Source organism: Neodiprion lecontei, chromosome 5 (assembly GCF_021901455.1).
Source record: "Neodiprion lecontei isolate iyNeoLeco1 chromosome 5, iyNeoLeco1.1, whole genome shotgun sequence".
Classification (NCBI taxonomy): Eukaryota; Metazoa; Arthropoda; class Insecta; order Hymenoptera; family Diprionidae; genus Neodiprion; species Neodiprion lecontei.
In genome coordinates, this window is record NC_060264.1 from 23,107,126 (window position 1) to 23,651,445 (window position 544,320).

The 544,320-nt window shown below is 41.4% G+C and overlaps 64 protein-coding genes, 10 long non-coding RNA genes and 1 other non-coding gene across 209 annotated transcripts in view; 40 read left to right on the forward strand and 35 right to left on the reverse strand.

The window, feature by feature from the left end:
* Positions 1-9,171: 9,171 nt before the first annotated feature.
* Positions 9,172-10,495, reverse strand: LOC124294468. The gene is made up of 2 exons (XR_006904338.1): positions 10,325-10,495; positions 9,172-9,661 (listed from the first exon to the last, which is right to left on the reverse strand). It is a non-coding gene; the product is annotated as an uncharacterized LOC124294468 (long non-coding RNA).
* Positions 10,496-12,423: 1,928 nt separating this feature from the next.
* On the forward strand, positions 12,424-13,422 carry LOC107224121 (mediator of RNA polymerase II transcription subunit 11). Its single transcript, XM_015664054.2, has 3 exons — positions 12,424-12,711; positions 12,884-13,024; positions 13,115-13,422. The coding sequence occupies exons 1-3, from the start codon at positions 12,636-12,638 to the stop codon at positions 13,321-13,323; spliced, it is 426 nt and encodes a 141-aa protein (XP_015519540.1). The 5' UTR covers positions 12,424-12,635; the 3' UTR covers positions 13,324-13,422.
* A 71-nt stretch (positions 13,423-13,493) lies between these two features.
* LOC107224135 (rho guanine nucleotide exchange factor 7) lies at positions 13,494-20,342 on the reverse strand. Of its 9 annotated transcripts, XR_006904335.1 has the most exons (14): positions 19,968-20,341; positions 19,598-19,691; positions 19,398-19,524; positions 19,127-19,304; positions 18,844-19,059; positions 18,555-18,753; positions 18,205-18,432; positions 18,046-18,124; positions 17,844-17,965; positions 15,880-16,054; positions 15,700-15,789; positions 14,995-15,085; positions 14,360-14,590; positions 13,494-14,275 (listed from the first exon to the last, which is right to left on the reverse strand). XR_006904335.1 is itself a non-coding variant. In XM_015664076.2 (13 exons), exons 2-13 carry the CDS (start codon positions 19,664-19,666, stop codon positions 14,428-14,430), a joined length of 1,734 nt encoding a protein of 577 aa, XP_015519562.1. In that variant the 5' UTR covers positions 19,667-19,691; positions 19,968-20,342; the 3' UTR covers positions 13,494-14,427. The 9 variants fall into 9 exon arrangements, 8 of the variants coding, with proteins under 8 accessions (XP_015519562.1, XP_046595596.1, XP_015519561.1 ...); XM_015664076.2 differs by having other exon boundaries at positions 13,494-14,590; positions 15,883-16,054; positions 19,968-20,342; XM_046739640.1 differs by having other exon boundaries at positions 13,494-14,590; positions 19,398-19,513.
* Positions 20,343-21,138: 796 nt separating this feature from the next.
* LOC107224127 (chitin synthase chs-2) lies at positions 21,139-35,786 on the reverse strand. 2 transcript variants are annotated; one of them, XM_015664063.2, is made up of 20 exons: positions 35,419-35,786; positions 30,376-30,505; positions 29,997-30,244; positions 29,544-29,837; positions 29,253-29,462; positions 28,461-28,805; positions 28,006-28,397; positions 27,651-27,918; positions 27,271-27,533; positions 26,961-27,171; positions 26,633-26,880; positions 26,364-26,556; positions 26,121-26,275; positions 25,737-26,042; positions 25,403-25,650; positions 25,005-25,317; positions 24,279-24,455; positions 23,003-23,173; positions 22,708-22,936; positions 21,139-22,625 (listed from the first exon to the last, which is right to left on the reverse strand). In XM_015664063.2, the coding sequence occupies exons 2-20, from the start codon at positions 30,480-30,482 to the stop codon at positions 22,312-22,314; spliced, it is 4,692 nt and encodes a 1,563-aa protein (XP_015519549.2). In that variant the 5' UTR covers positions 30,483-30,505; positions 35,419-35,786; the 3' UTR covers positions 21,139-22,311. The 2 variants fall into 2 exon arrangements, with proteins under 2 accessions (XP_015519549.2, XP_015519547.2); XM_015664061.2 differs by lacking the exon at positions 24,279-24,455 and adding an exon at positions 24,641-24,817 and having other exon boundaries at positions 21,146-22,625; positions 35,419-35,784.
* Positions 35,787-36,661: 875 nt separating this feature from the next.
* Positions 36,662-46,306, reverse strand: LOC107224137. Of its 5 annotated transcripts, none has more exons than XM_046739636.1 (7): positions 46,123-46,306; positions 39,320-39,446; positions 39,074-39,243; positions 38,746-38,994; positions 38,520-38,680; positions 38,338-38,427; positions 36,662-38,243 (listed from the first exon to the last, which is right to left on the reverse strand). In XM_046739636.1, the coding sequence occupies exons 2-7, from the start codon at positions 39,433-39,435 to the stop codon at positions 37,182-37,184; spliced, it is 1,848 nt and encodes a 615-aa protein (XP_046595592.1). In that variant the 5' UTR covers positions 39,436-39,446; positions 46,123-46,306; the 3' UTR covers positions 36,662-37,181. The 5 variants fall into 5 exon arrangements, with proteins under 5 accessions (XP_046595592.1, XP_046595590.1, XP_046595589.1 ...); XM_046739634.1 differs by lacking the exon at positions 46,123-46,306 and adding an exon at positions 40,417-40,525; XM_046739633.1 differs by lacking the exon at positions 46,123-46,306 and adding an exon at positions 39,555-39,805.
* LOC107224122 (cysteine desulfurase, mitochondrial) lies at positions 40,856-43,605 on the forward strand. Its single transcript, XM_015664055.2, has 10 exons — positions 40,856-40,991; positions 41,075-41,154; positions 41,337-41,453; positions 41,518-41,655; positions 41,919-42,124; positions 42,227-42,348; positions 42,411-42,568; positions 42,831-43,102; positions 43,184-43,273; positions 43,373-43,605. The coding sequence occupies exons 1-10, from the start codon at positions 40,886-40,888 to the stop codon at positions 43,434-43,436; spliced, it is 1,353 nt and encodes a 450-aa protein (XP_015519541.2). The 5' UTR covers positions 40,856-40,885; the 3' UTR covers positions 43,437-43,605.
* LOC107224124 (GTP-binding protein YPT6) lies at positions 43,568-44,809 on the reverse strand. Its single transcript, XM_015664058.2, has 3 exons — positions 44,450-44,809; positions 44,058-44,302; positions 43,568-43,970 (listed from the first exon to the last, which is right to left on the reverse strand). Exons 1-3 carry the CDS (start codon positions 44,627-44,629, stop codon positions 43,772-43,774), a joined length of 624 nt encoding a protein of 207 aa, XP_015519544.1. The 5' UTR covers positions 44,630-44,809; the 3' UTR covers positions 43,568-43,771.
* LOC107224125 (ragulator complex protein LAMTOR4 homolog) lies at positions 44,932-45,656 on the reverse strand. Its single transcript, XM_015664059.2, has 2 exons — positions 45,356-45,656; positions 44,932-45,278 (listed from the first exon to the last, which is right to left on the reverse strand). Exons 1-2 carry the CDS (start codon positions 45,425-45,427, stop codon positions 45,030-45,032), a joined length of 321 nt encoding a protein of 106 aa, XP_015519545.1. The 5' UTR covers positions 45,428-45,656; the 3' UTR covers positions 44,932-45,029.
* A 30-nt stretch (positions 46,307-46,336) lies between the features above and the next one.
* LOC107224123 (isocitrate dehydrogenase [NADP] cytoplasmic) lies at positions 46,337-48,991 on the forward strand. Its single transcript, XM_015664057.2, has 2 exons — positions 46,337-46,792; positions 47,439-48,991. The coding sequence occupies exons 1-2, from the start codon at positions 46,592-46,594 to the stop codon at positions 48,651-48,653; spliced, it is 1,416 nt and encodes a 471-aa protein (XP_015519543.1). The 5' UTR covers positions 46,337-46,591; the 3' UTR covers positions 48,654-48,991.
* A 1,066-nt stretch (positions 48,992-50,057) lies between these two features.
* On the forward strand, positions 50,058-56,849 carry LOC107224133 (cullin-3-A). 3 transcript variants are annotated; one of them, XM_046739632.1, is made up of 14 exons: positions 51,554-51,694; positions 51,770-52,153; positions 52,229-52,432; positions 52,516-52,695; positions 52,809-53,183; positions 53,253-53,423; positions 54,193-54,300; positions 54,421-54,598; positions 54,678-54,904; positions 54,983-55,152; positions 55,221-55,359; positions 55,445-55,569; positions 55,667-55,727; positions 56,356-56,849. In XM_046739632.1, exons 1-13 carry the CDS (start codon positions 51,569-51,571, stop codon positions 55,689-55,691), a joined length of 2,412 nt encoding a protein of 803 aa, XP_046595588.1. In that variant the 5' UTR covers positions 51,554-51,568; the 3' UTR covers positions 55,692-55,727; positions 56,356-56,849. The 3 variants fall into 3 exon arrangements, with proteins under 3 accessions (XP_015519558.1, XP_046595588.1, XP_046595587.1); XM_015664072.2 differs by lacking the exon at positions 51,554-51,694 and adding an exon at positions 50,058-50,752 and having other exon boundaries at positions 55,667-56,849; XM_046739631.1 differs by having other exon boundaries at positions 55,667-56,849.
* Positions 56,850-57,163: 314 nt separating this feature from the next.
* On the forward strand, positions 57,164-67,592 carry LOC107224132 (glycerol-3-phosphate dehydrogenase, mitochondrial). Of its 3 annotated transcripts, none has more exons than XM_015664071.2 (12): positions 57,164-57,381; positions 60,038-60,185; positions 63,797-63,950; positions 64,034-64,256; positions 64,336-64,499; positions 64,580-64,692; positions 64,782-64,975; positions 65,085-65,473; positions 65,584-65,834; positions 65,906-66,253; positions 66,443-66,541; positions 67,154-67,592. In XM_015664071.2, the coding sequence occupies exons 2-12, from the start codon at positions 60,093-60,095 to the stop codon at positions 67,286-67,288; spliced, it is 2,163 nt and encodes a 720-aa protein (XP_015519557.1). In that variant the 5' UTR covers positions 57,164-57,381; positions 60,038-60,092; the 3' UTR covers positions 67,289-67,592. The 3 variants fall into 3 exon arrangements, with proteins under 3 accessions (XP_015519557.1, XP_015519555.1, XP_015519556.1); XM_015664069.2 differs by lacking the exon at positions 66,443-66,541 and adding an exon at positions 66,590-66,691 and having other exon boundaries at positions 57,166-57,381; XM_015664070.2 differs by lacking the exons at positions 57,164-57,381; positions 66,443-66,541 and adding exons at positions 57,674-57,901; positions 66,590-66,691.
* Positions 67,593-69,248: 1,656 nt separating this feature from the next.
* LOC107224128 (mediator of RNA polymerase II transcription subunit 15) lies at positions 69,249-76,057 on the forward strand. 3 transcript variants are annotated; one of them, XM_046741681.1, is made up of 11 exons: positions 69,249-70,047; positions 71,116-71,559; positions 71,661-72,018; positions 72,254-72,465; positions 72,586-72,675; positions 72,778-73,155; positions 73,249-73,480; positions 73,588-74,062; positions 74,147-74,441; positions 74,534-74,641; positions 74,787-76,057. In XM_046741681.1, exons 1-11 carry the CDS (start codon positions 70,021-70,023, stop codon positions 74,898-74,900), a joined length of 2,733 nt encoding a protein of 910 aa, XP_046597637.1. In that variant the 5' UTR covers positions 69,249-70,020; the 3' UTR covers positions 74,901-76,057. The 3 variants fall into 3 exon arrangements, with proteins under 3 accessions (XP_046597637.1, XP_046597636.1, XP_015519550.2); XM_046741680.1 differs by lacking the exon at positions 69,249-70,047 and adding an exon at positions 70,715-70,965; XM_015664064.2 differs by lacking the exon at positions 69,249-70,047 and adding an exon at positions 70,716-70,965 and having other exon boundaries at positions 72,281-72,465.
* Positions 75,534-77,715, reverse strand: LOC107224130 (protein transport protein Sec61 subunit beta). Its single transcript, XM_015664065.2, has 3 exons — positions 77,242-77,715; positions 76,677-76,873; positions 75,534-76,285 (listed from the first exon to the last, which is right to left on the reverse strand). The coding sequence occupies exons 1-3, from the start codon at positions 77,242-77,244 to the stop codon at positions 76,198-76,200; spliced, it is 288 nt and encodes a 95-aa protein (XP_015519551.1). The 5' UTR covers positions 77,245-77,715; the 3' UTR covers positions 75,534-76,197.
* Positions 77,716-77,833: 118 nt separating this feature from the next.
* Positions 77,834-86,294, forward strand: LOC107224126 (tyrosine-protein phosphatase non-receptor type 23). Of its 2 annotated transcripts, none has more exons than XM_015664060.2 (15): positions 77,834-78,125; positions 78,348-78,550; positions 78,635-78,957; positions 79,051-79,163; positions 79,297-79,700; positions 79,778-80,119; positions 80,236-80,459; positions 80,571-80,791; positions 80,873-83,117; positions 84,046-84,581; positions 84,688-84,960; positions 85,060-85,244; positions 85,332-85,630; positions 85,720-85,875; positions 85,940-86,294. In XM_015664060.2, exons 1-15 carry the CDS (start codon positions 78,039-78,041, stop codon positions 86,068-86,070), a joined length of 5,742 nt encoding a protein of 1,913 aa, XP_015519546.2. In that variant the 5' UTR covers positions 77,834-78,038; the 3' UTR covers positions 86,071-86,294. The 2 variants fall into 2 exon arrangements, with proteins under 2 accessions (XP_015519546.2, XP_046597632.1); XM_046741676.1 differs by having other exon boundaries at positions 85,093-85,244.
* Positions 86,295-87,515: 1,221 nt separating this feature from the next.
* Positions 87,516-104,861, forward strand: LOC107224131 (protein spire). 4 transcript variants are annotated; one of them, XM_046741677.1, is made up of 14 exons: positions 87,516-88,683; positions 91,509-91,540; positions 92,923-93,040; positions 94,811-95,001; positions 95,417-95,620; positions 95,848-95,877; positions 96,497-96,799; positions 97,347-97,518; positions 100,381-100,520; positions 100,645-100,834; positions 101,259-101,521; positions 101,640-101,912; positions 102,018-102,355; positions 102,583-104,861. In XM_046741677.1, the coding sequence occupies exons 1-14, from the start codon at positions 87,570-87,572 to the stop codon at positions 102,821-102,823; spliced, it is 3,609 nt and encodes a 1,202-aa protein (XP_046597633.1). In that variant the 5' UTR covers positions 87,516-87,569; the 3' UTR covers positions 102,824-104,861. The 4 variants fall into 4 exon arrangements, with proteins under 4 accessions (XP_046597633.1, XP_015519552.1, XP_046597635.1 ...); XM_015664066.2 differs by having other exon boundaries at positions 101,259-101,509; XM_046741679.1 differs by having other exon boundaries at positions 100,645-100,777.
* A 513-nt stretch (positions 104,862-105,374) lies between these two features.
* LOC107224118 lies at positions 105,375-107,618 on the reverse strand. The gene is made up of 4 exons (XM_015664052.2): positions 107,195-107,618; positions 107,013-107,117; positions 105,839-106,078; positions 105,375-105,737 (listed from the first exon to the last, which is right to left on the reverse strand). The coding sequence occupies exons 1-4, from the start codon at positions 107,451-107,453 to the stop codon at positions 105,478-105,480; spliced, it is 864 nt and encodes a 287-aa protein (XP_015519538.1). The 5' UTR covers positions 107,454-107,618; the 3' UTR covers positions 105,375-105,477.
* LOC124294752 lies at positions 105,957-108,965 on the forward strand. Its single transcript, XR_006904685.1, has 2 exons — positions 105,957-106,045; positions 108,683-108,965. It is a non-coding gene; the product is annotated as an uncharacterized LOC124294752 (long non-coding RNA).
* On the reverse strand, positions 107,820-110,343 carry LOC107224120 (adenylate kinase isoenzyme 1). 3 transcript variants are annotated; one of them, XM_046741683.1, is made up of 5 exons: positions 110,207-110,343; positions 108,743-108,973; positions 108,436-108,555; positions 108,163-108,348; positions 107,820-108,053 (listed from the first exon to the last, which is right to left on the reverse strand). In XM_046741683.1, the coding sequence occupies exons 2-5, from the start codon at positions 108,929-108,931 to the stop codon at positions 107,979-107,981; spliced, it is 570 nt and encodes a 189-aa protein (XP_046597639.1). In that variant the 5' UTR covers positions 108,932-108,973; positions 110,207-110,343; the 3' UTR covers positions 107,820-107,978. The 3 variants fall into 3 exon arrangements, with proteins under 3 accessions (XP_046597639.1, XP_046597640.1, XP_015519539.1); XM_046741684.1 differs by lacking the exon at positions 110,207-110,343 and adding an exon at positions 109,388-109,588; XM_015664053.2 differs by lacking the exon at positions 110,207-110,343 and adding an exon at positions 109,388-109,521 and having other exon boundaries at positions 108,743-108,988.
* On the forward strand, positions 110,270-114,407 carry LOC107224136 (pre-mRNA-splicing factor syf1 homolog). Of its 2 annotated transcripts, XM_046741682.1 has the most exons (16): positions 110,270-110,411; positions 110,500-110,605; positions 110,686-110,834; positions 110,891-111,212; positions 111,296-111,595; positions 111,671-111,818; positions 111,891-112,042; positions 112,114-112,334; positions 112,417-112,579; positions 112,664-112,777; positions 112,867-113,029; positions 113,127-113,236; positions 113,310-113,513; positions 113,604-113,838; positions 113,918-114,073; positions 114,159-114,407. In XM_046741682.1, the coding sequence occupies exons 2-16, from the start codon at positions 110,564-110,566 to the stop codon at positions 114,236-114,238; spliced, it is 2,559 nt and encodes an 852-aa protein (XP_046597638.1). In that variant the 5' UTR covers positions 110,270-110,411; positions 110,500-110,563; the 3' UTR covers positions 114,239-114,407. The 2 variants fall into 2 exon arrangements, with proteins under 2 accessions (XP_046597638.1, XP_015519566.1); XM_015664080.2 differs by lacking the exon at positions 110,270-110,411 and having other exon boundaries at positions 110,427-110,605.
* A 27,080-nt stretch (positions 114,408-141,487) lies between these two features.
* Positions 141,488-150,174, forward strand: LOC107220820 (importin-5). Its single transcript, XM_015659568.2, has 14 exons — positions 141,488-141,650; positions 142,553-142,702; positions 143,164-143,390; positions 143,477-143,573; positions 143,857-144,422; positions 144,757-144,865; positions 144,951-145,250; positions 145,543-145,725; positions 145,809-145,935; positions 146,035-146,400; positions 146,474-146,727; positions 146,862-147,382; positions 147,455-147,674; positions 147,772-150,174. Exons 1-14 carry the CDS (start codon positions 141,516-141,518, stop codon positions 147,865-147,867), a joined length of 3,351 nt encoding a protein of 1,116 aa, XP_015515054.1. The 5' UTR covers positions 141,488-141,515; the 3' UTR covers positions 147,868-150,174.
* On the forward strand, positions 143,604-143,733 carry LOC124294855. The gene has a single exon (XR_006904802.1). It is a non-coding gene; the product is annotated as a small Cajal body-specific RNA 8 (non-coding RNA).
* A 1,310-nt stretch (positions 150,175-151,484) lies between the features above and the next one.
* On the forward strand, positions 151,485-154,701 carry LOC107220809 (zinc transporter ZIP6). The gene is made up of 8 exons (XM_015659548.2): positions 151,485-151,862; positions 151,975-152,278; positions 152,600-152,833; positions 153,162-153,322; positions 153,386-153,505; positions 153,583-153,874; positions 153,952-154,139; positions 154,218-154,701. Exons 1-8 carry the CDS (start codon positions 151,689-151,691, stop codon positions 154,356-154,358), a joined length of 1,614 nt encoding a protein of 537 aa, XP_015515034.2. The 5' UTR covers positions 151,485-151,688; the 3' UTR covers positions 154,359-154,701.
* A 1,737-nt stretch (positions 154,702-156,438) lies between these two features.
* LOC107220825 (TATA box-binding protein-like 1) lies at positions 156,439-161,673 on the reverse strand. 3 transcript variants are annotated; one of them, XM_046741920.1, is made up of 6 exons: positions 161,388-161,673; positions 160,816-160,957; positions 160,402-160,728; positions 160,060-160,310; positions 159,857-159,951; positions 156,439-159,671 (listed from the first exon to the last, which is right to left on the reverse strand). In XM_046741920.1, the coding sequence occupies exons 3-6, from the start codon at positions 160,714-160,716 to the stop codon at positions 159,430-159,432; spliced, it is 903 nt and encodes a 300-aa protein (XP_046597876.1). In that variant the 5' UTR covers positions 160,717-160,728; positions 160,816-160,957; positions 161,388-161,673; the 3' UTR covers positions 156,439-159,429. The 3 variants fall into 3 exon arrangements, with proteins under 3 accessions (XP_046597876.1, XP_046597875.1, XP_015515065.2); XM_046741919.1 differs by having other exon boundaries at positions 160,806-160,957; XM_015659579.2 differs by having other exon boundaries at positions 160,853-160,957; positions 161,388-161,672.
* Positions 161,674-164,839: 3,166 nt separating this feature from the next.
* On the forward strand, positions 164,840-166,601 carry LOC107220812. The gene is made up of 4 exons (XM_015659552.2): positions 164,840-164,907; positions 165,430-165,557; positions 165,649-165,793; positions 165,931-166,601. The coding sequence occupies exons 2-4, from the start codon at positions 165,502-165,504 to the stop codon at positions 166,129-166,131; spliced, it is 402 nt and encodes a 133-aa protein (XP_015515038.1). The 5' UTR covers positions 164,840-164,907; positions 165,430-165,501; the 3' UTR covers positions 166,132-166,601.
* Positions 166,602-166,943: 342 nt separating this feature from the next.
* On the reverse strand, positions 166,944-171,471 carry LOC107220826 (E3 ubiquitin-protein ligase RNF169). Its single transcript, XM_015659580.2, has 4 exons — positions 171,078-171,471; positions 170,016-170,807; positions 169,786-169,917; positions 166,944-169,702 (listed from the first exon to the last, which is right to left on the reverse strand). The coding sequence occupies exons 1-4, from the start codon at positions 171,418-171,420 to the stop codon at positions 168,519-168,521; spliced, it is 2,451 nt and encodes an 816-aa protein (XP_015515066.1). The 5' UTR covers positions 171,421-171,471; the 3' UTR covers positions 166,944-168,518.
* A 1,782-nt stretch (positions 171,472-173,253) lies between these two features.
* On the forward strand, positions 173,254-178,952 carry LOC107220832 (cryptochrome-1). 9 transcript variants are annotated; one of them, XM_046742299.1, is made up of 11 exons: positions 173,254-173,538; positions 174,927-175,311; positions 175,394-175,645; positions 175,727-175,911; positions 176,631-176,869; positions 176,944-177,111; positions 177,179-177,319; positions 177,429-177,580; positions 177,645-177,847; positions 177,907-177,936; positions 178,142-178,952. In XM_046742299.1, exons 2-11 carry the CDS (start codon positions 175,100-175,102, stop codon positions 178,336-178,338), a joined length of 1,779 nt encoding a protein of 592 aa, XP_046598255.1. In that variant the 5' UTR covers positions 173,254-173,538; positions 174,927-175,099; the 3' UTR covers positions 178,339-178,952. The 9 variants fall into 9 exon arrangements, with proteins under 9 accessions (XP_046598255.1, XP_046598254.1, XP_046598257.1 ...); XM_046742298.1 differs by having other exon boundaries at positions 175,012-175,311; XM_046742301.1 differs by having other exon boundaries at positions 175,012-175,311; positions 178,145-178,952.
* Positions 178,920-193,565, reverse strand: LOC107220821 (arfGAP with SH3 domain, ANK repeat and PH domain-containing protein). 9 transcript variants are annotated; one of them, XM_046742291.1, is made up of 18 exons: positions 192,929-193,064; positions 190,906-191,117; positions 189,447-189,519; positions 187,113-187,258; positions 186,670-186,966; positions 186,489-186,574; positions 186,252-186,408; positions 185,907-186,171; positions 185,608-185,835; positions 185,301-185,523; positions 185,047-185,227; positions 184,666-184,941; positions 184,411-184,530; positions 184,105-184,315; positions 183,630-183,950; positions 183,171-183,337; positions 181,792-181,890; positions 178,920-181,276 (listed from the first exon to the last, which is right to left on the reverse strand). In XM_046742291.1, exons 2-18 carry the CDS (start codon positions 190,915-190,917, stop codon positions 181,007-181,009), a joined length of 3,132 nt encoding a protein of 1,043 aa, XP_046598247.1. In that variant the 5' UTR covers positions 190,918-191,117; positions 192,929-193,064; the 3' UTR covers positions 178,920-181,006. The 9 variants fall into 9 exon arrangements, with proteins under 9 accessions (XP_046598247.1, XP_046598244.1, XP_046598243.1 ...); XM_046742288.1 differs by lacking the exon at positions 190,906-191,117 and having other exon boundaries at positions 178,920-181,252; positions 192,929-193,564; XM_046742287.1 differs by lacking the exon at positions 190,906-191,117 and having other exon boundaries at positions 192,929-193,564.
* A 25-nt stretch (positions 193,566-193,590) lies between these two features.
* LOC107220830 (transmembrane protein 43 homolog) lies at positions 193,591-197,838 on the reverse strand. 6 transcript variants are annotated; one of them, XM_046742307.1, is made up of 6 exons: positions 196,915-197,040; positions 195,774-195,956; positions 195,389-195,621; positions 194,936-195,236; positions 194,609-194,854; positions 193,591-193,850 (listed from the first exon to the last, which is right to left on the reverse strand). In XM_046742307.1, the coding sequence occupies exons 1-6, from the start codon at positions 196,987-196,989 to the stop codon at positions 193,716-193,718; spliced, it is 1,173 nt and encodes a 390-aa protein (XP_046598263.1). In that variant the 5' UTR covers positions 196,990-197,040; the 3' UTR covers positions 193,591-193,715. The 6 variants fall into 6 exon arrangements, with proteins under 6 accessions (XP_046598263.1, XP_046598262.1, XP_015515075.2 ...); XM_046742306.1 differs by lacking the exon at positions 193,591-193,850 and adding an exon at positions 193,950-194,563 and having other exon boundaries at positions 194,649-194,854; XM_015659589.2 differs by lacking the exons at positions 193,591-193,850; positions 196,915-197,040 and adding exons at positions 193,950-194,563; positions 196,482-196,585 and having other exon boundaries at positions 194,649-194,854.
* On the forward strand, positions 197,665-201,171 carry LOC107220833 (methylcrotonoyl-CoA carboxylase subunit alpha, mitochondrial). 2 transcript variants are annotated; one of them, XM_046742297.1, is made up of 10 exons: positions 197,665-197,800; positions 197,892-198,203; positions 198,288-198,363; positions 198,490-198,874; positions 198,944-199,278; positions 199,372-199,668; positions 199,731-199,940; positions 200,010-200,489; positions 200,592-200,783; positions 200,865-201,171. In XM_046742297.1, exons 2-10 carry the CDS (start codon positions 198,160-198,162, stop codon positions 200,976-200,978), a joined length of 2,133 nt encoding a protein of 710 aa, XP_046598253.1. In that variant the 5' UTR covers positions 197,665-197,800; positions 197,892-198,159; the 3' UTR covers positions 200,979-201,171. The 2 variants fall into 2 exon arrangements, with proteins under 2 accessions (XP_046598253.1, XP_015515079.1); XM_015659593.2 differs by lacking the exon at positions 197,665-197,800 and having other exon boundaries at positions 197,927-198,070; positions 198,147-198,203.
* A 607-nt stretch (positions 201,172-201,778) lies between these two features.
* LOC107220811 (inactive ubiquitin carboxyl-terminal hydrolase MINDY-4B) lies at positions 201,779-206,907 on the forward strand. The gene is made up of 11 exons (XM_015659551.2): positions 201,779-202,421; positions 202,793-202,953; positions 204,311-204,396; positions 204,479-204,708; positions 204,792-205,032; positions 205,199-205,264; positions 205,337-205,407; positions 205,601-205,751; positions 205,837-206,039; positions 206,115-206,267; positions 206,374-206,907. The coding sequence occupies exons 2-11, from the start codon at positions 202,797-202,799 to the stop codon at positions 206,417-206,419; spliced, it is 1,404 nt and encodes a 467-aa protein (XP_015515037.2). The 5' UTR covers positions 201,779-202,421; positions 202,793-202,796; the 3' UTR covers positions 206,420-206,907.
* A 1,483-nt stretch (positions 206,908-208,390) lies between these two features.
* Positions 208,391-216,824, forward strand: LOC107220806 (protocadherin Fat 4). The gene is made up of 18 exons (XM_046739455.1): positions 208,391-208,707; positions 209,703-209,831; positions 211,769-212,073; positions 212,170-212,262; positions 212,420-212,527; positions 213,111-213,212; positions 213,291-213,416; positions 213,561-213,755; positions 213,889-213,976; positions 214,196-214,305; positions 214,384-214,530; positions 214,611-214,725; positions 214,805-214,874; positions 215,338-215,448; positions 215,545-215,718; positions 215,834-216,051; positions 216,120-216,496; positions 216,590-216,824. The coding sequence occupies exons 2-18, from the start codon at positions 209,750-209,752 to the stop codon at positions 216,680-216,682; spliced, it is 2,514 nt and encodes an 837-aa protein (XP_046595411.1). The 5' UTR covers positions 208,391-208,707; positions 209,703-209,749; the 3' UTR covers positions 216,683-216,824.
* LOC124294446 lies at positions 212,572-213,659 on the reverse strand. The gene is made up of 3 exons (XR_006904312.1): positions 213,544-213,659; positions 213,082-213,393; positions 212,572-212,992 (listed from the first exon to the last, which is right to left on the reverse strand). It is a non-coding gene; the product is annotated as an uncharacterized LOC124294446 (long non-coding RNA).
* Positions 213,695-214,506, reverse strand: LOC124294447. The gene is made up of 3 exons (XR_006904313.1): positions 214,374-214,506; positions 213,850-214,001; positions 213,695-213,768 (listed from the first exon to the last, which is right to left on the reverse strand). It is a non-coding gene; the product is annotated as an uncharacterized LOC124294447 (long non-coding RNA).
* A 341-nt stretch (positions 216,825-217,165) lies between the features above and the next one.
* Positions 217,166-219,577, forward strand: LOC107220823 (C-type lectin domain family 2 member L). The gene is made up of 5 exons (XM_015659577.2): positions 217,166-217,295; positions 217,609-217,710; positions 217,863-218,078; positions 218,432-218,536; positions 218,709-219,577. Exons 2-5 carry the CDS (start codon positions 217,641-217,643, stop codon positions 219,167-219,169), a joined length of 852 nt encoding a protein of 283 aa, XP_015515063.1. The 5' UTR covers positions 217,166-217,295; positions 217,609-217,640; the 3' UTR covers positions 219,170-219,577.
* LOC107220824 (nicotinamidase) lies at positions 219,252-222,085 on the reverse strand. Its single transcript, XM_046739459.1, has 5 exons — positions 221,765-222,085; positions 221,430-221,653; positions 220,643-220,907; positions 220,413-220,559; positions 219,252-220,198 (listed from the first exon to the last, which is right to left on the reverse strand). Exons 2-5 carry the CDS (start codon positions 221,645-221,647, stop codon positions 219,803-219,805), a joined length of 1,026 nt encoding a protein of 341 aa, XP_046595415.1. The 5' UTR covers positions 221,648-221,653; positions 221,765-222,085; the 3' UTR covers positions 219,252-219,802.
* A 453-nt stretch (positions 222,086-222,538) lies between these two features.
* LOC107220828 (glycine-rich protein DOT1) lies at positions 222,539-234,802 on the reverse strand. 5 transcript variants are annotated; one of them, XR_006904310.1, is made up of 11 exons: positions 234,651-234,802; positions 234,283-234,393; positions 234,016-234,162; positions 231,987-232,211; positions 231,707-231,904; positions 231,404-231,596; positions 231,071-231,185; positions 230,347-230,496; positions 229,602-229,643; positions 222,819-223,003; positions 222,539-222,595 (listed from the first exon to the last, which is right to left on the reverse strand). XR_006904310.1 is itself a non-coding variant. In XM_015659582.2 (10 exons), exons 2-10 carry the CDS (start codon positions 234,378-234,380, stop codon positions 228,909-228,911), a joined length of 1,215 nt encoding a protein of 404 aa, XP_015515068.1. In that variant the 5' UTR covers positions 234,381-234,393; positions 234,651-234,802; the 3' UTR covers positions 227,788-228,908. The 5 variants fall into 5 exon arrangements, 3 of the variants coding, with proteins under 3 accessions (XP_015515068.1, XP_046595414.1, XP_015515067.1); XR_006904311.1 differs by lacking the exon at positions 230,347-230,496; XM_015659582.2 differs by lacking the exons at positions 222,539-222,595; positions 222,819-223,003 and adding an exon at positions 227,788-228,955.
* Positions 234,803-234,938: 136 nt separating this feature from the next.
* LOC107220829 (RCC1 and BTB domain-containing protein 1) lies at positions 234,939-238,976 on the forward strand. 3 transcript variants are annotated; one of them, XM_015659583.2, is made up of 11 exons: positions 234,939-235,101; positions 235,332-235,610; positions 236,038-236,240; positions 236,338-236,496; positions 236,614-236,875; positions 236,940-237,067; positions 237,165-237,434; positions 237,509-237,633; positions 237,726-237,823; positions 237,917-238,047; positions 238,128-238,976. In XM_015659583.2, exons 2-11 carry the CDS (start codon positions 235,523-235,525, stop codon positions 238,266-238,268), a joined length of 1,605 nt encoding a protein of 534 aa, XP_015515069.1. In that variant the 5' UTR covers positions 234,939-235,101; positions 235,332-235,522; the 3' UTR covers positions 238,269-238,976. The 3 variants fall into 3 exon arrangements, with proteins under 3 accessions (XP_015515069.1, XP_046595412.1, XP_046595413.1); XM_046739456.1 differs by having other exon boundaries at positions 238,111-238,228; XM_046739457.1 differs by lacking the exon at positions 235,332-235,610.
* A 3,206-nt stretch (positions 238,977-242,182) lies between these two features.
* On the reverse strand, positions 242,183-259,624 carry LOC107220822 (acetylcholinesterase). 3 transcript variants are annotated; one of them, XM_015659574.2, is made up of 8 exons: positions 259,311-259,624; positions 252,062-252,399; positions 251,752-251,982; positions 251,372-251,663; positions 250,655-251,302; positions 250,410-250,571; positions 249,788-249,963; positions 242,183-246,907 (listed from the first exon to the last, which is right to left on the reverse strand). In XM_015659574.2, exons 2-8 carry the CDS (start codon positions 252,381-252,383, stop codon positions 246,708-246,710), a joined length of 2,031 nt encoding a protein of 676 aa, XP_015515060.1. In that variant the 5' UTR covers positions 252,384-252,399; positions 259,311-259,624; the 3' UTR covers positions 242,183-246,707. The 3 variants fall into 3 exon arrangements, with proteins under 3 accessions (XP_015515060.1, XP_015515061.1, XP_015515062.1); XM_015659575.2 differs by lacking the exon at positions 259,311-259,624 and adding an exon at positions 255,046-255,301; XM_015659576.2 differs by lacking the exon at positions 259,311-259,624 and adding an exon at positions 252,504-252,922.
* Positions 259,625-261,306: 1,682 nt separating this feature from the next.
* LOC107220810 lies at positions 261,307-263,626 on the forward strand. The gene is made up of 6 exons (XM_015659549.2): positions 261,307-261,483; positions 262,193-262,263; positions 262,378-262,531; positions 262,612-262,803; positions 263,095-263,203; positions 263,302-263,626. Exons 2-6 carry the CDS (start codon positions 262,197-262,199, stop codon positions 263,497-263,499), a joined length of 720 nt encoding a protein of 239 aa, XP_015515035.1. The 5' UTR covers positions 261,307-261,483; positions 262,193-262,196; the 3' UTR covers positions 263,500-263,626.
* A 637-nt stretch (positions 263,627-264,263) lies between these two features.
* LOC107220818 (single Ig IL-1-related receptor) lies at positions 264,264-286,214 on the forward strand. 2 transcript variants are annotated; one of them, XM_046740387.1, is made up of 8 exons: positions 264,264-264,283; positions 265,596-265,909; positions 277,644-277,825; positions 279,968-280,178; positions 281,492-281,625; positions 281,793-281,954; positions 282,129-282,266; positions 282,346-286,214. In XM_046740387.1, the coding sequence occupies exons 2-8, from the start codon at positions 265,668-265,670 to the stop codon at positions 282,786-282,788; spliced, it is 1,512 nt and encodes a 503-aa protein (XP_046596343.1). In that variant the 5' UTR covers positions 264,264-264,283; positions 265,596-265,667; the 3' UTR covers positions 282,789-286,214. The 2 variants fall into 2 exon arrangements, with proteins under 2 accessions (XP_046596343.1, XP_046596342.1); XM_046740386.1 differs by lacking the exon at positions 264,264-264,283 and adding an exon at positions 264,593-265,381.
* LOC107220817 (probable multidrug resistance-associated protein lethal(2)03659) lies at positions 284,007-303,142 on the reverse strand. 3 transcript variants are annotated; one of them, XM_046740379.1, is made up of 16 exons: positions 302,972-303,142; positions 302,618-302,792; positions 294,743-294,864; positions 293,667-293,969; positions 290,946-291,379; positions 290,669-290,825; positions 290,374-290,576; positions 289,957-290,267; positions 289,677-289,891; positions 289,325-289,543; positions 288,982-289,156; positions 288,721-288,897; positions 288,205-288,643; positions 287,738-288,107; positions 286,949-287,645; positions 284,007-286,858 (listed from the first exon to the last, which is right to left on the reverse strand). In XM_046740379.1, exons 3-16 carry the CDS (start codon positions 294,817-294,819, stop codon positions 286,724-286,726), a joined length of 3,912 nt encoding a protein of 1,303 aa, XP_046596335.1. In that variant the 5' UTR covers positions 294,820-294,864; positions 302,618-302,792; positions 302,972-303,142; the 3' UTR covers positions 284,007-286,723. The 3 variants fall into 3 exon arrangements, with proteins under 3 accessions (XP_046596335.1, XP_015515050.2, XP_046596334.1); XM_015659564.2 differs by lacking the exons at positions 302,618-302,792; positions 302,972-303,142 and adding an exon at positions 298,861-299,006; XM_046740378.1 differs by lacking the exons at positions 302,618-302,792; positions 302,972-303,142 and adding an exon at positions 298,186-298,502.
* LOC124294573 lies at positions 288,520-289,810 on the forward strand. The gene is made up of 4 exons (XR_006904465.1): positions 288,520-288,657; positions 288,736-288,843; positions 288,963-289,500; positions 289,592-289,810. It is a non-coding gene; the product is annotated as an uncharacterized LOC124294573 (long non-coding RNA).
* LOC124294574 lies at positions 292,801-295,697 on the forward strand. Its single transcript, XR_006904466.1, has 3 exons — positions 292,801-293,504; positions 293,604-294,027; positions 295,007-295,697. It is a non-coding gene; the product is annotated as an uncharacterized LOC124294574 (long non-coding RNA).
* LOC107220813 (ATP-binding cassette sub-family C member 4) lies at positions 301,259-312,686 on the forward strand. Of its 14 annotated transcripts, none has more exons than XM_046740363.1 (18): positions 301,265-301,779; positions 303,820-304,005; positions 304,457-304,568; positions 304,652-305,164; positions 305,481-305,591; positions 305,717-305,851; positions 305,961-306,165; positions 306,248-306,470; positions 306,544-307,191; positions 307,358-307,890; positions 307,981-308,274; positions 308,380-308,609; positions 308,755-309,293; positions 309,368-309,598; positions 309,755-310,092; positions 310,628-310,873; positions 310,981-311,283; positions 311,382-312,686. In XM_046740363.1, exons 4-18 carry the CDS (start codon positions 305,091-305,093, stop codon positions 311,508-311,510), a joined length of 4,239 nt encoding a protein of 1,412 aa, XP_046596319.1. In that variant the 5' UTR covers positions 301,265-301,779; positions 303,820-304,005; positions 304,457-304,568; positions 304,652-305,090; the 3' UTR covers positions 311,511-312,686. The 14 variants fall into 14 exon arrangements, with proteins under 14 accessions (XP_046596331.1, XP_046596329.1, XP_046596319.1 ...); XM_046740367.1 differs by having other exon boundaries at positions 301,265-301,582; positions 301,659-301,779; positions 304,457-305,164; XM_046740368.1 differs by having other exon boundaries at positions 301,265-301,578; positions 301,659-301,779; positions 304,457-305,164.
* Positions 311,815-318,482, reverse strand: LOC107220814 (DNA excision repair protein ERCC-5). 3 transcript variants are annotated; one of them, XM_046740380.1, is made up of 10 exons: positions 318,002-318,107; positions 317,533-317,580; positions 317,271-317,383; positions 316,983-317,158; positions 316,243-316,686; positions 315,944-316,163; positions 314,637-315,880; positions 314,264-314,477; positions 313,945-314,181; positions 311,815-313,878 (listed from the first exon to the last, which is right to left on the reverse strand). In XM_046740380.1, exons 3-10 carry the CDS (start codon positions 317,356-317,358, stop codon positions 313,220-313,222), a joined length of 3,282 nt encoding a protein of 1,093 aa, XP_046596336.1. In that variant the 5' UTR covers positions 317,359-317,383; positions 317,533-317,580; positions 318,002-318,107; the 3' UTR covers positions 311,815-313,219. The 3 variants fall into 3 exon arrangements, with proteins under 3 accessions (XP_046596336.1, XP_046596337.1, XP_015515045.2); XM_046740381.1 differs by lacking the exons at positions 317,533-317,580; positions 318,002-318,107 and adding an exon at positions 318,373-318,482; XM_015659559.2 differs by lacking the exon at positions 317,533-317,580 and having other exon boundaries at positions 318,002-318,126.
* LOC107220816 (suppressor of hairless protein) lies at positions 317,578-322,524 on the forward strand. Of its 7 annotated transcripts, none has more exons than XM_015659562.2 (3): positions 317,578-317,848; positions 319,776-320,647; positions 320,735-322,524. In XM_015659562.2, exons 2-3 carry the CDS (start codon positions 319,898-319,900, stop codon positions 321,503-321,505), a joined length of 1,521 nt encoding a protein of 506 aa, XP_015515048.1. In that variant the 5' UTR covers positions 317,578-317,848; positions 319,776-319,897; the 3' UTR covers positions 321,506-322,524. The 7 variants fall into 7 exon arrangements, with proteins under 7 accessions (XP_015515048.1, XP_046596340.1, XP_046596341.1 ...); XM_046740384.1 differs by lacking the exon at positions 317,578-317,848 and adding an exon at positions 318,342-318,466; XM_046740385.1 differs by lacking the exon at positions 317,578-317,848 and adding an exon at positions 318,355-318,470.
* Positions 322,525-323,307: 783 nt separating this feature from the next.
* Positions 323,308-336,460, reverse strand: LOC107220819 (myosin-VIIa). Of its 4 annotated transcripts, none has more exons than XM_046740360.1 (28): positions 336,366-336,460; positions 333,308-333,354; positions 332,699-332,812; positions 332,474-332,620; positions 331,952-332,136; positions 331,720-331,841; positions 331,363-331,619; positions 331,058-331,223; positions 330,833-330,963; positions 330,185-330,595; positions 329,718-330,098; positions 329,481-329,636; positions 328,784-329,377; positions 328,495-328,704; positions 328,150-328,347; positions 327,911-328,087; positions 326,758-327,798; positions 326,424-326,668; positions 325,962-326,322; positions 325,743-325,861; positions 325,245-325,641; positions 324,985-325,167; positions 324,691-324,892; positions 324,436-324,564; positions 324,228-324,324; positions 324,009-324,106; positions 323,751-323,920; positions 323,308-323,651 (listed from the first exon to the last, which is right to left on the reverse strand). In XM_046740360.1, exons 2-28 carry the CDS (start codon positions 333,323-333,325, stop codon positions 323,445-323,447), a joined length of 6,516 nt encoding a protein of 2,171 aa, XP_046596316.1. In that variant the 5' UTR covers positions 333,326-333,354; positions 336,366-336,460; the 3' UTR covers positions 323,308-323,444. The 4 variants fall into 4 exon arrangements, with proteins under 4 accessions (XP_046596316.1, XP_015515053.1, XP_046596315.1 ...); XM_015659567.2 differs by lacking the exon at positions 336,366-336,460 and adding an exon at positions 335,926-336,346 and having other exon boundaries at positions 330,185-330,580; XM_046740359.1 differs by lacking the exon at positions 336,366-336,460 and adding an exon at positions 335,926-336,346.
* Positions 336,461-337,629: 1,169 nt separating this feature from the next.
* Positions 337,630-340,208, reverse strand: LOC107220808 (angio-associated migratory cell protein). Of its 2 annotated transcripts, none has more exons than XM_046740388.1 (7): positions 339,536-340,208; positions 339,185-339,460; positions 338,796-338,940; positions 338,526-338,725; positions 338,263-338,439; positions 338,002-338,183; positions 337,630-337,931 (listed from the first exon to the last, which is right to left on the reverse strand). In XM_046740388.1, exons 1-7 carry the CDS (start codon positions 339,626-339,628, stop codon positions 337,859-337,861), a joined length of 1,146 nt encoding a protein of 381 aa, XP_046596344.1. In that variant the 5' UTR covers positions 339,629-340,208; the 3' UTR covers positions 337,630-337,858. The 2 variants fall into 2 exon arrangements, with proteins under 2 accessions (XP_046596344.1, XP_015515033.2); XM_015659547.2 differs by having other exon boundaries at positions 339,185-339,441; positions 339,536-340,195.
* Positions 340,209-342,732: 2,524 nt separating this feature from the next.
* LOC124294497 lies at positions 342,733-343,917 on the forward strand. Its single transcript, XR_006904374.1, has 2 exons — positions 342,733-342,783; positions 343,038-343,917. It is a non-coding gene; the product is annotated as an uncharacterized LOC124294497 (long non-coding RNA).
* A 12,591-nt stretch (positions 343,918-356,508) lies between these two features.
* On the reverse strand, positions 356,509-357,882 carry LOC124294518. Its single transcript, XR_006904398.1, has 4 exons — positions 357,246-357,882; positions 356,899-357,005; positions 356,582-356,661; positions 356,509-356,542 (listed from the first exon to the last, which is right to left on the reverse strand). It is a non-coding gene; the product is annotated as an uncharacterized LOC124294518 (long non-coding RNA).
* Positions 357,883-360,219: 2,337 nt separating this feature from the next.
* Positions 360,220-414,605, reverse strand: LOC107222336 (protein tramtrack, alpha isoform). 11 transcript variants are annotated; one of them, XM_046741475.1, is made up of 7 exons: positions 409,649-410,547; positions 398,556-399,004; positions 397,780-398,410; positions 396,227-396,286; positions 364,809-365,071; positions 364,282-364,557; positions 360,220-363,412 (listed from the first exon to the last, which is right to left on the reverse strand). In XM_046741475.1, the coding sequence occupies exons 2-7, from the start codon at positions 398,772-398,774 to the stop codon at positions 363,326-363,328; spliced, it is 1,536 nt and encodes a 511-aa protein (XP_046597431.1). In that variant the 5' UTR covers positions 398,775-399,004; positions 409,649-410,547; the 3' UTR covers positions 360,220-363,325. The 11 variants fall into 11 exon arrangements, 9 of the variants coding, with proteins under 9 accessions (XP_046597431.1, XP_046597425.1, XP_046597429.1 ...); XM_046741469.1 differs by lacking the exon at positions 409,649-410,547 and adding an exon at positions 414,339-414,605 and having other exon boundaries at positions 360,221-363,392; XM_046741473.1 differs by having other exon boundaries at positions 360,221-363,392; positions 410,328-410,547.
* Positions 414,606-437,469: 22,864 nt separating this feature from the next.
* LOC107222335 (coiled-coil domain-containing protein 39) lies at positions 437,470-441,650 on the forward strand. The gene is made up of 11 exons (XM_015661656.2): positions 437,470-437,954; positions 438,028-438,453; positions 438,517-438,738; positions 438,834-439,025; positions 439,081-439,296; positions 439,363-439,746; positions 439,818-440,072; positions 440,167-440,649; positions 440,730-440,942; positions 441,027-441,327; positions 441,417-441,650. The coding sequence occupies exons 1-11, from the start codon at positions 437,859-437,861 to the stop codon at positions 441,539-441,541; spliced, it is 2,913 nt and encodes a 970-aa protein (XP_015517142.1). The 5' UTR covers positions 437,470-437,858; the 3' UTR covers positions 441,542-441,650.
* Positions 441,651-442,763: 1,113 nt separating this feature from the next.
* Positions 442,764-449,268, forward strand: LOC107222341 (GATOR complex protein WDR59). Of its 5 annotated transcripts, none has more exons than XM_046740272.1 (20): positions 442,764-442,915; positions 443,041-443,090; positions 443,160-443,295; positions 443,351-443,564; positions 443,640-443,773; positions 443,985-444,134; positions 444,227-444,386; positions 444,478-444,557; positions 444,695-444,761; positions 444,845-445,053; positions 445,133-445,396; positions 445,474-445,627; positions 445,700-445,896; positions 445,986-446,119; positions 446,193-446,390; positions 446,450-446,576; positions 447,020-447,049; positions 448,132-448,292; positions 448,419-448,515; positions 448,765-449,268. In XM_046740272.1, exons 1-20 carry the CDS (start codon positions 442,790-442,792, stop codon positions 448,783-448,785), a joined length of 2,709 nt encoding a protein of 902 aa, XP_046596228.1. In that variant the 5' UTR covers positions 442,764-442,789; the 3' UTR covers positions 448,786-449,268. The 5 variants fall into 5 exon arrangements, with proteins under 5 accessions (XP_046596228.1, XP_046596229.1, XP_015517153.2 ...); XM_015661667.2 differs by having other exon boundaries at positions 442,765-442,915; positions 448,419-448,672; XM_046740271.1 differs by having other exon boundaries at positions 442,765-442,915; positions 443,391-443,564; positions 448,419-448,672.
* Positions 449,263-452,038, reverse strand: LOC107222340. Its single transcript, XM_015661666.2, has 8 exons — positions 451,861-452,038; positions 451,463-451,570; positions 451,168-451,377; positions 450,592-451,083; positions 450,433-450,502; positions 450,170-450,332; positions 449,629-449,865; positions 449,263-449,527 (listed from the first exon to the last, which is right to left on the reverse strand). Exons 1-8 carry the CDS (start codon positions 451,885-451,887, stop codon positions 449,500-449,502), a joined length of 1,335 nt encoding a protein of 444 aa, XP_015517152.1. The 5' UTR covers positions 451,888-452,038; the 3' UTR covers positions 449,263-449,499.
* A 214-nt stretch (positions 452,039-452,252) lies between these two features.
* On the reverse strand, positions 452,253-455,288 carry LOC107222348 (adenosylhomocysteinase). The gene is made up of 7 exons (XM_015661679.2): positions 455,101-455,288; positions 454,483-454,673; positions 453,533-453,874; positions 453,243-453,458; positions 452,897-453,123; positions 452,651-452,816; positions 452,253-452,512 (listed from the first exon to the last, which is right to left on the reverse strand). The coding sequence occupies exons 1-7, from the start codon at positions 455,126-455,128 to the stop codon at positions 452,381-452,383; spliced, it is 1,302 nt and encodes a 433-aa protein (XP_015517165.1). The 5' UTR covers positions 455,129-455,288; the 3' UTR covers positions 452,253-452,380.
* A 255-nt stretch (positions 455,289-455,543) lies between these two features.
* On the forward strand, positions 455,544-457,364 carry LOC124294555. 2 transcript variants are annotated; one of them, XM_046740292.1, is made up of 3 exons: positions 455,544-456,461; positions 456,558-456,798; positions 457,189-457,364. In XM_046740292.1, the coding sequence occupies exons 1-3, from the start codon at positions 456,378-456,380 to the stop codon at positions 457,284-457,286; spliced, it is 423 nt and encodes a 140-aa protein (XP_046596248.1). In that variant the 5' UTR covers positions 455,544-456,377; the 3' UTR covers positions 457,287-457,364. The 2 variants fall into 2 exon arrangements, with proteins under 2 accessions (XP_046596248.1, XP_046596249.1); XM_046740293.1 differs by having other exon boundaries at positions 455,544-455,687.
* Positions 457,365-457,895: 531 nt separating this feature from the next.
* On the forward strand, positions 457,896-462,659 carry LOC107222346 (endonuclease/exonuclease/phosphatase family domain-containing protein 1). Of its 7 annotated transcripts, none has more exons than XM_046740279.1 (8): positions 457,899-458,277; positions 458,654-458,773; positions 458,849-459,003; positions 459,273-459,596; positions 460,303-460,592; positions 460,740-460,958; positions 461,183-461,432; positions 461,537-462,659. In XM_046740279.1, exons 2-8 carry the CDS (start codon positions 458,740-458,742, stop codon positions 461,903-461,905), a joined length of 1,641 nt encoding a protein of 546 aa, XP_046596235.1. In that variant the 5' UTR covers positions 457,899-458,277; positions 458,654-458,739; the 3' UTR covers positions 461,906-462,659. The 7 variants fall into 7 exon arrangements, with proteins under 7 accessions (XP_046596239.1, XP_046596238.1, XP_046596235.1 ...); XM_046740280.1 differs by having other exon boundaries at positions 458,654-458,755; XM_046740283.1 differs by having other exon boundaries at positions 457,896-458,277; positions 458,654-459,003; positions 461,183-461,446; positions 461,537-461,669.
* Positions 462,485-473,864, reverse strand: LOC107222350 (centromere protein I). Of its 3 annotated transcripts, none has more exons than XR_006904438.1 (16): positions 473,727-473,864; positions 466,460-466,640; positions 466,268-466,393; positions 465,935-466,084; positions 465,724-465,812; positions 465,412-465,542; positions 464,947-465,133; positions 464,746-464,852; positions 464,529-464,683; positions 464,204-464,407; positions 463,995-464,101; positions 463,591-463,910; positions 463,354-463,471; positions 463,048-463,221; positions 462,683-462,839; positions 462,485-462,589 (listed from the first exon to the last, which is right to left on the reverse strand). XR_006904438.1 is itself a non-coding variant. In XM_015661682.2 (15 exons), exons 2-15 carry the CDS (start codon positions 466,509-466,511, stop codon positions 462,771-462,773), a joined length of 1,989 nt encoding a protein of 662 aa, XP_015517168.1. In that variant the 5' UTR covers positions 466,512-466,640; positions 473,727-473,864; the 3' UTR covers positions 462,485-462,770. The 3 variants fall into 3 exon arrangements, 1 of the variants encoding a protein (XP_015517168.1); XR_001525639.2 differs by having other exon boundaries at positions 462,678-462,839; XM_015661682.2 differs by having other exon boundaries at positions 462,485-462,839.
* Positions 466,723-474,051, forward strand: LOC107222345 (DNA (cytosine-5)-methyltransferase PliMCI). Of its 3 annotated transcripts, XM_015661674.2 has the most exons (15): positions 466,726-467,649; positions 467,843-468,206; positions 468,276-468,608; positions 468,834-468,986; positions 469,107-469,566; positions 469,686-469,885; positions 470,011-470,428; positions 470,763-471,092; positions 471,205-471,356; positions 471,427-471,761; positions 472,144-472,255; positions 472,379-472,528; positions 472,613-472,779; positions 472,895-473,135; positions 473,745-474,051. In XM_015661674.2, exons 1-15 carry the CDS (start codon positions 466,907-466,909, stop codon positions 473,985-473,987), a joined length of 4,401 nt encoding a protein of 1,466 aa, XP_015517160.2. In that variant the 5' UTR covers positions 466,726-466,906; the 3' UTR covers positions 473,988-474,051. The 3 variants fall into 3 exon arrangements, 2 of the variants coding, with proteins under 2 accessions (XP_046596226.1, XP_015517160.2); XR_006904437.1 differs by lacking the exon at positions 473,745-474,051 and having other exon boundaries at positions 466,724-467,649; positions 472,600-472,779; positions 472,895-473,035; XM_046740270.1 differs by lacking the exons at positions 472,613-472,779; positions 472,895-473,135; positions 473,745-474,051 and having other exon boundaries at positions 466,723-467,649; positions 472,158-472,255; positions 472,379-472,520.
* Positions 474,052-474,196: 145 nt separating this feature from the next.
* On the reverse strand, positions 474,197-475,726 carry LOC107222334 (calcium load-activated calcium channel). Of its 2 annotated transcripts, XM_015661655.2 has the most exons (4): positions 475,591-475,726; positions 475,414-475,491; positions 474,524-474,843; positions 474,197-474,408 (listed from the first exon to the last, which is right to left on the reverse strand). In XM_015661655.2, exons 1-4 carry the CDS (start codon positions 475,649-475,651, stop codon positions 474,316-474,318), a joined length of 552 nt encoding a protein of 183 aa, XP_015517141.1. In that variant the 5' UTR covers positions 475,652-475,726; the 3' UTR covers positions 474,197-474,315. The 2 variants fall into 2 exon arrangements, with proteins under 2 accessions (XP_015517141.1, XP_046596246.1); XM_046740290.1 differs by lacking the exons at positions 475,414-475,491; positions 475,591-475,726 and adding an exon at positions 475,162-475,283.
* LOC107222337 (importin subunit beta-1) lies at positions 475,600-486,928 on the forward strand. 3 transcript variants are annotated; one of them, XM_046740275.1, is made up of 8 exons: positions 475,600-475,723; positions 477,738-477,970; positions 478,687-478,745; positions 478,823-479,005; positions 479,139-479,492; positions 479,640-479,789; positions 479,927-481,779; positions 486,816-486,928. In XM_046740275.1, exons 2-8 carry the CDS (start codon positions 477,916-477,918, stop codon positions 486,823-486,825), a joined length of 2,664 nt encoding a protein of 887 aa, XP_046596231.1. In that variant the 5' UTR covers positions 475,600-475,723; positions 477,738-477,915; the 3' UTR covers positions 486,826-486,928. The 3 variants fall into 3 exon arrangements, with proteins under 3 accessions (XP_046596231.1, XP_015517146.1, XP_015517148.1); XM_015661660.2 differs by lacking the exon at positions 475,600-475,723 and adding an exon at positions 477,336-477,572; XM_015661662.2 differs by lacking the exons at positions 475,600-475,723; positions 486,816-486,928 and adding exons at positions 477,337-477,572; positions 482,554-483,495.
* Positions 483,921-490,595, reverse strand: LOC124294556. 4 transcript variants are annotated; one of them, XR_006904444.1, is made up of 6 exons: positions 490,299-490,595; positions 488,206-490,026; positions 487,745-488,057; positions 487,088-487,639; positions 486,495-486,997; positions 483,921-485,543 (listed from the first exon to the last, which is right to left on the reverse strand). It is a non-coding gene; the product is annotated as an uncharacterized LOC124294556 (long non-coding RNA). The 4 variants fall into 4 exon arrangements; XR_006904443.1 differs by having other exon boundaries at positions 486,495-487,639; positions 488,206-489,945; XR_006904441.1 differs by having other exon boundaries at positions 486,495-487,639.
* On the forward strand, positions 486,816-491,964 carry LOC107222338 (carcinine transporter). 2 transcript variants are annotated; one of them, XM_015661663.2, is made up of 12 exons: positions 486,816-486,928; positions 487,403-487,621; positions 487,841-488,008; positions 488,125-488,228; positions 488,318-488,472; positions 488,683-488,851; positions 488,984-489,232; positions 489,697-489,911; positions 490,595-490,776; positions 490,919-491,097; positions 491,269-491,512; positions 491,649-491,964. In XM_015661663.2, exons 1-11 carry the CDS (start codon positions 486,866-486,868, stop codon positions 491,504-491,506), a joined length of 1,941 nt encoding a protein of 646 aa, XP_015517149.1. In that variant the 5' UTR covers positions 486,816-486,865; the 3' UTR covers positions 491,507-491,512; positions 491,649-491,964. The 2 variants fall into 2 exon arrangements, with proteins under 2 accessions (XP_015517149.1, XP_046596232.1); XM_046740276.1 differs by lacking the exons at positions 486,816-486,928; positions 487,403-487,621 and having other exon boundaries at positions 487,901-488,059.
* Positions 491,539-492,970, reverse strand: LOC107222339 (metallo-beta-lactamase domain-containing protein 1). 4 transcript variants are annotated; one of them, XM_046740289.1, is made up of 4 exons: positions 492,532-492,970; positions 492,249-492,311; positions 492,014-492,130; positions 491,539-491,885 (listed from the first exon to the last, which is right to left on the reverse strand). In XM_046740289.1, the coding sequence occupies exons 1-4, from the start codon at positions 492,680-492,682 to the stop codon at positions 491,683-491,685; spliced, it is 534 nt and encodes a 177-aa protein (XP_046596245.1). In that variant the 5' UTR covers positions 492,683-492,970; the 3' UTR covers positions 491,539-491,682. The 4 variants fall into 4 exon arrangements, with proteins under 4 accessions (XP_046596245.1, XP_046596244.1, XP_015517151.1 ...); XM_046740288.1 differs by having other exon boundaries at positions 492,249-492,413; positions 492,532-492,969; XM_015661665.2 differs by having other exon boundaries at positions 492,014-492,133; positions 492,532-492,968.
* An 84-nt stretch (positions 492,971-493,054) lies between these two features.
* On the forward strand, positions 493,055-497,405 carry LOC107222347 (FAD-dependent oxidoreductase domain-containing protein 1). The gene is made up of 7 exons (XM_015661677.2): positions 493,055-493,730; positions 493,903-494,184; positions 494,387-494,893; positions 495,236-495,381; positions 495,438-495,524; positions 495,594-495,747; positions 496,793-497,405. Exons 1-7 carry the CDS (start codon positions 493,632-493,634, stop codon positions 497,045-497,047), a joined length of 1,530 nt encoding a protein of 509 aa, XP_015517163.1. The 5' UTR covers positions 493,055-493,631; the 3' UTR covers positions 497,048-497,405.
* Positions 497,406-498,529: 1,124 nt separating this feature from the next.
* LOC107222344 (transcription elongation factor S-II) lies at positions 498,530-501,284 on the forward strand. 2 transcript variants are annotated; one of them, XM_015661673.2, is made up of 4 exons: positions 498,530-498,738; positions 499,162-499,339; positions 499,488-499,849; positions 500,028-501,284. In XM_015661673.2, the coding sequence occupies exons 1-4, from the start codon at positions 498,670-498,672 to the stop codon at positions 500,361-500,363; spliced, it is 945 nt and encodes a 314-aa protein (XP_015517159.1). In that variant the 5' UTR covers positions 498,530-498,669; the 3' UTR covers positions 500,364-501,284. The 2 variants fall into 2 exon arrangements, with proteins under 2 accessions (XP_015517159.1, XP_046596242.1); XM_046740286.1 differs by having other exon boundaries at positions 498,595-498,749.
* LOC107222343 (alpha-ketoglutarate-dependent dioxygenase alkB homolog 7, mitochondrial) lies at positions 500,971-504,191 on the reverse strand. Of its 2 annotated transcripts, none has more exons than XM_046740287.1 (5): positions 504,088-504,191; positions 502,386-502,638; positions 502,114-502,287; positions 501,690-501,817; positions 500,971-501,582 (listed from the first exon to the last, which is right to left on the reverse strand). In XM_046740287.1, the coding sequence occupies exons 1-5, from the start codon at positions 504,099-504,101 to the stop codon at positions 501,453-501,455; spliced, it is 699 nt and encodes a 232-aa protein (XP_046596243.1). In that variant the 5' UTR covers positions 504,102-504,191; the 3' UTR covers positions 500,971-501,452. The 2 variants fall into 2 exon arrangements, with proteins under 2 accessions (XP_046596243.1, XP_015517158.2); XM_015661672.2 differs by lacking the exon at positions 504,088-504,191 and adding an exon at positions 502,892-502,969.
* LOC107222342 (probable tRNA (guanine(26)-N(2))-dimethyltransferase) lies at positions 502,538-505,706 on the forward strand. 2 transcript variants are annotated; one of them, XM_046740284.1, is made up of 11 exons: positions 502,538-502,646; positions 502,909-502,964; positions 503,025-503,177; positions 503,471-503,555; positions 503,626-503,813; positions 503,927-504,149; positions 504,240-504,533; positions 504,623-504,790; positions 504,877-505,035; positions 505,114-505,304; positions 505,445-505,706. In XM_046740284.1, exons 2-11 carry the CDS (start codon positions 502,915-502,917, stop codon positions 505,632-505,634), a joined length of 1,701 nt encoding a protein of 566 aa, XP_046596240.1. In that variant the 5' UTR covers positions 502,538-502,646; positions 502,909-502,914; the 3' UTR covers positions 505,635-505,706. The 2 variants fall into 2 exon arrangements, with proteins under 2 accessions (XP_046596240.1, XP_046596241.1); XM_046740285.1 differs by having other exon boundaries at positions 502,633-502,650.
* A 196-nt stretch (positions 505,707-505,902) lies between these two features.
* On the forward strand, positions 505,903-510,736 carry LOC107222333 (intraflagellar transport protein 81 homolog). Its single transcript, XM_046740277.1, has 12 exons — positions 505,903-506,099; positions 506,178-506,323; positions 506,545-506,656; positions 507,390-507,506; positions 507,600-507,812; positions 507,884-508,162; positions 508,365-508,679; positions 508,762-508,915; positions 509,368-509,516; positions 509,636-509,716; positions 509,815-509,978; positions 510,041-510,736. Exons 1-12 carry the CDS (start codon positions 505,995-505,997, stop codon positions 510,135-510,137), a joined length of 1,932 nt encoding a protein of 643 aa, XP_046596233.1. The 5' UTR covers positions 505,903-505,994; the 3' UTR covers positions 510,138-510,736.
* Positions 510,127-511,642, reverse strand: LOC107222349. Of its 3 annotated transcripts, XM_015661681.2 has the most exons (6): positions 511,265-511,642; positions 510,931-511,131; positions 510,751-510,841; positions 510,590-510,624; positions 510,396-510,508; positions 510,127-510,300 (listed from the first exon to the last, which is right to left on the reverse strand). In XM_015661681.2, the coding sequence occupies exons 2-6, from the start codon at positions 511,097-511,099 to the stop codon at positions 510,208-510,210; spliced, it is 501 nt and encodes a 166-aa protein (XP_015517167.1). In that variant the 5' UTR covers positions 511,100-511,131; positions 511,265-511,642; the 3' UTR covers positions 510,127-510,207. The 3 variants fall into 3 exon arrangements, 2 of the variants coding, with proteins under 2 accessions (XP_015517167.1, XP_015517166.1); XR_006904440.1 differs by having other exon boundaries at positions 510,396-510,624; positions 510,969-511,131; XM_015661680.2 differs by having other exon boundaries at positions 510,396-510,624; positions 511,265-511,639.
* A 6,987-nt stretch (positions 511,643-518,629) lies between these two features.
* On the reverse strand, positions 518,630-520,323 carry LOC124294658. Of its 2 annotated transcripts, none has more exons than XR_006904589.1 (2): positions 519,890-520,323; positions 518,630-518,834 (listed from the first exon to the last, which is right to left on the reverse strand). It is a non-coding gene; the product is annotated as an uncharacterized LOC124294658 (long non-coding RNA). The 2 variants fall into 2 exon arrangements; XR_006904588.1 differs by having other exon boundaries at positions 519,868-520,323.
* A 117-nt stretch (positions 520,324-520,440) lies between these two features.
* On the forward strand, positions 520,441-524,138 carry LOC107221716 (GPI transamidase component PIG-T). The gene is made up of 8 exons (XM_015660815.2): positions 520,441-520,905; positions 521,470-521,644; positions 521,800-522,031; positions 522,158-522,325; positions 522,550-522,847; positions 522,970-523,122; positions 523,220-523,466; positions 523,709-524,138. Exons 1-8 carry the CDS (start codon positions 520,599-520,601, stop codon positions 523,956-523,958), a joined length of 1,830 nt encoding a protein of 609 aa, XP_015516301.2. The 5' UTR covers positions 520,441-520,598; the 3' UTR covers positions 523,959-524,138.
* A 259-nt stretch (positions 524,139-524,397) lies between these two features.
* Positions 524,398-536,435, reverse strand: LOC107221714 (CD109 antigen). Of its 5 annotated transcripts, none has more exons than XM_046740902.1 (28): positions 536,388-536,435; positions 534,846-534,925; positions 534,497-534,689; positions 534,104-534,331; positions 533,734-533,984; positions 533,426-533,584; positions 533,101-533,272; positions 532,662-532,853; positions 532,464-532,565; positions 532,249-532,382; positions 532,047-532,167; positions 531,790-531,933; positions 531,242-531,361; positions 531,095-531,149; positions 528,348-528,570; positions 528,019-528,136; positions 527,756-527,942; positions 527,519-527,679; positions 527,220-527,358; positions 527,010-527,128; positions 526,789-526,928; positions 526,485-526,704; positions 526,026-526,403; positions 525,613-525,765; positions 525,358-525,533; positions 525,088-525,259; positions 524,858-524,960; positions 524,398-524,744 (listed from the first exon to the last, which is right to left on the reverse strand). In XM_046740902.1, exons 1-28 carry the CDS (start codon positions 536,418-536,420, stop codon positions 524,530-524,532), a joined length of 4,488 nt encoding a protein of 1,495 aa, XP_046596858.1. In that variant the 5' UTR covers positions 536,421-536,435; the 3' UTR covers positions 524,398-524,529. The 5 variants fall into 5 exon arrangements, with proteins under 5 accessions (XP_046596858.1, XP_046596859.1, XP_015516297.1 ...); XM_046740903.1 differs by lacking the exon at positions 528,348-528,570 and adding an exon at positions 530,162-530,300; XM_015660811.2 differs by lacking the exon at positions 536,388-536,435 and adding an exon at positions 535,496-535,634.
* A 905-nt stretch (positions 536,436-537,340) lies between these two features.
* LOC124294656 (THAP domain-containing protein 1-like) lies at positions 537,341-538,551 on the reverse strand. The gene is made up of 4 exons (XM_046740914.1): positions 538,533-538,551; positions 538,120-538,362; positions 537,877-538,052; positions 537,341-537,673 (listed from the first exon to the last, which is right to left on the reverse strand). The coding sequence occupies exons 2-4, from the start codon at positions 538,314-538,316 to the stop codon at positions 537,576-537,578; spliced, it is 471 nt and encodes a 156-aa protein (XP_046596870.1). The 5' UTR covers positions 538,317-538,362; positions 538,533-538,551; the 3' UTR covers positions 537,341-537,575.
* A 1,243-nt stretch (positions 538,552-539,794) lies between these two features.
* The window catches only part of LOC107221717 (apoptotic chromatin condensation inducer in the nucleus), an 8,400-nt gene continuing 3,874 nt past the window's right edge, over positions 539,795-544,320 (forward strand). The window contains exons 1-3 of one of the 4 annotated variants that reach the window (XM_046740911.1): positions 539,795-539,943; positions 541,361-542,789; positions 543,977-544,064. In XM_046740911.1, coding sequence (XP_046596867.1) covers positions 541,363-542,789; positions 543,977-544,064 — 1,515 coding nt within the window. In that variant the 5' untranslated portion in view covers positions 539,795-539,943; positions 541,361-541,362. Of the gene's footprint in view, positions 539,944-540,159; positions 540,371-540,450; positions 540,951-541,033; positions 541,074-541,360; positions 542,790-543,976; positions 544,065-544,320 lie in introns of those variants that run through there. The other 3 variants (XM_015660816.2, XM_046740910.1, XM_046740909.1) reach the window with 3 other exon arrangements.

Below are 544,320 nucleotides of genomic sequence, written 5' to 3' on the forward strand. Positions count from 1 at the left end.
AATTATGGGATTTAAACTTTCCCTCAAGGAAGACGCGCAAACTCTTCATTGCTGATGTTGGCAGCTCGTTGCGGCGTTTGCAGGAAGTTCACATCGCAGCGGTGGTCTTCAGCTTGGGCATGTACAAACCGTTGACTGAAGAATATAAAGACAGTTGCCATTATGGTCTTCGGTGTGACAACCGAGAATCGTCGTGTGCTTGCCCCCCCTGAGATGTTTCAACGTCAGAGTTGGAAACTTATTGCAGAACATCAGAGAATTACCGATTTCGACATAATGATACATCTTGTCATATCATGCATCATACATCATACATCATACACAGTATTATCGTTCAGAACCATAGTTTGGATGATCGGATTTTCAGAAAGTGACGTCACCCAAAATTTTTTTTCTCTTAAAGTCATCGATCTACAGTAATCAACTACCCGAATTCTTCAGTCTGGAAACAACCACGCAGTAGAGCGGACGTATGAAAATCGGGCTCCGCAGATTTCGGGTACCGGGTTCTTTACCTTCTGGGTCCTGCGCTCCGAGTCTGCTTCCTGGTGCACCTCGAGTTCCAGGACTAGCGCTCCGTAGTTTCTACGCTCCAGGTCCGCTACCTGGTGGAACGCAACTTTGGGGACAAGTGCTCCGTAGTTTCGGCGCTCCAGGTCCGCTACCTGGTGAAACTCGACTTCTAAGACAAGCGCTCCGTAGTTTCAGCGCTCTAGGTCCGTCACCTGGTGAAACTCGACTTCCAGGACAAGCGCTCCGTGGTTCCTGCGGTCCTGGTCCGCTGCCTGGTGAATCGCGACTCTCGGAGAACAAGGTGGACGAGGATTACGAGGATTTCTGCACGATGAATATAACATTTTTATAATATTTAATGACAATTGTGATTATAGTTTATCTAGAATTTTTTAAACTTGTCATGTTTACAATGAAATATTTCAATCCATTTTTCGTGCAGGCCCAAATTCAGCAGCTATCAATACGCTAATAAAATTTCTATATGATTATTTATAATTTTGTCAAATTCTTTTTGGTAAAATGTGTCCATAAAAAAATTCTATTGATCATTACACAATATTTTTGTTGTGTTCTAATTTTTACTGTACATATTTATTAACATTCGAGGTATACTCGTAACCCAAGGTGGTTAGTGGTGGTCGTTGAAGGTGGTTGGCGCTGGTTGTAGGTGGTTAGGGGTGGTTGAGGGTGATCGAGGTGGACGATGAGGAGGACGAGGAGAAGGAGGACGAGGTAGACGAGGTGAACGAGGATTTGTGCACGGTGAGTAAAACATTTTTCTAATATTTAATGGCGATTGTGATTATATTTATTCCTGAATTGTTTAAACGTGTCATGTTTACAATGAATTATTTCAATTCATTTTTCGCGCAAGCAGAAATTCAGTAGCTATAAATGCGCTAATGTAATTCATTATATTAATAATTAATTAATTGATTATATTAATCCTTACACAATATGTTTGATGTCTTCTTATACTGAAAATATTTATTACTATTCAAGGTAAAACCGGAGGTGGTTATCGGTGGTTGTTGTAAGTGGTTGGCGGTGATTGAAGGTGGTGGGAGAAGGAGAAGGCGGAGTAAGAGGACGATAAGGACGAGGACAACGACGAGGAGGAGGACTAGGTAAATGAGGACGACGGACGTGGTCGAAGGTAGTAGGAGATGGTAGGGGGTGGTAGGCAGGAGTAGGAGTAGGAGTAGGAGTTGTAGGAGTTAGGGTAGGAGTAGTAGGAGTAGTAGAAGTCGGAGTTGGAGTTGTAGGTGTTGGAGTAGGAGTAGTAGGAGTAGTAGAAGTGGGAGTAGGAGTTGTAGAAGTTAGAGTGGGAGTAGAAGTAGAAGTAGTAGGAGTAGGAGTAGAAGTAGAGTGAGACCCTTTCCTGACATACTTTTTTTTCATTTTTCGACCAAAAAATTTTTCGGTCTCATATTCGATTTAAGTGACCCTGTCCTGACTAATTGAACCCCCAGAAACTCAGAAAACGTGGCGAAAAGAGCGTGGGACCGACAGGAGAGAAATGACGACGAAAAAATCACCAGCTGAAAAATGTGAAGAACGCAGGTTCTGGTTTTTCGCCTGTAACTTTTGACCCCTTGCTCGCAGCGTATTGGTACTGCGCTTTATCGATTTCTTTAGCAAAATCACGTCGGAATAGTGCCAGGCAGAATTAGTTCCAGCACTTTTCAAAATCACGAAAATTTTCGCCGAAAATACAAAGGGGTTAGCCTTACTTTTTCATCATTTTTGGAGCCGAAAATTTTTGGTCTCAGATTCGATTTGAGTGACCCTTGCCTGACCGATTGAACCCTCAGGAACTCAGAAAACGCAGCGAAACGAGCGTAGGATCAACAGGAGAGAAATGGCGAGCGAAAAAGCACCTGCTAAAAAATGTCGAAATCACAGGTTCTCGTTTTTTGGCTGTAACTTTTGATGCGTTGATCGCAGCGTATTGGGACTGGGCCCAATCGATTTATTTCGCAAAATTACGTCGGAATAGTGCATGAAAGAATTCATTCCAGCGCTTTTCAAAATCGCGAAAATTTTTGTCAAAAATACAAAGGGGTTAGCCTTACTTTTTCTTCATTTTTGGAGCCGAAAATTTTTGGTCTCAAATTCGATTCAAACGACCCTTACCTGACAGATCGGACCCTCGGGAACTCAGAAAACGCAGCGAAAAGAGCGTAGGATCAACAGGTGAGAAATGGCGAGCGAAAAAGCACCTGCTGAGAAATGTCGAAATCACAGGTTCTCGTTTTTTGGCTGTAACTTTTGATGCGTTGATCGCAGCGTATTGGGACTGGGCACAATCGATTTCTCTGGCAAAATTACGTCGGAATAGTGCATGAAAGAATTTATTCCAGCGCTTTTCAAAATTGCGAAAATTTTCGCAAAAAATGCAAAGGGGTTAGCCTTACTTTTTCTTCATTTTTGGAGCCGAAAATTTTTGGTCTCAAATTCGATTTGAACGACCCTTACCTGACCGATTGGACCCTCAGTAACTCAGAAAACGCAGAGAAACGAGCGTAGGATCAACAGGAGAGAAATGGCGAGAGAAAAAGCACCTGCTGACAAATGCCGAAATCACAGGTTCTCGTTTTATGGCTGTAACTTTTGATGCGTTGATCGCAGCGTATTGGGACTCGGCACAATCGATTTCTCTGGCAAAATTACGTCGGAATAGTGCATGAAAAAATTTATTCCAGCGCTATTCAAAATTGCGGAAATTTTCGCCAAAAATACAAAGGGGTTAGCCTTACTTTTTCTTCATTTGTGGAGCCGAAAATTTTTGGTCTCAAATTCGATTTGAACGACCCTTACCTGACCGATTGGACCCTCAGTAACTCAGAAAACGCAGAGAAACGAGCGTAGGATCAACAGGAGAGAAATGGCGAGAGAAAAAGCACCTGCTGACAAATGCCGAAATCACAGGTTCTCGTTTTATGGCTGTAACTTTTGATGCGTTGATCGCAGCGTATTGGGACTCGGCACAATCGATTTCTCTGGCAAAATTACGTCGGAATAGTGCATGAAAAAATTTATTCCAGCGCTATTCAAAATTGCGGAAATTTTCGCCAAAAATACAAAGGGGTTAGCCTTACTTTTTCTTCATTTGTGGAGCCGAAAATTTTTGGTCTCAAATTCGATTCAAACGACCCTTACCTGACAGATCGGACCCTCGGGAACTCAGAAAACGCAGCGAAAAGAGCGTAGGATCAACAGGTGAGAAATGGCGAGCGAAAAAGCACCTGCTGAGAAATGTCGAAATCACAGGTTCTCGTTTTTTGGCTGTAACTTTTGATGCGTTGATCGCAGCGTATTGGGACTGGGCACAATCGATTTCTCTGGCAAAATTACGTCGGAATAGTGCATGAAAGAATTTATTCCAGCGCTTTTCAAAATTGCGAAAATTTTCGCAAAAAATGCAAAGGGGTTAGCCTTACTTTTTCTTCATTTTTGGAGCCGAAAATTTTTGGTCTCAAATTCGATTTGAACGACCCTTACCTGACCGATTGGACCCTCAGTAACTCAGAAAACGCAGAGAAACGAGCGTAGGATCAACAGGAGAGAAATGGCGAGAGAAAAAGCACCTGCTGACAAATGCCGAAATCACAGGTTCTCGTTTTATGGCTGTAACTTTTGATGCGTTGATCGCAGCGTATTGGGACTGGGCACAATCGATTTCTCTGGCAAAATTACGTCGGAATAGTGCATGAAAAAATTTATTCCAGCGCTTTTCAAAATTGCGAAAATTTTCGCCAAAAATACAAAGGGGTTAGCCTTACTTTTTCTTCATTTGTGGAGCCGAAAATTTTTGGTCTCATATTCGATTTGAACGACCCTTACCTGACCGATTGGACCCTCAGTAACTCAGAAAACGCAGTGAAACGAGCGTAGGATCAACAGGAGAGAAATGGCGAGCGAAAAAGCACCTGCTAAAAAATGTCGAAATCACAGGTTCTCGTTTTTTGGCTGTAACTTTTGACGCGTTGATCGCAGCGTATTGGGACTGGGCCCAATCGATTTCACTCGCAAAATTACGTCGGAATAGTGCATGAAAGAATTCATTCCAGCGCTTTTCAAAATCGCAAAAATTTTCGCCAAAAATACAAAGGGGTTAGCCTTACTTTTTCATCATTTTTGGAGCCGAAAATTTTTGGTCTCAAATTTGATTTGAACGACCCTTACCTGACAGATCGGACCCTCAGGAACTCAGAAAACGCAGCGAAAAGAGCGTAGGATCAACAGGTGAGAAATGGCGAGCGAAAAAGCACCTGCTGAGAAATGTCGAAATCACAGGTTCTCGTTTTTTGGCTGTAACTTTTGATGCGTTGATCGCAGCGTATTGGGACTGGGCCCAATCGATTTCACTCGCAAAATTACGTCGAAATAGTGCATGAAAGAATTTATTCCAGCACTTTTCAAAATCGCGAAAATTTTCGCCAAAAATACAAAGGGGTTAGCCTTACTTTTTCATCATTTTTGGAGCCGAAACTTTTGGTCTCAAATTCGATTCGAACGACCCTTACCTGACTGATTGGACCCTCAGGAACTCAGAAAACGCAGCGAAAAGAGCGTAGGATCAACAGGTGAGAAATGGCGAGCGAAAAAGCACCTGCTGAGAAATGTCGAAATCACAGGTTCTCGTTTTTTGGCTGTAACTTTTGATGCGTTGATCGCAGCGTATTGGGACTGGGCCCAATCGATTTCACTCGCAAAATTACGTCGGAATAGTGCATGAAAGAATTTATTCCAGCACTTTTCAAAATCGCGAAAATTTTCGCCACAAATACAAAGGGGTTAGCCTCACTTTTTCTTCATTTTTAGAGCCGAAAATTTTTGGTCTCAAATTCGATTTGAACGACCCTTACCTGACCGATTGGACCCTGAGGAACTCAGAAAACGCAGCGAAAAAAGCGTAGGATCAACAGGAGAGAAATGGCGAGCGAAAAAGCACCTGCTAAAAAATGTCGAAATCACAGGTTCTCGTTTTTTGGCTGTAACTTTTGACGCGTTGATCGCAGCGTATTGGGACTGGGCACAATCGATTTATTTCGCAAAATTACGTCGGAATAGTGCATGAAAGAATTCATTCCAGCGCTTTTCAAAATCGCGAAAATTTTCGCCAAAAATACAAAAGGGTTTAATGGTTCAATGGTTTATTTTCATCTTTTCCATAACAATATTGGAAAACATTCTTACAAAATTAAAAATAAACAGAGCCTTAATTACTAAACCTTAGACTAGTTCTATATTACTATTTAAGATCTAGGGATAAAAAATTAGAACGGAGAATAGAACAGAGAAAGACGGCGAAGACAATGTCAGAAAAAAGCGAAAAAGCAAAGCATAAACAAGAAAGCAGAATAAAGCTAAGAAAGCAGCATTATAGAAGTGTGGGAAATACGAGGTGGAGAAGACTAGATGACGCGTCGCCATCAGGAGCGTGTCTCTTCCGTCTGGAAGAGATACTGATATAGATCGCGTTTAAAAACCGTAAGCGTCGAGACAGCCCTGAGTTCGGTATGTAGGGAGTTCCAGTGTCGAGCGCCTTTGACTGTCAGGGAGTGACGAGAAGCCTCAGAATGCGGAAGGGGCAGCACAAGTTCACCTGGATTTCGCAACGTGGGGTTAGGGTTAGCCTCACTTTTTCTTCATTTTTGGAGCCGAAACTTTTGGTCTCAAATTCGATTCGAACGACCCTTACCTGACTGATTGGACCCTCAGGAACTCAGAAAACGCAGCGAAAAGAGCGTAGGATCAACAGGTGAGAAATGGCGAGCGAAAAAGCACCTGCTGAGAAATGTCGAAATCACAGGTTCTCGTTTTTTGGCTGTAACTTTTGATGCGTTGATCGCAGCGTATTGGGACTGGGCCCAATCGATTTCACTCGCAAAATTACGTCGGAATAGTGCATGAAAGAATTTATTCCAGCACTTTTCAAAATCGCGAAAATTTTCGCCAAAAATACAAAGGGGTTAGCCTCACTTTTTCTTCATTTTTAGAGCCGAAAATTTTTGGTCTCAAATTCGATTTGAACGACCCTTACCTGACAGATCGGACCCTCAGGAACACAGAAAACGCATCGAAAAGAGCGTAGGATCAACAGGTGAGAAATGGCGAGCGAAAAAGCACCTGCTGAGAAATGTCGAAATCACAGGTTCTCGTTTTTTGGCTGTAACTTTTGACGCGTTGATCGCAGCGTATTGGGACTGGGCCCAATCGATTTCACTCGCAAAATTACGTCGAAATAGTGCATGAAAGAATTTATTCCAGCACTTCTCAAAATCGCGAAAATTTTCGCCAAAAATACAAAGGGGTTAGCCTTACTTTTTCATCATTTTTGGAGCCGAAAATTTTTGGTCTCAAATTCGATTTGAACGACCCTTACCTGACTGATTGGACCCTCAGGAACTCAGAAAACGCAGCGAAAAGAGCGTAGGATCAACAGGAGAGAAATGGCGAGCGAAAAAGCACCTGCTAAAAAATGTCGAAATCACAGGTTCTCGTTTTTTGGCTGTAACTTTTGACGCGTTGATCGCAGCGTATTGGGACTGGGCCCAATCGATTTCTCTCGAAAAATTACGCCGGAATAGTGCGCCAAAGAATTCATTCAAGCACTTTTTAGAATGGCGAAAATTTTCGCCAAAAATACATAGGGGTTAGCCTTACTCATTTTTTGGGGAAAAAATTTTTGGTCTCAAATTCGATTTGTATGACACTTTACTGCCTGATTGGACCACTAGGAACTCAGAAAACGCAGCAAAACGCGCGTAGGACCAACAGCAGAGAAACAACGATGGAAAGAGCACCAGCTGAAAAATGTCTAAAACACAGGAACTTGTTTTCTGGTTGTAACTTTTGATCCGTTGATCGCTGCCTATTCGGACTGCGCTCAATCGATTTCTCTCGCGAAAGTACGTCGATATAGTGCGCCAAAGAATTCATTCAAGCTCTTTTCAAAATGGCGAAAATTTTCGCCAAAAATACAAAGGCGTTAGTCTTACCATTGGATGAAGAATATAAAGATAGTTGCCCTCGTGGGCTTTGATGTGACAACCGAAAATTGCTCCGTGAGAGGTTCCAATGGTAGAGTTGAGAATTGATTGCAGAACATCAGAGAGTTTCCGATTCCGACATGATGCCGGCTGCATTCACGTTCTGAGTAACACAGTTTCCGCAATGGTGAGCCCATGCCAGTACTTGGCCTGAGGGTACTTACCGACATGTCGGCGATACAAGAAATTAATCATGAGAATAAATCATTCAAAATTCGTAGCAAAACAGTGATTTAATCAGAGTATAGGTACCCGAGAGAAGAATGTGTACATAGATCTTGAATAAAAATAGATCAGATGTAATAATGATGCAGAGACCAAAAAGTATAAATGTATATGCGGTCCATGTACGACATTGATATATATGATTCATTTATGGTTAATACGTGATGCAAACTATAAATTTTATAATTTTATAGGAAACATACTAGATTATCTACCATAATCGGCCATACTATGACAATAAAAAAATTGTTCGTTTTGATATGGGATTCAATTCGACAAGCAGTCTATATATTACATAACATTAATATTCAGAATTAGGAGTAGGAATAGGAGTGGGATCAGGAGTAGGAGTAGGATCAGGAGTAGGTTCAAGAGTGAGAGTAGGAATAGGAGTAGGATCAGGAGTAGGATAGGGTAGGGTAGGGTAGGGTAGGCCACTGTACCACCCCACTTCTACACCTGCCCCTACTACTGTTACTACTACTCCTACTTTAACTCCTATAACTCCTACTCCTACATCTGCTACTCCTACTACACCTACTCTAACTCCTACAACTCCTACTCCTACTCCTACTACTCCTACAACTCCTACTCCTGCCTACCACCCCCTACCACCTCCTACTCCCTTCGACCACGTCCGTCGTTCTCGTTTACCTAGTCCTTCGCCTCGTCGTTATCGACCTCTTCCACCGCCTTCTACTCCTTCTCCAACCATCTTCAATCATCGCCAACCACCTCCAACGACCACCGCTAACCACCACGGGTTATACCTCGAATCCCAATAAATATTTTCAGTATTATAACACATCAAAAATATTGTGTAAGGATTAATATCATTTTTTCATTTACACATTTTACCAACAAGATTATGAGAAAATTATAAAAAATCATATAGAAATTTTATTAGCGCATTGATAGCTACTGAATTTAAGCTTGCGAATAATGAATCGAAATAATTTATTGTAAACATGACAAGTTTAAAAAATTTCAGGTATAATACAATTACAATTGCCATTGAATATTACAAAAATGTTAAACTCACCGAGCACAAATCCTCGTCCTCCTCCTCGTCCACCTTCAACCAACTCCAACCACCGCCAACCACCTCCAACGACCACCGCTAACCACCTCGGGTTATACCTCGAATACTAATAAATATTCTCAGTATTAGAACAAATCAAAAATATTGTGTAAGGATGAATATAATTTTTTCATTGACACATTTTACCAAGATCATGAGAAGATTATAAAAAATTATAGAAATTTTAATAGCGCATTGACAGCTACTGAATTTGGGCTAATGCGAAAAATGTATCGAAATAATGTATATCATAAAAATGTTATACTCACTGGGCACAAATAGTAACATAACGTTTTGTTGATTTCCATGAAAATATTTGATTATAATGATTTATTTTGTACTATTATCGTATACAAATGGTTAAAAACTGAAAGCAATCAATAATTATATAGCTAAATATTTAAGTAACACCGAAAAAAGGTCAACAATAAAATCAGATAATGGAGAAAAAATATCTTTCATGTCGGTTCAAAGTGGAAACCGGGTTCTTGAAATGCTACTATATAAAAGATCGGGAAAAGTACACATATTTTTTTTTTTTTAAATCAATCATACTTTAATTTTTAAGCGAAACGTTGATTGTCGGTTATTTTTTTTTAATGGGAGATAACTAACGAAGCGTTTTAAAATTTCGAGTGTATTTTAACTCAGATTTGGTCAGTACAAGAAAAACTTACTAATCATCAATTTTCGGAAAATGGCGAAGTTATTAGCTGACCATTGAAGCGCCTCGCCGCTGGAATCTCGAATTGGCATGAAAGATGGAGTGCGTAATTTTTAGCTGAAATGGAAAATCTAAAATTATTTTGAATTGACATATATTTTTGTCATCAATGAACTAAAAAACTCAGAAAAAACGTTAAATCACATTCATTTTCGTTCAGAATTTTCTTAGTAAATATCGTTACTTTTCAAGTTTGAGCTCGACGATTAATATGATATTACGGTTTTTTTGGGTTATTTTGGTACATCGATAATAGAATGGTACGCAAATTAATAATAACTATATAGTTTTAAAACACTCGCTCGCTAAAACTCGCTCGGGGTCGGATGCCTAGTGTAACTGGTTTTTGTGCTCGTGCACTCGCTTACTCGTTGTCAATGTTTTACCAGATGCCATAGTTGTAGGAGAGACTGGGGCACGATGACCCCCCAAAAAATTCTGGTATTTGCTTCACAGTATACAGACTGAACACTGTCTTTGCGCATGTAACGCAAATCGAATCTGCCAGTAAGAATTTTTCTATATAGTGCTACAAATCACGTTTACACATGCATGTAAGTATAACGAATTGTGATTTTATGACAATAAATTTTGTCAAAAAATACCATAGTACAATCAGCTAAGTGCTCTCAGATTTTAAACACGACGCACAGCAATTTTAGCTGTAATTGATCGACGTTATTGTCATGTATTCCTACGTATACAATGCCAACCACTCACCAATTGCAATTTGTTGATCCTGGTCGTTCGGTTTTTTTTTCGGATTCAAAATGTTATCTGAAGCATGCATATTGGTTTGATAGTACAAAACATGACACTTCCAATAACCGAATTTGTAAACTTGAAAATTAGTCCGGAAGGTCAAAAGTCACCAGTCAAGGACCAGGTCAAGGACCTGGATAGCCAGAACTACGGAGCGCTTGTTCTGGAAGTCGAGTTTCACCAGCTAGTGGACCTTGAGCGCAGAAACTACAGAGTGCTTATCCTGGAAGTCAAGTTTCACCAGGTAGCGGACCTGGAGCGCAGAAACTACGGAGCGCTTGTTCTGAAAGTCGAGTTTCACCAGCTAGTGGACCTTGAGCGCAGAAACTACGGAATGCTTGTCCTGGAAGTCAAGTTTCACCAGGTAGCGGACCTGGAGCGCAGAAACTACGGAGCGCTTGTCCTGGAAATCGAGTTTCACCAGATAGTGGACCTGGAGCGTAGGAACCACGGAGCGCTTGTCCCTGAAGTCCAGCTTCACCAGGTAACGGACCTGGAGCGCAGGAACCACGGAGGGCTTGTCCTGGAAGTCGAGTTTCACCAGGTAGCGCACCTTGAGCGCAGAAACTACGGAGCGCTTGTCCCTGCAGTCGAGTTACACCAGGTGGCGGACCTGCAGCGGAGAAACTACGGAGCGCTTGTCCTGGAACTCGAGTTGCACCAGGAAGCGGACCCGGAGTGCAGGATCCAGGAGGTAGAGAACCCGGTACTCGAAATCTGTGGAGCGCGATTTTCATACGTCCGCTCTACTGCGCGGTTGTTTCCAGACTGAGGAATTCGACTAGCTGATTTTCGTGTATATAGATCGATGACGTCAAGAGAAAAAAAATTTTGGGTGACGTCACTTTCTGAACATCCGACATCCAAACTTTGGTTTCGAACTTTAATACTATATGTACGATGTATGATGTATGATATGATATGATATATAATGATTTTAGTTTTTACATTTCAGACAAGAAATACGCACTTTATTATCTTTCCTGCCGATTCCAGACTCAAGCGGCTAGGCCCTTCGATGGTCAGCCGTTGACTAAAGATATATTCTTCAGTTAACGGGTCAACTAATAACGCTGCCGTTCTGCGACAGTTGATTGATAAAAATTTTTGGTTGTACCTGTCAAATGTGTGTTAAAATACACTCGAAGTTTCAAAAAGCTTCGTTATATCTGTCCCTATCAAAAAAAAAAAAAATCGCCGACAATCACCTTTTTAGGTCTTTAAATCAGGATATGCATTAAATACTGTCTCATATACGGAGTATCCATTTGATCTCGATCAAAATTAACGCAACCGTGATGTATTACAGTTACTCTGAATTTTTTTCCATACGAACACTTTTTGAAAAACAATTCTGCTTCTCTAACCAACGTAGATACCTCACTTGCGACTAGCTAAATCAGTGTTTCGATTCTATATCAACGAAAATTCAAGATCGAGAGAGCAAATGAAAAGTTGTTGGAATAATTATGAATATTATTGTTATGGAATACATCGAGCGCTTGTCGAATAGAATCCCATTTCAAAATGAATAATTCTTCTATTTTCATATTATAGCCGTATTAATGTAGAAAATCTAGTTTGTCGCCTGTAAAATTATAAAATTTGTCATATGCATCACGTATTAATCGTAAATGGATCATATATATTAATTAATATCGTACATGGACCGCATATACATATCTATATACTTTTTGGTCTCTGCATCATTATTATATCTGATCTATTATTATTTATAATCTATGTATACATTCATCTCTCGGGTACCTATACTTCAATTAAATCACTGTTTTGCTACGAATTTTGGAAGAAATTTATTCTCAATATTAATTTCTTGTATCGCCGACAAGTCGGTAAGTACACACAGGCCAAATACTGGCTAGGGCTTATCATTGTGCAGCTGTGTTACTCGGAAGGTGAATGCAGCCAGCATCATGTCGAAATCGGTAACTCTCTGATGTTCTGCAATAAGTTCTCAACTCTACTGTTAGAACATTTCGGGGGCACGCAGGCGCACGACGATTTTCGGTTGTCACACCAAAGCCCATTAGGGCAACTGACTTTATATTCTTCAGTCAACGGTCGGGATATATATCTCGCTCTCTCATCACTACGACACAGTTTTCGCGAGGTTGTCGGCATTGGTAGCTACCTCCAGTAGTATATGATCTAAGATCGTACTTTGTTGCCAGAAATCTCGAATCTGCACGAATACTTATTGCGTGAAATAATAATCAGTATAGAAATTGACCGCAATTCGTTTGTCACGATGACACCGCCAATGGAGAGAATCCAAATATTGGAATCAATTGAAAAGGACATAATTATATGTTTACAAAGTGCAGGCAAGTCGATCGGCAATATTTACAACGCCGAACATAACCTCCAGTCTGTCAATGTAATTTCATCCACACGTCAATTCGCGCTATGAACCGATTATCCTGTTAAGCACAATTGTGCATTTCATTAATATTGCTTCGTTTTGTCCAAATTTGTAAAGTCTATTCGTTACCCCAGGTCAAGCATTCGTCGAGTTGAGTAAGGAGAAGTCGAGCCTGAAACAGGCTGAAAGTCAAACCCATCAATTCCTCAAGACTCTGGGACATGTGGAATCAAAACTGAGTGAACAAATACACTACTTGACCCAGGTGTCGACAGGTAAGATTGAGATTCTAAAATACAATAGTATAACCAATCAAATGGAACATACTCAACCACTGCTACTCTCATGTATTGTAAAATTGACAGGTCAACCACATGAAGGGTCGGGATATGCCAGTCAGAAGGTTTTACAAATGGCATGGCACAGGCTGGAACATGCACGAAGCAGAGTCAACGAGCTTGAACGAATAAAGAACAAACACCTGCACGGCCGAACAGTTGCCAGATCTTCGCAGCCTCAAATGCTGTCCAGTATTTCCTTACAGCCCTTATCACAGTCTGCCTCAAATCCATAAATCTTGTGTATCGACTTGGGGAATATTTAAAAACACTAACCTACGTTTTTCAGTCCACGTTTTTTCCATTGTTCTAATAAATAATGTATGCATTTTTCATATAAGTGTATCTGATGAATTTCTACCCCTGCGATGTCTACATTACGTATTAATGATACAAGCACAACACATGCAACCAAACACTTCTTTATAATCAATCGTTTTAAGAGCTATTTTATTTACACTATATTTTATTATTACAAAATAATTTTTGTTCGCTTCCTCATTACTTACTCTCCTTCCGTCTATTTTTATCTTGTAGGATATAAGAGTTAGTCATTTGTACATCAATCTGAAGTTAGAATTTCTCACTAGGGGACAACCTGAACGAGGGGCTCTAACATATTATAACGGTACGTGTATACCTCTGCTAATTCTATGTGTAAAATAACAATAACATAACATACTCGACAATGTACGCTGAAAAAATGCAGTTATATCTACAGGCAGCATATTCCATGCACTGATCCAATCGTAAGTACACATGGATATTGTTCTGTCCGGAAGAAACAAACAATGAAAAAAAGCCGGTACCCAGATGCTAACTGACCCGCGGGACAACTCGTCGACCTGATAATGATATGCTTCATTTGTAGGTAGAACTTTGCACACAAGGATAGAACTCTGTCAACTGAGGTGACAAGTCTTCAGTAACTCACGCATAGTACTCACTATCTAATATTGCTTTAGTGAAAATAAGATTGTTCATAGATCAATCGAGGATTTCTGTTAATTGTTTAGTCAATCGATTGATGGGGAATTATGATCGCGGTATTTGCAAATGCTGGATTTACTGATACGTTTCTACTACCAATTAATCCCACATCTCTCTGATCTCTTTTACCTTTCTGCAACCATTACCCTCTATACTTCTTTTCCCGATTTGACGAGATTGAAGATTGTCACAAGTATTCTGTAAACGATTACTCCAATTTGGTATTATGCACTTCAAGAACATGGACGCTATTCTCACAAAATTACAAAAATCCGATCTTACAATACACACGATTTTCGAATTTTTCGAACTCCAACCCCTCAGAAAAAAAGTTTCAGTAAAATTACGTTTCAGGACACAGAAGCATCCATAACAGCAATACTGCGTTTAACCGTAGCAGCTAAGGAGAGGCGTGACTTCCTTTCATCATCCAGCTGTCTCGTTAGAAGCACCATTTGCGACTGCAAGTCGATTATCTGTTCCTTCAGAGTATTAACCGTCTCCGATAGACTCCTGAAAATGAAAACAATAGAAAATATGCTCAAACGATGGCGGGTTGTTCTATTGTCGACAGAATATCACAATTTTTGACTGACAATCAGAAAGCTTTGGTAATGAAAATTAATGAGCGGATAAAACGACCTCCTATTAGACATGCCAACTAGGGTGAGCATAATCGATTAACGAGTTTTTAACACACAAGCGTCGATCGAAAGAGATGGTTCCCGAATACAGTTTTGGATTAAGATTAATTATAAGAATCCTAGTCAAAACGATACGTTCTATTCAGGGCGTTTGATGACTTATCCACACAGTATGACGACAATGAGCCTTTGTTGTTGTTGTTGTTGTTGTTGGAGTTGTTTTTTTTTGTCTTTATTAATAGCAAGAAACAAACAAATCGCAGGATTACATACCTGTTTTCACTTCCATCCCAATTTCCAACTCTATTATGCATTATCGACATTTTATCGCAAGCTTTATGGACTGCTTCGCATTCTAGCATGGCTGAAATTTATATTATGACCATTATTAACAGCCTGCCACACCTGCGGGGATACCGGCGTGTCCCATCATGCGAACGTATAGATAGGAGAGAACCACCGCTTGCGATCGATTATCAAAGAGTTGGGTAAACCAGGTGTGTTTGAAACTTGCAGATTCTACCAAATACTACTTGTTCGATATTGAGAACGGAAAGAGGTTGCATCAAGGGTGGGTAACGTAGCGTGATGTGTGCTGATTACGAACAATGAAAATAACTACCATGCAAATTGAAATGACGATAAATATTTGACCCCCTGAGCGTGACGATTCCATTGCACAAATTTGCATAGAATATGCACCAAACATTGGCCAAAAAAATAGCAATGACTTGAAATATTGACCTGTAATTCAGGGTTGTGGTATTCAGATGTATTTATTCCCATAATACCAATCTTCACCATCCAACGAATAGACTTCACCAGTAGTGCGCATGCATATACCACCCTTAATGAAAGCCGCACTAGTTTTATTCCTTCTTTTGTTTTATTTATTAAAAAAATAAAAATCAATATGATCTACATTTCATCGAGTGGAAGTAACAGTTTATTATTAGGCGTTAGGCTTGAAATACTTACCAGAGTGCACCGTGAGTCGAGTATTAACAGTGGCACAGTAGCCTTCTATAACTCTCAATATGATGGCATCCTCCTCGAACATCCGCTCATCTGTGGAAGAAGACGAGGAGAACTAATTGAGTTTGCTCTATGCTTACGTCTCCAGTTACAGTATATTTGTAAACATTAGTTGGGACTTACTACCGATTCGCATTGAACCGCCGGCGTCCAATAGGTCCGTCTTGCCAAAACTTTTGCAGGAGTACAGAGGGGGGGCTGGTCGCAGCGAGGCGATTGACCAGGGCGATCTAATTCCTGGAGGAAGACAGCCCTCCACCCCCATCCGTGGTTGTTTTCCATTCAGAAGTGGACTCACCTGTTTCACGAAAATCGAATTGTCAAGCAAACACGACAGACTGCAACAAATAATCTGTGGCTTAGGCCGTTATATCAGGTCTCAAATGTGAACGTGGCATGGTCTGTTGCATTTTTCATCGACCATTGGACAAAGATATTCGAAAATCAAGTTACTGCATGGATGAAAAACTGCTGATAGACTAGGTTTAGTATAAGCAATACACGCGATGCCGTATTCTATGTATCATTATCGACATGGGGTGATTCGATCGGATTTGGTAAGCATTACTCCCCACGGCTCGAAGTGAGAATCAGGATTTGGTCTACGAAATTGAGTCTGATGTGATGAAGTCGTTAAATACCGTGTGTTAGTTATTAAACAATACAAAGCAAAAGCATACTTCACACAACATGGCTGTGAAATAAGCGATATGTAATAATATACACCTGTGAAACAATAAATTAGTAGTGAAACTGGCCAATAATGTTATATGTGATATAATGGTGTAAAAACAGCCATGCTATGGAAGCTTGCCTTGTTCTGCGTTTCCGGACATTGGGATTTTTTTTTTGAGCCACCAATGTGCGTACAATCCGGAGGTATAAATTTGTTCTGGCGGTTGTTGTTCCTCGCCATTATTATTATGCCGCCTCTGAACATGGGCACCCCTCCGGGATTTCTTTCCGATATTCTCATGTCTGCGGGGAATCGGTTCGCTCAAATGTTTCGGATTCGCACCCCTGATAACAAGCTCGGAGGTGACGGTTGAACTTTTGTCATGTCCGACGATGGGATCAACGCCGACGACTGGCCAAGCCACGGAAAGATTATCGAAAGTTAATTTGAGCTCAGGTTCAGTAGCTGCGTCATCGTTTATTTTTTCAGATGACGAGGCCGCATCACGAAGGCTCTCCCTTGGAGTCGAGCCGAACGGCGACGAGCAGATGCACTGGTGCTCGAACTTGTTTTCATCATTCTCGCTCTCGCTGTGAGACATCCGTGTCGCATCAGTCTCGCCTTTTTCCCTGCTATGTCGGTACGACTTGTAGGACGAGTTGAGATCGGAAGAATTGAGATGATAGCTGTCTGCCATTCCAGAATCCGAGGAGCGCGGGGTCGTGTTGTGAAACTGTGGAAGCTGGCTCTCGGTTTCCTTGCCGCAGACGATCGCCGGGCTCTCGATTCCCCTCCCCAAGCAGGAAGAGGCAACTAGCTCCACATCTCGCTGAAACAACTCTGTCCTCTTCCAATTCCTCATGGTTGAATTCCAGCAGTCGCAGGTGGAAACTGCCAGGTTCGAACAGAGAGGTGGGTTGCTCCTGGCATTGGGTGCTTCGATCGCTGAGCGAACGGATTCCGAGTCGACTTCCGAAGCCGCATGGTTCATAATTGCATTTGGCATACTCCTGCTCGTCTCAAGCCTCAACTGATCTGGGACGGACAAATTCAAGTCATGGCAGATGAACGAGGAAGAGCTCTCCGTGCAGCTAATACTGGACTCGTCGTTTTCCCACAATTTGTACGTCACATCGAGTTTTAAGCTTGATTTGTGGCGTGACTTGTGTCTGGTGTTTGAGGAATTCTCATCTGTCGATCCGTCGTCGGATTGCGAGCAGCTGTCATATCGCGATGGGTATATCGTGTAAGTAACAGTGCACTTTCGCATTTTAACATCGCTTAAATCAGGTTTGAATATGTATTGAAAGTAAAGCAATTTTTTCAACAGATCCGGGTAGATGATCCTCCTCCGCACAAGCTTCGCAAAATATTTCGATAGGCGAACGAATGGAAGGGACGAATAACTCACGTGCTGCATCGTCGACGGTGATTTTGCTGTATTCACACGCTGCTCTTGGGTCAGATATTCGATCCATTGCTGGCGCTCTTCTCGACTAGGGCAGACTGCGAGTATACTTTCGATCATTGGTCCTGGAATTGATTCAAGTAGCCGAGTCAAGATAGAGATGACGCAAAATCTTTTTGCCGGTAACACCGAGATAACAACTCACCCGATATTTCAAAACCGTTCTTCATATCCTCCGTGTCATCGATTTTCGTCACTGCAATTCCAGTCAACGGAAGCTTGCCCTGAAAAAGGAAATGGTCAATGATTGTAGGTTAGCTAGAACAAATCAAGATATATAGTCTTTAAGGGACGCAAACTTTACCTCGTAGACAAAGGAGCTCATTCTCTGGCTCGTGCTCAAGACAAGCAGCGTTGTGGAAAAAAGCACAAAGTATCGATCCCTGCGATCGACTCCGGTAGCAAGGGTTACAGGACCGACGTAAATTATATCACCTAGAGTGTGGAGGTCTTCTCCCTCCCAGCCTTTTATTCCCCCCGCCAATACCGTCAAAGCTAATTCCTTCTGTTTTCTTATTGCGCTGCACCTTTCCTAAGCGTAAAAATATGATCAGTGAGCATGCGTTGATCAATTACACGAGCTTTCGGGTAACTCTCCGCTTTTCCTTTATTTTTCCTATTCGATATAAATGAGTCAACGACTTGAGCTCTCACCGCTATTTCCCTATAGACGCATACGCTACGCTGAGTGTCTCCTCTGTCAGGGTGATTCTTTTCCATATGCCTCTCCAACTCTTGCAGCATGGCCGAATATTTTTCCAATCTACGAAAAGGCTTACTTAACCCAGTCGTTAGCACAAGGATACCAGGAGTAACGGCTCCGCAGTGTTCCATAAACTCGTTCAGCTCATCTCTAGAAATGGAGAGAATTGAAAGAAAAATTGAAAGTGTGTAAAAGCAGAATGTGCTCGACTTCAGGGTGAAAAATCCCAAAACGGCTGACCTGAATCTGTCCAATATGCAAACGGCTCGAGGATGGGAAGCGCAGTAGGCAATGTGAATGGACTTGAGCCTCGGCGCCAAAGCCAAGAAGAGGTTTCCTGCTCTAGCATCCGAACCCTGAGCGCAGGCAGCCTCCAAACTGGTGAGAAGGTGTTGATGGATTTCCAGGACGTCGAGTATGTTCCCAACCAGCTGTTTGTACTCTTCCCTCGTCAGTCTGTACATGATGCATAGACAGACGTATGTTCATCCTATCAAATTCAATCCTTTGCAATTGTACTTACATGCCGGTTGTGTCTAAGGGTTTTAGAAAGTTGTTAACTAGTCCCTGAAGCTCCGCGACGTTCGCTCTTTCTGAATCGATAATGTCCTTCAAGACCACGCTTCGGTTAGCTCTCTGCTGGATGGCCAACTCTTGAGTAGTTTTTTCAGGTGAGGATTTTACTGACGAATGGCTGCTGTCTGTAAGTTATAACCATTGTATTTGATTTGAAGAAGCGACTGTTCCCTGCTTAACCATAAGCCTGACTTTATGTAATTTTTGGAGAAATGTACCTGAATTTTTCTGCTCCTTGACATAGTTGGAGGGAAACCATCCAGTCTTGTCACTGAGCGTGCCCTCCCACCATCCGCCGTCGTCCATCTGAGTAATGGTGATGACATCTCCCTTCCTGAAGCACAACTGTGGTAAACAGCGGTTAGTCCAACAGAACGTTGGCCTTGCTTTCCATTCAAGGTCTAAGAGTATTACCAACCTCGTCGTTGTTCTTTCCCTTGAACGTGAACAGCGCCACGACCAGCTTTGGATTATCAATCTTGGACATTGTTCACCGATCTCTGGATGTCCCTCTGAAAATCATATCTGAGATGATACAACAGTACAATCAATTGTTTTCAAAAATGACCTCGCCTGATGAGGAGGAAAACGTCAAATCATTTTTCATTACTAGGAGATAAATAGAAGAAACAGGCGAAATTGTTATGTTACATTTTATAAATACGTCGAGGATGTATAAGAGGATCGTTACAATCTGAATATCATACTCGCGATCATTCCCCGATTATTGCCGCACATAATAGGTATCTATGTATTAGGAAAAGTGTGAGTTACGTACAGTTGCATACCTGCTTACCGACCCCCGATAATAATACCAAATACTGTCATACGAAAGAGCTCAGGGCCTGCTTCGAATGACAAATAACCACATCGATTACGACGAACAGCGAACGCGACGTATAGAATTTTTCTCGCCCGTCCAATGGCTCATCTACTATATTCCGACAATGATATCTTCTTTCGTAGTAGAATTGAAGCACGATACCGCCGAGCGATCGCGAGATATTGCCATTTCAGGCCTTCGCTCGCCCCTCGAACTCGCTTCGGTTCTATCGATCAACCTGACTGGCCTGGCCTGATCAGCACCAGTGATCAGTGATCAGCACTCTCGGCACTCTGAGCACTTCAGTGCGAACACGACAGCGCCATTTTAGATAATTTTTTCCTATAGTGACGGAAGGAAGTCAGTCGGAGGTGGTGGAGGAGGAGCGGCATATTTCTCGGAGCGGTCCGACTCTATTTATAGGTTGACAACCCTTTCGTCACCGTCAAAGCGTTAGCGCGGTAAGAATGCTTCTCTCCGCAGAGTGGAAATGAAGCTCGTATTGTTAGAATCAGCCTCCGCGCGTTTGACATAAAGATTATACAGCACTTGCCAGTAGAGTGAATCGGCAAATGCGAAACCATCGGCAATAAAAATCCCACCTACATTATCGACTACCTAATAATGGAACGGAGTTTTTATTTATACGTATATCGTATTAACCCTAAAAAGAACCTACAGTAAATGAGCCTTGTGCCAAGTACATTAAAGTGGAAATCACCGACAAAAATTTAATTTGCAGTATCGACCCACCAAAATGACAACACACGTTCAAATAAGTACCAGCAACAAGACCACGAGTACAACTCCAAACTTTTCATTTCATCCTCAATTCTACATTTTTTATTGATTGACTTTTCGGAGAAGTTATGTACTTGGCAGTAAGGATTTTTATTTCAATTCTTTTTTTAGGTAAGGGTATTGTTGCCGGTACATATTTGAAGGTGCATTATCATTTTGGCAGTTTTTCAGCGGCAAAGTAAATTTTTGTTGTTAGCTTCTACTTTGATATACTTGGCACAAGGTTTTTGCTCCAGAGTTTTTTGGAAATTTTACTACCTGTTGTAGATATTGACAACTTCAACATGTAGAAAAATGTTTTAGACCAAGATCATGGTTATTTTATGATTATTTCTACGCAGCATCCAGTTTGTTCGTAGGTGCTATAGATTGTTCAACCAAGTTTAACCGATTACGTAAACATAAAATTGGGCTTCGTTATCTACTAGCTATGCATCCAACCTTATCGAGAGTTCTGCAGTTCATCAAATCAATTTGAAGGAGTCTAATAATTATGACTAATTTATATATTTTTACTTAGTTATGACGCAACTCGCTTCTTTACTTGAAGTTTCCATCGATCCAGCTTATTTACAGAATTTTAAGCCACACGAGTATCCTTAATTATTAAAATATTCATCATGGAATCTCGAAAGTAATTTGCTTGAGGCGTATTTTCAAACTAATCGATGTAATTTTAACTTTTTTTCTACTTTACTAGACTTATTTATTACACATCATAAATGTACATAATGAGATGGCAAATATCAATAATAATAATGATAATAGTAATAATAATTAATAACAATAGTAACAATAATGCTCATCATAACAATATCGTTGTTATAATAGTACGTATACATAAGTATATCTTCTATGCTTATTTACTAAGATGAGTTTAATAATTCTATGAGAATATGCAGGTTTTCAAGCAGTGTGACGATTTATTCCCAACAGGGTCGCCAAACTCAGGCGAATATTGTTCATCACTTCGCCTAAACGTCTATGAAATCGTATAATATACTATATTGACTATCGGATAACTGATATATCAAATCTCTAAAATATCACATACAAAAATACACCTATTCCCTCTCATCGACATAAAATATACACTCATAGTTACGCAGGACTTGTATAATGAAGAAGCTAACGATATTCGGTATCTCAATAGGCTGCAATGGCCTGCAGTATTGTCGTAATTAATTAGTCTACATTCGTTCATGGTAGTCGTACCTGCATGTGCGCATGAGACGTATAATTGACCATAGTTTGGTCGGCAAGGTGTGATTGAAGAAAAATTCTCCCAAACATGTAGTATCGAGTCATTTGAAAACGTTTGTACCGTGTACAACATCTCGCTTCATATAAATACGGTAAGATTGTTAAGCGTATTATTTTCATTTCATGGTCAGCCGCTTCTCTATCAAATAATTTGCATACACGCAACGTTAGAAAAACAAGAAAATTATAATAATATTGCACTACAAGTATTTTTTTCCCCTAAAATCGTTTTTCCCATATGATCTCTACACCTTTGAGTTGGGATCCCTCCAAGTGATCCTCGGCTGCATTCTCAGACTGTTCCTTGGACTTTCCTCAGACTCGTAGGCGTGGTTGATGACGCCCGGATGCGTCTCGAACACTTCCTTGACGGAAATTTGACTGCTCCTTGCGGGCCTCGGCTGAATTCCGAGCGGATTTCCGGCCGCCCCGTAAATGTTATTAGCGCCAAGCGTCTGCATTTGGGACTTCTTTCTCTCAGCCATAATGCTGTTCCGACGCCCCTCGAACGCCTTGAATGCTTTGGTCGACCTCCTCGTCGACATGTTCCGTGGCAATCCTGTGAAACGAATCGTGCAATTTTCCACATTAACGAATATTTCGAACGACGCCGCATTTAGCGAACGCAAAATTGAACCCACCGGCGCCCTCAGCCATGCTAAAGAACCGCTGCCTGAATGCGACGTCCAGAGTATTTATCGCCTGCGTCTTTCGCCGACTCTTCTCCAGATTACGAATCGTTTTTCTCCTCCCCGGTCCACTGCCGGTACTCTCGTCATAGTCACCCTCCATGCCGTCCAACCTTTGGAGATCCCGAACTATTTCGACCGCGTGTTTGCTCAGTAACGCTTCCTCGGAGAGGTCCTTAGTCTGTTCGTAAATTGTGGTAATAAGTACTCGCTCATCTCCACTCTCGACCACTTCTTCGCGACTCACCTTTTTGGAACAGTATAACAAGTCCAGTGTCGTGCTAGCGAGAATATGCGCGAAGGTCCCGAAGCGATGGAACAGCATGGCAGTGAACTGGATGACCAGAATCAAGGCAAAAAAGAAGACGAAGACGAGACCGATCGGCTCGAGCTGTAGGTACTCCTTGGTGATGTGTACCTATAAAGTGGTAAACAGTTCGCATCAGTTCTTGGTAATCCGATGACGAAGACGTCTGTACATAAAACCCAGAGCCAAAGGTGCATGTAGGTACACTGAGAAATTTATTTTGCAGAAATGGAATACACGCAGAAATTCTGGTTTTCGATCAGATACGGTGGCTATGAGAAACGTGGGATTGAAGCCTGTTATTATTTTCAGAATAGAGCCGGAGATGTGAAACCAAAATTTCCGAGTTCATTTCTTTGTGTGTAAGTCAGAAAACGGTGTTATCGCAATATATCCTGTAAAATATAGGCATATTATGCAGTATCGTACATGCAAAAAACGTGGATTGAGTTAGCCACAACAGATCCTTGTTGTCGGGACCCCAGGTGCAGGATTAGTTTTTAGATCACAGTGCGCACGCCGATGTTATGGGTATATAATAATCCTGAAAAGGTTTTTTATTCGGTAATCGGTGTAAATTTTTAAATAACGTCCGTTTTGTGCTGTGATAATAACGAGAATTAATTAAGTGAGAAAGTGTTCGTTGATTAATTATTAACCAAGTGAACTGTACTCAGAGAAAAATAAAGGTATATCGTGATGTTATTGACAGGCAGACTTGATTAATATATACCTATGTATAACGATAACTCCACCAATTTTCATTCCAGAAGATTCGGGGGTCAAGATTTTGATTCGTCTACAATTCGCATCAATTTTAGATCTGGTGGACTGGCAAAATTTAGACCTCTACTGTCCAAAATAAATCTGCCGAATTGTTTTTCGCGTAAGTGATGCAAATTATCGAAAATTCGAAATCCCGAGTTGTAAATAACCTGCCGATAATTGGTGGGGTTGACGGTAAGTATGGATGTAGGACACACACATGTATGTAATATGCATCAGCAAGTGCAATCAACACCACATAGCAGCCATGCTTGTGTAACTCGTTCTCGGATATACCTGTGTAGGTGCTGTATTTACCAATAAAAAAAAAATTGAAGAAACAAACAAACACCAATGTAACCAGAATGAATATAATCGTTAAGACGACCCGAGAACGGAGTTATACACCGGAAGTTAGTCCCGGGCTGAGAGGCACCCGGAGTACCGGTACCTCTGAGGTTTCCACTATGTAGGTGATGTTTGTCTTGACCCCTAGAGGCCATACAATGTGCAGCTGGTCTTTGTTCAATTGTAGTAAAAATACGATCAGAATGAAGAGCGCATTGAACATAAAAAATGCGAACACGCTTTTGTTCCGTAGTTCAATCAAGTCTGCGGCGATCCTTGCCTGTGGATATAAAAAAGACAAGTCGTTAAGATAGTAATGAATAAAAACTCCGCGAGGGCCCAACTTTGTTCGCATCAGCTTTACCGTTCAATCGTCGGTCACGGATAAAAATTCGATTTTGTACAATTAAACATTGGTGCAGCGTCACGAACGCGAGTCTTTGGGTCCCGCAGAGCGGTCTTTACCTCCTGAGAGCTCTCGTCGTAGGAAATATTGGTCTTGATGCCAAAGGGCCATTTAATGTGGAGCTCGTCTTTGTTCAGTTGCATCAAGAATACGATCAGCACGAAAAGGGCGTTCATCATAAAGAACGCGAAGACACTCTGGTCGCGGAGGTCCTTTAAGTCGCTAGCTATGCGTGCCTGACGTGTCACAATCATCAAAGAAATCATTACAATTTATACACGGCAAGACCTTGATATTTGGTAAAACGAAAGCTTATGAATGAATAATATAATGGGAGCTGGTGTTCAAGCAGCATCAGATATTGAAAAACATTCCCCGACGCCAGCGAGGAATTGCAAAACCTGTTTACGTCGTCTCTTATACCTTCTCCGCTTTGTCTTCGTCGATTGGAAAGAGATATTTCTCGAGCAGGTCTTTCCAGAACTGCTCCTCTTGGGGCGAGAGAAAATCGACCTCGCCTTTCTTCAGTCCCTCGTCCTCGAGCCAGTAAGGACTCGCAAGAAAAGTGCGCTCGCGATTCCCCTCCGTGTTCTGGCTGACCGTTGTCTCCGTGTCACTGTCCCTCTCGCCCTCGTCAACCGGGTTCTCTTCGATCGGGTTCATTGGATCGACAAACCGCGATCCGACGGAGGACGCACGTCTTCTGCCCGAAACGTGACCCTGAGGATCGACGGCCCTGACGGATCGAGGATCGGCTGGTTTAGTTCTACATCTAAGGCTGCAACCTTTGATTGGTGAGATGATGAACGAACTTTAATTACTTCTCTATAGTTTCCAAGCGTTTCCCCAGCTGTTCCAAGGACTCTGCGATGGCGACCAGCTGCTGCTTCTCGTCCGAGGGTTGGCCGTGGGTGCACAGCATGCACCTGAATAACCCAGCCAATGAGATTTCTATCGATCCTTGATCGTCGTTGTTGCTGCCGCCGCCGTTCTGGAGGAAACCGAGTAGCGACTTCTGCTTCGCCTTGCTTTTCGCTTCTTCAGCTTCCTTTTTCTCTTGATCCATCTCCTGATTAATGAAAAACGAATTTCACCGCGTAAGTTCAATCCTTTAGAAAACACATTTCCGCGATGCAGATAGCGAGCGGCACAAACCTTTTTTGTCTTCTTAACCTGGACTTCTCTCGTTCCCCAAGAAACGACATTCAGGTTGATGATAGAGTAGAGGATCAGAAGCAGGTACATCGAGGGTATCGACAGGAGGTATATTATCCCCGGTACGATGCACCAGAACTCTTGAGGATGAAGGCAGGCGGCTATAAAGAACGAGCTTGACATTGCTATCAAGAATATCGCGGAGGGTGAGCCGACTCCGTCCTCGCCCAGCTGGAGAGCGGTACCAACTATTACGGCCATCATGATCATCGCGTAACCCGTCGATAGCATCTGGGCACAGAGAAGCTGAAAAGGCCAACGGACGTAGTTTACAGAAATTCGCGTTCGTTGGTGAACCGTAAAAACCTTTCGAGAATTACTCACTTGTACGTTAGATTTACAAGTGAAACAGATGACCATGAAGAGCAAAATTGGAATGATATTGTAGTAAAAGCTGGTCCAGTTGTCGATCTGAAAGGCAGCGACGAAGGCTCCCACCAACATAAGGAATATGGTACCGGGTCCGAGGATCGTACCTCCTGTTAATAGAACGGAACGTCAGCGCTCAGACGTTCGAATGAAACAAAGCGTAAAGTATGAGGCAAAGTTAATATAACTAAGACTCACCCATCAGGAGGATCTGGTAAGATATGTACGGCAGAGATATGTTGTCGTTTACTTTGATCGTTCGCTTGTAGTCCATCAGCAAATCCATGATGTTCGCCATTGTTGAAGGCACCCATCGACGTCGTTGATTGTAGAACTCGTTAAAACCCTCAGGGGCGTGAGTGTAGGCGTCGCTGGCAGCCGAGTACTCGACCTGCAAGTATCCGTCGCTTTAATTCTACATTCTGGTGGCAGAGCTCGATAAACTATTAGGGTAGATGTTCACTGACTCTGTAGCCTCGCTGCAGCAACAGAGTGCAAAGCCACCGATCCTCTCCCTGATCATATTGGACATAGTGCCTGGCTTCGTCCGACCTGGTGGTGTATTTTTTCATGACGTTGTCATCCATGAGCGCTTTGCCTCTGAAAAGCGAGAAACACCCTGGGCTACAAAGTACGCAGCCGATCATGTGCTCCGTCGCCTTTTGAAGCCAATGTCCAATAGCGTACTCAAACATCTGGTACCACACCATGGGGCCTGTAAACAAGGTTGAGAATTGCTCGCATTTAGAGATCGTGTGAGACGACGACAGCTAATTCGTCACAATCCAAGCTTACCGGAACCAACGGGATGAATACGCCCGCAAGCAGCGCCGAGATTCTTGTTTTTTTTCATCAAATCGATTAGAAGCTTGACGGCGGCCGGCTGGAAGTCGATATCACCATCCAGGGTGAGGAGGAACGTGTTTTCGGCTATTACTTCCTTCCGGTCCACGCTAATCGGCAGCTCCATTAGTCGGTGACCGAGGAGATAGTACATGTACATCACCTGCAATAACGAAACACCACCGTAATTAAATTGAATATATAACGAAGCGGAGACAGAGAGTTGGAAAACTGTTTCTACCGTAATGAGGACAACTGTTACCTGGCTCCAACGTTTTCTGTGACGGATCTTGCTCTTGTCCTTGAGGTGAGCAATCATCTTGGTCTTTCCAGGCAGTGTCCACACGAGACGACCACCGTAAGGAGTTGGGAATTTTTTCGGCGCTCTGACGTGCATACGAGTCTGATGAATGTCGGAAGCCGCCTCGTCCAGCGTGTCGACGAGAAGTTTGACGAAACGGTTCACCTGAGACTCGTTGTCATCGTGATCTGATATTTCGAAGGCGTCGTCGAAGAATATGTGGGCTGAAGAGGCATGAGTCAGTATTAAATCAATGGAAAAACTGTTAGTCGAGCATATCTAATCACCTGCGACGGATGTGTGAGTTGTATAAAGTAATTTATATTAAGTCTTGTACTTACTCTCGAACTCGTAGTAGTCGGGGTCGACGACTTTCAGATACTTTTGGGCGACCCTGCGCGCACACTGGTCCTCATCGAGTCTGAGGATGCTCTTCAAGAACTCAATCATCTCCTCTTTATTCTCGTGCCACATTGTCGCGCAAGCAAAGATCCTCGTAACAAGATCGCTGTTCTTTACGGTCGACGGCGGAGTCGCGGACCCATCGGTTTGTTCGTATATCGTTTCGTAGTCCCCATCGCCCTTCTCCTTTTCAATCTCAGCCAAGTCCTGCACGCAATTATCGAATAATCGTACATTTTTAAGCGAGACGGCGACTTGAATACGACTAGGAATGATTAATAAATTACTGCTGACCTCCACAGTGACTTCGGGCTGATCATCTCGCTTCCTGTTCAATCCCATCGACTGGTCGATCAGCAGCGCGTTGTACATCGGCGCCACGAAGAGCTTCTCTGTCGAAGCAAGACGCTCGCACTTCGGCGTCCATATGTGAAGAGTGAACCAGGTCTGGGAAAGGAGCCCAAGCAGCCAAACCCAGGCGTACTGCTTGGAGATGAAGTCACCGAGGAAAGACAGCGGCGGAGATTCGTAGAACAGATAGTCGGGAATCGTATCGTGGAAGAAGCAGGGATCCCCGTTCCTGAGGCCGCAGGCAGCGATGAGCAGCGAGATTGTCACGGGAATCGTGAGATTCACTGGAAACGCGTAGCTGAATCCCTGGATCAGGATCTTGCAGGCGAACTTGCCTGGAAAATCGACAGCGTTATCGGCAAGAGTTTATCGTGCCTAATTCCACGGCGACGACTTACCGAAAACGTAGGCGAAGTACGACCCGAATACTTGGATCAGCAGGACATATATAGGCGTGCTGAAGTCCGCGGTTATCGTCTCCGTCTCTCCGTTCGGCAGGATTTCCAAAAGATCGGGTGTTGCGCCGGCTGCGGTCGTCGAAACCTCGGTCACGGTTATTTTGTGGTCGCCGAACGCGCTGCCGAACATCGTGAACAGGTGGCCCACGGTGTAGCCTTTATTGTGCAGTATTACGACCGAGCTTACGAAGAAAGCGATAATCTTCCACACAGAGACGAATATGTAAGTGAAGTACCTCGTCAGTCTCATCTCCTCCTTGACTCTTCCCAGAGTTTTTATTATACCTGTGCGAAAATTATACAGCGTTTACTGGATATTGGCACTATAGCTATGAGCTGGGTCCCCAACAATCGGAAAAGAATCGAAACGGAACGATTAGCAGAATTATGAATCCCATTTCTTCAAGTTTCCGAATTAAGCATGAGTTATTCCAATGAGACACTGTTCGTTTTAATCTGTTTATTCGTTTCTATTTGATTTTATCTGTTCTTTCCTATCCCGTCATATTCGCGAGAATGCCACCTCTAATAGCTTGTTCGTTTCAATTATTTATTCAGAATAAGGGATGGCAATTATCAATCCGATTCAATTCTTTCTATCCGAATTAATTTTTTTCAAAGAATACGAAACATCCGTTTGGATCAAGAAATCGGAATAGATCGTACTGAAATTCTCAATCCGTTTCTATTCTTTTCCGATTGTTGGGTCCTGCTTATCACATCCACTCTTACCTAAATGACTCTGAACAGAGACGTAGTTTTCCCACCAACTGCAGGATACGAGGATCAAGGCGACTGGGATTAGCCACAAGCCAGGCTTCGAGCTATCAATAAGCGGCCAGACAACGAATGCTGTCGCCTGAGCGGCAAGGGCAGCGAGGTCGACGAGAACGAGGACGAATCGCCTGGATTCATCACGTTTTTTGTTCCGAGAAAGCAGCCCTGCGATGATGTCACGTAGTAAGAATTTTCGGCAGTTTGTAATATTTTATAAAAGAGATGATATTCTGAATTCAAATATACCAAGGAGCCCGGGAACGAAGCAAACGCAGTTAGTCAGCATGGCACCCTGGACGACGTCGAGGTCGGGTAAAACGCTCATGAACATCAGCGCGAGACCGACGACGTGGAACGTTTCCATAACGAAGACGAGCATGAACTGACCGACTGTTGGCTTCTTCCACGACTTGAAGAAGCAGATTCTTATGCTCCTTAGTAGCGTGCCGATCTCAGGTACCGCGAAAGCGATTATTATGCACCATACCCAGGCTATTCTCTCTTCCTCCGGCAACGTAACTACGAACGTTTTGTCCCTGCCTGAAGAAAACGCACAAGGTCTTTGTCAATTTGTTTTATACTTCGAAATAAATACCAAGCATAAGCTTATAAAATTTGTCGGAAAAATGGCTCACAAAATTTTCGGATAATATTTCAATAAGCAAACAGGGGATAAAATAAGCGATCTGACTGACTTACCGAGCATCCGATTGCAGTAAAAAATAGTCCTGTTAGCCCTGAGCTGGGAAGTCATGAGGAGGATTGTCCCCTTGGCGATGACGCCGCTTCCGAGCACGATGACGAAGACAATTAGGTACGCCAGGACCTTAGTGATTTGCAGCGTTACATCCAGGCACTTCTGGTTCGCCATCGAACCAGAGTCTATTTTTATCGGAGGATTCCGAAACACATCCCATCCTTTCGTCTCCGGCACTGCCGTTCTTTGGCTGAAGGGGGTACAAAAATTAGTATACAGGTACATCGACAAGTTATGACGCTTTGCGCCTTCCATAATTTACTGCGCTTATTTATCAGTCCCTAGACTGCATTACTGATCAATCTACAAGTCAATCATCACCTTCCAGCGTATTCCTGTCCAGTCAACGGGCTGCTCTCGTCATCTGAAAATTCGTCCGGGCCGACATTTCCCGCCTCCGGAACACCGCCATTCTGGTTCTTCATCATGGTGAAGCAGTTTCACTGAAAAGCTAGAGAAAGACAATCGTCATCATAATTCAGATCAGCGATCTTTCGACTTTTTGTGCCAAGCGCATTTCAAACCGGAGACAAAAGTTCAATACCTGTCATTTGCATGTCGCCGTCAAGACATCCGGATATATTATCGCAAATGACGAGCAAAATATTGCTAACCCTAAGCAATTTATTAAGATTCTTGCGTGTGCACCCCGCGACTGATCCGATCCACAAAGTGATTTCTGACCTCTGTTTAAAACGCGCGCGAGATCGCCGGCACTGGGAGACAAAGACCGGTAAAAAAAAGTCTCAGTTGAATAACATTGTCCACCATACAGCTGCAGCATGTATATCGCATCGTCGAAGGGCAGGACAAAGATCCGGGCATTTCGCGTGCCCAGAACTTGTTTCTAGTTGACGTATAAATATTCGTGGAGGAATCTCGCCGTCTCGGTCGGCAGCGTGATCGAGCCAAAAGGCCGTCTCTTTCACGAAGTCGATAGCAGTGAGTTCGGGTCCGCCACGTGGAAAGTGAAAGGAGCGACACGCAGCCGGATAACGCGAGCGGCAAGGACGTCGGGCGTAGCCTTGCCGGTTGCCAGACCCGCCCTGGACCCTGGGCTGCGTGAGTCAATTTTTCGCTGAGGAATGACATTTTGGAGCCAGGGAACCTGGATCAGCGTTGCTTGCGGCGGAGTTCGTGACTCACGCGACAGCCCGACCTTGAAGATCCACAGGAGGAGGATTTCTCGGTGCTCCTCTGCATGCGGCGACACCCTCAGCCTGCATGAATTCAACGCGACGGCTTTGCCTCCGCAGTGTCTATTTATAACCGAATAGCCGATAATGCGCGACCGGCTGTAACCAAGAAATCTGTGCAGTTATACGTATTCCTTCCTCCTGCAAGCTGCTGCAGTGCACTTTCGCTGAGTATCACTATAGACATAATACCAGGACGAAGACCGCGCGAACCGCACAAACAGGTTCTAGCTGGTTTACCGGTGTAAAAATTTATACATATATACACCGTTGTCTTCTTGGTTGTTTGTTGTTGTTTTTTTTTTTTTTTTTTTTTTTACACCCACGATGTGCACGATACGAAGTCCTTGCCCTGACGCCTTTGTCCTCCGCGCTTTGACGCCTGTCTCCTTTACGTCTTGCAATACTGTACATACATAGAACATGCGCTATATCTATATGTACGAATGTTTTCACGGAAGTCCATCGCTGTGGGCTTCGCTTCGTTATTTGACGATTTGTCAATACTTGTAGTGATAATTAACGTATATCGTGCATTTTACCAAGCATTTATTTCGCTTTAATATCGAGTATTGAAAATACGGCAATAGACCTCAATCAGTTATGCCGTCTCAATTGGAATAAGATATATGCTACACGTGCGACATCGCTTATGCAACCGTTTGCGTCATTAAAATCTCCTGCCGTTCAACGACGCTTACGACCTATTGCCTGTTAAACACGGTCTACTTTAGACTTGATCGAGAGATTTTCATGCCCTTGATGATTACAACGAGACGAAAAATTATACTACAACCATACAACAATCAATTAAAAGTCATACGTGAGGAATTTTCGCACCATTATTAATGTGAGCATCCGGGAGATTGACTCAGCGCTGCGAATTCTTTAACCGCGTTCGCTGAGAGGCAAGTATGAATGGCATGTAACAATAAGGCTTTAAGAATAATTTCACCGCGGGTGAAACTGTGAGTCAGCCAGCATACACAGCCCGGGTTCGTAATGGATCAGCGGTTTGCTTGGTAAACTTGAGAAATGCTTGAGTTCGTGTAGAATTAGTGAAATTACGGAGAAAAATAATTCAACTGACCAAACCTGCGCGACTGCAATAATAGTAAAATAGGTATTCCGCAACGTTGCAGATATCAGCGCAAAATGTTGCAAGGAGGTGCCTATGTAACATACCTATATGAAATGCGTGTATAGTAAAGAGTGAAACAATATTATCTGCACCGATTGCACAGGACGATGTAAGAATAATATGAAAAGTTACGTTGCCGCATTTCAGCGATCTATAACTTACAGCCTTGGGCCACACTCCCACTTTCGTACATCATATATAGGTATACAGTGCAGTATCATGTATAATACCATCGGCGATCACGTCCACGCACATCGAACGGGCGAAGGGAAGGTATAATACGTATAACCACAGCGTCTCGGTGTTATACCGAGCACTAGAAATAAGTAGAACGCCAACTATTATCAGCCGTGCTGTATATAATGTGCAGGACGGAAGAAACTTTCCCTCAAATACCCCCCACTACCTCTCACTGTCTAAGAATTAATAGCGCTCAAAATGTTTAGGATATGATATTTTTGACTAATTTGTATGATGGGGTAACAGAAAGTTTAACGTGGGATCTATGTACAGCTTAACACCTTTGTCGCCTCGTATTTTACTGCTACAGGTTTTCCCTATACGAGCTGTATATACTTGAAAATAACCCGGACGCTATAAGAACCTCCAGGCGGTGGAGGCCAAAGGAGGTATATAAAAAGAAATCGGTAACCCGAGACATGGAAATAAAAGCTATATGATACGTCATGATGGGAGGCTATGACAGTTCGGGCATCGTGAGTCAATTAAATGAGTAGGTACAAGCTGATTGTGTAGAAAAACAATTAAGTACATTGAAATTTCAAAGTGTGCGTCGTTTGATAAAACTAGCCATGTTGACAGTTTTCTTTTTTCTGCTTCAGGCGCTGGCAATGGACGAGCCGACCGTAACGCCCTGCAATCCGGTCATTTCACATTACAATTCAATTCAATTTTGATAGGATCAGCACAATTTCGAGTGACCCTCTCGTTGTTTAACCGCCACGTTTTTCTCGCAACGACTATACGTGCGAAATGGGTAGATGGCTGCACGTATTATACCCTAGCTCGAGCTTGCGGTCGCCCGACGGCTACTTGCTCTGCAGTAGATATAACAAAGACTGACTTTCACCATCTCAAAACTCGATCACTGGATCGATTCTGCGGCTGCTAAACGGCTGAGAATTAGTTATCACACTCATGTATCTGTAGCTATTTGTTATACTATACATTCGAGAATGCGTGCAGTTCTCAAGCCCACCGATCTACTAAGGTTTTTTTGAATGAATTGTAGGTAAAGCAGTGAATAAGAGACTAGCATCGAATAATGCCGTCATTCAACGACCGATCGACCGACGCCACTTCTCACCCCTAAATTAACCACCATCCGCCTACTGGTAGGCAGCCAGCTTCGCCTGGACCCTTTACTAGTGAATTAGATCGCGTACAATTAGTTGGAGTAAAACAGGAGTCAGAAGATCTGTTTCGGTAACTGAATCATTGGGAATTCTTCGGCATCGAAAAAGCCGGGATAGTCATCAATCATTCCCCACCGGTTGAGCCTGGCACGTCTTCTCCGACTTTCTAGTAAATCGTCGGCGATTGCGTGAAGAAGGTGATCGAACGACGTTGGTAGCTGCAAACGGTTTATTATTACGTAATCAGAGCGCGGCGGATAGCACGAATTATAGTTATAGTCATATGTCCTCGCATGTTACAGTATATTTTTCAAAAATTGTACAGAAATGCCCGTATTGTACGAGTGAGGATTTAAAAAGCATGCGTTATATGTGCTTGAATAATAAAACGACGAAAAGTTGCAAGGTGAATAATAAACAATCCCACGTTTCACGTTCACCTCCGGCACACTCGCAGTATGACACGTACGTACTTACATACATACATCGCCCACGCGCCTGGTCCCCCGGTGAATAGGAATTGTACAGTTATGCGCGTCCAAGCTGGTTATGAATCAGGAAAGGTGGACAGTTTGATTTCAATCGATCATTTCTTACACAGCCCGCTATAAATACGAATAATAATTCAATACACATGTGATAAGTATATCATAAATATCATTTCAACCTGCACGGAATTTATCTGGTGCAGATCGTAAAATAGAGAAAGAGCACTGAATCGGGGGTGCAGAAGAGTGATGGATATGTACACATGCCCGCAATGATCATTGGTCGGTACATCTGATTTCGAGAAATAGGTATCGGGAGATGTAGTAACCTGCCAACTGGCGTAAGTTTCTGAGAGTCGTTTCCGGTCCATTGCAGCGGATGAAATCACTGGAAATTCTTTACACGCACTCAATAAACCTCATCGTGATTTTCTGAATCACACGGATTCCGCAGCTGCGTCACAACGGAACCGAACCGCTCCCGTTTGACCAAATGTGTGTTATAAATAAGTATTAATACCTATGCGCAGAAATAATAATAAGCTACGGCAAACAAACACTGCACGCTACATCCGCTGTTTGATCCGCTCGCTGCCTTAAGGAGTCACCTGGTGTGTTAGAAAGTAGACCAGAGCATGATTCCATACCTAGACGTACGCGGGAAGACAACCGTCGAGTGGAATTTCCAGCTGTCTTGATTAGGTAAACAACCCAGACAACATGCGACGAAGTGAAAAGTTGACCAAAATTCGTTGCCCAATAGCCTAATTTTAACTAAACTGTTTCCGCTGAGACTTCGAGGCCTCAAGATGTCTTTAGATTTTAAATTTGTACAGTCAATTCGTCTGTCAGCGTTAAAAACTACCGCTATCCGGTGAGCCCAAGGTAACGTGAGCTACATATTAACATTCTCCGCAAATCTGCGGATCTATAACGTGTTCTCGAAAACATAAATTATGAAACATTATACATATCAGTTTGGGCTTTTTAGATTCGATATTTTTCGGCTCAAAATTCCTTGCTAAGACATCGTTTGGTTAAAAAAAATGTTATCATTAATTAACCTCATCTGCAGAGTCGCGAAGTTCTCTACATCGGAAGTCTTTAGACGATTTTCGACTTAAGTCGTATCGAGGAATACGAAAATGATTTCTCGCACGCACCTTTCGCTCCGCGATGTTATCTGCAAGTGATCCAGCAGAGTGGTTAAACTCGAACGTCGGACATCCCGATATCCCGGATCTGACTGGGTAGCTTCTTGTTTTGCACTGATAACACTTTGTCACCCTTCCTCAGGTTCATCAGCTATACATGAACAATGGGAAGGGGCACAATGATGCGGTGGTAATTAAAATTGCATGGAATTGTATTTTCTCCGCATATACGTATCGCATTACCGCGGTGAAAGCAGTATGAAGGCAAATCGCGGACGAAGAACGCGCGAGGATTAAAGGTTTGTGTGCTGGGGGCCACTGGCCAGAGACTGGCCATAGATCCCGGGCGGCAGGGCCACCGTATACTTTCACGAAGGTGAGCTCGGTATCCGATTGGACGCGACGTCATTCGAAAGATCTGTTATATCAGAAAGAGCAGACCGACTTATGGATAGTGAGAGAAGGGAAGAGAAGGGAGCGGGGATGCCGTGGCCCTGTCGCAAAGCAAATGTCACATACTTCGGAAAGTTTGTATCACATGTGTATGTATATATATAATATGTAGATATTATAGTTACACTCTCCGATTGCGATATATAGATCCGCGAGAGCACCGCATTCCTACCATATGGCTGCAGCCTTTTCGTAACGGATCTTCAGACAGGGGGATGCAATTGCGATCCCGCGGGAGTTTCTGCAATTCCAATTCACGTATATTCTCCACTCGCAAGGTGATCCTGAAAATTGCATTTTTCACCAGCTAATTAACCCTTTCGGCCTGAGCGGTGACTATAGTCACCCAACGTGCGACGCTCGCTCTGTCTGAGCGGTGACTGTACGCTTGCCACGACTGCTCGGTCAGCGGGGACGGTGTGACGTAGAATGCGTGCGTACCGAAAGGGTCAACTATTAGTAACATATTATTCTAAGTTACCTGCAATACTGCAATCATATCTAGAATGTCTGGAACATGTATAGTCTCTTTGATTAAGGAGACTATATTATATATCAGGTATAAACATTAAAGCGCTTTTCAGTAATATTCCAAATCTAGATTGCAAAATTATATGATCTAGTGTAGATCATTTTCATTCCTTCAAGGATCTTTGCAAAAGTGCCTAAGATTAGGCAACAGACACGACGGAGTGCGATGCGAGTAGCGAATCACAAGGCGGCAGGAAATACGGGTACATAAAACAAAAAATCTATAATATCAAAAGCAAAGATGACACCCATCGAAAAGATAGTTTTAGATATAAAAATGGTTTTTATTCACGGTAATAAAGTCATGGTTCTAAATAGTAATGTTTCAGAATAACTACGTCCGTTAAAATCGCCGGAAGCATCCCATCCGCAACAATCGTGTTATGTTTACTTAGGTACAATCACGGTCACGGTAGCTGTCGTCCCCGAGATAGGCAACGAAGTTACACGTTTAATTTCGCACAGAATTTCTCACCTAAATTGCTATGTATCTTCGGTTGCCCATCCCAGGAGCTACAGATGCAGTGACCGTGGGAGTACATATGATAATATTCCCACCCAGAATAATGGGGAAATTTGAGAGATTACATCGCTTTGTTGTGTATGCCTGGTCCAATAAATTACTACAGCCTACGATTTGAGTTTCAGTTCAATTAGTCATGGTGAAACCTATAAGACCTATATCTTATACCGTATTCGTTAAAGTAAGTAGCAGTACCGATTTACAACGTGAAACGAGCCTCGACGTGATCGATCTACGATCCTCGCTCCCTCCCCTCACCCTTCCATCACTTTCCCGACTGATGATCTATGCTCAAATTCAAAGAGTCCGGGCAGTCATTGCCGCCAGATTGCTGCTTCATGCCGTGCACCGTCATGTCCAGCATAGTACCAAAATCGGACTTTACATTCGCGATGGAAACGTCGTCCATAGAGTAATCGTTTCTGGTTGACTTCGACGAGTCCCCGGAGTCGGGGTTCTTCTTCTGTTCACCGACGGGCAATTCACTGACAGTGAGTTTTGTATCGACGGTCGACATTGCGACAAGACCCTTGACGACGTCAGAGGGCTTAAACGAGATGTCGGAAGAGATGAATTCGGATATGGGAAATTCGGTAGTCTTGTTAACGTCGATCACTGTCACGTCCTGGGCCTTGCCACCGAGGGGGTTGAACAGGTTGGCTAGGTTGCAGGCGTAGGCTGGGGACGTCTTGGCAATGTCGTTTATTGAGAAACCCGACAGTTTGGCCAAATCACTGGTTGAAAAGTTGGCCAGCTTCGAAAGGTCCGAGAATTTGCTCAGCTGCGATATATCGGCGAGTGGGAATTCAGGAATCCTGTTCTTGCCGGCACCGTGGGAGCTGGAATCGCTCGACAGGAGATTGCTAACCTTGGAAAAGTCCGCGGTTGAGAAATCGTAGTCTGGTTTGGAATTCTTTACGGAAACGGTCAGTTCACCGGATGTGAATTCAGCCGGCAACTTGTGCTTCGCATTGAGATTCATATCCGGCATCGGTAAGTCGAATTTCTGCCCTTTGGTGGCTTCAAGGGTGTCGTTTTTGTCCTTCGAAGTCGACGGCACGTTGAACGGCTTTAGTATGGAGACGCTAGAGTCTAGTTTAAAGTTTACGGGAGTGAGGAAAAGATTGTTAGGATTGATGCCAGAACGGCCCATGGGGTCAGGCACCAACGGGAACTTGACATTCGAAAATATATCCGAATTTCCCGCTATGCTCGATGCTTGCGTTGTCGTTGGCGGATCCTCCATTCCAGGTGCAACGATTTCTCTGATGGCGTCCCAGTACGATCCGTTTGACTGGTTCCTCGGTAGTTTTGACTCCAATGAGCTCTACGAAAAAGAATGATACAAAAATGTTATCTAGCACTGATTTACTTTTCATAATTCTCAATACACAAAGTTTTTGCACGCGTCGCATACTTGCCTTCAATTTTTCCAAATACGTCACAGAACCGTTAAAGATTCCTTTGAAGTCGACACAGCCGTCATTTTTGTAATACTCGACACATTTTTTCTGAAAAATTAAAAACCAGCCATTATAGTAGATACCTGAACTGCTGCACAGTCGCTAACTACGGCATTGAAATTCAGTGCTGAACATCTTACAATTTCATCAATAGCTTCCTGAGAAAGGAATTGTTCCTGGGACAGGGTGTAGCTGAGCAGCATTGGTCTCGGGTACTCGTGAGGCCGATTTTCCGGTGGAGGGAGCGACCAAAAGAAGTTGAAGTTTGACTCGTAGCAGTTATTATCTGTGTTATACGGAGCTGCGAAAAGTGAGCCAAAAATTTAAGACTGTTGGGATGACCAAAACGCAAACAACGAAACTCACAGCAGATAAGCCCGACACATGGTGTGTAACTATTGTCACTCAGTCCTTTCATCTTTATCTGATAGTCTAGTTGAGAATCGACATCGCGGAGCGACGGCGACGCGTGCGTCCTAGGATGGGAATGATACCATCCTACCAACGTGAGATGCTTCCATTCCATGGCTCGTGCAATTTCAGCCTCAGTTGCTGCAGCTGCAGTTTTGTCTTTCCCATTACATCGGCATGGAAACGCGTAGTTTATTGTCAAATCTATGGGCATCAAGATCCTTAATAAAAACCCGCAATTTTCAATGTTGTCTACAAATATGTGTTAGGAACTGAACCTCACTGTGAGCATTAATGTCCCAATGCCCCCCAAGATAACCACACACCTCCTTGTCCTTGAGATGGCAATGCAGGTCGACGATGAGCGCTGCAGTTGTGGAGAGAGTGACAAGAAATGGCTGAATTTTCCCAAGGGAACTGAACGACGTCAGTTCAACCATTGTGCTCATGTCCCTGCAGAATGAAACATGTGATATCTGATATTTGGCACGGAAGTGATGAGTTACGGGTTGACCAATAATTAGCTTACATTGCGTGACTTCTGATGCCGAGGTTGGTGTGCTTGACGGGAACTCTGACGACTGGCACGCTAACCGGTGGTTTTTCTATCACCTCCTCTGTTTCAATCGCGGCATCCATCATCATGAGGCTGAAATCTAAGAGAACACAAGAAGTGATCCACGAACCATGTAGCTAAAATCGCTAAAATTTGTGAGAGGATGAGTCGAATTTTAGGTTATGTATCGACAATAATATAAGCAAACCTAATTTTAAGTTCAACTTTGGGCAAGAATCGCAATACAGTACGACCTAAGGGTGATTTTACACAGTTACGAATAGCATTGTTGAAGAAATCGTTAAGATTTGTGATAATACAGTGCGGGGAAAATTCAGGAAAATCAGGATTACACTCTCGCGGGCGTCGGCACAGGGTCGGTACTGTTGACACAAACAAAAAGCACGCGTACTTTTAGTTCAGTCTGCTACCACGGCTGTCACAGAGCAGTACAGATGAGAAATTGACGCGGCATTTTCAAAACAAATCCAGAAGAGTAACATAACACGTAAATGAGACGAAGGTAAATGAATGTTTCGAACAAGAGTTTTACTTGGTAAATTATTTTAACTGATTTATAAAGGCTGTGTAATTTCGTTGACTCATTGAAGACTGTCGTTGACTGGAGACTATTGACGTTTTAAAAACGGTGACCCTAATCAGCGTTGATCAGATTAAAAATTTTTTTATGAACGTTTTATGTCAACGGTCATTTCAAAGGGTATGAATTCTACAAATTTTATTTACTATAGTGATTTCATAGAATCCATGCCAATTCTTTATTTCTGCGTTAAATGCAAATGTATAAAAGTGTTTTTGTACAGAATCGCGTATAGAATCGGGATGTTGAGCTCGTTTTTGCGTTTGAGATACGTGGACTTCGATGTTTGCAAATATATAAGTCAACATCAAAATCGACCAGGGCACTCTTAACAATGACTACTCTAAAACGGTAACCATCAGAGGAAAAGAAGAATACTGAAAGATGATTTCACATATTGGATGCATATTGGTCACTTTGGCACAGCTCATGCGCGCATAGTTGAATCTATCCAAACAACGCACTGTACCTGTTAACTCTAAACGTCTCTGCGTCGCATCAAATTTTTATCACAAATTCGTACGTGTAAAGTGCAATTAGCAAATGACAATCTTAACAAACATCCTGCACGGAGTTTTTCGCGCCATTGACGGCTGATCGAGGCCGAGGGGACGAGTTTCCGATTGGTGAGAGGCAAACAGAACCGCAGTTACGAGCAGGAGCTGTTCTATCAGGGTTACCGACGCTCTTTCAGGTTAACCGCACTTCACTTCACTTCATTCCAACTAATCTCTTTTCGTCGCGGCACCAATTGATCGGTGATCCTGCGTACGCCTAGCTCTCGACTCTCGAGATTCAAGATCTTGATTAGATCCGTACAGTTTCCTCTGCCTTCGCATCGAGATTCCTAACCCAAATTCCTCCTTTTTTTGAGCGCGCGACCGGCCAACTGATTGAGTAAATGTCGCACGACTGAAGAAGGCCGATCAAACGAAAGAATGTTTCGTTTGTGGAAACGACTCGTGCCTCTTGCGCGCGATCACCACGTCAACGAAGTGATTTCGTCGCCCAAGCGACACTACGCGGCTGTCAAAGAATTCGAATGTACGCTGAACTAGTAAACGAAAGATTTTACTACAAATTATGCAATTGCGCCTAACTACTTGTTAAAAATCGTTTTTTTCCAGCTCCCATCAGTGATGAGTACAAAAAGGGTCCAGCGGAGGGTCGGCCCTTGTATCTGGATGCCCAGGCCACTACACCATTGGTAATTATCCACCTCTCGAACGGAACTAAAATTATTCTTAATCTCACACTTGTGATTGTATAAACGTATTTTGTTTTAATAACGGTTTGTTTGGAAAAATTTCAATCGCTAAACTTCGCTAACTTGTTTTAATCAGTATTAGTACATCTGGGTGTCAACTGATACGTCGATTCTCATTTCAGGACCCACGTGTGCTGGACCAGATGATGCCGTACATGACAACATACTACGGCAATCCGCATTCCAGGACTCACATGTATGGATGGGAAACAGAGGCAGCTGTTGAGCGTGGTCGGAAAGTTAGTAAGGATCTCGTTTTCTCTAAGTGCTTTATATTCTATCCTCTTTCAATTTCTCTTGTAGCAAGTTGCTGATCTGATAGGAGCTGATCCGAAGGAAATTATATTCACGTCTGGGGCCACGGAGTGCAATAATATATCTGTCAAGGGTGTGGCTAGATTTTACAAGGAAAAGAAAAAGCACGTTGTAACGACACAAACTGTGAGTTGAAAAGGAAAATTGGATACGATGTAAACTATTTGATGCTCCATTTGATAATGTTTTCACTGTGAAATAATCATTGATGTTGGCTTACGTAGTTTGTTTCTAATTTTGTGATTACATTCCGTTTCAAATATATTGTATGCTTGAAATAAAATTAATTGGAGACCAGAATGGAAATATTTGTAAAACATAATGAAGTATGAAGCCACGGGCATTTGATGAGAAGTATTGAGGTCTCTCAACTTGTTCTTTTTACATAGGAACACAAGTGCGTTTTGGACTCCTGCAGAGCTTTGCAAGCTGAAGGATTCAATGTCACATACCTCCCTGTCAAACCCAATGGATTAATCGACATAGACCAACTTGAAGCTGCTCTGAGGCCTGACACATCACTTGTTTCGATAATGACTGTGAACAACGAAATTGGTGTCCAACAGCCAATTGCAGAGATTGGAGCTCTATGCAGGTTGTTATACTGTAAAATATATTTTAAGTTTCAGAACAAGACAAAGATAAAAGCGTTAAGTATTGAGCAGTGAACAGATTATCATATTTGTTGATATTGCAGAAGGAAGAAAGTTTTCTTTCACACAGATGCTGCGCAAGCTGTAGGAAAAATTCCGATCAACGTGAACGCGATGAACATAGATCTCATGTCGATCAGTGGTCATAAGTTGTACGGGCCAAAAGGTAGTGCATAAAGAGATCGAGAAATTTTTCAAAATATCCATGCATCTCAACTAATGTTTCAGGCATAGGAGCACTCTACGTCAGGCGTAGGCCAAGGGTTCGTGTCGAAGCCCTTCAAAGTGGCGGGGGTCAGGAAAGAGGCATGAGAAGTGGAACGGTGCCAGCACCTCTGGTGGTTGGGCTGGGGGCTGCTTGCGAGCTCGCACAAAAGGAAATGGCTGTTAGTACAACACTTTCTCAACTTTCCATATGCTTCACTGTAAAGTGTCCAGCATTACAGAAAATTGGGAAAACCTGAAAATGTCATGAGATTATTACTTTACAAGGAAATTTCAGAAAATTTCCAGGAATTTCATCAGTCTCTGATTTCAAAAGAAATTACATTTTTACGTCAGTTTGATAGTATCTGGTGTTAAGTATCATCTTCAATTTGAACTGAAAATTATCTGGATTAATACTTGTGTTCTTCTCCACGTTTACAGTATGACCACAAGTATATAGAAGATCTTTCCCAGCATTTGATACAAAAAATAATGGGCAGTTTAACGAATGTGGTGCGTAACGGTGATGAAGTTGCCTGGTATCCTGGCTGCGTGAATCTCTCTTTTGCTTTTGTCGAGGGAGAGTCATTGCTGATGGCTTTGAAAGATGTGGCGTTGAGCAGCGGCTCAGCTTGCACGAGCGCCAGTCTAGAGCCAAGCTACGTCTTACGTGCCATTGGAGCTGCCGAAGACCTGGCACATTCCAGTATAAGGTAGGCGTGAATGTACAATTTTTGCAAACTAGGATATCTGACATATAAATGCTGACAATGGCAAATTACTGTGCATTTCAGGTTTGGAATTGGTCGTTTCACAACTCGTGAAGAAGTCGATTACACAGCGCATAACATCATACGCCACGTTATTCGACTCAGAGAGATGAGGTATGTGTTTTATGCGCTCGATGTCAAAATTGAAACTCTAGCAAAAGTTTTGTTTGCTTGTAAAATTGATATAATTCTGTTTTCTCTTCCTCCTGCCAGTCCACTGTGGGAAATGGTACAAGAGGGTATCGATATCAAGTCAATCAAATGGACGCAGCACTGAACAGTTCCTACTCAAAAAGGGCTTTGTACACGGATTATTTGTTAAGTGATACATAGTAAATTATGACTAGCTTAGTGAGATTTCAAGTTTCCAGATTTCAACATTGCATTCGCTGCATAGTAGTATAAGAGTTTATGATAAATGAATAAATTTTTATTTTGAAAATTTATCAAATCGCCACACATCATTCATCCTCCGTCAATAAATTATTATAATATTAATATATGCTCAGCCAGCGTTTGTCATGACATAAATCATGCATTTTTAAATTGAAATCCGTTTCCTCTTGAGTTGACTAGAGAAACGTGTTCTGGGCATTAAAAGCTGAATCAAAATTAGCACAAGCAGGATGGCTCGTCGATTTCGTCGGAACTTGTGATTTTGAAGTGGTCCTTGTCCATATCGTGCAGTTCCATACGCGATCTGTTTGCCTCGACCAAATGGCGTGCAATATCTTCAAACATTTCATCAACCCCGTGCCCCGTTTTACACGACGTTTTGTACGTCGCCGATATCAAATTGTGACACTGTTCACTGGGAAACAAAAGTTACGACTGTCAATGAACTTATTGCTTTAATTCTCAACATATAATTACGATGTGAATAGATTATTTCTCTTACCAGAATTGTTCCATTTCCACATCTGTGACCTGAGGATCAACGCTTTCCAAGTCGCTCTTGTTCCCGCAAAGGAATATCTTAGCGTTTTCCGCGTAAGTTACAATGTCAAGAAGGTGCTGTGAGAGGAGGTGAAAGGAGGTCGGATTGTCAAGCGAAAAGACCAATATTGCCGCCTCTGCAAATTTGTAGTAACTGGATGTTATAGAGGCAACCCTCTCCATTCCTCCTGTGTCCCATAACTGCAGCTGGAAAGTCAGGACCACCCTCGACGTTGTAGAAAATTAGCCAAAATTGACAGGTGTAAATGAATATACTTGTCCGACACAATAAATTTAAAGCTGCACTTGCACGCGTGAAAATAACTGAACGTAACAGGCAAATGTGCTACTTACGCGAATCGTTTTTTCGTCAATGGTGTACTGTTTGTTGATATTGTCCAGTCCCAAGGTCGATTTTCTATCATTGTTTGAGACGAAGGTATTGTTCGCGAATCGCCTAAATATCGAACTTTTCCCGACCCCGTATTCGCCACATAAAATCACCTTTTGTTCGGTTACCTTGATGGTGGCCATTTGTTTACATCTAAACAATACTACCGATCATTGTTTAACGGGTTATATTTCCCACGCGTATTATTACCGATTATAACTACACACATTTATGCATGCGTACATATGCATATTCGTGATAATTAAAAAATATTCGCGCAGATTGCAGCATCTTTGTTCAGTCATAGACGTTTTGCTAAGCTCATAGATGGCGCAGACTGCCTAAAAACCGAAGAATCACCCTCGGTGTCCAACTACATCTATAATTAGTCGATTAGGTGCAATGAACAGAACCACTAGCAAAAAAGCTAGGAAACTTGCTACCGTTCACATTTGCGATCTTTGCTTTATTACATGTCTCATTTTTATATTTCAACTTAACATATGTTCCTTGTAATTATTTCGATAAGCAATATTTGACTCATCAAGCAATCACTGGCAGGTGCTGCTGCTGCTGTTCTTGAGATGAGGTCAACGCGGTTATCTTCTTCTTAACAATGTGAACCTTCTTGTTTGACAGGCATATGACGTAGCAGTGATCTTCGTAGGTTATGGATATTTTGTTGAATGTTTCATCGGACGCAAACGCCTTGGGATCGATCGTGTCGGTCAGAGTGATCAGGCTCATGATAATGTTTGCAATTCTCTCGTCGTTTTCCAGCTCTCCACCCGACTGAAATGACAGCAGTGAAAAAAAAAAAACAAAAGTAAACAATGATGAAGCTCTCGACTTGTATCGCGTTGTCATACCGTGAGTACCGCCCCGTCCTCTTTTAATACCAAATAACCGATTTGCTCAGGTATTCTCTCCATCGACAACATCTTCAAATAACCTAGCGGATGTTTGTATATTGCAGAATGGTAAAATTTAACGTAAGCACTGGGGAGCCGAGTATCAAAATTGTCCTTGCGAGGAAGTGTCACCTGTCAACACACAAAACCTGTGGTTTGACGTGTGGCGATAGTCTAAAATACAACGCGGTAGCCAGCGCGATGCAGCGCGATGTATTTTTCTGCTCTTGTTTTCTGCCTGCTTAGACTTCAATGTAGCCAACTGACAAAACTTGGAAATCTGGAGATATCATTTATCGTTTGTTCACCGTGGCGCTGTAATCCACTCTCCTGTAGTTTGGTCTCAAATTTACTCTCTAGCTCCTCTAGCTAATGAGTGCTGAAAATGGCCGAACTCTGTGAAGTTCGCGGTATGATTTTCTGTAGTAAACCACTGAGTTTACATCACTGATCTCTAGCATACAAGTAGAGGTCAGTGGTTTACAAATGAGACATAAATATCATTACATATCAGTGTAGCAAATGTCGTAGTTTCATCCTTGTTTTGACTTTGAAAATAAATATCTCATTTATTCTGAGGCATTAACAAGACGTTATTATCACGCATGACACTCACAGAAATTGCTAATTCAGCCCGCCTTTTAAATAACACCACACAGTACCTTTAATGCATGTGCAGTACATATTTCGGATATTTCGGGGCAAAATGAAAAAATATTGCGAACCGTAATTATGTAGATAGCCTGGAGGGCAGCTGTTATTAGTCCGATATTTTATGGCGGATGCCACCGCTGTTACATTGCCTCTCGGGCTTCGGCCGATTGACTCGACGGCTGGCCGCTCTAGGCGGCAATCGATTGCGTAACCAACTCCCGTTAAAAGAATGGCGCGTGTCAGCAATACTGTTAACGTCTAGAATTCGCTATCAATTTTATGTAGGGGTGGCATCAATTGACCCGTCAATGACAATAAACCGTTGGTTTATTGTACTCTTCGGACCCGGGGAGCGCGTCCAAAGGTCCCTGGGGTACACAACTTTCCGCGAGAGATAACACATCTCGGGAACCCGGTCGACGGGACCAGTGACGGTGCAACTCTAGGATCGTTCGATACGCGGTACGCAACCCGTTCCGTACACGTACTCATCCTATCCCCTAGTCGTATAATCCGGTAATAATAACAATAACAGGCGCCATGTTCCGTTCCTTGACTCGCCTGTTAGGACCGAGTGCCGCCGTGGACAGTGCGGCTCGATTACTTCGCTGCAGTACGTCGTCCGTCGCTCTGCTCGACCGAAACTCCTCATTCGACGCATCGCGCAGACGAAACCTTACGTGGACGACACAGACATCGAAAAACTTCAGCTCCACGTCAATCGCTATGGCTAAGATCAAGGTATCTATGAATGTACATATCTCACCCTGATCCATCACGCTCCCCCGAGGCGTCGCCCTGTTAGCCGATTCATCTTCCTGCAGTTTAAAAAACATTCGAGTCTCATACGGCCGGTCGCGATCGTCGCGTATCCGTTTTAAACAGTTTCTATACTAATGCCGCGACTGAGAGAAGGCACTTCAAATCACGAGACACTTGCGATTCACCTTTCGGGGAACTTTATTGTTCGCAGCGTTCGTGTTCCGAAGTATTCCGTATTTATTGCATGATTAGAACCCCGTTCCAAACCACCTTGGATGATAGTGCACATTATGGTGCACAGTGCAGAGGTCGATCCCCTCTCCTCCCCCCCACATTTAGTCGACCCATCGTTTGCCGTGGAATGTCGATGGTTTCACTTAAATAGAAAACAAGCTCGAGGTCGAGTGAAAGCTAATAAGTTTCGAATGATAAGGTTCCTACTACAATGTGGATATCACAGCGATCATTATCTCACGCGATATAAGCCGTAATAATCAATTGATTGATAGTTTGATTATTTCTCGGAATTTCCGTTCATGATTAGATTGTACAATGAAATTGTTGTAAATAAGATGTTCAGCAGTTTCTTATGAAAATACTTAAAGAAACAGCATTTTTCCAACAGGCTGGACCCGTCGTTGACATTCTTGGAGATGAGATGACTCGTATCATCTGGGACTCTATCAAGAACAAATTGATACTCCCGTTCCTGGATATTGAGTTGCACATTTATGATCTGGGTATGGAGAACCGGGACGCAACTAATGACCAGGTGACGGTGGACTGCGCGGAGGCTGTAAAGAAATATAACGTGGGCATAAAGTGTGCGACGATAACTCCGGACGAAAATCGAGTCAAGGAGTTCAAGTTGAAACAGATGTGGAAGAGCCCCAACGGCACTATCAGGAATATACTGGGCGGCACTGTCTTCAGGGAAGCTATAATCTGCAAGAATATTCCGCGGCTGGTGACTGGTTGGAATCAACCCATTATTATCGGCCGTCACGCCCATGCTGACCAGTACAAGGCCACAGACTTTGTGGTACCAGGTGCCGGTAAACTGGAAATCACCTGGACAGGTGAGTCAGGCGACAAAATCCAGCACACTGTCTACCAGTTCAAGGGGGCTGGCATCGCTCAGGCCCAGTTCAACACCGACGAGAGCATCCGTGACTTTGCCCACAGCTCTTTCCAGTATGCTTTGGCTCGGACCTACCCGCTCTATCTTTCGACCAAGAACACCATCCTGAAAAAATATGATGGCAGATTTAAGGACATTTTCCAGGAGATTTACGAGGCTGAGTACCGTTCCAAGTTCGAAGCAAAGAATATCTGGTACGAGCATCGGCTCATTGACGACATGGTTGCCTACGCTATGAAATCCGAGGGTGGCTTTGTCTGGGCTTGCAAGAACTACGACGGAGACGTTCAGTCAGATTCCGTTGCTCAAGGTTATGGCTCTCTAGGCCTGATGACCTCTGTGCTTCTCTGCCCTGATGGCAAGACGGTCGAGGCTGAGGCTGCGCATGGAACAGTCACTCGGCATTACCGCCAATATCAACTGGGTAAAGAGACATCGACCAATCCGATTGCCTCGATCTTTGCTTGGACAAGGGGCCTACTACACCGTGCTAAGCTGGACAACAACAACCAGTTGAAGAAATTCGCAGAGACTCTGGAGAAAGTTTGCATTGATACGATCGAGGCTGGAAGTATGACTAAAGATTTGGCAATCTGCATCAAGGGCATGAACAATGTCAAAAGGTCAGACTATCTTGAGACGTTCGAGTTTATGGACAAGCTCGCTGACAATTTAAAGAAGGAACTGGCCAAGGCGTGACTGCAAACATACATGTTCCCAGATATCCGGAGGTCGAAGCTTTGAGCCCAGGAAAGGGCTGCTGCTTCATTTATTCCAGAATCTATTGCCAATTTTTTCAGTTTAAACCTTCGAGGGGTGTTTATTGGATGAGGAAAATAGTTTTTTTTTTTTTTTTTTTTAGACAATACATGCGTTAATAGCACAACACTCAAGTATTCTTAAGTATGAAAATGCCATTGTTATTACAGGAACCTTTAGCCTGTGAAATATTTTTGTAAACCTATAAGTCAAATGAACGATTTTCGTCTGGTTTTCAATGTATAAACAAAAGGTTTTATAAATATGTTTTACAATGATTTTACCATTTGATTGCCTCATTTACAGGAACTGTGAAAACCTGCATGTGCGAATATTGTTGGATTATCTATAGTCTCGTATTCCTTCGAAATAGCTGTGGACTGATATGAAACCTTGCTCTACAGCTACACTGTATTCAAATTATATAACTTCAAGACTTCCTGAGTAGCCATGGTCAAAGATCAAGTTGGATACTTGAATTGCGTATACTTTACGTAACTCCACAACTTGAATGTTGGCATAAAACGCAATTCTTTTCCACCTATATCTAAATTATCGGTAACCGGTTACTTGCTAGTTCATTGTAATGAAAGATTGATTTCAACAAATTGGTGATCGATGAGTGAGCCTTAAATGCGCCGAAAATACAGCGTTCGTTTGAGCACTGAAAAAAATTATGAAGCATTTACTTCCGAACTATCGGCTTTGGACGAATAGTTTCGAAGGGCTAATAGAAAGTCATTGTATTACAAGACCAGTGTAGTGCATCATGATAATTCCTAGGAAATTGCGTCACCGAGAGCGAGAGGTATTGCAGTATCAAAAACCCTCCTAGCCATCTAACTATCCGAACAGAAGGCTTCTAGACAGCTGTATTGGAATTTTCTCACCATGGATGCTATAGAGCTGTAGTATCGGCAGTCAGTGATGAAATGCAGCTTTATCGTTTAATGGAATTGGATAATTCATCCAGTGCGATATACCGCGGTATACATCTATGCTTGGTAAACGCGTATTTTATTATAGTTTTAGGTTACGTTACGTTCAAAAAAACCTCTTTGCCATCTAACTATCGGAACAAAGGGCTCCTAGTCAGCTGTACGGGAACTTCTTTACCATGGGGGTTGGAGGCATGTAGTTCCGGTAGTCGGTAATGAAATGCAGCCTAATTATTCAACGGAATAGGATTATTCGCCAAGTGCGATATTTTGTGTATACAATTATGCGTGGTAATCGCGTATTTTGTTACAGTTTTATGTTACGTTCCATTACATCGTGATAAAAATGTGTATTTATAGTACCGCGTGAATCGAACGCAGCCCACAGCGCTCGATTAGTTATTCGCGCTCCGTGCTCGCTTCATCGCCTTCTCCTCCTCCTCCGGCAGCCCGTCGTCATCGTCGCGGAATAATTAGGAAAATAGATCGTCTGATACACACGGTTGAAATTCGGTATGCCTCGATCTGTGGGAATATGTGCGTCATTCCATTGAAGTGAGATTAATTAAGGCGGAGGTAAAAAGGAAAGAAAAGCACAAAGAGAACTAACGAGGAAGAGACGAGCTTGTTAAAGACCGACGACGTGAGGCAGACGCGTTTAAATAACCCTATAAAATAAATTCTGTGTTTTGGTGGCGCGACTCCATTTTATACCTACCACTACCCACCACACAGTCCCGCGATAACGGGTAATTTCAGATGCCTTGTTTTCCTGTAAATAACCGACATTGACTGGTCGCTCGGTCCCCGTTGTTTCTCACCGTCGAGCGAGCGTCGATATTATTCCTCGAACCCACCATTGCGAAATACACGTCGCCCCCGCGCCCGCCCCTGGCCTCGATGCGTGAATGACACCGTTAAAGCTTTGTAAATGTGCGTACGGAGATCGAGATTTTCGCTGACTCGATTTTATAGTGTTGGTAGTAATAATACCGAAGTGTCAAGCTGAACGAAGACCCTTGAGGAGATTTTTTACTACTGAAAATGATGAAGAGCGGTGCGACCCACAAGAGAGAAAAAATGCGGATACGCGCGTTTCCGGTAAGAAGATTTCTCACGTATCTTATTTCCCTCATCGACGAATATGCATGCCCATTTGATTAAAAGGAGGAAAAACTCGCTGCTCCTCGCCTCGCCTCGCCTCGCCTTTCGACTCGGGCAGTTTTCATATTGTCACGATCTCACGATCCTCGAGGCTCGACGCTCGGGTCCGTCGGATTTCACGCACTGTCATTTAAATGGAAATATGTCCACCCGTCATCCTCCCCACCTCCTCTTTCCCGACCCCTTTAACCTAGCTCACATCGACTAAAACCATATAACAATATAATATATTTGATCAGCTTTCACTTTCGGCCCCTTTGTATATTGTATCAAGATAGCCAAACCACAGCAGCCTACGAAAGGTGCACTGGTTTGGTGAACGAACCTAATGTGTTTTTTTCCCCATTCTCACCCCCCCCCCCCCCCCCCCCAAATTCAAGACAGTTGCCTTAGCAGTCATAAAGACAATGGAAAGGAGTATGCCTTTCACTTTTTTTTCCCTACAAATCCAAAAACGAAATTTTTCACCCCGACAAACGCTACTTTCGCCAAATTTTCAAGTCCAAAGTCTTACAAATCACTGAAACTATCAATAGGCTGATAGATTGCCTGTTCAAAGGACTAGGCCTGGATGTAGAAACTCCAATTTAGTGACAGCAGTAATCACGTCTTTGCTGATGCTATATTGACAAGTCAAGGTTAATTTTGAGCGTTCTTGATATGGCGACTATGCCGATCGACACATAAAACAATAGGTTAAAGAAAGTGATTGAGCGGTCACCACACAGAGAAGGATTGGATAAAAATCCAACCATGGAACGTGGTCAGTTAGAAAAACCAACTTCACAAATTATGTGTGGAGCACTCAGTGAAATAGCTACTATCTCAGGGCTGTTTCGATCAGGGAATCCGAGCTCCCTTGTGATCGTCGACACCCTTGTGAGGGACACTGCCTATTAGTTTGCCAAATCAGCGTTGATTTTTTATTCTCACACCTAGATGCTCTGTTTTTAGATGACCATGGACGAAAAATATGTGGAGAGTATTTGGGCACTGTTGAAGAACGCCATACAAGAAATACAAAAGAAAAACAACTCCGGCCTGAGTTTTGAGGAGCTGTACCGAAATGCATACACCATGGTCCTTCACAAGCATGGCGAGCGTTTGTACACCGGGTTGAAAGAAGTTGTTACGCAGCACCTGGAGTCGAAAGTTCGGGAAGACGTGCTACGCTCCCTTCACAACAATTTTCTCCAGACACTGAATCAGGCTTGGAACGATCATCAGACCTCTATGGTTATGATCAGGGATATACTAATGTACATGGATAGGGTTTATGTGCAACAGCATGATGTTGACAACGTCTACAACTTGGGCCTAATCATATTCAGGGATCAGGTAACACATCGATTGAAACCGTTGCTTTCGCTACATCTGTACAAATCCTTTTTGACGAATCGTTATTTATTTCAGGTAGTCAGGTACGGCTGCGTGAGGGATCATCTACGCGAGACACTCCTGGGCATGGTAGCGAGAGAGAGAAGGGGGGAGGTCGTTGATCGAATCGCGATAAAGAATGCATGTCAAATGCTAATGCTGCTCGGTATAAACTGTCGCCAAGTTTACGAAGAGGATTTCGAGAGGCCTTTCTTACAACAGAGCGCTGAATTTTACAGGGCAAGTTTTACTTTTATTTTCACAAAACCATATCAATTGTCCTATTAATTTTCAATCAATCGTGTTTAACGAATATTCAACAGATGGAGTCGCAAAAGTTCCTTGGCGAGAACAGCGCCTCAGTCTACATAAAGAAAGTTGAAGCTAGAATTCTTGAAGAGTCAGAACGGGCGAAGCACTATCTGGACGAATCCACAGAGCCAAGGATAGTCAAAGTGGTGGAAGAAGAGTTGATTAAAATACACATGAGAACCATCGTTGAGGTGAGGACAAAATTTAGCAGTAAACTTCATGTATATCAAATCTTTGTTACGTGTTACAGAATTGCTCTAAAGTCTTGTAAACTTTGAAATAATTCAAATGAATGCTGTTGCAGATGGAAAACAGTGGTGTGGTGCATATGTTGAAGAACCAGAAAACTGAAGACCTTGGTTGCATGTACAAATTATTCGCGAGAGTAACAGACGGATTGCGCACTGTATCAGATTGTGTGTCGCAATTCCTCAGAGAGCAAGGACGCGCCTTGGTCCAAGAAGAGCATGAGCCAACCACAAACGCAATACACTTTGTGCAAAATCTGCTGGACTTGAAAGATCGTTTCGACCATTTCCTGCACCACTCGTTTAACAATGATAAACTATTCAAGCAAATGATCGCGTCGGATTTTGAACACTTTCTGAATCTAAATTCAAAGAGCCCTGAGTATCTTTCTCTCTTTATCGATGACAAATTAAAAAAAGGTGTAAAGGGGGTAAGTTGAATGCGGCTTGGCATGAAGATCCTTTCGTGCAGGTTTTAACTGAAATGTTACTTTCTACAGATGACAGAGCAGGAGATCGAAGGCGTGCTTGACAAGACAATGGTTCTCTTCAGGTTCCTGCAAGAGAAGGATGTCTTTGAGCGATACTATAAACAGCATTTAGCCAAGCGGTTGCTTCTGAATAAGTCCGTCTCCGATGACAGTGAAAAGAATATGATCTCAAAGCTAAAGGTACATGATCCATAATTGCGTCTTACAAACGCGCTCGTAGATGCGCTGACACCTAGTTTCATTCGGCATACTTTGGCAAACTGAGGCTAGAGTAAATTGTCCCATTGGATAGTGTGAAAATTTTAAATGGCATAGTTCTGGCAGACACAGGGCGCGTTCAACGTGGACGTGGACATCTTGATCGCAATGAAAAAGCTGAACGCTGAGCCACCCAAAGATTCCCAGGAGTCGTTCTTCCTTCAAAGGTCGAAGGGCTAGTGCACAAAGAGAAACTAGACTAGAGTATGTCCGTCCACCCTGTGTCCCGATCCCATTGTAGGATCAAGTAAGTGTCCGCTTTGTAAACCATGCTGAAAACCATGCTTCGAGCTGAGCAACCAACCGTCAAACCTTCCAACAATTTAATCATCCTTCGGTTCAGGCTCGTATGCGAGTATTATTCGTCAAAGTATTGGATCAAATTCAGACACGGCGCGTGTCTCGGGCATGCTTTACGAAGCTCTGATTTTCTTAGCCGATTAAACACTATATTGCAATTGGTGTGATAGACAATTTGGCAGAGGGAGTGGCAAAGACACATGCCTTGGAGTTCTGCATGGTTTAATAAAGCTAGCACTTTACTTATAAAAGACGTACGAATGTAGAAACCTTTCGTCAACTACTGCAGGACTTCAGGGCAGGTCAAAACCTCGATTCAAAACAGTTACCGCAGACTCTGACACTGTATATACGTACCTATATAATAACTCATAACTGTGCAATTTTTTAGACTGAATGCGGTTGCCAGTTTACATCAAAGCTGGAAGGAATGTTCAAGGATATGACGGTCAGCAATACTATAATGGAAGAGTTCAAGGAACACGTATTAACGTCTGGCGTAAGTTACAAACGTGTTGAAAAAAATCCTTCATTCTCACATCAAATCTGAAATGATCAAACTGACGTGGAACTGCTCAGGCATAATTATTTCTGGATAATTGTTTATCAAATTTCACAGACAAGTCTACACGGCGTTGATCTGAGCGTGAGGGTTCTGACAACAGGATTTTGGCCAACACAGTCAGCAACACCGAATTGCAGTGTGCCCTCAGCGCCAAGAGAAGCGTTTGATGCTTTTCGATGTTTCTACTTGGCCAAGCATAGCGGTCGTCAACTGACGTTACAACCACAATTGGGTAATTACTAGTCATCTTTGTTGAATCGAGTTCAAGCAGAATTGGCAAATTAATGGTTCATTGTTGACCGTGTGCACAGGTTCGGCTGACCTTAATGCGGTTTTCCATGGGCCTCGGAAGGAAGACAGTAATGGCGGAAGCGTGGACGTTCCCTCGTCCTCTACCACATTGGGCAACGGAAGTGGCAGTCTTTTAAGTCAGCGGGGAAGCAGCAGTGGAAATCCCCGCAAACATATTATCCAAGTATCGACGTACCAGATGTGCGTACTCATGCTCTTCAACAACAGAGATCGACTCACTTACGAGGTTTGTTACATTCCCATGATTTTAGTTGGTAAAAAGATAAATGATCTCTACTGATGCCAGCGTTTATTAATATCGCAGGAAATTCAGAATGAAACTGACATCCCTGAGCGAGATTTAGTCCGAGCATTACAATCTCTGGCAATGGGGAAGGCGACTCAGCGAGTTCTCCTCAAGCATCCCAAAACTAAAGAAATTGAGCCAACACACTGCTTCAGTGTCAATGATAGTTTCACCAGTAAGCTTCATCGGTAAGTTTTGAGATTGACATTATATCTTTGATCGTTTCTGCCTTATATCGGGTCTGTCCAACTTCTAGAGTAAAAATCCAGACGGTTGCGGCGAAAGGAGAGTCCGAGCCTGAGAGAAGAGAGACGAGGAACAAGGTTGACGAAGATCGAAAGCATGAAATAGAAGCGGCGATCGTGCGAATTATGAAGGCACGCAAACGCATGACAGTACGTATTCGTCTGTCGATCGCTTCATAAAATGTATGAATCTCGATCGTATTCGTTATCTCATACTTTGTTTCAATCTAATTAGCACAACATTCTCGTGACGGAAGTCACGGAGCAGCTTCGAGTACGATTCCTGCCCTCACCTGTCATCATCAAGAAACGCATCGAAGGGCTGATAGAACGTGATTATCTGGCCCGCACGGAAGACAGGTGAATAACACAGTTCTTTTTGTTTTTACCGTTCTTATATTTCCCACATGACTCAAACAAAACTTCGGTTCATCCCTACATTCACTATTTGTTACAGGAAAGTCTACACTTACGTGGCTTGAACACTGCCCCAAGCATCCCCAAGTTTGTACAATTGCGTAAGTGGCCACCCCAACATATTAGGCACGGTATTCACAATCTCGTATTAGTATCAAGCCTGCGCGTATTTAATTATTCGGATATTTCCTCGGCAATCGTTGTTATTATATTATCCTTCCCCCTTATCATAGAGATTTAAAAAGAATAAACGAAATTTTTTACATTCGATACCGAGTTGTTTCAAATATATATACTATGTACACATACGGCCGTCGGCAAGGGTAACTGCGTAGAGAACGCACGACGTGTACTTCATGAACCAAACTGGGTATTTCTGGGGAATTGTTATGCCCCAAAGAAGTTCTATAATTGCTCATCGTTGTCACATGACTGTCAACTAGTCTCGTATCAACTAATCGAACACAACTGCTTTGTGCAATACAAATTTCCTCTGCACATTCCAAGTCTTTTAAAATTAATTTGTGTTCAAAGTCTGCACGAATACTTTCTCCGTACTCTTCGTTTTATTTGTTTTGATTCGGTTTTGCTATTTTCTTTTGTTTTGTCACATGTGACAGTGATGAGTGGTTAACGGTAACGGACGTTTGTAGAGTGTAACATAAGATCTATAATAATGAAATCAAAACATTAAGATATACTTCATTTATTTATTTTTATTTTTTCCAGAATCTATCGACTCTGATATTAAGAACTCTGAGTCGAAATAAAATGAATTGATCGTATAAAATCTGTAACTAATTTGAGAAAGAAAAAACTCGCCAACGGTAAACAATATAGATTTAATTATTATAAAGAATTTAAATTATTCCAGATGCATTAATGAATTATACTTGCGTACATTTTACGTGTTATACTTCCGCCCTACCCTTGTCCCGTTTCATGTCCACTTCCTCTCTGAATAATTCCTTGTAGAATTTGGCTCTTGCAAAAACTATAAAATAATATACACAGGTATATTGTCGTGGGTAAAACAGCGACTGCCTATACCTAATTTGTTACGAACGCGACTGTAGAAATTGAGTGCGAATGTGCGTATATAATATATGCGAAAAGTTTTTTTTTGACTGGGTGTATAAGTAAGGTGTGTCTGAGTATGTATCTTCAAACTATTGTATATGATAATGAAAAAAACGTTGTATCAATAAATGGATTTAAATACAGTCAATTTTACCTATAAACATTATAATGGGTGAACCCTGATTTGGGACAAGAAATTCATACATTTTATCAGATTCACGTATGACGACAGAACAGAAAAAATACAAGAAATATGAATGCTCTCGTATTACGTTTCTATCACAAAAAATCGAACCTGTGCTTCAAAAAATGGTACAGTCAGAATCAAGTTTTCAGGTTCGTCGCGGTACAAATGCTGATCATTACGTGTACAATTAAAAATTCCTCTCAAGCAAGACCGGATTCTGCGCGCAGGGGGAATTGTGACAGATCGTGCGCGGCGTCGGCAGCGATCGGCGCGTTGTTAGTTTGCCGCCGGTGTTGGTGGCGCCAGGACTTCCAGGGATTGGACCTCCGTCGCGAGCTTGTCAGTACATGTAATAATTCACCGAACGTGGACGAGGCGTTCGTTTCATCTGTGTGCGAAAAATAATGTGCCGCTACCAGTCCGTGTTTCGACTTCTTTGAAGAGCGGTGAACAACGAGGGCTGGATGATTTCGCACCCCTGCACATTAGTGAGTACCATTGCATCCCTCTCCACTACACAGCCACCATTCGATTTACGAAAATTCATTGCCAATTCCTCTGACAAGGTCAAAAGAAGTCACGTGCAGGCATGCATTCGCGTCCCGTACGTTCCGGGAATACGTAATCGCGCCGCTGCGTAAGATAGAAAACCGCGATATCCCCACTAGGAAAAAGGCAGCGCACGCGGTTTCCTCGATATAGCGACCCTCATCCATTCGTCCAGCGGCAATTGATTCCTCTGTAGCATCATAGCGCGGTATTATACCACGATTTCCCATTTCGACGGAAGCAGTGATTCGTACTCGCGTATTCTTCCCGGTGTATTGTATCACGGCGTCGTTTCCACAGCCCCCGGGAACACGGAGGTGAGAAGAGACGTTCGTTCTGAAATACTTCCTCCTCGCCGGGGATATAAATAAGTTCGTTAATGGCCTAGGATTGCCAGTTCTTCCGGGGTGTGGTACACGAAACGCCATACAACTGTCCCTGAGCCGACGCATTCATCATGTACGTATAATGCTATATGTTCGGCCTTAGCTTCGGAATGAGCAGTTTTGTCGGAGTGTCGGGTGTTTCGCAAATTGCACGACCTGCACACACACGTTCGCTGTTGTTATTTGCGGCGAATTGGGCAACGCACCGACGAACTGCGGATCCCTCGAATCGGGTCCCCCATCGATTATTCTTACTCTCGTAGCAGTTTAGCGATTCGTCACATTATGTTGAGTTACATTTTTTTGCACAATTCACAGGGCCGGCGGTATGTGGCAATGGTATTCGTGTTGCATGCGTACCTACAGTCACATTGTGTCCGCCGCGTTTAATCATCCGATATGACATTTAAACTGTTGGCACAATCGCAAGTTCGCCCCGTGCACTATTTTCGTATAAATAGTACCGCGCAAAATAAATACACAGCTTGCAGGGGGGTACAATTGAAGAATATTAGCCATCGTGTTACGTACTAATTGCGAGTATTTTTTTTCGATTCTTCCGCCCTCTTCGAGATGAATTACGTATTGTTAATTCAAGAATATGAAGAAGTTAAATTGTCTCGTTAACGAGGCAGTAAAATCTTTTTGTTCGCTGGATTGTTTTTCGGAATAAGATGCATACCAAATGAGCTCATCACAAAGAAAACATATCACGCTGATAATTATTATGCAAGTTTGTAATCAACAATGCGGATATCTGCAGGGAGTTGAGATTTTCTTGGTGGACTGTTTGTTCGGAAAGTTACGGAAATTTATCATAACTACAAGGCAGTATCGTGGATATGAGAAACATAAATTGGGTTTCATTTTCGTCGTCGAAACTGTGCCCAAGACTATAAATTATACAATTAGTAAATGCAAAGAAATAGATTAGTAGGCGATCGTGTCGTATAGCTGTGCAAACAGTCACTCGACACCTGATCCAAACTCACGTAAGTCTCCTTCACGCAAGTGGATTAAACTTACTGATCCTTCTTCCTCAATAAAACGCTAGACTGGCTGATCTTGAGTCATGCGATAAGACGATAAGACGTCTAGTGCGTTGGATACAGACAAAATAAAAAAATCTCCCGACGTATTCACGTGCGTACGTAATACAATTTCGTAACTGATAATCTTCGTAAGTGAGTGTCGGATCCAGCGTATCTCAAACACAGATGCACGAACTCACACGCTCCTAATCCCCAAGGCTAAACCCGTTCAAACCAGCATGAAATTAAAAACGAACTGTACGCATGTTAAGCATGCCTTTACATGTCGCACGTGCACGTACGCGTGCATACAAACATACATACCATATCTGCCTACTGCCAGGAAAAGCATTTTTAGCGCTAAACTGTGCGTAAAATATGTGTACAACCACGATGAGTATCATACATATATGCCTATCATGCATACGTATAAGAGGCAGGCACGTGCACGTCGCGCAGTTTCCTATTAACCCTTTGAGTCATAGTGGTAAGTACTCCTACCATATATTTTACATCCATTTTTTGTATACTTGGAAAACTTTGAAAACATATTTGCGGTTTTTTGCTATTTCTTATAGTATATTCATGGGTTTTCAATAGTCGAGAATAATTACTGCGATATAATGTTAAGCGATATTATTTTTACAAACAAATTGATTGCAAAAATAATTAATTATCGAGAATGTTACCCCTATATATATATATATATATATGTTCTACATACATTATAAGTTTTTGGGGTCGCTGATTACGAATCTGAAATTAGATTTTTAAAATGCAGTATGGCGAATCGAATCAGCGACCCCGAAAACCCCTGCATAGAGTGTCTTGACACGATTTTATTAAATTTTAAATTTTCATCCACGATATTGGGTCCGCCGTTGTGGGTTTTCCAAATGTGATTTCAGATTCGCAATCAGCGACCCCAGAAACCATAGAATCCTATCTCGTTACGAAAGTTGACTCCGAGCAATAATGTGTGACTCAAAGGGTTAAACCTTGGATGCCATGCCCGCCATGCTTGTGTCGGCGCGCGTGAGTTGCGAAATCCCACGTGCTCGGCCAAGCCAACTTCTGCGGCCAATGATAACGCACTCTCGGATCACTGAGATGATCCGCGTCCAGGAGACGGCTCAGTTGACGTGACTTCGAGGATCTAAACGATTTTTCTGTTTCAGGTGACGGGCGGATTAGTTGAATAGCGAACATCGACGTTACGAGTCATCCTACCTAATGGCTACGCGGAAACTCATCCTCGCAGCCGGAGCGAGTGCCGTCGGTGCCGGTGTTATCACCTCTCATTATTTCCTCACGGACTCGAACACGGTTAGTTATATATATACAAAGCTCGTGATTTATCAGCTTCGGTACATTTTAATGCTATCCCAAAATTGCTTTGCATATTTACGCGTCCTTTCCAATTTCAATGATTATCGCCCACGGCAAAGCGTTTAAATTTTATGCCGTGAAACCCTTGACGGCTGTTACGTGCGATTTGCTATTAGCAAATCGTTTAGACCCTGAGCTATAATCACCTGTGTTGGATTTATTGTTGGACGATGTCACGAAATCCCACACAGTGGACTGTCTTACTTACTGAAATGCACAATGCGTATTGAAATATGCTGCAATGAATATATATTATTGATCAACTTGTTACGATAAGTCTTGTGGATAGTTTTTCGCCGAACGTTATAATTTCTATAGTCTATTTCATTGGAACTACTGGGATCATTTAGCAACGCTCTGGGTTTCTGCTACCTGGCCTCTGTATGTAATAAGTGCACGTGTAATGTGAAGTAGATATATAGGAGGCATTCCACGACAATTCAGTAAACGGTTGACCATGACATTTTTTAATTTCACCATAGATTTTTCCTACGTTAGTAAGATCCCTGAGAAGTTGGGGAAAAAATTTCAATTTTTTTATATCACTCGTCTTTACCCTATATAGTCCAGTAGAATTAGGAAAAAGGGTGGTTGTGATTGGTGGGAAGCCAATTTTTTGTGGAATGGGTTCCTTTTACATATAGAAACATATTCTGAAGTTGCGCCATCTCAAGCTTTTCCGCACAATTATTTAGAGACGTTTAAATATTCCAATTTCAGGATTTTCTCCTTTTTTAGACCATTTTTCCTCTATTACTCGTAAAGTATCGACCCTACGAGAAAAATGTATAGAAGCAAACTTGTTCAAAATCAAATTTTACACACGGATACGTTGTTTAAAAAAATTTTAAAAAATTTTTTCATCGCCAAATTAACGATTTTCGATGATTTTTTTATCGAAAAAAGTACTTTTTTCACACGTATTTTGCAAACAATTGAAATCGAACAATCTTTCTCTGGAGGGTCAGAAAGAGTACATCAAACCTTCATGAAAAAGCATGCGCAGCCCGATCGCTGTGCGCTCGATAGTTTTTTCCGAATTCGGCCGAAATAATTATTTATTATTATATATTATTGTTGAGTTTGTAATATGTTGCAAAAATCAGTATTATAATAAGTGAATTATTATTAATTAATCTAATACAATATTATTCAATATTTCGTAATAAACATAATAATGAATAATATTGTATTTGATTAATTAATAATAATTCACTTATTATAATACTGATTTTTGCAACATATTACAAACTCAACAATAATATATAATAATAAATAATTATTTCGGCCGAAATAATGAATAATATTGTATTTGATTAATTAATAATAATTCACTTATTATAATACAGATTTTTGCAACATATTACAAACACAACAATAATATTATTAAATTTTTTAAATTTGGGAGTATTTTGTTCATTTTATCATAATGATGAATAATAAAGTGAACGAATATTCAGCATGGAAATCTAAATTTTCATGAATAAACTAATGATTAGCAACGAAAAAAACCGAGATTTATACTTCCGTCCGATTTTGAGTGTTTAAATAAAAGAATTTGTTGAATGTGATTCGATATTCGTGTTACTCACGACTCGGCATATCGATTTAAAAAAAAAATCATCAAAATACGTCAATTAGAACCCGAGATATTGTCGAAAAAAAACGCGCGCACGTTATTGAAACAGTGAATTCGATTTTTGCGGCTGCCGGCTGCGGCGAGTTTCTCCCCCCACCACGGCGCCCGACGGTCTGCCGCGCACTTTTTGCCTCAACAAGCTAAGTTGTTCACTTGATTTTCGATATGAAATCAGTTAGAAGCTTGAAAAACATTGTTTGGCATATCAAGTACTGATATTAAAGAAGACAATAGCGTTCGTAAAATGTCGAAATCGTAATTTGTTAATTAACAAAGTCACTTCGACTTTGAAGTGTTCTAGTTAACAAACAAACTGTCCGATTACCATGAGTCTTGTTTCAAAAGTTGCGTCTTCTTTTGCTCTAACTGTTCCACTTTCCCGAATTCGATTCCGACAATAATTGACGAACTTATTAGCATTTGTTGCTAAGGTCAAATTTGAGTCATTTTTCCGAAAATTCCCTAGTTCATAATAATTGCAATAGGATGGTAAAACTTGTTGGACACGTTAGGGGGAGGTCCCAGGTATCTGTAAAAAAAATCGGCAGCAACTCAGAAGGCCTCATTTTGGCTCACGTTAACAATTACGATAACGCAACTCTCGAATCGGGCTTAATTAACAATGATATTCGGAAAAAACTATCGAGCGCACAGCGATCGGGCTGCGCATGCTTTTTCATGAAGGTTTGATGTACTCTTTCTGACCCTCCAGAGAAAGATTGTTCGATTTCAATTGTTTGCAAAATACGTGTGAAAAAAGTACTTTTTTCGATAAAAAAATCATCGAAAATCGTTAATTTGGCGATGAAAAAATTTTTTAAAATTTTTTTAAACAACGTATCCGTGTGTAAAATTTGATTTTGAACAAGTTTGCTTCTATACATTTTTCTCGTAGGGTCGATACTTTACGAGTAATAGAGGAAAAATGGTCTAAAAAAGGAGAAAATCCCGAAATTGGAATATTTAAACGTCTCTAAATAATTGTGCGGAAAAGCTTGAGATGGCGCAACTTCAGAATATGTTTCTATATGTAAAAGGAACCCATTCCACAAAAAATTGGCTTCCCACCAATCACAACCACGATCTGCCACTTTTTGACCTAATTCTACTGGACTAATAATTTTTTAAACCCATCTCAAAAATACCCAAATTTATTTTTATGAAACAAGAAAAAAAACATTCGGTTTCCAAAATGAAACAATTTCATGCAAGATTCACAGTGGGACTCGATTTTTATCTATCTTTTAAATCATTTTTTCTATTTTTTTAATGGTTTTTTCTATTTTCACACCTGTTAAAAATGTACTATATCACTGATTTTTTTTATTGCTTCTCTGGTTCTAAAATACATTTATAATTTTTTTTTTCACAATTTTATATTAAATTTTTAACAGGTATGAAAATAGAAAAATTAAAAAAAATAAATATAATTAATGATAAAAGAAATAGAAAGAAACGCGGTCCCACTCTGAATCTTGCAGTGAAACTGTTTCATTTCGGGAACCCAATATTTTTTTCTTGTTTCATAAAAATCAATTTGGTTGTTGATGATGGGTTCAAAAAATCATAGGGTAAAGACGAGTGATTGAAAAAATTTGAAAATATTTTTGAAGCTTTTCAGGGCTCGTACTAACTTAAGAAAAATCCTTGGTAAAATTAAAAAATGTCATGGTCAACCGTTGACTGAGTTGACGTGAAATGCCCCATAGATACCTATGCATAACACTAACTGCACAGACCCTATAAGAATTAAATACCAGTGTTTGCCGGTATGTTGTAACTGCAGTTTGCATTGCTATTTATAAGCTCACACCTATAGACATGGTATTATAATGCTACTAAGCAAGTATCAGATCTTAGCAGTTAGTCTGTGATATAGAGCATTTTTTAAATGAAATTTCTTTTACAGGTGTTCGCTGAGCAACAGGTGTCGAGGCCTCCGAAACGACCCTTACCGACAAGAGAGTCTCAGATCAAGTCTCTAAAGTCAGAGAATTACGACGTTCTTATAATCGGAGGAGGTGCGACTGGAGCAGGATGTGCCTTAGACGCTGCAACCCGAGGTGAGAATGTGCAGGCGTCATGGTTGAAGGAAACCTGCATCGAATAAACAATGCCTTATTGTTTATAATTGATGAATGCACAGGTTTGAAAACTGCTCTCATTGAGGGGGATGACTTTGCCTCTGGCACGTCATCCAGGAGCACCAAATTGATACATGGAGGCGTTCGCTATCTGCAGAAGGCCATCATGCAACTGGACTTTGAACAGTATAGGATGGTCAAGGAGGCTCTACACGAACGTGCTTCCATGCTCCACAGCGCCCCTCATCTTGCCCACCCTCTACCTATCATGCTGCCTGTCTACACGTATACCTTTCATTTCACTTTACGCATTATAAATGTCAATTATGCATAAAGATGAACATATCTGTTATTCACGGCACAGGTGGTGGCAGATACCTTACTACTGGTTCGGTATTAAGATGTATGACGTTGTGGCGGGTAGCAAAACTGTCAAGTCCTCGTATTATCTGAGCAAGTCCAATGCCCTGGAGTTATTCCCTATGTTGAAGGGAGACAAGTTGACAGGAGCCATCGTCTACTACGATGGTCTGTTGCAGTTTTGCATTGTCAGTGTCATTAAAGTTTTTCGAATAACGTTGATAATGCGGAATGCTTTACCTCAACAGGTCAGCAAGATGATGCTAGAATGAACCTGGCAGTTGCATTGACTGCGGCGAGGCATGGAGCTACAGTTGCTAACCACGTCAGCGTTGTAAATCTACTCAAAGGACTTGACATTGTTAGTAGACGAAGATACATTCGTCACAAGTGACTCACTTCGTGTGACATCACATGTGTATTACATATTTAAATTGAACATTTATGCAGGATGGGAAAAGAGTTCTAGTCGGCGCACGTCTCAAAGATGAGTTGACGGGTGAAGAATGGGACGTCAAGGCTAAAGCGATAATAAATGCAACCGGCCCATTTACAGACCACATACGAAAAATGGATGATCAGACTGTGAAAGAGATCTGCTGTCCTTCATCGGGAGTTCACATTGTTCTTCCGGGCTATTACAGGTATAATCACATATCTAAATTGACAGTACAAATCTTTCAATGAAACTTATTAACATCAGTTTTGGACAGTTCAATTAGATTACAATTTATAATTTCTGATTCACTGCAGTCCCGATCAGATGGGTCTCCTGGATCCAGCCACCAGCGATGGTCGCGTCATCTTCTTCCTGCCATGGCAGAAACAGACAATCGCTGGCACAACTGACCTGCCCTGCGAAGTCACCCACAACCCGCGACCCACAGAGGATGAAATCATGTTCATCCTTCAGGAAGTGAAAAATTATTTAAATCCGGACGTTGAAGTGCGACGAGGTGACGTGCTCTCCGCATGGAGCGGTATCCGGCCCCTTGTTTCAGACCCGAACAAGCCCAACACTCAATCCCTCGCAAGAAATCATATTGTCCATGTCAGTTCTACGAATCTCGTAACCATTGCCGGTGGAAAGTGGACTACATATCGCGCCATGGCTATGGAGGCAGTCGACGCGGCTGTTAAAGGTTTATTGGCTTATCTCATATCATTTTGTTCATCAATAGCCAGATATTAAGAATGGTTTCGTCAATCGTGCATTGTAAGCATTACTTATCAGTATTGTAACATTTCTCAGCGTGCAATTTGAAACCTGCAAGTGGTTGCCAGACTGATGGCATGCAGTTGGAGGGTGCCCATGGCTTTACACCGACGATGTACATCAGACTTGTGCAGGATTTTGGTTTGGAATGTGAAGTAGCCCAGCATTTAGCGCAGAGCTACGGTGACCGAGCGTTTGCAGTAGCAAAGATGGCGGCTCTAACTGGAAAGCGGTGGCCAATTATCGGCAAGAAAGTACATCCAGAGTTCCCATATATCGACGCTGAGGTTTGTGCAAGTGATGCATACCTTCGTACGCATACGCGTATATTTACATCACAATGTCCTTTATATCACAGATTCGATATGGAGTGCGCGAGTACGCGAGGACAGCAATTGACATGATTGCGCGAAGACTCAGGCTCGCCTTCTTGAACGTGCAGGCTGCTCAAGAAGCTCTGCCGGGCATCATTGACATTATGGCAGAGGAGCTGAACTGGTCGGCAGAGGAGAAACAACGGCAGCATCGCGAGGCCAGCGAGTTTCTTGCCAACGAGATGGGCCAGATGGTGAATCGTGCATCCCGAGACAAGATTCCCATCAATCTTACCAAGGACGAGATTCAGCTGTATATCAAACGGTTCCAGATCATTGACAAAGACCGTAAAGGATATGTCTCCATTAACGACATTAGGCGCGGGTTGAAGGTAGGGGAAATGTCACTGAGTGGAATAGCGCTACACAAAATGTCGTGCTGTATTCTTGTTCATTCATTTATAAACTAGGGGTTGATCATTCTTGAGATTCTTTCTACACAAAAATTGAAAAGCGATGGTCATCTCCTGGTTTACGACGTACGCCTGAAAGCCTAAAGTTGATTTCACCTTAAAATCCAGGGTCTTGGTATAATGCTGTCGGCAGAAGAGCTTCATACTCTGCTTAATGAAATCGATATGACGTACAATGGGCAAATGGAACTCCAGGACTATCTGCAGGTAATCAAATAGATTTTCGCCATTAACGAGCCGAATATTTCTTTGCAGCTGTTTGGCGACAAGGAAGTACCTGGTGAGGAACTTCATGAAATCTTACGTGAAATCGACACTAACATGAACGGTCAAGTCGAACTGGATGAATATCTACAGGTCTGTCTTTCACTCATGAAAAATTCGCGTGTATGAGCATATCGCGTCGATTTTACACAGCTCTGTTTTGTTTGCTTTTTCGTTTTTCATCCTGTATAAGTCAATGTATGAATTGCTACGAATTTAATTGACTTGACGCCTTCGCCGCTGCTCTTTGTCATGATTACAACTGTTTAATTCTTTCGCTCGGCAATATCCGACTCATTAAGAATTTGTACCCCAATTTTTTTTTAACAGCTCCCATTTTCAATCGCATTATACCTAATACAATTTATCTCTATTAATGTATGCCTGCAAAGTTGCACTTTCAACCAATTTAATTCCCACCCACTAATATCTAGTGACTAGCGACTAGGTGTTTGCATTATTTTGTGCATGAGTATCCCATGATAGTATATTGATTTACATGGTGCATTGCATGTAACAATATTGTGAATAACTGGATAATTATGTTTCACACAGATGATGTCGGCAATCAAGTCTGGTCACGTAGCTTACTCTCGATTCGCAAGGATGGCAGAAATGGAAGAAGCTCAGCACGAGAAAGACATACTTAAGAAAAAAATAAGCGTTGAGCGATCTGGTGGTGGCTTATAGAAGGGGAACCTTGGCAAGACTGTGTCGAGATCTTTTTCTAATTGTTATTTATTGTACCTATTATAAGTACATCCTACGATCTCTACCATTTTATGCTTTCCTACCCCTTCACATCCCTATAGGTTGTATACAACACTCAAGCACATCCATTATTCGGGACTTCGCCTTGTAGTACGTACTTCACCTCTCCTAGTGAGCTGAATATTATTTGAGGAATGAAAAAAGGGAATAAGATGAGTTGATAAATTGTAAAAATTTGCTTATCAGAGATCAAAGCTATAAAAATATTTAATTTATTTCAAAACTTGTAATTTTCTTTATCACTGAGTAACCCCAAATCCCTAAACCCGATCTAACGATTCATCTAACCAAACAATCAACTTTGCATAATTTATTATAAACCGATCACTATCTGTACAAAAGTATATAAGCAAGTATGTACTACTATTTATAGAACTGTACATACTAGTATCGCATACACCGGTTATGGTGATTTGGCCTCTGTAATCAGTACGTAATCTATAATTGCAATACTAAATCTACTCTATTGAAAACCGCAGTTTTGTATATTTGAAATGATTTTAAATCACCAACAGTGATGCTAAATGGCTGTCGCACAAGTCTCCTGGGGTAACTTTGAAATCCTCCTAGATTCTTCTAACCCGCAATGAAAATCCTCCTAAATTTCTTACTATTTTTAACTGGCAAAAAGACCTTGAATCAAGTTGTACAATATTACTTATATAATTGGCATGTAGAAATAAAATCCACATTTTAGAATGAGCTGCCCCAACATCTGCAATACCCTAACTTATCAGCAATTCTGACATTCGGTTTACCGATAGAATCTCATATTCTCTCAAGTTGTCGCCTTTAGCTCTCCGTAATTGTCGTACAGAAAAATAACAAAAAAAGTCAGTAAACACCGTAAGGTTGGCGAGCGAAGCGTGAATCAGACAATTTTTAAAATTCATGCTAAAAAACCTCTTATATATATATATATATATATATATTCCCCGGAAGCTTCCAATTCTCCTTAATTTTAGGAAGAATTCTCACATTTCTTGACGACGTAAGCGGACCGCGGTTGGTACAGTATTAAAAATTAATAAAAAAAAAAAGTGATTACCGGAAGCGTTTAACAATATTTCATTGTAGATAAGCAGTTACCGACACTTTGTTATAAACAAATAACCATCAACGAAGTTGCCAGCAGTTGCTACTCACGTGACAAAAATTGTAAGAGAAACTAATACATCTAGGAAGATTCGCTACACTAGGGTTCGATCAAGCATGTATGATATATACCTGTGTGTATATACATACCTATGTCAGTATATATTCACAACTTTTTCGAATATTTTAGATTTTCTCTACCTCAGTTAGCCTGTCAATCCTCTATGATATGCCTCTATGCTCTAAGGCTCTATCGGACCAGTTAGCTGGCTCGAAACCGGTGGAAATATCAAATTATCAACCTAAAAAAGAACAGTGCAAGATACCTGAAATATCGTGGACCAAGCCCCCTGACTTCTACCACTTGTTGCTCCACATGGATAACGTGCGGCATACCATTTCCGGCGCGATCTATCGGAGAAATTTTAGTGCTCTCGAAGACATTAACGGCACAGAGGGAGAGAAACGCGCGTAATGCCGTAGACGGCAAAGGATAGAAGAGGTATCCTGCCCCTCGGAGCAGGGTTTCCGCCCGCATACCCGGCGTCCGATGAAACAGATGCGCGGAGGTTAGCCACCATTCGCGAAGCCGAATTGAGGGGATGACCGCGGCGCAAGGAGTGCGTGCTGGGTTGCCTAGGGAGCGGTTGGTAGGGGCCGCCCATGAGGGCCGCCCTTAGAGCCGCCAATCAGGACGTCAAGTTTCGCCGCCAGAGCCGCGCCACGTTCGCAGAACGCACTTGGTGATGCCTCCGCGGGCCGCGCCGTACCGCCCCACTCGTGAAGCAAATAGTTCCATACACGACGCGAATCTAGACGAGTACGAGCACGAACACGTTTTTGTCACCGATACAAACACGGGACAACAACTCCTCGTGGCTCCGTAAATACAAATACGTGTAACTCTGTACTATTATCGCCCAAAAGGAGGGTCCCGCGTTCGCGGTATAACGGAGCCGTGAAAGTGTCGAGTGTTTTGTTACTGTTATGCGTATGGGGTAACTTTTCCACGGCTACCCACCGATGAAAATACATGATACAATTGCGCGTTGTCACCGATAGCGTTGAATCTTGTTTGGGTTTTAAGTCGCTTCGATTATCGTGATCCAGGTAGCCGTGGATTTTCCCGTTTTCAAGCGAGACAGTCGCGCGAGAGACCTTGCTTCTTTGTTCGGTTGACTCGTCGCGACGCCCGAATGACTGTAAGAAGTGGTTTCCCGCTCGTGCTATGAGATGATCCTGTGAATGTAAATGATGCGTCGAGAAGACAAGTAAAGGTCGTGTGCGCCAATATTTTTGTTGGACGAATGTAAAACTGTTCGCAGTGTTCTTCTATTTGTTATTAACATATCGATCGGCGGAGGAATACATCGCAAGTGTTGTGCTCTGTGTTCGGAGGAGTACAGTGCAGCTTTAACGAGGAGCACGCCGTACGCTCGAAACGATGCAACGGTTCTTTGCTTGAGTTGGTACGAGCGCCGTGCAGCGAGTCGTCTCGTCCTCGAAAAGCGTTGTCTCGTTCGTCCTCGCTCCTTCATCCCCCTCCGCGGCGTACTATGGCCACAGTCAAGATTCAGCCAAAGGTAAGCCAGAAACAGCAGGCAGCGAGTAGCTTTCTCGTATCGTTTGTGTATTATTATTGGTATAAACAGGAGCGCGCGGGGATACGAAAGAGCACGTGTCGGTCCGCGATCTAGGTGGAGTCCGCGGGGAAAAGTGGGTGGAGGCTGGCCGCGCGAGGCCTTCCTGATACCGCGGGTAGGTGTGTGCGTGAGAGTCGGTTACGCGGATGAGAGGCGTTTATCCGGCCTCGCGCCCGTCCGCCGTTCCTTTTTGTACCCGCCGTCCTTGCCAGCGTCGCCTCTCCGCGTCATTCGCCGCCCTGGGACGGGGAGGGGGACGATCGCCACAGTTACGTACCGCGCGGTGATTTCGTCGGGTTCTTACAGAGCCCCGGTCTTACGACTGCTGAGACCTCGTTTGTTCGACTGTGGATTATGAAACATTTTTTTGTCTTGCGGAGAACATTTCAGGTCCCATCTAATTGTAAACGTGATAAAGTTTCGAATCTCGATTCGCGTTACAAGTACCGCTTAAGTTCGGGCGTGGGGCCTCAGTGAGCGGTGTTACTTCTCTGGGCTCGAGGGAGGGTCGCAAAAGAGGCGGAGGGACGCCTCTCTCTCTCTCTCTCTCTTCCTTTCTTTCCTTCTTTCTTTCTCATGCCGTCTCTCTCGCGGCGCTGGACGACGGCGGCGTCCAGCGTGCCAAGCGTTGCGTTTCAGCTGCCCGCGAGTTTTCCTAGCACCGACCGTGTTGCACGTCTGTCAACGGCATTCGGTCTTCGGCTCGGGTCGACCGTTGATCGCGGTCCTCGTATTGTCGGGATTTTTTAATCAGCTACAACTACAATCGCGCTCGAAACGATTGTAACTTTATTATCGCGGGCCATGGGCCAATTTTCCCTAGTGGACCCGAATAGGGATGTCATCTCAGATACGACGGTAGGTAAACCGCAAATGTGAGCTAACCATGCGTCGTTGCCGTTTCACAAAACCCGTTGTCAGTTACTGAATATTAATGCATTTGGTACAAATTGTATACATGTCGGGCGTTAATTTTTTACGGTGCTAACAGAATCGGATTTTTATCAGGAGGAGGTCGACGAGGAACACGACCCGTTGCAACAACAAGAAGCTGTGGAACAGCAACAGCAACAACAACAACAACAACAACAACAACAACAACAACAACAGCAACAACAACAGCAGCAGCAGCAGCAGCAGCAGCAGCAGCAGCAGCAGCAGCAGCAGCAGCAGCAGCAGCAGGAGCAGCAGCAGCAGCAAAATGCACAGCCCCAGATCCGATTTCTAAACGCAAATGTTTTACAGCAGCTCCAACAGCAGCAAGTTGCACAGCAACAACAACAACAGCAGCAACATGATGCGCAACAACAACAACAACAACAACCACAACCACAAGTCATTACCTTGCAACAATTGCAAAACTTTGTGCCTTTGCAACATGCTCAACAAGACCAAAATCAACAAAGGGCGCAAACCATCTCTGTACAAGCTCTGCCGCAGCAGTTCTTACAAGTGTGTTTGTATAATTGCATAAGTATTAGTTTCTCAACAAGATATTATATTTATTATGAACGGGCTTATGAACGTTATCAAGTATCTGAAATATATTCTAGAATACTCAACTCGTCGGTGGCCAGACTCAAGGAACGTTGCAGCATCAGTCGCAGCCACACCAACAGCAGCAACAGCAACAGCAACAGTTGAGTTACAACATGATTCCACAGATGCAAACGGTGAACATTGACGGGCAAGAGGCCCTGTTCATTCCATCGTCAGCAATGTCGGCCGCGACTACTCACCACCAGTCTCAGCCGACAATGCAATTTGCGACGACAGGTGGGCAGCAGGTGCAGCTAGCCGGCGGGCAGACTCTGATAACTCCGCATCCCGTCAGCCTGATCAGAACACCCAATGTTTTCCCCACTTCCATCCTACAAAACATCGGTGGACAAACTGTCCAGTTGCCAACAGGTATATTTCTCATCCTACCTATGCTGACTCTCGCTTCTTGTCACAGTTTTGCCCTGCATGTCTGACTACATTTTCAATTGCACATCTTGGAGAGCTGTTACTAATACTTGTAAACTCAGCTGCGTCGATCGCTGCTTCTAACATCTAGCTGGCTGAACTTTGGTGAAACTTGCTTCATTGCTTTGCTTTCACTGACTAACTGTCGCCTTTCTCGTCCACAATGGCAAACGGACAGATTCCAAGGCTAGCCTGGATGTTTCAGGGCAGAGTGTGCAGGTCCGACCTCTACAATTTCCAATGCAACAAGTCCAGCAAACCGTACCTGTTCAGGTTCCAGTCACCGTTAGCAATGGACAAACTGTCTATCAGACTGTACATTTTCCCGTACAAGCTCTGTCCAATGTATTCAACATGCCCACTACTCAAATGATACCGCAAATTACTCAGGTTTGTTGCCGTTTTATATATCCAAAGCATCCTTATTGCATTAATTAGTCATCGAGTCAAAATGCACCATTATCGGTGGGACATAATTCTTTACTGAAATACAATCCGATCATCTTACAGCAAATCCCACAAATGGCCCAAATTATTACTCCCAATGGACAAATACAACAAGTACAAATTGCAAATTTGTCACAGCTGCAAGGTTTACAGGTAAGATCTGCCAGCAATAAAATTCAAAGTTTATATTACTTTGATTGTACCACCAAAAACCCCTATGAAATTGTTAGACAATGAGGTAACTATTGCATACAGGGTCAGCAAGTTGCTCAACAAGTAGCTCAGCAGGTAGCGCAGCAGCAAGTTGTGCAGCAAGTTGCTCAGCAGCAAACGCAGCAGCAGGTTGTCCAGACAGTTCAGCAACAACAAGTCGCACAAGCTCAGCATGTGCAGCAGCAACAAGTACAGCAGGTTGTACAGCAAGTTATTCAGCAGCAGCAGCAACACCAACAACAGCAGCAGCAACAACAACAACAACAACAACAACAACAACAACAACAACAACAACAACAACAGCAGCAACAGCAACAGCAACCACAGCAACATCAAGTGCAACGTGTGCAACAAGTTTCAACACCAGCCCCAACTGTTTCTACATGGAGCACTTCAGTCAGTACACCAAGCAATGTTCAGGTAAAACTGGTTGGATAAATCCATCTGTTTAAAAGAGACAAGTTGCAGCTAAAAGAAGCTTGTCTAGATATTATTTATGATTATGTGCTGCAGGTGGTTGGAATAGGATCTCTTGGGAGAACCATGAACGGCAACATGTTGACAACGAAGGATGGGCAGAAGATTGACGTTCAGACATTGTCAACACTGACTAGGCAACCGGACAGTGTCGAAGGAGACCTCAAAGTATCGAGTATCGATCCAAGCCATTTAGCCAACAGTCAAGTCATTCATATTCAAGCACCGCAAACTACTCAGTCTGCAATGCAACCTATCACCCTCACAGGTATTGTTTGCAGTTTGGTCGCTTTTTTTTTTTTTCTGTCATTTCCACTCGGCGTTAATTACTTGTGAATTAAATTTTACATGTATAAAAAATTGACAACTCTACAGGCGCCCAAGGACAACAATTAACACTGATACCAGCCTCTGCCTTGACAAACCTTACTTCGCAAGGTGGAATGATGAGGGGTGTCGGTAGTAACATAATGCAGCTCCAGCCAGCAGCTGGGATGAATGCATCAAATGGATTTCTGCAGTCATTTCCCGTACAAAATATTCCTGGATTGGGAAACGTCCAGGTCATCCCAGCCAGTGCCCTGCAACAGGCCTCCATGCAATCGTTACCTTCAAATCCAACCGGAACGCAAATTGTTACCGCTGCACCAACTGTTCATATTGAGGGAAACGAACCATCCAAGTGGCAGATCGTGCAAACGATTCAGTCCGCGCCTACACCCAGCACTCCTGCCCCACCAGTGCAGCAATATCAGGCAAGCACCACTGCGTCGGCACCTGAGACTGATCCAAACAAACAGCATCGTCGCCGAGTTGCCTGTACCTGTCCAAATTGTGGCGATGGCGACAGGTGGGCAATCAATATGCATATCAGGAGACTTTTTTTATTCACTCGTTGTAAAGCTTTGTTGTCAATAAATTATCATTGTTACAGAAACAGGGATATGACACGGAAGAGGCAGCATGTATGCCATATTCCAGGCTGCAACAAGGTTTACGGAAAAACAAGTCATCTTCGAGCGCACCTGAGGTGGCACACTGGAGAACGGCCGTTTGTCTGTAGTTGGGTATTTTGCGGTAAAAAGTTCACAAGATCGGACGAACTGCAACGACATCGGAGGACACACACGGGAGAGAAGCGGTTTCAATGCCCAGAGTGTACAAAGAAATTCATGCGCTCCGATCATCTCACTAAACACATTAAGACTCACACGAAACTTCGCAGTGGGGTCAGTCGTCAGTTTTTTTTATGCTATCGTTGACGACTATTTTATGAGAAAACATTACATGACAATAACCGTATTGCTCATTGTTGTTTTAGGATGCTGACGTCGATGATCCTGAGAGAGATCTAGAAGCGGAGACACCCCAGGAAAAATCTTGGCCTGTTAGTATAATAGCAATTCACAGTGATCTTCCAGCTTCTCAGGTACGTTGATGTTCAACTTGGCCACGTTTTTTAACAATTGATAAGACAGGGTGTAGTCATAAAAGCCAAAGTTCACAAATGCCAAAGAATATTTCCTAAAACATAAGTGATTCAGTGTTTTAATACAATGAATCATATTATTTAGGAGGCAGCAACATCGACACAGGAAGGATCATCTGACAGTCAATCGTCGAGTGAGGAGAAGATGATAATTACCATACACAAAGAATCTGAACCGTCGGATATGAAGATGAACTGATCATTGTTTGTATCGTTATTTTTTAACGAAGTTGTACACAACACAGTAGCGTTCAGATGCCGCGGCGCAAGATAGTTCTGTGCTATTATCTTCTCTTTTCTCTTGTCGTTTCGAGACACTCTGAATCTTGTTCTAGGATTCTTTTATTTCTTAATTAGTGTCTTGACAAAATCGAATTGAATTACGCCTGCGGCAGAACCAAAATACCGGGGCGTTTATTGACCGAAATACTCGACGATCAGAAGGTGCAAAATCATTGATATACCATTTTTTTTAGATGAATTTAAAGACAAAAAAGAACTGGTCGAACTTAGCGTATGAAAATCATGGTAGTTATTATATGGCTATGTACGATAAATACTGTACATAAGAGCGTTATACATAACAAACACATTACACGTAATAGTATATATATATATACACACACATATATTATATATTTTTGTATGATAATACTGTAAATAGTGTACATATAAACGATTTTACACGGGTTTAGAGAGCTACTAATATTTCAGTTCCTGTGCTGCGATTTAGTTTTCTAATGAAAAAGAATGAAAGTAATGAATAGATGAGCATTGATTTGGGATAAAAGTAGTGACTGAAGTTCGGAATTTGAATTAAGAATATACCGAGTCTGCAACAATATATTTGATATTTATTACCACCGTTTTCATTTTACGTATAAAATAAATTATTCATCATTATCAATCGGTACAAGTGAAACGAGAAAATCTCGCCAGTTACGAACGATTAGTTTGTTGAATTATTCTTAAGTTTCCATACATGAGGCGATCTTCATACTCGTAATTTAGACGCATATTTCATTATTTGTATAATATTTTACATGGTATGTTGAATTGGGAAGCTGAAATTTTCGTGTAAAATCATTGGAATGAAATTTGAGACAGTATATAACTGCTCTCTCTATAATATCGTAAACGTGTTTGAGAGCCTAATACAATAATTTTTTTTAATTTTCATTTCACACAGCAAGCCAATGACAAGGGATCGCCGTTGTGCGCTACATGTGTAATAAATATATCGCTTTAGTCACGTTTGACAATGGAAGTTTATATTGCATTCGTACATTTGACGTCGTCCATTGGACGACACAGTTCTTTTTGTTTAGATTCTGTACGTGTGTGATTGAATTTGAATTTTTTTTGAAAAAGTGTTCTTCCTTGCTCCGTACATTATGATATAGGTAACGATTACTCATTATGCACAAATCACACAGGGCATAGTTCATGTCTTATCTCAGTTTAATTTTTAATTTGCACGTCATTATTTAGGATAATTAGGAGCGAGTGTATTTTCCCCAAATATGAAGCATAAAAACGGATGCGATGAACAGAAGAGACATCACTAAGACTGGTACAGGTCCACTGTAAACGAGAAAATAAAATAACGAATAATTAGCACAGGTACATGACTATGCAATCATTCAGATCAAGGTGACAGTTGAATCAATGTCGAAATTTCTTCATTTTTTTGTATTTTTCACACTAAAATATGATGGTATTTGTATCTTTTGAGAAGTCTTTGTGCAATACTATGAGACAAAATCCTTTGTCATTCGTATTGCTGTGATATGTAGGTAGAATGCTCTGAAAATCATAGCATTAATAGAATTTACCATAGACTAATATCCAGGAATGAAGTCATCACATTAATAGTTACCATTTGAAGAAATATCAACTAGATCCTCTAATTCCCCAATTTTTCCCAAGTCTATAACAACCCTGATTGAATCAAATTCAAGTCTGCAGAGCTTACACTTTAATGCCAGGAGAATCATCGGTGTAAAACCTCCACATGCCACCAGAGCTCGTGCCGGTGTTGCGATTTCTGGCTGAGGTAGCCGGAGCTGTTTTTCGCTGTCTAACTGTGCCTCCACCACTGGCTCTTGGAGCAACTACTTTGCTAGGGGATCGTCCTCCTGCCCCAACAGATGTGGAACTTGGAGCTGCAGGCTGTGAACAGGTACAATTTTGAGTATACAGAGGTATGTTCAAACTGCACGGTAGGAAACCTGTTACATGCCGTATTTTTCACCTTTCATTGCTACTTGGGTAATCAGAACCACTTCTTAGCCTTAAGCGAACTATGAAATTGGTGAATATGTGAAAACTGAAAGATGGACCATATGTGTGTAGATTCATGAGAATTGAAAGTACACCATCATTGGGTAAATTCTGTGCCATATATGGTAAAGACAGGAACGAAAACTGCGTTCGATTGAATAAATTTCTAGCAATATGTACCGTTACCGCGAGCTAAGGAGCATCATACGATGAGAACGAGGTTAAAGTTAGATCTTATGATGGTAAAATGGACTTACCATTTTGTTTGATTTTGACTGTAACGAAGTTGATGTAAAGTCAAAGGTTCTTCTTAGCAAAACCCAGTGGATGGGCGCAGATGGATTCTTTAACGACGATTACAGACGAACTGCACCGCGGACAGACAGCTAACAACGAGTGACGGGAACGGACGCCGCTAACACACTCTTCCACGTAAACTCGGAGAATCTGACCGAACGACGACACGTCACGATACGATACACGCGCCCCGGTGCATCATGGGAAGCCACGTGACGAGCTTCACGAAAATGACAAATATCCCGGTTTGTTGAAATGCTGATTTCACGAATGTCACATGCGATAAGCGATTTTCCAGATGCAAATGATGTGAAACGTAATAGCAAATTATTTATATATTCAGAATTGCAGTAGTATGGAATAGTTTTTCAACAAGTAAAGCTTTTTGTACAGAGATTCTTGACGATTGAAACCACGATTGATACATTGGCACGAGCGGTTAGGCCGTTCTTCTTGGTCATTTTTTTCATTCATTTGTACAACCGTGAAGCGCCATCTCTGTAATTTTGGAATCGCTATTGTGTCTACCATCTGCAGGGTGCTTCACGATTTCGCCACAAGCGCTGAGGGTGTTAGTTTCGCCTGTTACCGTTGTATTTCTGACAGATCTCCACCTGTCGTTATGCGTATATTTCACACTGATAAGGCTGCCACGAAAGAGAAAACACGCATAATTTGACAGTTGACAACTTCGATATCGCGTGAGTAAACGGTAGTGTTCCGTCGAGGCCACGGTACGAGTTAAGGACTCGCCAAAATGGAGGCGGTTCCTAGGCTGCCGATGATATCCTTCGAACTGAAAGTCAGTCCCGAACCGAGTTCATTTGGACCGAAACTGAAGCAGGTACTTATGTTTTGTACGATACGTCGTAAATGCATCGCATAACCGTCGCTCCTGCGTTCAATTTTAATTCGACTGCCGTTACCCTCATTTTTCAGTGTTTATCGCTTACTTTTTGTATGTTTATTTCCCAATCCATAGGCCAAAGAATAATATGCTCATTACACGATTTAGGCGTATGTAAACTTCGTCTAACATCGATTACCGCTTTCTTTGTTCCCCCAGTACATACGTGATTTTTACAACGAGGATCCAGAGTCTTACAACAATGAGATCCATCAACTCGAATCCCTTAGGGCGACTGCTGTGCGGCCTCCGATTGATGTTACCGGTTGCAACTTGCTCAAGAAGTACTACTGTCAGGTGCACTTCCTACAAAGTCGCTTTCCCATGGGCCATGACGGGGCAGCTGCTGTCACTTTCACATGGTAAAAGCACTCCTAGAATGCAATTCCAGGCACAGCCATATTTCAATAATCTTTTAACTGACCAAAACAATTTGAAAACTTTAGGAAAGACACATACGCCAATATGGTCTACTCGCTGGCCAACATCAGATTTGAGATAATATCCATTTTGTATAATGTTGGGGCGGTGCACACTCAGCTTGGGGCCCAGACCGAACGGACTACTGCAGAGGGCATGAAAATGGCCTGTGCCCATTTTCAATGCGCCGCTTGGGCCTTCGACCACTTGAAGAACACTTATCCTCAGCCACTTGGTGTCGACTTGGCCCCCGATCTCATGACCTTTATGCATCAGCTGTGCCTTGGTCAAGCCCAGGAGTGTATATTAGAAAAAAGCATGCTAGACAATCGTAAAGCAACTATTGTTGGTATGACACTTCTGTCTTATTTCACTCGTTTCACCTGACAATTCACAATCACCTGGACCGATTAATATGTGCTTGTTCTTTCCGATTTTACAGCCAAGGTAGCCACTCAAATAGTTGACTACTACAACTTGGCCTTAAACACGCTCGAGCAAGGGGGAAATGACGACGGCTCTGTTGCCGATACGGTCGGCAGCAAAATATACAAGGTACAAGTAATTGGAGCTTTGTGTTCCAACTGATACTTCTTGAAAGTAAATCGTAAATTTTGTTGCGCTGAAGTTTAAGTCAAGTTGTTGTCCTGAACAGCAATAATATTAATAAAGCTTTATTACATCTCAGAGCTGGAAGCGGTATGTCCGTTTTAAAAAACTCTACTATCTGGCAGTATCTCAACTGTATCAAGGCCAGTCAGCAGAGGAGCAGCAGAAGATGGGAGAGAGGGTGGCATTCTATAATGCGGCACTGACAACACTAAACGAGGCTCGTGTTCTCTACACAAGCACAAAGGGAGGAGGCATAATGACGACCAATGAGGACAAAGAGGCTGTGGAGGATGCACTGACATTCACCAACGATGTCATTGAGGGTAAGCGAAAAGCAGCAAAGAACGAGAACGAATTTATTTACCACGAGGAGGTGCCGGAAAGGGATGCCCTGCCCTCGATAAAGGGTGCCTCTCTTGTCAGAGGAATTCCCTTTAGTGTTAGCGACTCTGAGGTCTCTGGTCCAGACATATTTGCCAGGTATGCTTTACAATATTTTCAGATTGACAACAATCTAGTTAACTTCAATAAACTCCAGCAATTGTTTTGATTCCCAGATTAGTACCAATGAAGGTGCACGAGGCAAGCTCACTGTACTCGGAGGAGAAAGCAAAGGTGTTGCGATTAGTTGGAGCTAAGATAGAAGAACGAGATCAGCAGCTAGTCACATATCTAGCATCCCTACGACTAGAAAACTTGAGCCTTTGGGACCCTGACAACAAAGACTCCAACACTTTGGCGTTGCCCGAGGAATTGGCTGAACGTTGCGCTGCCTTAAATGCAAAACCAACTGCCATTCAGGATTTGGTTGATGCGATGGGGAAACTCGCCGATACTTACCATGATGTCGAAGCCATGCTGAAGGACATAGACGAGCTGTTAACTCATGAAAAAACTCGGTATGTAACAGTTGATTGATACAATTATTTCTATCGACCTAATGATGTAACACTGATCAAACTATTTCGCTTTTCTAAAAACTTAGGTTAATTTTACTGTACTCTTACCATTGCAGAGAAACAGAGTATCAGGTGGTACTTGGAAAGAGACCCCCATCCATAGTAGCAACGGATTTGACCCGTGAGGCCAACAAGTATCAAGAGGCTCATGCAAAGGCTTCAGAAAGCAACCAAGCACTGCACCGGGCGATGACTTTACATGTCAATAACCTGCGAATTCTCGCCCAACCGCTGACTGATCTGATGGCTCACGTTCCTTCCCCGAAGACTCGATCTAGCGGTAAGGCCTTCACGAGTTTACCATTGGGAAATGTAATTTCAGCAAATAGTTACTTGTACTTCAAGTGAGTTGTGTCCACGGCTTACAAAAAATTTTTTTCTTTTCATACAGGAAATGAAGCAGTAAAAAAGGAGAGTGACTCAATTGCCAGAGAACTGAAACGAATACTGGGTAAAGTGGATGAAATGCGACGCCAACGGAGTGAACTGCACACGCAACTCAGAGACTCGATAGCTCAAGACGACTTGACTCGACTTTTGGTCACCGCCAGCACAGAGCCAGGATCGCTGGATCGTTTGTTCGAGGAGCAGATAAGCAAGCACAATAGACTGGTAAGTGCAGCCGTCCGTCAGTTAACAAACCCGTTTAGAATCATTTTGGGTCAGATTCAATACACAAAATTTGATCGACAGATCGGCCTGATAGAGCAAAACCTCGCTGCCCAAGACAACATCCTAACAGCCCTGACGGATGTCTATGCACGAAGCGCAGACTCCCGCAAGGCCGTTGAGGAGGTTCTGAAGCGACGTGACGCGATGGTAAACTCGTTGATCTCGTCCTATGACGCATACGAAGATTTGCTGGCCAAGTCGTCCAAGGGACTGGAATTTTATCGAAAACTCGAGACGAACGTCTCGAAGCTGCTGCAACGGGTCAAGAGCACGTGCAAAGTACAGGAGGAGGAGCGTGAGCAGATACTCGCGCGGAATAGCAAGACCAGCACAAAAGTGGTCGAGTTTGCCGCTTCAGAAGAACCGGCGCCGACCAGTGGGGGCCTCAAGCTGAAGGACTATCTCGCCTCCAGGCAGAAGGGCACGATCCCGACGGCAGCGGCAGTAGCAGCGCCGACCTATCAGAATCCGTATTACGGTCCGCAGCATGCAATTCAGTCGGGCTCGCCGCAGCCGCTTCCGGCTGTTCGGCCAGCGCCTGTAGGACAGGAAGGAAGCGACGCGACATCGGCCGGCGTCTCGGACTCTGCTGATCCTACAAGGGGATATCAATACCCTATGGCTTATACTGACTACTACACTACGCAGCGGGGATCCAGCGACTTGGCCCATGGCTATGGTCATTACACTGAATACGCCGTCGGCGGGTTGAACTCCAGCTTACCAAAGTCTGGTACTACTAACACATCCAGTACCTACCGCCAGGCTAACGGCGCGACCGACACGACGGAGGTCACCAGCTTCAACGGACAGTATAGTAACTACGAACAATCGCGCTATCCGCAAAATGATCAGAATCAATATCCATCTGCTGCCATGCAGCAGTTGCACTACAATCCAGCCGCTTATACCTGTTATCCAGGATACTCGTACTCCGAGCAGGGCTACCTGCCACAGAATTCAGTGACTCCGCCGCAGAGTGGTCAGCCTGCACACTCGATTGCTGAGAATACTGATGCCGCTAAAGGAAATCCTCCAGGCACATTAACGCTCGGTGATAATCACCAGAATATGGTACAAGCCGGACTGCCTCTTAGGGAGGATCAGCAAAATCCAAATCAGGTCTCGAAGACACAGCCGCAGCTCAGCCAGAGCCAACAGATTGCTGGTCAGTTACTCCAGTATGAAACGCAGAACACCCAGCTGCAGCACAGCTTGCAGCAAATGTCTCAACAGAATTTACAAGTGCCGCAGACACCAGCTGCTCAGATTCCACCTCACAGTCACCAGTCCTATGCAACTAATCAACAAGTGACATCTCAATATCAAGCTGTGATGCCAGGCCTGCAGCAACCAGTTTCTCAATCTCAATCTCAACCGATCTCTTCTCAATCTCACAATCTCCCCCCACTGAGCCACGAGAGTGCGCAGTCGTCGATCGGTATTCCAACGCAGTATTCGCAGTCCCAATACTCTAGCAGCACATACACAAATCCATATCCGCCAGGTGTGCACCAGAATCAACAGGGCTATTCAAACTCCACGTCATCCCAGCATCAGCAGATTCAATCACAGCTGCAATCACATCATGGACAGTCTGGAGCCCAGGTTCAGCGGAGTAACATAGTACAGGGGCAAAACACACATGTCACTCAGAGTTATTCCAATAGCCAGCCAAGCTATGAAGGCTATCAGAATGCTTACGGTGCAACGGGATATCAAACGCAAACTACACAGAATTCGACGATATCACAAAGCTATGTAGCAGACAGCTACAGTAACCATTCCGAGATGATACAGAGCCATGCCAAATCGTACTCCACTGCACAGAGTTGTTATCCTCAAAATTATCCTTACTCGTCTCTCCAGGGCAGTCAGTTTCCTGGTCAGATGCAGTACCAGGGCTACTCACAGAGGTACGAGAACACTTACAATGCACCTCTGCAAACAGATTCGTACAAAGGTCATCCTGGCTACACTTATGACGCAATGACCGGAGGCTATCAGTATAGCTCCGGCTACCAAAATTCGCAGATTGCACAGCCTGAGGTAAGCAGTATTGTTGAAACCAGCAGCGGCTCGATACTTCAGCAGAATCAGGCATCCAGCAATTATGCGCCTCAAGATGCCAACACGCAGTACACCATCGCCAGCAATAATAATGGCACCAATCACACACCATCATCTCAGTACAATCAGCAATCCTACCAAACACCGAACTACGATCAGGCCTACTACACACCACCGTACAGCCATCAAGGACAAGGTGAGCTGACGTCATATTTTATTACTGCACGCTCAGATTCTTCTACAATTGTGATCGTTCTTTCTTGTATATATTATTATATTCTGAGAGGTAGTTATGCCCTGTACATAATTCATAGGTCTAACTTTATAATCTCATGAATGTAGTGTGTTTTGTTAAATGGAAAAGACTGACATACCAGGGGGGGGGGTTGACCTATGAGTTATATTGGTAACTATTGTTACCACCTATTCACCATTAATTTTTTAAATACTTAGAGTATTTTAAAAATATTTTACTTTTCAACATACTTCAATGTGGGTTATTACTATTTCCGACAGTATCCTAACATGTCTCCAAAACCTAAGAGTAATTATTGCAATGTGTTGTTATGGACATATAATTGTAAAAAATCGTGAAAATTGAAAGAATAATTCAGTTGCGAGAAACGACCCCTATAAGCATATAAATATTTTATGAAAATTGTATGTGTTTCGGGTTACTGAATCATAATTTGAAATCAGATTTTGAAAATTCAAGATGGCAAATCCAATATGCCAGTCGAAAATTTCAAATTTGATTAAATCTAGACAAAAAACTGTCAGGGTTTCTTGGGTCGCTGATTGAATTGTTGATTTGAATTCCGACGATTTGACTCCAGATTCACAGTCGGCAACCCCAAAAACCTCAGATAAAATTAACAAAATTTTTCCGCCATATTAGATATGCCATCTTGATCTTCTTGAATTCTGAATTTTCAAAATCTGACTTCACATTCGTAATCAGAGTTTCCAAAGACCCTAAGAAACCATATTGTTATAAAAATTGTCTCAGCACAATAATGTGTAACTCAAAGGATTAATCATAAATTACAAAGAAACAGCGTGGCCGTGCCTTTGATTTTTTTTTTCTGGTTTGCTATTCAGTATCGTAATGTTTTTTGTCACAGAAACTAGTAGATCTGAAACCACAAACCAGAACGGACGAACGCAGACGTACATGCAAGCAACGAATAACGCGACGAACACGACAACGAGTCCGTCGGTGGAGGAGAAGACAATGGAGATACATTCGGACAAGCCGAAGTCCAACATAGATTTGTTGGCAGACCTCGAATTTAGCATAAATCATGCCCCTCTGGTTCCTGAAGTGAACCCCGTGAGTAAACCAGATGGTAAAAGCAACAGCACCGATGGTGAGAAGGTGTTGAAACCTTTGCCGAAGGCCAGTGATGAAGTGCCTACCAAACCGGAACTGGAGATTGAGACAAAAAGTGAAGAAAAGATGGAAAATCTACAGATCGTTTGGGACACCTGGTACAACGATGTTCAACCAAAAAAGGACCCGCTCGGAGATCCACAGGCATTGCAAAAGTTTGCCTATGATGTTGAAAAGTATGAGAAGTTTATGGATAGCTTGCTGACGAAGACGCTGAGCGGTGCAACGACACTGGACATTAAATGGAAAGAAGTTCGGGACTTTCAGGTGCGTGTGCAGCTCTATTTCCTCTGGTTATTTCATTCTCAAATTGCCAATTTTCGATTTTTCTATGCTGATGTGAGTAATATTCAAAACGGTGATCGTTTTTTAGGAACGAGAGGAACAAAAACAGTCCACGCTTATTGCGCTTGCTCACACTGCAGAAAACAGGTCCCTGGGGTCTGTTCCTTACGATTCATCGAGGGTTCAACTCGACGTTAAGGATTTTTACATAAACGCGTCCCACGTCAAAGACATAACGCCGTGCATACCAGTTGCTTTCATCATTGCGCAAGCTCCAACCGCCGACACAGTGATGAACTTCTGGACAATGATCTGGGAACAAGAGTGCGAAGTTGTCGCTTGCCTGGCTTCGAATTTGCAGGTTCACAATTAATCGATACAGGCTTGATATAATAATGTTTTCTAGTCTTTATACCCGAGTGAGATTTTATGTACAATAACGATCTTCTATTACGTGCAGTTGAATAACGAAATTTACTGGCCAATGGCAAAGGGAGAAGACTTGATCGTTGGCAATTTCATATTGTCATTGGAGAGCAGCATAGACCACACGACTTATGTCCAAAGAATAATATCCTTGAAAGACACAGAGAAGAAAACGTCGCGTATTGTGGTGCACATGCAGTTCACTATGTGGCCAGTTAAGTTAGTATTTTTCAATGGCCAATAATTGATGCCACATTAGTATCCGTGTTAAGCATTCGCTAAAGAACAAAATCTACCCTATTTCAGTGGTTATCCAAGCAGTCCCGGGCCTTTACTTACTTTTTCGAATGATACGCTTTCGGAACAGGCCTTGAGACGATCTCGTAGGCCGATCGTGGTACACTGCGTCGACGGCGGTACACTCAGTGGGTTATTCTTGCTGGCCGTAGCTTCTGTGTGTAACGTGCGAGCTGGACGCGGACTTGTCGATGCAGGTCTTGTGTTTTCAACCCTAGTCAGATTTCGGAAGTCCCTTGTCGATCAGGACTCTCTGTTGTTCGCTTATCGTACGATTTTGTACCACGCTCAAGACACCCTCATGAAACGTAAGTGCTCTGCTCTCTAGTGTCATTTTGCACTAGGAAAACTTTTTTTTTTCATGGTAACATGACGCCTGATCTGTAATTGCCCACAGGCGGAATTTTGTCCTCATCACGGTCAACGTTCGAGTGCTTCGATGGAAACAAATCAAGGAAGGGAAGAAGCAAGATACAGCAGCGGCATCCTTCGGATGACTTTCTTCACAACCTGGCAGCGGGCATGCTGCGCACCTCGCAAGATTTTGTTACAGGTATTATTCTTTTTTCAGTTACACAGTACGCACCTATTAAACCTTTTTCACTCTACCGTTTCAGGTGGCTCGAAAGGCTCTTTGTCTGACAGTTTGTCGTCGACAACATCTATCGAAACCCGCGAAAAATCCGAGGAAGTTAAACCCGTGGATCCTCTGAGTCAGCTAGACCCTATGTGGTCGATTAGGAAGTAAGGAACGGATGGATTGTTTGATTGAAATGTCTTCTTTTTCGGCACTTATACTCGAAATGATTTTTGCTATAGAAGAGACCGGCTCGATGATTCATTTTAAGGAGATTATTACGTTAAACGTATGTGTGCACGGTATAAAGAATCAGTATAATTTCTTAATTTATATGAAGTTAATGATATACATTGTACAGTTATAATTTGTACAAAATATTAATTGACCAGTTACTCTGTTGAATGATAATTTTGATCCAGAATAATGCTATCATTTTACAATCACACAAATGTATATATCAATATAATATTTACTAGGGTTGTGCGGATTTCCGAAATCTCAGAGAAAATAATTCGGGTTCGGGACGGGTTTGTATCGGATTGGGTTTTTTCCGAAATCTTTGGAAAACGAAAAATTTTTGAGAAACCCGAATCGTAGCTAACCTAACTTACCTAATGTTTTGCTGGACAAATACTGAATAGTAATGGTAAATATTATATCTAAATGACATCAATATTTTCAGTAAAAAGTATATCACCTTTCGTCGGAAGATCCGACAATTTTGAAAATTTTGACGTTACTGATGTTTTCGGGGATCCCGAGATTTCCGAGAACTCAACCCGAAACAAATAAATTTTTCCCGACCCGTCCAAAAGAATTTTGCTACCCGCACAGCCGTAAGATTTACTATAATAGACATACAGGCATATGCATTTCCTCTTACATAGGTAATATAAGGTGAGGAAGTTTTTCAGGGTTATTACCAGACACGATATTTCCAACCCTAGCCTAGACTTGTTGAACTTGGTAATTTCGGTATGTAGTGTTGGGTTATTCTATTATTATTATTATTATTTACAATCCAATCCTTTAAACAATCAACACGCATACTTGACTGAATTATTATTATATGAATTATATGACGTATGTATGTAACCACACACTACGGAAATAAATCCTGCTAGAATAATTGAAATTATAAAAATTACTAAATTTGCAACAGGATTAGTCATCGAATAGTTTTTTTTTTATTACTACGCAGATAATCTTCAAACAGGAATATAGTAAAAAAAAGGTTGAAAAGTACAACCAAAGCTCACTCAGTTTGAAGTTTATTAAAACTTTCTCAGTAGAGAAAAGTAGAACAATGTGATTTCTCTACAAAGTTCTTAGCTTTTTCAAACTTAATTCTCAGTTTTGAGAGAAGCTGGGTAATATGCTTTTTCTCGGCCAACACGTTTAAATCTTATGGAATCTACTTAATGCCCGTAAGACCGTGCTCCTGGCCCTCCTGGCCACAGGCAACATCACTGACTGAATATATCGGTGGGCAACATCGACTTTTTCACAGCGTTCCTATCCACAGGCACTGTAAATTTTTTCTTACTCCACTACCAGATGGCGGCTCAATCGTCTCTAAAATTTACGCTGCAAGCGGGGGGTGGCGTCGTCAATAGTCAGTTGCGCGCGGGCATCGGATCGCGTCGTACTGCATTAGCTGACGTGTGATGGCACTTGATGTAACGGCCATAGCGGAGTACAACGACGACGAAAAAAGCAAAGAGGCGTTTGTAGAAACGGAGACTGGAGATAATAGCGAAACTTCGTCAGCGCACGTCGGTCCCGTCAGCCGTTGTCGGGCTGCGCGGAATATCGCCGCTGATAACGATAACAGTGCTAAACGAGGAGTACGGTGGTGTGCGGTGCGAAGTGCTGGTGCTAGTTTCAGTGACGATAACAACAACGAGCAGAACAATAATGATGAGAACGAGAATGACAATGATGATAACAACAACGTTGACGATAACGCAAGGAGGGGAGTGAACGACGGTGATCGTCCAACGTTCGGCGCTCGCGGTGAGTTTGAATCGGAGTTCGATCAAAGCGAACAATTATCGTTCAAAGCGTTGGGCCGTAGCCATTCGGCCTCCGGAGATAAGAACAATTACAACAACAATAATCGTAGAGCGGAACGGGTTCACGTGAATGAGCGTGGTCGTTGCGCGGGGGAGGAAATCAATGGTAGCATCGAGAGCGTCAGCGGCAGCAGAAGCATCGGCTTGTTGGGCCGGACCGCAACAATCGGCGAATTAGGCATGATCGCAGAATCCCCCATTTCTAACTCGGGCGATAACAGCGGCAAGAATGCAAACTGGAGAAACAGTGAACGCCTCGCGGAAGTCGCGATGACTGCCGCAGCGGGCGGCGACGAGGAGGAGTCAGCCCTCGCCCGCATCGTCTCCCGAAACGAGCGCGACCATCGAGCTACCAGATCCTGCGAAAACACCCCGGTCACAGCTAGCTGCTGTCCGACGATCGTCCGAAGCGGCAAGAAGCTTCATCAGCCACCTAGGCCTCGGTGTAGGCTTAACGCCGACAATTGTCTCAGCCTCCGCGACATCCTTCTGTCGTTTAATGGTCCGATCAGCGAGGAGCAGGCCTGGGCTCTCTGCTATCAGTGCGCCAGGTGCTTCAAGAACGCGATTTTTTCCCACCCTCATCCCTCACCTCGGAACGACGACCGTCTCTACCACGTCACCGAACTCTCCCACGTCCTCCTCCACAGGGACGGCGACGTGCATCAGTCAACCATGCGCAACTCACCGAATAATGCCGATACAGGTAAGTTACGACTGTTGATTTGCCTTCGCAGCGTGCAGCGATGCGTGTTTGGAATTGATCAAGGATGTAACGAAAGTTGGTGTAGTTGAAAATTTTTAATTCATTTCTGAAAGTTTTCTAACGTATCCGTCTGCCAGAAGACAGTGCAGTCTCTCAATAGGGCCGCTTTTCCTCGCTTTCGTACTCGGCTGCTGTCCCACGCTCCCCATCCCAAGTTTATCTTTGAAGCACAACTCTCAATAGGGCGAAGCCGCAAATGCAATGGCTGTGTCATTTATTTTACCACATAAACAAACTCATTCCCTTTTAAATACACGATCTTTCGTGTAAATCGTTTACACGAATAATTATGTATAAAAAAAAGGGATATGTTAGTAAAATATTGACACACAAGTATTTTTCCAGGTTAAAATAAAATTAAATGATGGTCTAACCGATGTATACAATTAAATGTATCGGCGCGTCCATGACCGGCTGCTGGCCCTAATGAGAGAATTTTCGACTTTTTCGTGACATGACGCGACGCTCGCGCGAAGGTGACACCACGAAGGTGGTGGACCTTCGATTCCTGGAAAATCTCTTACCCTCTTGTACCGTTGCAGTTCTATTGAGAGAGTACACGGTACATGCGGTGTTTTGGTAGTATCATCTGTAATGGAAAGAAATCCGGACGCCTGTATCGTGCAGGAATCGCGAATAGAATTATCCGGGACACCTGCTCGCTCGCCTGCCCGGCGCGCCGGGTAGGAGAGGTGTTGTTTTGATTCCGGTCGGATAGTAGGTGAGATCCTCCTCTGGGTTGGGTCAGGTCGCACATCCGGTTAACGCACTTCGCCCACGCCGCGCATAGTATACAATGTAGCATTATATACATATCAGTAGGTATAGAGAACATCGAAGGAAGCGAATCTGCAGCGAGGCGAGGCACTGCTAAATCGGGTGAGCGGGAACGGATTTTCTGCAGGCAAGGTCGCGCTTCATCGATCAATACGGGCGCCCACACCGGATCGTGTCACAACTCTTGTACCTACCGGCTAACCTTATACGCCAGAGTGCTATGGTGATAGTTTACGGCATGTCTGGAAAAGATTCCTTGAAATTTGGCAAATATCGGTTTCAATAATTTTTTACAAATAACTTATATACCGTATGTACAGTAAATAGTTCATGGCATTCATTAATGCCTTGGGCTTCCGGCTAGCTTGTTTTCGGTCCGAAAAACAAACGGCGGGCTCGATTCTAAACGAATCATGTGAAAATGACTCTCAATCTCTCGACTCAACGCACTCAACGTCGGCTGCATCGCCAGTCATTGTCACATGATTCGTATAGAATCGAGCTTGCATTTTTATCGGACCGAAAACAAGTTAGCCGGAAGCCTAATGGATTAATGAACATTACTGTATATTATTGTACATGCTCTCAGCTCTACATACATACATGTACATATGAGCATGAGCATTGCACGTATGCCCGTACATACGATTTATTGTACATAGTATGTTAATAATTGGTACAAAAGTAAGGTTCACTAGATTTTCATTACCTGCAATTGCTTCTATCGACTAGTGATTATTCACTTATGACCATTTAAACGAGCATTCATATGAAATTTTAACAAAATTTCTCTCCTACTCTCACCGGAAATTTTCTCCATGTGGAAGGCCTGTATACCTTAGCAATAATTCAAGGAGACAGTTTTTGGTAACAGGATATATAGAGGATCGTAAATTAACTCTCCTCGACGTATCGTAGGCCTTCCAGTTGAGGAGTTGAGTAGGAGTTTGTAGATTTTTTTTCTCTACGGTTATTCTCATTCTGAGCTCATTCCTCATCAAGGTATATTATCATAATAAAATAGCACGCTGGCAAGTGATGCAGTCGAGAAATACAACAAGAGAATAGACAAATAGAATTATAATAAAGAAGAAGAAGAAATGACCCAATTACTGGGACACGAAATCAAAGCAACCTCGTGTGGTCAACAGCGTGCTTATAAAATTTTTCCGCCATGCCGTAGCGTTTGTGCATTGTATCTGCTGTAGTATAGTACCATTGTGTAACAGAAAGATTGTGTCTACAGGTATCTTTAAGTATGTGTTTGTTACATGTACCCGATTATATCGCGCGGCGCGCGCGTAGGACTGCAGAGCCAACCCGAGAGCAATGGGCGTTGGATGATAAACTCGTGATAAGGAGGAACCTTGCAAGGTCGATTAGAGAAAGAAAATTTCGTGATAAGAAGTTAATAACATAGCATATCGCAAGGACTGAACTCATCCCTGTCCAGGCTTCATTATATCTCTGTCAATAACGATGACGAACTCTCATACCTGTAAATTGGTCGTCGTAATATTCTTATAGCCAATTAACCCGAAACTTGGACGTTGTACGGTTGACACGTCGTATACTTCAATGAAATATCTTTCTGTGTCTATTGATATTGATAACAATGCATTTTCATGACTTACTGAGCTGGAGGCTAGTCGTCAACGACTGCCGTATAAAAATAAACAACGGCTTAGTCATCAACCGTAGCCATATTACGATGTCGAGTATTTACGTCAGCTTTGGGAGATTAGCTTGCCACTCAATTTCGCTATCGACAAAACACATCGTCTTCACGTCCTGTTAATACTTTACAGTGTAAAACGGTCATGTTCGTTGCGAATAAACTACAGAGAAAAATGATCTTTAGCCGTGAAACAATATAATTCTGTGCAACGAAATGTGCATGGGAAATTTTTTATTCGTCATACGCATAAAATGTTGTAAAAACTCGAATATTTATATTGATTGAGGTATTTTTCTTCGTTATGTTACAGATTCGAGGGAAGCGTTCACATCGGAACACAAGGTAAGCTGATCACTCACCTGCCTAGCGATAATCCTCTATCTTCTCCGACACCACGCAGCCTGAGTGCTCGCATTCATATTGTAAGGACTTGCCGCTATACAGGACCAGCAATTCACCGTTTCAAGCCTCCGAGCGTTCGCTTCTTCGTCTTCTCCTCCTTCTTCTTCTTCCGCTTCTTCTTCTTCTTCTTCTTCTTCTTCTTCTTCTTCTTCTTCTTCTTCTTCTTCTTCTTCTTCTTCTTCTTCTTCTTCTTCTCAACTCCCCCTCTTTTTGTTTCTCTTGTTTTTGTTGTTATACTCGAACCCGCTGATCTGCTGCTTCTTGGCACGCTGACCCCCATTCGCTCTTACATAGCTGTACGCTGGTCATTCTCCGACCTGGTTGATTACGACGACGACGATGACGATGCCGTCGGTGTGGCTGATCTCTTTGCATGTGTCAAACCTACGTATATACGTATGTACATAAATTGTACTACTCGCTCTGCGGAATCTCCAGCTCGTGGCACACTTTGCCCCTTTTTGAATTGCACGCTGCAAAGATATTTTGCTTCTCTCTTCCTCTTGACTTCGTTTGCCTTCCATATTCCTCCCACGAGCGTTATCCGCGTTCTCACGGCCCTAAAACTCACCATGCTACGAGGTGGAGAATTATTATTATGGGTGCAAAGATCTTCTCACTAACTCCCATCTACCGTAACATATTTATCAAAGTCCGATAATAGCTGCCGGATGAACTATATAATTTTTCGTCATGTATAATTACATACAATTCACCGTGCAGGTAATTCTTTTCACATTGATCTGCTCAATCACAAAATTTGTAATGTTTCTTGCAATGGGAAAAAGATTTTTTAACTACGCTTCTACGACAGGATTCGGACGTCCTTGCACCTGTTCACAGAACCCATTGTATATATTTCGTTTTATGTACCAAAGTACAGGACAGCTTTAATCTTGATCTCGGGATTGCAGAACGGCGCGTTTCAAACGGCATAAATAACGGAACCTTCTTCGGCTAAAAAATAACGCAGCACCGGCGCGAGAGCGTTGATAAATGTTCGGTAGGCGATATTCCACGCGCCGGTTGACCCTGTAATCCCAAAAACTGCCCCCTTCTTGCTCCTCTCGCCCCTCTCGGCCCTCGTTCGTCTCATTCTCGCACCTGTTTGGTCCTCGTTCGGGATATGGATACCTGTAGTCCTGCACCCACGCCCACGAGAGGCAGGAAAAAAAAACATGAAAACCGGAATGATCGTACTTGTTGAAAGTGTATAAAAAGAGAGAAATGAAACATGACTATATACCGGAATAAGTTATTTAATAATATGCCGATGGTGAATGATATTTCTCATATTATATGTCTTTTTTTTTATTTTCTAGTTGGTGTTCTCGCTGGGTATGATAGTTTTCGCCGCTCTAGACTTTGGTCTGGACGAGGAGGAGGAACGACGCGTAGCTCCAGATCTCGAAGCCCTAATAACGTTGATGACACAACCCGGTGAGCATGCGGTGCCGACAATTTTTCCTCATATTGCCACATGTACTCTAGCTTCCCACCTTTGGGGAAAACAAAAGTAAACACGTGAGCCTAGGGGGATGAGAATTTTCCGTAGAAAGTCCTTTTCTGCCCTTTTGCAAATTAGCGGACTCTTGAGAATCTGGTAGTTTCTTCCAAAGCTTGAGCTTCCTACGGTATTCTTGAAATTTTTACCCCATTACTAGTAGGAAACTCGAGGCAGGGTCAATATTTACGACCCGAGGGCGCAGGACTTGCGAACCACGTGTTGAGCAGCTCACTCGTGGGAAAAGAATACCGGGTCTTCTCCTGTCTCGAGTCGTCGGGTGGGTGGGTATAAGGTATTAGCTTTAGAAAAGCATAATAACGTAGCCTGGCAACTCAAACCACGGGCGTGAGAATTATCAGGCCCGGGTCTTGTTGAGTATCCTGCTATGCGAACTTCGTTGCAGCGGAGTCGCAGAGTTAATTCTGCAGAGAGGCTGAACGCGAGGATAGACTCGCGGGCGACATAGTACCGTCATTATTACTGCATCGGCTAATTATATAGCTTCCCCTTAATTACACTTTGTGACTTGTGTATGGGTATGAGCTTATAATTGGCACAATTGTCGTACCACTGGAACTCTCCTTCGGGAAAATTGTTCTATGGGATTCGCATGAGGAATGTGCAGTAGAATGTTGTTATTGAAAAACGAAGACGCTCTGCAGTGTGCGAAAACTTTCATTTTTCAAATATCTTTGCTTAACGCTGCCACTTGTATGAGATTTTCACGAGACGAGGATTGGAAGAGGGAAAATAAAAATTCACACGCATAACGATATTGCAGAACTTAATATGCCGTATGCACTGCGGAAAAAAGTTTAGCCTTATATTTGACATTCCTGAGAATTCTGTTATTACAACTACAGTTGTCCGTTATAGGCTATTCGGAATATTGAATTGAATGTTGTTCTTTGTTGATTGAGTCATTCTATTCTATACATATATTGTTCTTCGTTAATTATCATTTAGAAACGGTCAATGTATTGTACAATTAACCCTTGAGTCACGCATTGTTGTGCTGAGTCAACTCTCATTACAAGATAGTATTGTATGGTTTTTGCGGTCACTGATTACGAATCTGAGATTAGATTTTGAAAATTCAAGATGGCGGATTCAATATGATGGACCAAAATTATAAATTTGATCTAATACGGCCAAAAAACTGTATGCAGGGGTTTTCGGGGTCGCTGATTGGATTCGCCATACTGAATTGTGAAAATATTATTTCAGATTTGTAATCAGCACCCCTGGAAAAAAAAAATCGACATAAAATAGGTGGTAAGATTACTTACCACTATGACTCAAAGGATTAACTGAATTAGACCATTACAGAATATGAATTGTGTTCTTCAATAACAATATTCTGTCCGTAGAAATTCTATCAGTTATGTGAGTCTTTTTGTACGTACAGCGATTTTGATCGTGTACATTTATAATCAAGGAAGGGTCTGCAGGCACATTGTGCCGTCTATCGTGCGTCGCGGTTCGTAGGCACCGAGAGGCCTCAGGCGGCAAATAATTTTTCACGGTGAAAAAATCCTGCATGTAACATGGAGTGCCGCCGGAAGTAGTTAGTATCTCGCCAGTGAATCCGGTTCCGGCGCCATCGCCCTATCCATCCGTTGTTTGGATTATATCAATTTGGCGCAGCTTTAAAGTCATATGTATATTACGCTCCAAGCTTTCAATACGTACGATCGTTTCAGAGGATGAATCCGAGGCGGAGGACCGGCTCCAGGAAACCGACGACGAGGGTATCGAACGGGATTCTGGGGAGAGCGAGGACGACCCGATTCATCAGACTCCCGATGCTCACGGGGTTCATCCCGCTGGCTACATCCGGAGGGTTTGTACACCACGCGTCCCTGCACCATGCTCCGTCAACACTGTGATACAGGTCCGTTTTTCAACTCGCCGCACCGCAGCTGTCGATGCCGGTATTTCACGATACGGCATTGAGAATAAAAAGACATCTTTTTGCCCATTTTACGAACGTATATCGTGATATCGAATCAATGTATCTGTGTCACTTGAACTCAATTGAACCATGATGCATTATACTCACTGGAACTCATTGAATGGGAGCTACAATGTTTCAGGCTTCGAAAAAATGGAGGTCACCGCATGGTCCCGTTTTATAGATGGCGGATACATTCGATTTAACCTCTCGTGAAAAGAAAGTAACTTCATAAATTCTCGATTATACCCACTTGAATCGCATAATCATGATTATAGTAAAAAGGTTCGGATATCACGAATACTCGCGTACTTATGGAACCGAATTTTGACTACATCGATTGCTCTGTTCGCAGCTATGCACGAGGCATCTTCAGGGGACGTCGGAACAGGCGGATACTCACTACAAGGCGGTCGTCCGCGCTCTAGTCGCAGAGGCTCTGGAGTTGTCTCATTTTCTGGAAAAGGTCGCCGCCGACAAACAGGGCAATAATTCTACGTCGTCCGTAACCGGTGATACAACGGAGCGGAATCTCGACACCCTCGACTTCAACGACTGGGTGAGTGTCCGTCCTTGATGCAGATGATCTTTTTTTGCTTTAGACAATTACGCGGGGTGAGTTGTAAAAACAGCCCAACGACGTTTGGTATAATACACATACTGGTAAATTATCGCTTCTTGCATACTTTTTCAAATTGTATCCCCTAAAATCTCGTATCTGTCATTGCGCGTATGCATATTTTGGCATTACAAAATAATGACTATACCCTTCCTCTATAATTATAGACTAACGTCAGGATATGGCGGGCGCTGCAAGTACGTAGGTATAAGATAGCCATGAAATACCTACCCTTACCTAATCTAATCTTGATGTAGTGCATATGCGTGTAAATGTTAATGTTCTAACCCTATATGATACGAATTCATACGAGCTATACCCTGGTAATACAAAGCTTGTCTATGGCTCGTTTCATGAATTCACCATTTTTTACCATGCAGTATATATACGTAACGATTTTCACGTGGTTTCGAGAAAACGTTCTGACAGTGCGTGCATTTCATATGAAGCAACACTGTATACATGTACAATACATACCTATGCAGTATCCAAACACGATGTGTTAGACTTTTGAGAAAGCATTTATCTACTTGCATGCGGCACGTTCAATACGTATTCCGAGATACACATGCACGCATACATATCTTCCGATGTACAGAGGCTGTGATAGAATTCAATGTGGTATGTGCCGATGGGTTAATTTATTGCCTTCGTTTTTTTCCTTTCTTGTGAACCAGATTTTTATGATCTTGAATAACCGCAGAGTATTTAAAAATCTAATAGAATTGGATATCAGATCTCAAGGATGATGAACCCCTCGGCACTGCACATTTAATATGCATATCTAATCCTTTGAACAACTGCTGATTGCCGTAGGCCAGATTCTGGGTCCAAGTTATTGGAGAGCTGAGGCGTGGCGTGAAGTTGAAGAAAGTCGAAAGGTCGATCGGCCCAGGAGGCGAGGGAGGAACCGGAGGTGGACATCCCGGTGGAAAGCGTACTCGCGTCACCGGTCGAGGTATAGAGTTCGAATTGACACCTTACGAGATTTTGATGGACGATATCAGGGCACGCCGGTATCGACTGCGGACAACACCATCACCGTCGCCTGCTCACCTCAGGAAGGACGCCCACGCCGTCATTCTCGACTTCATTAGGAGTAGACCACCCCTTAAAAAGGTACGATCATGGAAAAAAATGTAGTACTTGATCACTTTTGCTGAAAAGTTTATATTGTAACTTTGAATGCCTTTGTTTGCAACCCTACAGGTATATAAGTAACAATCTGTGTGTCTATGTAATCAATATAGGTAAACATGATGTAATATGTAGTCACTGGCATCTAATTGACGAAATGAACTGTATCGTATAGGTATGCGTGTCAGCATCTATAATTCCGTCTGACACCACTCCATCTAATACGTGTTTATATATTTTCCTTGCCGCACGTGATAAGTATTAGAGGTATATATTTTGCCTGGCGGCTTCCGCGTACTTCACGCAAACCGGGCTATCATACGCTCGCATATCATTATCAACGCGTGGAGATAAGATATAAAAAGACCGCAAGATTAAAGTTTATACAATCGTAGGAGGAGATCTAGTGCAGGGTATTTTATATCAGCTGGACACTTGACAGGACTGAGAGAGATACGGACAGATTTCATAGATACTGTGGAAAAGATAAAGAAAAAAAAGAAAATAATTACAAGAATAATTTCCACAGGCGTCCGAGCGGAAGCTGCCGCCGTTAAAGCGACAATCGACGCCGCATGAACTGCTGATGGAGAGTATAAAACGACCCCCTAAACCACTTCGGCCGTCTTGCAGCCCGAAAAGGCTCGGGAGAGACGACGCAACGGAACAGAGGACGCCAACGCGGGATTTCGTACTTTCAGGTAAGAGATACAAATTCGGATTCGGTTTCGGCTGTCCTTTATAGTACACAGCGGTTAGGTAATAATTGTAGTGGCAGAGATTAGCGGTAAATTGTACCAGTGTGTACAACTCCGCCTGTCCATGTATGCACGTAGTCTGCACATCGATGAGGGAAAGGGATGTGAAAGGAAAGGAGAGGTGAGCAGAGGAGGGCCTCTTGCGCGGTCCATCCGTTCCGCATGCCAGTCGCCGCAGTCGTCGGGGACACTTTGCACCGTTCGATATCCCGGAGCTTTCGGTCTCAGATTCGTATATACGTATATACCTGTTAAAATTGTGACATTACTCGCCGGAATACGCGGTTAGTCCACTCGTGTCGATTGAAACTTTATCCCGTGTACACCGTACGTGTGCGAACAAGACAACCCGCGCACATATTGATAGTTGGAGTCTGTGTTATAATTGTAATCCGTATGTACGTACGCGAATCGACTTTCTCTGCCGAAAACTTTGGATCATGTTCAATATGGCAGTCGAACGGGATTCGAATCGCGCGTAACTCAAGTTGCGTCATCACCTGCTTGTAATAGCCATTCCGTATATGAGTTTCAAATTTAATCGAATGTTGTGCAATATCCGATAACTGGGTTGTTTGGTAACGGAATCGCGCGGTTTCGCTAATTTTTATACCCAACATTTTGTAAGTGAAAAACGACATCGCTACCGCAACGTATATCTGACATGCAATTGAAGATGGAGACGACGGAGCGCGATGACGCGTTGAAGAATATAATAGGTAAAGCAACACGAATCATTGATTTTTCCATGGTATTTAGTAAGGAGTACAAGTCGCAACCCTTCAGCTGGAACTTTTATCGTATAAACCGTGAGAAGGAATACGTATAAATGTTTGTTTTTCCCACGCGCTAGATTTCCTTCCGTAGATAATTTTTACTCACGGGCAGGGGGGAGGTGGAATGCAGTTGATTGATACGCGGAGGTATAATACTGTTGAAAAATTCATGTGAATCCCAGTCCATTGTCCTGTGCGTTTTATGAAATTTGTTTGTCAGCATATGCTGTAAAGAGAATTGGTTCAGTTAAATTTGTTCTTTTCAAGTAGAATTCCATAAACAGCGACTTGTCTCAATGATGTGAAATATATTGTACAGGTGATGAGTCGATAAAACTACCGGTAGGTGCAGTCCAAGATGCAGCTGCATTCAGCTCTTAGAGAATATATCGGAAATTCACATCGTACTGATTGGGATAGTACAAGGGTATTTGCATGTAACGTTCTTTATATTTATCATGTATATACTTATACCTACGACTACCCTAACGGAAGTCGAGCGATGCGTCATCGACGGCAGAGCGCATTACAGATATGCTATATACGTATCTAATAACAACGAGCATGCGCATTTTCGAAGGGCTTAAAGTTTCGTCCGGGCGAGTTTAGTCTGGGGTGAACGTCAGTTGAGTCATCTACACCCTCGGCCCGAGCTGATACCGTGACCTTACCGTGCAGAATAGTCCAAGCACATCGATGGTGCAGCGTTGATAAAGATTCGTAGGTCCGCGGTATCATTGCGCCCGCTAACGTGCAGCAATTCCTATAAACATTTCTCTCAAGACGAGCACCGACAAGAGGTGAAGCTGCAAAGGATGTGGCTCCGGGTTTTTAAAAATCAATGAATCCGCGCAAAGTCTGCACGCGTTCCATCTGGTGATATCCTCGTTTTACTTGTAATTGAATTCCCAAGGTCCCAACCTTGTACATATCTTTGACCACCTCTATGCCCGCAGGTTTGATCAGTTTAAAAGTGATTTCATTTATTCGATGAATTGTTTTTCAAAATTACGCGTCGATAAAAATCCTGTGAAGTTGTTGAAAGAAGTGCGATATCTCGGATGAATATAAAAGAACTATAGTCTCTTTATTCGAGTAATCATTGGTATATGGTATCTCGTCGACGTCGTCGGAGAAGATGGACGGCGCGAGGACGAGAGCGACTTATATACACCCAGCTGTGCGACGCGATCAATAATCCACCTGACCGCGTATATACCTATGTATGCGGGATCAAGTAAATCACGTTTTACGGGGTTCTGATTCGGACCAACGTCTCTGCAACGTCGCGATGAACTCGAAGCGTCTTAATTCCTCGAGGAAGAAATCATCGTCGTGATTTCGACTCCCGTTCTCTGCGTCTGATGCACAGTGATGATCCTTGGAATTCAGGATCAGTCTTATACGCAAGAATTCGAATCCAGGATCAAGTCTTAACAAAGATAGTGACTAGGGTTTTCCTTGCTGCACAATGCTCCTCGCGGTGGGCGGCGAGTCGCGTCGCATCGTCCTCGGCGAGGTTCCGCCCGTTCAATCCGAGCAGGAACAGGAGCCGGCTCAGGACGTCGCGGCGCAGTGGCGCGTTCACGAGGGTCAGGACACGTCGAACTCAAGGCGCGATTCGTTTTCTCGAAATTTAAAACCGAATGCAACCGGCGATAAGGGCGATCAGCAACAAGGCGCGGCTGGCTGGGACCGCAAACCTCACGCGAATAGGAATTGTAAGTCGCGTTGTAGGAGGCGCTTTAAGGTACCAGGTAATCATCCGTTCATACCTCATCGTACGTCGTCTGTGTTTTTATAGGTACTATTACGCTTCATCCACCATCTTTTCGCCATTTAGAACGCTTTTAATTAGCTGTGGGGCATGTACCGTACACCAGCCTCTGCCTAACTTCCTGCCAAGCCCACGCACTCGATACGGACTTGAGCGTGAATTTAGGCGGACGCTGGTTCATATGCCTGCATGTATGGTACTCTGTAAAAGGTGAAGTTATTATTGGTAATCGATTTTATCGTTTCACTTCAGGTACTGGAACCAGAGATGATGTCGAGACAACGAACGCCGGACTCGATACAACACCGAAAAGTTCTAGGCGTGCATCGAACGATCTATCTCGGCCGCCTCACCATCCACCGCGCCGTTTGATCATACCCGACGACGTCAAGGTAACGTAATTATTCCACTGCTGCATGGTGCGGTGAATTGAATGCACCGATTTTCCATAAACATTTACCCATGAGAAAACTAGAGAAACAAAGCAATACGAATAAAAATAAACTTGGCAAACAGCTCGACGGTGAGGATGACGACGACGATGACTGCTGGGGCGATGGGAATGAGATCGAGGACGACAACGACGAAGCTGAGGTTGAAGGGGAGCGAGAGAGGGCCGGTGAGTCGGCGAATCCGTGGCGACGGACAGGTGGGCTCAGACTTACAAGAAACGAGTATCATCGTTTCTGCGACACGCAACTAGAGTGTAAATAATTTTTGTAAATTGAAAAAGATATATATTATCTATTTACGCATACAATTATGTGTACTGAGTTTAGTTACATATTGTTAAAAGTTTTTTTTTTTGCATGGCCTCATGAGTCACACGTAGTGTGGCGTTTTGTAAATTGTTGCATTGCATTTTACCGTGCAATTGTTTTTTTATTTTTTTCTTACACCCTCGTTGTATGTCTGCACTTATCGATATACTTTTATTTAATTTCACATTTTCTCGTATTATGTATAATTTTTCCTAAATACACCAAAATACCTATCTTTCCTCATAATTCGTTCAACTTCCAATTAGACAAGGTATCTGAATGTAATTCCTTTTAATTTCTTTTACACTTGTTAATTCAACATATGGCAGGGTTTCGATTTCATCACGTTTACACTTATTTCTCATGCAGCTTACGACCTAGCGACCCAGTGCCCGACAAGGAGGGTCTCTAATCGCCGGCACACGGTGACTAGCGTGACCAGCACTGGACTAGGGACGCTATCGCTTCCCCACTCGAGACCACAGAGTCGGCAGTATGAGTCTCGGAATCTCAGGGATACGACTCTTCCCCGTGCGCCGAGATCGAAAGACCGAGATCGTTTTATCGAGCCGGAGTTGCCCTCCAGTGTAAGCAGCTCGCAGGACGAACTGGGACAAGAGGTATCGATGCTGGTCAGACTAAATAATTGCTAACTCTGAGATTTGAAATTATCTCGAATAAAAAGAAATACTTTGATCAACCATTCTGAGGCCTGATAAAAACTTGGAACTATCTTAATTTTATCACCAGAAGTCGTCAAGCAAGGGGGGAGGAAACTCGTCGCTCGGCAATATGTTCCTTGACGAACGTCTCTCGCTTACTCTCGAAGAGATTGTTCATATACGCAGCGTTCTGACCAAGGCGGAACTCGAATCGCTTCCGGTTGAGGGGCGGGTCAAAGAAGACGTGGAGAAGAGGCGGGTTTGTTTCTTATGCTTGAAAACCAGGTTCGGCATCCTTGGTCCTTGGGGCCAGCGCTGTCGGCTTTGTGAACGGACCGTTTGCGGAAAGTGTTACATCAAGGTTCGCTTTTGTGAAAATCACATAAATTACTATCTCCGTCTGTATGATCGTATACTAGAAAACAATAGAAAAAAAGACTACTACCCATGAATTTTTCGAGTGTAGATGCGGATACCAACGGAACATTTCGCCCACGTGCCGGTCGTTCTCTTGTCACCGAGTTTGATGTTGTCACCGGCCTCCGAAGTGGATGGAAAGGAATACTCATCGCCGAGCCATGGCGCGGTTCGAAATCTCTGGCCCAGGCCGGCGGGCGGCGTTGGATCCGCACCAGCATCTCCGGCCACGAAACGGCGTGACCCGGCGTTGAGAAACACCCCGACACCGACCCCAACTCCATCCTCTGTTAACATTTCGCATCGCGAGGATAACGGGACGGCCTGCAACAGCCTGCCACCGAGCAATAGCAGCCCTGCCGCATCTTCCCAAAAAATGGACAAAAGGTAGGAGAGGGATTGGGGTTGATGTCGTTCTGGGGGTACAGCTGGCGGTGGGATTGCGAGGAGAGTGAAAATGAACGGTTAAAAGTTCCACGAGCATTCACTACGATATGAAATTATACCGAACGTCGTGACAAGAGCAATTTTTTTAATTTACCTGTACTCGACTGAATGGTAGGGGTAATACCTTTTCGACTTCGCAGGACCGATAGAAACTCTTTGTTTTCCAGTCGGAGATTTTACTGCAGCAGCGCGAACAGTAGCCCGGCCCGGACGTCTGCATCGTCGGCGCGTTATGGAGCTGGTGATTTACGGGTCGCCGAGCAGCTGCGAGGTGTAGCGATGGTCGTTTGCCAAGACTGCCGGATCCTGGTTCTTCAAATAATACAGAGCTCCCGTACAACGCGAGCAACGATACGCAACAACGTGATCTCACGACTGACATTGAACTTGTCTCCCATTTACGTTTAACGCCGTACCGTGACCTGAACAGTTGTTCGACGGCAGCTTTTTTAAAATAATTGAAGACCCTGGTAGGATAAGCATGGGTGTACTGCCTTAGCTTGGATTGGTTCCATATTTTTACAATACCCTTCGGTTGTAACAGTTATGTTCTGGAAATTTCACCTTCCAAATAATTTTTTTCTGAAAGTTACAGAAAAAAAACGCCAAATTTTTTTTATCAAAATTGAAATTTGCAGAACATTAGAATTATAATAGTAATAACGTACTCTGTTGATATTTCATAAATGTGTGGTAAACCAATACACCCCTGCTTATCCTGCTATGTCATTTTAATTGCGAATTACATTTTTACTTTAATTACATTTAAAAAGCAATTGCCAATTTCAATTGCACGAAGAATCATTTTTTCTTTTCATTTACGATTTACAATTTGGATATGATTTTTGATATCGGATAAAATCTTATGGTCAAATTTTCAATTCGCTTCATTTATTTCAAATTACATTCTATCTATCGAAAGAATTTTCATGATTTTTTCAAAATTTTCATCTCAATTTGTTTTACAGTTATGAATTTTGTTTAAATATCTTTTTTCAACTTTCCAAATGAATGTAACTCAAAATGGAAAGATGAAACGGACTAAGAATTTCGAAAAACAGCGAATCTACCTTTCGGTATACAGAATATGAGTTTTAAAAATATGAAGCAAATGAAAAATTCGAGCTTAAAATCTTCTCCGATCTCACAAAAAATGTCCTAATTGTAATCAGCAATTTCTATGTCATTAATTATAAAATGTAATTAGTGGTGCTCAACACTGCAACTCGACGGTTCCGGTGATTTCAGATAGGGCTTGCATAGCGGGTGCAAATGTTGCACGCAGATGTTGCACATCAAGGTATCGGAAAATCAAAAACTTATTATATTCCTTGCCGATCTGTCCTCTGGTAGTTATTAATTTTGAATGAATATTTCAGTTCATATAGATCACTCTTGGTCAAATTTACGTCATTATTTATTTTACACACATGCACACACCACGGTAGAAATAGAGTAAAAGAGAGAAAATAAGAACGAAAGAGCGAGACAGTTTATCCATTTTCTTGTTTGCAGTCTCACTATTATACCACCCGAATCTATGTTATACCTAAATCATATATATATATATATAAATATTGTTACAAAGGTAACTTTAAAATAAGAATTCGCTGATACAAAATGAAGTAAATCCAAAAACGTGGGCCGATTCTGTATATTCACAAATATGTGATCTCTTCAAAGCCTGAAACATAACCGTTTTTATAGGCAAACATCCATTACATGCCTATATCTTGCAGGGTTATTAATTATTCCCTTGTTCAAGTATACAGGGTGAGAAAGGGTACCTTAGTTACAATATTTATACATAAATAGGTATATCGATCATTGAAGAGTTTTTACATGTCTCTCGATGCTATTGTTATTTATTATCATCTGATGTCCACGATGTCGTTTGGAAAGGAGAAATAACGAATCAATCGGGTGTCGGCAAATTAACGAATATATATATTTAATCAGATCGCTTTGGAGCGGTACACTACCTAAATCGCTAACACTATATATGTATTTATATTTGTATATATGTATACATATGTACGTATATGTACATGCAGTTTCTGTGAGACTGTGCGATCCCCAATATTTTTCTGTTTTAGGAAAACGTGTGTATGTATAATATAGAGATAATTGGCTCCTTTTGTAGCAGTTCATTTGCATGTTTTTCGCGTTTTTAGTTCGTCTCGTCTGCCTTGCTTTTTGTTTAAATATTTAAGATTTGATTAAGAACGGCGGAACATCCTTTAGAATCAACAAAATTTCATTTTCGTTTCGTTCAATGTGATCTATTTTTTATTTTTTATTCAGACTTTGCAGAATATAATATTTAACATACGCTCTGTAGATATACATAGTTACAATTCAGAGTGCGCGTTTCAACCATATGTATTATGTGTATGTGAAAGTTTCCGTGTAAAGAGAGTGCAGAGCGTATATAGAAAAACAAAAATAAAATAAACGATACAGTCATTGAAGATCGCAGAATCCTGAGGGAAAATACACTATGTATTTATATGTATATGAAAATTTGTAAAGTATTTTGAATTTTGAAGATGTATCATATATTATACTATATATATATATATGTGTGTGTGTATATATAATATATACACATATATAAATATATACATAAGTCCTTAATCAGATGTATCTACCTATTTTTCCTATACCTATAGAGAATTTAGAAGAAAAAAATCTTTTCTCGGATCAGAAATACTCCGCATGAAGATCCATTATACCTAAGCATATAATAAAAATGGTCGAAATAAAGTATCTGTTATTGGTTCAACAAAGATATTGAAGGAACAAGCCGCATTAAAGAGTAGAGATATTAAATTTAAAAAAATTGTAATTAGTATATGAATTGAAACGAATTTCTCTTGGAAATTGTTGTAATTAAAGAAACTAAAAAAAAAAAATCGATAGATTGTAAAACATAGCGAAAAGTAATATCGATTTAGGTGAGCATAGAAGCACTACGATTTATTGAACTTTAAAATATAAATATATAAAATTAACTTATGACATTATATCATTGTTGAATAAACCCAATTAATATAGTATAATTACTTGTGGGCTGTATCATTCCTTGCAGACTGACCGACTTGCTTTCTCATACTCCCTGTACCTGAGAGACTGCCGCAGGCTATAGATGGTGACAATTTCTGCGGTGAAGCTGAGGGCAGTATTTCGCAGAGGGATGGCAAAGAGGCATAGCACGATACCACTCTCCACGCTCGGTCCTTGCCCAGAGCAACACATCCTCGTTTCGAGTGTGGCTCCCGCTGTGCCCATCCCCGAAAATCGAAGCAGTCCAGAAGCTCATCTGCAGAGATTTCTTTTCAAGACTGAGCGACCCTTTTTTTTTATTTATTTCTTCAACCTTATATCCAGTCGAGTATATCGATCATTGCAATATTATTATACCAAACTCGTTCTTCCAGAGCCGCTCTTTGCCTTGACTGCTGAGTCCTACAAACGCTGTGCTGATGTTCCCGGTCATCAACGTAGCTAGGAGATCTGTGCGAACAGCACTGACCACATGCGCCAATTTTCCACCCCAAGCTGCGCACTTCTCGCGAGCTGTGCTGTAGTTTGATGGGGTATCTGCGAGCCTGAACACTCCTAATGTTGGTAGGCAGCTTGCTTTTATTCCATGTCCATATGCTATTCCCAGTTTGCAACATACAGGCAGTTGAGGGGCACCGAATCGCACTATTCTGGTCTTTCATTTTAGTTTATTTGTCAGGTGGAACTAGCAATAGTTGTGAGTTCACCAATTTTTACTGGTACTTGTAAAGATCTTAATTTTGATTTCGCTTTAGTTTCCTGTGAGATGCTCGAGTATATATTTCTTTCAAGTCATTATATATAACGACGAATCTGAATTGGGTATTTGATAATTGGTGGACTTAACCCTGCAGCATGTTTTCATAAGCGCAAATGTGGCGTTCCATGCCAAATCAACCTGCAATCTCTGCTTCCTAACCGATTTGATTTTTTATTGCATTTCTTGGTATAAAGGAAATACCCAACAATTCATTATAGACTTTTTATCTGCTAGTTTTGACTACATGAAGTCCTTAATATATTGACTACATGTTATTTTTCAAACTTATTTCTTTTTTCCAAAATTTGTTTCAATAAAATTATTCGAAATGTACAAAATTGCAAGAAATGCTAAGAATTCATTTCATCTGGAGAATATTATTAGATAATTAGGTAAGGGTCACCCTGGTGAAAATGATTTCTACGATTTTCTGCGATTTTTTAGGGAAATTGGGACATTTTGGACAATTTCGCACAAAAAATTGTTTTCGTACAAAATTGTAAACATGCAGTTTTTCATAAAAACTTGTAGATTTTCTGAAAATGTGTATTTTTTCAGTAAAGAATCCACAAGCTACTACAATTTTTAAAGAAAATTAAAAATTCTTTCCGATAAACTACGCATACTTACAGTTTTGTACGAAATAATACGAAATGTTCCAATTTCTGTAAAAATCTGTAGCAGTAGAAATTTTGATCAAGGTAAGCGTTGATTGAATTGGCGTAGAATGCCTTGATGAAGCCCTTTATTCATCTGCAATGTTATTCTCACCCACGTTGCCGCCGTACGCGCTATAGTATTCGAATCTCGAATCCTTGACAAAACTGGTCGATTGAGGATGCAGTTCCATCGGGCATTCCAAAGCGATGCAATTATCTGATGATTATAAATGATATACGAATTGAACAGCCGCGGTGTAATTTAATTCAGGCAGAATTATTATATTAGCTGACCGCTGATCGTGATGTTTGAGGCATATTTCTTCGGACGAAAGTTGAACGCCAAAGCCTTTTTAGAAACGGCAAATTCTTTGCAGCTTTTCAGGTCCTCTAAATTACGTCTCGATATCGGTGTTGCGGTCGACCGCGTACATCGTTTCGTCAAGGCGTAAACCGGGTCTTTGCGAAATGAAATCTGCGAGCACTGAGCATTCGCCGGAGTCCAGCTCACCCGGCTCGCGACGACGAGCACCAGGACCATCCAGAGCACCATGCCTGACTCAAATTATAGCAACTAAATTTGCCTGAATCGTTTCGTTATACTCGACCCTTGATATATTTACAGTTGACGCTGATTTTTCACGACATTAGCGGTTGCGGATACGCAACTACGGTCGCAGACAATGCAGTGTTCAATTTACTCGTCATTGTCATGTGGATGCGTAATTAAATGGCTGCACATCCTGGCTGTGGACATTGAACGGTAGACAATGTCACCTGATAATGACAGACTCGTGTTCATTATCATCGGGTCGGGATGTCAAACTTTAGTGACGCTGCCCAGTGTCCTTGAAAATTGGGCAACCGACGTCTATGATTAATATTGATTTTTATGGATTTTAATGAACAACAATTGAAATTTTCAACTAATCAATATCTTTATTCGTCATTGGGGTGTAATTGTGCGTGAACTAGTTTCGTGATATTACGAAAAATACGTGAATAAATAATTTGCTATAAAATCCTATATTATGTCTATGAGATGATGAAGGGGAAAATTAGGGAACTTTTGCGGATTTTAAACCTTGTTCACGGCATCGATGGCTTTGCTCGCTTCGGCGAAGATGTCCTCGACCGCGCCCTCGGCATTTATCTAGCAGAAAATGTAACGATAAATCATTACAGTTAAATATCGGTGTAAGAATTTATTGCAGCTATGAAACTCCAATGGTCACATGCATTGTACATATGTACATACGTACCTTGACAACCTTGTCCTTGTAATGCTCGACGATCGGCCCGTTCTTCTCGTTGAATACTGCTATGCGTTTCTTGATTGTCTCCTCATTATCGTCGACTCTTCCCGACGAGGCCGCACGACCCAGTAACCTCTTTGTCAAAGTCTCGTTCGCCACGTCGAAGAAGAGCACTAGGTCCACCGGCCCGATCTACGATGGAATAATTAGAGGATTGAGTATATGCGTCGCGGATGCGTTTGGTCAACTGGAAAATATTATGGAAAGCAAAATTCTTACTTCTTTCTCAAATTCAAGCCCTTGGCTAAGTTCCCGTGGGTATCCGTCGATCAGGAACCCCGGGACCTTGTCCTCCTTTCCCTTGTTTATCTTCTCTTTGATCAGTCCGAGGACGACGTCCTGTATAATTGGTGATTAACAAAATAAACCATTGAATACCTTTTTTTTAAAGACATATTTTTGACTTCATATGCAACGTTTCATATTGCAACTAGAACGCGCTAATTTGATTTGATGTTGTCCGAAGACAGACGAGAAGACGAAAGAGAACTCTTTAGGAATTCGGGCCAAATGTCCCGCAACTTACGGATGGTACAAAGAGGCCTTGGGACATGAGCTCTTGGAGTTGGGCGCCCCTTGGACTGCCACTGGCGACTTCGTCCCGAAGAAGATCACCGCTGCTGAGATGAAGGAAGCCGTACTTTGCAACGATTTTCTCGCACTGGGTGCCCTTCCCGCATCCGGGACCGCCGACGACCCACAGTGTAACAGTCATCCTTCTCGATTTTTTGCTAACGTGTGATTCCTGGTTCGGCGCCTAAAAAACCAACAGCTGGGTCAGTAGTCGTGGGTTTCTGAACCACGAGCGGTATAAGAGTAGAGCTGATAACTCGCACAGCTAGGAGAATTTTATTTTTGAATTATACGATCTACTGGCATCCGTCCAATTCCGGCTGTTAGATGATTCGCTTTCGCATGAATTTATACGTTCGACGATCGCACGCGTGTTCTTAATTTATTGAAAAATCCCGAGGCCGGTCAAGTTATGTAACTGAACAAATTGTGTTCGAGCAATTACATTAAAAATTACAGAGCACCGTTGCGAGGCATGATTATTCCGGCTTACAAGCTGATGATTATCATTCTGTGCCCAAATCGGCGCGAGACCTCGCGTTACGCAGGTGCAAATTCGAACGCAACTAACCGACGTACCTCGATTGTTGCACCTTACCTGAGCGTGGTTGATCTTCGTGTTCGCGATCAGCAGATTAGAAGCCTTGTCCCGATAGTCGGCGACGAGAAAAAACGAGATGAACAGCAGCAGCGGAAGGATGCTCCACCAGAATAAACGTATGTCGGCGGCAGCGGTGGCGAGATCGTGGTTTAAATAATTGTGCAAGTTCTTACACGCGGATATACATATAATTATTGCCCTCCCGCGCTAGACAATATCATACAGCGCGCGCGTTACGCAAAGCTGCGTTTATAAATAAGTGCGTTATAGACGCGCGTTCAAGGTTTTGACGAGCTTTTAACATCTCTTCGCTGTTCTATTATACCTATTCGTTCTTGCAAACTGGTGTCATAATGCCAGAATGCATCAGTTTTCTTCGATATACGATAAAGAGGCTTGCAGAAGAGGAAAGCAGCTTTTATCCATATTCTATAAGTTTGAAATACGCACCCTTGTTTATACTGTATGAGTCATCCTCACAGTAGGCATGGTTCATGTAAAGTATACACGCATATTACAGCAAGAGTATAATAATTAAGCGATCAAAATACCAAAGGTGACGCATTTTGACTCCATAATTGCTGTCTGTACTTGTTTAATTGCCATTTTTACTAAGTAATGCGTGAATTATTGGTGATGGACGAATTAAAGTCTTAAAATAATATATAAAAATGAATTTAAGAGGAGCTGAGAGGAATCGATAGTCGGGTGCATGTAGAAGTGTACGTGTATAATCCGCATCTAATTGCAGAGACGATGTAGCTGGTAATTCCATGATAAAACGGAAGAGAAAGTATTCAAAGTGTGTTTGTTTACCTCTACTACTAGAATTATTTTACAAACAGCACGGAAGGTTGGTTTTCGCTGCTTTCATTGCAAGCGAGATATAATTTGGAAGGTGAAACTGTTCAATCCCAATTCCTACGGTTGACATTCGACGATAGGACTGCCGTCCTCTGGTGTCTTTACGGTCACAATAGATTCGGAAACAACTCAACGATTCCCCGTCTGCTCCGTCTGCGTCTGTATCATTTTGGTAGTTTCGGGTTGTTTGACGCGGTATTACTTGCTAAGTTAGGTCGTGCTATACAACGCTATACGTGTTACAGTTATGTCGCATTGTTATTAATTTGAAGAGAATAAAAGCCGGGTCTAGTCATTACTTGAGCAGAGATGATGCAGCGAGAGGATTCTGATGGGAATAGTTACATCTTCGTGAGTATAACCTTTAAATATTTTCGGTAACTAAACCTAACCTCAAAAAACAAATCAGCAACCTTCGTTATCTCTCGCAGAATGAGGAGGATCTGCCTTACGAGGAGGAAATCCTGCGGAATCCTTACTCTGTTAAGCACTGGCAACGCTACATTGATCACTTGAAGAGCACGAAGAGCGTTAACCTCAATATTGTCTATGAACGAGCCTTGAAGGAGCTGCCGGGAAGGTGAGCAAAGAGTTGCTCTATACTTTGAACGATCACTAAATGAAAATATTTTATAGCTACAAGTTATGGTATAACTACTTGCGTCAGAGGGTAAAACAGCTGAAGGGACGCTGCGTGACAGACCCGCTCTACGAGGATGTAAACAATGCTTTTGAACGAGCACTTGTATTCATGCACAAAATGCCTCGAATCTGGATGGACTATTGCACCCTGATGACCGATCAGTGTTACATCACGAGGACCCGTCAGGTATTCGATCGCTCGCTTCGGGCTCTTCCCATCACGCAGCATCATCGTGTCTGGCCACTTTACATTGGCTTCCTCAAGAAACACAATGTATATGAAACAGCTGTACGCGTCTTCAGGAGATATCTGAAGGTGAGTACTCCCCGATCGATTTATTTTCATACTAACATGAAATGGTACTCAAATACTACACGGATTAAGTCACATGGTTGCAGTTAGCTCCAGAAGATGCAGAGGAATACATAGAGTATTTGATATCGACGGGAAGACTGGACGAAGCTGCGGTCAAATTAGCCCAAATCGTAAACCAGGACGACTTTGTGTCAAAGCATGGTAAATCGAACCACCAGCTGTGGAACGAGCTCTGCGACCTTATATCAAAGAATCCTACCAAAATAAAATCCTTGAACGTTGATGCAATAATCAGAGGTGGATTGAGGCGATATACTGATCAGTTGGGTCCACTGTGGAATTCATTGGCTGATTATTACGTTCGTAGTGGCCTTTTTGAGCGCGTAAGTATCTTTTACAATTCGCAAAACAGTGAACGAGATCTTTGTACTTGGACCAAAAGGTTGTTTTTTCCATAGGCCAGAGATATCTACGAAGAAGCAATCCAGACAGTTTCCACTGTCAGGGACTTTACCCAAGTGTTTGATGCGTATGCCCAGTTTGAGGAACTCAGCCTCAGCAAGAGGATGGAGGATGCTGCCAAAAATCCCAATCCAACCGAAGAAGGTAAGTCTTAAATACTTGGCTCATTGACCCAAGTGAGATTATCTATTGTCTACAATTTCTATGATTTTATAGATGACATTGAACTCGAACTTCGATTAGCAAGATTTGAACACCTCATGGAGAGAAGACTGTTGTTGCTGAACAGTGTGCTGCTTAGGCAAAATCCGCACAACGTTCAAGAATGGCACAAACGAGTCATGCTCTATGAGGGGCAACCTCATGAGGTAACCAAAGTCGAAGAAACGTCAACATCTCTGCTTGGTTGATCAAGTCACTAACAGATGAAATTTCTCAGATAATCAACACGTATACAGAGGCTGTTCAAACGGTGTTGCCACAACAGGCAGTTGGCAAGTTGCACACACTGTGGGTTGCGTTTGCCAAATTCTATGAAGAGAATGGACAGATCGCAGATGCCAGAGTTGTTTTCGATAAAGCGACGCACGTCGCATACACGAAGGTTGATGATCTTGCTTCCGTTTGGTGCGAGTGGGCCGAAATGGAGATCAGGCACGAGTAAGTATTGATCATTACAAATAGTTGCAATTCCATTTTAGGAATTTACTGTAATTATGGTGTTCCATTTTCTTGTAATTAGCAATTGCAAAGAGGCCTTGAAGCTTATGCACAAGGCAACCACCATGCCCTCACGCAAAGTTGCGTATCACGACGAGACTGAGACCGTTCAAATGAGATTGTACAAGTCACTTAAAGTCTGGTCCATGTACGCTGATCTCGAGGAGAGCTTTGGTACATTCAAGGTACACCATGTAATATATCTATTGATTGTCAATAAAACTGGTCAACATTGAGTTGCTGATTACAGATGAATTTTCGTCTTTCAGACGTGCAAGGCTGTGTATGACAAGATCATAGATCTCAAAATTGCGACGCCGCAGATCATCATAAACTATGGTCTATTTTTGGAGGAGAATAACTATTTCGAGGAAGCCTTCAGGGTGGATATTTCTTTTTCTCTCAGCATGTAGCAATACACCTTGTATCTACATATCGCGGAATATTCGACGTTTACGCTTTTTTCTTTCAGGCCTACGAAAAGGGTATTGCTCTGTTTAAGTGGCCAAATGTATATGACATATGGAACACGTACCTCACCAAATTCCTGAAAAGATACGAGGGAACGAAATTGGAAAGAACTCGCGATCTGTTTGAACAATGCTTGGAACATTGCCCACCAAAGTATGCGAAGGGTAAGTTTGTTCTAAAATTGAATAGGTATACCAAATTTTACCTAAAGCCTGTCCGTCTTGATTTTAAACGACATTTAAATTCTTTTTGTTTATCAAGCTCTTTATTTGCTGTACGCGAAACTGGAAGAGGAACATGGCTTAGCAAGGCACGCGATGTCCGTATACGAGCGAGCGACTAGCGCTGTTTTACCAGAAGAAAGATTTGAGGTGGGTAACGGTGTTCGAAAGAATAGGTAAAAGTTTGTTGGGCGTAGTTTTTTCAATTTTTCATTCCTTTTAGATGTTCAACATATACATAAAGAAAGCCGCTGATATATACGGAGTGCCGAAGACGCGGCAGATCTATGAAAAGGCGATCGAAGTTCTGAATGAAGAAAATACGCGGGAGATGTGTCTCCGGTTTGCAGAGATGGAAACTAAGCTCGGTGAAGTCGATCGAGCGAGGGCGATTTACGCTCACTGCAGTCAAATATGCGATCCCCGGGTTAGCGAATTGCTTAACTTTATTTTAGTTATCTTTCTCAATGCTCTGTACGAGCAGCAAATAAGTAACACAGTGGTTCTTGTTCCTTAGGTAACGTCTAATTTCTGGCAAGTTTGGAAAGAGTTTGAAGTCCGCCACGGCAATGAGGACACGATGCGGGAAATGCTGCGAATCAAGAGAAGCGTGCAAGCAATGTACAACACCCAAGTAAACATGATGTCAGCACAGATGCTTAACAGTGCGACAAATCTCTCTATCGATGACAGTGCTGGCACCGGTGACGCTATGCGACTTTTGGACAACAAGATACCCTCAACCAGTACAGGTCAGTTTCTGGTTAAGTGTACGAACCTAAAGAAAAATTTGTAAAATGACTCATGTCTAATTATCGTTCCTCCTTCCAGATGCTGCTGCGCAACCCGGATTCAAAGATAATATCAAATTTGTACGAGGAGTAACTGAAGGAGCTGGAAAGTCCGAACGTCAAGTGAACAATCCAGATGAAATAGACATTGACATGGACGACGACAGTGAAGATGAGGAGAAAGAAATTGAAGAGGGTATAGTATTACATCTTCTTGTTCACTAGGAACGAAACTCCTCTTACACGAATATCCCCAGTTTGATGGTGTCTCGTTTTTCTAGATGTACCGGTAGAGAAACAAGCCATTCCATCGAAAGTTTTTGGAAGCCTCAAGGCCACCAAAGAGGACGAGGACGACTAAAGATTTTTCAATACGACATATTTGTTGTCATACGAGCATTCACCACTATGGTTTGATTCGAAGTGGAAAAAAAAACAAGTAAACTATTGTACATGTCGTTCATCTGTTTGGCTCCGAGCATTGCCTTGCACGTGGAGAATTGAAAATAAAATTCTGATTCGCGCCTGTATTGTCCGCCTTACCGTTTCTGTATCAACCTTGCATTTTGGAAAAACTTATGCGTAATAAAATATCAAAATGAAATCCTACAGATCAAGTTACGTTCAACACCCTAATGGACTGCCTGAGTGGTTTGGATCCTAAAATTTAAATCGATTGTATTCCACTACGTTGAAGAATATAAAGACTGTTACCCCTAGGTAAATTTTTGTGACCAGTTTTTGGCGGCCAAGTGAGCCCGGGTGGGCCTGGGACCGTAGAAGGGTTTTGCTCTATCGACTCTATCTAACGGGCTCTCGCCGACATTCCTAGCAACTAAAGTAGTGTCGGTATGGAAGCTTGAGATTGAGTCGGCACAAAGTGAGTACGTAAGACTGTTGACTGCGACTTAGAAATGTTCATCAGCTCGATGATCCCCGTGAGGAGACGCGTAACCGCGTCCACCGCCAACCGCCTCCGACGACCACCGCATCCACCGTCAACCACCCCAAATACCACCGAGCACCTCCAACCGCCGTCAACCACCTCCACCCACCTTCGTCCTCCCCCCCCCCCCCCCCCTCTTCCTGCTCGTACTCGCCCAACCCCCCGACCCACGTCTTCCTCGTCGACCGCCGATCACCTCCAGTTACCGCCAAACACTTCCTGCCCTCTCCAACCTCCGCCTAACCCCGCCTGCCACCTTCAAACACCTCCTACCACCCCCTGCCACCTCCTACTAGCACCTACCGCCCCTGCCACCTCCTGCAACCTCCAACCAGCTCCTACTACCTCCTACCTCCTCCTACCATTCTGAACACCTCCTACTATCCCCTGCGGCCGACGGCGATCTCCGACCACCTTCTAGCGCCCCCTACCACCTCCGACTAGCGCTTACCACCTCCTACCATTTCCGAACACGTCCAACCACCTCTGACCACTTTCGTCCACCTCGTCCACCTCGGCACCGTCCTCCTACTCCTCGCCGTCCATCGACCGCCACGTCGTTATCGTCTTCCTCGACCTCCGCCGATCACCTTCAACCACCGCCAAACACCTCCTACGGTGACTGATGAATAAATAACGACAGTTACCCTAACGCCGTGCCCTAAGGGGCTTTGGTGTGACAACCGAAAATCGTCGTGCGCTTGCGTGGGCGATTTTTTTTTTTTGGTAAGGAGAGAAAGAATGAAGCTTCTCAAAACGTCAAGTGTATTTTAACACACATTTGAAAGGTACAAGCAAATTTGTATCATCCAACTGTCGCAGAACGGCAGCGTTATTAGCAGACCCGTTAAATGAAGAATATATGTCTTTAGTCAAGGGCTGACCATCGAAGGACCTAGTCGCTTGAATCGGCAGGAAAGATAACGTGCATATTTCTTGTGTGTAATGTGAGAACTAAAATCATGATACATCTCGTCATATCATGCATCATACATCATACATCATACATGGTATTAAAGTTCAAAACCATAGTTTGGATGATCGGATTTTCAGAAAGTGACGTCTCCCGAAATTTTTCTTCTCTTGACGTCATCGATCTACAGTAATCAGCTAGTCGAATTCCTCAGTCTGGAAACAACCACGCAGTAGAGCGGACGTATGAAAATCGCGCTCCCCAGATTTCGGGTACCGGGTTCTCTACCTTCTGGATCCTGCGCTCCAAGTCCGCTTCCTGGTGCACGTCGAGTTCCGGGACTAGCGCTCCATAATTTCGGCGCTCCAGGTCCGCTACCTGGTGAAACTCGACCTCAGAGATAAGCGCTCCGACAGCCGGGAAATGACGACGAAAAGATCACCAGTTGAAAAATGTGAAGAACACAGGTTCTGGTTTTTCGCCTGTAACTTTTGACCCGTTGCTCGCAACGTATTGGTACTGCGCTTTATCGATTTCTCTCCCAAAATTACGTCGGAATAGTGCCAGAAAGAATTTATTTCAGCAGTTTTCAAAATCACGAAAATTTTTGCCAAAAATACATAGGGGTTAGCCTTACTTATTTTTTGGGAAAAAAATTTTTGGTCTCAAATTCGATTTGTATGACACTTTACTGCCTGATTGGACCACCAGGAACTCAGAAAACGCAGCAAGAAGTGCGTAGGACCAACAGCAGAGAAACAACGATGGAAAGAGCACCAGCTGAAAAATATCTAAAACACAGGAACTTGTTTTCTGGCTGTAACTTTTGATCCGTTGATCGCTGCCTATTCGGACTGCACTCAATCGATTTCTCTCGCAAAAGTACGTCGGAATAGTGCCAGAAAGAATTTATTCCGGCAGTTTTCAAAATCACGAAAATTTTCGCCAAAAATACAAAGGGGTTAGCCTTACTTATTTTTTGGGGAAAAAATTTTTGGTCTCAAATTCGATTTGTATGACACTTTACTGCCTGATTGGACCACCAGGAACTCAGAAAACGCAGCAAAAAGTGCGTAGGACCAACAGCAGAGAAACAACGATGGAAAGAGCACCAGCTGAAAAATATCTAAAACACAGGAACTTGTTTTCAGGCTGTAACTTTTGATCCGTTGATCGCTGCCTATTCGGACTGCGCTCAATCGATTTCTCTCGCAAAAGTACGTCGGAATAGTGCCAGAAAGAATTTATTCCAGCACTTTTCAAAATCACGAAAATTTTCGCCCAAAATACAAAGGGGTTAGCCTTACTTATTTTTTGGGGAGAAAAGTTTTGGTCTCGGATTCGATTTGTATGACCCTTTTCTGCCTGATTGGACCACCAGGAACTCAGAAAACGCAGCAAAAAGTGCGTAGGACCAACAGCAGAGAAACAACGATGGAAAAAGCACCAGCTGAAAAATATCTAAAACACATGAACTTGTTTTCTGGCTGTAACTTTTGATTCGTTGTTCGCTGCCTATTCGGACTGCGCTCAATCGATTTCTCTCGCAAAATTACGTCGGAATAGTGCCAGAAATAATTTATTCCAGCACTTTTCAAAGCCACGAAAATTTTCGCCAAAAATACAAAAGGGTTAGCCTTACTTATTTTTTGGGGAAAAAATTTATGGTCTCAGATTCGATTTGTATGACACTTTACTGCCTGATTGGACCACCAGGAACTCAGAAAACGCAGCAAAAAGTGCGTAGGAGCAACAGCAGAGGGATGACGATGGAAAGAGCACCAGCTGAAAAATATCTAAAACACGGGAACTTGTTTTCTGGCTGTAACTTTTGATCCGTTGATCGCTGCCTATTCGGACTGCGCTCAATCGATTTCTCTCGCAAAAGTACGTCGGAATAGCGCCAGAAAGAATTTATTCCAGCACTTTTCAAAATCACGAAAATTTTCGCCAAAAATACAAAGGGGTTAGCCTTACTTATTTTTTGGCGAAAAAATTTTTGGTCTCAAATTCGATTTGTGTGACACTTTTCTGTCTGATTGGACCACCAGGAACTCAGAAAACGCTGCAAAAAGTGCGTAGGACCAACACCAGAGAAACATCGATGGAAAGAGCACCAGCTGAAAAATATCTAAAACGCAGGAACTTGTTTTCTGGCTGTAACTTTTGATCCGTTGATCGCTGCCTATTCGGACTGCGCTCAATCGATTTCTCTCGCAAAAGTACGTCGGAATAGTGCCAGAAAGAATTTATTCCAGCGCTTTTCAAAATCACGAAAATTTTCGCCAAAAATACATAGGGGTTAGCCTTACTTATTTTTTGGGGAAAAAATTTTTGGTCTCAAATTCGATTTGTATGACACTTCTCTGCCTGATTGGACCACCAGGAACTCAGAAAACGCTGCAAAAAGTGCGTAGGACCAACAGCAGAGAAACACCGATGGAAAGAGCACCAGCTGAAAAATATCTAAAACACAGGAACTTATTTTCTGGCTGTAACTTTTGATCCGTTGATCGCTGCCTATTCGGACTGCGCTCAATCGATTTCTCCCGCGAAATTACGTCGCAATAGCGCCAGAAAGAATTTATTCCAGCACTTTTCTAAATCACGAAAATTTTCGCCAAAAATACAAAGGGGTTAGCCTTACTTATTTTTTGGGGAGAAAAGTTTTGGTCTCGGATTCGATTTGTATGACCCTTTTCTGCCTGATTGGACCACCAGGAACTCAGAAAACGCAGCAAAAAGTGCGTAGGACCAACAGCAGAGAAACAACGATGGAAAAAGCACCAGCTGAAAAATATCTAAAACACATGAACTTGTTTTCTGGCTGTAACTTTTGATTCGTTGTTCGCTGCCTATTCGGACTGCGCTCAATCGATTTCTCTCGCAAAATTACGTCGGAATAGTGCCAGAAATAATTTATTCCAGCACTTTTCAAAGCCACGAAAATTTTCGCCAAAAATACAAAAGGGTTAGCCTCACTTATTTTTTGGGGAAAAAATTTTTGGTCTCAAATTCGATTTGTATGACACTTTACTGCCTGATTGGACCACCAGGAACTCAGAAAACGCAGCAAAAAGTGCGTAGGAGCAACAGCAGAGGGATGACGATGGAAAGAGCACCAGCTGAAAAATATCTAAAACACAGGAACTTGTTTTCTGGCTGTAACTTTTGATTCGTTGTTCGCTGCCTATTCGGACTGCGCTCAATCGATTTCTCTCGCAAAATTACGACGGTATAGTGCCAGAAAGAATTTATTCCAGCACTTTTCAAAACCACGAAAATTTTCGCCAAAAATACAAAGGGGTTAGCCTTACTTATTTTTTGGGGAAAAAATTTTTGGTCTCAAATTCGATTTGTATGACACTTTTCTGCCTGATTGGACCACCAGGAACTCAGAAAACGCTGCAAAAAGTGCGTAGGACCAACAGCAGAGAAACACCGATGGAAAGAGCACCAGCTGAAAAATATCTAAAACACAGGAACTTGTTTTCTGGCTGTAACTTTTGATCCGTTGATCGCTGCCTATTCGGACTGCGCTCAATCGATTTCTCTCGCAAAAGTACGTCGGAATAGTGCCAGAAAGAATTTATTCCGGCAGTTTTCAAAATCACGAAAATTTTCGCCAAAAATACAAAGGGGTTAGCCTTACTTATTTTTTGGGGAAAAAATTTTTGGTCTTAAATTCGATTTGTATGACACTTTACTGCCTGATTGGTCCACCAGGAACTCAGAAAACGCAGCAAAAAGTGCGTAGGACCAACAGCAGAGAAACAACGATGGAAAGAGCACCAGCTGAAAAATATCTAAAACACAGGAACTTGTTTTCAGGCTGTAACTTTTGATCCGTTGATCGCTGCCTATTCGGACTGCGCTCAATCGATTTCTCTCGCAAAAGTACGTCGAAATAGCGCCAGAAAGAATTTATTCCAGCACATTTCAAAATCACGAAAATTTTCGCCAAAAATACAAAGGGGTTAGCCTTACTTATTTTTTGGCGAAAAAATTTTTGGTCTCAAATTCGATTTGTGTAACACTTTTCTGTCTGATTGGACCACCAGGAACTCAGAAAACGCTGCAAAAAGTGCGTAGGACCAACACCAGAGAAACATCGATGGAAAGAGCACCAGCTGAAAAATATCTAAAACGCAGGAACTTGTTTTCTGGCTGTAACTTTTGATCCGTTGATCGCTGCCTATTCGGACTGCGCTCGATCGATTTCTCTCGCAAAAGTACGTCGGAATAGTGCCAGAAAGAATTTATTCCAGCGCTTTTCAAAATCACGAAAATTTTCGCCAAAAATACATAGGGGTTAGCCTTACTTATTTTTTGGGGAAAAAATTTTTGGTCTCAAATTCGATTTGTATGACACTTCTCTGCCTGATTGGACCACCAGGAACTCAGAAAACGCTGCAAAAAGTGCGTAGGACCAACAGCAGAGAAACACCGATGGAAAGAGCACCAGCTGAAAAATATCTAAAACACAGGAACTTATTTTCTGGCTGTAACTTTTGATCCGTTGATCGCTGCCTATTCGGACTGCGCTCAATCGATTTCTCCCGCGAAATTACGTCGCAATAGCGCCAGAAAGAATTTATTCCAGCACTTTTCTAAATCACGAAAATTTTCGCCAAAAATACAAAGGGGTTAGCCTTACTTATTTTTTGGGGAGAAAAGTTTTGGTCTCGGATTCGATTTGTATGACCCTTTTCTGCCTGATTGGACCACCAGGAACTCAGAAAACGCAGCAAAAAGTGCGTAGGACCAACAGCAGAGAAACAACGATGGAAAGAGCACCAGCTGAAAAATATCTAAAACACAGGAACTTGTTTTCAGGCTGTAACTTTTGATCCGTTGATCGCTGCCTATTCGGACTGCGCTCAATCGATTTCTCTCGCAAAAGTACGTCGGAATAGTGCCAGAAAGAATTTATTCCAGCACTTTTCAAAATCACGAAAATTTTCGCCCAAAATACAAAGGGGTTAGCCTTACTTATTTTTTGGGGAGAAAAGTTTTGGTCTCGGATTCGATTTGTATGACCCTTTTCTGCCTGATTGGACCACCAGGAACTCAGAAAACGCAGCAAAAAGTGCGTAGGACCAACAGCAGAGAAACAACGATGGAAAAAGCACCAGCTGAAAAATATCTAAAACACATGAACTTGTTTTCTGGCTGTAACTTTTGATTCGTTGTTCGCTGCCTATTCGGACTGCGCTCAATCGATTTCTCTCGCAAAATTACGTCGGAATAGTGCCAGAAATAATTTATTCCAGCACTTTTCAAAGCCACGAAAATTTTCGCCAAAAATACAAAAGGGTTAGCCTTACTTATTTTTTGGGGAAAAAATTTATGGTCTCAGATTCGATTTGTATGACACTTTACTGCCTGATTGGACCACCAGGAACTCAGAAAACGCAGCAAAAAGTGCGTAGGAGCAACAGCAGAGGGATGACGATGGAAAGAGCACCAGCTGAAAAATATCTAAAACACGGGAACTTGTTTTCTGGCTGTAACTTTTGATCCGTTGATCGCTGCCTATTCGGACTGCGCTCAATCGATTTCTCTCGCAAAAGTACGTCGGAATAGCGCCAGAAAGAATTTATTCCAGCACTTTTCAAAATCACGAAAATTTTCGCCAAAAATACAAAGGGGTTAGCCTTACTTATTTTTTGGCGAAAAAATTTTTGGTCTCAAATTCGATTTGTGTGACACTTTTCTGTCTGATTGGACCACCAGGAACTCAGAAAACGCTGCAAAAAGTGCGTAGGACCAACACCAGAGAAACATCGATGGAAAGAGCACCAGCTGAAAAATATCTAAAACGCAGGAACTTGTTTTCTGGCTGTAACTTTTGATCCGTTGATCGCTGCCTATTCGGACTGCGCTCAATCGATTTCTCTCGCAAAAGTACGTCGGAATAGTGCCAGAAAGAATTTATTCCAGCGCTTTTCAAAATCACGAAAATTTTCGCCAAAAATACATAGGGGTTAGCCTTACTTATTTTTTGGGGAAAAAATTTTTGGTCTCAAATTCGATTTGTATGACACTTCTCTGCCTGATTGGACCACCAGGAACTCAGAAAACGCTGCAAAAAGTGCGTAGGACCAACAGCAGAGAAACACCGATGGAAAGAGCACCAGCTGAAAAATATCTAAAACACAGGAACTTATTTTCTGGCTGTAACTTTTGATCCGTTGATCGCTGCCTATTCGGACTGCGCTCAATCGATTTCTCCCGCGAAATTACGTCGCAATAGCGCCAGAAAGAATTTATTCCAGCACTTTTCTAAATCACGAAAATTTTCGCCAAAAATACAATGGGGTTAGCCTTACTTATTTTTTGGGGAGAAAAGTTTTGGTCTCGGATTCGATTTGTATGACCCTTTTCTGCCTGATTGGACCACCAGGAACTCAGAAAACGCAGCAAAAAGTGCGTAGGACCAACAGCAGAGAAACAACGATGGAAAAAGCACCAGCTGAAAAATATCTAAAACACATGAACTTGTTTTCTGGCTGTAACTTTTGATTCGTTGTTCGCTGCCTATTCGGACTGCGCTCAATCGATTTCTCTCGCAAAATTACGTCGGAATAGTGCCAGAAATAATTTATTCCAGCACTTTTCAAAGCCACGAAAATTTTCGCCAAAAATACAAAAGGGTTAGCCTCACTTATTTTTTGGGGAAAAAATTTATGGTCTCAGATTCGATTTGTATGACACTTTACTGCCTGATTGGACCACCAGGAACTCAGAAAACGCAGCAAAAAGTGCGTAGGAGCAACAGCAGAGGGATGACGATGGAAAGAGCACCAGCTGAAAAATATCTAAAACACAGGAACTTGTTTTCTGGCTGTAACTTTTGATCCGTTGATCGCTGCCTATTCGGACTGCGCTCAATCGATTTCTCTCGCAAAAGTACGTCGGAATAGCGCCAGAAAGAATTTATTCCGGCACTTTTCAAAATCACGAAAATTTTTGCCAAAAATACAAAGGGGTTAGCCTTACTTATTTTTTGGGGAAAAAATTTTTGGTCTCAAATTCGATTTGTATGACACTTTACTGCCTGATTGGACCACCAGGAACTCAGAAAACGCAGCAAAAAGTGCGTAGGAGCAACAGCAGAGGGATGACGATGGAAAGAGCACCAGCTGAAAAATATCTAAAACACAGGAACTTGTTTTCTGGCTGTAACTTTTGATTCGTTGTTCGCTGCCTATTCGGACTGCGCTCAATCGATTTCTCTCGCAAAATTACGACGGTATAGTGCCAGGAAGAATTTATTCCAGCACTTTTCAAAATCACGAAAATTTTCGCCAAAAATACAAAGGGGTTAGCCTTACTTATTTTTTGGGGAAAAAATTTTTGGTCTCAAATTCGATTTGTATGACACTTTTCTGCCTGATTGGACCACCAGGAACTCAGAAAACGCTGCAAAAAGTGCGTAGGACCAACAGCAGAGAAACACCGATGGAAAGAGCACCAGCTGAAAAATATCTAAAACACAGGAACTTGTTTTCTGGCTGTAACTTTTGATCCGTTGATCGCTGCCTATTCGGACTGCGCTCAATCGATTTCTCTCGCAAAAGTACGTCGGAATAGTGCCAGAAAGAATTTATTCCGGCAGTTTTCAAAATCACGAAAATTTTCGCCAAAAATACAAAGGGGTTAGCCTTACTTATTTTTTGGGGAAAAAATTTTTGGTCTTAAATTCGATTTGTATGACACTTTACTGCCTGATTGGTCCACCAGGAACTCAGAAAACGCAGCAAAAAGTGCGTAGGACCAACAGCAGAGAAACAACGATGGAAAGAGCACCAGCTGAAAAATATCTAAAACACAGGAACTTGTTTTCAGGCTGTAACTTTTGATCCGTTGATCGCTGCCTATTCGGACTGCGCTCAATCGATTTCTCTCGCAAAAGTACGTCGGAATAGCGCCAGAAAGAATTTATTCCAGCACTTTTCAAAATCACGAAAATTTTCGCCAAAAATACAAAGGGGTTAGCCTTACTTATTTTTTGGCGAAAAAATTTTTGGTCTCAAATTCGATTTGTGTGACACTTTTCTGTCTGATTGGACCACCAGGAACTCAGAAAACGCTGCAAAAAGTGCGTAGGACCAACACCAGAGAAACATCGATGGAAAGAGCACCAGCTGAAAAATATCTAAAACGCAGGAACTTGTTTTCTGGCTGTAACTTTTGATCCGTTGATCGCTGCCTATTCGGACTGCGCTCAATCGATTTCTCTCGCAAAAGTACGTCGGAATAGTGCCAGAAAGAATTTATTCCAGCACTTTTCAAAATCACGAAAATTTTCGCCAAAAATACAGAGGGGTTAGCCTTACTTATTTTTTGGGGAAAAAATTTTTGGTCTTAAATTCGATTTGTATGACACTTTACTGCCTGATTGGTCCACCAGGAACTCAGAAAACGCAGCAAAAAGTGCGTAGGACCAACAGCAGAGAAACAACGATGGAAAGAGCACCAGCTGAAAAATATCTAAAACACAGGAACTTGTTTTCAGGCTGTAACTTTTGATCCGTTGATCGCTGCCTATTCGGACTGCGCTCAATCGATTTCTCCCGCGAAATTACGTCGCAATAGCGCCAGAAATAATTTATTCCAGCACTTTTCAAAGCCACGAAAATTTTCGCCAAAAATACAAAAGGGTTAGCCTCACTTATTTTTTGGGGAAAAAATTTATGGTCTCAGATTCGATTTGTATGACACTTTACTGCCTGATTGGACCACCAGGAACTCAGAAAACGCAGCAAAAAGTGCGTAGGAGCAACAGCAGAGGGATGACGATGGAAAGAGCACCAGCTGAAAAATATCTAAAACACAGGAACTTGTTTTCTGGCTGTAACTTTTGATCCGTTGATCGCTGCCTATTCGGACTGCGCTCAATCGATTTCTCTCGCAAAAGTACGTCGGAATAGCGCCAGAAAGAATTTATTCCGGCACTTTTCAAAATCACGAAAATTTTTGCCAAAAATACAAAGGGGTTAGCCTTACTTATTTTTTGGGGAAAAAATTTTTGGTCTCAAATTCGATTTGTATGACACTTTACTGCCTGATTGGACCACCAGGAACTCAGAAAACGCAGCAAAAAGTGCGTAGGAGCAACAGCAGAGGGATGACGATGGAAAGAGCACCAGCTGAAAAATATCTAAAACACAGGAACTTGTTTTCTGGCTGTAACTTTTGATTCGTTGTTCGCTGCCTATTCGGACTGCGCTCAATCGATTTCTCTCGCAGAATTACGACGGTATAGTGCCAGAAAGAATTTATTCCAGCACTTTTCAAAATCACGAAAATTTTCGCCAAAAATACAAAGGGGTTAGCCTTACTTATTTTTTGGGGAAAAAATTTTTGGTCTCAAATTCGATTTGTATGACACTTTTCTGCCTGATTGGACCACCAGGAACTCAGAAAACGCTGCAAAAAGTGCGTAGGACCAACAGCAGAGAAACACCGATGGAAAGAGCACCAGCTGAAAAATATCTAAAACACAGGAACTTGTTTTCTGGCTGTAACTTTTGATCCGTTGATCGCTGCCTATTCGGACTGCGCTCAATCGATTTCTCTCGCAAAAGTACGTCGGAATAGTGCCAGAAAGAATTTATTCCAGCACTTTTCAAAATCACGAAAATTTTCGCCAAAAATACAGAGGGGTTAGCCTTACTTATTTTTTGGGGAAAAAATTTTTGGTCTTAAATTCGATTTGTATGACACTTTACTGCCTGATTGGTCCACCAGGAACTCAGAAAACGCAGCAAAAAGTGCGTAGGACCAACAGCAGAGAAACAACGATGGAAAGAGCACCAGCTGAAAAATATCTAAAACACAGGAACTTGTTTTCAGGCTGTAACTTTTGATCCGTTGATCGCTGCCTATTCGGACTGCGCTCAATCGATTTCTCCCGCGAAATTACGTCGCAATAGCGCCAGAAAGAATTTATTCCAGCACTTTTCTAAATCACGAAAATTTTCGCCAAAAATACAAAGGGGTTAGCCTTACTTATTTTTTGGGGAGAAAAGTTTTGGTCTCGGATTCGATTTGTATGACCCTTTTCTGCCTGATTGGACCACCAGGAACTCAGAAAACGCAGCAAAAAGTGCGTAGGACCAACAGCAGAGAAACAACGATGGAAAAAGCACCAGCTGAAAAATATCTAAAACACATGAACTTGTTTTCTGGCTGTAACTTTTGATTCGTTGTTCGCTGCCTATTCGGACTGCGCTCAATCGATTTCTCTCGCAGAAGTACGTCGGAATAGTGCCAGAAAGAATTTATTCCGGCACTTTTCAAAATCACGAAAATTTTTGCCAAAAATACAAAGGGGTTAGCCTTACTTATTTTTTGGGGAAAAAATTTTTGGTCTCAAATTCGATTTGTATGACACTTTACTGCCTGATTGGACCACCAGGAACTCAGAAAACGCAGCAAAAAGTGCGTAGGAGCAACAGCAGAGGGATGACGATGGAAAGAGCACCAGCTGAAAAATATCTAAAACACAGGAACTTGTTTTCTGGCTGTAACTTTTGATTCGTTGTTCGCTGCCTATTCGGACTGCGCTCAATCGATTTCTCTCGCAAAATTACGACGGTATAGTGCCAGAAAGAATTTATTCCAGCACTTTTCAAAATCACGAAAATTTTCGCCAAAAATACAGAGGGGTTAGCCTTACTTATTTTTTGGGGAAAAAATTTTTGGTCTTAAATTCGATTTGTATGACACTTTACTGCCTGATTGGTCCACCAGGAACTCAGAAAACGCAGCAAAAAGTGCGTAGGACCAACAGCAGAGAAACAACGATGGAAAGAGCACCAGCTGAAAAATATCTAAAACACAGGAACTTGTTTTCAGGCTGTAACTTTTGATCCGTTGATCGCTGCCTATTCGGACTGCGCTCAATCGATTTCTCCCGCGAAATTACGTCGCAATAGCGCCAGAAATAATTTATTCCAGCACTTTTCAAAGCCACGAAAATTTTCGCCAAAAATACAAAAGGGTTAGCCTCACTTATTTTTTGGGGAAAAAATTTATGGTCTCAGATTCGATTTGTATGACACTTTACTGCCTGATTGGACCACCAGGAACTCAGAAAACGCAGCAAAAAGTGCGTAGGACCAACAGCAGAGAAACAACGATGGAAAAAGCACCAGCTGAAAAATATCTAAAACACATGAACTTGTTTTCTGGCTGTAACTTTTGATTCGTTGTTCGCTGCCTATTCGGACTGCGCGCAATCGATTTCTCTCGCAAAATTACGTCGGAATAGTGCCAGAAATGATTTATTCCAGCACTTTTCAAAGCCACGAAAATTTTCGCCAAAAATACAAAAGGGTTAGCCTCACTTATTTTTTGGGGAAAAAATTTATGGTCTCAGATTCGATTTGTATGACACTTTACTGCCTGATTGGACCACCAGGAACTCAGAAAACGCAGCAAAAAGTGCGTAGGAGCAACAGCAGAGGGATGACGATGGAAAGAGCACCAGCTGAAAAATATCTAAAACACAGGAACTTGTTTTCTGGCTGTAACTTTTGATCCGTTGATCGCTGCCTATTCGGACTGCGCTCAATCGATTTCTCTCGCGAAAGTACGTCGGAATAGCGCCAGAAAGAATTTATTCCGGCACTTTTCAAAATCACGAAAATTTTTGCCAAAAATACAAAGGGGTTAGCCTTACTTATTTTTTGGGGAAAAAATTTTTGGTCTCAAATTCGATTTGTATGACACTTTACTGCCTGATTGGACCACCAGGAACTCAGAAAACGCAGCAAAAAGTGCGTAGGAGCAACAGCAGAGGGATGACGATGGAAAGAGCACCAGCTGAAAAATATCTAAAACACAGGAACTTGTTTTCTGGCTGTAACTTTTGATTCGTTGTTCGCTGCCTATTCGGACTGCGCTCAATCGATTTCTCTCGCAAAATTACGACGGTATAGTGCCAGAAAGAATTTATTCCAGCACTTTTCAAAATCACGAAAATTTTCGCCAAAAATACAAAGGGGTTAGCCTTACTTATTTTTTGGGGAAAAAATTTTTGGTCTCAAATTCGATTTGTATGACACTTTTCTGCCTGATTGGACCACCAGGAACTCAGAAAACGCTGCAAAAAGTGCGTAGGACCAACAGCAGAGAAACACCGATGGAAAGAGCACCAGCTGAAAAATATCTAAAACACAGGAACTTGTTTTCTGGCTGTAACTTTTGATCCGTTGATCGCTGCCTATTCGGACTGCGCTCAATCGATTTCTCTCGCAAAAGTACGTCGGAATAGTGCCAGAAAGAATCTATTCCAGCACTTTTCAAAATCACGAAAATTTTCGCCAAAAATACAGAGGGGTTAGCCTTACTTATTTTTTGGGGAAAAAATTTTTGGTCTTAAATTCGATTTGTATGACACTTTACTGCCTGATTGGTCCACCAGGAACTCAGAAAACGCAGCAAAAAGTGCGTAGGACCAACAGCAGAGAAACAACGATGGAAAGAGCACCAGCTGAAAAATATCTAAAACACAGGAACTTGTTTTCAGGCTGTAACTTTTGATCCGTTGATCGCTGCCTATTCGGACTGCGCTCAATCGATTTCTCCCGCGAAATTACGTCGCAATAGCGCCAGAAATAATTTATTCCAGCACTTTTCAAAGCCACGAAAATTTTCGCCAAAAATACAAAAGGGTTAGCCTCACTTATTTTTTGGGGAAAAAATTTATGGTCTCAGATTCGATTTGTATGACACTTTACTGCCTGATTGGACCACCAGGAACTCAGAAAACGCAGCAAAAAGTGCGTAGGAGCAACAGCAGAGGGATGACGATGGAAAGAGCACCAGCTGAAAAATATCTAAAACACAGGAACTTGTTTTCTGGCTGTAACTTTTGATCCGTTGATCGCTGCCTATTCGGACTGCGCTCAATCGATTTCTCTCGCAAAAGTACGTCGGAATAGCGCCGGAAAGAATTTATTCCGGCACTTTTCAAAATCACGAAAATTTTTGCCAAAAATACAAAGGGGTTAGCCTTACTTATTTTTTGGGGAAAAAATTTTTGGTCTCAAATTCGATTTGTATGACACTTTACTGCCTGATTGGACCACCAGGAACTCAGAAAACGCAGCAAAAAGTGCGTAGGAGCAACAGCAGAGGGATGACGATGGAAAGAGCACCAGCTGAAAAATATCTAAAACACAGGAACTTGTTTTCTGGCTGTAACTTTTGATTCGTTGTTCGCTGCCTATTCGGACTGCGCTCAATCGATTTCTCTCGCAAAATTACGACGGTATAGTGCCAGAAAGAATTTATTCCAGCACTTTTCAAAATCACGAAAATTTTCGCCAAAAATACAAAGGGGTTAGCCTTACTTATTTTTTGGGGAAAAAATTTTTGGTCTCAAATTCGATTTGTATGACACTTTACCGCCTGATTGGACCACCAGGAACTCAGAAAACGCTGCAAAAAGTGCGTAGGACCAACAGCAGAGAAACACCGATGGAAAGAGCACCAGCTGAAAAATATCTAAAACACAGGAACTTGTTTTCTGGCTGTAACTTTTGATCCGTTGATCGCTGCCTATTCGGACTGCGCTCAATCGATTTCTCTCGCAAAAGTACGTCGGAATAGTGCCAGAAAGAATTTATTCCAGCACTTTTCAAAATCACGAAAATTTTCGCCAAAAATACAGAGGGGTTAGCCTTACTTATTTTTTGGGGAAAAAATTTTTGGTCTTAAATTCGATTTGTATGACACTTTACTGCCTGATTGGTCCACCAGGAACTCAGAAAACGCAGCAAAAAGTGCGTAGGACCAACAGCAGAGAAACAACGATGGAAAGAGCACCAGCTGAAAAATATCTAAAACACAGGAACTTGTTTTCAGGCTGTAACTTTTGATCCGTTGATCGCTGCCTATTCGGACTGCGCTCAATCGATTTCTCCCGCGAAATTACGTCGCAATAGCGCCAGAAAGAATTTATTCCAGCACTTTTCTAAATCACGAAAATTTTCGCCAAAAATACAAAGGGGTTAGCCTTACTTATTTTTTGGGGAGAAAAGTTTTGGTCTCGGATTCGATTTGTATGACCCTTTTCTGCCTGATTGGACCACCAGGAACTCAGAAAACACAGCAAAAAGTGCGTAGGACCAACAGCAGAGAAACAACGATGGAAAAAGCACCAGCTGAAAAATATCTAAAACACATGAACTTGTTTTCTGGCTGTAACTTTTGATTCGTTGTTCGCTGCCTATTCGGACTGCGCTCAATCGATTTCTCTCGCAAAATTACGTCGGAATAGTGCCAGAAATAATTTATTCCAGCACTTTTCAAAGCCACGAAAATTTTCGCCAAAAATACAAAAGGGTTAGCCTTACTTATTTTTTGGGGAAAAAATTTATGGTCTCAGATTCGATTTGTATGACACTTTACTGCCTGATTGGACCACCAGGAACTCAGAAAACGCAGCAAAAAGTGCGTAGGAGCAACAGCAGAGGGATGACGATGGAAAGAGCACCAGCTGAAAAATATCTAAAACACAGGAACTTGTTTTCTGGCTGTAACTTTTGATACGTTGATCGCTGCCTATTCGGACTGCGCTCAATCGATTTCTCTCGCAAAAGTACGTCGGAATAGCGCCAGAAAGAATTTATTCCGGCACTTTTCAAAATCACGAAAATTTTTGCCAAAAATACAAAGGGGTTAGCCTTACTTATTTTTTGGGGAAAAAATTTTTGGTCTCAAATTCGATTTGTATGACACTTTACTGCCTGATTGGACCACCAGGAACTCAGAAAACGCAGCAAAAAGTGCGTAGGAGCAACAGCAGAGGGATGACGATGGAAAGAGCACCAGCTGAAAAATATCTAAAACACAGGAACTTGTTTTCTGGCTGTAACTTTTGATTCGTTGTTCGCTGCCTATTCGGACTGCGCTCAATCGATTTCTCTCGCAAAATTACGACGGTATAGTGCCAGAAAGAATTTATTCCAGCACTTTTCAAAATCACGAAAATTTTCGCCAAAAATACAAAGGGGTTAGCCTTACTTATTTTTTGGGGAAAAAATTTTTGGTCTCAAATTCGATTTGTATGACACTTTTCTGCCTGATTGGACCACCAGGAACTCAGAAAACGCTGCAAAAAGTGCGTAGGACCAACAGCAGAGAAACAACGATGGAAAGAGCACCAGCTGAAAAATATCTAAAACACAGGAACTTGTTTTCAGGCTGTAACTTTTGATCCGTTGATCGCTGCCTATTCGGACTGCGCTCAATCGATTTCTCTCGCAAAAGTACGTCGGAATAGCGCCAGAAAGAATTTATTCCGGCAGTTTTCAAAATCACGAAAATTTTTGCCAAAAATACAAAGGGGTTAGCCTTACTTATTTTTTGGGGAAAAAATTTTTGGTCTCAAATTCGATTTGTATGACACTTTACTGCCTGACTGGACCACCAGGAACTCAGAAAACGCAGCAAAAAGTGCGTAGGACCAACAGCAGAGAAACAACGATGGAAAGAGCACCAGCTGAAAAATATCTAAAACACAGGAACTTGTTTTCTGGCTGTAACTTTTGATCCGTTGATCGCTGCCTATTCGGACTGCGCTCAATCGATTTCTCTCGCAAAAGTACGTCGGAATAGTGCCAGAAAGAATTCATTCCAGCACTTTTCAAAATCACGAAAATTTTCGCCCAAAATACAAAGGGGTTAGCCTTACTTATTTTTTGGGGAAAAAATTTTTGGTCTCAGATTCGATTTGTATGACACTTTACTGCCTGATTGGACCACCAGGAACTCAGAAAACGCAGCAAAAAGTGCGTAGGAGCAACAGCAGAGGGATGACGATGGAAAGAGCACCAGCTGAAAAATATCTAAAACACGGGAACTTGTTTTCTGGCTGTAACTTTTGATCCGTTGATCGCTGCCTATTCGGACTGCGCTCAATCGATTTCTCTCGCAAAAGTACGTCGGAATAGCGCCAGAAAGAATTTATTCCAGCACTTTTCAAAATCACGAAAATTTTCGCCAAAAATACAAAGGGGTTAGCCTTACTTATTTTTTGGCGAAAAAATTTTTGGTCTCAAATTCGATTTGTGTGACACTTTTCTGTCTGATTGGACCACCAGGAACTCAGAAAACGCTGCAAAAAGTGCGTAGGACCAACAGCAGAGAAACACCGATGGAAAGAGCACCAGCTGAAAAATATGTAAAACGCAGGAACTTGTTTTCTGGCTGTAACTTTTGATCCGTTGATCGCTGCCTATTCGGACTGCGCTCAATCGATTTCTCTCGCAAAAGTACGTCGGAATAGTTCCAGAAAGAATTTATTCCGGCAGTTTTCAAAATCACGAAAATTTTCGCCAAAAATACAAAGGGGTTAGCCTTACTTATTTTTTGGGGAAAAAATTTTTGGTCTCAAATTCGATTTGTATGACACTTTACTGCCTGATTGGACCACCAGGAACTCAGAAAACGCAGCAAAAAGTGCGTAGGAGCAACAGCAGAGGGATGACGATGGAAAGAGCACCAGCTGAAAAATATCTAAAACACAGGAACTTGTTTTCTGGCTGTAACTTTTGATTCGTTGTTCGCTGCCTATTCGGACTGCGCTCAATCGATTTCTCTCGCAAAATTACGACGGTATAGTGCCAGAAAGAATTTATTCCAGCACTTTTCAAAATCACGAAAATTTTCGCCAAAAATACAAAGGGGTTAGCCTTACTTATTTTTTGGGGAAAAAATTTATGGTCTCAGATTCGATTTGTATGACACTTTACTGCCTGATTGGACCACCAGGAACTCAGAAAACGCTGCAAAAAGTGCGTAGGAGCAACAGCAGAGGGATGACGATGGAAAGAGCACCAGCTGAAAAATATCTAAAACACAGGAACTTGTTTTCTGGCTGTAACTTTTGATCCGTTGATCGCTGCCTATTCGGACTGCGCTCAATCGATTTCTCTCGCAAAAGTACGTCGATATAGTGCGCCAAAGAATTCATTCAAGCACTTTTCAGAATGGCGAGAATTTTCGCCAAAAATACAAAGGGGTTAGCCTTACTTATTTTTTGGGGAGAAAAGTTTTGGTTTCGGATTCGATTTGTATGACCCTTTTCTGCCTGATTGGACCACCAGGAACTCAGAAAACGCAGCAAAAAGTGCGTAGGACCAACAGCAGAGACACAACGATGGAAAGAGCACCGGCTGAAAAATATCTAAAACGCAGGAACTTGTTTTCTGGCTGTAACTTTTGATCCGTTGATCGCTGCCTATTCGGACTGCGCTCAATCGATTTCTCTCGCAAAAGTACGTCGGAATAGCGCCAGAAAGAATTTATTCCGGCACTTTTCAAAATCACGAAAATTTTTGCCAAAAATACAAAGGGGTTAGCCTTACTTATTTTTTGGGGAAAAAATTTTTGGTCTCAAATTCGATTTGTATGACACTTTACTGCCTGATTGGACCACCAGGAACTCAGAAAACGCAGCAAAAAGTGCGTAGGACCAACAGCAGAGAAACAACGATGGAAAGAGCACCAGCTGAAAAATATCTAAAACACAGGAACTTGTTTTCTGGCTGTAACTTTTGATCCGTTGATCGCTGCCTATTCGGACTGCGCTCAATCGATTTCTCTCGCAAAAGTACGTCGGAATAGTGCCAGAAAGAATTCATTCCAGCACTTTTCAAAATCACGAAAATTTTCGCCCAAAATACAAAGGGGTTAGCCTTACTTATTTTTTGGGGAAAAAATTTTTGGTCTCAGATTCGATTTGTATGACACTTTACTGCCTGATTGGACCACCAGGAACTCAGAAAACGCAGCAAAAAGTGCGTAGGAGCAACAGCAGAGGGATGACGATGGAAAGAGCACCAGCTGAAAAATATCTAAAACACGGGAACTTGTTTTCTGGCTGTAACTTTTGATCCGTTGATCGCTGCCTATTCGGACTGCGCTCAATCGATTTCTCTCGCAAAAGTACGTCGGAATAGCGCCAGAAAGAATTTATTCCAGCACTTTTCAAAATCACGAAAATTTTCGCCAAAAATACAAAGGGGTTAGCCTTACTTATTTTTTGGCGAAAAAATTTTTGGTCTCAAATTCGATTTGTGTGACACTTTTCTGTCTGATTGGACCACCAGGAACTCAGAAAACGCTGCAAAAAGTGCGTAGGACCAACAGCAGAGAAACACCGATGGAAAGAGCACCAGCTGAAAAATATGTAAAACGCAGGAACTTGTTTTCTGGCTGTAACTTTTGATCCGTTGATCGCTGCCTATTCGGACTGCGCTCAATCGATTTCTCTCGCAAAAGTACGTCGGAATAGTTCCAGAAAGAATTTATTCCGGCAGTTTTCAAAATCACGAAAATTTTCGCCAAAAATACAAAGGGGTTAGCCTTACTTATTTTTTGGGGAAAAAATTTTTGGTCTCAAATTCGATTTGTATGACACTTTACTGCCTGATTGGACCACCAGGAACTCAGAAAACGCAGCAAAAAGTGCGTAGGAGCAACAGCAGAGGGATGACGATGGAAAGAGCACCAGCTGAAAAATATCTAAAACACAGGAACTTGTTTTCTGGCTGTAACTTTTGATTCGTTGTTCGCTGCCTATTCGGACTGCGCTCAATCGATTTCTCTCGCAAAATTACGACGGTATAGTGCCAGAAAGAATTTATTCCAGCACTTTTCAAAATCACGAAAATTTTCGCCAAAAATACAAAGGGGTTAGCCTTACTTATTTTTTGGGGAAAAAATTTATGGTCTCAGATTCGATTTGTATGACACTTTACTGCCTGATTGGACCACCAGGAACTCAGAAAACGCTGCAAAAAGTGCGTAGGAGCAACAGCAGAGGGATGACGATGGAAAGAGCACCAGCTGAAAAATATCTAAAACACAGGAACTTGTTTTCTGGCTGTAACTTTTGATCCGTTGATCGCTGCCTATTCGGACTGCGCTCAATCGATTTCTCTCGCAAAAGTACGTCGATATAGTGCGCCAAAGAATTCATTCAAGCACTTTTCAGAATGGCGAGAATTTTCGCCAAAAATACAAAGGGGTTAGCCTTACTTATTTTTTGGGGAGAAAAGTTTTGGTTTCGGATTCGATTTGTATGACCCTTTTCTGCCTGATTGGACCACCAGGAACTCAGAAAACGCAGCAAAAAGTGCGTAGGACCAACAGCAGAGACACAACGATGGAAAGAGCACCGGCTGAAAAATATCTAAAACGCAGGAACTTGTTTTCTGGCTGTAACTTTTGATCCGTTGATCGCTGCCTATTCGGACTGCGCTCAATCGATTTCTCTCGCAAAAGTACGTCGGAATAGCGCCAGAAAGAATTTATTCCGGCACTTTTCAAAATCACGAAAATTTTTGCCAAAAATACAAAGGGGTTAGCCTTACTTATTTTTTGGGGAAAAAATTTTTGGTCTCAAATTCGATTTGTATGACACTTTACTGCCTGATTGGACCACCAGGAACTCAGAAAACGCAGCAAAAAGTGCGTAGGACCAACAGCAGAGAAACAACGATGGAAAGAGCACCAGCTGAAAAATTCCTAAAACGCAGGAACTTGTTTTCTGGCTGTAACTTTTGATCCGTTGATCGCTGCCTATTCGGACTGCGCTCAATCGATTTCTCTCGCAAAAGTACGTCGGAATAGCGCCAGAAAGAATTTATTCCAGCACTTTTCAAAATCACGAAAATTTTCGCCAAAAATACAAAGGGGTTAGCCTTACTTATTTTTTGGCGAAAAAATTTTTGGTCTTAGATTCGACTTGTATGACCCTCTTCTGCCTGATTGGACCACCAGGAACTCAGAAAACGCAGCAAAAAGTGCGTAGGACCAACAGCAGAGCGATGACGATGGGAAGAGCACCAGCGGAAAAATATTGAAAACACAGGAACTTGTTTTCTGGCTGTAACATTTGATCCGTTGATCGCTGCGTATTGGTACTGCGCTTTGTCGATTTCTCTCGCAAAATTACGTCGGAATAGTGCCAGAAAGAATTTATTCCAGCACTATTCAAAATCACGAAAATTTTGGCCAAAAATACAAAGGGGTTAAAGCCTTACTTTTTTTTCATTTTTCGACCAAAAAATTTTTGGTCTCAGATTCGATATGAGTCACCTTTTTCTGACTAATTGGACCCCCGGGAACTCAGACAACGTGGCGAAAAGAGCCTGGGACCGACAGCCGTGATATGACGACGAAAAGATCACCAGCTGAAAAATGTGAAGAACACAGTTTCTCGTTTTTCGCTTGTAACTTTTGACTCCTTGCTCGCAGCGTATTGGTACTACGCTCTATCGATTTCTTTCGCAAAATTACGTCAGAATAGTGCATGATAGAATTTATTCCAGCACTTGCGAAAATCGCGAAAATTTTCGCCAAAAATACAACAGGGGTCAGTCTTACTATCGGATGAAGAATATAAAGACAGTTGCCCTCATGGGCTTTGATGTGACAAGCGAAAATTGCTCCGAGAGATGTTCCAATGGTAGAGTTGAGAACTGATTGCAGAACATCAGAGAGTTTCCGATTCCGACATGATGCCGGCTGCATTCACCTCCTGTGTAACACAGTTTTCGCAATGGTGAGCCCATGCCAGTACTTGGCCTGAGGGTACTTACCGACTTGTCGGCGATACAAGAAATTAATCATGAGAATAAATATCATTCAAAATTCGTAGCAAAACAATGATTTAATCAGAGTATAGGTACCCGAGAGAAGAATGTATACATAGATCTTGAATAAAAATAGATCAGATGTAATAATGATGCAGAGACCAAAAAGTATAAATGTATATGCGGTCTATGTACGACATTGATATATATGATTTATCTATGATTAATACGTGATGCATACTATAAATTTCATAATTTTATAGGAAACATACTAGATTATCTACTATAATCGGCTATAATATGACAATAAAAAAATTGTTCGTTTTGATATGGGATTCAATTCGACACGCAGTCTATATATTACATAACATTAATATTCAGAATTAGGAGTAGGAATAAGAGTGGGATCAGGAGTAGGAGTAGGATCAGGAGTAGGTTCAAGAGTGAGAGTAGGAATAGGAGTAGGATCAGGAGTAGGATAGGGTAGGGTAGGATAGGGTAGGCCACTGTACCACCCCACTCCTACACCTGCCCCTACTACTGTTACTACTACTCCTACTCTAACTCCTATAACTCCTACTCCTACTTCTGCTACTCCTACTACTCCTACTCTGACTCCTACAACTCCTACTCCTACTCCTACTACTCCTACAACTCCTACTCCTGCCTACCACCCCCTACCACCTCCTACTCCCTTGGACCACGTCCGTCGTTCTCGTTTACCTAGTCCTCCGCCTCGTCGTTATCGTCCTCTTCCACCGGCTCCTACTCCTTCTCCAACCACCTTCAATCATCGCCAACCACCTCCAACGACCACCGCTAACCACCACGGGTTATACCTCGAATCCCAATAAATATTTTCAGTATTAGCACACATCAAAAATATTGTGTAAGGATTAATATCATTTTTTCATTCACACATTTTACCAAGAAGATTATGAGAAAATTATTTAAAAAAATGGGTGCGTGTACTTATGTACGCGCGTGAGAAGTTATACTTCTTTGGCATCATTAAAAAACAATAAAACAAATAACTGTAGTATAATTGTAATAATAGGTTTGATGCTATTAATTTTACTAAAGAAGGATTTGCAGCGTGACGGCAGGTTTGAATTTTACAGAAGTATTTCTTTATTATGGCAAAGTGACGAGTACATCTTTCCAGCAGTCCCGATGGTCTTAGACTGACGTTTTTGGCTCTTAGGTGGATGCAGGGCCTCTTGGCCTTTTTCACCCCCACCCTCATACCCTTACTTATACTTTAGTGACCGAGACTCACCAACTAGCCACGTTTCCTCATCTGGCAACAGCATGTTGGATAGCCTTTGTCACAACACAATCCTTAAATTTGCGACACTTAAAAACACACACAGTCTTATCTTTACTCCTACATAACGGATGTCTTACATTATATTTAAATAATCTATTAAATTTATTTCTTTATTTTGTAAATATTAAAAAACCAATAATAAATATTCAACATTGATAATTTAATAATATTTAGTATTAATTATATTAAATAATGATATTTTAATTTATATCAATAAATAATACATACGGATAACTAACCTCAATTATATTGGAGCACTTGAAAAAGTATTTTAGCACAATTTTTTCACTAATATTCTCAAATTTTTCGAGACTTAATGAATTCGGTTGAGTGGGCAACTTCATCCTGTTAATTTTGTGTTACAGTGATGCGCGCGCATCTTGACATTGAATTCGGTTGAGTGGGCAACTTCATCCTGTTAATTTTGTGTTACAATTTTGTGTTACAGTGATGCGCGCGCATCTTGAAATTTCACTCTCATCAGTTTTTCATAACGCGCCTAAAGAAGTATAACTTCAAAAATTACAGAAATTTTATTAGCGCATTGATAGCTTCTGAATTTGGGCTTACGCGAAAAATAGATCGATATAATTTATTGTAAGCATGACAACTTTAAAGAATTTTAGATAAAATATAATTACAATTGCCATTAAATATTAGAAAAATGTTTTACCCACCGTACAAAAATCCTCGATCTCCTTGTCTACCTCGTCCTCCTCCCCCTCGTCCACCTCGATCACCCTCAACCGCCCACAACCACCGCCAACCATCTCTAACGATCACCACTAACCACCTTGGGTTACGAGTAGACCCCGAATCTTAATAAATATTTTCTGTAAAAATTAGAACACATCACAAATATTGTGTAATGATTAAAATAATTTTTTCATTGACACATTTTACCAACAAGATTATGAGAAAATTATAAAAAATCATATAGAAATTTTATTAGCGCATTGATAGCTACTAAATTTGGGCTTGCGAAAAATGAATTGAAATAATTTATTGTAAACATGACAAGTTTAAAAAATTTCAGGTATAATATAATTACAATTGCCATTGAATATTACAAAAATGTTAAACTCACCGAGCACAAATCCTCGTCCTCCTCCTCGTCCACCTTCAACCAACTCCAACCACCGCCAACCACCTCCAACGACCACCGCTAACCACCACGGGTGATACCTCGAATATTAATAAACATTTGCAGTATTAGAACACATCAAAAATATTGTGTAAGGATTAATATTATTTTTTTACTGACACATTTTACCAAGAAGATTGACAAAATTATTAAAAATTATAAAAATATTATCAGCACAATGATAGCTACTGAATTTGGGATTGTGCGAAAAATGAATTGAAATAATATATTGTAAACATGACAAGTTGAAAAAATTCTAGATAGAATATAATCACAATTGCCATTAAATATTATAAAAATGTTATACTTACCGGGTAGAAATTCTCGTCCTCCTCATCCACCTTGTTCACCTCGTTTTCCTCGTCCTCCGAGAGTCGCGTTTCACCAGGTAGTGGACCTGGAGCGCGGAAATACGGAGCGCTTGTCCTGAAAGTTGCGTTCCACCAGGTAGCGAACCTGGAGCGTAGAAACTACGGAGCGCTTGTCCTGGAACTTGAGGTGCACCGGGTAGTGGACCTTGAGCTCAGAAACTACGGAGCGCTTGTCCCTGAAGTCGAGTTTCACCAGGTAGTGGACCTGGAGCGCCGAAACTATGGAGCGTTAGTCCCAGAAATCAAGTTCTATCAGGTAGCGGACCTGTAGCGCCGAAACGACGAAGCGCTCGTCTTAAAAGTCGAGTTTCACCAGGTAGCGAACCTGGAGCGCAGGAACCACGGAGTGCTTGTCCTGAAAGTCGCTTTCCACCAGGTAGCGGACGTGGAGCGTAGAAACTATGTAGCGCTTGTCCTGGAACTTGAGGTGCACCAGGTAGTGGACCGTGAGCTCAGAAACTACGGAGCGCTTGTCCCTGAAGTCGAGTTTCACCAGGTAGCGGACCTGGAGCGCCGAAACTACGGAGCGTTAGTCCTAGAAATCAAGTTTCACCAGGTAGCGGACCTGTAGCGCCGAAACTACGGAGCGCTCGTCTTAAAAGTCAAGTTTGACCAGGTAGCGAACCTGGAGCGCAGGAACCACGGAGCGCTTGTCCTGAAAGTTGCGTTCCACCAGGTAGCGGACCAGGAGCGTAGAAACTACGGAGCACTTGTCCTGGAACTCGAGGCGCACGAGGAAGCGGACCCGAAGCGCAGGATCCCGGAGGTAGAGAACCCGGTACCCGAAATCTGCGGAACGCGATTTTCATACGTCCGCTCTACTGCGCGGTTGTTTCCAGACTGACGAATTCGACTAGCTGATTACTGTAGATCGATGACGTCAAGAGAAAAAAAATTTTAGGAGACGTCACTTTCTGAAAATCCGATCATCCAAACTATGGTTTTGAACTTTAATACCATGTATGATGTATGATGTATGATGCATGATATGACGAGATTTATCATGATTTTAGTTTACACATTACAGACAAGAAATACGCACGTTATCTTTCCTGCCGATTCAAGCGGCTAGGTCCTTCGATGGTCAGCCGTTGACTAAAGACATATATTCTTCAGTTACGGGTCTGCTAATAACGCTGTCGTTCTACGATAGTTGGATGATAAAAATTTTTGCTCGTACCCTTCACATGTGTGTTAAAATACACTCGAAGTTTAAAGAAACTTCGTTCTTTCTCTCCCTGTCAAAAAAAAAAAAATCGCCGACAATCACCTCTTTAGGTCTTGAAATCAGGATACTGCGTTAAATACTGTCTCATATACGGAGCATCCATTTCATCTCGATCAAAATTAGCGCATCCGTGATGTATTACAGTTACTCCGATTTTTTTTCTATACGAACACTTCTTGAAACAATTCTGCTTCTCTACCCAACGTAGATACTTCACTCGCGACTAGCTAAATCAGCGTTTCTATTCTACGTCTACGAAAATTCAAGATCGAGAGAGCAAATGAAAAGTTGTTGGAATAATTATGAATATTGATGTTATGGAATATATCGAGCGTGTGTCGCATAGAAACCCATTTCGAAATTAATAACTCCTCTATTTTCATGTTATAGCCGTATTATTGTAGATAATAAAGTTTGTCTGCTGGAAAATTATAAAATATATAGTATGCATCACGTATTAATCGTAATACATATCAATATCTTACATGGACCGCACATACTTATAGCATACTTTTCGGTCTCTGCATCATTATTACATCTGATCTATTCTGATTTATGATCTATGTATACATTCTTCTCTCGAGTACCTATACTTTAACTGAATCACTGTTTTGCTACGAATTTCGGAAGAAATTTATTCTCATTATTAATTCCTTGTATCGCCAACAAGTTGGTAAGTACACACAGGCTAAGTACTGGCCTAGGCTTAAACACCAAATACCATTACGGCAACTGTATATTCTTCAGTCAACGGAACATCTCAGGGAGCGCAAGCGCATGACGATTTTCATTTGTCACACCAAAGCCCATAATAGCAACTGTTTTTATATTCTTCACTCAACGTCCAACACAATCCGATCGTCTTTGTCCTGAGTATGGAAAAGGCCCCCAGTGAATTTCAAGAGAACCTAAATTTTGAACTTCATAGCCCATCCAACTAGAATCCCCGAAGTGTCATCTGGAGGAATTCTGGCCATACCATGGTGATCGGGTAGGTGGCGTTACAGATCGCGTTCTCGGTTAGTTCTCCGCGATGAGCTGGGGAATTTTCCGACGTGGTATTAGCGGCAAGTCGGTGTCGCCGCATGACGATCGACTCGGAGGTGCTTGCGCAGCGATTCATTCGTTCGGCGGTGACAATGGCGGCAGACCTCGAGCAGTTCCAACAGCTTTTAAACACACTCCTAAGCACCGACAACGATGTCCGGACGCAAGCCGAGGTACGTAATGGCGTCCATTATTTCCCCTTTGCGAAGCCGACGTCCCAGTTCGACCGGGACACGTCGTTGCTTTTGAAATACAAGCGATACAACGCAGCTGCAAGCCTGTCGGCAACGTGTTTGTCACGAAAGAAAAGCTAACATGCGGTCGTCTCGCAAGTCCCCGTCGCTCTTTTTTGGCCCCAACGCCGCCGCCTCGGGCACGTCTCGCAACACCCTCGCCGCGTCTACTTATATTTAATGACTCTTCGAGGCCTGACAGGTGGCCCGGTTTTCGCTTAAAGGTCAAAATGGTGGTGCGTGCCGCGCGGCCCGCCAAACCGCTCCTACTCACGGCCATGGCCACGCCGCATGCCATCCTCCATGCCGCCGTATCCCTTAAGCCCCGATTCCAATTTCCCAATAAGCGCATCATCGGCGTTCAAGATCACCGACGCGCAATTCATTGCCCGAGCCACGCGCTTCGCGCGATTTGGCACAGTCACGCACCCTGAGTCTATATATACGTACATGTCGCGAGATATTCGCGCGCCTCGCGCATCCACCTCACTACTCATCGCAATTCCCGAATTCGCCTTCTGTCCACATGATCGGACCGTGTCCCTCGCCCATGACAGACTCACACGATCTTGGTGATACTGCCTATTGATATATGCTATATGTTGCGTGATGGCTTGATAAAAAACTCTTACTCCCTATTCGTATGTGCGTACAGGAACCGCAGAAGGTGCATGGATATGTGTCTGTCAGGAACCATATGTATGCACAACGATATGTGAGAGATAGAAGTCATTTCAATCTTTGATTTTCAACTTGACGTGATGCATAGTTTAAAGACAAGACATGATTTGTTTAGCGCAGATCAGTTTATAAGTAACCCCTGTAACCCCTTGTTTTTTTAGGAAGCGTACAACAGCCTGCCAGTGGAGAATAAGGTGACATTCTTGCTTGGCTCGATCTGCAATGCTACACTTGCCGAGGAAATGCGCGCAATGGCTGCAGTCCTACTTCGAAGATTGTTTTCTTCAGAGTTCATGGATTTTTATCCCAAAGTAAGTGAAATATCACTTGGTTTCAATCATCCAAACTAATCAGCAAAGCAAAGCCTCTGACCAACTTAGTCTTGTTGACTAGAAACTAGTTGCCTAATTTTTTCTGCATTGACCATTTGACATTTGCCTAGAATAAGTTTGATAAAAATATCCATGGGCATAAGTGTTGCGTTTGCATCCTCGTTTTAGCTTGCCATGTGGAGTCAGCAGTCATTTTCCATTAATGAGTTTGACAGCGTTACACCCATGGCAGATGAACTTGCTAGTCCAGTCTTTCTCCCATCTGTCGTTTTGACAGCTGGGATAACGAGGCCCTCGTAAGGCGTTTCTGAGAGTTGGCTGCGTGTTTCTCATTGCGTAGTCATAGTTTCGAAACATACACCACCACACGAATATTTCAAATCACTTTGGACCACACATCATGTCGCTGCTACAACAGTCTCAAAAAATTTCTTGTTTAGATTCCACCAGAAGCTCAAATTCAGCTGAAGGAGAGAATCTTACTCTCTGTTCAAACGGAACAAGCTGATACAATCAGACGTAAGGTATGCGAAGTTGCTGCCGAAGTTGCACGAAATCTTATCGATGATGACGGAAACAATCAGTGGCCGGAATTTCTTCAGTTCCTATTCCAGTGTGCCAATGGGCCAGTCCCTGCCCTCAAAGAGAGCGCTCTCCGCATGTTCACGTAAGATTTGTTTTGTTCTAAGTTGAGACGTATTCTGGCACTGAAACAACTGACTATAACTTGAATGTACTATTTTTTTTACTTAGGTCTGTACCTGGTGTTTTCGGAAACCAGCAAGCACATTACTTGGATCTAATAAAGCAGATGTTACAGCAGTCTGTGCTGGATGCAACGAATTACGAAGTGAGTCGCATGTATATAATGCATATATATCGGGAGGAAGATACGTTAGCGGATGTAAAATTGTATCCACTATTCACAATTTCTCCCAAAATTATATCTGCTTTCTGATGACTGTAACTTGTTGAGTGTTAAATTACAGACAGATACGGAGCAAATAAATGATCCATATACAAATACTGATTATTTACAAATGCTTTTCTTACTTTCATTCTATTTTCGTACATGTATATATATTCCGAAGCAAACTTTTTTAACATCGCTTATACTCTACGGGGAAATATAGGTGAGATTTCAAGCAGTCCGGGCGATCGGCGCCTTCATCATGCTGCACGAGAAGGAGACAAACATCCAGAAACATTTCTCAGAGCTGCTGCCAGCAGTGGTCCAGGTCATGGCGCAGTCAGTCGAGAAGCAAGATGATGAATTTTTGATCAAGGTTCTTATCGACCTGGCAGAGTCGACACCAAAGTTCCTGCGACCCCAGCTGGAAAACATTATGGAGATGTGCATGAAAATATTCTCCAACGAAGAGATGGGAGACTCCTGGCGGCAGCTAGCGCTTGAAGTCTTGGTTACACTGGCCGAAACCGCACCAGCCATGGTGCGCAAAGTTGGAGGTAAGTACATCGCCGCTCTGGTGCCGCTCGTTCTCAAGATGATGACCGACCTTGAGGAAGATGAGGAGTGGAGCTTTTCTGATGAGATTATCGAAGAAGACAACGACAGCAATAACGTCGTTGCTGAGAGCGCTTTAGACAGGCTGGCATGTGGCCTTGGCGGCAAGACGATGCTGCCGCAAATTGTACAGAACATTCCAACGATGCTTAGTAACACAGACTGGAAATATAGGTGAGATTTTGTCAATCTTTTTATCTTTGCAATCGATGTACACATCATGTGGAGTCAGCAGCTATGTTCGATTAATGTGTATAGCAGCGTTACACCCATGACAGATAAACCTAGGAGAACGTTATCTTATCCAAGTTCGTCGTTTTGACGACACGGATGTGAAGCTCCTCTTGGGAAGTTTCGATACGCAGACCATGATTCTTTCCGTCATAGCCAGCACTTCGAAACAAACAAAATAACTTGTATTTCAATCGAATAACTTGTACTCGTCATTTTTAAGTATTCAAGCTATGACAAATTTCTTATTTGCAAATCGCTTAATACCGTCTTTCAGACATGCAGCTCTGATGGCCATATCGGCAGTCGGTGAAGGTTGTCATAAGCAGATGGAGACCATACTGCCGCAGATCATGGATGGGGTTATACAATATCTTCAGGATCCTGTAAGTAATAAGCAGGAATACTTGGAATTGCGATCTCTTCTATCGGGAAATGTGCTATTAATTATCTTCTCTGCATTATTCTTAGCATCCGCGCGTCCGTTACGCTGCTTGCAACGCTGTGGGGCAAATGTCAACTGATTTCGCACCAATTGTTGAAAAAAAGTTTCACGACAAAATAATACCTGGCTTGCTAATGGTGCTAGATGACAATGAGAATCCTCGAGTGCAAGCGCATGCCGGCGCGGCGCTAGTCAACTTCAGTGAAGACTGTCCGAAGAACATCATGACTCCTTATCTTGATGTTATCATGGCAAAGCTCGAATCTATACTCACGGCAAAGTTCCAAGAACTGGTCGAAAAAGGCACGAAGCTTGTTTTAGAACAGGTAAGGAAGAGATTCTTCACAATTTTCTTAATCTCGTCGACTGTCAGCAGAGAGCGAGGCCGAAAAAGTACCTCTTTACAATCCACCGATGAGTTCGCTTCAGATTTGATCGGTCACTTATGAAGAGGATATCAATTCTTTTGGTTGCTGTAAGCGGTTCGTTTTCATGCCTTAGAATTCTGCCGCCACGATCAAACGATACAGTGCAATCCTTGGTTTCTTTCTGCTTTGTACACCTTGGTTCAACGTTTAGTTGATTGTCCCTGATCCGAGATACGATTTTTCCTGGTAGGTTGTGACCACGATCGCTTCGGTTGCCGACACGTGCGAGGAACAGTTTGTGGCTTACTACGACCGGCTGATGCCGTGCCTGAAGTACATTATCCAGAATGCAAATCAACAAGAGCATAAAATGCTCAGGGGAAAGACCATTGAGTGCGTCAGCTTGATCGGCCTGGCGGTTGGACCAGAGAAGGTAGCAATTGGTTTAATTTATTTCGATTATGGAAACTGCATTGCTTGGACCTCGCTTAAAAATCTCAAACTTTCACCATCCAGTTTATCACCGACGCTAGCGAAGTAATGGACATGCTGCTGAAGACACATTCAGAAGGTGAACTTCCAGACGATGATCCTCAGACTAGTTACCTCATTTCCGCATGGGCTCGGATTTGTAAAATTCTTGGTAAGTTTATCATGGCTCGTTTACAAGCCTCAAAATTTTTCTCAAACCGTAAATCGTGTTACTGGTGAAGTTTCTGAACTTGTGTCTTCCTTGCACCAGGCAAACAGTTCGAACAATACTTGCCACTGGTGATGGGTCCGGTCCTCCGTACAGCTGCGATGAAGCCAGAGGTAGCCCTCCTGGACAACGAAGACATGGAGGGCGTTGAGGGAGACTTGGACTGGCAATTCGTTTCCCTTGGGGAGCAGCAGAATTTCGGCATAAAGACCGCGGGTCTAGAGGATAAGGCCTCGGCCTGTGAAATGCTTGTTTGTTACGCCCGCGAATTGAAAGATGGTTTCGCCGATTACGCCGAAGAAGTCGTCAGACTAATGGTCCCCATGCTCAAGTTCTACTTTCATGACGGCGTCAGAACCGCGGCAGCGGAAAGCTTGCCGTGCTTGTTGGACTGCGCCAAAATTAAAGGTGTGTTACCTCAGTCAATCTCGATTCGTTCATCGCTGAGGTTTGTTTCAACTCACTTCGCATCTTGTTTCAGGACCTCAATACCTGGAAGGTATGTGGGCGTACATTTGCCCCGAGTTGCTGAAGGCCATAGATACGGAGCCAGAATCTGAGGTTCTGTTAGAGTTGTTATTCTCCTTAGCAAAGTGTATTGAGACTCTGGGCGCCGGGTGTTTGGGTACGCAACAAATGGCCGAACTCCTCAGGATTCTTGACAAATTATTGAACGAGCACTTTGACAGGGCCGTTGCGAGGCTGGAAAAACGCAAAGATGAAGATTACGACGAGGTACGTTTACGAGGTCTCGATTTCGTTGCTTATTTTTTGCATATTAATTATGGTATAAGTTTTTCAAGAATTCACATCCATTCAAGGTACTGCAGTAATAAATATATGAAGAGAAATTTGTTTATATTTCATAGATGGTAGAAGAGCAGCTGGCCGATGAGGACAATGAAGACATATACACACTGAGTAAAATCGCTGACATATTACACGCTCTCTTCACAACGCACAAGTCCTCGTTTTTCCCATACTTCGATCAAATTTGTGGTCACTTCGTGAACCTTCTGGCACCTGAACGTTCATGGCCGGATCATCAGTGGGCCTTGTGCGTTTTCGACGACGTGATAGAGTTCGGCGGATCGGACTGTGCCAAGTATCAAGAGTACTTTCTGCGGCCGATGATACAATATGTCTCCGACAAGTCCGCGGAGGTGAGGCAGGCAGCCGCCTATGGTTGCGGTGTGCTCGGACAGTACGGTGGTGAGGCTTTCGCTCAAGCCTGCGCCGAGGCCTTGCCGAGGCTGATGGAGGTTATCAACGACCCGGAGTCCAGGTCGCCGGAGAACGTCAATCCCACGGAAAACGCGATTTCGGCGGTTACGAAAATACTGAAGTATAACAGCAAGGCGATCAACGTCGACGATATGCTACCTCATTGGTAAGTTTTGTAAACAGATGTCCCGGGTTTCGCGATGCGTCACGTCGTCCGTTTTTTTTGTGTCACTATCAGGTTGTCGTGGTTGCCGGTCGTGGAAGATGAGGACGAGGCGCCGCATGTATACGGCTACCTCTGCGACCTTATAGAAAGCAATCACCCCGTGGTTCTTGGACCGAACAATGCAAATTTACCTCGACTAATCAGCTTCTTCGCCGAGGCGCTTTTTAAGGATGCGGTGCCGGCCGAAAATCCCGTAATGGCCAGGATTCTCAGTATCGTTAGACAGATCCAGGTGCGCAAATATTCGTTGATATTTCTTTGTTATCGTAATATTTGTCAGGCAGTAGACAGGTAATGAACCCTGTATTGACGCATTGTATTTTTTTCAGAACAACGAGACAATGTTCCAGGCTTGCATAAGCGCCCTGACGACGGACCAGCAGCAGGCTCTCCATGAGGCACTCAGCGGCCAGCCAGCCAACTAGCCCCACTCCCCGTCCTCTTCTTCCTCTTCCATGTTTCGCACCGCCCGAAGACTCCGTTCAACGAATGGAAGTCCTAGTTCGTAAGCGCTCTATGCAGTAAACGGCAAACTTTAGGTAGATAGATTTTACTTTATCTGGATACCGAAATGCGTTTGCCCCGGGTTATGAGGAGTTTGCGCAACCCTGAGGAAAACGCATCGGTCGTTTGTTGTTACACACATCATTGGATGACGAATATTTTGCTGCCATACGAATTTCCCCGTTGATTTGTTCTTGTTACTCTCATCTCACACTGAACATTATTCTGTCTCTTTGCGTTTTTACAAATTTGTACCCCCTCTTAATCGATTGTGCGATGTCGAAACGCGGTCTTGTAGAAAAACTACTATCGCAATCACGTCGAAAATGACACTCGTTCGCATCGGTGACGACGGTCGTCTTGCGACGGTGCAAGGGGAAAATAAACGAGCGTTGACGATCGAGGAGAGCCTGTTAGACTGGAGGCCACCGTCGCGGCAAGCATAAGGTGGCGGCACGAGATTGTGATTTAGGTATTTTATATTATTAAATTTAGGTACAATAAATGTTATTTAATGAGATAATGTCGGTAATATTGCACTGGTGAGAAAAAGCTAGACCGGCTTAAGACGCTGATGCTATTTAAATGAAACAGCTAGCGCATGTTGACTTTGGAGCACTTGTCTGACTTTTACTTTACTAAATATGTCGTGCCGTATGTAGATACATTTTAACCCTGGATCCGACGCTCCTTATAGATTTCTTTCTGTCTTTCTCACTCTCCTTTTCTCCTCTTTCTCAAGACAGATGAGATCTTGGGAGTGAATTTCGTCGGAGGTCGTGTTGATTTTGGCACCACGAGCGAATTGATGTATGTTTACACATATTATACGAAGGCAAAGGGTGAGTGATGTGTTACGGGGTCTCAGCATACTTCGTTTCAACCTAATTTGAGAAAAATACCTAATAAGAATTGAAAGATGCTTTAGAATAGCGATCCCAAAGCGTAGCTTTTTTATAACTAATTTTATACGTTATCCTGGAAGAAAATAAAGAAAAAAAGAAAATCACTATTTCCCTAATCATGACTAATTGCGTAGTTAACGATACGTGCATTCGGAAGATGCGTGCACAATTTTCATGCAATTGCCAGTGATCGTCCGATCGTTCTTTTGATGATACAGAAAAAAAATCCCACCAACTTCCCAATTTAAATTCACGATTAACTTGGAAGACAATCGCTATAAAATACAGCGGTACGCATTGCGAGTACATACATTTGTGTAGATTAATTATAAATTTTTTAATCGTGTCCAACCCGTCTAATAGACCTCGGGGTATAATCAGGCTAAAATTGAATATGCGCGCGACGAGCGGCTCTCGTTAAGTTTGAATGATATGAGCAATGAGTTTTTATTCAAACTGATTTGTAGTGTAAAAGAGACGCACAGCTTGAATGTCGGCAATTGCTCTATCGATTGCGCCACGGAGGTGAAAGACTTTGGAAACGATAAGCGTCTACTAAATACAACAATGTGACATACGTGCGATACGAGCATACAGATTTGTTTCAATTCATTTAATCGGCAATCGCATATACATGCATACTATAGTAGGTCTTGATGAAAAGCTTGATGCAAGAAAATGAAAAACGATGAAAAGGAAATAAAATATAGAGAGAATAGAAAATCGACTGTGAGAATTAAGTGTGACTAACTACATCCCGTTCTCGTTGCTATTTATTTAAACTTATTTACTACACTATTATTATTGTTATTATTATTATTATCTACCATAAATCGTAGCTATTATTACACCGTTAGAATTAATGAGTGTATACTCGAAAAATTTCACCACTGACCGCAGGCGTAGTCAATTGATTCCGATGGAGGTTTTTTTTTCTCCCCAAACGATCGAAGGTATGGAGTAATACTAGAAAATCGTCTGTGTTTCTTTTGCTCCTGTGTCGTTTTTAATATTATTAATAATAAAAAAAAATTCTACCATTATTAAGATTCTTCTGTACATATTGAAGGAATGTACATAAATGTTAAGGAACACATTGAGTGACCAATTGCAATATAACGTATTGCAGGTGTTTGGGATCGATCGTGTTTGCCCATGCAGATTTTAAACAACTAGTTGAGTCTTCGAAATATTGTACTGCTCAGGCAACAATGCCGATTCCTTGTTAGATTTGGACAAATATCTTCTATACACGATGTGTAATGAAAGTTGGAACCGATCGTTTACGTGCGAGTACATCGTAAATAATAAGAGACAGAGAAAGAAAAAAATGAGTTATTAAGAAACCATGATACCGATAGAAAATTATAAATATAATTATTATATAAGAGATTATTTTATAGTTATTATTCACTGAAATAAATCTCAGCTTTATAAAACCATTGTTCTCATTGACACGAATATACTTTTGTTTAACTATATTGTAATTATGCACATTTTCTTGTGCTGTTAAAATTGTATAACGGCTGAATAGTTTTTCATGAAGGAGTTTGGAAATATTGCGAGATTCAACTATGAGATGGATCAATTCTATGACTTTCCATTCAATATTATTTACTGCATTCTTGAACCAACTGGCTCGCTAGGTTTTCGTTCATCAAAGTGCGATCAGATTATCTTTATCTTACGGAGTAAATACACCATCGCTGCTGTGTCAATAATAACTCAACGATAAGTGATTCTAAGGGCCTCTGTATTTTTACCTGATTGTAAAGTCCAAGAAGTACTGACTTATCAAACTTATCCTCAAACGCGTACCTATTTTCCATTCCATGACATATAATCATACGATGTAAACAGTCGAATGGTTGATATCTTGTCACTCGTGAAGCTGTTCCGACGAACTCGTCTTTCTCCCTATTCACAAATTCTATTTGTAGCCACATAGTTGAATGCTTGTTAAGTATTACTCCACTGTAATAATCCTCATATAACGCTGTCTGATATTGTAAACAGTAACAATAACAGCTACATCAATAACGAGATTATAATATTGTTTGTCCAGCAACTTCTTCGCAGGCTGGAATCGCATATGGTCTTTGGCTTAGATAGAATAATAAAATCCTTTGATTAAGCAGACGCGGAAAAGTTTCCAGACAGGATTCGATCAAAGCAGAACGACGTCTGGTCCACGATTGTCGATGACGAGCGTGGCGGTTGGACCGCTCCGTGTCTCGTCGTCGCTACCGGAAGTGCTTAATTCGAGCTAATCATTGCGAAGACAGTGCAGGCTGCAGTGTGCAAAGCACGTCATGATTTTGGTCTAAACTTTCAAAAAGATCCCAGACAAAACCTCAGAGTAAAGATATGAGGATAATCATCGTTCACGAAGAACAGGGTGGCAAGCAGAAGAACACAGAAGCCGCGTCCACCGCTTGGTTGGAAGCCCGTCGGGATCATGGTGTAAGTGTGGCAGCACACTTGGAATACGTTGACAGTTTTTTGATAACGGCCAAGTACGATATATGTCATATGGCAGTGTTAACGTCCAACTGATCCCCTACTCCGCCGCCGAGTACTGCATGTACATACGTTCATTGTAGATACGATGATACATACGCATAGCAAAAACTGGTCATTACGCATCCGTATACCTGTGTGCGCATACGACGATGCGGCTTAATATAAGCTTGAACGGGAAGGGTTTTTATACCATTCAATCAAGTAGTGCCGATCCGACGTCTTGTATAATTTGCACCACTGAAGTGAAAAAGATATAAATCGGACGTCGCCACGAGAGGTTCTTTGACAATTATTCACACACATAGATAATTACGATGGCGAAACGGTACGAATTTTGTGGTTGTTGGTTCGTTGTTATGAGTTTCGCGGTCTGCTACACGTGCGGCTCCGGAGACAAGATTATCCCCAATCAGGCACACCGTGATCACCGATTCTTCCTTCAGCAAATTTTTGACAAATACGGAGACAAGGGCATCATCACTTTTGAGGTAGGGCCTTAATTCGCGCGATCACTGTTTGACTTTCGGCACCAGTTCAAATGAATCCAGGATTCTTCTTTTTCTTTTTTTCATGATCATCGGCGTAAAATTATCCTTGCAGGGCTTTGAACATCTGCTGGAGAACCTTGGACTCGGGCGGTTGTCATTTGAAAAGAACCACAACGTCTCGGCGCACCGCATAAACGGCTCTTTCCAAGAGATGCACGATGCCCTCCAACTCCACGACCATCGCCACGGCGCCCAAGAGTTTTCCGAGTTTTACGCGGACGATGATGCAAGTTACCGGGATAACGGACACTTTGCCAAAGCCGACGAAGTCTTCGCCAAGGCTGACGATTTCTCGACATCCGAAAGAAACTTCGGACAATCCACGACGAAGTTCACAAAGAGGAATTTAGCTGAAGGTTGTTATGAATACATAACACGATATCTGTGCAATCTAAGACCTTCGGCGAGACCTTCACGTTTTTACACTGAAGTATAATCAAACGATTACCTACCTATAAGGCCATAGATGACTTAAGTCGGGGGAGATAATCTGCACAGCTGTGCTTTCAGCGATAACGTTGGCAACTTAAGTGTAGCTTATTATAGATGATATAAAATGTCATCAAAATAGCCTCAAGTGCTCCATGAGATTACGTCACCGACATTCTCATTTCTATAACAAGGTGTTGATTCCTAATAACGTACATTTTTAGATTTTCTTCTTTTCCGGATTTCAGAAATATCCGGAGAACGAGTCGAGCAGTATGAGGACAGCCTGTGTCTCTCGCCTCAAGCCCTGCTCCAGACTTTTGGTCTGAGACCAAATCATTCCGTTGCGATTAAACCGCCGCGCTTTTTGCACCTCTGTCCGGCGATCATTTACCAGCTCGATCGCAGGGCTTGCGATGTCAGAGTCAATTCGACGTTGAGCATCAAAGTAGGATTTAGTAAAAAGGTGTCGCGGACCGAGGGTGAGTTCTCGATTAATTCTTCCCAAGTAGCGCTTTCGATACACCAATATTCTCTCTGTGGGATTAACCATTCTTGAAGTCCGGTGTACACGTTGCTCAAAGTCACTTGACGTCACTCGAAGTCAATTAAGTCGCTTGAAGTCATGTGAAGCCACATAGAGTCACCTCGAGTCACTTGAAGTTACTTCAAGTTATTTAAAGTTAGTGAAGTCACATGAAGTCAATTGACTTCACGAAGTCTCTTGAGGTCTTGCAGTCAAGAAGTCAAGTGTAGTCAATCGACGTGGTGATTAACGCCTCGATTCTCTCTAATCTCGATAATTGGCAGCCTGGATTCACGCGACTTTGGCCACTGGGGTGATCAGTTCCGTGGGACTTTTGGCCGTTACCATGGTGAAACTGACTCGGCGTCCGTCGTTCCTTCACTTCCTGGTTGCCCTGGCTGTCGGCACGCTCAGCGGGGACGCCCTGCTGCATCTTCTGCCGCATGTGAGTGTAATCGTTGTGAAGTCAGCTGACCTACGAGTAACGTAGACAATTAATAATTTCTAGGCTCTGCTTTCAGAGGATATGGATCACGAGACCGCTGCGCTCAGATGTAGTGCAACTTTCTTAGCCGTTGTATTTTTTTATGCACTCGAAGCCACCCTCTTCCTCGTTAGGTCTCCTAAGGTGAGTTGATTGGCATTGCGTTTCCTGATCGACCTTAGTAACTGTTATACCTATCTATAATACCGATACGTTTCCAGCTTCGGAAGAAGGAGGCTCCCGGCGACGAACCCGACGTCTCCTTTGAGCTAGGAGCCTCGTCGGCTGCGAATAAAAGTGTGGAAGAGGCTGGCTCGATGCTGACGCAGCACGGCCACTCCCACGGTCTCCCAGAGGGAAAATCGTCCTCTCTGGTCCTCCTCATTCTCGTCGGCGACGGCCTCCATAACATGGCAGACGGCCTCGCAATCGGTGCCTCCTTCGCCAGCGACCCGGTCGCTGGGCTGGCGACAACAATCGCTGTCTTTTGCCATGAACTGCCCCACGAACTCGGTAACGCTTCCAGAAAATCGCGTATCGCAAGGGCACATGCAGAGTTCACATGCTTATCGTTCTTCGAATTCTTACAGGTGACTTCGCGGTTCTGATAAACACCGGAATGAGCGTGAGACGGGCTCTGATGTATAATCTTCTCTCTTCAGCACTCAGCTTCGTCGGCGCCGCGGTCGGTGTCTGCCTCGGCGAAATTGGGAACGCCAGCCATTGGATATACGCTGTGACCGCTGGCAGCTTCATGTACATCGCTTTGGCCAATTTGGTACGTATCGACTCATCGTATTACGGTTAGGAGGGAATTCTGGTCTTACATGGTAATAATGTTGCGATTCAATTTCAGGTACCAGAAATGATGTCGTTTGTGAAAACCGACGCGAAGGCACACGGAATTCTTATCCAGCTTTCGGGAATCGCTCTCGGAGGCATGTTGATGTTGCTTATCGCTCTACATGAGGAAAAGCTTATGGGTCTTCTTTCGTAAAACGATTCTACTTCGTCAATTGACAATTATTTTCGTTGGTATGCGTTCGAATAGGATCACGAAAATTATGCTGAATTAGCACCAGCAAAGTCGTCACACAGGAAAACAAAATTACCCGTTATGACTCAGGGTCGCATATTCCATACCAAATCAGAAACCGTATATATACTCAACTATACGTTCGACTCGTGCGTACTAAACTAAATATTAGAATATAAGCTGTATTATATTTCATTCGCTTAGGTTCATCCGACACAAACATGCAGTTGTCAGCACGAACATCGTGTGGATATGGTGTATCCGTGTAAATAAAATTCTATCACGTTCTGAATATTAATTAAATGAATAGAATCACTCATAATAATAATACAATTATAGAACCGATAATATTAATAATCTTGGGTCGTTGAAACGTTTCGAGCTTGTTCGCGGGCTAACTTCGTCAGAATTTCACACGTAATATGTGAGATAACGTGGAGATATCGTGCAAGCTCGAATGTTATATTAATTTTGAGAATTTCCTGTCTCTTGGATAGAGCTGCAGGATTCGGTCTCTGGACTCGGAAGGAAGGAGGAGAATGATTACTTGTCGATTGTGTGATCAACTCCTGGAAAAGCTTGAACCGTTTGACCGCTTCAACTTGGTTTTCGAGATAGCCTCAGAAAATGTTTCCTCACCCTCATGTGCAAAGGCACGAGTGGAATAAACCCATCATCATAGGCCGTGTAAACGGTTGAGGGTCAAACTTGATCTGTGTGTGTGAAGCACGCACAGATCGATCGCTATGAGAAGATGTCTCGTGATGCGAGATATTTGTTTCCGGAAAGGAAGTATTGAAATAATGAGTAAATGTTTTGTTCCCGTGAGGCGGGACAAGAGACAGGATGTGAAGTTTTGAATTTATTTTTCTTGTGATTTTTGAGAAATTTGTGGTAACTTATGAAGGGATAGCTCTTCCTGATTTACTTTAATAATAATTAGGTTTGCCTACGGCAAGACTAATATATGCTTCATAGCATGGTGGTCAGAAAGACGGTATTTGACAATGCTGGATCGTCGTTGACAAGTCGGTTTTGATATTGATAATGATTCGTTTAGTTAGAACTAAGACAGAATATTATTTCGTGATAGCAAGGTAGTCGGAAGGACTTAGATAATAGTTCGGTTTACCTATGGCTAGACTGAACATTGTTTACGTGATAGCCTGGTCGTCAGAGGGGCGGTGTTCGACAATGCGGAGTCGTCGCTGACAGTTGGTTTCGATATTAATAATTATTCGTTTAATTAGTACTAAGACGGAATATTATTTGTGTGATAGCATAGTAGTCAGAAGGACTTGGATAGTAGTTCAGTTTGCGTATGGCAAGACTGCAAGGGAATTCTACGCAAACATACCTTCACCTGTATTAAGACATTCAGTCGCAATGACCGAGACTCTCTACAAGTTCAAGTGCCCTACCTATGGGTCAGAGGATTGTGAGACGATCACTGTATCTGAGCTATGAGGTCAGACGCAATGCTGTTCTTCACTCAGGCACGGCTCCCTAGTACCTAAGGACTTTTTATTGAAAACAAGTAAAAATGTTAATACGTTGAATGCCCTCCTTTGATGGGAAGTGGTGTGTGAGGATTCCTGGAAGGACAACTCCACGTCTCCTGATCGTGGGTCCGTCGATATCCGGCTCCTCGTATACGTGGGATGCTCCGTGAATGTAACCACGGATGGGTCCTCGCGTTGAATCGTTCGTAGATCTACCTGGGCGTGTGGCTCAATAGATGATAGATAGCTAGATCCACGTTTGCGCTCGTCTTTTATACTCTTACTGTCTAGTTTCGCCGTTTTCGGGGATAGAGATTGGTCGCGCCCCCTGAAGAAGGGGTACGGTAAATCGTGCGATTTGGTTGGATTACCGGTGTGTGGTGGGGTTATCGAGTGGGTAGTGAGGTTTGGGCTTGTCACCACCAAGCATAATATTTGGGGGCACGCACCGAACTCTAGGTGTCGGTACGCCAGCCAGACGTCCTGTCACAGTCGTATGCATCCGTATACATGATAGGTACATTATAAATACACAGATATATACTTATGCGTCTTTATTGTTCAATTTTGTACGCAAATAGGGTATTTCATAGACGTATTTTTAACATTATTGATACCATATCACTAATTAAACGCGCGATGACGATGCCGATGTCGACGACGATGACGATAATGACTATAAAGAGTAATCAATTAATTATAGCATACTTCATTTTTTTTTCACTTTTGTCTTTCGTCTTTACGCAAAAAAAATTTTTTTATCTCCGTTTACATTTTATTAATTTATCATTACATCTCACTCAACAGTCTTGTGTACATCTTTTATTTTACCTTTTAACTATTATTTATGTCGTTTTAATTATTATTAATATTATTTTTATTAGAGAGATCTCACCGAATCATCGATTATTACTATTCAATCCACGCTTCTGATAATGCAGTTTTACGTACGGCGGCTCGGTTAATTTCAAAACTCGCTTAAAAATCGTCACATACCTACATAATAAGTTGCTAGGTACAATAATCGTATGTATGTATGTATAACGTTACGCTCAGAGAATCATCAGGTGCCATTTCTCTTCTCTTTACATTATACATTTATATTTAAGATCTACTCTTTATGCTATACCATATTCAGTATATCGATAATAATATTCAATTTTCAGATATAATTGTGTTTTTGTTCCTCCCCGGATCAATTGTCAATGATTTTATTACGATGCTACTTTTTATACATAGTACATATTTTATACACAGGAATCTAATTAATGCACCGCTAAGGCTCGCACATATAACAAAATTGCTTTATTTTCGACGTTCACTGTGTACATATACATACATACATATAATGATACACTCGCGCACGCAAATACATATATATATGTGTGTGTATAAATACATATATACCTATATGTGTGTCTGTATATATATATATATATATATATATATATATGCGTGTGCGAGGATGATATTCATTCAAGTAATTACAACTAGCTACAATGACACATGGGCGGAGGGGGGATGATAACGCGATACCCCATTTAAATGTTTCTTATAGCATTATAATATCGTGATACGCATCGCGGGGTACATTTGAAATTCGGCGCACCCAGTATAACTACTAATATTTATACCTTTTAAATAGTCGGATATGAGATATTGCCCTGGATTACGGCACCGTTTCTTCCCCCCTACTCTGACAATTTTCTCGCGTTTTACGGCTAGTGTTTCAGGTCAGGATGAAAGTGAATTGGTGGAGGTCATCCTGCCCTGAATTTCTGCCGATTTCAACGAAAGAGATGAAACAAATATAGTTTTAAAAAGTACACGAATTAACAGGGAAGAGAAGTGGTGGCGATATTGCGGAACATACACGGATGGATATAATATTCGTTAAAAGGGAAGAATATTCACTGCGAACGCTATTCTCTCTCTATTGATTCATTTGAAAAAAATTATTTCATAACGAATTAGAGAGGAGAAAAAGATCTAGTTCGCGGGACAGACTCGACAATAATAAACAGTTTCGCACGAGTATTTATGTGTATTTATTAACTGCGTAAATATCGTTAGAGAAATCTCTGTTGACGCCTATGAGGCTGGTTAACCCTTACTAACGGCCAAAGACCGAATATTAGGGTACAATTCTGTATTCATGAAATGTAGACAATGGTTTACTCAGAATGAATTCTCTCTGGGCTAAATCGTTCAAATTAATGTAATAAGGTCGCATTGTGTTTCCGTTTCCGCTTTTTTTTCTAAACCTCGACGTTGAGATTCTGTTAGACACATAATCAATAAAGGATTATAGCATTTTCCTTAATTGTTTGATAGTTGAATAATCATTTCTCCTGAAATTTTCGACCGTATATCGGGATCTGGAAGATCGTTGGGTTTCGTGTAGGCAAACATGCAAAAATACCTATTTGCGTCGCTGTATGGTTCGCCAGGAATTGGCGAAAGACTCACTGAATCCTCCCTCGCTCCCTGACTTTTTCGCTTACTACCTTTCTACCGAATCTTTCTAATATCATGGGTCGTTGAAGAAGTCTGTAATATTTATCGAAGGCTCGATATTATATTAATTTTTGACGGTTGCAAGTTGTATTTGAGTGATAACTGCGTATGAATCGAGCCGGGCCACACGGACCTGACACCAGATTTAAATTTTGGTAGTTTTTCTATGCCCGTGAGCCGGTGCAACGACGTATCGTTACAAGCAAAGGTAGCGAGTGCCAGTTGGAATTACAATTTTACAAAAGAAACTATAGGCTTCCATACTTTTTGCTAAACAATTGCAATCGACTGATCACTGTTTGTAATTACGAAAAAAAGCGAGGACGTATGGATAATGAGAAAACTTATTCTTATAATGAACAAAATCTTCAGCTGTACAAGTAATGTTATACACAAAAACAATAACTTTGCCTCCAATTTTGAACATCCATCTTTGGCACGGTAGATTATTACAGGAAACCAAAAAAAAAAAAAAAATAAAAACTATAATAATACGCATGGGGGAGCGTCACAAATTTTCTTGACATTTGCATTGACTGGGCGTCGTAAGACGAAACACCGCAGTTTCATTTATGGCCAGCTAAGTCAGCAAGCACCAATGCAGCCCCTTGGATCGTATGATTATCGAGTAAATTGATTGAAAGAACTTAATTCGAATACAACACACTCGACTAGTCATCTGAGCTTTTACCTTGCACTCCTTTACCCTTAAGAATTGCAGGAGCCATGAGTCAAGCATCGCGATATCGTACGCGCATTCCCAACTCTCTTCTCTCCTCTCTGTCTCTATTTCTCTACTTCTCTTTCCCTTCCAAACCACCCACTCTCTTTCTCTTTTTCGTCAGTCACGCATTGGCTCAAAACAACATAAATTATGCACACCACGGTCTTGCCACTTTGCCACAGCTACTGCTCCGCTCTGGCGCGATTGTCCGACACACATTAAAATAGCACATCGTATTTGTGTTGTCTCTGAGAAACGCGAGCTAGCACTCTCAGGCGACAAAGGCAGATCAGTTCCAGCTTGCGTCGCTGGCGTCGCCTTCGTCATCTGAGCCCATCGCGTCATCATCCGGCACCGGCACTACCTCTGGCGGAAAGGCACCAGTGCAATTGCCGGTCCGCTTGTTTCCCGCCAGGCCCCGCTTCTTGATTTGCAGGGCGAGCTGGTCCTCCGGGGTTCGTTCCTTGCGAAACTCGTAGACTAGTGGAAAGATGTGTTCAATCGCGGTCTGTACTGCCGCTACGCTTGGAGCTGCAATAAGGTGATTGCTGAGATACAAGTAAAAAGTTTTTCAGAATGATAAAGGCAGAGTTACCCATCACGTAACTAATTTTATCAATAGTCCAAGCTTTTTTTGAACATACTATATGTCAAGATATCCCTAAATTGAACGCAACCAATCTTACTGTTACTATTGTTTATACTTAAGTACAAACCAGTCACAGTAACGCTTCCCGTTGAGAATATCTTGAGAGTGGCCTTTGGCTCCTTCAGTTTGTATGTAACTCCAGGATGAATCTCTGGCTCGTAACTGTTGCGGAAAGATTGAAGAAGGTATGCAAATGTTAGGACTATATATACAGAAGATTGGGGATTGTATAAGCTTCTGATTGTGAGCCTCAAATATCGTCAAACTTACTCCGCAATATCCTTGTGCCGGACAGAGAATGATGTGATCTTTATGGCGAATGGCATACAGCAAGTCCCCAGGACATTGACTACCCGGAAGTTGTTGAAGCGGACTTTGAAGTCAAGCTTCTGCAGGGAGCGGGCAAAACGTCGGGCTGCGATCTTTGCTTGGTCCTCGCTTGTTGCTCCGGTGCATGTCACTTTGCCTGATGACCATATTGATGCAGTCGTATAAGGCCGGCGCAGTTTCATGGTTATCATCTGTGTAACAAGTTGGTCAAAAGTTTTTAGAATGTCTTGATCTATCAATAAGAATAATCATAGTAAAATTATTTTCGAGAAGAGCAGCTACCCCATTTTCTCTCCGGTACTCGACGTTTGATCCTTCAAGCGCGATCTTGCGCAGATTAAGGTGGCATCTGACGCTGAAACTGCACACTACGTTGTTTATCACAATGTCTATCTCGGGGGCCTCCATTTCAGCAGCCTCAGTCTCGAGAACTTCCATGTCCCCCTGTATCTCCGGCTGTTCCTGTTCCTCGGCGAGCATAACATCCTTGCTGTCCGGGTGCATTCCTGCCCTTTCCAGACTGCTGACATTGTCGACGTGATTTAGTGCTCCGTTCGTCAGATGTTTCATGCCATTCTTTTGAATAGCAGTTGCCATAATATCAGCCACCTGAAATGTTGGACAACGAGCATAAGGATCTGGAGCAATGTCCAGGACTCATTGAAATTAACAACATATACACATTCCTCGCAGCACCTATTTTGACCTTGCTTATCAGAGCCACATCTCTCACCTTGGCTCGATCAAGCAGTTACGACCTTTTCTTATTCAATTTCGCATCATGGGGACAGCGCCTGTCGATGGGTAGTCGCTGTGCATAATGTACGGAAAGAATCCGCTGAAATAAAAACAGTAAACTCTGATAATTTACACTCTATCTCGTCGGATTATGGTTAAGCGAAATACAACAAACCGAGTATAACACAGGAAGCAAAGCAGGAGACTTTGTTGGCATTAGTGAAGCTGGGGGGTTAGATTATCAATGCAGCGAGGGTAGGAACTTGAGCCAGGTGAACAGCAACCAGAAAAAATTGATACAGAGCCACGAAGGAAAGTGGATTCTGGATGATTCTGACGAAGACGAAAGAAACGCGTACAACAGATATCGGTTAGGGTACGCAAAAAGTTTAAGGTTGACGGAAAGGAAGGAGAGCCAAAGACGGTTGCGAATTGACCACCCCTGTGAACCGGCAGCTTTTTTTAATTGATTCGAAAATCGAGAACCTCGCCGCAATGCTTGCGTGAGTGTATCTGGTGTATGTACATACCTGCGTATTTGGGGTGAAGAACTCAATAACAAGGATCGAGGGGGCGGAGGCCCGAGATGGGGGATGTCCCACAGGAGCGACGATTACTCACTTTGCAGTCGGACAAACGAGTTAGCTTTCAGGTTTTATTAGAGGCTTCCGCTTCGGTACTGACAAGTGTGCAAGGGATGCAACAAATTCGAGTCAGTAACTATTGCCATTGTTTTCGGCCATGTTCAATTGACTCGCGACACCACTGAATGCGCACAGTCTAGACAGGCCGATAAAATGATGAACAAAACAACCCGTGAATAGTGAGAACCAACCGACGTATATCGGTAAGAACTACCGACGTATATTGGAGGACTGGCAACTCCCGGCAATATCGCGCCCTCCTATTGCCCACTAGTAGGTGCCTTCACCGTTGTGGCGCTGGTAGTTTTCGGTCTTGTTTTTTTTTTTTTAAGTTTTTAACCTATTAAGGTGGTCACAGTCGATTTTCCTGAAATGGGAACTAAAATAACCATACTGTTAATCCATATTTGAAAATCGAACGTATTTTAAATTCCGTTTGTTTATATCGTTTGCACGGTTATGTTGAACATCCAGGCAAAGTGACTACTAGCGCAACACAGTCAAAACGACAGTACAACGCGGAACTAGCCGACAATAAGGGAGACCGATTATAAAGCTGCTTGTTCACGAGCAGCAAACAGCAGGATGCTACAGCAGCAAAAATACTCTGATTGGTCAATGATGGTGTTTCCATCACGTACGGCGAGGGCATAACGGAAAACACACACCCCATTACGTATGAAAAACGCGGAAGGTGGCTGTCGCCCAATGTTGACGTCATAACTCGAACTTTAACGCAATTTTGTAATTTTAATAAATCAGAACAAGGTGTTGATTATCAAACAATTCCAACAATAAATTATTACACTACCAAAAATTCTCTATCGATATGTGATGGAATTTATTGAAAATATTCAAATTTATGTATGACTGTCGGCTAGATACTTGTAGAATTTTTTATTATTTTTTTAAAAACATGGGTTCACTATCAAACAATTATAAGTGCACTACAATCATCTACAGACGAACTGCGAATGATTTCATTAATTATATTATATTACATTGATGGTTTGTCGGCTAAATTCATATTAATATTAGACATGCACTTGTAATGCTGGCTGCATTAACCTTCCAAGTACCACAGTCTTCGCAATGGTAAGCCCAAGCCAATACTTAGCCTGTGTGTACTTACCGACTTACAGCGTTACCGATTTGTCGGCGATACAAGAAATTAATACCGAAAATAAATTTCTTCCAAAATTCGTAGCAAAACAGTGATTTAATTAAAGTATAGGTACCTGAGAGAAGAATGTATACATAGATCATAAATAATAATAGATCAGATGTAATAATGATGCAGAGACCAAAAAGTATATAGGTATGTATGTGCGGTCCATGTACGATGTTAATTAATATATATGATCCATTTACGATTAATACGTGATGCATACGATAAATTTTATAATTTTCCAGGCGACAAACTAGATTATCTACAATAATACGTCTATAATATGAAAATACAAGAATTATTCATTTCGAAATGGGATTCTACTCGACACGCGCTCGATGTATTCAATAACATTCATAATTATTCCAACAACTTTTCAGGTTCTCTCTCAATCTTTAATTTTCGTAGGCATAGAATAGAAACGCTGTTTTAGCTATTCGCAAGTGAAGTATCTACGTTGGATAGTATTTAACGCAGCGTCCTGATTTAAAGACCTAAAAAGGTGATTGTCGGCGATTTTTTGTTTTTTGATAAGGAGAGAAAGAACGAAGCTTCTTAAAACTTCGAGTGAATTTTAACACATTTGAAAGGTACGAGCAAAAATTTTTATCATCCAACTGTCGCAGAACGGCAGCGTTATTAGCTGACCCGTTAACTGAAAAATATATCTTTAGGCAACGGCTGACCATCGAAGGGCCTAGTCGCTTCAGTCTGGAATCGGCAGGAAAGATAAAGTGCGTATTTCTTGTCTGAAATGTAAAAACTAGAATTATTTTTAATACGCACATCATTTTACTATCGATGTACCAAAAAAAGAATTGGCTGCTAATTCTGGCTGCTAGCTTTAGCCTCGTGGAACTTTTTTTTGGACAACCAACGCGAAGCGAGATAATCGACAAAAAACAAAAACACGAATGTCGGCCAGTTGATGGACATTTTTGAAACCTCCGACTAAATCGATTCACCAACATTATAACATGTTACTGGCGGCGCCTACCTGTACCTATTGAAAAAAATTCACGACTCCGTTAAGTTCTTTGCACCATTTCCTAGTTTGATATGACTACGGCACATGAGATGACAATTGGAGGTGGTTGGCGGAGGTGGTCAGAAGTGGTTGGGGGTGACCAAGAAGCACGAGAAGGAGGAGAAGGACGAGGTGTATGAGGAGGACGGAGGTGGTAGGAGATGTTCGGGGGTGGTTGGCGGTGGTTATTGGAGGTAGTTGGCGGTGAACGCGGTGATCGTTGGAGGCGGTTGGCGGTGGACGCGGTTTCGCGTCTCCTCACGGGGATGATCGAGCTGATCGAAATTTTTAAGTCTGTATGTAAAAAGTCGAAGTGTATCAACGAGTGGACCCACGCATACCTGTCGTTTGACCGGTTTAACCGACACTGCAGTAGCATGCAACCATTATGCCCAATTCTGTCGTACAGCACTGCCGATTACAGTCATGCACGTTCTGATGCTACGGGAAATGTTACCTGGGTCCTGTCAGCTGAGCAGCAGTGTTGGACGGTTAAATTCAACTCTAAAATTGACGAAAACAATTCTTTGACGTTCACCACAATTTCAGCACAGGAAATGTAAAACCGAACAAACGCCTTCTGCAAGCAGTTATAGCGGTTCCGACGTAGTATTTCCTGTAGCATCCGATCGTGCAAGCCCGAACGACAGACATGCACGAGTCTGCTCACGGATATACTTCGACTTTTTGGCACATCCTCGATTGGGGAATAGCCACCGGGAAGAAGAAGATATATTTCGACTTCTTACATACAGGTGGCGATTCAACGGTTCTTCCTTGTTACTTTCTCACGAATGCACAAACTATAATGAGATTCGTACATAAGCTTGATTGATGCACGTTTATGTATGTGAAAACAGCGCTATAGTGAACAGCTGTAGAAAAATGGTGGGAAAATGCTGATTGCATATTAATCAGAACGTTTATGGTGAAGTGGCTCAGTGATCGGAGATACTTTTTTTTTTAAGCGGTAGAGCGTAACATGTCATTTGTCGCAAATCTGCAGCAAGCTTCTTTCGAAAGCTCACATATGCAAGTCTTCCTACAACTGCGGAAACAGACAAACATAGTGGTCTGCCGGCAGAGTCATGCATGCGTCCAGGTGATGGCTATTACGTGAATTTGTGACAGAACGCTACCTGGGTTGTAGTTGACATGGCACTGATCTAAATCGAGCTGAAGGAGCCTCAAGACCTGCTGGCAATTTCTGGGTAAGTTTTTGTCTACCAACAGACTGTGACTCAAATTTTCCTTTATATTCCAAGCGAGTCGCTCAGGAAAATATTCTGGGCACCATGCAACCAACTCTAATCTTCCTTATCAGGGAATGATTTTTGCAAGGCGCAAGTTTGCCAGCTGGGGATTTAAAATGCATAAACAGAAGAATAAGAATTGACTGCAGAGTTTTGAATGTGCTGAATTGATATTGAGAATTCAAATACTGAACTGATCGTATTACTCGTTCAAACGTTGTGTATACGAGGCTGCACCCGCAGTCAGAAACCGGTAACACACATAATATAAGATACCGAGATAATTCCACGCACTGGAATCACCTTTTCACAGTTCGTTTTTCAATCCAAACAATCAAACAACCATTGTGATACTTGAGCTATATCATGTACTGGAATCACTTTCTCGAATCAAGTTACATTAAATAAACAGTAATGCAGAATTTAATCCGGGTAGCAACCGCTGATATATAAGGTAATCATGGCATCTCGCTATTCCAGACTGCAGCAGACCGCTTGGGCCGCATATTACCGGCTGGTTATCAACCTAAGGTCCTTACAACGTCACAAAAAATGGCCAAGTATCTCATCTTCGTCGTAACTATATTTCACATCGTTGTATCAGCTGTGTAAGTCCGTGTCCATGTACTTTTTACAAGATACATACATGTATCTAAATGTACGTATAATTTTCGAAAACTTGTCAAATGTTATTTTTAGCCAAGCGCAAGCGGCCCAAAGTGGATGCAACTGTGCAGTCTTTCCGATGAACAGTCAAACGCCAATAATCGAGCAATCGCTGCAGTACAACGTGAGCTGTGACGAGGAGGGGGCTGAGATCTGTTCCCAACTCTGCGTGGCTCTGGTAAACATTATACTTGAGTGAAACAAATAACGTCGGAACTTAGAAAAATGTTCGTTTCGCTTGAGTTCCCATGGAAAATGAATAAGAGTAAAATGACAAATACCGTTTTGATGAAATAAATTGTATTTGCAACGCAGGCTCAAGGTGCAAAGGACAAGGCACCGGCAATGATTTGCGAGAAGTTTGGCGTTCTTGTGAGCAATCTAACACCTGCCGTCTTCGCGAGATCCTGCGGCAGCAAAGACGAGTGGAAGTTCACCGGGCTAAAGAGCCCGGAACCGATTTGCTGTCTTGACGCGAAGGAGACGGCGTGTGAGGACTCGAATACTTCAGCCTAGTGTCGAATCTATCGTATCGTGTAATGCCCACGTTTGTAGTAGCTTAGAGCGCATCTGCCCATTACACATGTATCATTAAAACAAAAATAAACTTTATTAATGCACATTACACATGTACATGTCTTTGCACGATAATATTTATAAGAGACGATGAAAATATTTACATACACAGATAGAATCGATATTGTGTGTGTGTGTGTGTATATATATATATATTAAAGCAGTTCATAAAAGAAAGATTTTTTTTTCAGTGCGGATTCGTCATAAAACTGTTGTTTATGATGGAAAAAAAATCTCCTGAAAATTTGACCTCGATCGGATAAGATTTCGATGTCCAGCTTTCGAGTTTTCATTTTTACAGCGAATTAAGTAAAACATGAAAAAAATGCTTAATTTAATTCACCGTCCATTTCGGGTGAAAATATAGACAAATATGAAAAATATCAAGAGACCTTTTTTGTAGTCAATAATATTTAGTACAAAAAAAGTCTCTAGATATGTTATTCAATTTTGCATATTTCGAGAATTACTGTAACTTAAAACTGACAAAAGTGAAAAATCAAAGATAATTGTATTGAATTCAGAATAAATAAAGGTTTTTATCATTTTCTGTTTCTAAAATATCCTGTTACCTATAACGAAAAAGGCCTCGTGATATTTTTCATTTTCGTCTATATTTTCACACGAAATCGACAATGAATTCGGGTAAGCATTTTTTTTACGTATTATTTCAATGTAAAAACGAAACCTCGAAAGCAGGACCTCTAAATCTTATCCGATCGAGCTCAAATTTGCAGGGGATTTTTGTCATCATAAATAACAGTTTTATGAGGAATGCATATTGAATATCATTTTTTTTTTCCGGTGAGCCACTCTATAGACACACGCACACACACATATATATATATATATGTATATATATATATATATATATACCTTTGTAATACTCGGAAATAATATTAATTTGAAAAGAAAGAGGATATGATTTTTTTAAAGTCAACCGCAGTTAAATTTATTAGGATGGAAAATAAAGCATCTCGCGTTAGATTTACCTGCGTTTTTTGTTTCACATAGGTATGTAGTACGAAAGTATGGTACGTTGCACAGGGGATGAATCTGCGACGGATACAACGCGTGGCTACGAATCACCTTTTGCATGATATACAGCTTGCGTGTCCTCGACGATACAGCAGAAAGCGACGAAGATAACGGGCTGCATCGATTAATTCTATTTTGCACATCCTTACAAGATGACAATTGGCTGATGATTATCTATATAATTATCTGCTATATTTGCATACCTAAAATGCTGCCTGGAAGCTATTCCGTATATTTATTATTTTTTTCTTTTTTCATTTAAAAAAATGTTTGTTTACGGTAGTAATCGTTACCTCACCACTTCCACATGATTACAATATGATCCTACATCGTATATTATACGTACACGCATAATCGCAGAAATTGACCGATTCTAAGTCCATTCCATGTACAACTTAAATCTCCTCATTATTACACACTGTTCTTACTAAAAAATATATCATATTTCTCCTATATAGGCGTTGCGTTAGGGAGAAAGGGTAAAACACAACTACCGTGCGAATTTATGGTGTCCCAAGGGTGGTATATCACGATAAATCCGCAGATACCGGTTTGAGCCTGAAATGAAAGTAACGTTGAATTCTCATTGGCTTTCGATTTCCTCTTCAAAATCCCAACACCTCCAACGTGCTACTTGTTATTCAACGTTCAGTTTATATTACATTCACTACGCATAATATAACTATCACGCTATAAGTCTATAATAATATAGTGTTTAGAGAGAAAATGAGACATATGTGTCGTGTTCATATAATATGTATGCAAGCTGCGATTGCATCAGGGTCGAGGGGACTCTTATGTACAAGTTGCACTTTTGTTGAAATTTATTGTTAGATTTCGGAGTTCATCCGAAAACCCAACATATACGCCATCATAAATGTATTCATCTGCTTTTTTCAGGAATTTTAAGACAGTATAACCTTCCCTGCCGAATGGCAATATTCACCGCAACTTATAAAGTTCAGGTTCATTAGTTACCGTTCGACTATTGTCCGGATGACGCACATCCATTTTTTCTTTTTTGCGACACCACCAGTGAGCCGAACGATATCCTTCAATAAAATTTTCAATCTTTTACCTTGTATAGTCAACTAACATGCGTACGGTAATAATCTATTTAACACAATAAAAATCAATTCACGCCGCTGTCGGTACACCGGCGATACATCTATGTGCGTATGTATGGCAAGGAATTAGACGAAGTATGTGTACCGCGGTCTCTCGTCTCCCCTGCCAATCAATGCGCTTTTCAAGTTGCCAATGAACGTCACTCGCGGTGATCTTCGTCATTAGACACACCGTCTTCGAGTCACACGGCGCTTTTCGTTTTCCAGCATGGAAGTCTCCTTCCCTTGGATGCGCAGCTGCTTGCTGAATCGGTCTCTGATGCCGACGCCGTCAACTGCGAGGACCTGCTCGATGTTCCTCGAGTTGAACCGACTGCGCCGAGAACCTCGAGTACGCCCGGAGATCCTCTCCATCTCGTCGAACTTTGCCTGCAGCCTCTGGGCGAGCTCAAAATCCTTTTTCTCCTGCAGGAGCAGCCTCTCTATCCGCCGCTGCTCTTGTACTTCTTCATCTTCATCCTCCTCCTCCCCCGCTTCTTCTTCTAGGTCTGAACATTGCATTTCAGACTCTTGGTGGGATTTCGTCGTCGTAGTTTTTTCGCCTTTCAACTCCCCGCCGCTTCTGGTCAAGGTTCTTGTAGACTTTCTGCTACCGTAGATCGCACCCGTCTCAACCACAGACTCCGAATCAACCTGCGAATCGGTGTCCTCGTCCTCGGATCTGGTACACCTGCCTTTCTTCTGCTGGGCACCAAGTCTCGGGTTGGTCGTTTGCTTCGCAGCTGACTTAGTCGTCTCTGTGAGCAGTTTTCGTACGGTCGCACTCTTTTTTTCGGTAGCCGTGCAACGCTGCTTCTCAGGCGCTTCCGTTTTCTGCAGTTTACTCTTAACACCGCGGGACATCTTCCGTTTTTTTATCCTCTCAGCAATATTTTCGACGGCTTCGTTGGGGCCATCCAACGGGAGAGACCAAGAATTGTTACTGGAGGAATTTGAACTTGACGCCTCGTCTCCGGAGTTGTTCGTTTTTTGGTCCGTATTCGTTTCCTCCCGGTCATTGCTGGACGAGCAACGTTTCCTCCGCTTGAACTTTGCTGGGCTGTCGTACTTTTGATGTGCCATTGAAAGTGCCACGTCCTCATCGAGGATCAACTTCTTGCTCACCTTAGTACCGTTTATTATCCTGTTTATGTTTTTTGCATAGTTTTTATTACCATCATATGGAATTTCTGTGGACAAATCCAGCCTGCGGACTGTCTCTGACACCTGAGATTTTGTTAATTTGCTCGGATTTGGCTGTGGTTGGTTCGGACAGTGTGATGTTGATGGTCTGCTTTCCGGTTCATCTTTCACAACATTGCTAGTGGTTGGACGATGCTCTAATTTCAACATTTTCTTCGTTTTTCCTGAAAAATCAAATTTATTGTATAGTTCGGATGGAATGTGTCACAGTACAAATGATGTGGGTAGACACAGAATAAAACATTACCTTTGAACGCGCTGTAGGACCATGTCGACAATCGTTTCAACTCCATTGCTACTGGAGGTTTGGGAATGGCGTTTTGTACTTGTTGCAATGTGGCGACAACTCTGATCAGCTTTGGGTCAATTGGGCAACCATCTGAAAACGATTTCCAACTGTAAGCCTTGCATTGTTTACTATCCAGTTCTTTTTCAATAACATGTGATGATAATTTAACATCCAGCATTAAAAATTACCTGGCGTTACTCCTAGTGGTGTCCTCGGCATTGCTTTAATGGGTTTGAAATGGTGTATCTCTATGTTTATGCTGTCATGGCTGCAGCTACTCTCTGCACTTCCAATGCGCTGGTCATCCCCGCCAGTCGCCAAGCAAACCTCAACACCGAGACTTTTCGGTTTCCTGTTTAAGACGTCGCTGGGCACATGGAGCTCCTCCTTGCTCTGAGTGCCATAGATCTTCGAAGTCGAGCAGCTGGGCTTGGACACATAGCTCTGGGCTGGCAGTGACCTGATCTTGGTCGCGACTTGGTGTTTGGTTGACTTACTTGTAGGGCTCGTGAGCTGGTCGCATTTTGGGGATTGGAACTTGTCTGCAGGGCATTTATGGGAATTGGACATGCCTGCTTTTGCATCGGAGGCATACCTTTCCGCGCGCAGTTTAGAGATCAGAGCAATATTCGAATTCCACTCTACTCGCTCTGTCAACTTGGTCAACTCAGTCGCAGTCGACTTGGCGATTTGCATCTCTCTGTCGCATCCAGCTTCTCGCTCGTCGGCATGTTTCTCCCTCACCTTGACTTTGTCTCCAGTATGTCTCTTCGCTAAATCTTTTGCGACTGCGCGATCCTTGACCAACCGTGTGATATGTTGCCGCTCCTCTGCCTGTATCTTGTGAATCAATGCCTCGCTCGCAATTCGCTCCGCCTCTCGTAGCCGCCTTCTTTCCTCTTCTGCAAGTTCGAGTTGCGCCTCGTATTCCCGCCGAATCTCACCAGCTGCGCTCAAAATTTTGTTTGTCCTTCCAAATCCTAATGAAGGAAAAATAATGGACATTTTAAACTGGTTTGTTTACAAAATGGAAGTGGGAGGGGGAATTGGCGTTATTGTCAGTTGCGATACAAGATTGCTTATTTGCATTACAATTCGAAGCGAGATAGGACAGCTGGAGAGATGCATGAGATCCAAGAGCGAAGCTGTGGAGCAAGCAGACTGGCCGAGGGTGAGAAAATTAAGACTCAACTTATTTTTGAATGAGATATAATTTAGAGGTTATGTTTGTTTGTGGAGTCAGGACCTACCGGAATCGAGGTCAGTGTCAACGCCGTCGTGTTTAGCTTGTATTTCCTTGGAGAACCTGGTCTTGATCAGCGTCCATAGTTGGCCGTTGACGAGAGTGTCCGACTTGGTAGCCGTCCTTAGCCAGGAACCTACTCTGACTCTGCAGAGGGGACAGCTTAGGCTGTTGTGCTGTATCGTACCGTTGAGGCACCTCAGGCAGAGGCTGTGGGCACAAGGAAGGGTCACAGGCTCGATCAGGATTCCCCTGCACACGGGGCACATCAAGTCGGCAAGATTCAATTCCGCGGACGCGCGCGAAGGAAGGTCAAACAATTTTGACGTTGGTTTCAAATACGTCGCCATTTTTCCATCGCGAGTTTTTCTCTCAACTTTTTCAACTGCTCGGGATAGCAGAAGGAACGCTTAAAACTGGGATGGCGGCTACCGCGGTCCTCGTTCCGCCGTTCCGAGCGGATCCTGATTATTTTTGATGGAGGAAATTATGAAAGCTATACCCTCTGATCCTCCTGGTCTTTATTCTTTTATCACTCGACGTGCTATTCGATCCGACTTGAATTACTTCGTATTTACACATGCATGTATCTCTTGCATAGGGTCTTCTTGTCCATGTCCACTGTAGCCCAGTATTAACGCGAGGGAATCCGCCTACAGTGTGTAGGCATTGTTTTGCTACTTCTTATGACCTGCATTTTGTAAGGTTTATGACGAAAGCAGTGTCAATTGCTTATACACAGGTGGATTTAATTTGCCCAGATACTCATGAATACTTTGCGGACTGTTATATCTCTCGATCTGTTTCAAGTATAAGGTCAGGTTTTCTATATTACCTATGTATCCAATTTTACAATGTCGGTACATATCGCATAACTTTTTATTTCATCAATTCACTTATAATAAAGTTACTTTTTATGGAATGTACACTTTTCCGCAGAATGACGAAACCCTAGAGTGTCGCTTATTTACTGTGTTTACGATTTTTTTCCGTCTCGCCCCCCAAGTTACCTTCAAATAATTCAAAAGCAATTACCTAATTTTTTCAGATATTTACCTCAATTCAAACACGTGCCACCAAGAGGGTGGATTTCCCCATTTAAAATACACGTGTTTCGGACACATTTTGAGCATATATCTTATTGTAAAAGTAATCATGTTCAAAGAAATCCGTATCTGTGAGGTTTTAGTGGCATTAGTGCTACTATCTGAGAAAAAATTCACATCATCATACCAGGTAATCTAGACAAATTGCACTTCCTTTAAATAAAAAGAAAAATGAGATTTCGAGGGTGTGCACTTCGTCTAGATTGCTTGATGATGACGTGAATTTTTTCTCAGTTAGTAGCACTAATGCCCGCTAAAACCTTCCAGTTATGGATTTTATTTGAACATTATTACTTTTACAATAAAATATCAGCTAAGATGTGTCCGAAACACGTGTATTTTAAATGAGGAAATCCACCATCTTGGTGGCACGTGTTAGAGTTGAGGTAAGAATGTGAAAAAATTAGGCAATTATATTTGAATTCTTTGAAGTTGATTTGGAGGGTGAAACGGAAAAAATTCGTCAACACTCTAATGTATAGCCTATTTCATACAATTGCATGATCAAATCGCTAAATGGTACAAGTTTGGAACATGTCGCACAATGTATACCTATATCGCGGTATGTCTATTTTGCAACTTTCTTCAAGGATTGGCGCAGATTTTAGCTCGCTATATATATACGCTTGCAATCGTATACAGGTAAAATATCTAACTGCAGTAGGTCGAGCAAACAAATTTGGAAAACGCATATAATGCAATCTGGACGAACGGAGCAGCCCAAAGGCGAAATACTTTCCGCTGATGTTATTATTCTTGTGGAAAAATAAATAGCATTGCATACAACAATTGAGTAGCATTGTTTGCCCGTGCGGGGCCTGCTTTATATTGTGTTGCAATAAATTGCCGTAGATCTCAGTTCTTGTATATTACATGTGTTGGAACGAAAGGACGGCGTCGACCGACCACGGCGAAGGCAACGTGCCGAGCTCCCACCACGTGACCCGGTCAACGAATCACCCAGCATAATTTCTGCGGTCACGTTGCATGCGGCGTGGTTCGCGGCGCCCGCCGTCCCCCGTAACCCAGGAGGTGAACAACGTCGCTCTGCAGGTAAGCTCAGTTGGCTCAGTCACGGCGACCGAGAAATGCGTCAGTACCCCGTCAACACATCTCCATACTCTTAGTGTTCGTGTAATTTGCTGGTATCCCAGCTGTAACGTCGACCGACGATTTGCGACATATATTTTTTTCCTGTGCAGAAGCTGATTGATGAAAGAAAGAAAAAAAAAATTCACGAGCCGCAGTTAACTAGGAAACTAAAACACTGAAAAGCGAGACGTTGCTTTTTCTCATCTACAATATCGTGACCTTACTCGCAGGATCATTTTACGATCTATTGTAACGGATTAATCGTTTGTCGTGAGTAAAAAATTATTTAGCTATTTTTTTGTAAATTTTCAGTCTCTGAAAACTGGGTGTGAGATACATTTGCGACCGGGAAAAATTCGCCACGGTTCGGAAAATTACAATCAATTTTTTTTCCGACCAAAGTACATATTAGTTGGGTATTGGACAATTTTTGGCCAACTCTTTCTAGCTAATACTTGTGATTGAATTGTGATAAAAAAGAAAATGCACAAATGTTATTTTGATTTAAAAACACGTGATCCATGCCCTGAAACGACGACTATATTATAAGCATACGTACTAAGGGCACAGCCTTCTTAACGCATGTAGGTGCGTGTAAAGATTTGAGAATTTGACAATATCGAGTTATGCGGTACACCGTATCTAGTAACTAATTGTAAGCGCTCTGTCAGAGAAAGCTCGATGCGATGTATATCTAGGAAGAATTCCGTACCAAGTCCGGCAACATCAGATTCTACGACACTGTATAAAACTTAAAATATTAACGTCATTCACTGATCAGCCTACTTTTAATTGACTAATATTTCAAATAAATATATTTGAGTTACTGCAGTACGTTCAAACTGATAATCAAATCACTTCAGATTTTGGTAAATTTTACACACAAATCTGGAGATGTTATGATAAAAACGCACCAAGCAACTCCAAAATTAGAAGGCGCTTACAAAAGTATTTATAACTACGATAAAAACTGTACCTTTACATTGATCGGAATGAATTCACTGCAAAAATCCATAGCTAATAACTGAAGAAGCCATGGAAAGACGTATTTACCTGTCGTCTAAAAGTGTTGTACCTATAATTATACTCCCAGAGAAGGGTCAGTACAAAATTATAAGGGAGACACGTAACGTAGAATCTGCAGCTCAATATACATGGTCCCCTTCGCCGAAGGGTCACGTTTTCTCAACCTTACAATTAATCTGTATCGCGCTACTGTCAACATGACGATTAAGCTATAATTTTAGCGCGTCGTATTCGTTTCTAGATATTTGTTACGTATATAATAGAGATCTAAGAATATATTTACCAAATAACAAATATTTATGTATTTATTTATTTTCGTCTTAATAGAAACTGCGATAGTATATTTATCAGTTATCAGTGATAAATCCAGCGCGCAGAACAATATACCTTTAATTGTATAATGGAATCTACTTAATTAATTGTAATGTCTTTATACATACCGGGACATTACGTGGACGCGCAACGTAACGACTCTGAACCATAGACTTATTCTGATGTCTCGGTATGTATAAAGACATTACAATTAATTAATTAGATTCCATTATACAATTATAGGTATATTGTTCTGCGCGCTGGATTTATCACACATATCTGAGAATAACTTCAAATAACTGATAATTATGCTATCGCAGGTTTTATTGAATCGAAAATAAATAATTACCGTCCACCTTGCACCCATGTGCTACAGTATTGCGCAAAAGATATATAAACCTGCAGCAGGTGCAGTTTAACCGAACGAAAAAATAAGCACAATCGTGGAATTCAACGTAACGTTGTAAGCGCCCACCGAGACCTAGTGGAGAAGATGACCGACGGTGAGAAGGCCCAGCATGGGGGTCTGAAACCGTTCCGGAGGGACGGCAAGAAGCACACCGTCCACTGGTTCCGGAAGGGGCTCAGACTCCATGACAATCCGGCCCTTCGGGAGGGACTTACAGGCGCCACGACCTTCCGGTGCGTGTTCGTTCTCGACCCGTGGTTCGCCGGCAGCACCAACGTCGGCATTAACAAGTGGCGGTATGATATTATCCGTATTGGAGAGATGCATTGAGCACACCTTTGCTAAAGAATCTCGGTTTACACGTTGCGACTGCCGTAGGTTCCTGCTGCAGTGTCTGGAGGACCTCGACCGGTCTTTGTGGAAGCTAAACTCCCGGCTTTTCGTTATTCGCGGACAACCAGCCGACGTGTTACCAAAACTCTTTAAAGAGTGGGGCACCACGGATCTCACCTTCGAAGAGGATCCCGAGCCGTTCGGACGGGTTCTCAACCAGAACATAACGACGCTCTGCGAGGAAATGGGCATATCGGTGGTGCAGAGGGTGTCCCACACGCTCTACAAACTGGACAGGTGAATAATTGTATCATGGCATTGGACAAACCGCGAGTAATTCTATGCGCATCCAGTGTTTTCAATAATTTCTCATTATAGTATCATCGAGAAGAACGGAGGAAAGGCGCCTCTGACTTATCACCAGTTCCAGAATGTCGCAGCCGCGATGGACCCACCGCCACCGCCCGAGGCTTTGGTAACTTCCGAATTCACGACTGGAGCTTACACGCCTATCATGGTGAATCACAACGACGTGTACGGCGTGCCCACTCTAGAGGAGCTAGGTATGTGTATCAGGGTAGTTCTTATTTTGGTCATGTCGGAATTTTTTTGCGCTCACCCCCCAAAACTAATCACATAGAAAAAAAAAAAAAATTGGCCGCAACGCCGAATTCGTCCGAGAACTCTAATACGCCCCGCCAAGTTGCGGAATTATTATATGGAAAAATGCGTGCATTTGAAGTTTTTTCGAAAGCAACTGTTGATTACTTTAACACTATGTATTATGGAAAAATTTCCTGCGACCATTTTGTATGAATACTCTACAAAAAAGATATTTCGGAAAAATTGTCGTACATCTAATATTTATCACGTTATCAGCGAAGAACTGTCTTAATTTTTTCGCTAATAACGTGAAAAATATTAGATTTACGAAAATTTTTCAAAGCATCTCTTTTATAGAGCAACACATTTCTTGAAAAATAGGCACAGAAATTTTTTTTATGATGCACTGTTTTAAAGTAATCAACAGTTCTTAAAAAAATTTCAAATGCATTTTCCATGTAAAAATTCGACTGTTTGGCGGAGCGTGTTAGAGTAATTGGACAAATTCTGGGTTGCGGCCAATTTTTTTTCTATGTATCTTGATTACTTTTGGGAGGTAAGCACAAAGAAATTCTGATCTGACGAAAATAAGAACCACACTAATGTTTACCGATAAATAATCACTGCCCTTTGCGATGGGAATATGAGAAGGGATCACCTGCATCGCAGATTCTTTCAGGCTTCGAGACCGAGAATTTGCTGCCTCCTGTTTGGATCGGCGGCGAGACTGAAGCCCTGGTGAGGCTTGAGTATCACCTCGCACGTAGATATTGGGTGGCAAGCTTCGGCCGTCCCAAAATGACCCCGCAATCGCTTCTCGCGAGTCAGACAGGCCTTTCTCCTTATCTCCGTTTCGGCTGTCTCAGCACGAGACTCTTTTTCTACCAGCTCACGGACTTGTACAAAAAGGTTTTGCGTGTCTGTTTCTGGGGTAAACACAAATGTGGATGATTAAAAAGGTACATAACGAGAGGTGGTGATCAATTTCGCAGATTAAGAAAGCCGTGCCGCCATTGTCGCTTCACGGGCAGCTGCTGTGGCGGGAATTTTTTTACTGCGCCGCTACGCGGAATCCGAGCTTCGACAGGATGCAGGGTAACCCGATTTGCGTTCAGATACCGTGGGACAAGAATGCCGAGGCGCTCGCCAAGTGGGCGAACGTGAGTTTGCTATACGACAAAATTTGGTCGCCTGTATAGTGGCTACACAGATAAATCTCCACGACAGGGTCAAACAGGGTTTCCCTGGATCGATGCAATTATGACTCAGCTCCGAGAGGAAGGCTGGATTCATCATCTGACGAGGCATGCAGTCGCGTGTTTCCTGACCAGAGGGGATCTCTGGTTATCCTGGGAGGAGGGGATGAAGGTATACATATATCGTATAGGATTTGTTAAGATTCAGCCGGTTGGCAATAGTCGTCTTATCTCAATGTTACATGGATTTTTTTTATAACAAACCCATGATCCTGCACCAGGTATTCGACGAACTTCTCCTGGATGCCGACTGGTCCGTAAACGCCGGTATGTGGATGTGGCTCTCCTGTAGTTCGTTTTTCCAGCAATTCTTCCACTGCTACTGTCCTGTCCGGTTTGGCCGTAAAGCCGACCCCAACGGCGACTACATAAGGTGAGAATACCGTCGACCCGCAAGCGATCGAGCATATAATCAACCTGGCTCTTCGCTTCTTCAGGCGCTACGTGCCAGCCTTGAAGACCTTTCCAGCAAAGTACATACACGAGCCGTGGAACGCGCCGCAGAGCATTCAGCAGACGGCCAAATGCATAATTGGGAAGGACTATCCACTGCCGATGGTCGACCACGGGAAGAGTTCGCGGATAAATATCGAGCGTATGAAGCAGGTCTACCAGCAGCTCAACAAGTACAGGGGAAATGGTAGGTATCCTTGCACCCCTCACTGTCGATATTCGATAACGTAGATATATTTTTGACAGGACTCCCAGGCACGAGGGGAGAAACAATAGGTGGGTTAAACACGGTTTGCTCGTGGATTATGCACTTAATTTCACAGCTACAGCATGGTATTATTGTGTCTTATACATAAACTGTGTGTATATAGTAAGACAAAGTACCGTTTTACCAACCTTTTCTTCTCTTTTGTAATTATTACGGCGTAGTTTCGAACGATTGGCAAACTTATGACAGTGAGTTTTATTCTTTCCGATCAAGAAGGACTGCTAAATTGTACGCTAGCGACAGCCACACTTCCCCAGTCGGAAGAAGATGAGAAACATAAGCATCAGACGACGAGTAACCCTTCCCTGAGTCCCGCTAGACACCAGAAAACCATTTGCAGCATCCTATCCATGGTGACCCTCCGCCAGCTAGACCAGACCGCTGAATTCCCATCCTCTGAGATGGACTGATCATCGCATCTTCCTACTTGCGCGGATTCTGTTGAGCCGTGTACATAAACAGCTATAACATGTATGTAAATAATAATATAAGTATACATATAGTACTGTACATTATAATTGGTGCTTCGCCGGGTGATGATGCATCAGATCTAGATTGGCGAAGATTTGACTGTTCCAAGTCGATCTGCTCGAGATTCTTAATCATCTTAGAAAATTCTACTCCATGAAGGAACTAAAAATTTCATTGTCAAGGAAATTTTATAAAATTAACAACTAGAATAAAAGCTTTACACTGAAATTGCCGTTGGTCCTGTATCTCGAATGCAGTTTTTTGTAAGCTGTAAAGATAATTCGGTAAGACGGTAGTGTAAGATATTTCTACGCTCTGGACATACAGTGACATATAAGTTGTAACATTACTCATTTTGGCAATTGATCATGATACTATTATGTCTGTATGTATGTATAAATATATGTATACACGTGGATACTACTGGATGTCCGAACGGCATTTATTATATGTATTCATATGTATATTATTTACACGAATAACGCTTTACATTATTGTATTATAATATCAACTTTTCAAATGGTTTTTGTTCGTGGGTTTATTTTTTTTAAGTCTTTTCTGAAAAAAGGTTTGCACAAATCGACCGACAATTCAATCCGCAATAATACGATCTTTCGTAAGAATTTAAGTTGTAGAAATGCGCAAGTTTTCCTTATTAAGTTAGATTTAGCGTTACAAACACCGATAGTTGAAAACGATTCGAAATTTTGAGACCGAGCAAGTCGCACGACAATTCGTAAAATCTTGGCACGCAATCTATTTGCACGGGTGAATTCACTCAGTTCGCTAAATTGCGTATCGTGCATATCTGTGGCTATGCTATCTATGACTTATGAGGCTTTAGAGGGCCATTTGACTTTTATACAAAATCTCCGATTGTTATTCTCACACAATCATGTATTACTATCAGTGGGTTTTCGGTTGAGTAACGCAATACATACTACGTATTCCCTATCTGTCTAGTTAATAATTTACTTAAAGTTAGTACCTAAATTTATGTACTGCACATGTATACAGTAATGTATGTATGTATATATCCAAATTTCTGATATATTGTACATACGGTTGTGATTAAAATACAAAGAATACAACATTCATGAACCTAATATACTTCCGTGATATATATATTATGTATATATCGTTACTTCATTACTTCGAATAGATATTATATGTATACATTATGCACATACATATCATGTGTGTGTGTGTGTATGTGTGTGTCCACAGATTGATAAAAACATCGATTTATATTTACACACACATCGAGAGTATGTATGAGTACTTGTAACAACACAGGTCTTTGCAGGAAGTGTGCACCGTTTTCCGCACTCGAATGTTTGAGATTCATGTTCATTGTTCAGACTCGACAATCGATTCTCAATAAATCTCAAGCATTCAAGTAACAACAGATGAACGTAGAATCGTACATATCTATTATATACTTACAATTACTAAAATATATTTATACAAGACTTGCAATACTGATCTATGGATGTACCGGTGTGTGTATACAGACCGAACGGCCAGTGTTTACGTTTCGATCTAATTCTGAATACCCGTCACGTTGCGGTAATTAATAATAAAAATAACAGTAATGAAGAGGAAAACCCGTTGCGACGTGAGAAATGTAAAAATATCAGGAGCATCGACGGAAGAAGTAACCACGAAACGATACAATATTATATAAATACACACGATACATCGCTTCGCATTGGCTCGGTTTTCTTGATCATTAATTTAATTTAATAAGTTGTTCTTTGGTCTCGAGATATCGAAATGTAAACTTGCTAATTTCGAATAATCTTACTATATATTGTTGTAATTCGTTCTTCTGTACGTTCCTCGCATCACTGTCACACACCTACTTCTACTATAATATATTTTCATTCTACGCATAAATTTGTGAGAATTTAAACATCTTACTGAAGGTACATAAAGATAAATTGAATCTCTTCAATTAATTTTCGTACATTCAATTTGTTCAAATAATACAAGTCGACGTATCCATGATGCGCGTGCCGCAGGTTGAATATCGTGTGACGTTTACGTTACTGATTAAAGTTAGTATGGCATAAAAATAAACTCGATTATAATATTCACATTGTGACGATTTGTGACCGATATATGTATATTGCATATGTACAGAATACTTTTTTTTTAGTGTCATGCGTGGTGGTGTTTGTCGTTATAATCAATTGTTCACGAGTAGGAACACGATTAATACTTAAGTAACGTTCCTCCCTTTCCCTCATCTTCTTCATCTGAAATTTACGATACCGTTTTCTCTGTGTCCCCCTATCCCTCATTTCCTTCTCTCAATCTCTGGATGGTTCTCTGGAGCATAAAATGCGTTAAAGCACCCCTAACACGGTGGCCAAAACGGGTGGAGAGAGAAAGAAAGTTTCGTATCTAATGAATGTTCGACCTGCGGGGGATGGTCCGGCCATCTTCGGATTTTCTTACACGATGTCGCGTGAGGCTCATCGATGATGAGCGAGTTTTTCCGGAACAAGTGCTACGTCCGTGTAATCGAACCATGTCAGATTCGTGACAGGTGACGTCATCACCCGAGACGATCGAAGCCAAGGAACCGAGGCTCGCCGAATGTTATTCCTGCAGCATGTGGACAAAGCTTATAGGGAACATGCCTCGTCTGTCCGGTTGCCGTTCGAGAGCACCCTCCATCCAGTTGTCGTCGTCGGTGTGCTCGTTGGTCACAACGATTACTTCGCCCTCGCGAAATGAGAGCTCGTCTTCGTTGTCCGCTTCGCAGTCGTAGAGGGCGCGACACCGCCGAAGCCCGCCAGTGGAAACCGAACCACCGGTTCCAGATCCTCCTCCAGGCGACGTTGGCTGCAGGGAATAAAACAGATACGGCTGTCCCAATAGGAAGCGTTAATGTACCTGCATTATTGGCATTCGTGATTTTTTTTTTTTGTACACATTCCCCATTCCCCATCGACAAATCATGCGCAATGATGTAAGGCCGCCGCCCGCGTTTATGAAGGAATATTATTGCCAGTGTGAAAAGCATCAGATTCTAAAGCGATAATGAGTGGCCGATAATATGGCGTATGAGTTGATGCAGCGCACTTTTATGTTACGCTGAACATGAAGCACGCGAAACACTTCAGAACAAGACTAACTACCAAAGACAGGCTTGGTAATGTCTGGGGCATGCCAAGTAACAAAGAATTGTCAAACTACCAGTATCATTCCTTTTCGAATCAAGTTATGAGAGGAAAAAAAGCTCGTAGATAAGGCGATCATTGTTATTGTTCTTGTTATCATAGTTACGAATTAATATAATTCAAGCACACGGCGTACATTCAAACCTCAAAGCAATCTCATATAAAATTTCATATATAGCATGTGATTATTGTTAATGTTACCGGATTGAGATTGATCGTGATATTCGAGAGCAAAGATGAAGAAGAAGAAGAAGAAGACTCCTCGGTACCCCTCTCTATTCCAGATCGCTGCTCCCTTCGCTGTACAATCAATAACCGTCAACAACATGAACAACAGCATTACAACCGACAGTGATAATGACCATGGAGACAACATCAATAACAACAACAGCAGCAAAAACAACAACAAAATCAACAAGGCGTATGGTATGTATCTAGAGTGCGAAAATTGCTGGCTTCAATTAATCATTCATATTTACGTCTACACAATTTTATAGGTAAGTGAATAATAGTATGATTGATTTTTATCTGATGCACTGATCGTATATACAAAAACAACATAAAATTGGATTGCATCAACAGCACAATTACGTCTCCTGTATATTTTGTAGAGTTTTTTTTCAGAATCGGCTCAAGAGTCGAGTCAGAATGATGATGCATCGATAGTGCAAAATTTCACACGGCCAATTAACGAGCGGGATGAATATGTATAAGCGCAATACCCGTATGCCTTAGTCACCAAGCGTTGACATACGAATATCAGAGTTGTGAAAATAGTTATGTAAATGTAATGCATTACCCATTACTTTGAACAACGTGTATTGGTCAAGTTCTCCATTACAAATAAAAAAAGTAATGTGTAATGGATGAGTGCTCCATTACAAATAGAATAATTGCTCCATCATTATTTTATTTCGCTCACTAAAAGTTTCTTCTGGGCAAATTCGTTTTTTTCTGTTTAGAGATCAATACGTCACGTAGAAGAAAAAGGCTAAAATAACAAACTGGCATACTGCATTCTCATTGTTTTATTGCGCTGACAAAGTTATCTATGTGAGATAGCTATTACTTGAAAACCAACTTCCTCACTCTAGACTACAAATAAAACACGTATTTCAGCATTTCCCAAAGTTTAACTCTTAACAGATTGTAAGGCGGTGAAAAAGTTAATATAGAAAAACAAATTTAAAGAAAAAAAAATTTATTGAATATCCTACATCACAAATTACTTTTTTTTTTATTTGTAATTTGTAATGGATCACTTATCAGTTGCACATTACTTTTTTAAATTTGTAATAGAGCACTCATTCATTACACATTCCTTTATTGATTTGTAATGGATCATGCATCCAGTACACATTACTTTTTTATTTGTAATGTATGATGCACCCATTACACAGTACTTTTTTATTTGTAATGGATCACTCAAAACCATTACAAATTACAAAAGTAATGTGCACAAAAGCACTCATCCATTTCACATTACGCATTGTAATGTGTCACGAATACAGTAATGCATTAGTCACAACTCTGATGAATATACAATACAAGCGTATACGAACGAATATACGGGTAAATACCTTTCTCGGTGGTGGCACGGGGTTACCCAACGCATGTTCGGAACACAAGGATGTGAGGGACTCACTGCTCCGTCCATTGCTCAGTCTCGTCGTATGCTGAGCATTTGGCCCTGGTGCTGGCGGTGGTGGGTTTCGCGGCCTCTGGAGTGTAGATACCTTCTCTACACCTGAGGACATACATACACACATCGATAAACGGGACGGAAAGATTACCGACAACTCGACAAAATAATATTTAGCGTATAAGTAGAGATTTGATGACATAAAATGTACGATAACGGGTCTTATCAAAAGTCAAATACTTAAATGCCTAATGACAACCGAATCTCCCGAATTGAGAAATCAGGAGGACGCGACGAAATCTTAAAAAATCCCGGTGAACGAGACACTTTCGCACGGGTGAGTAAATGAATTTGAGAGTAAGGGTGCATTGCCTATAACCGAGAAAAATGTAAGCACCGTGTGCCGTAGAGGAGGATGAGTCGCCACTGGGGGACCGCTTGTGATGCAGGTGGTGTTGGGTGTTCAGGGCATTCAACGAGCTCGGCAGAGTATGGAGCGTGTGACCGGCCAGAATCGGCTCACTGGTTGTCCGACTGTGAGAGGAAGTCGAAGTTCCGGAAGACGGTAGGGTGCCGTAGTGGGAAGGTAAGAGATTCGAGCTGGCTGTCCCAATCAACGCCGCGGGCGGAGGAGGCGCGACGCGTTTCTTCAATGACCCGTGAACGTTGCCTGCCGCTACAATCCCGATGTCCGAAGATGCGATCGCAGAAGACGTAACTGAATCATGGAAATTTGGAAACAAACATTTACACGCGTGTTCAGCGGCGACTCAAATATGAAATCGTTCATGTGACGAGTAACGTGCGTAAAGCAAAAAAAAAAAACATAGCGTGGGACGGCGGATGTCTGATCAGGGATATGAGCGACTCACCAGTTACGAGGGGTTTCCGACTCTGCGGTGGTGGTGGCGGTGGCATTTGTTGTCTATTCGACGAACTCGGCGAGGAACCACCCTGAAGACTTCCGCATGTACTGCTTCGACTTCGCAAGGTCTGGGGCGAGTCTCCTGGTCCGCCACTTCCACCCCCGGCGTAAGACGGTGGCCTGCTACGCGATTTTTTCTCTGGTGTCGAACATCCGTTCTATGGCAAAGTATCAGCCACGTGTTAGATTCAAAGTAATATCAATTCGATTTTGTGTTTTGAATTGCGTTGTCATACTCTGCGTTTCAACGTACTCTGTCTTCGATGATCGTATCGTCGTCAGAAAAATCGGTTGAGCCCTCGTCATGCGACAAGTTCCAGTCGATGTTCACATTATCAAACAACGTTTTTTGCCTCTGAAGAGCATGGCTAAGCTAAAACATAGAAATAAAAGGTCGTTATTTCAACTTCATTGTCGCACATTCGACAGATTTTTCGCGATCCAGAATCATGTCGTATTGTAATATTCCGAACATTGAATTCTCGTAAAAGTACAAGGTATGCATTACCAGTTCTTTACACGTGTGATGCCCCATCTCCTGTGCAATATCAAGCGGTGTCTTTTCTTGCTTGTTCTTCAGCATCGGATCAGCTCCAGCCCTGAGAAGGAGCTTCATCGCCTCGGCTCTGTCGTGTCTTGCGGATAAGTGGAGCGCCGATTCACCCTCAGTTGTAGTTCTGTCGATGCTGCCGGCGTGCATATTTTGAACAAGAAAATCGACTAGGTGCAGGCTGTTTCCCATTTCACGTAGTATCGCCAGGTGGAGTGCCGTCTCGCCGATATCCTGGATCCAGATGAAACGAAAAACAGATTAATATACAATAGCAATGCAGAAATATATACCTACTAATCCTGATATGTCATATCTGCATGAATCAAATCAACGCACCGAAGTAGGGAGCGGTGCCGATAGATCCACATTTTCAGCAAATACTTGGAGTAACTGTTGTAGGTCCCTGTTGTTCACGGCATGTTCCAAGTCCGACAGAAGATCACGTTCGTCGGCGCATGTGCTCATAACGTATCTCTTTTCGACATACTTGGCGCGTATGAATTCGTACCTCTCCTCCCTACAATAGGACGCAAAAAGATGGTATCGAGATCCATGGATTTAGGGAAGAGTACGTCACCTGCAATACTTACATTGTCGAGGTTGGAGTGGGTTTCAGATTGTGATGCAGTGTAGCTTCCATTACTTCGTTGAACGACTGGTTCGTCATGTGACGTGCAAGCAACAGCTGCGCCGTCCCGATGTTGTCGAGAGTCAACGATTGTATCCGCGATATATGAACACCGAGATCCCTGTGAATACCACTACATTCGATGCAGACGATTATCCCGAAATTTGTTGACAACCACGTAGCATCTGTAACGAATACGACGTCAATATAATTGGGCAAAGCTATGACATTGGACAATGATCGAGGAGGAAATGATCACTTCTAACTACCGTTCTGAGAGGAACAATCGCAACAATGGTCGTTCCCTGGTAGTCGAGTGACACATCTAATAACGGCCTGTTGAAGTTCAACCAAGCTGGGGTTTCCTTGGCCCGCCTCAGCTTTGCCGCTAGCGTCAAAAGCTCTGAGCAGGGCTCGTTCTTTGCAGTTCACCAACACCGACATCCAGGCCCGCTGATCTGCCTCATCCTCAGCTTGGAAATGATACGTCCGGTTGTCTGCACAGAGTTGACGCAATGTTAGATACGTTCCGTGGCCTATAATATAAGGAATACGAAGAATAGCTCACAGCTTATCAGATCAAATCCCCGCTTGTCGTCGGGAACAAGTTTTATTTGGCACGTTAGCAAGTTGACTCTAGTTGGCGGTTTGTTTTCATCTGCGTGACATATGTCGAGGAAACCCTCTGCTTGCACGGCACACCGACGTTTCTGCCATACTCGACGCATCTTTCCCTCGCTTTTTTTCAGCAAGTGACCTGACCGCGTAACGCCGTGCTGCTTGTCACCCTGGAGCTGGTGCAGCGAATAGCCTACACTCGCGTTCACGTTCATCTGCAATACAAATACAAGTCATTGGATTAGTAAGTTTCATGATAGGCAATAAAAAATACGTGCATCGTTAGCTTTCTTACCTCTTTGTCACAGCCGGAATTTCGCAGTAAACTTCTGAGCTCGGTTAATCGCTTCCGTTCCTCGTCTTGAGTCTGTCTGATCTTCTGTAATTTAACGCTGAGATCCGCTACGTAAGAACCGAAATGTTCTATTGTCTTCAGGCCGTCTTGAAAGTAACTGCAAGTAAATGTAAAGTATCACGAATAAATCGTAACAACGGTGGTGTGCAAATGCCGCGACTGTCTTCTTTTACTTACTTCGTTTGAGCGTGATAATACTCTACTAAGTGCTGAAGCAGCTCGATCCCTTTCTTAGTTTTTATCTCGTTGACTTTGATGAGGTACTGAAAGCGCCAAAGGACATTTGTAAGATACCGTGTTGAAAATTATATCGACGTTCGTCAACGAATGATCAATCGAAGTGTTCCTATATACTAACAATAGGACTAACAATAAGACGACCGGAGTAAAAGGTTCGAACCTCGCACATCTGGAGCTGAAACATTCGTCGTTCCTTCTCCATTTCATCGGCGATTTCCGCCGGCGTCACTTCAGTCCGTATAAGTCCGGCCTCTTTGGCATGCTGCTTCTTTTCTTTCTCAATCTTGGCATATTTCGCCTCGTAGTCTTTCCACGCTTTCTCAAATGGGCGTTTCAAGTCCCCCTTGACACCTCGGAGGTCACCCTTCAGTACCGAGTCCAGTGGGAACATCACGATATTGTTTATATTCTGCATCTACGGAGATATGAAAATCAAGATAATGTTTCCGTTATGACTTCTAAACTTGAACTTGGAGAAATTTGGCAAGATTGCATTTCCGCAAATATATATATTTGTTTAATGTTTTTTCAATTTTTTTTCAGTAATCTGTACATATGTACCAAGGTCTTCATCAGCGCGCTGAGTTCCTTGGTGACTACAGCGAACTTAAGAAAGGCAGCGCCGATATCCGGTTCCTGTTCTTTCAATGCCGCGTCCCCAAGTTTCTCCAGTGCCCGACCGAGGTACACCTCGTTGTCTACGTGAGCTGAAAAAAAAAAATGGGAAGCGAGCGCGTGCAATTATACGATGTATTGTTATAGGTTTGTCAAATATTGAAATACAGCCGTGTAGCAGCACTGGTTCTGACTAGTTATATCAAAATTAAGAATTGTTCACAGTTCGTGTTATAAATGAGAGCAAGAGCAATATCTGCACATGTGGGTAAAAAATGGCGATGTAAACTATCGCTTAGCTTGATAATAACAATGATAACATTTGATCAGTCATTTGTCCATATAGAGTAATTCTGGATGAGATGGCCATAGGTAGGAGATGGCCGACAGTACAGTTTCTTACGTACTTTACTGTATTGGACTATCTCACCCCAAATTACCCTATACGAAATTCAGGAGGAGGGTTAAACAGGATAGCTACTAAATCTCCATTACGAAATTCGATGACTTATCGAGCTTTTCCAAACAGTAATTTTATAATTTTCCCTGACCAATTCGAATAAATTCGTTATAGCAAATTGGTAAAAATATACGTATGTTCCATATAAATTTTTTTTTTGTATGAAGGTACGAACTGTCACATGGGTCACACGGACTCATCTAGCCGATGCGCACAATCGTTTGTAAGGTAGTATTTAGGAATATTTAAAGTTTGAAGAGAATCTTCCGCCGCTGGTGAAAAAATTTGTATTCGATTTAATTGATCAAAAGCTTAAAAAAATGGTGGGACGTATGCGTATGAAAAAAAAAATATAACAAATGATTGCTTGACTTCCCGCAAAAACACCTGACATTTCCCTGACTATTCCATAATTTCCAAATTTCATGACAAGTGGCCACCCTGGTTAAAGCTGCGGAGCTCGAAAATAAGGAATCTTAGAGGGCATTGCGGCCTGCAGCAACGGAGAGTTTTCCCTGCCTGCCATCGTTGCAGCGGTACCGCGGCGGTGTTGCAGGCGCCGGGAAAATCGATCTGTCTGTCGAGTTCGGCGCACATACACATATACATGCATAGCTGGATACATAACATATACATATGCTAGGAGGCACGGTACATGCCCTGAATCTATTTCCCGCATCCCCCGCATCGGAGTGCCTATATCCCAACGATTCTCCATTTCCTTCCTGCATAAAGGCAGCTCTTAAGACAGTTATGAGGTAGACTCCGTGAAAATGTTGTTTTTGAAACCAATGCACAATTTTTGCGTTCTATTGACTCATTGAGCGGGACTAAAGTGACCATTTTCAAACCGGGAGGCAAAAAAAAAAAAATTAAAATAATGACGACCGCTAAGCCGAGCAGCGGGCGTTGTCATTTTTTTTTGTCCGCTTATGCTCACCTTCGAGTCGTACTGAAATCTCCACACTAGGTTTGAAAAAGCCCGCTTTACGCTCTGGGTACACAATATACTATTATTTTCAACTCGACCATAATGTTCACTTTGTTGACCTGAAAAGCGGGACGAAAGTAACATATTATCCCCTCTTTACTTTTTTCCCTCACCTCAGGGAAAAAGTAGTACCTTTATCCCACATTTGCAGAAAATATGACCTCATTAATAATTTTTCAGTCTTCCTGGTTTTCTCTCCTTCTTTTCCATTTCGAACGGCATCTCTCTGTATTACTATAAACATTCAGTAATATTATAGTTTTCAAACTGATAGATCACACTTACATGTAAAAGGAAAATACGGGAATAAAGTCCTATATGTAAACACAGGAGTATAAGCCGATTATTTTCATGTTACATAATGTACTATTTAAACTGATTGTGAATCTTCTGTAACTTCTTGCCAACCAATTACCCAGTCATACCGCTGAGTACGAAGACTACGTGTGACGGCTGGCGCACCGCGCACGTGTCAACGAATTTCCGCTCAACAACCGGAAGCCTGGAAGCCGGAACTCTGCAGCCCCCGCATGTGTGCACAATCAGTGCGGGTGGTGCTATGGTATTTTAATTTCGTTGCACGGGTGTAAGTCACAGGCGGTGAACTGCAGGCTTTATACCCACCATCAATCACATATTCACATCAACTTATTACAGGTAATTGTTAGTTAGAGGTAACGTTGTTTACGGCCCATAACTCCGCAAGTAGAAAATACACAACACGTTGTATGAAAAATAACTGTTGCATGCATAAAAATATAATCAAGAAAATAAAAGAAAAGAATCGATCTCGTGGCTACGATATTATTACATATCTGTGCATCCTTACCATTTCCCGAATTGTGTATAGCCTTTATGGCCTTTTTCAGCTTCGTCAGACCATCTCTGTCAAAGTCCAATGTCTGTAATGGATAAGAAAAAGATTGCTTTAGTTGAAGCTTAATCAAAACCTTGGACAAAGATTCGCGTCCAACGCGTATCGTCGGCCTAGCATTCCGGAAGTCGGAAGAAAGCGAAGACTTCCTCGGTATGGGCGGTGAGCTCATATCGCGGACATGCAGGGTTGGTTCAAGGTCACCGGTACGCGGGACAGAATTCCGCGTGAACGCATAACATTAACATCCTTGTTTCAACTTTTTTTAATTATATGTATATCTAGAGAAAAGTATGATCACCGTTGAGATTGCAAAAAAATAAAAATAAAAATAAAACAGAATTTAGCTTTACCTTCAGCATTAACATACTATTATTATTATTGTTACTATTATTTGAAATTCTTTTTCATTAAAATTGTAAAATTTATGTTCATTGGATTAAACAGAACAATATATTTTAAGCGGAAAAAATTCCTTAGAACAAATTAATTCATCTGGTTAAACTAAGCTACATATGATTTAATTCATATTTTTCTTAAAACATTGTTTAAAGTAATTTTATCTTTCAATGTAAGGCCATCATCAAATATCAATTAATTATATCGATTCAATATTCGATTTATAGGGAGAAAAATCAAATCCATTCGACCAGTTATAATTGTTTAAATAATCCTTGGCTGTTTAAGCCATCGCGGTTTTCGACTGCGAAAGCGGCGTGAAGCTTATATTATTATATGCTGACGCAATTACTAACTAGGCAAATAACCCTGCGATGAATGTAATACAACATGTATATATACGTACATGTATAGGTATGCATGTCATTGATACGTAAATTACAGGCTCAAACAGAAAATTTCGAAATGTATCGTTATCATCGAGCTCTCAATAGATTACTATTATAATTATTAATATATCATTTAACTCCAAAGATTGTCCTGATGTTTGCATACCACATATTGCTATACCGTTGACAAAAGTTTGCAAGAAAAAAATTTTTTCAACAATACGCCACAAGACACTGCAGCATCTACCGAACATACTGCATATTGCGAAAACGACCGAGTGCAGTAACGACTCGTATATTAGGGGTGGGTAATGAATGACCAAGTGAAATAATTCATATAATATTCTAATTTACGAGGGAAGGCTTAAGTGTGCGCTACACTATTGTCTAAATGGCATATACTATTAGTAAATATAGGCAAAATTACTCTATCGAATGATCGACCGAGCGGAAGAACGGACACGCAGGTAGGCGTGTAACTTATCGATTCCTCCCGACCGCGACCTTGCGTAACTTTTACATTCCGCAGTTACGCCCGCGGTATATATATATGTGTGTGTGTGTGTATATGTATATATGTATATACATATACATACATGACACTGTTATTATAGTTCTTATATCACCTTCGTCGCCATGCATCAACATCTGCAGGTCAAACAAGTCCCGTCGGGTGTGAGTTGGGTGCAAGCGACGTGTGTACAGATAGTAAGTAAGTGGAGGGTGAGAGGAAGGGGGCACGTAACAGCTGATTGTCAGCGGGAAGCAGACACAGCGGTTTACATCCGTCCTACCGCTTTATTCACCGCAGCCGCGGCACGCCGCGTATATCCGTAATCTAATTATAAACGAATACACGGAAAAATTTGTAAACATTATCGCTAAGTGATGAAAAATTTCAGCAGTTTCTGATAGTATACTAACAGGTTTTTAATATTCGAGAGTACTTAATTATAGCGCTATAATGAAAATTGAAGGTACAATTCATTTCCGTAAAACATGTTTTACATAAATTATAAGTGTTTGGGGTCGCTGATTACAAATTTGAAATCAGATTTTGAAAATTTACTATGGCGGATGCGATCAGCGACACCGAAAATCGTAGATTACTATCTTGTTACAAAAATTGACCTGGCATAATAATGTGTGACTCAGAGGGTTAACGTATCAAATTTTGCTAACCAGTTTCATGTATTATAGCGAAGAAAGGTTTGGTATACGAAAGGAAAAATGCAAACGGTTAAAATATATACCTCATAGCCGCCACGTCTGCATGACCCAGTTAAGAATGCCTACATATTGTTCTGTATTAACTATTTCGTGGTTTTAGGTACATGGCTAGCGGGCACGTAGGCGATGCAGGTGCGTCGGCATCGTCGGCTAACGAGCGATTACTAATCACCGCTCTGACGAGCAACGGTTACTTTGATTTAACTAAATAAGTAAGATGAGGCTCTCTCGAGATTCTAATCTTGCAACACTGAAATTGGAGCAACATTTAGACACGCAATCTGCTTGAAATCCTTTGTAACATGCGAAAACTTGCGCGGTTTGTACGTTAAAAAAAAAAAAATGTAAAGTAAAGGGAAAAAATCTACGATACATCATCTCTTTCGTGGTTAGAAAGGCACGGGAAAATGGATGAGGGGTTCCACCGGAGGTTTAGCCCTCGGCACGTTCTTCGCCAATTACTTATGCCTGCCTATACGTACGTATGAATACCCAGCGAGACAGAAGAACTCGTTCGACCCGAAGGGCTGCTGCCGCTGCTTGGGGGGGGGGGATAGTCATATAGGAAAGAGGGAGAAGAGCTAACCGTTCAACGCAAGCACGGAGAATCTAACATCGAAGGGAGCCGCCCCGGCATTTCCTGCTAACAAAGATGACATCATAGCACCCTTCTTAATACTGACAATAAATAGCAGAAGGCTATTACCGCGGTGTCTGCTTTAAAATCAGCACACGTGCGATTAGTTGTTATCATCACACGTCGCTGGGTTCCGCACACCGTACAACCATGCCTAGCGATACCTGCTTTAACAGCAACCAAAAATATTGCAAACATACTCCGCCGTTTACATGTGTTGTTATTTCATTATTTGATAGATATCAAAGACAATTGAGAAAAGTCTCAGAGGTAGAATATCGTTGCATCGTATAGCTAGATGTGTATCTGGCAGTCGTGCCGTATCTACCCTTCCTCTCCCCCCTGCCGCTAACGTGCAACCGTGCATTTTACTTACCCTGCACACACATGAATGCAAGTACGGCCTTAATTCTCAACTGTCTCATGCACATGTGTGGGCACGGATATCGATATCGTGGGTTGAGAATAACCTATGACGGATATGTACGTGAATACAGCAGTGACAGTGGGGGCGGGTAAATGCATCGGTGTGAAATAATAATGACCGTACTTACGTGATAGATATTTGCTAATGTATGTACTGCGCGAGCAGGCGAAGCAAAGCGACGAATGATTAATGATCGTCCAACGAGTGGACTGGTAACGGATGTCAAGAGGAAGCGGCAGAGGACGAATTAAGATCGGTATAATCATGTGCGCATTTCGGTGTGTGTATGAGAATAAAGGCATACATCACGACGACAATAAAATTAAGAGGACAGATAAAAACGATGAGAACTTACTTCCTCCAGCGATGTGATGGTCTGCCTGCACTGAGGCATACGCGAGACGAAGGTGGAGGTGGTCGGGGAGTTGTAGTCCTCCTTGGTCTCCTCGACGAACTCGCCGACCGCAATGAGCCCTGGCATATTTGGCGCGTGCGATGTCGTCGTCGCGACGCTTTACCAGGCCGGCGGCACCGAAACGGACACTCTTCGCGTCTGCGATTAGGAAAAATCCGAAAACACAGCCAACTACGTTGACTCCACGACAGGTCGCGAAAGTCGAGAAACTGTCAGATCGTCACACGCACTGCTCACTTCACATACACTCACTGACGTCTCTGTATCGCGAATCGGGCGGACAACTTAACCCCTGAATCTGATCGGGGCCGTTCATTTTCTTTCCTCAGCTGCGCGTCGTTCGGCAATGATTGCGCTTTCTATAGCCGCTCCCGTCTAAGGGCGAGCATGACACTTCGACTCACTTGCGAATCACCACCGACTCTACCGCGGACGCATCTTTTTTAGCCAGGGCTCTATACATGCGCTGTCTGGGCAGCCCTGGACCTTATAGCGAGCGACAGCAACGATGCACGTACCTTGGGTTTATTGTTACTGATTCCTCCTCTCTTCGCTGCCGCAGTGCCGCCTACCACCTCCAATCGGCGGCCATAACTGCCGCACTACTTTTACCCTACCCAGTGTTCCTTGCGCGAATTACTGTACCCAATCTTTTTCTAGATTGCCCTGCCACCTACGGTGTTTCACGCGCGCAAATCCGACTCGGCCGGCAACAAGATTTCTACCTCTATCCCAAACTATGCCCGTATCGATGTGTCAGTTGACCATGCCGGTACTGCAGAATGCATGCACTGTTGAATTTTTCTGGCGCGCCAACTTCCACAAGATTGGCTCTGTTTATTGTAAATGGCATGTGGTCGGCCTGAAAAAATGGGATTCAAAGGAAAATAGGGGGATATTAGTCATCAAAAAATATGTCACAAATTGAGCCATTGATCTAATGTATCGATTTGTTTAATCTACATGTTAAGTTTTCAATCAAAATGTCTTTATTAAAAGTTATGTAGATTGGCGAGATTGTATTTACAGCTCACATACTCAGAATTGAAATTTTTTACTTCCTACTAAATAAGTCAAGTTTGTAATGAACAAAAGATATTATAAACAACTCCGAGAAGGAATAATTATTACCTGGAAAATAAAAATGTTGAATGATGTGACTAGACTCAATACCATAAACATTTGCGCAGGTGTATCATGCATGCATGTGTAGCATGCAGATCTTTAAACGCATAGAGGGTAGACAGCGAATGATGGAATGTTTTTGACACATAGACAGCGTGCGTTTGCAGTCATAGTCTTCGATAGTTGTCTCGTTGTTGACCCCGATTTTCCGAGAAGATGGTTGAATAGAGAAATGGTACGACGGAAGCCAGCGCCAGACACAAGCCGACAATGGGTCTGTACCATACCCAGGCAAAACCAATGACCAATAAACTGATGGACATGGAGACAGATATGTTTACAGATTCAATAGCAATCACGCCGCATAAAAATGTTGAATTCAAGACGAGCGTGCGTATTATGTTTGCCAAACATGTAGCAGCGAGAAACAGCACTAGCCAACCCAGACCTCTGCAAGTGATGAAATCATGACTCAGTAAGTCGTAATTATCGTACCAGAGCGTTTATCATTTTCAGACAAATTTGCCAGTCCAACCTTATAGCCCAGGTGCGCCAATAGTTGTGCACATGTTCTAGGTGAAACATCTGATCCACGGATATCACGTCCTTTCTTTGTATTAAGATTTCTTCGCCATGCGAGGTCGTATAGGGAACGATAGTTCCATCTACCTGCATGCCGATAATTGAATAGATGTCATCGCCCTTGCCAGCGTACGAAAATTGTATTCTGATATCTCCGACCTGATTGATGATAATTAGAAAGGATTAGTAGAAGTAGAAATAATGCAAGAGCTGTAATAACGGAAAGCAGTGATTTCAAACCTGAGGATTCCATAAGTCATTACTGTGATAGTAGAGGCCAGAGTGCAATTTGATGTCTCTACGCTCCGGCCTCTCATCGCTAGTAATCTCAACAAAGTGATTGAATTTCTTTTTTAACTCTTCACCAAGAGTCAAGGCTCCAATCTTAACCTCATTGGCAATTTGTATCTGACTCCGCACAGGCATGATTTTGGGATTATGGTGACCAGTTCTGATATCGAATGAATCTGAATCCACAAGCTTGTCCTTCCATTCTGTCGTATAATAGTAGTGCTTTTCATCTTCGGTAACACCTCCAAAACTGCACAGGGTGAAATCGGACACAATGGAAATGAATCAGTTTATTTCTAACTGGGTGATAGAAGTTGTAGATTGTAGTAAAGTAAAAATTTCAAACCGTGAGAAAACAGTATGAAACGAAACAGATGAAGTACAATTCAAGATTTACCTCACCTACGTTCCTCTTCAATTTCGATCCATTGATACATCTGTACCCTTCTCTTCAGCTTTACGCTGGCCATAACGATTCCATAATCAGGTTCAGTGAGCGGTTCAAGCACTCTCAGTGGCCCCGAAAAATGAACAAGTCTGTGCTGATGCTCAGGTAGCACATGGTTCACACTGGACAGCGGCACAATGTTACGCAGCGCCTCATTCAGCGAATGTGCTGTTCTAACCGCACGGCCCTAAGGACAAGCAGCAAGGAGTAAACAGGGAATTGCATGTTCTCTGAAAGCAGACTGTTCCTATAACAAGCTAGGCCAATGGGGATTTCATAATTGCAAAGGTCTTTGGTACAGCCGTCGAACAATGTGTCAGTCAAAGTCTAGTGCAATACCTCGTTCCAAAATAGCAGGCACATCCCAGCTGCGAATAGAACTGACCCAATAATGGCGGTCAGCCAAGATTCCTTGAACTGTTCGGCAACGGTCATCGGTGTGTGAGTGGGTCCAGCTTGTTTGAAACCGGCCGATCTATCGCGGTATGCGTTATCAACATTGCCTCTACGAGGCTGCCCATTCTGAAACGAAGTCCAAACAATGTGAAAATTAGGATTACGTTAGGTTAAGTTAGGTTAAATTCTACAGAGAATAAACAAGGTTGAGGCCGGTCGGATGACACGCGAACTTACGTTTGTCCGATACATCCCACCTGTGACAACAATCACCATAAACTACGCCTGACTCGGCGTTTGTATTCACGTACAACAACACGGTGTTCATGTAATCTGGGACATCAACTTAAAAAAACATTCTCCAACAGGCGACTGCCGGATACTCTGGGTAAACCCATCTATACATGGAGGTAGCATCCCCATTTTCGCATGCGTGACCGTGTAAAGGAAATACCGGTATATTGTCTCTCTCGCTCTGCGCCGTGATTGGCTTAGCGTGCTTTCTCAACCAATCACGGACGCAGGGCGACAGAGGTAGAGTTACTGGACCCTGATTTTGACTTGTTTTTCACTTGACGGAAAATTCTCATGAGTGAAATACACGGTTGTACGTGAAATATAAATCAGACTCAGGCCCCATATTGCCCTTACCGTATAAGCTCGATGAGTAAACATAAAACGACGAGGGAACGACTGATGCCGCCACAAATCCTCAATTTCCTTAACAATTTCTGCAATTTTAGCACAAAGCGGAAAGAAAATGAAATGAAAATAGAAAAGCGAGGTTAAGACTTACAATTCGGAAATACAAATGACAATGTCACTGAACTGGCCTGAACTGCGGTCGCCTCGTCACGAAACCTTTCACAGTCACGATAGTTGATAAATGTTCATGTACTCGGAGGCGGAGATTTTTATTGCTCTGGAATTCTCTGATAACTTCTTCTAAGTCTTAGGGGTTAGAAATGGTAAGAATACAATCGAGCGGCGAAAAACTGACGCTTAATTTACAGCATATGTTAGGACGCTTGTCCCAATTTCGGCATCGCTAATCCGTTTACTCGAATGTTTTTCAAACAGTCACCTCCATTGTGCCGAGGCTGTGCCAAACAATTAGCTGTTGAGAACGCGGGATTCGATGTATTCGCTGAAGAGGCATCGTCAAGTCTCAGGGGAAACAACATCAGGACTGGCATCGAGCTAATCACTGGGATGGCTGTGAGTAATTGCTATAACACTGAGGCAACGATTCACCAGAGTGCTTTAATAGAAACGTGTGAAAAATATGAAGAACTAATCAGTACCTATGGTTAACTTTTTGGGGTCAGAAAATCGACATGCTAGCACCAAAAGTCTGCATGAAACTTTTTCCAATAACTGTATGGTTGGCCTTCAATTTTTGATTCTAAAATGGGCTGACGATCGATCACAGGTTTCACATACTGACGGACTCCCCAGAAGATTGTGCACAGAATGCAATGACAAGCTGGAAGCGTTCATGGCCTTTCGAACACAGCTGTTAACGTCTCTCAGACTCTTTCTAAGCTCTAGAGATAGTCGAGCTCCTACCGGAACCGAACATCCGTTGGAAATATCATTACCCCCGTTACCTGTGCCAATACTCAATCAAGAAGGAATCGGACTATCTCATGTTAGGGAGAATACATATGTAACGTTAGAGTCAAATAGTTTTGTTAGGTATAGCAGTAGTCAGACAGAGCATTATGTGAAAGTGAAGAGAGCAAATGTGGCCGAACGGGACGACGAATCCGAGATTGATGTGTGCTCAGGGGATGACGATGAAGTTCTCGAACTAGATTTTCAGAGCAAAAAGGATGAAATCTATGAGATTGATAGTTCTGAGGAGTCGGACATACAAGTCTGTGACTACGAACCAAACAGGTTATGAGCTTGTCTTATCACCAAGCTGTAAATGTTGCTCAAGAGAAAAAGCTTCAGGATTTTCTTTGGTATATCACAACAAACTAAAATAATTAAAAGTAAGCTTTCATTAAGCAGAAGAATTCGATGATAAGAATTAACTCTTAAAACGATTCACAGTCACTCTATACGTCCCTGAACGATGTGGCTGCATAAGTTAAAAACAGCTTACGGAATACATGGCTTTGTTGACGCAACTCATTATCTTATCTCAATATTCATGACGACGCTATTACGAGACCGTTTGTACGTGTCAGCAAAAAAGAAATGGTTTGATAAGAAATCGTCTTGATTGAGTGGTTGGTAAAAATTGCGTCCACCTTACACCGAAAATTGACCAAGGAAAAACGCATTTTTTAATACGAGAATTTACAGCTATCACCAAGTCATGTACACCCTGTTGCTGCGGTCGGTCTGGCCTGTTCATAAAACGTAAGGAGTACCCGTTTGTCGATAAGATAAGATCAAATATATTCGTCTACACATGCATGTGTCTTGATCGTGCTATATTTACAGGCCCTGGCATATAACCTCGTGGATCGATCGGGAATTTTCATTATCGACCGTACACAATGGAAAAAGGCTTGGGAAGGTATATGCACACAATATCTATACGTATAATATGTACAATGCATAATTTAGATATCAAATTTTAGCAAATCTCTGATGAAATTATAAAACGCAGCTAATTCTGAGCGATTTTATTTCCCGCGCGCAGATCCTCATCGCAAATCGCGGCGAAATCGCTTGCCGAATTGCAAGAACCGCTCGTAAACTTGGGGTAAAAACGGTGGCGGTATACAGCGACGCGGACCAGGAGGCCATGCACGTCCGTTTGGCTGACGAGGCCTACAACATTGGACCCGCGGCTTCGACCGAAAGTTACCTGAAGCAGGATAGTATAATTGAGGCTGCCAAGAAGTCCAAGTCCCAGGCGATACACCCCGGCTATGGATTTTTATCGGAGAATACTGAATTCGCCGAGCTCTGTCAGAGCGAGGGGATCACCTTCATCGGGCCCCCGGCGAGCGCGATCAGGGACATGGGGATAAAGAACACCTCCAAGGCCATTATGGCCGCGGCCGGCGTACCTGTAGTTCCAGGTCCGTAACTCCGCTACCTGCGGCGGTCCTATTTTCGTCATAAGAAAAAAAAATATTCTCTCTACGCAGGTTATCACGGAGAGGATCAATCCAACGACAGATTGATGGCAGAGGCAAGACTTGTCGGTTTTCCACTGATGATTAAGGCGGTGCGAGGAGGTGGAGGCAAAGGAATGCGCATAGCTTTTGAAGAAGGAGATTTTTTCACGGCATTGGAGGCGGCTCGAACCGAATCGGCAAAATCGTTCGGCGACTCGGCCGTGTTGTTAGAGAAATATGTTTCCGAACCCCGGCACGTCGAAGTTCAGGTATTCGCTGATCAGCACGGAAACGCTGTCCACCTGTTCGAAAGAGACTGTTCGGTTCAAAGGAGACATCAAAAAATCATTGAGGAGGCCCCCGCGGTTTGTTAATGCTACATGTATAATGTATATTTATACATTACCACGTGATCCTGATAATCAACGTTATTTTCTGCAATTTTTCAAAACTTACAGCCGGGAATTTCGCCCGAGTTGCGGTCGGAGCTAGGTGCAGCCGCCGTCCGGGCGGCAAAGGCCGTTAAATACGTGGGAGCCGGGACAGTGGAATTTATTCTCGATCGTTACACTCACAGTTTTCATTTCATGGAGATGAACACGCGGCTCCAGGTTGAGCATCCCGTTACCGAAGCAATTACCGGCACTGACCTCGTCGAGTGGCAGCTCACAGTGGCTGCCGGAGAGAAGTTGCCGCTTACTCAGGAAGAGATAAAGTTGGCGGGACACGCTTTCGAGGCGAGAATATACGCCGAGGTTGGTTTTCATCGTTGTATTTCGCAATACCTCGCGAATGACTAGTGAATCCTGCGTTACAGGATCCGAATAACGGGTTTCTACCTGGTGCCGGTCCCCTGTTACATCTAACGACCCCGGAGATGTCGGCTGACGTCCGAGTCGAGACGGGGGTGCGGCAGGGTGATCAGGTTTCCGTGCACTACGATCCGATGATAGCGAAACTGGTCGTTTGGGGGAAGGACAGGAGCGAGGCGATCGGGAAACTCGGAGCGAAACTCGCGGAATACAATGTGAGTAATGTTTGTCCGCGCCTAAGCGGGGGAAAAACGTTTAAAAATACATTGCGATGTTTATTGTAGATCGTCGGCGTGGAAACAAACGTGCAATTCATCATGGACCTCGCTAGCCATCCGAAATTTGCCAGCGGTGATGTTCACACCGGCTTTATAGAGGAGAACCACGCAACTCTTTTTCCGAAAATCGAAATCACCAACGAGATACTGACCCAAGGAGCATTAGCCATGATCCTAGAAGAGAGTTTGCCCTCCTTGAACGATGCTAGCTTTACCCCGTTCGCAACAAACGTCGGCCTCAGACTGAACCACGCGCTTGAGCGTAAATTTCAATTTCTCTTCAAAGATAAGGAATTTGTGGTTAACGCAAGGTACCTTCGACCAGGTGTGTTTAACATGAGAACGAATGATACGGGCCCCTGGAGAAACGTGAGCGGTTCGTTGATAAGAAGGAACAATGTTCTCGAATTATTATCGGAAATCGACGGCGTAATAACCCGCGCTAGGATCGTTAATAACAATGGAGAGCTTTATTTATTTACGAACGTACGTAATATTCTATATTTAATTTTCAGTATTGTTCCCTACATCTACAGTGAAGCCCCATTGGCAAAAGATGAAAATGAACACGTGAATTTTGTTTCAAAGGAGCGCAAGTGGCAGCTGACGATACCGCCGCCGAAGTTCGTCACCGCTGTATCGTCGATCAGCGGTCAGCAGCGAGCGGTTGGTTCTGCGATGAGCCCAATGCCCGGTGTCGTCGACAAGATTTTCGTTCAGCGAGGTGATATTGTTAAAAAGGGCGATCCTCTCCTGGTGATCGTTGCCATGAAAATGGAGGTGAGTATGCCACGATTTGCTTTTCTTTCTCTTCGAGAGCTCTTGAAACTTTATAACACGCATTATTTTTTTTCGCCTCAGCACGCGATCAAGGCCGCCTGCGACGGACTTGTCGAGGAGGTCCTTTGCACTGCTGGCGAGAATGTTGCCAAGAATAAACTTCTCGTTAGGATGAAGGAGGAGGAATCAGTCTAGCTTCTGTTGCCGTACAGGGCGGAAAGTTTAATGATACTTGATACGATTGGAATCGTCGAATCTTCCTTTTTTAACTAATTTTTAATTTTTTATAATACCCATAAGGCCAGTTCTCTGGATTTGTTAATGGTTGTTTACAATGCTAGATATTTTTAACGAATAAATGTACATAATACTCCTCATACGCAAAGAATCGATTGTATGTCCGTAGCTATATACGACGGAACCTGTCTAGTTCATATCTCCCCTTCTCCTTATATATCTTGGTCGTATGCCGAAAAACTGTAAAAGTTATTTGCGGGGGTAATCAATCTCGGGGCGACTTCGTGGCACGTAATTAACGATCGCTCAACGTAATCGATCATTTCTTTAGCGGGTTAAGGTGGACTGGCGGGTCCGTGTGTTCGATGCATCATAGTATCACACGCATCTATTTACACTAGACTTACGTTAGTTTTTGCCGGTGTACATACGCACGTATGTACATACATCAACGTGTCGTGTAGTGCACACAGAGACCATTCCCGACTATTGTATTTCGCACCTGGCACTAGTTCCCTCTCTATTACCGGGATGTATTAACGAACACGGTTGTATACAGAGTACAGGCATGAACCCGATAGCGTGCCGCGAAATACCACGAAATAGATCTCCAGCGGCGCGAAACCCCCGGCACGTTCTCTCGCAAACTTAGAACAACTTTCTTCCTCGGCCAATGAGAGTATATGACTGTAGGATAGGTGTAAGGTATACCAAAAGTTTCAGGGGCAGTTCAGCCGGGCGAGCGTGCCATGAAATCCAAAGAGAATTTCGAAAGCGGCGGTTAAGGAGTTTAATAATAACGTTCGCAGAAAATATGCGAAACGCGAAACAAATTCTCATCAACGTGTTCACTCAACATCGCCATTCTCATAAATATCTTTCGCGATATACGGTTCGGTGGAATAAGGCTAGATATACCTATCGATCAGAGTTGCAACGCGGATTGATTGTGAGCCTGAAAACTTATTGGAATCGACTGATGGAACGAAGGGTCGACGCTTCTTCGTTCCCACCTATTCACACACCCACACACTGACAACAGGGTGTCGAGGTGTGCGAGGAGAGGCGGGTTGAAAATTTCGGAGTGTTTAGGGTAGGTGGTAACAATTACCGCCTTACACTACCCCCATCCGAGGAGCACAACCAGCGTAGCGGCTGCCTGTCAGTCAACAATTCTGCGCCCTGCTCGTCGGTGCGGACGACCTGCACGTCCCGAGTAACGGAGCCCCTGAAACTTCGTTATTGTCTTGCGGGACGGAGGGAAAAACGCTGAGGTGAAAATTCCACTGACTCTGCAGTCACCGCAGCAGGTTCAATTCTTAATCAAAAGTCACACCGACCATTTATTACACGTACTACGTTCACCGATACACGTCTACTTACAATAATAACCCGTATCCGGTAGGATGTAGCATTATATACATAAACATACGTATATTCAGTGATTCGCGTGATAGTTTGACTCATGCATATAACTTTATCTATTTGTAATTTCGCAACTTTTCGGGATTAAATCGTGTGTATGTCGGTGTATGTTATACCTGACGGAATGGGGTCGGTTGTACAAGGAAGAGGAAGACACTTTAAATTGCGGGGAGTTTATTTCAACAACTTTAGGAATTAGTCTTCTTTTTGCCGATTTCACTCATTAAATCGAATATCACGTACACAAGTGTAACTTCGTAGTCACCTTCTCTCTATAGACAATGTATCGAACAATTATAGCCATTGGACCCGAACATACCTACACAATACCTGGGCAATTTTTATAGTTACATGTCCTGTCGAACAGGCATGAGTGGAGATCGACAGACGACGAGTCAACGAGTACAGCGTATCGAAAGCCGGGGAATCCCCGAAAGAATCGCAGCGGTGCGTCTTATGCAGCAACGAGACGTCAACACGGAGAAGCCAACTTACCTCAGAGACAGAGGTAGGTGCAAATCGCGAATGCTATACCGTGAATACGGCCCTTTCTTGCAACAAAATATAATTTGCAATTGAGCAGGTGTACGTATGATAATTTAAACAGCACGTGCCGTCAGTGGGAGGTGATAAACAATGCCGTCTGGTGTTTATGACGCTTGGCTGCGCGACAAGCGACTGTGTCGTCTCCCTAGGGAATAACCGATTATTCCTGTAATAAAGAATGGAAAATAATTCGAGCGTGAGAATATGTTATAAACCGTTTTGCTATCTTGTCACTAATTTCTGGTTGTTAGGTATAAATTGGTTGCCTCTGCAGTACGAGCTGCGCGGTAATTCTGAGTAGATAAATCGCCGTGTTTCAGCTTACGTGAAATTCAGCAGAGATCGCTTATGTCGTATAAAAAAGTGTTTAAAAGGCCTTGGCGAGCTATAGGCAATGCTATTTGCACGAACGTATGAGGTGCGCTGCGATATGATCCAAAAATAGCTTGTACCCGGCGATGGGTCTTCGCGATAAGATCCTTTACCGTCGAATTTTCGAACAATCTCATCGAGCGCAGGCGGTAAGTTCCAACGAACAGTTCTACATGCATTACCGCATCGTTCGATCAGATTCTGATTTATGACCGTCGGCTAACACGCTACGGGACTCGCGAGGATCGACTTTAATCCCATATGCAACAGTGGATCGGTCAACCGATTAGGGTATTTTAGGTATGAAGCTATCGCAGCGCGCGAAAGTTTTGCTGAAATTCGAACGCGAGAGGGAATGTTTTGCACGTTGAAGAAACTCCCGTTGCACGTGCCTATGGCTATATAATTGGTTACAACAGTGTATCGCATAACGATGGTTCGGGAAGATGTTAGTGGGTCATGTCGGAAAACCCTGGCGAACTGACATTGCGAGAAACCAACTTTGTCTGCAGATATATGAGCAGGAGTAGGGGGAGGGAAACGGAGCCAAGACATCGGTGTGCAGGCGCATCGGATACCGCGGAATTTTTGACGTCTCGCGATGATGTTCGGTTGGTATAAAACCACGACCATCCTCCACTCCGATTACAATCGCGGCGGTATCTCTAATCCGGCCGGAACGATTCTTACGGAGTGAAGCAAATACGCGCTCGGATTTTTTTCACGATTATTCAGGCATGCGGCCTGCACCTACGAATATCCTGCAGGTACACATTCACCTCGTTTGCTAGTATTGGAAACATGCTGCTATTCACCCGCACCGCGAGGTGCGCCGAGCTGATGTCCGAGCCCGACGAGCTACAGCTAGCAGGTCTGGGTTTTATCGCCAGTTTTTAATTACTCGGTTTCACTAGCTGCTTCACGAGCCTTCTTTTCCTCATTTTCAGAGCGGGTGTTGTATCCGAGAAGCACCAAGACCCTGGCTAAGGTGCCGGTGATCGGAGGAACCCCGATAAGCGAGGAGACGTGCACGGTGGGTATGATGTACAACGTAACACCGAACACCTACCCAACTAACGTATAGCAGATTATTCTCGGGTTTTTCTGCAATGCAGGCATTACGGCAGTTGGTTTTCGGCTCCTGCGCCAGTCCGCCAAGGAGCGAATGGACTAGGACAGGTTTGACCCTGAGGCCAGGGGGGCAAAGTCTTGCCTTCGGTTTGAGGGCGGCGAGGAACTCGACTCGGAGTTTGGTCACAGCGGTACAGGCAGTGATGCTGAAGCACTTTCTCTTCAGGACTAACAAGATTGTCACCAGTTTCGCGAGACCAGCATCCCCGGAAGCGTGAGCGCAGTATAACAACAGTATTAATGATTGCCCGGGAATGAATCCGATATAATAGCATAGAAATTTGGCTTCTGTTGCAGTCTACTGAAGCCGAACCACGAGCGGCAAGTCGAAGTCCTGAGCTTGTCGATCGCTGAAGTTATATGGAGGTGTGGAGGCGGCGACGCCAAGCCCAGCAACGCCGCGACTGCTGTCAATCTCGCTTCTACAGGCGGCGCGTCCTCCGGCGTCTTTGTGCCCAAGGCCGTTGTTGTTCTGCCACAGGAGACGCCCTACGTTCAGCATAGCGTGCAATACTTTCAGGACGGGATTACCGAAACGGTATGGTGTTTACGCGTACAGTAGTCGGATTTTTTTATCTTCTCGAATTTTCGAACTCGAATACAAAAGAATAAGAAAAAAAAAAACCTACAGCACGGTGATCTCGAGTAATGGCGACTAACGAATCTTATTTTCTGTTAATAATATATGGTGAAAATCGGTACAGCTACATCTCTACGAATTCCATTCTCTTGAAGACCTCCAGATATTTGTCAAGAGGTACCTTTACCTGGTAAGTCGTTCGTAATTCCCTTTGCGAAACACTCGAGAGGAGTACCCGTATTATATTTTGGTGTCGATTTAGTTTCACGACGAAGGTGGACCCGGAGCGATAATTCTCCTCTACAGCGCCGTGCTGTCTCGAGGACTTGCCAAGTGAGGATACGTATACACGTAGTCGCATGCGTGTTCCTGTACACAAATTACACGTATCGTCTAGAGTGCGCGTTATGCAAAATTAATATATACTATAATGAGAATATGACAAGACCCTAAGGAGATACGTGTAATATAAAGAAATCTAACGAAAGGAAAGCGACCGACCCTCTGAATGACGAAATTCTCGTAGAGTGCGGACCGACTTCGAAGACCAAAGAACCTCGATGCTCGGCGGGTCGCCGGAAGAGGGACCGATGAGCGTCGCGACGCTGCTGTTAACCGGAAGGTGTTCGCCGCACCTCCACAACGGGGTGCTTTACGTCGGTGACGAGAACACCTACGTGAGGAGGAGCCCTTTGATATTGACAAATAACGTAAAACCAGGTTCGTCGCAGCGTGTCTCACACACCTTCGTCCTCTGTCAAGGCCGTGCCGAGATGGGGCGTCCTGGCGAGGAGCGAGGTCGGTATCCTGGTGCACGAGGGTGACGGTGCAGACGCCGACAAGCAGCCCGGTTCCCGACTCAAGACTCCGAGCCTGCCGATCTGGCTGACCCTTTGCCAGGGCCACTACGGCGTACTTTTCAACATGAACCGTGAACTTCTCAGAAATTACCACGCCGAGCGGAGGTGAGATACGATCTGCAGCGCAAGGGGGAAAGTCGTGAGACCAACGCGTTAATCCCGGATCTATCCCCGTTCTAGGTTCGAGATTCAATATTACACATGCGGTGGAAGCCACGCCACCCTGACGGTCGACACGAGAGCCAGCGAAGACTCGTCAGCGGACAACGCTGCCAGGGACGATCAACTGGTCGACGTCGCCTCGACTCCCTTGGAGAAGCTGATTCACACCAAGTTTGTATAATGAGATGCTATATCTACGTCTTAAATTTATATCTTTCATGCAGATATCTTATCTCATTAAGACGTAGGTATATCTTAATTTCGATCTTCTCCGCAGGTGGCAAGACGCACAGATTCAATGGAACGGCAGCCCGGTTTTATAGATATTATAATTGCGTAGACGCAGCGACAAAAGACAGATACGTATCGTCTTGAATATAATATATGTAGTATACCTATGCATGCACGCATATAAACGGTAACGATGTTTCTTTAAATGTAAATTTCATTGTACTAAACCATGTTCTAGTTGTAAATTAGCAATTACTGTGTTAAATGATGTAAATATATATGTATGGTTTATTTTGGTAAATGCTGTACGTAATGAAAATTCTGTGAACAACAGAACTTCGGCAAATCGATCCTACGCCTATGACATGGCTTTGTTATGTATAATTTAATAGTTTACTATACATTCGATTTGTAAGCAGAAATGAATCTAGGTGCCAGGTGTCTACGTAAATCTACGTATGCATATATCCTAGGTAACGTTAGAGGCATGTAACCCATGCGCATCAAATGGAGAAACTTGAGAGAGACGAAATAGACAATTGAGCTACATCCTGAATTAAATTTCAACTTGAAATAATAAAGAGAATATAGAATTTCTAAAATTCCGGGCTTGAAGCAATTTTTAAAAACGCCTCACCCGTATTTATCTCATACTTTACTTTACGCGTCGTCTTACGTGTCGCGTCTAATAATTATTTCATCATTCGTTATTCGATCGACGCGATGATTGTACAAACGGTATATATATTTAGGTATAGATATATCTGTGCGCAAACACCGAATGGGTTCATCCATCCTCTCGCCCTAGAAACGTTCGTCGTCACGCTATCTTTGCACTCGCATGTAGGCAGAGGGTGAATTCGCGCATAGTTTTCTTTTACTCGACTCTATAATATGTTATACACCCCAACAACACACTTCCCACAAATCTAAGGTATTCAGGAGTCGAGACAATGACTCGGTAAATAATGATAATTGGAAGGATCGCACGTACGGAACAAAGCTTACTTTAATAAGAATAGAAGATAAGAAGTAAAGGAAAACGAAAGAAAGCCACTTTTGCGAAGAGGTGAAATTCTCAAACGATATACGTATGTAAGAGGTTACAGCTGAAATACTCTGGTGCACACCGCTCGTTCACTTTCTTTTCCGGGATCAAACTCTTACACACTTGTTCCAAAATAATACCAACCTATAAGCGTATACCGCGGAAGGTGTTTCCTGCGGAAAGAGAGTGACGATAATTTATCTGAAGTCGGGATGAAAGCATCATGTACACACGTTTAATCAATTAGGAACTAGACCGTTGAACAACTGCAGCGTTGTCCCAGTTTTGATGCAACTATTTTTAATCGTCACCGGTGTGAATTAAACATAAACGCCCAGGTATAGCTCTGACGATGGTAGACGCGAACAGGTGAATTTAACACTAAACTGGAAAAGGAGTCGGGGTCATGGGAACCGGGTTAATCCCGTTTCGTCTAAAACTTAACGCGATATGAGCATCGCGCAGCTACGAAGTGGAGGAGGATAAATGATCGTTTGACCGAGGCGACGATGACGATCATTCTGGATCATTAAACCGTGAAAAAAGATTCCTATTCGTTTCGCTACAACTTTTTTATCGGTACCCGTGAGAAAAGATCCGCGATCCGATGCGCATCCGGACTCCGTGAAGGTAAATACTGTAACAACAGCACGCAAGCCATTGTGATCGAATTAAATGATCGATTTTAATCAATCGTTTTTCACGAGTATCGTGGAGTAACTTAAAAAAGTAATAAAGAAAAGAAAAATTACACCTGTGTGTTATCACCGTAGTCCCGAATCGAGTTAACCTGCTGCAGTTACGAACAAAGAAATGTACGCGTCGTCGTAGCTGCTTATGCCGGTAAATTTGTGGAGGGATACGGGTGCAGGGTTAGACGTTATAGTTTATACGTAGCGAGTTCCCCCGTTTCAGGAACACCTGTCGTCATCGTCGGTCCCCGGCGATCGTGTAGCCCCACTTCCTGCCCTCTCGGCTGTATACCTTGTCCGTACCCCTCGATGCCCGCTTACTATCCTCCGGGCTCTTGTTTTGTACAGAATACACACGCCGCCGCCGTGCAAGACCCTGTGATTTTTTCACCTCTTTGTGCGTAAAATTCGCGAGTCTTCCTCGACATAAAGCTACGTTTTTTTTGTTTTTTTATTTTATGTATTATAGTTTCGTGTGTCAAGGGTGTAGCCCAACTATGGGTATGGTGGTTCTTCCTCAAACGATTTTGCAATGACGCGGCACCCCAACTCACGAAGTCTGGACTCGCAGTGAAAATTGGATCTTACGAATAATTTGACCAGCAATTCATGGATATTCCAGATGACAATTTTTACCGTGGTGAGTATACCCAAAGTATAAGCGTGTGTAAAGTGATCACCGTACGTAAAGGCAGCAGTTTTTCGGCTTTATTATATCGCTACATTCCCAGAAAGTTTCATCACCGCAATTTGTCAATCTAAAAGCGAAGAAAGGGAGGACAAAGTACTTGACCATTTCAATGTTCAACAATACCGAAGCTGCCCGTAGCATGGAATACCGGAATGTGAGATAATTGCCTTGACTCTTGGTCATGTAGGACACGCGGTGCCGTTCTCGGTGGGTAGAATCCTCGGAGCGTGTATCGAGGATTCGCCGTCGTCACGGTGCGTCGACCACCGTCATTACATGCGTTTACGAAGTATAAGGATTAAGGAGCCGAAAGAAACGTTCGGTATGATGAATATCGGGTACCTGCACCGATATGTCAGTTTTCCGGTATTGGTCGTGGGGAAATCACTGTCGCAACCTCCGGTTCCAGCATTAGTCATAGTAGGAAATACGCAGCAGGAACTCAAACCGAAAATTAAACCGTGGATCCGGCTGATGTGGAGAAAAAGAAACATGTAAGGGGGAAGAGAAATTACGAAACCAGTCACAATTAAGAGTGGAAATTAAATCGTAGCCGCGATCAGGAAACGCTTGGCAGCAGCAACTAGATTCGGAGAGACAATCGCGAATACAATCATCACCCACATATTTAACATCCATATACAGGCTCATAGAATATAAGCCCACGTATCGCTGCACAAAGTTTCTCTCCGCATGCTTTCTAGCCACGCGTGTACAATAGTACACCGGCTCTATTTTCCCTTCTGCAGCGGCACATTTTATTTCTGCAGATATGTTACATATAGATGATGGATGTGTAGGATCATCCGAGGTGTTCATGGTGCACGTAGAGTGAAGGGTGCGGTACAAATTGGGCTCGTGATAATACAACGATTTGCAATTTTATTCGACTTGTTGATATATCTAATGCTATACTTCTTTTTTGACTGTTCTCACGCCTACAGATGAATGAAGAAATGTTCGTATTCATGGATGGAGACTTTGATACGATATGGAGGTAGATATACTGATAAAGATTATAATCTCGCTGATCTACTACCGCCTCGTCCTGCATCAACCTGCTGCTGCTCAACGTAAGTCCTCATACATTTACGTGCTTACTAATCGCCTTCCTACAAGCCCAACCTATCGTTGTAACACACGTTGGATTCGTCATCGCGAATCAGGATCGTTTATTTGCACATCTTGAACAATCACCGATTCCCACGATTCGCAACGAATCTTTTTCACAAATTTCCTCACTAGCTATCGAAAATATTCAAATATCAACAAGTAATTCAGTTGATTTAATAATTTGGATAATTCTCGAACGAGGGATCATTTATTTCGACGGCAACTTTTCTCATATTTGCAAATATTAATGAAAACCAGTTATAGTTTGTTGATACCTAGACAGCCTAGTCGAAATTCCGCCTCCCAGAATTGGCAATTAGTAACGGTCAGACGGTCCGTTCTTACACTAGCGACTGATTAAACTATTATGGGAATAGCGAAACGAGTAAAAAAATAACGGAAAAAATATCGATAAGGAAATAATGCTCGCATGTGTACAATAAATCTGGTAATAATTAGCGCCATTGCGAGTTACGTAGAATCCGCGTATATAAGACACCCATAGAGGGATATTTCTATGCCTGTAGTCGTATACATGCGTCTCCCCAGCACGCGAATGCGAAGCGATCAGCTCGAGGTATGAATGCGGCTGGCAGACGGCCCAGCCAGGCAGCTAGCCCTGCCTTAGCCGGAAGTTCGCTCCAAGGAACCGCGAATGTATATAGAATATCCACAATCAGGCACACACAGGCGCTCAAACGTATAGGTGTTTGCTGTTATGATATACAAGTACATAGCACATCGTGTGGGCAGATGGCCGAATGCGCGTGCGTGTGTGCCTCGCACCAAGTAAAATATCATTCTTGACACGCACAAGTATACCATTGTACGAAGTATTACTCTTGTTGTAACTTGTACCCTACTTCTTAAACGCGGTATGAGCGCACGCGTATCATCCAACGCCTTCATCATACGTTTCACGCAATATGTGTATTCTTACTAATACGCAGCCTGCGCGTATGTTTTACTCTTAACTTGGCGCACCTTCGTTCCCAAAGTTCTTTCAATTTCACTGTGTGTTCCGAAGTAATAAAAATAGACTTTTTGTGAGTATCGTTATAGAATTATTAATCTCTTGTTGACAATATTTTATTCACTTTTGTATTAACTTAAGGGATCGAATAACGTACGGATATAGATTTTTGGTGTACCATTCAGTCAGATAGTTTCGTGAACCCAAATAATTTTTTAAGACTGTTTTTTTTCTATCGAACGTTTTGTACTGTAGTCGACAAAACGCGAGGAAAACGTGACGGAGTTACGGAAGAAGGAAATGTGTAAATAAGGGATCAACTGAAGGCATATTCAACTTTGACGCAACGGTTACAGCTGATTTATCTAGCAGCAAACGCAAAAAAAAACCTTTCAGCAAATCTTCGCAACGATTGAAACAATTAGAAAAATATTGTTCTTTTTTGTTCTATTTGGGCTTTTATCATTAATAAATTTCTTTTATTTCTCTAATTTTTATTTTCACATGAGCCAATAAAACTAACTGAAAACACATGGGATTGAAATCAGAAATCAAATAAAATTGCCATCGAAAACCTACACGAACGAAACAAGACTAAAGTAAAAATATCGCAGTTTGTATTATAACGAAAAACGATAGCCGCCTATGATCATGCACTTCATTGAGACTAAACCTTAAGCGCCTGAGAGAAGGCAATCTGAGTGTAGTTAATAGACGCCTAAGTGTAAGCAACGCAATATTCATTACAGCAACGTTGAATACCATTCTCAAGGGGCAAGCCGAAACTGAATTTATTAAAAAATGACGGATCCCGATACAAAAACCCTATCAAGAAACCAACGGAACCAATGTGCAAAAACTATTATCTAAAAGCGTAGGACTTAATCCTTAGATGTATAAAAATATTTTTTAATGGTTGATCAGTAATACGCGACACAAGATGTTTTCTCGAGAACGGGGCAACAGCGGCCCACCTTTTCGTCGGAGAAGAGCTGGAGGTCGGCGGAGTCGTCGGTGCGATCGGCGTGATTGGGGATCCTGTGATTCCTGGGGATCTGGGATCCAAGGGAGATATTGAGCTGCGGTTGCAGGAGAAGGATAGCCCAGTAGCAATTTATCCCGGGTCAAAGAATCTCACCCTCACCAGGCCATTGGATAAGGAGGGTGTCCAGGGACCGGCCAGTGTTTATGTCAACGTTATTTGTGAAAGGAGACGAACTCTCGATCCGGTTTGTATTATTTGAAGTTTAACTTTCATCTCGCAGAACGAGAATAGTTTTAATAAAGAATATATTGTGTAACATCAATTTTGTCCAATGTCGCAGGGTTTCGTGATACCGGTAAATATACGAGTGACGGACGCGAACGACAATGCTCCACAATTCGTCAATGCGCCTTACGTCCTTAACATTTCCGAGGTAAGGAGGATCTGCGAGTTAATTGATGCGTATTCGCAAGACTTATTCTCAGCGATTGTACATACACCCAAATTCTCGCATGGGCAACTCTTGACCTACTGTTGTAAAAACCGTTAGATCACGATAATGAAGCGGCCACTTCTTCGCATTGTTGAAGGTGACGGTCGTCGGCACGAGAGTGCTTCAAGGTGTTCGAGCGATCGACGGGGATCAACCAGGTCCATACTCGACGGTCGAGTATACCGTACTGCCAGGACCGCACGCGGTAAGTTAGATAATCAGACAAAAATATGGAGATAATTATCGATATATTATTTGTGAATTCCCTTCGTAAAACTTGTAATCAGTGAAGATGATTATGATAGGTGATTTGATTCACCGAATTGATGACTATAACGAAGCTGCAGTTACCTATAGCTGATACAAAACTAAAATTTGTCTATCAGACGTCTTATGGAAATCTTATGACGCGAATTTCGGCCTCCAAAAGACGTCCAACGTCACAAAGACGTCGTTTGAATATAAGACCTCCTATAGGCGTCCAAAGTCACGTTATAAGACTCTTATAAGACGTCTGATAGACAAACTTCAGTTTTGTGTTACCTGGGTAGCGCAGATGATGAACATTGCATCGACGACAAATTTCGTTACTTTTAGTGTTATGTACAGCCAGCTGTGTTCGTGGCCGGTGAGAGACTCCGTCTGCAGGTACCCCGAGCACGTGCATGACCTTAGTAGTAGAATCAATAATATTAGTCGAAGTGTAGTCGAGATCAGTCATTTATTAAGCGACATACTCGTCATTTCTCGGTTATTTACCTGCCGTATATAACTGTCTATCCGCATAGGACTACTTCGTGTTTGTAAACGCTCTGGAAGGCACTCTGGTATTGCGCAAGCCACTGGACTACGAGACACTGAGCAACTTTTCCGTTGGAATTCGAGCTCAGGTTTGCACGAGATGATGTTTCTCTCTCTCAGAATCAGTATATGCTAAGGTACATCCTTATGAGTGTTTCTTCCTGTAGGACCAAGGCAACCCCCCGCAGTCGACGGATACGGCCCTTCGGGTGAACGTGATCGATGCCGATGACCAAAATCCAGCCTTCCTAAACGACCAATACAAGATCACTGTACCAATCGGAGAAAAAAGCGTAAGTAGAAATATTCTAAACCACCTGGAATTAGTGGATTCAAGAACCGAACAATACTCGTAGTATATAAGTTCACCGTTTTCTACATGAGAAATATAGTGGAAAAGAATCAGAGAATAATGTATACCTCCTCGCGCGATGCAGGGGACGACGTTGGGAGTGGAACCAGCGGCGATACGGGCCGTGGACCAGGATACCGGGATCAATTCGCCGGTTCGCTACACGCTTCAAGGGGGAGCCGTTTCGTTCCTCTCACTGAACCCGGGAACGGGGGACGTGGTGCTCACCAGAAGCCTGAGGGACCACGAGGTCGTCGCACCCACGACGCTGGTGATAAAGGTGATTCGATGTTCTGTCAAGTTTGCAAATTATAGATTATCGATGTCTTGTGTATATCATCGAGTTCGGAGAAAATTACCCAACGCACGCACACCTCGTAATGTCTATGTTGTTCCATTCATGGCAATCGCAGGCGACCCAGGTTGACAATCCGGATCGATACGCTCTGGCAACTGTCGTCGTCGCTCGGGAGGGAGGACTCGGCGCCGGACCCACAGCCGGTAAACGGATCTCTTCACACGTTACCTATTGGAGAACAAAAAGAAAGAAAAAATTAGACAATCATTTTTATCTCGGAGGCAGTAAATTAAATTTTTGGACATTTATAAACAAATTTGAAGTCATTTTTCAGGACATATTTCTCAACTTTCAAATTCTATGACCTAACTGTGGTTCGGTCACGTTTATACAAACGGTGCAATAAATAAATGGTCGCACAGGTGGACGACTTCCGGTGAGATTCGTACTGAAGGACTACCAAGCTTGTATCCCGGAAAACACACCGCCAGGAAGCATTCTCCTCACCGCAGGCGTTAACAAAATAGACCCGGTAAGATTTGTCGTTATGTGATCATAGATGTAAGTTGTGAAACAAGCAGCGTGTCCGTAATTCTTTACCTAACTGTAGAACTTGAGGTTCTGGCTGGTCGGGGCGGGCGAGGATCTCGAGAGGTTCGCCATCACAAGATCCGGTGAGCTCATCCTGAAGGGTACCCTAGACTACGAGCGTCGGATACAGCACAGCTTCCGGGTTCATGTGACGGACGGGCACCACGTAAGGCGTTGGGTTTCCATTTCTGTCTCTTCATTTTAACTTTAGCTCCATAATCAATTTTCCAAATTGCTACTGTTCAGAACGATACAGCGAGAGTGAACGTCTCAGTCGAGGACGTCAACGAATGGGAGCCAAGGTTCCGTCATCCCAGGTACGAGCTTCATGCGAGGAGTCTCCGTCAAGGTTCTATTATAGGTCGGTACAAAACAAATTTCCCGTACGCCGAATTTTTTACGGAGCGGTATCTGCATAGAGAACTAATTCTTGCTTACAGGAAGGCTTGAGGCAGCAGACGGGGACAGAGGGGACAGAGTCTCGCTTTCGCTGAGAGGGCCAGACGCGAGGTATGAGTTATATTTGTTTAAATGCTAGGTCTAAGCGTCAACAAAAATGTACTTGTCTCCCATGACAAATATTGACCATTTTTGCACAACGTGAACGACAAAGCTGCACTGCTGAAAATTAAACCTTCGCTTCCTACCTGTGACTTTGTAATATGGGACATGTCCGCGGCCGGCGAGATTTCTAAACTACCATTGGGGTCGAATGAAATGAATAGGTATGGGAATTTGCTTGATGATGACCACAGCTTATCCTATGTAATGCTAATCCATATCACTGGCTAGACTGAGCTGTACTGCCACTAAATGTATCTGCAAGTCAAAAAATCTATGCGAAAATTTGCACAACTATACATATAATCCTTACCGGTTTACACTTAATAGGAATTCAAATACAATTACAGATTGGGCTAACACTAATTCATACACATTCTAATGCATTCGTATAAATTCATGCATTTTACAGATCTTTCGAGATTCGGGACAACGGAGAACTGATACTAAGGTCGTCAGGCCCTTTCAATGGGACAACGGCTCGACTGGTCGCCATTGCCTCGGACTCAGGTCGGCCACCGAGGTGAGTTATTTTCCGATATTTATCAATCACAGGATTGCCGAATGGGCGTATTACCTGAAGTGTTCAGTAGGTTATTCAATGTCAACTCGTATTCAGGTCCAGCATGGTGCCAGTAATCGTTCATCTTCCGAACACCGGTTCCCTGCCAATTGCCGCAAGGGCCGCACCTGCCTGGCTCGGAAGTAGCGTCCTTCTCGTCGCTGTTTTTGGCGCGGTCTTGGGGCTTCTGGGCGTCGTAATACTCGTCCTCATACTATACATATACAAGCAGTACGTATATGTATATACCTCCACACACGCATCGTGTTCCTTTTTTTTCAATATAGTAGGAGCCAGGATAACGAGGCTGATAAAGTCTATACCAGTTAAGCATTATTCTCTTTAGCAAACGACCGAAGAGTAGCAATTCGGTCAGCTCGTCTGGTTCGGGGTATCGGGACAAATCGCCAATTCCCTCGGCGCTGAGTCCGACGCCCCGGGTGCTAGCTGCCAGTGCGTTACGGGACGCGTCGGAAGGCCGCGGTGTTGCTAAAGGGACGAACGACGTGGACAACCCGGTCTTCGGCGACGACAATGACAGCAATTACACAGCAACAATTAAAAGTACGTCCGCACTGACATTGAGCGCGGCATTCCTTCATTTGTGCAATTTTCCAACTCCATTTTTACAGGTGTCACCTCGGCGCGACAGATGCCCCAGGTCTGCGCAAGGCACAAGGTAGCTCCGATGGTCTTGCCCCCTGTGGCCCCAAACCTGGCAGCCATCAGCCACATTCCGAACCTCGGTAGTCTCGTGCACAACATAAACAACCTTGCAGGCAGCGGTCTTAACCGCGGCAACGCGAGCTCGGTCAACGACTCCTCGAACTACTCTGCCGATCCTCCGGATTCGCTGCAGGCTCCAGTGTCCGCCTGGCCCGCCGGTTCCATGTCCCGGAGGGTGAAGAAACTGTCCTGGGACGACGACGACGTCGACGAGGCCGACGAGGGCGATAACGACGGTCACAATAATAACAACAATAAGCATAGGATCAACGACGCCGACAAGGTGAGTCTACGAATGCAGATTGATATTCGTACGAACGGATTCGTGGAGTCGACGAGATTTGCGTGCGGGTGATTCTTGGCCGTGTTTTTCCAGGCTGTAGACAGTGTCGACGTTGCGCCGGATGTCAGAAAACCTGGAAACGGTATCAACGGTAGTGAGCAACTTAATCTGACCGTGTACTTTTGAACACCATGCGACAGCTTAATTGCAATCTCTCACCTCGACGAAGACACATATACGAAATTATTATAATGAAACTAAAGACTTTATATTGTATATTTATGATTACTATATACTGAATAAATTGTACCTACATGTACTCAACGAAGTGAAAATGAGTCAACAATTTTCCATACCCTGGGTACAATGTAAGACGTCCACGATACGGTGTCGCGTAGAACCAGTCAAGGTGTAACTGGGTCAATGGGTTATTGGGTCAGCCGGTCATCAGCCTTGCACAAATCGTGTACGAAAACAGCACAAATTTGCGGTACATATCCGCGTATGACGTTGAGATATGATTGTGCAACGTTTTAAGTCCGTTCTTAACACCGCAAAGATTTTATACTACCCAAGGAAAGAAAGCAGCGTATCGCGTAGGCATCAACGGTTCCCCGAACAACACTCGGCAAAGACATTCAGGTGGGGAGAAAGCGGGCCGATCGTCATCACAGGTGAGGCAGACTGCAGACGCTCCGAAACCGTAGTCAGAGTCGGGGAGCGAAAACAATTCAAGGATCAAGTGTAGATCAGAGGAATCTCTCAGCAAGTGCACCTCGACAAGATACATTGTATACAGGTAATCTCGCGTCCGTTATTCACAATCTTTTTGCATATTCATCTGCTTGGAGCATTCGTCCTGTTAACTGAGGTTCCTGCCACGTTAATCGTTGAATTCCGAAGAACCGATCTCAGATAAGGTCCGCAACGACATGAGTTGCAGGTCGTATACTGTGGCTGTATCAGAGTGTTGGAATTTCCGGGAGAAAGTTTCAAAGTATACGCACGTATATACGTGTACGCATATATGGAACGAACGCAATAAGCAGTATGAATTTTGAATAATCGTCTGTATTTTTTTTTTCTCATGCTTAATATCCAAATTTTTACAGTTTCATTTGGATCCCAATATCAACGCGACAGGATGCTAGGGGTGTGGATTGGGGTTCTGACCCCTCTACTGACGGTGTGGATTACATTGCCGTGTGTGAGTGGTACGTATGCCTCAGAAGTGACGAATTGATATCGCTACTGCTTAAGATGATGATGAAGTCATTTTATAGCGCAATAGACACGCCAATACTTACTTACTAATTATATTTACTTACAATAATACTTACAACACCAATACTTGTTCTTCACACAGCGATATACCTACCCTCAAACGTGTCAATGTCGTCACCCTGGAGAGCCGACTCCCCAGGGCCCTGGAGCGAAATTCTGGAAGACTGGGTTCTTAGTGATGGGGCTTCATCTCGTACGTCAAGGGTCATGAAGATCGGCGACAATGCCCTGACTGTCTCACCATCTGGCAACTCGCCGAACAAGCGGGATGTTTCCGAAACGGACCTGTACCTTCTGGGTAGGTTTCATTGAAATACTGCAGATAATAGCATTAGTTTTGTGTTTACATACAGTATATGTATTTCACATCTGGCCCCTGAAATTCATAACCAGCAACCTATATCAGTTAAAAAGTAAGATTAAGTATAAACGAAGCATAAACTACAGCCTCAAATTAAATAGTCAGCACAGCATCAATTGCTGTGTTACGTCCGGTGTACCACCTCTCTCCATTGTTCGTACTCGCTGACTCTCCCACAGTTCTTATATGAATATCATATCGGGAGTAAACCACATCACGGACGTAACAGCTGTTTTTTCCTAAAATTAATAATCTAGACAGTTCGTAGATTTCATTATCATTTCCCATAGGAGCGATAGAAAAACTCGTCTACAGGGTGGATTACATGGAAAAACGCTTAAGAAGAGCAGAGGAGCTGCTCTATTATGTGGTTTCTGGAAACAATCAGGCTAAAGGTAAAATTCCGTCAATTCATTTCAAATAACTGTCCTCTGCTCACCGCTGCCTCAGCTATGGCCCAATACTTTTCCTTGAATACGAATCGGGCTTATCTCAACGAAAGGTTGACGCATCGTTCGCGTTATCGCGGTCATTAAAAGCCCACTTGACACGATGCTCCTTTATCAGATCCGTGCCCGACTAACTACACGCGGGTGGGCAAGAACTGCTACCACTTCAGCGTTCGCGAGTTCGACTGGAAGTCGTCGGCGAGCATGTGTAGAAGTTTCGGTGGCAACCTAGCGGAGTTGGAGTCTGTTGAGGAGAACCAGGACCTGATAGCCCACCTGCAGTCGGTCAAAAAGGTCCGGGGTAAGAGCTTCTGGACAGGGGGATTAAATCCTGGTCTCCTGTGGATATGGGCTGGAAGCGCACGACCTGTCCACCAGGATACTAAGCAAAACGTCACCGGCGACGGGAGGTGTCTTAAGCTCGAGTACAACCCGACCTCAAGGATATATTCGTACAAAGGCGATGATTGCGGGGCGAGGCACAGCTACGTCTGCGAGTTTTCCACGGATGATGAGTCCGCAAACAAACTCGAGAGGACAGCGCGCGAATTGACGATGCGCCGTCAGAATGTAGATTAAAGTTTTGATTTGCTCACTTCTTTTTTTACGACGCTTGAAAACCGACCCAATCCTGGGGTACAGTCACTACCGCAAGTTGATATTTATATTTATTATTTTAGCATTTATTATCGTTATATAGTACATACTTTGCCTTGCCCGTAGCATAGTGATATAACACACGGAGATACGCTCTATTGTACATATATAAATAGATACATACATATGTACGAATGCTATGATTGATTAAAGACTTGTGTACCGTTACATAATAGTAAGTAAGTAAGTTGTAATACCTATGCATTATTTGCGAAGATAAGGAATAAAAATTAAATTAAATTTCATCAAACGCCACAGTTATTCACGTGCAGTCGTACTTTGTGCAACCCTATAACTGCAGTCGCGGCGTATGTTTGTTGCGGCGATAGAGAGACTAGAGAAAAATACTTGCCTAACGCACATGAATGAACTCACGTGAGGAGATAATTCATCCGAAGCGGTACGCAGTTCAAATTTGTTTAAAAACCAGAGAAGACTACGGAGCGACGCTACAGGTACGTAAGACGTGAGTAGCAAGCACGGGGGAGGGAAGGGCAAACTCTGCAATGGTGAGGTGGGTTGACAACGAGCGACGCCACGCTACATCCGATGCAATTATTCTGCACGAGAGACCACGGCGCCATGTTTCTTTGCCATTGACTTGGCAAGCTGCAGAGCCATCACGAGACTGCGGGTATCTCCGGTGACGAACCGCGGCACAGCTTGCGAATCGGTCAGCAGGCCGCCACCATCCTCGATAAGGCGCCGTGTGTCCTCGACGTCGACGGGGTTGACGCCACGGCAGCAGTCCTCGACGACGGCCAGCCTGTAACCGAGTCGAAGACCGTCGAGGCAAGTCGCTTTCACGCAGACGTCGTAAGCGAGGCCACACACGTATAGGTCCGTCGCTCCGACCTCCTCCAGGATGTTCAGCAGCTCTCGCGAGTCCGCACAGTTGTTATCTGAGAACACTGAGTATGCCTCCATGTCCGGATGCTGGCCCTTTCGCACCTGAGGGTGGATCATTTTACGTATATAATTAAAGTGCAGTCTGCATTTATAAGCTCAAATGAAAGCTTCGTGCGTATAGTGTACAACATGCGACATGTTCTACGGCATACGCGCTTGCAGATTATGCGTTGTTTCTTGAATATCAATGACATGTCCTAAGTATTCACGGAATTCCGAAGGATTCCAGGTAACTGAACACCTAGATCGTTCCTACCTTGCCTGATCCTGGCGCTATCACCAGATCCTTGTGCAGCTGCGCCCCCCAGGAGTCAATTACGCAATGCTTCGGCCACAATCGCTGTTCCAGGTATGGATCGCGGAATACGACTGTGTCAAAGAGCTTGGCTTCCTCTTTGGAGATCTGCAGCGAGACAATGCAAGGATTGGGTAGCTGCCGTGTAGTGACTTGAAAATCTGGTGTAAATTTTAAGGTGCAATTTGTACCTTAGAATCTGAGTGGAGCTCGCGAAGGCCAAGGTTTTCATAGAACCCAATGTGCGTATCAGGGTGCCAATCAAGGGAGTAGACAACTTTGTGCCACTTTACCTCAGCCAGCAATCGATTTATCGGCTCGATTACTTCAATGCCGTCTTGCCCCTTACCGCAGTGTCGGAGCGCGAGCGAACCATCGATGAAATCGTTTTGCACGTCGACCACGATTAAAACATTCACAGGATTCACCACGACCAACGTCCATTCGTTGTAACACCTACAAATCATCCCTTTGTGTGAGTGGGCACCAACGTGCACGATGATAAAACAAATTGACAACATATTCAAACGAATCAATGCGGAATACAGAGAATAAAAAATTTTTATTTTCAATGATCATTGAGGGTGAATTTTAACGGTCGCAACCGGCTTACGCAACAAATGTTGCTTAGTCGGTAATGCTGCCTCGTACTTGTTGCGCGGTATACGATTTACATCGATTCTGCTCGGCCTTTTTCAGAGTGACGATAATTTAACCGAAATTCATTTCCTTGATCTAAAAATATACTGGGCAGCTTTGTGTACATAAAAATTCGCACGCTATGTTTCTTTAGTCGAGAATTCCTGGCATACTATACAGACTGATTCCGAATATTTGTAAATAGACTACTGAATATTGACGTCCGACAATGACTCGCCGAGGAGAGGCACTTTCCTTGACTGAAAAACGTAATTTTCTTCTTGGCTTGCCGTATCTGAAATAAATTGAGAGCGCATTAAATCGGCGAGATCGACGTACCTTTCCCATTCCTCGCGATTGAGGTATCCGTCTTCGTCGAGGTCAAGGATGTCGAATATGTCCCTGACCCTGTACTCGTGTCGCTCAACCTCGTCGGGCCCGAATAGCTCGACGCACATGCTCCTGAACTCGTCATAGTCTATGAGGCCGTCGTGATTGGCGTCAAACTTGGCGAGCAGGGCATCCGAAGAGTCCCAGGTTTTCTTGTCTAAGACCATGGCTTTCTGGCGAATAAGAATCAACCGTATGCAATACAGAAACATACTCGTGAAAGGACGCGGTGAAATCAGAGAGAGAGCTAGATCAGTTACACTAGGCTCAAATAATCTACCTACTTTTATTGTGAGAAAAAGAGAAGGAGGGAGATGTGGCCGACTCGGTACTGTCTTTGGGGCCTGAGATGCGCGATCCTCGATCTCTGAGGGGTTCGGTTAGAGTGCTGGCGCGATTTCGAACGATGATGGCAGACTCCTTCCGCAATACGACATAAATGAATGGCGAATACACGCAGAGGCGAGTGAGTATCCCCGCACGGGCGGGTACGTTTATATCGACAAAACAAATCTGGTTGCTTGCGGTTGGGGGAAGTCCCCTCTGAAGAGGCGCGCGCAACTTCCAACCGGCACTGCGGCGAAAACCGAACTCAAAAGAATTCGTTGGGGGGATCCACTGACTACGATCTTTACAAAAGAGAAGCGCCCGGCGGGGGGGGTCGTAACTCTCTTTGTGTTCTTTTCTGCCTTAGTTGGACACTTTTTAGCCGTTCTCTTCCTTGTTCAGATAAAATTAGATCGCCGCATAGTCTTTTCATTCTGCATTCGCCGTTCGAATGGTAAAAATGAATAGCAACGGCGATATTGGATACCCTGTGTTGGTGAGTATCCTACGGTCACAATACAGATTACATAATATATCCGTGACCCTCCAGATCGCGTTACGGGGGAGAGAGGGGGGGGGGGGGGGGGGGATGTATGTGTAATAGAAGGCTACACTGGGATGCAAATTCATTGCATAAGGAATATTGTTAAGCGCTAGTTCGGTATCCGGTGTATGTAAATATACTTTACAAACTATGGTATGGTATACATATATAGGTAAAAGGTACGTACATTTCGAGGAGCTTCGAGTAGCCTCGCCTATGTAAACCGATTCCGCACTCCTCCGAACTGCGATGAAAAAAGGTCAATAATCAGACGTACGTGTTAAACCGGCATATACACCGGATAGGGTACTCAGATCTTTGAACTGGTTTTCTTTATCTTTATCCTTACGAAAGATCATAGAAAACCCTTAATTTCCTGACAATTCCTTGCTCCCCAAATTGGTCTGACAGCTACCCCAGACATACCCTGGTTAAATAAAACCATTTCTGACTGAGGAAAAACTCACGAAACGACGAGCGGTGCTTCCGGTAATTTTGGGCCGGTTAGCGTCAGGCCCCGGTCACCCTGTGTCAAGTATGGCGTTCGCCGGTTTGTCAGGGATCCTCACCACCCTCGACGAGTGGCTCGACTTCGTCTACGACCAGAGGAAGAACCCGATTAGTGATCGTTATCCTCTTCTTTGGTTCCACCCTATATTGAGGGAGATAAAGAGAGAAAAAGAAATAAAGAAAAGGCGTTAAGGTCGTGAAATTTGGTGGGGCAACACGAGATACGTCACGGCATAGCGTGTGTGGAAGGTACAAAAACGGTATTTTGTACTGCGGTCGTTGGCCTATATTAAGGTGTCGACATAATCAATGCGGATATCTAATAAACCGCGCGTCTTTGTTTGGCCACCCCGTTTGTGATTTTATTTTTCTTTGTCTTGTTTTCTTTTTGTGATATCATGTAGAGCAGTTTTTCCTGCACGACTTCTGACCCTTAGAGCTACGTAGCTCAATGCCCCGAAATTTGCTTACGGAAAAGCTCGGATTTGAAAAACTACCACTCCTGGGGCTAGTAAAGCATTAAAAATTCAAAAGTTATTGAGAATCCGCTGTACATTGCTTCACACACATACTTGCCCGCTGCAGTTTTCCTGCAGCTTTTTTTAGGTACATAATAAGCTACTATAAGTTAGTCCACTGTGTGATAGGTATAAGATACAAGCGTTTCTTTTGGAACGAAGAAAAAAAAATGACAAAGATAAAATAAATAAAGTATGTTTATACACCTGCCATGCGATTCCGAGAATATATTTTTTCTTCACGTCATATTCAATCGATTAGGCTATACTTGTACTTCCTGTACAGTTTTGCGTCTATATTTATTATAGTATCCTATGCCTATATTTTTTCACTTTCAATTTTACTTTTTTCCTTGGTATACGCACAACGTGCATACACAATAAGCATAAATGGCGGTTATGCATAGTTTTCATTTATTCATTTGATATATAGTCTTTTTCTACGACGAATCGACACAATGACATAGACCATCGCGTGTGCTTTTGATCAATCACGAGGTACGGACTCGTGGCTTTCAGTGAAATTACAGGATGTGTATACGATTAGAGAACCACAGAAAGAAAATTTAAAAAAAAAAACGTTGTAATAGTAACAGGCTGGCGTTCAAAGAAAACACATGGACACCATTGGCCTTTTTTCGACTATACGCAATAAAGGTAATCATACGAACGAACGACTAAATGAACGATAAGTGAATAAATGTATAGGTATATTATTTGGTTGTTTTTACTCACCTGAGCTTTGGCTGATTGTGAGTGAGGTAAGAGGTAAGGTAGAAACTCGAGGCATTTGACTTATAAGTATATCGATCGCAGCCACAAATTTATGCCAGTACATACAACGTGTGTCTCGCAAATAAGCCTCGGGCATTTTCTGCTTTCGCTTTTCAATCGCACTTGGTCGTGCTCAATTATTACACTTCTTTACTTTCGCCTCGTTTCGATTTTTGCACGTTAGTTTGAGGATTTCTTTCTTTATTTATTTTTTTGCCTGCGTAGAGAAATTCTACAAATAAAACAAATCGGCCCTCAATCCCTCATCATATTTTAATATCGTGCGCCGTAAGTGCTCCCGATGTTGCAGCTCGAGCATCATTTGTATTGCCTTCTTTTTCATCCAACCAAATACGAAAGTAATCAAATAATTGTTAAAATTCATGTCTGCGTGATATAAATGAATAGTAAAAAGTATTATATTGTTGGCGTCGAACAGATACTAATCGACGCAATTATTTGAACATCTCTACGAGGCATTAATTCGTTTGCCGGATTATAATTTTCCCTGAACAACAACAACAACAGGAGAAACAGCTTATTGGAAGTTGAAAAATATAATTCAGAATGGCCACGAAAAGTGGTGAAGATATTTTTCGGTCATTTTCTGCGGCTTTCATATTCTTCTGTCAAGATATATGTATACAGACTGATATGTGTAGCTAATATCCTGCCTTTTCAAGGTATTCTCGTGGCCGTATTTACTATACTGTTTAGTTCCGTTTGAAGGAAAAAAAATAATATGTCATGTGTTCTGATTATTCCAATGATTGGCCACGATAACAGGCTTCACAGTGTTCAAGACAGGTAATTTTAGAGGAAATAAGGAAAAACTTTATGAAAATAAGGGGGTATTACGGTGCCGATATTTTTTCATAGTACTGACCAAATAGAGAAAAATTAGATACACGCTAGAGTGTCCGTTATTTTGGTCTTTTTGAATTTATTTTCGATTGCACGACGAAAATATCTTCATGTTATAGAAAAAAAAAAAAATTTCCTAAGTATATAAAAATTTTAGTATAATGTTAACACGTGCCGGGGGGACGATTACAATTTTGAATGTAAATTACATAGATATTTTTGAAGTTTTTCACAAACTAAAATCAACTGAAAAAATCAATTTGATGCTTGAGAATAATTTTTATATTTCTAACTAAATGTGGGAACAAAATAATTTGGGATTAGCACACGTATCCAGTAGATAACGATACTCAATCAAACCATAAAAATTATGGTTTTGTGAAACATAAGTTCTTTTTTTTCCTCCCCATGTTAAATTCGAAGTATAAACATTGTTCTCAAGCATCAAATTGATATTTTGAGTTTATTTTAGTTTATTTGAGGGAAAAAAAAGCGACTGGCTTGCAAAAATATGGGGGTTTCAGGGGATAATTGACTGTAGTTAAGGATACATTTAGGGGAAACCTTCAGTTTTAGAGTGCATAAAGGGGAAAAATTAGGGTAGATTAGGAAAATAGGGGACCTACTGTGTAGCCTGCAATGAGAATTGCAGATTTCAAATTCGCCGAAAAAATCATACCGAATACCCAGTGAGTTCAAAGTCGGGTGGTCATTCTGGCAATCTATCTTTCTTTAAAATTTGTACACAGTTTATTGCTTGTAATAAAAGTCCCAATGATAGTAAACAACGTTAACTATACCAACGTGATACACAGATTTCTTTTGCTGACAATGAAGGCACAGTGTCAGACCTCTTAATGGATTATTCTGTATTTGGTTTTTTTGACCTCATTATTTTAACTTTCCTTCACTCTTTCAGTTTCTCAGGTGGTTGATTATTGTATGCACACCTGTGAAATAAACTTAATTTTTGTCATCATATATATAATATATATATATATATATATATATATATATATATATGTATATATAAACATTTTTTTCTTTTCAATTTGAAGATAGATTTTGAAATTTTCGTACTACGGTATACACATAGATGATAAAATGATAAAAAGATTGGAAAAAAAAAGAATCGCGATGTGATTGAACATGTTCATAATGTGAGAAAAAATTCTAGCCAGGGTGTCCGCTTAAATTTTTTTTGTTAGACCTTGATTCTTCCACACTTTCTGACCTCAAAATAAAAAAGCATCGTCTTCTTATCCTTCGTAGTGAAATAATTTGAAAATGGCGAGGTAAGACAATGCAACAATGCAAATTTGTTGAATTAAATAATGGTTGGTTTCTTAATTATTATTTTTTTTTAGATTATATCGTAATTCGAGCCTTGAAATTCATGAATTAAGCTTCGTTGTAGTTTCGGCAGAGCGTAACCTTGTCGTATATTTTGCAATTTTGCAGTTCAGCGATTTCTAGAATTGCCTGACATTTTCTCCGCCTGCAGACACATCCCCTAACGTTTTCGAATTTCGCCAGTTGATTGATAAGATCAAGTGCAGGACACCCCGTTTTCTACCCTAATTCCCAAAAAGAATTTAAAAAAAGTATGCGATAAGATCGTTACTATTTACGTCTCCAGATCAGTTTTCTTATTCTATTTTGTATTAAAAAAAAATAATAATATGAATGCTTTTTTTAATTCAATAGAAGGAAAATAAGGCAACTAAAGAATAAAAATGAGAAGCTTCAGTTTGAAAAATTCTGGTGAAATCGAATTGAAAGAAATTGTGAAACATTTTTTTTATTTAGAGTATAGAAAAGTTTTGTTTTTACCTGCGCACCCTTCTCTCCTACTCGAAGTGGTGTGATACTTGCATTTAGATACCTACGTCTTGTGAGATTTGTCATCTCTCATCTCTGTGGTGTGTATTTTCATTTCTTTTTTTTTTCTTTTCTTTTTTTGCCTTTCTTAGTCTCTTGTTTTTTGTTTGGTTTGTTTGCTCTACCTATTTGTCGCCAATGGCTGATTAGGACTACATGTAGAGTATTGGAATTTGCAGTCCCCCATTAATTGGTTGTGTGCTGGTATCCTAAGGCAGTTGCTGGTTATTTATTTTTGTATCCTTTATTTTTTGTTCAATCTCTCTCCTCGCGTTATCATTTTTGCGAACAGCAAAAATTGTATACGTATAGAAAATCAGGTAAGGTAACAATAAATATAAAAGAATATGGTATGTTATTTTCCTTGATCATTTTTGTTCTTTTTTTTTTTAGGATATTACTAAATTTTTGTTTTCTTCATATTTTGACGTTGACGTTCGCTATGTTGATTACAATATATATAATGTAATATATTGTAATCAATATATATAATAATTGTGTCTACACTGATATATATATGTATATATATACATTAATGAAAAAGAATTCAGGTAAAAAATGCGTATTAGAAAAATGAAGAAAACAATGATGTACGACATTTCATTCTGTACAAGATTATTTTTTAATGGTTATCGTGTAACCGATTAACCATTATTTTGATGACATTTTTTAAAAAATATATGTATATATAACTGTCATATTAAGTCGTTATGCATATGGAATTATCCCTCCCTCATCAAGTAGTTTAAATACTTATTTAAATCCCTCTTGATTACTCGCCAAGAAATGCCATACTAAATATATAGCAGTATATATGTATAATGTATACATACATATAAAAAGAAAAAGATTAAGAAACCGAGTCAAACTAAAAGAAAAGAGAAACATGTCTTGACAAACGCATGTATTTCACCGATAACGTAGTCAGTTATCACAATTATCATTATTATACTTTTCTTTAATTAATAAATTATCATGTAAGGTACATTTGAACGACTGAATTTACATAATAATGTGTCGAGTTCGGATATTAATATACAGTTGATATTTTGCGATTTTGTTTCTTTATCGTCTTTCTTTGCCTTTTGTATTCTTTGCTTCTTCTTGGTGTGATTGTTAATGTTTTCACTATGATAATAATTACTATGTAAGATGCCAGGGATTTCACTGGAAAACTCCCATTGCATCAGCGCGGATCCTTAATTATATAATTTTCTCGCAAACGCAGTTAATTTATTCATTTGCTTTTTCCTTGAATCGGCCTAATTAAATCTTCCTTCAATATTTTGGAATTTAGGTAATTCTATTAAAGTATATATGTAATGCATAGTTTACAACAACACATGTCAGAATTACCACACAACTTACTTAAGCCTAAAATGATGAGCAGAATAGACGACAAAATGAGAACATATCTCCGTCTCTGTGTATCAGTTATTTCTATGTGCTGTTCTATTATCTATTCCTATGTTCTCGCTGTCACCCTTTCTCTATTTCAATTTCTCTCCGCCAGTCAATGGTAAAAGTTTATCGTCGGTTTTGCATTAGTTTTTTTTTCTGTGTATTATTTTCCTGGTTACTGTGAATCCTGGTTGAGAATTCCTAGCACAAAATTATTTCTTGCACCAGTAACACCGTCGTTTTTCAAGAGTGCGACATACACCTGTGTTCCACCTATGCGTATACTATATGATTTCATAGGGTATGTCTCACAAGTAAATAATCATACGCATTGCATGCATAAAATATCGAGGAGACAGGGGGGAGAAGAAATGCTCATTTGCCAAATCCCACAATAGTCCTGATGCGTCGGAATGCAAAAACGTTTCGATTGTATAAAACCTATCATGATTGACAATTCCTTCGTTCTGTTTTTTATGTTAAAATAGAACAGATAAAAAAACAAAAAACAAGAATTTGTCGCACGCTTGAACAACAGACAGGTCAGATAATTTGGAAAAAAAAACTCATATCTAACATTTACACTTTAAATAGTTGAATTGGTAATAATTAATAGCGTCGCTGAGACTGGGCGTTTTGGTAACCAGCACTGCCACCTGCAAACAACCATACCTCCTCCGTTCAATCACTTTGGTAATTTCATTGAAATTTCTCTATTAAATATTATTTTTTAATTCAACTTACACACGAACGTGTTAATTTTATACCTTATTCACAGGTAGCGATATTATAATAATATAGTACATTAGTCTGTATGGGATATAGACGAGCATGTACACGACTACATGTTTTAATTGTGTCATCACTTAACGACAATTGTCTCCCCACAAGCAAATATTCTCTTCGTCTCGCTTTCAATCTCTGGGCTTTGTATTGATACAACGCTGCATTGTATCGACTACTACAGTTATAATAAATATTCGGTGTAAAGGTACCGTGATCAATGAAGATTAACTGCCTGACATTGCAAAGATTAACGGCTGCTTCCCCGTGTTGAATTATTTATGATTTTCGAGGAGCAGTTATGTTTGACAAATCGTGCCACCTTGCCACACAATGTTATTTTTCATTTACTCACTGTATTTCATAGTATTATATATGAGTAGAGTACGACTTGCAATGGTGATAACGCGTTGGCGAGTGCGCGCGCGAGTCTCGCTGTGTCGGTTTGACACACAAACATGATCATGATGGTCAATCTTACTATCTAGGGTGATATTTTAAATTGCAAGCGTTACTTACCATAGTCCTGTTTCCCATACCCGCCATCTTGACTCGGATAGTCTGTAAGCAGAAAGAAACGTTCACCTTCAGTATGTTGTAGTGTACAAATCATCGGCGTTTACCTCCGTGTCAGTCTGTCCGTCCATCCGTCTCTTGCAAAGGTTCAAAACAGGGCTGGGTAACGTTTAAAATGGTTATACTATGTTATACTGAACGTGGATTTAAAATGCCATATGCCAATCCTCTGTTGCTTTGCTGTTCAGTATTGAGAATTTTACAACATCGTTGAATGTCGAATTGTTTTTTGCACCCATCAAACATTTTACATTTCACACATAACGATAAAAACTAATTTCACTTATATATTCCAAATCCGTTAGAGGATTTTACCCAGCCCTGGGTTCAAAATATATTTGCGCAACCAAAGGGCTACGTTTAAGAAAACACGTTTACAATCGCGAATATGTTCAATGCCGTTGTAGTTGAGCTACAACGCATTCCAAGCAAGACAATTAGTTGGCCAAATAAATTTTAACACTTGACAAGTTTCGGCTCGAAAATGAATTGCACACATCTACAAGATTGAGATACACCGTAAAACACAAATAAATACGAATAATCCCCTAGTGTAAGCGACGGTTTCACAAAGTGAACGACACACTCAGCGAGTGAAGACTGGCGTATCTTGAAGCTATTGCGAATTGCTATCGGGTGGAAACGGGAAGATCAGGTCAATAACCGTAGGGAATACGAAATAACTAACCGTAGGACTGCGTAGAGTAGCCACCCCCGGTTGTTGCGGTGGTGGCGTTAGAGGATCGGTCATCATAGGGGTTGGCAGGGGCGTAACCGCCACCCCCAGCTGCCGCACCCGCTGCAGCCCCCTGCTGGTAACCGGCTGCGTACGGGTCACCTGGTATTATATTTCATTCAATGTTTAATTGTTGTACTTCCCTCAATCCGACAGTTTGTTATATTCTATTCGAATCCTGAGAAACTACCAAATACAGAAAACTTTGTCTTGGCGATGTATGGGTAAGATTTTGCTGCGACAAACCCTCGGACGTTGTCAGTCACGAGACTTTATTATTTTCCATCATCGAGGCTTGTGCGGGTGAGAAGAAACCAGTTTAGCCAGGATATTTAAAACACGCCCGAGAGCCAGAAAAACAACATCCGGTGGTATCCGGGTGTGATACACTCCATTTATTATTTTTTATTAATTTCTGTCATTCTCACGTACCAAATTATTTTTTACAATAATCAATACCAAAAATGTTTCGGCCGAATATATGGCAACTCTTATATGACCATGCACGCACAGTACGTGTTATAAATATTACCAAATACGATAGAAATAGGAGGAAAGTCGGGACATGGACGGTAGGAATCGAGCCAACATTGCAAATTGTCAAATGTGATCAGTTGAAAAAATTATTAAGTAATACAGTAAAGGCTTTTTTGCTCTCACATATTGCTCTACTTACCGGGTGCGGATGCTTTTCCATAGCTATAGGGGTCGGCCGAGTTGTAGGCAGCTGTAGGTGGTACGTTGGGTGCTCCGCCATACCTTCCGTCTGTTGGCGCTGGTGCTGCGTATCCCTTCAGAAAGGACAAATCAACGTACGCATGTACATGCACTTAAGTCTCATGTTATTTTGTCATTTCTTTTTAAAACTAAAGAGACTTTGCTTCCAGCACTCGTAGAAACACGGAACATTCTATAACTGTGCGTTATCGTACAAGTTTTGGCAACCCTCCCTCCTTCGGAAATAACGCAATGGCAGGAAACGTGACGATTGAAACATGCAAAGACTTACGGTAGGTTGGGCGTAATCGGGTGCCTGCTGATAGCTCTCATAGCCAGAATAAGGCTGAGCATAGGGTCCCTGCTGTGCCGAGTATCCACCGTATCCTCCACCTCCTGGCTGTGGTTGTTGCTGTTGTTGTTGCGGCGGTAGCTGCTGCTGAGAGTAGCCATTGCCGGGTGGTCCACCACCGCCATAACCCTGGCTGTTTTGTTCCAGGCAAATGGGAAAAGAGAAGAATAGAACCCATCAAAGTTTGAACTAGCGAACAACAAGTTACCACAGCGTTTCAGCTCAGCAACAAAGGTTACTCACTTATTTGGTGGGGCAGAATAACCGTTTGAATTCTGCGAGGGTGCCTGATCGAACCTGGGCCTCTTTGCCGGACCACCAGCTCCCATTGGACCACCACCCCGCTTGATAGCACCTCCTCTGCCGCCAATGCCTCCTCTACCACCTCGATCTCCAAACCCACCTCTGCCGCCCGGACCACCTCTTGGGGGACCGCCACCACTGTGAAACAAGAGGAGTTTATATTGGCAAGCTAATCCATAGTGTCGACTTGAAATTCATTGTCGATAGACAAGAAACTCACCCACGGCCACCCCCCCTACCACCTCCTCGGTCCATACCGCCTCCACGTCCTCTGAAGCCTCCACCACCACCGCGCATGTCACCTCTACCAAAGTCGCCTCTGCCTCTCCCACCTCGGAAGCCGCCAACTCCACCGCCGCCTCGACCTCCTCTTGGAGGACCTGCCATGCCTGGTGGAGGAGGGCCACCTCCTGGACCCGCTACCATTCCCACATCTGGTGGACCTCTGCAGAAAATATAATGTAAGGATATTGAATCGGTCAACATCAAGTGGAATTTATGCCAATAGTTGGAAGACAAGTTGCATAAAGCCTTTGCACAAAAGTAATGATGTGTATGATATAATGAATTGTAGACTAACATCAATAAGTAACACTTTTCCCGAACTGTTTAATAAAGCTGTTTACATGAATGTATCAATTTAATTCAACAAGTTCATTAGGAGAACACGGAACAATAGTAAAAAGATCAGTTATCACGAACTTGTTGTATTTTTATACAGTTGTAACTAGTGCATTGGCATGCAAAGAATATGTTAAAAAGTTTAAGTCAAATTTCAAAAGCTGCCAACACAGTTGATCATGAAAGATTAATCTGGAAACTACGCAACTATTATGGAATAATTTGGAACTTATTAGAATAGTTTGGAATATATTTAGTTGATAAAAAAACAGATTGTCAAGATCAACCATTTTCAGTCAGAAAATATATTGATGCTTTCCAGGATTCAGAAAGGTTCAAATCTAGCTATCTTATTGTTCGTATTATACATCAACAATGTCAACAAACTCATTAGGTACTCTAATGCATTATTATTTGTTGACGATATATTAGTTTAAAAGAATTAAACATATTGATGAAGTTAACAAGTTACATGAAAATATTGGAGTCATCGCGAAATGGTGACTAAACAATAAAATGACCTTCAATCCAAAGAAATGTAAAACAGTAGCATACTCATTAAGTGAACTAGAATGTCATGAAATGCTTATTTATTTTCTAAAAAAAAAAATAAATAAACTGAGAAAGTAGAGGAAATTAAAGATCCAACGATTACATTTCAGTAATCTTGAATTGAAAAAATGTCACAAACGTCAGAAGTACTGTAAGGAAGAATTGAGATCTTTTGGGACTCAAGTGTCATAAATTAAAAAATTCAGAGACGTAGATAATTGTATATATTGGTTACGTAAAATCCATTTTGGTATTTGGAAGTCAAATATGGTCATCCCGCCTATATTACAAAATGTATTTAAGATAAATCAAGTCCAACACTTGTCTTATAAAATAAATGAGTCAATGGATTTGTTTAAACCCGACTATTCTCTACATGCAACAAAACACAGAATACTCTAGAATTAGCAAGAAATTATAGTAAGCCATTATATTTGTACAGGGTGTTTAATAACATGATTGATTCTGTGAAGATCTTATGACAATTCGAGTTTTACATACCATCAAGAAGATTTAGAAACAAAAAAAATAATAGTTTCCACAACATTGAATTTAAGTAAAATTAAAGCAGTCTTCTAGTTAAAGAACGGGTCTTATAACAAAATAAAATCTATAAAAAATTGATAATTTACAACTGATAGTACATTATTGAAAAATCAATTGTAAAAGTAAATATTTAAATATTAATTAAACCAAGACTGTTAAATTGGTTAATTACTTTTCATATTATTGATAAATGTCAATATACCAATACATATAATCAATTATAATTGGAATTGTGTATTTAAATCTGTTTTATAACTGTTTAAAATTTGTATCTTTTAATACAACGTAAGTTTGCAATTATGACTTGGGTCTAAACCAGTTTTTGGTGAAATAAAATAAAATAAAGAGATATGCTCCAACGCAGATCAATGCTCAGGAAACGAGTCATTAAAATAATGCTACAATTAATCGACCATTGAGAAGAATATCAATACTGCATGGCAAACTCTGGATTTTCAACATCTTGATTATCATTAGGTTTCCAAGTTTAAAAACCTTGTTAAAAAGAACAACCATGATCATGATCTTACCCTGGGGGAAAGTGTCCGCCACGTCCACCTCGACCAGGTGGCCCGCCTCTGCCTCTCATTCCAGGGGGTCCTCCTCGCATTCCTCCCGGTCCGCCAGGACCTCCCCCTCGGCCACCTCGCATCATGCCACCTCTAGGAGGTCCACCTCTGTTTGATATTGGACAGAAAAATCCATACTAAAGCTTGCACATGGCATAAAATGAAATAGAGCAAAGGGAGAAATGTATAGAGGTTGACGGAGTAATTAAGATAGTGAATGAATCTTACCGTCCTCTGTCGCCAAAGCCGCCGCGTCCCCTCATCGGCGGTCCGCCGGGTCCTCCACGACCGCGAAATCCTCCTCTGCCGGTTGGTGAGCCGTCCATTAAGCTTGGGATTCTGTCAAACAACAAAAAATGCTAATAACGGGAGTAAATCAGCAAGAAGTGACGCCGACGAAAGTTAAGGCGCGAATCAGGCCCGCGTTCCCGGTGTCACGCAATCCAGGGAAGAGACGCCATGGGATGCGCGAGGATCGTCGTTCACGCTCGGCGTGAAATTCACTAAAATAAAAGTTGTTCGAACCCGCGTCTCGTCCAGACGTGACGCCGAGGGTGCGAGCTGTCAGGTGATAGGTGCTTTTTTGGGTAACTTACGTCTCTCCAGAAATTGTTGAAATACTCGCGACGTACCGACAAGAACAGGACACCGCGCGGAAAATGGACGCCGGAAGAAGATGGACGCTAGTTCCCGGCTAGGCCACTCGCAGCGCTACCGCTTCTCTTAGTGCTCAACCGTAAAGTGAACATTGCTTAAGATAGCGAACCATTGGTGTTGTCATGAACTATGGCGACAGTGCCCTACACTTACCGACTCACTTAACAGCTTAATCGTGTCGGTACGGATAAGATCTTTCTGTACCAAAACTCCCCGCACCGTCGCAATCTGCGATTCGGCGGGGTTACATATAAGCACAAGCAACTGACTTCGACACCTTGAACCAATGGGCCAACTGATAGTGTGACAAATAGAACAGCCCGACGAAGACCTCGCGGGCGCGGTGAACTCTGCATGCCTTTGCACGTACACTGCTAGTACGACTGCTACGTACGTAAAGACATTTTTAGCGACCAATCTTGCCTATTGTTTGTCGCTGCGCGTCAATGAACGACCGTAGTCCCTATGGAACAAACGCACGTACTGTACGCACGCATGATCGTTTGACGTTTCTCGAGACGATCGAACGGAGCGGATGTCGAATAGCCGCAGTTTTCTTTCGTGCCGAATGAGAACCAGGGTCTTCTTATCATACCTCAAACTTTGTAATAAATTCACAGGACTCTTCCGGCGACGGGTGACGAGTGAAAGTTTAGTCCCAAGCATCTCTGTGACGTTTGCGCCGTAACCTCAAAACAGCTATGCGATCTAAAAGAACAATCGTCTGACACGTCAGCCGCGAGTTGTCGTCGAGGGTTTATCTGTTTCATACCAATAAGCTAGATAGGTAGGTCGTCGCCTATCTTCAAAGATGTCACGATTGGATCTAAAGAATTGGCCAATATTTAGTTTACTGGAACCGGAATTCGTAACCAAGATACACCTGATTGTCGTATACGGTAAGAAACAGTAAGAAACCCGCGGTAAAGTACAAAATTGAAGGGTGAAATCTCGTACGTTTTGTATACGCGTCTGCGGCAGATATGCGTGCACCCACACAGCCAGAACAATTGCTACTATAGCTTTTATTTTCTCATCTTTTGATGAAATGGTAACCGTTTAATAGTCGCTCTTCGAACGGTTCGAACGCGAGATTTACCTTTAAACAACGACAGTACAGTATAGTACAGCTGTATTCGTTCTCGCAACATTTCTACCATCGTACTTTTCCGTGATGAATCACAGTAGACAAAGGACTTCATCGTGACGCTTGTTGCCTACTGCCAGGCTGCACTCTCGCGATATATTGCGCCATCTGTTAAACGCGGGAATTTTCGAAACGAGGCAAGCTTATGACAATTTTAATTTACTCACATCCCTATTTAGGTAATCTGGGGAACGAGGCGTTGATCGTCACGAGGGACGACATGGTATACGCCCTTGGTAGCAATACGACCGGCTGCCTGGGTACTGGCGACTCCCACAGCACACTGCATCCAAGGAAGGTCGAAGCTCTTTGTGAGAAAGGGGTAAAGACCTTCGCTTACGGAAGCGGTCCGCACGTGTTGGCTCTCACCAATGCTGGGGAGGTAAAATCGTATTAGACACACCCGTTCACTGGCCAATATCTTACGGTAATTGTCACCAGAATAAAATCTGTCTTACATGATGGTACGTTTGTAACAGGTTTATTCCTGGGGGCACAACGGTTACTTTGAATTGGGAAATGGAACTTCCAACCAAGGCCTTACCCCAACGATCGTGAGTCTGCACCCTGGAGGAAAAATCGTAGTAGACGTTGCTTGCGGCAGCCACCACTCCTTGGCCCTGACCAATGAAGGAGAGGTATAATATATTAGTGTAATAAAGGAAGAGGGAATACCTAAAGTGAATGGTAGATGCAAAAATTGTAAGAAACCGTGTAACGATAAACTGATTGATGCCAGAATTAACATGTCGCAGGTGTATGCCTGGGGTCAGAACAACTGCGGGCAAGTTGGTAGCGGAATAAGTTCACACCAGGGAGCCCCACGCAAGGTTAACTCGGGTCTGACCGGAAAAAAGGTTGTGTCCATTGTCTGTGGCCAAACGTCAAGCATAGCCGTGACTGATGGTGGTGAGGTGTACGGGTGGGGTTACAACGGGGTCGGCCAACTCGGAATAGGAAATTACGTAAACCAGTTGAATCCGATCAAAGTCGCCGCCCTCGCCACGGTGGTTATCGGTAAATTTCTAGATGGGGGCTTTCTCTGCAAGGGTATTTGAAACTGTGAATTTAATCATTCTAGAAAAAGTCGCATGCGGTTACGCCCACACCCTTGCTCTGAGCGACGAAGGAACTCTGTACGTCTGGGGCGGTAACAGTTATGGTCAATTAGGACTCGGCAATAAGGCGAATGCCTCTAGTCCCGTCAAGGTGAAGTTAATAGGCAAATGAATAGGCAGGCACAAACGCAACTCGATTTCACCCATTGTGACTGATAAATAATTTTCTCATTTTTTGCCATCTCAAGGTGACCATGGTAGAGATGGGGAGAGTATCAGACATAGCAGCCGTTCATTACAACCACATAAGCGTTGCAGTTGGCCAAGGAGGATGCGTCTACATGTGGGGGCAGTGTCGGGGCCAGAGTGTTACCTGGCCGACGCCAACGCGGCTGCTTCATCCTCACGACGCCCTCGCCTTTTATGCCAACCCAAGTGTCATGCACCGGCCGCTTCTTCTCCATGCCGAGGAAGAAACCGGGATACTCGACTGCCTAAGGCAAGCCTTTGACGACGCGGTACGTTGTTTGTCAGTATTGTCATTTGTTAGCGCAGTTCCGCAATGTATGATAACAAATTTCCGCGTTAATAGACGACGAGTGATCTAGTGATACAAGTTCAAGGAAAGGCAATTCACGTTCACAAATCGGTACTGAAGATCCGATGTCAACACTTCAGATCCATGTTCCAGGAACACTGGGCTGAGGACAGTCAAAAGTATGCAGGGCATTTTCTAGTCTTCTGTTTACTGTTACTTTCGACATCTAATTATCGTCACTTAACTAAGTTTTCGTTAATGTACTTTTCAGCATTGTTCAGCTGGATCAATTCTCACATGCAGTCTATAAATCTTTTTTGAGGTACTTGTACACTGACGAGGTCGATCTACCTGCTGAGAACGCATTAGGTTCGCCAAATTTCTTTCATTACCATTATATTCATAGCAAAATCGTTGAAGTTGATCTATATTTTGAACTGTGATTGCTGATACGTACCGTAGAACTTCTGGACTTGGCAAACGCGTACTGCGAGACTCAGCTGAAAAGACGCTGCGTTCAGATGATCAAGCGAGGTATTACCGTCGAAAACGCGGCGTTCCTTTACAGTACAGCAATCGAGTACAACGCGCAGGTGTGTTCAAAAGTTTCGTTTGCTCAATTTTAGTATTAAAAAACTACGATAACAGAATATTAGGAATGTGTCTCTTACAGGAACTAGAAGAATTTTGCTTCAAGTTCGCCCTTAACCACATGACGGCTGTGATACAAACTCAGAATTTCTCCAATCTCGACGAAACTACCTTGAAAACTTTTATACGCAAAGCTGCTCAAGCGGGAGCCTTCAAAACTTAAACAAAGGAACGATAATACGAAGTGGCTGTGCATTCCGTTAGACAGCGGCTGTTGCAAACTTTATCTTTCAAACCTAATCAAGTTGTAGATGAAAACGTTCTGCGTCAGAAAATTTACTTTAGCGATGATTCTAGCATTATAGACAACCGCGCAAATCTTTCCTTGAGTGCGTTGTCTGAGCAAAACAATACTGTATATGACTTATTGCCATTTGATTATGGGTAATATTTTTTATACAATGTATGTAGATAGGTAAGCCTACAGAGTCTTTGTTCGTTGCTGAACACGTGTGCAACAGACCCAGCCATTTTACCTAGTGCCCGCATAAGCGGCACTCTCACTGTAGCATTGGCATTCAGCACCCAATAAATAACTCCGCGTAAAATAATGATTTTTTTATATCTTAGTGATTAGCATAAGAATGATGTTTTGCAGTATTGCATCGCCCGTCATTCCAAACACTCCTTATATCAAGCATTTGCGATATTGATTAGAAAAAAAGTAAGTAAACGCCCTGTGCAATACCCTTGGTATTTGTTAAATTATTAGCATACAACTACGTTCATCAGATCTAAGTTTTTATACTGCATTGTGCTTTATGTATTATATATAATTGTCTTATGTAAATATTTATACATACAGTATATGTGTGTAAATATTTGTACCAATACTATTGTATAATGCAATACATGCTTTTTTATATTTCAACACTTTCTACGACATTTACTTTCCATAATTTACGAAGTATACCTACCTGTGATTAACGTACCAATGCCAATGCCGTAGTACGGAGACGAGCCTGTAGCAGACAATTAAGGTCTCATCAAGGTCTTCCAGAGATTTGGTTTCAGGGTCAAAAAATTCCTTGAGAGGGCTGCGTCGCTGTTCGATCATTGGACTAAGATTTCGTGAGGCAAGTTCTAAAATCCCAACATTTTCTCTTTTTTCGTTTTTCTCTAGAAATCGTAATACCCGTCGATTGACGAATTGTTCTTTTAGGCCGGCAGAATTCCGAATCATGTGTCAAAGTCCATTTCGTCGAATTTTGGTCGGCTTCTTGCAGTGAGACTCCGCGCGCTTTGCGTAATTTGTAACCGACTCCGATGTACCCTGGTTGTTTGACGAATTCAGTTTGATTAAATTTGAAGTATGATCCGCATTATTCGCGTCTGTTACGCGCATTATAGAAATTTCCATACTATACATTCGACTGCAGATTCACGTGTAAGATTTGTGAAGCCAGAATTTCCGCAAGTTAATTAAGACGTAGCATATTTGTTTTCGTCGCAGGAGGAGAATGATATGAGGCAAACGATTGCAAAAATTAAATCAAACATTGAAAAAATAGATTGCATATTATAGATATTATGCATGAATATTCCTGTTAAGAGAAAAACCTTTACGCACATGCTGAGAATATGTATTGTAACAAAGGGCAATCTAGGATTCTGCCTAAAGAATAAATGGATCTTCTGTGCGTAATGAGAAAAAGTCGAGCCCAAGAAACATCGTAGCAAAAAATAAAGTATGGACAAGCGGATATATTTTGAACAGAAATTCTCGTTTTTAATTTCTCTCGATTGATACTGGTTGACGCAGCAATCGTACACACACGAACAAAAGATTAAACATTTGACAATGACTAAATATGATAACAGCATAGCCGTACCAGGGTGTATAAGGGGTGCGAAGACATCTTCGTTGCAATATTATAAATTAGCAAAATAAATCGGTTTGATTTTTTGGAGTTATGTTAACACCTGAAATTTCGCTTCCATATTGCAATAAGATTACGTCGCGGAAGGCTTTTGGCCGAACTCGCTATATTCCGAATCAATAAAACAAGGCGGAAGCGAATCGGAAACCGCGTCACGTGCCTAAATGAACAGTAATTACTATGACAACTTGAACGGCGCGAGGATGAAGCAAATCCATTGAATTTCGGAAAAAGATATTATGCCTACAAGCAATTGAGCGCTCCCGCACGAGGCATGTATATAAAGTATAACCAAATTCGCTGTAACTTATACTGCAAGAAAATATGCTGTCCATATAACTACCGTCGTACACGCAAATCCAACAGATTACTTTTTTCCACGTGTACGAAATTAAACTCTTCGCACAGAAGTTTGCTTTCTTTTCAAAATATTCCCGGCACTGATTCTTGTATTGCGCCTCAACTTGAAAATCACCGTCTCTTTGAATATTGAAAGATTAAATTACGGTGGTTTCAACAATATAGAGAGTCGGTCTCGTTCGTAAAACATCTAACTGTTATAGTATAAACATCAATCCCGACAATGACCGTAGCATTCGAATTTTTGCTTCAAATTTAACTTCACGACAAATTTATAAGCATTTGCGATTGACAGAATTATCCAATGCGTCCAAAGCACGAATTAATTAGTATATATATGCCCACAAGTGGCAGATTGTTAGGCAACAAGAAAATGCCGGTTATAACATGCTGTCGCCAAATTATTATAGCTTGGTGCGAGTCTGCGGGTCACGTGAAGTCTAAGGAAAGGAAATTTCAGAAGGATAGACATAACGGCTCAAAGACCCAAACATTTTATACAACACATTCTACATTCAATTCGACAAGAATATTATTGGGGAATATTTTATCGCATGAATACCACGCTCCAACTATTTGGACAAATTCTCATCCATGTTTGAGTTTAAACAATTAAGGGGATGCTATACATCGTGGAAAGACTTCATACATACTACCCGATCCTGTTCAATGGTAACCATTTTTTAGATTTTCATAAACTTAACAATAAAATAAGCAGTCTGCTACAGCACCATGATTCGCTGCAGCAAATCGCTGAGAAGTACCCGTACGTATATACTCGGCGCTAGAGGAACATTATTTACCTGGCCCAACTTAGACCCGAAATCAGGATGTAATATTTCTGGAACGAGTGAATATTTTCTAACGAAACTCACGTAACCGAGAGGACCCGTCCATTTGATTAACAGCCAAAGTTGATGTAAAAGACAAAATCTTCCTTTTCTTCTACTTCTTTTTCTTCTCGACCCCTTGTAAGAACACGACCTGTGATCTCAATATCTATCGAACGACTACACGCTACGCATTGAGTTCAAATTTCAATGTTCAAAGAGTTGATTTTCAATCGGGCTGTGTCCAATAGTTCTTGATGTCCAATCGGGCTACGTCCAATAAATCTCGTATCCAGTACAGCTCCTGATTATTTTCGGAGTCCAATTAGCTGGTGTCCAAACCATAGACTTATGGAGATAGACTGCGCGGGCTTTGCACCGAGCCCACCGAGCTGAAGTCGCAATAACAAAGAGAGAGCAACAGCTGGAGCCGGACCTCTCGCTTTAATCGGTGTCTTGGCGGGGGAAACACATAGACTCATACAAGTATACCTCGCCACTTATCTTATTGCTTTCCCCGCTTCAAGTCTGCTCCCCACTTTTTCGATCGTGTAACAGAGAGGTCGGCTCCAGCTGAACTCTCTCTTTTTAATTACGGCTTCACCTCGGTGCACACACCGCGGAGTCTATTATATCTCTATAAGTCTGGCGATATCAGCCGCGTGCGAGCAAAAAACAAATGGAGCTGCTCAGTTCAGAGTGTACTTGTACCATGATTTACCTACAATTGAGGTTCAATACGTGGCTCTTCAAAGGAACAACCCGGTACAGGTATGTAGAGTTGGCACCTTCGCTAAGGACTCTCAGGTTATTTGACAAGATACCACGTGTGTTGAATTGCCTTTCAAACGCGCGTTAGCTGTATCATGGGATTTATGTCCGTTTAGTCGCACCTTCCATCCGACGTAAAATTCTCATACACCGAACCCCAGGTAACACATAATGAAGCTACAGATAATTCAAATGAAAAAGGATCGTACGGTACGCGTAATTCCAATTGAAAGAGCTGATTCTGAACATTATACCCTGCTAGTTGTATGTACAAGCAATAAATTACTTTATTTATTGTATAACATGTACAATACGTGTATTATATACATATATCCACACACGCGTGCATACATCTATGTATGTATGAGTTCATACATATGTATACATGTACCGGACAGTTACGGGAACGTGGCATTGTGTACGCACTTTTTTCCGCTTTTGTAAGTAACAAGGTATGCATTATATACACACGTCGGTTATAAGTATGCATATGTGTATATTATATGTATAGGTATACTCATTAGGCCTGTGGGCTACTGTTTCTCGAGCGAATGTCTATAGGTATGTATGTATAATGTCATGCGTGTACAATGTATGTTGAAATTTTTGATCTCGTCACGAGACTCAAACCGGGATTGCACTGATGTGGATGCAATCCACGAATCGTTGCTCATATTTTACATTCATTTTCTATCCTTCAATGTATTGTGCAGTAGGTGTCAGCTATGCAATGCAATGACGTATAAATAATAACGATAATAGTAATGGGTGTACATTATATGCAGATCCATCATCTTACAAGTCACATCTACTATATTCAAATATACAATCAGTTTTTCATAGCTCTATAACGGAACACCTGCATACGTAGATATGATAGGTGCTATACACACTATGTACGTATGTTGATTATCATTTTCTTATATTAAATTTGTGTGTATGTATACATATATAAACGCGCAATTTTGCGACAGCCAACTTATCAAGCAAATAATCGGTAATCTTACTTCTTACAATTAGTTATATTATCTGAAAATTGAATTGTCAGAAGAAATTGTATCATAGTCTTATATGCTGGATATTTCATTTTCCGAGTATTACAAACAATGGTGAGAGAAATTATAACCCTCACCTAAAAAAATCAATTGGAATACAATCACTGCAAGTTATGGCAATGACTAAGTGATAATAATTCGAATCGAAATCGAGGGTAGAAAGGGAGTTGCATGAAGATGCAAAAAATTAACAATCGATAATACTCCCCACTTGGATAATCCACCAGGTTCGAACCCTTTGCCGCTTTCCGTCTAGACGTACGACATACCTGTAAGCTGTGATATTGTGGTATGTCGGTACTTTTAGACGCCTTAAAATAAACAACTGCATTTGAATTTACCGAGAGGCGTGCGATATTATAAAAAAAAAAGCAAATGTAAAAAGCATCTGCCAAAAGCTGCGTATACATGCATCTGTACAAGCACGATTTGCATTGGACTCTAAATTTGCCGCAGTCAGTATATCTGCATAGATTGTGTATGTGTGTGTGAGAGAGAGCGCGCGAGAGAGAGAGAGAGAGAGATGTGGTGTAATAAAAAAGAAAGTTTCAAAGTAACAATGATTTCTTTTCGTTTATGCCCCTGCTTAGGGGTGATTTCTTTCTAACATTTTTCATCTTTTCTTCTTTACTATGCTATATACCTAATATAATCGTACATACGTTGTGTTAGGTCGGAATGTTGCATTATGTACTATAATAATAACTATATGCCTATAAGTACATTATACAGGGCCGAATTCACTACTATACCGAATATTCTTCTATTATAAGTATAATATCATATTTGTAGTTGTATTTAAGGCAGCAAGAAACTTTTTATAGGATTATATAATTATATGACAATTTCTTCTACCGATTTGATACTGGCAATAATAATAAAAATAACAATGATAACAATAATAACAGTAATAATGATAGTGATCATAATAATAATAATAATAACAATGATATTAATGATAATAATGACAACTGTAATGTTGATGATAATGATACTCAAAACAAGAGAAATAATAATAGTAATGATAATAATAGAAATAGAAGTAGTTGCAATAATAATGCGAAAAATAATAGTTATATTAATATCAAGCATACTTGTTGATGTCGTCAGTATTAGTATTAGCCATATTATTTCACTTTACTTCGTTCGTTATATTAATTTTATGTTGCTATTTTTCTTTTTGTTGTTTGTAATTAATAGCGTATACCTATAATATACATAATTATTGATTTATAGAACCAGGATCTTTGCCTAGAAGTCGAGCGCAACATCATTTGTACGATCAATTAGTTTGTGATAACTATACGCGATCGAGAACCTTACGTGCGTAACTGTGCAATTAATGTTGCGTTTTTAATTTCCAATGTGTTCATACATGCAGTGCATATTCCACAATATATGCGGAGGTGTCGAATTGTATTTGAATTCAGGTACACCTGCAGTCGACATCTTATTTACCTAACAGTGTGAGGTCTCCAGATTCCAAGTATGCGGTATAAATAATATTGGAGTAGGTATATTACGAATTTACAGACAGGCCATTCATTTACAACTCTCGGGGTGACGGAAGATTGGGTCACTTTGTTTTTCTCCCCTTTCTTTCCATGTGCTTAAAATTGTATAAATAATAATTATAATATTGTATTCTTAAATCGCCCTCTAGCTACAATCTATGTGTATTTTATATTATAATGAATAATTGTAATTATATTATATATATATAGTATATGTTATTATACAAATAAATATATTATATATATGTGTAGTATAAAGCTTACTAGTAGGCTCTCGTATATGTATTATATATGTATATTTATAATAATGTCGTTAGTTTTCGGTATAATAATTTTGTTCTCTCGTATATTTTCTTTTCTTATCTTTCATCATTTTCTCTCTATAGTTTATATTCATATTCATACTATAGATATAATATTATAGCTTGGTGCGGTACGCGTTCGTTTTTTAATATAATCTGCATTTTTTAGAGTTTGTATGTTTGTATACATACCCGTACCAGATTTTATGGGCATATTATATAAAATTAATCAAGCAAGCTATTCTACTACCAGCTAGTTCAGGAAAACTCTGCTTTTATTAGTAATCAGCATCTTCTCGCTGTTTCGCGATAAGAAGCTAAAATATGTCATGGAAGCTCAACTACGATACCGCGATATGAAAAATGAAGCTCTGACCTAACCGATCGCGTGCTGAAACTTCCCCATACATCTGTGATAAATGAGCAAATTTCAAACGACACAATAACACGGTACATCGCATACGTGCGAGACTGAAATTTCAGCTTATCGCAATTCGAATTATTCAATATTGGCCAATTATGTACGCACAGGTATGTATACGTTATACGTACAACGTGTGACGCGTACTTGCTTATTTCGTCTTTCTAATTCACGCATCCGTGCAACGTATATACCTACACACAGTATCATTATACGTATTAACAGCTTACAAAGTTGAAAAGAAACCCGCGAAAAAAAGAAAGTGTACCATCCCCGTATTTGTAAATGCAGTCATCATATCTAAAAGAACCAGTATACATTTATACGAATTATTAATGACATACGCGCGCACGGGCTGCGTGCATTGTCAAGCAATATCATAGGTATATGGTATAGGTATATTTTGTATTATGTGCGTATGTATGTACGTATGTTCGTATGCGTGCATATGTATAATTAAGTATTTGAATGAAATTTTTTTTCCATTTTTAGGGGTGCATAATGCAGTGCAAGCCAAAATAAGGAGGACGTATTTTTTGTTTTTCGTTAAAAATGATAATTTTTCATGTTATAGCTGATTGAATTTCACTGATTTTAATATATATAGATATATCTTAACATGGGTGACGTCACAATGTTATAGTTTTCAATCTGTTATATTAATGACAATTTTGATTCAATTGAAAAAATAAAAAATATGTCCAAAATATTTTTTTCCAATCTACAAGAATATGAAATGAAAAAATTTCATTCAAATACTCAATTAGTGAGTGTGTTGTATATTACCGGGCGCATTGGCAAAGCGTATCTTTTTTGTTAACACCTGCCTATAATAACCTGATCCCTATATCCTACATATCATATCATATGTATATGTATATTATATGTGGTACGTATAACGTCTCTACGTCCCTGGGTCCCCCCGTATTATAGGGTGGTCGCGAGGGTGTGTAAAACGGGGATATCGCCCCATCCTCGACCGACGACCGACGACGAGGCATTCGGTCCTTACTCCTCGTGCAGCGAGGGCGAGTCTGGGGACCCTGAAGGCAGCTGCGCTCCGTACTGTCGCATTATTATACATATACCTACCCTCTGTGGACTCTGCGGCCTCCCGGCGGCCACGTGCTTCAACTACACTGATATGTTTGCAATTTGTCGTTTATTTTATTTATTTTTTTTTTTTTATTATTTCTATTTTTTATTTTTTTTTTATTTTCTTTATCCTTTTTTTTCTCTTCTCCTTCGTTGACACGCGCGGTGCGTGCATATACACAACGAACGTGCGACGTACACGAACCGTCGCGTACCATTATATGAGCAATACACATATACGCACACCCATAGTATACGCCTCCGCGTCTGGCATAGGTGTATGATACATATATCTATATTACGTGGGGCATCTCTCTATAATGTGATGCATACGTCGAAGGTACAAAGGGTTGCGGCGCGGCGACGGAGTCGAGCTACACGAGGCCTCGCGCGTTCGAGGGTTTCGACGCCAGGTGAACCAGCCGAACCGTCGGGTATAACGTGCTACGGTGCCATAGAACGACTCCGAGAGCCGTCGCCAGCAGCAGGCTCGTCACCCCGTCGCTACCCGTAACTTCCCGCATCCCCGACGCTCCGCTGGTGCATTTTTCGCCGGGGCTACTCTTCATGTTCGCTGAAACACATAGGATGCAATAGAGGATCATGGTTATTTCGATCATTTGATAATTCTCGGGGAATCTGGTCTCTTCGTGCGCCAAAAATTCTATTTTACAGCCTATGCATACCGAGTTATTTTCTTGATGCACCCAACAGTGATGCCTAATTATAAGCAATTCAGGGCACTCACACACTCTGAGCAGAACTAAGCTCAGAGTTTCATCGGTAGACCCTGGCTGTCGGTCTTCTGCTAGCCATAGACTTATAACTCGGAGATCTGCTCAGAGTGTATGTGTACCCTGAATTGCCTATAATTAGAGATCGCAATGAGGTGCTTTACGGAAATAACTCCGTATACACAACGATGATTGCTGACACAACAGTCGTACGCTACAACACATGCATAATGTACAATGAGCTGCAAAACGAAAGTTTGATTGATCAATGAAGAGCAGAAATTAGGTAATTCTGTTATAACGCTTGGATGTCTATGCGGCATATAGGAAGCGATTTCTAATGACGCTTCGCCGATAGATAGGCAACCGAAGTTACACATGGAGTATTTTCTGCGTGAAGATGTAACGACGGTTGCCTATTTGCCGGCGAAACGTCGTTCGCATCTTCGTTAATGTTTGTATGAATAAGCGCAGTCCTCCTCAAGTTTCAATTGCTTCTTAGAGTGGACTTTTTCGACGCAATTCATGCGCACCGCAGTGTCTCACGTTATTACCGCACATATGGGGCGGCAATGACGGAGGTAAATTTCGCGGGCGCGGAAGTATCGGCAATGGGGCGGGAGGGGGGGGGGGGGGGGCGTACAAGGGGGTTCCCCTTGCCATCGAATGCGTAGAACTACGCGCTATCGGCTTGACCCGGTCCCATAGCCCGCGTATGTATGTACGTGCTTCGGTCTACAGTGTGTATGCCGTGACGGCATTGATCCAACTCGGGCCGCCGGTTCGCCGCTGCTGTCTCCGCATGGTAGGGGGGTGTATTGTAGGTCGGATACAGGCAGATAGGGCACATTTCGGTCTCGGTTTATCACCGCTTTTTTCGGCCTTTCGCGCAACGAACGAGATATTGCGAACACTGCAGTAGCTTGGACGCGATCAAACCGACGTCAATAACTCGACGCTCTATAATCGTCCTTTATACCGATACACCTTCAACGCAAATTAGACATATACCCATCGTTAATGAGTGAGCCTATCCTCTTCTGGATTATAAGACAATCTTCGTTCGATATGACTAATGTTTATTTTTCTAAGAAACAGGTCGCTATAATTGCATGGTTTCAGTGTTATCACTGTCTACAAACTGATGGTAAATGAACTCATATAGTTAGTTTGTCCCATTGACCAAAGAGATTGCAGGAAGAATCTATAAGAGGGATGCCTGGCTGCTAGGGTGCCAAGAACGGATGGGGCGGGAGGTGCAAGAGAAAGGAGGGACAGAATTTCTTTACAACGCAATACGCCGGCCGTGGGGTCACAGACGATTGGCAGTGATTCGTTTGCCGCGACACGTCCCACAGTGGCGCACATAGCCCAGAAAATGATGCTGCGCCTTTGTCCAAAACCATCGTCCCACCACCCCGACTCTACAACGTGATCGGTACGAAGAAACCCTTTCTTTCGTATTATATTCGTTCTCTGGTTCGGTATTCTTTTTTCTCTTGAAAAAGCACCAAATTTTTTACCCTTACGCTCTATAATTATAGTCGAATTCCCCGTGTTACGGGTATTCGTGTATGCGCCTATGACGTAGTAGGTATCGGAAATTTGCAGACGTCACACCGACGCGACTGCATGCCCGTGTATGATGGTGTCCGACGTCATAACCCAGTTTAACTCCGGTGTCAACCCCTCTATACGTATAGCCGGCCAGTGACGTCGGCGCGGAGGTAGCAGCGTCATAGTAAACGCAGGGCCAATGACCCCCTCTCATTCCGTTCCCCTTTCCCTTCCCTTAAGCCACCGCACCGTGAAACACACACACATACGCGTACGCATTTGCACACATGCCACGAGGTGCAGTGATCCGCGATCTAGGAACTGCAGGGACCGTATTGCGGAGGGTATGTGTCTGGTACCCGTGGCACCTGCTGCAGTTACTCAGGTTCATACCATGTAAAAATCGGCCTGAGGATATAAAAATAGACTTATCATCACCGCCAATGACTGAGTGTGTATGTCAAAACTGCACGAACCCGTAAGGTGCAGGTCTGCAGTCTACACTATGCATGCCGAGTTGCACGTAGATATGCACTATGCAGGCACTAAGCTCCTTAGACGATATAATACCAAGAGCCTGTGCATACACGTGTATACATATAATGCACATACGTAGGTATGTGTTTTACGAACTCTGCAACCGGCTCCGCAGTGAAGTTAATGCCATTTTTACGAGGGCTACCGCGGCGATGTGTCCATGTATACGTAGGTATACAAGTATCTACCTATAGCATACGTATACATATATTTATGTTGATGGTATACCTGCAGCATTCCGGTACCGACCTAAATTTCTTCTTTGGCATCGCGAATATACGCTGCAGCTGGAACCGCAGCCCATCCCCCCCGCTCTCGGCCTGCACCCTCGCTCTACTTCTTTCAAATGTATAATAATGCCTAATAACTTAGCCGCGCATGGAACGAGAGTGGGTGCGAAGGAGTGAGTTGGTGAGAACATGATTATAATCACGGTGCAAGTAGTGGGGGAAATCGTGGCTGTATCTTTCACGGAATACCTTTGAACATTTTACAGATATATAATATAGGTATACCTATACATATACAATATGTATATCTATATACGATACTGCAGATTTTACTGTGATACAAAAAATATCGAACAGGAGAGTAATTGTACATATAGCTTTATATACTGCACTCACCGGTGGCTGCGATAAGCTGAGGTAGATACTTCTTCCAGAAGGCGCATTGCTTCGACCTGGGACCATATCCAATTTCGGTAGAGTTCGTCGCGAGCGTCAGATACTCTCTTTTGGCGAAGGTGTGTTCAGGCCAGGTCGTCTCTGCCCATGAACCATCGTCCCCCATATTAGGGTTCCTGAAAACGATCGTTTCTCAGTTTCGCGGTTTGAGCCGAAAATTGCCGTCCGCGCGGACGTATGTATGTTACGTTGGTCATTTATTCACGAAGATCCATTCATAATGCATGCATTACCGCGCGGCTGCTGTAGTTCGATTTCGGACCGATGTGAAACAGTTAATAATAATAGAAAAAGAACCTAAAGAAAACACATGTCCCCATGATTTGTCGAAACAGCTCTAATGATTCACGCTGTATAACGTATGATATGTTACATAGTGTCACACACTCTAATTACAGGATCGCACAAATTTTCTCACGAGTATCAAGAGCCGTTTTCGCGATACATATTATACGTACGTTACAGTTTACCTTTTTTTTCTTTTGCACACACTTGATATGGCTCTTGCTGAAGTACGAATTAGCTGGAGGTGTGTAGTTGTTATAATTTGCATGCGGCTTACCCAGTTTTAGCGAAGTTGGCCCAGTACCTCATCATCCGTTTCGAGAGGTATACTTCTTCCCGGGTGTAACCCCGAGAGGAATCAAGCGGCTCGCCGAATATGTAGCTTATCTCGTCGGCGTGCATAACACCGGTCCACGAGGGCCATGGATTGTTCGCCGATCTGAGTAGAAGTTATATACGCACGCAGCGTTAAAATACTAGATAGGTAGGTATATTGGTGAAAAACAAAATTTGTCCACCGACCTGTGGGTGTAGTAATACATGTAAACCGTATTCCCGGTCTCGGCGTAGCGGGCCGCGAACTCGTTCACGTTGCAGGTGAAGTGATAGTCGCCGACGATCTTGTCAAGGGCGTCCCGGTTGCGGTAGGGGTCGTCGGGTCGGAGCCAGTCGGTGTACTCGTAGACGATAGCATTGCGAGCTATCTGGTTGACGTAGGGATTCAGCTCCCTCACAGCCCGGAGGAACTCATCCCGGCTAACCTTGACGTCCTCCGTACCGTCAATCCGGAAGAGCTCTGTCAGGTAATATATGATGAAATAGTAGCCCTCTTCCGTGTTAGAGCCCATAAGGATGTTCGCCCGCTTGAACGAAGGGTTCGTAGGGCTTGAGGCGAGCGAGCGCTGGGGGGTCTCGTCGAGGAAGGCACCGTCTATCACTGGGACGAACGGGAACTCGCATATGCCCAGGGTGCCCCACTCGTTGTTCACCAGGTCGAACGGGTCCTTACTTCGCAGGCACTCGACGGCGCTGCTGAGGGCCGACTCTTCGTGGGGGCAGCCGAGGGCTTCGGCGAGTCGCAGACCGCGGACCTTTGACTCCTCCCTGGAGATCATCGCCCACGGTGCCGTCGGCGAACCGGACTGCATTATCGCCTGACTGAAGAGGTTTCTGCGGAACGACGAGGAGAAGGTTGAGTCTAGCGATCTTCACTCACCGCGCGAACGACCTTGATTATACCTAGACAGGGGTGAGAGCAGGTGGAAGGACACGGAAACTGCGCCGGCACTCTCGCCGAAGAGGGTCACGTTGTCCGGGTTACCCCCGAACGCTCCGATGTTATCCCGGACCCACTGGAGTGCGAGGACCTGGTCGAAGAGTCCCGCGTTTCCGGGAACGTCGCCGGTGCCGAAATAGAGAAAGCCCAGACTGGCCAGCCGGTACTGCATCGAAACGAGGATCACGTTTTCCTCAGAAACCAGCGTCCTGTGATCGTAAACATCGAGTGTCGCGGTTCCGGAGTAGAATCCGCCTGCGAAAGGCGACGGATGGCACGTTAGACGGACTTTTTCCCGAAACCTCAGTGGGAGAATCTGTAGACTGAAATTGACAGGACTCACCGCCGAATATCCAGACCATAACCGCCGCGTTAGTAGGCCGGGGTCGAGGCGTTACGACGTTCACGTAGAGGCAGTCCTCGCTCAGGGGGGTGTTCGGGTTCCACATCGTCGCCCCGGGAAAGTCCCCGAATACGGTGTCGAGGATCTGGACGCAGCTGTTGGGAGGCGTGGTGGTGTTCAGTATTCCGTCCCAGCGTTCCGCCGGCCGAGGATGACGAAACCTGAGGGGGCCTATGGAGAATCGGAGCGAACCGGTGAATCGTACATGTAACTTATAACGAATCAACCTCTTTCGCGTCGAGTTTCATACCTAGCGGCTTCTGGGCGTAGGGGATGCCCATCCACGCGTCGACCTTCTTCCCGGTTGTTGCTGTCAGCGTGACACCTCGCACCTTTCCCTTTCTAGTGCGCACCACCAGCTCGTCATCGGGGTTCAGGTTCAGGGACTCGGGCTTAGGCAGCGGATGTTCACCCTTTGCAATGTCCTCGTGGGAGATGTCCGCGTGGTGCCTCCTACCCCGGTGGGGTGGCGAACAGCGCCCTATCTCTCCCATCAGCATCACGAGAAGAACAGTCAGGGCGATCGGGGCCCCGGCCACGAGAAAGGCCGTGGGTCTCCGGCTCCTCGACATCTTTCACTCTTCCAGACTGCGGAAATCGCAAAATTGATTATATTATACTCATTTTCACGATAGCATAGAGTGAAGCGAAGGATGAAAGTTGTACCAGGGCCATTTCAAGTGTGTGCGTACCTTATGAAGTTTTAATACGATGATTGCGCCCACACTTTTAGGCAACTGAAGATACACTCAGTGACGTACCCGCTTGCATTTAAGCAATTCAGTCGGCTTTTTATCGTTCGAACTTTGTTTCGAGCTATTGGTTGCATACGGCCCTGTCTTAAATGGATGTCGAATATCCTATGGTGTGCATACTCGAAATTACCCTGCATACATTATACTGAATAAATAATCCCATGCTGTCTAAAAAAATTCACACCATGTGACCTCATTGGTGATATGCAATGGATATTGATATAATACTCCAAGGATCTTCCCCCCTTGCAGTGCAGCATTCTTTGGCATATGTTGCGATGAATAAGTCGCACGAAGGTTCGATGGCTCAGGTCGTAAGTCGGCGGAGTAGAGACAACAGCTGTTTCGCCCACGCTCCAACCCCCCGACGTAGTAATACTCCTCGTACTACAGATCAAAAGCCCACGCTTACGCCTACGCTTACGCGACTGCACGACGCCGCGGCGTCGCGGTCGTATAATATAATATGTGAACTAGTATAGGGAGAGTTGGTCGTTCGACAGCTGAATTTCCAAATTATCCATGCGCGAAATCATGACATAATTCGCATCCTCGCGTGCAGTGTGGAGGCAGTCACCGAAACGAAAAAAATCTGGCACACCAAAGTAGGTGTGTTTGAACCAGGGTATAGGGATGGTCGTGTACACGCAATACTGGTCAGCCTTGCGTGATGATGTGTAGTACGACGTCCGCCTCGTTCACGGATTAAGCAAATTTATCCGCGGAGCGTGACGGAAACAGAACTGTGTATAGCTTGCTTCGAACATAAAATTGAACAGATTTATAGAAAGACGAGCCGTGAAGAGGAAAACTTATTGTTAGTTTAGCCAGGAATATTTAAGATTGATCCAGCCATATCTTATGGTTTCCACGACCGCAAGCATATATCTTTCTCCTCTCTCAACAAGAAACACTCTCACGGGACGCGATTAACGGGTCGTTTTAGCTGTATACAAATAGTTTCACATGACGAGTGTACGACTGATTCTACGCATACAACAGAAAGCATCCCAAAAACGTTTACGAAATAATTCTGATTCACGTGTAACGTCCACTGAAACATGTTGCACGGCACATGCGAGGGCATAGAACCGTATCCAAATTTCGGGAAGCTTTCGTCTCAAAACCGGTAAAACATACTTTCCGGTCGGAACACCCTGTATATCGATCGGAAAGGACCTACCCCCTGTGGACATACATATATACCTTGATAGCGGTTGGCGACGGTGTCGGGCTGCCGCGTAGGGAAGATGTATAGCCGGGAGGATTGGGAGGGAGCCAGGGAGGAGAGGTAACGGTGGATATTACTGAACTCGATTCGATTTTCGATACGTATTGACCAGTAGTGTGCTTCCTCCCCTCTTACACGCTCAGGTGTACACGTCTGTGACGTGATGGTATAGATTGATCATCACATACCGCGCACACGTGCAGCCTCCATCCCCGGAATTTGGTTTTTATCGTCCGAGCTTGCGCCTACACCCGCAAAACGCAGAAAGCACCGTACACCGGCAAACACCGGATGAAGAAAGCGCTGGCCGATACGTCCGAACACGCGTACCTGCACGCGGCGTATACTATAGGTACATCGTACATTAATAGTATAGGCATTTATAACTGGTATGCAGGAACGGGCCGGGGGCGGGTGGGAGATGACCTAGAGATGTCACTGGGTTAGCGTGCCCAGGGGCCATCTATAACCCTGGAGATATACCCGCACCCCCTGCCGCCTATTCCAGAGCATAGATACGCTCGCCAGTCATCTGTTTTATGATTGTACCTGCCACTCGTCCGCCTACACCCTCGGCACTCGCGAATACATAATACATGATGCAGGGCAGCGTGTGTCGCACTCGCTCCGCGTGCACGTTTCCCTCGAATTGCGCCGTACAACTCGAGGAACGAAGATCTCAGACGGACGGACCGCCCGAGTCTTCCGAATCCGCATTGTCAGTCACGCGTCGAACGAGCTCCTCTACGTGCTCGCTCGGTAAAATACGACCGTACGTACATGGATGTAAATATGTAACATGTATCGCGAGGGTACGTATAGGTATACGTACGTGACTTTGCGCGCTGAGCGGCCACCGTTGCAATTTCGTACGCATGTGCCTAATTTATGTACGTCGGCAGTCAACCCGGATGATCCGTGTGACTTAACACCGGTGCCGCGGATATTCCGAACAGTCAGCGAAATGTTTAACAATGCAAAATCCCAACCCTCTGGCACACGATGTACAGGTATTACTTTTACGCGAAAGTTTAGCATCAACGGCTGATTAAACGGCACGTATATGGAACAAGGGGCCACGTGGCAAAATCTACCGCAGACGTGGCAGCAGCCAGCAGGATTCGTCAGCACAATTTAAATTCGGTCGGACAGAGATAAACAAAAATACAGTAATCCTTGCTATATTCGTATCTCCCCCTCGTCATTCGTGTGTGCAAAAGCTGATGTGCAGGATTATACGATACCTACCCAAATTCTCAATCGTTGCACATGCGGAATTTTAGTGCATGTGTGTAACTGTGACGTTTGCGAAACTGCCAGCCAGCCGGCCATGATCAAACTCAAATTATAACTTTCTGTATACACATGATGAAACAAGTGTTACATTCACAGATGCATATTGTGCGCTGGCTCGCCGCATGCATTTGACGGCATGAGGCGGATCTAGCGGACTCGCGTTCGATCAACCTCCACACATACACACGTATGACTGTACCGCGTAATACTGCGGATACTCTGCGGCTCAAGCTTTCTCGCGGCGGGTGTCACAGCCAGGGCCCTTGCTGCACATTTACATATACACCATGGAACTGATAGGGGGGGGGGGGGGGGGGGGGGTATTCCTACGTCCGCACCGTATTACCGTCATTTGACGAGTCTCCCGAGCCCCCGGCTAATTGCTCGAGTTAATTTACACGCCTGCAGGAATTATACACGCAACACAGACCTGTGTGTTGGGACAGCGACAGTAAAGCGAAACGCATTCCTGTGCACATACTTATACATCGGTGATAAATTACGTTGCATTCTTGTATACTTGGGCAACGGTAGCAAGGCGCAAGCAAAGATTATTGTTCGTATCCACTTGTGTAAGGAGCGACATACCTATTCCTACATTCCTGTAGTACCGTTTAAAAACAATAAGGAGCCTGCCAGAGGGGCAGCAGCCCTTGACCCGGTTAACTCAAGTGACCCAAATATTGACCCCGTCCGTTCGCGGCGCGACGCGACGCGATCCCGGATTTACCTGCCCCCACCTCCTAGTTGGGGTGTGCAAGCAGATTTACGGATCTTCCGTCTTTTTTCTCGCCATACCTCCGACGAGACACACGGTGGAAAATAGTGCTAAGTGTTACAGCGGGCCATATCAGGACACTTATGAATGTGTCCCTCAATGTCCAGAATTTTAGGGTGATATTACACATTTACTAGAACCCATCATATTGTCTATCACAATCTATTTGCCTTGCGTATTGTTCATCCAAGTAGCACTATTGTATGCTTATTACGATATACGAAATTTAGTATTACGTATTTTGAATAGAATTTGTACTAGAATAATCTCGATACGGTGTGCATACTCAATGAAGTCTATCAAAAATGCCCCTTACGTAATTCTTTGTCAGTACAGGCCAATATTCTAATTAACTACTAGCAAGAGGAGCATATAAGTGGAAGCAAGCCGTTTGCGAGTGCCGCGAGTAGCCAGACACTCGGGAACAAGCCCCATGTCTCACCGACGTATGAAATATGTGTCGCGAATCGCAAGGATTTGCAGGCGGGCACATCCAGGTTAGCGCGCCGGGTGTACGTACGAGTGGCATTGTTTCACGCGGCACAGTAGGAAATCAGGATGCGATCTATCAAGCCGGGAGTCGGCGTGAGGGAATAGAACGGAGACGACGAGGCGCGTGATTTTTTCCCCTGCCTACCATGCGGTATCTCTAAGTCGACACAGGGCCTCGACGCGGCACGCGATCTTTGGCGGGCGCCTGTGTGCGGGCAACCGATGGCGCGTTGGTGTATAGCGATGGTAGGCAGCTAGGGATGGGCCCGTTTGCATCCCCCGCTGACGCGACGCCGGGAGTGTAGAGGATGCGATAGATTAACCTGGTTAGATAATAATCCGCCCCGTACAGACGTGTAGACGTAATTCTATTCGTGGCATACATCCGATTTGTAGTGTGCGCCGGGCGGCACATGCACGCAAGCACCCGCTCTCCGCAGTTTAGAGCCCGCGAGTAGTTTGTCTGACGGCGGTTAACTCCGCATATACCTATATACCCACCTACCTGTACCAGAGTGGGAGCCGACTTAATTTCCTTCCAGGGCCACTTAAACACGTTACGTTGCCGCGATGGATACCATCGCCTCGTGCCCCCCAATCCACACACCCTATACGCCGCCTGTACGCTGGACCGAATTCTTCGACGCTAGCAAAAAAGGTCGGACAGGGTCGAGAACTTCGAGAGCACCCTCAGATAGTACTCTAACTAGCTGTGGGAAAATATTATAACATAGTGGATCTTCTAACGTGGAAAGTTTTCGCCTCAGCGCTGAACCTCTGACCCTCCAATTTACCTTTCCCCGTGCGACGCTCTGCTATATTTCCTCCCGTTTCCCGGCGTTCTCACGTATACAATAAGTCTGCATTAATGAGACGAATTTTCACGGGGACGAGACAGGCAGGGCCGGTGCAGAGGGCAGAGGGCGAGAGAGGGGCTGATTGAATGATGCTTCTATACCGCGCGCGGGCTATCCGACGGTGGTGGTTCTCCGGGGAACAGCCACTGGCTCAATATATACATATTACACGCTGTGATACATGCGCATGAATACATGTACCTATAAGCATAGGTACGCTCGTCTGCACATCGTCTGTGTACGGAGCATAAGCCCGCCGCTATTGTGTTGTATAACGCCTGAAATGTACTGCCTGCGGCAACAACCATTACATTGTTACATACGATATACCGCGCTGGCGCTATTATTATACTCATTTCTACGCTGCTCTACGCCACTCGACACACATGCCTATGTATATACGTACATACGTACAGCATGTAGATTAGCGAAAACATTAATCTTATTTGTTGGATGCAGTCTGCCTCGTAACACGGTCACGAAACCGGAGTGAAACTATACTCTCAAACGCAGCGTGCAGCGAAGTTCCAAAAACGTTTTTTTCGTTGCAATGTGGCGGATCGTTTTGCACTTGAAGAGAATCAAAGCTGATAATCAAGTCTCTTACTCATTCCTTTTTCTTTTTGCCGCATTACGGTATGAATATTATTATAGCTGGATTTATCTAAAGTGCGTGTGATATCAGCTTTCGATTTGACTCGCAATCACTTTAACGTAATCGATCCAAACAACACCAGGAATGGAAAAAAACCATAACAAAAGCGATCAAGATCCTTGTCTACTACGATTTAAAATGTGATCGAACTATCAGTACGAGAATTACAGGCATCGAACATAACGACACAACAACGACAGACGTACTCGGCCTAAATACAATAATCGGAATTCCGAGTCGAGATGGCGTGGTGTTTACGCGATGGTGAAAAGCCTACCCATCGGACCGAGGAACTTACGCGCGTCGGTGGACTGTACAATTCGCCGGAGGACGACGTGGTCGGGTCGAGTTCGGGTCAGCCGGCAGGCAGGACGTTCGGTGCGCCCGCGCCGTGCCGGGCCGGGCCAGGCAACCCGCGTCGCCCCTCCGCCGTCCGCGTGCCCTTATCGAGGATTCTCTCCTCCTCACCCCGACCCCACGCTCCCGTAAATAATTAACGAGCAATTTTTAATCTTTTCAACCTTATCTTTCACCGCGCGGTAAATTATGCAGCCAACCACGCATACCTTATCCCTCGACGATCGTCCTGCACGCTTAAACGACGCTCCGAGAGTGAAAGACCAGACAAGGTAAGCGGTGGGGGCTCGGCGAGCCAGGCTTTATACACACAAGTGTACACGAGCCTATATCTCCCTGAACCACGCACCGAGATCTGGCCGGAGTTCTTCACGCAATCTATTTCGTGTTCTGCCTAATTTCATTTTTATTATCGGCTCGGTTGTAGTGCCGCATAATTTAACTGCCTAATTTAATCCGGACATTCCTGATTAACGAGCAGATTTGTACACTTGCACATCCAAGCTCATTCGAAGGGGGACTTATTTGTTTTTTCGCAAATCTCACCCCATTATTAATATTAGGATATAATTTGCAACGAGGTCCAAGCATGTGTGCAGCGCCTCGATGAAAGGTTTGTTAGAAATTGTTCAATCGCCGGACGGGTAATTATACCGTGTATATGCGTACAATGCAGGAGAGGAGGGTGGATGCAAGCTTTCTGTGCGGGCAGGTGTAGGTGCATGCACCTATTCTATCCTATTTTCGGTGCAGCAGCTCAGGGGGAGAAGGCCAGGGAGTAAAGAGAAGCCGTGAATAGCGGAGGATGAAAGATAAAGTTGGAGTGCAGTCCGGGTGTTATTGGATGCAGTACTCGACGACTCGACGACAATTAAGGCAAGTGGATACCGGATGGAAGTGGGTACGGGATAAACATCCCGTCGAGTCGTGCAGGCAAGAGCCGAGTACGCGGGGTTAAACTGAGGCGAAGGTGTGGTTGGGCCCCTAATCGTGCACCATGCAAAACAAAACAGATTCGTGAATACGGAACGGAACAGTAGCCGAATGAAATATAGAGAAGATAGGAAGGAGTCGTCACCTGGCAACAGCTGATCCTGGGCGACGGTTCACCGGAACGTCGGGCGCGATGGTACGGGGAGAATGACGACGCGACCTGGGGTGGTCGGGCCGCCCTGCGACTCGCCCGGGGATGATTTTTTCGCCCCGCCGGGGGAAACCACGGGTATCTTTCCAAGGGTTGCCCCCGGGTGGCAGGGATCGCGGGGTCCTGGGACTCGACCGGGGCCACGGGGTCTGCAGGGAGGTCGACGAAAGATGCGGGAGCGAAAACGGTGGACGGGCGAGACTGGCGCGAAGGGGGTAGACCGGGTGTTCGGGCCACACTGACTGCGGAGAGAGCGAACCTCCGGGCTTCCACCCCCGAACCTCCTCTCGGCCCCACCACCCTCTCTCTCTCTCTCTCTCTATTTCTCTCTCTCTCTCTCTCTCAGCCCCATCTCGCCGCGGCTCCTCCGTCTCCCTCGTACCCGCTCTTGCGCCCATCAACGCCGAAGCGATTGCGTACGTATCGCACCCTCTTCGTACCAACCAGCCCCCAAACGACAGCGCCTCTGCCGCCGGCGCGGGGAGGTCCACGTCGAACCTCGGGATGGGTTCGAAAGGCTCGGAAGGACTTCCGCGGCATCGCCATCCCCTGCAGGGGAAAGTCCGAGGAGGCGTGACGCGTTTTATACGGCTGTCGCGCGGTGCTGCCGGCACGCGTTCAACGGGGACCAGCCTCACCCCCGAAGCGAGCGAAGGTGGGGCAGGGTGGGCAGGGTGGACAGGGTGGATCTTAGGGGGCCACCCTCGAAGCCAAGGTCGAGGCGCTACCCACGGTACCGCGAGACTTCCGGTATCGGAAGCGAGACACATGCCGTGTGTGCGGCGTACTCGGCGGAGTTACGGACCTGGAGGGTGAACGACAGAGAGAGAGAGAGAAAGAGAAAGAAGGAGAGAGTAGGAGAGAGAGAGAGAGAGAGAGAGAGAGAGAGAGAGAGGGTTATCCATCAGACATACCCGCAACGCGTGTACACGCTTGTAGTGGGGCATTATTGAAATTATACGAATACGTTACATCTCGACTAGACGTAGTACGTGAATTATCGGATGAGATCGGTAAAAGTTTATCCAGTTATCCGCATGTTCTGCACACGGAGTCGAAATAATTGTAACAACGTACGATGCAGATAACGACGGCATACCCGTTATCTAATACGTTATTGTTATAACGATTGAATTTTTCTTGTCACATTTGACCGAGATACCGATCGTTTTGATTTGCGCCGCGCTTTGATGCCTGTATACTCGCGATCGTAATTATACGATATGCCTATCTCTAGAGTACGGTATTGTGTATATGTTTCCGATGCCGGCGTTTATCTGAATCATCCGTACATTCGTGCCGCGCTAATTGGCAATCGCCAATTAACGATCGATTCCATTTACGAGCCGCAACCCTCATCATTCGTACCACGATATGAATTTGCATTTCGCGAAACGCGTTTGCTGCTTTAGCGATGTGTTCTTGAGGCGAACCGGGAGCGTGAAAAGAAAAGGAACTCGTATACATGCGATACACTTCCCTGTAATGCCCATACATGGTATGCTCCTGTATCTGTACCTTATACAATATCGGTTATATTAGACGGTATAAGAGTTGGATAAATTATAGGCGCCTAGCGAGCATTAATTATCGGGCCAAGGAGCGAGACGGTTTATTTACACAGGGTTGGTATACACCTGTGTATATAATGTACCTCGTTTACACGTGGAGAGTTGGCACCGAATTCGATCGCAACCCAGGGTCGATACTCAAGTGCGACCCAGGTGGGAACCGATCCAACCTTGTGGCTCTCCTGCTCGTGAGGTGAAGGGAGAATGAATTTGGCGCCTCGTTATGCCGAGTGGCATTGAAAAATTGTCCACGTACATAAGAGAAAACTCCCTGCGACTTGCGTGCAGACGAGGGGAGCAAATGATCTCTGCAGCCTCCGGTTGTTAAACTTTCGGGGCGAAAGAGGGGAGTCACGATTAATTGTCGCATATTGCGATCGTTCAGGTGGTCACCCGGCCGAGATAAGCGACAGATGGATATCTCACCCTCAGGTGCGTGATTATGATCGTGTCGCAGAACGTATATATATATATGGGGGAACATCGTTCGACAAACCAGCAGTGCGTGCCTGTGGTTACAGCTCTACGAATCCCGCGTGAGTATAATAGTAGGTTACAGTTCGTTCGACGAATCTATGAATGGTCAGGTTTTGCCGTCAAAGTTCCTGCACGCATCTCGGTTGGACCTTAACTTGTATATTTCATTGCAACGGGAAGAAATTGAATTCCGTCTCTACGAAAATTTCTACTCTCGCCCATCAGTTTTTAAATACCCTGCGTATGAGTCACGAATCTTTTACACGTTCATCGCGGTTTAATTTCAATTTTGGGATTATTTGGCGATCGTAAACGCTCGTCGAAACCCTTACGAGAGTTTTGCTCGGATATAATTCAGGGAGGAAGATTCCGGTCGATATTCCAGCTTATAAACGTGGACGAGCCACCGTCATCCATCAGGTGTATGCCCACATGCTGTATTATATATACCTTGACGTCAAAGAAATCTGATACGCGTTCTCCATATCCCATTCGGTAGGTGAGTAAGAGCGAACGCGAAAACTAATTGAGAAACAATTATAGCGGCATGTTATAGATGATTGATACGAAGAAATCAATTCAACCGATCGAAACGCGCGTTGAACCTGATTAGTCCGAGCAATCAAGTCCCAATTAGATATGGAATCACGATATAACTGTTAGATGATCAGTGATAAGAAGTGTTCGGTCCGTAACCTGCTCCCTCCTCCCTTACAGCCCAGGCGATTATTTTCATTAATTAATTCTATCAAATCGATTTTCACGCAGAGACATGAAATTTTACGGCATAGTTGTCTTCTTGGCGTTTGCCGCCCTTGCCCAGGGAGTGCCCAACAATGGTAAGTTGAAATCAGCTCAGTTTATCACGCTATAATTTGTAATCTAAATAAAATGCGATGAATCAGTGTAATTAGGTAAACGGTAATATGATTTTTATGCTGGCTGATCAACAGCGAGAACGAAGCGCTCGATTAGCGATAATCTGGTGACGTTGGTCGAGAGCATTCAAGCGTTAGCGTCGGCGGCTAACGAAGATTTGGGACTCCCCGCATTCGACCCCTATACGGCTGATTCCCTTGACATTTCGATCAACCAGACTTTGGCAAAGTGTGTATAAACTTAGCCGCATCTTGATTACCGTCCGCATCTCTGACCGATGTGATGAAAATTGTGTTCGTTTCACGCAGATTGGAGGGCGGACTGACCGACTTGAAGATCACGGGTCTGTCGGACTTCTCGATCGACACATTGAAGTTCAGTCTCATAGGACTCAAGTTCACCTTCGGTTTCACCTGGCCCAGTATTACCTTCAGCACAGGATACTCGATCGACGGCACGGTCGCCAGCGTGATACCGATCTACGGTGATGGAGATGCATCGTAAGTTTTGCACTCGTACGGAACCATTGCTAAAAACCCTAGGGGACTTAAGAGGGGATTAAGATCCACAACAGAGAAAACAGAGAGAATGCCGTGCTCTATGTTTTTTCTGAAGCATAATTGCATGGCGTGTTGGTGGCGGTCGGTAAAAAAGAATTCTGGCATGATCCTGCAATGCTTTTGTACCTTTGGCTGGGGTTTTCCTGACCAAATCACCTGGAACATTTTTACCACTGACGCAGGATATTCAACTTGCGTAAAACTTCGTAACGCCTCCAATGTATGTTACAGTGGTGAGATCACCAGCCTGACCGTTTCCGGAACCGCTGGGATATCCATTAAGAATTCGTACCTGTACCTTAAAACTTTGACCAGCGCAGTCAGTTTGGACGATTTCGATGTAAGTGAATTGTGATTTTTTACGCCTGTATAAGGAGGGCGATGCCCGTTCGCAGCAGAGTTCGTGGTTTTTTCCGTTAATGACGATTTTTTTCACAGCTCCAACTTACCGGACTCGTGAACAACGACGACGCATCGGCTCTCATAGCAGCCGTGGTCAGCGACACAGTCCCACAGATCCTCGTGGACTTCCAGGAGCAGATCACCGACGCCGCCAACACCGCGATCACCGAATACGTCGACGACTACCTCGGCAGCATGACGTTGGCTGAACTTCTGGCACTCATCAACAGCTAAATTAATTCCTCACGATCTGCGGGTACTTGGTCGAAATTTCAGTGTAGGACATTGCATTAACCAAGCACCAATCCACGCATTGACTGCAGGAAATGTGAATGAATAAATAAATCATCGAAAATATAAACATCATCTTAGCTTGAATGAAATTCGGTTCAAACCAGGGATTACGGGATCTATCGTTTTCGCAGTAAAGGCCATCAATGCCGTACTTCCGTTACTACGACTTCCGTTTGCAGTACGAGAATGTTGGGTGTTCGCATCAGGCGCTTCTAATTAACGGAAATTTGACTGCCCGCGAATTAAAAATATATTTTCATTCTACTTGTGAGGTCCAATTGTCTCGTATGCAATTGAACCTCCCGTTGTTCGTCTAATTTTCAGTCGCTATATGGCCAGTGTTAAACTGATCTTGTATTTATTCGGAAAGTGGTGAAAAAAAAACTTGTGGCTAATACAGGGTGCGATTTTGTCGGTTGTGCAAAATCGTTTGGATCCAGTCGATAGTGAGTCGTATTGAAATATGGTCAACCAGATTTCGTATCAGTTCTTTGATTACAGCATCGAAACTGCATCAGCAATCGCCTTACAAATGGCAACATTTCATTCCACAGCCCCTTACGACAGGCAATTTCCGAATGTTTTATTTTACTTCTTTTTCATACCGAGCGATGGCGAGACTAGTCAGTCCCTCGTGAGGGCTTGCTGTGAAGTGAGTTGCGATTGTGGTAGGTTGAAAAAATACTGCAGCTATGTGTGCGGGTGTCTTGCACCTCGGATGTAGGTATGTACATAGGTAGATAATAATTTAAGCTTCACTTCCCGGATGATGAAATTACAGTGACTGCCGTGCCATTACGTATTTTACGTGGATATCACGCAAGTCTGAAGTTCGAGATACAGTGCGTCTTGCTGTATATAATTTTCCCTCGAGAGGCCGGTTTCGCGGGATCTGCGGTGTAGGTAACTTCCATTTTTCATTTTCCAACGAAAACCAAAAGTGGATATATGAGTTACTGATCCTCACTTGCAGCGTGCAACAGTTTTCCCATCGCCACAACCAGCGAGCTTCATAAATACGATACATACTCAGCAACGATCTTACGCTATTGTCTATCGTACGACAAAACGCGGCCCGCGAGAGCCAGACCTCTTCGGGACGGATGGCGAACCCGAACGGGGCGGGGTTAAGGCGTGGAGATCGTCGCTTTGGTCTGACGTTTCGTTGGAACGAGGACGCGTCGCGCAGTCAGTGCGAATATCCCTGCCGTGCTAAGCCGGCAGTACATCGCCGACTTTCGAAGTGTGAGGGTCGCTGTCGTTCCGAGTCGTAGAGACGAGCCGGCTAACAAGCTTTAACTTGGGAGGTTGCTTGACGTCGGTGGCCAATCGCGTTCCTCCGTTGTGCGAATATAATTAACGGCAAATAATACGTGACAGAGATGCAGATTTCTTTGCCGACGATTTCGCGGTATTGAGTGAAACTTCCTCGAGCTTTTCACGGAAAAATTGTAATCGTCCCAAAATAACGTATTTCCAACGTCGTATCGTTACGCGGAAGTGAGAGGGGATCGGTTCTGTACTCAGCGAAGCAGTGCAGGTTACAGTTCCGTCCGTTGTCTGTGTTTGCAACTCAGCGCGGTGTGTTTAACGACAAATAGCGGACGAGTAAGCGGCGATACGTGCATAGAAACCGATGTGTATCCAGCGTATCCGTCGTCGTTAGGCATACATCAAGGTGGTCACGTCCCTTCTTCTTCCCCGAGTGCACAACGGCGAAAAAGAATAAATAAAGCGGCCGGTCTCCCTTTACGCGTGCACGGGGCGTGGGAAGGACCGAGATTAAATCTTGCCGACTGTCTTACCAATTAGACGCGAAGCGGTAAGTAGTTGAACCAACCGCCCGGCTCTGTGTGTACACAAATTATAACCCCGTATCAACACCGCGTGTCCGAAAAGGATAAGAAAAATAAAAGGGTATCCCGTACGACCTGTCTAATGCCGACCGGCCATCTACGTGGGTGAAATTCTGAAAATGTAAACTTCCGAGGGAATATAATAAAATTCTCGATACTCTGTGTTTGCGCGTTGGATAGTGAAGGTGTGCGATCGAAAGGGAGAGAAAGAGAGAGAGATACAGTGCCTGCATCGATCGAGCCTCGTTAAAGATGCGGGAAACGTCGTCCCACGTGTTAATCGCGATCTGCATCACCGTCTCAGCCTGGACATCATGGGCCTTGGCTGAAGAGAGCAGGGACGTAGTGCTGATGGACTATTGTTCGGTTAACAACTTTGAGGGACTCCCGGTGGGACTTGGATTTACGAAGGAAGTCGTGCACGTCGAATATGCGAAACTTGGAGCCTTCAAAGCCATACACTGCTGCCTAAGAGGGTACAGGAGCATAGAATGGTGAGTGGAGGAGGGTTTCTTTCCCCTCTTTTCTTTTCTTTTCTTTTCGTCTCGTCTCGTCTCTCCTCGCTGTCACCTTTTCAGCGAAACGGTCTTTCCTGCAATCGCCGCTCCCTGCAGTCAACCGCAGCTGTCGCAGAATCTTGCCGCTTTCGCTTTCTCGTTATAACATTGTGAGTCACGATTTGCCGTTAGTATGTGTATATATGTATAATAAACAGGTATTTGCACGTCGTGCCTTGTAATCTGACGCAACATCAAGGATATCTACTCGCTGAGCTCGTCACGTGACTATATACGTATGAAACTATGAATGTACACTAAACTGCATAAAAGCCTGAACCTTCCGGCTGATTTGTTTTCGGTCCGAATCAAAATGCAGGTTCGATTCTATAAGAATCATGTGACAATGACTGGCGATGCAGCCGACGTGAAAGATCGGGAGTCATTGTCTTATAGTTCGTATAGAATCGAAGTCGCATTTTGTTTCGAACCGAAAACAAAGTAGCCGAACAGAGAAAGGCATTAACGACTATTATTGTGCATACATGCATACTTAGATATTTACATACATGATACCAAACGCGGGATAGATTTCGTCCCATCGCGATTTTCCCAAGCTATCGGTTCCTCTCGGCAATGTGCACATGCGTCTACCTATATTTACCTCACCAATTTTGAGTATCTAGGCGTAAAGGAGAAGTGTTTTATTTCCATCGTCGTTGTCGAAGTCGAAAGTCCGGGTAGGTAGGTAGGCAGGTATGTGGGTAGGTATACGCGCACGCAAATTCGTAGAAAATATCATTAGGCGGACGCGTATCTTACACCCATACTTGCCCGAGCCTAAGCACAATCTTCAACTTCTCGACGGACGTTAAAAAAAAAAAGCGTTACTTATATGCGGTGAAATTGTCTGCTTCCGCATCGTAAGCGACGATTTTTCAGCAATCCCTTGGGATTTCTTATGTATGCAAATTTTTCGGCGGAATGCAGTGATGACGCGAGGCAACTGAAAGGATTTCCGTGCCGAATATGAAACGTGAATCATAATCCATATTGGATACAATCCCGCGTGCTTTACAGCCGATCGGACACACGCTATAAAAATTTACTTTCGTCGTGAAGAATCTATAAAATTATAGACGTGGTAGAACAACTCCGTGTTGCCATGTCGCGTCGAATCCTGCCTAACACTGTTCCGTTTCTCGTCGAGTGACCGCGCGGTCATCTGTATAATTAGATGCATTATTATACTCGAGAGTTATTTGTGCGCACATACTTATAGTATCGTATGGCAATACGAATGATGAAGAAAGATGTACCCAAGACAGCAGCAGCGGCAGCGGATACGGTTTCCCCGTTATTTGCTCGCGGTGCCGCGACTAGCACGCTCATGTATGATACACCTTGTTCATGAAACTTTATGAAACGATCATGATATCGACAACGAATTCCCGGTAAACATAATATAACACGACCGAATTGGCTCACCGACGGTATTGGCCGCGCGTTTTTCCCTCCGCATAATACACAGATTTAAGTATAGTATAAGAAGGGTGTATATATATATATATACATATATATATCTCAATATGCCCGCGCGATACCTTGTAGTGGTATTATAATGACCCTGATATTCTCGACTCTCCTCGTGCCGCTGGCTTCGGTAGGACCTCTCATTCTCGAGAGTCCTCGACTCCGATGATCCATCGCTGCTCGCTATCGTCGGCACGGTCGGTTCCCGTTTCTCGCCAACTACTTATTATCCTTCGGCCCTTCGGCTCGTCTTATTGCGCGTTGCCCCTCACCGTCACTGCAAGCCCTATACTTTCGTGGACGACGGTGCAACGGGCAACCTTCGGGGGCTCTGCACGTACATGCACGAATATTACGAGAAAAAAGAGCTATTCCCTCCGAATGCGCAAGCTCGTCTACAATTATCGCATCCGTCTAATACCCGCAGACCGTTGGTATCCCCTCCGGTTTGTTCGTATATATTCTTACGAAGCGGAAAATTAAGAGAGGAAAAGGATTTATTTTGTAACGAAGCTCTCCTTTTGAAGTCTCGAGATAGACTGTTTTTACAATAATGTAGGTTGACGCAGCAACCTTATTCTTTTGAAAGACATAAGAGGTTTATAAACGTCTTTTATCTATGATGACTACTAGATCATTAAAAAGGGGACAAAACGGGTGATTTCACCCTTTGTAACAATATCTTCAAAATTTCTGGACCATACGAAGAGTGCAACGGTTTTAATAGGAAAAATTTCTCCGTCACTCGCATACTCGACGCTTTTATTACTCGTTATCGCTTGCGACGATGAACATCATAAGCAGGTACTGCTTTTCCGCGACAACTGCATCCATACCTGCAATAATTATACCAGGAAGCGTATCACCTCCTGTGCAGTTCAACTACTGAAATGCCCATCCTTATACCCAGATACTACGTACGTACGTATATATACCTTGAATCCGAACCCAGACCAGAATCTTGATACACCTATACGTATATGGGATAATGGGGAGGGGCGACACGACGGAGGAGAGAGTCGAGTGGCACCGGCACGTCAGGGCGCTGCTCGGCAAGTTTTTGCCAAGTCTCCGCTGCCGACGTGCCGCCCTTATAGCTTGTATCAGAAGCAACGTCGTTTGATGGTCAACCTACGAGTTGGATACGAAACGTGTACGTAGGACGGCAAACGTTTAATTAACGGTTGAAAGGATCGAGGTTAATTATCGGAAATTCACGAGGTTCAAGTTAGGAACGTTAACGTATCGAAACATTGAAACGAAAAATTATTATTTCGTACCTTTAGAGGAACTGCAGAAGTTGAATTTACAGAATTTGAGTTTGTTGATGCTGTGTTAACGGTTTGCCAAATTTCAGGTAATCCTAAAGGTGCATCATTACAATAGCGTTAAGGACTTCGGTCTGATGAAAATTCGTTGAAAGCGGCTAACGTTACTGCTTAAAAGACAAAAGTGTGTGTTGAATAAATCAATGTAAGCAACGTACTAGAATCCAGTAGGTCACGTGTCATTGTCACATTCTATTACCGTGTCAAATGATTAGAAATCCGAGAATACACGGTCGATCGAGAGGAGGACGTCCGCTGTGTTCGACACGCTGGCATCGACAGCTGCCGCAGGCGGAATACAGTATGGAACAGGTGGTCGTTGTAAAATTGTTTTACCGGATATGAGAACGGGACGTCATTTCCTGTGTTTTACGTGGTCAATACAGGTACCCCGTTCGTTCTCACACCGCGATTCGACTCGACTTGTAACACCTTTCGCTACAACGTACAGTGCACCAGCAAAGCAATGCTCTTCAAAAGCCAAGAGCTCTGCATAGGTACACCTTCTTAAAAACACTTCTGCAACCGTTTCACCCGGGACGGTACGTATTAATTTCCCATCTCTATTTGTATACCATCAAAAAAGTTGGTAAGTGACAGAGAGAGAGAGAGAGAAAGAGGTCGGTCTCTCTCTCTCACCTAGTCAGTTTCCTCCTCGCTATACAAATTGGTCCGTCCGTGCCTCCAGCGTCGTGTATCTCAACACACTGCTATACATATTGGTCCTCTTTATTGCATACCTATCTTGCCTGTGCGGTGGGCATGTATTATATGCACCCCATAACATGTTATACACTGGATATTTTTATATACTTTTTACCTATCGAAAGGAGAATCGCAGTTTTATCTTCCTTGAATTGCCCTCCTTCCGAAAAGAGTGTGTACGATATAAGAGATGGTTAGACTACCGCATACGATACTCATTGTCACATGCTTATTATATAAGCATCTTCATTGGTATGATGTACAGCCTAATTTTAAACATACCTGTAAATACGCTCTTTTCGCCCATCATCATTGAGTAGGTAGGTATAGTATATCCGAAAACTGGAACCACGGCAGACGGCTGGTGTACCTAATGCAGTTCGTGCATGTATGTGGTAATCGCTTTCGCAGAACCTGCATCCACTACACACTGAAATGACGTGCGAATGTCGGCGAGGCATAACCGTATAACTCTGCCTGCACATGTATGGCGATCACGAAACGGCGAGGGAGAGTTTACGGTGTAGGCTCTCAGGGTTCGCTCACTTCTCGCGACTCCCACTCTTCGTACTCTTTATCCTCACATCCTGGAGAGTGTTTCACGGTAAGCGCGGCACGGGTTAATACCAGTCGCCTTTGTTCTCCTCGTGCCTTTTCCTCGGCCGGCCGTTAAACGCAGGTACAGCTGCCCATCTGAAGTAAATTCAAGTATAACACCGATCCACGCAACTTGGGGATTCGTTGAATAATCGTAATGTTCACCGATCCGTTAACCTCTTGAGATACACATTATTATGCTGAGTTAACTTTTGTAACAAGATAGTATTCTGTGGTTTTTGTTGTCACTGATTACAAATCTAAAATCAGATTTAAAAAATTCAAGGTGGTGGATCCAGTATGGCGGACGAAAATTTCAAATTTCATCGAATACAGTCAAAAAACTTTATGCAGGGGTTTTCGGGGTCGCTGATTGGATTCGCCATCTGAAATTTTTTAAATCCGATTTCAGACCCGTAACCATCGACCGCAAAAACTTATAATTTATGTAAATCATGTAATTTTCGTGGAAATGAATTATTCCTTCAATTTTCACGATTTTTTCAATCACTTTATTTGCAACAAAAATAATTTACATTATATCGCAACAATTACTCTCGAGTATTAAAAACCTATCAGTACACTATCATAAATAACAAAAAAATAACCGAAACGAAACGTGTTGAAAGGTTCCCTAAATTTACAAAAAAATGGATGTAAAATAGATGGTAAGAATACTTACCACCATGACTCATAGGGTTAAGGGCCGTATAGATCAACAAACCTATAGGTGTAACTCGTGCACCTTATTAAACTATACCCTACGCGAAGCTGATTCGTAATTAAAATTGAAAAAAATAAATAACACACACGCGCACACAGCTTAATGGATTCTATACACGAATCGGAATTAATCTTGAGATGATGATGAAGAAAATAAAAAGAAAGTTGAGAAAAACAGCACAGAGGTCACGTTACTTTTTCCTCGCGAGGAAGAAAAATGTATAAGTTGTTCTCTGTGTGGCGGTAGTTCGTGGAAAATAAGATTCTCGGGAAATGCCGCGTGACTAATGGAACGAAGCGGCGGCGACGGATACGCAGAGGGATATAGAATGTATATATGCATATGTAACGTTTGTATGTGTATCGTAACGGACTCCTACTTGCTTGTCGATTATGTATTAAGGGGGTGTTCTAGTCGATTTGGACATGTCGTGTATATACCTCCAAACATCCAAGTCCACGTATTTCAAACGTGGACATTTACAATTGCGATTTCGCAGAATCCGTGCCGTTCATTTATTTCTGCGTGAAATGAAAATGTATTGGAGTGTTTTTGTTTAGAATTGCGGCTGTGAGCCCTTTTTCGCGTTTCAGATGGGTGGACTTCGATATTTGAAGATATATACGTGAACGTCGAAATCGACCAGGCCACTCCCTCAATGCGGGCGAACTTGGTGAAATCGCCCCCGAATAACTGCTGTATATATCATGGATGCTCGTGTTATACCTACGTATACACGAATCGTGAAGAATACTGAATAATGGTGGCGAACATGCTTCTCGTCTACTGGTTATGCGACCGTTCACCCATCCATCATTCCTGCATGTGTCGTGATGCGCGGTGGAAAAAATTATTTCTCTTGTCCCGTTCTCGGAACCAATCAGCAAGCGATTCCCCGAGTAGAATAGACGACGACATATATCCGTGTATGCAGGCCCCTGGGTCCAGTGTACGTACATATATACATACACATGTTCACATAGCTGAGAAAGAGAAAAAGTATGTCGGTTTGAAGAGAGCAGGGTGTGCCTTTTCTCGTCCAGCCTCCTACCTTATAAACTTGTGCTACAAACACATGTATGCAGCACAGGACACTGTCTTATACATTGATTCTACACGCGTGGATACTTGATGGTAAATTTGTGTCCGGCGGTGGCGGCGAAAGAACGGATAACATGGTGTAAAAGAATTGCAGACACCGTGTACAAAACGTATAAGAGACATGATCTTCAAGAGCGGATCCAGGCTATGATAAATTAATCTACCGAAGGTCAATTTATAACGTGATATTGGGTAGTAGAGAGAGTAAATGCTCAACAGTTCTCATTGTTGAAGTTTAATATTATTCGTATTTTTTATAATTGGCGGGTATACATTTCGGTGAAACAATGATTGAGGGTAATTAAAAAGATTTGAAACTGCACAACTTTCACACACCTACTTGCATAAATTTTATATAGGTATTGGTATAATAGATATACCTATAAAGCTTTTGCTTATTTTACGCTCGAATTTCAACTCTATACGGTTTGACGGAAGATTAAGTCCCTCTTCAGCTTCTGCCGCGTATTGACTGGACAACAATACACTTTATCCACAGACGACTACACGCAGTAGGGCTTTGTATGTGGATAATATTTAGGCGGCCACCCCTGCAGTGTATAGGCTTCACTTCACGGAACATCCCCTTACTTGCAGGTATGTACCCATTTCCAACGATCGTTCGTTCCACCATTGTCATGGTAACACCAGCACCCCTCCTCGCTCTGTCCCTTCCTTTCCCTTGTCGTCTCGCTGCAGGGGTCCCGACGAAGGGGAATCGAGAGCTGATATTCCCGGCTGGAAACACAACTTGTATACTCGTGCCGCTGCTATACAGCCTTTGTACGACCGAAATTCTTCCTTCACAATTTTGCGTATACAGCGACTAATGGTAGAAAAAAATTTACATGCACGTGACGCGTTCGAACGTAAGAACATTCAAGTATGCACCGCGGGAAAGGATTAGTTGTGTCAAGTGATATTTGTTTGACTCACGATTAAATGCTGTAGTCAAATGCGGCGAACATCTTATTCACTTGATTCAACAAAATACTTTTGTCGTACGATCTACTTGGGACAACTCGATATCGAATTGAATCAAGCCCGTAAGGGAGTGTCTTACTCGATTTCCACGTCGTCGTGTGTATGTATCCAAATATCGAAGTACGCTATCTCAACCGCGAAAAATGGCTTGATAGCCCCATTCTATATACATTTCTGGACAAAAACAATCTCCAGTACATTTTCATTAGACGTAGAAATTAGGAAATGGCACGCATTTTACGAAATTGAAATAGGAAATTATGAACATTAGAATATTTCACTCAAAACGAATTCTTTGAATGATATCTTTTATATTTCCGTTGACTCGAAGCTTTGTGGGGTTTACTCGATATTTAATGGGTAAAATCCGAAAACGTATTGTTGTATACGTTAAAATATAAGTTGCACGTGTGTCAATAGGTTTTAATTATTTGTAGCCAATCTCAATTTTGTTAACGACAAACTTGGTATTATGCTCTCTTTTTTGTAACAGATCAAATTATAAATTCTTCTCACGACATCCATATTTGACTTCTTAGCAGACTGCCTGCTTTTATAACTATTTCGGAAGCTACTTCTATAGCGAAAAAGTTCACCGCCTAGTGGCTGTTTCTAGTACTAGTGTACCGATGTTTACGATGAATAATATATTCTCTACTTATTTCAAAGCATGTGGTCTTTCTTTCACCACATGACAAATTAGTGCAACAGATCCAACCAGTTGCGCCGCACACAAGCTCCGGTTACATCAACAAAGTATGATATTCAATCGATGTAAATTTTTCGTTGGCTAGATTCATGTACTTATTTCATTTGAAGTACCTAATTGTTTCTGTCAAAAAACATGCGACTTGGAGAACCAGTACATAAACTTGAAATGAAATAATATTTAGCGGACTCAATGATGGAAACACATCAAAAGATTCGGTCGAATTCACGTTTCACCCAACCGCGATAAGAAAGGCTTTTGCTGAATCAAGAAATTAGTTTGATCAGCTCATTTTGTCACACTAACTAAATCGAAATTGTTGAATTATAGTCATCGTATTTGGAACAAATAAGGGATACTTTTTTGAAGCAAACAGACTCCAACAAAATCTAAATTGTTGGTTTAAGAATTTCTCTGCTTCCGTGTGGCCTCTAACAATGAGCTCGCAGTACCATGACAGTGTGCGATATGTTATACCGTGGATATACGATGCAATCGATGTAGCAATTTGTCGTCGTATGTACATACATGCATACATACATACGTGTAACGCATGCTTACAGTACACAATGCCTGTGTTATACTTGTATGTAGGTACATGAACATCAAGCATGCAGACGACGTATCGAGTTCCGACAACTGCTACGTGCACAGGAAATACTGCAGTCTATTTGCTTCACTCTAAGAAAATAACGTTTAAACTATGACTTGGACCGACGATGGTGATAATGTTGGATGAAGCGACATGCGGTACACGATGCTAACTTTAATTTGACGATTACAATGAAAGCGGAATTGGAAGAGTTGCTTTGATCATCTTCATCGGAATTAAAAAAAGAATCAAATCCCAATCGGTCTTCGAGGAATTCATCTGTCGTAACAATAACTACCCCTAAGCCTCTTACAAGCTTTCCTATATATACATTCTACTCAATTTGCAAGAGTTCCTCTAGTCTGCCCAATATGCAGGGCGAATAACGAAGGAACTATAATTTGATCTGCCTGCGGTAGCGTTGAATCGCGAACAACCGGCGGCAGTACCGACGGTGGGTCGAAAAAAGAAACGAAGAAATCGAAACAAGAAACTGAACGAGAGACGAAGCAAAGTGAACAAAAAGAAAAGGAGGTGATAGGTATAAGCTGAGTGAAAGAGAACAAACCCGAGGAATCTCTTTTTCGAGATGTTCGCTCACATTATGTTATATACATGTATACCATACACCTGAAAGACCATGCTTCTTCTTCTTCATTTTCTTCTTCTTCTTGGCGGCAGGGCGGGTAGGGGGTGTCAGTTTTTTTCCCGGAACCACGTCCACGCCACCGTCGTCGTGGCGGGTCGTTCGAATTGCAGTAGAAAAGAATGGAGAATATAGCGGACAGGTACGGGGCTAGTCGAGTCTCCCGCTACTTCGACAAACAGGCCCAGCTATTGGGTCCGCGCCCCATTCCTCCGGTTGAATGCCTTATATATGCGAAGAGTTCCTCGCAGGGCGGCAGATATGGCGGTATCGGATTTTCTAAACGTGTGTATACATGTAGGCAGTAGGTATGCAACCTACCGCTCTTCATCCTCGCGCCCGTGCAGAACATCCTGGTTGTTGGTATCCATAAATGGTCCCGTAGGAACGACGAACTAACGAAAAGAGTCCAAGAGAAAAGAAGCGATGAAAAGATAGCCGGGACTCTGAGTATTTATATTGGCTGTGAGGGAAGGGAAGGGAAGGGAAGGAAAGGGAAGGGTAGGACCCTGACCCTCGAAGTGTGGGAAACAAAAGATTAAGTCGTCCGGCAGACCATCCCTCGTTCTTGAAACTGTTGGGTACATATACAAGCTCGCTACAGGTATTTTTTTTTCTTCTTTTAAACCATCAGGTACAGGTCTCGCTACAGGTATAATACCGCACCTCTCTTGCTTTTCCAGCCAAGGTAGGTAGGTAGATAGGTCAAAATGACGGGGTGGGTTGACTGACTGAATGACTGACTGAGTTAACAAACCTGTTGGAACTCGCCGAGAACTACCGCCTGCGCTGCAACGACGACCGATGCGGCGAAACACAAAGATTTCTCAAGCTGTTCACCGCCTGCCTGCGACAAGATGTCCCACAGCTCTGTAGATATAATCATGACAATGAAGAAACGATGTGGTCTTTGATTGAAAAATCTCAGAAGGTTCCTAATTTTGCACTTCTTAGGATTCGAATTTGCAGTCTCGAGAGAGATGAAAACTGCCCGTATTTCATTATACTTTTCGAAAGTTCCGGAAGTATAGACATTACTGTTGTAACCTGAATGCAAAATATTTACATTGAGATCCGATAGAGAAGCTAGACACATATATGTGTATTGAGACGCCCTCTCTAAATAACAAACTTTCTTTGGCCGACGCCAACCGGCGCCAGTTGATAATGAAACACACAATGTAAAGAAATGTAAAAGTCTGTCATTCGTTAATAAACATCATTCGATACGATACCAACTCCTGTGGGACTTTATTTAGGCCAGACGATTCATATACCTACAGCGAAATCCCATGATGTAACGACGATTGAACAAATCCGTCTCTGTAATGAAATACCTCGAGACAACACCCCATTTGAGCTAGTAGCGTGTTTCCCAAATTTATTTTGTCATTTTCTCATTTTGTCATCGCCATCGTCATTATCATCGCAGGTCACTCTTCAATTCCACGTATCAATTAATCGACGGAAAATATCTACATACATCGAGACGAAGATACTTGGCTGGATATAATGAATAAGAACACGCAGAGCGATTCGAAGAATCGTTCGAAAAAACACTTTACTGTAACGAATATAAAATTATACAATTATACTCCGCAAACACTGAAGAATAGCGTATATGGCTTTATAGTACCAGAGTTTGGTGCGCAAAATTGCAGACACGAGTCTTTATATTTTCAATGTATATGATATTGCAATATCGTGTATCACGGAACATTTCCCAACATAATTTCGGAGAATCCAACTAAGGTTTAACCCCGAACATGCGTCATTCCAACACTTTAGCTTGATCCTTTGACATAACCAACTGCCGCCCTCGAGACTCATTGTTAGCGACAGCAAAGTTAATTATTTCTATACACATTATGATTCAGTATGCGAGGTAACTTTAATCGTGTTTCGAATAATTTCGAAGCACAGCTTCATAATTTCTGGTATCGAAATGCATCTGGCGAATTTTATTTTGCATCTTATCGTTGATCGTATACCTACACCTATGCTTCACGGAGGTTTGAAAGTATATTTTCTTCCCCTCGAGCGAATAGTCGAACAGCGAATTAATCTTACACGGCAGAGAGGGTAATAGGAACATTGTGCGCAGAGAAGAAAATTTCATTTGATTCCATGAATCAATTTTGCGATCGCTGCATGCGACCTGCGGGGATCATTATCTAATCATTTGTCTCTTGCCAGTTCCCGGTAGAAGTTACAACCGTGAACGAAGTGTATTACTAGGCATATTATCCTCCATCGCTATATAGTCGTCCGAGGCTTACGTGCGCGTGACGCTGTCCACACCACGCTGCCGATTTCACGTACGAGATCGTTTTACCGAGAATAAAATTAACCTCTATGCGTTCCCACGCACACATTATGATGTTTGTGTGTATACATATATAAAATGTAATGGAAAGATTATAAGTGTATTCTGGAAGTTAGGACTGGCAAGCGGAAAAAATATATTAGCTTCGACATTTTTTTAATTCGTAGCCAATCAAGCTTTGACTGATAAGACTTGTTGGAAACTGGAAATTTTGTTTTGGTAATAACAACAGCAGGTTTTGGATGGTCTTCTAGCGTTTCGATAGTGTATTCAACGAATCAAGTTTCACTAATTTCTATCGTAAACAACCCTCCCCCTCGAGCAGTTTTACGTAAGTTATTACGTAATTAGCTCGTCTTCAGCCCTAGGTTTTTTTATATACCCATCTATAATATCGCAAACTGTAGAGTTTTTTGCCCGGTTCAAATGTACAGCAAATCGATCCTGCACCTCTCCCTTGATAGTAACACGCTTCTTCTTTTTTAGGTACAAAGGCAACATACCTTACCCCTGGAAAGGTGACGATAGTCACTTCATCCTCTACCCGGAGAGCAAGAACCAGACCATATACACCAAGAATCTCCGACAATCGGATGCGGGAAGTTATTCCTGCCTGGCACTAAACGACACTACCACCCTCAATGAGGAAATCGCTCTCAAAGTCATAGGTAAATCGATCTACTTATTTATACTTATATATCCGCCATACTCGTCTTCGCTGGAAACACGAAATTGGAATTTTTTTCTACCGTATTTTATAACTTGTACATTGTGTCCGTTCTTACTTGTCTTGAGCCATCGGAGAACCGAAACACGAAGGAAAAATATCAACCCAGGGCTCTGCGACACTGATTCGTCCTTGAAAAACGGTTTAGACGACCAGTTCCAACATAGTATTGTTTACAAATAATATCCATCAGAGACTCTATAGATTCTGACCGAAGTCCAGACGGTAACTTCATACTGTCGTTGATTATTTTGCGTGACCGTAAGATTTTTATTTTCGTACTCATGCTTGTGCTGTTTCCGGCGAAGCGAAACTCCGCACATTGCGTGATGAGGTAGCATGCCCTCTCATCGTCGTATTCTTGTATCGAAATTCGAATACACACGTACGTATTCACAATCATTGATCGTTGGGGAAAATATTTTTAAATCAGCGTACGATTTCCACCCATCATCGATACCGTCCCAACCGGCTTAACGTTACAATGCGAATTGCCATTTGAATAATTAAACCATCGGCTTCGCGCAACCGCGACAAGAGTTTCTTATCTCTTCAGTCTTACCGAGAATATACCCGTCAGCGTTACGCCATGCCTTATCGAAATACACACGTGGTACGGGTCTGCTGAGCATATAATAATTGTGGGAGTACACCTCTTTCTACTACGTGGAAAGCGTAACAATATATTATCCAAAGCGGGCGATAACCCACTGCAAGTTATTCACCATAGTTATAGGTAGGTTGGTATTAACGTCTCGCCTACCCAGGCGCGGATCCAGGACAGTTTTTTGGGGGGGAGGGGGCAAAGCCGAGTCTGATGGGTGAGGAGACAAAAGTAAAATTACCACAAAATGACCAAATTTTTATAAATATGAAAAAAAAAAAATACTAGATACATGACTGTATTTTACAATTTCACACTTTCCGTTTTTAAATTTTACATCTGGGTTTGCCTTGATCAAAATTATCACCGAGTACTTTTTCAGTAACTAACACATGAGGCGAGTTAGTACTATAACAGTCTTGACCCAAAAAATTGTACCAAATCGCTCGGATCCGATTTTTTGGGGAAAAATCAATATAATAAACAGAAGTTACCTTTGCAGTTGATATTCAAATGACATGCAAGTTGTAACATACCAACTCAGCCCAGTCTTCCGGACTGTTTAATTAATCTATATGAGATTAATAAAAATCGCAAATTTACAGTAATAAAAACCAAAATATTAATGTGACCATATTTTACATTGTTGAGATAGCTTTAAAAAGACTTTAGAAGGAAAAGCAAAGTGAAAATGCTTCGCGCGAATATCTGAATGATATTTTATAGTAGGATATTGGATAAGTAGGTACTAATAAAATATTAAGATCCCGAAAGTATCAGACTTCAATCTCATTGTCAGTTGTATTTTGTTGAACTTGCAATACTCCTTTAACCAGGATTCCGGCGTGGCTGCCGTGCAACGCGGGTGTTTAACTCGCAGGCGTTTCGGCGATATTTTGTAGTTTCCACACTGGATAATACAAAGTAGATAACAGAAGATATGCAAAGAATGTTATAATATCAAAGCTATCGAGTTTATACTCGTCATCGTTGACCTACCGGATGGATACCGGTATATCTATGCGTTATTGGAACTCCGTGTTAACCTGATATGGAAGCGAGGAGTGCCCATCCTCCTGACGGAGAACAGAGATCACTCTCTCGCTACCCGAGAAGAAGAAAAAGGCGCGGGTCTGCAGAGCATTATAGGTATAGGTAGACCCAGCCTTATACCCGTCTCCGACAACGACGTTGACGACGACGATGACCAAGCCAAATATCTGTTCCTTTCCGAGAAATCGTACGTCAGCTATTAACCCACCATTATCATCCACAGAGACTCTTTACACGGGTATCTATAACCCGAGTGCATCGTAAGGCACAAAGAATCTCTCTCTTTCGAGGCGTCATTCATTGAAAAGAAAAGTATGTGGGTGTATAAAATAAAAATTGTAACAGGTTGTGGTCTGCGGTACAGACGTTTCGGTTATTGAATCATAGCATAATCATCGTGAGGCATAATTTGTTGTTTTATTCCAGACGAGGATACCCCCTACACCGGGGAACCTTTGCTCACTCATCAACCCAGGACTCAGTTCGCTCCGCTCGGCGTTCCTACACGGCTATTTTGTGAGGCCTACGTTGGACATACCCATCTTCCCGACGTCAGGAACTCCGTTTTGTGGTCGAGGAGCTTCTGCAATGTGACGATACCAACTGACGGGAGAATTTACCAGCACAAAATTACCAGGTAAGTTTTTCTTCTTTAATTTTTACCTCAAAAAAAACATTGTAGCTCCAGGCCGGCGTATATACCGAAAAACTCCGCATAGAACAAAGCAAGGAGGAACAAAACAGACTGGTCGGATTATACAAATTTTTAGTGACGTAGAAAAATGGATTTCGTCAGAGCGATCTACCGCCGTGCACTTGCCGGTGATTTTCACGGTCCACGGAGCTACTCGTTGTTGCGTTCGGTATATGTGTTCTATGGTTTACGCAACGGGTTCTTGTTGGGGTATAAATTGACTCGGATAAAAAAAAAGGACGAAAAAGAAAAAAGAATTCCCACGGCACGTGTTTCAACATCACTCGGTGCATGCGATGGATCATTTTGTTTTCATGGAAGTAGACGTACATTTATGAGAGAATTTCGCAAAACTCAATTTAATCTTCAAACTCATCGACAGTTTTTGTTTGGGATTCGGTACTTTCGAAAATTTCAAATCGATTCCAAGAGCTAAATCAGCTACAAAAAATACACGTGAATTCTTGCACAGTTTTCGAAACAATCCAAATGACCGTGGAAGATGAGGATGAGGATCAGGAGGTCATTGGCCCTTCGTCGCCTTGTAGTATGCTCTACTCACTTTTCCTGTATATCTATGTATACCCCGAAGCGAATTTGCCACTGATTGATTTCTCTTCAAAGTCGTGTTATGTACATCGTCATACCGCGTTGATTAGGGCCTTATGCTCGGCCACTGGTTGTTTTACAGGGCAGTATTTTCAACGATCCAGACGTTTTCGCATAACTTCTTTGAAACCGTTGCCGGTTTTAAATAATCAATAAACATTAAATTTGCAATTTGCCAACACGAGCTTGTCTACAATTGCGACCGTTTGCAATAGATTACGGGTTGCCAAGCGCGTGATATGCGCGGTAGAAGCGGTATAAGTCTAATAAGGTTCTGCCCCGCACCCTATATGCAGTTCTATGAACCCGTAGATTCTTTTACTAGTTACATTGCTGGTGCAGATCAGCGAAAACTGCCTACAGTGCGAGGATTACACGATTTCCTAGCTTGCTTCGGTTCAAGTATTACAGGTACAGCGATTGTACCGGTTCAACAAAATTTTTATCAGGACCCATCGACCTCATTCTCAACGTGGTGGTAATGACCCAGCAATATTTTCGTACTTCTGATATTAATATTGATGATGATGATGATGACGATGACGACGATGATGATTATGATTATGATTATGATGATGATGATGATGATGATGATGATGATAATAGACATGATAATTAATAAAACGCGTGTGAATTTTCTTTTCCAGAGAAAATAACCAAATCGTTGGATCGTATTTGGTGATCAAGGATGTGAGAGCCGAAGATTATGGGGAGTACAAATGCGAAGTTAGCAACAGTATCGACCAGCTTATAGTCATAACGGCATCTGTATTACCGGAAGGTACGATTATAATTACTTATGAGACGTAGAATTATTACTGATTGTGAGTAAACAGATCTTGATACTGGAAATAATTTCTTGTTACTCAATCACATCGATGAACATTTATAGTTGCATGTAACTGTTTTACTGCGCACGTACATAATTTAACGACGATTGATTCACAGAAGTGCCAATACGCGGGATGCAGGTTGGATCTTGGCGCAAAGTTGTGCTCCTTGTTGCTCTGGTCATGATCTGCACTCTTTCCCTGGGAGCTTTCTACATCCGATGCTGGTTACCGGTCACCCTGTTTTTCCGCGATAGGTTCTCACCGCTAGAAGAAAATGGTGACAATATTTTCAAATAATTCCATGTTTTTTTTCTCCTCAAAATAGTGTGGCTAATGATAATTACTTTCACCCAGAAATCCAACTACACGTTATTATAACTATACTTACCACCACGCAACCTCTGAAGCTATAATTAATAAGGGAAGTTATTTCAATTCTCCCGTTTCACAGATGGCAGGGACTGCGACGCGCTTGTCTGTTATCACGAAATGGACGCGAGTCTGGCCATTGGAGTAATAATACCAACTTTGGAGTCAAGATATTGTTACAAATGTGCGTCTCTGGAGCTGTCGCAAATTACCCGGAATTGTAAGTTCATGTGCAATTGGCATAATTAGTCCAGTGTTCTTGACACCCTGTGGTATACTCATATCCCTGTCCTCTCCAGGGTCCCTCGAGATCGGTCCCAAAAGCAAGACAGCGAGGCGTGTGATCGTCATCGTGAGTCCCGCTGCGGTGCAGGGAAGCACCTGGAACGACGCGACCCTACGAACCGTCTTCTGCCAGCTGGCTTCATTGCACCTGCCACTGAACCGAGTAATCGTCGTTGCGCTGAAAGATCTGCCGATCTCGCTGACGGCACCGAAACTCGCGTCTTCGCGTCACGTGTACGAGGAAGGGGCCGGCATCGGACGGGTGAAAACCCTGAGATGGTGCGACAAAGACGAGACAACGGGCTTCGTCAAGTTCTGGTGCAGGTTGCGCCTCTGCCTGCCGCCCATTCGCCCCGGCGCTCGGAAGACTCAGCAATCCGTCGCGCTGATCGTTCAAATGAAGAGCGGTGCCCAGACAACTACCAGGTCTCGCGAGAGCCTCGAGGTGCTTGTATGATACATCAGAACGTCGTGCTGGCATCAGGGAGATTATGGCAAGGCTGAATTGACGATTTCACGGATCGCTAGTAAGGAGTACAACCGAGCTAAGAAGTAACTCCACTTGATTCGGAATGCTCACGTGAGGGTTGCAGCGCTACCATAATTTTCGATATTGCTATTATATGTAGTAATTATTTCTTCATCGGACTGCTTATAATTTATGTGACGTAACAGGAGTAGAATATTCTTACGGATTACGCTAACGGTGTCGCAATAAGAGGACGGATGATTGTGGTTGTCGAGTTAAGTGTGGCCAGTTTTCTGGTGCTTCTGAATAGGCGCATAACCTGGATTTAACTCGGTTGTTACGTATCAGAAGAGACTTCGGCAGACCGGCAAATTGCCACACTAATAAGGGTGAATAAAAATAATGGAATTCGAGGTGTACGTTCATACACCCTCTCATCAGCGCAAACCTCAGTAAACGAATCTTCACTATTTTTTCATACAAATATTTTGCAAGTATAGTGAACATATTATATACGTGTACACTTTATAGATATTTAGATATTATAAACAGACTCTCATTACAAGAGACTCATCAAGGCTTCCATGGAAAAAAAATTCCTAAAGTTGAAAATAACGTAAGAACTGAAAAAAAAACACTTCCACGTTTTGTTACAGTAAGAAATTGACTCGCGCAGCAGAATTTTAGAACGACTTGAATACTCTTTCGATGGTCTGAAAGTTCGTAAAGTGTATTCCTTGCATCGTAATTACTTCGTGAACGCTTTTATTTCGTTAATTTTTTTGATCTTTTTTACTTTTCTACTTTTCATGACCTTTGGTGATATAATAAAAGTATTGGTTTCGGTCAAAAATCACTTTTTCTAATTTCGACAAATCTTTACGAGTTCGAAATTCTAAAATCCGAAAATTAGAATTTTAGAAAATGTCTGACAAACTCCTGCGATGATCTCGGAAACAGCTCGATGAAAAAAATCTAAAACTTACAGACTTTTACAACGAAACGATGGGCATGAAAAATTGCCATGTCCCATTTAATTTGAACTTCCAGTTCTACCGGGAATAAAATTATTTTCAATGTTTTACCGGCGAACATATACTTTTTCTAAATAAAAGATTGTTTTGCCCAGTTTATATATTTATATTTAAAAAAGTCTAAATGTTTTGTTTTTCAGAATTTTTTTTGTACCGATTTTTCCTTTAAAACTTTTTCATTTGACTGCCAAGTTCTATCAGTTTCAGATTTTTCACCTGGCCGTTTTCCAGATGATCGTGGAAGTTTGTCAGATAGATTAACGAACTCTTCCCATTTCATGGTAATGAAAAGCATCGCGAAACAACTGCTTTCAGTCTAGATTTTTCTTCCTAATTTTCGGTAAAAACCTACGTAATTTGTTTACTGTGTGTGTACATACTATACCGAAACCCATAGCGTATGGTTTTCTGTGTATTTATTTAGTTTTTATTATTTATATTATAATACAAGCGTCACATCGACCGTGATATGTATAAATATATATCGTAGGACAGATTATGCGCTACTCTGTGGATGAGTGAATCTTTGATATGAGAAAATTTTTTACAGCCACTGTCGAATAGCAACAAGTTCATCTTTTATTCTCAAACTAATCCTTGGGGACTCGAACTAGAAGTTTAATTTTTATGCTAAAATTAATCTCTTTTGAGGCATATTTTTTATCTATTAATCAAGCGTCGTCGACCATTGAACTATCGGAAACGAACCTCAGATTAAAGATCTATTCTATCCGACAGTTAAGACAATAAATATCACAGTAGCGTACTCGAATCTCAGATATATCGTATACTTATGTATCGTCGCATGTGGTAGTCTCTTTACCATCAGTATTATAAATTGTAATATGTAACAGCGTGTTTTGACTGATAAAAAATTTGCTCAGCATGTATAACGCGCATATTTTAGGACAAATATTTGCAAGTAAAGTACATCTTGAAAAAAACAGAAATATATGTTATAGACAAAAAACGCGAGTGTAGTTTTAGTAGTTTGTCCGAAGTGATGGTGTAAGTCGAGGTACAAGTATGTGCGTATAGGTATGTATGTGTGTATGTATAGAAGACGGTTCAAAAGAAGAGAATGCAAGTACGATTGTATTATTATCAAACTAGGATATCATTGAACAATATGAAAGCATTTTTCTGAAACTACTAGCGTTTCTCTCAAACCCGATTCAACGATCAGTATTCACAAGCTCGAATGTCTCGCAATTGACGTGATACGTGCCTCCAACGTGCAGGATTCGAGAGTTAATCACACGTGGCTTGATGATATGCGCAGTGTTTGTAGCCTTTATTGATACAAATAATTTGTTCTATTTTTCTACCTAATTAATTACAAAATCGTGTACTTAAGTCGGATGGAGTTTATCGTATTCCGTCCGTCTGTAGCACCATATATGAATTATTATGTAAATTACATTCGCTACGCGTGTGCAAGGGCAAATATGCACGAATGCACACTGTATTATACATTAGGGTGCTTCGTTTGATACGACTATTTTTTTTTCACTCCATAGACGAAATATCACTCTGAACATATAAAAAAAAATTCCCACCAAAGCCTAGCTCTTAATTTTAATTTTAAGTACTCGCTAAATGAATTTGAAATTTTCCCATTTAATTAACACGTAAAAATAATTTTTTTTTGTCAATTATCTATAGCATTGCGAGTTTTCATACTATTTAATTGACCATGGCCGGAAGTTTTAGAGTTTTATACGATGTACATGGAAGAATTGAAAGTTTTGAGTTCGATTCCCCGATGCCTCACTTTTTTTTTTTTAATTGATTAATCACAATAAATAGCTAGATTGGAAAAATCTTATCGAGAATATTAAAATCATTAAATGTTAATGTAAATAATACAAAAAAGTGGTCAATAAAACAGTTGGAGGACAAACCTATGTTCTCTGGTTGAGAGTAGCAGTAATTGGCAAAGACTTCAGAATCGTCGGGTGAAGACATTTGAAGATCAAGATACATTACAATCACGTCTATTTTATTACATTTATAACAATTTGGGTATAAAAATTGTCAAATATGCGGATAAAATAGTGATATTTATAGTTTTCGTATGATTATTTAATTTTATATTGGAAACTATCAGTTCTACAGTTTCAGCTGATGAAACTTTTTTGTAGGAAATTAAATTCTCTACAAAAAAGGTTCTTTACAATTTTGCTGTAAAGTTAGTAGTTTAGGAGAAAAATGAAAAAAACCATAATTTTTTAGCAAAAATCAACTTTACAATTTTTTACTGGCGAGATACTTCATAAATTCTAAATTAGCTCTAGGAACTTTTAAAGAGGAAGGATCCCTCTAAAACTTCCGGCCATGGTCAATTAAATAGTATGAAAACTCGCAATGCTATAGATAATTGACAAAAAAAAAAATTATTTCTACGTGTTAATTAAATGGGAAAATTTCAAATTCATTTAGCGAGTACTTAAAATTAAAATTAAGAGCTAGGCTTTGGTGGGAATTTTTTTTTTATATGTTTAGAGTGATATTTCGTCTATGGAGTGGAAAAAAAAATAGTCGTCTTAACCGAAGTACTCTATTATACATGCTATATATACACATATATGTATAGATATGTACAGTAAAAATTGAACTTATTATCCTGACTTGTAAAATCTCAGTTGGGTAAATAACTGTCACTTTCTTTTCCTCCCTCCCGTGCACTGCTGACGATAGGGGCCATCCGCAGACAATTACTAATCTGTGGCCCAATAATACAAAACATTTTCTAAGGATCAGAGTAAACTTGCTTTAGTCCAATACTCGGAAATGTATCTCGAACGTAGCGTAGCACAGTTAACAATAACATATGTCGGAAATTTATTTAAACGGTGATCATGTATAGTATCTAATTGTAATCCTGGACTACGCGAATGATGAATCGTAGTTTTTCTGGGCGATCACGGTCAGCGTGTCCGCCATCGATTTACCCGTCTGATCCACCATGCTGCGGAGGTATCCGTTCTCCTTTTGCAGCAGCACGTGCGGATGATCGTATTCCTGAAAAGAGAAGAAATTTTTCCACAATTATAAGTTTGTATTTTCGACCGTGGAGGATTAAGCATAAAAAAATGTAACCAATGTATTTACCACAACAAATCCAGCGTCCATGACCAAAACTTTGTTACTGTCCATTACCGTGTTCAGGCGATGAGCGATTGTGAGTACTGTACAATTGGCGAACTTGATGCGAATCGTCTTTTGGATAAGCTCGTCGGTACGAGGATCGACGTTGGCCGTCGCTTCATCGAGTATCAGTACGGGGTTGTTGCGAATGATTGCTCTCGCCAGGCACACCAATTGCCGCTGACCAACGCTGAGATTCGAGCCGCCCTCCGCGATATTGGATTCGAGACCCATCTCCTTGAGCTCGACTTCCTCGAGCGCTTGCCACAACGCGCTATCCGGATATTCGTCGAAGGGATCCAAGTTTCGCCTCAGAGACCCGGAGAAGAGGAACGGCTCTTGAGGGATGATGCTTATCTTCGATCGAAGGTCGTGCAGGCCGAGCTTACTGCTCTCAACGCTGTCTATTACTATGTCGCCGTCTATATAAGCCAATCGAAAGAGCGCCGAAACCAAGGAGGACTTTCCTGCGCCCGTCCTGCCCACGATACCGATTTTCTCCCGCGACAAGACGACGAAATCCAGGTCCTTCAGTACATCCGGCTCCTCAGGCCCATACCGCATCGAGAGCTTCTTGAACTCGACTTTCCCGTGGGCGGGCCACTTTGGGTCAGGCTTGTTTTCCGGTGTGCTCTCCAACGGCGGTTCCTGGTCGACGACGCTGAGTATAGGAGAGGAATTTAGCCAAATGATATACATATAATTAGAAATTTCATGGTTGTGAGACTAGTCCCAGCGTCGCGGTCGCCTTACCTGTACTCGCAGATACGCTCGACGGATGTCATCTGATTTTCGAGCTCGGCGCTCTGCCGCATGCCCCACTGGAACATTCCCGTGAGACCGATGCTCTGGGTAATGGCCAGGCCGACGCTACCGCCCGCCGAACCCTGCATATCTGGTAACACGAGGAAGCTGAAGACGACCAAAGCTATGTATATTACGCAGACGATATCCAGCCAGAAGCCGAAGGCACGAGCCGAGGCTATAAATATGAACCAGGCAGAGGAGTGGAGGTCCTGGTGGTGGTCGAACTCCGCCGTGAGTGTTTCGCCGGCTTGAAACGCCCGGATCGTCGTCAGTCCCTGGAGCGTCGCGTTTAGGTGAGCGAAGACCGGGGACCGAGCTTATCGTGTGGAGGGAAAAAAGAGGCCGATCAGTTTTTGCGACTACGGCGCGACGACAATTAGGCAATTAAATGATAATACGGCATTGATACTGACTGACACCCTCTAGTCGTTTCACACTGCGGCTCGTGGACATGTAGATTATGCGGAATAGGTAAAATATGAAGCCAATAACGACGGTGGGTATCATCAGCCAAGGATTGGCTATTGCGACAACAACAATGACGCCGATCAGCCCCAATCCGATCTGCACACAGTCGATCATGGCCGTGGGCAGGAGTTCATCGACCGCTCCCATGTCTTTCGAGAAACGGTTCAGTATCCGACCGGATGAGTTCATATTGAAGAATCGCATCGTAGCACGACTTATGCCACGGAACATCCTATCGTGAAGGCGCTTCGAGGCCCGCATCGCCATACCGTAGAAAGAGAATGACCGGAGAAGAGTTAATACGACCGTCCCGACGACCAGAAAGGTGTATATGTATATGCAGATGTCGCGGCTCAGCCAGCTATCCCAGTCCATGAGCCCTGCCTGTGAAACAGAAAGTGAGCACATAAGCGAAAATTAATTTCAGTGCGCGTATTTTCATTCCGCGACATGAGACTCACATTTGCTTCTTCCAGGTTAACCCACGTGGAAAGGAAGTAGTCACCACCGCTCGCAAAAACCTGACTGAGGGAGAAGAGGAATAGTATTGCCGATATGGCGCACCAGTTGCCAGCGGAATTGAGGTAGGCCGCATACACCTTCCCGTCAACTGTACCAGAACTGCGTACCTCTGCCTCCTGGAGGGGAAACACTGTTATTAGTCATCAGTCGATAGCCTGTACTTTCTAATTCTGACAATTAGGAACAACCGATGAACTTACCTCCAGGGGCGCCTCCTGCTCTATCATGTCCCCCATACCGATCGAATCTACCGAGGAGATGCTGGAGTGCCGCGAAATCAATCGACTCAGCGGTCGTTGTTCGGGTTTATTTTCCTCAGGCGGCTCGAGTACCTGGCCGAAGTCCAATCCTAATTTTTGAAGCTCTTGGTATGTTCTGAAGGTAGAAACTTCCGATAAGGTGAATTAAAGTATAGATTTCAGATACCGCGCAAAACGCAGAAATCGATTATAGTATAATTTCTGGCTATTTCGAACCACCCTGTCAACTCGTGCATGTAGTATACAGTTACAGCTTTCTAATATAACTTTAGTTATACGTTACCCTTGTCCCCATATGGCTCCATCTTTCAACACAATTATCTGATCGACGTGTTTGAGATACTGCAGCTGGTGGGTGACGATAATGCGAGTTTTTTCTTTCAAGTATCCATCCACGCACTCGTCGAACATGTGCTTGCCGACGTGAGCGTCAACAGCACTCAACGGATCGTCCATCAGGTATATGTCTACGTTCGCGTAAACTGCTCTTGCCAGGTTTATTCTATGGGAACGAGTAAACAATAACTCATATGTATTTTTCTGTATACAGGAAAACCGTACCGCACCAGCGGCTTGATTGTTCTGTCGAAAAGTAACGGGGATCTAGTTTAGTCGAGAACTATAAGCCGTCTTACCGCGCGCGTTGACCACCGGATAAACTGACCCCCCTCTCGCCAACAACTGTTTTGTCGCCGTAGGGGAAGAGGGTAAAGTCCCGCTTCAGCTGGCACACCTTGACCACTTTGTCGTATCGTCGCGGATCCATTTTGCGCCCGAAAAGTATATTCTGTCTGACCGAACCACCGAAGAGCCAAGGCTCCTGACTGGCGTAGGCTACGCTGCCGTTAACCTAAAACGATCAGCGGATGTCAGACTTCGTTGGCGGGCATAAAGCTGAAATCGCTGTGAACCGACCTTGACGGTACCGGAAGAAAGTGGCAACTCGCGCAAAATCGTGTGGAGGAGGCTAGTTTTGCCGGATCCCACTTGTCCGACGATGGCAACCAGCTGACCGGGTTTCACATTTATATTCAAATTGACAAGAGTATTTTCCGACGAGTTCTCCACCCACTTCGCTGATACGTTGTCTATTTTGATGGACCCCTGGCCATGCTCATCAGATTTGTCCGTGGATTGGGGATTCTTGACTACAACCGCCTCATCGTATCTCATGAAAGTCTGGAGACGTTTGACGGAAACCATGACTTCGGCGGTTTGCGTAACTCCTGCAATATGCAACGGTCGTTTAGTCTTTACTAAAACGGGGTACGTGAATATACATAGCATATGTTCCCATAGGTGTAACAAATACGCCTCTTGTCTTGCGCGTACCTTGAGGAAAATACACGGTCATAGTTTGCCGTAAGATATTGTAGTAGGCTGTCAGCATGAACACCTTTTCCGCAGTGATATTATTCTCCATTAAAATATAGGCGACTATGGTTATGAAGAGGCTTAGTCTCGTGTTGAAAATTATGAAGGACATCGTTATACCCCTGATGTACGACATGAGCCTTATTTCCTTTATCTCTCGTCTATTGCCGAGAAAAAAATGAATATATTGGATGTATTGGATGTATTCCTGAGAACCATATTTCCACATAACCAATTAATAAGAATCGCCTACTTTCTAGCCTTCTGGATTAAGTCCCCAAATGGTTTCTCCCATGTGTACATCTTTATCGCTTGAATTCCGGATATTATTTCGTTCGTGAGCCTTACTCTCTCATCAGTTTTTAGCGCCGTTCGCAACCTCAGGACGGATGATCGCTTTGCCAAATATCCTGTAAGCATAAATAGATATAGTAACATTACAATTTGTATAAAACGCTGTGCTTCGCAAATCACGCATCGCCCGCATTATGTTTGCGCGCATACAGTGTCTACACGACTTTTGCATATACCTTGGAGGGGTATGAACATGAGAAGCGTCGCCACGCCGATGATCGCGGATACTCCGACTTCGGCCCACATGAAGTAGCTGATGATGATCGTCTCTAGGGGTGCGATCCATATGTAGTTCAAGAATACGATCGCGACGTCAAATCTGTTTACATCGTTAGAAAGCAGATTCACAGCCTGACCAATTGTCGTCTCACCCAGGGCGGTTTTCGACAGTCTCAGCGCTTTCCTGTATATCAGGGTGCAACAAGCGACCCGGATTTTCATTCCCATGTGCAATATCGCCATCATATACGGATGAAGGATGAATATGTTCGCCCCCGAACAAATCACGACCCCTAAACCATAGAGGTAAGCTTCAAGCGTCGACACGTCGCTGCCGTCTGTCGTGCTGAAGTATCGCAGCAAGCGTCCGAGAAACAATGGCTGGACAACCCTGTACGGTGCATGAGTAAGAATATATGAGGTATTCCACACCATTTCACCTAATCGGTGAAGGTCACCGACGCCGATCTTGGTGTCAATTTTTTTCTCAATTCGTCTATCGAAAAAAAAGAACACGTGTTCGGCCGTTTTTCGATTAGGCCACCTGTGTCGATTTTATGAATTTGCCGATTTTTCAACTTTTTCGAAACAGAGTTTTTTCAACTGGTTCTATCTTCAAGAGCTTTCATTCTTTTCAAAAAATGATACACGTATAAAATGTGTCAATAAGTCCGAGCTTTCTGAAAAAAATATTTGAAAATTTTTCCAACCACACAATTCTAAAATTTTTACGGAAAAAAAAGAAAATCAAAATTATTTGAATTGCGACACCTTCGATTTTCCTGAAACTTTTTACTTGCATTCGACCAGTTACAATCAAGTTTTTCTCCAAAGGAAATTATGGATTTCCGATTCGTTCGGGAGTTACACCATCATAAGTGCCGAAAAATTGGAAATATTTTACGGAAATCAATCTTAACTTCGATCAGACAAGTTTTCATGTTATAAAAATACATGTTTGCTGAAAAAACAACTTTTCGGAATATCCCAAACAATATAAATAAAAACGAGATCACAATTTTTCTTTTCTATGCCAAATATATTTTCAGGTAGAAAATTTCTAAATATTGTATTTATATTTATATATATTGTGAATAAATGTAAATTATATATATATATATACAAAATTGTATTTATATTTAGAGAAAGAAGTAAGAAAAATTGTGATCTCGTTTTTATTTATATTGTTTGGGATATTCCGAAAAGTTGTTTTTTCAGCAAACATATATTTTTATAACATGAAAACTTGTCTGATCGAAGTTAAGATTGATTTCCGTAAAATATTTCCAATTTTTCGGCACTTATGATGGTGTAACTCCCGAACGAATCGGAAATCCATAATTTCCTTTGGAGAAAAACTTGATTGTAACTGGTCGAATGCAAGTAAAAAGTTTCAGGAAAATCGAAGGTGTCGCAATTGAAATAATTTTGATTTTCTTTTTTTTCCGTAAAAATTTTAGAATTGTGTGGTTGGAAAAATTTTCAAATATTTTTTTCAGAAAGCTCGGACTTATTGACACATTTTATACCTGTATCATTTTTTGAAAAGAATGAAAGCTCTTGAAGATAGAACCAGTTGAAAAAACTCTGTTTCGAAAAAGTTGAAAAATCGGCAAATTCATAAAATCGACACAGGTGGCCTAATCGAAAAACGGCCGAACACGTGTTCTTTTTTTTCGATAGACGAATTGAGAAAAAAATTGACACCAAGATCGGCGTCGGTGACCTTCACCGATTAGGTGAAATGGTGTGTAATACCTCATATACACACTCTAGGTGTAAGATCAGATCGTACAAAATATGTCAAATAACTGTCAACTTTTATCACGTACGGTAGGTTATATTAAAAAATAATAATAATAATAAATCGATTTACTTGGTGACGATAAATGACACGCAGATATTATTATGAGCTGTGCAGGCAATTGGAAAATCTGTTAAGTCGTAGCACACGAAGGAGAAATTGCTTATTTCGGAGGTACTGGATTAGTGAATACCAATCATGATATAAAATGATATTGGGTTGTAACATTTGTTTCTTATGTCTCATATCATTGAAAGTCAGGCCTTGAAAATAAGCTCTGCTGCAAGTAGCTATCTTATTGTCTCGAGCCAAGGTGATAGTTACGATAAACCACGGTGTTTGAAATATCATTTATCACAGTTAGGCGTGCGTCAGGGCGGACGGTTTGAACACACAGGAACAAGTACTAGTGTCATAAACAAGCCCTACGAACCACGAAAGAAATCTATATCACAACCCAAGATTCTTGGTACGGATATAAAATTCGAGAAATGTATTATCAACCGAAAACGATATTTTAGGGGTAAAAGGGGTGGACTCCGCGCTCGGAGAACTTAACGATCTGGCTGTATGATCTCGGTCGTAAATGGACTCGATCCCAGTCGCATTCTGCAGGTTGGGTACTGGGGTCAAACGCCGACGGCTCAGTTCTTGGGCAAAGTGCCGGAGAACCAGGGCGAGGAATCTTGGTTGCTGCAACCTGCGTATATAGGTATATACCCGTGCTCATTATAATTACAATCAGCCAAATATCGGGTGCCGTTATGTACCACACGAATTGTATACATGTATTATTTTCGTACGAACCAAGGGTGCCATGCTCCGGCATCTAGATATTCTGTATGGAAACTTGGATGTACCAGATCATCCTTACCTCATCGTTATCTCGAGGACGGCTAGGATGACGCCGTAGAACAGGGTCTCGGCGCCGAAGACCTTTATTAGCACCCGCAGTAGACTCGGATGCACCGGCTCATCTTCGTCTTCGTCTTCTTTCGGGCCCTTGGCCTTGCTCTTCTTCGAATCCCGCTTGGCGGTCAGTCTCTGAATCTCGTTCTCCCATGTCTTCGTTATCTTCTCCCCGAGGAGGCCACTCGTATGCTCCTTCAGCGGAGTGTATAGATCTTCGACCTCGAGGTCACGCTTATAGCCGAGCCAGAAGGTGCCCAGGATCCATCTGTGTTCAAATACAAGGAAAGAAATTTGAAAGAAAGGAAAAACATACACTGTCAGAGGTTTGTGCTGATTGTTTTAATAGTACACGTATAGACCCATTTTGGTGCATGTAGAGAAAAATAAAATAATTACGTTTCATATTTGATTTCACTTATATGAATTAATCAAAAGAACAATGACTGGCAAACAAAATGATTCAGTTTTATTTTTATCACACGTGCATGAGAAGTGGGACTTTGCGTAGCAGTTTAGCGGGATGAAAGTAGCCAATTTCATCTCAGTTTTGTAAAGATAGGTTCGCGAATGCGCAGTCCACAATTGCTTCGCTTTAATCCCATGGTAGATTTTTTTACCACTTTTCCACCACTTTTTTTTCACTTGTTATAAAAACTATCGTGTGTGACTCGAGCCAAAAGTTGGCGATCGCACCTCGTGCGATTGCCGCCCTCGTTTCTTTCGGACGCAAACATCGCACTCGTCGCAATCGCTAACTTTCATCCCTTGTGACACAATATACTATCACTGCTCATCACGATTATCCGAATATTCCATTTTTTTTTTTATCCATTATCTCCCTTGGGAGTATAATAATGGATATTACCTCCCTAAGGAGGTAATGTAATGATGTTCACGCTCAACATAATAAATTTCCCATCCACTTTAGATGTAAGATAAAGGGCCTATTTTACGCCCGTATGGAAAAAAATATATTTAAAACTATAATTTTAATCATGCCCGAGAAGCAATATTACAAACATATATCTATTGACTTACGAAAAAGTAAGAGCGCTGAGACAGTTGGCCTTCGCCCGTGGATTCTTCACCTTTTCCTGCTGCTCTCTGCCGTCCATGACGTCTGTCAAAGTGTTGTATCCACCGGGCTGATTGCTCAGCAACTGTGAAAACACACAAAAGAAAAAGAATTTCCAAAAACCCCCACTTGCCGTTCTACCAAAACTATAATTGAGACTGTATGGTCAATCCATTGCAAATACAGAAGCTGCAGAAGATAATTTCTGACGTTATCCCGTCGTATAGGTAGGTGAACAATATCTGACGCGGTATGATAAAGTGGGCACGTTTCTTTGGACGAATCGCTGTGGCACGACCGCCTCTTCGCCGTAAAAGAGACTAAGAGAGTTGAATAAATCCAGGTTCCGTCAACGATTATATATCCGATCGCGATGAGTAGGTGACGCGCGTTACCAGAGATAACAACATACATCGGTGTGACATGTGAATATACGCGCAGATAACAATTTTCATGTCACGAAATTATATAAGGTAAACTTACATACTTATGAGGAAGTTTTTCGTAGAGAAAATGTAATTCGTTTAAAATGTAAAACTATTCTATAATTTCTGATCTACGAATAAAATTGTGCATGAAAGTGTATTATTTTACTATGTATATTGAGAGCCTCATAATATATACAATCGTAATCTCGCGATAATGATAAATAAATCGTCTATTAGTCAAACAGATGAAAAAAAGTTCACAAAAGATTCACAATTGCAGTTGGAAATAAAATCTGCTGTAAAATACTCGCCAAAATATTGTTAAAGTTACAATTTATAATACATGGATGTTAGGAAAATCAAAATTTGCTTTATGAAAGATATCAAATATCAAAGGATTTAAAGAGGACCTTGAAACGCAATATTGTGAACTAGTAAAACCTTATCTCTGTTCATTTATGTAGAGGCTATACTGAAAACTATTTAATCAACAACCAAGGATTACATCCAACACAATGCTTACCGCAAAAAGAAATATTTTCCAACATCACTTTATGATTAACGTGATACTTTGTGTTTCTTTGAAATAAAGAGTAAGTAAAGTAATTAAAATCAGTATTTTCGTCCTTGAAAAATCAGTAATAAGCCGAAATGCTTTTCCTCCTATAACCAAGTTCATCTAAATTAGTATTTTATTCAAGCTATTGATGGTAAGAGGAAGTACTACTTTATTGTGCAAAAGATGTTGCAGAGTTATAAGATTTGTACGTAATAATCTGATAAGGCGAATTAGCAATGCTATCATTTTCGATGTGTAATTCTTACTAAGAGTTTATGAATTTTGTTATCTCGGTGCACACTGTTAATACTCGGACAATATTTATCACCCGCTAGTGGAATATGGTAAATATTAATTATATAATTTCTACTATCTGTGTGATTTACGGAAATTTCACCTACTCTGATCACATTTTTTTTTTTTCCATCACTTATAAGTAATTCAAAATATTGAGATGATCTGCCGGCCTTGGCGAGAATGTTTTTTTGACTGTGTATACATCCGTTCAATTAATCTAACGAATTTGTGCTGTGTCACTGCGGGCTGGCTGTGACGTCATTCGTGTACAAGGTATACGATTTCCTCATCTGTATAGGAGTACGCGCGCTTTGTTTCCTTAGGAGAAACTGCTTCCATAATGCTGTACTAACTGTTATATCACATTTCGTTTTACACATAAATGTAGCGATCGACCGTGGTAGCCTTAAAACAAAAAGATAACGAGCAAACAACACGACTCGCGCTTCTCCGCGTTGATTACGGGCTCGACAGATATTACACACCCATAGACAATTCTAAATGTTTCAGTATTATGCGCAAGATGATGAAGAAAACGTGTGAAATGTCACACGCACGTTTCTGCTCTGCACGTTTTCTTTTCGCGCTAAATCCCGACAAGAATCTAGCAGAAACGGCGAATTGTACAACGAATTTTACAACGCACATGATTTTTGAAAACATGAATTCAATCTTTATCACCATAAAGTATGCATGTACGTACATCGACAGAAATTTTGGGTAATACTGCGGTCTGGAATGCGAAAGAACAGTGAAGAACGCAAGTCTTATTAAACTACTATTCTGTCAGATTTGCGATCAGATTAATTTTTCCTTTTCCTGTTATCACATCGTTTCGTGCAACCTCGAATATATTTTTTGCTCTGTAAAAATTTGCGATAAGATAAAATACTTTTTATAATCATGAAAGATTGATTTGGCGTGTGCTAGTTTCCCACAATTGCCAGGTGCAGATTCACACAAAACCTTTCTTTCGTGTGCGAAAATTTCTCCCTCAAACTGGGATGAAATTTGTAATTCTGATATAGATTTATGTGCAGTTTGCAATCGTTATCGAAATCTCGCAGTAAAGTCGGTGGCCGCAGTTTAAATAGAATCACAGTTTCAGCGGCGTCGTTCAACAATTAGAAGCGAGGTAATTTGATCAGTCAAGAAGAAAATATTCCCCATATTGTTAAATTATACGGAATAGTAGATGTATGTTGAATTCCCGAGTGAGCTCAACGAAATTTCAAAGTACACAGTATCTTGGCTTCGGCCATGATTTAGAGATGAGAAATACACAATAACAATGATTCGTCCATACATCCAGAATTATGCATCGCTTTATGCAGGGGTTTTGCAATCATGTTATTCGCATACTGGTGGTATATTGTAGAATTACATTCCGACAAGGACTTCTTTCAAATATCTATCATCGATCGTCGCCGTCAAGGTAATTACGCAACAGGATACATGGTAGGTATTTGATAACTCGAGTCGACCTATCAGATCTCGCCTGCGAGCAGCACAAACGACGCATGTTGAGTCCGCAGGAATTTGATTTTCGCACGGCAAGTCATTTGCCTGAACACCGCGACACCTTTGATCTTTCCGAAATTATATTACTGTGTTTACGTCCCGTTACGTTGTGAAAGCCTGCGTTTAGTGCACGGGCTGAGTAAAAATCACTCAAATATCACGAAGAATAAATGACTCGAAGTGGAAAAACATACCGAACAAGCTTTCGCGGCATAATTTTATATAACTCACTAGTAGTGCGTTGCGGCTTCGCCTGCGATTGGTTTAGAATATTTTTTGTGGCAAAACTATTACACACAGCCATATGCTCTCACGGATGCTTTCCTAGAACCCATCGAGACCTTGAAAAATCTTGAATTAGTCGATGTTCACATAAGTGTGTTACCCCGTTTCGAGGTATGGCTACGAATCCACGCGCGAAGTGTTGCTGTTATTCTACGTCGGAAATTGTAATAACTTTGACGTCCCTGAAATAATGTTCAGTAGATGCAAACGATATCTGTGACATTAACAATCGTCCGGCTTCGTCATATCCAAAGTCACGTTTTGCTTTTTGCTTAAAGTAGGTTAGGTCATTTGATTAGTAAGGCGGTGTACTCACTGTATACAGTTGTAACAAAATCAGAAAAAGAAGACGACCCGAACCACCCAGTTAAGATATCTTCAAATTTAAGCTGGCCTGCATACCGGCACCTCACGAACAGTTTCTTGCTCCGAAAACCCCGGTGCACGCCCACTTGACGAAAGAATCTGAAGCCGATTGTAGGTTTGGCTTCGACCGTGATACTCTCTAAATCACCGGTAGAGACAGAAGCGCCAAGTCATCGTTGGCTCGCGGAAAAAAAATCCCCGCTTCGTAAACTAACAGCGATAAGAAAATGGATTGCCCTAGTTACGTGACAGTTGTTTTTTTTCTTTTTGCTTTGTCTGACCGCTGGTCGTCAGCGAATTAATTAAACTCCCCTTGTGAGTTTCTGCCGTTTTCTAAATTATTATTATTTTTTTTTTATCATCTTTTCACTCTTCTTTATCGATACATTCGATTGTGCGTATTCTATGACAAATCTCTCACAGATCGCGCTAAAAGCTAGTCTCTGCGCGCTAGCTGGCCTCGGATCGGGAGGCCGCAAATCGTTTGAAACAGATGTTTCGAGCGGGATCGCACACAAGTTAAACGACACTCGCGAGTAGCCGTCTGATTGTTTCCCGCCAACGAGCTATTCAGCCACAGTTAGTTATCTGATTGGCACCAATTGGGAAACCATTAAAAACTTACCCTTAAATTCAGCATTGTCACAAAAATTTTGTCCGCTGGTGAACAGAATGTAATTTGGACGTGACAAGGGTACCTGTCAGACCCAGAACTGGACGTTGTTTACACTTTTGGGTTGGACAGCTTCACTGAGGAATTGATGTAACGCACTAACAGTGAACATAAGATTCCTCGGTTATTTCTATTGTTATATAGACTGTGGAAAGCGGGTGAAGTGGGAAATTATCGGTCGGGGTCAGAAGTCGTGAACCGTGATTATCGTAGTATGTTTGTTGTTCACACATTAGCGCTCTCAGTGATTACACTAGAGAACACACGTTGGCTCAACATGTGGAGAAAATTGTTATTTTTGGGGTTCTTGGCGGCCTTGAGTTATCGTGGTAGAACTAATGAAAAGCGTTGTTTTGAGAGAAGCGCGTGTAAACATACCTACATACTACGCCCGAATTTCAGATGCACGGTTGTTTTCAATGTTCAATATCTCCATTAATTATTAATATTCATTTTATAAGTACCACAGATTTTCATCCATAAAAATGTGGCAAACAACTTAAAAATGTGAAAAAATGCGGACATTTTTTCAATTCTTCATAAACGCGAATGAAATTTTCACCCCATTTTCAGCTGTCAAAGCCTTCCTAATCCTCCTGAGCTCAAGTCTGCTAATTTTTCAGTTGTTTTTGTGCCAAAATAGAACATTGTACTTATAGGATAAGTCGATACAAAAAAAAAATTTCTTTTGTGGTTTAATCCTTCCTAGTTTTCTTAACATTATTTTATTCCCGAGTTGCTGCTGATTGGTTTAATATTTCATGTTTTACGGTCCGAGCATTTCATACGGTATATTTACGTTGACGGAAGATTCAATTATGCCGCCCAAAGCCGGGAGTAGAGTCTAGTGGCGCCTCAACGGTAGAGATGCGCATTATTCGATAATAAGGCGGCGCATGATTGCCAGTAGCGTTGAGACAAATCCGACAAATCTAAATTAAATGTATAAATTGTTTTCACGTATATCCAACCATACCTATGGTTACAGCACACCGATAAAACAGTCAAGCAATGCTTTTTCTTCCGACTTAATTTACACACATTGAGAATTAAAACTAAAATCTTATTTTCATCAAAATGAATTACAGCTAATGTTCCTCAGGGATAGTTTATCTTTTTATTAGTGAAAGAATTTTTAAAATAGGTTTAGTAGTTCCAGAGATTACCCCTTACATACGCCAAACAATTTTACCCCTTTATACATTAGTATCGATATTGTGAAACGTATATAATTTTTGAACTACTGGTAAATTCGAAAAATTAACGACGGAGCCAGGAATCGAACCTGGTATCTAGCGATGCTTTACCGGAGCCTTACTCCACTAGACCACCTAGCCGCGGTCATTGACTGTCTTACGAGCTTCGCACCAAGAAGCGTAAGATTCCAAAATGTAAACACACTTACAGACATTCTTACAAGTTGTGCTCGAAGAGGAAGAACACTTTATATATTCACACATTAGTATCGATAACATTAGTATACATAATATTGGTATAGATAAGACGCCGTGCATTGAAATCGGTAATGGACACGGTGTAAGATAGACGGTGGTGCAACTCGAGTTGGATGTATGATTATTTTACTAATGTAAAGTTTACGAGTTGAGTCCAAGTGTCAGATGCGCCGAAAAGCCACTGCCTGCGAAAATTTAAACCGTCTTTCGGAACACTTTGTATCCATGCAAAAGTTAACATCAACATACAATTCGTCAAGACCACTTTCTAAATAAATTACGATCTTTGAGAGAACCTAACAACGATATGGTGTTTCCGAATGCCGATACCCATGCTGACAGTCGGGACACAGCAGTCTTCCCATTTTACTATACTGTAACAACGAGGCAATCGAGAATTGCACCTGACAAATAAACGGCTTCGTGAGCAGAAATGATATGACCAAACACCCACGAAATAAAGATACTGGAAAAATGCGTTTTCATGACCACTTATTCTTACACTGTGCCATCAAAGCATATGCGTGTGAAGCATTCAGCAAAACGACGCCATTATCGTTCCATTACTATTTACATTCTGGCTAGAGTCCCTATAAAACCAGGGACTCTAATTCTGACTTTTTTATATCATGACGAAATAAGATAAGGTATGTTTCTCCGACGGACGCATTTTCGTTCCGTTTAGCGCTGATCATATTTGACTGTGAGGCCAATGGAAGCCATCTTCATAATGTGCAACGCTATCAACGCTATACATACATCATGCGAAGATTTCCACACTTTAAAATGTGCGCCAAATGATCTCGAATGCGATTAGTTTAAAATCCAAGATGGCTGTCAATATGTGTGTGGGATGCGATTGCAGGGTCGCGCGGGTAGCGCAATTGGTTCTTAGAGATGGCTGTGCAAAAAACACATTGGACGTATGTATTCCGAAGTGTGTGATACAATTATAGCGTGTTTACCATGGCTCGTGTACATTTCATTCTCATAAAGGAATCTATATTATAAAATTAAATTTGACCACGCGTAAGAAGAATAAGTTTAAGGATCTTTCGCGACCTCGTCGCAATCGCTGGGGTCCATTGCCTGCGCCGTCGATCGGACGATAGTTCAGTTTCAGTGCGATCACAGTGTGATACTGCTCCGTGGTCAATCGACATCGAACCGTCGACCTCGTGGTTGTCTCGACACTCCGCGGCAAACTGATATACATGTAGGTATGTCAGATGTGTTTCGTGTGTATGTATATATATATATATAACTGTAACAGTATACATATATTATATTATACAGTGAATAGCCCGTGGTTAGGATCGACGAGCCGGCAGCCGCAGAGCGTGGGAGCGTTATAGATAGTTACATCACAGTCGTGCATTCCAGTGCTAACTCTCTCACTTATCCTCTGTACACTTAGGTATGTTGGAATAGACCCATTGCTTATCGCTATGTCGGATTCGAGCTCCTTGATAAACCCCGCTCTTTGTCAAAGTAGATGTTACCGTCTTGACGTGGAAGTATGAATGTGCACATCCATGACACGTATTTCAATGCGTAAGAATACATGTTGCGGATTGCAGGTGCCGCGTGAACGAGATCTGAGCTTTACAGATCTCTCCTTATCGCCGAAGTTCTATCCTGCAATATAATTAACAGTTGATCTTGACGAGTACCTTTCAACACGACATGTTTGCCTCGGTATCAATATACCTGTTCGTGTTTGTGCGTCCGTTTACGATAATTAGCGTAAAAAATTAATGTACCTACGTACGTGTGATATATTGAATTTACTTAATTTCGTTACTGTACGCTTATCGTGGACAGATAAAGTTGTCGTCGGAATTGTACCCGTTATCGTCGCGTACGAATTACGACTACATTACATTTACGATTACATTTATGGAGGTAAAGCAAATTGTAATGGATGTATACCCATTGTTATCATAGTAACTCGCTCAGCCATGCTCTCGCGTCGACAATTTACGTGACACTTAACGCGGGCACGCGTTAAAGTAGTTGAGTAGTGGTCGCGACTCGATTAAATTACGTATATTGAATTGCAACTCTCGCGTTCGTATATAATCGTACTGTACACGCGGTTCTCAGTTGGTACTGATGTCGACATGTGCACATCTGCACCGTGTATAGTTACATACACGAACTTCGACTTTCCTAAACGATCGCATGCAACAATTATTTAAACATAGACCGCTATATCGTGTACTTTTCTGTCAGATTCATTTATTTTTACATACTTTTTCCACTACATCAGGCGACACTCGCAGACAACCGTCGGAAATCGTGATGTTACTGCGATGCGCGAAATGCGAAGCCTCTCCAGTACCACGCGTCGCGTGCCGAGTGGAAATTTTACAATCCTGATATGCCTTGTCATTCTAAGCTAAATTGTTTGACGACGAATTCGGGAAGCTGGAATCGGTATAAAGATGTATAAATACACAAAACAAAGCACAATGTCTATAAGCCCCCAAATCTTCATAGCCCCCTCTTTCCCCCTTATACCCGTATTGCAGCGTATTAATTCTTATATCATGCTACGTATTATCGTAAATTGGGGGCGTAATTATCGCGTCACGCTTCAGCCTCACCGTCATCAGAAGCTCGAAATATGTATAAGTATAGTTTTCTGAGGGTCAAACGAATTATCTGTCCGATCGAGGAAATTATTTGAAAGATTATTTGACGGAGTTTGAGTATGCGTAGAAAGATTATGGCGCTCGTTTTTTTTTCCGTCTAATTCAGCTCATTCCGTAAACACTGAAATGTGGCTAGAGTAACCTTGTCGAATTCTACCTGCAGATACACTACCATACATGACGTTTTAAAGCAGGTAGTAATGACTTGCAGTTCTTTCGTGATTGGCGAATGACAACACTGGCGGGTAATTGTTCCGTAACGACGGTCGGCACAGTTTCTCAAACTGTACTTCATCCTTATATCAGTACAATAGTTACTAAATGGCACGAGTGAACGTATGTATTACGTATGTTTACGTATGTGTGCGCATAAATATAGTCGCGTGTATGTGGAATTTTGGCCTTGACAGGTTAGGTTAAACAGAGATTCAGTTAATGTATCTCTCTCCTCGTTTTCGGATCGTTTCGCGTGTGCCAACAGTTATTTATCAGCGCTAATGCACGCTAGCCGATATATTGAACGACAGTGACTACTCTGCTTCAGAATTAGTCTGGTCGCTTTGCCTCTACAATATTTCGTTATCGACCGTATGTCCTGATACATTCTTGACTTCAATTACTCCCCGTGTCCGCGTACTTTGCTCGTTTGAACGATGCCTCCACATCTGCAAACAATGGTCAATCGAGTGGCCTTGGCAGCTGAGAGCTATCGGTTCAGTCTTGACTAGTTTTTGATTAATTAACTCTGGTGAGTGGCGATCATTGAAGGGTTAATCAAGTGTCCTTGTTTCATATTTTAGTTACTTCCTGCCTACATCCACCGAAAGGCATCGTAAGTCGTTGTGGATTTAAGGAAGAATATTCTGCCAACGGGAAAACTTGTAGGTCACATTGTATCTCGAGACGAATTAAAAGACAAACGAGGAATGACTTGAAATTGTTTTACCACTGTCTGAGGAGATCGATATATTTCAATTGGGAAGCTGGTTGGTATTATTGCTTTGTTAACAAGCTTTGATTAAGTATTATTGTAATGTTGATTCTTCACCCGAGTTGGAACATTGTACAAAGAATCTAGTAACTCGCTTCACATATCAATTATCAAAGACACGATTGGGACCCTTCTGTTTAGTTGAGCTTATCCAGTTCGCCTTTGTGTAGTAGCAATTACTCAAAATGAATGCAAGTCATCTTTGCTTGAACAATGTACCTGCCGCGTACTTTTTGTCGCATACCCGGTCGTTTAAAACCTGCTTACTCATCTCGGCGAATCCGGGTAATACTTGAAACTATTTTTCTCAGCCTGGCACAAGCATGGTACATCTAATTTTATTTAGATAACATTGCGTGTGCTTGTAAATTTTTCATTGCTCGCGGAAATTGCATCTTTTTACTTTGCTCGGATTTTGAATAAAATTATTTATTATTTTGCTACAGAATTTCTACGCCTTCAAGACTTTTTCCAATAAATCTAAGGCACTCTAGCAAACACCAGATTTCAATGAACAAAAGAAGCACTTCTGTGATTGCCGAGAATCTGAGCAAACAAGTAATGAAACGTTTGAGATAACACTCGTTGTTATAAATATACTTGTCGTCACACTGATTCTATTAGAGCTCTGAAACTTCCAGGAACAACAATCGTGATAGTCAAGCTGAGAAACTTCAAATAAATTTTGTTTTCAAACTTATTATTTAAACAATACAGTTGATGTAAAGTAAAGCAGTTGTATAAATTCTGTAAACTTTGGGTGCTTGACGGAAATAGTTATCAACGAGCTGAAGAAGCATCCTTGTTTACTGAGACGTAACAAAGTGGTTCAATAAGTTTCATGCAATAACTATAAAGTGTTTCATTTTTTATAATGAAGCTTAATCAATGAACATACGTTAAATGAACAATCTGATAATAGAGATCAATATAGTTGAAATTAAGTTTCTTTTGTGCGACAATAATTTTACTGGTAAATTATTTTTGTCCCATTATCCACGCATGTATAATATCTTCGACGTGTTATACTTGTGGTAATTTGTCTACACAAACACTGAATGGGAATGCTACAGTTGAGATATGGATGCAAGTAAAACAAGGAGCACACCTAATCCTCGAAAAAAGGCGAATATTGTTTCTGTACTAACATGGTGGTGAGTTATATCTGATTTTTTCAATTTCCTTACACCTGAAACAAACCCAATATTGAATCCATGCTGATCAGTCACAGCTGTAAGATTGTTCTGTTAGCCGTTTTAATAGCCACGTGTAGTTCTTGTTTGTATATAGCTTTCATGTAATATCCTAGAGGTGTGCAGAATTGGGCAATAGAATTTCGAGACACACTTGAGTTAGGAATCATTTTTTTTGTTAGCTGTGGAAGTTTCGTCAGCTTTTCATTAGGAATCTTCAAATTGTGGGTAAACTCTGTCTGAATTTTTTTCTCTTTTTTTATCCTCTATACTCTAGGTGGACGATAGAATTGTTCAAGAAAGGGTACAGAAAGATTTTGATTGCCGATGACTTACACGATCCTCTATCAGAGGATAGGTCAACGGCTTTGGGCGACAGACTAGAGAAGTAAGTGTGTCAATCCTTTTACAGATGGTTAGTACTGAGAGTCACAGACTGTTTACTTGTGCAGTTTAAATTGGAAGATTTCACATTTCGTTTTTACTAATAAATTGTCTGCCCCATTTTCTCAGGCAATGGAACTACGAATTGGAGACTGCCAGGAAATGGGGGCGGCAGCCAAGCCTTCTCAAAACGATTTTCCTGACTTTTCGCTGGGAGTATTTTTTGCTCGGTTTGATGCAAGTTTTGAACGAATTTGTCATACGGTGAGGAGTTGAAGAACAAATTACCTGCTCATTGTTTGTCTGGATACCAGATACCTATGGCAGCCACAAGTTCTTATCTGTATTGAAATATGACTTCTCTTGTCAACAGACTGGGCACACCAATATTGCTGGGAGGTTTGCTCAGCTACTTTAAGAAAGACTCGAATGTCATGCTTGAAGAAGCGCTCTACTATGCAGGCGGTATTGCTTTAGCATCGGCGGTCAACGTCATCACTTTGAATCAAGCCATATTTGGTGCTTTTCACATTGGTGGCAGAATCAGAGTAGCTGTATGCTCTCTTGTGTACCGAAAGGTAGGTTATTTTCTCATGTAATTGAAAGGTGGTGAACGCATTGACAAATCACCAGTAAATATAACCCAGAATTTTGTTCCAGGCATTGAATCTCAGCATGACAGCCCTTGGAGAAACAGCACCTGGCAAAGTCGTAAATTTGGTCGCCAATGACGTCAACCGATTCGATGTAGTTTCTGTTTTCTTGCATTATTTGTGGTCCGCCCCTATCTCTACACTGATAATTACCTACTTTTTGTACAACAAAGCTGGATGGGCAGGGATCATTGGTATAGCTGCGGTTTTCATCGTTGTTCCTCTACAATGTGAGTTGAATCGCTTATTTTTTTCATTCCCATCCCAAAATGTTGCCCATGCCTAATTGATGATTGTTACCAGCATACTTGGGAAAACTCTCTTCAAAATACAGGCTTCAAACAGCGCTGAAAACGGATGAAAGAGTTCAGCTGATGGATGAGATCGTATCTGGGGTTCAGGTGATAAAAATGTATGCCTGGGAAAAGCCGTTTTGCGCATTAATAGAATTGGCCAGAAAGCTTGAATTGCGAGTTGTCACCAAAACTTCATATCTTCGTGGAATCTACATGTCGTTCAATCTTTTCACCACGAGAATGGCATTGTGGGGCACCATGATTGCAATGGTCTTTTTTGACCAAGAGCTAACCGCAGACACAATTTTCGTTATTTCCGCTTATTTCAACATCTTGGCCCAGACAATGTCCAGCATGTTTGTCCGAGGTGTCGCTGAGACAGCCGAATGTATGGTAGCCGTGCGACGGCTTCAGTACTTCCTCATGTATGACGAGTTTCAAAAAGTTATCGGGCACACCAAATATTCTTCTGAAAATAATATCATTCGTGGATCTATGCAGAGCGTTAATCAGGCTCCAAAATCCGATCTTCCGTACATTGACGATGAATTGACCGATAAAAGTGCAGTTCCTGACGATTATTCTAGAGAAAAAGCAAACGGAGTGGCAATACTTGCCAGCGACGTGCTGAAGGATACCGTCGATCTTGTCAATGGTTAGTGATTGTTTACCATGCAAGTATATTGTTTTAAATGTTGATAGTTTTATTAACAAAACATGTACCTTGCCAACTCACATCCGCATTTGTATTCATGTTTGTTTTTATTTCATACCTATGCAAGATGGGTTCTGAACTCTACATGTCAGGTTTGATTGCACAGAAAAATCTAAAAGCGTGATGGACAACAAGATAGCATTGAACAAGGAGCAGTGGGCAATAAAGTTGACCAACGTTACCGCAAAGTGGGAACCCTATAGTCCTGAGAACACGTTGGACAGCGTCAACCTGCAGTTTGACAAAGGGAAACTGTACGCTGTGATCGGAATGGTGGGAGCTGGGAAAAGTTCGCTACTATCAGTGTTACTGGGTGAGTTACCTCTCTCAGAGACCAAGGAGTTCAGTGACGTCATAGTGAAAGGTAGCCTGAGCTACGCAGGGCAAGATGCCTGGGTATTTGGTGCTACCGTTCGTCAAAATATCATCTTTGGTCAGCCGTACGAACGTCAGCGTTATCACAGAGTGACAAAGGCCTGCGCCCTTCTCAGCGATTTCGAACAGTTCCCTCAGGGTGATTTAACCATCGTCGGAGACCGTGGTAGTTCTCTTTCGGGCGGGCAACGCGCAAGAATCAACTTGGCCAGAGCAGTCTACAGGCAGGCTGATATTTACCTCCTCGACGATCCACTGAGCGCGGTATACCCACTGCTTCCATTAATATTCGTGTCCTTTTATGTCGAATCAAATTTGACGATTTATTTTATCCTTATTAATTCCGAATTTCAGGTAGACGCGCACGTGGGTAAGCATCTTTTCGAGGAGTGTATTCAACGCTACCTCGCAGGTAAGACAAGGATACTTGTAACGCACCAGCTGCAGTACTTACAGGGGGTTGATGCTATCATCTTGTTGAATCAGGGAAGAGCAGAAATATTTTCTAACTATCACGAATTATTGGCATCATATCCCGACTACGAAGCACTTGTCGGTACCATGGGTGAGGGGGATGGAACTGCCAGCGAACGAGGCTTACCTAGTGAAAAGGGTATGCGTCGTCAGTATTCTAGCACGAGTCATCGAGTAAGTTCAATTATTTCTCGTTTGCTTGGAAAAATATAAAAATTAAGCAGTAATAGAGGTTCATGTCCTAGACTCAACTTAAGCTCGTTGATCCTAAAAATTTAGAGTCAAACACCTGATGCCAGCGGCAGCATTGACACAGATATGGAAGATGAGGAGGAAGACAGCGAAGGCCTAGATACGGTAGAGGGGACCTCTCGTGGCACCATTCAAGGCTCCGTTTTTCTTAAATACTTTCAAGCTGGTGGTAGTTTGTTCATCGCCTTCATTGTCGCGGTGCTGTTTATCGCCACTCAAGTTGCAGCCAGTCTTAATGACAAGTTCGTTTCCTACTGGTGAGTCATAAATTTGCCACCATGATTGGTTCCTAATAATTTCTTTAATCCGCTTGGCAATTTGGTAATGTATGCAATTGTGCACAAAAATAATTTCCAGATAGAAAGTTACCAAGTATGTCTGTACATGATCATTTTTCTACAGGGTCGATAAGGAAGAATCTCGTAGAATGATTTCACTCTCTTCTCATGAAAGCCTCGACATAAACGATACCGGCGAAGGAACAAACACTACGAATTTACTTCAGCTGTCTAGAGACACGCAGATCTTGTTATCGACGGAAACGTATATGTACATATATACGGGGATATTGGTTGCCTTATTTGTAGCCGCAATCGGCAGGTCTATGCTTTTCTACAAGTTGTGCATGTGGAGCAGTCAATCTCTCCATGATCGAATGTTTGGGAGCTTGATAAGAACGAGTATGCGGTTCTTTGACACAAATCCCAGTGGCCGGATCCTGAATCGCTTCTCAAAGGATATGGGAGCTATAGACGAGTTACTGCCCAAAGCACTTCTGGATGCTGGTCAGGTCATAATGTTGATGATTGGTTCGCTGATTGTTGCTTCTACCGTTAACGCCATGTTCCTTATTCCGGTGGTTATCATGGGTGCTATTTTCGCCTGGATACGCAAGATCTACTTAAGAACCAGTAAAAACGTGAAACGACTGGAAGGAATCAGTAAGTAATCAATCGTCGGACCTGAGTTTGCTCGCAGTTTTATCCCACAATGCTTACACTCTTGTTATTTTCAGCACGATCCCCAGTATTCACTCATCTGAATGCAACCCTTAATGGCCTAAATACAATCAGGGCTTACGGGGCGCAGGACATACTTAAATACGAGTTTGACAAACATCAAGATCTGCACACCTCATCGTGGTATATGTTCATCACAACCAGCACGGCTTTCGGCTTCTCACTCGATTTCTTCTGCCTGATTTTCATAACTCTGGTTACATTCAGCTTCATACTTATCAAAGGCAGTGCGTATTCCTTATGTTAAATGTGTTATTACAGGCTAGTGATCAACCAGGAAGAGTCAGTGAACTTTAGTCAAGCAAAATTGCCGCCACCCTGTTATATAAACATTGAGGACTAGAAAAGAAACAGGCTTAAAAACTTGTTCATCTTGCTTGCAGATTTTTCGGGGAGTCAGGTCGGTTTGGCGATAACACAGGCAATGGCGCTAACCGGAGTCATTCAGTGGGGAATGCGTCAGAGTGCAGAAGTGGCCAATCAGCTGATGTCTGTTGAGAGGGTAATTGAATACACTCAGCTGGCACCAGAGCCCAATCTGAGGGACAAGGGTATCACCAAAAAACGTAAAGCGAAATCAATGTCCCAGCCGCCACCCCCGCCACCCCAGGATTGGCCGAGTTACGGTTGCATTCGACTCATCGATGTATATATGCGATACGTTGAGGACGAGGCCCCAGTGCTCAAAGGATTGAATCTCGTTATTCGCCCTGGTGAAAAGGTTAGCACACACTTGTCGAACTCATAATTAATGTAATTCAGTTGATCCATGACATCACTGAAATATACTCTACTTACAACGCACGCCGCGTATGCTTTATCCTAAAGTGGAGCGGGCCAAGAGAGATAGCAACTGTTAGAGTTCAGATAGTGATGTTGCCTTTTTTTAATTCGCTGCACGCGCATCAAAATACAGGAAATTTAAGAAGTAAGTTAAATATTCAAGATTCATCAAATATATACGTATGAGATGCACCACAATCTTTAAAGGAATAATTCAGTCGGACAACAACTAATACTTGCATTCCATATTATCTGTAACGCATTGCTACGCATGAGTTTGATCTAAGGTGCTTTTCATTCAATGGATATGAGACAAAGATTTATATTTACGGGTGGTTGTAGATTGCGAGTGGAGATAACTCAAGGTCACGCTAAAGCTGCATGCTCAAAATGGGCTTTTTTGCGGTCCGGTTAGGGTATATTTTAGTGCTACACATTGACGATTTTTCGAAATCCATCTCACATTCTTATAGGTCGGTATAGTCGGGCGAACTGGAGCGGGCAAGTCCTCGTTGATTTCAGCATTATTCCGCTTGGCAAAGATCGAAGGATCCATGCAAATTGACGACATAGACACAGGGTCCATCTGCCTAGAGGATTTGCGTGCACGAATATCCATCATTCCTCAGGATCCAGTTTTGTTTTCAGGAACACTGCGGCGGAATCTTGATCCATTTGAAGAGTTTCCGGATCGACTATTGTGGGAGGCTTTAGACGAGGTTTGTTAACTTCATTTTTGCGTTTTTTCATAGTTCTTTATATTCGAAATCTTGGTCTACGCCGACATCCTGAAAATGTTTCATTCCCTTCGCACATAAACATACAGGTGGAGCTCAAGGATGCTATAACGACTGGTGCTAACGGACTTGACTCCCGGGTTTTGAAGGGAGGCAGCAACTACAGCGTCGGTCAGCGGCAACTGGTCTGCCTGGCTAGGGCAATACTGCGGAACAATCGAATACTTATGCTAGACGAGGCCACTGCCAATGTCGATCCTCACACCGACGCCCTCATCCAGCGTACCATAAGAACCAAGTTCGCGTCTTGCACGGTACTCACTGTCGCTCATCGCTTAAACACCATCATGGATAGCGACAAGGTCCTTCTAATGGACCGTGGCCGAATGGCGGTGAGCTTTTGTGAAATTATCCTTGTTCTGATATAACAAGGACCATCTCCCTCCTTCCATCACTTCTAATCATTTTGAAACACGATTTGTTTTTGTAGGAATACGACCACCCGTACTTACTTCTGCAGAACGAATATGGACACTTCAACTCCATGGTGAAAGAAACCGGTCGCGCGATGTACGAGCAACTAGCCAAGATTGCCGAACAGTCTTATAAAGCTAAGTAATTACTCTAACAATTGGTAGTGTTCAATTTTTAATTATAGTTACGATATTACCTGGCGCAATGAGAAAAGGTATGTTTATTCATGAATAAACATACCACGAAAGTAGATAGAAATCCGGATATCCAATGTAGGTCAAATATTCGTGCTTTGTGAAATACTGTATTTTATCAAATTTTAAATTTGGTTTGCGGGTTTACTTGACAAGATCTTAATCACCGCTTAGTTCACGTACCTTCAAACAAATGATCGCATTCATTGATCTGCAACAATCTAGTTTAGTTTTGGTTTATTTTTTCATAGATCCATCCATATACAGCTATTGCAAAATTTACATCTATCACTGACATCAAAAAGATGACCGAATATCCAGTTGCGGTAAAGACTCCGAAGGGGCAATAGTGATGATTATTGCATTGCAAATAGTACCTGTACCTACAGGGTAGATAATGTGGATATCTGATTGTTAGGAGTTAATTTTTCAAATATATTGGCCCATGCTGGCCCATTGCAATATTGTTACCAGAACGGTTATCAGAGTGAATGATCATGTAACTATGAATCGACTGTCTTGGACAGCTGTAGATGAATGGTAGTTATGTAATAGGCAAATCTGTGCATTACGTATGCAGGTATATTTTATACTGATGGAAACTGAAAGTTTTTTTTTTTTAATAATTCTTGTAATATCGATTTCGGGCAGTTTAAACCATTGTGCCTTTGTTACTTGTTAAATAATCTGTGGCTGTCATTAATTTACCCAGCTGTTTTATAGACTGCGGTACATATTTTCTTATTACGATCTTGTGTGATGTACTTCTAGTTATTATTATCATTGTACGTGCTTTAATAGTATATTTTTTACTCATTATATAATTACGTAATATTAGTATTCATCCAACAGTTACTGATCCCTGATTTTGTAACTGCAGTGAAACTTCCATGTATAAGAGAAACAAACATGTCTAACGTTGTTGAATATACTTAATGAATTACGGCTCTGTGTACAGTGATCCGAACAAGTTCTCAAAGAGTGTGAACCATTAAGGCTGTAGATACACAAAAATGGATTTGTTAACTGGATCACTGTATGTACTTACAATTAGTGATTGACTACTGCCGCTGCATAACTGTATGTATGTACATTATTACTCTTTTAAATTATACACATATATATTATATGCATAGTATGCATTACTGTATGGTACTGAACGTTGAAATAGTAACCGGTCACATCTCCTGAAATTATATTCGGCGGATATGAACGGTTTGATTGAAACGATACAATACTCTACTGAAGTACGCATGCACTTCAGCCGGGACGTGGTAGGTGCAAACCCACCTTATCGGGTCGCACGTTCATCGTAGTATGATATTTAATAATGTTAAAGCAGTGGAACCGTTTATGAATAAGTATTTCAAATGGAATGAGGAAAATACTGGTACCTCTTCGATCGCACTTTTATTCAATTAAATAACGAAACAAATTCATCGATACACATAGTTGTGGTGGAAAAATACAAGACAATCATACCGTACAAAACGTTGTAAAAATAAAATCTGTACATCTTAAAAAAAACATCTACCGGCACCGCCAGTGGCAATGAAATCAAACAACTCATGTTTCATGCCACAATAAATATTACATGCAATATGTATAACTGACTTTGTCGAGGCCGAGCTTTGGGAACAAAATTATCTTACCTTTGGCTCTATGAACTGTCGCTGCTCTCCGAGAGCTCGGCCTCACTCTTGATTTTGCGGGCAGTCCGTTTGGATCGCTTTGCGTATCCTGGGCCCTTTTTTGATTTTCGAAAAACCTCGATAGCTCGTAGCTTGTTCTTCAACGCGTTTGCTTTGTCCTTTTCCCGTTGCGGTATGCACTCCGGCTTGGCAATAGGTAGCTTTGTAGCCATTTCCGTTGAAGGAATTATCTTAACAACGCCGACGGCGGATGATTCCTCTTTTTCCTCGATTATGGGTTTTAGAAGGTTCGGCTCGCTAGACTTTGGTTTGCTTTTTCTAGTGCGTTTTTGCGGCACCTCGAAGTCGGCAGTTTCCTCCTCGCGTTCGCTTCCACCTCCCAATCGCTCGACCGCCTTCTGAACTCGTTTGCTAAGCATTCCTTCTATACATTTCCTAGAAATCTTCACCTGGAAGTAGTCGTCGATCCCTTTCTGCTTCTTCGACTCTGCCTGTCGCTTCATTATTGGATTGAATATAACTTCGAACTTGCTTTTCGTCCATCCGAATTTATTTCTCGTAAAATCGGCCAGTAGCGTCGTGTTCGGCTCGTTCCATGTGAATCCCTCTTTTGATTCGTCGACGGTCGGGGCGAGATATGCCTGGACAACAGCTTCACTGGGGAAACCTGAAAATTAGAAGCAACGACGCGTTCGTGACTTGAGGATTGAAAGTTAATGTAGCGAACGCCCACCTTTCTCGACGTGAACATTCTTCAATTTCGTACGTAGAGATGCTTTTCCGGGACCTGCTGCCCTCCCGGAATTTACCCAGTAGCGGAAATTGGTCAAGCCTCGCAACAGGTTGCCCCCTTCGGCCGGAAAAGCAGCGAGAATTTCGAGCCCTGTGACAGGACCGATTCCCGTCACTCCTACGGTGTAGTCACTGCCAACTAGAAGCGCAAGTTGCACCATTTGCTCTCTGGTGAGATCTGTAAAATGGAGAAAACACAAGAAATGGTTGGTGACCGTGTACAGAGACGAAAAACGAAGTCACCGTCATTCGGCACTTACTGAAATGGTGGCGAATGTCGCTGGAGCGGAATTGCATGACGTGTTTGTTCAGGTTGAAAAAGTTCTTGTACACGCAACGACCGCCGAACAACCATATATCTGAATCGTCTGTTATCGTGCCGTCGGTTAGGTTTATCGTTTCCAAGTAAGCACACTGAGCTTCCGCTTCCATCGGCGCAATCACGTAAGGAATTCCGAAAAAACGTAGAAGCTCCTGAGACACACGAACTTAATTAGGCTAATATAGAGTGGCAGTGAAGAACGTTCACATATTTTACCTTCAATAATTTTCAAAGAATTTTTAGATATAAAAATTTGGGTTCAGAGTTAAACAAATGATGATGATTAATCATACTGAAGATCAGTAACACACTTGAGCTTCCATACGCATCTGATCCGTAATATCAGTCGCTTGTCTCTCTAGGCGACCGAGAGTTCCGCTTAGCTCTTTCTCCTCGGTCTCTAATTGCTCCTGCATCGTAATGAGTTCTTCCCTCCGGGTAGGAAACTGGAAAGCTTTCTTCTTATCCTCATCCACGACGCTTGGTGCCGGCTGCTGATCATCTTTTGCTTTGTTGTTGACAGTCAACGCCTCGACGTTTCCGGCTTTTTCATCGATTTGAGGCGAACTGATTGAATCAGCTGCCGTATATCCGTCTGCTGCTCTGTTCTCCTCACTCGTAGTCTGAACCGATAGTTCTAGTGGTGTTTCGTGTACATTTTCGTTCACCTTTGATTGCTCTGGTGATGGTACTTCAATTTGGCTACGCCACTGGTCTGCGACATCGCTACCGTGCCGCATTTCATGTACTGGAGGCTGTGTAACTTGAACCAGGCTCGCATTGTTAGCAAAAACATTGGCAAACATGTCATCTTCGGACTGTAAATTTTGCACAATTGTTATTTCGAGCACGGGTTTGTTTTCTTTCATTGCCGAATATGAGATATTTGGTACAGGGACATCTGTAACCTCGACAAAGTCATCTGATTCGGAGCTTGACGTTGTGGCTGCTTCTTCGTTAACCGTCACATTCTCGATTGCGTGATGAGCAGCGGGCTTAGGACATTTGTTGTTCGTGGATTCGGAAAACTCTGTAGCCGCAAAATCGGGACACTCAATGGGAACATCGATTGGCGAGTAGCTGCGAGAATTCGTGCTCACGGGCACGTTATCCGTATCTGGCTGAGATTTTCCATCTTCGCTATCGGCGGGTTCGGTTTTAATGATGAAATCCAGAGCTTTCAAACATCGCTTAGAATCTCGGGGTCGATCGCGGCCCGACGACTTCTTAGACTTGTTTTTACTCTGCTCAATGATACACAAAATTTCCTCTTGACTTAGGCCGCTATGTTCCAGCATATACATCATCGCAGGATTGACGTCGCTGGATTTCATCAGCTTTTTTAATTTTTTCGATTTCATGACTGTGACTTCTGGCTCATCGCTAGATTCCCAGTCACTCTCCCAGTCTTCGTCAAGCTCGTATTCCTTCAAATTTTCAATTATCTCCACATTACCGTCTTCTGACGGAATCCCGTTATTCTCTGAGTTTGAACTCAATGAACTGACTTTGGTAATGTCAGGTTTTTTGGCTGTCAGAACATCCTTATTCACACCTGAAAATCACAAACAACAGTAGCAACTGTTCAATATGAGAAAAATATGGGTAAGATATTTACCATTGATATACACAAATCTTGTCAAGTTGTCAGCTGCAATGCGACTCGCATTATCAATCTTTGTAGTTGTAGCAATCCCCTGTTCAGTGAGAAGGACATCCAATTCTTCCAAAGTCATGGTCTTGCCTCCCATCTCTCGCTCAGCTTCCTCCAAACATTCCTGAACATTTCTCCGCTTAAGCAAACGCTTCATTTGGTAGTTTGAAAAATCGTGAGTATCCTGAAAAGATTTTTCAATCATTCATAAAATCATCCCTACCTTTAAATATTTCATTTATATAGTCAAGAGCAAAGCAAACCTCAGGCATTTCATGAAGACATCCCCAAGAGTTTTCCTTCCTCGACGCCTTTAGATCGGTTAGTATGTCGTGACGGACATCCGGTGGCAATGCCCTAAACTCTGTGCTGCTGACATCAACACTGTGGATATTTCCTTTCCATTTGGCTTGTTTCCTCGGACTAAGTTGAACAGATGATTCGGTTTCTGTCTCCGGATCATCTTCGTTCTCCGAAACAAACTCGCTGCTACTGGGAATGACGGGTAGCTTGAATAAATTCAGAGACGAATGTACAGAGGATCGATCGACTTTCTCACTGGTTTCCCCCTTTTCTTCCTGCTTCTCAGCACTTCCAGCACCCAGGGCTCCCTTGACTACCGTACGTTTAAGCAAATTATTTATCAAGTCGTTCTTCATTTTTTGCGCCTTACTAGATGCCATAGATTTCTGCTTTCTGCGAGAAGCCTGGACAGGGGGATAAGACAATAGAATAATTAACTCCGTTCTCTCACTACCTTATTCCCACGCTTAGCCTAATTGCATTTTTACATACTTGCATTAAAATCAAGATAACAAACTATATTCTGCATATGATATAGCATGTGAACGCTTGTATGTTATATTCGTTTTAGGACATACAAAATAGAAGTTTGAAACTTTAATTTTGCCATACCAAAAGTAGAAGACAAGGTGTCCTATGTGTAGCTATATTTACTCAACAAACATGAAAATCTGCACCATCTATTCCTGACGAAACTTACAATCGTGTTCTTCTTGAGCAGAGGTACGCCGCCATCAAATACAAACACAGGTTTGATCTTATAATACAGTAATTTACATATTCGATTGAATAACCCAAGAAGATGAGCATTGGGCAGAGGACTTCCGTGCCCATCCTGATATCCTTGCATCACTTGATGCAACCAAATGGAAACATCTGAAGGTTTAAGTTAAGATAAATGTAGAATGCAGACGTGGGTATATGAGTATCATTGCCATTGAGGTAACCAATGATCGAGTTTGGTTGATAATGGGTATTGAAAGGATACCGACGGCGAGGACTTTTCCCTCCAGTGTTTCTAAAGCCACTGGTTTTCCAGCAGCATCCAGCAGTCGCCACAGACCATGAACGCCCATGGTGAATAATTATATATCATTAATTCTGAGGAAACAAATTTCATATAACACTTGTCGGAAACATTTACATCAGTTGTAAGTTATTGCTTTCGCGGTTTTAGTATAACATAACCTCAATTATTGATGGTACTGACACGGATGTTATGGTCGTTATTCACGATTGACGTTACTCACCGAAACGACAGGGACGAGACGCATCTTTGCTGATCGTCGCTGTGCGTACTACGTAAAATTATTCGCGGTTAAAAAAATGTAGCTCATGTGCAAACATACCACCCCAGTAGTCTATGTCGCCACGACGCGGTGCGCAAAGAAGTAGAGACATTGAATGGAAGGAAACTAAAGATTGAATCCGATGTCTTTATAGATGAATGCATATCACCCGGTACATATTTAAAAGCTGGGGAGGATACATACAGACCATTCGGAAGAAACGATGAAGCGATTATCCGACAAATGCAGGCCTACACGCAAGCATCGCATGTTACAGGTACACAGTATAGGCAAATTTGTATGTATCATAACTACTAAGTATTCATATGAATAATGGAAGTATGTGGCGTAATTATCGTTTTATGTATTACGATTTGTCAACGAATTCATAGTCAGGTTTACCCGAGTCGAACAGCGTGTTATATCTTACATGGTAGCATCAAGCGAGCAAGATGGAGCGCGTTGTATGCATACACACGTCACACGGTAAATACTGTACATACGGATGTACATCGACACGCGTGTGCGTGAATCGTGGTCATCATAACCACGCAGTTAGAAGTGGAATGGAGCGGACCGGAGTGGGGTGAGTGAGGGAGTTGAGGCCACCCACCCACTCTTTCCCACAGCAGGTTTTTCCCACGCCCTCGAGGGTAACCCCAACATCCTTTTGCGGCAGCAATTCCAGGCGTTGTAGCTGGGAAGTGGGGCCGGCGGGGTCGGAGTAGAGTGGGAGACGAGTGCCCAGGCCAGACCGGGGCATTGTAGAACAGTAAAACAATAGAAACTTCAGCCACTTACGATGGAATAATAACTCTACGCCGTCGCGGGGGATTGTTTAGTTCCATCCCAGACTCTGACATTGAACCATCATTGTCCAGGCATACACACGTCCGTATGTATGTAGCATACATGTGATAAAATGTTACACACGGCTCGGACCACTTTTAACTAATAAAATCTATCGTCGCTGCCGCGGGGTGACGGCGGCGAGTCTCGCGAACTCCGTTTTTAATTGCCGTTCAGCGCAACACTCGCCGTCCCCTTGTGAGTAATTGTTCTCTGTCAAAAGTTCTTCGGGTCGGAGTGTCTCGTAGCAGTTTTCTTCACCGTAGAACCGGCGACGCATGTGTGTAGTACATACGTATGTGATACATGCATAGCTCATAGATACGCTCGTAGGGCCAATTGACGTCGGATGGTGCGGTGAGTTTGCGCGAGCGTTGGCAGAACTGTCGGAAAATTCGTAAAGTGAACAGGTGTTTTTTGAATGGATTAATTGTTAGGAAAAGACAGGCAGGCAGGTAGGCTACAGTTGTGTACAGTGTATTGCAGTCAGTTATTCTCGGGACCGCCACAATGCTTCCGAAATAGTAATAGCTAACGAAACGAGGTATGGATGCCGAAACGGGCGTCTCTACCGAAAACATTTCTCACCCTCGTAGTTACCAAATCGAAAGAACTGACGAACCACGGCTGGACATGGATAAAGCCGTTCGCAGCAGTGGGAAATGAGGTAGGCCTGTTTGTTACCCGTACGTTTTCACCCTGTCTGCAATGCAACCTATCGTAACCTCGCGGTAATTCGGTGCAATATATTAGTAAACAAACGTCTCGTATATGAGTACGCTCGTAAATACGTAAATGCATAGGTATAGTATACGTGCGGAGTGATATATGCATTCACGTGTATATTTGGTACAAGTGAAAGCATGTTTTTTCCGAGCAATCCTGTTTCTTTACTACTTTGCGATGTTTGGATGATAAATGTTAAATTCAACATTAAATTTGCAAGTACGCTTGAGAGTAGAAATAATTAAAAATATTGCGTTGTCATTACCGACAGCGTGCTCGTTAGGGCCAGTAGAGCAAACGTAGCTAAACCCGCTCCATCTAGGCTAAAGCGAGAAAAGCTGGCAGTGCCTCGGATTGTTTGACAACAATTAACCGTCGCGCGTGAAAATTCGTTTATCTGCACGCATGTAATTTCTGTGATTTAATTCAGATGCTTTCATTCGCCGGGTTTGATATCAGCTGGGTATCGCCGAGCGATGGTTGCTACCGCGTGTGATACGCGCGTTTTGCCTTTTAACATAGTACGTTTTTAAAAAGTGAGATTATGTAGGTTTAAATCGTACAAAAAAAATCAGAAAAATATAGAATAAGCAGCTGTATCTGTGTCTGTAACACGTATTGTTTTCCAGATGAAGAGCTGACCTGCGGGCAAGTGGCAGGGATCATATCCACACGTGCGAAGATGTAACTGGTGCTCTAAAAAGTGGTGCTCAGAAATTGGTTTCCTGCCTAGATAGTAACGAGTGTAAATATGCCGCATCAGTTTGGGCTGCCTGCAATGGCGCACGGCATGCAGTCCCCTCCATCTCCGTCAGCTGTGTCGTCATCCTATCCTAGATTTGCCTCCTCCGGAGTGTACAGATCTGATACAGACCAGCGGCTGACGCGTGAAGCGATGGAGCGCTACCTCCGCGATCGAAGTGACATGGTGATAGTGATCCTGCATGCCAAGGTGGCACAGAAGTCGTATGGCAATGAGAAGCGGTTCTTCTGTCCTCCACCATGCATATACCTCTTTGGGGATGGGTGGAGGATGCGCCAAGAACAAATGCTACGCGAGGGGGAGTCCGAACAGTCGGCACAGCTGTGCGCCTTCATCGGGATTGGCAACTCAGACCAGGACATGCAGCAGCTGGACCTCAACAACGGGAAGCAGTATTGCGCTGCTAAGACTTTGTACATATCAGACTCTGACAAGCGAAAACATTTTATGCTGTCGGTTAAGATGTTTTATGGTAGCGGACATGACATAGGTGTATTTCACAGCAAGAGGATAAAGGTGATATCGAAGCCGTCAAAGAAGAAGCAATCCCTCAAGAATGCCGATCTATGCATTGCCAGTGGCACCAGAGTCGCCCTGTTTAATCGCCTCAGGTCCCAGACTGTCAGCACCAGATACCTCCATGTCGAGAACGGCAATTTTCACGCCAGCTCAACCCAGTGGGGTGCCTTCACTATACATCTGCTCGATGATAATGAAAGCGAGTCTGAAGAGTTTCAGGTATGCTATCTTCTATCCTGTGAGATTAATTTTACACCATGCACAATGTCATGCAAGATCTATCATGGTATATTGTGAGATTTGCAGGTTCGAGATGGGTATGTTCACTACGGAAGTACAGTAAAGCTGGTTTGCTCGGTAACAGGCATGGCCTTGCCACGTCTGATAATCAGGAAGGTAGACAAGCAGATGGCAAGTTTAGAAGCAGATGACCCAGTTTCCCAGTTGCACAAGTGCGCCTTCTATATGAAAGACACAGATCACATGTACCTCTGTCTGTCCCAGGAGAGAATAATACAGTTTCAGGCAACGCCGTGCCCCAAAGAAGCCAACAAGGAGATGATCAATGATGGCGCCTGCTGGACCATCATAAGTACAGACAAAGCAGAGTATCAGTTTTTCGAGGGAATGGGGCCTGTCCGTTCTCCCGTAACTCCAGTCCCCCTGGTTCACAGCCTGCACTTGAATGGTGGTGGCGACGTAGCGATGCTCGAACTAACCGGGGATAATTTTACACCAAATTTACAAGTGTGGTTTGGCGATGTTGAGGCCGAGACGATGTATAGGTGTCAAGAGAGCATGCTGTGCGTTGTTCCAGACATTTCTTTGTTCAGGGGGGAATGGCTCTGGGTTAGGCAGCCCACACAAGTCCCAGTTTCGCTAGTCAGGAATGACGGGATTATTTATGCGACGGGACTGACGTTCACTTATACCCCTGAACCTGGGCCACGGCCACACTGTCCTCCTGCTGACGAGATAATGAGAGCGCCGAGGTCCATGCATGATCCGAGTCTGCCCCCTGCGATTGCCGATGTTCCTTGGAATATTCACCATCAGCAGCCTCAGTCGGGACTCTGATGTATCGCGCACTGCCAGAATCTGAGCAGTGGATCGGCTTCTAATGACAGCTACAGTGACAGTGACGGTGAGAATAGCTCTAGTGGTGAAAGTTTTTTGCGGCAAGCTGACGAGACTTAGGGAGATGAGTGTGACATGTGCAGCGACAATTTTAGGTGATGCCGAATTGTAAAAATGCTTATCATCTACAAAATTTGTATGAATCTGGTCACTAAGTACAGTGCTGCTGTTCGTAAAAAAGATATAGAAAAAGAGGGAACAACAGTTATGAAGGGAAGAAAAAAAATATAGAAACGGTGAATAAACTTTATCCTCATCTTCAGCTTCATTGTTCTCCCTTATACTCGATCTGATTTTCTATGAGTAATTCTAGAATCTGCATTGTATGAAAACTATTATTTCTAATAAGTCCCCCCTGCCATTGAAGCAATGGGCCGTAACAGGCCGGAAAAACCAGGAATCATTGGAGAACTTTCTTAATCTAGAAAAGTCCAGGAATTTAATATCACCCGGTCATTTATTGCCACCCTGATTATGGCTCCTCGTAAGCGTGTGGAGTAACAAACTCGTATGTACAAGAAATAATACCAAGAAGACATTTTGTAATATTTTTCTTACCATATTTATAATCTTTTAGCTAAAAATGTGAATATCTGTTATTTCTTCTACACACGAATCGAAAAGCGATACATATGCAATTACCCTTTTCGTAATATACCGTGTAGATGTAATATGTACGATATACAGAAATAATATGCAGAAATCTGAATCCTGGCCGAGAAAATACTTGTATAAAAATACCTCAAGGGTCCATTAGTATATACACGTGGTATGAAGTGGGACACGCCTTGTTTCAATTATTTTTTACGTCTTCAAAAGATATTGAGAAAAAATATCCAATTAGAATACTTCTTTCTATTTTCAAGTTATAATTGTAGATATACATAATGCATATAACATGTGTTTGCATAATGGAACAGCACCATTTATAACAATAATACAATGATGAATACAGATAATATTTCAGTATATCGCAGTTTATGATTGAATGTATATGTATCTATGTACATATATATGTACGTACCGACACCTCCGCGAATTTCCACAACACTTTAGGTTGCAAGATTTCCTGTATGTATAGTATATACATATTGGAGTTTTTTAAATTTTTCTCAAGGCATATTTCCGTTTTTTGAACAGGTATGTATTGTATATTACTGGTGAGGAAACGAGATAAGATCGACTCGAATCTGCCTGTCTCCATGTGATATGCTCTATTGTTAGCAAGGAATGGAAATGTGGCATCCCATGGGAATTTACCCACAATTAACATTCTCGTTGCCTCACAGTGTCGGGTACTCGACAACAGCAGTGAGGCACGTTTATCTTTCTTATTCGCAACACGGTTAAATCCGAGCTTACAATAATTACATCCTCCTAGTGTATACATAATTGTGCATAATTCTCTCTGTCTCTCTCTCTCGCTCTCTATACACACACACACACACGCACACATATATATGTATGTATTTATTTATTTATGTATAATAACCCGAGACTGGACGGATACAATTCGTATGGGAAAACCTTAGAGCATTGTATATGCTCCAAGGGGAAGACTTGGATGGGAAGTATGACTGCTTGCCCTAATCAGCTGCTTTTCATATTTTCTCGTTTTCCTTTCCATGTTGTATGATTAATATATTAAATATACTATATTTTAGTTGCATAATCGAAATAGATTTAAATCCTAAATAATAATAGTGATAATAACAGACCATGGTAGAAAAAAACAATTGCACTTAATAATACGATCGGTTTATATCGAGATATAGTATGGAAAATAACATTCTCAAAAATGCGTTGTTATACATCGTACTGTCGGTAATATTTCCTTTTGGAATGAATTTTTGCGAACCATAAACTTCTCAACCAAACGTTATTTTATTCTCATTGTACGCTGCTTATTCATATTTGTTAGCATTAATGATATGTACGATGTCAATAGGTCGTCCATTTTGTAGCCAAGAGAGGTTTCGCACAGCAATTTCGACCCTCTCACCAGGTTACCGATGGTCATGTGAAAGTATGTGTTACCTGACGACCAGTTTGAGATTCTGGTGAACGGATGTGTAACTAGGATATCCTGGAAGGTGGTGGGTAAACAAAACTAGCGTTAGTCTGCGAAATTAATTACAATACTTAGCGGATATGTTAAGAAACTTAATAAATCGACACAACGCACCTTTGTCTGTGGATGTATCAAGCTCACTCCATGTTTATTGATAGCAATCAGCAACATTTCTGGGTAATTTGGCTCGGTACTTTGCTTTACTTCGAAAAATGCAGATCCGAATGTCGGCCAGCGATATACTATTTTCAGAAATGTTATTTTCGCGTCCTCTGGACTCATTCCTGCAACGTGTATCGTCATTCATGAATCCCCGGTGCTTAAATATCACAACTTTGAAATTAAATTATCAATCTTATGCCATATAATTACCCGCGTCTTGGTTGTACGACCCAACGATCGATCTCTTCCAATCATTTGAACTCTGAATCTTTACCAAATCCGCGGGCACCAATTCTCGTAGCATTTGTCTGAAACGGTATTATTATTATTATTGTTGTTGTTGTTGTTGTTGTTGTTGTTGTTGTTGTTGTTGTTGTTGTTGATGTTCGTATATTATCCTTAATATTGTGCATTCGAAGAAATACTTACGGGATCGCTTGTAATTCTTGTTTACTTTCTCCGAATCTTACTCTGTAGACGAGAGCTGCAAGTCGCGAGGCTTCCTCCTTAGTACATTTATGATATCCTGCAACATGCAAGTATATACAGTTTATCTGGGCTTCGATAAAATGATAAATCAATTTTCTCCAAGTATTTCCTTAGCCATATGAACAATTGAGCAACTTTCCAGTCTCACCTCTCAAGAGCTTTGGTAGTTCTTGATGAAAGTGAAATATCAGGTCGGCGTTTCTGTCTTTCCCAGGTACCGTGTTCGTCCACAACTTTTTCATGAAGAACACTTGATACGTAAATTGAGGAGACACACCTGTTCATTAAAAGTCGAAATATTAGGCAACTCCCGGAGAAACAGTTTTCTTAACTCATATATATCTATATATAATCATATAATATAATATCAATATACTAATTTGATAAACAGAATATAACCAACCGTCTCTCGATGGTCGGGCTTTTCTTATCCAGTCAGTCAAATGCCTGACGAAATCGAAGAAAAAGTCACCCTCGGGCACGGAGATCACTTTGTCGGCAATTTTGACGAACAGGCTGAATCCTTCCCCCGAGCGAAGGTTCAAACGTTGTGCTATGTTCTGGCAGAAGTCTTTCGCCCTTGTTGACGAATCCACCTCAAATGCCTGGGCGATAAAATTTAAGCAAGGCAAAATTTGCATTATAACCATAGTTTTATGGATAGTTTATCAATTTGTTCAACAATAACACGACTCACCTCGTCCGTGTCGTCAGGGAAATAAACTTTGTGAAATATCTGCGTCGTCTTATGCTGGATTGCTTCCACCTCAACCTGATGAGGGGGATATTTTCTCTGACCATTTCGCAACGTCTTCTGCAGCCTCTGCAGGGAATCTTGCGATATCGGATGGCGTCGTGTCCGCAGAAACAGGGTCAATTCCTTGAAAGTAATAAAATGTAATCTGCTATTCAAGGGGCGAAATACTTCCGTGGCGAATAACGGGCGGCTCTGAATACCTTGAGAAGGCTTTGACTGCAGGTGAACAATCCGGTGGCAAGCCACATCAGCTCCCAGCCGCGTTCCTCGCTGAGTCTGTTTCTGTTGTCCGTCAACTGCTTCATTATCTGGCAGTATATCTCGTCGCGAAGTATCTCATTCTTTAACGGGCCGTCGAAAATGTGATCTGTATACTCGTTACCTATGCGCGGTCTCTTCGTTGGCAAATCTCCCATGTACTTTAGTATGGCGTTGAAGGCAAAGCACGCCTCCTCCGCGAGCTCCTCCTTTGATATCAGTTTCTTCAGCAGTGGCTGTTTTATCGGATCCCTCGAATGTCGCCATAACTCGTCAATGTGACCACGGCGTGCTGTCGTCAACGTCAATGCTTTCGACATCGTCCGCTTTGGCGGTGTTCTGGAGAAATACATTTACCAATCAACTTTATTCGGAAGTGCCGCAGTGAGTGGCATTACCATATCGTTGCAGGATTTTCTGGGGCGATATACGACACGTACCTGAAATGATCTATTGCGTATTCGGCCAGAGTGTGCAGCTTCTCTCGAGATTCCACTCCATTCATTTGCTGTGGATAAAGGCGGCGCCCATGTTCCGGCCCTTCGATGCTGAATAGTGCCTGCAGCGATAGGAAGAAATTCAATGAAATTAGAAAGCTGATTTCTTCCAGGATGAAAATGCACCTGATCCAATACGTTCATGCGTGTGGTGTGCATTACCAGGATATCATTCGGTGGTTTAGTCAGGGATGGCAAAACGTAAACCGTTTCGGCAGGAAAGTCTCCCTTCTCGCCGGTCCTCTCACAGCAACCGATGCACCATCCGGAATTGAGAACTGTTTCGCCCGTACTCTCTTCCTCGAGAACGATTAGATCGCCTTTTTGGAAACTGAGGAAAGACGAGGCGTCCCCGGGGGCCTTATAGTCTTGCAGTGCAATTACGTACTTGCTGCGTTTCTTCAAACCTTCGAGGAAGTAAACCACCAGATCACGGATATCTTCCGCGTTGGGACTCTGAAATGTGAATTCTTCTCCTCGCACCGTTGATAAACTAAACGTCTGGGTGAAGACCTTGTTTGTTCTGAAAAATAAAGGACAAATTGTAAGTAAACGATTATCCGTATCGTTGGACAGAGATGCAATATGTTGATGTCGCTGCATTCCGTAGAGCAGATAATTTACTTTTGACTAGATACGGTGGTGATTTCGGGAAAGGATAACTCCAGGAGCACTTTTTCTTGATCGTCAACCACATAGACACCGGTCCAGTTAACGGCTATAATAACGTCGTTTTTAGGCAAGTTTGGTCCGGAATTTCGATACGCCTCGTAAAATCGCGAGAAGAGCAGAGGCCACTTGAACTTAGCGTAGCTGACAACGTCCTCCTTCACGCGAATCGAGGGTACCTTCTCCTTCAAGTAATAACTCTGATAAAACAAAAAATATGTCAGGATTAAATTCTCCGTAAACGAAGGAAATGAATCTAAATTATCACCACCAACGAAGCGAACGTTACCTTTTTATACGCTTGAACAACGAGGTGTCCCCACCTGTCTATAGCCTTATCAACACCCGTAAGGCAGTAATCCGGTATGTAGTTTGGTAGCAGGGTGAAAAGTCTGTCAACGTTCATGTCAGTGAAGTATTCGATGTAGTATTGCTGGGCAGCTATCATGGCGAGGTCTTCCTCCTTGTCGCACCTGTATTCCCCGAATTTCACGCCTCTAACGACCTGCTGATATATCAGATTGGTGGCGACCTGATCCTCGGTGGGTTCGTGCCACGGGGCGAATATCTCCTTCCTGAAGAAAAGCCTCCAAGGCGCGTTTCTCTCCTGCGCCCCTTGCTCCTTGGCATACTGTTCGCACTGAGATATCGCATCCATCACGTGATCTCCGCCGCTACCAAGGGACGAGACTTTGTCAAACAACGCGATGTACAGAGAAAAACCGAACTGGTCCCTCAAGGATATTTTGTCAGAAAGCTGGTTGCATAGCTCCCTGGCGGTCGTCGCTGAGTCGGCCAGCAACGTCTTGGTATTGCCATCCATGAAGGTGATCGGCAACATTATCGGTTTCTTCGACTTTGTCGCCTGGAGTTCGAGCCAGCTCGGCGGCTGGTTTCTAGTTCCGTTGTTGAATGTTCTTTTCAGCCTGTCTTCGCAGTAGGGCGCGTATCCGGGTGGTCCCTCTCTGATGAATGCGCGTAAATAGCTCACGAACTTTTCCGACGGCGCAAAGCAGCCGACGCAGAGAGACAGGAGAATCCAACCCCTGGCGTGCGATGATTTGGACGGGTTATTGGAAAGCTGCTTGCATATCTGACAGTAAATTTCATCTCTCAATTCGGCGCGCAGGATACCGTGACCGATTATAAAGTGGAGTTTTTCAAGGTTCGACGTTGGCCTCGCCTCAAGCCAAGACTGATAGCTGTCCGCCGTGTACTCGTCGTCTTGCAAACGCCGACGCACGTCCTCACCAAGTTTGTTTTTTCGCTTTAGGGTCAGCGACACGAGCTTATGCCGAATCGAACGAGGCTTTTGTTTTAGGAACGTCTCCTAGAGAGGGATATACGTTAGGGCTTATTATTAGAATTTAAGATAGTTTTGAAATACGGTGTTCCATCATATTAGAGCCCCATCGCCGATACCGAAAAAATATACAACTCACGGGATCCATTCCGATCATTTGCGCCTCCTGGAACTCTTTGCTGCGTATGAAATTTCGCCCCAACGTCGCCGTCACCTTTGACATAACAGACGTGTTGTCCCTGTCCATCGTGTGATAACGGGGCTCGGGCAGGTCTCCGGTGAATCGTAATATCGTTATCCACAAAGCTTGAGCAGCCTGGAGGAAATAATTAAGGATAAAATATTTTGTTTACCGAGAATCATCGGGTTATTGCTTACCAATTGATCTCCCTGCGTGTGCAGCGGCAGCAACGGATGCTTGAGCGGCTTCCGGGAGTACTGATGAGTGATGTTTCCCTGGAAGTAGGTGGCGGCGAACTTCTGGAACTTGTATTCCGAGAGATCCTCCTCATCCTCGGATGGCATTTGGATGGGGCTGATCACTTCGTGCTGATCGGCTTTCGGCGCTGGTAAATCCTGAGTAAGAAATCGTTGTCAATTCAGGGCAAAGAATTCTTACTATTGCCCGATTTTGTTCCACTTGGTACAACATTCACTTTCAACGCATTTTGCGGCGCACTATTTTATTGTAAATCGGATTCGCTATTATAGATTCAGTCTCACGTTAAAGACAGAGGTTTCCCTGGCCGGAGTCGGGGCCTCGCTACTCGAGTCTGGAAGAAAATCGAACATGGCTTCAACTAGCTTGCTGTCATCGACTGGCTCGTCCTGCTTCTTCGCCGCGTCGTTTATGAGGTTTTTCTTAATCTCCATTCGTCGCCTATCCTCTATCTCCATCTCAATCTCCTTTCTCTCCAGCTCTTGCATTCTCTCCTGCGCGATAGAAATTAAGGTTTAATAAATCGCACCTCGTATCGGGCCCGCTCTGAATAGGAGGAAAATATGACATTACCCTGTAGTTCTGCTCGGCGATTTCCTTGGCCCTTTTGTTACCCTGGTCTTTGAGCTCCTTCTCTTCCTTCTTGCGGAGCCTCAGCACTTCAATATGATGCCTATAATCGTATTTAAGCTTTTTGAACCTCCGCTGAGCTATCATCCGTCTGACGTGAGCCTGGATCTTAACGATAGCCCACATCTTCTTGCGATACATTCTGCGTGTCAAGTAACCCCTCGCATGTGCCTGCAGCCCGACGATGTGTCCCCTTAGGTGTCGGAACCTGTGGGATAGAACCCTCGACCGAATAAGAGCCTGAAGCCGCATATACCCGATGCGCATTCGCTTGTATCTCTGCCGCTGGGCGTAGCCCCTCCAGCACTTTTGGATCTTGACAGCAGCAGCCCGCATCCGTAGGAATCTCCGCCTATATACCCAACCACGAATGTTCCTTTGCAGAATCAGTATTTTGCGCGTGAGTACGCGGTCCCGTTCCTGCTCGAGGAACAAGTCGTGCGCGTCCTTTAGGAAGACTTTGGTGTGCCCCAGCTGATAGTCAGATCTCCCAAGCACCGCCTGACATATCCTAAATGTTGCAGCTCGGCATTCGGTCTGCAACGATTTAAACACGTGTGCGGACATTCGAGGGCTATATTCTTCGATGGGGTCATTAAAGAATATACGTTCTCAACTACTCGTTTACGATCATACCGACCTTGTGAGCTGGAGGGATGCCGGCTATGAGAAACCTATATCTTTCGACAAATTCGTTGAAGGAATGTCTGATTGGGTAGCCAGCTCTTCGTATTCTGATGGTCTCCATCATGCCCGAGTATCTCAATTGACGACAGCAAAGACCTCGGTCGAACATCTGCAAAATACGTGGAGATGAGAGTAACTTGTTTGTACTTGGTCAAATAATAGAGTATGAAAGAATCGTTTTGTTAATTACCATTGGCTTTTTGTACTCGTTCGGCTTGATGCACCTTATGAAAAACGGTTGGCAACTGCACAGGGTTTTCATTAGAGCATCCAGCGACTTTTTAAACTGGGTCGACAGTGTTGGAGCCCTCTTGCGCGTCTCTGAACCCATTCCGATGTCCTCGGCGAAACAGACTTGCAAAAATTTGTTTGTTGATATGTGAATAAGCTGGAGTAAATCGGCGCTGAAAGTGTCTCTGTTCTTCTCCAGGAAACCTCGAGTATCATAGAAAACGACGCCAGCAAAGTGGTTCAGACCAAACGACGTGTTTATATCCGATTTTGGCTTCAAATAGTTACGATGACTGCCGTGGGTTTTGTGAATTTTAGCCAGCATCGTTTGGTCGGTTCCCTGAAATTTAGCACGGGTATACAATTGATAAGCTGCAATGTCCGTTGTGAAGGAGAAAGGCGAAAGAGCCGATTCTTGTGCCTTACCTTGGGAAATTTCGACTCCTCGTCTATCAGGGCCATGATATTTAGCTGTTTGATGGCTATCAGATCGAGAGCATCCTGATTATCAACAAACTCGATGTGCTGCCAATTGATGCCCTCGTGGTTGTATTCCTCCTGCTCGAGCTTGAATATGTGCTGAACAAAAAATTGCTGAAGGTTCTCGTTGGCGTAATTTATGCAGAATTGTTCAAAGCTGTTGTGATTAAAGTTTTCGAAGCCAAATATATCCAGCACTCCGATGGCGCTTCTCGCCATATTCTTCGGCCGGTATATCGCTTCGTTTATCTTCTTCACGATCAAAACGAACAGTCGGCCGTAAATGCCTTTTACAAAAGCATCGCGGATGTCGACTGACTGATCTCTCGATAACGTGGAGACCTGTTGATCAGAAAACTGTTGTCGAGGTACTTGGGATATCCACTCAGAAAATGTAGTTACAATAACAACAACAATAATAGTAATAACTACCACCCCCTCCCCCCAAAATACCCGATAGAGTATATTCCCATGAGCCGTTAGGCTTTTGCGGGTTAAAGGAAGGAATGGATTACTGAGCATCATTATGCGACTGCAGCCGCCGATCTCGTCTTCGTCTTAGGCCAAATTTGATTAATTATAGGTATAACGTACCACTGTTTCTCCATGAGCGAATATCGTACGCCTCGTCAGTGCAGCTATCAGGGGTTGAACAGGAACTCCTAGAAGGCTGGCGACTCGCTGCACATTGGTTTGCTCCGGTATTTCGGTTGCGTCAAGATTATCTACAAAAATGCAAAAAGTAACGTGCGTGAACAAGAATCCTATGCAAGTTTTGTTGACATAATACGGGTTATTTTTTTAAATATCTTTACGAACCTACGACAGTTGCTTTGTATTTGATGTTTCCGGTATGCAACAATGCGGCCAGGAGTTTGAGGATTTCCCATATTTCAGCGTCAGTGAACAGCAAGACTTTCATCGCCGATCTAATGTCTGCGAATTCTGCAGCATCATCTCGTCCCTCGCACGTGATGCTTCCACCCTTCCAAAGCCCAAAATTTTCAGATTATCATCAAGTAGGTAATGATTTGATTTCTATAAAAGTCTGCATGGCAATTGATTATACGCATTCGTTTCACGGTAAGAGAGGTAGATCATCAACGGCAATATGCAATATTTACCCCTGTCAAGTATTTGTATGTAGAAGCATCGTCCAGTTCTAACTTTGTCTTCTCTTCTCTGGAAAGCCCGGCGAGTATGCAGTAGAATATATGATAATTCCTTTCATCGGTGCTCTGCGATACGATGCGTGATTTCTCAAGGAGATACTGCTCTATCTTGGCTCCCTCGATCACCCCGAGCTCGTTGAAATGGATGTCAATGTATTTGCCAAATCTCGACGAATTGTCGTTTCTTACCGTTTTTGCGTTTCCGAATGCTAGAGACAGCGATTAAGGTTGATCGGGTAAGCGATTGCTTAGCAGAACAGTTTAAGCATGATAATATGTAAAGAAATAGCATATTCGGAATCTCCTTGCCTTCCAGAATGGGATTAGCCTCGAGTATCTGTTGCTCTATCCAAGAATGTTTGCCGCTAATAGCAGCGAGGTATTGAAGTATTAGCTTGGTGCTCTCAGTTTTTCCGGCCCCGCTCTCTCCGCTGGATGAAAAAAAAAAAAAGAAAAGGAATATCAAGGCCTGAGTAATTTTTCCCTAATTCAGCACGCCCGGGCTTCATGATCTCGCTTAACTGTAAGTTTTTGGAAGTACCTGATCACAATGCACTGGTCCTGCCCATATCGTTTCATGTGCGTATAGCTATTGTCTCCTATGGCGAATATGTGAGGCGGCAGTTCACCTATTTTTCGATCTTTGTAAAGTTTTATTTGTTCTGCGGTGTAGATCGGCAATATTTGATAGGGGTTCACTGCGACCAATATGGACCCAGTATAAGTCTATAAAAGAAAGTGAGGATCATTCGGGTGCAGTGAAACTATTAATTGAGCCCCACTGGTTACTCTCGAATTTGATACTCCACAGCGTTAGTTTATTATTTAGTCTATTATCAGCAACACAGCGGAGGGAGGGAATATATTTAAGCCCTGGTAAAGACTCGCTCCTAGTCCATAATCGTCTCGAGCATTGAGCAAAGATATGTGTTTGCTTTATGAAACGAGTGATAAAGTTATAAGTGAATTGCACCGTTATGTCTTACTCGGAGCATCGTCTTACGTGGAAACCTGCGGAATGTTTTATCTCACAGATGGGTCTAGACTAATGAAAACTGCTTACATATATGAGATTCTCGTTGTAGCGGATGAGAAGATTTCTCAGAATACCAGCTTCGTGAAGGTCTCCGAGGCTGATCATGTCTTCTACGCCCTGGACGGACGTAGCGTGCATCGCCTTTATCCTCCGCTCTGGGGTCAGCCATTGTTCCTACAACAAGGATAACTAACGAGTATGAATAACCGATCAACGATTACCACCTGCAATATTTCGGTGTTCTGCGAATACCTTATTGTCGTCGTCTTTGACCTGGATTCTTCTACCCTCGGCCGATACGACGCGAGCCCCGATCGCTACGTCGAACTCCCTTCCAGATACGGGCTCGATCCATATGTAATCTCCCTATAAAATTAAGAACTTTTAAGGTTTCGCGCGAGCGCCGATTGAAAAGGTAATCGGTCAATTGGTGTTAATTGATAATCAACGGAGCAGGCTTCAAGTAACTGATGTAAATCATATCTTTCTCCACAGTATCGTATCATACTAGTTATATCAATAGTGGCGTGTAAACAGATCTTGACAGCAGTCCGAGCAGCGAAAGATCCTCGTTAATTCCTCGGCCCATTTGCTCAGCCACCGGAACATCGGAAGAGCACTTCCGCGCTCGGAACTGCTGCGGAGGTCGCCATTGCGGCCCACGCCCGATCGGCATTCACCATTTACAAATTCGGCTGATCACTGTTTATTTTTATTTTTTTATTTCTTCTTTTCAATGGGCCAATAATCCACAGAAATCAATGTACACGTATAGCTGCATGATATAATGCATAAAACGGAGCGAATCAGATAATAAACAAATGGAGTGAATAATTTGTACACAACGTCGGGTCAACCTACCCGCGTGACGATGACCATCTCTCAAATCTTGGCCGCTGTCCCGCCACCTGAAACAATAATCTATAACGTTATTTCACGATGATTGGTACACGATTGTTTCCCTCATCATCTCCGAGCGCGTAAAAGTGCGTATACTACGTATTATAATAATACGCGCAGTAAAACGACATTTATGGCACAAGCGTAAGTATGTAACGCGACAAGGCTGTTTATCAGGCAGCCTTCGAGTATCATAAAAATCCATCATCATTACATAGATCCCGCATTCCCGCGGCATATCTTACAGCCCACAGCGACTTGTAACGGGCACGGGTTTAATTCAAGATGCGCGTGTACTGTAAGCCTGTAACTTCGACGGTGTCGAAGAGGATGAGGACGTCGATACACGCACGTATTGTACGTTGTACGCGTAACATGCATACGATGCCCGGAGTGCTCTATTCGGCCTCGTACGCAAAACAATCACCGGCCACGAGGTGCAACGTGTTTCAGTGTTGGGCGTCGGGGATGTAATTACCATAAGCAATTATCGCGCGAACCTGCACCGGTACTTACAACAGTAGGTTGCTGCTGTTGCTGCTGTTGCTGCAGAATACCTAGATCGAACCTAGATATTTTATTCATTTAACGTGCGCAAACGGGCCCCTTTCCGTTTCTCATACCGATGCTGTTCTTCGAGACCCGTCGCGCCGCGGCGAGACAGGGGAGTTGTTATCCTGGTCAATCACCGTTAGCGCTCACGGTATAAGAGCCAACTTTAAACCTGTTTGCGAAGTGGGTTAGATATTCTGCCTGTATACATTTATACACGTACAGTAAGTGTGTACACAGCCGCGCAACCCGGCTGGATAACACCATCGTCGTCGGTTATATCCGCTTACGCGTTTATACATATAAGACTCGATAGTCGATAATTCGCGTCAACTGTACCTATGCTGAAAAATGAAGCGCACATCCGATTCGCTGACGACGATGTTTACGTGTGTGCGTTATGTCTAGTGCTCCGGACTAAATTGCAGATCTTTTCTTTTGCTTACCCTCCTGCGGCTCTCTTCCTCAACCGCGGTTCATTTTCAATATAGCTAATTATCACCAATCTTCATGGTACGTGACTCTGCACGTCGAGAGAGGGATGGTGAGAGTTCGTTGTATTGTTTACACAACGCGTAGGTATATCCGAGTGCGTGCGGTCATATTTCTATGCACTTGTTTATCGGATATATTATATGTCTTGTCTGCATGTTGGCTGTATGTGCAGGAGGGTACTAATGAGACTGAAGTTAGTAACGTTAAGGCCACGAAACATTCAGGGAAACATGATGATTTTCGCTAGTTTATAGTGACTTTGAAATAGTTCAGTTTTCGAAATATGAATACGTTTTGCCTTATTATGATTTACTGCATTTCAGACATTTCTGCAACTGTGTAATAACGATTGTTTCGAAACGTAAATCATTACAATAACGTTACTAACTTCAGCCTGATATGTACTACGTAACGCCGCGCGCACGTGCGCGACCCGAGTTAAGCACGACTCGTAGATGTGAATGTATAATTCATACCTAGGATAGGTATGTACATGCATACATACACATCGAAACTTGGATTTCGAGAATATCAGGCATTCAAATCACATTCGGAGCTCAAAATAATGTAATTAAACATACAGCTAACAGGTCTCAAAGTGAATCGGGATGGTTGAAACGGTCAACCACTACATCGGGTGGCGCGTTTAGTTACTGTTATAAAAACATGGAAAATCTCAGTAATTGAAGCAATCAGAGGTTAACAAATACTCCAATAGATATCGAAGGATCGTATACTTGTATGTGCATTATAAGCACACGCGCAACTGTGCCAACATTGATCATATGACATAACGAGCTGATCTGACCGAATGCCGCGTTTCCTGGGTACCTTATAAGTCATACCTAATGCATAGTATACATGCTTACATCACAGTATACATGCGTACTGAAATTGCGGGATCGTGGCGACGCGATAATTTTACACGACGTTTAATTATTACTTTTCTCAGGTATGTATGACTCATACTCATAATTGTTGTACCAAAAAAATTTGCACGCAGCTATATATACACCGTTTAGTACTGTAGGGAGGAAGGAAAAAGGTGTCTACGGTAGAGAAACCGGAGTCTGAAAAAATTGTTCTCCGAGTGTACTTGGCGCGAGAGCTTACCGAGTCTCTCGATACGCCCGATCGGGAATCCCGTACAACAGCCAGGGTATTAAGCAGCAGCAGCAGCACAGCAGTCATTGACTGCAAAAATATATGGGGAATTCACGATGAAGGAAGGAACGGTCAGCGGTAACGGTAGGCCTTACAGAGTTCGATTCCTGCTAGACGCGGCGGAGCGTGAGAGAGATGAGAAATATAATATTTTCTATACACACGATCGTGTATCTAGGCGAAACTATTGAAAAAGCAATTGACCGAGCTTCAAAAATCGGGCGTATCAGTGTATAATCCCTAAATGAAATACAGATCGCCGTAGTAATTTTCCAGTGTCTCGTGCAGAGATCAAGGTCCCTGTCGCTTCCCACAATATTACGTGTATGTATTAACATCGATTTGTACGTAACAGATGCTTAGCTCACCTTGTTGAATACGCGTAAGTAATTGCGGGTGTATTAATCGGCTAAATCCCAAGACTCCATAAGGCGGCACACTGCAGAACACTGATCGGTACTCGGCGACCTTTCATTCCCAAAATATTCACCGTCTATTACAGGTGTGGAAGATCGAATCGTTAAAGTCGCGGCGATTTACGTAAAAGTAGAGCGCTAAGAAGGCGCGCGTCGCGTCTCGAGACCGAGGGTTCGCCGATAACAAGATAATTGTAATGAAACAAGGGTAAAGAAACGATCGAGAATAATATCCGAGCAGTTTTTAACGCCGAAGTCTACCTTTAACCACTTATACGGCTACAACGGGCCGTACGGGGTACGCGGTCACCGGCACATTAACACCACACTCGCTCGGGGAGGTTCGGTTTAGATCGGAAAGTGACTGTGGCTGTCGCCTGCCTTATGCCTACCTGTAGCCAGGTGGAAGTGGCGGCGTGCTGCTCGCTGTGCTAGGCGAGTAAGGCGAGGCGCGGCAAGGTAAATAGCTGACTGAATGTTGACTGAATGGAGAGCGCGAGTCACGGCGATTCGACGACCGCACCGCGTTACGGCAGGTGAGCGAGAACAGGGGCAATACTTCGAGGACGAGAGGCCCCACCTGACGTCCCGATTTGAACTCACCAGGGGAAGAAATCCGGAGAAGGAACGAGGATGCAACGACTACCTGCCTGACCTACAGACCGCCTCGCTCTCACAAGGCGGATTCCTGATGATGATGATGATGATAACTGATTCGAGGAGGAAGAAGAAACCGAAGCTCGATCGGGAGGCAGTGTTTAGATTACACGCGTTTCTTAATTCTTTCCATTCGTGCTATTTAGGCATCGCACTTATTCCCGTATGCGAGTGAGGAAAACTTTCTTCCTCAGCCTCTTGCGAGATGAAGACACTTCATTTGCGAATTGTGATGAAAGTAGATCTTAAGGAATCGGAGCTTAATGTTAGTCAAGACGATACCGATTCTTCAATAAACCCAAGTTTTAATCATTAAAATAAAGGGGAACCCCAGGTCTACTGATGTATCTACATTGTATGTGGGCATTCACATAATTGCGCATGATGAATCAATTCCACGCAGTCCGAAAACGTTGCGAGCAACATATCAAGATTAGAGCCGAAAAACGAAAGATTTCGTTGGCAATTCCACTGCTGTTGGACTCACGCTGTTTTTGATGTCTTTTTCTGATTCCTGACGGTCCAATTAGTGGAATAAGAGCACTGCAAAACGAATCTCAGACGAAAACTTTGCGAGCTCTGAAAATCGCACAAAAGCAAGGAAACCCTTTGGATTTATTCAGTTGAAATTTAGCCGATTTGAAGAAATGGTTAAATTAATTCTTTGTGCACTATATCGACGTAATTTTTCGAGAGGAATCGATTGCACACAGTTCGAATACGGTGCGAGCATCTGATCAAGAGTTCCAGCCGAAAAATTAAAGATTTGTAATCTTTCCATTGCTGGTCTGTTGCTCGCTTTGCTAACTTTTTGTGCTCCTGAGGGTCCAATTAGTCTACAAAGGGCCATACAAGACGATACTAGGACGAAAAAATGTTTTGCTCGAAAAATAAGACTGAATTTTTACTGAAAGTTTTGACAGTTTTGAAAAATGCTGGAATCAACTCTTTGACGCGCTATAAATCATACATAAATGGGGCAAATAATAATCGTAACAATTAAGTTAACAAATAATTCTTTACTGTTCAGTATCTAGTATACAATATAATACAATTTATTTTTCACCATCCTTGATTCATGTGGAAATTTGCTGAGGATAATTATATTGGTGTGATTAAAGAATCACGGGTAATTATCCTCTATCGTATGTCGATCAAAAATCGTTTTCTCCAAGATAAAACCCGCATTTTTGTGATCAATGGGAAATAAATCCTCTTTTGTGATGTGTCAATTTGGATCACCGATATTGAATATCCGGGCAGTGGAGTCATCCGAGGTGGTTAGCATTGTCTTTCCATCGCTATAAAACCGAATCGGTCAATTAATTTAGCTTTCGTTTACGACCGTATAAATCGTTGATTGATTCTTACCGAGAGATTACCAAATCGAGAATATCCGCGTGATGTCCCGTATAGGAGCGAAGCTCTTCACCAGATCTTGCGTCGAACGATCTCACCACTCCGTCAAGACCCGACGAATACAACCGTGTTGTGTTCAGGTGCCAAACCAGCTTGCTTATGCCACTGCTCTGCTGGATCTCGTGCCGAATCATCTGAGTTAAGAAAATCCCACATTTAGGCATAGCGAATGACAAATAATCTTGCGATTCCACCTTCACCATTGGGACCCACCTGTTTTGCGATGTCCCATATGAATATCTGTCCGTTTACTGTGCCTGAAACAGCAACTGGATACTCCGGATCTTTGCAAAATGACACCGCTTCCACCCAATTTCCTTCGTTTCCCTCAGCATCTTCGTCGCCACCAGCAGAGACGTTTGTTTTCAGGTCTTGAAGGACACGGGTGACCTGATATTTGTTATTTGAACAATCAACGGACCGAGTTTTTTAATAACTTTGTTTCGAGCCGAATGAAAAATTAAGAGCGTTCTTACCTTGCCAGACTGCGAAGTAGTGAGAATAGTTTTTCCATCCATCCCACCTGATATTAGCAGATTATTATCAGAGTTACAGTCGAGGGCGGTTATCGTAGAGCTGTGACCAAATTCAGAGGAAATTGTTGACAATACTGCTCCGGATTTCAGGTCGAATACTCTCAGTGTACCGTCTTCATAACCAACCGTGATCCGTTTGCCTGTTATTGTATTATAGAGATATAAGTAGGTAAATCTCGATGCGGTGATAAATATCTGATATCATCTTACCATCACGCATAATAACCCCTTGTTCAACCCGCTGACCGTGACTCTGAAATATTTTACATTCTCCACTAGGTATTTTCCACATGTATAAAACCCCACTTGATGCTCCAGCAAATAGAATGTTAGCCATCGGATGCCACCGCATCCACTACAAGATAAATGAAATATAAAGAAAACTTAACCATCCAATGATAATGGAGAAGTTAATTCTGAGATTGCTTGATAACCGGAAGGACCGTAAAATCGTATTTTGTGCTGCAATTCAATTGCAAGCATTTCCTATTACTTAATTTTTCAAATTTGTTCAATAAATTTCAATTCAGCAGCAATCCAATGTAAAATTTACCATTTATCAAGATGGAAAAAGTTAGGAATGTGATAAATAAGCCTACCGTCATATCGCCCATGTTGTAGTCCCAGATAAGAATTCTGTTGCTCATTTTCCACACCTGAATAATGCCATTCATATCTGCAGTTGCCAGATAAAACCCATCATGGTTGAACTCCGTAAAAGTGACACTATCCGAATGACCGGTGCAATTGAGTACAACTCGTCCCGAGGAAACCTCCCAGACATATGCTTTATCATCTTCCCCACCGGTCGCAGCTAGCGTTCCATCTTTATTCAAAGCTCCGCAGAATATAGACCCTGGACACCGGAGTGAAGGCTTGTGTAGACGATAATCAATGTTGTCAGAATTACGGGATCAACAAACCTTGCCAAATAGCATAAGGAGACTTACCTTCGTGGTTACGAAAAACATAGGCAGCGTCGTCCTTAATCGGTTGTTCCTCGTAGCTTTCGGCCTCTTCCTCGGAGTCTTCGGTTCTCTCATCTCGTTCGAGGGCTTCTATGATTTCGTCAGCATCTCCGACGTATACCAGCTCATCCTCGTCCATTTCTACGTCGACAGAAGGAGAAGACGGCGGCGTGTCCATCAGTGTCATATTGTTCGCCGTTCAAACAGTTATGAGGCCACGTGAGATTATGCTTTACTTCATCAGCACGCGTTTCTGGTGTCCTTTGTGGAGGTTAGAATACCACGCGACTCAACACGGGAAGATCAGTTTAGGTTAAGCATTACACATATACAGGGTGGTCGGTAAAATCACCCAGATGAATATCTCCGGAACGAAATGAGGTATAGTACATGAAAAAGTTTGATACAAAACTTGGAGGGTTTAAAGGAGGAAGGATGATGCTGATGTCATTTGGATTTTGCAAGTAACGTCTGATTTCAGATAGGGAACACGTATTATGGGTATAATCAGTTCTGCTTTTGAAATCAAATTCTCTTGCACCCGCTCTGAAAAAACTTGAGTGCCTTCACATGGAAATACATAGAATCCCACGCATGATAACACGCCACTTGCCGCCCGCTAGGTCAGTAAACTTCTTATATGGGTGAGAGGACCTAACTCTCGCCTATGGAGCTCGACCTTGCTCTTATATTTTATATACGCAAATTAAGCACAGAAAACTGCCACACTTCGGTCGCGTTTTCGTTAATTCCGATCGAACGAAAATTGCAGCGAATACCTACACCGGATTCAAAATTGTACAATCACATGACTTATTGCTGTACTTGTCAATCCCTTTTTACGCGTACGGAATTTTTGTTGACTTTCCTTGATTAGGCGGGGGCGAGGGAGGGCGGAGGACGTCGTAATTCTTCAAAACTATTCACTACGTGATAAACAAAGAAAGGTCAAATTATATTAGAATATTCTTTTCTTTTTATTCGGGAGAGATAAAACGAAGCTTCTTAAAACTTCGAGTGTATTTTAACACATATTTGAAAGGTATGAGCAAAAATTTGTATCATCCAACTGTCGCAACACAGCAGCGTTATTAGCTGACCCGATAACTGAAGAATATATCTTTAGTCAATGGTTGACCATGAAGGGCCTAGACGCTTGACTCTGGAATCGGCAGGAAAGATAAAGTTCGTATTTCTTGTCTGAAATGTAAGCACTAATATCATTATACATCATATCATATCATCATACATCATACATCTTACGTCATATCATACATCATACATGGTATTAAAGTTCGAAACCAAAGTTTGGATGTTCGGATTTTCAGAAAGTGACGTCACCCAAAATTTTTTTTCTCTTGACGTCATCGATCTACAATAATCAGCTAGCCGAATTCCTCAGTCTGGAAACAACCGCGCAGTAGAGCGGACATATGAAAATCGCGCTCCGCAGATTTCGGGTACCGGCTACTCTACCTCTTGGATCCTGCGCTGTGGGTCCGCTTCCTGGTGCGCCTCGAGTTCCAGGACAAGCGCTCCGTAGTTTCGGCGTGCCAGCTCCACTAACTGGTGAAACTCGGTTTCTAAGACAAGCGCTCCGTACTATCGGGGCTCCAGGTCCGTTACCTAGTGAAACTCGACTTCAGGGACAAGCGCTGCGTAGTTTCTGAGCTCAAGATCTACTACCCGGTTAATCGCGACTCTCGGAGGACGAGGAAGACGAGAACAAGGTGGACGAGGATAACGAGGATTTCTGCACGGTGAGTATAACATTTTTATAATATTTAATTACAATTTTGATTATATTCTATCTAGAATTTTTCGAACTTGTCTTGTTTACAATGAATTATTTCAATTCATTTTTCGCGCAAGCAGAAATTCAGTAGCTATAAATGCGCTAATGAAATTTATTATATTATTAATTAATTAATTGATTATATTAATCCTTACACAATATTTTTGATGTGTTCTTATACTAAGATTATTTATTACAATTCAAGGTATAACTCGGGGTGGTTAGCGGTGGTCGCTGGAGGTGGTTGGCGGTGGTCGGTGGTGGTCGGAGGTGAACGAGGAGGAGGACGAGGAAGACGAGGAGAACAAGGTGGACAAAAAGGACGAGGATTTGTGCTCGGTGAGTTTAATATTTTTGTAATATTTAATGGCAATTGTAAGTATATTTTATCTAAAATTCTTTAAAGTTGTCATGTTTACAATAAATTATATCAATTCATTTTTCGTGTAAGCCCAAATTCAGAAGCTATCAATACACTAATAAAATTTCTATAATTTTTTATAATGTTCTTATAATCTTCTTGGTCAAATCTGTCAATGGAAAAATTACATTATTCCTTACACAATATTCTTGATGTTTTCTAATACTAAAAATATTTATGAGTATTCGAGGTATAACCCGAGGTGGTTAACGGAGGTCGAGGAGAACGAGTATTTGTGCACGGTGAATAAAACACTTTTATAACATTTAATGGCAATTGTCATTACATTTTATCTAGAATTTTTTAATCTTGTCACGTTTACAATTGTTCATTTCAATTAATTTGTCGTGCATGCCCAATTTCGTGGCTATCAATGCGCTAGTAAAAGTTCTATAATTTTTCATAATTTTCTCATAATCTTCTTGGTGAAATATGTCAATACATATCCTTACACAGTATTTTTCATTCGTTCTGATGCTAAAAATATTCATTAATATTCAAGGTATAACCCGAGGTGGTTAGCGATGGTCGTTGGAGGTGTTTGGCGGTGGTGGGAGGTGGTAACGGGTGGTTGCGGGTGATCGAGAAGAACGAGTATTTGTGTACGGTGAGTAAAACACTTTTAGAACATTTAACGGCAATTGTCATTATATTTTACTAAAATTTTTAATCTTATCACGTTTACAATAAATTATTTCAATTCATATTTCGCGCAAGCCGAAATTCAGTAGCTATCAATGCGATAATAAGATGTCTATAATTTTTTATAATTTTCACATAATCTTCTTGGTAAGATGTGTCGATAAAAATATTATATCAATCCTTACACAATATTTTTGAGTGTTCTAAATTTTACTGGAAATATTTATTAATATTTAAGGTATAACCCGAGGTGGTGAGCGGTGGTGGTTGGGGGTGGTTGGCGGTGGTTGGAGGTGGTCGGAGGTGGACAAGAAGGAGGATGAGGAAGGTGAGGAGAACAAGGTGGACGAGGAGGACGAGGATTTGTGCTCGGTGAGTTTAAGATTTTTATAATATTTCATGGCAATTGTAATTATATTTCGTCTACAATTTTTGAAACTTGTCGTGTATACAATAAATTATTTCGAATCATTTTTCGCGCAAGCACAAATTCAGTAGCTCTCAATGCGCTAATAAAATTTCTATAATTTTCTCATAATCTTCTTGCTAAAATGTGTCACTTACAAAATTATGCAAATCCTTACACAATATTTTTGATGTGTTCTAATCCTGAAAATATTAATTAGTATTCGAGATATAATCCGAGGTGGTTAGCGGTGGTCGTTGGAAGTGGTTGGTGGTGGTTGAGGGTGATCGAGGTGGACGAGGAAGAGGACTCAGAAAAGGAGGACGAGGATGACCAGGATTTGTGCACTGAAAGTGTAAAATTTATATAATATTTAATAGAGTAGAAGTAGGAGTAGGATCAGGAGTAGGATCAGAAGTAGAAGTGGGAGTAGGATTAGGAGTAGGAACAGAAGTAGAAGTGGAAGTAGGATCAGATGCAGGAGTGGGAGTGGGATCAGGAGTAGGATCAGAAGTAGAAGTGGTAGCAGGATCGGGAGTAGGATCAAGAGTAGGGGTAGGAGTAGAATCAGGAGTAGGAGAAAGAGACTACCCTACCCTACTCGACCCTATCCTACTCTACCCTACCCCCTACCCTCCCCTACCCTACCCTACCATACCCCCTACCCTACCCTATCCTATCCTACCCTTCCCGCCCCTACCCTCCACCTATACTTCCACTTCTAATCCTACTCCTACTCCTACTCCTAATCCTACTTCTACTCCGACTACCACTTCTACTTCAATCTTACTCCTACTTCTACTACGATCTTACTCCAACTCCTGATCCTACTCCTATTCCTACTCTCACTCTTGAACCTACTCCTGATCCTACTCCTACTCCTGATCCCACTCCTATTCCTACTCCTAATTCTGAATATTATTGTTATGTAATATATAGACTGCGTGTCGAATTGAATCCCATATCAAAACGAACAATTTTTTTATTGTCATATTATAGCCGATTATAGTAGATAATCTAGTATGTTTCCTATAAAATTATGAAATTTGTAGTATGCATCACGTATTAATCATAAATAAATCATATATATCAATGTCGTACATAGAACGCATATACATTTATACTTTTTGGTCTCTGCATCATTATTACATCTGATCTATTTTTATTCAAGATCTATGTATACATTCTTCTCTCGGGTACCTATACTTTGATTAAATCACTGTTTTGCTACGAATTTTGAATGATATTTATTCTCATTATTAATTTCTTGTATCACCGACACTCGGTAAGTACACTCAAGCCAAGTACTGGCATGGGCTCACCATTGCGAAAACTGTGTTACTTAGAACGTGAATGCAGCCGGCATCATGTCGAAATCGGAAACTCTGATGTTCTGCAATCAGTTCTCAACTCTACCATTTGAACATCTCACGGAGCAATTTTCGGTTGTTACATCAGAGCCCATGAGGGCAACTGTCTTTATATTATTCATCCAATGGTAAGACTAACCCCTTTGTATTTTTGGCGGAAATTTTCGTGATTTTGAAAAGTGCTGAAATAAATTCTTTCTGGCACTATTCCGACGTAATTTTGCGAGAGAAATCAATGAAGAGCAGTACCAATACGCCGCGAGCAACGGGTCAAAAGTTACAGGTGCAAAACCAGAACCTGTGTTTTTCACATTTTTCAGATGGTGATCATTTCGTCGTCATTTCCCTGCTGTTTGTCCTACGCTCTTTCCGCCACGTTTTCTGAGTTCCTGGGGGTCGAATAAGTCGGAAAAGGGTCACTCGAATCGAATCTGAGACCAAAAATTTTTTAGTCGAAAAATGAAAAAAAAGGAAGGCTCACCCCTTTGTATTTTTGGCGGAAATTTTCGTGATTTTGAAAAGTGCTGAAATAAATTCTTTCTGGCACTATTCCGACGTAATTTTGCGAGAGAAATCGATAGAGCGCAGTACCAATACGCTGCGAGCAACGGGTCAAAAGTTACAGGTGGAAAACCAGAACCTGTGTTTTTCACATTTTTCAGCTGGTGATCATTTCGTCGTCATTTCCCTGCTGTTGGTCCCACGCTCTTTCCGCCACGTTTTCTGAGTTCCTAGGGGTCCAATTAGTCAGAAAAGGTTCATACAAATCCAATCTGAGACCATAAATTTTTCGTCCAAAAAATAAGTAAGGCTTACCCCTTTGTATTTTTGGCGAAAATTTTCGCTATTCTGGAAAGTGCTGGAATACATTCTTTGATGCACTATTCCGACGTAATTTTGCGAGAGAAATCGATGAAGCGCAGTACCAATACGCTGCGAGCAACGGGTCAAAAGTTACAGGTGCAAAACCAGAACCTGTGTTTTTCACATTTTTCAGCTGGTGATCATTTCGTCGTCATTTCCCTGCTGTTGGTCCCACGCTCTTTCCGCCACGTTTTCTGAGTTCCTGGGGGTCCAATTAGTCGGAAAAGGGTCACTCGAATTGAATTTGAGACCAAAAATTTTTTGTCCAAAAAATAAGTAAGGCTAACCCCTTTGTATTTTTGGCGAAAATTTTCGCGATTTTGTAAAGTGCTGGAATACATTCTTTGATGCACTATTCCGACGTAATATTGCAAGAGGAATTGATTGGGCATAGTCCCAATATACTGCGAGCGATGGATAAAAAGTGATGGCCAAAAAACCAGAATCCGAGTTTTCGCCTTTTTCAGCTGATGCTCTTTACGTCGTTATTTCGCTGCTGTTGGTCCGACGCACTTTCTGCTGCGTTTTCTGAGTTCCTGGGGGTCCAATTAGTCAGAGAAGCTTCATACAAATCGAATCTGAGACCAAAAATTTTTCGTCCAACAAATAAGTAAGGCTAACCCCTTTGTATTTTTGGCGAAAAATTTCGCTATTCTGGAAAGTGCTGGAATACATTCTTTGATGCACTATTCCGACGTAATATTGCAAGAGGAATTGATTGGGCATAGTCCCAATATACTGCGAGCGATGGATAAAAAGTGATGGCCAAAAAACCAGAATCCGAGTTTTCGCCTTTTTCCGCTGATGCTCTTTACGTCGTTATTTCGCTGCTGTTGGTCCGACGCACTTTCTGCTGCGTTTTCTGAGTTCCTGGGGGTCCAATTAGTCAGAGAAGCTTCATACAAATCGAATTCGAGACCAAAAATTTTTCGTCCAAAAAATAAGTAAGGCTAACCCCTTTCCATTTTTGGCGAAAATTTTTGCGATTTTGAAAAGTGCCGGAATAAATTCTTTGATGCACTATTCCGACGTAGTTTTGTAAGAGAAATCGATTGGGCGCAGTCCCAATAAGCTGCGGTCAACGAATCAAAAGTTACAGCCGAATAACCTGAACCTAAATTTTCGTAATTTTTCAGCTTGTACTCCTTCCGTCGTTATTTCTCTGATATTGGTCCGACGCACTTTCTGCTGCGTTTTCTGAGTTCCTGGGGGTCCAATTAGTCAGAAAAGGTTCATACAAATCGAATCTGAGACCAAAAATTTTTCGTCCAAAAAATAAGTAAGGCTAACCCCTTTGTATTTTTGGCGAAAATTTTCGCTATTCTGGAAAGTGCTGGAATACATTCTTTGATGCGCTATTCCGACGTCATTTTGCGAGAGGAATCGATAAAGCGCAGTACCAATACGCTGCGAGCAACGGGTCAAAAGTTACAGGTGCAAAACCAGAACCTGTGTTTTTCACATTTTTCAGCTGGTGATCATTTCGTCGTCATTTCCCTGCTGTTGGTCCCAAGCTCTTTCCGCCACGTTTTCTGAGTTCCTGGGGGTCCAATTAGTCGGAAAAGGGTCACTCGAATTGAATCTGAGACCAAAAATTTTTTGTCCAAAAAATAAGTAAGGCTAACCCCTTTGTATTTTTGGCGAAAATTTTCGCGATTTTGTAAAGTGCTGGAATACATTCTTTGATGCACTATTCCGACGTAATATTGCAAGAGGAATTGATTGGGCATAGTCCCAATATACTGCGAGCGATGGATAAAAAGTGATGGCCAAAAAACCAGAATCCGAGTTTTCGCCTTTTTCAGCTGATGCTCTTTACGTCGTTATTTCGCTGCTGTTGGTCCGACGCACTTTCTGCTGCGTTTTCTGAGTTCCTGGGGGTCCAATTAGTCAGAGAAGCTTCATACAAATCGAATCTGAGACCAAAAATTTTTCGTCCAACAAATAAGTAAGGCTAACCCCTTTGTATTTTTGGCGAAAAATTTCGCTATTCTGGAAAGTGCTGGAATACATTCTTTGATGCACTATTCCGACGTAATATTGCAAGAGGAATTGATTGGGCATAGTCCCAATATACTGCGAGCGATGGATAAAAAGTGATGGCCAAAAAACCAGAATCCGAGTTTTCGCCTTTTTCCGCTGATGCTCTTTACGTCGTTATTTCGCTGCTGTTGGTCCGACGCACTTTCTGCTGCGTTTTCTGAGTTCCTGGGGGTCCAATTAGTCAGAGAAGCTTCATACAAATCGAATCTGAGACCAAAAATTTTTCGTCCAAAAAATAAGTAAGGCTAACCCCTTTCCATTTTTGGCGAAAATTTTTGCGATTTTGAAAAGTGCCGGAATAAATTCTTTGATGCACTATTCCGACGTAGTTTTGTAAGAGAAATCGATTGGGCGCAGTCCCAATAAGCTGCGGTCAACGAATCAAAAGTTACAGCCGAATAACCTGAACCTAAATTTTCGTAATTTTTCAGCTTGTACTCCTTCCGTCGTTATTTCTCTGCTATTGGTCCGACGCACTTTCTGCTGCGTTTTCTGAGTTCCTGGGGGTCCAATTAGTCAGAGAAGCTTCATACAAATCGAATTCGAGACCAAAAATTTTTCGTCCAAAAAATAAGTAAGGCTAACCCCTTTGTATTTTTGGCGAAAATTTTCGCTATTCTGGAAAGTGCTGGAATACATTCTTTGATGCACTATTCCGACGTCATTTTGCGAGAGGAATCGATAAAGCGCAGTACCAATACGCTGCGAGCAACGGGTCAAAAGTTACAGGTGCAAAACCAGAACCTGTGTTTTTCACATTTTTCAGCTGGTGATCATTTCGTCGTCATTTCCCTGCTGTTGGTCCCACGCTCTTTCCGCCACGTTTTCTGAGTTCCTGGGGGTCCAATTAGTCGGAAAAGGGTCACTCGAATTGAATCTGAGACCAAAAATTTTTTGTCCAAAAAATGAGTAAGGCTAACCCCTTTGTATTTTTGGCGAAAATTTTCGCGATTTTGTAAAGTGCTGGAATACATTCTTTGATGCACTATTCCGACGTAATATTGCAAGAGGAATTGATTGGGCATAGTCCCAATATACTGCGAGCGATGGATAAAAAGTGATGGCCAAAAAACCAGAATCCGAGTTTTCGCCTTTTTCAGCTGATGCTCTTTACGTCGTTATTTCGCTGCTGTTGGTCCGACGCACTTTCTGCTGCGTTTTCTGAGTTCCTGGGGGTCCAATTAGTCAGAGAAGCTTCATACAAATCGAATCTGAGACCAAAAATTTTTCGTCCAAAAAATAAGTAAGGCTAACCCCTTTGTATTTTTGGCGAAAATTTTCGCTATTCTGGAAAGTGCTGGAATACATTCTTTGATGCACTATTCCGACGTCATTTTGCGAGAGGAATCGATAAAGCGCAGTACCAATACGCTGCGAGCAACGGGTCAAAAGTTACAGGTGCAAAACCAGAACCTGTGTTTTTCACATTTTTCAGCTGGTGATCATTTCGTCGTCATTTCCCTGCTGTTGGTCCGACGCACTTTCTGCTGCGTTTTCTGAGTTCCTGGGGGTCCAATTAGTCAGAGAAGCTTCATACAAATCGAATCTGAGACCAAAAATTTTTCGTCCAAAAAATAAGTAAGGCTAACCCCTTTCCATTTTTGGCGAAAATTTTTGCGATTTTGAAAAGTGCCGGAATAAATTCTTTGATGCACTATTCCGACGTAGTTTTGTAAGAGAAATCGATTGGGCGCAGTCCCAATAAGCTGCGGTCAACGAATCAAAAGTTACAGCCGAATAACCTGAACCTAAATTTTCGTAATTTTTCAGCTTGTACTCCTTCCGTCGTTATTTCTCTGCTATTGGTCCGACGCACTTTCTGCTGCGTTTTCTGAGTTCCTGGGGGTCCAATTAGTCAGAGAAGCTTCATACAAATCGAATCTGAGACCAAAAATTTTTCGTCCAAAAAATAAGTAAGGCTAACCCATTTGTATTTTTGGCGAAAATTTTCGCGATTTTGTAAAGTGCTGGAATACATTCTTTGATGCACTATTCCGACGTAAAATTGCAAGAGGAATTGATTGGGCATAGTCCCAATATACTGCGAGCGATGGATAAAAAGTGATGGCCAAAAAACCAGAATCCGAGTTTTCGCCTCTTTCAGCTGGTGCTCTTTACGTCGTTATTTCTCTGCTGTTGGTCCGACGCACTTACTGCTACGTTTTCTGAGTTCCTGGGGGTCCAATTAGTCAGAAAAGGTTCATACAAATCGAATCTGAGACCAAAAATCTTTCGTCCAAAAAATAAGTAAGGCTAACCCCTTTGTATTTTTGGCGAAAAATTTCGCTATTCTGGAAAGTGCTGGAATACATTCTTTGATGCACTATTCCGACGTAATATTGCAAGAGGAATTGATTGGGCATAGTCCCAATATACTGCGAGCGATGGATAAAAAGTGATGGCCAAAAAACCAGAATCCGAGTTTTCGCCTTTTTCAGCTGGTGCTCTTTACGTCGTTATTTCTCTGCTGTTGGTCCGACGCACTTACTGCTACGTTTTCTGAGTTCCTGGGGGTCCAATTAGTCAGAAAAGGTTCATACAAATCGAATCTGAGACCAAAAATTTTTCGTCCAAAAAATAAGTAAGGCTAACCCCTTTGTATTTTTGGCGAAAATTTTCGCGATTTTGTAAAGTGCTGGAATACATTCTTTGATGCACTATTCCGACGTAAAATTGCAAGAGGAATTGATTGGGCATAGTCCCAATATACTGCGAGCGATGGATAAAAAGTGATGGCCAAAAAACCAGAATCCGAGTTTTCGCCTTTTTCCGCTGATGCTCTTTACGTCGTTATTTCGCTGCTGTTGGTCCGACGCACTTTCTGCTGCGTTTTCTGAGTTCCTGGGGGTCCAATTAGTCAGAGAAGCTTCATACAAATCGAATTCGAGACCAAAAATTTTTCGTCCAAAAAATAAGTAAGGCTAACCCCTTTGTATTTTTGGCGAAAATTTTCGCTATTCTGGAAAGTGCTGGAATACATTCTTTGATGCACTATTCCGACGTCATTTTGCGAGAGGAATCGATAAAGCGCAGTACCAATACGCTGCGAGCAACGGGTCAAAAGTTACAGGTGCAAAACCAGAACCTGTGTTTTTCACATTTTTCAGCTGGTGATCATTTCGTCGTCATTTCCCTGCTGTTGGTCCCACGCTCTTTCCGCCACGTTTTCTGAGTTCCTGGGGGTCCAATTAGTCGGAAAAGGGTCACTCGAATTGAATCTGAGACCAAAAATTTTTTGTCCAAAAAATGAGTAAGGCTAACCCCTTTGTATTTTTGGCGAAAATTTTCGCGATTTTGTAAAGTGCTGGAATACATTCTTTGATGCACTATTCCGACGTAATATTGCAAGAGGAATTGATTGGGCATAGTCCCAATATACTGCGAGCGATGGATAAAAAGTGATGGCCAAAAAACCAGAATCCGAGTTTTCGCCTTTTTCAGCTGATGCTCTTTACGTCGTTATTTCGCTGCTGTTGGTCCGACGCACTTTCTGCTGCGTTTTCTGAGTTCCTGGGGGTCCAATTAGTCAGAGAAGCTTCATACAAATCGAATCTGAGACCAAAAATTTTTCGTCCAAAAAATAAGTAAGGCTAACCCCTTTGTATTTTTGGCGAAAAATTTCGCTATTCTGGAAAGTGCTGGAATACATTCTTTGATGCACTATTCCGACGTAATATTGCAAGAGGAATTGTTTGGGCATAGTCCCAATATACTGCGAGCGATGGATAAAAAGTGATGGCCAAAAAACCAGAATCCGAGTTTTCGCCTTTTTCCGCTGATGCTCTTTACGTCGTTATTTCGCTGCTGTTGGTCCGACGCACTTTCTGCTGCGTTTTCTGAGTTCCTGGGGGTCCAATTAGTCAGAGAAGCTTCATACAAATCGAATCTGAGACCAAAAATTTTTCGTCCAAAAAATAAGTAAGGCTAACCCCTTTCCATTTTTGGCGAAAATTTTTGCGATTTTGAAAAGTGCCGGAATAAATTCTTTGATGCACTATTCCGACGTAGTTTTGTAAGAGAAATCGATTGGGCGCAGTCCCAATAAGCTGCGGTCAACGAATCAAAAGTTACAGCCGAATGACCTGAACCTAAATTTTCGTAATTTTTCAGCTTGTACTCCTTCCGTCGTTATTTCTCTGCTATTGGTCCGACGCACTTTCTGCTGCGTTTTCTGAGTTCCTGGGGGTCCAATTAGTCAGAAAAGGTTCATACAAATCGAATCTGAGACCAAAAATTTTTCGTCCAAAAAATAAGTAAGGCTAACCCCTTTGTATTTTTGGCGAAAATTTTCGCTATTCTGGAAAGTGCTGGAATACATTCTTTGATGCACTATTCCGACGTCATTTTGCGAGAGGAATCGATAAAGCGCAGTACCAATACGCTGCGAGCAACGGGTCAAAAGTTACAGGTGCAAAACCAGAACCTGTGTTTTTCACATTTTTCAGCTGGTGATCATTTCGTCGTCATTTCCCTGCTGTTGGTCCGACGCACTTTCTGCTGCGTTTTCTGAGTTCCTGGGGGTCCAATTAGTCAGAGAAGCTTCATACAAATCGAATCTGAGACCAAAAATTTTTCGTCCAAAAAATAAGTAAGGCTAACCCCTTTCCATTTTTGGCGAAAATTTTTGCGATTTTGAAAAGTGCCGGAATAAATTCTTTGATGCACTATTCCGACGTAGTTTTGTAAGAGAAATCGATTGGGCGCAGTCCCAATAAGCTGCGGTCAACGAATCAAAAGTTACAGCCGAATAACCTGAACCTAAATTTTCGTAATTTTTCAGCTTGTACTCCTTCCGTCGTTATTTCTCTGCTATTGGTCCGACGCACTTTCTGCTGCGTTTTCTGAGTTCCTGGGGGTCCAATTAGTCAGAGAAGCTTCATACAAATCGAATCTGAGACCAAAAATTTTTCGTCCAAAAAATAAGTAAGGCTAACCCATTTGTATTTTTGGCGAAAATTTTCGCGATTTTGTAAAGTGCTGGAATACATTCTTTGATGCACTATTCCGACGTAAAATTGCAAGAGGAATTGATTGGGCATAGTCCCAATATACTGCGAGCGATGGATAAAAAGTGATGGCCAAAAAACCAGAATCCGAGTTTTCGCCTCTTTCAGCTGGTGCTCTTTACGTCGTTATTTCTCTGCTGTTGGTCCGACGCACTTACTGCTGCGTTTTCAGAGTTCCTGGGGGTTCAATTAGTCAGAAAAGGTTCATACAAATCGAATCTGAGACCAAAAATTTTTCGTCCAAAAAATAAGTTAGGCTAGCCCCTTTGTATTTTTGGCGAAAATTTTCGCTATTCTGAAAAGTGCTGGAATACATTCTTTGATGCACTATTCCGACGTAATTTTGCGAGAGAAATCGATCAAGCGCAGTACCAATAAGCTGCGAGCAACGGGTCAAACGTTACAGGTGGAAAACCAGAACCTGTGTTTTTCACATTTTTCAGCTGGTGATCATTTCGTCGTCATTTTCCTGCTGTTGGTCCCATAAGTAGATTAACCATTTTTTCTATTAATCAATTGTTCAATTTAAATGCCTTCATTTATATTCAATTATAATAATGTATAATTTTTATATATTTTCTATAAATTATAATTCAAAATTAATTTTATTAAGAAGAGTATGAGGAGGAAATTTATTATGCAATATTTTATCATGTATATAAATACACATACACATTATAATTTTTAATAAATTTTCAAGAAAAGAGAAATTCAAAAAAAAAAAAATATTTTACAATAATTAAATTTTAAATAAATAAATATAATTATCAGGAAAATCTCATATATTCTTTAATCATTTGCTCACATAATAATCAAAATGAAAACACATATTATTCATTAAAAAAATGCCATATAATGTACTTTATGGAACGTAATTTGTATCATTCATACAATGGATTAGAACTTATTGAAAAGTTTAAAGAAAACATACAGATTTATAAATAATTAATTATTCAATATTATATTTTCAATTTTCAAAAATTAATTATCCATTAATCCAAGAAAAATAATTTATTTAGACTAACAATTTTTCTTATTATCTAAGTATTTAATTCAATTGCCTCCATATATATTCAATTATAATAATGTATAATTTCCATATATTTTTTACAAATTATAGTTTAAAATTATGTTTATTAAAAAGAGTATGAGGAGGAAATTTATTATTTTATATTTTATTATATACATATACATATATATGTGTGTGTGTGTGTGTGTGTGTGTGTGTAAAAAAAGATAAGCTATTTAAGCTTATGGGTTTATCTCGCAGATAAAAATTTTAACTTTTTTATTTTTATATAAAATGCCTGAAAAAGAGTTATTCTGATAGAATAAATTATGTAATATAATAATTACATTCATTGTTATATGTAATATAAATTATTATAATTTCTAATGATAAATTTATTTTTTTTTAAAAATTCATGCAATTAATTAATTTAAATAAATATTTTTATTCAACATTAATTTTTGGTATTTCAATTACTATTAATTCTTCTTCATGAATTGGTGCTTGGATAGGAATGGAAGTTAATTTATTATCATTTATTCCTTCAATTATAAATAGTAATAATAAATTATTTAAATTTCCTAATTCCTCAATAATATATTATATTATTCAAGTTGGAGCTTCTTCCTCTTCATTTATACGAATTTTAATAATAAAAATAAATTAAATTTTAAAAAATATCAATATTTTTATACTTTTATTACAAATTAGATTAATTTTAAAATTAGGTGCTACTCCATTTCATTGATGATTGGTAAAAAGTATTAATAATGTTAGATGAATAAATTGTTTCTTGATTTCAACTTTACAAAAAATTGCTCCATTATTTATTTTAATTAACATTAATAATAGATTAATTATTCATATATCAATAATTTTATCTGGATTTATAGGTTCATTATTAGGATTAAATGAAACATCATTAAAATTGATTATAGTTTATTCTTCTATTAATCATATTTCTTGAATGTTTATATCAATATTAATTGATTTCTATATTTTATTAATTTATTTATTAATTTATTCTCTAAATAATTTAATAATTTGTATTTTTTTTAGTTATTCTAATATAAATTATTTGAATCAAGTTTATAAATTTAATAATATAAGTTATTTTATGAAGTTTTTAGTAATGATAATATTTTTATCAATAGCCGGTATTCCCCCAATATTTGGATTTATTCCAAAGTTTTTTGTTTTCATGTAATAGTAAAAAATATATTTTTTATTGAATGTTTGATATTTGTTATTTTTACATCAATTGTTTTATTTTATTATAGAAATTTAATTTCACCTTCTATATTACATTTAAAATTAATATTTAAATTAAATTTGAATAATGTTATAATTAATTTTATTTTTTGATAATTGTTTTATTCAATGTTTTTATTATATGAATAATTTATTTTATTTTATTATATTTTAATTATTAATTTTTAAATGAATTTTAATAATTTTTATAATTTTAAATTTGCAATTTAATGTTATATATTTAACTGTAAAATTAAGATTTTAAGTTAATTAAACTAATAACCTTCAGTTTTAAATAAAAAGTTGTTTTTAAATCTTATTTATTAATAATAGAATTAAACTATTTCTAAAGATTTCAAAAATCTTTGTGCTTATTACACTAAATAATATATATATATATATATTATAATTTTCATTTATTTTTTATTAAACTTCGATTTTGGTTTTTATATTAGTATTATTTTTTTTTTTGCATGAATTTTTTTAATTAATTAAAAATATTTTTTGCAGCATTTAATTTTAATAATTAAAGAAATTTAGAATTATAAATAATATAAAGTATAGACAAAAAAATTGTGCCAGCAGTAGCAGTTAAACGTTTTATACAAATTAATATTTTTAATTAATAAATTATATTAATTTATTTATTTAATTAAAAAAAATTTTATGGTGAAATTAAATTTTTTGATTATATATATATATATATATTATTTTATGAAATCTGAAATTCAAACTAGGATTAGATATCCTATTATTTTGTATGTTAATATTATATTTTAATATTAATAGTTATGTTCTTTAAAATTAAAAAAATTGGCTGTATTTAAAACTAATTAGGGGAATTTGTTTATTAAACGATAATCCGCGATAAATCTTACTTTAATTAATTGAGTCTATTTATTTTCGTCAACAGAATATTTTTTTAAAATTAATAATTTTCATTAAATTTTATAAAAATTTCATTTCAGATCAAGATGTAGCTTGTATTAATGTTTAAATGAATTACAATAAAATTTTTATTTTTGGATATTAAATTGAAATATTTATTTAAAATTGGACTTAATATCAAAATTGAAAATTATATTTATTTGAATTAAGAATTAAATATGTAAAAATCGCCCGTCACTCTCATTATAAAATGGGATAAGTCATAACAAAGTAAATATACTGGAAAGTGTATTTAGAATTCAAATTATTTAGAAAAAATTTTTTATTTACAATAAATTACATAGTTGTTTAATTCAACTTAATTTGAAATTAATAAATTCTATTTTTTATATTTAAAATTATTTTGTTAATAAAAATATTTTTATTAAATTTTTAATTTTAGTATTGTTAAGAGAAAAAATAATTTTAATTATAGTTTAATTGTATATTGATAGAAATTTGAAATATTTTGGAAAAATACCGTACTCCATATCCTACCCGACCCTACCCCATATCCTACCCTACCCTACCCATACCCTACCCTACCCTATCCTACCCTACCCTACCCTACCCTACCCTACCCACCCCACCCCTTCCTGCTTCAAGTTCCACTCCTGATCCCACTCCTACTCCTGATCCTATTCCTACTTCTACTCCTGATACTAATTCTTCTCCTCAACCTTCACCTATTCCTGATTCCACTTCTGATCCTACTCCTACTCCTACTCCCACTCCTGATCCTATTCCTGATCCTACTCCCTCTCCTGATCCTATTACTGATCCTACTCCTATTCCTACTCCTGATGCTGATCCTAATTCATCAAATATTATAAAAATGTTAAACTCACCGAGCACAAATTCTCGTCCTCCTCGTCCACCCTGTTCTCCTCGTCAGCCTCGTCCTCCTCCTCCTCCTCCTCCAGCTCGAGCACCTCCAACCACCACCAACCACTCCAACGACTACTGCTAACCACCTCGGGTTATACCTGGAATAGTAACAAATATTTTCAATATAAGAACACATCAAAAATATTATGTAAGGATTAATTTAATTAATTAATTAATTAATATGTAATGAATTTTATTAGCGCATTTAAAGCTACTGAATATGTGCTAGCGCGAAAAATGAATTGAAATAATTTATTGTAAACATGACCACTTTGAAATATTTCAGATGAAATATAATTACAATCGCCATCAAATATTAGAAAAATGTTAAACTCACCGTGCACAAATCCTCGTCCTCCTCGTCCACCTTGTTCTCCTCGTCTTCCTTGTACTCCTCCTCGTCCACCTTGTTCTCCTCGTCTTCCTTGTACTCGTCCTCGTCCACCTTCAACCACCACAACCATCGGCAACCACCTCCGGTTATACCTTGAATAGTGATAAATATTTTCAGTATAAGAACACCAAAAATATTGTGTAAGGATTAACATAATGAAGTAATTAATTAATAATATAATGAATTTCATTAGCGCATTTGTAGCTACTGAATTTCTGCTTGCACGAAAAATGAATTGAAATAATTCATTGTAAACATGAGAAGTTTAAAAAATTTGGAATAAATATAATTACAATCGCCATTAAATATTATAAAAATATTAAACCCACCGAGCACAAATCCTCGTCTTCCTCGTCCTCCTCAACGTCCACCCTCGACCACCGCCAACTACCGCCAACCGCCTCCAACAACCATCGATAACCACTTCGAGTTATACCTAGAATAGTAATAAATATTTTCAGTATAAGAACACATCAAAAATATTGTGTAAGGATTAACATAATCAAGTAACTAATTAATAATATAATGAATTTCATTAGCGCAATCATAGCTACTTAATTTCAGCTTGCGCGAAAAATAAATTGAAATAATTCATTGTAAACATCACAAGTTCAAAAAATTTTTGAATAAATATAATCACAATCGCCATTAATTATTATAAAAATGTTATACTCACCGTGCAGAAATCCTCGTCATCCCTGTCCACCTTGTTCTCCTCGTCTTCCTCGTCCTCCGACAGTCGCGATTCACCAGGGAGCGGACCTGGAGCGCAGAAACTAAGGAGCGTTTGTCCTGGAAGTTGAGTTCCACCAGGTAGTGGACCTTGAGCTTAGAAACTACGGAGCGCTTGTCCTGGAAGTCGAGTTCCTGGAGGTAGTGGACCTGGAGCTCAGAAACCACCGAGCGCTTGTCCCTGAAGTCGAGTTGCACCAAGTAGTGGACCTGGAGCGCCGAAACTACGGAGCACTTGTCCCTCAAGTCGAGTTTCACCAGATAGCGGACCTGGAGCGTAGAAACTACGGAGCGCTAGACCTGGAACTCGAGGTGCATCAGGAAGCGGACTCGAAGCGCAGGATCCAGAAGGTAAAGAACCCGGTACCCGAAATCTGCCGAGCGCGATTTTCATACGTCCGCTCTACTGGGCGGTTGTTTCCAGACTGAGGAATTCGACTAGCTGATTACTGTAGATCGATGACGTCAAGAAAAAAAAAATTTTGGGTGACGTCACTTTCTGAAAGTCCGATCATCCAAACTATGGTTTTGAACTATAATACTATGTATGATGTATGATGTATGATGCATGATATGACAAGATGTATCATGATTTTAGTTTACACATTACAAAACTTTTCTGCCGATTCAAGCAGCTAGGTCCTTCGATGGTCAGCCTTTGACTAAAGACATATATTCATCAGTTAACGGGTCTGCTAATAACGCTGCCGTTCTGCGACAGTTGGATGATAAAAATTTTTGCTTGTACCTTTCAAATATGTGTTAAAATACACTCGAAGTTTTAAGAAGCTTCGTTCTTTCTCTCCTTATCAAAAAAAAAATCCCCGTCAATCACCTCTTTAGGTCTTCAAATCAGGACACTGCGTTAAATACTGTCTCATATACGGAGCATCCATTTTATCTCGATCAAAATTAGCGCATACGTGATGTATTACAGTTACTCTGAATTTTTTTCCATACGAAGACTTTTTGAAAACAATTCTGCTTCTCTACCCAACGGAGATACTTCACTCGCGACTAGCCAAATCAGCGTTTCGATTCTATGCCTAAGAAAATTCAAGATCGAGAGAGCAAATGAAAAGTTGTTGGAATAATTATGAATATTATTGTTATGGAATACATCGAGCGCATGTCGAATAGAATCCCATTCCGAGATAAATAATTCTTCCATTTTCATATTATAGCCGTATCATTGTAGATAATATAGTTTGGCTCCTGGATAATGGATCACATATATTAGTATTGTATGTACGTGGACCGCATATACATATATGTATACATTTTGGTCTCTGCATCATTATTACATCTGATCTATTATTATTTATGACCTATGTATACATTCTTCTCTCGGATACCTATACTTCAATTAAATCACTGTTTTGCCACGAATTTTGGAAGAAATTTATTCTTATTATTAATTTTTTGTATCGCCGCCAAGTCGGTAAGTACACACTAAGTCCTGGCTTTGGCTTACCATTGCGAAGCTGTGTTACTCGGAAGGTGAATGCAGCCAGCATCTTGTCGAAATCGGTAACTCCTGATGTTCTGCAATAAGTACTCAAGTCTACCGTTGTAACATCTCAGGGGGCGCAGGCGTACGACGATTTTCGGTTGTCACACCAAAGCCCATTAGGGCAACTGCCTTTATATTCTTCAGTCACGTCCCAGATCATATGACCGACTGTTACGCGTGTTGGGTTGCCTCTCGAAAGTGTGTCAGGCGCATTGCACTATACAAGTCTATTTCGCGACGTTTCACAGAAATGAGGGACAAATGCTGTAAAACATCGTTGACAAACACTGACAATGTGTGAAATTTCTTCCCTCTTCTCTACGGCCGCGTAGAAATCCGGTATTAGTTCGAAAGTTGTACTGAGTTTTTAAAAAAATCTGTACTGTGGTCATGGTACCTAAAGATCCAAACAAGCAGAAGTGATTTTCACCTGATTTTACGTTGAGGACTTGGCTATTCTTTCCCTGACATGAATTGCTTCCGAAGGCTATGTTTTTTCAATTTGAGTTTTGTGTATGTCTAATTTCTAAGGAAGAGCCCTGGTCAATGGGCCGAAACATAAACGAGAATTTTGTGTCTCTGTCTGATGTACGAAACCGAAAAACATTACTATACAACCTGGAGGTCAAGAACCCTTAAATATATTGAATGTTGCTCAAAATCAGTAACGATTCTTTGGTTGATGTTATCGATAAACGAAACGTGTTTTCGATTTGTCTTTCACTTACAGTTTGTTTCGTAAATTTCAAGCATATTCGAAGTACGCAGAATCAATTTATGCAATTAATGCAAATGGATTATACTGCAACCGTAATTTAGATAAGAGAAATGTTGCTGTATTTTGCCAGTCGATGACCCTACGATGTTTTGCCAGCAAAAGTCTAAATCACAGAGTATGAGTATAATATGTGTGTAATTACTAAAATTTGATATTCTACATCGACACGTAAATTTAGAGCTGAATATATATCATATGTCGCGTCGGCGTAAGTCTTGAGTCGACATTCAGTAGGCATTCAGACATACAGCATCAACGATACAATTATTCAATTATACAATCCCCTTGTGTGAGTCACTTTTTCGGATGTTAATCGCGACGTGATGGAAAGAATTGTGGGTGTTCCGACGCCTGTTATATTTTTTGATCACGTTCAAGTACCACATCACAGCTCTTCGGTCCTGTGCGTGTGAGAAGTTATTTGGCGAAGTAAGACGACCATTCAGTCTCTACCTTAATTTGGTCTTATTCCCGAACGATGTATAATATGTCCAAGTTTGTTTATGCCGCCTTCCATAGTCTCTATTCAATGAGACGCAATATCCTCAACTATCGCCTTTATACAAGAAACGTAGAGATCACGTATCGCTAAGGAGAGTTCGAAGAAAATTCTTCAACTTCGAATTATAATGCTCATAGATAAGGGACACGTCAGTCATTTATTTCTCAAGTATTATAAGTTTGGTTTTTCTTTTTAATGATATCGTACACAGTATTGGCAACGACTAGACGTCAGACCGTTAACTGCATCCAGTGAAACAAGCACACAGATGGCAGATGTAGCATAACAACTCGCCTTTGTGATTGACTCCCTGTTGTGTTCTCCATCCCTTCCCTTTTCTCTAATGTCTAAAAATTTTAGATTACAAACATAGAGATTATTCAATCATTCGTCAAATCATTCAATCGTGCATACTCCCCGGTACATTATCCGTTTCTATAACGTACGAGATGCCCAAATTGAGAAATAAACGTAGGTATAATCCTAGTTGGTGCACTGCTGGTTGACCGATCTGCTGCACACAAATACCTAAGATAATATACGCAATTCTACGCAGGAACAAACACTTTTTCATCACTTACACATTATACACACACGATTGCAAGAGAGCATGTGTTGCAACACACTTATTCGAGTAGTTTTTCTCAATTTCAATTCCAAGCACCTGTTCAAACGATAAATCAGCCTTTCATCCATAATGTATATCATTATTATTATCATTAATAACAATTGAGATTCGACATAACGAAGACTAGAATTTGTTTTGATCGTTATTATTGATACTAAATATATACTTTTTCTGTTCGAGCCAACCTCAATGTAGTATGATTAATTTGTAATATACCTATTACGTACGGCGGTGGAAGAGGTCGATCCGACTCTTGGGATAGGTACGAAGACGCTAATATAGTATAATATAATATAATATAATATAATATAATATAATAAGCTGCGAACGTTAGGCTTCTACCAGTATCGACAATGGAAGAATCTTGCATAGATACAAATATTGTTGCACTCGAGTCTCAGAGTAATTGTTTCCCGGGGATATACCGCCTGGTTGCAGGGGTAATCAATCACATTGAAACAAAAATCGAACTGTTTTTCGTAATTCGACAGACGGTAGGAATATAGTTATTTGTGTGTTTCATCGGATCTGCCGGTGCCTTAAGTAAATAGGTTGGGTATTTATTAGGTACTGTAATTGGCTTGTGCTCGACGCTGCAAGTACTCTGAGCTTGTATTATATATACATAGTTAGTATTAATATAATATCGCATGTATATAATAATGTGTCAAGGTATAATCGTATAACACTAAAATCACAAAGAGAGTATGGAGATGACTTGTACGTAGGAAGAACATAGATACATGGCGTAATAAGTATTTTACATACAGATTCAAGAATATATTATAAATATAGGTATGCGTATCTATTCATACGCATACATTAATAGTGTTATCATTATATTTTCTAATTTATTCACACCGTCATCCGAATATATATAACGTGTATAGGTGTACGCATCTCTTCTACACATACTCACACCTGTATGCATTGCCATATTCGAATACACGGATCTTAATAAAGATTAAAATATCTTCAAAAAATGGACAGATTTCCTTACAATTATACATTGTTATATTTTCAATGGTAATAATTAATTTCGCTCGATGTGTACGCGTATACGCATATAGATTATGTATTATACGTATATATACCTGATATACATGATATCGTGTACGCGAATGGAATATATGTTTAATCCATCTGCAACGTATGCATATCGACTAAACTAAGGAAAACTTGTATAGTTTGGAAGTCATACTTTCTTGTCAGAATATAGTAGTTAGTTAGTGTATATACCTAATACATAACAATATATATACGTATACATAACAATATTTCAATTCGGCTCAGTACTTTTTGGACAACCGAGTGTACCTGGTAATTTCGCGTCGATTTCATAGAACCGCCAAAACACTCGATCCAAACAATAAATTAACAACAAATCTGGGAAGATGTACATTTGGCACTGGGGATTCATATCATTTTTAGAAACTAATCACGTGGTTGGCGACGTCCTCGGAAGTGCGCGCGAGACAAAACTAAAAATTTATAGTTATTTCGAAGACGTTTCAACAACCCGAATTCCCTATATACAACCGAAGCGAATCCGAACGAGCAAATAGATGAATAGGTAAATAGACAAGCACACGGTGGCTTCGAAAATCCAAGTGTGGGTATACGTTATTTCACAAATTGTATCCATTATATACTTGCGATACAGCTTGCAGCTCGATCGGTCGATCGATAGGCGCACAGGGTGGGTATACTCGTTACCCATCACGTATAACGTGTATACCTACCGTTCGAATAATTATTGAACAAAAATATTCTCTCTCTATTCTAGTACAGGTAAGTAATATCCGGTATATAAGACAATTCCGCTTATTTTCATTTTACACCTAGCCGTACCCTACAGGCTAACGGGCGATGATTAGTTTAATTTGACACAGCGATTCGCCGAATTAATTACAATAGTGTATATAACGCATGGTGGGAATTATAATCAACCAACGGCGTTCTGGAACTTTCCATGTTTCGTAATATAGGTAAAAGAACACAGTTTCATTCGCTTTTCCGTTTAAATCAAGCGGTACAACGTATCTATGTACCTATGCACGTACATACGCTTACTTTACGTTATACCTGTAGTCTGAAATATGTATAGGCGCAGCTATGCACCTGCGTACCCGTACCCATCTGTAACATACGCGTAAACGTGTACGCGTATCATTTAAATTTTGATTATCGGCTATGCGATTTGTTACGTAGGAATATGTAGGAAGAAAATAAGGGAGAAGTACCTATTACAAATACCAAGGATGGAGCAAATCGATACGCACGAACGGAACGAGATTGCAAATAAATTCGCTATAGAAAGGCGAAAATTATTCCGATTTTGAGAAAAAAAGGCGCATCTTCGACACACGTATGTATGTACGTACGCGTGTATCACACGACTGTATAGATTGCGTTGCACCTGATCGTGTAACGTCGTCGGGTGGATAAACGGACCGTGTTTCTCGCAAAGGTTCCAGCGATTCAGCATAGAAATTTGATCTTAATGAACCTGTCTTAGCTGTTCATCACCGTTGACCTTCTTGAATATCCCCGCCTCGTGACCGTCTCCCCCTGAGCCTCGCATTCCCGCTTAACTCTGTCGATTATGTCCGCGACAAGTTTCTCCTCCTTTTCCCTCTGCTGTTCCCAGTCCGGGCCTTTTCCCATCTGCTGTAATCGACAAATCGACGCTTCGATCATAGTACATTATTCATTATTATACAGGCTACGATACTGCAAAACAACATAATCAATAATTATGCGATATAATGTTACTTATTACACAGATTAACCCTTTGAGTCATAGTGGTCGGTATTTTTGCTACCTATTTTATATCCATATTTTTTATGTTCAGAGAACTTTTCAACATATTTCTTTGCAGTTTTTTGCCATTTCTGAGAGTATACTAACAGGTTTTCAATACTCGAGAGTAATTATTGCGATACAATGTGAATTACGATTCTTAGAAACAAATTGATTGAAAATATCGTGTAAATTGAAGGAATAATTTATTTCCGAGAACGTTATCCCTCTACACGTATACATGTTTGGCATAAATTACAAGTTTTTGGGGTAGCTGATTACGAATCTGGAAGCGTATTAAAAAAATTCAAAATGGTGGATCCAGTATAGTGGATAAAAATTTCAAATTCGGTCGAATCCGGCGAAAAAACTCTGTCCAATGGTTTTTGAGGTCGTTGACGACGAATTTGAAATTAGATTTTGAAAGTTACCATGGCGAATCCAATCAGCTACCACGAAGACCCCTGCATAGAGTTTTTTGAACGGATTCGATTTGAAATTTTCGTCCGCCTCATTGGACCCGCCATCTTGAATTTTTTAAATCTGCTTACAGATTCGTAATCAGTAACCCCAAAAACCAAAGAATACTATCTTGTTATAAAAGTTGACGTAGCACAATAACGTACGACTCAAAGGGTTCAATTCCGCGATATCGTAAACGCCGCGACGTCATATGGCGCGCTTTGCGCAGGAAAATGCGTGTAACGTGTTACAGGTACGTATAATGTATATATATATATATGTATCCGAGCTCACTTCGGAGGTTCTCCGCGTTTTCTTGTTCAGCGGTTCTTCCCTGTTCTCGTCGTTCTCGTTGTCCGAGTGCCTCGAGCTCAGGTGCCCGATGTATCCCTTCCGCGACTTGAAGTAGGCGTTGCAGCTGTGGCACTTGAAGAGGGGCGCCGGCTGGGCGACCTGGGTCGACACGTGGAGCTTGTACTTGTGCCTGTACCACCGTGTTCGAGAGGGTAGGACCTCGCCGCACCATTTGCAGACTACGGAACCATCGTTTTGTATGAGGTACTCCAGCAGCTTGTAAAATATATGTTCCATTCTGGATATTTGTATCTCTTTCAACTTTCTCGACTATAGACCGATAGACAGCACGTTTAGAGCCATAAATATTGACCAATAATTCATGTAAAATTCCGAGGAGCCCCGCTCGTTACTCCCTCTCGTTACCGGCGCGGCGGGAATCCGGGGGACGAACGAGCCTCCTCGGAGGTATCCTCTCATCCATACGTCCATCCATCCATCGGGATCACTCGGGACTCGGGACCAACCTGTTTCCGGACCTCGGGCTCCGTTTCCACGCTCAGCTCGGACTTCCCGACAAGATCCCGCCGCTGGTCCTCCTCTTGGTCGGTCAAAAAGTGGACCCCGCTTGCGATGCGCTCAGTTTTCACGAACGGCGACGACGACGACGACGACTCACCGACCCCCGCACCGACCCCCGTCTCAGCATACAAAGAAGCGTCGTCTCGGCTGGCGGGCGAAGTGCATATCTCGAACGTTATGTCGCTCGGCAAATTGCAGGGCAGGTTGTCTGTAACATTACCGAAAGCAAACGGCGATGTGTAATCTTTTCTGCATTCTTGTCGGTAGTTTACTTCTTTTTTCCTCCCCTTTTACCCCAACCAAGATTTATTTTTATTTGGCGGGCAGCTGTTGCATACCAGTAGAACCTTGATTATCCGGGAAGATGAGACCGGAGAGTCCACGGATAATTCGAATTTAAAATACGTAATAAGTTTTTATTTCGTACAGTAACATGAACAAGTAATACATATACGAGCTCTTGTGAAGACTAATTAAGACTACAATGTAGTTTGAACAAGTTTATACTTGTCTCGATTGAAGTGTGGAAGTATCAGCAGCACGTCGTGTAATTCACGGTTAATCAGCTGACCGGTCAATCGAGGTTCTAGTGTACATATGTTGAGAGCGTGGAAGATATGACAGGTATTCGTAGAGAATAGAAGCGTTGTCGTGGTTTTATTTGTTATCAATTCGATATATATATAGATATATTTTTTCTTTTCTTCTATGGAGAATGTGCTCAATGATACAGAAAAAAAGTTTGGGTCCAGTAGACTATTGCAATGTATATCACAAAGAGTTACAAAGATACTACAATTAGATAAAAACAAATGAAAATAATATTACTTGTATCATTATTATTATTGTTGTTGTTGTTGTTGTTGTTGTTGTTGTTGTTGTTGTTATTATTATTACTAGTATTGTACGTGTATGTATATATTTATTTATATTTCTTTATATTTCTTTGTTGTTCAGTTTATACAGGTATATATACTTATATATTTTCTTGTTACTGTCATACTTTATTTCACTTCTTTCTTGTTTCTTTGTTATTTCTTTTCTTTGTTCCATAATTTTTATTGTTTCACTTCACTCTCTCACTTTCTCTACTTTTTTCTCTTGTGCTTTGGGTGAACAGTAGTCAGCAATGCGGATCGCCGCGGCAGGCACCAAGAATTAGGCACATCATACGATATATAATCGATGATAACGTGGTACATGCATGTGTATGCATGGATGTATATACTATATATTTTTATAAAAAAATACCAGCTAACGAATACCAGTAGATGATTTTTGTAATGTATTTTACTTTTTTTTCTTTCTTTATTATGTTCTCGTCGAATTATCAAATAATCTATTCTTCTGCAATATCTTGTGTGCATTTGCGAGTGCATGTGTAGTAAAAATAAAATCATAATATTGACCCTTCAAAAGGACAGGTGTAGTAGTAGTAGTAGTAGTAGTAGTAGTAGTAGTAGTAGTAGTAGTAGTAGTAGTAGTAGATGAATTATTTTACTTGATATTTATGTACTCGTAACAATAATAACAATAATAACAATGACGATGACGACGACGATGACAATAATATATTTCTACTATAACGACAGAGTAAATAGAAATAATACATAAAAGAATTAATAATTGGTATTAAAGTAGTAATACAATACGCCTTGATCCGTGTGCACATGTGCGTCGTATGAATGCCTTTGCGGAACAATGATAAGCGTACGGAATAATTATTGGAGTAGAAAGAGCGGATCAGATCGGTTTTATGACCATGCCTCCTCTGTTATTTTTTTTTCCAAAAACTACAGATTACCCCGTAAATTCGATCGTAGTCCTACACAATATCCGGTACACCAAATTCTCCCCGTACATTTTGTTTCCCGCTATTGCATTTATTTACTATTTGTACTTTTCTTTACCATTTCTCTCGGCATTACATCAGCTTTTGCGACCGTCGAAGAAATAATACAAAAACACGGCAGGGAAATGTTCCGCCAGGTTTATATTCATATTGTGGCGTTTGGCAGGTAATTTCAAAAGATCATTACATTATCTCAAAAATGTATGAATATTGACAGAGGAAAATGGAAAAAGAAAGAAACTATAAGAGATAGAAAGAAAAAAAAATAGTAAATCACCTTCAACATTGAATAAAATATTTGCATAGAAAATTAATATAATGGTACTTGTTTCTTTCCCTTCCCTATTAATTCTTCTTCCTTTGTCTCGATGCATGCCAACTCTTAACGTTTTAATATATATTAATAACAGACGAAAATGATATAATAACTATACATGCGCTAGGTAATACTCGACGTTACAATTCAAGTTAGAAATAAAACAATAAATTTAACGTTTTATAACTTAAGATTAAAGATAAGAATGATAATGACGATGATGATGATGATGATGATTGTAATAGTAACGGTAAAACTAAATAATAGAGAACAGGATGGTCACACTGTTGTGTGTAATGTGTGTAAGAACTAAAGAAAATCATGTTCAACATGTGTATTTATTTAATTCTGCGTGACGAGTATAATTATTCAGAATGTACGAAATTTAATAAGAAAAAATGTCAAATGTTTCGACGTAAGTATCATTTCGACGATAATCCACCCTTATTCGACTGAGCCCGGCCTGCAGAAGCTACGGTACGATAGAAACGATCGAAATAAGAACACGAGTGAAAGGAAGAACAAGAAAAGTGAACTTAAATTATGTTTTACTATGCGTGTATAAATTATAGAAATTTAGAAATAGTAGAAATCTTTAAGTGGAAGACAATTAATTTTTTTTTTTTAATTCATTCTCCTCTATGCATACATATAATACGTTTGTGCGTATTGTCGCGACAAGTTGAACGACACGCTCTCACATTTGTCGGTAGTCATTAAATTTTGGATAAGAAAGATCCCCCATTCCCAATAAGGTAATTCAGCACCGATGCGATTCGCGTCACGTTTGGCGCGACTGAAGTTGCCGTCGCCTATACGCAGAGTGAAGTCCTAACTAGTACGCGGTCCGTGATCTAAGCTGCTAAAATTTAATGTCCACGCGCTAAAATCCAAGAGCGGGTGTTCGCCAGGTTACTAAATGTCTCTAACCTCACAAATTTTGACAGTTGTGAATTGAGTATTAATAAGGATAACTGCCACCGACAACTGTCAACATTTTTGAGGTTACATATACGCGACAAATTGTTGTTTATATTTATGACTGTTGGTTGCATTGGCGAACAGCCGATCTTGAATTGTAGCGCGTGCGCATTAAGTTTTAACAGACGACGGAGATTGCAGTCTTTAGAAATTCGCTCTGTATAATTACAATTACGTACCAAATCGGATAGAATAGAGTAGGGACGTAGATACGAAAGTGAAAAGAAAAAGTAATTTCGGAATATAAGTAATATTCGAAAGTATGAATACGTTACAAAGGAGGTACACTTGGGGACAATGAATCTGAGACGGCTATTTTTTTATACTAGGCAGTCATGTTGGCAACACAGAGAAACCTGCAGCGCCACAGTCGGCCGAGCGCGAAACAACCTCAATCTCAATAAACGTAATATAAACCCATGACCGTCGAATCTAACCTTAGATTACGGGTCAATCCAACAAGTCATTATCCCCGCGGTATTCTAAGGTTAGATTGGGCGGTCAAGTTTGTTTGAGATTGAGTTTGTTTCGCGTTCGCGACCGACTATGGCGCTGTAGGTTTCTCTGTATTGCCAACGTAACTGTCTAGTGTAAAAAATTAGCCGTCTCAGATTCACTGTCCTCAAGTTTACCTAGTCGCTCTCATTGTTTTACACGGCAGTTTAGTGCTGAGTTGTATCCTCGTTGCATTTCTCTTTTCCTTCGACAATTTCCACGTACCTCATGTTATCCATAAATTCTTAACGGCTCACGCATACTGCATTCAATATATCTACATTCTCGTCAAACTCATAGCATGTGTATATACATGTCTACATTGACGTAGGTATATGTATGTATCCATAAGATTGACCCGATTTTGAGAAACGTTTGGCCCGCGGTTTTCTGTACATCCGCATTATATTAATTGCTATTTATAGGTACAGTAATATTCATTAATGCTTCCCCCTTCCGCCTACCTTGTTTTCGACCTGAAACAAAATGTGAGCTCGATTCTATACGAATTATGAGGGATTGGCAGTCATTGTCACATAATTCGTACAGAATCGAACTCGTACTTTGTTTCGGACCAAAAACAAGGTAGCCGGAAGGGGGAGGCATTAGTGAATATTAGTGTACATGTTATTAATACATCATCATTATTATTACAAGTATAGAAACTTATACCTATGTTATCATTATGTATATATTTTTATAACGTTGGCTCCAATAACAATGATAATGATGATGATGATGATGATAGTAATAGCAATAACAAAAGTAACAATAACAACCGCGATGATAATGGTGATGATGATAGTATTAGTATTAATATTAATAATAATAATAATAGTAGTAGTAGTAGTAGTAGTAGTAGTAGTAGTAGTAGTAGTAGTAGTAGTAGTAGTAATAATATTGATTTGATACTATAATTTAAGTGTGCGCTAAATCCTTTTAGTTTGTCGCCTTCTGTTCTACTCGCTCGTTATTTATATAATAAAGTGCATTAAGCATTGCATCTGGAAGAATATAATGGAATCGATTGTGCATGAACAAGCATGCTAAATTGTCCGCTTTAGGTAATCGTCTCGACTAATAAATTCAACGTGCTTTTCATTAGCATGTACTACCTACTGCATACATTAAGTCATCGGTGCGCAATACATTAGAAATGATATTGATACACCGATATTCGTGGGTGTATCTGCATACAAAAATGTCTAGATATGTGTGTGTATGCGCGTGTGTGTGTATTACTAATCATATGTATAATACCGTGGCCCAACACCATTAATTTTGCAAAACTCGCAAGAAAATGATTATCATTATCGACATCATATATTTTATATCTCTCTATACTGCAGATCTATTTTTTTTTTAATTTCTTTTTTTTTTTTTTTTAATACAATTGTATATCGTATGTGTGCATGATATGTAGATATATGTATGTACATACAGTTGACTGCAAGAGTTCGTCATTCTGTTATAAATATCTATCGAATTTATCCGAATATACGATCAAACACACGCATATAAAAATACCTTCGCGCGCAGCTGCGTATCAACATCAGCCGAGTCTTTATAGAACAATATTTGTCTAACCGTAATCGAAGAGAAAAACAAAAAAAATGTAAGTAACAAAAACTAAAAAGTGACCAAAGGTATACAAATAGAAAGAACCGAAAGAAACAGAGATGACGTGATTTTACTCATCTTTCGTAATTCAAACAGCATACTATGCAGTTGCGTGTACCTAATACTTACAGGTATGTGTGCAGTGCGGGTATAAGTTACATAACACGTACGACAAAAGCGCTGCACACGTAACACGATACAATGTATAAGCGTATAACGATGTGAGTGCGCGTGGTTAAGTATAAATTATAGTTGTTCGATTACTACTAACACCCATATGCCCGGTAATTGAGATAGTAGTTAAACGTCGCATGGCTAAAGGTTGAATGATCGTATATAAGAGAAGCAAAATCCGTATTCTCGAGAATTATCGCCGTGTAGCTGCATCAAAAAATACACGCATGCTGCTAGGATGTAAAATTTCACCGTTCACCTATTTTACAATTAAACTTCATCATCATCGTCATCATCGTCTTTGTCGTCGTCGTCAAATATCATGCAGTATAAGGCACGTAAGGATGGTTCGTTACTCACTTTACGTAAGTACTGACTGATAGGGAACTACTGATTATATTCAATTAATGTGAGTGATGCGAATGAATGACATCTGCGCCGTGCATGAGGTCTCCCCTCATTTTCAGGCTAGTAATATAATGTGTTACACATATGTAATCCGTTTGTTGCTCATGCTGCTGCTGCTGCTACTACTGCTGATGCTAATTGTAAGCTCCAATTGAGCGAAAGAAAATCGCTCATATGTATTTATATCACTGTCTTACGTGTGTGAGTTTCACAGATGAACTAGCTTGACCTGACAAACATTTGCCGAAGGTTTCCTACACCAATATGGGACGTGTAAACGGCAGTCGCTGTAAGGTATGTTGTACGTATATTTTGAAAATTCCTTTCTTCCTTCTTTCTCCTATGACTACTTTGCATCTTATTCGCTTCTTACCAATATACGATCGCAATATTATACAGACACATAGATTTTTAGGTCAGTATTCTCTTTATATCGTGTAAAGTGATGTAATTGTTATTTCCATTATTATTATTAATCGCTACTTTTATTGTCATTGTCGCTTTCATCGTCCGGCGGAGGTGCGCTTCGTTCAAATGAAATGAAATCACAAACATAAAATGTGTGCCAGTAAATGGTTGATTCGCGATTTGAATGATGTTCCATTTTTCGTTCCTCGTCGCATGTTGTATCGTGTAGATATCTTCGAATAAATTGTCATACCGAATCCCGGTGCCATAATATATTGTCGTGTGTGATTCTTGACATTCGTGTAAATACATCCAGTGGCGCATTGATGTATGTATGGATGGATGGATGGATGGATGGATGGATGGACAGATGGATAAATGAATGAATGAATGAATGAATGAATTGATAGATGTGCGATATAGATAATGAAACGCTATTAATTCGTTTTGAGTTCTCTCCACTATTGATGATTAAGAACATTAACAAAATAAAAAGGTTTTTAGAATCATTGTGTCATTGTCATAACTGTCACCTATACTAGATGTTATTGTTGTTATTCAGAATATTAGTGTTGTTATTATTGTTGTTATTATTATTATTATTATTATTATTATTATTATTATTATTGTTGTTGTTGTTATAATCTTCGTTGTCATAATTGCGAATAATAATCACAGAGGCCCGCACACACTCACATTCTCTCTCTCTCTCTCTCATATTGAGTCAGCTCCCTTCCCTATTGCTTGTATTCAAATATTCATCTATCATGTTTAGTTAATTGTTTATTTATTCTTATGCTCGACTGATTATCATTTGTTAGTCTCGTTATCACTACCTTTCAGTGACTTTTTAGATCATATACAAATTTAACAATAACAATAATAATAATAGCAATAATAATAACAATAATAATAATAACAACAATAATGGTAATAATAATTATGGTGATAACGATGATAATGATAATAATAACAACAGCGATGATGATGATGATGATGATGATAATCGGTTTTCAACCAAACTCTATCAAACCATGTCGTTCCCCAAAAACGTAACAGTGATAATAGTATAGAGTTTCCTTTCTTTTCCGTTTTTTTTTTCTGTTCTAACCATGAGTCTACTTTTTGCAGACCGCAGTGTCGCTTTGCATAACGTGCGTAACTATCCACCCTGTAACACGTGCGCGTCATCCGAAAGTATATACACAGCATGTGTTTATTGTAGGATTTCTAACTGGTAGGTTAAATCGTACACGGTTTGGTTTTTTTTTTTTTTTTTGTATTATCTAATCGATTTTTTAATTTTTTTTCACCCTTCCTTTCCCGTTTTTCATTAATTACGGCAATTTAATTGCCAGGTATATTTAATATTAACCATTAATTTATTAATATTTTGTTTTAGTACGGATTGCGTGGTAGATTAATTATTACACAATATTAAATATACGAATCACTCGAGCAGAAGAAAAATATAATTTCATCCGTCAATGCTTATCAAATATTCTTCTGCCACCTCTTATTTTCTCCTTTGTAATCATCACATTCATCATATATGTTTTCTATATCTGAACCCGTCGACTCTATCTGACGATAAAATTTTTTTTGTATTCTCATTATATGCATATTTGGAGGCTAATCGCCACTACCTACACACGCTGCGCGTGCAATTAAATGTAAAAAATTAAAACAAAACGAAAAACTACTTAATCCTCGTGCGTTAAGATGACAATAGTAATAATAATAATAATAATGATAATGATAAACTTACTAAATGGGTACAACATACTATTTAAATTTTATAATAGATAATAATAGATAATAATATTAATAATAATAGCAGATATTATTAATAATGATCATAATTAAAAAAAAAAATAATAATAATAACAACGTACATGAATATATATATAAACACACACACATATATATATGTGTACATAAACATATATGCATATGTATGTATGTATGTATATATATATATATATATATATATATATATATATATATATATATATGTATATGTATATGTATATACATATGTATGTGTATATATATATCGACGAAGGAGGTATAAATTAACTAATTACAGAGACAATACGTGGTTCTTCTTCTTTACCCCTAAACATTATAGGACGTATTTGATACGCGTTATATATTCCGTTTTTAGTTTTTTTCGACATTTTTGTTGTTTCCACAATCCATTCGTTCATATCCTAAGTTAGATAATACAGAGCTCGATATTGCTGAAATTTCGCCGCCCCTCCCTTCAAATACTCTCGCATTTTCAATTCTAATCTGTATGTAAATGCCTAAGTATATAATATATACATGTGTATGATATATATATATATATATAATATATATTAGTAGGAAGCTCTTGAAATGGAAAATAATTTCACTTGATTGTCGCAACGCCGAAAGTAAAGAGCAAGGGACTCGTTACTGTCCAATTGGTGTACTCGAACACTCGTATTCAAGTATATAAAGTACTACTCCAGATCGCAGTGACTGATACCCCGAACGCTGCGGTGGAAGAGTAGAATAAAAAAAAAAGTAATAAGGGAGGGAATCAGGCGACAAAGGTACGGGTATTGCTGGCTTAAAGCACGCGCATGTTCGTCGTCGTCATTATCGCGCGTATAAGAATGTATGTGTGTATACGTGTGTGTGCGTGTGAACGTGTGGGTTGCGTGCGCGCATCTCTAACGAATATGAATAAGATATCGTGTATAAAATATATTGTTTGACATTGATAATCTATATATAATAACAGCGTTAGTTTGAATTTGTTGTTGTAAATAATAATTTATATACATTTACTGTGCGCGCGCGTGGGCGTGAGAGCGTGTATGTGTGTGTGCGTGTGTGTGTGTGTGTGCGCGTGTGCGTATATATATATATACACACGTATATATCTATAAACATATATACACACACGTATAATATAAGCCGTGAAAGAAATCGCGGTTTCCATATCACCCCCACGTCAGCACCCTTTCCGTCGGCTTTGCTAAGGCTGTAGGTAAAAGCCAAATGGCATGACGCAATCTTTGGGCATGAAGCAGTCGTGGACCGTCTTCATGTGATTTTTCATTTTGTCGGGTCGTGAGAACTCCTTGCCGCATACGGGACAAGGGAAGACCTTCCGCTGGTGCCCCTCGTGGTAGAGGAAGGCGTGCCGTTGGAAGGAATACTTGTTCTTGAACGTCTTCTGGATGTCGAGTTTCGCGCACTCGGTGCACTGGTAAACACCTTCCGATATCGAGGCGTATCTGAAGAGGTTCAACCCCCTGACCGACATCTCCGTCAGTTGCTCGGCCGGGTCCTGGCACTGGGAGTTGGCGCGCCTTCTCATCCGTCGCTTCGCAACCTGCCTTACCGACGGAGCCGACATAGGCGTCGAAGACGACGTCGTCTGCGTACCGGGGGTCGTGCCTCCCGACGACGCCGTTTCCCACTGTTGCTGCTGCTGCGTCGACGCCGTCCCCGTACCGGTCCCGGAACCCGCCCCGACCGGACTCGACGTCGCCGTCGTCGTCGGCGTGCCCGACTTACAGCTGCTGTGACTCTCCTTCGACGATGCTTCCGCAGCACCGGGCGTACCGCCCTCCGTCGTCCTGCTCGACGTCGGCGTCGACTCTGCGAAAAGATTCCAAAAACATACCCTCGGTTATTCAACTTTTCACAAACTTGCTTGTTTTACTTCTCTTCTTTTTCGACACTAGTTTCGATCGAGGCCGTTATCGTACTTTATACTCAAGGATAAAATCCAAAGTCTAAAAAGGTCGACAAATTTTACATACAGAGTGAATTCCTAACGACTGCACGTTCCGCAGTCTGCTAAAATTTAATGCGCGCGCGCCACTATTGGAGAGCGGCTGTTTGCCATGACAACCAGCCATCATGAATATAACCTCAAAAATGTTGACAGTTCTGCACAACCGACAACTGTCGACATGTTGAGGTTACACACATCGCGACGAACACGTACGTACATGACGGTTGGTCATCCTGGTAAATATCCGCTTTCTGATTGTGGTGCGTGCGCATCGAATTTTAGCAGACGATGGAACGTGCAGTCGTTAGGAATTCACCGTGTATAACAGCGTAATGGTACACAGGTAAACATACGGCCTGTAGATACACGTCATATGCAATGCGGATGAATTTAATGCCGAATTTATATCGTTAAGCCTCGGGTGAAGTGAAAAAGAAAGAAGGTATGTACTACTACTTGTACTACCGTTTCTACTACTGCTGCTAATTGTATAAATCATAATAATACCGAAAAAATATAAATGAGCAAATGAATACTTGTGATAAGGTCACGCGAGGTGTGCGTATAATATACAACGACTATGTACGTGAGATGCGTGTAGTAACTTATTATACACTGCGAATCAAAATTAATATATCTATAAGTATATATATGTACATTCTCCATGCTCCTATGACATAATGGATATTCTCGTTGCAGGAAAATAATATACTATCGAAACCTTGACGTGAAAATATATATAACTTGCTTATCCATGCTTGAGAACTGATGCACACGGTGTATTTAAAAAGAAAATGAGATAAATCATTTGATCTATGAAGAGTTATCATTGTAATGTGGTGATAATTATATGTGTATGTAGGGGACTGTTCAGGATTATACTTAATAATACAAGTGAAATGAAAGAAAACAGGGAAACTGCGGAAATGAAACTCACGTAAAATCAGAAAACAATTTTTTGGATTCATTTTTTTTTTTTTTCAATAATGTGTGATAATGTATGCATATATTTCATCTCCTTCTCAAATATATGTATATGTTTCAAGTAATGATGGTAATAATAATAATATTAATCATATGATAATAATATAACCTATCTACAAAACATATATGTATAGCAAAATTTTACTTTGAATAATAATAATAATAATAATAATAATAACAACAATAACAACAACAACAACCATAGCAATCATCGCAAAGTCGAGTCAAAAGAAACCTAATAATAACGACGATGATGATAATGATAATGATGATAATATGGTGTCTGAAGCAACATCTCAACGTAAACAACGAACGAGTTTTACGAGTAGTTTTTTCTACGTGTCAAATGAGTTTTAAGAGAAAGAAGAAATGATGTTGCGTATATGAACGACGGCCAAAAATAAATTTCCCTTCTGATGATAGATAAAAATTGGGGTAAGTGGGGATAAGGGGAGGGAAAAAAATGAAACGATTATTATCGAAAATGTAAAAATAATGAACTTTGTTCAGCTAGAAGAGAACATATAATTACAGATATATAATTCAAGTGCATACTAAGCTACAGCAGCTATAAATTGCATAAAAGCATAATTAATCGCGGTGTATAAAGCAAACGCAACGTGTCGCGGAAATTGTGTTTCGTAAAAATTTTACCCGAGTTTGAATATCAGCCGGCAAGAGTATTGGTAATAATAAAGATTGAAATTTCGTAAAAATTTTCTCTATACCGATTGTTACAGGTATTATATTATAGTAGGTATGCTTGTCAGCATTGGGCGTACATATGCGTAAACATTTGTTGTAACACCGTGACTAACAATATGGATAGACATAGCGGTGGATTTGTATTGAATACGTAACGCGATGATTCGTAAATATATAAAGTATAAAAGTAGGAGAAGAAGTCCTCAAAATTACTCGTTCAACAATTTGTACTGGCCTTGATAATGGCTTTGCACGACTTCACGTTTTTATATATATATTTTGTATATTTATACATGCTAAATCAATATATGTATATATGTATAGTAGATATATATATGGATTAGATGTATGTATACAATAATTAATCAATCATCATAGCTCTCTGTATTTGTACTACGTGTACTGATAATGCACGTCACACGAAAGGCATATTAATTTATTATTTGAAAAGCGGAATGCTTCACAACACGGTACCTTAGATATTTGCTAACGATTATAAATTTCTCAGGTTCATGTCTTATACACTTGCAGGTGCGGTAAATATGTATAAGTTGAGTGAAGTGAAGCTTGTGATAAGTAGTTGAAAACACCGATAGATGAATTTTATACTAACAATAAAAGTTTATATTTGAAAATAATATTATGTTTCGTAAGTAATCTTCAAAGCCGCATGATATCAGAATCGAGCTGGAGAAATTGTGTTCAAGGAACGTAGCAGGAAAAACCAAACGTGCAGTGATTTCGTTCATGTTTTTTACGTCCGCAATCGAGGAAGAAAAAATACACGTGCATGTATGTATATTAGGGTGATTCAAAAAAATCATCATTTTTTTCGAAAAAAGTTGTAGTGAAAAAACGATGCGAAATGACGAAAAAATAATGCCTGCACGCGGGAAAATTTTTTACTCAAGATTTAGAGGTAGCGCAAGTCGATTTTATGTATTTATTTAAGGTTGTTTTTTTAATTAATTAAAGATCTACTAATAGATCGAGATCTAATATTTAAAGTTGTCTGAAAAACACACTGTAAAAAGTACAAACTTTAAGCTTCAATTTTCTTTTTTTTCGATTTTTAGAATTTCTTGAAGGGTAAAAATATACTCGCCAAATTTAGTTGATTTCTTTAAAAAAATGCGTTTCCGAGAAATATCTCATGAAATACTGAACTATGTCAAATTTAACAAGACAGCTTTTTTGTTAAGAATAAATCAATCTACAAAAAAGGTGTCTTGTGGTTTTTTCGTAAAATATATATTTCCACTGGCAATTAGGATCTTATCTAAATTTTACAAAAAAAAAACCTTAAATAAATACGTAAAATCGACTTGCGTTACCTCTAAAACTTGAGTAAAAAATTTTTCCGCCTGCAGGCATTATTTATTCGTCATTTCGAATTGTTTTTTCACTACCACTTTTTTCGAAAAAAAGAATGATTTTTTTGAATCGCCCTAATGTACATGCATAATGCATACATTAATCAAATCTTAAATAGTATAGAGTTATATTGCACTTCAATGCATCAAAAAAATAGATCATGCTAGCTAACAATGTCACGTCCTATACATCCTATATATGTATATATATGACGATGACGGCAGCAATAATGATAATAATAATAATAATAATAATAATAATAATAATAATAATAATAATAATAATATACCCAACATGCAAAATGAAAATTCCCACCTATCGATTGTTTTTTTCTTTTGCTTTCGTGTTTCCTACTCGCTTTCTGTTGTTTCCTCTTCCATGCGATAAGTCGCGTTGAACATTGACGCGGCATGAGAAAAACGTTATTACAGACGTTATAAATACAACCCCATGTTCAATGTATACATTATGTAGAGATAACAAGGAAACGGGAAACTGAGTAGAATAATTTTTGGCTAATTGTAAAGTTAATAATAAGGATGACGATGATGTGATACTACAGCGACTACTACTAATGATAATAAGTATAATAAAAACAACAATTACAATAATGATGATGATGATGACGATGATAATAATAATAATAACAACAACAACAACAACAACAACAACAGCAATAACAACAACAGCAACAACAACAACAATAATGTATCTAGTAATGTATAATGTATATGGCTGCATATAATATTATATTACATTGAGGAAAATTTAAAAATATGCCGGGAAAAGAAAAGAGAGAAAACAAAACAATCTACATAATTGCATTTATATCTTAAATGTATGCGTAAAATATTATAAACGTACATAAAACTCTACACATTCGCGTATAAAATAACAACGATGATTATGATGATAATAATTATAATTATTACCACGATGAAGAAGGCGAAAATGATGACTATGCTGATGATGATAGTAATAATAATGATAATAATGGCGACAACAACAACGGCAACAACAACAACAACAAAAACAACAACAACAAAATCAACAATGCCGGTATATTAGTATAATTATTAAAGTAGTTACCTTTCTCTCATGTTCAGTGCGATTAGTTCTCCTCATACAGTATAACATATTATCTATTATATCGTATGTAACATATAACGTATGGTAGAGTGATGATAATCGATATTGAAAATTTACAATCAACGACCACAACAACAACAACAAAAACATCGTCGAAAATCATCATCACATAATGTATACGCGCAGTTACGTACCTGAAATTATATGCATCTATATACATTGCATATACCTATGTAAATATGTATCATATATTTCGGACTGTTATCGGATGTAATTATCATAAATAATTTACTTTCTATTTCATTAGATTTTATCTCATTTCTTTTCCTTCGTCTTTTTTTAATTCCTCCCACCGAGGTAGGTGCGTATATTACTCTTCGGAATACCGATCGACCGATTGTCTCCAATTTTTCCTCGCATCGCTTCGTACACATAAATAGGTATTATATATCGAAGGTGCAGTTTTCCTTCTTTTCATCGTTACAGATTTTACTATTCTTCACTTTCACATCATCTTTTACCGCGGGGTTCAAGCCATTCATTAACGACACGGGTGCACAGTGTATAAGGTATATATTATACATTACGTTGCATGTATATGATGCATTTCTTCTTCTTTTTTTTTTTTATTTGTTCTGTTTTTGTTGTTTTCTTTACTGGATCGATGATGACAACGAACCATAGTAATCACAAGCTACCAACATTCATAAATTCAGATGACAGGTCGCCGCCAGATGTGTGTAACCTCAAAAATGTTGGTCATCCTGACAAAACAACCTGCTCTTACTCTATAATATCAGCGCATGCGCATTAAACCATCCAGTCGTTAGCAATTTACTCTGTACAACGTACATATAACAACGTAGCGAGCGTTAATGCCTCTTGTTATTTATTTTATGTGCGCGAAAAATGTAATAAATGAGAATAGAGAATTTGAAAAATGATCAGTCTGTCGTTTTGTTATCACTATAATTGTTAATGTTGTTGTTGGTGCTCTCGTTAACGACGAGAATGCGACGTCGCACGGAGATGACGAGGGTAGTAATCATACGACGATGTCTACAATTTGTTGTATATACTCGTATACCTACAAGTATTCGCACAACTAACAACTATATGTGTATGTATGTATGTATATTTATATATATCTATATATATATATATATATATATATATATCTGTAGAAATTCTAAAAAAATCTTTGAATTATATTACTATTGAACACTGTTCGTTTTATTATCAATTAGATATTATAATGATAATGATAATGATAATGATGGTAATAATAATAATAATAATCACTACGGTACACCTGTGGTATACTATAGAAAATACCTATACGTATATGTATATACACCTAAATAATAAACATATTTTGTGTATCTATGTATGCATATATATAATATGATATACCTGTAGTACAATTAGTTAAACAATCAGTGCATATATAGTAAAAATATATTATCTAAAATCTACCCTGCACAGCGTCAGAAAAACACACCCCCGAAATCAATTGATAATTACATACCTATATATACACATTCTACGTGTATATATACGTATCTACAATCTTAATACAATTTATATTCAACATTAATAATAATAATGATAATAATAATAATAATGATGACGATGATGATGATGATATAACACGTATGTATGTTTTTGTCGATTTGTTTTTTCTGGTTTTTTTGTCGTATTTTTTTTTTTTTTTTTTTTATACATATCATTTAATAACCACCGTATAACAAATTTTCACCTCAAAATTATTCATCAAATTTTTATTTCTTATTACAGCGTAATAAATTTATTCACTAAATTATTTAATTTAGTTTAATTTAGTTAATCAATTAATTTTTTATCTATATAATATATATTCAATTATTATTTGGCACTAGACGGCGATTGAGAACACCTGCGCAACCTGCACGTTTTTCCGTGATGAGAAAAAAAAAAAAGAAAAAAAAGATAGTTTTCATTTTTCTTTCTTTCTCTTTTAATTATCCGTTATATATTTAATTTCACATATTGTTTTCGAAAAGGCACCAAATCACGCGAATCGCTAATCGATCCTGCCGAATTAAAAAATTTATATACGACAGTAAATTCGTCTTTTCCTTCAATTTTACAAAAGGTCAGTTTTATCAACGTCTTTTCGTGAAAGATTACAAAATACAGGTCTAGTAATTTGTGTCAATTTATTGATGTGATCTTTTTCTTCATTTCTCTTTGCCCTAGGTAATTTTTTTTAATTTTTTTATCTTCTTTCACTGACCCTTAAAAAAATACCCATACATAACAGAAACCCATACACGTCCAGCTACAACGTGTATTTATCTCACGTATGTATACGGTATTACTTACATATTTGTAAAACATATAATTTTCATGCGTTGGAAATCCCAACGACTTATTATCATTACGCCTGCAAGGCTCTTTCTTTCTTTTATTATCTTCATTTCTCTCGTTCGCTCTCTCTCTCTCTCTCTCTCTCTCTCTCCAAGTATAACATTCGATACGATATTATTATCATTCATTTTGTTTTCTCGTGTTGTCTGTTATATTGTATAATAATTAATAATATAATATAATATATGATAATAAACTATGCTTTTAATATAATTTCATGTATATATTAAAGTTTCTATCCAATAGTACAGTCTGCTTTTTAAGCCTCGGGATTTTTTTTTTCATTAAAATTTTTTTTGTTCATTTTATATTTATATCTTTCCCTTTGAACATTTGTTGTTGTTTTTTTTTTTTTTAAATTTTTTTTTTCCTTAAATTCGTTAAAATGAATATATTCTTATATATAATTCAATTACGCGTTGTTACGATCGTGTTGTTTCAACTTTCTAATTTATTAATTTTTTTTAATTTTCTCTCTTCCACTCTCTCTCTCTCTCTCTATTCCTTTTTCTTGGCAAAGGCTGTGCGAAACAAACCATTATATACAACACCCCTGCAGCACTAGCAGCAGCAGCAGCAGCAGCAGCAACATCATCAGCAGTTGTATATGATATATTACATAACATTCTTAATTCTGTTAGTGACTGTATTTTAATTTATTTAAACAAATCCTTCCTTGTTGTTCAATTTTCCTTTATATCGTAAAGAAATATTGAATTATATTTCAAGGCGCGCTCGCGGGACCCCAACCTTCGCAACATTTCTCCCCATAAACATAAATTGTAAACGCTCATGTAACCAAACAAAGAAAAACAATAAACAATTAATTAACAATACGTGAACAAACCCCCCTCCCCTCTCTGTACTCTCTTTCACCGCGAAGAAATAATAATTACGATAGTAATAATAATCATAGTGATAATAATAATAATAATAATAAAACCACGCTTTTCATAAATTTTGTCATCATATTAAACAAGAAATATAATTGATAATTATAGAGTATCACCATATCCCCAATGAAAAATTTTATAATTCTCAGATATTTGCTTACAACGGAAGGAAAGAGGGAAAAAAAAAAAGAAAAAAGAAGTTTATCGCGTGTGTTAATCAAGATTTAATATACCTAAATTCGCAAAGCGAATTATACTTTTTCCCCTTTTATTTCTCATTTTCCTTGTTTTTTTCCGCTCCTCTTCATCATCAACCCCCCCTCGCCCTTATACAATATGGTAATTGGTATAGGTATATTTATATATATTTGGATAAACATAGTGCGGTTGTGAAATGCCCAGTTTTTACATATGTATATACATATATATATATATATATATATATATATATATATATATATATATATATATATATATATATATATATATGTATATATATATATATATATATTATATATTACATAGACTCTTTTTAAGTAAGTTTTTTATATATATATTATATATACATATATATTGTACCTATAATCTGTGTGTAAATCAGTAACAGAGTTAACGTTCAATATAAATTACGAACAACGTTTCTTTTGTTTTCTTTCTTTTCTTTTTTTTTCTCGTTTTGTTTCGCGTATTTGCCCTTTTTTGCTTCCTGCACAACGACGAACGAAGAAGGGAAGAAAAAGAATTCAACAATTTCATTACGTTTCGCTTGTCTTCCTCTTTCGTTTGGCCTCTCTCACGCCTAAAATGTTAGTCTTAGCCTCTCAATGATTATCAAATGTTTTCATACATGCACATTATGAACACATAGATATATAATCTATTATACATATATAAGCTGTCGAGCCGCTGCCATGTTTTGTTGTCTTGGGTTTTTAGTTCTTTTTTTTTTATTTGTTTGCGTTGTCTGTTTTGTTTGCCCTACCGCGTCTTTGACCTTGTTCCCACGTATAGTATTATATCGTACATTAATAATACACTAAGAAAAAAAATTTGAATCGAATTAAATTATCTAAACGATTTTTTTCGATAGTCCTAAGGGTAAATTTGTTAACAGCAGGACTTCATCCATTTTCGATTGGAACAACTTTTGGATTACTCAAATGGTCGTTCACTCAGACTCGAGATAACTGCATAAGCTGGTTTGTTGAAATAAATAGAAATATCAGTCCCAAGTATGCATTCAAATTTACCAAATACGCACGGCTCATCGTCAGGTGTAAATCATCTTTCAAGTTACTTTACCTGCGCTAGCTCAGTCAACAAATCGACCACTTTGTAGTTTTTATGAACACTGGTGCTCATAAATACCATAAAATATTCTCGTTTTCAACAGGAGGTAGCACAGAAAATAGGATTCGTGGCACGTGCGCACATGACTTCTTGACTCATGCGAGTGGAACTTTACACTCGTTAAGAAATATCTACTTTATGCGCAATTGCTACGTAAATATAACAATTCCGTTGTTCCAACTGATTGGTAGTTTCTTAAATCGAAGGTTTAAAAAATTTACTTTTCTGGTTTGATGAAGTTTTTTTTTTTTTTTTCTTAGTGTATACATAAGTCACGCATACCCACCCCTCTACGCATGTGTGTGTGTGTGTGTGTGCGTGCGCGTATAAACGGTATTGTAGGAATTGATCATTTTCTAAAATTGCATGTTAATTGTCAAGTGAGCCGTGTTACGCGTCTGTTCAATGCATGATGTATAAAATGCGCATAAGGTATAGAGTTATTGGTATTATATGCCTGAACATCGTACGGTAGCGGAAAAATAAAGAGGGATGGGGGATTATTTACTTTGATATTTTTATTCCGTTTTTTTTTTTTTTTCTATCAAATTTGACTTGACGCGTTGGACAAAGACTATATAGACTAACTATATAGCATCCTTTGAACGGGACTCCGATAGCCATCTCGTCGTTATATCTTGAACCCCGCACACCCCAAATATACCAACGTTGGTGTGTAACACATGTATCTATATAACCTATACCATATAATAATGTGTTTGTTGTATCTGTTGTCTTTATCGATTTATTCCATTATTTAATTATTTATTTATTTATCTAATTGTTCATTATTCATAATTAATTTAATCCTTCATTCGTCCGTCCGTCTAAACGTTGGAAAATGTACCTACTATTCTGTTCAATATGTTCGACAACACTGTGCAGTATACCTATACATTCTATCGAAATTGGTCCGTAACGTGCAGTGGACAGACGAGAGAAAAAAATATCGAATATGTACTGCTGAATTTTGTTTGTTTCGTTTTTCAATTTTATACTATCAAGACTTTGCAATTTTATCATTTAAATCGTATAATTGACAGGGTGATTCTCATTTACATCTATATATACATACGTTGCGTGGGTTTATTGTGTGTGTATGTGTTTTTAGTATATATACTATAAATTATTTAAAAAGAAACGTAAACACTTTGGAGCGATTTGTCACGATTTGATTGTTGATGCTTAATTTTTTTAAGACGGTCCCCCTATTCCCTTAGAGATCCCGACCGGTTATTCCGATGCAACCCTGCAGTGCGGAAATTCACATACGACATACTAATATTTCATTTATTTTTTTTTTTTTTTCAACGACTTCTACACGATGCATTATATGCATTGATATATTATGTGAATATATACATTTTTATTTCTTCTCTAAATCTAACGACGTTATTCTTTCTTTTTTTTTTTTATACCATCGCACGCGATTTCAAGTACATATCTATATAATATGACATATAGTTTGAAGTACAATATTGGTGTCAAATTGTTTTATAGATATTTGGTTTTCATTTTCCGTTCTATTTTTTTAATATTAGTATTATTATGGTTATTATTGTTATTGTTGTTGTTGTTATTATTATTATTGTTGTTGTTGTTGTTGTTGTTGTTGTGATTGTTGTTGTTGTTGGTGTTGTTGTTGTTGTTGTTGTTGTTGTTGTTGTTGGTGGTGTTGTTGTTGTTGTTGTTGTTGTTGTTGTTGTTTTTATTATTATTATTATTATTGGCACCGTTCATTTCTACGTTTTTATCCGGAACGCGAAACTTTGTTGACTTCGATTTAGTCGATAGAAGAAAAGAATAAATACATGATGTTAGAAAGAATGAGTAACAAAAGATATTGCACCCATTTCGTCGTCTTGTATTATTTATTAACAAGGGGTGCAATTTGTGTAACAATATAATGTAGGTTGGTTTGTAATATTTTTGAAAATTGTCAATCCCCGCACGTATAAATGCTGCACTATTGATTCTTGTTGTGTGCGAAATTTTCTGCTTGAGTTCTGTGTGTGTATGCGCGCGCGCGCGCGCGCGCGTGTGTGTGTGTGTGTGTGTGTGTGTGTAATAGATATTCAAATGATTGGAACGATCGGAAAATGAAGAAGGCTCCGAAGTGTTAAAGTATTCCTAATTGTAAGATGTATAATAGACATATACGCAAGACGAGTGCGGGCTTTTATTTATTATAAAGTAAGTATATATGGAAAGTAGCCTGGTTAATGTGTGTCTGTGTGTGAATATGTGTGCGCTGGACTGTTTCATAATAGGGTAATATTTTTATCTAATGTTTTTTTTCTCCCGAAAAAGGATATATATATATTGTTAATTTTGACTGAACTAAAAATTTTCCCAAGCTGGAGGAATAATTTAACTCACGCGTAGAAGAGGTTTTTCTACTCATGCTATGTTCGCGTGGCTCTTTTCCATTTGTAAAAATAATCGTGTAATTTGGTTTGAACAATGGGACTGGCGCAATTTTAATATAAATAGTGACATGCTATTGTTGTTTTTGAACAAAAGATAAGAAAATGCCTGCTCTCGCTAATATCTGATTTCCGGTATTTTCGACGCGCAAAGAAAAGTTCGCTATAAGTTTTGAAGATAATTCAATCATCGCCAAGATTGCGTCTATGAAATTTTTTCAAACGTTATTCAAATGGGGAAAAGACATAATACGCTCTTGATATGACTTGATCTAATAACCCTGTGTTTCGGAAGGATTTTTTTGTACAGCAAAAACGAATACTTAGACCCAGATTCCGGCTAATAAAAAAAAAAAAAAAAAAAGCAAATAAAAATAATAACGTTGCTCTAATTTAAAACAGTCTAACATGTGTATTACAATCTGTGATCGCGTTACCGCTTCCGGTGATTAATAGATTGATTTCTACTTATTGTTAGATATTATACCGGATTTCTAAGCTAATAGCAAAGTCCCCGCGTTATATCCATATATCAGTCTATCCAATGTGTCAGTGCCTGCAGGTAAATACTACCTCGTTACATAGGTATATAATATTTGGTGTCGTATATATGCGTGTGTGTATATACACATATATGTATATATTGCATATAATGTACTACGTAGGTATAATATAATAGGCGTTACACGCGCGTACGCAGGCCTGGGTCGTCTAATTGTAAGTAAGTCGTATTAATCATACCTTGACTACCTAACAAGTCCGTATGTTCCAGACCATACCGTCTTCGTACCCAGTATCAACACCGTGTGCCGCTGCAGTCTTTGAAGATGGGAAATTATGACGATCGGGTATAAAATTTTAAGGAGCAATGATAGTGATTACAAACAATTATTAATCCCTGGTTTTGTCGAGGGTGCGCGGAATCATGCCAGATACACATTCACAGGAAAATACGCCTGGTTCTTTTTCTATTCTCGCGCGTTTGTCATTGGTATAAAAGAAAAAGAAAAATTGCGACCATCGTTCTTCCAAGCAATTGTCAAATATATTACCGCGCGCTGTTTTTTTACCATGGTATTAATTCGTGTTCGTCTATATAATAGACATATATTCATTATTTTGCTTCGGGGTATGGTGCATGTATATTTATCGAATAACCTCTCTTTTCCATATTGCATGTATCTGCGCACGCGCGCACAAACACCGACACACATATATAAATATCTATATATGTATATGTATATACGGTTCGGATCGTCAATATGTACAATATTGCATTTCATCAGTCTAAATGGTTACCTTATTTTGTATGTATATATGTATATATAATAGGGTGTCTCGAAAAAGAAAAAAAAGAAAAAAAAATCTTTTTTCATACTCCTGCCCCTTAAAACTTGAGTTTTGATAGAAAAACGTAATTCTTGCGTGAAGAGTGCTCTGTGGCTTAAGTGTTTCTAATTATAACAGCCTATTGACATCTATGACGAAATTTTTGGAAGAAAAAATTCGAGACCATGAGGACTGTGTTTCAAATTAAGAGAAGCGAAATTTCATTAAGTACATGTTTTTTTTTATTCCTAATTTCTGTACTTGTTTTTCTCTTTTTTTTTTTTTTTTTATTTTGAAATTGTAAGGAATTAGAAATTGGGAATAAAAAAGAAATTTTATGTAATGAAACTTTGTTTCTCTAAATTTGAAATACAATCCCCATGGTCTCGAATTGTTCCTTCCAAAAAGTTTGTCACGGACGTTAATTGGCTGTTACAATTCGAAACGTCCAATGAGCGGCGGCTTCCACTTAGCTACAAAGCCACCTCTTCCCGAGAATGTTTTTTTCTATCAAACCTCAAGTTTTGAGTTTGGTTTATATTATTTTATTTTATTTTTCCCCTTATGAGAAACCCTAAGACATATATATATATATATAATATATGTATGTATATATATTTATTTACTTATTCATTTATTTATTTATTTGATTTCCTAGTTTTTGACGGTCATTGTTCGTTACTATTAGAATTTTTTTAAATTTCTTCATTTCATGATTTTTATTACAACTACGGTTCAGTCCTCGTCATTGCCGTATTATCATTGCAATTCATTACGGAAAGAATACGGGACACTGCTGTACGAGTTTCATCGCACACTGCAATAATTATTGACGATCGCACGCGTCCATGATTATTTTTCCTGCCTCCCTTTTCCTCGCCCTCCAACCATAATTATTATTTCATGAAAAATCATCGTCATACGATCAGAAATTTTTTTAGCGATCAGTTTGTCATTCAAAAAACAGTTGCACATTTTTTTCTCCTAGGTCGTAATGAGAGAGAATTCAGAAGATACTAGTAGTGATAAAATAATCGTCGAAGAAGCGGAACGCGATGCGATACTTGCTTTGAATATACGCATACATACGGTAACTAATTATCGTGTGTTGCATTAACCGCAAAGTCTTTGATGCATCGGACGATCGTCAACTTTGGAATACAATTACTGACCCATTCGAAGGATAAGACAACCCTATACGTATAATAAGGGTCGGGTAAATATCTGTAGTATGACCTCTGCGTTACACGATAATAATCTACACCTAAGCTCGATTGTTTGCTGCGTTCCCTTATACCCTCCCATTTCGAAAATCCACCTTTCTGTCGTACTCTTCTGATAATAATGCACCACGAGAGTGAGAAAAAGAGATTGAGAGAGGGGATAGATACGTAGGTAGATAAAATATTTGTACAGGAGAGAGAATCTTAATGTGAAAGGTGTAAAACGAACATTCAACTTTTGTAGATTACAATGATAACTTATTCATTACACCCGCATCGTGTCCGAGTTCAGATCTAACAGGTATAGAAAGTACACGCGGTATTCAAATAAAATCAATTCTACGCAGCAACGACGTCGTCTCCCCTTATCGTGGCACAAAACGAAACGTCTAGTTTTCAATGTTTATCTCTTTCTCTCACTCTCAAGGTGTGTCACTATACTACGTATTGAGAGCAACGTACACGAAGCACACGCGCTTGCCATGTCTACCTATGTATGTATTACTGCCACGTGGTCAATTGTAAGCCAACTCAAGAGTTTTCTTCTCTCTTCCTTTCCATAACTTATTCTCTAATTATCTATCGTCGCCTGTTTCCTCTAATATTATTGTACCTGCCCATTGTACGTAGGTACACCGAAACCCCGATTTCGACCACAGCATGGGACCTCTGGTGATGGAAAAATCGATATTGCGTAGACCCCCCACATTGCGAAATCAGGTACGTCGGAATCGGAGTTCCAGCACGTGTATCGGAGCATAGTGTAAGGAGTAAGATGTGTTCCAATAGAGGACCAATTTTCGTACAAGGTCGCGCAGCCCGCCAGTTGACGTCACGGCGAGTCACGGTTAGCCTACAGCGCACGCGCATGCACGCGTAAAAAATACAACATAACCTCAACTACAGCGTTGATAAATGCATTGTTTAGTCAAGGGTTGTAAGAATCGTGGTGGGAGCTGGAGAGGTGAAATTATTCGAATTTCCAATACGCGTGGACACAAGAATTTAGTCAACGTTTCACGTGTAACATTCCAGCCCATTTCTGAATCTTTCAACAGCTTTGAATTGACCGTTTGTTGTGACGTCAACTGTGAGAACTTTTCTATTGGTTCGTCCGAAAAGCTGCGTTGTACCACACCTGACTCCTCGCACCATGCATCAGAGCATCTTATATGAATAATGTTTCGTAATAACGACTTTAAAAAAACCGTACGAAAAAACAAGTTCAACTTTTTAACGTTCGCGATATATTAAATTGAATACCTACATCCCCTAAGTCTGTTTTTTTTAACTTTTTTTTTTTTTTTCTCTCGCATTTTAGCATTTTTTCTGATACCTAATTTTTCTTAAATTTTAAATTTAAATATTATATAGGTACTACATGAACACTGGTTTTTCTTAAACTTATGTTTCAGTGAAAAATCAACCATATTAATCTATATGATATAGCTATGTCCTATATGTATGTATACATACATGTACTTAGTGAAATCCCTCAGTTTTGACACATTATATGTATGCAGATATATATATGTATATTGTATACACATTTTTTCTTTTACAATTATCATTTTACTTCTATTTGCAACGCTTCTTTAATCTAGAAACCCATTTTTTTTGCATTTCGTTTTTTCCCTTATTTTTTTTTCTTTTTTTTTTTTTAAATTCATTTTTTCTTTTTGTTCAACATTTATTATCATTTATCACTTTGGTCAGCTGCAGTGCATGTAATGAATAATCCCACGAGCGACGCACATACGAAGGTATATGTATTATATATATCCGATTTTGAATCGTTATTATTGATATTTTGTTTTCTTCCTTATATTTTTTTCTTAACTCACCTAATATATGTAATCCATATCACGATAGGGATAGTCTTTGTTTTTATGTATATATTTACTTACTCGTTTATTAATTTATCAATATTTCGCAAAGTAAAACTTTCGCGTTTTCTTCGAAATCGCGCCGAAGCTGAAGGGTTTACGGTATCCTTTGAATCTAATCGCAACAGGGTACCCGTGAAGTAGAATTTCTTTTCAATTCTAATATTTGATCAATATACTTCATCTTTCAAGATGCATGTTGTCTCGATTAAGTACCGTAATGTATTGTACAATATAACTCTACCTCCCTCCCGATATAATACATGTATATATATTATATATTATATTATATATTATATTATATATTATATTATATATTATATTATATATTATATTATATATATACACATATTTTATATTCCTGCTGCTTATTGTGAAAAGTGAAACAGTCCTTATAACTCGCCTACGGTTTGTTATCTACAAATAAATCGGGGACCAGATTTGGCTAAGGGGTTTAGGCTGAGGGTGTGTCGAATTTGCGCGTGATCCCTTCAACGTACGACAATAATAATAATAATGATAAAAATAACGATAGTAATAATATTAATAATAATAATAATAATGATAATAACAATAATAGCAATATTGGCGAGAGAGAAATTATGCTCCTTTCGCATCTCGTATGAATCGGGGCGGGGGGGAACCCATCTCGCACTCCATAGGCTCTGTCCTTGTGTACGTGTGTGTGGGTGTGTGTCAGAAAGTGTTTTCCGCGCGGGTGTGTACTTATGTAGAGACAAGGAGGATATCTCTCCTCTACCGTTGCTGTCCGGCAGCGCCGCCAGATCCGCTGCTCGCGGTGAGGTTATGATGGGGTTTAAAACTATGAATAATCTTGACGTGAGCAACCATATTGTCCTTCCGCGTGAACTCCTTGAAGCATACGGGGCAAGGATAGTACTTGACGTTCGGTTTGTGGGAGGTGACGTAGTGACGGCAGAAGTTGCTTATGTGGGTGTACGTCCTCTGGCATACGGTACACCTGTAGACGTCGCCCTCCTTGACGCAAAAATCCCTAACCGAACCCTCGGACCGCTCGTTCTCGACCTTGAACGAACTCTCAAAGTCGCTTTGACTTATCTCTGACTCGGCCGATACCAAGTTGAATATGGCACTGCTGCTTAGATTATGCTGATCTTTGGATTGTAATTTTTGGTCGGACGACGACTCGGACTCGAAATTATCCCCCGCCGTCTGGTGGAGCTGCTGATGATGAGTTTCGCTTCCCGGTTGCTGCTGTTTCGAGCTTATCGTCGCGTCGTATTCCTTCCGGAAGCAACGCTCGAAGTCTATGCGGATCGACGGCGACGATGCGGATGCCTGCTGCTGCGTGTGAACCCCGCTGCCGGCACCAGTCGACGAGTCTTCACCGATTTCTGCAAAATTTCATCAAACTGATATGTCTTTAACGAACGCACCATCGCCACATAATGCAGACCAACAATCTTTACATTTGCAATGGATCTGTACACATGCGTTTAGACACACCCCGCGATTCCTCACCCCACGGTTGAAACTATGAACTTTGAAAATTCTTCCAATAATCGAAAATTACAGATGCTCGATACTTGAACACGTTTCCGACCGATAGTCAAATGGAAAGAATCATTCCTTGACTCTCGTTTATCTACTGGTACTACTACATTATGCTTTTACTCGAGGGACAGAAATTTCGTAATACGAGTATTTTTGTGCAAAAAGATGTGCACGGTTGATTCCTTTAGCTTATTGGTTGTTCGAAATAAAATTTTATTCCTTCTCTTTTCTCGTTACTAGATGATCGGTTGTCTTCGTATGTGTAAACGCATATACAGATTCATATTCTTTTAATAAAGACCACTGTATAATAATGTAAAAATTTCAATAATAAATATGTAAACAAATCAATTAGAAAAAATAAAAAAATAAATCAAATATATAAATTAAGTAATTTGTGGGGGGAAGCAAAAGGAAGGGTAGAGCCAGCAAAAGTTACTGTGCTTATTACTCCACATGTGTTTCTTTCTTTCCTTTAATTTTGTTTAATTTTATTACATTTTCTTTCCTTTCTTTTTCTTTTCATTTCGTTCCTTCGTTAAATTTGCCTTAAATATTTTTCTCTTTCTTTGATATAAATCAGATTATCATTTAATGTTACAAGTTTTTTTTTTTTTCCAGTCTAAAACTTTCCCTCTCTGATCCTCCTCGACTAATACAGAAAAGCTACTTCTTTCTCTCTCTCTCTCTCTATCTATCTCTCTCTCTCTCTCGCTCTCTCTCACACACTTTTTTCTGTTTCTCTGTAGTTCGCATTTTTTCTTTCTCTTTATAACTCGACATTCGAAAAATAAGTAGTAAGAATACACGTATGGAAAATTCTATCGACAATATGAAAATTCATTAGAATAATGAAATTAACAATTTCATCTCTTTTGTTCTGTTTCTTTTTTTTAAAACGGCTGGCCTTCCCCTATAGTCTTTCGCTTCCCCGCGTAAAGGCATCAAAAAATGTGACTCAATTCTCAACTCACCTGCGCAAGGAAAAAAAATCATGAAATATATATATAGATATATATATAACAAATATCACTGTATTGAAAAATCTTCGATCTTCGTTATCATCATATATATATATGTGTATATATATATGTGTATACATATATCTTTGTACATCACTTATTTTTTCTTTTTTCATTTTTCTTTTCTTTCTTTTCCCTTATTCTCGTCGTTTGAACGGCCGATAAAGTGATACCGAGTAACGCGCGGGATTTTTTTTTTTTCAAGCAACATACAATTGCAATATATTGTATCGCCGTCGTTATACCATTATGTATAAGCGACGTAAACGAGCGTTATACTATAAGTTAACCAGCGTTTATAAAAAAGTAAGCACCGCTAGCTGGCTCCACCCCCTCCTTTTACCAACAACCAATGACAAGAAAAGTGTTTGTATTTTTTGTTGTTTGTTTTGGCATAGAGAATTAAAAAGGTTGGCTATATATTCATTAATTTATTAATACATTAAATAATTAATTAATCAATCAATCAATCAATCAATCAATCAATCAATCAATCAATCAATCAATCAATCAATTTGTTCGTTTGTTTGTTTGGGTTTTTCAGACTATCATTTTCTTCTCTTCCTCATCTTCTTTCACGTTTTTCATTTATATAGTTGGGTCATTTTTCTCGAAGATGCTGTACGTGCGTTTGGGCCTGATATAAATTTGCAACTGTCTGCAAATTTTATGCGAGAGAAAAAAGGTCAAAAAATCATATACGTTATTCGAAAGGTAAATTATTCCCATAGACGGACTGTATCAGGGTGTTGCCTAGCTGTCCTTAACCGCGGGGTGAAAGTACAAGGTTGGAGGGGGTCAGGGGTTTATCCATCCATAGTGATCGCCTTCCACGCCTTTGAAACCGGCGGAAGAGAAGCAAGAACCCCGTTCTTTGCGTATAATAATGAAAACGAGCCATTCATTGCGATCGTTTTTTGAATCCCACCTGCCAGTGGCATAAAAATATTCCAATTTCTTCTTCGAATCTTTAATCGAAGATGAAAAAGAAATCTGTTTCACATGGCTTCGGTCAAATCTTCAAAAAAAATAAAATCCCTCCTCGCTTGCGACAAGTATGGACTAGGATTGAACAATTTTTCCCCCAAATATTGAAAAAAAATTTTCCGATTTTACCAGAGTCATAACACAGATTTAACCTCCAACTTCAACACAAGACCAAGAAATTGACAGTTATCAGAATCGAACAAATAAAGAAATGAATAAGAAAGATCTGAGTGAGCAGATGGTACGAGAAGGCTTACAGACAACACCCTTAATTTCTGCAGCGATTGTTGATAAGAGAATTTGAATAATCATATGATTTAACAAGTAAAAAAAGGTCAAGAAGAAGATGGTGATTTGTGAAGATTGGGGGGGGGGGGGGGGGGAGATAGTCTGTCACACGTCGGAGAGAGGCGACCGTGACGACGAAAAATTAAGGCAAACAAACGAACAACCAAACAATTCATTATGCAATCGTAAAATTCCAGTATTAAAAGGTAGTATTGTGGGTTGGATGATACGTGCGTGTGTGCATTTGCGTGTGTATGTGTGCGTGTACACTTGTATGTTTATTATTAGTGTGTAGTGCGCGTGATTATTGGTGTTTTTTTTTTCTGCTTAAATTTTGATCGTGTTTTTCTCATTGTTGTATAAAGGTTAATAATTATTACAACGCTTCGAATAAGCTAAGAGTATGACCGCGGAACTGTTGTAGAGAAAATATGTTGAAACGTGTTGGGTCAATTAGGCATTTGCAAAGACTGCGGTCCTTCTTCCCTCCCTCCCTCCCTCTCTCTCTCTCTCTCTCTCTCAGGCCCTTACAAAATTCATCTATTTCATTAACGGCATAGCTTTCACAGAACACACGTATCATACTCTTAGCGTAATAGCGTATAGCATATAAAAAGGCATTAATTTTACACACCATGCATGGTATAATAATGATAGTAATAATAAGAACAATAACAATAATAATGGCAATGATATAACGATAAAAGTTATTTTTATATTTTATGGCTTTTTCACTGACATTTTCTTCTCGCACTTGGTTCTTTTTTTTTTTTTCCAGGTATAGAAGGCTTATATACGCAATATGCATCACGTACGTAAAAAATTACATCAATAGTTAATTGCACTTGATATATACCATCATCGTTCTATAACATTAATAATAATCGTAGTGGCGTAGTTGCGTATTAGTTCATAACTAATATGTCGTATTTTAAACCACTCCAATTTTACTGAGAAAGCAAACAAAGTCGATCGTCAAATGTGTTTCTCCTTATAAAACAAAAATCACATCCCTACATTTAATGGAGATTGCAACTAACGAACCGGTATATAAATTCACTTCCCGGAAAAAGTATTCATATAACCAATGAAACGACGTTATACACGTATGATGAATAACTTTCCACCTTTTCTCGACGAGACTTATTACATACAGTCTTGTCAAGTCGTATATGCTCAAACTTTTGCGTATTACCGTACAGGCTGATGATACAAGAGTAGAAAAATAAAAAGTCACGCTCATTGATTGAACGCTGATACAAAAATATAGAAAAAATTGTCTACAAGGGATAGGTACACTGCTTGAAATTATTACAACCGCAGGGGGGGGGATTTTTAATTTTAGATATAGTTGGTAAAAACTTCGGGGTATAAATTTGGGGGGGGGTTTATCTCCTGTAGGTATGTACGCATCTAAGACCAAAGTATCGCCGGATGTTTAAGTCACGCATAATATGAACGCGATCGTATTTGTTGATAGATCGGTTACATATAGAATATTAACACGCTACTACACTTTGATTTGCATGGAGTTTATGTACAGATTATATCCGACGACAAACGTTGAATTAATAGGTAGGTACATATTATGTTAGGTATATTATACGCGTTGCGTACGCTAGTCGGGGACCAGGTTAGTAATACATACTAATAATAATGATGATAATAATAGTAATGATAATGATGATGATTATAATGGTCATAACAACAACAACAACAACATTACGGTGTCATCGAAGTATTATTTCAGCTGAGTATGAAAATGATGGGTTATATTATGTATTTATCGTTAAATGATAAGATGCAAGTATCTAGTGTGTCGCCTCTTACCTTGCTGGAAACCTTCGCTTCCCTGTCTACTAGGCGGCCGAGCAAATGTCTCGTCTGGAGCTGAAATTAAAAGTAAGAAACGAATCGAATTATTATTTGTCTAGAATCGAGGAAATTCCAATAACAGGAATTTACCGAATTAAAGAGAAACCAATTTGTGCGGTGGAAGAAAAATTGTGTAAATCAGTATTCGAAATTTTGATTCAACTAACCAACTCGAACGCGAATGCTTACCGTTAGAACATTTTCTTTTCCGTTTTGTAACAACTTTAATCGATCCACTCACAATCAATCGTGGTGAATATCAATCGCAGTGGTTATATGATACAGAGGTCTCTAGATCCCGCCTACAGACACTTTTTAGCATCTACATTTATGCAGTCCACGAAACAAAGAAAAATAAAAAGGTTCAAGAAAAAAACAAGCAATGGCTAAATATTTTCGACGTGGGGTAGATAGATTCAGAGTTTATCTTGCCACCTCCTCCTTCGATAACCAGGAAACATCGCCATCGTGTCACTTTCCACCCGCGAACTTCGCAACAATCCACGTTACGATAGATGTAGATGTAGATGTATTTATATACGAGTATGTATAGTGTGAATATGTAGATATAACCCACTACTTCGCAAGTAGGTAAAAACCAGTTTATCTACTTTTTCATTCACATAATTTCGCATCCTGCTTCCCTGTCTCTCCCCACCCTTTTTTTTCTCATTCGCGACCGAATATCTGTAGGCGACGATGCTCGGATCTCTTACGTACGATCCGTGCAAGTTGGTTTCCTAATCGAAAGACGGGTATAGGTACGTAGCCAAATGAAGATACAAGTATTGGTACACAAATTCTTTTAAAGCAATATGACAATCGGAGTGAATGTAATTTTTGAAATTTATCTAGTTTCATTTGGTCAATCAGAAGATAGATCCTCCTTTATAAATTCCGAAATTGTCACGAAGCTTGGAAATTTTTGTCAATATTATACTATTTGTCAAATTATCGTAAGCTACGCGAGATTCTTCGCGTGGAATTTGAAAACACTGATATCGCAATCCATATTGGGGACCGCATCAAGTCTCGAACTTAAAAATCTCCAGACTTACGATATCGCAAACATGACCCATACACAACCCGCATTGCTATTTGGAAAGTCTTGAATATTAACAGTTTCGTAACAAATTCGACTAGTTTTTTCTACCGGTACTTTGCCGCAAGATAATAATTCGCAGACACTATACAAAGTTCGGAGCTCAGTTAAACGAAATACCATGAAAATATGAATATAAATCCATTTCCGATAAAAAGGACGCGAACCACAGTAATTCCTGCGGATAATGTTATATTTTTAATATTTTTCACCGTTATTTGCAAATTCCTCGTCGACCGAGAGGAGTTTCGAGCATTGCCTGAGAACTCTTGAGAGAACTCGTTTGCGCTGCATTGCGAAAACAATTTTAGTGGTTCGGCAAACCGTGTGACGTCGTGCTCTCTCAAAGCTCCTCAGGATGCAAGCTCACAACATCGATGAACCGTCTCTAATTCTCAATTCTCACCTTGCGCCGAGGTACTAGGCGTTGGCTCTGGTTCTCGTTTGACTTTCGGCGTGACAGGCTCCGGTGTGTCGGTACCATTTTCCGTGGGCTCGCTGTTCCTCGTACTGTTGGTCTCGCTCTGGAAATCAAGTCCCATTTTCATTTCCATCATCTCTGGCGATCCCTGGACGAGATCGCCGCCGGATCCCTGGCCGTCACCCTTCGAGTCGAGGGGTGTGTCGGACGAACCGCTTAGTTTCCTGGGTCTGCCCCGTTTCCGTTTCGGTGCCGTGAGTGCCGAGCCGAGCAAAGGGTGGCTCGACATCGTCTGAAACCTTTTCTGCGAGGTGACGTGTTGCTGCTGTGAACCCGCCTGGTTTATCCGGTGCAAATTCGGCGGCGGCGGTGCGACGGAGTTTTGGTTACCGTACAACGACGACGTTATACTAGGCAGGTCACACTTGTCCTCGTTTACCTCGGTCAACCCTTTGATCCTCAAGGACTCGGCGACCCGGAGAAAAGCCGTCAGCCTGTCCTGGTCTACGCTCACTTCACCGCGATACATAAAGTCCAGTAGGCTTCGCATGTCGACGTACGGTACATCCTTCAATATCACTATTGGGTGCTTGTCGGGATGTCCGACGAACAGTGCCTACGGATAAATAAATGCAAATTTTAGCTTAATTCACACGACTCGATGACGTACAACGCGCGGATCGTTGTATGCAGCAAAGTTTATCATTTCAGGTACGTTATACCAAAAGTAAGTAAAACGAAACAAATGTGCGTTTGTGTACCTGGAAATAGGGACTGCATGCGGAGAGGACCATTTTGTGAGCTCTGAGTAGCTGGCCCTCAACGGCCAGGGTGACGTCGACGAATGATTCGTCGTGTAGTAGCTGATCGAAAACGGATAGCAGATTGCTTTGGTGGTTGTTCCAGCGGAGACAAAACCTCTGCGACGCCATAGCTTCGCTTCTCAGATCCGCCAGGTTCCCGTTTATGTCCGCTAACATCAGACCTTAACTCTTGATTGTTTTAAGATTTTTCTCTCTTCCTCCCTTCCTTGTCCACGCCCACTTTCTTTTACCTTTTCCGTTTCCTTTTCTTTTTCTTTCTCTGTTTCTTTTTCTTTTTCTTCTTCGTCGTCGTCGCCGTCGTTGTTGTCGTCGTCGTCTTCGTCGTCGTCGTCGTCGTCGTCGTCGTCTCTCAGTCCTTCTTCTTCCGGTTGCTTAATTTTTATAACCTAAAACATACGGAAACATCGAAGTGATTAAAATATAGAATATATCTGTAACATGTGTAATAATATCTGCAGTTAAGAGTTATCCTGTAAAACTCACTACTCACAATCAGCGCCAGCAATTAGGCAACCGAAGTGACATTTTGAAGTCTGCACTACCATTTCGAAAAAAATCGGGCTCCGCAGCTGACGTCGACTCTGTCAGTCAGCCAGATGGGGATATCTTTTCATAAATGGCAATACACACCTAAGAAATAGCGTCGATTGCCCCTTTAAAGAGCTGAGCTATATGTATATATATACACACACACATTAAACCGGAAGTATTTTGGGAAACTTAATAGATATATATTATATATATATATACACACGAATCTAGATGATCGGATCAATTAGCCATCATTTTTTATCGTCATACAAATAACGAAAAAGCAATTGCACATCTCTTTAACGATATAATATAAAATTATGCCTGCGATTGAAGACGGTTAAGACTCCCCGTAAGTATCATACTTGAATGCATATTGTATAACGACATTACCAACACCGCGCGGAGTTCGGCACTTTCAACACATATTTCTTAATCGTTTTACGGTATTTTTTATTTATTTTTTTTCTACAAATTTTTTTCCTTTATTTCTCTACGAAATGTTTTTTCCTCTCTCTTCGAAACCGAGTGTATATAGGTTATACGCGACTCGATGTACGTGGGTGTATGCATAGAACGCGACCCTGGACCGTATAAGCTGCGGCCACAGCTCGACGGAATCAAGTTGAGTTGCTCGCTCGGTTGATTCCTTTTACATAATTCTCCTCTCACCCCTCGCCCCTCGTACAACGCCGCTCGCCCCGACAGGCAACCCCACCGATCGCCGAGGATAATACAAAACAGCAGGTATATAACGTAGGTCACTCGAGGCGAATTATTGTAGTATACAACATATACGCATCGGTTTCGTCGGGTTTTAAGCCAGAGGCCTCATCCAACAAACTTTAAGATACACACTTCCCCAACAGCTGGATGATAATTTATTATTACAACGATACGTGGTGCTGGTTTGTTAACCGTTACACGTATAACGATAACGTTCGTTAATTTTTTAATAGAAAATTAAGAAAATATAGAATATAGATGGATAAATTGAAAAAAAATTTAAGCATTTCTCAAACTGCAACAGGGTACAGTACATTATCACACGGTTCACCTTTGGATCAAACCAGATCCTTTCTTTCAATTTTTGTTTCCCCTGCGTATGGGTTCGCGCTTTAAAAAACCGCCCCACCTTGCGCGCCGTCTGGCGCAGGGAGAAGAATCGGAGTTCTGCAAGGATCGATAAGAGGCGACGCGGAAGCGAAATTTTCGCGTATAGCTATTCCTACAATACATGTTATATCGCTATATACGAGTACACCTACACTACATGAACGCGGCAGCCAGCAGCCAGCAGCAGCAGAAACAGACAGCAGCAGCGGCTAACCGGCTGCTGAATCAATAGAATTTTATACGCACGGTAGAATCAATACGAAATTTACATTCGTATGCGTGTACGAGTATCAGGTGGGTAGTGTATACATGTTTGATAACTTGCGTACGGATCACGTGTCCCTGCCTATGTATGTACTTGTACGTTTATATACCTTTTTACTTGACGCCATAATGGCAACATCGGATCTTATAGGTATTGATGCCGCATGATAACGGTAGGATTAGAAAACTGTTTAAGTATAACAAAAATAATCTAACAAATGAAAATATCCAATTTTGATAAAACAATTTTCACGAGGTAATCGTCATTCCCTTGATGTAACAGAGTATTATAGACGACTGAATGACGCTGAAGCTAGCAGCCATAGTTAGCGACCGAACGTGTTAAGACTTTTTGGAAATAGAAAAATGCAGTCAAGTTTTATCCTCATAATTCTATAAAAGCATTAGGGGTTCAAGGTATTTCACAAAGTTTTGAATTTCGGACTTCACTGCCTTATTCGAATGAACATTGAAACGTTTGGCTGTTAATTCTGACTGCTAATTTCAGCCTCGATCGACTAATGTTACCCGGGAACGATAACCGAGCAATTAAGAGACAGAAAAAAAAATAGAAAAAAAACAAAGATAACCAACGAAACGAGTCCCTCCATCGAGGCTGCTTCCATGTCGAATGAGACAAGTTTCGATAAAGGTCGAGCATCACAGGAGCAAGTACAAGTTTATCGACGCGTCATCGTGTCCAAAACGAGGAAGCGCCTTTTCGCTTCGAGTGGTCAATATTCCGTTTTGGTAATCGTTGGAATCCCTTTTCAAAATTCGACAGTGTTCAGTCCCATTAGACCTATATATGATATACCGTTAAACTCTCATTCACGACCAAGCTGACCAAAGTTCCAAGTTATCATTTGACCGATAATATCACAGGGCACATACCTAGCAAGAAGATACGCTACTGTTCGTTTGAAGAATGAATGTCGTGTAGGCAAAGTGAAATATCCATGGATTGAAAATATAATATTTTCAAATTCGTTATAATCGTCAAAAAATTTCATCACACCGCATTCGCCGACGATTTTTGCACCGTGAATGGAACGTTGAATGATTGAATTATTAAATAACCAGACTATATAGATTAAAGGTGATATTATACCTAATTCGAAGATAATGACTACCTGAACACCATTTTGAATCAACAATTTTTTCTCATTAAGAATATTTCGTCTGTTTTGAATGTCCTTGGAGGGAGAGTGTCGTCGTCGACTAACAACGGGCCACATAATGTTATAAGAGAATTTGCAGAGTATTATATATCTGCAATTGTCAATATCGAAGAGAAATAATTAAACACGAGGTTGAGGTTTGCTGCGTTCATACGTCAATTAATTACAACGACAGTAAAAATTGTTTGAATACCAGGGGTCTTTTCATCAGTTTGTCCGTATGTCCGATATATGCGTGCAAGGTAGACGGTGTTCGGGGAACTGATCGTCGGACTCGCAAAAGTCAAATCTGCATAATTTCAAGTCGTAAATATAACATATATATATACCATTGAATGATTCCGTGATTAGGAGGACCCTTCCCTCCCCCCTCCCCCCTGCCGCCCTTGACGCCTAATGACAACCAGCAGCATACAGAAGAATCACAATGTAAGATTGTCAAAAATATGAAAATATGTTTCATGAACTTACAAAATGTAGAATGGTCAAATTAGAGAAAGGTAAAACATAGACTCAGTGGAATGAATAAGAATATTGCAAGCCGATCCATGGAATCGTCAAAATATTGACGATTCTATTACGTTTTACTTTATTCTGCTTAAACTTTTCTACATCTTGCCTTTACTCTACTCTTCACGTTTACACGTTTTGAAATTATATAAAATCTAAATTGTCTTCCCATGTTGAAAAAATCAACACGGAGCGAATAAAAGTGCCGACGAAAACTGCAAAAGAGAAAAGGAAGGAGACGTCAGGTTTTTTGGTAAAATATATTTTGTAAAATCTGCTACATTTAGAGTTAAAAAAAGTAATATAAAAATGTATAATTGACGTGGGTATTTTACTACCAAAAACCTTCATGTGTCCCTCTTTACCTACAGTTTACAGTAAAATCTGCAATTTTTCATCTCTCCGTGAATATCGTAAACCATCACGTGGCTATTTTAGTTTTTGACCTGCACGCCGGAGGCAGGTCAAGGAGTTAGAACGGCCTCGCTCAAAGGTACGTCAAATCCTTTAACCCACAGTACGATGACTCATTGACAAGGGTTTCCGAACCATTGTCAGGATTATGCAGAATATTACCTTCGTAAATAATCCCTAATCCCTACATGCAAAATTGTTCAATACCGTTACTTCTTACAGGGAATATTGACATCTGTGTGTGTGTGAATATTGACATACGGTGTGAGTGTAACACGCAGAATAGGACTAACTGACTAAGGGCTTGCATCGAATGATCGAGAACTGCAGGGGATGATGACAAGAAAATGGTAAATAAACGTTGTAAATGTCGATGTTATTAGAATTAATGGGTCGGCACGTGCCCATTTAATGTTCCTCCCCAGTCTTTTCACAATCCCTCGAGTATATTGATATTGCAGTAAGTACGGCACAGGGTTGGTTGGATCACCGCGTTAACGACAACGACAACGACGACGACGACTACGAAAACGAAGAAGAAGAAAAAGAAAGAGAAGCGGAAGTAGTTAAAATAATCAACAGTAAACCTGTCAAGTCATTCGTATTCTACTGGTCGCGTACTACATCCACATCTCATCGTCAGCTTTTTCGGGTTACATCCCTGCGCGTAATTATTGGTCTGCAAAGAGGGAGTGAAGAAGAAGAACGCGGAGTACAAACACCTGTAATAGATACAAAGAGAGAGACATTGTTCACCGAAACACTCGAAATTTCTTGAGAAAATTACACAATAATATCGAACACAGGCAGACCTGACCTATTCATCGAGTTCTCGAAAAGAAAAATGCTAAAAAATTGGAAGAACAGATTGAAGAAATAGAAAAACGTCTGATCCGCTGGCTTGCCTGCCCACCTATCCAACCTATCTACCTTTCTCTTGTTAACCCTTTCAGCCATAGCGGTAATCATTCTTACCACCTGTTTTATATCCATTCTTTTTGTATGTTTAGAAAAATTTCAACATATTTCTTCGCGATTTTTTGCTATTTCTGATAGTATACTAAGAAGTTTTCAATACTCGAGAGTAATTGTTGCGATATAATGAAAATTATTATTGTTAAAAACAAATTGATTGAGAAAAATCGTGAGAATTGAAGGAATAATTCGTTTCCGAGAAAGTTACCCCTCTACACATATACATATTTTGCATACATTTTTTCAAGTTTTTGAAGTCACTGATCAAAAATCTGAAATCGAATTATAAAAATTCAGGATGGCGGATCGAATATGGCAGATGAAAAGTTTGAAGTTTGACCGAATGCGGAGAAAAAACTCTGTCCCAGGGTTTTTGTGGTCACTGATCACGAGTCTAAAATCGGATTTTGAAAATTCAGTATGACGAATCGAATCAGCGACCTCTAAATTTTTGAAATCTGATTTCAAATTCGTAATCGGCGACCCCAAAAACTATAAAATAAAAATTGCTGTAAAAATTGACTCGGCACAAGAATATGTGACTCAAAGGGTTAAGTTAACGCCTGATGATCGGCGCGTTGGTATTTAGCCGGATCCTATTCGCGTGTGGGTTTGTCGTTTGGAGACGCAGCTTATATATACATAGGTATAGATTTATATATAGATATATATATGGAAGAATCACGCTCTGCAGGAACACGGAGAAGTTCAGTCTCACGATCACTCACTGGTGAGAAGTTTCATGGTCGCCGTTCGCCCGTTCTTATATTACGTGTGTACATACACGTTACGCATACCTACAAACAAACACTTGTACATTTATCGTATACACACAAATGTCGTTTTTTATTTTCCTACTTTACGCATCGCATGTAATATTCTCATCTGCTTCCCTTCTTGCTGTTCGCTACTGCCTCTGGGCTTTGTCTGTCGCCTTATCTATAATGCCTATCCTCGTCTGTCTCTTTCAACAAAAACTAGAAACTAGTATAAATATTATAGACGAATATATGTATAGACGTGCGCACAACACTCGGTACATACACGCAGCTACGTTTTGAAGATGCATACAAAGATATGCTGCAGCATATGAACCGTACAGCGCGCTGCTTCTTTCACTCGATTCCCGCAAAAAAAAAAAAAATGACGAGTATCTTTTCAAATACTTTTCTCTCGTTTTCCGCTCTAGTGATGTTGTATTTTCGGCAACATATACCCATCAATCCGTTTGAAACTTTTTAATACACCGTTCTTTGTTGCCTCTTGCATAACCCCGTTGCACAGTCAGAAGAACAGACATACATCTGGATCTTCGTCATCTTGAGAATAAATCTAGTAATTTTCTTGCCATAAACCACGGTGCGTACACCGATTGGTATCAATATTAGATATTATTCTACATATCGAACAACGCAGTAGCAGAATGCACGCGTCAAAGTTTATACCAACACCACGGCGATGCGTTAGATAGGCGAAAAGCGAAACAGCTGATACTCGGCGCAGTATATACGGAGGTAACGTAGCGATATGGTAATAGTTAATGCGCGACGGTGGAAGGAAAAGAGAAACGAACGAACGAACAAACCAACGGTGCGACGGTCGCGCTGAATTGGTACACATTGAATCGCACAGGTGGCATCGAGTCTGCGATGCTTGTAACAGAGAGAGGCGCAAGTTGTATCGGTGTGCCTCATACCATCCTCCTCCTCCTGTAACCACCGCCGGTAGCCGCAGCAGCACCACCACGTCGACGACAAGCGTACGCACTCACGGCCAAGCGTTGCGTAATCTCAAACTCACCACCACCTCTCTCACACACACACACACACACACGCACGCCATGATTAGTGGCATAAGCTACATCGTAACAAACAGAACAGCAACCACCAGCGAGCGCGAATCGGTGTAAAACAACTAGAAACGAGCGAACATGTATCGAATAAAAAGACTCGGATCACGGCGGAGGTGGTTTCTTGATCGCAGGATCCCTCCCGTGATCTCACCACCCGGCGTATAATAATCCGCATCTGCAATACCTAGTCGTCGAATATGACTTCCATACCTACAAGTTGATACGTAAGCAAAACACACCTATGCCTAGGCCTGTACAATCCAGTTGGATCACGTGTCCGCGGTGTGTTCGTATGCCCCCCTTCGATATGTATGTACGTACATGTGGGGATAGGCTATGTTCCTACGTGAACGGTATTACTACATGCGAATGGTTGTGTGCCGTGTCGCTGCTGCTGCTGCTGTGCCGGGTATAATAATTATTTATCAAAACACCCCGACCTTCGCGACGCGGACGAAACCTGACTAGACTGGCGCGTAGCCGCGAGAAGGAAACTTACATCGTATACTTGTACGCACACACGTATGTATGCGCGTACGATACGGGGAAAAAACCCTGCGATGATAATAACGACGGTTACAGCATCATTGGAATATCCATGATTATACGGGTATGCGTATACAGATAATACGCACACGTATCGCGGTTCGAGGGGGGTATTCGTACGGAAATCAAATGAATAATTCCAATTCGTTTATATAAAGTTTGATTCGTGTGATTTTCACCGATTTCTAATTTTACGTCTGATTTTCCACAATTTCCGAGCGTTAGAAGAGACTTTCAGGTATATCCGGATTGAACGGAATCGCGGTAAATTAAAACAAATCACTCGAAATAAACAAAATCACTGCACGATAGGATTTGATAAAAAAAAAAAACTGCAGCCTCAAAGAATCTAAATCATTTCGCGTTCACCGCCAGACTTATGTGTCGTCACTGACGATTCGCGTTGATTTCCAATTATTTCTCACAATTACAAACCATACTTCAGTCGCTGTAGTTTCTTTGATATTAATACTATAACTTCATTTCGAAGGGTTAATAAATTTGAAACTTTTTTTCAACGTTGAATGGGCCCGTCGGTTACATTTCATAGACACGGATGAACAGCAAGCGCGAAGCTCATTGTCAGAGTGATGACTAGGTGAAGAAAAATACAGTCAGAAAGGATGTTTATCGAACGATGTTATAATTCCGTAAATACGTCGTTACGCATCGTCGAGTATGGATATGTAAATTGTACATAATAGACTTACACGAGGATAATGCATTATTTTATCCGGGGTGCCGCCCCTTGCTTGCCCGCTACATTTTCTACACTATACTTCTACACTCGTAATTGTTTCATCTGCAACGAATACCGAACACACACTATTCCTCGCTCGTCTAAATACATACATACATACATACATACACACGAGTAGGCATCGCACGTTAGTGGAAAGTTTTTTCAAGGATATCGCTACACCATCGCAGGCTTAACGCTTGAGGTTATAGGCCGTAGACGAGGTTGAAGTTAGTAACGTTATCGTAACGAAACATGAGTAGAAAACCACTATTATCTTAATTTTACAATGATTTTAAAATCGCGATATAACCGTTTTTTCTCAGCATGAATCGTTACGATAACCTTTGGTACCAACTTCAACATGCTGCCCATACCAGCAACTCTACGTAGAGGTGCGCATACGTCAAATGCCTACGGTGAGTATATTCCCTTCCCCAACCTGTGCTGCACCACCACCTGGTGCCGTCGGTCAATTCGCGACACGTATACTCATTCGCACGTCACGCATATACATACGCACCCACACATACACATCGTATAATAAACATATATAGACGAGAACTGTTTCTCGCAGAGAGCGCGCGCGTGTCAAGAAAACGCGGAATCAAAAACGAACCACAAAGCGATTGGAACACTGCGTATAAGGCATCATCTCGTCACCCACCTCCCTACTAGGGGAGTGCCAGGATGTGCTTGGAACGACCCAACGTAACGTCGTTCGTTGTTACATGTGTATATATGTATATATATATATATATATATATGTATGTATATACGTACATGCATACATATAAATATATATATATGTCATGTATCCACCGTTTCGCGGCCGGCAGTAGAGACCAAGTAGCAATCCGGCCAAGAGTCAGAGTCCAAGCATCCGTTCCGGCAAGGGTTTTGCGGTAATGGGGGAGGGGCAGAAGGGAGTCAGCTCTATCGTTCGTCGGTCGGTCGGTCGTTCGTTTGCTCGGCAAGGCGAAGCGTGGCCCAGATTTTCGAACGTTCGTAGAACACGACGCCGCCGTAATCGTGGTCGTATCCTATACGACGTATAAGCTAACCTAACCTAACCTGACCTGACCCGACCAACACAGACCTACAGCCATCGCACTCTCTTCCTGCGACACGAGTGTCCCCAAACGTGTTTGCGTATTTTGCCCATCGTGCGAATGTTTGCGAATGTGTGCGCCTAAAGCCAGTTCTCGAAAAATTTTCGCAGGGGCTTCGAGGAGGGTCACGGAATTGCGGAATTGCCTACTCGTCATCATTTCCAGAAATTCCGCTACCGCTATACCGCTGGTTGGCAACGCCGCCCTCCCTGTTGCTACTTCTGCACACTGCTGCACGCCAATATGCTCGGCGGCTAGCGGAATCGCATATGTATACCTAATAACGTTGGGATACCACCGCGGCTACCTGTTCCTACCCCATCGACCGATATGTGAACCTTGTGAAATGGCTTGATTGTTCCTCAATGCTTGAAAGAGTTGCACGATATTATACGTGAGAAAATTGTCGTACACCTAGATGTCTTTTCTATTCGATTCGTTATTCTTATAGATCGGGATTATTTTCAGTCAATTTTTTTTTGTATCTCGATAATCTTCACACCTACGTGAGATGCAGCAAGATTTTCTACGCACATCGTTAACCCTTTGAGTCACATTATCGGGCTGCGTCAAGACTTGTAACAAAACAGTATTCTATGGTTTTTGGGGTCACTGATTACGAACCTGAAATCAGATGGCAAAACTTCGAGATGGCAAATCCAATGTGGTGAGCGAAAATTTCAAATTTCTTCAAATACCGTTAAAAAACTGTATTCAGAGGTTTTCGGGGTCGCTGATTCGATTCACCATACCGAATTTTAAAATCTGATTTCAGATTCGTAACCAGCGATCCCAAAAACCCTGGCGCCGCAGAGGCTTTCCTCCGGATTCGACCGAATTTGAAATTCTTCGACCGTCATGGATCATTGGATCTGCCACCTCGAATTTTTTAAATCCGATTTCAGATTCGTAATCAGCGATTCCAAAAACTTTTAATTTATTCCAAATATGTATCTCTGTAGATGTGTAACTTTCTCGTAATTGAATTATTCCTTCAATTTTCACGATTTTTTGCAATCACTTTGTTTGTAACAATAATAATTTACATTATATCGCAATAATTACTCTCGAGTATTGAAAACCTCTTTGTATACTATCAGAATTGGCAAAAAAAAAACTGCAAAGAAACGTGTTGAAAAGTTCTCTAAATATACAAAAAAAAATGGATGTAAAAGAGGTGGTAAGAATACAAACCACTATGCCGCAAAGGGTTAGAGAATGAGAGAAAGAGAGAGATAAGGAACAAAATAACGTGAACTCAAAATCAGAAATAACACCTAATATATATATATAACAGAATAAACGTACGGATCTATTCGTATGATAATACAGGTACGCGTAAGTTGTGCATAGTTGCGGCCAAGCCACGTGTGTGTGTCGTCTCATGAATGAGATCTGAAGATAGAAAGATCTTTTACGCGATACATGTACCCGCACACGTAAAATTACTACGCGAACTCGCGTGCTTGCGAAAGTCAGCCCTTGTCCTAGGTATTACGGTGTTTATTGCTAAATAAGTAGATATGTCCCGCAATGTGATACCTTACGTACCTATCTATCAGCTTAGAAACTGAGGGATCGTGTGGATCGAGTGTGAGCGCGAAAAGAACTTTTTTTGCTTCGCAGGGTGTTTCGTGGCAGACGTATACCTACTTGGAATCCTACGCAGAGAAGCCTGTCTCGTAGCCAAAGCATACCGAGTGAATAATTGAACGGGTCAAGTCTAAATGAATTACATCCACAACTGATCAGCTGTACGATATGTATCAATTTTCAAGTTTGGGACTTACTTTTTTCCATTACACAGAGTACATTGCACGTATCTCGAGTTCAGTTTCGGGTTGTAGCTCATCGATCATTTATTGGTTCGAGGACACAAATTTCCTAATTTCGAGTCGTTAGTTTAAAACCGACGCGCACAAACCCACACACATGACCTCACTGCACACAAGGAATCTATTTCACACGGCACTGATATACTACGGCTACTATCACGCTAATGATCATCATCACCACTGGTACGAAAATACGTGTACGCATGTAGCACAAAAAAGGAAAGTCCACCTGTGCAGCGCGACGATCGAAGGTATCAGTCTCAATTACGTTCTCGTCGTCGAATACCACTGTACGTACGTATGCTTTGTGAGCACATGGCCTTTATCTCCCGGCAGCGACGTCACAGGGCGAATTCGGAACGAGTAGGTATGATAGGTATATATCAAGTCGGAGCAGGCCGCGACGATATTACAACCACGTTTACCGCACCGTCATTTTCCAACCGTATAAACCTGACCGACGGCTAACGTCCGAAATCGAGGAAAGGTAGTATCGTAAAAACACTCGCCTCTCCTTTCTCCCGCTTAACAATATTCGCGAAAACAACAGTTGTCAACGGATAAAACTGATGATAATAACTAGAAATACGGACGATTGGTTATGTCTGAAGAATGGACGGACGTGCGAACGTACCAACGGACAGCGGGGAACTGACGATGAGCGAGGGGTGTGCGGAGTATCGCCCGGGGTTCATTCGTTCGTTCGTTCGTTCGTTCGTTCGTCCGTTCGTTCGTTCGTTCGGTTCGGTTCGGTTCGCCTCTTCCCGCTTGCTTAACGCAACGCCGCTGCTTAAAGTTAGTGTTCGAGTTCCATGCCGTTATCTGGCTGCCCTGCCCTGCCCTGCCCCTGACTGTTCTTGGTCGCCGCTGTTGCTGCTGTTGCTGCCTCCTGAGCACAGCCACACCACCGCCATCTTGCTATTGCCTCCCCTCCTGCCCCCTGCCCCTCCACTGCGGGCAACCCCCGCCCGCCCCGCCGGACGAAAGCGACGTCGGCGGCGGCGACGCCGCCCCTCCGCCGATCAGCCGACACTCCGATTCCACACATAGGCGCTCACCCCAACTTTTTTTTTTTTTTCTCTCTCATTCTCCTCTTCTTCCTCTACCCAATTCCCTGATACGAATTGCGATACATTATTTTTATTTCAACATTAATCTTACTATCGCTGTATTGTTTGTTTGTTCGTAACCGATGATACGACGCATCGCCGGATAAAAAACATGACGAATAGTGGTTGGCATAATTGATTACGTTTGTACGACGCTTTTGTGTCACGTTATGGTAGACCATAACCGCGTTATGGAGGTGGACCAGTGTGTTACGATGCGGGGCCTTGCACCCGGAATAATGTTACACCGGGAGTGAAGTACCGTTTGCACGCGCTTTTTAAATGCGAATACGGCAGCTACGTCGTCGATTCTCAGGGGATAACTGAGACGAAGAAGCGTCGTTGTTGCTTGACGCAGGCTGCGCGCGGATCGATTTTTCTTGATTTTTTTGTTTTCGAGAAACACGCCGAACCGGATGCGAACTGAAAATTCCTCGCATAAAAAAGAAAAGAAAAAAAAAAAACCATCGCCTGGCGCCTACTGACGACAGAATAGAATTATTCCGTAGGGAATAAAGAACCGTGGGGAAAATTTTGCGGGTTTTACTTTTGATCCGTAGGGTATAATAGCTATACGGACACCTGTGATTGACACCCCGACACACCATAGATATTATAGGCACTAGATGCACGACCATGTACGGAGGTAGAGACCCATTACATATGCATGTGCTGCGATACACGGATAATAGAATGTTATGTTTCCATATTCGTTATACGGGAGCGTGCAGGGAACCGGAAAAGATTATTACATAGACACTGTTTGCGTTTCCTCTTAAAGTAGAGTTAATAACTCGGTGATAAGGAAATATGTGTATATGTAGCCAACAACGAAAAGTAATTAAATATTTAGCAGCGGCAGTATTACGACTCATAGGGGTGGGGTGCGTAGATAACGTGGTATAGCGGATAAGGGAGGTCAGCTCTACGGGTTTTGGCCAAGCATATTTTTCCTGCTCTGCGACGGGTTTGCAATCGTCGGGGAAAAAGTTTCAAATAAAAAAAAAAAAAAAAAAACGTCAAGGAGATTAGTGGAAGAGCATGAGCCCGCATTGGTCAGCGGGCAGACGATATAAACGAATGAGAGAGTGCGAGAGAGTAAAATTGTAACCGGGAAAAAATGACGAAACGTCAGGACGATCATTGTGGTTGTGTGGTGACGGTGGAAGTTACGAGAGATACGAAGCTACGAGAGGGAGGGATGGGAGTGAAGGGGGGAGGGGGGAGGGAGGAAGGGAGGGAAGGGAGATGCCAAGGATGTCGCAGCGCGGGAGAAAAATATAACGTAACAAAAATTACGTCTATGTAGAATTAAAAAATAAATGTGAAGAAAAAATGTTATACATATACTATTGTAAGAGAGATAGGTCGAGACAAAAGGTAGAAGTAAGGATATATGGAAAGTAAGTTGCAATAAGCCACGTGGCTGAATGACCAACGAAGATATTTGTATAAATGAGTTTCATCGGTACATCTCTAGTGGTTTAGATAGTTTCTTTCACGGAAGAGACGTGTTTTACAGTCTCTCTTACCCTGTGGTATAAACACGTGTTTGGCCGGCACGGATTGTTTGGTTTCGATCGTATCGAAAGCGTTACAAATACCTACGCGCAGCGACGTTGTTGGGCGAATTACAGGACAATATTCCCGATACATATGCTCCGTGATAATATTCAGCGAAATTCATAATCAAGGGGGGGATGGGGGGGGGGAGGGAGAAACGCTGCTTGATTACGCTGCAAATCCTCTTCGCTTACTGGTATAACGTATGTCTATTTATTATATTTGACACTTGTTAATCTGTTGAGTAAATGTTGAGAAAATAATCGGATTGCAAAAAATACAAAAGTCACGTAATCGGCGACCACATCGACAAGTGGGTATTCGCGGCATGAACACGATACGTATGCACGAATGCGTAAAAATTGTACCAACGTTGTAACGTGCATATCGTAGATGCAGGTATAACGTACACGTGTAGCGGAGCAGCGAGAGAATGCTGAATGAGTGGACCTCTAATACAATTTAACACGCAGCGTCTTTGAGAGCGTGGTCACGCAGGTATCTAATACCTCTATACATAGGCATGCTCATTTGAGTATCCTATGTACGCCTCGTCGTTGCTCGAATAACCCCGAGGGTTGGGCGCCTATGCCGACTGCTTTGCTCCTCGCCACCACACAGGCGATCGGGCACGACGCACACATACGCAGAGAGAGAGAGAGAGAGAGAGAAAGAGAGAGAGAGAGAGAGAGAGAGAGAGAGAGAGAGAGAGAGAGAGAGAGAGAGAGAGACAGAGGGCGGGAGGGGGAGAAAGAGCGGTAGGGAGGAATGGAGGGAGAGAGGGTGGGAGGGAGGGACGGAAGGAGGGAGGTAGAGAAAGAGGGAAACACAGAGGGCGGGAGGGAGAAGGAGAGAGATAGAGACGACGACACGTTGAGCTGAGAGAGAGAGGTATTTACGCAACCCTTTCCTGGCAGTAAAAATTCGTCGTATTTAAGCCGCGCGCGATAGCTGGGTTGCCTTCGCATCAGCAATAAGTACGTACACACGCATACGTCTGCGTAATATGTGTATTAAAGTCGACACCGTTAAAATAGTAGTCAGGTCCTTCTCGAATAAAATTCCTCGAGTTGTTCCCGACTTATTACACATACGTAACGTACACTAACACACGCGCACCTTTTTCTCCGTCTCTCTCTCTCTCTCTCTATATATATATACACACACACACACATAAGACACATATATATATGTATATATATATATATATACATATATGTGCGTGCTGCGTGCGTGCGTGTATAAAATATCTACGTATGCTGAAAGTCCTCGACTTGTTTATCCGCGTATAATCTCGGCTGTCCGTACATACCCCGGGGGCCGAAGAACCGACCGACGAAGGAAGAGAGGAGTAAAGCAGAGCCCGAAGCCGGGACGTCCCTCAAATATTGATTTTCAAACGACGGGGCGGTTATGAAGAGACCCCGCAGCCAGCCGATGGGCAACGACCCTTTAGGAAATGCGTATATTTTCAGATCGTCACACCGACTATCCGCCGCAACCCGTGTGGCTGCGGCTGGCTAGATAGGACCTAGCGAGCGAACGGACGATATACCGCACACACGGAACAGATACGTGTATATATACATATATATTTATATATATATATATGCATACATATATGCATACAAATACTGTATACGTATATAAAACACACGCACACACATACCCGTGGGTTAAAACACGTTCGAAAATAACCGATGACACTTTGCCCCGTGGATAAAACCGACCAAACACCATTTGATGAGGGGGGAAAAAACGGTGTGGAGAAAAAAAAAAGAACCTCCGAAAATGACGAAAAAAAAACAAACAAAAAAAAAAACAAACAAAACGAGATAAAAAAACAAATAACAAAAATTTTAAAAAAATTTAAAAACAGAGAGAGACGAGAGAGTTGATACGAGAGTTGGAAAAAAAAAAATGAACGCACTTTTTTCGAAACACTTTTTCAACCACCACTTGACAAGACTCACCTCGACATTTTATTTACGTTCGATACGATATATCCTACGGTGATGATCCTCCAAAGGGGACGTGGGATTTCACCGTGTCCGCTGACTAGGACGCCATGTCAGCAAGTTGAGCAAGTCTCTAGTCGCGGCGACCGCCGTTAATTCCTGATGCGCCCGCGCCCCGACTGCACGAAACTGCGCCTACGCCCGACTCCGCGACGCCAAGCGGGTTCCGTTCCCTGTCCGTTCGCCGCTCCGCGAGCCGAAGTAGCCCAACCGTTTCGCGCCCTTGTTCAACAATCGGGAATATACGCGCACGGACCTGCCTTGGCGAGTAACACCCCCACCCCCACCCACCGACTCCCCCTCCTCCTCCGCCCCCCGCGCCGATGGGCGCGAGCCGCGGATATCATCGACACCTCGAATCCACAACCTTTTCAGGATTTCCCGAACATTATCTCGGCCGTTTCTCGCATTTCGTTTCACGTCGTCGTTACGATCCTCGCTTCGCCCTCGAGTCGAGGCGGTCGTAACCCCCGATTGTTTTCAAATAACCCGCGTCGTCGATGCCGCCCCGTCGGTATCGCCGGTAACTACCTTACCACCACCGCGTGTAAAGTATTCGCATTCGTTCGCACGTCGAGACCCCACTACTAGCTACTCCCGACAACACTGCCCGATCCCCCGCAATCTTCGCGCAAACAGATTTACTTATACGCGCCGATGCGTGATAGTGGCAGCAGGTTGTCCGTTCCATCGGTCTAGCTGATCGGCTGGCCAGACTTTCGCAACCGTATCTGTAAACCTGTAACCGACTAAGCCGCTAACAAACCACCGCGCCCCCGACGGTCTGACCAATTAATTAATTGCTCGCACTTCAGCGAGCGTATAAATCGTCGGCACGGAGGGTTGAATCTTTTCTTACACCAATTCATACGTTCTCTCGATTGTCTCTTCTCATTCCTCCCCGACTCCGCGACACAGCGTACATAGTAGTCGTTGATGTCGTTGATTGTTTCATTTCTTTTATTCCATTACACGCGTACGTTCGCCCGCGACACTTTTTTCTTCAAATTATTCTTACATGACTTCTTCGGTACATATTGCATAGGTATAATGTTTTATAAATTAAGCTTGGTCCTGTAGCAGATATTTGCAAAATACCTAACCCGTGCACAGTTGTGTTCATATCGTCGAGGACAATTAACCATGATCCTCGCGGGAAAGTGCGATTGACGGTGATTGCTGATACGTAACAACAACTGGATCACGGGCTATATATATGATCCGGATCCGCGATGCGACAAGACAACTACCTATTCAGGCGAGGGTGGTCCGGAACCAGCGAAGGGTGGTTTCAGACTCTATTGCTGGTACTTCTTACCCTGCACCCAGGCACACCGAGGCACACGAGGAAAGGAGAGAAGGCCAGAGAGAGCGAGAGAGAGAGAGAGAAAGAGCGGTCCCACGAAACCTTTTCGGAGGCTGAGGGCCGATAAAAAGCCCCGTCGTCGTCCTGGGGCCGCGCAGCAAAGCGAGATGGACAAAAAAAGTGAGTTGAAGGGGGCGAGGAGAGAGAGAGAGACGGATCGAAAGAGGGTAAGGGGGACGGAGCGAAGAGGCACCGAGCGGGGGCCGCGATGCCGGTGGCGGGCGGTGCGGCCACACGATGATTTGACTCTCCTCTACTTACACAGCTCCGTCGGCTCTATACGCTAACGCGGAGTCTATCCAGTGTCCTTGGTTTCTAGCACTGTGTGCAGTATCCACCAGTGCCGCGGCTCTGGTCTCTATAGCTTCGACTCTGACTTTGGCCTAGCCGGTTACCTACATACGTAGCGTGCACACGACAATGTATTCACGTAACGTGGGTATAACAGAAACGCCTAGGTTTGATGCGTGCCTGACTCTTGGCCGCAGCAGTGCCGTGCCGAACAGGGGTGAACGGAGGGTGCGCACGTCGGCATATCAGGCCTGCATATATGGCCGTGTAACCCGCGAGAGCTGAAAGCCGAGTGCCGAGTGCCAAGAGCCAGGGGCCAGGGCCGTATTCGCCGCGGCAACGGCCTCGTCACCGTCACCCTCCCCTTACGCCGCCGCCGTCTTCTCATAGTCCTACTCCTACTCCTACCCCTCGCCGCACCGCCCTTCTTCGATTCACGCGATGTATACCACGTCATCCGCTTTACTCCTCATGCAGGCTTACGCGTACCTGTAAAGGCAAAGGTATTCGATATCACGCGTATTACTTTGTTTTCTTCCTTTTTTTTTTTTTATTTGTTTTTCAAATCTCATCCGTCCTCAAGCCGAATGTCTATATCCACATATGTGCACTGATATACATCGTTAATTAATGCACGCGTATTATACAACTCCGTGACTTCTTTTTATAAAAATTCGAATCTGCGTTATAAAACCTGTGGCAGATTATCGCGTTGTATCGTGCATGAATTTAAGTATCGGTGGTGAAAGAAGTACCGACGATGAGCTTGTTCGTACGGTACCTTATTATACATATGCATATGTATACGTATCTACCTAAAACCTGTACCTATACCTATAATACAAACTTGGTGAAAGTATCACACGACGGTTCGCTGCTAATAAGGCACGTATATACGCGTATACCCAATTTATCCCTCGGTATATTTACACACGGTTTTACCCCGAATCCATTTCGTCAATCGGTTTCAAAAATTTTCACGCGCTGGCGTTCATCCGCAATTTTTGTATACACACCCAGCTTTCGTTGAAATGCTTGTCACATTGAAATGTTATATGCGCATTGTGTATAATAGGTATACGTGGAAATAGTAGACGTATTTAAAATTCACAATCGATAGTCCAAAGACTCCCTGCTTTTTCCGACTTGGATACGTAATACAATATTCCTCGTGATCGTGTGACGATCCTCGTATTATGAGTACCTACTACGCGTGTGTATCACATACGTTTAACGAATACAGGCATACGATATATTGGCTTTGTGTATATGCGACTGTGGCTAAAGGAGTTCTTTGTGCCCGGTTAAGGGTCACGTATAAACCAGCCCCCTTATCCGTGCTCCAAAACAATCCACACTCTGTGTAATACACATTATAGGTATGATATATAGGTATATCCATTCAATATTTACGGTATGATTTTACTCCCCCAAACATGTTTTTCACGACAAACATTTTGACTGCAAGAATGCTATTCGATGCGGCCGCCATGTGGCACGCCACAATCTGATGTTGTATATAGGATAGATCGGAGATACTAGTCAAGTATTTTTCACACATGATAGTAAGCTAAATCTTTGGTTAGAGGGTCGTCATCGTCGTCAAAACATTCGAAATTACACACCCGACGACGATTGCACGTTCCCTGTGGGTAGGTAAGTAGATAGATAGATAGATAGTTGGGTAGATAGGTAGGTACGGCTGCTACGACCCTGGCCTAGCTCCTAGCTCCTAGATCTCCCTCGAGTCCGTGATGCAGAGAGAACGAACGTAAACTCTAAAGCCTCGTCGTTGGCGCGTTGCGAAGCGTATAATACCGGCAAGCGGGCTGGCAACCATGAGCTCTCGACTAAGCTAGGCTAGACCAGGCCAGGCAAGGCTAGGCGTAGGGCCTGGCTGCCTCTGCCCGCTGCCCGTTGTGTGTAGAGAACGCCGCTCCGTTCTAGGGAGGTTGAGAGGACGGCGGAGGGGGGCCAAGACGGGGCTCCACGTGTCGCTGCGTCGCGGGGTGTTGACCCCAAATAGCTTTTTTAAAGTGACGTAACTTCGAAGGGTTGAGAAAGAGACTAGGAGTCGGTTCGTCGGCTCGTTGGTCGGTCGGTCGGTCGGTCGAGCGTCAAGCCGAGCCGCTCCAGGCAGTCAGTCGAGCAGTTTCCAAGCCCTTTGCTTTATGCACTACCGATGCCTACCGCCCAGCCCTGTTCTGCCCTGCCCTGCTGCCTTCCGCAGATCGCTGTTGCTTTCCTATTTTGTGGCCCCCTAAGTTGGCCAGCTCATCAGGTCCAACAACACTGCGGCTGAGAGTCGTCTCTAATACCAGGTATATGGTACGCACGATGAACGCAAGTTGTGACAAGGACAGGGAAATTCGAAGTGATCGGAAGGACAACGTCACCGGTCCGCGAGCCCTTGATACGATGTATTTCTATACGAAAGGTGTTGCCCGATTAATCGGAGAACGCTTTCGACTGTCACCTCTGTACCTTGTACATCCAATACCTTCCTATATCCGTGTCGTAGAGGTATTCGTCTCTGTGTCATCATTTTCATAGTGTTTGTAATTGGCTCGGGCGCCAGTTCTGGCATATATGTGCATATATCACACAAGCGGAAATCTATCGACTCCTCTGTCCTTTCATTCGGAACATACTTGGCCTGCGGGAACTTGTCGCGCCCATCTATTACGCGCATGGTCGTGTATACGCACTTGTTTCATGGTGTGCATGCCCTGACAGTCGAGTAGGGTATCATACAGAGTCGGACGCACACTATGACACACACGCGGCACACGTTGTGTACACACATACTCGGTGTATTGCTCAATTCGCTGGAGTTCCAATATCGTTGTCGGTCTCTTCGCATAGTTCGTGCCGTAGAGAATTGGTTGATGTTGTAAGGTACACACAGCTAGTAAAAGCAAGCGGCCCTGCGGGGTGCAACGACGACGGATGTACAGTCTGACACACAACACGTTTCACTATTTGCATTGCGTACCTGCGTTTTACATACATACCTATTACCTACCACGTACCCATTCAATACTGCACACGTTCAACCTCTCATTCCCTCGCAGACGCTCCAGACCCTTGCCATTGCCATCGCCCGATTAGGGGACGACATTTTTAGGGTACCTCACGTGGCATGTGTACAACAATAAATTTATATACACCTGTGTACAGTGTCACAATACCTTTGGACAGCAGGTTCACTTTAGAGCTGTTGCCGAGCCTAGCTCCCCTCGCTATCGCCCGAAATCCGCGTCCGGATCGTCTGTGAATGGAATTATAACAATTATCCGTCATTGTATGCATATCTAAAAAAAATAATTTCTCTTTTTACTCCGATATAGTTTTTTGTTGCATAAACGACATTCCTCTACGTTTGCAACGCGTAAAACGATTTATCGCAAATTGTGAAACAAATATGAAGGAAAAGGAACAGAATTTTTCATCACTCCCCTCGCTTCGCTCAGACATAAGCTTCGCACTTCTCGAAATCGCCAACTTTCGTCCCTTGCCACGCAATGTAGAGAATTTAGTCTTACCGTCGCCCTTGCTTTTGCCAGGATTTTTCACGTGGATGCTATACGTATACCAATATAGACCTGCGAACGGGATGCACTTGCATCGCAGCAGTGTGTACTGTACAGGCTGTAGGTACAGAACTAGCCCCGTGTTATCTTATCTCGACTGCTCCGGGCACGTAGCTCCACCCTAAGCGCGACGTTGATTTCCTATTTTCTTTTTAGCTGTATGCGTAATGCGCGATACGCTTACGGGTATGAAATCAGCGCGAGTCGAAATTTTATCCCTTATTCTTACCACGCAAGTACGGGGATACAAATTTATCACGCATACACCTAAACGAACTATTTTTAGGTTAGGTACGCCTAAAAGCGCGTGAACCGTGCTCTTATCAGTTAACCGCAAAGGAAATTTGAAACCGCTAAACGCCACACGGCCTTTTCGTTCGATAGTAAGTTCTGTATTGGTATATTACTAATTTATTTAATATTCTAGAGTCCGAAACTCTTTGCCTTGCCAGCGACTCAGTTATATCAAAATATAGGAAACTCGGTTGTGAAATTAGGTAATGTTTGATAAAAACTTGACTCAGTGTGTCTGGCGTCAATGACACATCAAGTTCCCTGACATTTACTCGGACTCGTTTAAACCTAACTTTACTAACGAACTCACTTTTTTCATGCAAATTAGTTAAAAATTATAGACACCCAATCACATGTCTTCATCGTAAGTTAAAACAGTCCAATGTTTTCTTTCAGTTCAATTTTAATTAAACTCAATTACCAAACATACCAATGAATTCTTCATCTTTAAGAAACTAACGGAAGATCAGGATTAGCCATTCTTTCTTAACATCAAGGCAGACACGTCAAACTAAGACTACTGACTGTATTCGCTACTTGTTTATAGTTTATAGAAATTTTACACGGTGCTCAACGTCGATTCGTCAATTCTCGACAGCTAGACACCCCGATTACTTGTATCCATATAACTATTGTTCCAAGTCCGAACAGTGATCCCGAAGATTTCCATCAACGTCTCGCGACTGCGGTAAAAATGGCGAGGTTGCCTCGATTTCGCACACGGAGGAATCAACGAACGGCTTGCCATCGTGGCGATATTGCAGCCAGTGAGGGGCGTCGATTAATCGGCAGGAAGCAAGGGTGCGGCTGGCCAGTCTCCACGATTCTCCTGACCGCAATAGCGCGTTGTACATTTATTACACGGCAGGCGTGTCACGCAGTGTCGCATGTGTACACTGACATACGTAGGTCAGAAGCGACGAGGACGAGAAGAGGACGACGGAAGATGGTCTGGCAGTCTGGGACCCGGCCACGGCCACGGTCCGCAGTCGAGGGCAATTAGGGGAGATTTTTTTGTCGGATAAAAGCTGGCCAACGTCCACCGTTCGAACACTGCCGCATAGCGCCGCATCTCCGGCCACAGCGCTGCAGTTTATACCGAGTACCGAGAAGGGTGCACCGGAGGTACAATCCGCTCTAAATGCGTGTACGTAGGTACGTACATACACACCTACGCGTGCACGTGTAGGTGTAGGTGGTGGGTAACCCGACAAGCCGCAACCACCGAATATTCCCAGGGTTACGCCGCCCGCTCTGCGCGATCGAGATATTTAAATTCAACTTCCTCTGCTACGCCCCCTTGCCCCCGAAACCCTTAATGGCGGGCTACTAATCGAGAGGAATTATACCAAAGGGCAAGGAGCACAAAGGGAGCAAAGAGCGTATGAGGGCGCAACGACAAGGACCCGGGGAACAGGATGCACGACTGCGACGTTTGCGTAGTTATCTTACGTAATATCGCACGCAATTGGTGAAATGGTCGTTGCAGGGAAAATAGATTCCGGCAATTTCGACGAAGAACGCGATCGACATTCGTTCGAAAGTTTGAAACCTTGTCGATTTGTTATGCGGACATTGGGGCGTTTCAGAAAATAATTATTTACGATTTTCAAAGACTTTGTCCAAAGATGAGCGTTCCACGTTATGTGTGAAATCGCGCTAATTTGATATTTCACTTTTGTTGAATTTCTGAAGAAACACGTAGCACTTCGATTATTATTTCTTTCCTGACATTTATATTCAACCCAAAGATTACGATCTATAACACAACGATATATCAATCGGGAATCTTATTCTCCTAGATTAAAAATTCATATTCAATTATAACTATTTTACAAGATGGAATTAATAATGAAAAAATCGTCAGATACACTTCTCAAACATCAACTGGAGACTTTATATTACAAGTGTGGGTCTTCTGTGTGACGTAAATTGATATTGTGATTGATGAAGGCGATGAAAAATAAAAAATTTTACTCGCGATTCTTTATAATGGGAATAATCAACCGAGCGCGATCTTCCGCATAACGTAGAACGTTCATCCTTCGAAAAAAACTTTCTTTTAGCCTAATCAAACTTTTTAGAAGGTGCCATGGTAAAAACTCGCTAATTAGTTGTTTCTGAAACACCCTGGTATACGTGTTTGCGACTACCGAAGTCATACAGCGAAGTAAAAGAGACTTTTTCTAATAAAAATTCTCGTGTCTTCTTCCAATACTCGGACATATACTTTTGACGATGTTTGTTAGAAAAATCAGAAGAAAAGAAAAACTGATATTTTCACAGCGAACGATATTATAAAACGTGCAATTTATCCAGTTAAATATATTACCTTTTCCTATTTTTACTTATAAATCGAAAAATTGCCAGACACCAAGGGAATTTGTCTTACGTAAAGTCTCTCCGCGTGCCAAGTAGATACGACGGTCTTGCGTTATACGTCACAGTTTCTCCTATACCCAGAAATTGATCTCGACGTTTCACCCCACACGGAATGTTTTCATAAAAATTTACCACCTGCGGCATCGTCGAAGGTTCCAGTTGTCACAGCGGTGCTTATAAAATTGCGTAAAATATATTTCGGCAATGCCTTGTGACCTATCTCGCAGTAACACGCGGCATTGATGGCTGTATATAAGTTTCGATAAGGGTTGGAAACGAAGGAGAAAAAAATAATTCCAGGCTTCTCGTGCGTTCAATGCAAGCCTGATGTAATTTCATGCCGTCAGGGTGCCATTGAAAGGGTAATGTTCATGCTGTCCCATAAGAAAATTGTCAAGTTAGACCTTCGCCGTTACATTATACAAAGAAAATTACATCCAGAAAGTCAGTTGATCAGCTGTACATTGCTATTGGCAGAAGGAATAAGTAAATAAATAAAACTGAGAGGACGTCGGAGCTCGACTATCCCTCGCAAGAGAGCCTTGGGGCTTAGAGAGTCGATCTTGCGGAGCAAGTTGAGCAGACCTCGCGTTTCCTGATATTTCCCATGGGCGGCGACGAGGATATTCAAATTTAACTTCCTTCCAGAAATAAAGCCCTGTGCCTCGGGGAGCGTGGTCGTGGTATACGAGAAGGCGTTTAGAGCCGGGCGTTCGGAGGAACGAGCGAGTTGTAAGCAAGGGGATTCGGGAAGGTCGTCGGGTCTCGAGTTCCTTCACAGCCCCTAACAGGTGGTTACTATCTCTGTTTGAAAAATAAAAATTCCACTCGAGACGCGCGCACGATAGAAAGATAGTTGTACCCAATATCTCCATAACTGCACGCCACCCCGGGTGAAACTCGACGAGTAGCTGGAGCTCGTAGTTCGTAGACCCGTGACCATGCAGAGACCTTTACGGGTGGGTATAAAGCGTCTTTCCTCCCTCCCTCCCTCCCTCCCTCCCTGTACTCCTACACCCGCGTGCGTCAGGTCTCCCTTTCTTAGTTCTTGGTTCTTCTTACAACCGTTCCGTGCATGCCGACGACCGTCGACTACGGAGAGCTAGGCAGCAGGCGGCTCTCTCTTCTCTCCCCTATCGCGCCGTGTATAACCAGAAACTTGGGTCTCACAATCAGGACCGGAGGGGCGCGTCCCTCGGCTGCGTGCCTCTCCCCTACCCCGCCCCCGCAGCAGACCCGTCTTACCATCCCCTGTAGGGTTCCTTGAACCCCGAAGGACAATGACCTTGCGCCTGCCGCCGTGCCGCTGCTGCTGCTGCTGCCGCTGCTGCTTTTGCTGCTGCGGTCTAACGCTGCACCAGCACCGCCACTAACTCGCCTGTGTTTGTGTTGGTATTGTGTCCGTAAGAGTTATACCTGCCTACGGATGCACGATACCTGTGCGAGCACGCCGAGAGGTGACGTTTCCAAACTATTGTGTATCTGGGTAATTCCGTGCGACCTAACCGTAGGTAAGAGATGGCCTACGGTACTGTACCGTGTTGGATTATTTGAGAATCACCCTAATGCCCGGATTGAACAATTGTTGCTGTTGAATGAAAGCAGCGTTTGAATACAAATGATGGAAAAAAAAATTCGCTCGAAATGACAATTTTTTGTCAATGTTATAATCGTTTAATCTGTGATTTCAGAATTGTCCTTTTCACAATCACCTGTCGTGACGTGTGTGCCCGTGTGCACTTGCGCGGTATCTAATCGCTATTGTATATACACACACACACATATATATACACACACGATATGTAGTATTTATATCTTGGAACCGAGAGTAACGCCCACCCTTATCTTGATCTATCAATTCACTAGAGGCCCCCAGTTAGATGTACTTGTAACGTTGCTGCAGAGGGTTACTCACTTCTTCGTACGTATAATAAACTTGACGTTGCACTGTTTTATTCGCCTGTGGAGACGGGTAAAGAGAGGGAAAAACCCACGGCAGGGTCGCATTGCGTAGTCAATCATGGGGGCATGGCGTAGACGCTCAAACGTATTACGTACAATGCGTGTATGCATCTGTCGTATTGTTTATCACGTCACTTGAATTTTCCGACTGTTGCCTGGAGCAGCGTGTTGTTGTATGCGTATTCGATGAACGGAGTGTGGTGGATAGGGGCGCGTTCAATAATGATTAAACTGCAAACTCGGCGGAATACGAGGCAGTGCAGAGGGAGAAAGGAATCGAAGGGAAACCAAATTTAGGAGGTGGTGTGTACAAGACACGTGTGTCAGATAAACCTCCATACGTGTATTGAAACTTGGGCTGTAAATCGCAACATTGCACAAATATCGCTCATCCTTTTCTAGTGCCTGAAGCTGCAGATTTTCATATGCTAACCCAGAAATTAATTCAACGATCATCGTCGCAACATTTCTGACGAAAATGATATTTCTAGCTTATTAGCGACTTTTCCAATGACTTGATGGAAATGTATGAGTACGGTTATCGGTTATCTTTCTGTATTCTTGTTTCAAGCTAGTCTTGACCGTGCAACGAGTGGCAAAAGTCGAGTATTGAAGAATGACGAAAAAAAAGAAAGAGACAGATGGATACATAAATTATTCATACTACTATAAAAGATTAGATTTCCTTTGCGTTGCAGGTTGAAATCATCAATACAAACCAGGAAACTATAAGAACAGAGAAAAACAAACAAAAAACAAAATGAAATAGAAAGAAGAGGGGATAGGGGGTAGAGAAAGTTGACGAGTATACGAATTAATGTGCGCATTACATACTCACTTAACCTTCCCCTCTTTTGAAATTATAGACGAAACAACCTGTTGCACACTCGCAGCCCAAATGTACGAGCACATGCAGATGTGTACCTGCTGTTTCACGACAACAATAGCAGGAGCGTTCCATGATACTGTTCTACACATACGTGTAACAGGTGTAATATACTGATTTGCATACATAAAAAAAAAGCTAACACAGGTATAATGATGTTTCCGCACGGTACACGCGACTAATTCAATGGGTAGCAATAATTTTATACGAAGGGCGGTACCGTCCGTCGGCCACTCGATTCATTATACTGTTATAATACAGGAACTGAACCCTCCGTCCCCACTGTGTACACTTTAGTGCTAAGCGGAAATTTCCATCTTCCATAACTGTCTAATATTAAAGAATTATTTACAAAGAATCAGCAAAAGATTTCGATCAAAAATCTATTGGAGTATGAAATACATGTAGTGAATTTTTTCGAAATTTTTTGATGAAGGATTCTCTGTAAAATAACATCCGAGCACTAGTGTGTAGCACACAGTGGGAACCGTTTATCTGTGGTACATGTATAAATGCGTGGAAGTTTTGGCAATGTTTAAAACGAATTTTTGTAAACAGATAAAAAAATGTGTTTCTTCCGCCTTAGCAAAAGTTAATAAGCCCGTGATACCCTAGTGAAAATAATTTATACGTCAAACTACATTAAAAGGCAGTTGGTTGAAAATTGTGGGAAATACTCGAAAATCATAGGAAATCGTCGAAAAGCGAACAACGTTGTGGAAAATCGTTAAAAATCGTAGTATATTTCATAGAACATTACTAATTTCTGCGAAAAATTATAAAAATCTACAATTTTCTGTGAAAGATAAGAAGACTGATCTTCTATTCTTCCGATCGTGAGTATGATCTGGAAGGATTTAGAAAATCTGTCGTATATTATATTTTTGAACTCACTTTATCTCAATAATTGAGTCTTATCAAAGACTTAACATTTGTTACTTCACCAAACCAAGAAATCCACAATATTTTACAACAAATTATATCCATTTCCACCGTTGATATAAGAAAAACAATCGCGTAAACGCGAGCGATTCTAACACAAACTTATCTATTAAAAATGACGATAATCTACAAAAAATTCTATTCCAAAACCACGAAAGTGTCCGTAATTCACTAATTAATCGTAGGCTTAATTCGTAGTTAGGCGTAAAAATTATTTCCACCAGGGATACGCTTGTACAAGGATCTTTCAAGACCACAATTTTTAGTACGTACGTCTCTAATGCAGGATCAAAACCCACATAGATATGCGTATAATAGCGTTATATTCGTTAGCTTACACTCGTGTAGAGAGACATTTAGTACGGGGACGCAAACAAGGGTGTCGAGGTACCGGAAGAATGAGTCCGACAATCGGTCCCTTCCCGATCACCCCGGATGGGATAAGGTGTAGGTGCACGTAGACGTATTCCGTATACGAAGCAATGGTGCAACCGCTACACGTAGCTGTACGTTCATAGATGCCGCGTATAGCGTATGCGTGTGACGTGCGTGTACCTGCCGTGATATCCCGTCTACTCGTCGTCACGCATCACCCGGTCGAGAGGGGTGGGATAAAGTAACCCCGGTGGAGACCGGTGCACACGAAGGCTTAGAATATGCCTACATAATAGCATAACATGGTCTCGTGGGTCGGTCACAACGCGATCGTGATCGTCTCCCGTGACGCTGGGCTACCCCTTTTCTCTCCTCGCCTGATGCACAGGTGTTTGTCTCGCAGCGTAGGTTGGGATTTTCAGCCCCAACCGCGTGCACAGGCACGTTTAACGAGTCCATTACTCCAAGTTTCATGCTTAGGGGAGGGATGGGTGACGAACGTGGACGTCGAAGAGAGAATGCTAGATGATCACACAGGTGTATTGGATGACGGCGCAGATATAGACAAATAGATTCGCTGTTGGTTATCTAGCTTATGGCGAAATAGCTAACGGACAGGTGCGAACCTTCGTCCGTAGTCTGTGGATATATTATGGTCTCCCTGCATGCATGCGTCGACAAAGCACAAATGCGCAATGGAAGGAGTGAGAGGATCGAAAACCACAATGGCACTTGACTGCTCCAAAGGGTTTAAAAGCTTCGCGCGAGACCGTCGCGGACTGGAATGCGCACCAAACTTTCGTATACGTTATATACGTAGGGTAATCGTACGTAGGGTAAAGTAGGCTATACCGTACAACCTGCAGTTAAATCCTACCGCTATATAGGAAATACATCACTTGTCCTATCATTTACTGTAGAGTGGTACGATATAGCCTGCTTCCTCCTACATCGTGGTTTACGCGCGAGGAGATCGATAGATAGATAGATAGATGAATAGATAGATGGACGGATAGACTTGTACTTTTTATTATTTTGTCCAAACCGGTGTTGGGTGAAAAATGGCGAGCATTATAAACAACGAAACTAAAACTGAGCTAACAACTCAAGACAAGGTATGGTCGGAAACTTTGGAGACGACACAGAGCATTTCAACTAGCCGCATGTTAACGAAATTTTGGAGCGACTTGATTTCCTCGATTGGTATCACACGTGGTGCTCCTTGCCAAAGCTGCGAAAGTGGAACCAGTGATGAGCGATCTGTATAAGAGGACTAAGGAGTTTTGAAATGAAAAAAATTCACTTTTTTTTAATTGTCCACAACAAGATCTGGAGTGAATATAAAACTTTTTCTTTATAGCGACCATAGCTAAAAATTAAACGGTAAGAACTTTCCCGCGATACGATATGAATATAGTTTCTAAGTACACCCAGCGAGGTTGATTCTGTCACTGTCAGCTGTAATTTCCCATCAGACCGCGTAATATAAAACCACCTAATAGGTGACAAATATAACCTTGTTGAATGTACGTGCAATACGGCATATCTACCTCAAACATACACGTACATCTTACATAATAGGTATATGAAGAAGAAGATGTTGAACAAGAAGAAGAAGAAGAAGAAGAACAAGAAGGCGAAGAGTAGAGGGTGGGTGTCGGAATGTCAAGCGCAGCTACCGCGCTGCTCTGTGGGATATACCGCATGTAAATGATACGCGCATATGCGGGGGGTACTAAACTCGTGCATACGCACCGCTAGGTGTAGGTGTACGCATATACGAGACGAGAGCGTTTGTATAATAATATAGTATATATTGTGATTTCAGTTGTATCCAATAATCGAACGCCGGTACAAATATACATAAGCAAAACATCGTAAAAGGGTTGTTGGACCCAGACCGCACCGACAGTACGTGGGTAACGCGAAAATGGATGAAGAACATTGCAGCCATTGTGGCAAAATTCTGCATGTGGTTGTTGATTCGGGTAAGACAAGGGTCGTGTAGACATGTCGGATGTTAAACTGAATCAGGTTCCGAGATAAGACAAGGTAAGGGGAAATTCCTCCCGCAGTTATTCTATTCGGTAGTAAGTTTGCAAATGCGTATCGTTGTTACGCCCATTTCATAAGCAAGCGATAGCGCGAAAAATAAATTTCGATAACGTAAAGAATAGGATGTATATATAGTATAAAGATACACAAAGATTCAGGCACATCACGCTCCGACAATTATCGTAAAAATGAATGGATTGTATGTAAAAGGTATGTATATATAGTTTATACCTGGCACAGAGGCGTGTACGCACCACACTCGGAATGAATGAAAATTGTAGAATGGGCGGCGCGTCCTCGAACACACCTGTCAATATAGCAGGCTTTACAGTGCTCAGGCCAGGTAATTTTGGGGGAAATAGAGGAAAGTTTTGTGAAAATAATGGGGTATTAAGTTTCCAATATTTTTTTCACAGTACTGACCAAATAGAGCAAAATTAGATACACGCTGGAGTGTCCGTTATTTTGGTCGCTTTGGAACTTTTTCGATTGCACCACGAAAGTATGTTCATTTTGTAACAGAAAAAATTTCCTGTAAATTTATAAATTTTCAGATAATATTAACACGTACCGGGAAGCGATTGAAATTTTGAATGCAAAATACATTGGGATGTTCGATTTTTTTTAATTATTTATTTTTTCGTAAACTAAAATGGATTGAAAAGATCAATTTGATGTGATGCTTTAGAACAACGTTTATATTTCCAATTAAATGTAGTTAGAAATTAATTGGAATAATTTGGGATGAGCGCACATATTCCGTAGATAACTACACTCAATTAAACCGTAAAAATTATGGTTTTGTGAAATATAAGAGTTTTATTTTTTTTTGTTCCTACGTTGACTTGGAAGTATGAACATTATTCGCAAGCATCAAACTGATTTTTTCAGTCCATTTTAATTTATAAAAAAAAGTAACTCACTGTGCAAAGATATGGGAGTTTCAGGGGAAAATTGACTGTGTTTTAAGAAACATTTTGGGAAAACCTTCGATTTAAGAGTGCTTATAATAGAAGAAAAAATAATAGGTTACTTTTAGGGACCCACTGTGCAGTTTGATACAGGTATAGACGATGTCAATACGCGGAGAATGAATTTTCCAAACCAAATTGTCAGAAAAAACAAATTTTTCACACTTCTTATATATTATAATATATATATTACATATATTACGTATACGTAATAAGTACCCTGCAAAATGTGTAAGAAAAAAATAACACCGTACATGTTTGTATAAAATTCAGCCGCATAGCGTGACACCGACGCGATACGATTCGGACCAGCTGGTGTGTTCATCGGGCAGAAATGTCACGGAGGTATATATATATATATATACCCTGACCCGTGCTGGTCGCGTTATGCAGCAGGGAGGAAGGAATTAGGCAACAGGACGAGGAGTCGAGATTGCATCGCATCGCATCGCATCGCATCGCATCGCACTTACGCCCCCCGCTGTTTCCTGCTTCCTTTCACCTTTGGGAACTCACAGCGCGGGGCAAGTTACCCGGCCTCGGCCTGCAGCCAGCCCTTTCCCTACAAGTTATATTTACACTACTTGTAGGCATGATATACCTAAACAGGTGGATACGTGGATGAATTAACAAGCGCGAAATTCTCCTCCATTATTATTACATCCATCTATTCCTCACACGAAGCGCACTAACAATAAGATGATTGAAGGGTGCGTTGGTCGATTTCGACGTTCGCGTATATATCTCCAAGTGTCTAAGTCCACGTACCGAAAACGTGAAAAAGGGCTTAACATCGCGATTCTCTATGCAATTTTAAACAAAAACACACAAACGCATTTTCATTTGACGCAGAAATAAAGAAATGGCATGGCACGATTTTTAGTAATTTACTATTTCGTAGAATCCGTGCCATTTCTGTATTTCTGCGTCAAGTGAAAATGCGTTGGTGTGTTTTTGTTCAGAATTGTGTATAGAACGGGACTATTGAATCCTTTTTCACATTTGAGATACGTGGAATTTGAGGGGCGGGATAGAAGTTCCGAATTTGAAAAGCTTTGAAAGCGCCTAATTCCGAATTATTTGGTAGCGAAATTTAAAGCAAAGAAATCAAACTTTTACGAAACAACGTTTCGAATGGTCGGAAATACGACGTCTCGAAGCTCCGAAATGCAAGATTTCGAAAATTCAAGTTGCGATAGAGCAGAATTCGGAAAAGTAAAATTTCGCTAAAGCAAAATTCCGAAATATAAAGCTTCGACAGAGTAAAATGCCGAAACTTTTAAATATACTTACGCAGCGTAATTCACTCAACGAGTGGATGTAAAAAATAAAAGTATCGAAAATCAAAAACAAAGAAGGATCAAAATGGTGAAAATTCACCAAACCAGAAATTCACCGATCTAAAAGTCTTCGATCGTTCGGAATTTCGATGCTCAAAATCTTTAAACTTTCACTTTCGAAACTTTGACTTGTCGGAGTTACGCCCTTTCGAAACTTTGAGCGTCGAGTTCCGGGACATTCGAAACTTTGACGTTTCGTCAAAGTTCGATTTCTTTACTCTTAAGTTTCTCCACAAGAAAATCGGAATTTGGCACTTTCGGAACTTCAACCCCGCCCCGTAGTACACGATACAAGTTACAAAACCTGGCACTACAATACGACGGACGCGCACACCCTGACACACAACGACACGTATACCCACCCGTACCCAGATGGTAATGTACCGACCCGAGTAGGCAAGTGTATTATACGTAGTTGTTCGTTGGTATGTACGTACCTTATAGATATACAGACGTGGCGCGGAGCTGCACGCGTGTAGGAGACTGAAGATGTGTACAATACGGGACGCGCCTCGTGCCACGGCGTGCGGTGCTAAAGTGGGTTGCTTGGTACCCCTGGCCGTTCAACGACCCCGTCGAACGAACGAACCGCCGCGCCGCGGTGTCTCTTTCCATCTCAGAGAATCGGTGTCGGAGTCAGAGTCCGAGTCAGAGTCAGAGTCAGAGTCGATTGCCTGCTCCGTGCGGCCTGCAGCTCCTGCGTCTTTGGATCCGAAGCATGGTGCCCATCGCCACCTTTATATATTCCTCGAAACTCTTATGCCCTGTATGACGGTGAAAACCCGCGCCACACGTGACACCTATCCGTATTTTGGACCATCATCCGCCCGACGACGCCCCTGCAGCTAACCCATTTATTCGGTCGTTTTATAGCTCGACGATGCGTTTCCCTCTCTTCTTCTTCGTTCTTCGTCTTTGTACTGTTTGGATACATTGCACTCACGAATTGCAGGCGGCTTGCTATTTCGTTACTCAGGAATTTTAAACCTACTCTAACGCAGCGAGTAACGAACCCCTCTGCCCAATATTGACGGATTTAGCAATCGACAATCATGCGAGTGATCGTTAACCACTGCAGGGCGCATTGAATTTTACATACTTTCGATGCATATTATACTTGTGAATTTTCTACGGTTTTCATCGGAAAGATTATTTGCTCGATATTCGGTGTACACTTATTTACAACCCTTATTAAAAACTTTATACACCAATGGGGATATTATAGCAGTGAAAAAGAGAATCCAGCGTTTCCCTACAATGTTTGAGTAAATGATAAACCTGAGGAAAAGAAAATATCCATCAATCGGAATAAACGAATTATACGTTCGTGAGTTAGTGAGTCAAAATAGTGGCTATAATACGTTTCTCTCTTTAACTTCCTGTTTATATATTTTTACAGAAAAGAGGAAGTTGTTGCAATTACTCCGAAAATGAAAAGTTGAGTTTTCACTAAATCTCGACGTCTCGAGATCTAGAAAATTACCTTCGACCATTTTCGAATGGACGTCTGTGTGCATGTGTGTATCGATGCGTGTGCGTGATCAATTTTTTTGTCTAACGATATCTCGAGAATAAGTTACTGGATTTCAATGATTTTGGTCTCAATCGACGCGGCTATTCCAAACTTAGAGCTGATTAGATTTTGGCGTTGATCGGTCGAGTACTTTTTAAATTATTTGAATAACAAGATTCTAAGAAGTCAAATAAAAATTATGATATCTTGAGAATTGATTTTTTGGGTCGGTAATCACGAACGTGAGGTCAAATTTTCGATATTCAAAATGGTGAAATAAAAATCTGAAAAGATTCCAATTTTAGTAGAAATTAGTAGGCGGTGATGTTTGGGACACTGATAACGAATCCTAGATCAGACTTCCAAAATTTGTAATGGTGGATTCATTAAAGTGGTGTAAAATAAAAAAAATCTTCATATTTTCATGTAATATGGTATTCGAGAGCTTTTAAATCGTTAATCACGAATCTGAATTCGTACTTTGAAATTCGAATTGACCATTATAATTAATATTATTTTTTTTCTGTGAACTTAGAACCTGCAATGTGTGAGAACGGGATGTTGGGGGGCTGGCTCATGGCCAGCCTAAAGCCGCTTGTTGTTAAGTGTAAATCCAGATCAACAGAAACTCTCCCGCTGCTTGCATTCGCGAAATTATCTATGAAAATCCCCAAATGATTTTTACAACAGATGTTCTTTCCCTTGCTAACCGCTGTGCGGCCAGTTCGTAACTGATCAGCTTTTACTTATTGTGAGCCTGAATTGGAACGAGTGATATTAATCATCTATATGTATAAGCAGATGAAGATATTCCTAGGAGTGCTCGATAGAAAAGTTTACATAGGATTGATTCAAGCCGGGGTCTACGGAAAGAATTATCATGGATAGATTTGTTTCGGTCGGACGAACCGACGGATTGGCGGAGGATAACGGTCGCGGTCGCGTTTTCTGGTCATTTCCTGGGCAGATCGAGTTCCGCTTGATCGCCATGTATACACATTTCGAACGAACAAACGGACGGTTGGCCGCGTTTCGTTATGTTCCGTTCACTCTCGTCATCTTCAGTTACTCCGTCGTTTCTAAATTCGCGCGATTCAGCGTGACGCAACTTATGTAGGAGATAATCGAAAAAACGGGGTGCAGGATTTCAACAACAGCGATAACCAGGCTATCCGAAGCTGCAACTCCGCGATCCATCGAGGTGTAATAGGTGTACCTACGCGAGGAGCGAGCTGCGAAGACGTATAGAGAAAGTAGTAGGTAGGTAGGTAGTGTAGGCCCACCAAGGAATTTCAAATAAATTTAAAACCGTTATTATGCCCTCTCGTAGTCGTCGTCGTCGACGTCGTTGGATAGAATTCGTGGAGCCACACAAAATCTCGAAGCATAAGTGTGGGATCTTTTCTCAACCATGCTCGATCAAGCCCGAATCGGATCCAGCTGCAGTGTTGTACTTCATTAAATGTATCTGTAACGCCCGGTTCAGAGGGGTTACCCCGGCCTAACGATGACGGAGGCGATACGGAAATTCAGTTAAAAATAACAATTCTTTCCACTGGTTATTTTATTCAAGTTTTTCTATTAAAAAAAAAAAATTTAATCGTTTGAATTCAGGTGTCATGAAACAGGAAAGTACATCACTAAAATATCACGCCATTCCCCTTACAATAAACCTAAAACTAGGTTTTATCGCAAGTCGTGGTGAAAATTTAAAAGAAAGATAGTGCTATGTAAGTAATGAAACGAAATGAAATTAAAAAAATAGAGAAGAAATAATATTTATCAACATTTTAAATCCAAACCTTATATTTTTAACAGTAACTGTGTGACCCATGAGACTTGTACATGAATATTCTTAACTGTGTATGGGCATCAGGATTCGGGCAAAAGTCTAAGGACTATCGCCTAGCGACTAGTAGGCTGAAAAGCTAATTAGCTAGGTATCAGCAACTGATAGGCATTGTGAAGATAAAAACAAAACTCCTAATGATTCGCTTTTTAAAATTCTTCAACGGAACTTCCTTGATATCGCGAGGTAGTTTATCGAAGGTTTTTAACCCCAACATAATCGTAACGCAACTCCCTAACGCTAGTTCTTCTTAAGGGGCAATTTCATAGCTTTGTTGGTGGTAGTACGCGTACTGCATTCGGTATACCTGATATCCCATAGTAATAGTAATTATTACTATAGATTAGTGCTGTGCGATTAAACGATTGATCGAAGTTGCCTCATAATAAATCTGCAGGTCAATCGGTATATGGAATCGAAGCCGCCGATTAATCGATAAATTAAAAAAACGACTGATCAAAAAACTAAATTAATCGATTAATCCAAAAAACGATTAATCGAAGCTGTCGATTAATCGCACAACACTACTATATTGTAAATAGTAATTATACGGAACAGTCGTTATGTTATTCAAGAGTTGCAGTCCGATGACCCTTTTTAACGGTAGAATGGAAAGCACATCTGTGTGCATGAAAGTCAAAGATACTTTTTCATCCTAAATGCTGTATTTTTAAAACGTTTTGAGTACCTATTCTTTTCACTGCAATGACCGAGGCAATATTCAGAATTCGAATAAAACTTAAGAGGAAGTCGTAACTCGAATCGGCTCAGGTTGGGCGACTGCGGGCCGCCGTTCCAGGCTTCCTAACAGGGTCAAGGGGGTTAAACACGATTAAGCAACTCGCCGAACTACGCGTTCTACATATATATATATACACATATATCTTACACTCATACCACGGACTGACTCGTGATTACTGATTATACATCGGAAACGCAAGTTCCGTCGTCCGAGGGCCGAGCCAACCGATCCTAAGCTTCCTGTTTTCCAATAACAGAGTAATTTTTTCGTCATTTTCTTCGCGTGGATTAGACATATCTCGCCCGTTTCCAAGTACCTGCTCAATACTACGTGTTCGTCGAGTCAAACCGTATTTAATTTGCCTGAACGCTGTTTCTCGTGAAATTCTCACACGGGGAATATTACGATATTACAATGATGAACAATTGCACCATGCTATCGCTATTCAGCACGATTAATTACGGCAAGACGTAGTTCAACGCTGCATGCCTGCTACGGGGTGTCAAGTCATTCACTCTCTCTCTCTCTCTCTCTCTCTCTCTCTCTCTCTCTCTCTCTCTCTCTCTCTCTCTCTCTCTGTCTCTCTCTCTCTCTCTCTCTCTCTCTCTCTCTCTCTCTCTCTCTGCAACACCAATTCGAAGTTGCCCGACATGATTCACGCATCGCGTATTGAGAAAAACTGTACAAAACACCTGTGGTGCAGTTCGACCGAGTGATAAGGGACACACACACACACGCGCGCGCGCACCTAGCATTACGTCAAGTTTCCACACTATACCAAACCGACATTGTTCAAATGTCTTCCGGTCTCTAAGGATCTCCGTTAGAGTTGGCCGCGGGTATTTTCTCTCTTTTTTCCTCTTCTCCGTTCCCTCTTCGACTCAACGTCGTTCTTGTAATATTGTATTATATACCGCAGAGTGAATAAGGCAGAAATGCGGGCTGTGAACCGAGCCTAACGCTCCCCTCGCGAGAGATAGTGGCGTGTCGACGAGAGAGTGGTTCGTGTGCTCCTTAAAGTGCATTGCCTTTACAGTCCTGTCCCCGTTACACCCCCGTGCCAGAAGACTGAATCGTGCAGTGCTGTACTCTCCGCATGTGTACGTTCAGCGAGCATGCACGTATACCTATACAGTTAACGTTACACCCAATCCGACGACGTCAATTTCATACCTATACGCAGTATGCTCAACGTGGTGTTGACGTCATCATCGTCCAGGGTTCATGTTCCAAAATCAGCGCAAGATGTACAGTATGCACGTTTTACACAGGGTGGCGATCAATTGGCTCGAACAAAGTCACTCACTTTTTCTTTTCTCGGTTTTCTCAGTTTACCGGACTGCCGCCTGCACCCCAAGATGTGTTTCTCGATGAGGATGAAGTTGGTAACGTTACTGTAGCGATGCATGTTTAGGAAAAATCGTTACTTCGCACCTTCAGGGATATCTGAAATTAAGTAAACCGTGATAAATACAATATACTCATATTTTGCAAAGCCAAAGCTCCTTGAAAGTCATTATAATATTGCGCGGTAATGATTTTTTTCCTGATGTTGAGTTACGGTAACGTTAACGTTACTAACTTCAGCCTCATGATTTCTCGTAGGTGTATAACTTGGACAGAACGGATGTATACCAGTTATACGATTCGATTTTGTCTAACATATATCGACGCAAACGGAGGAAAAAATAATATCACATTGATATCAGGTACGACGAAATGATGACAACGCGAGGCTGAATACGATTAGAGGAGGGAACGTAGTAGAGGTAGAGAAAAAAAAACCACGTCCGTCCTACAGCCCCGTCGTCGTGCCTTTTACGTACAGGTGTATAATAGGATATCTTACACCGCAGGTCTCTCTGCAAAGTTTGCTTTCCGGTATTACGAGACTTGGATATCAGATTATCCACTCCGTCATCCCTTCTCCTCATATTTTTGCGAATCCCGCATGTATGAATGATGCAAACGTGGCAGCAGCGCTCCACGCGGTTCAACCCGCGAAATTAAAAGTCCCGCAATACTTGTCAATTTCTTCCAGGGGGAAATACTAACGTGTAAGCATATACCGAGTGCGAGCGATGTGTCGAGGAGGAGAGAAATTAACGGTTCCATGAGGACTTGCGCGTCCGCTACGCATGTACGTATACATGCATACCGACCAAGTAGTTCTTCTATGAAGACAACTCCAAGGAAACGTCCTAGCTTCGAACATGTTGTGAAAGCTTGTAAAGTATCGAACGTCACAAGTATAAAATTTAAGAATCGGTTGTCGGATGTACCGTAAGATAAGAGAAGGTGGTGGAAAAAATATGTTAACATTTTCAACACACAGCCTTACGTGTGTGTTATAGGCTCAAATAACGTTCGTAAATAAGCAATTTTTATTTTCTCAAGAAACTCAAAATTACTCGAATATCTTACAGATTAAGAAAATTCTCACGTACGATACGAACTTTTACGGGGTAGTGAAGAGCGCCGTATCTGATAATTATCACCGCTTCAAATTCACCAATGGAGGTGATTATTCGAATAGTAGTTGTAAAAATAAAGAGAAATAGGAAAAAAAAAAGTGATTCCTCGCTAATAAAATATATCCTGGATTACTTTCAACGGCGACCCCATTTTCCACCCTGTCCGTGAGATCGACGAGCTACTATAGGTGGCCACATAATAAGCAATGTATCGAGTGACATCTGTGTTCACGTGAAAATGATCATCCAATTCCTCCGCTTCGGTGACCGCATCGTATGTTGCCATCTATCGTCGTGTGCCCAAGCTTTGGTAGGAAGGTTGCCATGGAAATGAGCGACGCTTGACTTCTGATGTCGGCCTCCTTCCTTTCCACAAAAGAAGGGTGTTTGGTTTTTCCCACAACTTTGTAAATTGCAATTCGAATGAAAAAAACTGCAACATGGCATTAATTCATGATGTTTTGACGGAGCTGGGTTGGGGTGATGGATTTCACGTGCCTGTTGCTAACGAGGAGAACAAAAGGCTCGAGGAAGAGGTACCTGAGTTGTTCATACTGCTAGTAGCGGAAACGAAACGCCTACCTTACTATCACCTGGAATTGTTAACAGATCGACAGAAAGACAAAGTACAAAAGCTCGCTGAGCCTTGAGCTGGACTCCGTCACCCGGCGTATCGATACGATAAAGAAGCACATTGGAAATGTCGCCCTGGAACATGAGAACAACCAAAAATTGCTCACCGCTCACTCCATGCAGCTGGATAGCGAGGATCACTTGTTCAGGTTGTGCAATAGCACAAATTCCAAGTTGTGTCAGGAGGTGAGGCAATACGACAAGGAGCGGAATGATGTCATCCAAAGGATTCAGAGTAAAAAATGTGAGCTGAGTAAGCTCACGGAGAGGCTTGAGGAACTAAAGAAAAATGCCAAGTTTGATAAGGACCAGCTTGTTCAATGGGAAGAGGCTTTGAGGCGGGGCCAGGAGGACAACCAGCTTATTGAACGGTATATGAAAACTGATAGCCAGAAGTTTAAGGTGGGTGTTTGGGTGGGTTTCTTTTAAAAATGTGAAAAACACTGCAACACGAATTCTTTATAGGAACTGGAATTGAGGCGGCAGAAACTGCAGACACAGGTAGAATGTTGCCGGCAAACCGTCGTCACTGCTGTCAATGGTGTTTTTGAAATGGAGAATGTAATGGACAGGACAGCCAGGCTGTACGGCGACGCCTTGAAGGAACGCCAGCAGCTCATAAGTCAATGGACACAAAGCGTACTCGTGCTCAAGCAGAGGGATGATGAAATTCACAAGGCCTTGAGGGTCAGGTCGACGTTGCTATTTATACACATTCGTATCTTTCACCCTGCTTCAAACACAGACATTCTTTACTTCTTGTCCCTTCCTTGTTAGTGCAGGAAATAGATAAGCTACGGGAAGTGGCTAGAGAAAAAATGGAGGTGCTGCAGGAGTCTGAGAAGTTTATCGAGAACCAGGTCAAGAATAACAAACTGCTCGAGGAACAAATCAGAAAGCTGGAGAAAAAACTCGTTGCAATTAAAGACGAGCGATTGAGGCTCTCCGAGAATTTTAATACGTATACAACAGAGGTGGGTCGTCATTTTTTAACAATCTTTCACATTGAAATTTAAAATTGTATTCCAGCTTCACATGTACAAGAAAATGCTGGCGCATGCGGCGCAAAGGACACAGAGTGTGAGGGTGAAAAGAAAAAGGGCACAGGCGGAAATTGAGAACAGAAATAGAAAATTGGAGGAGTGGCGAAAGCAGATACAAGAGCTGAAGGAGACTTATGACGAAATAGATGATCGGAGAACTAACATAGCAGAGAGAACCAAGCAACTGGAGAATATGATTGAGGTAATTAATATATGGAATTTGATGTTAGACAACAGATTCAAGTATTTTCTTTCCTTATCTTGGCAGAAGGAGGAAAAATTCCAATCGCTCATCAATAAGGAAATTAATCGAATCCAAGGAATGAATATGCGGAGCACGAGTCAAATATCTGAGCTTGAGGGCGAGATAAAAACATTGGAGCTACAAATTGAGAATGAGAGGAAAAAAGTTGAAGTACTAGAGATTTTGCATGTTAAAGAGAGACGAAAATTGAAAGAGAAAATAGATTCTGCCTATCATCGTGACTTTGAGATACAAAAGGGTCGGATGAAACTCGGACACCTCAGTGGAGTCGAGCAAGACGGAGCAGAGTTAGAAAAGAAAGAAAAAACGATAGAGGAATTGGGAAAATGTTTGACTGATAAAAATGACCTGTTGAAGCTTCTTCAGTCTCAGATTAAGACTCTGGAGGTAAATTTCAAGTGTGCAATTTACCACCTTTGATCTGAAAACAATTCCTTACAAATGCAACAATATTTCAGCATGACATGAAGAAATTATCGACTCATATAGCTAATGACGAAGCGCAGTTAAAACTGCTGAAGAACAAGAAGCAGGATCAAGTGCTGCTCATGGAGGGAGGTGAAAAACACTTAAAAGTAGCCAGAGCTCGAAACGAGGAGACCCAAGTGAACGAAAACATACTTAGGTTAAGAATTTACCAAGCGGAACGAACTGTATCGAATATCAACAACAAAGTATACAATTTGGAGAAGTACAAACTTGAGATACAAGCGGTGAGTGATTGTTACTAGCAACGTCAAATTTCTAGTTTTTTGTCTTTATGTTCATTCATTATTAATCTGTAATTTCATGTAAAAATTGTATCAGACAATGCAAGAGAGAGAAGCTGAAATAAAAGCTCAGAAGGAAGCCCTTGCCATGAGAAAAAAGACAGCCAGCACAGAGACGTCAGAATTACGCATGGCGATCGCCGAGCGCAAGACACGTATACAACAGCTACAAACTAGGTACGACAAACTGATGTCTTGCTTGGGGACGACAGCAGACGGGGAGCCCTTGACAACAACTTACATAAAAATTAAAAGCGCGCAAGAGAAGTATGCCCTTCAAGAGCAGGGGGACAAACTTGACGAATCGATTAGAAAAACTGAATGTGAGATTCAGAGTATGGAGAACACGTTAAGGATTGTCAATGCGTCCAATGATAAATATAAAAAAAGTTTGGGGCTAGTTGAAGAGCGAGGACCCGAGCAAATGGAGCAGGAAAGATTGGGCGAGGAAATGTACAATGAGATGGAACGCTTCAGATACAGAAGGGCACAACTGGTACAGGCTAAGGCCGACATAGAGGTGAGCTAAAAATTTTCATATACATGTACAATTTGGTAATAACTCTACATTAAATGGCAATCCAAATAATATTTCCACAGGTAATGAAAGATAGCTATAAACAGCTATTGGAAGACATAGAGAAGGCAAATGACAAAGAGACATGTAAAAAGCGTTTTCTGGAAACCCTGAAGCATCAGATAAGTGATCAACTGGAAAAGCAGTTGAGGGCTGACAAAAGCCTTCACAAAGTATACAAGGACATTCAAAACAAGAAACTCTGTGCCGATGACAGTTTGATCCTGATGCAGGAGGTAAGAATTGACTGATGATTTGTTTCAAAGGTATAGACAGCTGCCGCATAAACCTGACGATGCAATATTTTGAAAATTTCACAGAAGGATATTGCAATTCGTGAACTTGAAGAGCAGAACGGTCTTGCCCTGCAACACATCACTGAGCTCACGGTTCGTCATGCCGAGGCTGAGCCCTATATAAAGAAATTACTGTCGGACAAAAATATGGTACTGCCCTGTACCAACTATCTCAAGCCATCACCAACATCTAGTCGATGCCACAGCAGCACCAGTTCCATATCGACTAAAATGGCAACGAGGAAGAGCGAAAATGTGTTTTCAACATTGTGTCCATCGACAGAGAGTTTGGGATCCATTGTCAATATACAGGCAAACTTTGAGGGTTTGTTTTCACGTTTCGTTCTCATCTAATTCGCCTGTTTCAGTACAATTCGTTGCTTTCTTAGTAGTTTAAGAATATTTGAATTACAGATACAAGTTTACATGGAAAAGCTAAGAGGTGCACAGACCCTAGTACACGGCCTAAGAAACCAATCTCTCAGTGTAGCACTCAGTCCTCGTCGAGTGATAAATCCGGTCTAGCTAAAAAAAAATGAACAAACGTTCATTTTTATATAATCAAAGATAAAAATTATCGATATATACACCGTGGAACTACAAACTTCTTAAATGTATTCTTAAATTGAAAATAAATAAATAAATATACTTCAGCATTTAACAATATATTGGTGCATCGCTTTTATCCTCCTCCTCCATGAAACTGGGTCTAGTATAGATACTTGAGACTTTCACCATTGAGTTTTATTCATAGCTGGTAGCTCCATTGTGCTTTATGATTTTGATATTGGATAAGAATCGATCTTTCTTGACTTTTTTTGTCTCGTGGAACAGGGTCGAGATGAAAAAATCACAATGATATTGGAAAGAATTAAGTATCGGAAGGTTTGCAAGATGCTGCCGCGATTGTTAACGCGCATGATTTTAGTGGAAATAAGATTTCACGTTACTGTTGATAGCAGTTGGCTCCCACGACGTCCGTGATTTGCTCCGGTGTGTCCACTCTCAATCACTAAAAATGCACGTTGTCAGTTAGAATTTCAAACTTACTCGAAACCGCAAACACAGCAAGGATTACTTATATCGCGCGTACAAACTTGACTCACTCTTTATTATTCCAACCTTTTGGTTAACCATCTCAGACACTCGGGGAATTATGAACTCAATGTTTGTCACTGCTGGCTGATATTTACACACCATTATAGACGTATTATTACGTACACGGAACATTTACCATTAGCAAATCTTTCCGAACTCGGGGAAATGGAATCCGCGATACCTGCACAGCCACATCTGACAGTTAACCTGATATTCATTCGCACGTTTGAATAAAGGTTTATGTAGGTATATTCTGATCAATGCTAAGCCCGCTGTTCGTTCCAAAAGCTCACGAAATTTATTCGAAACAGCGCTGCGTTGAAGCCGTCACGGATAGTCGCCATTTGAAATTCTGCCGGCAACTGTTTTTTCGATTTTGAATTCATCGAATAGCGATGCATGTTGCCAACCCTACGGATGTTGAATGATGACCGCGAGTTCTTGAAGTCTGAAATATGTAATTCTAAAATGTTCAAAACCAAAATAATTAAATTGGGAAGTGTACGTTATGATTATTTAAAAAAGAACGAAATGTAATTATATTTGTTTTTTGCTTTGATTGTAACGTAAAATGACACCCGCAAACTGTACCAATCCAATACCAATCGAGCCTAATTCATCCTATTACACAGGGATTCTGTCATGCCGATCAGATAGTGCTGCACTCTGTCACAAGTTTAAATATTTACATGCGTACACAACGATTCATTATAACCTCAAATTTCATCAAACGATGTCGAGGTCCCCTGTCATTTCTGAAAATGTCAAAACGTTGGGGTAGCGATTATGTGGTCGCCGAGCACCGGGATTTGCAGGTAAGCCAAGCGACTCGCGTCGCCCCCACTAAAAAACTAACTCAAACTAACCACGGTTGCTCAAGATCTTTGTAATCGAGCTTCGCCCCAAACCTCAAATAATTAGCTTTCTCCACATGCACCAGGCCAATACTATGGCGGTTGACACAACCGGGAGCTTCGTTCTTCTGGCCGGGTGAGTTTCAATGCTTTCGACCAGATTCCTATAAAGCCTCTCAAATATACCGATTCATTGGCTCTGCAGGCGAAGATGCTTTGCCGTCAAGCACCTGGACGAAGGCACGGACACCCTGCGAAAATTCCAACGTCAGAGCAAGTACGAAGTTGGCTCTGCCGAATGGAATCCCAACTCTCAGAATTGTCACCTTTGCGCTATATCCGTAAGTAGAAAAAGCATCGATAAATAAGGAGAGGCTCATTGTTTTCTTTCTACAGAGTAACAACAGAGTCGAAATACTCAATTTTGTTGGTGGAGATGGACGTGATCTCACAACGACGCATAGCCTCAGAGCACATACGCGTGTTGTTAGTGACTTGAACTGGCATCCCACTGAGCCTGACATTCTCGCCTCGTGCAGCATAGACACATTCATACACATTTGGGACATTAGAGATCAGCGTAGGCCCTGCTTGTCGCTATCTGCTGTTGGTAAAAGTCCCAATTTTGTTTTTATGTTTCAACAATTGTTACATAATAGTTGTTTGATGAAAAATCTCATTTTAGCCGGAGCATCTCAGGTCAGATGGAACTGTCTGTCCCCACACATTGTGGCCACTGCGCATGATGGCGACATCAAAATATGGGACCAGAGGAAAGGGAATAGTCCGATGCAGTACATAGCTGCTCATTTAACTAAGGTATTAGTTTGGTTTTCTTTCCCAATTATTTTTGTGTGAATGCTTATAAACCGAGGACATTGAACAGGGGAAACTGTAACTTGTGTGGTGCTTGGTTTAAAATGTATAGCACGAACGTCCGAATGTTGTGAATTTTCACAATCGTTTGAACAATCTTCGTATTATTTACTGACTTGGTACATTTGGGATAAGTGGCCTCTTGTCTTTCAAGATACATGGCCTGGACTGGTGTCCTTTTCAACAAAATCAATTGGCGACTTCTAGTCAGGACTGTACAGTGAAAATATTTGATGTCAGTAATCCACGAAGAGCAGAAAGCATTTTGACGACAAGTGCACCTGTGTGGAGAGCCAGATACACGGTAAAATTTAATCATCTGTATTGCTAACTGTATCAAATAATTGCAAGAAAGTCGTGAAAGATTTTCAAAATCTCATTTACGTCTGCTTGTAGCCATTTGGGGAAGGTCTGGTTACAATAGTTGTGCCACAGCTCAGGCGAGGGGAAAATAGTCTGCTACTGTGGAACACCTCGAATCTTACAGCTCCAATTTACACGTTTATAGGGCACACTGACGTTGTGCTAGAGTTTCAGTGGAGGCATCAGAAAAAAGGTATTCCAAGAGGGGTTTTTGCAGTAAAATATTTGATTGCGCCGTATTAAATGATGTCAAAGGGCAACAATAACTTATTTTCCTATCGCAGCACCGAATGACTTTGAATTGATAACTTGGTCCAAAGATCAATGCCTGAGAATATTCAAAATCGATCCATTTCTACAAAAGGTAATCACTATAATCATCATATAATTCAGTTCATAACTCTGTATTGAGAATTCACAAAATCTAAGACTCATGAAACGACGATGTTGCTACTAAAAATTACTTATAACACAAATAAAATCAATCCTTGCACGTTTTAGCTATGCGGACACGATTTGGATGATGGAACATCTGTCTATACTCCGTACACAGAAGACAATAACCTGAGTGAGTGTATCGCAAGCTTCAAGTACGAAATTATGAGGAGAATCGCTATTGTATTTGCAATGACTGGCTAATAAAATTCTCAGGGACGTTACGTTCTATGCAACAGCTCGAGCTTCAAGATACACCGACCGACAGAGAAATGAATTTTGTCATGTCAAAAATTGACGGAGGTAAAATGGGCATAGAGTCGCTCACTTACTCAACAAGCGACAAAGATGTTTTATCGCCGACTCAGCCAAAAACGTTACAGCAAGAATTTTCATTGATCAATGTGAACATTCCAAACATTGAGGTAAATTTACTCGTGATTTTTGCATCGTTTCGATTATTTCCAGACTCACTTGTAATGTATTCTGTGTTTCGCATCTCAGGTGAACGCTATGGATGCAGAGCAACGAAGCTGTACGGTCACAGCGTCAAATAAAAATTACAATGTTATATTGAAAGTAAACTTTCCTGGTAATTACCCATACAATGCGTCACCGACCTTTCAATTCTGTCCTGGAACAACCATAGACAATACAGCGATGGCAAAGCTCTCGAAGGTACTGAAGCAGACCGCTCAACAACGAGTTAGGAAGAATCGATCCTGCTTAGAGCCCTGTTTAAGACAGCTGATCACAACTTTGGAACAGGTATTTCCTTTTGATTTGGTTGTCGAGTTCTCGATTTTTATCATTTGAAGATGATCAATTTCATTCTGCCTAAACAGATGTGCGTCAGCGACGAGACTGAGGGTAAACATCTGGGATACAGGATGCCACATAGTGCTAACTTTCTCAATACGACCGGTGCCATATTTCCAAACTACCAGGATACCTACATTCCTTTTCCGCGGACTTCAGGTGCTAAATTTTGCTGCGTAGGTAAGGAGTTCTCAAGCCAGGGTAAAAACAAGGGGTTAAACCCGTATTTTAATCTACACCAATCTTTTCTAGGAATACTAGTTTGTTTTGGCCGAACGCCGTACGCCAGAAGGCCGTCCATAAAGCCGGAAAGCGTAACGCCGCGAGCTCTCTCGGCGTTAGGATCGGGAGTCGGTAGCAGTAGTCATTTTCCCCACGTATATCCGGCTTATTCACAACCGAATGCAGCTGACAACATATCTATAAGCTCATTCTACTTTCACGAACGGGTAAACTTGTCATCATTTGTATATACTTACATAAAAACTTTGCCAGTAACTTGGAACTGTTTCTCTCGTGACGTCTCATCTGCAAATAGAGAGGGTCCAGACGTAGTTTGCACCCATCGACCAGGCTCCACTCGAAAACACCTAATAAAAATCATCCGATGGTTACAATCTATGACGCCTCCCCATTGTTCTTTGTTAACAAAGAACTCGCTGAAAAGTACATGTGAGTTTTTTATCATTTGTATTGAGTATTTGAATCACGAAACAATAAGAATAAAGCAACACCCCCACTGTAGCATCAATATTACAGACATTCCTGGAATGTGTCAGTATAATGCCGGAGTGGCAGCTTTGCTTGAAAGACCGGACCTTGTTCAAGCTTGGTGCCTAGCCGCACTCGTCATATCGCAGCCGATGCCCTCCAACCTCTCCTCAAACGATATCGAGACTCCGTGGCCCTTGCATCCATTTGGTCAAAACTTGATCCATTCTCTGTGAGTTCAGGATTCAAGATTAGGCAGACCCTTGATGATCAACTTTATTCGCTTTTCAGTATACAGCATTACGCCAGCCAGTCTGATATACAAATGGCAGGCATGCTGAGCTGCACATTTACTTATCGTTCTGAAAATCAAGATGTTGGGCAGGGACGTGCAGTGAGCAAGTCTGTAAACGTCAGTGTAAGTAAGACACAATATTGTTTTAAGTGCCAAGTAGACTATACAACGACTTGTGATGAAAAATTCAATTGGCAGGTAACTACTGTGTAAATTATCATCGTCGCCATTATAATTATTACGGTTGTTTTTATTATTATTATTGTCATTGCTATTTTTATGATGCATGCTTTGTGCATTGCTAACAAAGAAAATGGCTATCAAAATCTATAAATGAAGATTTTGTATTTTCACTTAGACAGGCATTCTCTGTCGTTTTCTTTTCTTTAATTTTGATTTGATCTGCCCTACCAGATTGCCAATGCCGCTACTATTGCTGCTCCCCTTGCTGCTGTTTGCGGTGCTTTCTTGATTCCTCTGTCCCTTTGCTTTTGCGTAGTGTATAACAATTTGTCTGCCGAGCATGCATTGCTTATCCAACTGACATTTTATTATCTCTGTTGTAGAGGCTTTCCACTGGGAAATGGTGGCAGAAGGTAAAGTATAAATATTATTCTTTAGCGTATCTATAGATTTGTATCAACGACAGCTTTTGGTTTGCAAATTACTCTTCTTTGGTTCTCGGAAATAAAAATTCATATCTTCCGCTTCGGTTATCACACCAGGGCTTACAGTATGTTGTGACTGATTAAAGTTTTCACCTGTGTGTGTGCGTGCGCGTGTGTTTTAGCAAATATTAAGCTAATGCAAAGAATCTATGCCTTGCCGAATTCGTCGACTTAGAGCTTCGATTAAACTAAGTTTTCTGCTTTTATTTGGGTACGTAGATACATTCTAGATGTAGTTTCCATTTCTCTCGGCAAATATCCCAAAAAAATTTCATGACAATTATATATCGACGGTGAAACATGATGTAACAAGAAGCGTTACCGTGACATAACTTGTAACTCATGTGTAACAAGTTATGCCCCACTCAAAGGTTTGTAGCTCTGATATGACATTTACGTAACATGTGGCACGCATTACGTAATAGCAATAATGTTTTATTCCTAATATTGCAAGGTATACTGATGTAACATTGATGATTGACTGCTACATCGCTGCTACCAGCCTCAATGTATGTATGCATGTACATTGGCGCTACATAACATGGTAATAGCCACTAAGGCACCCCCCACCTAGCAAGCATAGTTACTTTGAAGCAGTGTAACGGCAATGGGACGGGTTGTTACACTATGATAATTCGGTATTTTGATGCATATGTACGTCAGAGTTTGGTAGCGCATATTCGATAGGCTTGTAGAGTACTATAGGTTGCTGAAAAAAAAGGGCCTATGATGTTTTTGAAATTCCGCCAAAATAAAGGTACAGACATGCATACATGCATTTCGTTAAAATATGATACATGAGTTTGCATGCACCAAAGAATAATTAATACACCAATTGATAATATTTCATAGAGCTTGAAGCTTGCCAATAATTTGTTGCGTGTTCGCAGCTGTGGCACTCGTTAATTTTCTCTTACCCTTCGCTGTAATAAATGAATAAGTATTATACCTGTGTGTATAATAAATCTTCTACTCGTCATTCAATTAACGCTCAAACATGACAATTTTAGCCTGGCGGTTCACCGTATCACACAATACATCCTGCAGATACGACGCTTGAGGGATGGAATTTCCAAAATCTCAAACAACATAGGTCAAACTCATGGTCTGAATCTCTCGACGACCTTAAATTCGTTCAAGAAACATTGGGTGATCCCGTCCGAAACATTAGGTGACAATTTTCAATTATTAAAGAAGTAATGTCTTGTAGAGAAAGAAAACAATCGAAATTTCTCCCACTTTGGGACAAGGGTGAAACATCGTCATTCGAAAGCTAGCACGTACTTCTCTCTTTCAGGTTTCTTGATGAAAAAAACACCACCCTCTACGATAGCTATAAAAAAGCATATGCTGAAGTCCTGCATAGTTGGAGGCTCCTTGATGCCAGGGCACAGGTACTAAAACACGTCAGTGTACCACCGATCGATTCCCACAAGGCTGTAGAGTTTCAAATTGAATGTTATATCTGCAATAAATCTAGTCGTGGTCCACAGTGCAACAATTGCAGGCAGTTGGCATTTCAATGTGCCATATGTCACATATCCGTTAGAGGTACAGAATTAATTGTACAGCTTTCAGTTGTGACATTCACTCTGATATTCTATGAAAAAATCACCTAAACACAGTACTCATTGATATTTCAGGACCCAGCAACGTGTGTGTAGTTTGCGGACACGGAGGTCACACCGAACACTTGGCCGCTTGGTTCACAACCAAGACACTGTGTCCAACAGGCTGCGGATGCTACTGTCTCAACGAGAGCACTACCCTCATGAAAATTTAATCACCATTACACTATTACATCGTAACCTCGCACCAGTCTAAAAGTTATGCAATCCCGAAACAATCGACACGTTACATCGCATGTTCTTTATACAAACCATGCACGACATCACCTAATAGCAAACGGCGGTGAGGGGGAGGAATTTGAACAAGTTCCCCATTTTCTCTACATGGACCATTAGCTTCCTCGGCTTGGTTTGTATAAAATCGGTATCGTTTGAACATGGCTATTATAAGTTAAGTAGAACAGTTTTGGGCATGTATTACCATTGTATACAATTATATAATTATTGCGAATTAGAAAAAAATACTAAAATCTCGATGTCGACCACGGCTACAAAATATAGATAGGCATCAAATTATTATTTGTGCATTTTTTATTAGCAATCAAGTTTTCAACGGTACATGAATAAACTGTACAGTTTTAATTTCATCCTTCAACTCTTACACGTAGGTCTTTGCACGGTAATTGATGCTCATAAAAAATAATCCTTACCTTAAGATGTAATTTCTATATTCAATATGGCTAGAGGTATGCGTGTGCGAATTGCTGTGTCAATCATGTCCCCAAACTGGCTGTCGATCTTCATTTCACTCTACAGGCGCGTTGTTCGATTATAACAGCTACAAAAAATCCAAGAAATTAATTGTCACTGCCATCCTACCTAGTTCAGCTGCAACGCCATACAAAAGTATATACAAACATACATAAAGCGTGAGTCTACCTTTCAAGGAGTCGCCGTTTCAGCTCAGGTGGGTATGCAACATATATGTAATGATCGGGTGTTTCAGCACTCCCTGCGGAGGGCGTGTCTTGTCCAGGTTCCAATTTCCCTTTGCTATCTTTCTTATTTTGGTCAACTTTCGAACCATGCTGCGGAGACGTCATTTCCTTGTTCCTATTGTTGTGTGGTGAGTGCGAAATCCCTGACATTCCATCAGCTCTCATTTCATGCACAGAACTGTCATACGAAATTGATTACTTGCACATTCACAATATATGAACTAATGGCCATTATTAAACTGTATCAGTTTGATATAGAGCATTTACAGAACTGACAGATTGACATCAAGAAAGCAAGGATTTTTCGTGAAACCCTTGACGTATTTTGACAATCCCATCCATTGCTTGGATCAAATCGAAGCGTTGCATTCGTATAAACTTACTTAACGGAATTGAAGAAAGTAGTGCAAGCAAACGAACCGGAAGGAAAAGTCTATTATAAATCTAGACTCTCCTTGGGATTCTTTTTATTAATTACTTACTCAAATAATATCCAAATGATGTAATAGCACATTGACATTCCCAGTGATAAGAGCATGGCTAGTATGAATAAGAGATGCCACGGTATCTGACGTTGCTGTCTGCGCGTATCTTCCCAGTATTTTTCGCATGTCAAATACCAGCAAACGGCTCGATTGAGTTCACCTATTATCAAAAAAACCGCGAAAAGCAGAGTGAAACGCGTTTTAGAATTTTAAAAGAACTTAAAAACACTGCTACACAATCGTGGCATGAAACCACGCACCTTCAACTTCCGTGAAATCTTGAACGGACAGATTAACAAGCAATCCTGCGATGCAGTCACGTACCAGAATCTGAGGGGAAAGAAAATCAGCGTGGTAAGGGAGTATGAAAATTGATATGAAGAAGTTGTAAAAAATGTATAAATTGTTGGTATTAGTACCTCACATCTTATTTTCAATTTCAAAAGCTCCTCAGGCTTGCAGTTTGATTTCAGTTTCTGTAGCTCGGCGAGCCGCTGCTGATTTCTATCGATAGCTGGTAGAGCCGAGTCGACGAGATGATTACTGTCACAGATGTCATGTGTCTTATTGTTTTCTTCATCCTCAGAACCGATCATTTTCTGCTTCTGATGGTTAATGGTGAAATGATTCTCAGGGGTATCTCGCCTGTCGCAGTAGTGATGGAACGTTCCTCTGTTAGTGCCACCGCTGGTCTGCGACTCTTGAAACTTGTCACCGAATACCCTAGCCAAGTCTCTGGATCCGGTTGAAGGAGCTAGCGTTGTTTGACGAGCCGTCGTTTCCCTCCATACCTCGATGTCCGTATTGATGGTACTCGAATCGTCTATTGATGACCCCTCAAAGTCTTGAGTTATCAGAACGTCGCACCTCATAATATCGCAGTAGTCGGCTAGACAGACAGCATCCTCTGCCTTAACAAGGAAGATACTAACGTAAATAAATGTAGTCAACTAGCAATGATAGTACAGTTAATAACAATTAACATCTGTACTGACAATGTTGATGTCGCCTTTGTGTCTATTATCAAAATGCATGTCCAGGTGACGCTCTTCGTAAAATGATTTTCCGCACAACCCGCACGTCCATTGGGAAGGTCGATGCTGATATTTGGCCGCCTGTTGAGGGTGAAATATGTCTCTGGTTCTATGGAACGGGCACTCGAGGGGCAGCTCGACTTGGTATTTGTTCAGCACGGGGATCCATTTCTGTAAGAGGGGAAGTTTGCGATTAAAAATTGAATCTGATTAAAATAAGGAGAATAACAAATTCAGCCAGCCACTCCTCCTTTACCTTTTGTACTATCCTCCGTACCACTGAGGCACTGTCTCGAGGGCATGATATTTTGAAAACACTCGGCCCTGGCCATGGTATTTGACACAGCAGCAGCACTGCCAATATCTGTGAATCATGCGAGGTGATATTTATTCGTTTTCTCGTTACACGCATCTCATTATCCCTGAATTGGGAATTGAAGAAGGTAAGTGGTGAATTGGATTCCGTCGGGTCGCGTTGCGGTGCGGAATGAAAGAACAGAAAAGGTTGCTTTTTTTCGCAACCCTGCATAACACAGGTCGGAATTGATTTTTTTTCCTTTCCTAATTTACGCCGCTGTGACACGGATGTTGCGCGTGATTCTGCCGTGCGTGTAGTTCGATCGAAAACTTTTCTAAAATATTCTAAATTATTACCTCCGCGTAAAGGGATTTGGTCTTCATTCATATCCCATGTAGAGAGCTCCACTCCACGGAATCACCTAATCGTCAAACTGTAATAAACCGTCGAGGAGAAATTTTCTACATAATATCGCGGGAATGCGCTCGTTTACCCCTGCAGTCGTAGTGCGGTACGATTTTAGAGGAACCTCCCCTTCCACCAGGACTCCCGCGGACGCAAGCGCCTTCATTAGCCTTCCGCGCGTGCATCTGCACCCGCGCACTGCGTCCCCGCGATCTTTACAGCATCAGTCACATTACTTATGAGAAATGAATATTTTTTTTACTTTACCCGACAGTGCGGTATAAACTAATTGTAAATTAAATCAGGACAATGTGAGGGTGGTACAGAAATAACAGACGAAAAATATTTGAATCGCTCGTTTATTTAGTCGCCCTCAGTCAATCCAAGACACTCCTATAGTTTGTTTCAGATCAAAATCCGCACTTTTCATCTTCCGACTCGCCGTTTTCTTCTTTCTCATCCCTTCGCGCTTCAGTATCTGTAATGGTCGGATTTGTATGGGCCATCGACGGGGATGTCGAGATATTTGGACTGGTCGGTAGTGAGTTTAGTCAACTTCACGCCCAGGTGGTCGAGATGCAGGGCGGCGACTTCTTCGTCGAGCTGTTGGTAGGAACAACGGGATATAGGTAACTTTCATCGTCAACGGTATGCCGTGATTGATGACAATGACGATATAAACAATGATTGAAAACGTTGAAGCAGAAGAAAAAACCGTAACGGTAGCATCTTTTCACTCACTTTCTTTGGCAACATGTGGACACCGATTGGATACGAGGTAGACTTTGTCCAGAGCTCTATCTGGGCTAGGACTTGATTTGTGAATGAGGTACTCATTACGAAACTCGAATGCCCTGTCGCGCAACCCAAATTGACTAGTCGACCCTCCGCAAGGAGAATGACATGCCTAAAAATATTTTGCTATAGAATATTGATTTGCTACTCAAATCAGAGATGATTTTTGTTTCTTAATTGGGCAAAACGAACCTGCCAGTGCTCAGTTCGTAACGATCGACCTGGGGCTTGATGTTTACTTTTGATTTCGCGTTTTTTTCCAGCCAAGCGACCTGGATCTCGCAATCGAAATGCCCAATATTGCAAACAATAGCATCCTCGGGCATATTCAAAAAGTGTTCTCCTAGAATGATATCTTTGCATCCGGTTGTAGTCACATATATCTGTCCCTTTTTCGAAGCTTCATTCATAGTTGTGACCTGCAATAAAAGAAATTAATAAACAAATTGTATCGCTCATCTGATTACCCAACAAGACAAAACTCTGGTTATTTAATCGAGAAATCCAAAGACGCCAAATCCAAAATTTCCATATTCACCTCATAGCCTTCCATTGCCGCTTGTAAGGCATTGATGGGATCAATTTCTGTTATTATAACTCGACCTCCAAGAGCTCGTAAACTTTGTGCGCACCCCTTACCAACGTCACCATAACCTGCAACTACGCACACTTTTCCAGCCAACATAACATCGGTTGCTCTCTTGATTCCATCGATTAGAGACTCCCTGCATCCGTACAAGTTGTCGAATTTACTCTGTGAAGAAACATCGATCGTGATTGCTACCACGCTACGTTAAACACGTTTTAATTGTCTTCTGTTTTCCGTACCTTTGTAACAGAGTCGTTGACATTTATCGCAGGTACTTTGAGTTTTCCGTCTTTAAGCATGCGGTAAAGATTGTGAACACCAGTTGTCGTTTCTTCCGAGATGCCAAGGCAGTCTTTCAGATATTCAGGGAACTTGGTGTGCACGAGATTGGTCAGATCTCCTCCATCGTCTAGGATCAGATTCAAAGGCTTTCCATCTTTGAATACCAGGGTTTGTTCTATACACCACATGTATTCTTCATCCGTTTCACCTTTCCATGCATAAACTGGCACGCCAGTCTTTGCTATAGCTGCTGCTGCATGATCCTGTGTGCTGAAAATGTTGCACGAGGACCATTGTACCTGAAATCACGAAGTAAGGATAATAAGTGAGAGGTTGTCAAGTTGCATAAAGAAAAAGAAGTTATCACAACCGAATCAGTCGTGATGTAAGATTAGTAAAATCATTTGACGAGCGAATAACCTCAGATGCATGAGTTAGAAACTCCTTGAGCTCTGGCGTAACAAATTACCATTTATCTTACTATTGAGCAAGCCAAGTCGTATTCAACTGCCTGGGGTCATGGATACACAGATAACGAATCATTGGCATAATAAATCATTGTTTGTTTAAAATAGATTATTTTAAAATTCAGATTAGATCACGAAGGCTTTTATCTGGAAGAGAAGGTATATTCTTTCTATAATTTACATAATTTCTTTCTTTTATTCTTTGTCCAACATATTGACATGTACAATTCTTTTCTATGCCATTGTCAATGTTTGTGTATGGATCTTTTGAGTCGCGGTATAAAAACTCAGCAACTGCATGTGGTTTCCAGAAATTTAAACCTCCCTCATACAGCATACATAAATACAATTGAAGCTTTCTGTAGAGTTAAGAAGTAACGCAAATAGCGAATTCTTGTAATCAAGGATTCAGAATAGTGAATTGAGAAACTATACTCTACCTCTGCGCCAAGTTCAGTCAGTGTTTCGATTAGCACTGCTGTTTGTACAGTCATGTGAAGGCATCCGGCAATCCTCGCACCTTTGAGCACCTTGGATGGTCCGTATTTACGGCGGATGGCCATGAGTCCAGGCATTTCATTTTCGGCTAGCATTATCTCCTTCCTTCCCCATTCCGCCAGCGAAATATCCGCTGTAAATGCGTGAACAAACAATAAAGACTCCAATCACATAGCTATGGTATAATTTATATGGGAAATAGTGCCAAGGTGGCCTTAAGTACAGCTCGGCTGTTATACATTTTTCTCAATTTCGTGTTACGAGAGCCGCTCGCTATCTTTAACCGGCTCCTAATCAGCCGGCCCACGTGCAGCGCAACTAACCTAGATCTCGGTGAAATAATGGTTTACGCGTATTATTGGCAAAGCCGGAAGATTGACAGAATAAGTGTCGCGTAACAAATAGATAATGAAACAAGAGGGTACAAGTTTATCAGAATTTATGGTGAACACGGCGTTCTTATTTTGTTATCATTCTAGGCTAGCAATTCTTAATTCACAAGTTATGAGTGTGTATGTATGTACATACGTAGATATTGTCTTCAATGTGATTAAACTTACCAACTTTGTACAATGGTTTTGTCGCCATTCTTACAGATATTTTGGGTGTATTTTTACAATAGAAATAAAAAATTAGCTTGATAAGTAAATGATTTTAAGTATTTCTGTGAGCACGAAACCCGCCGGACTATCAAACACTTTGTATGATTGTATGTCCAAAGGAGCGCAAGCCCTACGCGCAGACGACTGTGCAGACGGTGGTAGACTGTGGAATTCTACTGGTTATCAGACTTCGGTGGGTGGCTTGCAACCCGCATCATAGAAGAATAAGGCGATAAGTACTGGGTATGAAGATAGAGTCGAACTCGTGGACCCTACAAGTCTATGGCCTACTCCCACCACCGTCGTTTCGAGCCTGTATGTCGACAGTGATCGCAGCTCGCGAGACTAGTTTCCTGAATTAAACGTTTAACGGCCGTATTATATAACGGTCCGTTATAATGTTTTGTTTTTATTGTTGTTAACCTATTCAAACATATAACCAGAATAAATGTGACAGTCTAGAACAATAAGAACCGATGATTATAACGGGTCGTTATATATCCCGCCCCTTAAACGTCCATCGATACTTTTTCAAAATTCGCAACGTAAGCGAAGACGTTGCTGTGATGTTCGGTCGATAATAGCATAGCTTATAGAGATAGACCGCGCAGTGCGCGGTCAGTACACCGAACTGAAGACATAATTAAAAAGAGAAAAAACAGATGGAGTGGACCTCTCTGTTGCACGACCGAAGGAGTGGGGAACCAGGCATCAGGGGGGGAACGCAATAAGACAAGCGGGGAAGTGTACTTGACGAAGTCACCGATTAGAATGAGAGGTCCGGCTCCAGCTATTACTCTTTCTTATTAATTACGGCTTCAGCTCGGTTCACAGATCGCGCAGTCTATCTCTTCAAGTCTATGAACAATAGTAGATGCACTGTTTTTTCTAATACATGAAAAAGAATCAGAGATGCCAGTGAGCCATACCACCACTACGCTACAGATCGCGTACTGATCACTGAACTTGAGTTTAGACACTCTAAACTTGAGTATAGTTCAGTGGTATTGGATCTGGTATAATCGTTGAGCTCGATAAGTTACCATTCGATTTTTGTATCACACCACATACTGAATATGTAGAATAGCTTGAAATTAGGCGCTTGCACTACGAGGATGGCTTGAACAATTGGTCTATCTCGAACCGATTTTATAACTGTTGCCGCAGTTCATGTCAACATGAAAAAAATTGCACCGGAATATATTCAAGAATTTACTGCTATCTGAGTGATCAGGATGAATAGGCAAACGTTACATTATGGGGTAAAGAGGGTATCGGCAGGTCTCCCTGCTCCATGTGAGGTTCATCCGGGAATCAAGGTGTAACATATAAAATAAGTTATTAAAACATTCACGGCTCGTACCGTGTAATTTTATTGCCGATGATTTGTACGATTCAATGTACTCCTTTTACAGCTGTATACTACGTTTATCAGAATTCACAATAGTAATTGTAACATATCTACGTCGCAACGATCAGATGCAAGAAATATTTACCAGTTTTTTAGATGGGTATGTCTGATCGCCGGGGTATTTCATGGTGCCGATAAACTGAAGAAACTTAAATTGATTGAGGAGCCCCTCCAGAAACAAGCCAAGATAGCGAATGAACACCGTCAGAAGCGGCTGGCTCAGGAAAAAGCAATCGCAGCGAAAGGTAGTGTAATCGTGCAATAAATTTGCGCAATCGTCGAGCGCAGTGTCAAATATTATTTATTTACATACATAAATCATCTAGCCGAATTGGCTGCGTTGGAATTACTTTTCCTTGATGATCCCGCGGCGTCGGATAACGATAACGAATAATCCCAGCCTCTCTCGGTCCTAATGAAACCAGTCGAACTTGAACGAATAGACAAATTAATCAAGTGTACAAAGTTTCAAAGTTAATTGAAGTGTAGAATTCAATGATAATTGTAATAAACGATGTTGACCTGTTATTCTACGCGAATTCATTTCATATGCGACAGCAAGTTGCTTACCTTTTTTGGTCACGCGATTTCTACTTGTAACTATCATATGGTAACATCATTATTACTTTGCTTAGAGAACCGTGCGCGATTAACCCGCATAGTCAAGCTCGCAGAAGCTGAAATCGCGGCGCTGAACGTGACAACTGACGACGGAAACAAAACGCCAAAGTGATCTTGCTGCGAGGAGGGACGTATAATTATTCTCCCGACTACAGCGGACTCGCGCCCATGATATTCCAGCAAATACCAATGTAAATCAATAATTCTGCAAAATATGTATAATAATAAGCAAATCAAAATCAGTAAGCTATCTTTGTGCGTTGACTGAAGGTATTTCAATCGACGCTTCATGTAGACGTAGCCGTTGTAGATCATGTGCGTGGTGCAATTTTGTTTCACCTAATCCCCAAACATTGTTATATGAGTTTACCAGATAATTTACTTCCCAAGATTTTTTGGGATGCGATGCGAAACATTTTGTCGTTGACTGAAGAATTTAGAGACGGTTATCCCTGGGCAAATTTTCTTGACCAATACTTTGCGGGTAGGTAGGCCTGGTGCCAAGAAGCTGTGTTAGCGATCCGATAGCTTCTTTATCGGTGGAGCCATTTTCACAGTTCGGTCAACGGACCTTGCAACGGATTTTGTTTTAAAAAATGGGTTAAATCAAAGCACGGTCGTGTATACGTGAATCCTAGAAGCTCCATGATCAGAGATTTGCAAGGACCGCCATCCAGGCTTAATACATTACGTCAACGTGGGATGGCGCGCACTTGGCAGATTACAATACACCTGGTTGTAGTTTTACTACGCTCGTGAAATCGGGCTGATCGTTGTGCGGGCGGACAGCAAGGTGCAGGGCGTCGCACGTGCCCAGATTTGTCATTTCGGAGGGGGAGCTAGGTGATTAAGCATTTAATCTCGTTCGTCCGTACGTATCCATACATACGTAAATAATCAAGTCGACTCCAAGAATTGGTTAATATGTTGCCATCTATGTATGCATTTACACAGTACATACCGATATGCACGACACGCAGTGATACATATTTCTCTGGTTTAAAACAAGTATAAATGTATTGTATTGGTGAATCTAATTCCGAACAACAACTTCGACTGAGAAACCGGAGTTGAATTGTGGAAGGCTATAGACGGAAAGTCATGTAAGTTCGACTGGTCATTCTTAATAATAGCTACGTATGTGTGTACCCACTAAGTACAATGAAATCGAACAGTGCACGAGTGACTGAAGCGTCCATAATAAATCAATGTTATTAATCCCCAAAAACTGACCTTCATTGCCTCACGCGTCTCATATTTGGTATTATTTTCCGTTCTCATATCATCCCCCCACTCATGCTTTGAGGCTCGATTTCATGGTATATTCGGACTGAAATTATCGGATGTCCTAGCAGTAAATAGGATGTGATTTGGCAATCTGCACACATTACATACAGACGTTACATACATGCATAGATTCACCCACCTGTGATGCTTAATTATGACACAGGGGAAATACACATGTTTTTTTTATTACAGGATTATCAGATGCCTATCGGCGTGTTATCTCCCTCCGTTAGGCAATAGATAATGTGAAACTAATCTACCTTTGTACATGCACATCTATGCATACATACATAGGTAGCCAAATACGTACATGTATGCATATGTATAAATCTGTATATGCACAGCTATACGTCAATATACTTATATACATTCAACATACTGATATAGTCAATGAAATGGGCCAAAACGGAAGTACGCACCATGGGCATCGGGGACGTGGTCGAAATTTCAGACGAGCAACCCTTAGCATGTTGGGAAAAAAACATTCTCAACCTAGCAAAATCCTGTCGCACACATTTGCATATGATGATGAGGGTCTTAAGGTATAAATATCACTGTCCATAGTCATGCGAATCGTTACCAAGAGAGATAGAAACTTTGCTGTCGTCACGCTTATTATCTTATCAGATCAGACTAGACTAAAGCTAGTGATCGATTGAATTTAAGTTACACTCAGCGATTGCTAAAGTAACACGCAAATTGAGAGAACATTTTTTTTGATAGTTTGGTGCAAGCTTTTGCCGTTTACCAATGAAACTCTGTTACCATTATTAACAGCTTACAGTTTATTCAGTAATAATTATCTGCCTAGGTTGACCGGATGAATTTGAACACAGCTACGGAAGAAGAATTGATGACATTGCCAGGAATAAGCAGGGCAGTGGCCAGGAATATAGTTTGTCATAGACAGGCGATAGGGAGATTTCACCGGGTGGAAGACTTGGTCTTAGTTTCAGGAGTGGGAGCTTATAAATTGGAATTGGTTCGACCTGAGATCTGCGTAGCTTCCGCCAATGCCAGCACAAGTTCATCTCAAGCTTCCATAAGCTTGAACTCTTCGGGGAATACGGGGAGTTTGCTGGATATCAATAGCGCGAGTGTTTTTGCATTGCAAGGAATCCCAGGTTTGAATCAGGTATGCTTATTTTCTCTAAAATTTCACTTGAATCACGGCTAGCAAGACAGTTTCAAACCCAGAATTACCGGTAAAAATGTACGCTCAAATACAAAATTTATGCCAACTGTTAAGGGGCCATCCATAAATTACGTCACACGATAATGGGGGGGGGGGGGTATCACCGTAATGTGACATAGTGTGACAAGGGGCAGGGGGGGTCAAAAGCTTTGTGACGACACATGTTAAAAGTTAAAATACTAAAACACGAAATTTATATGTGAATAAAAAATTTTTTAAATTTTCGAACTTGATCGATATTTTTATTAATAATTTAACACTCTCGCTATAAGATTACCTCTCACGCAACAACATTTAACTTCTAAAGCGGCGTTGTAATGCAAGTGAGACACTCAAATTCACAAGAGTTCTGAATGGTAAGGGTTTAAATAGGTTTAAGTCATCGGCTATATATTTGACTGTGTTGATTTTATTAAAGATTATTTAATAAAAATAAGAAAAAAATGAAAATAACTGTTTTCTTTTGATTATTTTTAAATACATGCATAAGTTTCAAAAATTTGTGACGTCACATCAGGGGGAGGGGGTTCTAAAAATGTGACAACTTGTGACAAGGACGGGGGGAGGGGTTTAAAAGTTCTAAAATTCGTGTGAAGTAATTTATGGATGGCCCCTAACATGATAGATCAACTTTGCATCTGTGCAGGAATTAGCAGCTAACGTCGTTGAAAGGAGACACAGGCGCGGATTTTATCAATCGCTTGATGAACTAGCAAAAGTCCGAGGGATTGGAAAGCATCGGTTGGCGATAATTAAGCCTTATCTAAAGATCGTCGTTGACTCGGATGGATCCGTTACCCCAACCCCTAGCAACGGTACATCGTCTTCTTTGGGTACCAATCCACAAATGACAAGTACCCCTGTTTCCAACGGTGTGGTCAGAATTTCGAGCAAGGTGCCTCGAGTCAATGGAATAAATCCAAGTGCTCATGTCACGTGAGTCTAATGAGAACATTTCTTAATACATTCTTCCAGGGTGTGATGCTTTTATGATCTTATACAGTCGACATTCTAATCAGAGAGGCAAACCTTCTGCCGAATACAGATTAATCGAAAGATTCAGGGCAACACGAATTATTTCAGCAATGACATTGAAACGAGCTCGGGAATAACTGAAGATGAAATTTGGGAGCTACTCAGTGTTGCCAGTCCTCGGCCTTTGACGCCCAGTAATTATTCTACCAAACTCGAGGGAAGGACCTCCTTCAGGATTGCCACATGGAACCTAGAGCGTTTTAGCGTTGACAAAGCTTGCAACCCAGGTGTGCGAGAAGTTATATGTCGGACTATACTTGAGAACAGGTAAGCGCAAGTTATCGCCATGCCAAATAGGTGATATAGTATATCGTTTGTATAATTAACATAGTATATAGGTTGGATAGTTTGATGAAAGTTTGTAAGGATGATACAAAGGTTATCACCAGACTCGATGAGTCTTGGTTCCCTTTACTGCTTGTGCCACGTCAATTGTACCAATTTTTCTATCGAAGCAAGTTTCACCTTCAAATCTCAATTTCTGTTGACAGATTATCTTTGCTGGCATTACAAGAGATTGAGAGCAGCGAAGCCCTGGCTAAAATAACGCTGGAATTGAATAGTCCAATTCTGAAACGGGTTCGCGATTGGCAAGGAAATCGCAAGGTTTGGCGATCCATACACTTAGGACAAGGCCTTGCTATCCTATGGGATACAGATGGAAAAATTCGTATATCCCTTCAGCATCAGTCGTCGGCAGCGGCGGATTCAGTACCCGCCGCTGCCTGCGCGACATTTCACGTGGGTTCTTGAATGTGACTATTTCCGAAAAGAAAGGCAAACAACTCACGAGCAACTTCGATTAGTTACATTCCAGTTGACTTTATTTTTCATTTCATTTCTAGATCAACAAGGTTACTATAACGGTTGTGAACGCGGCATTGCACGGCGTCCGGGATCGAAGGGCAATGGACAATTACTGCAGATTCCAAAATACTCTTGTGCTTGGAGATTTTTCCACAATGAACGGCGTGGAAAATCTTGATCTCGAATTACCGCACAACGAAAACACAGCGGTTCATCCTGAAGAATTATTTTTCAACGATAATATCGCATGGAGCCGTAAATCCAGAGCGGTGCTGCGAACCGGGCATTCAGGTATCGTTAAGCAGGGTCTAACGCATCTGGGTATACCTCGAGGTTGGAAGTGGGGTGGCGCAGTTTCAACCCACTGCCCGGTTTGGTGCCAGATATATTCACAGCTGGATGAGTAATAACATTTCATTACCCATCCGGCAGTCTTCCCGGAGAAAAACGCCGCCAAGTTACAGGCTAAGGAAGATCCACTTCATGCTTTCTCTGACAATGAGACTTTTCCAATAACGGATCAAACTGTCTGATCAATCATCTTCCTGGTATAACATTTGTTCTTTCTCTTTTTTTTTCATTTTTAGTTGAATTCTTCTGCTCATTTTATAAATGTTGATAAGTTCAGGAGGTATCATTGCAAAGTAATTTGCAATGCAGCTAATATTTAGGCAAACGGGAAAGTTCCATACTCAAATTATTGAGGTGCCTCGCTTATTCCATCTTAAGTGTTTCATAGCATTTAGTGCTCTATGAACATTGAATCGTCTGTATAAATACTTATACCTATGCATGGTTGTGTGATAAAAACAGCCGCTTGTGTCGGAGACGTTGTCTGGTTGATCTTTGGTTCACAATCAGTTTTGTAGTCTTCACGGGGAGTATTGAAAAACAAAAGCTAATTGTAAGTTACGACGAGTGTACGGGATGTGATATACATATGTACATACATACAAAGATAAGTATATGTATATATTTTTCTTTGGTTATTTTGTTGATTAATTTTTATTTCGCCTGTGGGCACTTAACAAAATGAGGAGTTGAGAATTCCAATGAAATCCACGATGCTGGTCAATCGTCTTCACTGATCTCTGTTGTGTGATAGAACGAGATAATTAAAATAAAATATTGAAATAAATAAAATCTATTTCTGGAATCCAACTGTGTGTACAAACTCACTCAACTCTGATAAGTTTGAGGGTATTATATTGCCTCCTGATTATGCCAACTTATAAGTAAGTATTTTAAGTTGAATGAATTTATTGCTACGAGCTATTCACTGATGATCTGGAGAAATTTAGCCACCTCTGGATAGTATGTTTCAGCAACGCTGATACAATCCTGTAAAAAGACACGGTTAATGTACATGAAAAAAGAAAACTAGGTAAACGAACAGAGCATGAGAAAGGAAAAATCATTGGTGAACTTTAGCAACGTGCTTTCTTTCCCAACAACAAATTTTTATTATACGTAAAGATATTCCCATATTACCTCAATGAAAACGTTAATTCTTGCGTACTATCATTGAGAAAGTTAACAGTGTTCTTACCTCTGTTGTTACAATTTCCAGTCCCATATCGATTAGTGAAAATTTGTAGGGCAAAATGGCGAAATGATTGCTAATGTTGAGTGCTGTGTCGAACGCACACGAAGTTCTGAAGTCGAGCAGTAGAGGTTCAGGGATTCCCCTCAGAAAACATCGGTCCTCAGATTCACAAAATGCCTACCGAATATATTGTAGTTTCATCTTTCGTAAGTAATGTTTAAACAGATCTTAAGGTTTTTTCCTCGGCAACTCATTGTACTGCACAGAACGTATTTTTGTTAATGTCAGTGAATAGGTACGAGTACAAACCTCATTGTACAACAGACTCTTTGCTATGTCAGTGGCGTATGTGTCGATTATTTTGATTTTTGTTTCAAAAAGATCGCGACGGTTGAGTTCTCGGAGTTTTGCGTTGATACCACGGTACCTGGAATAAGTACATTTTTCGTCCTGATTAACTGTTAGTGAGTTTCAAGTGACAAACTAAGCAAATACATTGGAAGTACAAAGCAAGCTTACGAAATGTGATTCATCCATTTATCTTACCTCAACAACAAAGCGCAGACTCCTGACAAAATGGCCATGCTCCGACTGACAAGTCCACTGTAAATAACGACTGATGGTGAGATAGTCCAGCATGGTAGGTCACTGCGTTTCTCAAGCTCAGACACATGCTGGTAAAAAATTAATGCCTCGGAGACCAAGATACCATTGTTTGATTCGCTGTATAGACCCGAAACAATTAGATCACTCGTGAATTTCATCAGCGGATCTATAACGTCCGCAATGTCTAGACTTTGCGCATCTGTTTCTAGGAAAAGTGGAGCTTGTCCAAGATCTCTATCTTTGAATTCATTTTTCATGAACTGCAAAGGTATAAATGTTTGAAATCAGCTAGGTAAATTACGTTACTTTATCGTTAATCTGGAGGGAATTTTTTGCATACTCACAAGATTCGTCACCATTGATCTCAGAGTCGTGAGGATCTCGCACTTAACGTTGATCGACGAAGACTCCCACATTGTTTGAAGGGGCAAAAGGATGTTCCTGTGTACGTCTAGATGAGTAGACAGTTTAAATATCATTTCATATCTAGTTTCATGCGTTGAGATGACAATTGAAATGCAAAGGCGAATTTACTCAGGATAATATGATTTACCGGTAAACGATGAGATTGTGATCCACTGGATTAGTGCGAAAATGCTGTCTCGGTGGTCCCTCGTATTCCAAAATGGCAGGTAATTTTTTAGGAATCGTGAGACAAGAATGATTTCCTGCTGCATATATCGCGACAGTTGAGCGGTCATAAAAAGTAGTCGTTCACGGTCTTGGTAAGAAAACTTTCCAACTTCGTATATAAAGGCTGAGAACAGAGATTACCTACAGGCTAGTTTTAGCGTGCTCAGTTCTACCACTTCAAAATCTATCTGACTGAGGAAAAATCTGTTTCTACTGAGTTCACAACAGAAGATACATCTTATCACCATTTTGTAGGGTGTTGTACAGGTTGTAACAGAATCTACTCTGATAGTCAGATGATGCAAACGTCAGAATATGTAAGCCTGCGTTGTTGGCTAACAGCGACAGCGCGTTGCACGGTAGTTCCAAGCTTAGCTGATGCTTTCCAAGTTCATCCAGTCTGAAAATACAACTTGGTCAGTTCGATTTATGATTCCATCCTGACCTTCGGTTTACACTTACGTTCTAATTTCGAAAATTGACTTCGCATCCGGTTCCTTTGAAATACTCGAGCCAATATTGATGTAGCTAACAGTTGGGATGGGCATCTTTCGCTGTTTCCTTGATTGCTATGTGAAAGCATGCACAGACATGCTCTGATGAGAATAGTTAACTTATCCTTTAATAATAATTTTACACGATTGCAATGAAGTTTTTTCTTACCGCGCCACTTGTTACCGGATTCCACACTAAGTCAGGTTGCCACGCTGCCAAGTGACTTGCGTCACACCTCTTGGCAGCATCCTGAAGGTCAAGTCTCAGAGATTCTGGAAGTCGCTTCCAAGCACTTTCGACATTTGTCGCTGGAATCTTCTCGGGCACATGTTCTGGTTTGTAAGACTTGAACAATCTGTACGGTATTGGAACAGACAATAATTATGCAAAAAAATAAATAAATAAATGCATAACCACTTGCAAGATTCTAAGAAATATTTGACATCTTTCAATCATTGACATTTTTGTTCAATTAACTAAAGAAGGTATGGCATTTCTGAATTTTTGTTTGATATTTGGTATCAGAATAAATCCAGGTTATTTCCAGACTTTGCATCCTATAGGAAGAATATGGTAAATAATCATAAGAGAATATTACAATAAAATGCAACATTTTCAGATGAATCTACTTACGACAACAAAGCAGTCAGATGTTTCCTGGGTTTTGCGTACTGCGATTGCAGTTTAAGAATTCTCGACACCTGCCTGCGGGTGACGTCTTCAGGCTTAGTTAAAACATAGATTAGTTGAGCAACGAAGGGTTCCTACGGCGAAATATAGAGAAGAAGTACATTATTTTTAGTTGGCAGTCTAGTATTAATTTTAAATGCATTGAGATTGATTTCAGTTGCCTGCCTTATGCAAGGAAAAAAATATTTAAAAAAATTAGACACAGAAACGAGCAAACTACACAAAAAATTCACTGGTAGGAAAAAAGTATCTCACAAATTTTGTATTCTTCACAAGGATGAAAAAAAAGGCATCATAGAAAGCGTTGATAGTCACAGCTTCGACAAGCCCATAATTCAATAGACCTGTAAATAAGGGTGATTGATAGCACCAAACTTATTTAAAATACTTAAATAAGAAGCGGAATAAATTGGCTTAAATTCCAAAGTTATTGAATTTACGGACTGCTCAATTAACCGTGACATACCAGTAAACCATTGAAGTACAGCTATACCCGGTAGAACTGGGATGTTCTTTGACGTCGATATAAACCATAACCCAATGTCTTGGACAATCTTTTCGGTCATTCTATGGATAGGGATCAAACATTTGATCAAAGCTGCACGATGTGTACTACCTAAAAAGAAAATGGTAATGCTGATTAAAAATGCAATCTACCATGGCCCAATTGTGTGGGATGTTACATCGGAACCTGGGTAAAGCTGCTCTACTTGTTCGTGTTTCTTTACCCTACGTTTAAACGACAAACTGAGCAGAGGATCTTAAAAACACAGGTGGAGCGACTGTGTAAAAGCTATACCCATAGTGATTTTAGTGATGATGTAAATCAAGAGCTGAATCTGTTCGTCGGGAAGACCACTGGTCGAGACTTCAGCCTTTAACATCGTTAGCATTTCAGAAAATCCAGCAAGCAGTTTTCCAGCATCTGCAGAATATTGGACCAGTGAAAGTAAAAGCATAATACACAGGCACAAAGATAGATCCAACATACCTTTGCATCTCTTTAAGTAAGACGTGTACACCTCTACGTTTTCTGCAGTCATTTTTCCAGGCTGTTTAATTTAAATCTAGCCGGCATTACTCCTCGTTTTACTTGTCATAGCGAAGATAGCTAACCTCGTAGAATTCTATGGTCCGCGATGTCCGCATCTGACGAGTAAAGTTGCGGAACACTGAGGGGGGGGGGGGGTTTGTTGAATACTACATAGGCATGTATTGTATATATGAATGTACGCATACTTAACTATTATATTTCGCGCCAACCGCCACCATCACTACTCAACAGTTCACATCAATTCAATTTGCGTATTGCCCTCGCAATACGGTTCTCGCAACAGTTTGCATTTTATAATTTGCTATATAACAATTTCGTTTCGTTCGGCGGTGAGTGGGGAAAGGTGATGTGAAGATTGTCGAAAAGATCCCGCTCAAATCCCACATGCCGTCGGCCGTTATATCACCGAGTGACATTTCCGAAAAAGAGAATCTCCCAGAGGTAGAAAACGTGGAGAATAATGATAGGTTATCTGTGAAAAATAAAATGATCGCCAGTAGCCCTGGCGGGGATGGAGTTTTATCTCCACCGCCGAGAACCAGACGGTACGCCGGAAGCCTGCCAGAGCAAAATGTAGCCGGACCTTCGTCGCAGCAGGCAAGAAGAAACACGAAGGTTGGCGTTCGGAAGCGGCCGGCTCGTTCCGAGCGAAAAGGGATGAAAAGGCACGCCGGAACCGTCTCCGTGGATCAGCGCACCCTCGACGGTATGTTTCTCAAAGTTAAAGACGGATCACCAGAAGCTCCGAAGTCCCCCCTGACCCGCATAGTCAAGGTCGAAATTGCGGATGAATCCGCTGAGAACCTCGTGAAGACGGACGACAATCTCGTCGTTGAAAAAAAGATCAAGTTGACCAACCGCTCGGAGGTGTACATGGATGAGGGTGAGGGTGGGAAGCTGGCTGCGGTGCCAGCTCCGATCGACAAACCCAGATCTCTTCCAGAAAAGTGCCAAATTTGTCGTCAGCTACTCTTTGACGACGACCTTAAATTGTATCAGGGTCATCCGAACGGCGCAGTGGAAGAATTCATTGCTCTAACAGACCCCAGACTATCGCTGTTCACTGGTGAGGAGTCTATGATTAACGAGAGTGATGAAAGGCCACAGAATAAGCTCACTCATTTCAGGTATGATGTCCGAACATTTGAGAGGAAAGAAATTGTGACGACTAATCTAATCTCAAAAACCAGTTTTATTCCGGGGATCCTGACTGTTCTCATTATTTTGACAGATTCGTTATTTTCGGTGGTCACTTGCCTTTTCAGTAAATATGATCTTTGATTAATAATAATGACAATAACGATAATGGCAATGTTTCAGCGTCTATGACAAAAATGGTCATCTTTGTCCATTCGATACTGGACTCATAGAAAGAAACGTGCTGCTCTACTTTTCTGGCTATATGAAAGCAATTTATGAGGAAAGTCCTGATCCAGAAGGGGGTGTCCCAACAATGGACATGGGGCCGATAAACGAGTGGTGGGTGACAGGGTTTGATGGTGGCGAATTGGCACTTATAGGGTTCAATACAGCGTTTGGAGAGTACATTTTAATGGAGCCATCGGAGGCTTATGCACCTTTTATGGAAGCAGTGAGAGAAAAGATTCACATCAGTAAGTTGGTAATCGAATTCTTGCTCGACGAAATCAATCCAACTTATGAGGATTTGCTCAACAAATTACAGGTGAGTGTTAAATCAGATCGATCACATTTCCTTATTTCTTAAAATTACATGAGACCAATATTGTTACAGACAACTGTTCCACCCAAAGGCTTGTTCAAATTCACGGAAGACTCTCTCTTGAGGCACGCTCAATTCGTTTGCGATCAAGTTCTGTCCTTTGATGCTTCTGCGACTCCGGGAGAATCACTGCTACTTACAAGTCCGTGCATGCGAGCACTGGTCAACTTGGCAGGTGTGACAGTTGGGAAGAGATTAGCGATGCGAAAAGCACACCGTAAATATCAAAAAGATAAAAAACCTGCATGGACAAAGGCCACTACGACGCACCTGGTTAAAAATGTGTTTGAGACGTTTTTTACCGATCAGTTGGACAAGGAAAATGACAGGGAAAAAGGCGTTGGTGTAAGTTGAGCAAAATCACAGTTGAGAAGCGTATTTTCTCTGTTAATCTATAATTAAGCATGTGTAAAAGTAGATATTGCATACTGGATATGCAAACAGATGTAGAACCATCCAGGAAGAACCTCTTTTTCAATCCCTGTTATGTGTTGACAAATAAAACTGTGTACATTGCTGTAGAGTTTGCTATTTCTAGCTACAATGATCGATTCATTTCATGTTGCTCAGGGTCCCAAGAGGCGAAGATGTGCTGTGTGCGAGGCATGTCAACAACCTGACTGCGGCCTGTGCATCCATTGCAAAGACATGACTAAATTCGGGGGCTCCGGAAGAAGCAAACAAGCCTGTATCCAGCGCAGATGTCCAAATATGGCTCTTCAGGTGAGCGATCAACTTTTAGCAACATCTATCTGGATTCGTGTTCTTTCTCCTCCACTGGACGAAACAAGGAGTGAATTATCAAGCAAACAAAAGAATATTGAAGTATTCATACTTTTACAGGAGGCAGACGACTCGGATCCGGAAAACGAAGAAGAGTATGAAGCGTTGGCAGTATGCAAGGCTACTGTGACTCAAAAAGTGTCGAAGGGATTGAGAAATGTTAGAAAAGAAATAAAATGGATAGGGGAACCGATCATCCAAGATGGAAGAAAGACCTTTTACGAATCTGTTATGCTAGGTGACGAAGAAATACACCCCAATGACTGCGTTCTCATTGAGCCCAGCGACCCAGCAGTACCTCTCTACATTGCTCGAGTGGTATACATGTTCGAAACAAAGAATGGAGACAAATTGTTTCATGCAAATTGGTTCTGCAGAGGCAGTGATACCGTCTTGGGGGAAACGTCCGATCCCATTGAACTATTTCTCATAGACGAATGCGAGGAAACTCCGTTTGCTTCCGTCAAGTGCAAGGCCAACGTGATTCGCAAACAGATACCCAGTAACTGGTCAATGTTAGGCAAGTCATGCTGTGTTAAATCTATGCAGATGCAAACGATTCGCTAATTCGTCGCATTACTTCAACTTCCATGTTTTCCTTACTTTGACTAATGCTGGCTCTATTTATTCTTTGTTTAGGTAACGAAGAATTAAAACCAGAAGACGATATCAAAGATACTGACGGAAGGACGTTTTTTTATCAGAAACAATACACGGCGGAAACTGCCAGATTCGAAGACCCTCCGGTGCCATCGACTTGCTCGCGACCGGAAATTATGCACAGATTTTGTGCAGCCTGCGATCGATTCAGTGCAAATCAAGGCACAAACATACCGAAGGTCAATTTTTAGCCGTGAAACGGCAAATACTTCTTTTATTGGCAAACCTGATCGTTTTATATTGGCTTTAAGCCATTTAGATTGTTTTATTTTTTTCACTCCTTATCAATTTCAAACTATGGCAGGTGGACGAACGCGGCGAGCAGAAGAGTAGCAAAGAAGTGATATACGGAATCGTGCGTTACAAAGGTGATGAATTCAGAGTGGGGACAACAGTTTACTTGATACCCGGAACATTTAAATTCAGATATGGTATAACTAAAACCGATTCGCCCAAGACGAAAAAAGAAAACGTTGATGAAGACATGTATCCGGAGTTTTACCGTAAATCTTCTGACCACGTAAAAGGGTCGAATTATGATACACCAGAACCATTCCACATCGGTCATATAAGCGCGATCTATGCCTCAACAACGGACAAACTTGTATCGTCTAGTGACATCTGGATCACGGTTACAAAATTGTACAGGCCAGAAAACACCCACAAAAAGCATACTCTGATGGAACAAGCAGATCTTAACGTACTGTATTGGAGCAACGAAGGTCAGTTTTATTTACCTGATACAAATCAATGAGATAAACCTTACGTATTTGACTAAAATTGGCGAATCTGAGAGTCATTTGAACGTAAACAAAGACAGTAATGTTTGTTCGGCAAAATGGCTTTATATGGCATACAATAGGACTATATGCCGTTCAACAGTATATAGTGAAGGAGTGAACTTCTCATACGCGACCCGACAACTATCTTACCTATCACTTACTAAAATAATTCAACAATCAAGATACATTGCTACAAAATATGACAAGTTCTCAAGCCCGATCTTGGCTCTAATTTTTTTTTTTTTTTCCACTTCTGCATATTCATACCCTGCAGTGTGCAACATCCGATTTGAGAAAGTGGTTGGAAAGTGTTACTTGATGTACACTGAAAATTTGAATCAGTCGATCGAAGAATGGTCAGCAGCCGGACCGAACCGTTTCTACTTCTCCCAAGCTTACAGTGTAGATGAGAAATTATTTGAAGAACCACCTTTGCATGCGACAAATATTGGTAAACAAGGTAAGGGCAAAGGAAAGGGTAAAGGAAAAGGGAAGAGCACAAAGCTTCAGGATGATTCGAAAAAACCGTCAACTGAAACCGCTCCAGACTATCCTCTGGTCGATAAACGCCTGCAAACTTTCGACGTTTTTGCAGGATGCGGCGGTAGGTACTTGATTGTACGAATGGTATTCCACAAAGCTTTCGTATAGTTTGATTTTTACTATGAAAAAAAGATTTTATATAGAAGTCATTTAATCTTCATGTATTCCATCAGGATTATCCGAAGGCCTTCACAGAGCTGGCATCGCAGAGAGTCGCTGGGCAGTGGAGAAAGAAGAGCCAGCTGCACACGCTTTCCGTCTAAACAATCCCAACGCAATTGTCTTCTCTGAAGATTGCAATCGGTTGTTAAGAATGGTTATGGATGTACGTAGTTAAGGGTTAGCATTTAGTGAAATTGGTGAAATCGGCCAATTCTCAAGTTTTCCTATTTCAGGGAAATCTAAAAGATGAGCACGGCCAGCCGCTTCCGCAGAGGGGAGCAGTTGAGCTACTGTGCGGAGGACCGCCTTGCCAAGGTTTCAGCGGCATGAATCGCTTCAATTCAAGGCAGTATTCGCTGTTCAAGAATTCTCTCGTTGTCTCCTACCTGTCGTTCTGTGATTACTATAGGCCCAAGTTTTTCATAATGGAAAATGTGCGAAACTTTGTCACATTTAAACGGAGTATGGTGCTAAAGTTAACGCTTAGATGCTTGGTGCGAATGGGATATCAGTGCACCTATGGGATTCTCCAAGCTGGAAACTACGGAGTACCGCAGACAAGGCGAAGGTATATTACTTGTACCCATTGAATTTCAAGCATCAACGCTTAGTTCTTTATTCATTCTTGCAAAATAATCGGCCTCTGCCATTATTTTTCCGCAGATAAATCGACAGTTCTCGTATTCGATCACGAGTCGAAGGACTACTATAGATTATTTAGTTATCACGTTTACATATGCTCCCTAGGCTGCAAGCTCACTGTTAGTTTAAATAATTACCTATTTTATCCGGTCGAGACGCAATAGTTGAAAGTGTAAAAATGTGAATTATGAATGGTAGGAAATGGAGTCTGCACATTTCCTAAATATTTTACGAACTTATTCTGAATTGATTATTACGATCTTCAACTGTGCAGTTTCAAACCAGTAAACTAATTTCGTGTAATTTAGGCTGGTCATTCTAGCCGCTGCACCTGGAGAGATACTTCCCAAATATCCAGAGCCGACCCACGTGTTCAGCAAACGTGCCTGTCAATTGAGTGTCGTTGTAGACGATAAGAAGGTAAGGTTTTTTTGTTGTTATCCCTGTTTTGTCACATTACTACCAGTCATAAATGTCGAGTGTTATAAGAATAACTCGCGTTAGCAAAACCTTACTTGGACTTAATACACTCCTTATTCACAGTATTCCTCGAATTGCGAGTGGACAGAATCAGCGCCGTATAGAACGATCAGCGTTCGAGATGCTATGTCCGATCTGCCAGACATAAAAAATGGTTGGAACAAAGAAACCATGCCATATGGCGGCGAGGCACTTTCACATTTCCAGAGAAAGGTAGAAAAACGTCAAAGTCTTAGCTTGAACTAGAGAGAAAAATGAAGAAATTTTATCCATACTGATTCAAGGCTTTTTCCGCAGATGCGAGGATATCAGTATCAGCCAGCCTTAAAGGATCATATTTGTAAGGAAATGGCACCACTTGTCGAGGCTCGAATGGCTCATATTCCAACGGCGAGTGGCTCAGATTGGAGAGATCTACCAAATATCATCCTCAAGTTGAGCGATGGGACTTTCGCCAAGAAATTGTAAGCATCGAATATCTTACCTGGTATGAAATAAAATGACGAATGTGTCAGAGTTTCCAAACAGCTCGTCTTAGAGTCTGGAGGACACCATCTTTGACTGTTCTTCAACTTTCAGACAATATACGCATCACGACAAAAAAGCTGGCAAAAGTTCAACGGGGGCTTACCGAGGAGTTTGTAGCTGCTGTACAGGGAAGATGTGCGACCCAATGGATAGGCAATTCAATACACTCATTCCATGGTGCTTGCCTCATACAGGAAACCGTCATAATCACTGGGCCGGTCTCTACGGACGGTTGGAATGGGACGGATTTTTCAGTACAACAATCACGAATCCTGAACCAATGGGCAAACAGGTGACAAGTTTCTTTCATACCTCATTACTTAGTGCTTAAACCTACTCTGAATTAAGTTCTGTACACGTGTACATACTTTTACTGTGACTTGTACAATGACTTTTCTTCAAGAGCGAAGCGAAAACGAGCGCTTCGCTGGGGAGGATCGAAAACGGGCGATTCTCGGTTGGTGAAACGCAGAGGATTGAAAATGTTTCATAATTTCGCATTGTTTGTAATATTTCTAATTCGATGTAAAACAATCTACGTCTTCATTTTCTTGTTGAACAGAGTATAAGTTAAAAATTCAATAAAAATCCAGAATCATGACATTAAATATGAGAGATTAGATTTAAAAGAGGAAGCTTTATCTCGATAGTGTTCCTTTCAAACAAGAAATTTGGTGAAAATTGAAAAATTCGGAAAAATACGGTAACCAGTCATTTTAAATACGTAATCTCAAGAATTAGCAATGAAATGTTCGTATAACTTTTAAATAATGGACATAGTCAAGTCAAGAACCCCTCGGCTTTACCCCGGGAACCTCTACTTTGTACGTAGCGAGCAAACGCACGTTTTTGCTCTCAGTGCACAATGTACTATTCCACTTACCTTTTCTCTGTACCACAGGGTCGAGTTTTACATCCTGAACAAACTAGAGTGGTCAGTGTCAGAGAGTGTGCCAGATCACAGGGCTTCTCGGACACGTATCGGTTCTTTGGCAGCGTACTTGACAAGCACAGACAAGTGGGGAATGCGGTTCCCCCACCGATGGGAACAGCAATAGGACACGAGATTAGAAAGTGTTATCACAAACGGGAAGCGGAACGAACGAAGACTGCAAACGAATTCGGTATCAAGGTTGAATCCTAAGCAGAAAAGAAACCCGACAAATATTTTGTGATTTTTAAACAAACAATGAGTGACGGGTGTTGAGGTGATTTTATGATATTATTGAGTATCTCAAAGACTGCGAGTTGCTTTTCCCATATCAATTTAATTATACTGCGTGCCTGCTATGACGTAATAATGAAGGAATTGTCTTTTTCAGTAAAAAAAAAAAAAAAAAAACAACTAAAACGTATGGAATCGATCTGTCAATTTTATCGTGTGACAACTTGTGAAGCGACAAAGTCGCATATAACGTAATTTCAAACAATTTATTTCATTTACACATTTCTCCTGCAAACTCTGAGCTGGATCACTTGAATTGCTGTGGCGGTGGACCAAAGATACTACCACTCTGCTTGCTCGCCGTCCTTGATGGGGCGAAGCCGAGGAGTTTTTGTATGTTCTGTAAAAGTAGTAATGACAAATTTAGATTTAATGCACAGCTTATCTGATTCATTTCATTTAACATACATTTTAATGAAATCTATTCAGTCTAGCTGATATCGCGAATGGTATACCTGTCTAATGCTCATGGTACAGAGAATGTACAAGAATATGAAAGAGCATTCCATGTAGTCGTCGCCCGGTAGATTTCTGTGTGACAGTCCTTGTATCCAACTGATGGGTGTGAAGGGGAGCCTGGCAACAACTCTACCGTCAAAGATACTGTTGAACATGCTCAAAAGTGCGGTGAAAGCAAAGCCAATCGCAAACATAGACTTCATTTTAACGAGGGACAAATCACGATTGTTATTCTTGAGTCTCTCTTCTTCACGTTCAATCTTTTTCTTTTGCTGTTTATCCAATGAGTCCCCATGCGCCTCTTTCCTCTTCTCAACTGTAAAGAATCAAGCGAAACCTCTGTTATCAGCTTTTCAGAGGCAGTCACCTCCGTACATATTAGCACATCCACTTATAGAAAATGTATATAGAAAAGACACATTAACCTAAAGGCAAGTTCAAGATTACACTGTAGCTATTCGCATTACAGACTGAACCTGTATTTGAAATTTCATCAATGGTTCCCCCATGACAATTTGCTTATCGAAATTTGAGCATTCTGAATGATTATTCCAGGTCACGTAAAAAAAGGTTAGATTTTTTTCAGATTATGTATGTGATACTATTGTAGAACTTTTATCAATTATCGTATTACTCTCCGGAATCGCAACAGGTACATTATGTACAACTCGCACTACAGGTATCTTTAATCCTTGAAGAATGAGTGACCAAAAAATTCTACTCATCAAAATTTGGGATGCTTCTATAACTTGTTCGGACACGTTATTTCTGTCTTAAAAATTCGCGACATTCGAACATTTGGCGTATTTGGAGCCTTCCATGTAATAGGTTCATTTGATAGTACGAATTGCCAGTATTAAGGCTGTGTCTTATTTGGAGGTGTTACGTTTTTTGCTCTGTTTTTCTACTTCCGCCTTCAGCTTCTGATATTTTTCCGTCCTGTAGACCATTAACCAGGTGAGACCTTCAACAAGATAAAGGGCAATGATTTTTGAGGACATGTATAAACCTTAACGTACAGTAAAAAATACCGTAGTCAGAATTTGATGTCAACGATGTTTACCTTCTCCGAGGAGTGCAGTGCACACGCTGATAAATACAATTAACACTGTATCAGCCCACATTTCTCGGAAACCGTTAGCCTTTCTTCGTTCACCACGTTGGAGTGATAGAAAATAGCGAGAAGGTATCGAAAAGTATGTACTAGGCTGCAAACCTTATTCTTTTCAACTTGGTTATGGGGTACCCTTGAATCAGAGAACATGCGCGACAATACGATGTAATAATTTTTTTAGTTTTATTTTCTACTTTTTTTATTTGCCCTTTAAATGGATAACGACGTGAGTAGCTTCGTAAATAAGCCCTGCACGTATTATTCAATCAGATCCATATATACGTTTTTCTGACCATGCCTTTCGTCAGTCATCAGATAATATATATCTTAATCAGCCATTATCTCCATTCTCCACAGTGTTCCCAACCCGTCCGTGGGGGGCTATGTGACCAGGGCCGTGGCATTATAGTACCGAACAAAAAATTATAGTACTTTTTTGAAAATGTTAATAATGCAATAAAATCACGGAATATTATTTTTATAAGTATATTATCCCTATCTATTACAATACGCGTGTGTACTTACATTTAATTGTACGAATGACCAGAAGGTACTTATTTGAATTATTTTTGTACACACTAGGAATGACGGCAGGAACTGGCGGGAAGCGGGAAACGGGGCGCTCAAATCAACACCAACGCGCCTGAGCCCGAACCGTGCATGTCAGCGCCCTCCGCAATAATGTGGTTAAAATTAAAAACCACATTATGGTGAATGGCGCTGACAATTTTTTGCCTAGCGCGAAAAGATTTGAATACGTTTCTTTTGAAAAGTATTAAAAATCTTTTTTTTTCGAAAAGTATTAAAGAATTTTGTCCCACCAGTTTTTGTATTACAAAAAAAAACTTCTTTTTACACAAATTTCCAAATTATAGTAGATTTCCGTCACATAATGAAAGTTCTATGTTACATAGTACGAAGTTCATATTTATGTGACATCTACTATAATTATGTGACGGTTGGGAACACTGATTCTCCATTGCATATCACATTAGCAATATTTGTGGTGCTACCCCACCAGACCTGGTAGTGACATGGTAGGGACAGTCGGAATCTGCATCTTGACAGAGCTTTCCATCGGTAAGGCGACAACCATAATCCTAGTTTGAAGCGCTATCTGCTACAGTGGCAGCACACTCACGTCGTGTCAGGTGTCGCAGCGCTCTACTGGCGTTGGCTGAAGATATAGGTATAATATCTTCAGTCAACGTTACTGGTGGCCACTGCTCGAGATTTGAAAAGAGCTGAAACTTTGGTTCGGATTTGATTGAAACGTGAAATAAATAATTGACGTACTATAATTATGGGCGCCTCTCGCAAAAAATGGATAAGGTATTATAGTTTACCTGATTGTCAGGCTGAGTTTACAAATTATAGTGTGTTCCACACGTGCTGGAGCACATCAATTTTTTTAAATTTTATTTTAACGTTATTATTAATAATTATAATTTAATCCAGTTCTTTTCAAAGTTTTGGCTCGCGACCACCAGTAGGGCGCTGTCAAACGTAACACTAGGGAACCTAACATGACGAATACTATGGATAGGTCCAACCCACGGTCTTTACTCATCTCTGGTACAAATGCCTGTGCTCTTAACTCACTTCCGTACCGGAAGTGTGGTAACAGCGGAAATGGGGAAAATTGAGCGGGATCCAAGAGATGGCGCTGGTTATCTATGATCGTTTGTCATACACAAAATAGTCCAAGGTTGACCGTTTAAAATAGAAAAATAATTACCGGGTCGTTTTGTGAATGAATACAGAGAGTGAAGCTCATTGGCAACGTGACTCGACATCTTTCGAGTGATCAAGGAATCTGGGAAAGAACTTTCCCGTAATTTAACAGATGCATATCTCTAGATCCCTACGCTGAGTAATCGGGGGTGCTGTATTCATACGCACCAGTCTGCCAGAGACAAGAGACGTTTTCGGTTGGTGTGTACGGCTCTTGTGCGCTGTACGTCGTTACGTACCACATACATATCTATATGCATACGCACATACATACATGCATGCATGCATATAACTTGCGAGGCGCATGCAGTGTGCATGAGTAGACATATTTCACCACAAGCTTACGTACGACGCATGCATAGGAGTAGCCGAAGTAGCGGGCGAGAGGGAAAAGACAGGAAGTGGAAGGGGATACTCAACTGACTGGTGGAGACTCGGTCCTACATGTGGGCAACCGCCGGTTTACAGTGAACGTAATATTGGGAAATAGATTGAAAACCGAGGACTAAGAGCCCAGATCGCAAAGCAGAAAGAATACAAATGGATCCGACCACGGTGCAGCTGATACAGGTCCTCGAGAAGACCGTATCCCCGGGTGAGTGACGCGGCCGTTTAATCATTTTCTACCCCGACGACGCCGCCGCGCGCGGCAACGGCGGTTGTTTGGCCCGAGCATTTTGCAACCGTTGCATGCTCTTCGTATCCCGCTCTGTGTGAGTATGTACATACGTACTGTGTACATATTTCCTTAGCCATCATCCCCGCAGCCGAAGGCTTCGAAAAATGCCTCGAGTCTACCCTTTTGCAATCGGTTGCGATCTTGCGAACCACTCAACGACCGTTACGAGTTGGCAATGTTTCCCAAATATCTACGTTGGGATGCAGGCATTTCGCATCTCCGCTGCATCGAGCAACTGCTATGTCTAGACTCACTCGCCTTTTCTTTATTCAATTCTCGCACCCCTTAACTTGGATTCTCCCCAACAGTTTGGCAGCCCTTCCACATCTAACCTACTCAGCTTCCGAGGCTGACGTCAATTCAACATTCTTTCATTACCGGAAACAGTTGCGATTTTATCAAATTCGTTTTATCTAATATTGCAAACATGATTGGTTGGGAAGATGAAGTTTTTAACCCATGTCAGACGAAATTCCACTAAGCACACTCCGGCTACCCTGACACACGTCAAGTCGATTTAAGTTCATACACACGTTAACACTGTGCTTCAGTTCTCCTTGACAACCACAAATAATTAGCGGCTAAACTTCCCAATTAATACTTTACTGATTTGTTACATGATTATTTTTCAGATCAAAATGAACTTGAAGCAGCACAGAACTTTTTGGAACAGGCTGCACAAGCGAATCTTGTAAGCATTACTTGTGATATCTGGCTTACGCACACTTGTCTAAATAATGTAATGCAATTTTACTTTGACTCTTTCAGCATGAGTTTGTGCAGCGTCTCAGTGGCGTGTTGGTCACAGCAGGAGTCAGCGCCGTTGCTCGCATGGCTGCTGGTCTGCAACTCAAAAATCAGCTGACATCCAAAGATCCAGCTCTAAAGATACAGTATCAAGAGCGGTGGCTCGCCATACCAGCTGAGTCTCGAGACTATATCAAGAAAAATGTGAGCATTGCAAGGAAAGATATATAATTGAAAGAAGGAAAAGATATTAAAAGATTTCTCTTACTTCCTCACGTGCTTTATTTTTATGCAATTTTTATTCATTTTTCATTCCTTCCTCCTGTGCTGTTTGTAGATCCTCGGTGCTTTGGGCACTGAAAATAACAGACCCAGCTCGGCTGCACAGTGCGTCGCCTACGTCGCTGTTGCAGAACTTCCTGTTCAACAATGGAGCGACCTGATACCTGTCTTAGTGAACAATGTGGCCGATCCGAACAGCACAGAAATGATGAAGGAAGCGACATTAGAAACGATCGGATATATCTGTCAGGATATTGACAGAGATGTGCTTGTTGCTCAGTCGAATCAGATACTCACTGCTATCATACATGGCATGAAGGGTTCGAGCACTTCGAATCATGTTCGACTTGCAGCTACCAGTGCTCTCTTCAATTCCCTGGAATTTACAAAAGGAAATTTTGACATTGAGGTAAGTTGACAGATTTATTTTCAAAGTGAAGGTAGCCTTGCAGTACAATTCATTTTTCACAATAATCTAGGTTATACAAAAGTTGCGAAATATTATTTGGTAAACTTACAAAATAATACAGTTACCATTCTATGAAATTTATTCCAGAGTGAGAGAAATTTTATAATGGAAGTAGTTTGCGAAGCTACCCAGTCTACTAATACACAAGTACGAGTCGCAGCTTTGCAGTGTCTGGTAAAAATAATGTCTCTCTACTATCAGTACATGGAACCGTACATGGGCCCTGCACTTTTTCCCGTAAGTCTTGCAAGTCATGTTCAATTTATTCATTTATTTGATATAAATCGCAATTAGCCCGGCCAATTGAAACGGCACATTCAATATGGTCCCAATTTATAACACATGTCTGACACGTATCAATTTGCATCGTACAGATCACCCTGGAGGCGATGAAATCTGACATAGACGAGGTGGCGCTTCAAGGAATAGAGTTCTGGTCCAACGTGTCTGACGAGGAAGTGGACTTGTCTATGGAGGAGGGGGAAGCGTGTGACGGAGGTCGACCTCCACTGCGAGTCTCTCGACATTACGCAAAAGGGGCATTGCAGTTCCTGGTGCCGGTACTTATGCAGAAGTTGACTAAGCAGGAAGAATTTGACGACGAGGATGACTGGAATCCGTCAAAAGCAGCTGGTGTATGTCTGATGCTCCTTGCGTCCTGCTGCGAGGACGCGATCGTCCCCTATGTCCTCCCGTTTGTCAAAGAGCACATAAAAAGCGAGGACTGGAGATTCAGGGATGCCGCCCTAATGGCTTTCGGTTCGATTCTGGGCGGCTTAGAGCCGAACACTCTGAGACCTCTGGTTGAGCAGGCGATGCCCACTCTAATCCACCTGATGTATGATAACAGCGTAGTCGTGCGGGATACGGCTGCCTGGACCTTCGGCCGGATATGCGAGATAATACCAGAGGCAGCGATAAGCGAGACGTACCTCAAACCTTTACTCGAATCCCTGGTGAATGGGCTCAAGGCGGAGCCAAGGGTCGCCGCGAACGTCTGCTGGGCATTCACAGGGCTTGCGGAGGCGAGCTACGAGGCTGCTGAGGCAACTGATGATGGAACACAGCCGCAGACGTACTGCATGTCTCAGTACTTTGATTTTATTATCCAGAGACTCCTGGAGACGACGGATCGTGTCGACGGAGCCCAGGCGAACCTCAGATCCGCGGCATATGAAGCGCTTATGGAAATGGTCAAGAACTCGCCCGTTGACTGTTACGTCACCGTGCAAAGGACAACGATGGTGATTCTTGAGAGACTTCAACAAGTTCTTCAGATGGAAACCCACATTCAGAGCCATTCGGATCGGGCCCAGTACAACGACCTCCAGTCCCTGCTCTGTGCTACGCTGCAATCGGTACTTAGGAAAGTTTCGCCTGAAGATGCTCCCCAAATTTCGGACGCCATAATGACTGCTCTACTCGCTATGTTCAACTCAAACTCCTGCAAAGCTGGCGGAGTGCAGGAAGATGCCCTTATGGCTGTATCTACGCTCGTCGAGGTGCTCAGTGAAGGCTTCCTCAAGTATATGGACGCGTTCAAGCCTTTCCTTTGCCTTGGCTTGAAGAACCATGCTGAATATCAAGTCTGCTGCGCGGCAGTCGGGTTGACAGGTGATATTTGCCGAGCCCTCAAGAGCAAGGTCTTACCATACTGCGATGAAATAATGACTCTCCTTCTGGAGAACCTAAGCAACAATACCGTGCACAGATCAGTCAAGCCGCAAATACTATCTGTATTTGGTGACATTGCGCTAAGTATCGGCCCTGAATTCAGAAAATACTTGGAAATTGTTTTACAAACTCTAGCCCAAGCATCCCAGGCGAACGTCGACAGGAGTGACTACGATCTAATCGACTATTTGAATGAGCTCAGAGAGGGTGTCCTCGAGGCTTACATGGGTATCGTCCAGGGACTCAGGGGTGATGGAACTTTGCCTAGTCCTGTCAGTCTTGTCGAGCCACATGTTCCGTTCATCATACAGTTTATCACCTCCATCGCTCAAGATCGCGAACATTCAGATAGTAATATCGCTGCTGCCGCTGGCCTCCTAGGTGATCTGGTTACCGTTTTTGGCGTCAACTTGTTGCCCATGGTCGAAACTGAGCCGATAACTGATTTGTTGACCAAAGGACGCAGGTCTCGAACTAACAAGACTAAAACTCTGGCGACGTGGGCCACCAAAGAAATTCGCAGGCTGAAGAATGTGCCACTTCAGTCTAGTTGGTGAGTTTCCATGTTGCTCGTAACTTTTTTACTTTTTCCTGTTTCGGTTTTACCTGACTTCAAATTCAGCAATGCTCGTGACGAAAATCTTCCCCGATTAGTTCAGTTCAATCCTACGAGCAATCCCAAACACTCTGATTATTTATTTTTTTTGAATTCATTCCATGGTTCGACCAGCAAGATGTTATCCATTTCCAAATCACAGAAAGCTGTAATTTCTAAAACCCGAGTACAGGGGTGTTACTTGCCTATCGTTACCGAGTGCCTGCATGCGTGCCATAATGTGTGGATGAAAGTATTTTTGAAAAATTATGACTCGACTGGACTGATTTCGTATTGTATTCAGTGAAACATCGGAATCAAAGGGGCTCATGTCTGTACCAAATGTTCGGTACTACTGTCCGATAACTCTTATGAAGAGTGAATATGACAAATTGAAAATTATCATCTTCGCTCGCACACTGTATTTACTTTAGTTCGTTTTTGAACCCATCGATATCTCAGTTTGCATATTTTATACATTTCGTAATGCACGAATCTATAAGAAAATCGAGCGAGTCTGAGCAGTTGCTAGACTATTTGAAAAAAATTAGATATCACATGTGTCCCTTAAGTATATTCGACATATTAGCAAGTCGAGTATCTTGAGAAGCTGTCGAAACGGCTTGTTAGGAAAAATCTTAAAACTATAATAATAAAATAATATTGTCGTTAGGTAACGATTGCAGAACATTCGTGACTGATGAATATTTTCAAACTTTTTCATGTTCACAGATCACCTCGTGGTTGTACTGTCGTGCAATTTGATTTGACTAGAAAACTATCAAACACAATACAAAGACAACAAGATTGGATAGTACGGATGCGAATTGATAGATGTGCGTGAGTTCCAAAATGATGGCGTCTACTGGTAATGTTTAAATCTACTGGGCCAGATCTACCGGTATCTGACCAGTCCATGGTTGAATGCCGAAAACTGCCTGCAGTAGATCTGCTACATGCCGACCGAAGGATTACGGGAAGTGGATGTTGCCGATGAGTGAAACAAGAATGAAGATGAAAATTCTGATGATGTGAGTGTGTCTGAGACCAAACTTGACTCAACTAAACTGAACTGTACTGTACCGTACTTTACGGACTCAACTAAACCGAACCAAACTGAACTGAAAACTGTACTGAACTGTACTGAACTAAACTGAACTGAACTACAGCCTAACCTGCGTAATTACGACGGTGAGTTCAAGCCTGAGAAGACTTCAAATTATAAACCTGAAACCGAGCGACGCGGTAACTGTTTTCTTTTGTTGTCCGATGTAGCGCGTGTTGTGTGAATACTCCAGTAAGTTTATTGGGTAAACTTGAATTCCTGCTCGAGAATGTTTGTAATGTTGAACCATTTGTTACGAGAAAATAATGATTATGATGATGATGATGATGATGATAACCATAGCGATAATAAAGTATGAGCACAAATAGTAGGAAAGTTTCTGAGTAATGGGTGGTTACGCCAATGAAATGTGTCTGTGATGATAGAATGTACGATAGGATAAATTTTCTGTGTGAATGAGAATACGGTAGAGTTTCACTAGTAATTAACGGTCGGAGTGAATGATTTTATAATCCAATGAATGATGTAAGTCATATTGTTTCGTATGTGCTTGTCTGCTGCTATCGATGATACATTAAAATCTACGTGTTTTCTTTTTCGCTTCATAATTAGTTCTTTATTCAGTTATGTAATGCCTTGTCCAGCCTGTCCAATCATCCACAAGTGAAATTAGAAACAAATAAAAAATAGTTACGATAAATTTTAACAATCCAGAGAGCAGTGTCGCTGCCACGAACACCTTTTTCCACCGTCCGTGGTATAATGATTCAAGTGCCAAACAGTTGCGATAATTGTATTACGATTAGATATTAAATTACTAAAAGTGCCTAAAGGGTCTGGGAACTAGAAACTGTACAAGTTATATTCAATCGTCAACGCTCTCAATGTGTGTACAAGTTGCATTTAATTATATCCACACCTTGCATTTCAAAATAATGGCCATTGAACAGCGTCGACTACTTTAACTATGAATTTATGCAGACAGGAAAACTTAGACGAGGAAAATGATTAAACTATTTCTTCGCCCACCACATATATTTATTACATCTTCTTTTATTACTCCCTGTTTTCTCTTTGTAATAGCTCTCATCCACTTTAGTTTATGTTTATTGAAACCAAGAATATATAACGTGACACAAAATTATTACTCAGGAAACCTGCCAAATCTTGTACGAGCAGATATAACATTTGTTGATGTTATAGGCTCGGCAAACTTGGCCCTTGTCTTGAAATATATGTGTTGTTTTTGATTGTTACATACTAAAAATACACCTAAATGACAATTGTTATTATTGGATCATCTGAGTCCTTACTTCAAGCACTCAAAAACGTCTGTGCTTATGATCAGATCAGGTAATCGATTATTTCCACGTGTACTCCAACAATACCTATATCAATACGATTATTAAACTGACTTTCGTATGGCACTTTTCTACGTCGTGAAGCGATATTTGGCACTCTGTGGTAATTGTTTCTTTTTTCATCAGTGATTTAAGTTGCTAAATTGGGTTAAAGAAAAAAAAATTTACCGAGTGAATAATCAAAGAACAGTGGGTATCTCCCATATGGATTCTGAATAAAAACATGTAACTAATAAAAGTATAGCGTCATTTTTACCATGAATTTGGCATCCCATCTATCGAATTGTCGATGGATCTTTATCAAGAGCTATGTATCACTATTACTACTTACAGGTACACGAGTTCTTACCTCACAGTCACTGAAAATAAAATTTCCCCTTGCATACTCTTCGTTCTGCCAATCGACAGTTCAGTTTTGTATTGATGTAAACTTTTGTATCATCTGCAATTAAATGGACGACTGTATGCCTACTCGTGGAATGTAAAAAAACATGGAATTGATGGGCCAAGGCAATCTGGCTCCGATAATTTCACTTTTACGTATATTGAGTCTGTATGGAGCTTTGTTTTTTGTGAGTATTGATTCGGAATTTCAAGATTATGTATCGATAGTCAAAAGCTTGATAATTTCACTGTAGACTGCTAAAATTATCCAAATAAATAATCATTTCCAGATTGTATGATGTGCACGGGTGCAGCCTGAAAGAATTTCATAGTGAGAGTAATAAATGAATGAATTACATTGCATCAATGGTGGCGTGGCGGGTGTAAATGATATGAAAGAACGAATAAAAATTTTGCATCCAATAGTATGAAATGCGCCAATCACTTAGAGGTCCTTTGAGATTTCTAGAAGTAGGATAACTTGGCAATACCGGGATGAAATCAAATTCGTCAGAAAACACTGGAATATTGAAGCGTTTAGGCCTTAGCCATTATTTGTAGCATCCTGATGCTGAAAAGATGTGCATCACCTGTATAATATCTGCATATAAAGCCCTAAAATTCCTTCACCATGCTGTTCAACTAATCGATTTCAACTCGGCAGCTTGACAAGCTGTCCTTAAATGTAACCTGCATTTTGTAGGGTGAATTATATTGTAATTACTATTTTGAATAGAAGAAAACCAGCCGCTATATGTGTGGGGTGGTTGCGCACTGCCCCAGAGGTCAGTACGACGAATTACGTGTGGTAAATTAGGATTAAATTTTATGGTAGCCAATCCATTTATCGTACGCTGTTATGTTGTAAATGCGTATAACCAAGTGGTCGAACGAATTTATGCCTACACGGCCTGGAACAAATAAACAATGATTAAGATTCTGCCGGCTGTATGTCGGGATATATTTTACTTTATGATGGACATGCAGCCTAAAACATTCCTATTTAGTCAGTAAATCGTTATTATTTTGAATTACTAAAATGACAAGTACAAGTTGCGAGAGGTCGCGGGGAGGGGGGTTCTTTACCCGTTGTTTATTTGTCTGGACGAGAATCAAGGGCGATTCCAAGCGAGGTGGGGCGAATGATATTCCGGTGTTTAAACGTGCTATTGTGTGATGAGAATAACATGTGACTACGTGCAGATGATAATGAAACGTAGACCTGTGTTGTACAATTGTCAAAGAATGTACTTGTAAAATCTGCAATATTTAGGAAGGTGATTGATGTACTTTGCAATGGCAGTTGTGGCGCCAAATATATTTTTGAATGGAAAGATCTCAAGGAATGCATAAAAGAGAGTGTGCCATACAAAGTGTATTTCCTGCTTGTGAGTCTGTTTTTAATATATACATATATTTTTTCTTTAATTCGAATGACAAGGAAGTTGAAAAGACACGTGAGTGAGATGAGAAAAATGAATGTAGTAATAATCAAACTTATCGCAGTCTTCTCGTTAAATTTGCGTAGATTCATCTGGTGCAAATTTTAATTAAACTGATTCAGATTGTACCGCTACGATTATTATCAAAGATATTGTTTTCCAAATTTGGCACACCACCTGCTTTATTTTGGATATGTCAATACAGACCGACTCGGTCTGCTGAGCTCGAATCGCACCAACCAGATACAAACGAATATGCATCTGAATACGATATTATTTGTCTGTTTTCAATCACTTGATCCTTTTTTTTTCTTTTTTTTTTTTTTTTTGTAGAATACTAACTTGCAGAGAACCAGAACAATTATGACATGTAATAAAGAATCATTCTCCAAGTATCATTGATAATCATTCTTTCCATACCGAGCATGAAATCAATCCTCTCTAATGCGCTGTGTGTCAGCAGTGCCCTTAATCTCTCTTAAGCATCTCCAGCCTAATTCAATTATAGAAGAACCACCCCAGGACTGGATATTTTTTTATACGTCATCGTTGCCATTCGTCTAGAGTGCCACCCTATTGCCATTTGACACGGTTCCACTATTTCCTGAAACTCTTGGACACCTTTTTACTGAATCCACAATTTGTGGCTGCCACAATCACAGTTTTCGTTAGCAATTTTTTGTATGTCACGCGTATGAGACACAACTAAGCTTGATACATGTTACCTGACCTTTTTCTAAGGCTTCCTTGAGGTTTCAGTAGCCTGAGACCAGCCCCTCATCATTGCCAGTATGAATGTTCAAGATAACTCGGGGCCAGATGACAGGCAAGTACATCGTGTCGACGACGACGACGTGAGTATGCATCTCAATCTCACTCAGTTTATTCGTACAGAAATTTTTTTCGTCTATCCATCCGGTGGTCTGGTGTGATAACAAAGTTTGCTAAAACTAGTACGCTCATGTGACATAAATTGGTTTATAACACACCTTATTACACCTCTACACGCTTACCAGATATAGGTGCCAAAATATCCCTGAATTTGTTGTATGCCAATTTTCAATGCTCAGCAGTTCCATTCGCCAAGTTGGTAAATGGTAAAGATCACCTTACAATTATTACTTTTCCTGAACTGATTAAAATGCAAACAAAATCCAGGTATCCTGCAAAATCTTGCAAGTCGCTCGCAATACATAGTCTGAGCCAAAATACCAAAATACCATTTTGACATGTTTAGCCACTTTAATTTCTTCTGGTAGCCCGATTGCTTGCCATTATTGAACTTGTAAGTCATCACTGCTTCGACTCTCTCACAAACTTCGCCACAGGATGGATTCGACCTTGACGATCTGTTGCCCATCGTCGGAGAGTTTGGTCGTTACCAACGGCTGCTTCTATGGTTCGTCTGTCTACCAGCATGTTTGCCATGCGGATTTTGCGCCTTCAATCAGCTTTTCATGTCTGAAACTCCTCCACACTGGTGCAAAGTACCTGGACTCGAGGGTCTCGATCCACCTCAGAGACGGCATCTTGGCATCCCTAGTCAGGTGCGTCAATAAGAGACCCTATTAAAGTCACCTCAGGTATTACTTGCTTGTCCAAATCTGGTAAGTAAAATAACTTTGATCCTCTGCACATACTACACTTGTTTTAGGTCTGTATGTACATACCTACTCGTAGCGTTGAATGGGATTCATTTCTTTCATTACAGCAAACTCTTTCCTTTCCTTTTTTCCATGTACCGATGATAAACGGTCGCTTGGTAGGGGGACAACGAATCTTACAGCCGTTGCACCCGTTACAACATTGATTGGGAAACGCCAGCGATGCTAATGGCCGAGTATCTTACACCCAACGCTTCCTGGTCTGTAATTCCGTGCGATCATGGCTGGGAGTACGATGAGTCGGAGGTGACTTCTTCCATCGTTATCGACGTATGTTTGGTTGCTACGCGTATTCTTGCTCTATGGTATTATATGGCTCCTGTAAGTAAAGGTAGATACACTGATTTCGGAGATTAACTAAACCTGTCATGTGTTACTGTTCACAGTTCAATCTCGTCTGTAATTATTCCATCTACCCGACATTTGGACTGGTTGCTCTTAACACAGGAGGACCAATTGGCGTTTACCTCTTCGGCATGTTGAATGACAGGTAAAATTTGAATTCACTAATGTTCCCAATTAGTGTTTAATTGCAATATCAAAAATCGTACGACATCCATTTTCTCATTTTGAGGGCAGAATCGGACGCCGACTATCGTTCTTCATATGTTTGGCAACGCTGATCACGGGTGGATTCCTAACGTCGGTGGCAAACTCCTTCTGGACTTGGGCCGGAACCCGATTCATTGTGGGCCTGACGATTCCTGCAATTTATCAAATACCGTTTATTATTTGTAAGATCATTAGGATCGCTCTTTAAATCAGATGCAATCCGAGCTGTGTGAGCAGAGTCATGAATTGTTCCACCATAATCCAATTGTCTAGGACAGAATTATCCAATCTTTGGTGGGAAAAAAATCGGTTGACTTAAACTCGCACCCGTAGTCCTGCACAATAGTAGCCATAGCAGAAATTCTCAAACAAGTTTGGTTATTTTTTCACAGCCCTGGAGCTCGTAGGGCCAAATTACCGCTCCTTCGTCACTGTCATGACCTGCACATTCTACACTATCGGATTGTGTACGCTGGCAGGTGTTACGTATCTGGTTCGCGACTGGCGACTCCTCGCCCTGACGACCAGTGCCCCGTTCCTACTGTACTTTCTGTATTGGTGGTCAGTAGCGTAAAACATAATACTTGAGCCCTCCCCACATTCAAAGAGAACAGTGAGAACATGCCAAATGGCCAAATTAATATTCGTAAGCTTCTCGGTGTTATTGAATAGTAAGGCCAACTATGGGCAAAGGTTTCTTCCAGAATCTCCACGCTGGCTGCTGGCGAAGGGTCGTCTGGAGGAAGCGAATGAAATTTTGGAAACACTAGCAAGGGTGAATGGCAAAGAGCTTCCTGATTCGTTCACCCAGAAGCTTCGCCAGCGGATGACCATGTCACGATCTAAGAGCGAAGAGGAACGACTCCGCAGCGGACCCGGCATCCTCGCACTTTTTAAAACGCCAAATATGCGTCTGAAAACGTGCCTGATAACTCTGAACTGGTAATTTTGAGGTGTATTAATAAAACGCGTACCAACTATTCGAATCACGATACAACTGGTGGTACGTGTAGTCAACTTGGAAGATGAAGTCCAAAGGTCATGTGTTTTTTTTATTAGTCTTTAAAAATATCTATCATAATTCTCTCCAAACTGTGCATAGGTAGATAGAAAGAAAGCATTTTGAGAAAGGTAGCCCAAGTTTTTAAATTTTCAATTCGAATCCCCCGTTTGCAAAATATCCCGAATTCCATGTCAACTATATTTCCCTGTCTATTTCACGTCTGTAAAATTGATGGGATCGGTTAGCATTTGAAAAGCATGATCTCTGTACAAACCTGAATTACACAATTATAATTTAGGAGTGTCGTAATATCGGGACCATTTATCAACTATGACCAATGCTTTGCCAGATACCCTTCTAATCGATGAACCTACCAATCAACGATTTTTCTGCATGTTTTTAGGTTTGCCAACAACATGGTTTATGTTGGCCTCTCATATTATGGGCCAGCACTTGGAAGTGAAGAGCATTTGAGTTTCTTCTTCTCATCGTTGGCAGAAATACCAAGCTACATGGCGTGCTGGGTGGTCATGGATCGTTGGGGTAGACGGTGGCCCCTGTGTCTCTGCATGGTCGTAGCTGGCGCGTCGTGCATAGCGACGGTCATTCTTCCCGAAGGTATGTGTCAAATTACAAAAGTATCCCTCTGATCCTGGTAAAGTTGGGAAAACGGTCGACTGTCAAGCTCGCGCCAATGTCTGGTACCTTTGTATTTCGCAGTGCTCTCCTCTGCCTTGCAACAATGATCCCCAATATCACTTTCCGGTTTTTAGGCGTATGCCACTGCCTTAAGCAAATAGATTGAAAAAGTTGTCGATAGAAACAACACCGACAAGATTGTTGTTGATGTAAAATGTAGAATGATGATTATGGCTAAATGAGGTTGACGCGTATTTTTCTCTCACATTAAACTAACACAAAAAAGAACCAAAAAAAAACAGAAAACAGACTTTGATAAAGCTGATATTTTTGCAGTTGAGCTACTTCCGCAACAAATAAACATACCATCCCTGGCCAAAAGCAAACTGAAGACGATGTTGTCGAAGAATAGCTGTTCTACCTTGGCGCGAGCTAAACATGGCCAAACTGCCCTTCAACGCTGTGGGATTACCTATTGTAGGGCAAAGAATTTCGACCTTGGATAAAAATTAACCGCCACAAACTGTCCCGTGTACGACCAACGACTTTATTGTCGAAATTGGTAAATTTCGGATATTTCCGAAACCTGAGATTGTTTATCCTCGTTTACTAACTGGACACGAAAATCTGCAATATACTTACAACCACTTTCGTACTTGCAGACGCCGTTACAGCTACTCTAATTTTATTCTTGCTGTCCAAGTCCGCGATTTCAGCGTCCTTCCTCATTATTTACCCGTTCGCTGGAGAACTTTATCCAACTCAACTGCGGGGAGCTGCCATTGGATTTTCCGCTTATGTCAGTGGATTAGGATTGATCATCATACCGTTCATCACCTACTTGGCAAGTGGTTCAGATTTTTCATCAATGTAGGGAATTTAAGAGAAGCAGAATATATTATTATTGACCAAATCTGGGTATTGAAAAAGATCTTCAGCTCTTTGATGTTGAAATGTATCACGAGCGCATTATTAATTTTTAACAGGGCACAGAAAACCTCGTCCTCCCTCTGATCATTCTCGGAATGGTGTCGATGATCGGTGGGCTGTCGGGGCTCCGTTTACCGGAGACTTTGCATTACCGTTTACCACAAACAGTGGAGGAGGGTGAGCTGTTTGGGAAAAATTGGTCGTGGGCAGATTGTATACGGTGTATACCGAAAAGGTAAATTTTTACAACACTACATATAATTTGCATAATTTTACTCTATCCCGAACCCTCTTATCACGCGCGTTTTGGGTTCTCATCACCTCTGAGAAGAGCAACATGTGTTTCTAGAAGGGTTTAAATTACAATGTGTCTAGTTGTAAAAGTTATTGTTACTGGCTTCCGCAGGCCATCGTCGACGACGACTTCGTATGAGGATCTTTCAGCCGGTGAGACAGTTGAAATGCAGCAAACACCAGACCCGTTTCATACTACCGAAAAAACTGCTTCCGAGGAGTCTCCTCTCAACACTGGAAAGGATTGCCGCGATTCTCATGCCAGTATGCGGCGACTTGTTCGCCAATCAAGCGTAATGGACACACAGCGAGACTCTGATGGAGCCATAAAGTTGGCTTACTGGTTTTAGAGTCAGGTAAATAGCTATAATTTGAAGCGTTGTAAAACGGAGAGAATTTTTCTCAGCTTGCTTTGTACAGTTTACACTGATTCCATCAATAATGAATAAAACGTTATTCTCCTAATAATTTTTACGAAAACTTGCTTCACAGATCTCTGGAAATTCTTCGAAAATCCGTTAAGCGATCATTCTCCGTCGGTCTGGTTTTCCAACAAACGAATTAGAGCGTCATTGGTTCGGAACATTGGGCCGTGTCCGGGGATAATGTAATCAGCATATTTCATTATTCGCAAACGTGAGGAAGTCTGAATTTTCCGGAGTGCAAAGGTACCAACTTCTTTCCACAATGACGGATCTGCGACGTCTTCTTCCTTCTCAAACAAGTCACCTGCACGCCGACCGTTACATTTTATGTGAATATATGTAAATAAGATATACAGAGGATTAAAAGAATTATTCGAGTTTTATACCTCCGCTAAGTTATCTCATGGATTAAAGTAAGAGCGCGATCTTTACCTGTTATAGCATACTTGACAGACTCCCTCCCTGTACCAGCTTCTACTAAAACTGTGACATCCTCGTAAGTGTGCCCAGGTGTTGCGGTAATACTGACTCCATTGCAGAGTTGGTAATCTTCTGTGGCAGAGATGAAGCAATGTCTTATTTTATATACTAAAAATTGATATTCCTGCAGCTTCAATCGAAAATTCAAGTCGTCACTAATTGGTGTGCCAATAACAGAGGTGTTTACCGTCCTGAAGCTGCTTCTCATAAAAAATAGTCCCTTGGTGAACACCGTAGCCAACAATGTGTTCTGCATTGAGAAATAAATTATTATTTCCTATGTGATCCGCGTGGCCATGTGTGCAAACAACATAATCAATGTTTCTTGGTTGTACATTGTGTCTCTCCAAAGCTACGTAGAATTAAACAAAGCAAACAATGACATCACATGATTATTAGCATTAAGATATCGAAATATTTGTCTCTGATATGTTCATGGTTCTCAGGACAACAGAGATATAATATTCTACCCTCAACTAGACGTTCTCGGTCCCAGGCAGTCATTGTATCTACGATAATGGTTTTTGGTCCTTTGATAAGCGTGCATGTGCAGTTGGCATCTGTTCTGTTGTGACTGAGACGTTTCGAGTAGCCGTTAAATAATACAACTACATCCAACATCTCTGAAAACTTTGTTTCTTCTTTCTCTATATGTGATATTATTGAAACCCTTAACCTCGAAGGAAAATGAGCACGGAAATAGGTGTAATAGTTTTAAGTTACGCTAATAGACTCGACTGAAATGAATTCTATGAAAGCCTCATTAGATGACGTTGTAAACGATGGCACAGATTTCTTATCCTTCAACTTCCTACTTATGGAGCGAATAGAAGAAAGGCACTTTTTAACGGAAGCCGTGTTCAAAATGTGGTTAAAAAAAATAATCAGTGTGTGACAATTCTACCGTCACCTTCGTAATGATGACTCGGTAGTTGTCATACGCACGAGTAGATGGCATTGAGTGTTACTTTTTAAAAAATTTTTTTTCCACTGTTATTTCGTTGGAGCTCTGATCTCAGCTGATCTTCGGAGTGAATCCAGTCCGTAATCATCTGTAAATCGGTGAATGAATCCCGTTGTTAACAAGTTGAGCTTGCATGGAAAAAAAGAAGGGGAAGAGTTATCGATTGTCATATATATCAGTGATAGTCGCCTAAAGTCAGCACTTCGGCATTCACAATCGGTCGCACTCAAGTCGCACGTTCTGACCATCGATTACGCCATACCGGCAACAGGGTGACGAGGTTGAACGCAACAGTAAACCAGACTATCTTATCCCCTTACTGACAAAAGTACGGAGTATGAAATGTCATCCTGGTAGACAATTAGTGACCCGTGTCTATCTTACATGCAGTAATAGCAGGGGCAGAAACGCCGAGAAAAGATTGTGCTGTGCTAATCTCGTAGCTCGAGAGGCATCTTAGATACGCATACACAATCATATGAATATTCGAAAGTGAATTGTCTACATATATAAATTACTACTAGCTGGTATGTATGTACCAGTCAAGATTCAGTTCCCTCGCCCGGCATATCTACTGGTAAAACGGTTGTAACCAGTTTTTTCAACATGCTGCGCCGTGTGATTATATCTAGAGCTAGCAGTCACATTAATCCGTTTTGCTGCCCACGCTTCTACCCACAGACTTCTAATTTTCATTCCACCAAGGTAAATACATAGCCCAATGTTATTATAATCTCAGTAATGGTTGGCTATTCTTTAAAGTTCATATTTGACAGATTATACAAAATAAAACTCAACTGTTTGCTACACTTAAAAACTATGAGTAAATGTCACCTAATTGTTTCCTTTTTATTAATTTCTTTTATCAACTTTTCAGCAACTCAAGCATGATAGTAACAAACCTGACCCAGCAAACCCAATTTCCCGCACCCTGGGAGCGCTCTCATACGACTTCAGACAGCTCAAAAAACGCCTGACCATGTCACAGGCAGAGCGTGAGCTTGAGGATAACACGGAAGGTGATGTTCCATATGATTTCCCAAAGCAGTGCGACGTCATTATCATTGGTGGAGGTGCGATGGGCAGCTCTATTGCTTACTGGCTTAGAAAACGCGCTCTTCATGGTCTTCGTGTAGTTGTAATTGAAAAAGATCCCACAGTAAGTGCATAAAAATTGGATTGCAAAGATAATACATACATAGATACTTTCCATTTCGAAACAAAATTGCCCCATGCATATTGCATGTATAAACGTAACAAAATCGATATATTTCTACGTATGTGTATGAACTTTCCCATATCCCTAACGAGGGATGTTGAACCTTTGACAATGTTTGAAAAATAATAACATCTCATTGCAGTACCAGAAATGTTCCTCAGTTTTGTCCGCTGGAGGTCTTCGTCAGCAATTCTCTTTGGAAGAGAATATTGAAATGTCGCTGTACGGGGCAGAGTTCTTACGTAACATGGGTGAATACTTGAGTATCGAAGGAGAGCCGCAGGTAGATCCGCAATTTCATCCATATGGATACTTATTTTTGGCATCTGAAGCAGGCGCCGATACACTTAAGAGAAATTCTGTACTGCAAAATTCTCTGGGGGCGAAGAACTTGCTATTGACCCCTGAAAAATTGACACAAAATTTTCCTTGGATCAACACTGACGGTATAGAGCTTGGCTGCTATGGTCTACAAAACGAGGGCTGGTTTGATCCATGGACACTTCTTAGTGGCCTGAAAAACAAAGCTATACACCTCGGAGCTGAATACATCGCAGCCGAAGCTGTAGGATTTGAATTCAAGCAAAACCCTAACATAGAAGTATCCGGCATTCCTGCGGGCCAGTATGTCGGACTGGACAAGCTAACAGTAAGTTAAAATTTGTGACGATTGTCATTTACTTTCATTATAGGATTTTTTTTTTTATTGCTGTGTCTGATTCAAATTTGTCGATATTTTATCCTAAAACATTTTCCACAAAAGAGGCGCAAGTTCAAAAGGATAATGCGTAAATAGACTTGGAGAACAGTCTTATGTCAAGTATCGTTTATCTTTGGTAAAAAAAAAAGGATTCTCAAGTCGCGCATCATTAATCATTGCAGGTAAGAACAAAATAATCCAAGGACGTATTCACCTCAGCAATTTGAAACAAACCTTGTACAAAACCTAGGCTCAGATCTCTGTTACAATAGGCATCTTACTAATTTTTAGGTAAGAACCCAATCTGGAGAAGAGAGGAGCATCCAATTTGCAATAGCTATCATAGCTGCTGGGGCACACAGCAACGATATAGCGAGAATGGCAAAAATCGGGACTGGGCCTGGAATGTTGAGCGTGCCATTGCCTGTCGAGCCCAGGTAAGCCAAATATAAAAATTTTCAACTACCGTTGTTAATCTGTGTGTATTCGTCAGGAAGAGGTATGTCTATTGCTTTCACTCCCCTGACGGCCCTGGGCTCAACACGCCGCTGACGATAGATCCTACAGGAACGTACTTTAGGTGAGCAGACGTGGCTTATGCAACTTATCTTCTCGCCTTAATCTATTTCACTCAAACACGTTGAAACAGGAGGGAAGGTTTGGCTGGCAATTATATTTGCGGACGGTCTCCAGAACTGGTAGATGAACCGGCGGTCGACAACCTCGAAGTCGACCTTGAATACTTCGATCAAAAAATTTGGCCTATATTAGCGAAAAGAGTCGAGGCGTTTGGGAACTTGAAGGTAAATTCCAACCCATGGTATTGTCATATCTAAATATTAAATTAATTTATAGGCATTCAGAATTCCCTGAAAATTCCAAGCTTATTAGTGTCTGTTTAAAAATTTTAGCTGGGCTTAAAATCTATTTTACTACTTGAATTAGTGAATTATGCAAGTGCAAACCGAAGTAGATTGTCCAAAATATGTCGCGTATCTAATGGTATAAAGATGCGTGGGCTAAAAAGACGAATTTGGTGGTAAAAGGGTGTATAATTTTTCGTTTCGCAGCATTCGCTACACGAGTACTCATTACATAACACTCAATTATACGCTTTTTCATCACCAATATACATTTTTATTTATTGCATTTATAGATCGTACAAGGTTGTATTCGCCATTTCTGTGTTTTTATTTCGTAAATGACGCGAAAATTTTCGAAACCTAATGATTTGTCGATTTCGGGAAAAATGATTAAAATTTTTTATCTTCTCAAAAAGCATTATTGAACGGAATGCTATAAGGTCGCATGTAGACGTTTTTGTCCTTACACCATTAATGAACATGATTATTTTTCATAAAGTTTATTGATCAATTTTTTTAGTTTTAACGGTTTTAAATATACTCTCATGTTTTTCGCGTAAATACAAAGGGTGAAAAAAAATACGCTTTTTTACCTTTACGCGCGGTAAAACAGGTGAATAACGCATTTGCAAAACAAGATGTTTTAAATGCATTGTAGCAATGAAACTCTAGTAGATAATAATATCTAAGAAAGGAAAAAATTTCACGATTGCCAAAAAACGCGCACTATTGGCCGAGTTTGCTGGAAAATTCAAATACCCTTTTAATTTCCTGAGCACGAGGCAATAAATACTTCATTATTGACTTATTGTGCCCTCTAATTACCACCTATGCTTGCTGCATAGGCACGGAGCACTTTACAAGGCAATATCCATATATGAATTGATATTACATTAATTACGGATGTGCATGAAAATTTTGTCTCCAGAATTAGTAAGTGCTGGTACTTTAATAATATATATTTAATAATTGATTGTTATTGCAGGTAAAAAGTTCGTGGGCAGGTTTTTACGAGTACAATAAATTTGACGAAAACGGAATCATTGGCATGCATCCGTACTACCACAATTTATACCTGGCAACTGGATTCAGTGGCCATGGCATTCAACACGCACCAGCTGTGGGTCGAGCTATATCAGAGCTCATTATAGATGGTCGATTTGTAACGATAGACTTAACAAGGCTAGGTTTCGATAGAATAATTACGTTAGAACCAATGCTAGAAGCGAATATCGTCTGAAAGGCTATCTATAGATAGAAAAAAACAAAGGATATGCTATTCAAGTTGCATTCAATTTATTGGTACAGATTAATAACACGGTCAGAGGGTCTGCCATACATTCATATTTTATCCAGTTTTATCTCAGTGGAGATGGATATATACTGTTACATAAGTATGGTTACACATACAAAAACGGTTCGACATGGTTATCTGTCAGAGAGCAATATAGTACCACACTTGCACGAAATTTTTACATCTGCTCTTGATACAAAAAACAAAAAAAAAACTTGAGACTAATAGGTTATCCAAAGTACCAAATCTGAGTTTGCTGACAGGTGTCTCATTTTAGAAAATAAAGTATCCTTTAAACATAAAACAATGTCTTGCACTTGAATATTTGTACCCAGTATCCTCCGTATCAAGTTCTCAAAACCCTTGCTCAAAACCAGATAGCACGGTATACACAGCGCACGTGCAGTGACCAGTTTTGTCTCCAACAGGATACATTCCAGGGTATTCAGATAGTGTATGCTGTGATTCAAATAAGTTTAGCCTTTGTCATATATTTGCAAAGGTTTTCAGGAATCATTATATACATATGTACGTTGACGGAATAATTTAAAGACTATTACTCCTGGGCAAATTTTAGTGACCCGTTCTCTGCGCGTGAGGGGGCCGGGGGCGCCGGGGACCATAAGAAGCTGTATTAGCCATCCGGTATCTTCTTTATCGGCAGAGACGTTCAACATTCTTCCATTAAAGTAACGAGCGCAACCGTACTTAGTAGTCTTCGATCAAAAATTGAGACAATGAATGTAGACCTGTACAGAGAATAGAGTCCTTCATCGATACGATGTCCTTGATAAATTAATAAATGAAACCGCTTTCACCGCAAACCGGACGAACGAATTTCTTATATGAGATATACTTAGTTTCCGCTGGCACCACGTAGTAACGAGAAGCAGAGAAGCTACTCAACACTATGTGATTATTTTACTAAAGTCCCCTGGCTCTCCTTTTCAGTCAACTTTGATGTCACGGTGAAAAAACAAGTAATTGTGAAAACGCATTTTTCGTGTATCTTTACTTCGTGCTTATTTGATCACTTGATTTCTGCTCAAGAACCCGTTTATTTGTCAGGTGCCATTCTCGATTGCCGCATTGTTACAATATAATAAAATTTGAAAGTGCTGCTGTGTACCCGACTGCCAGCACGGTATTCGCATTCAGAAACACCAGTATCACTGTTGGGCGCTTCTAAAGATCATAATTTATTTAGAAAGTGGTCTGAGAAAGCTTGAGGAATTGTACGTTGACTGTAATTCCTGCGTGGATACAAACTATTCCGAAAGACATTTTAAGTTTTCGTTGGTGGTGACTTTTCGGTGCATGCGACATCTGGACTCGACTGATGTACTAGTAAAGTATAATAATTGAAGCATTCTGTGCGAGTCGAACTATGTACCTCCTATTCTTACACCAAAAAGTTTTCTATGTCTATGGTTCTCCCACTGCCGCCAAGCGTAGATAGCACGGGATAGCACTGGTACGACGCCGGGTACACTTTGCTTCGCGTGTATTTAATGCGATCCGTAACATACATCATAAAGAGGACTCCGATCACATATTAAAAAATCAATATGAGTGCTGAAGAGGAAGTGCTAAGGATCCAGAAAAAACTGATTAAAATGTCGAGCGGCGACGGGACGGTGAGTCTGCCGTGAGTAAATTTGCAATCGCGGCTTCCCCAATTCTGCCGGCTTAATCCGTGATTCTTAAGTTTGTCCTGTCCGCTCGCCATCGACGAGGCAGCAGATTATTTACTTCCGAATCTATCAGTAATCGACATTTACATTACCCCAAAACCTATGGGGATAACGAACGCGGTTATCATATACCGTAATATTTTGTATCGTAAAAATCTACCCGCATCATCCCTGCAACTACACCGTTAAAGCATTCATGTTAAGCGTAGTCCCAAAGTTGATCCAACATAACCTCAAAACGTTACCGTGTTGATGCCGTTGTTGACTCGTGGATTTCTGATTCTCTTGGCCCGATATGTTTCTAAATGAAATATCCTAATGAGAATAATCAATTTTTTGTTTATTGATTAAAATTACTACTAACAGGGCCAAGAACAAGCCTTGGAATTATTGAAAGTTCTGCAAAAACTACCAGTAAATTTGGAACTCTTGACAAAAACGAGGATTGGCATGACGGTAAATGCGCTGAGGAAATCGAGCAAAGACGACGAAGTTATATCCCTTTCAAAAACGCTCATAAAGAATTGGAAGAAATTCTTATCTGGTGAGGAAGTTGTCTTTGCTTCGTAGAGTTTATCTAGCGTTACATTACATATAAATCCTTAAATTATCACAAAAAAAGCTTCAAAGTCTAGTCTAAATACCAGATTTTCGATAATAGACGTCTCTAATCTTTTCCCTCTCCGGTCTAGGTCCTAACAAAGACTGCAAAGATTCAAGTTCTTCAAGTGGATCAAAAAAAAAAGATGAGAAATTGGACAAGGTCAAGGAAGAAGGGGATCAGAAGAAGGAAAAAGATGGAGTTGTTGATGGGGGAGATTCTAAATCCAAGGAGGATAAGACAAGTAAAGATTTGTCAAGGAAACAATCTTCTTTTCCAGCCGCCACCACCACAGATGCAGTTAGGTTAAAATGCCGAGAATTGTTGGCTGCTGCACTAAGAGTTGATGGAGGAGCCATCGAAGGTTGTGCCAGTCCAGAAGAACTTGCTGAGGAGCTGGAGGAAGCAATTTATGCAGAGTTCAAAAATACGGACAACAGATACAAGAACAGAGTAGAGTTTTTGAAATATGTGTAAAGTTAGCCTAAGGCCCCACAGTGTACAAACATATTTCTTTCTTTCAAATATCCTAGTTATGGTTCAGGAAACGAATTACTGCATCGAATCTTTATATATCTATTATTAAGAGCAGGGCTGGGGATTGTTTCCTGTAAGTGTTTTGAATTTGCAGGTACGCAGCCGAGTCGCAAACTTAAGAGATGCGAAAAATCCGACTTTGAGAACAAATTTTCTTGTTGGAGCAATTCCTCCTGGCCGTCTGGCTGTAATGACTGCTGAGGAAATGGCAAGCGACGAGATTAAACAGTTGCGGGAGCAGTTCAAGAAAGAGGCCATTAACGATGCGCAACTCGCAACTGTCCAGGGGACAAAGACCAGCTTATTAAAATGTGGAAAGTGCAAGAAGCGCAATTGCACATATAATCAGGTTCAGACACGATCCGCCGACGAACCTATGACAACATTTGTCTTGTGCAACGAATGTGGGAACCGTTGGAAGTTCTGCTGAAGCTTCCTGCCGCAACGTCGCAGCTCCGTCTCTACATTATTTAACCTACTATAAACTGAAGTTCATCGTAGCGTTAATATGAATGGTGAAAATCAAACATTGGCCAACGAATTTTCGGATCATATTATTATCACGCATTCAAGTAAGGGATATCGTTTCCTTCGCTCAATGTGTGAGGCTAGCTGTGAACGATTATCGATTGATGTATGCATCTTGTTTCTATCTATATAGGATACATAAACATGCCGATGCTTAGAGCAGATGTGGCTTGTCTGTTGGGTACAAGAAAATGAAATTTTTTTTTTTTATTTCGATTGGAAGAAAAACGTGGATCATTTAATTCCAAACTTGAATACGTCAGTAATCATACTTTGCAGAAGACAACATCACGACGGTATACAAATACTGGTGCGTATAGGTACATTCACATGAGAATGGCTGAATTACAGTTACTTGACTTGATTGTTGTCTGCTATAGGCATATGTACCACAGCCTGCAAGCGCGGAGAGACTATCTTTTTTTTTCCCCTTTGAAAAGTTCGATTGGAAACAGCTGAAAAATTTGTAAATAAATGGCCGAACGCTGACTGATTTTTCATAATTGTCGGAATCGACGCAATTTAGCGCATGTGAGAATTACGTCAACGATAATTAGTTTCAAATGACGGTCGTTTTATTGAAAAGGTGAATGCTAGTAATTAGTTATACATATAACACTTGTGCAGATTGGATTTAATGGTAGTTAATAAAGTAAAAAATCGTTAGCTACTCCTCATCATGTTTGAATAAACAATCTGTAAAAGTCAACCGCATAGAACGCTATAAATCATTTTCTACCTGCAGGCGTGACTTCCAAACACGTTGTGTGAGTATATTTCTTCGCAAACTTGGTAATATAAATAATAAACTTGTACCACAGAATCTTATCTATGGTTAATTCACATTACCCATAAATATCCAAATGCATATTTATTAGTAACTTCCACTTGCCAAAGAGTATCTATACTGTATCACTACATTGTCTATACCTATAACAGTATTCACTTCTTCGTAATAATATATTCACATTCTTTCAATATTAGAAAACATCTAGTCTATGTGCTTGGGATCACACCTACATATCACAGATATTCGTCTGGATCTGGGGATCTTGTTCCCTTCAAAAGTGGATCCATCGGGACCAAGGATTTCGTGATTGTATTTATATCTGGCAGCACCGCTAAAATAGTATCATAATTTGATCATAAAGTTATTCTAAAATTTTATACGTGGTAAAATTTCAGATGCCAAAGAGACAAAAGCAGCAACTTTTAGATTTTTATCTACCTCATTACGTATAGCGATCGTTGAAGGAGCAGGTAATCTTTAAAGCATTCTTTTTCATAACCAACCATAGTAAGTCGCATCACACTGTCGCTTAAGAGGCTCAGTCCAGCTATTGTATCACCACAAAACTGAAAAAATTAAAAACCAAATCTGACATAGTTAGCATAATGTTCGAGAAATATTGTTTCAACCTTTATCTCATGAGTGCTAGTTTGCTTGGAAAGAGGCAGACATAGATATGCTCCGTGTGCCGTGTCGTGCAAATTTGTAAGACGAATACCCAATGATTTAGCTTCTTTTTGAAACATCCGCATCTCCTATGCCGGTGTGTTTGTTTTGAGTAGATACAATCATCTTTGTCAGACAACTAGTTAATGTGTCTAAACACACGTCAATGGAAACCGCGTTTAGTGACAAGTCGTACCCTGACACTGTCGACGTGAGGTTTTATCATTCCGTCACCCGCCAGGTCCAACACATGAACATGTCCTAGAAGAGAGGTATCGGGTGGAAATGCCGTCTTTTGAATTTTCTGTATGACAGCAGAGTTCCCTTTGTTCCACGTCGATTTCTCAGTCTCCCTGTAACTTTGTATAGCCTATCGGATAACAGAAAGATAGAACTTTAAAATTTTAACGGGACAAGTTGGGACTCAAGGTAATTAAAAAAAAAATAATTGATGCAACGAGATCTCACGTTATCCCAGTGCGAAGATTCGTATCTGAGTCTCTTGAGGTAGGGTTCAATTTCCTGAAATAGGGACTCTTCTTCTTGGGGAGTTATGAAATCTGGAAAAATACGCATCGTGGCAGAGAGCTCTGAAATCCAGTCACTCGACAAAGTTTTGGTGGATCTCCGGGATCCCGAGTTCATGAGGTTAGAGCCGAGACTCTTCATCCATAGGGTTTGAGGCCACGCCGAAAGCACAGAACGCGACAACATTCCTCTACTGATAAAGTATGTACGTTCTATAATGTTACAGTATATTTACATACGTATCTACAATTACGAAGATAAATAAAGCGTGATATTAAGTGATAGTTTCTCGTCCAGTTGCGTGGTGAGTTGTGTCGGTAAACAGACTGCTAATTAGGTTAGTTTAAAATTGAAACTAAATATTCGCCCGGCGTCTCTATATCTGTTCACGGAGATTGAAAATCGGGGGTTACCGCGTGTTTGCAATATCTTCTTTTTATTGTTTCCCGGTTTTCACTGATAGTAACTGATGCATCGCGTCCTGGCAACTCGCTTATCTTCGGCCAGCGTACGTAGTGCGTGAGTATATTCTGTGCAAAATCATGTGCGCGATATAAACAATCCTTGACCATTTTTCAGCTCCTCTTTTGCGAAAATTGTAATGAACACTCAGGCAGCGGAGACTCGGGGCGCCGAGGAGTCCATCGTCGTCAGGGAAGGAATGGCCGAGATATTGGCGAATGAGAAAAAAGTCTTCTACAATCCGGTTCAAGAGTTCAACAGAGACCTCAGGTAATCGTTCGTCGCTATGCCTTAAGGCAATGCCATATTAGCGTTAGAAGGATCAACTTGACCTCTTAAATAAGAGTTCTCTCAATTTTTTCTATCAGTGATGCTGATTTGTTCCACCTATGCAAACCAACATCACTCTGTCTAACTGTCTGAGTTTAAGTGTTTAAGCAACTTGTTTAAGCGTCAAGGTGACCCTAGTGTCACTCCAAAATTTGTACTATTGATGCATTGCTTAAATAAATATTAAGGGTTTCTATTGTTCATGTCTCAGTGACAATTCATTTTTCTTCCAGTGTCGCCGTATTGTCAATTTTCACTGAAGAAAGAAAGGCTTATCAAAAAATTGAACCTAGCAAGAAGGTTGCTCAAAGGTGTTCGGTGAGTTGGGATTACCATTTTGATGTAATTGATTTCTTTATTTTTGTGTGTTCAATTATCCCATCTACAGGAAGGCATTACGATCTTGGAAGCTCTGTCTGCTACAGGGTTACGCAGTATCAGATATGCCAAAGAGGTTCCGTTCGTTCATCAAATTACTGCCAATGACATTTCCGCCGCCGCGGTAGAGAGCATAAAGAAAAATGTACTCCATAATGGTGTGGGGGACCTTGTAACGACCAGTCACGAAGATGCAACGTGCGTGATTAATTTTTATTCCTTCTATTAAAGAATATTATCTTGACCTCGTATTAATTTTTCCTAGCAACGTGTAATCGCAAATGCTTAAATCTTTGAATTCTCTTTCACAGTATGGTTATGTACCGGCACAGGAGCGATCGATTCGATGCTGTAGATGTGGACCCTTACGGTTCACCTTCGGTTTTTCTGGACGGTGCTGTACAATGCATTTCCGAGGGGGGCTTACTTTTGATTACAGCTACCGATATGGCGGTTCTTGCTGGGAACTCACCAGAAACGTGTCATGTTAAATATGGCGCTATTTCCTTGAAGTCAAAAGCCTGTCATGAAATGGTGAGAGTCATGAATGTCTTGCGACGTTGTTGAATTGCTATGGAACACACGAACGCGGCCTTGACCTGGTAAAGAAAGTAAAATTTTCAGGCCCTGAGGATACTTTTGCAGCATATCTCATCTCATGCAGGACGTTACGGCCGGTACATACAGCCATTGATATCGATTAGTGTAGATTTTTATATCAGGGTATTTGTGAGGGTCTACACAGGGCAAATTGTTTGCAAGGGAGTAGCGAGTAAATTGGGAATGATTTATCAATGCGTCGGGTGCGAGAGTATTACTACGCAACCGCTCAGCATGACAAAGTCTGACAACAAGTACGGCCTGCCAGCAGGACCGCCAGTTGATAAGCTTTGTCACTATTGTGGTCACAAACACCATGTAAGCAAGCAAAAATCCGTATCACAGTGTTGTAGCGATATAACGATAATTTTGCCAAGGAATGTGAAGCAGTAACCTTACTCTTACAGATCGGTGGGCCAATTTGGCTTGGTCCTTTACATGATCGCCAGTTTGTTTCGCAACTTCTGTCCAAAGTGGATACAGGTGAATTTGGAACCAAGAAAAGGCTTCAAGGCGTCTTAAATGTGATTTACGAAGAACTAGACGTACCGCTCTACTACTTACTTGATCGATTAGTAAGAAGACACACAGCATTTGAGTGTATTTATGTGCGGAATTCCAAGAGTTTTAATCAATCATCTATTGATTGTCTCTTTTTCAGATGTCTATAGTAAAGTGCGAGGTACCCCCCATGGTGACATTTAGTTCTGCGCTGATAAACGCCGGTTATAAAGTGTCAATTTCACATGCACATAAAACATCGGTTAAAACCGATGCCCCAAACAGTGTTATATGGGACATAGTTCGAGCATGGGAAAAGGTGGCGTTATATTAAATAGTTAATTATTTGTTAACTGGCTGTATTATTATATCTCATTATGTTTTATTTGTGTTCTAGTTGCATCCGGCCAAAAAGGAAAGGTTTGAATCGGATAGCGCTGCGCTGGCTATTCTTAACACCTCATCTTCACATGAAATATCTTTTCAACCGCATCCCCTTGCTAATCCGGCATCGAGGCAAAAGAAATTATCCAGGTTTCAAAAGAACCCAACCGCATACTGGGGCCCCGGTACAAAGTCGACAATGATGTATGTAATTTGCAATTACTTGACACTCTTCACCGTTCGTATACCTATGTAGGTCTCTCAAAGCTGTGAACTAAGTTTAAACTTTGGTCTCCACCTAAAATTGATGCGGGTATTGACAAAATACGTGTATCCGCTTTCAGGGTGCAGACAAAAGATTCGATATTGAAAAAGAAGAAGAACCAAAATAAACATTTCAAAAGGAAACAACGCTCAGCTTCCTCTGACGAATCTGGCATCATGAAATCTTTCGATTCACCAGAAAAAGGCGACGTAGTTCCAGAAGACGATCAAACGAAACCGTCACCACAGAAACAGTTGAAAAGAGACTGATTAGTTTTACAAACTTGTACATATGTGTTAATATAACTCTGAATGGACATTAAAGTTTATAATGAAGAACAAGTGATTTCATTATATTGATAGCACTACCTCTTTTCTAGTTGAATACTAGTCGTTGAAAAGTATCCAGCTTGGCTCATTTCTGCTTTCAAATAACTTTTATACATCAAAGCGATCAGAGTTTAAAACACCTGCCCAGCAACTGTCGCCTTGACAACGAAGTGGCACAACTGTGAAAAAATATTGATTCGTGTTAATTACATTTACAGCTGTTTCTAGGGTGATGTGACGTCGTGTGTGCAGTGAGCTTGTTATTCTTCTAATACTAGGCTTATTCCAATTGTTTCAAGGATGAGCAAAGATATCAAATTTATCATAGCAGAGCTCAATAAAGTTTTAGATCGAAACTACAATTTGATCACCTTCGATGCATTGCGTTCTGATGATCTATTACAAGTGAGTTTGTGTTATTATTAAGCATGCACAATTTGAATAATGAAAGCAAACATTATCTGACCCTAACAATTTTTATAGGTTCTCAGCGATGTTTTGTCCGAAATACAACAAGATGGTCCCCCGCACGATGTTAGAATGGAAACCCCGGAACAAAACTCTGTACGCATCTTTTCCGCCCTGAGAGTCTTGAAGTATCAACCTCAAGGTGACCCAGCGTTATTCAGGTAAATGCGATATTGATGGTGATTGAGGATGAATGTAGAGACTGACTTTTCTATATCAATGTTTGCTAGTATTTTGCTAACGCCCTGTCCCCTTTTTTCGACTTTCAAGGGCTGTCTACCCCTTCAAGCTAGTTGAAAATGATCAAATTCATTATTTCCCTAGACGCTGCTAACTTGTGAGAACATATAACAAACAGTTGCATATTTGCGAATATCCTCAGGCACGGACTGGTGAAGGGAGAGTCCTCAACGATACATGCCGTTCTAAAATGGCTTCTGTCCAACATGGATATCTCACGACAAAGAGCATATCTGGCCCGCTTTTTGGTGAAGGTGACGATAAATAAAAAGTTTAGGTCATATAAGAATAATAGTTTTTGGCAATATGGCTTTACACGAAATACATACATTTGGCTAACTAATATACACCACAGAATTCCATATAGTTACATCATTTAACGGTATATCTAGAAAGAGTCAACTCCTTTTACGCAACTGGAAAATTGCACTAGCTTACCTATAACTTACTAAACACGTGATTATCCAATAAAATTTAAAAAAGTGTCACATATATCTTTTTTTTTTTTTAAAAAAACGTGTGCAGCTCATATGTGGTAGAAGTGAAACTTTTAGAAACTAAACTGCGAGAGAATGAGGAGAATGCAGTATCAGGAGTGGAATAACTATTCGTTTCATCGATAGTCGTTTCATTTCGTTACATCGATAGTCGTTTCATCGAGTTTCATCGAGTTTCAAATCACTACCACGCTAATTAAGTTAAGTTTTGCATTTCTGTTTCATCAATATTTCCGTTACATCGATCGTCGTTTCATTGAGTTTCACATCACTCCTGTGCTGAAGAAGTTTTCACCAATGGCGCTAAAGAAGTTTTCACTTCAAAAATGTCAAAATTCTGCTGTTAACTAAAAGTGTTTTAATCCGTATGCGAAAGTGGAAAAAATATCACTAGATTTCTTAGACAAGATAAAATTCCTTTAGGTAAATATTGAGCTACTAGATGAATAGTGATGAAATGTTATGTTTGGCTGATTCCCAAATTACACAGGTAGAAGTGCCCACAGAGTATTCAGGTGATCCTGAATTGACAGGACTGTACGATCAGTACGTGAGATTGGTCGACGAATTCAAAGTGATTCACAAAGAGCGAGAAGCGGGAAAGAAGGTAGAATATTTTAACAACATTCAACTAGACATTACAATTTTCCCCCTCTTGGCATGATGAATAATGTAGGTATTCACCCATCATTTTCTTCAGGGTGGTGAGGCTGCGGCAGAACTGAAGAATGACCTGGAAGCGATGCAAAAAGAGCGCGAAGTGATTCTGGGAAGAGTGGAAAAAATGAAACTAAGGGCTGAGAGTGCACCCCAATTGCTTGAAGCTGCTCGGAAACTTCGAATTGAAAGAGATAGGGAACGTGAGCTGGCGTTGCAAAAACGCCAACAACAAGAATCTACAGCTATGTTGCAGGTGAAACGACACGAACATTGCTTCTTGTGATGTCTATAATTCGATTTATTCTTGAAACCTCCCCCACCCAGGTATCATTGCAACGGATGGAACGCGAGCTGCACAATTTGAAGGAAGCTGGAGCAAGTCTTACACCCCAAAAACTGATTCAACGTTTGTCGGAAAAAGTTACCGTGCAAACAGCCATGTCAAGAGATCGACTACCTGCCGAAATAGCAGCAAAAAAGTCTCACGTCGATGCCTTAAGGTTCGTCGCTCGCTCAGTGCACCTGGGACCAGATGATATTATTGCGTTGCGGAATAAACTGGATGTAACTGCTCGCGAAGTACAAACTCTAGCTGAAAACAAGGTGACTAAAGGATATTGATCAGAGTTACAGTATTATACATGTCAAATTTAATGAAGATTTTCATTGTGTTAACGAGATACAGTAACAATTGAATTGGTGATATTTCAAATCGAATTTCGTTTTCTTGGTAGTCACATCTATACCGCATTTTTATGGTTATTGGAAACATAATACTGCACTGGGCGCTTTACGATTATCGCAGGCTACTGGAGGTACAGACAAAGTGGCACCATTCAGGCAGCAGGCAGCGGCAGTTGTTGGAATGAAGCGAACTGTGCTGGACAAGCTGAAGAGATCTGAAGAGACTCTAGAGGAAATGAATGCTCGGTTAGCCGAGCGAAGAGAGGAAGCAAGACAGCTCGCTGAAGAGCCAGCGCCGAGAGGCGACGAACTGAAGCGTTACGTGACGCACCTCAGGGCCAGGAGCACCTTATACAAGCAACACAGAGCGGAGCTTGCTGGCCTTCGAGCAGAGGGAGGAGTCCTAAATCGAACCCTGCGTATATTGGAGGCGCAAGTAATTGTTCCTTTTTTTTTAAAACTCGTTTTCATCTATGCTGGTGATACTGGCTTCTGTGACATCACTCTTTACAACTTAGCTCAGCCGCGTCCGGGTCAGTATCAGCCCCGTGCAAATGGGACCTGCGAAAACTTTACCCAATGGATTCACGGCAGAAAACGTGATCTCAGCCAATGCAGAACTGGCGCGGAATATCTCTGCATTCAGGGCTCAACTAGTCTCGCTGCTGAACGGTAATTACTATTAAATTATTATAGTTCTTCAGGGAGATCCCAAATTTCCTCAATTAAAATTCTCTGACTGTTCATGACAAAAAATTTAGAATTTCCTTTAATGTTGGGCAACTTTTATGACTTAAAGCTCCAGAAATTGTGCAACTTCGATATATAAATTTGCATTTAAAAATACACAAATAATTAAAAATTGAACAATACTATTTCCGACAGCTAGCTTAGCTGAATTTACGAGACATGGCTGAAATTTGAAAACAGTTTATCAAAAAAGTACAATGATTTTCCCTGTCGTTCATCATAATTCTCGGACTTCCCAAAAGACGAAATTCCTTGACTATTCGAGATTTTCCCGGTCTTTCGCAACTCTGTTTTTATAGCATTCACTATGGGGCATGTATGCATGTACAGAAAGTTAGTTGAAAATGTGAAACCTCGGCAATATTTAATTACAGACCTGAGACCACTAAGACAGAAGGCACAGGAAGTAGACGAGCAACACGAAAGAGCTAAAATTAGCCATGGCTCTGTAGAAACGAGCTTGGAGAGCTCTACAGTCGCATTATCATCTGAATTGAATTCTCTCCGAGATAATAATGATAAGGCAGGTTTGATAATGCATACACTATGCATGCATCAGAGAATAAAATACTCGCCACATCCCTAGCATAGGTATCCAAACTACTTTGGTATTCAAAGGTAAATTTATCCCTTTATATGCAGGAGATGGAAGAAATCAAGCAATTGCGCATCAACATATCAAAACTGAAAATTGCTAAAGACAAAATTCAGCAGGAGATGAGGGTGTGTAATATGTTGATTTGCTTTGGTCTCTTCGCACTTCTGTATCAAACAACTATAATCATACTTGACTTGCCTTCCAATCGATGCATCATTTACAGCGCTACGCGAGCCCCAGCAGTGGATCAACACTAAGGGATGAGCTCAACGAAGCAATTCAAGCAGAGGAAAAAAAGCTTAATTTTTTTAAGAATGAAGAAAAATCGCTGAAGGATCAATTGACTAATTGTGAGACGCAGATTCGTCTGTGGGGCAACTTGATATTGTAGGTATATACTTGGAATATCATGCAGAATGGAGTGCTTATAACAACTGGGACTCTTTCAGGATTTACGAGTGCAAATGGCAGTCCGCCGAGGAAATCAAACGCAGAGACGGGGTCGTTGTACGTGGACAAGGAGCAGAGACCTTGATTTTACAGTAATGCAACTATTTGTTTGTGCTATAGTTTTATGACAAAAGTAGAAATGGATAGTTTCAAGTAGGTACAAAACTTAGAAACGAGTTTTAAACAACATCCAAGTCAACAGTCCCAACCCGCTGACCGTAGCAAAATAAAAAGTGGTGCTCCTTGAGGTGCCTCCGTCCTGCAAAAAAAAATATTCATCAGTTTGTTATACGCTTAAGTGCGGTAAGAGTTGTACATTGCCGGTAGAGTCAAATCAAAAGTGGAGTTCCGTACCTCTAGAGACAATTTCAGTTCTTGCAGAGCCGATCGAGCTTCTTCGATCTCAGAAATAGTTGCTGCAACTGCCAATTCCAAAGCTTGGCTACTGCGCAGATTACCGTTTATTTCTATGAAAGAATCCATTTTTTCCTTGTTAAGACGCAATCTGGTATACGTAACAAACGCGTTGATGAGTGATAAATGTTTACCATTATTTTCCAGAGATTCTAATAGCTGGTCTAACCTGGAAAAATCGAAAATTATATCTGTACAAAACTTGTTCGAACGCCATTTATCATACATATTCATTCCTATGCATACATGTTTCAAATGAATACCGACTTTATATACTTTTACTTCATAAACCTACTTTTGTTGCGGTGTTAACACCGTTAAACTGGTACGCCTCAATATTGGAGACAACTGCTTGAGCATACGATGAGCAAGTTCATGGCTTGCACCTGTGACAAAAATTTAAGCATCACATAAGCTGTGATCCAAATAAATAGAACATTAGCACAATATTGAAAAAGGTAAAGATATCGAGTACCGAGTAGCACAAGGTCATCGTGGGTTAAATTAGCTAACATTTCAGTCGATATATTTCTCTCCCTAAATTGCGGTACAAGTTCTTTAGCTCCCATTCCACTCAGCAGGACTGCAGTCTGATTAGTAAATCCAAGAACATCCTCGCACTCCCTAAAGCCTGCCAATTCCATTTTCTTTAGGTGTTTTTTTCATCCAACGACAACTGTTGAACGTTCATTTTTCGAATTAGCTTGATCAGATCACGTGTTTTTATTACAACACCTTGTGCTTTTTTTTTAATTATTATACGGTGTAATGCATGTAATTGCAAATACTGACAATAGTTGATCGCTAACCTTATTTTCTACGGTTTGTTAGCCTTAGATTCCATAGTCTTTGGCCTCAGGTAGAAGATACCCGCAAAATGTACCGTTTGCCTGATTCGCTGGAATACAACTTATAGCAGTTTATATTCACGCAAGATACAGAAAACCAACAGAAGTGGCCTAACTTCGGCTTTCTAGAAATTCGTTATTCGTAGCGCACTTGTATTTACAAACAACCATTGCCGTGGTATGTAAACATGCAAAAACGTGTATACGGTGTATACACTGATCTGTATACTATCTGGATTATAAAAATAGAGCGTGCACTGCGCATTCGGGCCGTACAGAGCATATACAGTACAAGCTCTAAAGCTAAGACTCCATGTTCACCTCCGGCAAACGCATCCGGAAGGCGACTCCATGCACGCGGCAGACTTTAGCGCCACGCCACGTACGGAAATCGAAGATGCGTCGTAAAAATGTATACAAACGATAGATACATAACCTAAAAGAAAGGAATACTCTATCCCATAATTCCGGGCGGTTTCTCACGTAATGAATTACAAGTTCATTCACGTCATCACAATTATATTCCATAGTGGAATGTTTTGTTGATGTTATTGGGAGCTTTCCAGCAAGGAGACACAGTGTGACACTGTGTTAGACGGTCGAACACTGTGCCTTGGTGCTTGTTGGAACGCTTTGAGGTTCTTAATTCAGTCACTAGAGTCCGCTCATGCATTATACGAGAAATCTAGGATCATTGAGCGCTCCAGGAAAAAAAAATTTGTGAAACGCGTGTAGATTATCATTGCATTTAATAAATAAATATAAATAATACCATGCGTCGAAAATAAAATCTCTAACTAAAAAATTGGCAGCAATGAATCCGACACAGTGTCCAACCATGCTCCGCATCTGTATCCGACTTTGTCGTTCTGTGTCGTTGTTGGAAAGCACCATGTTCGACACAGTGTCGCTCTGTGTCGTTGCTGGAAAGCTCCCATTGATGGTTTGTTTTCATAGACAGTTTTGTACGACATAACCTACGTCACGTCGACTATTATTTGAGCCATATTTGAGCCATGATTTGAGCCTTGCCAGATTCCGAATGGTCCCGAAGATTCTCGACTTTAGCCGAATGACGTGCGGTGCTGCGGAAAAATTAAAATATTTTGATCTCAACGCAGTGCGGTGCGGCATGCCGGAGGTTGCCGCTGCCGGACTTGCGCCGGGCTCCTGATTGGTCACCGCAGCATTTGCCGGAGCTCAACGCATACATGGAGTCTTAGCTTAAGGCCGTACGTCGTTCAGTCCGTAAAAAGAGACAGCAACGTACGCGGCCAATATCTGTTTCTTTCTAACCAAAACGTAACACAAATCAAGCGCCTCTAATGTGAAATTTTCTCTTGAAAATTGATAAAAAAAAGTCATTGAGTGTTGAGTGCGGAAAATGTATTTTTTTATTATATTTATCTTATTAGTGAGCAGTTTCATTCTTTTGCTCATTATATCAATTAATTATTAATGTTAACGTGTTTGAATACTGCAACTTAATCTCACGATATGACATTTTATCTACTTATAAAACGACCTTCGAGGTTTTTCATCTCGCAGTTATAAACTCTGGCGAAATATATGGCATTGATTCTTAAATAATCATCCGTTAACTGAGGATATACATATAAAGGCTAGTAAAAGAAGTTCTTCATAACTAATAACTATCGCGTGCAAAACGTTGGTAACATACCGTCGTCATAGTGAAATTGCAAAGTTGAGAAAATCCCGTTCAAGAAATATCTGTAAGTGGTCATAGAATTCGTACTTCACCTGACGTCGCAAATTCCGGCAAAGCTCTAAACATATCTTGATCGCGTTGTGCGTAGCTTACGTAGTGTTTTCACCCGGCCGTTCCGACCATAGGGATATATAAAATAAAGCGTAAGCAACGGCCTGAGCGTCTCCTGAACGCATTTGAATCGGTTCTCTAAAGGACAGAAGATAATAATTCTTCTGCCCTCTCTGTTGGTCTGCCCATGGAGCGGGGGGGGGGCGACGAGAGGAGAAGAAGAGCTAGGCGGGCATGTACAGCTACCCCCACTCCATTGGAAGAACAACAGAGAGGGTGGGAGGATTATTATCTTCCGTCCTTCACAGAACTGATTTGACTCTTCTGAACGCCGTGTGGCATCAATCGTTCCCGAGCGATCGGAGTGAAATGACGTGTTCTCAGTATTAGTTCAACATTCAGACCGCGTTGTTCGATCAGTGTACTTGCACCATACTCATCTGTGAATAATACACGAAGAGCTGTGTGTAGCCTGAAAAGAAACCGAGTTACTGAAATAAAAACATCCTGCGAACGTTCAAGGAGAGTTTCGTGTCTCGAGTTCCATTTATTCAGTGATGTCTATTTTTGTCTCTGTGCGTCGTGTGTCAGTTTTATTTTTTTGGCTGCTCATTGGTAAATGCGCAGTTGCATTGTTAGAAAGTTTATTCACTCTGTTTAGACAGCTGCAGCACACAAAGTGAATGTAGGCTCGACTGTTATTGCGGTGCGGATTCTTGGACTATAAGAGATTAGTGAGGATCTAAATTATGTGAAAAGTGCGTCGCTTCGCCAATAAACCTCAGATGCTGCAAGAACTACTACGTGTAAAAGTGTGGAGCAGCCCAGAGTCGAGGTAACAATACTTCTTTGATTATTCATTGATAATTCAAGGTGGTACACATGAAACCGAACTTTTGTTCTTGCATAACATACAAAGAATATGAAACTAGACAACAGTAATAATTAATTTGCAAACTGAAAAGCCAATTTGTTAAATTAATTCAAGTATTCTGTTTTGTTTCTCACAGATTTAAGCAGAGACTTCCGAGTAACTTTTCCATTTCTCGGCAACGTTGGTGAGTTTGCACGTGTTAGGTTACGGGTACTTCCCTGGGATTCCTTTGTCATGTGGCGTGGCGGTAACAATTGTTACACAAATCATCGATTTCTTAACTGCATGGATAGGTTCATTCGCGATTGCAACGTGCTTGACTTTCAGTCGAATAATTTTTTATTCGCAATTTAAATTGCCGTAGCTTGGAGTTAGAAATTTTGCACGTTGCTAAAAGTCGAATGAGCATCGCGACAGGTAACCATCGCTTACTCGGCACTCGCGAGATCGAATTGTGTTTCGTAACTGATGTAATAATCTACGTTTGAAATTACCGATGATACCGTTTAAGTGGTGGGTTCACCTGAGGTTTGAACGTATTCAATTATTCACATTACTATTAAATCGATAAAATACCAAACTCTGGTATAACGTAACGTAATAAAATTGTATCTTATATTATATATCATTTTCAATTTTTCAACAGCCGACAAGTATTGATCAACTGCAGGCTTAGTTCGCTTAGAAAAATGCTAAATGGCATGCAGCATGTTTTTAATCAATTTTACAAAAGGTTAATGTACCGATAGTCTGCCAACATTAAACATTAAAATAATACATACAATATTAGGATTGGTGGGAACAACCGCGATACTGTATTCTGAGTTGGCAGACTATGATACAAAAACATTTTGCTCCCAACAGGTAACCAACGAAATGTAAGTCAGTGACCACGGCGCAAATGATGAAGAATGATGTGTGTTGGAAAAAATGGAGAATCGTTTAGATCGAATATAGGTAACCGGGTAGGTAGGTGGACGTTTTGGGATACGTCGCGGGGCTTATGCATGCGTGTGTGAGTCTCTTTTCCGTCGGGTGGTTGCGTTGGGAACCAGGCAAGGGTAGGAAGGTCGCGATGTACCGTGATGTTACTAACTTTTATAATCCACAGCGTCAAACGATCACAGAAATTGTTTACCCAAATGACTCCGTATTCGAGTCTCTCGATCATTTATGGGCATTTGAATATTAAAGAGATTGAATTTCCTATTTCTTGTCGCTTTGCAACTATATTTCAATCGTCACACAATTCAATTCAATTCAATTCAATTATTTAGTCATTAGCGACCATTATTGCATGAGGTTGATCTCTGTGATCGTCTGAATGAGCAAAACGCATCTCTGGACCATCTATCGCGTTCCGTGGAACGTTAGATGGAGAGAAATGCTGAGCTCGAAGACTTCGCGTCGAAGAGGACCGCCGACCGTCACGCCACACAATAATGCATGCCCTCCAACCTCCCTCCCGATTTCGATTCGATTTATGATCTGAGAAGAACAATCCGCATAGCAATGTACCTAATTCAAAAAGATACAGATGTGGATTGGGTTTCTACAGAATTTTTGGGACAAGTCCCAGGTAATAAAAATTTTTTGACAGTTTAATCTGTCGCGCCTTATTGCGCGTAGATTAATCATAAGAATTGGACGCAGCCTTTTGCGCGTAAATTAATAACGGGAATTGGACACGTTTTTTTACTCATCGATTTTTCAAACAGTATATAAAAGAGTTACGCACTCTCGATGTGCTGATCTTTCAGCTCTTCTGTCAATTTTTTTACAAATAATAAAGTTTTCAAGTTCCACGGCGCCCTTTGCGCGTGGACTTGATACCTTTCAGTTATGAGAGAAAGCGCGGCAGTTGAAGCCCGGCGCTCAAAGCCCAGGTACAAAAATCTCGGTAGTGTATAGTGATAGTAGAGAATCTTGGCGTACAGAAACACTCGTTTAACGGGTGCGATCACGATTTAGATCGTTTAACGGATATTATTTTCTGTTTCAGGGCAACATAACCAATTTTTTTAACAAATGCACTTAGAACTAAAGGGAGCTTTCCAGCAAGGAGACACAGTGTGACACTGTGTTACACGGTCGAACACTGTGCCTTGGTGCTTGCTGGAACGCTTTGAGGATCTTAATTCAGTCACTAGAGTCCGCTCATGCATTATACGAAAAATCTAAGAACATCGAGCGCTCCAAGAAAAAAAAAACATTTGTGAAACGCGTGTAGATTATCATTGCATTTAATAAATAAATATAAACAACATCATGCGTCGAAAATAAAATCTCTAACTAAAAAATTGGCAGCAATGAATCCGACACTGTGTCGAACCATGCTCCGCAGCTGTGTCCGACTGTTGGCCGTGTTCGAAAATTGACCGACAGTACTGTCGGCAATCTTTCATCTCTTTTGCGCTTCCAAGTTCATGGATAGCTCTGACTCTGTCCTAGGGAATTTTCAGCACTGTCAGTCAATTTACGAACACGGCCTGTGTCGTTGTTGGAAAGCACCATATACGACACAGTGTCGCTTTGTGTCGTTGCTGGAAAGCTCCCATAGAATGTTCAGTTGAAAAACATATTCACTTTAATAACCCAAAGCAGAAAGCGATTTCCATTCAAAAAATTCATAATGTTTTTTATTCATCCATATAATTAATAATTGAAGCAACGAATATTAAGGCGAATATCATGTTGGACTCGACCCATTTGTTATCAGTATGTGGACTTGTGTGATTGTGCCTACCATACCTTCGTCTGTTTCAGCTAATGAAACTTTCTGTCTGTTTCAGCTAACCAAACCTTTTATCTGTTTCAGCTAATCAAACTTTTCTGTCTTTTTCAGCTAATCAAACTTTTTGTCTGTTTCAGTTAATCAAACCTTTTGTCTGTTTCAGCTAATCAACCCCTTTTCTCTCTCAGCTAATCAAACTTTCTGTCTTTTTCAGGTAATCAAACCGGTTGTCTTTTTTAGTTAACCAAACCTTTTGTCTGTTTCAGCTAATCAAACTTTTCTGTCTTTTTCAGCTTATCAAACTTTTTGTCTGTTTCAGTTAATCAAACCTTTTGTCTGTTTCAGCTAATCAACCCTTTTTCTCTTTCAGCTAATCAAACTTTCTGTCTTTTTCAGATAATCAAACCTTTTGTCTGTTTCAGCTAATCAAACTTTTAGTCTGTTTCAGTTAATAAAACCTTTTGTCTGTTTCAGCTATTCAAACCTTTTTCTGTTTCAGTTAATCAAACCTTTTGTCTGTTTCAGCTAACCAAACCTTTTTCTGTTTCAGCTAATCAAACTGTCTATCTCTTTTAGCTAATCAAACGTTTTGTCTGTTTCAGTTAATCAAACCTTTTGTCTGTTTTAGCTAACCAAACCTTTTGTCTGTTTTAGCTAACCAAACCTTTTGTCTGTTTTAGCTAACCAAACCTTTTGTCTGTTTCAGCTAATCAAACTTTTTATCTGTTTCAGCCAATCAAACCTTTTGTTTGTTTCAGTCAATCAAACCTTCTGTTTCTTTTAACTAATTAATTTGTCTCTTTTTCGTTAATTATATATTTTACTTATCTGAGCGAAGTATATTTTTGTCTGTATCGACATATGTCACGAATTATATTGTCATCTGTTGCAGGTAACTGAGTTTCATTTACTATACTGAAAAATTAACGAATTATTTTTTAGGCTTAGGTCTGGTTCGAGTCTGATTCAGGATTACTCATCTTGTTTTCACCGACGCATAGATTTAGTGATGTGGTTAAGAATCATCATGATCACAAAGTCTGGTAAAATTTATTCAACTGTAGTTTCTTTCATGGTTTTAGTCTTTAATTGCGATTGTTTAGTGTCGGAGTTTTTTTTCTCGAGTCGCTCATAGGTCATGTTCGGTTTGGTACTTCACTGTAGAATTATACAGCTCTGTCGTATTTTGGTGGTTGTGCTTATTCTACTCCGATTTGTTTCCATTTCTTCAAGGATTTTTGCATCGTCTTCCGATAGGTAAATGCCAATGTCTTACAGCGATTCGTGTTTTCGATCTTGGTTTACTTTTTGATTGTTTTGCGTATTCACCATGTTCTCCACTTTAGTGATTATCTCATACCTCATAAGAAAAAAAACTTGTGCGCGAATATCCAAAGTCAATCACCGTTCACTTATAAGATAAAAACAATCACCCTTCATCTATAACTAAAACAATCATCTTTCATCCATAATTATAACAGTCATCTTTCATCGATAATAATTAGTTAGCGGGTTATATGAACTGAAAAATTTCTAACAAACTGCAAATATAGGCGAGTACAAATTGACTGGGGAAAACAATGTACCATAATTAACATGTGAAAAAACGTTATCTTCAATTTTTCTAAGAACGTAAGATCGATCTTGCAAGTATTCTCCGTGGAGTAGGCCTACTGGGGATACCACGTAAAAAAAAAACGCGCCGGGTGCTCTACCGCTTGCGGTGGTGTGGAAATGAGCATAAGTGAACTTATTTTCACTGGTCAAATATTAATATATTGTAGTTTTTCAAATGAAAATTTTATTCTTGCGTAAATTTAACTCATTGTCAATACAACTCATGCTTCGACAATGTGTAACGCGTGTGGAATCGTAATACCTTCGGATTTCTCTAGTTTAGTCAGTGAATTCCACGTAAATACCTTTTTCTTTTGATAAATTTCGTTTCTTAATTAAAGTCAACAAGGTGCACATACCTTTGGCAATTTAGAGTATGGTAATTCCAGCATTTTTCTCCCCAAATTCACCTTTTGCAGTTGATACAAGTCGTTACAATAAAACACAATATTTCCATACCAAATGAGCACGTCTTCCGCGACAAACGATCAAGAATAAAAAAACGAAGCTCATTCAAAACCGGCTACTAAAAATGACAAAAAGGACCGTGTTGAAATTTTGTACGTTCAAGATACCGGTAATCTGTATGAAAAACCTATTGTTCCAAATGGAATACAGTTAGAAATTAACTGCCATCTTCGCTTTTGAATCTATATTGTAGAAAAATGTTTTTAAATTTTTATGACAAATTTGTATACTTGGTTGATTTCTAGATTACTTAACCAAATCTACTGTTAAATACATTTTTCAAAACCTCATTACTTTCACATATATAAACAGAAAGGCAACTAATATGATAACTTGCATTTTATAATATTATTAATTGGTTTTAGACTCAATGAAAATGCATTTTATAATATTATTAATTGGTTTTAGACTCAATGAAAAACCACAAAAATGTGTTGTCACATTATGCATATAAATTTATTACTTCCGACTGAAAGGAAATGATGCGTCAAGAACACAAATCACAAATCAGTTAAAATAAAAAATATGACTCTGAGTGGGAAAGATTTTCAACGGGTGATTATTGAATTATTGTTACTTACAATGTAATTGTGAATAAAATAGTGTGTACAAAAGGTTGTACTGAGTAAGATAATACATAATACGAGTATGCTATACATAATTTTCTTATACCCCGCAGATACTTGCCTAGGAAACTGTGAAGGCCGCACTTTCAGAGGATACATTCGTAAAATGCGAAAAAAATGATGCATCAATAACTAAACGTTTTACGCATAAGTAATCAGGAATACATATTCTCTCAAACTCGAAATTCCTAACAATCAACACAGGCACTGCCGTAAATTTATAATAAAGTGAACAGATATGAGTAATTATAATCAGGGCACTTGATAATAAATTTTTGAACAATCTTGTGTTTGGGGGTTAGCGGGCAGAGTCGCAATCTAACCAAATAATATGAGTAGAAGTTGAAAAAAGGAACCTTGATCTTCTTTAAATTTTTTTCAATTGCTTTTGTGATAATGATTGCCTGAAGTTCATTAGGGTTTGTTACAGCATAGATTCAAACATTAATAACAATCGAGTCCTACCTAATTTACAAAAAATATTTACAAGTAGTATTTTTGTGTAGAAAGGTCTGGGTTTTCCTCTGCAAATACACTGTATTTAAAAAAAACACGGAAATCTAACGTCAGTTAAGAGCTTATTTTTATATGTCAGCTGTATTTTCTTTGGGAACGAAGATATGAGCGTTGACTGAAGATACACGAGTTAAGTAGTAAACATAGGTATGTACATAAATTACATACGGTACATATAGGAATAAATATATATCTCCATCCTTTGATTAACTTCTTTGATTCTGGCTCCCATCCTTTGCATCAAGAAAAGGTTTCTAACGCTGTTAACCGTAAACCAGGTGCATATTTATTGTACATTTATTTAGATGATATTATTTTTGTTAATCGGATGGAGTTTATTTGACATGACCGAGCAATTGATCAACGACCAATCAAATGCTTAGAAAGAGACAAAACATCGGCCGCGTGTGTTTCCTTCTCTCTCCTTTTTGGCGCTGCCACAAGCAGTACCAGTGAGTGCGCAGTCTATGCTCTATATTTTACGGCTATGCTAATACTAATAACTAATAAGGAAAATGACGCAGAGGGAGGTACGCGGGGTGTGTAAGTGTACCCAGTAAAACAATTATTTTGAAATAAACTTCCACAATTATGTATGCAAGTCATTAGTCAGCGGCAGTGAGTCCTGACTGGTGGAAAGACGATTCGAGCGATTTAAGTGCGATTAACTGGTGGAGGTTATGCGCATAGCCGTATATCCGAAGTGCGAAAAGTTTTTAACCTCGATTTGCGAATGGGCGAAGGGTTGCTTAAAAGTAATCCAATTGCAGTTACAATCGTGCGCGAAAATGCGAACTGCGTTTGCGATGTACTTTATACAGGCGTTGATATTGAGTGCCATAGGAGATGTCGGATTCGTTTCCTGTACTTCCGACGTAGATGATGCCTTCAACGAGGAGCTTATGCTGAAGCCCTTGCCAAGCGGACACGTCTACGCACATTTTCAATTTACTACCCTGTGGCGGACTGACATTGAGACTGAAACCTGTATGTACTACGTATAATCCGTACATACGTTCTTCTATATCAGTGTAGATGCATGGCCAAACGTCATAACCTGGAAAACGGCGGTACTAAGGTGAGGTCGGAGTGCTGACCAGATGAGTTAATCGTATTTTACAATTTTCTTCCCTCTTGAATAAAAAAATCTTTGGGAAATAATAGCGTGCACTATTGTGCTTGGGTGATGATTTGAGTAAGTTCGAAAAATTGACGCAAACACTGAACATAACCAGATTTTCACTCACTTTGAGGTTATGGTGTACTGATATCCGAATCCCATGGTTTGCGCACTTCTAGATCAATTTTCGAATTTTTTTTGTCCCAATACACAAATACGATCGCAAACACTGTCATTCCCCAACATTTGAAGTATTTTCCTTGCTCGTGAGAGAATAGCGTTCTGAAATTAGATTTTCTCACTTTGTTGGTACTTTAACCTCGCTTTAAGTTTGACACTCTATTGTTTCATTATTTGCTCATTCTTTGTTTGATCGCTCTATTCTTGAATGCAATTGATCTATCGAATTGCATACATCTTTCTGTATACAGTCCAACATTCTCGGCTATTTCCTCGTGGGTTAGGGGAAATAATCGGCCGGCACAATGTCAGAGAACTTCACGTCAGTTTGACTGAAGGATTATGGCGTTACGAGAAATGGGGATATCCTCTTCAAGATACCGGTTCTGGCGCCGAGGTTTATGCCTGGTTCAACGACGACCGAAGGTACAATAACTTACTATTATCTACCCTAACGACAATCACTCAACAACCTTGACATTTCAAAGAGTTCTCATCTTCTTTTCATCGATTGCCTTTCCTTGGGAAATTTGTATTAGTACCATATTTGATGATAATATACTCGATATTCTTGCTCTTAGGATCGATGAGAATTGGAAAAGCTTGACTAATGCTCTTGCGGGTTTGCTGTGCGCGTCGCTCAATTTTGTGGATGTGTCCAACAGCTTGTCACCTGATTTTACCTTTCGACCCAGCGGTGCTATTCCAAGACCGCTAAACTCTAGCTGTCTTCGATATTCTTCGCTGCCAAGAGAAATAGTTTGCACAGAAAACTTGACACCATTTAAAAAATTACTACCGTGCGACTCTAAGGTATGAACAAGAAAAAATACTCTGACAATATTTAACTAACGTCGAAATCACAATATTTTATCATTTTCGTCTTTGCTCGTATAAACAAAAAATTTTAAACCTATTCAACATAGTTTTATCCCTTAGAAAGGATTGGCTACTCTCTTGAATTCAGCATATATCCATAACACTAATTACCACTCGATAGCTGTTGATGTACGACCTGTATGTACCAATGCAGCATGCACGCAAACTACCATTGAACTGCGGCAAACAATTTCATTGGTCTACGACACTATGACAACTGATTCGCAGGTATGTACATATGGCATCGAATAGCAGGCACATTTTTATGAAAAACTCATTTTGGTTGAATCTTATTCTTTTGTATCATTCTTGATCCTACAAAATGAAATAGACTGAACCTTATCTATGAATTACCAAGTTAAAAATGCTGGATCCAACGTGATATTGGAATCCTGAAATAATTTTTGGTTCACAAAATAATATGAACATGGCCAATACTTTCTGACCTGCAGGACTGGTCGGTGCGAAAGCTTTTCGGCATTGGACTCCGAAGCGCTTGTCCATTGGCCACCCTGAGCCGTGTATATGTAGATGTAACCGATAATGAGACATCTGAAACTTATCGGCTAGTGCCTGAGCCACCGGAGACTCTAATCAGCTTACGAGGAGGACAAGAAAATAGAATAGCTGTGTACGATATTAAATCTTTGTCCAATGCCGGGATGTTCAATGTCGCTGCTGTCCACAGCAAAGCCAAAATTTATGGAGTCGAAATTCCACCGGTGCTCTTTGCAAACAGATATGTAGTAGGTGTGTCTGTGTTTATACTGTAATGGACTTGATCTTTATTAAACTGTAGTATTATGAAATGGACGGTCATTGTTCTTGACATAGCAGGATCTGAATAACTCGTGACAAAACGCTGTTCTCAGGCTATGGTCAAGAAAGAGGCGGCCTGGTGACAAAACTCCATAATAATTACTGGAAGCCATTGGATGTCGTGCTCCTGGAGAACATTCCATGGTACATACCGGTCTACACTCATACCATAAGGATCACCTGCCAGGGGAAATTACTCAAGCCTCGTATGTCTAGATTTCTGCGAGTATCGTTTGTTCCCATCTCCATTCTGTAAATAATTTTTTCTAATCCTTGGTTCGTGAATTTTGCTCGTGGTTTCAGTAATCAAGCGATACGTGCCTGGTAGAGAAAGGGAACGTCCTTACTACCTCGAAATGGTTCTGCGACTTCCGCCGCGTTCTGTAACAGAGTTTTCAATAGAATTAGACTATCTTTTTCTCAAGTGGCAAGAATACCCTCCGGACGCTAATCACGGGTTCTACATGGGCCCTGCAATAATAACCTCTCTTCTCCCAACTGCGAGAAATTACACCGCTCTACCTCAGGACGGAAGTACTATTTCATCCAGGTAAGGAAACAATGATCGATCAATTATTGAACAATATTCCGTTAAGCTTCGAGGACCAGGAGGTAAGAAGAGCATTACCATTTAGGGTGGCCACTGAGATGTTAAACCTGGCAAATTGAGTAATTTTTTTTTTTAAACTGGTCAGCACGGGATGTTATTCTGAAACATCCGAAGCTGTTTCCTGATTGGTCAATGCAGCAAATATAATACAACCTAAAGCCATCATTATTGTGTGGTTGCAGTTTCAATGCATCTCGGGACGGTTACCTGGTCCAATTACGGACTGAGATTCTACTTGTCAGTCTGCCAACGCCTGACTTTAGTATGCCTTATAATGTTATTTGTCTGGCTTGTACGGCCGTGGCACTGGCTTTCGGACCCCTCCACAACATAACAACAAAGAGGCTTGTTCTCAAGCCATCTAAGAAAAATAAACTAGTTTCTTACATCAGAGAGAAACTCTCCAAAACAAAGGTAGATAAGATAGAGTAGATATGCAAAGTTCTCTTCAGTCATATTTGCTATTCGCTCCAAAAAAGAATACTCCGTACACACTATTGGATCTGTCGCAAAGGCCTTGGCGACATAATATCATGAGTTGTAAAAATAAAAACTTGAAGCAATTAGGTAAATAAATCAAACAATCGATTATCTGGTATTTCTTACATAAAATGTTGGCATATTTCATTTCTGTAAATGCAAACCTTTTGAAACACCAATATACCTCTGTAACGCAAGACGGAAAAAATTCAGAACTCGGCAAATTTGGAACGAATCTGTGAGGCACAGTAGAGAACACAAATATAACATATAGTTAGATTTTATTGTGAACAATTCCGATACTAATCTCATTGTATACATATAATATACAATTGGGTACGTGACAAAAACGAAAAGATAAATGGACGGCTTAAAAAGTTATTCGAATATCTCGAATTGCATGGTATTATAGTATATTACTTACTTTGGTTATTTTTAATCGTAATTGCTATAATTTAATCTTGAAAAGTATTAGGTACAATTATAATGGAATTGTATAACGTACGGACAACTTGATAAATAATCAGAAGAAGTAGAAGGATGACTTTGCAAACATAATGACAAACAGTAGAGCAGGCGACGAGAGGTGGTACATGGTGCACGCACTCCCCCTCGAACCGTCGTTTTCGTTTTTCTGATTGTCCAAGACCCCTACACAAACATTACCGCAATCTTCGCCATCGCAGATATCGCACAGCGTAGCCTTCTGCGGTTCATAAAACACTCTCGCGCGTCGACCTGAAGTTCAAAACAGATATATTAAGCATTTTGTAGGTTGTTCCCTCTCAGAATGCGATATTCTCCCACAAATTGCTGATAATAGTAAGAATATATGCAAAATGCTGTCTTACTTGAGTCGTAGTAGTCATAAATTGAGACTGGAACAGGCTTCTGTTTGGCAACCTTGTGAGTCCTGAACGCGGACACTGTCGGGCAATACTCCTCTCTTATCATCTGCGAATTGTTTTTTACTAAGTTATACTCTTGTAATGGATATATATAATAGTACATTGGTCTGAACTATACAGATTCTGCACGTTCGTCTTTTTCTCACCTAATTAATGACTTGCAAATCGCTTACCTTGTCAAAATACAAGACTACCATAGTTTCTCCATTTTTGGTCTCGACTCGTTTAACATGCTGCGATATTTCCAAGCTCGGGAGGGAGTCAATGTCGACAGTGAATCCCGACGGTAGACTGACTTCCATTACAGCCATGTTGCTTTCGTTTGCTTCTTTTGTAGGGACGAATCTGGTTGAAGGGGATAGTGAAAGTAATTAATTTTACTCTAATGGCTATCGTTTTGCTAATGCTACTTTTGGCATTGTACGTCAGACATTTTGTCGTACCCAGAGCAAATTGAAAGCTGCAAGTGATTAGCATTTGAATTTTTATCCACTTGAGGGTCGAGGGTGAATAGGGGCCATGCACCGGTCACATTCAGATTGTAGCTGTACGATACTTGAATTATTGCAAATCCAGTGCCGGTAGCCGTCAGGTTCACCTCTCTAGTTTTCCTGGGCAACTAAACGAGACATGGGATGTGGTCAAAAATCTAGTCCCATATTTCCCAAGTAAAAAAAGGGTGTGACCAAAAAATATACCATATGCTTCTGAAGAATCATATTATTGCCTGGGTTGATATTGATATTGCTTTGACCTCCGTCTTCGTAGACAAACGATATGGCAATGTTGCTGTTCTTGGATGATATTTTTTCACTCAACTTAGATAGCGCATAAATTCCGATTACCGTGTCCTGCAAATAAGGGTGAGCCATCCAATAAGCGAAATGTGCAATTTTCTATGTACTATCGACTTGAAAAATCCTTGTTTTCTCCATGAAAGTGGATGATAGCTCTTTCACAGTTCTCACCAGACATTTTTTTATTGCATGAACACTAAGTTATTCCATGTTCATTTTGTTTAACTATAGACCTATGTATCTGGAATTAGCATTTTTCACGTCGATGATAGATGAAAGAGAAATATTGCAACTTGCAAAATCGTATCGCGAACCTGTGTTGAGGCGAATCCTCCATCTGCGTTTCTCTGACTCACGAGCCACTTCATTATGGGTAGTGAATCGGCGACCATGTTTCGTCTGAGGTACGTAAGCAATGCATATGAAGTCATCTCAACATCTACGGAACTTGGTAACGAATACCAAGGATTCTTGTTGTCCTCTGGGATTGGTTTACTCCACCACATGTAATCCCCGCTTTGTTTGGCTTTTGATTCCAATCGATTAAATGCTGTGTCTTCGTAAGGATTCTTGGCTAAGTTTAAAACGTAGGTGCAGAGACAAAGTGAATATACATCATCGAGCCCTTCGAGATTCCGCACAATATAATCGACTCCCTTGTTTACGACATTGCTGTATTCCTCAAAATAATCCTGCAGGTGAAACACACAGTGTTAAATTTTTTTTTTGTAACTTTTCTAGTAGGTAAGGCTGTCGGTCATTATCGATCTTACCTGATTTTCAAGGAAGGCTACCAAAGTGAATGCAGTCAAAGCCAAGCCTTTAGATGCGCCGCCTTGCATGTCGCGATGACTCACTTTTCCTACCTCAGGAAAGCTGCCGTTTGGTGATTGGTTGGTGGTGAGCCACTGAAGCGCTTCCTTTATAATTCGATCTTCTATCATAATGTGTTCTGCAGCCTGGGCAAATGACTTTGCCACAAATGCGGTCAGCCTACAACGGAATAAAATTGGTAATACAAATTGGATTGCGACTCCTGTTTCAGGGCAGATGTCTGTTAGCTATATCGCTACTCACCATGTGCTGCCACTGTGATCCGAGGTTCCAAATGCGCTAAAAGATCCGTCCTCGTGACGATAAGTCAACTCTTGCTGGTAACCAATTTCCATATATTTGAGTGCTTTTGCTTTAACTGCTTGCGTGAGTTGATCGGTGTTCTATAATAATGAATTACAGTCCAGATAAAAATAACGAATAATATCAACATGGATAAGGAATATTATTATAGAATTACACACCTTCAGATAGTTAATCACCACTATATTGGGGACAAAGTTGAGCATGTTCTGTTCTCCACATCCAAATGGCATTTTGATTAAATTCGCCAGATTCGGTATACTGGGTCCGAGAATATCCCCTGAGAATAAAGATCGTAGTGTTAGCTGGGCGGTTTATTCCTCTACCTGCTTTCAATTCTCGCAAGCTTCAAATCCCTGGCAATATCTTACCGACGGCAGAAATTTCCACATGCTCAGAGCCCACTACAGCATTTCTTGGTATATCTACCGTCAAGTTGGTTTCAAATGTTTTTGCGTTTCGCAGATCAACAAATATAGCCTTGTTCCGATACTGAGTTTCTCCTTCAGACTGAAAATCCATAAAGCTAATGAACCTTGGAAATATATGTAAAAGATTTTATTTTACCATTTTCTAATAAAATATTTTTGATAATATTTCTTAAACCTAAATTTACACACCTTTGAATAAAACAAACTCAAATCAAAATTCATAAAATATCGAGTTATACCTTGACAAGTAGTTTCTGCTCGATGCCATCTCCAGCCAAGGTACTGCGCGCAGTGGCCTTAATGACAATATGGCCCAAGTCCCTAGGAATAATCATGAAGGAAACAGATGCTTGCGAGTTAGCCTTGATATCGATCGTCTTTCTGCGATATAGTTCCAACTCTACGGTAAATAAATCAAATTGTTTATTTGCGTTGAGAATACATATTGCGACACCTGCGACCCAATCTACACTTACTCGGTGTGTCATGGATCTCGTTTGATATTTCAGCAAATTCAAACTGGTTCATGTTTTCCAGTACGACCTCCGCTGTGAGATCCTTGTCCAGGTAATTGAAAACTACAATGGGTATAGCAACAATCTCTCCTCGTATCACAGAGTACGGTAGATCAAGAGATACGAAAAACGGTTGGAAGACTTTCAGCTGAAACACACAGATATCCCATGTTATAGTCAATTACATTCATCAAGTCTGGAATAACTTAGTGTCAAATACACACCTTTCTTGGAGTATCAATGAGTCCCAACCCGTGAACGGAGTCAATGGAAAATGCAGTAAGCACCCAGGAGGTGATGGTGTCAGGAACGGACCGCCGAAGAACAGTTTTTCCTTCGGGCCTGTTACATTAGAAAAACTGTTTCAACATTTATCACCATTAGTGTAACGAATTTTATGTTGATGAAAATGATTCAAAATAACCGATTGTGGGTGTAAACATGGCATACAGGGTGGGACGAACAAACAAAAAAACAATAAACAAAAAAGAAAGGAAGAGGCACCGTATAACTACATGAATACGTAAGCGTGCAAGAAGACATCAATAAATACCCTGAAGAGAAATTCGCGAAAAGCCAGGTGTTTGAGATGTCATGCATTGGGAAAACATGGGGCTTGTTCCATACCGGGGTTGGAATACGAGAGAAGGCGTAGGGACCCGCCAATGGTGGTCTGGTTGCTATTCTGTACGTTACCGGTGGGCCGATGTCTGGCCTGAGCGTGGAGACACCAGGGTGGAAGCCATCTATTCTACCACCAACAATTCCTGGCTGGCCTGCAATCCAACTCTAACGGTATAGGTAGGTGGATAGGTCATGGTATTATTTTCTCCTACTTCATGCTGAGCTTACACACCTCGTCACTTATCGCACTTATCTTTACATTATCAAGGCGAGCGTTGCCCTTATACCAGATAAATATGACTGTTATTACGAGTTGAGATTCACGCGGGGTTAGCAGTAGTGGGAAAGTTAGCAGTTCGTTAGTTAAAAACTTTCCATTGCTGTAAGGTCTATTTCCGCCACTTGCTTCATGAGACAATCATCTTTGATGATAAGAGAGAAAAACAGAGGTGAAAATTTTATACACACATATATGGGTGTGCCTGTACATAATAGTATAGATATATATTAGGGCGGTCCTTATTTAAGGTAAGTGCGGCAGTTATTCACCCTGTCCCAATTATTGACCTTTTTTGATTGTATCTGTTTGATCGTTAGTTCTAAAATTACCAAAAAATAAATTTGTAGTGTCTAACCCTCTAGCAATCAGTTTTAGTCAAGAAATTCACAATTTGTGCCGTCAATTTATAATTTTGGAAAATAAAAGAGTCAACAATTAGGTCTAAACGTGTCAATAACTGGTGGAAAGAACGAATTGCATACCCTGTAAATGAAAAAAAAATCAGATTTAGAGGGTGTGCAATTCATCTAGATTGCCTGGTATGATGACATGAATTTTTTATTAGATAGTAGCACCAATATCCATTAAAGTCTCGCAGTTATAGATTTTTTTGAAAGTCATTACTCTTACAATAAAATATATACTGTGAATGAAGAAATATAGCCAAAACACATGTATTTCAAATGGGACCACCCTCTTACAGGCAGGTGTTAGAGTTGAGATAAAGATCTGAAAAAATTGGGGAATCGTTTTTGAATTATTTGGAGTCGATTTGGGGGGCGAACAATAAAAAATTCGTCCAAGGCCTAAATATGGACCACCCTAATATACTACACACTTGTGGATAAATCGACCCGTTTTACCCAATTGTACAGTCATTGACCATTGCCATTCATTTTCATGACTTATTTCCTAACAGTACCGTCAGAATGAGCGTTAACCAGTCTGATCATTCACTAATGACTTCCAATTCATCAGAGACGCGGTTTTTAAGGATTTTTCCAAGGATTCTAAGATTTTCCGCACATTATGCAGAAGTTACAGTAGCATTACTCGAAAAGTTTGCAACTTGGATGCTGCAGGCTTTATTTATTCCGAATGCCGATACATTTGATGAAATTGAGAAACGTCGACCTGTGACAACACTTATTTGATGCTACCCTTGTAGAAAAAGATTCTGGAAAAATGTCGGTGATGGCAAATTTCCGCTATTAGGTTTAATATAAAAACCGTTCAATCCGTATAGATATGTATCACTTATATACATATACTATACCTAAGTTTGTATAAATATTGTGTTTATGGAGAGATTACATTCTAAAGCGCTAAGAAGTTAAACTCATGAAACGATCTTTTGCAACAATCAGCCCTTAGGGTCGGGTCCAAGATGAATCGAAATAATCAAGAATCCATTCACCGAACTGAGGGGAGTCGTGAAATGTAATCAATTAATTATCGCATACCCAGCATCAAGCATATGCCAAAGCCAGGTTTCAGGGAAGTTCTTGCGCACTTTCAGTTTCCCAGGTTGGATTGTAGTCGGGTCGGGGCTCGCCGCCGCACTTTCATACATCTCTTCGTCGAAATTAGCTCTTTGGTATACTATGCAATATGTTCTTTGTTATGTAACAAGTGGGAGGGTATCATTATTACTGTAATAGGCAGGTGGTAAACCAAGTCCTCGAGAAACGTTTACAACTTTGTTTTCCTTGACGGATCATCTGAATTTGCACATTGAGTACACGATTTGATTAATTCGTCCTGTCGTTCTCGTGAAATAAGTTTTCAAAGGATCGAGAACTGGGCCATAATCATTTTTAATTCCGTAAAGTCAGTATTTTCGAAATTCACAGTCAACCCCTAGCGAATTTTTTTTCTACACTCATACCAGCAAATTTCGTGGATACGAGAATGCATACTTTTCAAGTGTTTGGTTAAAAAATTATCCGGAACATAGAAACGTCCTGTGTGAAATAACGTTTAATAATCTTAAAATTTGCGGATCTAGGGGAAAAAACTATTTCAAAACACTTGACCAAAAAAATCGAAAGCTCCTGCAAAATTGGTAAAGCCATCAGGTATAATTTTGCGTCAGAGTAAATGACAGCTACACATATTAAAATGGCATTTCACCTTCGAGTATCGGAGACTTAAGAACTGAGAATACTGTGGGTAAAGATCACTCGTACGTGTGGAGATGTGTCGAAAAAAAATCGCCTTAGGTTCGATCTTAAACGAGCATTTGGTTGTCACATGTACCGTTATCTATACATGCCAGGTTATTGCACACGAATACAAGTTTATTATACTATCGGAAAGAGTATTGGCGCTTGTTCAGGAAGTAATTTAAACATTACTATATTTATACTACTTCGAAATTCTGATGCGAAACTTACTAAGTGGGGACATATCGTGGACGTAGCCATTGGTCAAGACAACCGCGCCAGATTCCTGAAATACAATTATTTGGACATAATTTTCAACAGTATCTCTGCTTTCTGTCAAATTTAGAGACAGATTTATCTGCAAATCGTTATACATACATTGAAGACGTCGAATGCAGTAGATGATCCAGGGCTCCAAGAAGAACTACCCCATGCCGGAAAAACAGATGAAAACTCGTTGTTCATATCGTATGACTTCAGTTCGTTCAATATTTGGTCCTGCAAACGGAGTTACGACATTGCCAAAATTCAAGCAATTGGAGAGACAACACCTGTTGTAACGCGTTTTTTGCTAGCTAAACTGGTACAGCTCATCAAAGACATGGATTAGCTTACACATTAGACAAAATACATTCTAGACAAACAGTTATTGAATCACATGGTCATTGGTAGGTTGACTCGGCCGATATTTGATTTTAGCATAGGCTCGCATTTGTTTAAAGATGCGCCCCTGTTTTACACGTTAAGACAACTGAATTGCATAAATACTTTGTGGTAAGATGAATAAAATTGCATTTTTATGAAAAAAAATATTATCCTTCTTGGTTTACAAATGTGCGATATTAGTTTTCCTCTCTTTTTTCTAATATGACGAAGAAACTGTTCATACAAAAAATTCAACTGTGCGTGATGCATCGAATACTCACATGTGATATATCGTTGCCAGACTTCAATAGAATTGAGCTTTGATCAACGCCGAGAAGTGCAATATAAGAATTTGGCTTTGATGAGATAACAAGATCTACAGTAGCTCCAGGTGTTGTTTCGTTGAGCATAGTTTTGATGTCAACCTGCAACACCAAAGATTTGGCCAAATTACCATCATATCGAATGTTTTTCACATTCAGGATGAAGTTATTCTTTCATTTACTACTTCGGTGTGTTAATTCAATTCGTTACATACAAAATTTTGAAGTGCGCCATCTAGATCGACATTAAGGGAATCAGCAACTATTTCTCCATCATCGCGCATGTAGTAGACCAATATATGTGCTGTTGGTGCCATCACGTATGTGGCAAGAAATCTATGGGTACGAATAAGACATATAGAAAGATTTACTTTTGAAATACAACACGTGCACTGTTAAAGTTGGATGATATCTCACCTAAATTTGACAGTGTATTCCTCTGGGACTTTGACAGAAGCTGCATTGAGAATGTCACCTCGTCCCAATACTTGGTAGCTCAGATATTTGAGGGGTGCTGTGGAATTTACTTCGATTTCGATGTTACTGTTTACCTAATTAAAGTATACCATTTTTTCACATTCTGGGATAGAATTTTCGAGTGCATATCTTCAGGAAGAATGGTTCACACGTACCATGGGTTTTTCGGTCTTCAAAAGTGCCTGTATGTAAGTTCCGCTCGGCGACAGAGCTTGATTTATTGTAGAAAACGACTCATGCAGAGTCAAGTATTGTGCCTTTATAAAAACCCAATTCATTCTTCCGGTAATTGTATCAACTAATAGATATTAATTATTTCGAAGCAATTGAAAGCTATGTAAATAACAACATACCTGGATATTCAATGCGGCTGAGGTATCATTTTCCACGAGGGGTGGGTAAAAATCTAATTGTATCATTCCATGTTTGTCCAGCATGCGAGTAATGTTGGTATAGGCAGATTGATCATGGCTGAAGCCGTACCATATTTGTACTGGATTTATCTGGTCCTGGACAGGTGCTCCGTCATGATGAGCGATTTTTATCTGCAAATTAATGGCATCGCTTTTATTAATACACAGACATTGGTTAAGCGAAAATGACATCTGCACTGCATGGACAGACATAGGTGCATATACACGAATATATGATTTTTGCCCACAGGCGTAATTTATCTTTCATTCAAGCCATTATTCATTCATATTCCAGCCAAGTTACATCCAGAGTCAATACAGAGTCAGAATAATACGTCATACTTTCACACATCGATTATATCTGGTTATGTAAACTTACAAACGCAGTGTATTTCAAGCCTGGCTTATAACTTTTTGCTGTTTGTATGAGTTCCATTGTATATTGATGCTTATGCAATATCATCTGCGCGGAGGTGTTTTGTATGCGGCCAGTCAATGCCTCCTTGACAGCTACTTCCAATTGTATAGGTCGTTTGTAATCGTCCGTGAGCCTGTGAATAAAAATTTTCAATCATTGACAACTCATTGATGCTGTAAGACCTGCGAAATTCTAAACAACAATCCATCAAGTTGCCCATAGGTAACTTCACTGCCAGAAGTATGTATAATAGTAGAAAACTGCAGGTTTGTCACATCAAGATCACCTTAGCTCATTGCCAATGTCGAAATTGACTGTAACATTTCCATCTATAGGCACTACTTTCCGGACTGGCGCTTGAAATATCGGCTGGATCACATCAGAAAATATATCTGGGTATGCTGTGATGGTCGCTTCCCCTTTTACTGGTTTGCCGTAGGTGTACCTAAAACGTTTACATCTAATTATTTCGAGAAACGAGTTTGAGAAGTAAGTGACGATTTCAATTTTCCAGAGATATTGTAGATTGACATTGTCGTGTTCACGACGAGAAGTGCAAAGAGTATCATTGCAAAAGTGTAAAAATTTCATCACCTAGCACGCACGGTCGCGGTTACAGAGGAGTCTTTGAAGGTGGCATGTTTCGGTACATCGATGACCACCTCGAATTTAGGCAGAACATATTCGGCAACCTCAAATTGCTTTTCAAAAGTTTGGTCCAATATGTTGATAAAGATCTTCCAATTTCCTAGTACTGGTGATTCAGAGAGCTGCAATTCTCCGACAAAGACACCTTTACTATCCGTGCGTCGCTTCCACTGTTTGATTCGGTTGCCCTGCCCATCCTGGCAAAGTGATTCATATAATTTTAGTCAATGCTCAAGTTATGTAGAGGGTATCTCGAATCGATTCGAAAAATAATACTCTCTAAACGTTGTCTGATTAAAATTGTTAGATTAATTACCGTTATGTATATATCTAATTGAGCACTGCTCAGTGGAGGGCGGAGCCTTGAGTCTAGTATTACAGCGCGAAACAAGACTTTACTACCAGGTTTATAGACCGCTCGATCGGTCTGCACAAACACAGAATAGCTTTTGTGGATGTATCGAAGATCAGTAGAGTTGGAAAATATAATTCCAGCGAGTCCTCGCGATACCAGCTTGTAATTTCCAGGCGTCGTGTCTCCAACCTACAGACAACATTTTCGCAACCATTTAAAAGGTTATCATTTTTCACTCTCCTCCTCACTTTCTACAATACTTTTGATCATGTTACCATTTTTATTCTCATTTCATACCAACAGAAGTATCAGATCAAGTATGGCACGTAAAAGAGCATGTGCACTGGAACAAACCTCAAGCCTGACAATACGAGTTGAATAAGGTTCCACCGTAATGGTCTGGGAGACATTGAATACATTTCCAGAGTCCAAATTTCCGCTTAACTCTATGTAAATAGTGGATGGCTGAGATATCTCTGTTGTCCCAATAGACACGTGATATTCCGAGTTTGGCCGGACAACTTTTGGTCCTATAACTGTGTAGTACCTTTGAAGAAAAATATCTGTGAGATGCGAGCAATAAAACATAGAATGATGTGTTCGTCATTGATATTATTTTGCACGATTAAAGATGCCGTGAAAAATTATCTCTATTAGACAGAACCACGATACATAGCTGATGACTGGAAATACATAAACATACGGAGAAGATGTTACGGTAGCAATTGTCCCCAGCATGAGCAGTAACGGTGGCCATAGCGTGTCCATTATTTCTCGACGGCACTACAAAATTCAAAACATGATCATATTACGTTATCATTCCTGTATCGTTGGGCAAATTTACTGTTATGTCCGTTTACTTTTCGTACGAGTACAAACAAGTTGCCATATTTCCCATATTACGTATCAACGATATGAAAATGTTGCAGTCAGCGCAATTCTACTTGCAATGCCGAATACAAATATCCAAAATACGTTTTGCTTTACACAACATTAAGGCCGGAAAATATATAATTTGAAATACCACTTATCGCCGGAATACATTCGCTGGCGTTAATTTTGCATGAAATATGAAAGTTTTTGGATATTTTTGTTCAGCAGCTTATGTAGAATTACGCTGAGTGTTGGCCTTCACATCAGTGATTCGTCGGCTTCGGTAGTAGTAGTGAAGGATAAAAAAACATTTAACTCGGTCGGTAAATACTGACTAAGCATCCTTTTTACATTTACAGGCACTCGATACACCTGTGCGTCAGAGTGATAGTAGGAAGCTACGTCTTTGCCGAAACAGGAGCTATGTCTCACTGATATTGAACGTGATGAGCATAGCTTTACAGGTAACTCGCTACTCACCTCAAAGAATTTGGGTCGGCTTTCCCTGATTCTCTACTAAACGCAGCTTTCTAATATGGAACAAAGCTATCGGGATTCTTTGCCGAAAACACAATCTTCCGCAGGCGTAGGATGATCAGCGATCCAGGAAATGATGAACCGCGAAATGTACAACAGGAGCAAAGCAATCACAATTTGATACACGCCGATGAGTTAAATACTCGTAGGATGTATAAATAAGGCGCGTCGCTGTACACGGATCTTTTCGGATTTTGGAGGCGATAAAACAGAGCACACGAAGAACCGGGCGTGTCGAAGCGAACGATGAATGTAGTAGGAAATTAGCGCGGCGAAACTGGTTTTCTCTGAGCGACGGCGGTCACACCTTGAGAAGATCTGTGGGACCGATGCAGTGCCAATCAAGGTAGCCGTTGATCGCTAGGAATCCTTTCTCTCCTCCGCATTCCCCACTTTTTCCTCGAGTATGACGCCCCGTGACTTTTTATACATATACATATAATGTATTCTTGTAGACTGCCCATCTTACGTATATACATGGGTATAAACCGTTACGATTACGCATATTGAAGTACGGTGTAATACAATTGAAGTTTTATGCAAGTGGTACGACATAACTGTGCGTTTGGGAAAATCGCAATTATTCCCGGACATTCGGCCGCTGTTGCTTATGCAGGTTCATGTATTGCAACTCCTAATTCATAATGATTAAATAACCAGCTTATTATCCTCAGTCGTAAAAAGGACTATATCCTACAAATTATGACGCTCCAAAAAGCAGGACTGCAATGAGCCGCGCAATGGCCGCCTATAAATTGAGCCGCCCATGTTTCTCATCTATCTCCTATTCTTTAATCGTGTAGTCAGATGCGTGTTTTCTATTTCTTTGATTCACCTTGCTCAACACGTGCCCACACAGACATCGCATATTCAACAATTGGTAAAATCCACTCGGTGATATCGATATGAATACACATTCGTGGTTGCAATTCAAGAACTCTCTAACTGAAGAGAAAAAATGCATTTCGTTCGGTGATTTCATCATTTCACCTTGCATACGAAGGTTGCCTGCACAGACTTTGCGTGGGTGTCAGTCACTGCCTGTACTGTACTGCATATGCTTGCTGTGGGACCTGCCACTACGCTACCATCCCACTGATCGTCACGTAACTTAAATGCTCAAAGGGCTCTGCAGTGTTGCCACCCCATTGATTGTAAGGGGTTTAGGTGAGTTTCCAGTCTTCATCAAGGTGAATTTTTAGTAGGAATTGACTCAAGATGTATACCTATAGGAATAAAGTCTTTTAAACCTTGCCGAGTTTGCTTCGCGGGTAAAGTTATGGTAAGGGGAGCTGAAGGGCCCACTGATATATATATACACTGGATTGGATATTACCGTATACTCTACGTGTAAGCTCGTGTGTCCAATTGAACACTTGAATTTCCGCCATCTTGTACAGAAAGTTGTCACAGAATGCGCGCTAGATTTGAACTGCGTAAAATATGCTATTTAAATCTAACGATATATTCGTCACACAAAAAAGTTTTTGACGAGTAAAATAATGTTTGATACATTAAATGAAGAACAAATCATTTTTTCGAAGGTATATTATTATTTACAATTATATGATGTAAAAGATCATTAAATAATATGACGAAAAACTTGTATTTAAGCGTGATTTTTCTTTATGTTCAAAAGAAGTCCTCAATTCTAAGAAGGTTCCGTCCATTATCTTTTATCCTATGGTGGGCTGAATTTCATACGGATTATTCAAAAATTTGTATAACACTAATTCAACCGTTAGGGAATTCATTTACCATCCATTGATCATCAAAGTGGAGCTTAAGACATGTAAAAAAAGTTTTGAATTAAACTATATCGAATTGGGTGAGTAAAAACTTTATTCAAAAATATGGAGAATAAAACATTCCTTGCAAACGTTAAGGAATTTTTATAGAGTTGCGTGCGATAAACCACAACAATATAATTAGTAGTATCAATCCACAATCCATTCACATGAAGAAAAAGTTACAAGCACAATCAAAAGAAAATAAAAAAGATGTACATATCTGAGCATGCAAATCAGGTACAAATGTGTAGGTGCTCATGTAATTTGGTTACATTCACTGTGGTGGGCCGATCGGATTCATCCTGAAATTCGGTCTGCTGCAAGTTTTCACCTACAGATAAGTTACTAATAAATAACGACAATGGAAATACACAGAAATGTGTCACACACGATTTTTCTGTAACAGAGCACTTTATAATCTGTAGGTAATTAACCGCTTCGACGACATTGACGCAATAGTGCATCACATCAACGTGTCTTTATGCACACTGAGTTTTCTCTGACCTAAAAGGGATTAATAGTTTCAGATCTTACCAAATAACGTTGGGATACTGCCTTTTCGTAAAGTTATATAATTTTTACTTTTCTTCTGAAAGCAAGAGAGTTCAAAGTGGTCGGAACACAGAAAGCTATCACTTGATGGAGACCACGGACCAATGTTTATATTTGCGATCCACTGCTTCATAATATCAGGTTCATCCAATGGGAACCTACATAACAAGCAAAGTTTAAATTTATTAATTCACACGTTATGTTGCATTGAGTAACGGTACTTACTTGAAGAATGAATAGCCACGTCCATATTCCCTTAATCGGTGACAAGATGAACACTCTGATTTTGGGTTGTCAAATATAGTTGGTACACTGTTCTTTTTCAATGTAATTAGGAATCCTGTCCTATCAAAGCAGTCATTTGTAAAATGAGCCGAACACAATGTGCTATTTCGGTTTGGCTTCCAGTCCTTCCTCTTCATTTCTTTTAACCACTGCTGAAGGCGCAACACATCTTTCACGGGAAATCTACATATCGAATTATAATTTAATCCCTGAGTCAATAATACCCGAGTTTTCAATTTCAATTATAATAAGATCGGTTCATAATTCAAATATTGTGAATTTTTACTGACACGATTCGTACGTTATAATACTCGTTAAATATAATTAGTAAATACTTCGTATGCTGACATAACCTCTGCAAGTTATCATTTGCAGAACGCATCAGCGCTGTATACTCACTTGTGAAATGATAGCCCACAATATTTTCATTGCTTTGTTTTGCAAAAAACGCAGGTACTCATTGTTACCTCAATAATTGTTACTGTAATTTTCCAACACAATCGATTATATACACATACATATATCACGTATATATTTATATATATCTAAAGTGACAAGAATCTGTACAAAATGGCTACCGTTCAATTGGCGTGACGGCACCACGCTTAAATCCAATCCAGTGTATATATATATCAGTGGAAGGGCCGGAGAAAAATTGCTGCGTTCTGCTCAGATGCTAACTCGGTTTAATATTGAAATTCCATAAGACGAGTTGGTAATTAAGTGCAGAGCAAGAGAATTACCCCCGGACCCACTAAAACCCACGTGTCCCACGCAGCCGAAGGAAATATATTATTATGCCAGAGCTTGACGTCTTTATATATCTTCAGTTACAGCTGAGAGAGCGGAATCCACTGAAATGTATATCTCTATTTCAGTGGCGGAATCTTAGAGCATTTACAGTAATATGCTCCAAGGGGGAATCTGATCGTGAGCCATCTTGGATTAAGCGACGAGCGGTGAGAGAGAGATAGGTGTGTTTGAAGTTGGTAAGCTCTTGTCGCACTCATGGCGACTTCCGGCAACTATCTGTCAGGACCGTCAGGCCAGAATTGTAGCTACGCGCCATGGCTACGCGTTGTTTCGGTTGCGTGCACTGAGCTCTACTAGCTGTTATACAGAGTTCAGTAACTTGGTTCAATGTTCATTGTCAGATTGCGTTATTTTGGTGGTATTCTCTAATTGATATATAGATACATCAATCAACGAAAACCAACGCCAAAAATCAACGCCAAAATCAAGCGGAAACAATCTATTTGCACAATAATGTAATCAACTTCTCAATCAGATCTTATCACACAAGATCAATCTATATTTATACGAAAATGTAATCAACTTCTCAATCAATTTGTATATACGTCATTTATTCTTAATATTATAGCACATTCATGTTTATTAGGACTCATTATATGAGTTACACTTTCACATTTACATAATTTATACGCTATCTTGACTGCTTTTGCTACAATTTACATTCGAACAAATCGAATAAATAAAAACAGAAAATGAAGAATATTTCTGCGTGTCTATGCATAACCATACCTGGAAGCATGCTTGGGATCAACTGTCGAAACTCAGTGGACCGATGTCTGTGTTAGTCAGTACATATCGTGTGTGACAAGTGCATACCAACTTCAAACAACTATCTCTGTCTGACACATTCAACCACCCATCACTACCATACACTTGTTCCACTCACGGAGTAGAATAACTCCGTGGTTCCACTAATATTAGAGTTCAGTGCCCGAAGTCACTGCAGCACAGGTTGGTATTATTGGACATACATTGTAATCCTCAGTCGACGCATTGTATATATTGTTGAATGGTTTTCAATGGTTGCGAGTTGCGATAGAGCAATACAGTACCTAGAGTTCCAAGTTACGCCAGCGTAGCGCCACTATCGAATCCTTGTTTGATTTTTTACAACGATATGCTCAATCTCTTAATCTCTCTACTTCATGTGGTTCCGTGGTGATTCGTCGTTGTTCGTGGTTGTTCGTGGCGCGAGTGCGGCATCTGCGGCGACAATAATCACTTTTCAGCTAATAGCGTCACCGGACATAGACATATTTGTTTCTCTATATAACAATCAAATAATACACAACTAGTCGAATCGTTTTTTCGACTGGGTTGATTCTAATCACGTTGCACAAATATAACAAATTGTTTTGCGATCCATAGTTTTCCATCGGTAAGTATCATCCTCCGATATAACACCGCGTTGAATAAATTTCTGGTCGCGTCGAGTAACCACAAATCAACATACCCCTGGGTGCGCGAATTGTGCTTGGGCATACATCGCAACTCAACTCATTCGAGCTCTAATTAACTTAACCTAACTTAGCCGAGCCTTTCCTAGCTTAATTTTATCCCCTGCATAGCCCAACCCAGACAGCCCAGCTTGGACGCAGTAAAGCTTTTTCAAACTTATTCATCAGATTCGCGCATGAAACGACGACCCAAGTATATTTCACTTGACTTTGAGTGAAATCCCTCAAATGAAATGTAAACGCCTGAGACTGAGTGCAAGCAGTACTTCCATCATCTGACTGTGCAAATGCTCATCGATAATTTTTTTCTTTGATTCCACAAAATCTGTTTGGATTGCCAAATTTATTCAGCACTAGGATTATCAGGTCCTGTGAAAATGAAAAATCTTGTAGAGAAAATACGCAACATGTAGGCACATTACTGAATTCTACCCAGCATTTTCTCACACTTGATCAATGGGCAGGTACCCCTAAAGTTCAGCAACCGGTAATTAATGCTGCGTAGGTACAAAAAACGTTGATTCAATATATCCTTTTATTCGACAGTACCCTAACTAAAATACATGAGAAAAGTTTACAAATGCATTCAATTCTATGTCATGGCAGTGGAAATAACAGGTATAGGTAAATATCTGTATTAAGTACCCAAAATCAAAAACCACCAGTGATTATGCATAACCAGTCCGAGCAGCCGTTTGAATTATTTTAAAAATGCAACTAGGTCCGGGAAATTCTGCTGAGGCCAGAGATTACATAAGTCAATCCTTTCAATAATAGCGACACTGCCATTGTCGTTACTTGATTTTCAACCCTCTTCCACAATGAATTTGACAAAAAATTTGTACCAGGTTCTAACAACATATCATACATGATTCAGCAAACCAGTGAATTGACAGTTATCGTTGTTTCAGAAATGAGGCGCAAAAGTGAGAGGAACAAATCCAAGGGATCTCCGGAGAAGAAGGTGGAAAAGGCAACACGAAAATCTACACGGAAACGTGGTAGAAGGGCGACGTCGTCATCGCCAGAAAGAGAGGAATTTGAATCTAAGTCGGTGGATTTGTCAAAGGAACAAGAGAGCATACCAGAATCGATGACGTCGCTGCCAGCCACAAGGCTCAAGATCAGAGAGTTGAAAGCAATAGCGGAAGAGGAGTCATTGGCGAAGCAGATAAGCAGCAGCAGTAGTGCCCCGCCCTCGGAAAACCTTGAGGAAGGCGGAGGGGAGGGAGCTTCGGTTTGGAAGGTAGCGAGGGCGGATGCCTCACCAGGTGAAATCCAGAAGCTCAAATTATGCAGGCAGCGAAATCCATCGGAAGCATCGGATAGTTCTTCGTCTAGGAAAAAATCTCATAAGTCGTATGAAAGTGGTGAGGGTGACGGCGAGGAAGGTGACTCCGCCGAGGAACCGCTTAGGTCACGGAAGCGGGACCTTGGTGAGGAGCGGCAGGATGATCCCTCCTCCCCGAACCCGGGTCAGGACTCCAAGGAAGAGGTAAGTCATTGTAGGGAGATCCTGCCCAGAACCACTTCAGCCAACTTCACCTTGTCTGACGATAAAAAAAACGTAGATCGGCTAGCCGACAACAACGCCGACCAGGCTATTCGTTACGACCAAAACTGTCCTGTCCAGAAGTCGCCAAAAGCAGATACCAACGAACAGGAGGAGCCCAGCTCCAACGGAGATGATCTAGATCAGACAAAGGCCCCTATAGTCGAGCGACAGGCTTCCGAGGATGTTGATAAAAACTTGCCAGAGGGAAGGAAGGGCAAGGAAGAGGTGGAAAAGGTGGGTGAAACTGAAGCTGAGGCTGTCGTTCGGCTTAACGAGGTGCCGATAAATGACAGCCAGGCTGATGAAAAAGAGGATTCAATTGCTCCCGCTGAACCTGAAACTAGAGAGTCGAGTACTGACGAAGATAGCTGTAACAAGCCCATTGCATCTTCGGTGACAAGTGAGACAAAGATTCAAACTAAAAGGTCTGAACTACTTACGTCATTGCGTACAGTGCGGCGGAAGCATCGTGATAAGTATCACGAGTCCTCAGACTCTGACACACCTGAATCTGAGGATGAACCCAACGAGAAGAAGACTAACGATTCTCAGCAGAGAGAAGAAACAGGGAAGGAATCAGCTAAGATCAAGAGCAGCAGATCCCCGTCTCCAGTGAACAGATTTGGCTTCTGCGCAGAAGTTTCAGCGGATAATAAAACTGAAAGTTCTGGAGAGATAGAGGAGAGGAGAAATAGCCCGAACGATTGCAGACCCTGTGACCAAGTACCAGTTAATTCACTTTCAGCTGATTATAAACCTGCAAAAGTCAATTTGAAGCGATCCTTGTGAGTAAAATGCTGTTTTGTGTGTTATTTTGTTTTTATTCTCCTTTTTCAAAGCCACTTATCTCATGGAAAAACGTCTCTAAATGTGGCATGACCACCCGAATACAATCGACTAAAATCTGTATGGAGATTTAGTGCTCTTTTGTTGCTAATTTATTGTCTGTGTCGCGATTTTGTTGCTTCAGCCGTTTCGGCAGAATCAAAGCCAATGCCAGGTTGGAATAAAGTTGACATTGCTTTGAGGAAAAATTTAAAAAAAAAAGTAAACATGGTCTATTAATTGTAAGTTGTTATTTAGTTGATTGAATGTCACATAAATATAATTTCAAATTAAACCTTTATTTCAGTAACTATACAACCAGTATCCACTTTAAGAATTAGTTATTCTGGAAAACTCCACCGCATCATTTTGTTATTCCCCTGCATTTGGGCAAAAACTCCTTTTAGTGTGATGAAAATACGCAATTCCGCAAAATGTCCTTTATTTAAACGATTATCAAACCTATTTCTACTTTTATAATTAGCTGCGCTGGAAGACTCCACTACACGATTTTGTTGCTCACCTGCATTGGCCCATGTAATCGCTGAAATAATCGACATTTCGAGTAACTTGGTATTTTTATCACACTAGGGGTGGTTTTTGGCCAGAACAAGGTAAGCAACAAAATCGAACTGTGGAGTTTTTCAAAGCAACTAATTCTAAAAGTGTATATTGATTGTAGAATCACACATATAAAGGACATTTTCATAATTTAGTATTTCTTATCATATTGGAGGGGGTCTTTGGTTAAATGCAGGTGAGTAACAAAATAGCGTGGTGGAGTTTTTCGGAGTTACTCATGCTTAACGTAGATGTTGGTTGTATGATTACTGAAATAAAGAATAATTCGAAATTATATTTACGTGACATTCCAGCAACTAAATAGCAACTATACATGTTTTTTTTTTTATCATCCACCCATTGCAGTGCTAATTTTTTTTCACCTAGCATTGCCCTTCATTCTGCCGAAACGGCTGAAACAAAATCGGGATTTTGGCAACAAATTCATAATAAAATAGATGTAAATCTTTATGTGGATTTTATTCGATTTTGTTGACGTCGTCATGTCACCTTTGCAGACATAATGATAAATGCAATGTAAGCGATCATACATTTAAAACATGTTCTTGCTTCAATTACTTTGCAGCTCTGTACGGTTAATGGAAGCCGAGGAGTCAATAAAAAAAGATGATGCCGAGAAAAATGGAGAAAGCGAAGTGTCTCTTCGAGTCAAGGTAAGAATGCGGTGTACCGTTTTAACGTTCTTGATGGGTATTTTTCAGATTCCAAAGAGATTTTGCTTTCACTGTCTTGCCATACAACTCAATGCTTCCAAAGCTTTGGAAATCTTACTACAGCAGAACATTGATAATCCGAACTAATTGGGACCGGGAGTGGTTCGGACTATCGAATCGTTCGGATTACCAAAAAAAGTGCTTTCCAGGCATAGTAGCATGCAAAAAATGAACACTGACATACTATTTCCCATAA

What these genes read in the sequence shown, in the direction of transcription:
- LOC107224121 (XM_015664054.2), top strand. Translation starts at nt 12,636, where the DNA reads ATGACACCGCCAATGGAGAGAATCCAAATATTGGAATCAATTGAAAAG. An exon ending in TATATGTTTACAAAGTGCAG is followed by an intron (nt 12,712 to 12,883) that starts GCAAGTCGATCG and finishes TCGTTACCCCAG; the next exon opens with GTCAAGCATTCGTCGAGTTG. An exon ending in CTTGACCCAGGTGTCGACAG is followed by an intron (nt 13,025 to 13,114) that starts GTAAGATTGAGA and finishes TAAAATTGACAG; the next exon opens with GTCAACCACATGAAGGGTCG.
- LOC107224135 (XM_015664075.2), bottom strand. Translation starts at nt 19,666, where the DNA reads ATGTCCAAGATTGATAATCCAAAGCTGGTCGTGGCGCTGTTCACGTTC. An exon ending in CAAGGAGCAGAAAAATTCAG is followed by an intron (nt 19,305 to 19,397) that starts GTACATTTCTCC and finishes TATAACTTACAG; the next exon opens with ACAGCAGCCATTCGTCAGTA. An exon ending in GCGTCTATAGGGAAATAGCG is followed by an intron (nt 18,433 to 18,554) that starts GTGAGAGCTCAA and finishes TTTTACGCTTAG; the next exon opens with GAAAGGTGCAGCGCAATAAG.
- LOC107224127 (XM_015664063.2), bottom strand. Translation starts at nt 30,482, where the DNA reads ATGATGAAGAACCAGAATGGCGGTGTTCCGGAGGCGGGAAATGTCGGC. An exon ending in CGACTACTACGAGTTCGAGA is followed by an intron (nt 27,534 to 27,650) that starts GTAAGTACAAGA and finishes ATGCCTCTTCAG; the next exon opens with CCCACATATTCTTCGACGAC. An exon ending in CGCTTGGAAACTATAGAGAA is followed by an intron (nt 25,318 to 25,402) that starts GTAATTAAAGTT and finishes TCGATCCGTCAG; the next exon opens with GGCCGTCGATCCTCAGGGTC.
- LOC107224137 (XM_046739636.1), bottom strand. Translation starts at nt 39,435, where the DNA reads ATGATGATGGATGCCGCGATTGAAACAGAGGAGGTGATAGAAAAACCA. An exon ending in ATGTGTCGGGCTTATCTGCT is followed by an intron (nt 38,681 to 38,745) that starts GTGAGTTTCGTT and finishes CACTTTTCGCAG; the next exon opens with CTCCGTATAACACAGATAAT. An exon ending in AGGAAGCTATTGATGAAATT is followed by an intron (nt 38,428 to 38,519) that starts GTAAGATGTTCA and finishes TTAATTTTTCAG; the next exon opens with AAAAAATGTGTCGAGTATTA.
- LOC107224122 (XM_015664055.2), top strand. Translation starts at nt 40,886, where the DNA reads ATGTTTCGTTTGTGGAAACGACTCGTGCCTCTTGCGCGCGATCACCAC. An exon ending in CCCAGGCCACTACACCATTG is followed by an intron (nt 41,155 to 41,336) that starts GTAATTATCCAC and finishes TTCTCATTTCAG; the next exon opens with GACCCACGTGTGCTGGACCA. An exon ending in CTGGCACATTCCAGTATAAG is followed by an intron (nt 43,103 to 43,183) that starts GTAGGCGTGAAT and finishes TGTGCATTTCAG; the next exon opens with GTTTGGAATTGGTCGTTTCA.
- LOC107224124 (XM_015664058.2), bottom strand. Translation starts at nt 44,629, where the DNA reads ATGGCCACCATCAAGGTAACCGAACAAAAGGTGATTTTATGTGGCGAA. An exon ending in TTGACGAAAAAACGATTCGC is followed by an intron (nt 44,303 to 44,449) that starts GTAAGTAGCACA and finishes CTGACTTTCCAG; the next exon opens with CTGCAGTTATGGGACACAGG. An exon ending in GTGGAAATGGAACAATTCTG is followed by an intron (nt 43,971 to 44,057) that starts GTAAGAGAAATA and finishes TTTGTTTCCCAG; the next exon opens with TGAACAGTGTCACAATTTGA.
- LOC107224125 (XM_015664059.2), bottom strand. Translation starts at nt 45,427, where the DNA reads ATGTTGTCGATGGAGAGAATACCTGAGCAAATCGGTTATTTGGTATTA. An exon ending in AGGACGGGGCGGTACTCACG is followed by an intron (nt 45,279 to 45,355) that starts GTATGACAACGC and finishes CTGTCATTTCAG; the next exon opens with TCGGGTGGAGAGCTGGAAAA.
- LOC107224123 (XM_015664057.2), top strand. Translation starts at nt 46,592, where the DNA reads ATGTTCCGTTCCTTGACTCGCCTGTTAGGACCGAGTGCCGCCGTGGAC. An exon ending in TCGCTATGGCTAAGATCAAG is followed by an intron (nt 46,793 to 47,438) that starts GTATCTATGAAT and finishes TTTTTCCAACAG; the next exon opens with GCTGGACCCGTCGTTGACAT.
- LOC107224133 (XM_046739631.1), top strand. Translation starts at nt 51,569, where the DNA reads ATGGAACGTGGTCAGTTAGAAAAACCAACTTCACAAATTATGTGTGGA. An exon ending in AGAGCGCTGAATTTTACAGG is followed by an intron (nt 52,433 to 52,515) that starts GCAAGTTTTACT and finishes AATATTCAACAG; the next exon opens with ATGGAGTCGCAAAAGTTCCT. An exon ending in AGGCACGCAAACGCATGACA is followed by an intron (nt 55,360 to 55,444) that starts GTACGTATTCGT and finishes CAATCTAATTAG; the next exon opens with CACAACATTCTCGTGACGGA.
- LOC107224132 (XM_015664069.2), top strand. Translation starts at nt 60,093, where the DNA reads ATGGCTACGCGGAAACTCATCCTCGCAGCCGGAGCGAGTGCCGTCGGT. An exon ending in TCCTCACGGACTCGAACACG is followed by an intron (nt 60,186 to 63,796) that starts GTTAGTTATATA and finishes TTTCTTTTACAG; the next exon opens with GTGTTCGCTGAGCAACAGGT. An exon ending in AACTGGATGAATATCTACAG is followed by an intron (nt 66,692 to 67,153) that starts GTCTGTCTTTCA and finishes TGTTTCACACAG; the next exon opens with ATGATGTCGGCAATCAAGTC.
- LOC107224128 (XM_046741680.1), top strand. Translation starts at nt 70,912, where the DNA reads ATGGGCCAATTTTCCCTAGTGGACCCGAATAGGGATGTCATCTCAGAT. An exon ending in GCAACCTATCACCCTCACAG is followed by an intron (nt 73,481 to 73,587) that starts GTATTGTTTGCA and finishes ACAACTCTACAG; the next exon opens with GCGCCCAAGGACAACAATTA. An exon ending in GTGATCTTCCAGCTTCTCAG is followed by an intron (nt 74,642 to 74,786) that starts GTACGTTGATGT and finishes CATATTATTTAG; the next exon opens with GAGGCAGCAACATCGACACA.
- LOC107224130 (XM_015664065.2), bottom strand. An exon ending in GATTCTCCTGGCATTAAAGT is followed by an intron (nt 76,286 to 76,676) that starts GTAAGCTCTGCA and finishes TCTCGTTTACAG; the next exon opens with TGGACCTGTACCAGTCTTAG.
- LOC107224126 (XM_015664060.2), top strand. Translation starts at nt 78,039, where the DNA reads ATGGAGGCGGTTCCTAGGCTGCCGATGATATCCTTCGAACTGAAAGTC. An exon ending in TAAGCAAGCACAATAGACTG is followed by an intron (nt 80,792 to 80,872) that starts GTAAGTGCAGCC and finishes TTTGATCGACAG; the next exon opens with ATCGGCCTGATAGAGCAAAA. An exon ending in GTACAGCCATCAAGGACAAG is followed by an intron (nt 83,118 to 84,045) that starts GTGAGCTGACGT and finishes TTTTTGTCACAG; the next exon opens with AAACTAGTAGATCTGAAACC.
- LOC107224131 (XM_046741677.1), top strand. Translation starts at nt 87,570, where the DNA reads ATGGCACTTGATGTAACGGCCATAGCGGAGTACAACGACGACGAAAAA. An exon ending in GGATATGGCGGGCGCTGCAA is followed by an intron (nt 95,878 to 96,496) that starts GTACGTAGGTAT and finishes TGATTGCCGTAG; the next exon opens with GCCAGATTCTGGGTCCAAGT. An exon ending in GCGGAAAGTGTTACATCAAG is followed by an intron (nt 101,913 to 102,017) that starts GTTCGCTTTTGT and finishes TTTCGAGTGTAG; the next exon opens with ATGCGGATACCAACGGAACA.
- LOC107224118 (XM_015664052.2), bottom strand. Translation starts at nt 107,453, where the DNA reads ATGGTGCTCTGGATGGTCCTGGTGCTCGTCGTCGCGAGCCGGGTGAGC. An exon ending in CTCAAACATCACGATCAGCG is followed by an intron (nt 107,118 to 107,194) that starts GTCAGCTAATAT and finishes TATAATCATCAG; the next exon opens with ATAATTGCATCGCTTTGGAA. An exon ending in GCTCTGGAAGAACGAGTTTG is followed by an intron (nt 105,738 to 105,838) that starts GTATAATAATAT and finishes AAATCTCTGCAG; the next exon opens with ATGAGCTTCTGGACTGCTTC.
- LOC107224120 (XM_046741683.1), bottom strand. Translation starts at nt 108,931, where the DNA reads ATGACTGTTACACTGTGGGTCGTCGGCGGTCCCGGATGCGGGAAGGGC. An exon ending in AAGGCCTCTTTGTACCATCC is followed by an intron (nt 108,556 to 108,742) that starts GTAAGTTGCGGG and finishes CCAATTATACAG; the next exon opens with GACGTCGTCCTCGGACTGAT. An exon ending in ACAAGGACAAGGTTGTCAAG is followed by an intron (nt 108,054 to 108,162) that starts GTACGTATGTAC and finishes ATTTTCTGCTAG; the next exon opens with ATAAATGCCGAGGGCGCGGT.
- LOC107224136 (XM_046741682.1), top strand. Translation starts at nt 110,564, where the DNA reads ATGATGCAGCGAGAGGATTCTGATGGGAATAGTTACATCTTC. An exon ending in CCCACCAAAGTATGCGAAGG is followed by an intron (nt 113,030 to 113,126) that starts GTAAGTTTGTTC and finishes TTGTTTATCAAG; the next exon opens with CTCTTTATTTGCTGTACGCG. An exon ending in GTCAAATATGCGATCCCCGG is followed by an intron (nt 113,514 to 113,603) that starts GTTAGCGAATTG and finishes CTTGTTCCTTAG; the next exon opens with GTAACGTCTAATTTCTGGCA.
- LOC107220820 (XM_015659568.2), top strand. Translation starts at nt 141,516, where the DNA reads ATGACGATCGACTCGGAGGTGCTTGCGCAGCGATTCATTCGTTCGGCG. An exon ending in TGGATGCAACGAATTACGAA is followed by an intron (nt 143,574 to 143,856) that starts GTGAGTCGCATG and finishes GGGGAAATATAG; the next exon opens with GTGAGATTTCAAGCAGTCCG. An exon ending in AACACAGACTGGAAATATAG is followed by an intron (nt 144,423 to 144,756) that starts GTGAGATTTTGT and finishes ACCGTCTTTCAG; the next exon opens with ACATGCAGCTCTGATGGCCA.
- LOC107220809 (XM_015659548.2), top strand. Translation starts at nt 151,689, where the DNA reads ATGGCGAAACGGTACGAATTTTGTGGTTGTTGGTTCGTTGTTATGAGT. An exon ending in TGCTGCATCTTCTGCCGCAT is followed by an intron (nt 153,323 to 153,385) that starts GTGAGTGTAATC and finishes AATAATTTCTAG; the next exon opens with GCTCTGCTTTCAGAGGATAT. An exon ending in ACATCGCTTTGGCCAATTTG is followed by an intron (nt 154,140 to 154,217) that starts GTACGTATCGAC and finishes ATTCAATTTCAG; the next exon opens with GTACCAGAAATGATGTCGTT.
- LOC107220825 (XM_046741920.1), bottom strand. Translation starts at nt 160,716, where the DNA reads ATGGCAACTGCTATTCAAAAGAATGGCATGAAACATCTGACGAACGGA. An exon ending in AGTACCGGAGAGAAAATGGG is followed by an intron (nt 160,311 to 160,401) that starts GTAGCTGCTCTT and finishes CTTGTTACACAG; the next exon opens with ATGATAACCATGAAACTGCG. An exon ending in CGGCACAAGGATATTGCGGA is followed by an intron (nt 159,952 to 160,059) that starts GTAAGTTTGACG and finishes TTTCCGCAACAG; the next exon opens with TTACGAGCCAGAGATTCATC.
- LOC107220812 (XM_015659552.2), top strand. Translation starts at nt 165,502, where the DNA reads ATGGCCAAGTATCTCATCTTCGTCGTAACTATATTTCACATCGTTGTA. An exon ending in CACATCGTTGTATCAGCTGT is followed by an intron (nt 165,558 to 165,648) that starts GTAAGTCCGTGT and finishes TGTTATTTTTAG; the next exon opens with CCAAGCGCAAGCGGCCCAAA. An exon ending in CCCAACTCTGCGTGGCTCTG is followed by an intron (nt 165,794 to 165,930) that starts GTAAACATTATA and finishes TTTGCAACGCAG; the next exon opens with GCTCAAGGTGCAAAGGACAA.
- LOC107220826 (XM_015659580.2), bottom strand. Translation starts at nt 171,420, where the DNA reads ATGGCGACGTATTTGAAACCAACGTCAAAATTGTTTGACCTTCCTTCG. An exon ending in ACCACTAGGAGTAACGCCAG is followed by an intron (nt 169,918 to 170,015) that starts GTAATTTTTAAT and finishes AATCGTTTTCAG; the next exon opens with ATGGTTGCCCAATTGACCCA. An exon ending in GTCCTACAGCGCGTTCAAAG is followed by an intron (nt 169,703 to 169,785) that starts GTAATGTTTTAT and finishes TTGATTTTTCAG; the next exon opens with GAAAAACGAAGAAAATGTTG.
- LOC107220832 (XM_046742299.1), top strand. Translation starts at nt 175,100, where the DNA reads ATGACCGACGGTGAGAAGGCCCAGCATGGGGGTCTGAAACCGTTCCGG. An exon ending in TGTACAAAAAGGTTTTGCGT is followed by an intron (nt 176,870 to 176,943) that starts GTCTGTTTCTGG and finishes TCAATTTCGCAG; the next exon opens with ATTAAGAAAGCCGTGCCGCC. An exon ending in CGCTCGCCAAGTGGGCGAAC is followed by an intron (nt 177,112 to 177,178) that starts GTGAGTTTGCTA and finishes TCTCCACGACAG; the next exon opens with GGTCAAACAGGGTTTCCCTG.
- LOC107220821 (XM_046742287.1), bottom strand. Translation starts at nt 193,054, where the DNA reads ATGCCAGGGCTCATTGCGGTCGGCGAGTTCGTCGAGGAGACCAAGGAG. An exon ending in CGATTGTTCCTCTCAGAACG is followed by an intron (nt 185,524 to 185,607) that starts GTAGTTAGAAGT and finishes TATTCGTTACAG; the next exon opens with ATGCTACGTGGTTGTCAACA. An exon ending in ATCCTCCTCTACGGCACACG is followed by an intron (nt 183,338 to 183,629) that starts GTGCTTACATTT and finishes GTATGTCCTCAG; the next exon opens with GTGTAGAGAAGGTATCTACA.
- LOC107220830 (XM_046742306.1), bottom strand. Translation starts at nt 196,989, where the DNA reads ATGCCTCTTCAGCGAATACATCGAATCCCGCGTTCTCAACAGCTAATT. An exon ending in GAAATTGAAGAGGAACGTAG is followed by an intron (nt 195,237 to 195,388) that starts GTGAGGTAAATC and finishes CACCCTGTGCAG; the next exon opens with TTTTGGAGGTGTTACCGAAG. An exon ending in ATGACTTATGGAATCCTCAG is followed by an intron (nt 194,855 to 194,935) that starts GTTTGAAATCAC and finishes ATCATCAATCAG; the next exon opens with GTCGGAGATATCAGAATACA.
- LOC107220833 (XM_046742297.1), top strand. Translation starts at nt 198,160, where the DNA reads ATGTACACCCTGTTGCTGCGGTCGGTCTGGCCTGTTCATAAAAC. An exon ending in GTCTGGCCTGTTCATAAAAC is followed by an intron (nt 198,204 to 198,287) that starts GTAAGGAGTACC and finishes CTATATTTACAG; the next exon opens with GCCCTGGCATATAACCTCGT. An exon ending in TCATTGAGGAGGCCCCCGCG is followed by an intron (nt 199,279 to 199,371) that starts GTTTGTTAATGC and finishes CAAAACTTACAG; the next exon opens with CCGGGAATTTCGCCCGAGTT.
- LOC107220811 (XM_015659551.2), top strand. Translation starts at nt 202,797, where the DNA reads ATGTCCTGTCGAACAGGCATGAGTGGAGATCGACAGACGACGAGTCAA. An exon ending in AACTTACCTCAGAGACAGAG is followed by an intron (nt 202,954 to 204,310) that starts GTAGGTGCAAAT and finishes CCTCATTTTCAG; the next exon opens with AGCGGGTGTTGTATCCGAGA. An exon ending in AGACCAGCATCCCCGGAAGC is followed by an intron (nt 204,709 to 204,791) that starts GTGAGCGCAGTA and finishes CTTCTGTTGCAG; the next exon opens with TCTACTGAAGCCGAACCACG.
- LOC107220806 (XM_046739455.1), top strand. Translation starts at nt 209,750, where the DNA reads ATGGAGGTAGATATACTGATAAAGATTATAATCTCGCTGATCTACTAC. An exon ending in GCGTTAACAAAATAGACCCG is followed by an intron (nt 214,306 to 214,383) that starts GTAAGATTTGTC and finishes ACCTAACTGTAG; the next exon opens with AACTTGAGGTTCTGGCTGGT. An exon ending in TTACACAGCAACAATTAAAA is followed by an intron (nt 216,052 to 216,119) that starts GTACGTCCGCAC and finishes CCATTTTTACAG; the next exon opens with GTGTCACCTCGGCGCGACAG.
- LOC107220823 (XM_015659577.2), top strand. Translation starts at nt 217,641, where the DNA reads ATGCTAGGGGTGTGGATTGGGGTTCTGACCCCTCTACTGACGGTGTGG. An exon ending in AACGGACCTGTACCTTCTGG is followed by an intron (nt 218,079 to 218,431) that starts GTAGGTTTCATT and finishes CATTTCCCATAG; the next exon opens with GAGCGATAGAAAAACTCGTC. An exon ending in TGGAAACAATCAGGCTAAAG is followed by an intron (nt 218,537 to 218,708) that starts GTAAAATTCCGT and finishes CTCCTTTATCAG; the next exon opens with ATCCGTGCCCGACTAACTAC.
- LOC107220824 (XM_046739459.1), bottom strand. Translation starts at nt 221,647, where the DNA reads ATGGTCTTAGACAAGAAAACCTGGGACTCTTCGGATGCCCTGCTCGCC. An exon ending in AATCGCGAGGAATGGGAAAG is followed by an intron (nt 220,908 to 221,429) that starts GTACGTCGATCT and finishes GATGATTTGTAG; the next exon opens with GTGTTACAACGAATGGACGT. An exon ending in AGCTCCACTCAGATTCTAAG is followed by an intron (nt 220,560 to 220,642) that starts GTACAAATTGCA and finishes GTCTCGCTGCAG; the next exon opens with ATCTCCAAAGAGGAAGCCAA.
- LOC107220828 (XM_015659582.2), bottom strand. Translation starts at nt 234,380, where the DNA reads ATGGACGGCTCACCAACCGGCAGAGGAGGATTTCGCGGTCGTGGAGGA. An exon ending in TATTCTGCCCCACCAAATAA is followed by an intron (nt 231,597 to 231,706) that starts GTGAGTAACCTT and finishes GGAACAAAACAG; the next exon opens with CCAGGGTTATGGCGGTGGTG. An exon ending in CCGATTACGCCCAACCTACC is followed by an intron (nt 231,186 to 231,403) that starts GTAAGTCTTTGC and finishes TCCTTTCTGAAG; the next exon opens with GGATACGCAGCACCAGCGCC.
- LOC107220829 (XM_015659583.2), top strand. Translation starts at nt 235,523, where the DNA reads ATGTCACGATTGGATCTAAAGAATTGGCCAATATTTAGTTTACTGGAA. An exon ending in CCTCGCCACGGTGGTTATCG is followed by an intron (nt 236,876 to 236,939) that starts GTAAATTTCTAG and finishes TAATCATTCTAG; the next exon opens with AAAAAGTCGCATGCGGTTAC. An exon ending in CAATCGAGTACAACGCGCAG is followed by an intron (nt 238,048 to 238,127) that starts GTGTGTTCAAAA and finishes TGTCTCTTACAG; the next exon opens with GAACTAGAAGAATTTTGCTT.
- LOC107220822 (XM_015659574.2), bottom strand. Translation starts at nt 252,383, where the DNA reads ATGTCGAGGAGCCGGAGACCCACGGCCTTTCTCGTGGCCGGGGCCCCG. An exon ending in CTACGCCCAGAAGCCGCTAG is followed by an intron (nt 251,983 to 252,061) that starts GTATGAAACTCG and finishes GATTCTCCATAG; the next exon opens with GCCCCCTCAGGTTTCGTCAT. An exon ending in CTGCTCTCACCCCTGTCTAG is followed by an intron (nt 251,303 to 251,371) that starts GTATAATCAAGG and finishes GTCGTTCCGCAG; the next exon opens with AAACCTCTTCAGTCAGGCGA.
- LOC107220810 (XM_015659549.2), top strand. Translation starts at nt 262,197, where the DNA reads ATGAAATTTTACGGCATAGTTGTCTTCTTGGCGTTTGCCGCCCTTGCC. An exon ending in CCAGGGAGTGCCCAACAATG is followed by an intron (nt 262,264 to 262,377) that starts GTAAGTTGAAAT and finishes GCTGATCAACAG; the next exon opens with CGAGAACGAAGCGCTCGATT. An exon ending in ATCAACCAGACTTTGGCAAA is followed by an intron (nt 262,532 to 262,611) that starts GTGTGTATAAAC and finishes CGTTTCACGCAG; the next exon opens with ATTGGAGGGCGGACTGACCG.
- LOC107220818 (XM_046740387.1), top strand. Translation starts at nt 265,668, where the DNA reads ATGCGGGAAACGTCGTCCCACGTGTTAATCGCGATCTGCATCACCGTC. An exon ending in GGGTACAGGAGCATAGAATG is followed by an intron (nt 265,910 to 277,643) that starts GTGAGTGGAGGA and finishes CTTCTTTTTTAG; the next exon opens with GTACAAAGGCAACATACCTT. An exon ending in GTCGCAAATTACCCGGAATT is followed by an intron (nt 282,267 to 282,345) that starts GTAAGTTCATGT and finishes TGTCCTCTCCAG; the next exon opens with GGTCCCTCGAGATCGGTCCC.
- LOC107220817 (XM_015659564.2), bottom strand. An exon ending in GGAGCCATATGGGGACAAGG is followed by an intron (nt 289,157 to 289,324) that starts GTAACGTATAAC and finishes TTCTACCTTCAG; the next exon opens with AACATACCAAGAGCTTCAAA. An exon ending in TTAACCTGGAAGAAGCAAAT is followed by an intron (nt 288,644 to 288,720) that starts GTGAGTCTCATG and finishes TCTGTTTCACAG; the next exon opens with GCAGGGCTCATGGACTGGGA.
- LOC107220813 (XM_046740363.1), top strand. Translation starts at nt 305,091, where the DNA reads ATGGATGCAAGTAAAACAAGGAGCACACCTAATCCTCGAAAAAAGGCG. An exon ending in TACCGTCGATCTTGTCAATG is followed by an intron (nt 307,192 to 307,357) that starts GTTAGTGATTGT and finishes TTGATTGCACAG; the next exon opens with AAAAATCTAAAAGCGTGATG. An exon ending in TCGACGATCCACTGAGCGCG is followed by an intron (nt 307,891 to 307,980) that starts GTATACCCACTG and finishes TCCGAATTTCAG; the next exon opens with GTAGACGCGCACGTGGGTAA.
- LOC107220814 (XM_046740381.1), bottom strand. Translation starts at nt 317,358, where the DNA reads ATGGGCGTTCATGGTCTGTGGCGACTGCTGGATGCTGCTGGAAAACCA. An exon ending in GTCTTCATGAAATGCCTGAG is followed by an intron (nt 316,164 to 316,242) that starts GTTTGCTTTGCT and finishes AAATCTTTTCAG; the next exon opens with GATACTCACGATTTTTCAAA. An exon ending in CGACATTCGCCACCATTTCA is followed by an intron (nt 314,182 to 314,263) that starts GTAAGTGCCGAA and finishes TCCATTTTACAG; the next exon opens with ATCTCACCAGAGAGCAAATG.
- LOC107220816 (XM_015659562.2), top strand. Translation starts at nt 319,898, where the DNA reads ATGCCGCATCAGTTTGGGCTGCCTGCAATGGCGCACGGCATGCAGTCC. An exon ending in GCGAGTCTGAAGAGTTTCAG is followed by an intron (nt 320,648 to 320,734) that starts GTATGCTATCTT and finishes TGAGATTTGCAG; the next exon opens with GTTCGAGATGGGTATGTTCA.
- LOC107220819 (XM_046740360.1), bottom strand. An exon ending in ACGAGTACAAAAAGCCAATG is followed by an intron (nt 329,637 to 329,717) that starts GTAATTAACAAA and finishes CGTATTTTGCAG; the next exon opens with ATGTTCGACCGAGGTCTTTG. An exon ending in AACCACCGAATGATATCCTG is followed by an intron (nt 325,862 to 325,961) that starts GTAATGCACACC and finishes CTATCGCTGCAG; the next exon opens with GCACTATTCAGCATCGAAGG.
- LOC107220808 (XM_015659547.2), bottom strand. Translation starts at nt 339,740, where the DNA reads ATGACACTGATGGACACGCCGCCGTCTTCTCCTTCTGTCGACGTAGAA. An exon ending in CTACTTCGCAGTCTGGCAAG is followed by an intron (nt 338,440 to 338,525) that starts GTAAGAACGCTC and finishes AACAAATATCAG; the next exon opens with GTCACCCGTGTCCTTCAAGA. An exon ending in CTCGATTTGGTAATCTCTCG is followed by an intron (nt 337,932 to 338,001) that starts GTAAGAATCAAT and finishes TCGGTTTTATAG; the next exon opens with CGATGGAAAGACAATGCTAA.
- LOC107222336 (XM_046741469.1), bottom strand. Translation starts at nt 398,774, where the DNA reads ATGTTAGCGGACATAAACGGGAACCTGGCGGATCTGAGAAGCGAAGCT. An exon ending in CATGCAGTCCCTATTTCCAG is followed by an intron (nt 398,411 to 398,555) that starts GTACACAAACGC and finishes ATTTATCCGTAG; the next exon opens with GCACTGTTCGTCGGACATCC. An exon ending in AAACGCGGAGAACCTCCGAA is followed by an intron (nt 363,393 to 364,281) that starts GTGAGCTCGGAT and finishes TGTCGATTACAG; the next exon opens with CAGATGGGAAAAGGCCCGGA.
- LOC107222335 (XM_015661656.2), top strand. Translation starts at nt 437,859, where the DNA reads ATGGCATTAATTCATGATGTTTTGACGGAGCTGGGTTGGGGTGATGGA. An exon ending in CTGATAGCCAGAAGTTTAAG is followed by an intron (nt 438,454 to 438,516) that starts GTGGGTGTTTGG and finishes AATTCTTTATAG; the next exon opens with GAACTGGAATTGAGGCGGCA. An exon ending in AGGCTAAGGCCGACATAGAG is followed by an intron (nt 440,650 to 440,729) that starts GTGAGCTAAAAA and finishes ATATTTCCACAG; the next exon opens with GTAATGAAAGATAGCTATAA.
- LOC107222341 (XM_015661667.2), top strand. Translation starts at nt 442,790, where the DNA reads ATGCGTACACAACGATTCATTATAACCTCAAATTTCATCAAACGATGT. An exon ending in TGTGGAGAGCCAGATACACG is followed by an intron (nt 444,135 to 444,226) that starts GTAAAATTTAAT and finishes GTCTGCTTGTAG; the next exon opens with CCATTTGGGGAAGGTCTGGT. An exon ending in GAACTCGCTGAAAAGTACAT is followed by an intron (nt 446,120 to 446,192) that starts GTGAGTTTTTTA and finishes CCCCCACTGTAG; the next exon opens with CATCAATATTACAGACATTC.
- LOC107222340 (XM_015661666.2), bottom strand. Translation starts at nt 451,887, where the DNA reads ATGAAGACCAAATCCCTTTACGCGGAG. An exon ending in CCAAATCCCTTTACGCGGAG is followed by an intron (nt 451,571 to 451,860) that starts GTAATAATTTAG and finishes CATGATTCACAG; the next exon opens with ATATTGGCAGTGCTGCTGCT. An exon ending in ACAAAGGCGACATCAACATT is followed by an intron (nt 451,084 to 451,167) that starts GTCAGTACAGAT and finishes TTCCTTGTTAAG; the next exon opens with GCAGAGGATGCTGTCTGTCT.
- LOC107222348 (XM_015661679.2), bottom strand. Translation starts at nt 455,128, where the DNA reads ATGGCGACAAAACCATTGTACAAAGTTG. An exon ending in TCAACGACTCTGTTACAAAG is followed by an intron (nt 453,459 to 453,532) that starts GTACGGAAAACA and finishes GTTTCTTCACAG; the next exon opens with AGTAAATTCGACAACTTGTA. An exon ending in CGGCAATGGAAGGCTATGAG is followed by an intron (nt 453,124 to 453,242) that starts GTGAATATGGAA and finishes CTTTTATTGCAG; the next exon opens with GTCACAACTATGAATGAAGC.
- LOC124294555 (XM_046740292.1), top strand. Translation starts at nt 456,378, where the DNA reads ATGAATAGGCAAACGTTACATTATGGGGTAAAGAGGGTATCGGCAGGT. An exon ending in AGGTTCATCCGGGAATCAAG is followed by an intron (nt 456,462 to 456,557) that starts GTGTAACATATA and finishes CTCCTTTTACAG; the next exon opens with CTGTATACTACGTTTATCAG. An exon ending in AAAAGCAATCGCAGCGAAAG is followed by an intron (nt 456,799 to 457,188) that starts GTAGTGTAATCG and finishes TACTTTGCTTAG; the next exon opens with AGAACCGTGCGCGATTAACC.
- LOC107222346 (XM_046740278.1), top strand. Translation starts at nt 458,740, where the DNA reads ATGCATACATACATAGGTAGCCAAATACGTACATGTATGCATATGTAT. An exon ending in AATCCAAGTGCTCATGTCAC is followed by an intron (nt 460,593 to 460,739) that starts GTGAGTCTAATG and finishes GAATTATTTCAG; the next exon opens with CAATGACATTGAAACGAGCT. An exon ending in CGGACTATACTTGAGAACAG is followed by an intron (nt 460,959 to 461,182) that starts GTAAGCGCAAGT and finishes TTCTGTTGACAG; the next exon opens with ATTATCTTTGCTGGCATTAC.
- LOC107222350 (XM_015661682.2), bottom strand. Translation starts at nt 466,511, where the DNA reads ATGACTGCAGAAAACGTAGAGGTGTACACGTCTTACTTAAAGAGATGC. An exon ending in TGTACTTCAATGGTTTACTG is followed by an intron (nt 465,813 to 465,934) that starts GTATGTCACGGT and finishes CCTTATTTACAG; the next exon opens with GTCTATTGAATTATGGGCTT. An exon ending in GTCTGCGCTTTGTTGTTGAG is followed by an intron (nt 463,472 to 463,590) that starts GTAAGATAAATG and finishes TACTTATTCCAG; the next exon opens with GTACCGTGGTATCAACGCAA.
- LOC107222345 (XM_015661674.2), top strand. Translation starts at nt 466,907, where the DNA reads ATGCCGTCGGCCGTTATATCACCGAGTGACATTTCCGAAAAAGAGAAT. An exon ending in ACTGTATTGGAGCAACGAAG is followed by an intron (nt 470,429 to 470,762) that starts GTCAGTTTTATT and finishes CATACCCTGCAG; the next exon opens with TGTGCAACATCCGATTTGAG. An exon ending in TTTCACATTTCCAGAGAAAG is followed by an intron (nt 472,529 to 472,612) that starts GTAGAAAAACGT and finishes CTTTTTCCGCAG; the next exon opens with ATGCGAGGATATCAGTATCA.
- LOC107222334 (XM_015661655.2), bottom strand. Translation starts at nt 475,651, where the DNA reads ATGTGGGCTGATACAGTGTTAATTGTATTTATCAGCGTGTGCACTGCA. An exon ending in CACTGCACTCCTCGGAGAAG is followed by an intron (nt 475,492 to 475,590) that starts GTAAACATCGTT and finishes ATCTTGTTGAAG; the next exon opens with GTCTCACCTGGTTAATGGTC. An exon ending in AGAAAAACAGAGCAAAAAAC is followed by an intron (nt 474,844 to 475,413) that starts GTAACACCTCCA and finishes GATTCTTTACAG; the next exon opens with TTGAGAAGAGGAAAGAGGCG.
- LOC107222337 (XM_046740275.1), top strand. Translation starts at nt 477,916, where the DNA reads ATGGATCCGACCACGGTGCAGCTGATACAGGTCCTCGAGAAGACCGTA. An exon ending in AAGGAAATTTTGACATTGAG is followed by an intron (nt 479,493 to 479,639) that starts GTAAGTTGACAG and finishes AATTTATTCCAG; the next exon opens with AGTGAGAGAAATTTTATAAT. An exon ending in TGGGCCCTGCACTTTTTCCC is followed by an intron (nt 479,790 to 479,926) that starts GTAAGTCTTGCA and finishes TGCATCGTACAG; the next exon opens with ATCACCCTGGAGGCGATGAA.
- LOC107222338 (XM_015661663.2), top strand. Translation starts at nt 486,866, where the DNA reads ATGAATGTTCAAGATAACTCGGGGCCAGATGACAGGCAAGTACATCGT. An exon ending in TCAAATACCGTTTATTATTT is followed by an intron (nt 488,473 to 488,682) that starts GTAAGATCATTA and finishes ATTTTTTCACAG; the next exon opens with CCCTGGAGCTCGTAGGGCCA. An exon ending in GACGGTCATTCTTCCCGAAG is followed by an intron (nt 489,912 to 490,594) that starts GTATGTGTCAAA and finishes TCGTACTTGCAG; the next exon opens with ACGCCGTTACAGCTACTCTA.
- LOC107222339 (XM_015661664.2), bottom strand. Translation starts at nt 492,682, where the DNA reads ATGTTGGATGTAGTTGTATTATTTAACGGCTACTCGAAACGTCTCAGT. An exon ending in CCGAGAACGTCTAGTTGAGG is followed by an intron (nt 492,414 to 492,531) that starts GTAGAATATTAT and finishes AATTCTACGTAG; the next exon opens with CTTTGGAGAGACACAATGTA. An exon ending in TGTCAAGTATGCTATAACAG is followed by an intron (nt 491,886 to 492,013) that starts GTAAAGATCGCG and finishes GTCGGCGTGCAG; the next exon opens with GTGACTTGTTTGAGAAGGAA.
- LOC107222347 (XM_015661677.2), top strand. Translation starts at nt 493,632, where the DNA reads ATGCTGCGCCGTGTGATTATATCTAGAGCTAGCAGTCACATTAATCCG. An exon ending in TAATTGAAAAAGATCCCACA is followed by an intron (nt 494,185 to 494,386) that starts GTAAGTGCATAA and finishes ATCTCATTGCAG; the next exon opens with TACCAGAAATGTTCCTCAGT. An exon ending in AGGCGTTTGGGAACTTGAAG is followed by an intron (nt 495,748 to 496,792) that starts GTAAATTCCAAC and finishes TTGTTATTGCAG; the next exon opens with GTAAAAAGTTCGTGGGCAGG.
- LOC107222344 (XM_015661673.2), top strand. Translation starts at nt 498,670, where the DNA reads ATGAGTGCTGAAGAGGAAGTGCTAAGGATCCAGAAAAAACTGATTAAA. An exon ending in TGTCGAGCGGCGACGGGACG is followed by an intron (nt 498,739 to 499,161) that starts GTGAGTCTGCCG and finishes TACTACTAACAG; the next exon opens with GGCCAAGAACAAGCCTTGGA. An exon ending in TTGGAAGAAATTCTTATCTG is followed by an intron (nt 499,340 to 499,487) that starts GTGAGGAAGTTG and finishes TCTCCGGTCTAG; the next exon opens with GTCCTAACAAAGACTGCAAA.
- LOC107222342 (XM_046740284.1), top strand. Translation starts at nt 502,915, where the DNA reads ATGCATCGCGTCCTGGCAACTCGCTTATCTTCGGCCAGCGTACGTAGT. An exon ending in ACCAGTCACGAAGATGCAAC is followed by an intron (nt 503,814 to 503,926) that starts GTGCGTGATTAA and finishes TCTCTTTCACAG; the next exon opens with TATGGTTATGTACCGGCACA. An exon ending in ACTACTTACTTGATCGATTA is followed by an intron (nt 504,791 to 504,876) that starts GTAAGAAGACAC and finishes TCTCTTTTTCAG; the next exon opens with ATGTCTATAGTAAAGTGCGA.
- LOC107222343 (XM_015661672.2), bottom strand. Translation starts at nt 502,920, where the DNA reads ATGCATCAGTTACTATCAGTGAAAACCGG. An exon ending in TTACTATCAGTGAAAACCGG is followed by an intron (nt 502,639 to 502,891) that starts GAAACAATAAAA and finishes ATACTTTATCAG; the next exon opens with TAGAGGAATGTTGTCGCGTT. An exon ending in CTCACGTCGACAGTGTCAGG is followed by an intron (nt 501,818 to 502,113) that starts GTACGACTTGTC and finishes TAATTTTTTCAG; the next exon opens with TTTTGTGGTGATACAATAGC.
- LOC107222333 (XM_046740277.1), top strand. Translation starts at nt 505,995, where the DNA reads ATGAGCAAAGATATCAAATTTATCATAGCAGAGCTCAATAAAGTTTTA. An exon ending in GGTGACCCAGCGTTATTCAG is followed by an intron (nt 506,324 to 506,544) that starts GTAAATGCGATA and finishes GAATATCCTCAG; the next exon opens with GCACGGACTGGTGAAGGGAG. An exon ending in TGCGTATATTGGAGGCGCAA is followed by an intron (nt 508,680 to 508,761) that starts GTAATTGTTCCT and finishes TTTACAACTTAG; the next exon opens with CTCAGCCGCGTCCGGGTCAG.
- LOC107222349 (XM_015661680.2), bottom strand. Translation starts at nt 511,099, where the DNA reads ATGGAATTGGCAGGCTTTAGGGAGTGCGAGGATGTTCTTGGATTTACT. An exon ending in CGATGACCTTGTGCTACTCG is followed by an intron (nt 510,842 to 510,930) that starts GTACTCGATATC and finishes TTTTTGTCACAG; the next exon opens with GTGCAAGCCATGAACTTGCT. An exon ending in AACTGAAATTGTCTCTAGAG is followed by an intron (nt 510,301 to 510,395) that starts GTACGGAACTCC and finishes TTTTTTTTGCAG; the next exon opens with GACGGAGGCACCTCAAGGAG.
- LOC107221716 (XM_015660815.2), top strand. Translation starts at nt 520,599, where the DNA reads ATGCGCATAGCCGTATATCCGAAGTGCGAAAAGTTTTTAACCTCGATT. An exon ending in CTATGACAACTGATTCGCAG is followed by an intron (nt 522,326 to 522,549) that starts GTATGTACATAT and finishes TCTGACCTGCAG; the next exon opens with GACTGGTCGGTGCGAAAGCT. An exon ending in TGCAAACAGATATGTAGTAG is followed by an intron (nt 522,848 to 522,969) that starts GTGTGTCTGTGT and finishes CGCTGTTCTCAG; the next exon opens with GCTATGGTCAAGAAAGAGGC.
- LOC107221714 (XM_046740902.1), bottom strand. Translation starts at nt 536,420, where the DNA reads ATGCGATGTCTGTGTGGGCACGTGTTGAGCAAG. An exon ending in CTGGCAACGATATATCACAT is followed by an intron (nt 531,362 to 531,789) that starts GTGAGTATTCGA and finishes CTCCGTTTGCAG; the next exon opens with GACCAAATATTGAACGAACT. An exon ending in TTATGACTACTACGACTCAA is followed by an intron (nt 524,745 to 524,857) that starts GTAAGACAGCAT and finishes TTTGAACTTCAG; the next exon opens with GTCGACGCGCGAGAGTGTTT.
- LOC124294656 (XM_046740914.1), bottom strand. Translation starts at nt 538,316, where the DNA reads ATGAAGAGGAAGGACTGGAAGCCAAACCGAAATAGCACATTGTGTTCG. An exon ending in CGTGGCTATTCATTCTTCAA is followed by an intron (nt 538,053 to 538,119) that starts GTAAGTACCGTT and finishes CTTGTTATGTAG; the next exon opens with GTTCCCATTGGATGAACCTG. An exon ending in CAGTATCCCAACGTTATTTG is followed by an intron (nt 537,674 to 537,876) that starts GTAAGATCTGAA and finishes ACTTATCTGTAG; the next exon opens with GTGAAAACTTGCAGCAGACC.